At 40.2% G+C, this 477,732-nt stretch overlaps 14 protein-coding genes and 1 long non-coding RNA gene across 39 annotated transcripts; 11 read left to right on the plus strand and 4 right to left on the minus strand.

Annotated features, from left to right (window-relative positions):
• Positions 1-405: 405 nt before the first annotated feature.
• LOC141782622 (ATP-binding cassette sub-family C member 4-like) lies at positions 406-46,289 on the minus strand. Of its 2 annotated transcripts, none has more exons than XM_074659191.1 (31): positions 46,040-46,289; positions 44,572-44,682; positions 42,343-42,463; positions 42,006-42,230; positions 41,826-41,915; positions 41,540-41,703; positions 41,302-41,427; positions 40,220-40,469; positions 40,017-40,124; positions 39,694-39,783; positions 38,179-38,370; positions 37,949-38,043; positions 37,780-37,866; positions 37,526-37,622; positions 35,268-35,502; positions 34,911-35,038; positions 34,709-34,746; positions 34,316-34,410; positions 33,743-33,889; positions 28,039-28,118; positions 20,858-21,008; positions 19,529-19,648; positions 19,267-19,377; positions 19,075-19,175; positions 15,586-15,777; positions 9,448-9,603; positions 6,488-6,577; positions 5,856-6,028; positions 4,175-4,280; positions 2,240-2,374; positions 406-905 (listed from the first exon to the last, which is right to left on the minus strand). In XM_074659191.1, exons 1-31 carry the CDS (start codon positions 46,102-46,104, stop codon positions 828-830), a joined length of 3,957 nt encoding a protein of 1,318 aa, XP_074515292.1. In that variant the 5' UTR covers positions 46,105-46,289; the 3' UTR covers positions 406-827. The 2 variants fall into 2 exon arrangements, with proteins under 2 accessions (XP_074515292.1, XP_074515291.1); XM_074659190.1 differs by having other exon boundaries at positions 406-1,737; positions 46,040-46,270.
• Positions 46,290-47,802: 1,513 nt separating this feature from the next.
• On the plus strand, positions 47,803-55,013 carry LOC141782628 (claudin-10-like). Its single transcript, XM_074659203.1, has 5 exons — positions 47,803-48,177; positions 53,525-53,686; positions 53,770-53,851; positions 53,943-54,053; positions 54,182-55,013. The coding sequence occupies exons 1-5, from the start codon at positions 47,964-47,966 to the stop codon at positions 54,336-54,338; spliced, it is 726 nt and encodes a 241-aa protein (XP_074515304.1). The 5' UTR covers positions 47,803-47,963; the 3' UTR covers positions 54,339-55,013.
• Positions 55,014-55,463: 450 nt separating this feature from the next.
• On the plus strand, positions 55,464-58,153 carry LOC141782626 (claudin-10-like). Of its 2 annotated transcripts, XM_074659201.1 has the most exons (5): positions 55,464-55,757; positions 57,003-57,164; positions 57,258-57,345; positions 57,499-57,606; positions 57,696-58,153. In XM_074659201.1, the coding sequence occupies exons 1-5, from the start codon at positions 55,526-55,528 to the stop codon at positions 57,889-57,891; spliced, it is 786 nt and encodes a 261-aa protein (XP_074515302.1). In that variant the 5' UTR covers positions 55,464-55,525; the 3' UTR covers positions 57,892-58,153. The 2 variants fall into 2 exon arrangements, with proteins under 2 accessions (XP_074515302.1, XP_074515301.1); XM_074659200.1 differs by having other exon boundaries at positions 57,499-58,153.
• A 4,069-nt stretch (positions 58,154-62,222) lies between these two features.
• LOC141782627 (claudin-10-like) lies at positions 62,223-64,212 on the plus strand. The gene is made up of 5 exons (XM_074659202.1): positions 62,223-62,560; positions 62,681-62,842; positions 62,938-63,019; positions 63,149-63,256; positions 63,354-64,212. The coding sequence occupies exons 1-5, from the start codon at positions 62,329-62,331 to the stop codon at positions 63,544-63,546; spliced, it is 777 nt and encodes a 258-aa protein (XP_074515303.1). The 5' UTR covers positions 62,223-62,328; the 3' UTR covers positions 63,547-64,212.
• A 393-nt stretch (positions 64,213-64,605) lies between these two features.
• dnajc3a (DnaJ (Hsp40) homolog, subfamily C, member 3a) lies at positions 64,606-81,141 on the plus strand. The gene is made up of 12 exons (XM_074659199.1): positions 64,606-64,977; positions 66,879-66,989; positions 67,088-67,212; positions 67,943-68,017; positions 69,525-69,677; positions 69,814-69,995; positions 71,115-71,234; positions 71,585-71,690; positions 71,790-71,910; positions 78,391-78,523; positions 78,986-79,134; positions 80,589-81,141. Exons 1-12 carry the CDS (start codon positions 64,896-64,898, stop codon positions 80,744-80,746), a joined length of 1,515 nt encoding a protein of 504 aa, XP_074515300.1. The 5' UTR covers positions 64,606-64,895; the 3' UTR covers positions 80,747-81,141.
• Positions 81,142-81,450: 309 nt separating this feature from the next.
• uggt2 (UDP-glucose glycoprotein glucosyltransferase 2) lies at positions 81,451-123,004 on the minus strand. Of its 6 annotated transcripts, none has more exons than XM_074659193.1 (41): positions 122,734-123,004; positions 121,230-121,381; positions 120,525-120,607; positions 120,289-120,419; positions 118,678-118,790; positions 118,302-118,479; positions 116,169-116,265; positions 116,020-116,086; positions 115,749-115,849; positions 115,359-115,458; positions 114,868-114,928; positions 114,486-114,577; positions 114,172-114,322; positions 112,607-112,726; positions 112,175-112,260; positions 111,905-112,040; positions 111,494-111,625; positions 111,205-111,369; positions 110,574-110,697; positions 110,393-110,491; positions 109,402-109,496; positions 108,038-108,244; positions 105,098-105,229; positions 104,372-104,502; positions 103,472-103,567; positions 103,152-103,254; positions 101,054-101,133; positions 98,898-99,087; positions 98,621-98,779; positions 98,066-98,151; positions 94,432-94,516; positions 94,227-94,309; positions 93,891-93,914; positions 88,879-88,983; positions 88,685-88,769; positions 87,094-87,276; positions 86,753-86,913; positions 85,000-85,114; positions 84,458-84,574; positions 83,695-83,863; positions 81,451-83,559 (listed from the first exon to the last, which is right to left on the minus strand). In XM_074659193.1, the coding sequence occupies exons 1-41, from the start codon at positions 122,758-122,760 to the stop codon at positions 83,537-83,539; spliced, it is 4,644 nt and encodes a 1,547-aa protein (XP_074515294.1). In that variant the 5' UTR covers positions 122,761-123,004; the 3' UTR covers positions 81,451-83,536. The 6 variants fall into 6 exon arrangements, with proteins under 6 accessions (XP_074515294.1, XP_074515293.1, XP_074515297.1 ...); XM_074659192.1 differs by having other exon boundaries at positions 81,451-83,562; XM_074659196.1 differs by having other exon boundaries at positions 81,451-83,562; positions 122,698-123,004.
• A 2,909-nt stretch (positions 123,005-125,913) lies between these two features.
• hs6st3b (heparan sulfate 6-O-sulfotransferase 3b) lies at positions 125,914-207,078 on the plus strand. Its single transcript, XM_074659204.1, has 2 exons — positions 125,914-127,335; positions 204,368-207,078. Exons 1-2 carry the CDS (start codon positions 126,794-126,796, stop codon positions 205,134-205,136), a joined length of 1,311 nt encoding a protein of 436 aa, XP_074515305.1. The 5' UTR covers positions 125,914-126,793; the 3' UTR covers positions 205,137-207,078.
• A 10,482-nt stretch (positions 207,079-217,560) lies between these two features.
• On the plus strand, positions 217,561-238,890 carry LOC141782630 (muscleblind-like protein 2a). Of its 11 annotated transcripts, none has more exons than XM_074659208.1 (10): positions 217,561-217,784; positions 221,823-222,521; positions 226,931-227,095; positions 227,155-227,454; positions 227,587-227,841; positions 229,809-229,862; positions 230,192-230,342; positions 231,545-231,580; positions 233,020-233,114; positions 234,203-238,890. In XM_074659208.1, the coding sequence occupies exons 2-10, from the start codon at positions 222,348-222,350 to the stop codon at positions 234,215-234,217; spliced, it is 1,245 nt and encodes a 414-aa protein (XP_074515309.1). In that variant the 5' UTR covers positions 217,561-217,784; positions 221,823-222,347; the 3' UTR covers positions 234,218-238,890. The 11 variants fall into 11 exon arrangements, with proteins under 11 accessions (XP_074515309.1, XP_074515313.1, XP_074515312.1 ...); XM_074659212.1 differs by lacking the exon at positions 233,020-233,114 and having other exon boundaries at positions 227,155-227,223; positions 227,260-227,454; XM_074659211.1 differs by having other exon boundaries at positions 227,176-227,454.
• Positions 238,891-240,014: 1,124 nt separating this feature from the next.
• On the plus strand, positions 240,015-254,417 carry rap2aa (RAP2A, member of RAS oncogene family a). Its single transcript, XM_074659252.1, has 2 exons — positions 240,015-241,119; positions 252,686-254,417. The coding sequence occupies exons 1-2, from the start codon at positions 240,806-240,808 to the stop codon at positions 252,921-252,923; spliced, it is 552 nt and encodes a 183-aa protein (XP_074515353.1). The 5' UTR covers positions 240,015-240,805; the 3' UTR covers positions 252,924-254,417.
• LOC141782634 (FERM, ARHGEF and pleckstrin domain-containing protein 1) lies at positions 240,998-332,152 on the plus strand. Of its 4 annotated transcripts, none has more exons than XM_074659227.1 (27): positions 240,998-241,119; positions 271,839-272,045; positions 299,506-299,610; positions 300,439-300,481; positions 301,244-301,322; positions 303,448-303,545; positions 304,907-305,021; positions 307,380-307,527; positions 307,915-308,010; positions 308,097-308,260; positions 308,433-308,501; positions 308,591-308,684; positions 309,776-309,989; positions 315,534-315,721; positions 317,196-317,285; positions 319,074-319,207; positions 320,104-320,182; positions 321,131-321,368; positions 321,822-321,952; positions 322,918-322,986; positions 323,452-323,541; positions 323,825-323,907; positions 325,608-325,720; positions 325,927-326,090; positions 328,181-328,288; positions 330,702-330,853; positions 330,944-332,152. In XM_074659227.1, the coding sequence occupies exons 2-27, from the start codon at positions 271,866-271,868 to the stop codon at positions 331,023-331,025; spliced, it is 3,126 nt and encodes a 1,041-aa protein (XP_074515328.1). In that variant the 5' UTR covers positions 240,998-241,119; positions 271,839-271,865; the 3' UTR covers positions 331,026-332,152. The 4 variants fall into 4 exon arrangements, with proteins under 4 accessions (XP_074515328.1, XP_074515330.1, XP_074515329.1 ...); XM_074659228.1 differs by lacking the exons at positions 240,998-241,119; positions 325,927-326,090 and adding exons at positions 265,572-265,850; positions 326,942-327,078; XM_074659226.1 differs by lacking the exon at positions 240,998-241,119 and adding an exon at positions 265,575-265,850.
• Positions 332,153-334,948: 2,796 nt separating this feature from the next.
• Positions 334,949-434,435, plus strand: LOC141782633 (dedicator of cytokinesis protein 9). 5 transcript variants are annotated; one of them, XM_074659225.1, is made up of 54 exons: positions 334,949-335,126; positions 335,259-335,405; positions 378,301-378,417; positions 384,759-384,848; positions 389,359-389,441; positions 390,839-390,908; positions 395,303-395,398; positions 395,866-396,000; positions 398,671-398,845; positions 400,756-400,808; positions 401,822-401,896; positions 401,981-402,121; positions 402,860-403,072; positions 404,208-404,330; positions 404,671-404,753; positions 405,553-405,675; positions 405,913-405,992; positions 406,100-406,287; positions 406,695-406,760; positions 406,855-406,947; positions 407,039-407,162; positions 407,253-407,371; positions 408,256-408,342; positions 408,476-408,565; positions 410,268-410,383; positions 411,682-411,751; positions 411,847-411,972; positions 412,078-412,149; positions 412,849-412,995; positions 413,088-413,171; positions 413,325-413,436; positions 414,895-415,073; positions 415,180-415,296; positions 416,325-416,436; positions 416,530-416,663; positions 419,652-419,766; positions 419,862-419,928; positions 420,027-420,074; positions 422,946-422,989; positions 424,062-424,177; positions 424,356-424,493; positions 424,578-424,760; positions 425,453-425,566; positions 425,672-425,887; positions 426,107-426,164; positions 426,263-426,369; positions 426,890-427,012; positions 427,130-427,243; positions 429,207-429,353; positions 429,436-429,646; positions 430,992-431,182; positions 431,289-431,389; positions 431,469-431,607; positions 433,328-434,435. In XM_074659225.1, exons 1-54 carry the CDS (start codon positions 335,112-335,114, stop codon positions 433,451-433,453), a joined length of 6,213 nt encoding a protein of 2,070 aa, XP_074515326.1. In that variant the 5' UTR covers positions 334,949-335,111; the 3' UTR covers positions 433,454-434,435. The 5 variants fall into 5 exon arrangements, with proteins under 5 accessions (XP_074515326.1, XP_074515323.1, XP_074515324.1 ...); XM_074659222.1 differs by lacking the exon at positions 422,946-422,989 and adding an exon at positions 422,504-422,640 and having other exon boundaries at positions 334,950-335,126; XM_074659223.1 differs by lacking the exons at positions 334,949-335,126; positions 335,259-335,405 and adding an exon at positions 364,547-364,980.
• Positions 434,436-434,589: 154 nt separating this feature from the next.
• Positions 434,590-445,306, plus strand: slc15a1a (solute carrier family 15 member 1a). The gene is made up of 23 exons (XM_074659246.1): positions 434,590-434,755; positions 434,997-435,037; positions 436,137-436,224; positions 437,027-437,168; positions 438,019-438,138; positions 438,260-438,359; positions 439,578-439,668; positions 439,804-439,887; positions 439,979-440,061; positions 440,165-440,251; positions 440,346-440,435; positions 440,522-440,566; positions 440,649-440,681; positions 440,783-440,871; positions 441,813-441,894; positions 441,992-442,111; positions 442,262-442,405; positions 442,492-442,538; positions 442,715-442,822; positions 442,924-443,035; positions 444,246-444,383; positions 444,496-444,603; positions 444,703-445,306. The coding sequence occupies exons 1-23, from the start codon at positions 434,749-434,751 to the stop codon at positions 444,955-444,957; spliced, it is 2,214 nt and encodes a 737-aa protein (XP_074515347.1). The 5' UTR covers positions 434,590-434,748; the 3' UTR covers positions 444,958-445,306.
• On the minus strand, positions 434,657-438,572 carry LOC141782649 (uncharacterized). The gene is made up of 2 exons (XR_012597152.1): positions 436,467-438,572; positions 434,657-436,338 (listed from the first exon to the last, which is right to left on the minus strand). It is a non-coding gene; the product is annotated as an uncharacterized LOC141782649 (long non-coding RNA).
• A 2,264-nt stretch (positions 445,307-447,570) lies between the features above and the next one.
• Positions 447,571-463,407, plus strand: stk24a (serine/threonine kinase 24a (STE20 homolog, yeast)). Its single transcript, XM_074659249.1, has 11 exons — positions 447,571-448,099; positions 452,192-452,422; positions 454,195-454,251; positions 454,416-454,524; positions 454,618-454,775; positions 457,121-457,306; positions 457,399-457,544; positions 457,671-457,803; positions 457,946-458,014; positions 458,220-458,356; positions 459,411-463,407. Exons 1-11 carry the CDS (start codon positions 448,058-448,060, stop codon positions 459,442-459,444), a joined length of 1,302 nt encoding a protein of 433 aa, XP_074515350.1. The 5' UTR covers positions 447,571-448,057; the 3' UTR covers positions 459,445-463,407.
• Positions 463,408-465,420: 2,013 nt separating this feature from the next.
• On the minus strand, positions 465,421-476,815 carry ino80da (INO80 complex subunit Da). The gene is made up of 10 exons (XM_074659230.1): positions 476,363-476,815; positions 472,960-473,206; positions 472,058-472,869; positions 471,807-471,900; positions 471,501-471,725; positions 471,273-471,382; positions 470,971-471,104; positions 470,198-470,421; positions 469,904-470,061; positions 465,421-468,983 (listed from the first exon to the last, which is right to left on the minus strand). The coding sequence occupies exons 2-10, from the start codon at positions 473,175-473,177 to the stop codon at positions 467,953-467,955; spliced, it is 3,006 nt and encodes a 1,001-aa protein (XP_074515331.1). The 5' UTR covers positions 473,178-473,206; positions 476,363-476,815; the 3' UTR covers positions 465,421-467,952.
• Between the last annotated feature and the right edge of the window lie 917 nt (positions 476,816-477,732).

The following is a 477,732-nucleotide window of genomic DNA, read 5'->3' on the forward strand; positions in this document are numbered from 1 at the left end:
AGTGATTTGGAGGTTGAATATCATCGACCGGTCAAAGCTTCGAAGCTTCGAAGCATTCGGGTCAGCCCTAATAGGCATACTAAATTTCATATTATTGCCAAAGTCAGTGCTATGCTTTTAAAGCAACAACAACCCATTTATCAAAAGAGTAAAGAGAGAAAGTTAATTTTGCAGAGGTAATAAACTTCTGTCCCACGTTTCCTGGTGTTAGTCATCATCATTGCAAGTACATGACATTTAAACTTTACTGTTGTTTCCTGACAAGAGCTGAGGTAGACATAAAACCACTATCGTCAAAGTGCTGGCTGACTACTTAATTAAAACAGTGCAATTACAAAAAAAAATCCATAGTCTGATTAAGGCACAATAATTACTGAAAACAAGGCTGTCTCCTCTCAGGTTCTCTTTGTTTTTTTTTCAAGCATTTTCCGAATAATAAAAAGACCTCAGTCCTACCAAACAATGTTTGCCTTATGAGAATAATTTACGCCACCAATAATTTATTGCACCAGGATAAACACATCCAATATCTGCACTCTTTTGAGCACAAGTGCAGGATTGAAGCTACCCAAGAGGCCAGAACACACATACATAAACATAGCAGGGTGTAATCAATAAACAGCCATGCAGTAATATGCTGTCAATAAAGGCACACCCTGCCTCGTGCCTCTTTTCTGTTCCACACCAAAGGACTACGCCAATCTAATGCAGCACATACTACACTGCTGGGAGTCTAAAGACATTTTAATACACAGGAAGGAATCTATTTGGTAAAAGATTTGGTCAGTGATGGCGAGCACGAAGGGCCACAGCGACTCTCCAAGCTGTCAAAGAGACGTCTCGAAGATGACACAGATGTCCTTGGCACAGCGCACGTCTGTCACTCGCTTTTTGTTCATGTAAACCTGGAAGTGCATCAGGGGGAAGCAGTGTCACAGAACACAAGCACACAGTCCAATCTAAGCTACGATCTGCTAAGGCGCGATTCATGACAGATCCAGTCGGAGCAGGGTGAAGGGATTTGTCAGCCGCTGAAGCATGCAAAAGTGGCTTATTTAGCCCTGTGAAATTCACGAGGAAAATTTGGGGAGTTTCATTTGAGTTGATTTTTGCTTACAAAAATGCTTGATATCTTAGTACAAAGAGGCGCTGACAGACCGACGATTTCAATAACAGAAAGTTTGAGAAAAAGAGGCAACACAGGTGAAAACAGGTTGGCCTCAGCATGAGATATAACGTCTACTCTGGGATTCTTTTTCCAAAAGGAGCTAGAGGTTGATATCAGATTATTGAATGTATTTAAACCTTGACTGACAACTATAGAAACTTGACACACAACATGTGGACCATCTCAGTATTTAATAAGTGGCGCTAGACAGTTATGGATGCCGCAGTAATCTGATCTAAGCGGAGCACCCTACAATAAAGAAAGGAAAACGTAAGGGCTTGAACAATGTCACTACCAATCCGCCAGTGTGCAGGGTAAGACGATACCAAATAATACCACAGTGTGCTGAGTCTTTGAAATCAGTATTTTACTCATTTCACTCCTCTGGCTGAGGAGATACAGTTCCGCTGATAAATTTGTGCGAGGGACAGAGAGAAAATGAAATGATGCCTACTTTTTCTTATTTCACAAAGACCTGTTTGAAGTTGCAATATGGTATCTGTAGTCCCAGACAGATGCACATAAAATGGAATTGAACAATGAATAGCCGGCTCTTATCTGTTCAGTGTCTGAAGGGGAAATACATCACAAATGAATTTCACAGGGAAAAAATATGGACATTCTCTATTACAGTAATCCCCATAGAAAGTTTATCCCAAATCGCGATGAAGTTAAACCCAATATTTCCAAATAGATATAGCGCAAAGAAAGCTGCTTTTCTAGAATCATCTCTAAAATGATCTCAAAATTACATTATGAGAAAAAAAAGATTATACGGAGGGTTTCTTTGATAAAATCAGAGGATGTAAATCTGCAATCTACAAAGGGGACAATTTCTCACTTGAAATTAATGTTATGGACTTGCAATGCTTCAAGTAGGCACTTTAAATTAAAATGGTAATCAAGTGTATTTGCATTGTCAGGGTAATGCACATCTTCTCTTGCTTAAATGTATCATTTTGGAGGTGAGCAATGAAGTCTGGAGTTAAAGGGAGAGTCTGGGATTAGTGTGCCACGGCTGGACTCTATTTAGTGACAGCCCAGTCCTGGGACAAAGGTGGGTGTGGTTACCTGTTTGGCTGCGTGCAGCAGTGAGGCGGCCTCGGCTCTGCCTGTCTGTTGGACCATCTGGTGAAAGAGCCCTTCCTGGTTCTGGAGCAGCACATATGGCTCGTCATACTCCCGGATCCTGCCGGCATCCAGAACCTGCAATCACACATACAATGCTGGGTGTGAGTGCGTGTCGCATCCTGTATACTTTACTTTGGGGAAAACTGACATTTCAGCTGTTTCGCTGCTGAGTGATGCATGCAGACGGTGCAAGATGAATGGGGAAACAGTAGTTCTGTGCACATAGGAACCATCCATTTCATGTGACTCATGCAACGGCAAACACAGGGGCCAGGGACAATGAGCGCAGCCTGTAAGCAGAGTGAAAGTCTAGTACGCTGACTCTGACAGACTGAAGATCAGCGATTTATCCATGTATTTACCCTGGCATTTCAGAGGCTCAGGGGTGGTCCTCAGTCAAATCCAACAATCACACCTTGAAGACACTCGAGAAAATTACCATCATTTCTGTGTCATCACACGCCGTATAAACCACACAAAGAATAGTGCCAATTCAAGCAGTTTGGAAAAGACTACAATTATATCACAGACAAATTTTAACAAGCTCCATCCCCTCACGGCAATAATGAGCAGTTTGTTATCGCTAAAGCCCAGTTTCAGAGAGCGTTTAGTATGAAAGGGAGACTTCTGCAGCTGCTGTCATAATCGACAGGATACTAGGAGATGGAGTTTGTATTTTGGAAAACATTCGGCGTCTAAATATGGCACAGCTTAAGATTTTGGACAAGGCAATTCCGGTGAGCCCGAATTTAGTTCTCCCGGTGTGCGCTACAATCTGGGGGCATTTAACACGAGTGTAGGTGTGAAACAGTACCCCGCTGTGCCATATTTGGCTTTTCTCAGCAACCCTCTCAGTGACCGAGCAGCCACCAGGTCGTGCCCCGCCCTCCGTAGACGCTTAACAAATGCTGCCACAAATGGCACTAATTGGCACCTCTGCAGGCAGTAGCAGGAAAGGGCCAAAGATCAAGTGGCCCGAGAGCAGGCTCAATGAGAGGGAATGCTGTGAGGGAGAAATCAGCCCAGCTGCTGCAGAATAGAGCAAGTGAATTAAAAAACTCCAAAGATTGTGCAGTGGGCTCCTTGCTAAGAAAGGAAGAGGTGTTTGTTGGCTCTGAATCTCAGGTGTGTTTTTACATACGGCAGTGGGAGTGAATATGAGGCTCATGCTTCTGTGGGCTACTTCCCTTTAAACCAAATATTCCGTACACAACGGGAGCTCAAGTTATTATCGTGGATAAGAGAGAAGTTTGAGAAGGGATATCACCAAATGTTAGGACTAAAAGCACTGCACTTCGAGCTGCTTATTTGTGGTTTACGCCTCGTTTCCACATAGCTCTGTGTACATATGCGAGTCAACCGAAGTTCATTCATTCCTATGGGAACCTCCATGATCTTCGATGTGTTTACGAAAATCCTCATTTAGTTCATTTTCAGTCTGTAATTTGCCTCGAGTACGTTGAAAAAATTTAACTTTTGCAGCAGATAACAAACAGATAATTAATTAAACTGATTGAATACAGCTCTTTTTATACATTTTGTGTCTAAGTGAAGTGTTTGACAGCATATTTAACAGTTTTGTGAACTATTTTGTTAAAAGATGTATGAACCACTATATGCATTCTGTTACACAGCTAGCATGATACCAATGTTAGCTAAATATGCCATCAAACTTCTCACTTGTAAACACTAGAGGGCGTAATCCTTGTACGCTAAACAGATTTACGGATTTACAAAAACAAAACTGTGTGAAAACAAGGAGTTAACCCCATTTTTTCTGTGTTTCCTAATAACTGGTTACAGAAGTGAGTGGTCTCATTTAAAATACTGACTTGCAGTGCTGGACAATGGAAATGTACTGTGTTGTTTACTTACCAGTATTCTGTCACAGTCAATGATAGTGTTGAGCCTGTGAGCGATGGTGAGGACGGTACACTCTTGAAACTTGTCCCGGATAGTCTGCTGGATGAGGCTGTCAGTTCTAAAGGAGCAGGGAACACAACACCTCAGCACAAAAAACTCTCTTCCTATAGACCCTTGGGCAGGGATTTTTACTTAACACTGAACAATGGCCCATCAGCGGCGAGGTATGTGCAGTAGTAGGCATAACAAAACAAAGGAGAGCAGAGGTCCCTATGTTAACAGTATGCTCAGTTTATTTAGACGTTTTACTTTCTCATTTGATTCCATACCAATTCCAAATCATATTTTGTTTTAAAGAAGTTATACTAACAGTATAATTGTTTACTTTGGTATTATTGGGGATGTCACAATACCAGAAATTTAGTAGTCGATACTAATACCAGTGAAATTCCACTATTCTCAATACTAATTCAATACCATGGTAAGAAACAAAAGTAAAACAATAAATCCCATGTATTTCAACATACACTCCTTTTTTATTGTTTGCATACTGGTTTTTGTTAGGAGGTCAAACAGGTCATAATTCCCTCTCTATTATCTATTTTATATTGCTGTGAAAACATCTCCTTCAAACAACTGGATCTATTCAAGTTTCTCACCAAAACTACATTTTACAATATTACATTTGAACACATCATGATAACGTGAGAATTTACCTTCACCCAATACTCCTAAACTTTTTACTGAATAGAGCCTGAACGCATCATGATGTAAATCGATTGGTATGGAGCTAACAGCTAGGGCTGCACGATTATGGCCAAAATGCTAATCACGATTATTTTGATCGGTATTGAGATCACGATTATTTATCACGATTATTCATAGGTTTTAGGGACAGAATATTTTTAATGCAAATTCACATTTAAATAAACAGAGCGCTGTCTTCACTTCAATGTTGTGCTACATTTCAACCGTCAAAAACTCTAAATGTTATTAGTGGTTATAGGTATAAAAACACACAATTCAAATGATTAGGAAATAAATGATTTTATTTTTATTGATAAAAAATCTTGTAATTAGTAGTTCTAATTATATATTAGAAGCTGCTTAGAGCTAGTGTTAGGAAGTTCAACAGGTCATAATTCCCTCTTTATTATCTATTTTATATTGCTGTGAAAACAAAAAAACAATGGTGAGTTTACTGCGTCCCAAACACATTTTTTTATGGTCCCCGGGATGACGAGACGATGTTAGTTTTGAGCCCTGAGGGTATCTACGCTACCTGCGGTACTGTAGAAAAACAAGTACCATCACATTTTCAGGATTTTGGATCGACTTTGAGTATTGGCTCTTGTGACATCCCTTGGTATTATTAGTTTTCTATTATTTATTGGCTGTTTACAACAGTGAGGCTCTGATCAGTCCGCCCCTGTGATCAATCCACTCCTGTGTGTAGTAGAGATATAATCCTTTTACATACTCGGTTTCACTAGTATGTGCTATTGATTCATTTACAGAATTGCTTGAACAGAAGTCTTGTTTTAAGAATAATTTTGATTTGTATAACAATAGTGGTGCTTGAGTTTTATTAAATCCATCTGGAGTAGCACTAGTTCACAGTCAACAAGGTACATGTTGAGAGGACTGACATTGATGTAAAATGTTTTACTTGTAGACTCAAGTGTCCTCTGACCTTGGGTCCACATTGGCTGTGGCCTCATCAATGATGAGGATGCGGTTTTTCCGGAGGATGGCCCTGGCCAGACACACCAGTTGCCTCTGGCCCACGCTGAAGTTGGAGCCGGACTCAGTCAGCACCGTCTCCAGCTTATTGGGCAGGTCCTCCACCACGGCCTTCATCTGCACCTGCAGAGAGGGAGAGCAGAGCCCCAACCCTTCATTACCCCTTCATAAAGGCTTCCTGTGGGGATGTCTTTAAAGAGCTATCCAAACACACCCATTAACCGCCTGGCACAATGCAGGGCCAGGTCTACTGATGACCTTGGCCAGTGCTCTCTTGTGGCCAGCCTCTAGCTTTAATCCAGGCCACCAAACCCATTCAGAGGCAGGACCAGGAGCTGAAGCCCTTCACTGTGGGGGGAGCCTTCATCCTGGTTGGCCTGACTGCCCAAACACATCTCCCCCAGCACTTTCAATGGTTCCCAGTTACAAGCCGCACATTGAGCTGGGCCCCATGGCCCTAATGGGATTTCCCCCCATGACTTGTGGCGAGCAGGGAGGCTGAATGGCAGCATTGTACAGGGGGACAGAGGGATCCCCCCCTGGGCCGGCGAGGGGGAATCATTCAGAGCCACGCTGGAGTACCTCTTGGAGTGCATTCCACAGGTCCTCATCTGTGTGCTGCCTGAAAGGGTCCAGATTCTTCCTCATGGTGCCCGTGAAGAGAACTGGGTCCTGTGGATAGATGGATATAGAAAGAGAAGGCCGTGCCCAGTTAAGATAATGACAAGGGGGAAGATGTATGAAAGGGTTAAGACAAGCTTTATAGAGCGCCGCTAGGCAATGTTTGAGGGAAGATGTTCACAAAGGGTTTGCTCCACTCAGGAGCTCCATTCAATGCTCTGGCCAACTTTGCTTCAATAAGTTGATCTTTTTACTTGGAAAACCAGTGCTTGTGCACTGGTGTTGGTGGATAATAACTGTGTGACATTGTCTGAATATATAATATGGTGCCATCTAGTCACTGTTACCGTACAAAGACTTGCATACAGTAGCTGTATTAGAAACGATAATCTCAAAAAGGCCCGCAAAAGTAACAGCTTCACTTTGTCAAACGCACAAGCATTTGTAAACGAGGGTTTATATCACATCACCCTCATGAAAGGACGGCCTCAGATCTCAGACAGCTCGGATGTCCAAGATATGTATTTATGGTGAGCCACACACCTGTATCAAGGCTCAGCCGCACAGCCATCTTTAAAGAGAGTAAATAAAGCTCTTTATTACAGTGCCGATGGACGAGCCCACAAGTCCACAGGCACGGCTCCAACACGCCACTCTGTTCGTGGTAAACCTGATAAACAGGAGCAAGGCGGCAACTCCTCGTGTCAGGTCAGATAGTTATTCATAAATCCTGCTCCAGTGTTGGAGTGATTTACCAAACACTCGCTGGGACTCTCCCAGGTCGTCATACAGAGACCATACTGCCTCTTATGGTACAGAGCTGCTGTAGATAAGCTTTTCATATGGCGTTATCAGTGAACATATACAGCTGCGTTTTCCTTTGAAACATAACACTGAATTTATGGCACTTAATGGTTATAATGACCATTTGAAAAAAGCTTTAATGAGAAGTCTATCGCAGCATTGAGGTGACTCAGAGCAGTGAGCAATAACAGGAACTGATTGACTTCAACTGTATCCTCATCACAGTTAAAGCCATGTGATAACTCCAGTTTACTCGAGATATGAATCTAACCTCAAATCAAGATAGGGATTGTCCACCTGGCAACTGTGAGATTAGACCAGGAGAAGTAAAGTACACAATGGGTCTAAAAGGCTGAGTGACCTGCGTTAAGGTTACAGTACTTCTAGTGTGAATGTGACTCGCTAAACTACGCCTTCATCGCTGCTCTCTTTACAGGTCAGCTTCACAGCCAGAGCTGTGACAGAAGCATAAACTCAGGTATGCAGGCACACAGATTTATGCAGTGTACACACACCCCCTCAAATACATGTCTCAACAAACATGTAGGTCAGAAGACTCAGGACTAACCGCTCAATTTTCATCCAGAAAAAGTAAAGCTTTCAGGACCTCATCCCTGCATACCTGTGCCTTATAGAAAATGTTACACCTCTTTACTTCCAATGAGCTTTTCCTTCTGTCACCAAAACGCCGCCTTGTCATAAAGCCAACTGAAGTCCCAATTCAAACTAGTTTTGTGACACACGTTAATTGAGGATTCAATGTTGGGTCGGAAAAACTGCTTTCAAGCACAGCTTTCCATACACCGATTATGTGCTCCACCAATTCTAAGCCCTGTGTTTGCCACAAAAATCATTTTTACTAAGTCGTTCCTGAGAATTCAATAGAAATTGAAATGGATCCTTTTTTTAATGCCATATGCTAATAAAAGCTTATCATAATCAAATCTGTGGGACGGCAAATAATGAAACTTCTCACTGGCAATGTATAGTATACATATCTCACTCCCACATGAAAAGGTAAGGCAACTAGCAATTTATATCAAGATATTTTTTCCACTTGAACGGCTGACTGAATATCACTTTATCTCTGACGTCTCGCAGGAGAATAAAAAGGCTTTCAGATGGATTTGTGTAAATCCAAGAGACTTCTGTCTAGTTAAGTTTGTAAAACTAAGAGCATGATACAGAGAAACTCTACTGGTAAGACTTCATATATCATGAAAATGCACATCCAGTATGTGATACAGATGGGCGTTGCAGTTAAAGTTCTGACTCGTAACCTGCCACTTTGTGCAAGTCTCTCCCAGGAGAGACAGTAAGAGTAAACAAAATCACATCAAACACACATCACATCCATCTCTAAACTAGTTTGGACTAGGAAGTAAAACTTTATCTGAAGTAGTAGCAATGCCAGAAACCTATCAAATCCACAGAAAAGCATTAATGAAACTGTTTTTGGGCATCTTGGCTGCACCCTAGAAATGTTTGAGACTTGGGCTAAGTGACGGTGTACAAGGGGACTCTGACTGTGAGGATGGGGGAGACTTCTTCTAAGCAGCTTTCCCATGTTTGGGGGGTATAGGGCTAATCCTCTGTCAGGGATGGGGAACTGCTCTCTTCACAGTACAGGCCGTGGGAGTCTTCTCCCCTCCCTCCACTCTGCTGACACTCACCCGCAGGCTGGCATTTTCTTAATGCCGTATCAGTTTCAACAAGCGGAAATAAAGTTAAACTGTCTCAAGGCATCCGTTTGTCTCACTTTCAGAAATCCCCTGAGAGACGACTGTAAATTTCCTCACTTGTTTTGGCTTTTTAAAAGCCAGGCGTATAAAAAAAAAAGGGGGCCAAAGCATGAAGGTGTCTGTTACCAGTGTTCACCTGACATTTCTCAATCGGGAGGAATTAAAGGAAGTACAGAAGAATTCAAAGCAAAAGTCCAGCAGTGTTAGAAAAGGACAAAGACGTTAAATAACAAAGTAATATAATGCTGAAAGTAGGATTTCAAATATATGATGATGTCTAATGTTTTAGATTAGATTTATCCATCGGTTACTGTATGCAGTTTCAAGTGGCAAACACACAACAGCTGAGACTGAGGGCAATTTAAAAAAGGGCACCTGTGGGATGATGGACATTTTCTGGCGCAGGGTGTGCAGACCAATCTCAGAAGTCAGAAAACCATCAATCGTTATTCGTCCCTCAGGTTCTGCCAGCCGGAACAAGGCAGCGACCAGGGAGCTTTTACCAGCACCAGTGCGTCCAACGATGCCAACCTACAGTGGAGAAATGAGAACTAGTTTTAAATCTGTAAAAACATTCCACATAATCACAAAAAAAAGGAAATATGATCATGCTCCATCGGACTATTAATCATACTTGTGCTTATTGTGTCCTGTCACAGCGGGAACATGCCATTAGCTAAGTACTTGTATCACTTGTATCATGTGGAGATTGATGGAAAACATTATAGTCTACGACAAGCTGGTATAACAAATCACGTTTTTGACAGTAGTCACATGACTTTGGCAGATGGTGAAGAAAATGCTGGATTTTTAATGAATGTTTTAAGCCTCTGTTGAACATTTATTAGTCACGTTTCAAAACTAAACATATTCTTGTATCTTGGTTGTATCATATAAGTGTATTTACATGGCATCTGGTGAACTCATCAACTGTATCATTTTGTTTTGGACCTTTTGCATGTTCAGGATTCAAGCAGCTATTTTAAAGTGTGCTACATTCTATAAAAGTGCTCATTTCATAGTCCCAACAGTTTCACGCATTGCATATGCCAACGTCTGTAGGTTGGGAATTTGTAGTTACTCATTATAACTCCAGTTCTATGATAACAGGTGAAGCCATTAAACAAGGCTCTTTAAGCTTTATAGGCTTAACCACCCATCTTTTTGTATCTGTGTATTTCATGAACTGTACGAGCCACCCAATCAGGCAGTAAGACAAAGGCTGTGTTCAGACTGACAGTAGCTCTGCAGTAAAAATGCAGCCCTCTCATTCTTTTGAATGAGGTCTGAACTCGATTCAACTATTGCTGCAATGCGACGTCATCCAGCAAGATGCTGTGTTGGTCGAACACAACCCTGCAAGCGCACATTCCTGGTAGATTACTTTGTACTGTGAACGACGTATCTCTACAGTTTACGAAATCGTTGTGACAAAAGACAAATTTGTTGCCACCATGTAGGGCTGTCCCATATACCATTTTTTGGGCTTCGAAGCTTTGGTGAGGAATATTAGAAGGTATTAGAAGCTTTGCAGCGTGGCGCAGCACGGCGCAGCATGTTTCTCTGTCCGTCTGTCTCCATCACCCACGTTTCAGTGCCCGGGACAGCGCCGCTGATGCACTTTTGTACACACATGCACCTCTACATACACAGCGATATCTGTTTGAGAATAACTGAATAATATATGAATAATGAATAACACTGTGGGATTACTCCTTATTTCATGGGTTATTTGGGGATTTATACTTTATTATTACACATATACAGTGTATATATAAAAATGAAGCATTCAAATACAGATTTGGAGGTCAAATTTGGAGGTTACCATGGCAACGGATGCAGCTTCAAATCTTCGAAGCATTCGGGTCGGCCCTACCACTGTGATAACTTTCCAGAATCCTGTCTGTGAATATTATAAACCACTGTGCAGCTTTTTTTTGGCATCTGAGAAGCTTTCAAATTCAGAAATCTGTTACTTCCTGGATTGGATTTCATGTCTCACCGATACCTGAAGCAATACACCCACACCAGCACGCACCAGCACGCACCAACCCCCACCAACGCAGCCCTTTGCGTTGTTTTAATGCAAGGCTGATTTTGGTCTGATCACACACTAGGAGTCTACTGCCACTCTAGCAGCTCTGTGAGGCTGTATAGGTATAGCAGGGCTTTGAGCTAAATGCTAATGTCAGCATGCTAACATGGTCACTATGACAACATTAACAGGCTGATATTTACTTGATATATTGTTTATCATCTTAAAAAGGTACAGTGTGTAGGATTTGGCAGCATCTAGTGGTGTGACCAAATGAGTACCCCTCCACTCACTCCTTCCTTTGCAAGACTGCGGTAACGTGAGCCACCGGGTGCAAAACCGTGGTAACGCTGTTTGCCTCGCTTAGAGGTCATCATACCATAAGAACACAACTTAAGGAGCAATGGAAGTCAGACGGCAGCTGGTTGTACCACAGTTTTGCCCTGCGTTTTTTTTTTCAAAAGCGTGCCGGAGAATTACGGTGGCCTTCAGGTAACGTAATATTTGCAAAAGGCTCTCTCTGGAGCCAGTGTTTGGTTTGTCCGTTCTGGGCTACTGTAGAAACATGGTGGTCAACATGGTGGACTCGTGAAAAAGACCCGCTCCCATTGTAGATATGAAGGACTCATTCTAAGCTAACGAAAACACAATTCTTAGTTTCATGTGATTATACACTAATGGAAACATAGCTATGAATATTGAATTCCATTTCTGCTAATAGATCCCCAGAAATGTTACACACTGTTCCTTTAAACTGTCTTATTTTTGTTATTTATTGAAATATTTGTAATGGAAATAATTAATTTTTCAATGAGGCTTCAGGAAACAAAATTTTAGGACATTTGGAAGGAGTGGAAAAAGTATATTTCCCCAAAACGCCCTTCTTTTGTTTAATTTTTCTTCTTTTTTCTAAATGTAATTTTTTTTTTATTATTTATTTGATCTTATTTCACATGAAAAGCACACCACCATGTTCTATTTGTGTGTTCTATAATTTCATTGTAAAAAGTGGAAAAGTTGGTTCACTTCATATTTGTATATAATTAAGTATGTTTATGTAAATGTCTGAGTAAAACCAAATAAAGAAAAAAGAAAATGAAAAACAAATAAATAAATAAAATTAAAAAAAAAAAAAAATAATAATAATAAACTGTCTTATTTTAGCATGTTAGCAAGCTAATATTTGCCAATTTGCCCTTCACACAAATTACTGGTATTTGGTCATAAATCAAGTATCGATTGGACAAATTCAAATTTTGACCTAATAATAGTACTAGGAAAAAAAAGTCTGTCTAGTGGGAAAGTAGGGTCACCCTTCCATTACTGTGGTGTGAATACCTGCAGGTCTAGCCAGTGCCTCCACTGCAAGTCTGTTGCACGCATTACCAAATCATGCCATGTATACATCCACCTAAAATAGACCCTCACAGAATATGACCAGTCTAGATCAAACTGCTCAGTGTTTTTGGCTGAATGCTGAGCATACCCCACGGCATCATAAGGCAAATCATATTCCTTATTCCACTGAACTGGGCTGCTGATGCCACACGCTGCTGCCTGCCAACACATAGGCTTGTTATATGCCATTAGCCAATGGACAACCTTTTGCTTTACTCCCCATTTAGGTGGAGGATAGGAAGGATCAGCTGAATGATCCAGGATCTCATCGAACTCTAATATTGTTAGATTTACAGAATGGGGTTTTGTCTAAATGCGGCACCACTTAGATCTCGCTCTATAAGCGCAACACTTGAGTGTACTGAAAGAACACAATACCTTCTTCTCTGAGCCAAGGTAAAAGCAAACAGTAAAGCTATCTAAATTGACAACAAACAGAGAGAGCTGTGCAGTGGGCTGAAACGGTCCCAATAAAAAGGGCCTCAAGAATCTCACGAGGGACGCAGGAATGCACCACTGGATGCCTTTACCTGGTCCTTGTAGGAAACATTTCAGAAGAAGAAAAAAATCTTTCCCCAAAACCCCCTTGTGACAAGACGATGTCACCGACACATTTACTGTGACTGTAGAATATGACAGACCTCTCCTCTGCAGAAGCTGCAGCAAAAGAGTGCACAGACATGATTGAACTGCTGACAGAATAAGCGCCCTCCTTGTAAAACAGAAATGGGGATGCATGCATTGAAAAGGCTTCACCACAGAGCCAAAACATCCTATACACACAAACCTCTCAGCACCCAGACATAGGCGTCTCACCCAGGTGGCAGCAGGGGTGAGAAAGAGGAAGTCAGGAGAAAACATTGTTGCAACCACTGTGACTCAAAGATGGAGCTGCTGAATAGGAGCTACATACATTGGGTCATCTTTTCCCAGCAGATGTCACCTCATTCTGTGCTAGAGTCAACAAGCAGGTTCACTGTCTAAACTCCTACTTGTATTCAGTCTGTAGGAGCTATTTATTTGTTGTTAGTATTTAGTTTTGTTTTACTAATAATAAGTAGTATTGTTTGATTTATTATTCTAGAGGTTTACTTTTTTGATAGTGTTTTCTTTCACTAGATATTTGTTTAATTATTTTCTTGTTTAGTAGCCTATATTCAGTTAGTATTTTGTTTTCTTTTTCGTATGAATTGGGTAAAACTGTGAGCACCCGTGGTTATATACAGTAGGTAGGTAGGAAGGTATAAGACCAGCATGCACCTGGGTGGGCTTGTGATTTTTTACCAGCACAAGAGAGGCAGGGACATCCATGTTTTCTTTGTGCTTCGTTTGATTGCTTCTTTGGGATAAATAAACCATCAAAAACACATACATTTTGCATGGACAATGGACTCTTTTGCCTGCGTAAACTACACACCCATGGTGCGACAGTGGCCCTTTGATTTAAACTTGATTTTGATTTTTGCGACAAATTGGCCACTATACTGTCTGTTGTGTTTTTTCCCTGACTGTAAAGCTCTTTGTATCTTTGTTTTGAAAAGTACTAAACAAAGAAATATTCTCGGCTGTAAGTAACCACTTTGCTCTCTCATAACCTGATGCCCAAGGCTGGAGGAGGAACGGGTCTTGTATATCATAATATGAATTTCAACTGGGCTTGCACTGGTTTCTCTCATGTCACAGGGATGATGTCGGGTCACTTCTGCCCTTTTGTAGGACAACCCACCATGGATCTTTGATGCCCTATTCCTAACTGACTAACCCTTTACATGCACATATTTAGTGTGTGGATAATAATAAAGAACTGATCCATACTCAAATGAGCTATAGACCCTTTTCACGGCAGACATGTTGACTAGCAGAAAGAGCTCCATTCCATTACGTGTCCCAGTAAGCTGTGAGTGAACATGTACAATATCAATAGTAACTACTTGGTTAAGGATAGGCAAAGACTGTTTCAATGCTTAAGAGGAAGAAGGAATGAAGATTGACTGCTAGGAGGAGACAAGGAGAACCCAGAGGCTTTGTATACCTGTCCATCCACCTCAAGCTGCACTATAAGAAGGCCACAGTAATTCCTGTTTGGCCATGAATGTAATGGTCATTTAAGCTATTTGAACAAATTATCAATTAATGCTTGTTTTTATCAAAAGAAACCGTCTCATAATGCATTTGAAACTGTTCAGCATGGACCGGTCACACTTTGTTTGGCCTTCAATAATCAAACTATAAGAGACAAAAAAACTTTTGACGTGTTACCTTTTCATCTTATTTCAGACAAGCACTTAAGAATGTCAAAGTTCACTTATAAAACCATACTGCGCAGTTACATTTTAATAAAATGTAAGAGCAAGGACTGTGCACCATTGATCTTGGAGATGAATAATATGCCCTTACTAAGCTATTTCTCTGTAAACAATGGGAGGTCAACTGTGGCGTGACAGTGAATGTTCCGTTTTTATATGATTATGTACACTGTGCGACTGCAGCGAGGGTCAGAGTGAATGGATCTTGTACTGTAGGTGCAGGTTTCCTTGTGAAAGGGTGTCGGGGGAACTGTCAGGATGCACAAAGCCTTTCACCCCCATGGCATGTGGCAGAGATCCCTCCCATGGGCTGTCAGAGCCAGGGCCTCTACACTTATCAACCCATCCATTGTGAAATCAGCCGCCCTGGCCAACCATAGCCATGCAAAATACACCCCCTGCATTAAACACAATTTCAATCATCCTCAACCATCTCCCTCTGCTTCCCTCTCTCTCCACCCTCGCCCCTCTCCCTCGGCCTCTCCTCTCTCATAGTGAATAAACAGTTGTCACCGTCAGGTAACTCAAAATGCAAATTGGGAACAAATGGATCCACTTGAACAGTCTTAATTACATGATATGTATTCCATGAATCACAAATGGTATAGTCCTGAAGATTCAGCAGCACAATATGGTGTCCCTTTAATAATTGATTTGAAAATAATGCCACATAAAAAAGAATCACATCACGCCTTCTACACTAGCTGCATATCAACCCAGGTCATGGGCTGTGCACACCAGTAGGCAAGCACAGGTGGGAATAAAGACAAGCACCTTTTCTCTGGATGCGAAGACGACAGTCAGGTTCTTTAGGACCAAACGCTCACTGGCACTGTAGGAGAAGTTGACTCTGTCAAAGGTGATGGACCCTGCCTTGGGCCAATCATGCGGAGGCTGTTTGTCCGTCTCCCAGGGTGCTTCACTCTCCAGCTCTGCATACTCAACCACTCTCTCCACTGATGTCATCTACAAAAAAATAAGACATAATAGATAATAACACAATACTAATGTTGTGAAGACAGATTTCTGATTTATAAATGTTGCTCTTTTCATCACTTGAAACAATTAAAAGTAGTACTTCAGCTTCAGTAAACATGACAACACGTCCTACTAGTATTTCCAATATGACCATCTCAAAGAGAATCATTTTTAACAAGTAGATTTGTGTTTTATAGGAGTACTCCAGTAATTTAGTATTGCACTTCCAGGGGGACTACAGACAGATTTAAAAAAAGAACTGAAGCAGCAGAGACTGAGATATGTTGACTTTTAGTCTCTAGAAAAAACACTGGATCCTACATTTTACACAATGCAACACAATAGTGTCTTTCACTTATGCTGCATTCCATTTGAACTGGGAAGTCATCATTTCCCGGGTTCCCAGTCGATAATTTTAACCAGAACACACCCTGAATTGGGACTCGGAAAGCCGGACGATCCTCACTAATCCCGACCTCAAAATCCAAGGTGGCTGCTCCGCGCATCAACAGTAGAAAAGCTGTAGTAATGTACTGTTTATATCACTTCCGTCCTGCTTGGGTCTCATTAAATCAGTTGAATACACAGTACTGTTCAACTTCTATCTGTCGACATGTTGCTATGGTGTTTGTGTGCACAAAATACCAGAGTACTGTATTGTTATTAACTGGTATTGCTAACAATGGCTAACCAGGGGCCTGTACTACGAAGCAAGTTCAACATTCCCAGGATATCTTCTCGTTATCTGGCTTATCTAACCCTAACAAACGAGATCCCGCTAAGCGGTCCTACGACGGTGGTTATCAACTCTGTAAATCAACCCAGACTTTCTCAATCTGGCTATGAGCGCGTTCACATGAAAGGGGTGGTGTTTGCAGCATATGACCAATCACAGACATGGACAGGTCTACTGTCAGCAGAGCAGCCCATTTTACAAACTAACGGCAGACTATAATATTAGACAAATACAAAGAATTTAAAAACACAATCCAGACTAACACAGTTGAAGCTGCCAAATGCAGGAAGGAAAGCTGGCAAAAGAAAAAAACGCTGATGTATGAATGCGTAAATTAACAGACTTATTAATTTATCGGAACACTCAAAAGTCAGATATAGTCGTCTAGATGGGGCAGTGATATTATGAAAAACTTTCAGTATATAATGGATGAATAGATTACACTTCATTATGGCCTTCAGCAATGAGACAGCGTATGAGTATTTCAGCCTTCGTTCAGCTGCGTCCCCGGCTCCGGCGGTGTGAAACGGACTTGAGAGCAGGTAAAAGAATAAATATAAAAACATAATTCAAAGCGGTAAGTACCCTCAGCATACAGCCGGCTGTCCTTCCTGCATTTTTTCAGTTTAAACTGTTTTGTTTTTAGCCTGGATTATGACTTTATCTTCTTCGAATTTGTGTATTATATCATACGATCTGCGTACCAAGCTTTTATTGGTCAGTAGGCGGTGCTTTTATACGAGTTGATCTCTTATCTGGAACATAACCTGCTCCGGAGTTACCATGGCGATATACCCCGGTAAGAAGTGAACCACTGTCGTAGGACGGAAAACCCAGGGTTGACCCTGAAGTTACCTCGCTAACCCGACATCCTGCTTTGTAGTACAAGCCTCAAGCTGGAGCAAACCCCATTACGTTTTCCGACTACTGGAATGCGGTCAACTCGGATGTGACGTCATTCACAGCTCGGACTTCCGAGGTAAATGGTGATGGCCACACCTGCTGCCACACAGCTGATTTAAATGTAGGTAACCCTCCTGCCACACCTTTGTTTTCTTAAGTTTAAACTTAACAGTTCATTTTCTCCTAATGCACATTGCACACACATCAGCAAACAGATAAATGATGATACATGGCTTTTGTTTACATGATCTACTCAATTTATTTAGTTTATTCTAGTACATGAGTTTCTATTTGCAGTGTACACATTTAATTAACTTCTGTACAGTGAGACTTTGGTTTATTTTAGATAAGTTTGCCTTTAATCATTCTAATTTCATTTTCTTTTTGAGTTACCAGCGCTGATGGTGCCGCTGTTGGTTGCTGCTGGAGAACATGTTGTCAGGCCAGAGCAAAAGATGCACCTCCTAAATCAGAGCTCTTAAATACAGGAAGTGGCCAATCAGAATGTACCAAGTGCCAGCCACATCACGGGGGGATTACTTGTTTAGAGATTTTGTTTATTTCTTTAGACTATATTAGTTTGTTGGTGCTTTTGTTAATTACTAAAATATCTATACTGATAGACTAAATGTCCTGTTTTGTTTTATTTGTAGTTTACATGGTAGTGTTTGTTTTTGTGTTATCCCTTTGTTTCAGAAATGGTCTGATCAGCTATTATTTGTTCTGTTTAGTTGACCTCTTTTATGGGCTTAGAACATAATTACATATTTTGCAGGGTTATAGATGCTAATATGTTTAAGCGCAGGCCACCAAGCCTCTAAATTTGGTAGCCAGAGTACATTTGTTGGTGCCCTAAATGTAAACTTATGTTAAAAAAAAAATACAGAAAAGGAAATTTAACACAACTTGACACAGCTGTCCTTAACTGTGACATCAACAGAATGAAAATATGTAGTTATTTATTTACATTAAATATACTCAAGTTCTTTGTTCTCACAATTCAAATGATTAGGAAATAATTGGTTGGATTTTTATGTAAATATTTGCTTTGATTAAAAAAAGAAATCTTGGCAGTAGTTTTAATTGTGTATTATAAGCTGCTTAGGGCTAGTGTTAGGAAATTAAACAGGTCATAATTCCCTCTCTAATATCTATTTAAATTGGTGTGAAAACATCTCCTTCAAACTGGATTTATTCAAATATCTCAACCAAAAACAAAAATTATATAAGATTACATTTGAAGACATCATGTTAGAATTTAGCTCAATAGTCATTTACAGCCTGAGCGCATCATAATGTAACTCAATGGAACCTTTGTTAACGTTAGCAGTTAGCTCCGTTATTTTACCAAGCAGGGCTGTGCTGCACACCGGCTGCAAACAGCTAACGCAGACTAGAAAAACATTAATACCAAACCCCCGATCACATCCATATAGATGACTCCTCATTTCAACTTCACGAATCACCAGTTCCTCGTCCATTGCAACGCTTTTTTTAGGCCATCGTGCCATGGTTAATGTCAAACCCTGTTTTGTAAATTGTTTGCTTAATTTTTGGGTAAATAAAGCCGTCTTTCATGAATGGGTTTAGTGATGTCCGCTCAAAAAATAAACTGCAGTCAAGTGTTCAAATGTAAACGTTCTCACCATGTTCTCGATCTCTGCACTCTGTCTGACGCCCCACTGGAACATGCCTGTAAGAGTCACTGCATAAGATAAAGCCAGACCCACTCCCCCCGGCTCCAGTCCTGTAATATCAGAAAAAAACAATTTGTTTCACTAAGTAAGTCTCACATGCCAATAATGTGTCACATGGTTTATCCGAAGCCCATACAGTACCATCCCTGAGGTAAAGGCAGCCAAAAGCAGTGATGGTGACAAAAATTGAGCAAATTCCATCAAGACGCACAGCGAACCAGCGAGAAGTAGTCAGGAATAAGAACCAGGCCTCTGTTGACAAACACACAGATGACATAATATATGTAATCTCTATCGCCTAATATTGCTGATATTAAAAAAATGTAACAACATTACTCTAAATGGCTTTGAATGGGTATGATAAGTTAATATCCTTAACTGAAATATAATGTTCCACTCTCACCTGAGTGAATATCTTGATATTCATCAAACATTTGCTGAAACCTCTGCTGAACTCTGAAGGCACGGATGGTGCTCAGGCCTTGGAGAGAGGAAGTAAGGTGGGAGAATACGGGACTCCGAGCTAAAAAAATATAAATACACATCACATCTGTTAGCATTTGTTCAGCTATCCATTCATTCAAAATGTATATTTCTCAACACAAATGCATTCCTGCATTGCACGAGGTGCCACTGCCTTTTTGTTACCCAATCAGACAGAGCGTTTTTTGCAGTTTACTGCATCTTTTTTTATATATATTGTTGCTAGGCAACCACCGAATGAGCGCTAACGTAAGGTTAACACAAATCCTGAACAATACACTACCTAATAGTTAATACTACAGTTTAAATGAATGAAAACTGACCTGAATTCTCGAGTACCGCACTAATACGCCTCCTGCTATTTTCGTACATTGTCCGCATTCATGTACCTCATCTCGTACCAACTATGGTTGGTAAAGTCTTGTAGCTCTGGGTATCCAGCAAAAGTCACCAAAATGAGGAAAAAATGCTAACAACATCGGGCACTTTTCCGCTTCAAGTTGAATTTTTCTTCAAAAAGAGTGTGCACCGAGCGGAAAAAACGCTCATTGAAGCGCCCGTACATGAAACCTGCCTTGGCGGAGGTCTGCACTCTCTGAGTGCACTTCTAGTTTTTAAAATGTGAACATGGTTTCAGAACAGATTTGCTTTCATGTATCTAGTCATATGAGCTAGTCATTCATAATCTACTTTAAGTTTTGAGGTTTTCTTCTCAATATATTGACTTTCAGAAGGAGCAGACAAAAAAAAACTGTGATTTGATAATCAATAGTGAAATACGTACTGCGTCATACAAACCTTCAATATGCCCCTGATGCCACAGAGTTTTGATTCAGAGAAAGGTCGCAATTGAGTGGTCTTTTGTTTCTATTTTGTTAGGCTTACAAAACCAAATACAAAACCTAAATGTTTCCTCTGGGCTTTTTAATAGAACTTTTGTTCTTTAAGATGATGGAACCTGTTGGCCAATGTGCATTTGGGCTCTCAGCCCAGAATAAAATAGATGAACTAAAGCCTGCAATGGCCTAGTCATGCCCACTTGGCATTTTTCCCATTGTATGTGATGTCATGAACTCCCGTCTCTTGAGGAAACTGCGTGTGGCCGAGCCATAGGCCACCGCCACCTTTAGCCTTTATGCTAATGACCATGGCTTTCTTCAATGGTCTATTAGCATTCCTGTGGTCTGCTTTTGTCTCTTACCACAAATGGACATCCCCACCCCACCACCCAACAAAAAATAATAGTTACTGGTAGACTCTAGGCGCTTGATGTCTCTGGAGGTTTGCAGGAAGTAGCATCGCAGAAACAGGAAGACGGCAAGTAGGGGAGCGACGGGAATAAGGATCCAGGGGATGATGACGGCAGCCACTGCAATCACTCCTATGACTTGGAGAAATACCTGGTAACAGAAAGAGAAATAGAAAGGAGCACATTAATACAAACGGTAATAGAATCAAAAGCTCCATTGCTGCTGTGTGGGCTACCACCGGGGCAGAGAGGCCTATTTCTTAAGGCTAAACAAGAGAAACTCTTTCAGTTGTATTTGTGTGAGACCATCACAGACACACAGTAAGGTAACAGCAGGTTGTGGGACTGAGGTTATGTGACTCACAGTGTGAAAGGAAAACGACCACAGCGCTAATTCTCACTTAGTAGCAGGTGAGAATTTACCACTTGGCCACTGCAGCTCATATCCCTGGCTCCCTCGGGCTTTCCCTTCAACACTTCAGGCCTGTAAGCCTCCCTGGCAGAGCAGCCGGCCAACAGGCACGGCCACAGTGACTGGCAGAGGGCTCTGGGAACCACACTGTGGGTGTCTGATACATCACACTCAAACCACACAGCCCTCAACAACACAGTGACTCATCACCCGTGTTAATGGCTCTGTGACACATCTAGACCAGGATACCAGAGCTGCCTAAACAGGATTGGAGGCGATGACGACACAAAAGCACCCACACCTGCACCGTGTTTAGAAACTGAAGTAAGCATCTGATAAAGTATCATTATGATTAGATAAAATGCTTTTATTACAGCCCATCTGTGGTGGTAATATCAAGTACTTAAGTGCATTTTTGTGGTACTTGTACTTGACTTAAGTATTTCCATTTTATGCAATTCTATACATGTACTTCACTTTATTTCAGAGGCAAATATTGCACTTCTTTATACTTTTATTTACCTACAATGCAGTGGTGGAAAGAATCAAGTACAATTCTTGAATACATGTACTTAAAGGGACTGTAAGCTTTTACACGTATAAATGTTTTTTAATCATTTTTTATTGCCAATTTGTGAACAGGTTGTAACCAAACCTAAAAAATTAGACCTTCAACAACTTTCTGGGTTTCCTCTATCAGCCTGTAGACTGCTTTTTCTGTGAAGAATGCTGGCCGATTTTTCAGGGAAAATCCAACGGATGTGACGTCATACAGGCTCGTGAGAGGAGTCTACTAACGCCAACAAATGACCAGCCCCCACCACAACTCAAAAAAAACAAAAACAAAGTTATATCTAGAGAAGCCCGTCTTGCAAAACAGGATTGTGACCAACATCGGGGGAAAACTATGATCAACATCGGCCGGGCCTTCGACGGTTTTGGGTATCAAAACGGACTCCTGACAAAAGAGCAGTTGTCATGTTTCAGATGTCTGTGAGTTGTTCGTGGTTCCACCGAAGAGAGACATGTCCCCTCTAAACTTTGAGTGTTTTCATTTAAATAACTGTTTTAGGTTCACAAAAAGTCCAAATTTATAAAAATATATGTAGCAGACACAGACTGTATATAAGATGTGGATGTAGTCACCATGACGTAGGCACACCCTAAATCATCCCCTGCTTTATGGTGTATTTGCCTCTAAATGAGACCATTATTTACTAAATGAACATCATGCTGTATTGAAGAAGATTGAAGCGATTGAGACCATAAACTCATGTTTACAATGTTTACTGAGGTAATAAATCAAGTGAGAAGTAGGGTCATTTTCTATACTTCTATACAATCTGACTTCTTTTTGCAACCAGAGGAGTCGCCCCCTGCTGGCTATTAGAGAGAATGCAAGTTTAAAGCACTCCTGCATTGGCTTCACTATTCAGAGCCGGAGGTTGCTGCCTGGTAGAAGAAAAGTATTTAATTTTTTTTTTCTTCCTACATCTGTTATCATCTCACGACCCCTATGATTTATCTTGCTGCCCTTTGAGGGGGCCTATCTCCTAGGCTGTGAACTACTGGATTACGATACCTAACGTTATATAAAGTAGAATATCTATATATATATAATGATTTTTGTGCAGAACAAATACTTGTACTTTTGATACTTTGATACAATGTACATTTTGCTGATAATATTTCTATACTTTTAATTAAGTAGGATTTTGAATGCAGGACTTTTAATGGAGTGTGTTTACTGTGCGATTACTTAAATAAATGATGTGAATACTTCTCCCACCACTGAACATGTGAGGGACCATTTCTTCTTAACTGAAAGGTATACTGTGTTACATATTTCATATTCGATTGATAGATGATAAAATTGAAACCTCACACCCTGAAATTAGACACATCCCAAGAGATGAATCCTAAAACGTGGAGATTAGGATCGTACGGTTACCTTCAGTGGTCTCAGACTAGCCCAGAGAGATGAAAATTTAATTTAGCACCTTAATTACGGATGTTATCTGCCACTTAAGCACACATTTAAGCATGATCACTTTCAGTGTAGTTTCATGATGAAAAGCTACTCAATTCCATTTGCAGTTCAGATAAGAGGGTATTACTAGTCTAACCATTGCTGTAGTGGAGCCCACACAATCAAACAGTGAGTGGAAGCTACTGAGCACAACTGATCCCAAGAATTTCACAGTACATAAGTTTCAATCTTAGCCTTGATGGAAGGCTACCAGACTGCAAAGTGAGATGGTGGCACACGAGCCATTACCGCGTGTTATCCAGCCTTCCCTTGAGGGGATCAAATATTAACTGAACAAATGTCTTATCAAATATACTGTTTTTCTTTCACTCTCCTGCTGCTGATTGGTGACACGGCGACACCGCACATTCATGTTTGCCGATTGGTTCATTTAAATTCTAATTGGGTCCATTTCAGTCTTGGTCCGGGACAGGCTTATCTGACAGTGGGGTCATCTGCGGGGACAGGAGGAGGAACAGGAACCATTAGATAGGAGTCTTGCCTCCTCCTGCTCCCCAGGGCCCACGGTCGCCAAGGCCCCGTTTGATGTGATCCATTTGCGTGGTCTGGCGCTTATCATGTCAGCATCGGGAACACCGTGGCCCCCCACCCACACTACACACAGATGACTCCGATAAGTGATCCTACATGCATACACCTCACCCCCTCGGACCATATCCATATCTCCTATGAAACCACACAGGAACAGAAAACTCCCAAAGCCACATCCCGCTGCACATAAAAGTGGATAAAAGGATGAAAGGTTTTGTATACAAACAGTTTAAATAAAGAATTACCGCTAATTGCTCTTTAGCAAGAAAAGAAAGCTACCGCACGCATGTGATTCAGTCATTCAAGCAAACTGGGCGCGCTGCTGTGTCCAAAGACCATTGAGATTTCTGCTGACCCTAATTGCTTTATTTTCTCAATGATTCTATCAGCTCTTTGATGTCCAAATAAATGCAGAAAATTGAAGTTAATTGCTATATTTGTGCTCGGCAATGATAGCGACTGTTGTTCCGCAGCACAAAATAAACACTTGCCTTTAATTAAACATCCCTCCGGACACAAGGAATCAGTACGCTTTTTACAACCCCCTTTTTCATCCTCCCTTTATTTACTGACAGTGTGCAATATTTGCCACTGGGAAAAGAAAAAAAAGTGCAAACAAAACAGGAAATGAGGGGAAAGCATGGCAAAGAAAATTCCTCAAAGAAGTCCTCTGTCATCGCTGGAATTTTTTTTTCACTCCACACTTTTCCGTGACGGAGAGGCACAATAAGTTGCAAGGGTCAGTGGTACTGAAACAAAACAGGGCTGTTCCACTCGGGCTCTGGAACAATAGAAGTGACCCAATCCATTCTACTCTGTCTTTGGGCTTTATTTTAGCATTAAATGCCCAGATGCTATGGCCTTTCTTTGGGAGAAATGACTGTGGACACCTCCTTCACATTTTCCCTTTCTGGGCCATTTTCACTTCATAAAGCTGCAGTCAATGTGTTTTGTGTGTGGTGAGGAGGGTCTGACACATACTGTGGTGGTCTCAGTCGCTGTCTACATTGGTGGCTCAAGTAGTCCTAGGATTAGGCCTTTGTGTGCTGTGAAAAGGTAAAAGAAGTCACTTATTTGGGCTCAGTCAAGCTGCTGATTTCCAGCCCCATTTTGGAAATAAGAGAAAGGCTTTGAAATGCGGTCTCTCTCTCTCTCTCTCTCTCTCACTCTCTCTCTACTATAAATCACTTGTGTCCAGCAAATTCATTCAGTCATTGCTCCTTTCTCTCTCTCTAGAAAACAACACAAAAACATTTTCAAATGTGTAAGAAAACAGCAAGTCACAAACAGAAAGCACAGAATTCATTATCTTCATCATATTGACATGATGGCGAGATTCTAGATTAGATCGGGACTTTGTTATGTAAGTTCCCAGGCTCAAAGGACCCCGGGACTGGCCTGTACGTCTGAGTCAGAGCAGCTGAGGTGCTGGACCGCAGCATCATGGGAGACCACACATACACACACTGGGAGCTTTTGCTGGCCAATGCTCGCCATCAAATGACCATGTGTGGTACTGCTGAGTGGCCAGTTAGGCACACCCATAAGCACACACACATAACAATGCTGTTTTGTAGTTTATTTTTTACACTAATTTGACAAATAAGTGAATAAAACAAGTAGTATAGTTAATCTTTACAGGCTTCTCGCCTTTCTGTGTCACTTGTATTTTTTTCACCTTGAGCAGCAAGACAATGGCACTGTCACAAAACAATGCTCAAAGGGGATTTATGGCACAGCCTATATATTTCCACAGAGGACCATCTCCTGTGTTTCTCAGTGTAACCTGTGTAAACGCCTGGAGCCAGTGCATTCTTCACTCCTTCTGTCACCGGCGTGGTAAAGAAGCAGAGAAAGCCGGTGAAATCCCATCCTACAGCACTCACGGTTACGTCAGCAGTTCTCATATCCCACAAAGCCACTGAAAAGGCCTGACACACAATGTGCCACAATATACAGACTCACACAACGATCCACCCGCCAGTGTTTTTAGACAATAGCCATCTTTGCCGTGTGTGTCTTCTGAGCTGGGTTTGTGTCCGCACACATGCACGCCCTCTTTTCCCTCATTCGCACTCTAAACTATTTACTCTCTCTCCAGGTGACTGTTGGGTTTACCGCTGTAATTTATGATTTATGAGCCAGTGTTTATGCGTGTTTATATGCTATTAATAATGGTGAGTCCCACTTAAATGGCTGTAACCGTCAGCTGGTGTCTTAGCATGCACATGCTGACAAACTGAATTTGCGTGGATGGCTGAGAAAACCTATGAATGTAGCTATGGACCCCACAGTCAGTGGTGTGACTTGGTCAAGAGCCTTCACACAAAATCCTCCACTGAAAGACCCCTGTCCTCACCCCTTATTGTCTTGCCCTCCTCCTCTGCCCCCTCTGTGAAAATAGAGGCAACCCAGGATTTAAAGGTCAAGTCTACACAAAAGCAGACAGTCCCCGAAGCCTGAGGTGTTTTTAATTGACATTTCTGTCTTTGTCCCCTGACCATAAAGAGAGGAGAGAAAGAGCCTTTTTCCCCAATACACTAAATTACTACTAAATGAGACCTGTGAAAAAAAATAGGGCTCTGGGGTGTAACCAGGTTCCCCCAGCTTGAGGGAATCCCCTTGTTAGGCGGGTATGGGGGCAGTGCTGAGGGGCTGTGAAGTGCTTACTCCACCATAAAGGGGGAGGCTCTGGTGCAAATCCCCGCACAGAAGCGGCCTCTCCCCATAGAGAGAGATAAACCAGTTAGGGCATTGTTTATGAAGTTTCACTTTATTCCCCCCTGACAACCATTTAAACAATTACTATGGGGAAATGTCCCTCCGCGAATGAGCAACAATAGTAAGGATCAGCAGCTTTTCTGTGCGGCTAATACTTTGATAAAAAGAGTGAAAATCGTCCTTCCTGAAAGCATTAAAGGCTTCACCTGCAAACAAGAGCAGTTAGCAGCACAAACAAAAGTGTTCTGTCCAAAGGATGCCACCTTTGTCCACTATCACTTCCCACTTTCTGCTGCAGCAGAAACAATGTGCACATAATATACATATATACAGTCTCATTTTGACAGTTTACTCCTGAGTTAGTAAAAGCTAGTTTTCCCTGCAATACAGACACATGGTCAAAATAGTATTGTGTCTTGTATTCCATGATAACACAGGTGTGAACTAATACGGTGGAATGGATGAGTCACACTTGATGTACAGTGAGTACACAAGCCTGTTTTTAGTCATGACCTAGTCTACATTCACGGTTTTCAGTTGGACCTTTGCGCCTTCTACAAACTTATTATTTTACTCCGGCCATTATTCACCTTATTATCAAAATGAGGGAAACTATAGCAGACAAAAAGCTTTTGTGCATATGATCTTTTGTGCTTTCAGCATTTAAGATGGCTTTTGTCTACTGTGAGATGGGTATCTGCCACAAACATCACTCAGGCATTGTGGAGGGGGGATTCGTTTTCAGCACGCCTTTGTTCTATTCTTTGGCCCTAACCAAAGAGCCACGCCTGCTCCTCTACCTCGAATTGTGCAGCGAACATTCCCTTCTTTGTGGTGCTAGGTGCATGAGCTGGCTCATCTCCGCAGGCTTTCGTGGGAGATGGCTGTCACGGTGGCAGGGTGGCATTTGGTAACCTAACCTGGTTATGAACCAGGGTGGCCCTTGGCTACCAGGCCTATAAGACAGTAGAGCATTGGGTGAATTGCGCCGAGAGGGCAAGTCCCGCTCTGGATCTGTTCCAACTGACCTGTCCCCTTTCCCCTCTACCACACTTCCAGCTCCACTCCTGCAAACACATCGTACGCCTGCTGCTCACACTTCTTCTCTTTGCCACTCAATGCATCATCCTTGTCACCCCCTCCTCGCCTCCCCACTGTTTTCCTGCACATCATCCTGTGGCCTTTATTTCCTCTTTGGTACCTTTCTCTCTCCCAATCACTTGCTTAGTCTCCAAACACATTCTCTGAAGATGCCGCTTCTGTTGTGTCACACTGAGGGAGCCACGCCCTCAGCCTATGTGCACACTTTTATTAAATCTGTGCAGGCGCTGGGCCGCGCTGGCGGGTAATCCTACAGTAATTGTTTCCAGATTAGGGGACCCGGACCACAAAGCAGGTTTAGCCAGGCATGAAATGGCCTTCCCATGCTGCAGCGCCAGCGACCAAACCTGCCGAGGTGAGACTCACCTGGATAAAGTCCACAAACGTCCATGGGAGCAGGGAGTCCAGGTAACCGATGTCCTTCGAAAACCTGTTGAGGATTCTTCCTGGGAAACAACACAAAAACACAGATTGGATGACATTAGAGTAGATGTATGTAAGATAGAATCACACAATTGACAGCAGAATTGTGTTTTATTGATTGGACAGGGTCAAGTGAATCATTTGTACAATCAGAAGTAATAGATATGATAGAAAGATGGATAGAATAGATAGAATATCTACTGTAATTGTATAGTGAGAGAACACTCGGAGTGTTTATTATGTAATGTCATTTACAGATCTAATTTAAAATAGTCTTATATGTCATTTGGAAGAACAAATCAAAGTAAAAAAATAAAAATAGTATTTGTCCATTAGCTTCACCCATAAAAAAATATTATTTAGTTTGTTTCAATTTCCTGCTAGTCTCACTAGACTAGACTATTGAGCAACTGTTACCAAATTCCCCTCCAATTTAATAGGAAGAGCTTATACGCTAAGTGTGATATCAGATGAAAAACACCGGCCTATCTAGATTAAACAATGAATCATTATTTGTCTAGCATTTCATAAAGACTGCCCTACTCTTGGCTGAATACACATGGGAACCTTTTGTTTGGAAACAAAAGGGCAACAGAAGCTGCGTACCTGCCTTTATGTTCTGACTGGCAGTGTCAGTGACGTTAATTGAGTTGCCTCCAATCTGCTCAGGTGTTCATTATTGTGGCTGGTGCTCCGCAGGTGCTGTGGCAGCCCTTTATTGTGACTCTTTTGGTAACTTTGCTCCCCTATTCTGATCCAACAGCACACAAGATTACACTCCAGCTGTTTTCACACACTGTTTACTGCCGGGTCAGTGATAACAAATCCCCACACTACACTACCTAAAGGCAGGCAAGACAGAAAGGCTTTCTCTATCTCTGTCCCTGAAGGAAGCCCTCAGACTGTCAGAGGCAGACAAAAAAGTACCAGAGCAGTGCCAGCATTGCCACTAGTACAGGAGCTGGACTCAAGTTAAAAGACACGGAGGACACGCTGTAGATCTGCTGTGTGTATTCCATGTCAACACACCTCCAAAAATGGCGTCATCATGTTTACTGTACTTAACCATTGTCTCTCACGGTGACACATCACTAAGCAAACAATAATATCTGTCAGAGGAGAATGTAAATAAAGCACATATTTAGGGTACAACCCCTGATAAACTAAGCGTGCAAGCATGCAGATGAGTTTATCTAGGCACACAGAATAGGCCGTGAAACAGGGTGGGACTTGGTTCGGGGCAGAGAGAGGGAACGGCTGAGCGGCACATTGGCAGAATGTGGCGGTATGGCATTCTGGAGGCGTGGCGGAGCCATGGCAGCATTGACCAAAAAAAAGTTGCCTCCCAGCCTCCCAGTCAGTCCTACGGAGGTGGGCCCTGTAATCACCTCTCTCCACGGCCGTAAGCAGCTTACAGCTTTATCCAAAATGCCGCTCCCGCCTAAAAACATGCATGCAGACGAGGCCGGGCTCCCCATAACAGCCATTGCATAAACCCAGCCAGAGCATTATTCCCCGCAACAATCCAGCAATGCTCCAAATCAGTACTGATTCAAAGTCAAGTGGCGTAAGCATGTTGTACACTTGGAGGCAGACTAATCTTATTCACAGTGTGAGTGCCCCTTTAGCATACAGACATCCCGAGGGGAGGGTTCATGCAAGGGGGAAGAGCTGTTACTATACTAGTGTAGAATATCGCTGCTTTAGTCTGGGAATGGGGGAAGTACTTGTCAAACTGTGTTTGTAGAAGATCCAATAATATTTTATGTAATTTTACTGTCTAAGCCATAGATGACCTAAATTCATGCATATCTGACAAACAATGCCAATAAGAAAAGGATAGGTTTCTCTGGGTTACATCATACCATGGTTAGAGGGCGTTAGAGCAGAGAACATCAGTCAGCTATCAGCTGTTTGACAAGCGGCTCAGTTAACACAGAGTTTCAGAGGGGATGAAGTAAAGATCCTTCTCCATCCTGCGCAGACTATAGAGGGGATACATTACAGTGATGCAGTTACACAAAGACATTCACTGCATGGAAATGCCTATGAGGTAAGATCGGCATGGGACAATGGCTTCAATCACTATGGGTGGTTGTCAACAATATCACCTATTGTGTAGAGAGGGGTATAGACGTTTCAGGATATCAGCAGCATTAGTATCAAACAATTTCTCATGGTTTAAGACTCCAGGGGTGATTTGCACCACTTTTTCAGGCTCAGGAAATATCAAGCCCTCCCAACTAAGGTGGCCCCTTAGGTGGAGATATTAGGTGAGCAGGGCCCCCAATCACACTTAAAGAAGTGGAACAGTGGGGTCCGGCTAGAGCAGGGCGTGTGGCAAATCGCTGTTCCCTGTAAACATCAAGATAAGGGGACGACTCAGAGCCGCTCCATGTGTGGGCCCCGGTGCACTTGGAGGGGCCTTTCAGTCGGGCAAGTGCGATAATGAAGGAATACTGGGGAGGGGGCTGCCAAGGCTGGAGGTGGCACAGCTCACCTGCACTTCCATGAAGGGCCTCGGGGCCTGGGGCAGCCTCCCACCGCCGGCGCCTTGCTGCCAATACTAATACATTCTAAATCCATTCTCTTCGCTCACACCGCCAGGCTCCTGCAATCTCCTCTGCTTCCCTTTCATGCAATTAAATAGTGGAAGTGCCGAGCGAGGGGGAGCCCTATCAGCCATACTGCACACACACACACGGCTCCATCTCCACATTCAATTTACACACCTCGATATCATCATCCTCTCTGCAGTACTTCCTCCACTTCGCTCTTAACACTCTAGCATCCCAGACCTGAAATACAGACATTAAAAACATTGCCTCTGTAGACACAATTAGAATCTCACATCACTGACTACAGAAGATCTAATGTTCCCTGCGTCAACAGCAAACTGAGTGACACCTCGCACTGAGATGGCCCACTATGCCGGTGTGAAAAGGGGACGGTAGGTGTGTGTGTGTTGACTGAAACTCCACTCCTCGACTGTGCTGATGAGCTGAAGCCCTGGCCTGCAGTCTCTGAGGGGATTAGCCCACTCAATGACACTAAATTACAGGGATCAACATCAGCTCAACACATCCACCGCTGTCTGTGCTGCTCTAACTGGATCACATTTGGGTGAACAGCTGTAATAAGACTGTACATATTGCTAACATTGAGCAACATGAATATATCGAGTTGGATAAATTCATATAGTAGAGGGGAAAATCAGTCTGTAGCGTTATCAACATCATCTTATCAAATAGTATTGTTACAAAATATAAAGGTTTTAATCAAAAAATCCCCACAACTTGGAAATCAACTATTTCCACACAGCTCAAAAGATAACCCAGACGTGTGATTCAAATGGCGCAGAGGCATTCAGTGGCTGATACAGAAGAGCTACAATGCCTCTCCATCAATCATAATTCACCCACTGCTGTACTCTATTGTTATAAACCACATTCACAGAATAACAAATAAGACCTTTGTGCAGTGACGCTTGAAATGGTAACCTTTAACTCCGTGGACAGCTATCAAACACCGGGCCTGTTCAGCAGCAGCACACCTATCACTTACACATGTAAACAGTTGTCAAATCCTTAACAACACATAGGCCAACAGTTACAAATTACTCACACTTATTGCATGAGAGTAGTGTATGTGGAAGCAGTTGTGATGGAGTGGCAGGTGTTGTATAAAAGAAAAATATATGTATTTTAGACAGAAGCAAAACATTAAGAAAAAAAGAAGGGGAAAAAAAAAACGGCCGAGCTGACAGCAGCTGTCTTTGTTTTTACTCAAGTGAATTAATCAAAAATACAGAGCAAAGGAAGAAAGGAAAAAAAAAACGTAAATCAGTGAAACTTATTTATATTGTTAAAAAAAATGTCACGGTCATGCTTCATCTACTGTTGACTGGACAAAGGACAAAAGAAACGCACTCTCTGGGACAGTTGTCTATAAATCCAGTCAGACACACAGTGTTGTTTGCCAGCCCGGAGGCCAAGCTGTAATGACTGGACTGGTCATACAATGGTTACTGATAGCAGCACAACAGCAATCAGATAGCAGTGTCTGTTAAGCCTCTCCTTTGCTGCGCTATTAAACAGATTATTACATTATTCAAAGTGTTTGTCCTCCTCCCGTGCGTAGATTACCAAGCAAGGCAACACCCAGATAAGCCGTCAGGTAGTCCAATACGTAACACGGCGGCAGCAGTAAAAACAAAAGCCAAAGATTAAGACCTGTGGTGTTTGCTCCAAACACAGCTCTGCAAAGGAAAGCTTTGTCGCTGCACCCACTTCTAATGCAGGAAGAAACCGCAAGCTCCAGAACACCCTCAAATCATATTTAGACTTGTGTTACCAGCTTATTATGACTCATTATACAGATACAAGTTTCCTTCTTATTGAGAATTCCCACCCGAGCTGATTGTGTTGTACATGCATGTCACTATGGAGAGATTAGGGTGAGTAATTATCTGCTGACAGGTGAACAATGCTCCAGAAAAATTAAACTTATCAAAGTGGGCCACTTGACAGTTGACTTTGGATATGAATGACACACTGTAGGGACATTATTTAACCTAATTATTAGAGGTTTTTAATTAAAACCACAAAATCATAGAGATAAAATAAGAAGAAGAGCAAAACATTTAGCAATTGATTTACACAAATCTTGAAATACGTTCTCAGTTTTATTGGTTTCTTATTTAAAAAGGTGGTGCGAAACACGCCTGAAGAAAAAACCAGCAGCCCTCCCTGAGTAAAGTCAGACGTATTTGGAGTGTTTGCACACTTTTAAAATCATGTCCATCTGGCCCACTCCATTGACCCAGCAGCTACAGCCTACAAAGCTAATGAAATAATCGAAGATTTCTGATACAGCGCACAAGACAAATATGTCTGTATTTACACAGCTCTATAGTCCAAACACAACACTGTCCAAGATCTAGTGCAAACAGTATTTACTCAATATGATTGTTTGCTTTTTGTTCGGGCGCACAATAAAAAAAGATAGCACTCTTTACTCATTTTTAAATATATTATGGCTATATATTAAGTCATATCACAAAGTGTTTTGACTGAATTGGCCTCTTGGTTACACAGGCTTTACTTCCCAGCAGCGACTTTTGTGATGCCAGTTTATTCACTGTCATATATTAAACCCCATAAACCCCTCAAACAGAAAACCATCTTTAAGCTTGTATGACTAACTGCACAGCCTTTTATATTATAATAAATCATATTAGATCTTCTGATTAATATTTATCAGTTATTCATTCTATTTATAGGGGATATTACATACACATTTCAATAATATGATAATATGAAATCTTTGAATAGAATACAATTATTTATACTTTCATATTCAAATTGTAACATTTAAAAACGTATGTATATTTTATATAACTTAGTAATAATAAACTATGGAGTTTAAGGGCAAGAATATTATGGATGTTTGTAAAGTGGAATTGAAACATGAGAAAGTAAGTAACAGTCTGCTCTCTAGTGGTGAGATGTTAGAGCAATAACTTCACCAGCAGGTCCCACTGGATGTAAACATCTCATCATTCCTGTACAACCTTGATCATGTTATAAGGAAGATGTTAATTATCAATCATCTTAATGAGAATGTGATGAGGAAATGAGACACTTACCGATTGGATTGATATCAAAAAAGTGTACTGGGGTCCGGAGGATGGCATTAAACATGCTGCTATGTAGGGTTTGGGCCGAGCTCACCAGGACATTAAAGAAGACCAGGCTGCGGAGGAAGCCAAACACTACTGAAGTGGCTGTTAAACCTGCCAAAAGCACAGAAAAAAAATCCATCAGCACACTACAATGCTATCATTGTACCTGTTCCAAGGTCAGCTATGCATTTAAGGTTTCAGTATGCTGAATGGCACAAGACAGCAGATATATTCCACTTAAGTTTTTCCTTCAGTGATGTTTTTTTTTGTCTTGAATGCTGATCTATCACGTGTGAATACAAAGCCTGAAAGAGTGAAGAGGCTAGGAGTCACAGGGAGACAATCAGAGCAATCCAACAGCAGAGAACAAGAAAGGCACTGCTATCTCCCTGTACAGCTGAGGCCCATGTACACATACACTGGGCCTTGAAGGCCTTGGGCCACAGCCAAAGAACTGTGGATCTGTTCATTGAATGGCTGGCGTATTCAGAGCCTCAACAGTACACAAAAAAGCAATGTGCGCTCAGTGAGCTTCACCTGCGTAAACACCTAGGTACAGGTCAAGGTCCAGCTGCCGAGGGAAGCTGCCATTGAGGTGCTCTGTCACATTGATGTGCTTCTGTTCAGAGGCCCTGCAAGTCAGCCACAAAAGAACCAAAAATCCACAAGGACAAATAAACACAACGAAGAAAGAACGCTGCAACACGAAGGCACTATACAGAACACATTCCTCCTATCCTGAAGCACAAGGTCAGTTTCAACAAGTGACAGATAATACCAAGAAAAACAGTTTGGTTCAGTCGTCTTCTATTAAATCATCAACCATTTCCAGGCTTAGAAAATGTTAGTTTGGCTTAGAGAACCTACTACTCTCAATATTTGCAAGAATTTGTGATTTCATGAGGGTGTGTAAAAGAAACAAAATCTCACCAGCAAGCGAGCCACCAGTCCTGTAGAACAAATGTAATCTAGACAAGCAAACACAACAAAATTGAATTAATATCACAAATAAACATTTATCAAGACAATTTATTGCATCATTCAATTTTGTCACATGAGATAAATTATGTGTTGTATTTTTTCCAAAATTGAAAGAAAACACACACCAAATGAATTTAAGAAAATGACTCACATGTGCTAGGGCATTGAGTAAAATGAGGATGAAGAGGACCAGGAAGTTAGCGCCTGCCCTGAAATACTTCACATACATACGCAGGCCGACGTTTCCTTCTGAGCGGCTTTCCTCCTCCGTTGGTTGCACTACCTACAGATAGACACTAGTGTGAATGCCAGTCATACCCACTTCAGATCACGCTGTTATGAGCAGCAGGTAAAAGATGAGTACCTTCTGCCCTCTAGTGGATGGTAGAATGCACAACAAGCCTTTAACCCACAATGAGATCTCTATACATGTATGCTTAAAGCTTGATAAAAAAACGCCTTTTACCAATTATAGCCAAGTTTTGGTAATTTAATGTTTCAAATATACCTACCATTACAAGTGGCTCTGCTCCATCAATCAAGGAGTACAGAGAGGAGGAGAGGGAGGACATAGAGGACATTGAGTTGTCAGAGAGCCTCTGGGATAAGCGGGAGACAGTCCCAGGGATGGGGGTCGCGCCCTGCCTGTCCTCCTCCTGGTCCTCCTCCTCCTTTAGCAGGGAGGTGAAGTCTAGTCCAGAGCCCTGCAACTCACTGTAGGTCCCCCGCGCCACCATCTGACCCTGACAATGACAGAAAAGAGGCCGTTAACAGCACAAAAACTCACACATAGTCATGGGAATGGCAGCATCTGTAAGTGACATGATATTTAAGCAGAAGAAGATGACCCACTGTCAATGTTACCAATAAAAACAATGTTTATGTAAGTTTTGCCTATACATTTATATGTCACTTTTAGCTCTTGCAGAAAGGCAAATCCTCCCTGACAGAAATTACTCAAATGTGTTGTCCAAGTAACAGAATAACATCCTCTTTGAATGTCTTCCACCATGTTTGATGTGATTGTGAAAACAATAGTCACAGTTCATACTGTATATGAAAAATAATTTAAGTGTAAGTAATGACTTGATGACATATTAATGGATATTATAAAGTTAAATCATGCATTTTCCACTGTACAGAAAGTAAATGTTTTTTTGTTGTTTTTTGCAGTACAAAGCTGTGATAAAAGCTGCTAATCAATATTATCATTCTATTTTATAATCAACACTGATTACAATGACTAATTTGGAAGCGGTCGCTCGTACTGACAAATCCACAAAGAATATTTCTGTAAAACTTTTTTAAATAGAAAAGCTCAATGTTTACATTTTGCAACAAGCAAATATTATATTGTATGGTTGAGGAGCCATTCTCATCAAAACCGTTTGTATGCTTTTTTCAGTAAACAATGCGCTGGCCCTGAGAGCTAAACAAATGGCAAATTAAGAAAACACATGCAAATAGACACAACACAAGCAAATGAAGAAACATCTTCACAAACTTGACGACACAGAAAAACATCAATTTGACTGACAAAACATGCGCAGCAAATACAGAGACATGTTACAAAAAGCTCACAACACTTTCCAGGGTACACTAAAAAGTGATGGGACGCACTTGTTGTTGTCATGGTTTGTGGCTTATGAAGTTATTGAAGTCGGCTATCCATCATTGTGATTGCATTATTCAGACATTATAATGATAATCAAAAGGCTAATGCTAGGTTAACAGCATGAATCATGCAATCACAATGTTAGAATAAGCCAAAAAAAACATTTCTAACACCACTGACCGATAGCCGACTTCAATAACATAATAATCCACAAACAGAAACAACAAGCACGTGTGCATCACTTTTTAGTGTCCCATTGAAACAGTGTCCATTGTGTTGTGAGTTTCTTGCAGCACTTTTTCCAAATGCTGCTCTGTGTCATCAAATTGATGGTTCCGTGTGTCCTCAAGTGAAGTGAAGTGAAGAACGTTTTCTAAATCCTGTGTACGTGTCAAATTGGTGATGTTTCTTCATTTGCTTGTGTTGTGTCTACTTGCATGTGTTTTCTTAATTTGCAGTGCACTGAGCTCCAAAAACACAGACAGACAGACAGAGTTAGCGACCAGCAAGTGCAGAAAGGCAAACATCTAGACAGAGCAGTCAAAGAAGACCAAGAACATGTTAGCAATACCACCCAATTGTCAGCTTGTTCTTTAGTTATTCTGCCACATATTGGCCAGAAATCAGTTAAGGCTTTAACACTAATCAGGTAGGGGACAGCTCCGTCATAGCCATGGCCATAGGTCACTCACTGCTGGTTAGTGTGACTCTGCATGTTTCAAAAGGGTAGTGTTGTCTCAAATCACACACGTCTGTTGTGCACTGACTGGAAACTCGGTAAAACTACAGTATAATTGTACTTGGTGAAAAAAAACGCATGTATAACTTAAATTTTTATAGTTCAGTGTTTGCCATTTCAATTGCAACTGCTACGGTTTCCTCGCCGGCCATTTTCACAAGTTTGAAATAGGTTGGTGGCCCCTCCCCTTCCGCTACGTCGCAAAGATGGTGACCGTCGAGAATGAGAAGTGTCCAGTGTTACACACTCAGCGTTTTGATCGTTTGAGTACAACATCCGGGTACTTAGAAAGCACTGCATTTTGCCATACTGTACACAGTGTGAACACAGTTATGCACTAAAAATAGCAAGTGTTAGTACGGAAGTACGCAAATTGAGACAGCATAATAAACACACAAACATAAACACACACCTGCTTTAAGACAACAATTTGATCTGCAGCCTTCAGATACTGTAGTTGATGAGTAACCAGGATACGAGGCTTCTTCCTCAAAAGTCCACAAATGCACCTGAAACAAAAAATGTTATGCAGAAATGAAAAAATGCTAACATATTTTCATCTGATATTAACAGCTGATTAACCGAAATGTACTTTCCATTGGATTTCTTCATGGAAAACAATGGGTAGATGTGGATAATAATAATAATAATAGTAATAAGACTTACTCTTCAAAGAGGTGCCGTCCAACCTCTGCATCCACAGCACTGAGAGGGTCATCCAGCAAGTAGATATCTGCATCTTGATACACTGCTCTAAAAATTCAAACATATGGAGGTTATCTCTGTCACTGACAACAAATAAAAATGTGCATCGCTGCATAGTTATCCAGCACACCTTGCTAAGCTGACCCTTGCCTTCTGTCCTCCACTGAGGTTGGCCCCTCTGTCCCCGACCATTGCCAAGTCACCACCTGGCAACAGGTCCAAGTCCTGAACAGGGTCCAAATGCAACCCTTACCAGTCATTCACATAAACTGGACTCACTACGAGCTAAACCTGTCTAATAACAAGACTAAAGAGTATTAAAATGCAGCAGGGCATGTATTAATCAACAGTGATTCTCACTCTCTTGAGGGCGCAGGCTCTCAGAACTCTATCATACTTCTTGGGGTTGAGCTCTTTGCCAAAAAGGATGTTGCTTCGAATCGTACCAGATAAAATCCAGGGCTGCTGAGAAGTGTATGTCAGATCTCCTTTGACCTTGACCACACCACTTTCCTGACTCAGTTCTCCCAGGATGGCACTGAGGAGCGAGGACTGACATGCACAAACACAGAACAAAAACTAAGATTTAAAGAACAATTTTGGGAACAATTTTGGGAAATGCACCTAAAATCACTGCCTTGCCGAGAGTTAGATGAGAAGATCGATACCCATACTTGCCAACCTTGAGACCCTTAAAAATAGGGAGGGTTTCAAAACCAACGTGGGGGGGTCTGGTGGTCCTCCCCAGAAAAATTTCAGAGCCTTTGTTTCCTGCATTCTGGTGACTTTTAATGACTGAAAATAAGTATACTGTAACAGCATTATTTGATAAATAGGCCTATTTTTAAGAAAACTGAATAATTCACCCCTCTGGCATGAACTTGTGTGCATCTCTGGCATAAACTAATATTCATCAGTTTTTATTAATTCATTCATTTTTTGCCCCTGCTTGAGTATTTCTTTATCTTAGTACTCTCCATTTCTATCTCCTCTCACTCACTGAAGGCCCTTTCAGACGCAATGCGACAACGGCATCACTGCGCTCTGAAACCCGTTATTTCCAATGGCTTGCGCCACGGCACGATGGCTTTGTTGTGATGCTGTGAAGTGTGGTGAGCGCAGTTCAAAACACGTCGCAATGTCGCGAGCAGCTCTCCTCCGAGGAAAAAGACATTTGGTGTAGCTCTATAGCTGTCGGGGTGGAAACAGTAGGGCTTATAGCTTATACACACTGCACAGTGCCAGAAACAGGTTGAGATAACGAAAAGGAAAAAAAAGTGTGAGAAATTGCCATAAATTGGGAGAAGGCGGGAGAATTGAGACGCCGGGAGGAAACCAGAAGAGGCCAATGAAAAACTTGAATCTCCTGGGAAAATCGGGAGGGTTGGCAAGCATGGCATAACAAAAATGATATCGATATTGATCTTCTCATCTAACTCTTAGTAAGAAAGTGAATAAGTATATTTTCCAAAGACAATTAATTAATGCCATTTCAGTTAACCCAAAAGAAAATGCATTGCGCTTCCTGCATACAAGTGAACTATCTAGCAGCTAGCTACCTATTGGCTTTAATAAGAAATCACATAACAGGATAATTTTATTCTAACATAAAGGAATCTTGGTATTTCCTACATATTAAAACATTTATGTCTCCATTGTGTCAGTCAAATCTAATGGCCCCAGTGATATTTTATATGTCACTCAACTGCTGGTAACATTTTTTTAAATTAAAACATCAGCACTGACTCAACGATATAATGTTAATACAATTCATAGCATCATATTATTAATGATTTTGAGTTACTTAACATATCTCAGGTTTATCATCATCTGTGTGTATGACTATAAACCCTGAGACTGCAAAACAGACCTGACCTTTCCAGCCCCAACAGGACCAATTACTGCCAGGAGCTGCTCTGGCTTCACTGTGAAAGATATGTTCTGTAAAGTTGGAGCCTCAAGCATCTGTAAAGAAAAAAAGAAAAAGCAAATGAAGTGAAACACTGTCATGTAGTAACTATTCAGTGAGTCAGGTTTACTTATATGGCTCAAAATCACAAATTTGTCCGAGAGGCGCCTCACAATCTGTATAGCGCCACTCTCTATCCTTACTTAGATCCTCGAGGGGTTTAAGGATTGTTGCACGTGAGCAATATACAGATAGAAAGGAGCGACACGTTGCCCACAATAATTCTCACCTTATCCCAGTAGCATATTAAATCCTGAATCTTCACCATGCAGTCCTTCTTCTCTGCCACAGGAAGCCCCAGGTGCTGAGGAGCAACTTCATCCAGCAGAAGAAAATTCTTAGGAGAAGAATCATATTCAGAGTTTTAGTTTCCACAGACAGTGATCAACACACGCTGGGTATAAATATGAGCTCGGTCTGTGGCGTATTTACTTGAATCCTTCTTATGCTGACGAGAGACTCGGAGACCTTCTCTATGGCAAAGGGAAAGAAGAGTGTGATGGTGAGTCTGACTGCACCGTAGAGGGAAACAGCCATAAACACTCTGCTGGCAGACAACTGGTTTCCTGTCAGCACGTAGACGCAGACGGTGATGAAGACGATGATCTTGCTGGCCACAAAGAAAGATGCCATGTTCAGGCCACGCAGGTAGGAGCTTTTCATGATCTTGGAGATTTCCATTCTGGACAATAACAAAACATGTTGTCAGTAAACACTGTTTAATGCAGATTATCATTCACAAACAGCAAACAGGAGCATTTTTGTTTTTTAATAACCCTTCGCTAAACCCCGTCCCCCGCTGCTACTCTGTCAAACTGTCAGAGCTACCATAGAGCCCACACTGTCACTTACTGCACTCCCTGAATAAATATGATCTAATTTTTGGAAAAAACGAAAAAAGCAGTTTCATAGAGAAGCAAAAAAGAAGGGTCTTCAATATGTGTTTGAAATATATATCAGGATGTCAAACTGACTCAGCAGCGAACCGGGTTAAAAAGATAAAGAGAGAAGCTACAGCCAACAGATCTCAGTGTAAAAGTGAACCACCAAATCACCTAGCGGTTGAGACAGAAGACAATGAACAACGGTGTTCCTGTAAAGCCAGGTAGGTCTTCATTCACTGTGACAATCATTAAATAGCAAAAGCAGCATGTGTATACATTCAGTATACCTTCAGTAGCTTGATGATGTGCTAACATACTCTGCTAATGTTAGCTCCACAGGTTTTTATGTACGAAACGTTTTATAAACGTATATCTCCTTCCAACTTCTCCGGGTAATGAGTATCATTATTACACGTGGCCCAGGCACAACGTTTGACCATGACTACATCGAAATCTACAAAACCAGCCTGAAAATGAAGAAAAGGAGCAGAGCCGGATGGTTGTCAAACCCTACGCTATGATTGTCCAGTCTGTTTTCGAGGGTTGGGACTTAGCGAAGTATCAATTAAGAGGATATTACAAAAACTTGTTAAGATATTGAAATGGAAGGCAGGTTAGTTTTTGGTGTACCTTCTGACTTCATTCACCAATGCAGCAAAAGGCTTCTCCCACCCATACATCTTTATAACGCGGATCCCAGAGATGACTTCATTCATTGTGCGTATTCTTTCATCTGTTAAGACCGCTGTATCTGCCCTAAAACAACACACACAAATTGCAGCAATGGCACCAGTGCAACACACAACATTAACTTAAAGAAGAGAAAATAGTTTTCTATATTTGATAAATCTGGCGAATGACTTCAAACCTGAGACTAGAGAACAAGCGTCCGAACATAGTCTGTACTGGCAACAGGATGACGAAGACAGTCATTCCCGCAAGGCATGATGGGCCAATCGCATACATCAACAATAGTATCACAGTTGCTGCTTGTAGAGGACCAATCCACAAAAAGTGCAAATATAAGGTTACCTGTAAGAAAACAATGAAGAGGAAAGAAACTACTCATGTACGGTCATATATTATTAAATGAGTAAGTCACATTTAAAAAATATATTTAAAGATATAAACCTAAAATACTTTCAGATAATTACCTCATCAAATTTGTTGACATCATTGGATAAGAGGTTGACAATTTGTCCTGTGGTAGTTTTGGCAAATGCTTTGCTGTTAAGACAAAGAGCCTTTGTAGAACAAAGGTGTTAAATCAAGTCATATAAACCACAGAAATATGACTGATGACATTTAATCATACATGTCTCATAATGACTGACCTTCCGATAGATCATGTGGCACATGGCCACACGAATCTTCATGCCTGCTCGTTGGACGTGATAGAAATAGAGATGATTAAGGGTGGCCAGGCCGATGGTTGAGAAGGAGATGCCTGCAGCATAGCTGTAGGCCTCATAGACTGCAGCTGTGTTGTCGGGGTCATATCTCTCAAAGTACTCAATTATCTTCCCAAGTAGAAACGGCTGAATGACTTTGATAACTTCCTGATAGAAAATGAGATGTAAAGCAGATGTGTGGGAGTGCTGCATTAAAACAAAACTTAATGCAGCATTGTTCTCTGGAGACGTTTAGTTTCACTGTGAGATTGCATTGTACCTCTATAAAGATGTATATTCCAATGAGTGCGTAAGATCTCCAGTAGCACTGAACAAGAACTTTGGCAAGTCTGGGTGGGCGCAGATCCTTTGCCGCCTGTTGAACCTCTCTGTCCCAGTACCTTTAAAAAGTGAAAAAGAAAAGCAATGGTTACTCCCAGCTGTCTGTGGCTCAGGGATTAGAGCGGGTCATCCTTTAATCACAAGGTTGGCGGTTCTCTCCACGGCTCCCCCTGTCCATATGTCCAAGTGTCTATGAGCGAGACACTGAACTCCAAGTTGCTCCCCGGGCGCTTTAGATTAGCCCACTGCTCCTAAATGCCTAAAATGGGTTAAATGCAGAAGTTATATTTCATATAAGTATGTATGTGACGATTAAAATAAAGTTTAAGTTAGTATGTTTAAATAATCTATAGAAATGATGCAGTGTTGCACTACTGAATGTAGTTATTAATATAGATTGTTGTGAGAGAAATCCCGAGAAGAATTCAGTTACACATATTTCAAGCAGAATAATTCATTATTATGTCTTGCTTCTGTGGATGTTAAAGTCTGAGTAAATCAAACATAAATATGTGTTCTGAGTGTAACACACCACAGAAAAATGTGTTATTAACCACCCAGCCAAATTTGAACGATCAAAACAATCGCAAAGTACGTAAAATTAAGTTTCAAAATCGTGAAAAAAATGAGTAGTCTGCTGAAGGCATTGAACCACGTCCAATCGCGGATGAGGCTTGATTACATATGTAGAGTAAATACGACACTTCTTGTTGGCGATCCCACTGCTGCGCGCTACTTTTGCTTAATGTTAATACGCATGCTCTATAATAGGCAGACCATGCACACCAGAGACTTCTGCAGGCTGAGCCGGCTAACTTCCAGGTTAGCCCCATGCTGACTTAAATGGGGATAAAATAATTCAAACGTGTTTCTAGACTTTTCAAATGTTATCGGACCAAACTGATCAAATTTGTTCTCATGCACACCCCGAATGGCAGGCACACAGTGAGGGCCGATGAGAGACAGACAGGGCTGGACGGCCAGTAAAAACATATAGGATTTATTTGACAGCTCACTGGGATTTGTCCCAGTATACCATATGGCCAGCACACCACTGCTAGTGTTTCACAGGCAGGCATGACATGAAGCTAACTCTGGTGCAACATATTTACATGTTACAGTGGCATGCACACTTGATCTCACTCATCACATACTGACGGCTACTTCTACTCGACTGGCTTTAGCTACTTTCAACTTACTGCCTTATTCTTTTACACCATAACCACATATACTTAATAATAATAAACTTAAATGTTTATTATTATTATTATTATGTTTATAATATTTTGTGACGGTAATGCCGATTTCTCGCCTCAAATGTTTTCAAAAACATCTTGTAGTGTACTGTTTAGCTTTAAAATGAGAACGTTTTTAACCAGCCGGATCAAACTTTCTCATTTTACAGCTAAACAGTACACTACAAGATGTTTCTGAAAACATTCAACATTTTTCTGCACCTGCAGTGTCTTAACTTTTGGTATGTGTCATCAACCATCATTTGTCTTAGCACTGAAGTACTTGCACCAAACTCAGTTGATCACCCCTCAACACGTACAGGCCACCTCTTTCTGGGTCTCCCCCACCCTGGACTCCGATGGGGGGGTGGTTGCTGACATTTTGACCGCATCACACTTAGCTGGAAATTGTAAGTAATGCTGATTGTAGGTCAGTAAGCTCTCATGTGATAGTTTGAGAAGTACAGTCTATATATAGGTGGGCTTCCTTCCAAGAACAAAGTGTCCCCTATTTAGAAGAGGTGCCAGGCAGTGGTTGGGACATCCATGAGTCTCTAGTTGGCTACTAAACACTTGGATTTTCTCCCAGTAGAGAAGGAGGTCACTCCAATATGACTGCTGCTTAGTGTGAGAATAAAGATCTGATTGTTGTTTGAATATAGTAGTTTTTAGTACTATGTCTTTGCTGAAGTGGTGGATTGGGTCTGGGAGAATGCCCAAACATACCATTTAATATTATCCTTCAGGGGGTTTCGATGTCAATGACTATGAACTTTGAAGGTGAACACATGGTACCAGACAAGAATTACACACAGTAACATATCACCGTGGCATCTAGAATCTAAGCCTATTCAATTTCAACTTTGAGATAATTACAGTAAATAACAGAAGTAAATTAACATCAGTATTATTAAACTGAATTAATGTCTTACCCTTGTAGCTCCTCGCCGAGTCTATCTGATGAGTCCTCTGGGAGAACTTCATACATGTCATCTTTCTCCAACTTCCTCTGGTACCCGATTCTGAACAAGGGATTCAGCCAACTAGAGAAGAAGTACATGAAAGTATGCTCAGTACTTGAAAACAATTATTGAAATTATGTTCAAAGAAACTGTGAAAAGCAACATGAAAATAAAGGAGATGGAAGGTTTTTACTACTGTAATAGTAGTGGAAGTAATCCACCTGTATGAGCTGCTATACATTTACATACCACAGTGATACTCAATTTACGGGTGCCGGGTGGCCCGCCGACCATTTTCTAATTGACAATGAAAATAAATTTGATTCACAATTTTTGTACTTTTAATGTAAATAAGTTGCCAGAGTGCATAAAAAAGCATCGAAATAGACCAATAGAGCTTAGTTATAAAAAGAAAAAAGAAAAAAGTGTAACCTCTGTTGGGAGCTAAACCCCAAATCCATTTTATCTGATTAATGTTTGTTTATTGTCTGGCCTCCTGTCATTTTGTAAAAAGCAAGTTGAGTATCTCTGACTGTACCTCTTATTTTGTTCACACAAGTGAAATGGTCCATTCTTCAGAATAATCAGATTATTTATCCTACTACTGTAAACACACTTCCAAAACTTTTACTTCTTTTTTTTTTTATGACTAACTTTTTCTTTTTCATGCCATCCTCTCAAGATTGCATAAACATACAGATATACAAATTAAACATATGAACAAAAATAGAAAGAGGAGCAAGGAGCCATCCCCTTTTTTTTATTTGTTTGCAATTATATTTCATCTATTCACCTGTAACTTAATATGGCATCCTATTTGTGCACTTGTCTAGGTGTGTACACCCTCTCATATTAACTTTGCATCTCTTTTAATGGCCTATATGTTTCTCTTTTAGCATCGTCTACACATGCAATTGGCAGCTCTAAGAACAACACATTATGAAAGGAAGATATTGCTTAATAGATAGAGTATGGAGATATCCATCTGGTGGTAAGGATTTTATGGGGGCTGCAGTTAAAATCTGATGATTTAATACATTATTATACTTTATAATTTATGTTTGTTATTGTCTCTTATGTCCAGAAAAGTTCTCCACAACTAAAGCTATTATTATAGTAACTATAATTTACTATTGAAACAATAGTAGACTATTATTCATGCTCCAAACTACTCTTACTGTGCACAAGTGTGCCTGTTGTGATTCAAGACTAAAGGGATAAACTTGTACCCAAGAGCCTGAGCTCTCTCTCCTCCTGTGTGGTGAACAGTGTTGTTTATGTTTACGCATGGACGGATGCTCAGCAGCAGCTATATACCTGCTGCTATCACTTCCAAAGGGACAAGCCTGTCTTTTGAGTGGCCACAAACTGTCACACAGGAGAGCTCTCCATTCAATTAATGTCAAACACGGCTGTCACTGCGGGCTGCTTTTCTTACCAGAAGAAAATCTTGGAGAGAAGATTAGCTGAAGCCGACGGATTATCCTTCCGCAGTGGATCCATGCCCACCCAAACAGGTAAAAAAGCAACCTGAGGACTTTCTCTGCAGGCCGTGTGGCAGGCAGGGAGGATATATATCGACAAAAGACTCAGAGGAGGAAAACCCTGAGAGAACAGCTTCTGTAAACTCCAATGTCTATCAATATCACACCTACAGACATGCAGGACAGGATTAAAGCTACTACAGGAGACGCTCTCTGTCAGGTGAGAGGTGGCGCTGCGTAACCACGCCCACTGCACGCTGATTGGCTGACAGAAGACTCCATCACTTCCATCAGTACACCTACATGTGTCATGAATGAACTCTGTCCTTTCTCACCAAACAATCAATATGTACACACAAGTACTACAATAAAATCCAAATTTGTATCAAAAGTAATAGCCTACTCATGTCAAAAATTTGCCAGTCTGGTAGTTAGATGGATTATTTAAATATTAACAATAGAAATCAACTTGTTTCAAGAATTTTACAGAGCTACTTGTGAGAATGTTTAAAAAGGACAGACTAAGTGAGAAAAGAAAACAAAATTACATTTATTCTCAAAAATACATTAAAAAACAGTTGTAGAAAATAAGACTTTTAGGACTCAATAAAATACAAAAACTATTTGGTAATGTGAAGATTTGTGCTGCGTGCAAAGCCACCATTTTTTTCCAGTCAGGTAACTGTTACGGAGTAAAAATATTTCCCTCTGAAATGTAGTGGAGTAAAAGCATAAAGTACCATTTAATTCTGTTTTGAAAGGACTTCCTCATCCAGTTAGTTAAATGTCATAGGGACGCTTGTTAATATTCAACAGAAGAACAGAAGTCACAGAGGAAAATGTAATATCTCTTCATTTTCACGGAAAAACTGAAGTGACACCTACAAGAGAGTTCTTTTTCACAACATGATACAGTATGTGGCTTGCCTGACAATAAAGTATAACCTAAACTAAAATGAAGGAACCCTACTTAAAACCCCTACATGTGATTCATCTTTCTTATCTGTAAATTATAAAAAATTACAGATATTGACTGTTCTAACACCATTTTCTGTAAAATGCACTGAATCAAACTCCCACTTTTATTCTTTTTTTTGTAAACTTTCTCAAAAATTAACTCCACATTCTCCACATGCACTCCTAAATACATATTCTGTGTTACATAAACATGATATATAATAATATAGTTTTTATTACCTGTTTGCTTGTATTTGTTCTATTCTGTGATAGAAACAAAAACAAAAATGAATAATAAAATAATACAACAGAACAATTGCCAGATTTCAAATCTTTCTGACAATAATCGTTTCACTAATGATTTCCTGAATGACTTTATTGAGGTTCACATTACAGCTGATTACGTTCTGATGCCACCATCTCTTTTTATAAGTGGCTTCACTTTCTCTAAATGTACGATGTTCGTGACAACAGTGACCCTGAAAAACAACATACACGTTCACATATGAGCTGGCAATCATTAGTCGTTCAGTTGCTTAATATTGTATGTGCAGAAATAGATGAACCAGTAAGTGGACTTTGTCACATTGCTTCTTCTTTTGAGGATTACTGATTACTGTTTTATTTTTGTTATGTTAATATGATACTTGACCTTATTTGTAGACTGAAACGTGCATTTCAAATACCACTTTGCCAAAATGTAATGACTAACTGCAAACTCATACTTCCTTCCTGCTATTTCACATTCAGACACCTGTGTCCGTCCCTCGCCACTAGAGACGCAGGAGGCAAGATGTCCTGTCTGTAAATCATCTCAATGAAACACATGTCCACTGTGTAATTTGCCCGCCTGGGGCCATTTTATTTCTTCTCATTATCTTGAATGAGCTAAAAGACTGTATACATATCTTGAACCTCCAAATGTCAGGCTTGCAGATTCTGGCTTTTGTCAGCGGCCTGGCCGGGCTGGGTGCCACTATTGGTGCCACAGTGTCCAATGAATGGAGGGCCACCAGCCGGGCATCCTCAGTCATCACAGCGACCTGGGTGCTCCAGGGTCTGTGGAACAACTGTGCTGGAAATGCCATTGGAGCTTTGCATTGCAGACCACATCATACTATCCTTCAGCTGGCAGGTAAGCTAACAGGGTCAGAGTTTCACAGCGACCACATAACAGTATCTGTTCTCACACTGCTGAATGACGCATCTGTCTCTGTTAATACAGCCATTGTTAATACAGCCGTTGTTAATATAGCGGCTAGTGTGTGAATGTAGCCTTACTTATGGCAAGGTATTGTTTGTATACTGTTGAGGTGCTTTATGAAATGTGTAATAACACAGTGTAACCTAACCTAAATATTCTTCACCACAGAAACAACTGGTTTTACAAGTATGCATCTGCATATTTAGTGCATATATTTTCAGGTGCAGCAGATATTCAAACATTCTTTCCTGTAGTACCACTTTTCAATGGGTTTAATACATAAAGTAGTCTTTGAAAATACTATTGAAGGTTAGTGTAAAATGTTATGAAAGACATCATTTTTAAGTGATGTGTTTTGCAAAGAAATTTTTACTTAAGGTTCGTCATTAAGGAGGATACAGTCTGACAGCGTTTTGTAATTTTTCAGTGGCAGAGCTTTCATCTTTAGACTCAGATAGACTTTTCACACGTTTATTTTTCTTTAAATAAAAACTGTATTGTTATACAGGTATATACCTGTTTCCATAATGACATTTCATCATTATCTTTCATGGTCATTGCTGATAAAATCACAAATTTGTTACCTTGACAAATGCTGTTTCAGATTTATAGCAAAAATACAATTTATGCTGGAAAAATAAGGAAATAACTTTCTGTTCCAGATTATGGCTCACGTGTTAACAGTGGCAAATGTGTAATCCTTTGTTGGAAATGTCAAACTGAGAGTGTCACAGCTTCTACAGAGGAAGTAAACAAAGACCTGTTGTAGGCAGTAATGGGCCAGTAAGGGAGAAAATAACTTAACTTGCACTTATTGTCTATAATTAGATATGATTGGATATGCACAGCTTCTTTCAGTGTTACACTTTTTACCCATGTGTTGACGAGTTATATTTATTAGTGTATCATTATGTATCTAGTTGTCTAGTAGAATTACATTTTGTCTGTCATGTTATTTTGTTTTCTTTTCTTGTAATTGTTTTTTTCATTTGCTGAACCTATTTCAACTCACCACAATGTCAATCCACCCAATTCAGGAACATGTATAACATGTTATACATATTTTTTTAAAAGAACGATTGCAGAGTGTTTTGAGATTCTCAGCTCCATCTGATGGTGGAAGCAGTGTGTTTACAGTGAAGTCATCTACAGTACCTACATCCACCAGATGGGTCTCTAATTCACATTATGAAAGCTTAATAAGTCCTTTATTTGGGTGTGATTTCCCTCTTGTTTGCTTTTTATCTGTGACATCCCAAATACATTTTTAGTGATCCTTTTCCAATGAATTAAAACATTTCTCTGCAATGTAACAAAAAGTTTCCTCCACATGCTGTGACATCAGTGTATGGAAGCCCTGAAAGGCAAGTGAGAAAAAGAAAAATACTGGTGATCCATTCTCTAAGTTTGATCTAAATTGTTTTCTCTCCTATGTTTATGATGTCAGGATATGATGTGTCAGGATAATTTTTCTAAGTTCCTAAATTTTTCTTTTCAACCGTGAAACAGGTGGAAAAATAAAATTTGGCAGGGGATTTTTTTTTTTTTTAAATCTTTTTTTTTGGTTTTCCCTAATGATAGATTAATCCAAATTAAAATACATTTCCAGCCAAAAGAAGGACATGACAGTAATGTTACATAACTTGCTAATTTGCTGACAAATTAAAAGTTACCTGTAAGAAACAGTGGGCTACCTCTAGTTTGAAAAGTGAAGCCTATTGGGAAGTGCTTTAAACTTGCATTCTTTCTAATAGCCAGCAGGGGGCGACTCCTCTGGTTGCAAAAACTGTATAGAAGTCTATGAGAAAATGACCCTACTTCTCACTTGATTTATTACTTCAGTAAACATTGTAAATATGAGTTTATTGTCTCAATCACTAGTTTCAAGTCTTCTTCAAAACAGCATGATGTTCATTCAGTAAATTATGGTCCCATTTAGAGTGAAATAGACCATAAAGCAGGGTATGCTTTAGGGTGTGGATAACTTTGAGAGGTCGCTACCACGGCGCTACCACGGCGCTACCACGGCATTGTCCGGTCTGGGAGTTGTCCACGTTTTTGTCTTAGAACTTTAACCCTTTCACAGTGTGTTTTCAGTTCATGAAAGTTAATTGTAACAAAAATGTCTTTCAGCGTTTGGTTGTACTTAGCTCCACCCTTTTGTGTTACTTTTGCAAAAAAACAAGATAATGACAGCCAAAAACCAAGCTGGCGACGGTCAAAATGCCATACTGAAGGCTTCAAAACGGCAGTCCACAAACCAATGGGTGACGTCACGGTGACAACGTCCACTTATAGTCTATGGGAAGAAAACATGAATGCTTTTAGTTCTATTTACCATAGAACATGGGGTTGTGGCGCACTTCAGCCTCTTCTGGCCGAAATTAGTATTACAACAACAGACACTTTTTTTCACCTGTTTTCACAGATGAAAGAAAAATCACTTTAAAAATGAACTGGCAAAACCTTTTTTTTCACCTGTTCTTAAGTGTTAAACACATCAGAGGAAACAATTAAAATCAGACTCACAAAATGGATCACCAGAATTATTTTTCTCACTTGCCTCTCAGGGCTTCCATATAAGAGTGAGTGTCATGCTGTTAATAAGTTATCTAAATCCTGCTATTTTAGGAAGTTACAGCACTCTTGTTGCGTATTAATCATAGGTGGCAGTGCAAGGTGAAAGGTAGAAGGTGACACATTCACTGTACTGTATCATATCTCAAATGTCGGCTGTGGTTTCTCAAGACAGAGGTTTTTACTCAAATAAGAAGTGAGGCTGTAAGAACAGTGCTGGTTTACTTTTCACATAGTTTGTGGTGTGGATGGACAAAATAACAGGAACACCTTACAATTGATCATTGGCTCATGCTATGGCGATAAACCCATGAAATACTGTATGATGCATTGTTACCTACCACGGAGTATGAATGGTTTGACCACTGGCAGCATTTTACAGCTTAATATATTAATAATGTAACATACCTCAGAATGAATACTATACATAAGTACATTAACTTTTACTTCTGTAAAAAAAATAAAATAAAAAAATTCCACATTTATAAAGTATTTCTCCATTATGGTATCATTAATTTTACTTATTAATCAAGTAATTTGAGTGTTGGACTTCAGGCCCACTCAAAATAATACATGAGCTCACAAACACAGAGCAAAGAATTCATTGTGTATGCCTACAGTTGCTTTACTTTTAAACGTCATTACTGATGCCATCCCAACACTTTCTACATCCAGAACTCCCCATCATTTATGACTGTGAGTCACTGTGACGTGCACTGGATGAGGGGGTGGAAGGTGCTATAATAGACCATTGGTCACTTGTTGATGTTAAGGGCCAAACTCCTCCCTTCAGAATATAACAGCCCACAACACATTAACTATCAATCACAGCTTATCCATTGAACCTACTAGTGCAGATCATAGCTACATTTTTAACAAGACTTACTAGCCAGGGAACCATTAATCAATTTCAGGTCTCTCCAACTTAATTGGCCGTCACACTGTAGTGTGGAGGAGTCCTCTCTCCAGGATCAGCAGCATGTTTCAGCAGATTATGGCCTTTGTTTTAAGCACTTCGGGGTGGGTGCTGGTGTCTTCCACATTGCCGATGGATTTCTGGAAGGTATCTTCACTTGATGGAACAGTCATCACCACAGCTACCTACTGGTCCAATCTGTGGAAGGCCTGCGTCACTGATTCAACTGGAATTACCAACTGCAAAGACTTTGCCTCGCTGCTGGCACTGGATGGTCAGCCCGTTGTTCCCTTCTCATTGGATTCTTGGTTTTTCTGCCTTGTTTGGTCAATCATGTTGAATTTATTTCCACGGTAACACTTATAATAACCATCATTTATAAATGGTAAATTGATAGTTAATTAAAATTTAGTTCATAGTTATTTTACTGTTAACAAACAACGAAATTATAATAAATAATGTTTACTAATTATTAGTAATGCTATAATTCATGTTATTTTAACAGTTTATTGTTGTACGCGTTATAACATTTTATATGCTATATATAGGTATCTGTTAATGATTAAGATATTTTTTGTAAACTTTAAAGATATTATTTGTAAAACATCTACTGTATATATATTACATAGATATATATTTGTGACACTTTGTTAACAATAGATTTGTAAATGTCTTTAAACATTATTTGGATGCTATTATAAAGTTGCAACTGATGATTATAATACCTTGTCAAATGGTTAATACATACTTCGTAAAGTATCTATAAACATTATTTAGATAGATAGTTAATACCTTGCAAATGGCTAATAATTGGTTTATTGTTTATCTATCTATGTAATGTTTATAGATGTTTACAAAAAAAATCTTAAAGGTTTACAAATCATTTGGTAATCACTAACTAATACTTAATATAGTATATAAAATGTTTTAAATGTGTGCAACAATAAAATGATAATAAATACTTTACTAATGTAATCAGAATGTAATTGCTATGATACAATATATAATTTCTAAACTAATTATTTCATATTGTACAAACTAATGATAAAAATACAGAAATAATAGCATTACTAATAATAAGTTATTATTTTATTGTTTGTTAAGAGTAAAATAACTATTAACTAAGTTTAATTTATCACCAATTTACCATTTATAAATGATGGTTATTATAAAGTGTTATCAAGATCACATAATACCTGAAATCGTTTTTGTAATTTTTCTATATTTAGACTAGTGCTGATTCATCCTCAGTTTCCAAGCGCCTTAAGTGTTCAACCACAGCTCGTTCTCTGTCTAAACTTTGCAAGAAAATTCAAGTTGAAGCTCATTGCTACTCAGGACTAATAGATACCCTTAGGCCTAATGCAAGTCTTCAAGGAACAATTCATTTACCTCCATATATGTCAATGTTTAGCCTTTGTTCTCTGAGCTTGAAAACTACTAACTAAAGGAGATTTACTGGGACCCTCGGGCGGTTCCTCCCACGGCTGACTAGTTTCAGGGGTTAACTTCAAAGGTAATATTTGCTTCAAAATCACAACTGAATGGGACGTTTCATACCAAGACGCTCACTACACTGCCACAAAGTTCCTGAAAACAATTAGGGTTACTTGTGACAAATTGTATTTCTTGCTTTGTGTGTAAATTGGTCACAAGGTCAATAACCCATTGACCTTGCAGTGTGCAGATGTGAGAGTACAAGGAATGCAAAACCACAGAACGGAGCAACAGATAGTAACACTCTTTTGATTGCATATAAATTGACCTTATATTTTATGTTTGCAGGCTACATCCAAGCATGCAGGGCATTGATGATTGCAGCCGTCTGTCTGGGTTTTTTTGGTTCTATATTTTCCCTTGTTGGAATGAAATGCACCAAAATCGGAGGAACTGACAAAAACAAAGCCAGAATTGCCTGCTTTGCCGGTGTAACTTTCATTCTTAGTGGTAAGTATAGTGGAATTGTCTGTGTAATATTTGTAACTGACGTGTGATCTAATTAGATTCCCCTTTTTTCTTGTTCTTCTCAGGCCTTTGCTCACTTTCAGCATGCTCCCTGTATGCACACCAGATAACTGCAGAGTTTTTCGACCCAATGTATATGGCACAGAAGTAAGAGCCGGACTGACTGTACAGCCAGAGTGTTTTAATGTGACTCTATCAATTAAGGAAAATCATCAAGTATTGGTATCTCTGTCTGTAGGTATGAACTGGGAGCTGCTCTCTTTATTGGCTGGTCAGGTTCTATCCTCTGTATCCTCGGAGGCAGCATGCTCTGCTTCTCCATCGCTGGTTCTTTTACACGTACCAAAAGGTTTGTTTAAGTAACACGTACACTATGTTCAAATGATACAGAAGATACATGTTTGAATCAATTCTGTTGAGTTATTTTCTGTGGGTGTTTGATTTATGAAGATGCATATGTGCTCTGTCTCTTTACAGCCACAGTCAGGCAAACTATATCTACAACGGCGCTGCCTCACATTCTCATATCTCCTCCTACCCGAGAGGGCAGGCAAAGTCTGTAAACCAGAGGCCGCCTCCTGACTACAGCAACTCCTCCAGGACGCAGCACTTTGATAAGAATGCATATGTGTGAGGGATGTGAATATAAAACACTTTTAGTTGAAGCCACTGGTGAGTCTTAAAAGATCTCTGTCTAAAAGATACAGCACACTGTATGAAACTTGGTGGTTTCTGTCTAATAGCTGCACAATTTGGTGATATCAAGCTGTGGCTCACTAGGAATTAAGTTTAGAATATTTAAATGTTTCTTCCAGGGGTCCGAAACTCTCTGATGTTGGGGAATTTTATTTTCTATACAGCAGATATCTTCTGTATTTGACAGTTGTACATATTAATCTGCATTGAATACTAGGATTATGTATGTATTATGATTAAACAGCAAAATCAAAAACATTATGGTCCAGAATGGGCCTTTCTAATCAAATTCTTTTGCATCATCATCTATTTTTTTTAATGTATGTGGCAATTAAGTGTGTAATATTGGGCACGACATTTCCTTTGTTGGTTGTATCTTTAACTGTAAGTAACCTGCACATGTTGTTAATCCATAATGACAATATTTAAAACTGTGTCAAACACAGAGTCTTTTGTTTTCCATGACATAACCATGTTTTTTCTAATAAGCAATCTTGAAGAAGTCAAGAAAAGGACTGCACCTTGTCGTTGTCTGCTTGAAATGTGTGGCAAATTATGAGAAGGCATCATTTTTTAGAAGACTATGTGAGTAGAAATAAAAAAGATAAAACTATTGAGTGTTTTATTCTTGTTTTTTTTAAGCAGATTATAGTCATATCTGCTTGTCAGTGATCGCATCATGTCTGCAGAGGGCAGCAGGTTTGCATTTTGTGTTAAGTTAAAGAAGATCTGTGAGAGTCACCCTATTTATCCTAATAATATGTTAGTGTGATAATAAATAATCCAAGTTTTAAGGTGGTTACAAGCATGAGCTTTCTTACTGTAAACACATATTAAACGTATTGCTATTGTGGATGCAAAGAATGGATGTAAACCTGAAAAAATAGCTAGAGTTGGTGTGAATTATCTCAAGTGGGTGGCACACTCCAGAAAGTTTACAGTAAACATCTTACACAATGGTGCAGAACCCTCATCAACACTAATAGCACACGGCACAGACACAATGTCAACGCGTCCTGAAACAGGAAATGACTCATCATCTTACCACTGAGTGGACGTTTAGTGTGTTTTGTGCTTCTAACCAACTGAGTGGACGCTACCAGGTTTAATTTAGTGATTTCAGAAATGAATAAACGTCTGATCCAATTGCTTGGCTTCTTGATTTCATCACTGGGATGGCTGTTTGTGCTGTGCACCATTGCCATGGACTTTTGGAGGATCTTCCAACTAGGAGGACAAGGAGGCTCCTTTATCATCAGAGTGGCCTGGTACTGGTCCAACCTGTGGAAGGATTGTTTCACCGACTCCACAGCCATCACCAACTGTAGGGACTTCCCTGTGCTCTGGACTGTCACCCGTAAGTGCTCTACATGTTGTATATTCCTCAGCAAAGATGTTTCTACTATCTGTGGTAGTCTTTCATTTGCAGACCAGTAACATAACAGACAGAGCGTAGCAAGAAATGAAAAGTTATAAGCAATAAAATGCACCCTTATTAATTACAATACACTCAGGGATTTTGCTACTGCAGCTTTACATGGTCTGGTATGACCAGAAGGCTTGTTTGCTAATGTTTGCTAACTTTAGCTAGATATTGCTACTGTATGTAAATATCATTACTGGGTCGGTTAGCTGACTTTATGATTCTTCTCTACTTGTGCTACTGTCACCCTAACTTTTAGCATACAACATCCCATTATTGTCAAGTCTTGTGGTTGAGAAAAAAAGTCACATAGACTCCCTTTAAAGAGCGATAAAATTACAATCTTTTAATGTTAAAATTTTTGACATGAATATGTGGTCTGATGAATGTTATGCATTTAACAAACTCACATTAGACGGTAGAGCTTCATTTGTCCCAATGAAATATTTAAAAATCCAGAGCATTAAGAATACAAGTGACAAATACTGACTTTGACAGAAAATACCAAAAATCATGACTACTGTAATTTAACATTTCAGTTTTTTGAGAATTTATAGGCCACTTTAATTCACATTTCAAAAGGTACCAGTGTACTTTTATACTTCATAACTTCAATGTAATGGCTTAAGGTATAATTACTGTGCATATTAAGGTTTTACACTCTGAATGAACAGAAACATGTGAAGTCCTGGTTCAACAAGTAGAGCAATACATAGCAATGGATGATAATAAGCTGAGTGCACACAATAAAATATACATTTGTAAAAAGTAAAAGTAAAATCTGTGTTACAATTATATCAGAAAGGTGTTGATTCAACAGACTATGGTCATTTTTGAAGGTGTACTTGTGTTGGATTATATTAGATTGTAAGGTACAACGAATATTTTTTCATCCCTGCTTCAAAAGTCACCGTTCGGCTGAATCAAACCCTTTTTGAAAAAGGCTTAGCAAAACTGAAAAAAACAATTATAAGCATTAGCAGCATCTATTTAATTGGGCTTGTAAAATTGTTCACATTACTGTGTCTACTCCCTGTAGTGAATATAAGGAGCTTTGGAAATCCTCCATTTCATACTCACAGAGAAGAAAGAGAGAAATTGAACGCTGTTCTAGAAATTGTACATATTCTGTTGAATACTTTCTAATTGTTATATTGCCTTTCTTTCTGCTTCTCACAGCTTACGTCCAGGGAGTACGAGGACTGCTTATGTGCGGGTTAACTCTTGGATTCTTTGGTGTGGTACTTTGCTTTGTTGGGATGGAGTGCACTTATATTGGCGGAGCTGATAAAACCAAGGACAAGCTGCTTTTTGCGGGGGCAGTGTTTCATATAATTGGCAGTGAGTACAAAACATGCACATGCTTGTCTCTGTAAATGACAGGAATGTTTTGCCCTCATTATTTTTTAATACCAACGAAACTTCTGCATGCAGGTGTGTCAGATGTTTCTGCCTACTGCTTATACATCAACAGGGTTGCCAGAACAACCTTTGCTGTCAGCGTAGGGCCAGGAGTCTTACGGTACATTTTCTTACACTGATCTACATCACCATATAATTTAAATTGTAGAAATGCTCTTTAATTCCACGCTAAAATGTTGCTTATTAATGCTTATGTAATTACATTATGTACAATGTATCACAACTTTTTTTCTTATATTTTCACTAATTCCAGGTATGACCTAGGACCTCCCATATTTCTAGGATTGGTGGGATGTTTTTTAATCCTTTTAGGGGCTTTGTTTTACGCTGTGACAGTCTTCCGAGTCATTTGCCCTGAAAGGTATTCAAATTCATCCGTATTCAACCTTTTTCCTGTGACTGCTGAGTTCATACCACATTGTTCATTTTGTCAATATTTTGGTCTTACAGTAAAGTGGTATATGCCTATGGAGGAGGCACATATGTGGACCCTCGCTCCAGAGGAAGAACCCTGTACACCGGATACTACAAACCCTCCAGGCAGTATGGATCTTATTTGGGCTCAGGACCATCCAGAAGCTCTAACGACTCAAAGCTCTCCCAGACAACACCTACGAAAATCTCAGAAAGAGATGCATTTGTGTAATAGCTCAAAGCTCTTTTTTCATATATAGTTTTATATTAACACAAACCGACAAACACAACAAGACATAGTATCTCCAATCTGGTTAACAAACAATCAGCACATTGCATTGTAGATACTGTAGGATGAAGTGTGCAACGTACAATTGTAATTTTTGTTGTTTTCAAGCTCTTGTCATGTGTTGTTTTGGTAAAACAGGTCATACTCTGTATAAAATACACTGTCTTGTGTCTACTCATTATTGTTAACTTTTTTGTGATTTAACAAAAGCATGTTAAAATGAAGAACTCTAACTGTCACTGTAATATCTATGAATTGATATATAATTAAAAAAAAAAACTTTATACCTAATAAGTATTGTAAATGGTAAATGGACTTGTATTTATATAGCGTCTTCCGACCACTCAAAGCACTTCACTCTACATGTCAGCATTCACCCATTCACACACACATTCATACACCACTGGCACAGCCTTTGGGAGCAATTTGGGGTTAAGTATCTTGCCCAAGGACACTTTGACATGTGGACAGGAGGAGCAGGCGATCCAATATGTGGAAGATCTGTGTCACTGACTTTATGGGAGTCTCCGACTGCAAAGACTTTACCTCGATGCTGGCACTTGATCGTCAGCTCTTTTTTCCCCTCATTATTACATGCTAGTTAGTTGAATGCCTATTTCTTGACCTTTTTAATGGTTTTGGTCAATCATGTCAAATTAATTTTCAGTTTGTTTTTTTTAGCTAAAGAGCATGCCAATTAATGCCTGAAAGTTTGTTTTAATATCTCATTTAGCCTACTTTTCTATATTTAGACTAGTGCTGATTCATCCTCAGTTACTAATAATTAGTTATCATTAATTATCATTTCATTGTTAACAGTAAAATAACTAAGTTGGATTAACTATCAATTCACCATTTATAAATGATGGTTATTATAAAGTGTTAACAAGATCACATAATACCTGAAATTGTTGTTTTAATTTTTCTTCATTTAGCCTAGTGCTGATTCATCCTCAGTTTCCAACCGCTTAAGTGTTCAACCTCAGCTCCTTCTCTGTCTAAACTTTGAAAGAAAATTCAAGTTGAAGCTCATTGCTATTATAATACAATAGATAACCCAAGGCCTAAATCAAGTCTCAAGGAATAGCTCATTTACCTCTAAATATGTCAATGTTTAGCCTTTGTTCTCTGAGCTTAAAAGCTATAAAGGAGATTTATTGTGAACCTCGGGCGGTTTCTCCCACGGCTGACTGGTTTCAGGGGTTAACTTCCAAGGTAATATTTGCCTCAAAATCACATCTGAATGGGACGTTTCATACCAAGACGCTCACTACACTGCCACAGAGTTCCTGAAAACAATTAGGGTTACTCGTGACAAATTGTATTTCTTGCTTTGTGTGTAAACTGGTCACAAGGTCAATAACCCATTGACCTTGCGGTGTGCAGATGTGAGAGTACAGCGAATGCGAAACCACAGAACGGAGACACAGACAGTAACACTCTTTTGATTGCATATAAATTTACCTCTATTCTATGTTTGCAGGCTACATCCAAGCATGCAGGGCATTGATGAATACAGCCATCTGTCTGGGTTTTTGTTGGGTCTACATTTGCCCTTGTTGGAATGAAATGCACCAAAATTGGAGGAAATGACAAAAACAAAGCCAGAATTGCCTGCTTTGCTGGTGCAACTTTCATTCTTAGTGGTAAGTATAGTGAAAGTCTGTGAGCAATATCAATGTAATTTTCTGTGTGATCTAATTAGATTCCCCTTTTTTCTTGTTCTTCTCAGGTCTTTGCTCACTTTCAGCATGCTCCCTGTATGCACACCAGATAACAGAGTTTTTCGATCCAACGTTTGTGGAGCTGAAGTAAGCACTGTATGACTGTATGATCACTGTAAGAGCCAAAGGGTTTTGATGTGATTCAACCAATTAAGAAAAAACAATCATTATAGGAGCTATTGATAACATTGATAACATTCAGCCCCTGGATGACACATTCTCCCTCCCCCGTTCCATTGCATTCACTTCAAAACAAGTGGTTGCCAGTTTGTTGCACAGATTTCATATTGGTGGTAGTTGTTGTTGGTTTTGTTTAAATATGCTGAATTGTAATTTTATGGGTTAATGTTGTTCAGACGATTAAGCTAAGATAGCTAATATATATGCTAACATCAGTTGTCAAATATTGCCACGGTAAATATTCACGTATTCTGCAGCCTAATGGGAGACACCAGCGTCAGTGCGGTCAAACTCAGCCATTTGTCTGTTTTTTTCCACACTAACTGGCAACTTGATCGCTGACGACACAGATATAGGCCTACCACGTGATACCAACATAGTTATTCTATTGGCTCACAAGCCTTGTTAGAAGTGAGAACCAACCGTCTGATATATTCAACAGAGATAAACAAAATATTAATTGTGGACCTGTCAAAATTTTTTAAATGATTAATTCACAATCATAATATTTTATTAGGAAAAGCCATACTTTTATTTGGCACCTTTCTAAAAGCTCTAGGGATGTATTTTAAAAAAAAAAATGTAAAAAATTGTCTATTCTGTATAAAATGTTGTCAATATAACCTTTAATTATAGGTCTTTGTAAGTATTCCCTAGGTGTTGCTCTCTTTATCGGCTGGTCAGGTTCTATCCTCTGTATCCTCGGAGGCAGCATCCTCTGCTTTTCCATCGCAGGTTCTTTAAACATACCAAAAGGTGCTTTGAGGAACACGTATACTATTTTTACATTATACAGAAGATACATGTATAAATCAATTCTGTTGAGTTATATAGGTGCTTGATTTATGAAGATGCATCTGTGTTCTGTCTCTTTACAGCCACAGTCAGGCAAACTATATCTACTATGGCACTGCCTCACATTCTCATATCTCCTCCTACCCAAGAGGGCAGGCAAAGTCTGTAAACCAGAGGCCACCTCCTGACTACAGCAACTCCTCCAGGATGCAGCACTTTGATAAGAATGCATTTGTGTGAGGGATGTGAATATATAACACTTTTAGTTGAAGCCACTGGTGAGTCTTAAAAGAGCTACTGTATATTGGGTCTAAAATAGATGTGAAGCTCTGGGTCAGCCGCTGAGCAGCGCCCCGGAAGCCACAAAAGATACATCACACTGTGAGAAACTTGGTGGTTTCGGTCTAATAGCTGCACAATTTGCTGATATCAATCTGTGGCTCGCCCGGTATGAAGTTTAGAATATTTAAATGTTTCTTCCAGGGGTTTGCTGTGTAGAAATAGAAATTCCCCAACATCAGCAGTTGTATTACTGTCTTGAATGTTAGGATATTATATGTATTATGATTAAACAGAAAAATGAAAAAAATATTTGGTAAAAAAAATGGTCTTATATAGTCTAATTTATTTAATTTATTTAATTTAATTTAATGTATTCATTTGTAATGTATTTGTAATTAAGTGTGTAATATTTTGTATTTATTTTGCTCAATGTATCTTTAACTGCAAGTAACCTGTACATGTTTATATACAAGCAGTCTTGCATACTACATACTATTCCAATGTAAATATTTGTATATTATGTTCTATGAGTGTGTAGCATGAAGGGGCTACAATAAAAGAGCGGATACAATAAACAATAAACACAAGCTTCTTAGAATGTTAAATCGTTATAACTTCGCCAGAAAAGGTGTTGGTTCAACTAACTATGGTCATTTATGAAGGTGCACTTTATGTTTTTGTGTTGGATTTCATGAGATTGTAATCCAATGAGAGGACTAGAAATTGGTTTGAATGATGATCACCTTTAACTTACCTTTATCATGCATGTCATCTGTCAGAAAACAACATTAAACAGATTAGAAAGATACAAAGTAACTCAATATAATGGTATTCATAAATCTCAAGTTATCTTCGTCTAACCTTAGAACTCTACAAAAGTCAGAACAAAGAGAAGAACAAGGGAATTTAAGAGAAAAGATAATAATAAATCTTACAGTGTTATCAAACATATTTAAAGGGAAGGACAAAAAGGAACAAAAGCTTCAATTTGTCAAAGAGCATTTTCAATGTCATATATTATATTATATATTATCAACCCTTTGTCATGTGACTGCTGAGTTCATACCACATTATTAACTGCATTAACTCTGTCTTGTTCACATTTTTATACTTTAACACAGCATCTGAAGTAAGAGCTAAATGGTAAGACTGAACCCATGCTGGTAGGCTCATGTGTTTTATATCAACAACAAACACATTACCAAACATACCATCACAAAACAGTGGAATCAGTTCAAGGCAAAACATGTGATGATGTACACAAACCGAGTTTGGCCTCTTGTGTGTGCTTACCTGTGTGTTTCCTTGCAATGCCAGGCACACAGGCGCCCCACAGTTTGCGTTCAGGAGCTGTTGGATTTGCCTTTTCTCTGTAGAGAGGCTCAACTTCAAGGCAAGCATGAGTTACAGGACTGTGGTGATGTACATGGAGATCGGCTGCTTTGTGGTCTGTGTAGCTGGATGGATCTTGGTGTGTTCCACCATGCCCACGGAGATCTGGACATGGTCGGAGGTAGATAGCATAGTCTTGACCACTTCAAACTACTTCTCCAACCTGTGGAAGGATTGTATATCTGATTCAACTGGAGTATCTGACTGCAAGGGAATTCCATCAATGCTTGCTCTGAATTGTAAGTAAAATGTATTTCAGCTTCAGCAAAGGCATGATGATCAATAAAAACAAGCTCCCTAGTCTTTTTTTACTGCACCTTGTAATGTGTGCATAACATTGCTTTGCTGTTCTTTGACAGGGGACATTCACATGTGCCGTGCTCTCATCATCATCGCTATTATCCTGGCTTTCTTTGGGTCAATTCTAGTCTTAGTGGGAATGAAGTGCACGAAGCTTGGGGGATCAGAGCTTGCCAATGCAAGAGTAACCTTTGCTGGGGGGATGAACTATCTCATTGGAGGTAAGACATTACACAGACTTTTTTTGGAAAAAAAAACTCAAATTGCAAAACACTATATGATGCATGTTAAAATTATGATGTGCTTATTGTTTCAGGGATGTGCTCTATGGTTTCTTTCTCTTACTATGGAAACAAAATAAGAGCAGAATTTCAAGACCCTAACTACAAAGCTCAGAAGTACGTATAATTTTCAAGTGATATGGATAAAATATATTACAAACTCAGATTATGTCATGTAACAACATTTACCAGATGATTCTGTGAAATAATTGTACATTTATATATTATTCTTTTATTTATTGCCAGGTTTGAAATAGGCGTTGGTGTCTTTGTCGGCTGGGGAGGCTCCACCTTACTTGTTGTTGGAGGCCTTATTATCAGTATCTTTGCAGGGAGAGAAGGGTGCCACTCGAGGTAAAATGTTGCTACTGTCACAGATATGTTTATGGCATTTCTATTACTTACTTCTATTAAAAAATAACCATCCATTTCTTAAATCTGAACTTCACAGCTCAAAAAGATACCCTGAGTACCAATTGCCTGATGCCTACCGAGTTGTTCCGACAAAAAAGAGCATTGTGTCTTCAGCTCGTACAGAGATTAGTGAGAGCAGAAAATCAAGGACAACCAGCGGCAGCAGAGGCAGCAGCATCTCTGGGATCACCGCAACCACCAAGACGTCAGCTACAAATGCATATGTGTGAAAATAGTCTGTGTTTCTGTACTTCTGTCCGTATATATCTTGTTCTAATTGTTTGTTATCACTATTATGTAGTCATATTATTTCTTTATATTAACTTTGTGTCTAGGTGGAGGCTTCAGATAAGCCCAGTGTTTTTTTTTTTGCCTCTTCCTGCACTGTATATTATTCATTTATTTTTTTTGCTATGTTGAGTAGTCTTAAATTGTGCAAAATAAATAAAACAAAAACAAATAAAACAAATAACAAAAGTCTTCCGTCAAGCTAGATTTTTTAAAGCCTGAAAACAGAGCCATGCGGAGGTGCAGAAGTCTAGTTATCTCTCAGAACACTTGAATTACAATATGCTGAAAGGTTATTATGGATTTTTTGCCCAATGATGCCTACCAAATTTGGGGTTCTTGCACACATTATATCCCACCTAGATTAATATTTCTGGCTATAGTTCCCAGTCAACATTTGTATGTGGGGCCCATGTGGATAGTAAAAGGGCTGAAAAATGGGCCCTATATGGGATTGTCCGCGGGTTCCATAATGACCCAATGTCAATTGCCCACATGGATTCCATGCAGGATTACAATGGGTGTTATGTGGGCCCCAACTGGGCAACATACCCAAGACCCATCTTGGTCCCGGCTTTAAGTTCTATGTGGGTACTACATGGGGACTACATGGGCTGAAATGTGTGTTGTAAGAGGGTTTGTCCACAGTTTCCATGTTGGCCCAATGCACTAATTTCCCAGTAGTGACCCAACTAGGACCCACACAGGTAGCCCACATGGGGAGCCCATGTGGGACCAATTTAGTAGACCCAAGTACCCATACCCACTTGGTACCCAGGTACCCCCAGCATAACCCATGTGGGGCCCACATAACCATGTTGGCTGGGTTGCTTTGAGGGGACCAGCAATTTGTTCCCCACAAAGCTGACCCCACACCATGAGTGGGACCTCAAAAATGTAGAAAAACAAACTACACACACACACACACACACACACACACACACACACACACACACACACACACACACACACACACACGCACACGCACACACATATACCGGTATATCATGACCGGTCTTATGCTGCCGTGGCTCCTCTCCGTTGAGCCAGCAGATGTGGGCGGTGTTTTAACAATCCCAGCCAATCACAGTCACCCACGACCCGGCCTGCTTGAGTCCGCTGCTCCGCTGTGACTGCTGGGGAGAAAGTGAGAAGAAGCAATGCTGAATAAGTAGTAGTGCTGTCAACACATGGGGACTGTTAAGAATTAAAGGAAACATTAGTTAAAATAACATCGTTATCTGAAGTTTGTGGACACAAGATCGGACCTGTCTGATGCTAATATAACACCATGGTTGCCATCGACCATGTCGCTCAAAAAATACTGACTTACATCCCGTATGTTCTTGTTTTGATCGACATGAGATATGAAGGTAAGAAGACTATACTTTAACTCCGCAAGTTAACGACAGCAAGTAGCTTATTGACGTCACTACTAACTGATATAGAACTCTGCAACGGTTCAGACAGCCTGCTTCTACGTTAATGTTTAAATGCTTATGTCAGTTGGTAAACGTTAGCTTTTGAAATTGATAACAGTTGGCTAACGTTAAGCTAGCTGATGTTAACTTTTACGATACGATACAACTTTATTATACTGAAATTCATTTTGCATCTCAGTGCAAACTGACAATAAAGTTGTATCGTATAAGTGATTAGCTAGCTCAACGTTAGCCAACTGTTATCGATTTCAATAGCCAACGTTTACCAACTGACATTAGCCACATAACGTTAACTACAAGAAGGCTGTCTGAACCGTTGCAAAGTTCTATATCAGTTAACAGTGACGTTAATCACTATGACAACTAGATAGCTGTCATACGTAGCTTTACTTGCAAGTTAACGGTTACTGTAGCTACATTACACTATTCTAACGTTACCAAGGAGACGGTTGAGTTCACATGTAGGTTAAACTAATGGTAACCAATAAGCTAAAAACGGTTTGACTCGATATAAGTTAACATTAGCTAGCTCAACGTTAGCCAACTGTTATCAATTTAATAGCTTAACGTTTACCAACTGACATTAGCCACATAACGTCAACTACCAGCAGGCTGTCTGAACCGTTGCAAAGTTCTATATCAGTTAACAGTGAGCTGTCATACGTAGCTTTACGTTGCAAGTTAACGGTTACTGTAGCTACATTACACTATTCTAACGTTACCAAAGAGGCAGTTGAGTTCACATGTAGGTTACACTAATGGTAATCAATAAGCTAAAAAACGGTTTGACTCGATATAAGTTAACATAACATACTGTACTTTACATATAAGTTAACGTTAGCTTATTAGCGTCACTGTTAACTGATATAGAACTTTGCAACGGTTCAGACAGCTTGCTTTTAGTTAACGTTATATGGCTAATGTCAGTTGGTAAACGTTATCTTTTGAAATTGATAACAGTTGAGGCTAACGTTAACTTATATCGAGTCAAACCGTTTTTTAGTTTATTAATTACCATTAGTTCAGCCTACATGTGAACTCAACCGTCTCCTTGGTAACGTTAGCATAGTGTAATGTAGCTACAGTAACCGTTAACCGTTACATTCCTCACTAGTAGAGGTCAGTTCTCAATAAGATTTACAGGAGCTTAATTATGGAGTAGCTTTTCACATCTTTCAATAAACTGTTCATCTGTCAAATGTTTCGCTTAAAGGGTCATTTAATTGCTGTTTTGTAATTGTTTTCCCCATGTTGTTCATGTATCTGTTTTTATGTTTTTTATTTTTTCCCCACTCATAATGTTGTTTGGTTACGATTACCCAGAAGTCTTTATAGATATTTAAATCAATATCCTCCTCACAAACACTAACCATACACTTCCACACAACACACACACACACACACTTATCTTTTTTGATATATTTACTGTATTGTTATTATTATATATATCTTGTCCTAATTGTTTGTTATCACTATTATGTAGTCATATTATTTCTTTATATTAATCTTGTCTCTAGGTGGAGGCTTCAGATAAGCCCAGTGGTTTTTTTTACTCTTCCTGCACTTTATATTATTCATTTATTTTGTTGTATAGTTGTATAGTCTTAAATTGTGCAAAACAAAACAAATAAACTTGCAACGTAACCACTACATATGACAGGTAGCTAGCCTACATGTCAAAGTAATCTCTCTGATTTATGCTGCCGCCTGTCATTGTCTGGTAATCAACGTGAATACATTAAGAATGGAGTACTGTACTGTGGTTACTAGTCTGTGGTAATATGCTCCAGTATATGTGGTTGCAGGATATCAGTATTGTGTATGTTTTTCAGGAGTGAAATGTGGCCGGGATGGGAGTGTGGACAATCATATGGAGATGGGGAAGAAACTGCTCGCTGCTGGCCAGCTAGCCGATGCCCTCTCTCATTTCCATGCTGCTGTGGGTAAGTGGCAGAAAACATGCTGAGTTTTAAAAAGATGTTTAGGTTATACACAAAGACATTAAGGATTAAAAACTTGTTTACTTTGTCCCTGTTGTCAGACGGAGATCCCAAGAACTACATGGCCTACTACAGGAGAGCTACAGTGTTTCTAGCAATGGGGAAGTCAAAGTCTGCACTGCCAGATCTGAGCAGAGTTATTGAACTCAAACCAGACTTCACATCTGTGAGTTTCTCTTTTTATATCAGTTGCACACGTCTACATAAGAAATTGGAATAAAACAGGTATATTTGTACAGGGATGCTCCGATATCGGGCTGATACTGACTTAAATAGCTGGATCGGGTATCTGTGACATTGGGACCGGTCTATTCAATTCAATTCTATGTTTGTATACTATATACATTATAGACTCAAATTTTAATTCCTGGATTAACAAGGTTTACATTTTAATTGTAATTCCTGTTTATTTTGAAGATTTTTTTACCAAGTAGCTGGTGTGCGATTTATTATTTTAATAATAAATAACAGTACAGTAAATACAGTAATACAGTAAATGCATATCTATGTATTTATTTGTTACAATTGTTTTACAAAGTTAGGAAAGCAATGTTTAAGTCAAGCCTGATGTTGCCGTACACATAAAAGAATGATCCCAGTCACTTCCACAAGGTGAGGCATACAGCTTATTAATATAACACTGGTATCGGATCGGTCCTCGGTATCGGCAGATACCTAAAGCCCACGTATCACTATCGGTATCGGGACTGAAAAAGTTGGATAGGTGCATCCCCATATTTGTATATACAATATATGTGCAAATATTATAATTCAGATCAGCCCGAGGCACAACGCTGCTGGGAAACCGGTCAGTTATGTCAGCTGTGTTGATAAAGTCTACAGTATATTTTGTACTGGTATTACGCAAAACAACTCCTCTCTCACTCTCTTAACAGGCACGCCTTCAGAGAGGAAATCTCCTTCTGAAGCAAGGGGGACTAGATGAAGCAGAGAATGACTTCAAGAAAGTGGTAAGTAAAGGAATATCCAGTTTAAACTCAACAGCAACAAGACTGAGAAGTCACTATTTTGTTAGATAAGCAGAGATCGCCAGGAGGTGTCAGTGTTGATCTGTACCATGGTGTTACAGTGAAGCTAAACTCAAGCATGAAGACTATAGGCTTAATGTTGTGAAGGCTATTTATGCTTTTCTATGCAGTGTGCACACTTTAATTGTATTATTTATTTCACTATGCTGTACTGTTCTACAATGAGGTTGACAACATGAGAGCTTTTGGTATTTATGGGGTGAATGGACTTAATAAAAGGCTTTTAAACCAAGTAGCAAGGAAGTTAAAAACAGATACTGAAGGCCACATTAGACCTTAGAGAACAGGGATACCCTGCATCCATAAACCATCTTAAAATATGTAGATAATACTTAAATTGGCAGCGAAGTCTCATTTGGACCTTCAGGGATGATTTTAAGGTGCTCGTTGAGGATTAAGACTGGAGCTGGCTAATGCATTTTCCATTAGATTTACCATTTTACAGAGAAGTTTCACAGCACTCCCAGAAGACACAAATGCCCTTGTTATATCTACGATTAAATCCTAGATTCCATTTAAAGCTGCTGTATTCTCAGGTGAGGTAATCATGCAGGCACAAATGAAGTTCCTCTTCTACATGGGGATAGGGTGTGAATGTCAGTGTCACATTGTGCCAAGGACATGTGGCGGGCCTGCAGCCTCACAGGCCTGTTTGGATCATTAGAGCCTTGCCCTTACATTTCCTTGTATTGAACACACAGCAAATCAGTCAGCTTTTGATTAGCTATATTATATGTAAGTTGAAGCTCAGTGGTTAGTCTTGTAGTGCTGTTTGGCTGTCTGTAATGTAAAACCTCAGGTGGCTAATATGAAAGAGTTCGATATGTTATAGGCTGCTAAACTGTATGATTAAATAATAAGAGTTAAACAGTCACTTTCTGGGAGTGTCTATGGAATAGAAAATTGCAATCAAGAGGGCACATCCCAGCAGAAGCCATCTGGGCTTATACACTTTTACGTGGGCAACATTTGCGGTACTGTCAAGGGATCTGGCCAGAGGTGCGTGCTGTCCTGCTGCTTCAGCAGTCCACAATGTTGGCCTCGCTTAATGCATCACATTTATGCATTACGCTTTTTCCTAAGCTGAGCAAGCAGGAAACACTTTAAGGGTACCCAGGTCTATTTGTAAAGGATGTGTTGTTAGCAGAGATTGCTCTTGTGAATATGATGACCTCTATGATGGGGATAATTATAATGTAATGGGTTTAGGGAATGGTAAGCACTGCTAATGATGTGATAGGCAATGTTCTGAAGAGGTAAAGTCGACACAAGAACTTATTCAGAAATAGAAGAGCTCATATTGGAATGTGTTGGTGACGGACTGAATACAAGTCTCTTAAGTTACTCTAACTTTTTTTTTTCCCTAGATAGATCGCTTTAATCATGACCATAAGCATGCAATTTAATGTCTTGCCTTGCAATGTTCCAGCTGAAGTCTAACCCAAACGACAAAGAGGAGAGGGAAGCCCAGAGTCAGCTGACAAAGTCGGATGAAATTCAGCGACTGGTGGCTCAGGCACGCATCAGCTTCAGCAGCCAGGATTATGCGACAGCTGCTGCCCAGCTCGACACTATCATTGAGGTAAGATACCTACCTCGTCAGCATTTGCCTAATTTTCCTGCGAGCATGACATTGTCCATGTTATCATCACTGCAGAGTCTACAGAGCATTTGTATAGTAAACTGGTTTGTAAGAGATATTTTTCCGCCTGTTACAGACGTGCGTTTGGGATGTGGCCTCTCGTGAGATGCGAGCGGAGTGTTTTATACGAATGGGAGAGATGGGGAAAGCCATCAGTGACCTCAAAGCTGCTTCCAAGTTAAAGAGTGACAATACCCAGGCTTTCTACAAACTCAGCACCATCTACTATAATCTCGGAGACCACGAGATGTCCCTCAAGTAAGATTGAGACTCCCACACTGTATCAGTATCAGACGTTGTGACAAGTAGCAGGATTCAACAGTTTCACCATGAGAGAACTTTCCAATTACTAAGGTGTTCCATCCAGAGTCAAACATGGCACAATTTATAATAGATTACATCAAAATTATTTATGTACATTGACATCCATCTGAGGACGCTCTGTTTTTTGTTTTTTTAAACACCATGGATTGAAGCTGTACTTCATATCAGTGTAACTGCTGTAGAGGGCTATTAGCAAAGTGATATTTATAAATACATATTTCTTGCATTTGTTTTTATGTGAAGAGGAGGAAATAACAGAAGACATCTCACGATACAAAGCAATAGCCCTGCAGTAAATGGCTCATTACCTTTGTTTATTGTTGAGACTATTTTCTCTAAACTTGATGGTCATTGTTGTAGGGCTGACCCGAATGCTTCGAAGCTTCGAAGTTTCAACCGTTGCCATGGTAATCGACCTACAAATCAGTATTTAAAAGCTTAATTTTTTTGTTTTTCTTATTTAAGTATGTAATAATAATGTATAAATCCCCAAATAGCCCATGAAACAAGGAATAATCCCACAACATTATTAATTATTCATATTCAACATTGATTATTATTAGTTATTCTCAGACGGATATCGCTGTTTGTTGTGTTTAGAGGTGCGTGTGTGTACTGTAGTGCGGGAGCGACACCGTTTCAGGCACTGAAACGTGGGAGATGGAGACAGACAGACAAAACATTCCAACCTGCTGCGCTGCAAAGCTTTGAATACCTTTTGAATATTCATCACCGAAGCTTCGAAGACCTAAAAATGGTATTCGGGACAGCCCTACATTTTTCTGGAAATGAAACGTATAAATATCTTTCAGTCATTAACACTGTAAATTTACAGAATGTAATGTGGCAGCAGCACTTACTTATACGACACATACCAGGATTTGTGTTTAACAACAATACAAACTATAGCTTCAAAAATGACCACATAGTTGAAATCTGTATTGTTATTTTTGTCCACCCCCTGTAAGTTGGTAATATAGCACGTACTGTACATCAGGCAATATGGAAAATTAGTCTGTTCTGACCTTCCTCCTCCTCTCGTCTAATTTGCAGCGAGGTGCGTGAGTGCCTGAAGCTTGATCCTGATCACAAACAGTGTTACAGCCATTACAAGCAGGTCAAGAAGCTCAACAAACAGATCCAGTCTGCAGAGGAGCTCATCCAAGAGCAGAGGTGTGTGTGTGTGTGTGTGTGTGTGTGTTCTGGCAATTGTATATCCCTGTAAATATAAAATAATATCCTCTCTGAATACCAGGGATTGCATCAGCTGCAGAATGACGGCTGCCTTTCCCTCAAGCACTCCGAGCACTTTCTGATCTTACAAACAGCCGTGCAAATCCCATCTTAATGTGAATGGATGTCACATCATATTTGACGTATACAAGATATCATGTACACAAGACTAAATGGAGCGAATAACAGAGCGACATGATGTTTGTGGGTGCAATGATCCATGTTGCGTTCTGCTGTATTGACGGCGTCACAGCGTTGTTCAAACACCCACCTGCTTCCTGCTCTTTTAGGTATGAAGAAGCAGTGAGCAAGTACGAGGCGGTGATGAAGACCGAGCCCAACGTGCACCATTTCTCTCTCCTTGCCAAAGAGCGCATGTGCCATGCGTTGGCACAGGTAAGACCCCTTGCTGCTACCATGAGATGCATTAACTCACTCTTTGACTTCATTTAACAATACATCTAAACAACATGTTTTTCTTTGTGTGATGAGCAGGGCCAGCAACCCAGCAGAGCTATCTCAGTGTGTGGCGAAGTCCTCCAGTCGGACCCGGAGAACGTTAACGTGCTGAAGGACAGAGCTGAGGCCTATGTCCAAGATGAACAGTATGAGGAAGGTAAGCCTGTCAGTTGAAGCCGTATGTAGTTGAGATCTATTCATTTTTCAATCTTAAGGGCGGGTCCATCTGCGTTCTGTTTCGTTTCACCAGACCAGGCTCCATTCACAAAAACATTTTACCTCGCAGAACACGGGAGTTGCTGGTCTATCTTTTAGTTTGTTTGTGTGATTGTGTTCGGATCTGAACTAACGTGGCGTCCACACAGCAGTACATTGCTTAGCTTCCGTGCCGATACTCCTGTCTGCTCCTCCAAACAAGGAGCATGCCGACCGCCATCTAAGTTACTGTATCTAACGTTGCTACACTGACTACAAGGATACTGTATATGTAGCAGGGTCATCATGTGGAAACCTACGTCAGGTCACGTGGGAAAAAGGTTTTAGAAGGGCTTGGGGAAAATGGCATTTTCATGCCAAAACATACGTACTTTGACCAAAATTGTAATGTTCGGATTTGAATACATTAGGAACACCAAAGGGAAGCTACAGGATGATATAAAAACCTAAAAAAAATAATGGACCTGCTCTTTAATCGAGTCAGTCTGTTAAATTTCTACACTCTGAACCGGGATCACACTAAATGCTGTTGAGTCTACCAACCTTCACTGGGAATTTATTCATTTCATTTGAGAAAGTCCATGACCACTATGTCTTTTTGGTGAGGATGGACTGAATTTGAGCACAGATGTGAAAATGGTAGTCGTTTGGAAACAAAGTATAGATTTATTAATGCCAAATCAGATTCTTTTTCTAAATAGCTCTACTCTCTACTCATTTTACCTGTTTTTATTAGTAACGTTTAGTGACATGACAGACATTTAAATTAAGTTACTGAAATTTGCCCTCAATTGCCAGTTTATTAGGTACACCTAGCTAAAACTAATGCAGTCTAATACAACAGCCTTGTAATAAATCCTACCTCCATGAAGGTTTTAGCTACTGTAGGTGTATCTTGTAATGTAATGTTCCTAACTCTACTACACTGTACACTGGTGTCATGGCAGGAGTCTAACACAGGGGGTCCTTGTAGCATTACAAAAAATACACAGTGAAATTAAGTTAAAATATCATATAAGCATCTGATCATTTTATTTGTTTGAATATTTGTTGGTTGTTTATGTCTACTGGAAAATGTGATTTTAATGTAAACATCCAAAGAAAATGCTGTCAGGCAGCATAGGGTCAGAAAAGCAATGGATGCTCACATCCAATTAAATTGTGCTTCATTTAACACAATCTTTCTGTTTATCACCAAATCCACTTTGGAATTTAAATAAGCACACTACAGACTAAATGTAGATAAATACAGCACTGTCCGCATGCTAATTTGGTGGAAGCACATAACTGCTATGTCTAAAGCTTGAAAAAGACAAACGTCATCTGTAAGAGCATTTATCCAATACAGTATAATTAGAATTATGTGTGGCGCACAGTGTGTTAGAAGTAAGAATAGCCCGCAAGATGTAGAGCTGCCCTGCACTGTTGGCTGAAATTATGCAGAATTTCTTGATTATCAAGCCTAAAGCCATTCTTCAGTAGCAGTGCCAAAACACACACACACTCACACTCACACACACACACACACACACACACACACACACACACACACACACACACACACACACAGCACTTACTATCTCCATAAAGCCTTTGCTGGCAGAGGGGGAATTAGGCTGAAACAACGGTCTCCCCTATCTGTTGTCAAATCGTAGAAAGTCCAGTGATGGCAGATGGTGAAATCCCCAGGAATAGTTTGTGTCCCAGCCATCATTTTACCTGTCGCCTGATGTTCTGCTACCGCCGCGCAAAAAGCCGATGGATATGTTTTGTCAAAATCCCTGCCTATATTTTATGTTTATCTGTCAATTAAGTTTGAAATGTAATGTAAGCCATCCCACCCGTTGCGGTGTCTTTGTGCACAGATGCCAATGCGATGTCCAAACCCTGGTTCCTATAGAATCATTTTCACTGCTCAGTTTGAAACTCTCACACATTCGACCCTCACTAATGACTATCAGTCAGTAAATGTTGGAAAAAGGTTACAGAATTTCAAATCCAATACAGAAAAAAAATCATATATACCCTGAAACATCAAGTAACGGTAGTGTAGCGGGTGAGGGAGAGCAAGCTGCCTGCCGGACAAAAAAGCAAAGTGTGAATGTGAAGGGTGTCAAGGAATGGAGTAAACTTTATAGAACATGTGCAGAAGCATCATGCAAAGGAATGGGACAAAGTTGTAAAAGGGCGCTTTCACAAGCCAACATTTAGTCCTTTTAATCAAACTCTGGTGCGGTCAGTTTGGGCGGTTATGAACGCAGTAATCGTACTCTGATGCGGACCAAAACAGTCAGTCTGAGACCGCTTGCGAGGGATGGTCTCGGACCATTTCCAAGCAAACTATAACGCAGGCTGCCTGTGTGGGCATTTGTTGAGTTGGACACAGGTTAACATGAGTGGGAGAGGACTGACCTGGACTTCTGCAGGAGTCCGATGTTTGTTTGCTTGACATTTTGGCCACAGAGAACATCCATTCATTCATTATCTGTAACCGCAACCGGGTTGCTGGAGCCGATCCCAGCTGACATTGGGCGAAAGCGGGGTACACCCTGGACAGGTCGCCAGTCTATCCATCCACAGGGTGAGAACATACAGAATATGCTAAATAAATTCCACAAAAATAGTGACGTTTATAAAGTCATTTGAGATAAACAGAGAGAGAAGGGATTTGTGTGCACAGTAGATCGGTGTTGAGTCAAAGTGAAAAAACTTTGGCAGCAATATATCGAAGTCCGTAATTCCTCTCGAGACGAAGAAGATAAATTCGCTCCTTTGTACACACCCCTGAGCAAATTGTTATTTTTTATTTGGTCTGCTTTAATTTGTGCCCTGTGAAACCGAACTAGACTAAATAGAAAACAAACCAAAAGAATCAATTTGACTCTGATTCGGACCAGCCAAGCGGAATATGGCTTGTGAAAGTGCACCTTATTAATACAGTAAGTGCCAAAAAGAAAACCTACCAATAGAGGTTTTGTTTATTGAAAAATTTGATGATCCCGAAGTTGAAAAATGTACAAATCCTACACATAGTGGCTTTAAGAGAAAGACAGGACGTATAGGATTGGTATCGATATTGGCAGAGACACTGTGGTGCAGTACTCAAAACCAATGTTTTCATTGTCTATCTTCACAATTTTCATGAAACTCTGAACTGTATCCAGTGCGTCAGGCTCCAACACTCCTATTGATTTGCACTACCTAAACCGAAAGACTGTAAAGGGATGACTCATAACCAACCAGTGTGACGCATAGAAGAGTACAGATTTTATGTGGTTATTTTTGCAATAGACTGCTGATAGTTGAGGCTTGCATTGAGGTAACTAAAATGGATCTGTTGTGGGTGACCACAGTTTGACAAAGTGCATCACTGAAATTAGTGCAGAAAATACTTTGTATCTAATACCTGACACTTTCCTATAGGCAGTCAATCTGCTAAAAAGAGAGGCTGTCATGCAGTACAGGCTAGCTGCTGTCGATGAGATCCTAGTAAGAATCAGACTGTATTTGTTCTGCCATAATAAGTACACATTAAAAAGAAAATATTTTTAGTATTCGTTGGGGCAGTTTTGTCTTTATTTTGATAGTAGCTAGTAAATATAGCTAATAGGACTGTCAGAGTTAACACGATAATAACACGTTAATGCAAATTTGTTTTAATGCCACTAATTTCTTTAACGCAATCGATCTTTCGGAGGTCGTACCGTACCCTCAGTTTTAAAGTTTGAGTGAAGATACTGGAATCATATGAAACTAGGAAACCTCAGGAATCCATTGGCATCATGTCATACTAGCTTATCGCGAAGGAGGTTAAATAACGCTCCAAACTTACAAGCATATTTGCCCACTCCCATGTTGATAAGAGTACTGAATATTTGACACATTTTATCTATGCTAAATGCAGTACCTGTGAGAGTTTCTGGATAATATTTGTCATTGTTTTGTGTTAATTAATTTTTAATAATGAATATATATATACATTTGCATAAAGCAAGCACATTTGCCCACTCCCATGTTGATAAGAGTATTAAATACTTGACAAATCACCCTTTACGGTACATTTTGAACAGATAAAAAATGTGCAATTAATTTGCGATTGTCCATGATTAATTGCAATTAAATATTTTAATCGATTGACAGCCCTAGTAGCTGATGAGATCATTACAACGCCAGAAAATAATTTTTTCCTGTGCAACTAAATATATCTAATAGCTAAACAATTAATAATACAGTATTATGTGCCTCAACTTATTACTGTGACAAAAATATATCATAGAACACAGGAATAGTGCGCTGCTGATGTGTTAAAGCGCAAAACTACCACTATGCCGCTCCCACCATTGTGGTGCGGAGCAAATCACCAGAAAAGCAAACTGGTACAGGCTAGAACGAACCTCAGTGTGCATCCAGAAAGGCCACTTCACAAGTTGATAGATTTCTAGAGATGAAAATAAATGATACATTAATTCACTAAATCATTAAAAGCTAACATGTGGTGCGTTACAGGCACCAGCTGAAATGTGTTGGCTCGTATCCACTTGAGGTTAGTGTGACACAGTGATGTTTTATTTTACTTTTATCTCAGTGTGTTAGATGGAAAAGTGAACACGCGCAAAGAAAATAGCAGCTATGAAAAAAAGATAAGAGATGTATTAAAGCTCCAAAACAGTTTTCATTTAATTTATATAATCTGCAAACTACCTTAGATTAATTCATAATGTTCCCATATACTGTATGATGTATAACCCAAACATATGGTGTTTCATATGGTGCCTCAAACGTGCACACAGAAACAGCCTGGAGCTGCTGCAACATGATCTGAAGGTACTGATGAATAAAGTGGTTTATTTAACAGCATAAGATCAAACCTGCTCAGAGATAGGACTACTAAGGACACTAGTCAAATAATGTTATGTTGGTCGTAATGGTTATAGTGATGGAGATATGAAAAAGTCAGTAATGCCAATGATTATGGCAACAATAATGTTATTTAAATGTAAGAATTGTTTTCAACCAGGGCTTTTTCTCTACATGTTCTTTGATCATACCTGTTGATTTAGTTAAATATTACATTACTTACTTCACTACAGAGGATCACATCTCCAACACAACAATATCAGCAAGCAAACAGATAACAGCTAACAGTTGACTGAAATATAGTCTTTATAATATCTTTATTTACTCTTTATAAGCGCTCCACACACACACACGAGACAGGTCAAATGAAGATAACGTTAGCGGTTACAAACAGGATCGGTAGTGAATGGTATTATACTTTTTGTAGAATTACAGTATATTCCAGTGGTGGCTGCGTAGGATTGTTTCCGACTCGTGTGATCCAAACATTCCCAATAACTCCAGAGCGTTGTGAAGTACAAAAGTCAGCAATTATTGAAAAAAGATAAATGTAATCATTTTCAAAGTTAACATGTTTTTATCTAACGAAATATTCTGCTTTAATCCATATTTGTTGGCGTTTAGCCTTTCAAAAACAACATTTTCACTGCAGTCAAAAAATGTTTTGCTTGGAGCCATGAGTTCTATTCATTAAAGAAAGTTGATTTAATAAAAAAAGACTTCTCATTTAATCCGATTAATCACTGTATTCAAGTTGAGGATTTTGTATATTTATGGTGATGACAAAATATGTCGACAGACATTTGAAGCTTCTTTCGAAACCTCAATAGAAGCTTTGGATGTTTTAAAAAAAAAAAAATTACATTTGGTACACCCGTAGCTCTTTAAGTGCAATACTTCACTTAAGTGCAGTTATCTGTCTTTAGATTAATGTGACAACATTTATAGTAGCCTATTTCTTTTAACATAATCATCAGGTCAAAATTAAAATGTGTCCAAAACGTTCTGACTTAGCACCTGCTAAACTAAAAATGACATTCCCATCAGCCTCAGCTGTGCTTTGTGTTCAGTGTGAATTAGAAAATGTTAGCATTTAGATCAAAGCACTGCTGTGCCTAAGTACAGCCTCACAGAGCCGCTACAGTAGCATGGCTGTAAACTCACACCACCACAGGTCTCCTGTGTTGACATCACAGGTGAGTCATCAAAGTGTTTCAGTGTTACTGTAAGTCATAAATTCATAAATGCAGTGCCAACGTTCAACATCATTTGTATAAGAAACCTAATCCCCGTAGCTTAATTGAGGAAATGAAAGCACCGATTGAAGATAATGCAATTATTGTCAGCTGATCTATGTACATTCTCATTCTTCATTTAATCGGAGGCTCAGACACATAACATTACCATGTGCCTTGTTCAAAGACACTTCAGCAGGGTGGATGCAACAAGGTCTTAAGGTCCTGTGTTTCCTTCTGCTGTCTTTAAATACTGTGCTTCACTTCCCCATTAGCTGCTTTGGATGAGTAAGCGATACTGATTCTGTCCTCCATTTCTTTCTTTCCAGCTATTAAGGACTACGAGACTGCTGCAAAGCACAGCGAGAACGACCGTCAGATAAAAGAAGGCCTGGAGAGAGCTCAGCGACTTCTCAAACAGTCTCACAAGAGGGATTATTATAAGATCCTGGGAGTGAAGAGGTGGGCACGGGAGTTTTGGATACTTTTTTATTTATTTATATAGCTTTATTCCAGACAGGGAATTTTATAGGTAAAGTTGAAAAGAATATTTGTTTTTCTTATAAAATTGGTTGCTTTACAAAGACTGCATCAGAAAGCAATTTACTTTTGTTTTGAGACTACTATGTTTAACAACCACTGCTCTACAAAGGAGCTCTGCTGCACTGGAAACCACATCATTTATCCCCTTTTTGAACATTTTGTGTTCAAAAGCACTATTGACAATTCAAGATGGATTACATTTTAAGGCAATGAAAGCACTCTCGGTAATAAAAAGAAGTAATGGTTTATTACGTAAGAGCCGATGTGGTAACCCGTGACACTTGGAGTGGAGTATTTTATTTGGTCCAGCTTGTGCTGAAAAGAAGCTGTATTTTTGTATCTGTAATAAATGTGCTGATAATGCTCTCCCCATTGTCACAGAACTGCCCAGAAAAAGGAGATTATCAAAGCCTATAGGAAACAAGCACAGCAGTGGCATCCGGACAACTTCCAGGATCCAGAGGAAAAGAAGAAAGCCGAGAAGAAGTTCATCGACATCGCTCAGGCTAAAGAGGTTCTCACTGACCCAGGTAAAAAGTTTTGTGGTCTGCAGAGTCGGTGGAAAGTTGTTACTGCCAGTCTCTCAGTAAATGCCAGGCCTCTGAGGGGACTGCTGCTGGGAACAGCTCACTACTTGCTATTTTGTTCAGTTAGCTTGAGACCTTCATTATTTTACTGGGCGTCAATTTTTTTTTTCAGTAAAATGGTTTTATCCAAACAATCTTACAGAACCAAACTGTAGTATTCCCAACAGCCCTAACTATGCTCGTGTCACATATTTACCATAATTAACGTCCATTTCCTATTTGGACTAATATTAAGTTAGTGTTCGATGAATCAGTAGGGCCGTCAATCGATTAAAATATTTAATCGCATAATTGTCCATAGTTAATTGCAATTAATCACATTTTTTTATCTGTTCAAAATTTATGTTTTAATGTATGTAATACTCTTATCAACATGGGATTGGGCAGATATGCTGCTTTATGCAAATGTATGTATATATTTATTAGTGGAAATCAATTAACAACACAAAACAATGACAAATATTGTCCAGAAACCCTCACAGGTCCTGCATTTAGCATAAAAAATATGTTCAAATCATAACATGGCAAACTCAAGCCCAACAGGCAACAACAGCTGTCAGTGTGTCAGTGTGCTGACTTCACTATGACTTGCCCCAAACTGCATGTGATTATCATAAAGTGGGCATGTGTGTAAAGGGGAGACTCGTGGGTACCCATAGAACCCATTTTCATTCACATATCTTGAGGTCAGAGGTCAAGGGACCCCTTTGAAAATGGCCATGCCACTTTTTTCCTCGCCAAAATTTAGCGCAAGTTTGCAGCGTTATTTAACCTCCTTCCTGACGAGCTGGTATAACAGGGTACTAATGGATTCCTTAGCTTTTTTTAGTTTCATAGGAAACCAGTATTTTCACTCCAGCTTTAAAGCTGAGCCCGCTACGACCTCCGAAAGATGGATTGCATTAAATGTGTTAAATTAGTGGCGTTAAAACGAATTTAACACATTGTCCATACAACACAGAACCGTACCCCAAATTGAACATATGGCAGCATATAAAACAATAATATAAAAATGATTATAAACAATCTTAATTGAAAGTAAATAGCTACACATGAAGTTAAAAGGATGTATATTTACAATTAAAATATAATGAAGTAAATAAATAAAATATATAAATAATAAATATATAATTATGTAGATACCATAAATTAAATTGAGAATATGGTCACAAACATAAAACAAAGTACAGCACACATTCCTAACAATAGAATAGTCATTTCTACTCTTAACTTCACACCTCTAGTGCCTCTTCAATGTCCCCATTATTAACAAATTCCAAAAACATTTCCCAGATGTCATAAAACTCCAAAGCTTTCTTGAGGGATTGATTTCTAATTCAATACCTGAGTATCTATTATTTTGTTAAATTGTTCTGTACCGACATGTTTTTTTCTAGAGATGAGAACCAAGTTTGACCACGGAGAGGACCCCATGGATCCGGAGAGCCAGCAAGGTCACCATCATCATCAGCACTTCCACGGAGGCTACCAGGGCTTCCAGGGTTTCAATCCATTCGGCTCTGGACCCTTCAACTTTAAATTCAACTACAACTGAGGCAGCTCACATCCAGCACGGCTGGAGCGGATATTTTTCTATTGTCCTCCCTATTTAAAAGGGAGATCGTTGGCGGAAGGAATGTCGGGAATGTGGAGCAAATTGTGACTTTAATTCAGTGACCTTGATTAAATATGCATCTTTTGTTGTTGAATAATACAACTTTGAATTCCGTTTTGGGGAAGGTCTGTTGCTATGCTAACAACTATCTGCCATGTGTGAAGCAGCTTTTATCACGTGTTAAGTGGTTCATCCTGACACATCCTTTCCACGTATTGCACACTTTACAATTCACATCCATTCGTAAGATTCTATTTGTACATAAGTACAGTACTATTTTTATATGAATGGAGTTTTTCTGAAATGTAAATAAAGACCTATTTATGTACCTTCAATTGAACTGAGGGGCCAGACTGTTGCTGTGTGGAAAGGGAAGTGACTTTGTGACATTCATGAACTGAAGGTTTGAGAAATGGGATTTAGAAATGCTACTTCTTCTTCATTACTTCTAACCTTTTCCTAATTGCAACCCTCTTAACTGCTTCTCCTCCCCATAAATGCATTTCCTCACATGGTGTAATGGGTATGGTGAGGAACAAATTACAGTCGCAGGAAAATCCTTTCATTGTAGACCTTTCAGAGCATGAATCACACATCCACTGGCCACACGGGGGGACAACAGAAGTCACAAACAGATTTAGTAATGACGGTTTTGTAGCAAAGATTTATTTTTTTTCCACCAGACAGTAATATAAACATTTGTATTTGACACACGGCACAGTGAAAGATGGGTGTCTTGGAGAGCAGACTTCCTGCACCCATTTTTTATCGACTTTTAAAGACAGCAAAAAACTACTGTTGGTTTCGGTAGAGCAGCAACACCCATCTTATTCCTGAGACAAAAAACACTGGATCGTTGTGGAATTCAAATATTGAAAAGTGATTTCTAAAAATGTAAAGCAGTGACGATGAATGTACGTGAGACGTAAACATACGGATATATTCTACCCATAAACCACAACATTTAGTGTGCAAATGAGGATTCTTTGATCCACAACTTGGCAATAATAAAGTAGCATCTGGTCTGTTGAGCCAAAGTCATCTAATGTAGCGTCATGACAGACAGAAGTTGGTTTAGCAATGGTAAGTTGTCTGCTAAGGGACCGTGGGAAAATTATTGGGATGGTGAGACGGGCTGAATCTTTTTTATTTCATTAAATGGCGAGACAGCCTTATTAATATTTGTGTTGGACCCTCCCCTTGACATAGAAAAACATAAACAAACATTTATCGCAAACATAAGAAAGAAGTGAAACTACAGCCGCTGAATTTTTAATTAAAGCTACAACATTTTCAGTCACCAATTTTGCAAACCTTTAACAGACTCCGGATCTGTGACCGCAATGTTTTCACCCTGAATTACAACAAACAGCCAAAAAATAAATATGAATTTCACCAGATTATATAGAGCGCTGCAGGGATGACATATTTTTGTCGGACAACCAGGAAGTTAGCATCGCCGTGGATCCCTCGACAAAGAGCCAACTGGATTTTTCCATCGGGTTTTGGATTATTACAGAAAATAAACTCTGTGGCAAACAAATGTTTATGATACTTTTTGTTTCTTTTATGATTTTTGAAGTGTGAATGCAATCGCCAGAAGTACAAAAGCTAACGTTAGGCTATAAACGATCTACACCACGGTTGCATGGGCGCGAGTATACACAACGAGGCTGTAATGGCGGACGTGTCGGCGTGATGGCGTTTTGTAGTCTCATTTAGCCGCAGGACACCGATTTTTTTCAGATTACCTGTCTCATGCACTACTGTCAGGAAACAGTGACCGTTTTATAAAAATAACTTCTTTTTTTTTAAAATCATATTTGCTCCAGTTCTTCCCACTGCTGCTTTAACTTAACTTTGGTTCAGCCTTCTGTTATGATTCAGAATAAAGGAGCAACTACGTACAGTAGAGACGTTCATTTAGTAATAAATAATACGATACAGAGATTGATGATCCTCTGCATGTAAAAGGCACCTTTATAACCCATGAAAGCCATGTTTTGGTGTAACCATTTGATCCCTTGTTTATGTAATAAATGTTGCAAAGGAAAGGCTGAACTAAAAAAGACTTGGCGTAAGAAAAGAAAAAAGACCCTCCCCTAGACTACCCTCCTCAATAATAATCATACAGTCCCAAAGCTCTAATTTATCAACTTTGCAGCCAGTTATGAAATTTAAAAACAGACTAGCTTCATGTTAGTCACAACTTTGGTTTGGGCATTTCAGTCAACGTCAAATTAAGATTACCTAAATGCTTTTTGAAACAGTTTTCCATAATAAAAAAAAACTTAAAAAACTTTGAGATCAGATTCTTAGAGATGTGCCTTCTCCATTTAATTCTTCGCTTACATTCTCAGTGCAATATATGCCAACTATTTATTCTCAAACACCCAATAGAGTGCTTCGACTGACCCCCACCCCATTATTCTTTCAGCGTTCACTTCATTCTCCGGTAACCACATACTAACCAAGACCCGATTGTAGTGCTGATAGCACACCAGAAGTTCACAGTTGGCAGTTTAACACTTACATCACATGTTAATTGTGTAAGACGTATCAACTGCAGAAGCAGATATGGCATCTCTGAAAATATCCCATCATTCTCCGGGCTCGGGATGCAACGCTCCACGGCTATGTTTAGATGGAATTGTCTGTCTTCAAGCTTCACAGGTGGCCTGCTCGCAAAAGGTGCTGCCTCCTTCCTCTTCAAAACCGTGCTGGCAGGCACTAAAGTTCATCACGCCGCTTGTCTTCTGAGCAGAGGGTGGAAAGAAATAATGAAAATGTGCAAAAGTGGTGAAAGAGACAAAAAAATTGGCCAAGAAAAAAGGTTGAATTTCTGTCTTAGAAATTGGCAATAAATTGTGTTTTTCTTTTTTTCCAACCTTTTTTATGTTGTGAAGGAGAGGGGGTCTGTTTTTGTGTTGCTGTGTCTTCCTGTTCCTGGACCCGCCGTCTCAGTAGCTGTTTTATCTCGTTGTCATATTCAACCCACTCAGGCACAATCCTTGCCGCGGCCGTTAGCTTGGGCTCCTTTGTCTTTGGGTTATTGCACTGCAGCAGAAAAAGCAGAAAAAGACCACATTCACCCACGCCACCCAGTTCCACTCTCTCCCAACAACTCATATTGTCATTCCCAGCACTGTCTGTGGCAGCCGTTTCAACCTAATTTGATTTCCAATTCTGTTAAAAGGACATTAGCCCATGTCTTGTGTCTGAATTACCAAGTGGTGTCCTATGCCACAGTGAGACAATGCTTCCTATTCCAGTCTACTGGAGCCCGTCCAGTAATTCTCTAAATTAGTTTAGGAGACTACAGGATTGCTCCTCAGTTGTCTCCTAAATGCCAAGTGCCTCGTGGACATTAGTGACTGGGAATATGCTCCTACCTCTCAGTGCTGCAGCAGCTACAGCTTAAACCGAAATACATGCAAAAATGGTGTAAAAAAAGTGTTATATGAATGTTATTATTCAATAATCAGCATGTTTTAAACACAAAAGAAGGATTAAAATAAAGAAGACAAAAGGGATTTCACCATCTAAATAAAAAGGAGCAATTAGATTTGATGATGAATTATGCAGCAAACTCCCAGGCATGCCGGTTAGCTTTCCCCACATTAGTGTAGATCTAATTGCTCAGGGACTCACCAGGTCTATAGTCTTGGCTGAGACTTTGGAGGTATCATCGCACCACGTCTCACACCACAGCCACTCCTGCGGAAGAGACTTGATGGCCACCTGGTGGATCATGTTGTTAGGAAGGTCCTAAAAATATCAGAAAAACAAATACGACAATCAACAAAGTACAGTAGGTGCCTGGAGGACAAACTCTGCATCGTGTAATGCAGTGGCTCCCAACCTGTGGACAGGGGGGCGCCAAAGATCACGGGATCTGTCTGCTCTGAGGTTGTCAGAATTAGATTTGCACATGTATAACTAAAATCATAATAACAAATCTGAATATATAACTATTTAAAAAATATATACATATTTCCTACTTTGTAGCAAAGTAGCAAAATCTAACAAAATATTCAGTTTCAATCCATATTTGTTGGCGTTTAGCCTTTCAAAAACAAGATTTTTCACTGCAGTCAGCTTTTCTTTGACACAAGTAGGGGGGGCTTTAATGAAAACAGGTTGGGAACCACTGATATAACGCAATGATATCATCTCGGAGTTACAGTACATACCTGGTCCAGGTTGGACAGACTGTTGGGGTCCTGGCTCAGGGCTTGGTACTGGCCTCGTAATCTGTCCCCAGCTGCGATCTTCCGAAACTTCTTTAAATCTACTACAAACAGAGCGCTGGTTGAAATTATAGGAGAGAGAAGACATAAAAAGCAGGTGTGAGAAAAGCATTTTCTACAAGGGAAAGCCCAAAGGAGTGACTTAATAAAAATAAAAATAATGTCTCAATAAAGATAAATACCCGAGGCACACTCAGATAATTGTACCTAACGTGGCATATTAATAAACCCAACCGTGTAGACTGTGTAGTTTCACTTATCACTTATTAGATTTAAGTCTGCCAAGAGGATATTCACTCCCTCATGTTTTCCCTGGGCTCACTGATGCGGATCATTTACCCTTGCTGCTTTTTGTCCTGCCCAACAGAGCTAAGCAGCACGCTGGCATCCAATCAAATCACTGTGGTTTTCTGACTTTTTCCTGTCCTGATAAGCCAGCGGTAAAGTGCAGAGTTGTGCACTCTCTGTTCAGCCACTGGCTGCCACCGCACCGTCAGAGGGAGAACTCAGTGCCAGACGGCTCAGCGAGGAGCTGAACTTTTTATTTCATACCTTGATTTAATATGTACCACGGCTGCACATAGAAGTCTCATACGAAAAAATAGCGACAAGAACTGCAACTATAATTGGTGAGGTCCAATCACCATGGAAACTGGATGAACACAGTGCTGTAGAGTAGTGCAGACATCATTTCTTTTCTTTTTTTTTTTAATGGTGTATATATATATATATATATAAAATTTGATTTAAGCTTGCACAAAGGAATCTGGGAAAAAATTATTTCACTTTTCTGACAATTTTTTTCTTATAGAGCCAACGTCTGGTGGATCGGTTCATTTCTATGGCCGGTGTAGGGTGAGATTTCAATAGCCAGTTTAGCTTTCTCTTGGATTTATTACAGTCTCCGAGATCCAGATAGATTGAAGGAAGAAGTACAACAAAAACAACAGCAGTACTTCCAGCCTCTAAATAAACAAACACAGTTCCACTTCCTCCTCTGTCATATTTGGGACTTGGGAAGAACTAAAAAAAACAAACACATTCTTGCAGAATAATGAATAATTCCTCTGGATTATTTACTGAATATACAGGCAAAGTGAGAGATGTATTTTCATGATTGTTGAGAGATACACTATATTTTGCAGTATGGTCTTTTTTTATACTTCTGTTTTTTTCGTAATTCCTTTCATTCTGCTTTGCAAAGTATAGAAACAATGAGGGATGCTATTGATGAGTATTTTCATTGTCCATTAATCTGTCAATTATTTTCTTGATTAATCAATTAGTTGTTTGGTCTATAAAATGTTAGAAAATGGTAAAAAAATGACAATCAGTGTTTCCCAAAGCCCAATATGACATACTCAAATGTCTTTTTTTGTCCACAACTCAAATATATTCAGTTTACTGTCATAGAGGAGTAAAGAAACCAGAAAATATTCACATTTAAGAAGCTGGAATCAGAGAATTTAGACTTTTTTTTAATTATCAAAATAGTTTGGAATTAATTTAATAGCTGACTACTATCTAATCGATTATCGTTGCAGCTCTACATGAAAGTCCCCAATTAAATAAACCGAGTGAAGACGGTGGCCGTAGAAGCACAATGTTCTGAATGGTAATATCAGAAGTAGTTGTCAAGCATTCGAAAAGTTTCTGCTGCTATGTTCCATTTCACAGTTTTTTAAAGAAGGCATACCTGATGTGGTATCTCCTGTGTCCTAGATGTGAGGCCCAGTAGCCGGTTTTCCAGAAGCGATAGCCTTCCATCTCTCTGCGGCTATCACAAAACGGCGTGAAACCATAAGGAGCGCCCTCCAGGTTTAAATCCTTCAACTCCTTCAGATCAGCCCGAACTATCTGTGAGAGAGAGAGCGAGAACATGGGTAAGTATGGAGAGAGGACTGACGATACTTCAGCGGTGTTGTCATCCAATCTTCATGCCGCTGCCGCCGGGACTGATATATAGACAAGTCTCTCACTTTCAGACGACGCACTCTCACACAGCTCTTTCCTGTGTCGCTTCAATTTGATCCTTACCTGATCGGCGTCCACAAAGATGATCTTGTCGACAGCCAAGGGGAACAGAACATCCAGGAAGAGGATCTTGTATCCCCAGATAATGCGCTGCTTCTCAGTCTGCTGGTGGAGCCAACGGGGCCACTTGTACTGTACTAATTCGTACTGAAAGTCATACGACTCTGCCATGTGAGAGATGGTCTCCTAACCACACCGTAAACAAAACAGCAGAGGTTAATCCAATACAAGAGCACATTGTTTTGTAACTAGATGTTTAGAAATATGCAACATTTTGTTAACAATAGGGTGGAAAGCCTCACATAAAATCAATAAGAAGCAAGAGTACTACACTGTGGGATATTAGCAGTGCTGCACTGTAGTCATAGGCACAAGGTTTCATTACAGACAATTATCTCTAGCTGTTGAGGCAACTACATTATGTCATAAAACCATAAATGTTGCCCAGTAGCAAACAGATGCTGGTTAGTTTGTGTGGCCAAGCCGAGGGCCAGACATTGATAGGCGGCTGTGATAAAAGCAGATAAGGCTGAGTAATTCTTATGGAGATCCAGTTGGACAACTGTATTCAGAGACATTGGCACTCATTTCAGTTAGTTAGTCAAATCATAATGCAAGGCCGAAGCCAACAGTGGTATAATACACAGTGCAAGACATCTGGATTTACTATATAAAGAAACTTGTATCCACTAAAGATGTCATTAAAGGGTAACTTCGGTATTTCGGACCCCTTCCCCTCTGTTTTTCCGTCTAACTGACTAATAGCGACAATACAACAATTTCTGAAATTGGTCCGGTATCGAGGGAGAACGCTGTAGACAGCAGCTGCGCAGAGGCTGCAATATGTTGCTGTTGGGGCAAGCTGGCACCGTCATTTACGTCCACTAAAAAGTGCTTGTTTTTGCCATGACGGGTTCTGATTGTTATTATTGGTGTCTGACATTATGGAAAGAGTCTCGCTAAAGAAGAAGTCCCATTCTGAAATCTTACGAGGTGATGTGTTGCTGGAAGACAACGGTGGCATAGTGGAATACATCCATGGTGGAAACGTGAGTGCCAGCCGAGCAGAGTTTGTTGCGTTGGAGTACAGAAAGCTTAGCTTAGTGTTATATAAAAAAAATTAGATGTTGATGAGGTTTTTGAATTTGATGGCTGTCCTTATTTATTTGAACCAGAGTATACGGATATTCCGATTTACAACGAGACTTCTCCTTGAGCGGGACTTGGACACAATAACAAACAGACCGGATCAACCTAGAGGTAGGAAAATGTTTTAATTTCTCTGTAGGGTCCTTTCCACAATGTTGTCAGACACTTAAAAAATAACAATCTGAGCCGGTCAGTGGCAAAAACAAGCACTTTTAGTGAACGTAACGTTACATTGACGCTGCTCACTTGCCCTTGCAGCTTGTTTTACGGCTGCCAGTTGCAGTGTTATCCCTCAATACTGGACCAATTTAAAAAATTGTTCTCCCCATTATTAGTAACTTCGAGGGAACAACCCACAGATACTTCCTTTGCTCAGCATAAATAAATCTGCAATCAAGTTATTTTTAAACAACAGAATGCTTGTGTGTGTGGAGTCATGAAGTACCTTGAAAGACGGGGAGAGGTAATTCTTGAGGAACCAGAACTTGACTGGCGTTTTGGTATGCCGAAGGACGGACAGCATCATTATTCTGAAATAGACAGGACGAGTGAAGGAATCAGTTTGAGGATCAGTACTAAAAGACATGTAACATGTAGGGCCTGAAAAGTAAGCGTGAGAGTGAACTGAAAGTGACCCACCTCAGAAAGCGCTCGTACAGATGGCCCGAGGCCACAGAAAATATGTTTAGAACATCCTCTTTCTTCTTCTCTCCATCATCCTTCTTGGAGCCGCCACCTGTGATGCTGTAAATGAGACCATAATACATGAGTCTCTTGTGTGTTTCTTTTCATATAGTGACAGTAAATCAGAACTAATCCATTAGTAGCCACCATGCTTTTGTAGAGCCAGGAGTAATAACAATTATAACAGCCGGCATCAAACATTTTTCAAAACAAACCATGCATACTGTGCAGCAAACTGGGGTGTTTTATTTAAATGAAACAATGATGAAGGAAAGACATGACATGATTTTAACAGCAGCAGTTCAGTTCTCCTGCTGGAAGTCCTCCAGAGAATTTAATTAATCAATGTGTAAGAACAGACACGGTTAAAGCAGCGGCAACATTTTGACTGCTCCTTATTCTTATCTCCCCACATAGCTAATAGCGAGCCCATAATATGAAGGCAATTATTGATTTGTATCAAATCACTAAACAGCTAACCAGAGAAGCACATTATGTCATGTGATCTAAGCTTTTTTTGTAACAGTAGAGGTGAAATAAACACATTTTGTGAATCAAGCTGCGGAGCACACACACGCTTTTGGCTGGACGCATGTGCTAAACCAGGAGTGAATGGGAGTATAAGTTGCAAAAATGCACTGTCATACAGTATATATATTGTGTTGGGGGTTGGTAACAATCATGACCGATCACATGAGCTCCTCTCATCCCCTTTAAAAGCAGCGCTCCTCCCACCATAAGGTACTGACAGTTTGGTAATGGTGCAGAAAGTCTGGAGGATCTTTTCCTGAGGAGAGACCAATATTCTCCTGTGGGAGTCTTTATAATTCAGATTTAATACTGTAAGCCTTATGGTCACCGTGTTTTAGACACATACCTTGGGATTTTATTTGGATTTATGATATTTAAAAACTCTCCACACCCAGTTGTAAATAACATTACGAGCGTATTGCAGTACAATCAATAAATAAAGGTTAAAAGAAAAATGTGGTCTAGTGTTTTCTAGTGTCTAGTGGTTCTCTCTCTGTGTTTTAAACAAACCTGTAAGTGAATATTTGGACACCCAATGCAAAAACAATGTTGCTACTAGAAAACTAACAAAAATGTGTCCGTTTAAGCCTTTATATGGTTGCATAATTTAACCAAAACATTTATGAATAGTCATGACTCTGCTCTAACACATCATGCCGCAAATTAAAAATGTGATGCTTCAGGCGCCACTTTGCCAGACACACGGCTGTTGCCCTGGTAACCTGGTGTTGTTGGATGAGGATAAAGAGAAAGAACGTGTGAGAACGGAGCAACCTGAAAGAGTTAAGTTATGAGAGAAGAGAGAAGTTTAAACTGTCTAAATTTTTTTTTCATGTAACTGAATGAACTGTGTGAAGAGTTGATCATCATCATTTTTTTTAACCAAGTTGCTGGTGTACGATTTATTATTTTAATAATAAATAACAATTCAGTAAATGTACAGTATATCTATGTATTTATTTGTTACATTTTGTTAGTTAAGAAAGCGGTGTTTAAGTCAAGCCTGACATTGCCCTACACATAAAAGAATGATCCCAGTCACTTCCACACAGCGAGGCATACAGCTTATTAATTAAACACTGGTATCGGATCGGTACTCGGTATCGGCCGATACCCAAAGCCCAGGTATCGCTCTCGCCATCGGGACTGGAAAAGTCGGATCGGTGCATCCCTAGAAAATACCAAATCAGCAAGCAAGAAAAAAAACTCACTGCGCCTTAGGGGAAAAAAATAACCCAAAGCGTCACTTTATACAACCTGCCTGCTCAAAGATAGTGCCTATCAAATCACTTCATTAACTTTTACACTCAATTACATTTATGTATGTAAGTGAGTTTCAACAATCTAATCAACATTTAAAAATCTAGATTGCTAACTAGATTAATTAAAATGGTTTTTTTTATGTTGAGATACCAGCAAAATTCAAAAGGACACTCTCCACAGCCCAACCGCTATTGAAGAGCAGTGGCTCGTGATGCAAGGCACATTTAGCGGACAGAAATCAGGACTTGTGCTGGAGGGTAGATGTGTCTGCAGTCAAACTGTGTGTCCTTGTCTGTAACAGACTGCTGATGAGGGAAGGAGCGTCTCTCCCACACTCAATCACAACCACGGCCTCCTCGGCCCCCGAGGCTCCAGGAAGACACCAGTGAGTGAGAGGGAGGTGTGAGGTGAGGGGAGGTAGCATACTGTTTGTCTCGGCATGTCCTCTAAAACCAACTCTGACACGAATATAGGAGAGACTGGCTGGTAAGCAAGTCACATCGCTACAACACAAACTCAATGATGGCCCACAATGCTGCACAATTTTTTTTTTTTTTTACCATTTTGTAGTCTGTGTCGAGTTGAGTTGACTTTTGGGGAGTCACCACACATCTGTACGGTCTGGGGATACCGACTGCCTGCCATGACTAAGCCAGCCATTATGAAGGGCCTTCAGCGCTACAGTGGGTCCCCACCAGATAAGCAGCTTTAGAGGGTCAGGTGAGAGCTCGTTTGGCTGACTCACTCGAGATAATCTGAACCACTGGAAGGATCCACAAAGCTCTGGGTAAATCCTGAGCAGTGGACAACACTAACCGGACAAAACTCTGCTTCTGCTTCTCCTCTAACTCAGTGATTGATTCATTCTCTGATCTGGGTGGAGAGATCATCCAAAGACATAAACAAGATGTGTGCCAATGAGCAGAAAGACAAATAGTCGATATAAAGCATGACTGTAATTTGCACCATAGTTTCCCGTGGTTTCCATTATTTATAGTACTACTTGCTTGCAGTTTGCCCGGCTGGGTGTGGTGGGTCTCTCACGGACAGTCTCAAAATCAAACCCCAAACCATCCAAAACACTAACAAAGCAAGAAAAGACCACCAGAACACTCTATTAGGGGGACAAAGTCTGGGGACATCACTGGTGATGGCATCCAGTCTACAGTGTAAAGACATAAAAAACACAAAAGTTGAGTCTCCTGCTTCACGTTCCACGAGTTAGGTCTGAACTTGGAAAAACTGCTTTAGTGCACCTGACTGGATAATACTCCTAAAAAATACCTTAAAATCAATTCACTTATACCTTTTGGACATTTTAGAAATTTGATCTTAAATCTCCCAACTTCTACTTGTAACTTGTTTTACATAACTGTTTAATTTACATTTTATTACAAATTATCTATCGTAATTGCAAAATTCTTTGGGTTTTTTTTACTTTATTTTACACTGTTAAATATCCAAATGTATTTATTAAATTATTTTTCCAAATCAAAAAGGTCGCCCCTCAATGATCCATTGAGTATAAATAAAGGTTGAATGAATGAATTAAAAAAAAAGAAGACAGGTCATAAATGGGTAAGCATCACTACACTGAAGGCAACTGATAAGATGCTGGTCAGTTTGGTCAGGCATGAAGGAAAGGGATTGCAAAATATTTTCCAAGTCAGTTATTGTTGGTTAATATTTTGTAGGCAGAGTTTTAATCATAAAGGCAATATTTTGCCAAGAAAGAAAAAATATAAACAACTAAACTGCATGTAAATATATAAAAAAATCTCACCCCTTCATTTCTTCCCCACACTGTAACCACAAACTCTACTACATACACTTTACCCACACGGCACACCATGACAGACAAAACCACAACCAGTTTCTTCACCATGGAAAGCTCATCAAAACAACTTACTACTCTACAATTCAGTTTATCTTCTGAGCTACAGCATGTGGTCTGTATAACACGTTTTGCTTTTGACAAAAAGCCACAGACAAAACCATCCTCATTTTTCTCAAATCTCAGACAGTAAACAAATTCCAGTTATACCCTGGCTGGTACATTATCTGGATTCAATCTGGAAAACATTAATGGCCAAGGCACCGTCTAATACTGTCCAAAGTCTTATGACTACTTGGGAAGAGGCGGCTTTTACAGCACCCCTCCACCTAAAACCTGAATAACTCCCTCAGGTAACCTCAGGTAATGCTCTCTCTCTCTCACACCCTGTGTGGCCCTGACGTTTCTGATCTCTATGCACAGCATAAAGGACATTAAACCCTCAAAGTTCCCCAGGCTGAGAGTAGCAGGAGGGAAAAAACTTCCCTTCATCTTCCTCCCAGCCAGAGACAAAGTAGAGAGCAAGAGAGAAAGCTCAAAAGAAAAAAATCACAAAACAAAGATGGAGAGCGTGTCGGAAAGAATAGGAAAGAAATCTATTTTCACTCAGGCTCATTATTCCTCTATAGAGATAAAACTCTCTTTAAAGATGAGAGAATTTGTAACAACGCTGTCACTTAGACTTGCTAATGCATGGATCCACCTCACTAATTCCTCAGATGTGTTGGATCAATACATGGCCTTCAGTCCCGCCCTTTACAACGAATCCCTCTGTTTACAAATGAAGGAATGGGTATATAGAGACATCTTTACTTTGGAAGCAACAATATTTTGTAACATCACTTGTCAAGGTCTACACAGTGCTTGCTCAAATATTCAGACTCGTTTACTTTTGCAAAACCTGCCGCTATTATTATGTAGTGCAGGCATTTTAAAAATTTATTTTTACGGATCCTGTGAAAAACCAATCTGTTCTATCAATGAGAAAACAATTCTGTTCTTGTGAAGGTTTAACTGTCAAACAAACAAATGTATTTTCAATATTGTGTGTCATCTGTTACTCAGACTGAATAGTATTTGGTGTTTTTCATTGTCTGTCTTTTAAATAGTCCAAACTTTCGCTGCCATATTCTAAAAATGACCACATAAATAAATGCAAAAGAAAACATGATAATAAAAATATCACATTCAACCACAGCTCTACATTATTTACCATATCCTGTTAGAATATCTCTAAGTCATTCTCATTCATTACAAAAAAAGCAACCAATAACCACTGCATGCTAATGACAATGAAGACGTTTTTAGATGTTAAATGGTTCGCAGCAACACTGCCTACCTTTTCTCAAAAGTGCTCCAAACACTTCACACAGCAAGCATTAAGTGAGGAGACAGGATCACAGTTAGGAAGTGTTGAGGGGAGGGGGGGAGAAACACACAAATGCACACACACACATACCTACAGAAGCACATATTTTTTGCAAGACTAGATCTTACAGCATAATATCGCAGTCTGGATCGAGGGGAGGAATCAGATGTCCTGAAAACCACAATGTATAATTGACAAACAAAAGACACATCATTGAAACCACCAATCAGTGAGCTCGTAGTGGTTACTTCCAGTCAGCTGGGGGAGGGTTTTAAACCTAGCTGTATGTGAGAAGCGATTACACACCTTGCTATGGAGTCCCATATGCCTTTGCTTTCACTATCTTCACTTAACAGATCTTCATTCATCTTATCTGCCTTTTTCTGCACCTATAATGACAAAGGAGACACAAAACAATTATTTTAAATCAGCATTTTACTGTACGCTGAATAATGTCCAGTGCTATGAGAAATGTAATACACTTTACAAATGTTCTAAGAAGCACACTCACTCTGACTTTGACGATCTTACTGTGGAAACTGTTCAGCACAACAACGACATCGCCAGCATCTGCCGGGGAATCGGTTCCATCATGCCTGAAAAGGTGGATAAAGGGTGAGAAGGAAGTGATTACTGTCACTGAGAGTGAAAATCAATGAGGATCCGCAGCTAGTTGGTCTAGCACAGGTGAAGCCTCATTTGGAGAGTGGAACTTGTCAACAGACTGGAGAATAAAATCAATCAATAGTCAAAATTACATACATTTAAAATAATAGCAATACAATACAACCCAAAAACGTGTAATATATACTGATCATCTTTACTGTAACTCCCCATTGATCGTGACAATTTTCAGCATTCTACACATTTTAGTACTGCCTAGATGATTCAGCCTTATTAATATGTAACCTAGACATAAAGAGAGGTAACTCCAAGTCTTTCTATTAAATCAAAATATAAGGCTAAGCCACATGACAACTGGAAGATAAAATAATTTCTAGTTTTTGAGGAATCTTTACAAATCTTTTGAACAAGAAATCAGTCGCACATTAAATCAAAACTGGTGCAAACATTGAAAGAGTCACGGAGTACGAGTACCTTGGTTTTTGGATCAATGAGAACTTTTAAGTACAATGTGACTGAACTGGTGAGAATGTTAAGGAAAAAAATTGGTTTCTTCCAAATGGAATAAAACATGTTCTCCTCTGCATTGTAAAAAGACGCTTATTGAGGCAACTTTCTTATCAGTTTTGGATAATAGTGACATTTTATACATGCATGCTTCAGCCGCGACTCTGAAGCCCCTGGATGCTGTTTATCACTACGCACTAAGATTTATTACTGGAGATAATTATAATACTCATCATTGTGAGCTGTAAGATAAGGTTGGGTGGTCCTCTCTCTCTGTAAGGCGTGATAGACACTGGCTTATATTTATTTATAAGGCCCTTTATAGTTTTTTACCCCCCTTACTTTGTTGTTTTTAAATGTGGGCCCTTATCGAACACACTCAAATGATTGCATAATCTTGCAAGTGCCGGATGTTTTTATTGACTTTCGAAAATCCAGTTTTTCCCCATTGTGCACCTGCAACATGGAATAACATGCAGGACAATCTAAAGCTTACCTCACTCTTATCCTTACGGCAATTTATATTTTTTATTCAATCCCATTTCACTTCCAGTTGTTCTCATGTTAGTTTATTTATTCGTCTTGAATTCGAATTTGTTATTTTCTTTTTGAGTTTCTTGATGCCTATGATTTTTTGTTTATTATATTTAACCCGGCCATATTGTAAATGAGGTCTCTACCTAAATGTACCTCTGAATTAAAATAAAGGTTGAATGAATGAATGAATGAATGAATGAATGAATTGCCTATGGATAGCCATCAATACTGTCTGGATAACAGAGTTCAATTGACTGTACGGTCATACATCATACAACTTTATTTTCTATACGTTAGCCAAAAAGCTTTTTGTAACGGCATCAATCTTAAAGTCCAGCTGAAATCACAAAAAGTCATTCCTTTTGCAATCAATAATTATTGTCACCATGGTTTTTTCAAATTTACAAGCAATATATTCTATTAATAGAAGAAGGAAAAAAAGATCTTTGGAAATAATCTTTGGTAACTGTACTCCACGAGCCAAGGACAAACAGCGTTCAGCAGAGGAAGTGAAGAATGAGGACCAGAACAAGCGGCATCTAAAACCAACCAATGCTGATATTTGCAGGCGAGTTTTTAGACATTGCAATGTAATGCAGCCGACTACCTACCTTCATGCCTGCTGCAGTGTGTACATTCATCATTGTTCATTGATGCAACTAACTATATTACCACTTACAGAACTACTCAACCAATCAGACTCAGATTTCCATTTTAATAGTGTACTTGAGTGAAACACATTATTTTGTGTCAGTGACGGCGGTTAAAACTATTTGTATAGGGGCAAGTAAAAAACTTTGGCCGATTAGATTTCTGACCCACTTGCTCGACCGACAAAAACACATTAACGTTGAGCCCTGCATGGCAACAGTGCAAGAAAAATATACAGTATGGGCTCCTTACATGAAGGAGACAACAGCAGCTAATGGACAGACCACTGACAGACAGTGAGAGCACGCACTTAAAAGCGGATACTGGGACAGCTGCCAGGGTCACACTCTGATCATAGTCATTACCCTCCATCATCATTAAGAATCACCTTACCATTATTTTATCCATCACTACTTCCCAGCCATGCTGTATATACTGATAGATTTAATGAGAAAGTCTGTACAGTATTGATTGCATAACACTGGCCTTTCACTGTAATTGTTTTAGGACTGATTTGCCCGGTGGAGAATGTCTTCTGGCAGGCAGGATCTGCAGGGTCTCGTGGCGAAACACCAGAGAGCGAACTTCAGGAAGAGATGAGCAATGGGCTGTGATGCACGGCGAGCCATTACGACCCCAGTGCTTACTAAAGGCAAAAAACCAACCTTATCACTATGATAAATGCTCCCTCCTCATTGGGCCCAAAGTGCTGCTTGTGTTTTGCCCCCCTCTGCTGTCACTGATGCAACTCAGCCTTTAGGGCTTGTGTTAGAAAGCACCAGAGATCAATCTGTATCCCTGCTCTGAGGAGAGGAGAGCTGGCCATCTCATTCATCGCTGTCAGGGCGAGACGCAGTGGCAGCGCAGGGCGGAAGAGGGAAAACGCAGGCTCTGGGAATGGAGAGCACAGACACTCCCACTAGACTCTGATCGGCCACCTAACCAGAGCAGAGTGCCGCTAACCACAAGAATAATGACACTGCCAAGGTGAAAAATGACATCACCTCTTAGCTTCACCTGGAGGATTGGGGAATAAATCTTGGTTGTCTGATATGATTCCAGAGGAACCGAGGGCTGTATGTGTCCTAAATCTTATGTGAGGATAGCCAGAGAGGACAATATCTGTGATTGTAGGGACATCTCGTATGATGCACTACAGTTGACCATGCAGACTCACGTACATGGTTGGGATATGAGCCATTATCCCGACTTGATAGTAAGGGATTATCTTTGTCATGTTACGTAGAAGTGATTAAAGTTTAGAATTAAAAGAATACAAGGCAAGGAAAATTGTATTTTGTTTGAAAATGCATCAAAGCAACCAAAGCACAATACTGTTTCTACTCGTCCGGGGAAATTAGACAACGCCGACGCACTCTGTCTAGTATATGCAGCCTTTGACACCTACGCCGTCCAAACTAGAACACATTCTGCTGCTGATATTTTGCTGTCTGAGGTGAATGGCATGGCAGGTGACCGGCTGAATCATCCCTCCACTCCGTCTTCTCTTTAATAGCGCCCCTCTCCTCCTACTTGTCTCTCTTCCCTCTGTAGTGAGCAGAACTCCCTGTACTCATCAAAATCTTGAGCTGCTACAGTGTCAGCAACTCTCTATGTTACCATAGTGATGGGTTTCATAGCTACCGGTATGAAAGGGAGAGGTAGCTGAAAACAACCTTCATGCTGAGCTCCTGATGAAGCCGCCTAATTAGCATCATTACCTAACTTTTTTTTTTTTTCAAAAGATATTAATGTCTGTGAGGAATGAGATGGGAAATGACAACATTGGCATTACAAATAGTCTGTAGATGCTGGTGAATACTCACGTGAGAACCTGATAGATATCCTCTGATCTCCCTTTACGTAATCTCAAGATCCAGGCGCCAGGATTGGCTTTCAGCTGGAAATATCCCTGTTGGCGGTTGAAACAGCAGGAGTCTGAGTATTTACTGTAAGCATTAAATTCACACTTGTTTTCTCAGCGCTGGCACTAGGCAGTTTCTGTTAGAAACTTACTATAGAGTAGTTAAAGGGGCTAATTTCGTTATCCAGAGCATTAATATAGCAGCAAACAACTATTGTATCTATATTGTTATGTAAAGATATAGTAGAGTAACGTAAGTAAGAGTCACGGCCACTGCACTGCTCTCATACGGCAGCCAACGGCATCTTTGCGGAAGCTACTTTTGCCATTGTTTGCACTGTTAGAGCTGGTAGCTGCGAGCCACCAGCCATGTTGAGAGCCGTTGAGAGGCAATAGAAATGCTCTCAATCCCGTATTTAGCACCTTTAACTACTATACCCATGTCATATATATCTTTAACACAGTGCAAGAAAACTGTCTTTGTAACTCTAGTATTGAGTAGAGAAAGGTTACTGACCAGGTTAGCCATGACGATGGTGTCATGCATGAGCGGTTCCCGGCTCGTGCCCAGGGTAAACTGCAGTCCGCGGGGAGGCTGGCCGGTTGACAGGTCAAAGCAGTGGCCCTCCAGCAAGAGGTGCTCCAGCTCATACTCCGCAGTCACAACCCCGCTCACCTGGAGCGAAAACCACAAATTACACAATAGAAAAAAACAAAACGGGGGAATGATTAATAGAATGCAACGCGGCCCTAATTAAGAGGTGAGAACGATAAGATTGCTGGTAGCAGGATACCTCCTGCAGGTGGATGTTATCCAAGTCATGCGGGCTGCGGTCAGCCTGCACCATCCAGCTCTCCGGTGTGATCATATTAAGGGTGAGAAGGGGAGATTCCGGGAGATCCATGAAGCGGGCGACTGGTCCTGGAGACACGGTGTCGTTGGCCAAGAAATTCACATCAGACTCCAAGACAAAGCGGTAAAAGCTGTGACAAAGACAGACAAACAGAGATGATGAAAATATAAATGCTTGCCTTGCAAATAACTGCAAATTAACAGAATATCCAACAAGAGTCGAGAATTGCAGCTCCTAAAATGGTAGGATATCCTGCAGGACTTTCTGCCACCGGACTGAGTCAACAATTCCATCCAGCAAACGCAGTCCTCTTAAGCAAGCACTAAAATGATGACATGTTGTGCAATCGTCTCCTTTCTAGGACGGGAGAGATGTGCTCTGTTGTGACAGCTGGGTATATACAATCTCCTCAAAGTGAGGAATCTAATACTTTTACTGCCAGTGTTCCTGCTCGGCCAATAACAGAAATATGTGCGGCAGTCTGTGCACCAGAAGTGTTCCCTTTCTTCGTTATTACTCAGAGATGTCACAGAGCTAATTGCTTTTCTACAGTGTGCCCTCTGACACCGAGGAGTCATAATCAGTGTAGATAACGTGGCAGACGATAAACATTACCAATGCAAATTATTTTTATTCTTATTTTCTAAAAGGTAGACCGTCGTTTCTTATTCACAGGGAGATTTCTCAAAAGTGAATTCCCGCCGCAGCAGCCCCATGTTTCTGTGGACCATGACAGAGCAGTTACAGAGGGGCTGCTGACTCCAGGGTGGGATGGGAGCTGCTACCACAGCACAGGAAAAGTAGCGAGGGAAAGATTGTATTTTAGAAGGAGAAGCCCAGTACACCAGGGGAAACCCAGTCTTCATTGGACTGGTTCCAATTTGTGAGATGACCAATTCTCCACAAGAAGAAAAGTGAGCGAAAGATGAGCAGCCCTGTGGTCTCTGCTGCGGTCTTGCCACTATGAGAAGTTTACCAGTGAATGAAATGAACCCACTGATGCGGAATAGGATTCATGTTTGGCCACTGACAGCAGCATCTCCAGGGGTGGGCTATAGGATTACCAGGCTTATGGCTCTGCAAGGGACATCAAGCAGGGAAGTTGTAACTTTATGGTTACAAAACTTATCTGCTGTTCTAAACTAAATGCCATCCCCTCATGATTATCCCCTCTTTATGAAGAGATCCAAAAACAGAACAAAGCCGCATTGTCCTATTTTTTTGACATTTAAATGGTCCTCAATTCCCCAAAGAGGAAGTGTTTAGGGTTCTTTATCAACACCAATGACTTAACAAATACTATCTTGCCAGTATGTCCTCTGCCCAGGTTTTCATATTTCAGTGGTTGAATGTGACGGTACTAGAAAGAAACCAATTTCTGTTACAAATAACATTAAATGTTTCTGCATTGTGATATACTGGACTAGCGGAGCAGCCAGTGGCCGCGTGACTGCAGACATCCAGCCTTTCTATCTCTCATGTGAAAATACCATGTAGCCATTTGTGTCAATTACAGGCAATTGTCACTCAGGAGGACAAGAAGTGTGATGGGTTCAGGGGAGGTAGAGTTATTTCCATCAGTTCAATTCCAGCTGGTCTCTGACAGAGGTCAATAAAGGTCATACAGTAAATAGTCCCTCCGAAGCGAGGGTAAACTTCCTGGTAATGTTCTGTCATTTGGCATAACAAAACATAAAACAGTTGAGCTATTTCAGTATACTACCACTACAATTGACTCAACCCATTATAGAACAAATTAAAAAAGAAAACCAAATTACATAACGACTAACATTCATTCAGTGGTGTGAATGTTAATGGGCAATTTAAACTCTTCATTTGTTGTTTCTTTTTTTTTATCATTTTGTTTTTTTTACTGCATGTCTTGAACCACAACAATGCAAGCTGTAAGCAATTTGCCTAGAGATGTAAGGGGAGGCCCAAAGCAATAAGGTGGTGTTATTAAGCAGATTGCATCTGTGCAGTATAATCTTACAAAGGGAAAGGGAACGAGGCAGAGATGCTAAGTCTGCAGCGGTCGGAGGATACACAAACAAGCCAAACAGGAAAATTTAATTACTGTTGGAGCTGGAGCTTACCTCTTGAGGGGCATCTCGGACAACTTGGCTCTGCAATTCATAAACACCTGCAGTCTCACGTTGACCACTTGACTGAGCACCTGCAGGAGTCACAGAAGAAGAGACCCAGTTAAAGGAAACAGGGTGCAAAGTAGAGCCCAGCCCAGCAGAGAGGTACAAGAGATACATCAGCCTTTGGCTGAACAAAAGGACTGAAGGCTTTCACTGCCCCATTACTCTTACTATACTAATTTAAAAAAATAAAAAAATAAAGCGCATATATCCTTTAGGGCTGTCAATCGATTAAAATATTTAATAGCGATTAATTGCATGATTATTCATAGTTAATCACGATTAATCATAAATTAATCACACTTTATTTATCTGTTCAAAATGTGCCTTAAAAAGGGAGATATGTCAAGTATTTAATACTTTTATCAACATGGGAGTTGGAAAATATGCTGAAGGAATCCATTGGTACCAACCATGTCATACTAGCTTGTTGCGAAGGAGGTTAAATAACTCTGTGAACTTACGCTAAATATTGGCGAGGAAAAACTGTCATGGACATTTTCAAATTGGTCCCTTGACCTCTGACCTCAAGATATGTGATGAAAATTGGTTCTATGGGTACCCACGAGTTTCCCCTTTACAGACATGCCCACTTTATGATAATTGCATGCAGTTTGGAGCAAGTCAGTCAAATTAATTAATTGATTTCCAATAATAAATATATACATATATTAGCATAAAGCAAGCGTATTTGCCCACTCCCATGTTGACAAGCCTATCAAATACTTGACAAATCTCCCTTTAAAGGTACATTTTAAACACATACAAAAATATGCGATTCCTTTGCGACTAATTGTGATTAACTATGGACAATCGTAAGATTAATTGTTATTAAATATTTTAATTGATTGACAGCCCTAATATATTTATTATTGGAAATCAATTTACAACACAAAACACTGTCAAATATTGTCCAGAAACTCTCACAAATCATAACATGGCAAACTGCAGCCCAACAGGCAACAACAGCTGTCAGTGTGTCAGTGTGCTGACTTGACTATGACTTGCCCCAAACTGCATGTGATTATCATAAAGTGGGCATGTCTGTAAAGGGGAGACTCGTGGGTACCCATAGAACACATTTTCATTCACATATCTTGAGATCAGAGGTCAAGGGACACCCTTTGGAAAATGGCCATGAAAGTTTTTCCTCGCCAAAGTTTAGCGCAAGTTTGGAGCGTTATTTAACCTCTTTCGCGACAAGCTAGTATGACACGGTACCAATGGCTTCCTTAGGTCTTCTAGTTTCATATGCTACCAGTATCTTCACTCTAGCTTTAAAAGTGAGCTTGCCACAACCTAAAAATTGCAAGTTGCGTTAATGCGTTAAAGAAATTAGTGGCGTTAAAACTAATTTGCGTTAACCCGTTATTATCGCGTTAACTTTGACAGCCCTAATATCCTTACATAACATTTTTCATGATAAAACAGTGGTCAAGCTCAGTGGTTAGCACACTGAGCTGCCTTCCTTAAAATCAGCCGTGCTGCTGATATACTGTCATCACAATTTCTACTGCATACTACAGTACACTACTGAAAAGTGTACGCTGCAAACAACAGCTACTGAAGGTGGCTGTCTGACTGGCTGTCTGTAAACGCATGGTGAGTCATATTTTCATATTCACCCAAGTCAAATTCTTCACCACAGCGAGCCTCCTGCAAGATGCAGCAGACAGCTAATGGGATTCAGTGAAACTAAGCCCACTGAGGACACTGTTTCTAAATAACTTTAAATAAATAAGCATACTTGTTTTAGCTCACAAAGAATGGGACTATTTTTCTGATCAATTTTACTGACTCAATAAATGCTTTTAAGGAGTTGGAAGCTACAGTATCTTTCAGCATAAACCGTGTGCATAACAGAATATAACCATGAAAATGTGATCATAGCATCAAGTGAGGATAGAAAAAAAGAAAATTTCCATCTAAACTTTTGCAGCTTGGCAAGCGTTGCGATTCTGTACGCTTCCTTTCAGTGAAAGGGATTTTAAAGTGTCCCTGCTGTATTAGGAATCGATGGAGAAGAGAGGAGAAGAATCCAGCTTACAATCAGTAGAGGGGACATCTTCTGTGCCTCCCTAGTGAGCGGGTCAACGACGGCCACAACATCATAGAACACCTCGTTTTCACGTGGAGAGAGATGGAGCACACTGAGGAGGAGAACAGAATGCCAAAGCGGATTCAGCAACACAAGGTTATACAACCCTTATTCAGCAGGACCGCAAATCAAAAGATTTGCCTTTCTGCACTGCTTGACGTGATGGCTTAGCAATTTTCAGATCCATTGTAACAAAAGGAGAGTAAACACTTCCCAGTGAGACGGCAGAGCCAATACGACACTAAACAGAGGAAAATAACGTTGCCCACCTGTGGCTGTTTTTGATAAATTGGACGTCCCTCCTGACCTCTCCTTTGGGGGCTGCAGTTAGGAGGGCATCAACTTTCATGACCAAGTCACTGGCGCTGAGGGGAAAAGAGGTGTAGCAGGGTCAGTCCATCATTTATTAATGCTACGTTTTAGGAGAGATGTCAAACAGAGCTCACATGGTGTGATGTCAAGCTGTTAACAAGGTAGCCTCATAAATCAATTAAAGGTGCAGTGTGTAGGATTTGGAGGCATCTAGCGATGAGGTTACAGAATGCAACCAACTGAAACTTCTCCTGTGTGCCAAGCGTGGAGGAGAACTACGGTGGCTGACGCAAAAACCCAAATGTCCCTTTCTAGAGCCAGTGTTTGGATTGTCCGTTATGGGCTACTGTAGAAACATAGCGGCCTGCTCCATGAAGAGTACCCGCTCCGTATGTAGATATAAACAGCTCATTCTAACAAAATCACAATGATTCTTATTTTCAGGTAATTATACACTAAAGAAATCATACTTATTACTATTATAACTCCGTTACTGCCAACTAAGAATGTCAAAGTTAACGCGGTAATAACGCAAAGTCTAGTTGTTAGACACTTGAATTACAATATGCTGAAAGGTCATTATGGAATTTTTGCTCAATGATGCCAAAAAAATACTGCCTACTGCCACTTTACGGTACATTTTGAACAGATAAAAAAATGTGTGATTAATTTGTAATTAATGGCGATTAACTATGGACAATCATGCAATTAAATATTTGAATTGATTGACAGCCCTTCTGCCAACAGATCCCCCTAAATGCTACACACTGTACCTTCTAACTGAGAAACTGAAGAAAGAGGCAGTTTCTCCCACATAACCAGGCAAAAAAAAAAGAAAAAGAAAAATACAAACATACTGCTTTGGTTTCATCCCCATCAGTTTTACTTTGGCTTTGACTTTCTCTGCAGAACCGCTCAGTGTAATCTTCTCCAGCAACTGGAAATCCTCCACAGTGAATTCCTCCTGCTCTTCAAATGGGCCGAGGATCTAACATGAAGACAATAATGCAGTCAGAACACGACTTTTCCCATTCTGCATGTATTACATTATTTACTACTTGCCAAGGGGGTGTAAAATGGACTGGGATTGTAACACAGTGTTTTATCCATTTAAAGTCATGGTATTCAGTGACGCTGCCTGTGTTTTCCTCCTTTCTATTTTTGGGAGTCGTGCCACTGCAGCAGAGGAATGTAAAATGATATTAATTGTTACTGCCATCTCAGAGGCTGGCCTCTTCATCCGTGGCTGTCAGCATCACTGCTGCTGAGACATCAGTCATCAGCTCTGTACACACATACAGTCAGCACATACAGACGCACACGCACAGCGCAGTTTGTGCCACCTGTGACCTTTGAGGAACATTCATGCTGATTTGACAGTACTAAGGAAAACACAAGAGGGAAAATCCTCCAAAGTGCAGTGGCTTAGAGGATCCTACTTCACTGTATGAAACAATAACAGCAATGCTTTGCCTTTCTGACCACATATTGTGGTCTATTCAACTTTCTAGGTGGAAATCAATGAATCAATATTCAACTGAGAATACGCTAATTGAGCTGTGTTGGAGTTCATGCCCACTCACCCTGCCATTGCTGATCACTGCCCGTTGCCCAGGGCTCAGTTTCAGGACGTCTCGACAAAACAGCTGCTGACTACGAATAAAATCCACTTCCAGTGTGTTGAACTTTTTCTCAAAGGCATCTCCGTCCATGCCCTAGAGCAGAATAGCAAAAGTTTGTTTAGGATGTTGGATAAATTGATTGCATTGTTGGCTCACATTTTGAAGTTGCGATGTACTGCGATATCCAATAGACTAGCTCAAGGACCTTTCTCCCTTTACGGCCTGTCCAAAACAAAATCTGAGTGATGCATTGGCGTCGGGAATGATGTATGTGAGGAAAACAAATCATTCGCAACATCAATGATGCCTTGCATCTTCGCAATCACTGCAGTTTTTCAAACATGAAATATTTCAGCCAGAGGACCGAGCTGTCAGAAAAGCACGTGTGAAAATGAGATTAATCAATTTGTAATTAATATACCACGCTCTTAATTAAGCCTCGGCCATTTTTGTCTATAACAAATTAGGTGTGGGAGTGTGGAGGGTTTGTGGAGTCAGGTTATTAGTTTCTCCAACATCTCTCCTCAGGAGAACAGGTGAAATAGCAATAATGTCAGCACAATCCAGTCAGCAAGTCTGTCTGGCAGCCAATAATAAACTCATATCCCTCGACTCTGGGTCTCAACTCACACAGCCACCTCCTACCCATCTTTCCATTGCTATTTCCAGCCCATTCTCTCCCCACTGTTTAAGGCTGGTATAATTGAAGGGCAGTTTGTTATGGTTGGTCGGTCCCAAACGCAACCTATGCTGTATGACTTATTCCTAATGGAAGAGATGGGAGCTCTCCTGTCAGCTGATTTGTTGATTAGCGCCTGAGAATTTGTTTTCTTGTGTGTAATGCTGCGTGGGTGGATACTGCACACTGCAGGATGGAGAACACTAGTGGCTGTAGACTGCTTACAGCAGCAGAGTGATGGTCAGGCTCGGCTGAACACGTATGGCTTACACAACCATGAACGGTGAGCAGGAGCTCGGCTGTTTCATCAGGTCCTGGAGACCAGGTATCCACCAGCACTTTTAAGTTAAAGATTCAGCGCGTGGAGCCCCCCCCGCCTTGTGCTGGCCCCTGTGACAGATCAAGTGGAACTGACAGTGAGTAGGCCGCTTGCCTTGGCATCCACAGGCTGTGGAGCATCACGCGTGCTCTAAATGTATTCTGTTAGCTGATGTTCAGGAGGGGAATGAGAAGATGGGCTCATCAATCACCATTCCCCCCCTAACCCCCCGACTGTGCACTTGAATCAAGAAAGCAGTGACAGACAAATCTCAAGTTAAGTGGTTATATCCAACATTTGTTTTCATCCTTTTTTGCCATTATGCTCATCAAATCTGCATAAAACGGTATCAAATATATCAGTGTTGAATAACATCCCTTTTGCAGAGATACATTTCACAGATGCACCTTTCACTGGCACAATCAAAGGCACGACCTACAATCAAATAACATTCAAATAATCAAACCCAAAAGATTGTGTTTCTTACTTTCAACACAGTAATACTGCAGTATACCACAAGACAATATATATTTATCAGCTCTTGGAGCTTTTGACATACTGTTTACATTTAGGTAGCTATCCCTTTAATAGCTCTGGTTGTATTAGTCCATGGCAGGCAGTGTTGCAAATCAGTGAGCAGGACTGTTTTATGGTAGTATTGGATTTATAGGAATTCGCAGCAGTGTGATGAAGTACCTCAGGTACTGTACTTCTAACACGGGTTTAGCCTAAAACAAACATTTCTGGTTATTTTATGTCTAAATAATTTAAAGAAAATGAACTATGTGACAATATATATCAATATCATAATATAAAATTGCACATACCATGGCAGAAGATTGTATCCACATAGCCCACTCCTAATATCTTTAAATAACTGTCATGGCATCTCATTGGTCAATTTGATTTTTTGTGTCACACAAACTATACTTTTGTTCTCATGTTTGCTTCTTTACTTTGCCGGCCGTGGGTCTTCTGACACGTTCCTGTCATGTCAGAAGAAACAAGAGATGGGATTTATTCACCACCTCAGCTCAAAGGCATTCATGTGTTTAACACTGCAGATAATAAATTGTAATTTGATAATCAGCCTCGACTACTGGCATCAGAAAAATGTCTCCGTTTCCTGCTTGTGTTGACACATTTCAGCAAATTGTGGTGGCAGGTAGGAGATATTCTCACATATCCTACTTGTAATTATGATCATGTGAACCGTTCCTTTCTGTCAGTCAGGACGCAGATCACACGCGCTATAAAAAACACTCCAATATGAACATGTCATCTTGGTTATGATAATTAGTTCACACAGGTTAAAATAACATAATATACTAACCACACCACAATATGAGAATGTTTCAGAGCATGAATAACTTGGAACAAATGCTAAGTAAGGCTCATTGCAATTGCATTGCATTGTTAATGTGAGTGTATGTGTGATAGTCATGTTTAAATGATTTTTGGGGTTTGAAGTTGTTGCTTACCAAATATCTCATTATTGATATAAAAGCATATCAATATGATACTATTGTGATACTATAATAGAGATGACTATTGATTCTTTGAGAAAATATTCAAACACAAAGTTATTATGAGAAATGAAACTAATGTGGCCTTGAGGACAGGCAAACTAGCAAAAACGTATATCATGTAACAATAACGACAATTCAAGACCTCATCTAGACTCATGTCACAATATAATCAGCAAATCAATATATTGCACAGCTGTACCTAAAACACAGGACGCACATTTACTACTTTGATGTAATTGAAAAAACACAAACACTAAATGCTTGAAATGTAGAAAAAAAATGGGAATCAAATGTTTGGTAACTGATTGTCTCTGATGTGAAAAAACAAAACAAAACCAAAAAAACAGAACTGCATTCCTTAATCACTCCTTTACCTGCATCAGTAAGTCCTTTATCTTGGTCCCTTGTTGGAGGAGCTGGCCGCTCTCCTCTTTCAGGAGTTTTTGCACAAACTCTCCTGCAGCCTTATTCTTCTGGGTGAGGAGAGAGGCCCAGATAGCCCTGTACAGCACAGTGTTATCTTCGCTGGGCTTTCCGCTGGGGTTATCTATCACCCCCACACGCACTCCAGGGCTGGCCTTCTGCTTGCACACACACACAAACACAGCAGTGATATAATTCACACAAATATCACACATTCTCATATTTCCACAGACCGCAGGTGTCACTGAGAGAGAACACTGGGAAAAGAGAGTGCTGATTGCTTAAAAGTAACCGTAAAGGTTTCTCCTTTTCTGCTTATTTTAACAGCAAGGAATCTTTTCTTTTTTTCATGACAGAAAAAATGCCTGCTTGCTGTATCACACATCTGTAGTGTATCAACAGTGAATATTTCATTTTAGAGGCATCTGTATTGATGATTTTTGGGAGGACATACATGCAGAAATTTCATTTTCAGAATAAATTGACTTAGTTTAAGCCCTAATCAGTAAAAAATGATGTTAGATTTACTGTTTTATATCTGCAGGAACACCAGCTGCAAGATTCATATCGGTATTTATGCTTTTAACGCATAATATACAACAACACACAAACACATGACATACAGTATATGTACATTTGTAGATCATGTCTTTCAAAATGTTCCCTTATAGAAAGAAAGTAGGGCTGTCAACCGATTAAAATATGTAATCGCATGATGGTTTATCTGTTCAAAATGTACCTTAAAGGGAGATTTGTGAAGTATTTGATACTCTTATCAACATGGGAGTGGACAAATATGCTTGCCTTATGCAAATGTTTGCATATATTTACACAAATCAATGACAAATATTGTCCAGACAGGTACTGCATTTAGCATTTAAAACAATGCTCAAATAATAACATGGCAAACTGAAGCCCAACAGGCAACAACAGCTGTCAGTGTGTTGACTTGACTATGACTTGCCACAAACTGCATGTGATTATCATAAAGTGGGCATGTCTGTAAAGGGGAGGTTCGTGGGTACCCATAGAAACCATTGAAAATGGCCATGCAAGTTTGGAGCGTTATTTAACCTCCTTCCCGACAAGGTGGTATGACATGGTTGATAACAATGAATTCCTTAGGTTATCTTCACTCTAACTTTAAAACTGAAAATCGCAAGTTGCGTTAATGCGTTAAAGAAATTAGTGGCGTTAAAACGAATTTGCATTAACGCGTTATTATTGCATTACCTTTGACAGCCCCAAAATAAAGTAAATGATGGGTTAAAAGAATGGGAAGAGGTGAACAGGACAGAGAGTAGATGATACTCACCACACGTTTCAGGGCACTGTGTAACAGTTTTCTTCCTGAGCCCTTCTCAAAATCTCCGACTATCCACATGGTCACAGCACTCATCCCATCGTCATCTAAGGTAAAAGAGCAATGACTCTGTTGTACTCTAAACTCTACATACATATCACATGGCATTTCAATTTTAAGCATTAAAATACATTAAGACCAGTCCGCTGCAGTTTCCTGACGTTTGTACAATAAACTGCTATATAATGAGAAGTATCAGTGGAGGGCAAATGTATTTTTGAGCGTTTTTTTTATCTCAATGTCAGCCTAAATGCTTACATGGCATTTAGCAAGAGCTGCTAATCCTTTATAAGGGTTAGCTCATGCTTATGCACTGATGAGAATCAGATGAAAGTGAGAAGGAAAATTAGGTACAGTTGTTACAGTGAATGTTCAGTTTGGGTGCACGAGGTGAGAGAGACTGAAACATCTGAGACATACTGAGAGCTCAGTATAATAGCGGAGAATTGTGCCACCTGTCATAGTTAGATCCCCCCCGGTCAGTCAGTCAATCAGTCAGTCAGAAAAGCAGGCAGTCAGCCGGTCGACTAGTCCGCAGAGGGAGGATGGCAATCAGCCTCCTCAGCCTCAGTGAGACAGCTACACTCCAGGCCCGAGCAGTGAAATGCAGCTCTGACGACCATTTAGACTGTTGGCCAGAAGCCAGTCAGCAAAACCCAGCAATTATCTCGCTGGAGGCGCAAGTCTGTCTGCTTTAACAAAGGTCAATTTCACACTTTCATAGATCAGTAAAGCAGTGTAGGATTCATTTTTTGTTCAGATACTGCTCATTTTACAGATTTTCAACAAGTAAATGAAGAATGGTTGTTCCACTTTAGGTGACAAAATCCAGATGCTTGAATATTTATATTGTTGCAAGTGTTACTGAAAATGAAATGGTGTGCATCTGAAAATGTGTTAATTAGGAAACCAAGGCATAAAATAACAATAAGTGACTTCTTACCGTTATTTGTAAAGTACTTCATTCTCTTAGTCATGACAGCTGTTTTGTCTCTGGAGTCAAAGAATGAAAACATAGTTGTGTCCTCCCAGTCATCTACAACTGTAAAGCAAGAAAGAAAAAAATTAGAAAAAAGAGACAGTTAATGAATAATGGATAGTTTAAGATGAGTAGCACAGGTCACCTGGTTTGGCAGTGAAGTCGAGGTACTTCCGGTCAGTGCTTAGAATAAGAGGATTCATCCTGGGAACCACGTTGGCCTGCTCCATGAGATAGTCCACCACATCTGAGCCCTCGGTCAACTGAGCCTGTAGGCAGAGGACAAAACAGATGATAGTGAGTCACTGACAACATCAGTCCATAAGGACATACTGGATCTTGCCTATTTCTGTACAGCTAACAGTGAAGTGTAAACGTGTCTGCAAATACAAGAATATAGAGGGCTAGGGAGGAATATTTACACGCTATAAATTATAAGACTGCACACTGCAATGTCAAAAATGATGCTGGTTATTAATCAATTAGGTAATATGCTTTTAATGATTTACCCTATTATGTTAAACACACAGTGTTAACTAAGTTTTAATCATATTGTCTGCTTCTGCAATAAACCACTATTTAATATCAAGCTTATAGTAACCCCAGGCTAGTATGTGAAATATTACTTGCATACTATAAGCATGGATGAACTGCTATTGGTGCAATTATCTAGGGTTTCTCCACTTCAGTTCACGCATATAAGTGTTTATGTATATTAATCTAAAGGTTCTACTCCTGGCAGGTTTGGCAGGTTATTCCCTACAGGCCCGTCGTACCATAAAGACAGCTCTCTGGAAGGCGGTGGTGGTGTCCATTATGCGCTGCAGGAGGATAGTTTCCAGCTCGTCCGGGTCCATCTCATCTGGGCTCAGAGGGACTCCGTTAAATAGAGCCAGTGGCAGAGCACCCAGGCCACTCTTTTTGTAGAAGAGGGCACCGTCCTGGAGCACACGAAACATGGATTGAATCCTTGGATGCTCCTAATTTATTATTTAGCAGGTAATTATTCTTACTTCCGATAAAGGGAAAGAAACAAGACGGAGCTATTTTATTTTATTGCCTTACCTTTCTTTTGTCATCATACTCGGATTCTACACCGAGAATCCTTTCAGCGTTGGCTTTAGGGAATTTTCTCTTCAGGTAAGCAGAGATTGTATCAACAGACAGCGTCTCCCCCACGTCTACTTTGTTGTACAACTGCAAGAGAGTGGCAAGTCAGAACAGATTTGATCACTGTCTTCAGATCTCCGCGACTGTCAATAATTCCCAACTCTATTTGAAAGAGCTGATACCAGAGGCAAAAATACCACTGACTCATCTAGTCCAATAATGTCTCAAACCACGGGAACACAAGGCACAATAAAACAACTGACTTCTGCAGCACGAACAGATATGGGCTGGCGAGGAGTGTGCTTTAGCTATTCTTAAAGAAGAGCTTTCTAAAACAACAGAGATTTATAAATGTGATATACTTACAGATACCATGGACATCAGAGCCTGGGATAAATCGTACTCGTCTGCGATGTAATTCAGCAGTCTGAAAAATCCAACCCCCGCATCTGAGAAGCCATCAATCTCATCTTTGGTGTTGACAACAAACACAAATCCAATTCTATAGAAAAGGGGTAAAAAACAAGTATTCAATTTGCAGGTGAAATGAGAATCACTACCTGGTTGAGATTATAAATGCCACGAGTAGAACATATAAACAGCTGTGGAGGTTACATTAGAAATAACAGCACCAACCTCAGGGGGATCTTGTGCTTGTAGAAAAGCTCTGCTAGTTTCACCAGCTCAACACTCTCTTCCCGTACTGGATCTAGGAACAGCACCTGACAAAGGCATCATCATCAAATGAATCATAATACATTTACAAATACTCATTATCCAACTTGGATGATGGTTGAATCAATACACCCAGTTCCAGACAGTTCAATGTTAAGTATTCAAAATGTACTCTCTAGGGTTTTTCTCTTTTGTGAGAGTGTGCCTGACTGTACTAACTGAAATGTTATGCAAATACCTCGCAATTTGACAAAACATATTTAATCTAGTCTGGCAGAGAAGAGTCAGAAGCATCCAAAGAGTTTCACAGTTGCAATACAATGGAGACCTTTCTCAATTCCATTCCCTTTATCACCACTACCCTGCAGCGTTTCTGGCCTCCAGCAGACTCACCAGGTTGAAGAAATTGCGTCGGATCTGCCGGATGACTCCAGGAAAAGTGGCTCTGAGGAGCTCCTGTACACCCGTCGGCCAGCTGCGGTACGGTGGGTCATTCTCTATGTCGTTTATCCACTGGAAAGCGCATGACAAAAGGAAGGCTTGTGTGAAAATGATGATATTCATGAGTTAAGTACAAGCAACAGCACAGCGACCCTGGAAAAGGTTGAGATTAAGTACCTCACTCAAGGACAATTCAGACTAGTACAATTGTGTTTTCTATATATTTTTTTTACATTTCTTCAATGACGTAGTATCTATCAAATAAATGTAAATACACTTTTCGGTTAAGCGCGTGAATGACACAATTTGAGACAATGAGTTGCAATACATGGCTTACTCTGATATCATTTGCACTGTGCATCTGTAACCTTCACCAGAAACCCCGCCCACAACTCCAAATTCCAAACTTTCATTCATAAATGTTGAGTATCCAATGCTAGCATAACTGAATTTCAAAGAGTGACTACATCCTGTACTTGACATTAATGAGCATGGTGATAAGTGTATCCTGTTATTTGTCAGGAGCACCAAGATATTGCAGTGTTACATTAGGTAACTTTTGAAAGAATAATCTCTTTCCTGTTAACAGCTTTATATCTTTATATTTATTTAGGGTGTAAAAGGTGTACAGATTCAACTTAAATGTGCTTTAAGCAATTGCAATATGATTTGCGAAATTAGAGGAAATGATCATTTTTACATTATTATTCTCATTTTTTGTATTTAAATGATTATGGTGTGATTTTTGCGGGGACCTTTATCAAACAAGATGTTTTCTTTAGCCTGTAGAGTATGATGTGTAGGTCTGGACATCACTGCAGAACGACAATATTTAATTTAAAATTGTATTTTGAGACACATTTCGCTTTTAACAAATATTGCACCTGCTGCGATATGAAAAGTGCAGGAGGCCATATTGCGATTTTGATAAAATTTCGATCAAATGTGCAGCCCTAAATAAAGCTGCTGCACGGCACATAAGTGAACAGTTCTGTGGACAGAAATATGCTTGATCTGACGTGCACAACATTTAACATGTACACTTGTTATCAAGCTCTACCACCCACCATCAGTAAGCTATTAGATATGGCTTTTTATGATAAATGACCATAATCATAGTTGCAAAACAATCCATCATCTCTGGCCAATCTGGCACTAACAGTGGTCTTTCTCTCTCTGTGACTTGCGGTACAAGCCTCCCCACATATTCTCCGTATCTAGAAGGGGAGATACAAGCTGAAATGACAGACCTCTTGGTTTTATGTGGAAAGGCTTAAATTCTTCATTTCTTTGACATTTTTATAGTACATAGAATATTAAAATGGCTAGAGGGGCAAATGAAAAGTTTTTTAATTTGATTCTTGGCTGAATTCCCAATTAATACCTGAAGCTTCTGGCAGGCTCGAGACTGTTGCAATAGCCGGATGACTGATATTTACACCCTGGTACACAAAGAAGAAAAAACACCTGCAGTGTTGATCTGGGCCAGAAGAATAATGCATTTGGACAGGACTCACCATTATAGCTGGATGTCTGATATCTAAGGCATAGCTGTCATCCACAGCGTTCACAGGTAACCTCAGCAGCTTGCCCTGATGTTCTCCTTTTATGCCGAGGTTATGAAGCCCCTCCAAGACCCTGGCCTCAGCTCTGAGAATGTCTAAAATGCTGTAAATATAAAATCACAGGTTAGTGTTTTATACATATTAGCTGTGTGGCAGTGGTTTTTGCGGTGCACCAAACTCTGATCTTGTTGCAACAGGATTACTGAGCCAAAGCATATGTCTGAGGCTTCCTGGGGAGAGCACAGGCAGACCTGCTGGGTTCCTACCTGAAAGGGTTGTGAGAGTCCAGATCAATGTGCAGTCCGTTGATGAAGAGCTCCCCGTCTCCCGGGTGAACACCGATGGTCTCGCTGAGACGCTGAAAGAATAAGCTCAAAGTTTTTAGTCGAACGCCAAAACCCTTAAATGAGCGATTCTACCTTTAATGTCCGATCTTTCGACAAGAAAAGATGTGTACAGAGTCTACATCAGTAAATAGAAGAGAGAAAGTGCGTGCAGAGACTAGGAGAAAATACAATTTCACATTTGAGGTTATGGAATTGTATTTCAGATACAGATTAGAGACTCATTGTCTAAAATAAAACTAAGGACGTTATCAAAGAAAACCTCCTGCACCATCATGTGGAAATGCTGCTTATTATATCGCACCTTTTGATTCTCCTCAATTTCTTTTCTCATTTCCTGCTTTACGGCCACTCTTGTCAGTGATCTGTGGGAACAGTAAAACATGTACAGTCACCATCAGCTTTTAGCACGTCCCAAGCCGGCAGTAAAACGCCAGTTTTAATCTCCAAAAACCTGTGGGCCCTCAAGATGGTACGTTTTCAGTCAACTCCCTATAAACACCTAACTCTTACTCAGCACTTTTTGGTATTATTACAAGCTGCCTGAGCCAAAATAAGCAAACATCAAAAAGCTGATTAGATCTCTGTATTGAAGTTTGTATGTATTGTGGATAATACTCAAACAAATGCGTTTATAAAAGACATATTTCATGTGCACTTTAATAACATCATTTGTTGTGCCTGGATTCACACATTGTATCACAGACTAGGGCTCCTAAAATATGGATTTTTTGGAATGGTACCAAATGTGTTAGCCAGTCAGCCAGAAAGAGAAAATAAGATGAATTTTCTGACCTGGCTTTGCTCGGGAAGTTCTGACTGAGGTCTCGCATGAGCTTCAAAGCATCAAACTTTGGCACGGACAAGATTCTGGCAGCTGCTTGCACACTAAGATCTGTGGAGATTAAATAATGATATCATCAACATTTATACAGTATCTACGAGTGCACATTATGTTTAGACAAATTAAATACATGCAAAAGAAATTACATTCAATATGTGGTGTTAAAATGATTAACTGTAAGTCAAAGACAACAATACAAAATAAAATCATCCCCAGCCACAAATGGTATAATATGCAATAATTCAAAAGCTAAAACTAATTTTGCATTGCAGTAATTATACATTCCTGTCTTGTTTTTTTTCCTTATAATAAATTGAACAACTGAAATGGAAAATCGAGACCTTGCATTTCCCACACTTTGAGAGGGACCATGTCATTGGTACTCTCCAGGAGATGTTTGCGAAGGTCGGCGAGTTGCTCCTGGAGTTCAGGGTGAGATTTTCTTAAGAGAGGAAAGTGAAAAAAAAGGAACATACAAATACAATCAAGGATTTATTTTTTATCTCTTATTCAAGTCACACAAGGCACAGGATGCCCAGCAGCAAAAACAGAAAATACAATAGAAGAAAAAAATCTTCATGGTAAATGTAAGGTTACATTTAAGCTACTTACTTTAATGTTCCAAAAACAAACCCTTGGACTTCATCAATATTGTCATCCTCAGCGTTTGTAACTGAATCTGCAAAGCACAAGATTTGTGTTTTATTGCCTTGGACACAAGCGAAGTCCAGCACAGAATGTTTGATAAGTCACAAGCTGACCTTTTACTTTGGTGTCATCCACAGCTTTGTATTCTGTGCTTTTGATAGCCAGCTCAACACCATACCCAGATAAAAGCATCTTTTGAGGCTTTGGCTCCTGCAGGCAGTGAGAGGCACAGTAATGGCTTAAATGGAGAACAGTGTAGAGTTTTGTTTACATGTACATTTCTGTCAAAAGTGCTGTGACAATAATCATCTGCAAGAGTCTGCAGATCCATCCTATGGGGGATGCTTTCTGCCCATACTATATACAATACAATTATGTGGACACCCATACTAATTAGCAGGCAAATGAAATCAAGCATACAGACAGGTTAATCTCCATTCACAAACATTGGGAGTAGAGTGGGCTACACACAGTGAAGAGACTTTCAACATGGCACTGTGATAGGATGCCATCTTTCCAATAAGTTAATCAGATTTCTGGTCTGCTAGATATTGCCACAGTACGCTGTAAGTTCTGTTATTGCGAAACAGAAATGCCTAGGAGCAACAACAGCTTAGCTGCACAGCAGTAGGCTGAATGCTGACGCCCGAGAAATTACCTTAACTTGCAAGAGTTGCAGCAGTCGCCACCGAGTTCCAAAATGCCTCGGGATGCAACATCAGCACATGATCCGTTTTTTTGGGAACTTCACGATATGGGTCTCCATGGCTGCACAGCAGTACGCATGCCTAACATCACTATGTGCAATGCCAAGTGTGGCCGTGCTCGCCTCGCGATTGGCTTGGTGGGCGTGTGGGCGGGACTATGATACCGCGGCTCCACCGTCCGATCACTACTGCGCAGACTCTGGCTCCAAATGACGTAAAAATCAGAAGTTGGCAGCTCCCGTATCCGGGATATTTTGGCTTCACTTTTGTACAATGGGAGGAAGTGGAGGTGCGTTGTCCATTGTTATATACAGTCTATGGTCTGGACAGTACCAACTGCACAGCATGGCGAAGAGGAGTAATGATCTGGGCTTGTTTTTCAATGTTTGGACTAGGCTCCTTCCAATTAAGAAAAATGTTAACACTTGACTGACCTGAACCCCGTCAAACACCGTTTGGTTGAGTCAGAACGCCGTTTGCAAATCGGACATTATCAGCCAACACCAGTGCCTAGCGCTTCACATGGCTGTAAAGTTCAGGTGAAGAGAGGAGGAACGCACACCAGTGTTGGAGAGGTGCTGACCACAATAAAAAATACATGTGTAGAGGAAAATAGTCGCACAGTTGTAGCCACGATGCAAATTTTTTTTTAATAATTTACCAACGTTTCGCCAATACCCTGAAGAAGACTGTCATGTTGAAATGTTGGTAAATTATCAAATCATTTTTTGCATCATGGCTACGAGTGTTCAACTATTTTCCTCTAGATCTGTAATGTTCAGGTGTCCAAATTCTTTTGGCCATGTATTGTATGTCTATATATATTATCCCCTCAACTGTGTTTGATGTGTATCTCCCATGTTTACGTGTTTTCAAAACCAGACAGCCAGTGAAAGTTATTAACTATAACACGTTTTTACCAGAGGGAACAAGAAGCACATGTGCCCCCACATACTGCAGCAGATTCACTGACATTCAACCTTGACACTAATGTCACTCAGATTCAAAGCGCTGCCTCGTGCTTTCACAGGCAACATCAGAAGTCTTTCGCACCCACACTCTGCTTTTCTTCAACAGACTTCTTAAAGAAAAGCACCTTTTACTCCATCAAAGGCATCTGTATCTCGGGTTAGTTCTTGAGTTTTCAGTTAGATTTTGAGGAATGTACTAAAAGGAATAATATGTCACTGTTGAATCACTGCAATAGTGCTATCATCAAAAGTAAAGATGAAACAATGGAGGTCTCTGGCACAGAGGAATAAGCTATAATAGGCTTTGGCTGCACAGGCAATACGTGTCAGTAAAATAGATTGTTGGTTTTGATCTTTTCATGGGATTTGTTGACAGTAAGAAAAATATAGATTATCACAAGCCCTTATATCCTTTAAAACAGAGCTCTTCCGTGTGAAAAACAAAAGATACAATCACAAGTGAGATTTCTAGATAACGTTTTCACTAACAGGAAACCACATTCATTATTAAAGACATTTAATCAGTGGAACACCACTTTAAAATGGCTGCAAAAGCATTGCTACTCACCGCTACAAAATGCCGCAGCACATATATAAGTGTGCCGTCTCCAGCCTTCTCTGACAGCACCTTATGAAACGAGGTGAACTTCTTGGTTCCAATCTCAGCATAGAGGATCACGACTGGCACATCTGTTTTATTGACCCCTGGATATGTGTGATCGTTCTTGTATAAATATGGTTTTGGCCTGCAAACGTTTGGAAATGTTGTTAAAGATATTTCAATTTTAAAAAAATGATTTGTATCAAAAACATGTTGGTGTTCATTACAGGCAAATTGCAGTCGGTGAAAGCAACATTTTTATAACAAAATAACTGTAAACTTTGTATCTTGTTCTGCTCTACAGAATGAATTTATCCACGGAGGGGGAAGACTTCTGTGTTACCTGCCTGCAGCTGCCTTCAGGAGCTTCTTGATGTCCTTGGTACTGCAGCTATGTTGACCATGGATGGAGACAAAGGCAGGGCAAGCCTCAGGCGGAGGCTCATCACTGGCTATCTGTGAGAGAGCGTGGAGGAGTGAAGGATTGTTCTAGAACACACTGGCCACAACATGACGCTAGCACTGCCAGGATCACTCTTTAACTTGGGCCAAAGTTAATCATAGATGAATCCTTCACTTGATTGATTTATTCTCAATATTCTCCACAATTTCCACTGTGCAGCACAACACCTCCTTTCAGCTGCAAAAGGCCATTATTCATTCAAGTTTAACACATTTTAGAGAACTTCATCAACCAGTGCATTGCTGTCACCAAAATGAAATTCCTCCTTATCATATCTGAGACCATGACAATTAAAAGGCTAAAGAACTGTGTACACAGAGTGCACTGAAATTTCATTAAGAGTCACTCAGTATTAAAGTCAAATTTAGCCCTAAGGCAACTGAGTAGTATCCATTTAAAATTCATGTCATATGGACACCAGTTTCACAGGATTCTCAGCATATACCTTTCATGTATTGCTATCTCTTACATTAAGCACTTAAACCTGCAGTAGGCAGAATATGTTTGGCATCATTGGTCAAAAATTCCATAATAACCTTTCGGCATATTGTAATTCAACTGTTCTGAGAGATAACTAGACATCTGCACCTCCTCATGGCTCTGTTTTCAGGCTTTAAAACATTTCAGAGAGAGAGAGCGTTTCTATTGAGCGTTCCTATTGGCTGTGCTCCAGCTGGTGGGCGGTGCTTGGTATTTCCTCAACTGATCTCAACATGGCTGCCAGGTCAGAAACTATTTCATTTTACAGCTAAACAGTACACTACAAGATGATTCTGAAAACATTTGAGGTGAGAAATAGGCATTACAGTAACAGCGCTGCCTAGTTTAACCGTTTGATCAGAGTTTGCAAGTAATTGACAGCCGCTCTAAGGCGGTAAGGCTCCAGCTCGGCTCTGATTGGTTGTTTTCCTCCGGTCTGTGAAATCTTGCAGATGCCATTAGGAGCACCAGAGGACACAGAGACACAGGATTTAGGGAATTTTTGTAAATAATCTACATTTGACAACATGTGATAGGCTTATTAATTTAATTTAATTTACTGGACCTAAACATTGATCTGTTATTAATTCTTTTGGCGTTAAGACATGATCAGATTGACATTTATTAAACATTTATGTCTAAAAATGTTTTGCATATAAGAATATGCACAATGTGAATGTTGACAAATGCATCTGAGAGTAATACAAAAAGCAGTCTTTTCGATTTTGATCACCAACGCTAACTGTTTGTCACTGGATCAATCACAGATAATTAACCTTAAACGTTTAAATTCTGTGAGAAACCACAGATATATACAAATACCGTTGTGGGAAAATGAGTTATTGATGTGCAGAATTTCACACAGTAAAAATTGCGAAAAACTGTAAGTAAGGCCTGCAGAGCAACCTGGGTCAAGAATAGGATTAACAGACAATAGATGCATGCCGTAATGTTCCCACGCTGCTCTTGAGAAGGTTTTGAAATAGTCATACTATTTTGATCACAACATACCTGCTGGGATGCATGAACAGCTGGTGAGTATGAGCGTAGGGCCAGAGCGAATCTGAGGAGATTAACTTGAAGATCTGTGAGGAACTGGCCAGCCTTCTTGAGGATCAAGTTGTAGTACGAGCGCACAGATTCTGTGAGACACATCAACATTAGTAATACTGAGGTTTCTTAGAAAAGACGCACACCTGTCCATGTGTCAAAGTATTTAAAATCTATTTTGGAATCAAACAACATACCTCCGTGCTTGTATACAGTGAGCTCTTTCACAGTGTCAACAAACTGCCAGAATTTCTCATTCCCATCTTCTCCAATAAACTCGCTGCACAAGAGTAAAGTATTAGTCAGCATTATTCAGTGACCACAGTATGTACCGAAGTAACTACTTAAAGCTATAGACCATAATCATTTCATATTTTTTGGTAATAATTCTGCCCAGTGTCAGTTCCATAATGTCCACTGTGAAGTATTACACAGCATTACACAGACCTTACAGGCAAGCAGTAGGTTACAATCAGAATATTTTTTCACACAAAAGAAAAAAAAAAAAATTAACATATTGATGACCAAAATGTCTAGTAACCCCATAAAAAGAGAACTTTATACATAGTAAGTCATGAACAGCGTTAACAACAACAAAATTACTTTGGTTGCTATTTAGGTCCATATATATGAATAGTGAATCAAGTCAATTCAAGTTTCCAGCATCACAGTTCCATAGTGCAAAACATGTTAGTAAAAAGGCAGTAAAAATGTTAGTAGTGCAAAGTACAAAGTACAAAAAAATATATCAGATATAAAAATACAAATATATACAAATACAAGAAAGCTGTTAAAACTGAATATAGTGCAGGGTAACAGCTGTGATACAGGACTATTAAAAAAGTGAATATAGTGCAAAAGAGACTGTTAAAAATGAGTATGCCTGTCCAGGGGGTGAGTACCTTGTCTCCAGGAGGAAAGGCGTCATGCTCCACTTTGCTTTTAGACTGGCAGTGACGCCCTTGGGTGCTGATTTGACATGATGTATATTCAGCAGCAGCAGTGACAGCACAATAACGTTCCTCATTATATCCCGGAGAGACCTTACATGAACCTACAAGTGGTAGAGAGTAAACACACCAAAGCCAAGTCAGTACAGTTCCTTTTGCCTTATTGGCATGACTGTCAGGTGAACAATATTGCCAAAGTGTCAATTCAATAATAAATAAAAAGAACAAAATAAAAACAAAAACATATATATATATATATATATATATACAATTCATTAAGCAAATTACAATATATATATATTTAAAAAAGAACATGCATGTAAATGGAAGAAAACAATAAAGAAGTAATACGTGTTTGTTGTGTCAATAGAACAAACAAACAAATAAAAAACTATTAATAACAATATATTGCAATATCAAAGGACAAATGTAAAAAAAAAAAACATGAAGTAGAGGAGTAAATAAAAGGCAGAGTGTGAGTTACATCTAGTATGTGTTGTTGTTGTGGTTGTCTCTTAGGCTGTGACATGCACTGACATATCCTGCAGCTTCTATGGTAATGACACTATTTTCTCCAAGTAGATGTTGTATTTTATTTTGGTCAGAGAGGGAATCAAAATCTTGGGAGTTTACATTTAATGTTTGTAAAGAATGTTTTCCTAATTTCTTCATATGTGCTACATTGTAGCAGGAAATGTTGCTCTCTCTCCACCTGTCTCTGTGGACAGAGCTGTCTCTCTCTCTCCACCTGTCTCTGTGGACAGAGCTGTCTCTCTCTCTCTACCTGTCTCTGTGGACAGAGCTGACACAGCCTGTCTTCTCTAGATTTTTTAGTAGGACCAGTAAAGACGCCGTTACAGTAGTCAAGTCTGCTGAAGATAAATACATGGACTAGTTTTCCAAATCCTGCTGAGACATCAGTCCTCTAATTCTTGCTATATTCTTCAGGTGATAGAAGGCTGTCTTTGTAATTGTCTTAATATGAGTGTTAAAGCTCAGGTCAGGCTTGGTCCGAGCTTTTTAACATCACAGATTGTAGGTGAGCACTAACCTTTAATCTTTACTCTTTGGCTCCAAAAACTACGACCTCAGTTGTGTCTTTGTTCAGCTGAAGAAAACTGGCACATCCAATTATTGACTTGAGAAGTGCCAGTCAGTGCCACGTAGTCTTAAGTTACTATCTAAACCACAACACCAATGCGCTAGACGTCTAACCTCAGACATTCAGTGAACACTTGTTGAGTGCTTTCTAGTTGCTACATGTGGAAAAATCAAGTGTTTGTTAGCTACACCTATGTATAAAATAAAACACCTTCAAAGGGGTCAGACAGAGAAGTTAACTTAGCTGTAGCATAAAAGCTAGCGTTACACTCGCGTTATTTTAACATAAACATGCAACAGTACATTATAAATACATTACCATAGGTCAGTGTGTTGCCAGTAATAAATCCCTCACCCGGTTAGAGATGCTGACCGCTTCCATACAGAGATACGAGGCTTCAGGGGGGTATTTTGGGCAGCTAAGCTAAGCTAACAAGCAGTACTACCGTTAAGGTTGCTAGCTGGTTGCCAGGGCAGCGGCGTATCATGGTAACCGTTATTCGTGTCTGAAGACAACCGTCAAATGAAAATAAATCATCGTGTGTTTTTATTTATTATAAGCACAATTTGTCAATTTGTTTAGATGGACAGAAGTGGTGACAGTGGGTGTAGAAGTTTAGAAAAATCTGGTGGTTAAAGTTGTATTTTTATTCAGGCACAGTGGTGGACAGCGAAGGAGGCAGAAACACTTTCCCCCACTAAACACTGGAGCCTTTTTCATTTATTTATTTATATTTTTATTTTTTATTATTATTTCAAATGACTGTATACATAGTAACAGCAAAAAACATTAAAAACATTTACATACAGAAGAAGCATAGTGATAACATAAACAAAGAGCTGTGCCAAACATACAAGGACAACAGAGAAATGAAACAAAACAAACATAAAATTAAAAATTAAAAAATAAAATAAATAATAAGAAAAAAAGACCACGCGGGAGTATGACAATAATTTCACTTTAAAACTTTAAAGATATTGCATACATTCATTGTTTTCATTGCTTTTTTGTTTTGTGAGGAGGAAGAAATTGTTGACAGATATAGATCCATCTCTTTCATAAATACAAAGAAATTAGGCTTTTTTTTGGTAAATTTACATTTGTGAATGTGGAACTTTGCGAGAATTAAAATTAAATTAATAAGAAACAATGCATTACTGTCTTTGTCACTGTAATCATAGCAACCAAATATAATATTTATATAGTACAGTGCAAAATCTGAGAAAATGTTAACAAGTATAAAATTATTGACATCTTTCCACAATTCACATGTAAATTTACAGGACCAGAATAAATGAGAGCAAGTTTCAGTTTCTAATGTTGAAATAGCACATGCAGAGTATTATAATTTAACAACTGATAGGCCCTAATAATAATAATAACATTAATCATAATACTTATTATAGATTAAACAATGTCTATATCAATCTATCAGTCAATCATCGAAATATTAAAGGGGGTTGTGCAGCAATTTAGTATCAGACTGGTGTATTTGTGAGAAATAGGTGAGGGAAAAGGTCTAAACAAATAAACTAGATGCTGAGATATTCTGATTTATTATCTGTATGGCTTAAAAATGCTGGATCCTACTATTTTCAAACCAGGCAAAACCTACCTGGTTTTTTACCTACCTGGTAAAAGTTCACTTCTTTGGATCTCCATGCACCCAGCTTGTGAAGCAGGCTTTTACAAAACCTTAAGTTTTCCAAACCCAATAAGATAACACTGATAACGTCATAGGGTCATTTTGGAAAGATTCCTCCAAAGCCACACTCCTTTAAACTTAATTTTGGTGTCATTTTGTAAAAACATTCTCCATTTCATATCAATTGAAACTTTTTGCAGTTGGCCGCTAGTGACATGAAATGACAAAAAAAAATATGAAAATAAATGCAAAAATAATTGGTACTGCTTAATTAACCAAAGCTGCAATGACAGAAGACCACATGAAATAAAAAATGAATTAATTAAAAAAAGATATAGATAGATATGCCAGTAAGGCAATGCACCAATATGTTATGGTTCCAATGGATTTGTGACTACTGCAAAAAGGATAAAGACCAAAAAACAAAGTTAAATGAAATAAAGAAAAAGAAAATAAGATTTAAAAAAGCAAATTAAAATTAAATAAATAATAATAAATAAAGTACACATTGACAGTAATGATAATTATAGGATAAATCCCAAACTAAAGATAAAATAGGGTTATAAGCTTTTGCAAATGGACAATTTAACTGTTAGTGGTCGTTTCTGTTTACATAAATCAAACTTTATGATGTCATACAATTGAGCTGATGGAGAGAAATAGTGAGTAGCCGTAAAGTGGGACACCCAAGCTCCAGTGGGTGTAGGTCTTCCTCAAACAAATAAAAGTCAATAAAACTATTGATATTTTACGTCTTTCTATATGCCTAAATACTTCAAAACTATTATAATCTTTATTTATTTATTATTATTTGTAGTCTTATTGTTTGTTTGATGTTGTTCGATTCTCCATGTAACATCCACACATAAGCCTAGTTTTTGTAACAACAATAATATGCTAAGTGGTAAAATCACTGAACATGTGATTGAACATTTAGCCATGAATGTTTCCTACATTAATTAATGTGACTTAGGCCTTTTAACAGGGTGTCTTTTAACAGACTTTTTAGTGTCCTTCATTTCGGACATGACTGTCCCACATTAGGAAATAAAGATTTGTCTGAGAGAACTTACACTAAGAGTACTGATACCATTTCTTTTATGTGTGTGATATCTGCATTTTATTTTTTGGTTTGATTATGACACATCCTGAGGATGTTGGAGTGGTACTGGGTTTGTATTTGTATTGGCTTCATATTGCAAGAAGTCTGAAATGCAAAAAATGTCCCACATTAAAGGTCCCGTATCGTGCTCATTTTCAGGTTCATACTTGGATTTTGTGTTTCTATTAGAACATGTTTACATGATTTAATGTTAAAAAAAACTCTTTATTTTCGTCATACTGTTTGCCTGAATATGCCTGTATTTACCCTCTGTCTGAAACGCTCCGTTTTAGTGCATTTCAACAGAATTGCAACGGAATTGCGTCGCTATGCAACAGTTTGTGTCCATGTTTACTTCCTGTCAGCTGATATTATTTACATACATTACAACAGGAAATAAATTGGGACACATTTAGAATGTTTATGTTTAAAACCGGGTAAGGGTCTATATATTGTATATTTGTGACATCACAAATGGACAGAAATTTGAAACGTACAATTTCTGAATACGGGCTGTGTGTTTCTCCGTATATTGAACGTTTTGATAGTTTAACAGTATTTATATAGCACTTAAACCTGCTTTATAATATAAAAAAAACTCACTTTTTTACAATATGGGACCTTTAAGCTAATTCGCCCCTATCTCTTCAATCATCAAAGGTCACACTGGGATGAATGTGCTTCAAAAAAGTTAAAGGGGATTTTATATTTATATATGGTTAAATGTCCATGTTGTCTCTCAGTTCAGTGTCCGTGTGCATGCTTCTGGCTTTAAACAAGATTATAAGATAAGATAAGATAAGATATTCCTTTATTAGTCCCGCAGTGGGGAAATTTGCAGTGTACAGCAGCAAAGGGGATAGTGCAAAAAACAAGATGCATCAGCTAACACAGTAAAAAAAAAGAGCTAAACAAAGTGTAACAAAATATGAACCATTTAAATAGAAGGAAGTATAAACATAGGAGCAGTATATACAGTATTGACAATAAACAGACTATTAACAAAAGTGGGAAATGATATTGCACAGTGAGAATGAATGAATGAATGAATGAAATTCCACCTGAAAATATCAGGTTATTGGATAGGATGTAGAGTTATCCAGCCCAACCAAGACGACGAAAGAGGTAACGCATATGTGTCGGCTGGGATGCAGCAGCATCAGCATCAGCATCCTCAGCATCAGTACCAGCAGCAACCTCCTCTCTAAAGCTGCTTCAGCACAGTCAGTCAGACCGAGGAGGATGTAGGATGCAGCCGGAGGAGGATCCAGCCCAGTCCAGTCCGAGCAGCGGCACATTTCTGCAGAATTACCACCGAAATGAACCACACTGCGATTTAGACTAGATAAAGAAGCTAAAAAACTGTCATCAGCATCCTCATTTTGAACTTCAGACACCGGACTATGGGAGTCGTCTGCGCGGATGCAGCAGCTCATCTACTGTACAACCGGCTCCAGAAGAAGTTGGACAGCCACACATCTGAATGCCATGACTCTTGACTTTGGACTAGATTTCCAGCGCAGTGCAGAAAAGGTGGACTTCCACATTATGTGCATTATCTGATCAACATGTGGGAGTCTTTCTGAGGCATGCATGGCTATTGATCCCATAGGGGTTATTTATTTATTTATTCACAGTAATGGAATGAAGTGCACTATCTTGAAATAATGGATGATAGACCCAGTAAGCTCATCTTGGTGCCTATCTTAGCTGTCCTCTTTGTTATGATAGGTTACCAGTACATATGTCCAGCTGGCAGCAATTCGTGCTACTTTAAGGCTGGGGAGAAATTAAGTGGTGTGAGCTTACTCTACCAGGACAACAGCGATGATTTCTACAGAGATCAGGACCTGGAGGATGACAGCCCTCCTTACAAGCTGCCGTCCAAGTTCAACTTCACCGAGAGAGACCTGGACAGACACGTGGAGTTCAACATCAAAGGGGACGACGTGATCGTGTTTCTGCACATCCAGAAGACAGGAGGGACCACTTTCGGGAGGCACTTGGTGAGGAATATCCGCTTGGAGCAGCCGTGCGACTGCAAGCCCGGACAGAAGAAATGCACATGTCACCGGCCGGGCAAAGAGGAGTCCTGGCTCTTCTCCCGGTTCTCTACCGGCTGGAGCTGCGGACTGCATGCAGACTGGACCGAGCTAACGAACTGTGTGCCTGTCATTATGGATAAGAAGGAGGCCCAGAGGAATAAAAGGTATATGCATATGATTCCACCTTGTTTGCATGTGTGTGAATGCAGATATGCTGAAATAAGCTCCAAACCACATCAATGTGGCATGCAAGACACATGCACTGCTGGAGCCCCCATGATACATTTAATTTTGTCCTGGTGTTAGTTGGCATAGCTTTCAGTCTTGAACAGTAAAAAGTGAGCTCAGTGATGGATGAGATCCCACTGGAGTGATATACTGTAGGGGAGACCGGGGGCAATGGTAACATCTCAAATTGCACCAATCAGAAACAAGACATGGTCTGTGATGATCACCTCTCTGCCTGCCAAAGAACAAACTTCATATAGGCGCAGTTTGAACTTTAAGGTTTATGATACATTTAATTTTGTCCTGGTGTTAGTTGGCATAGCCTTCAGTCTTCTTGAACAGTAAAAAGTGAGCTGAGTGATGGATGAGATGGTGCTCCCACTGGAGTGATATACTGTAGTGGAGACCGGGGGCAAATGTAACATCTCAAATTCACAAAAAGCCCTTCTAGGGACAGGTGTTGCAAATTAGCATCCACTGTAAGCACTATGATACTGGCATCAGATAGCTGTTTTTAAGTTGTCTATGTACATTGTATTGGTCCCTGTTAAATAAACCATGAAAGAAAAAATTTCACCAATCAGAAACAAGACATATATGCACATGGTCTGTGATGATCACCTCTCTGCCTGCCAAAGAACAAACTTCATATAGGCGCAGTTTGAAATTTAAGGTTGGAGGTTCACAAAAAAAAAATCGAGAGGGAATGTGGGCATGTCACGGTGGTCGGTGTTACCGGTGTTACACGGTGGTCGGGCACACACCGATTATATTACGTGTTGGTCTGCTTTTTAACAGAAATAAAACCCATTTAGTTCATTTTGGAGTATCAGCGGCGTGATAACAATAGATAGTCAGATGACAGATGCTACAAAAGTGAAAGCGTCTGCTCTGTACGGAGTCTCAGCTCAGAGTGGCAGGTGTCATATTTCTCACACGCGGGACGAGAGAGAGTTGACCGACCGAGAGATGGCGGAGGATTTGGTGTCGAAGCGAAAAGCAAAGCGCATCTATTTTGCAATATTTCAGATTAAACCCTAATGCTATAAGAGAACCATAACGTTAATGAGGTAGCGTTAATCGCTGTGAGGAGGACGGAGCGGTCACAGCCGCAGCGGCCCCCGCAGCAAAAACTCTACCGGGAGAGGCCAGACACACAGCCACCCGACGGAAAAGATCAAAGTAAGCGCGCATCACATATTGACCGTCATCTTTTCTAGTAAAATATCCCGCGTAATCGGTAACACCCGTGTTGTCACAAGTTTATTGACCGGTGGGAAATTTTCCTCACTGTCACATCCCTAAGGAATGTAATGTGTAGCCTACAACAGAGGTTTAGTTTACACTAAAATTACTAATCAGGCACCAGCAGGTGCATTTTCATATCCCGACTTATATGCTCAATGAGTGATGGAATATCGCGAGAATTACCATAGAAACCAAACTCACACAAACCGCAAAACCCGAGATGAGATGAGCCTTGCTCGTTGCTAGTCCTACAGTAGGCTACCCCGTGGTGTCTAATAGCATGTTAAAACACAGAGAGGTCTACTGTGTTGTGGATGCTGTGTGGACAATCCTAACGGAATGTGAGGCGAGCGAGCGTCAACGACAAAATCAGTTTGATTGCATTGTTTTCTGATGGAACATCCTAACTGTCCGAGAGCGACACAGCGCTGCGCAGTGCGACCTTTGCAGCTGAACTTTTGTGGGACGCCCTGTTTCTATTTATCGCTCACGTTTGAAAGCATCACAACGGACGAGGGACTGCATATTTGTGAAGTTGAAATGAGGAGTTAATATCTATACGATACCTCCTCAATTCACAACAAAATCCTAAATAAGGTGGCCGCTGGCTGGAGGGAGATCACCTGAAAGTTTCCTACTTGCTGTTGGCTATAGTGTATGTATGGCATTTCCAGTAAATATCACAATACAAAATGTGCATTTTCTGTTTAAAGAGTAGGGAGCATCCTAGTAAAGTAGATCACACAATGTTATATTGTTGGTTTCTTATTCTGTCAAAGAAGAAGACACAAGAAAGGTTGATACTATTCATCATTACAATTATTTATTAGTTCTGTGTTATTTAAAAAAAATATATATAGATAATATTTAAATCCCTACATGCATTTTTGGCTACTGCCACTAGGCGGTTCGGTGAGCCCCCTGAACCAACGCAAACTGTGCCTGTCACATTTATGTCTCATACTTATCAAAGTTTGTCTGAAAGAAATTCATTGTTCAATGGATTTTAAATAGTTTTATCTATATTCTTGGTAGTTTATTGTGGACCTTGGTATTTATATGAAGGATTTAACGTGTGTTGTTACAATCGCCCCTGCACGTGGGGGCACATGTAACATTTGACGTATAGTGTTTCAATCAATGTTGTGATTCTAACTAGGGATGCACCGATACCGATCGGATATGGAGCAGATCGTGACTCAAATAGCTGCATCGGGTATCGGTGACAATGGAGCCGATCGATTCAATTCAATATTAGAATAATTATATACTATATACATTATAGACTGGAAGTTTAATTCTAAGTTTTTACCAATTTGTTGCTGCATTAAAAGGTTTCCATTTGATGACTGTTAACAAGTAGAACAGAAATACAAGTTGCCTACATATATTTTTTTAATCCAAATAGTTCAAGAGGTTTTTGAGTAATGACATTAAAACCATAAATTGTTACAATTGCCTCCCCTAGTCAGGAAGTCAGGAATAATACTTACACTGATTATAAAAAGGCAAATAATTGCAATCAATCACCCAGCACCAGCTCATTTTGTGGGAGTGCACACACAAGTGTGTTAGACTGGGGATAATGTAATAGTATGAATTGCCATAACAACATTTAAGAGTCTCTTACTTTGCTTGACCTTCAGACATGTAAATCGTCTTTATTTGTCCTTTGTGTTCACGTCAGCTGCTCACAATGAACTTGTTCCTGCCCAGCTGTGCCAGTGCTGTACGAGTTTTATGAAAGTGTGCATACTCTGAATCCATAGGCATAAGTTAAAGGGTTAGTGACTGATTTTTTTTTTTTTTGCTGAATTGTCATCCTTGTGATGAACGCATCTCTGTCGATTAAATTGTCCAAAGTTGGGGTGTATCGTACTCCATACACCAGTACACACTTCTCCCCCTGCATCCTTGGTAGGGCTGCCCCTTCTTAGTAAATTAGTCAACTCATTAGCCACTTTGGTCTTAGTCTACTAAGATTTCTTTGGTCTATTAGTTGTTTTTTATGATTTTTTCATGCCGAATGACTTATTTCAGGAAACGTATTAGCACATCTCTGGTAAACACAAGATTTAAAGTGGTGCTTTTGTGTGATTCTTTATGGAGAAACTCAGTTTCACAGATCTGTTGATTAAATCAATGAGTCGATTCGTCGTCAAAATCGTATGAGTGTCAGTGGACTAAGAATTTCTTTGTTGGAGGACAGCCCTAATCCTTGGCCTTGTGTCTTGTGTGATAAGTACCTTTGAGGTGTTCTTGTTGGCTTACAGAACAGGTGCACTAAAAAGTCTTTATATTTGATGTCATTTTATCCCAGGATGTACAGAAGTTATCTGAGAAGAGCCGGTTAATTTAATATGCATTATCTCTCCAATATTTTCCGTTCTAATTGCAGTAGAAAATACCTTTTACAATTGCTTGTATACTGTGACTAATGTGATAGAGATGCAGTACAATTACTAAAGGGAGGACACATTGTAATGAACTAGTCACTGCTTGAGCAATACTGTATGTGTGTGTGTTTCCACTCAGCAGAATGGATTTGTGTATTTTTAATGCAGTTTGTGATTCTTTAAATTGCATTACAGTTTAGGTTATTCATTAAATTAGCACATTAAAAGTCTATTACTCCGTTATATATATATATATATCCTCAAAAATACTTCCACATGTAGAAAAAGCATGCATTGACCAAATATCTTGTCACACAAGCACACAAGAGTTCCCTTCTCTGTTTTGAAAAATACAATCTTACACTGAAGCACATGATTTATTTCTGCTGTGCCAAGTGTTTCCGTTGCTCAGGAAAGTGCTCACTGGATGCGACAGCTCTTCATTTCACAGCTGCAGCATCTATTCTGCACTTACTAGTCCTCCCGTCCCTTGTTCTTTAGCGGGCTCCTCCCGCAGCATCTATTCTGAGATAAGTCTGCCTCGACCGAGACTGTTGGCAGACACACTACGTTAGACCCCCTTCACTAACCAGCCACTGCACACGGCATCATTTACTAAGTGAGATGACTGCTATGCAGATTTCATCCTCATAATCATTTTGTGTATGAACAATGCCTTAATTAAAATATCTTAAATAAGGATAAGGTCAAAGTAAAAAGCACCCTCGTATAGTACTTTTTTTAAAATAAATAATCCACTTGTTACAAAAAAATCTTAACTCCTCCCTGAGGGTGCAATGGGGAATACCAATCGTTCATCACTGCCAAATTTAGATGGCATACCCTTGTTTTGCGGTTGAGAGCCTCTCAGATGGAGTGGCTGTCTCTCCGCAGTCCCAGGCATTCACCTTGCCAGCTCTTGAGATGGCAGTAAGGGGGGGTGCGAGGTGGGCGGCGATGGCGATGGCAGTGCCTGCGTGGCATTGTATGGCCTTTCCAGCCGGGGCAGGGCGCGCCGCACAGTGAGCCAGCCATGCGGCCCAGGAAAGGTCAGGCGTGTCAGACTGGATCAGTGTGCGTGTCCCGCGGTGTGGCTCCTCTGGAGTGTGCTGTCAGTCAGGGGAGAAGTGGAGCGGGCGAGCCTGCCTCTCTTCAGGGGATTTTTGGAGAAACATACCTCTAAGTGCTGTCCTCTCAAGTTGCTTTGTGGAGAGCACCATGGCATTACCTTGTCGACTGCATGAAGATGGCTTGTTGAGCAGGTTGTTTTCCTCTCAGGCGATTTCAGAGGCCTGCGCTGCGGAGAGCTGCTAGAATTATTTCTGATTGTTACACGTTCATTAGCTAACTGTTTTGTCTGGAGGTACTCGGGTAAGATATATTCAATGTGACACCGGGGCACAAAACAAGGAGCTGATTTTTTCAAAATGTATACTTGCATAAAGCATGAGCTGAGTAAATTGCGTCTTCAGAATTGTTTTGCATGTGTAGTAAAAGGTCGTCGGTCAGTATCCGAGAAATATTTGATGTTGCTTTCCATCGAAATAAAAACGAGCTCATTCAGATTTTCACTTCAATATTATTTTCCATCGTGGTGCAGCCAGAATCTCTCTCACTGAGATTAAAAAAATAATAATATCACAGCTTTATTGTTACGGCTACAGGTCTGGGGTGAGGAAATTTGATTATCAAACATACAGCCTGAAGTCCTTACAGTGAAGCATACATTATACGCCCTGAATAAAGCAGCAGTGTTACACTATAAACGTATTATCATTTTACTTTTATCAGTTTTAATAACAGAATATTTGCTTATGAGCAAATACCATCCATCCATCCAACCATCATCTGTAACCGCTTATCCTATGAAGCTGATCCCAGCTGACATTGGGCGAAGGCGAGGTACACCCTGGACAGGTTGCCAGACTATCACAGGGCTGACACATAGAGACAGACAATCATTCACACTCACAGTCACACCTATGGGCAATTTAGAGTCTGAGCAAATACCAGCAACACTTATTTTAAAAGGGACATATCATGAAAAAATCACATTTTCAGCGCTTGTGCACATACATTTGGGTATCTGGAGTGCCTGCCAACCCACAAACCACCCGATTCGACTGTTATCAGGCCATTAAATAGGCGTTATTGGTCGCTATAAGCACCATAGATGTGGGTTATTAGGGGCTTACAGCTAAACTTAAAAGCAACATGTTCTAGCACGTTGTAAAACTGAATGAAACGTTAGGTTGTAAACACAAACAAGATGGCTTCTTTAGTTTTAGGCAACAAAACTACAACTTCTTTAGGTTCAGGCAACCAAAACACTTAATTAGGTTTAGGGAAACATTGTGTTTTGACTTAAAATAAAAAGTCAAAGTGAAACTTAAGGCATGTGATGCCTTTCAGATTTGATGCCATTCAGATTTGGTTCCCCTCCTATGTCACATGCAGGCTCATTACAATATACCGCCCTCCATCTGAGTATCTCCACCCACAGTTTGAAAACTACCTTTGCAAAAGTGCACCTAACTTTTCTCGCAAGCCAATCAAAGCAGACTGGGCTTTTTCGGAAGGGGGTCTTAAAGAGACAGGCGCTAAAAAGGAGCGTTTCAGACAGACAGTATGAGACAAATAATGTGTTTTTTGAACATTAAAAGCATGTAAACATGTACTAGTAGAAACCCAAAATACAAGTATGAGCATGAAATGTCCCCTTTAAACGTCCCCAGCAGATGATATAATATTGAATATGTCGCATTGTCATTCATACAACAGAAAGAGAGACTGCTTCTTCAGCTGAGGTGACAACTTACTCTTGGTGCCCAGAGTGTGAGCTTGGTTTGTTTTCAAGGAGAGAACAAACAATTCACCGCTGATTCTACCTGAGCATCTCATTTATTCCACATCTTTCTTCATAGTTTTAATTCTTCACGGCTCCCCTGAAAATGTGTTTTAATAGCAAATCAAAGCCTATATTTCATAGGTGGTTGACATGCATTGAAACACGGTGGTGGAAACTGGATGTTTTGTTGATATATTAAATGAGAAGAATTAATCAGGGTTATCCTTTTTGTAATGTGTTGCTGCTGTTGACAATGTCAGCATCTCTTTACAGTATGCAGAGCCGGCCATGACCAATTTGGTGCTCTAGGCAAGATATTAGCTGGTGCCCCCTGCATAGCAGCAAACCAATCACTGTGTTCATACACTCACACAGAAGCTGTGTAGATTTATGTCCTTGAGATTAAGCTATGCAGATCACACTTCAAAGAAAAACTGTATTTCTCAAAATGATGTTGTAGGTTATTCCCCAAACAACTGAATGCTTTTTACAACGTTCCCTAATGAATTTAAGGTGGGAGTAACTGACGTTAACTCTAGCTATTTATTAGGTTGATGCTGCGGGCAACCCAGAAAATAGGACCTTAAGCTACACTGTTCGTAGCTATACATATGAAAAGTAATGAACTGTAATTTGTGTATATCCCACGAAATCAGTTTGTCACATAATCGTGAACCCAGAAATACAAAGAGCAGCGAACGCCACGTAGGGAGGAGGTTGGGGTGGGTCAAAAAATACAGGACTTTTGCCCAGGAGAGAGGCGTTCATGTCCCATGTGAAATCAGAAGTCAACGTTCATTTATTCATGATTTGGTTATGTAACTTACGTAGTTAAGCAACGCCACTTCCAGAGTTGTTTTTTTTAAGCCAAACTACGATCTTTTCCTGAACCTAACTAAGTAGTTTTGTTACCTAAACCTAATTAAGTAATTTTGTTGCCTAAACCTAATGAAGTTGATCGTTTCCTAGACCTAACTGAGTAATTTTGTTGCCTAAACCTAACCAAGTCGATCGTTTCCTAAACCTAACTAAGTGGTTTTGTTGCCTAAACCTAATGAAGTTGATCGTTTCCTAGACCTAACTGAGTAGTTTTGTTGCCTAAGCCTAACCAAGTTGTTTCCTGTGAAGACGGAAGTTTATTTTTAAAAGACTGTATGCATGTAACGAGCAGAAATTGACACGTGTTGCTGGACATTCGTAGTAAAACGAACGAAAATGGAGGAAGAACTTTTTTGTAAGATATCATACAAAGCGTTATATGAGAATACGTTCCATATTTATGTTATTGTGGGCTTTCTTGTAATATTTCTAAATAATAGTATTAAAATATTATTAGTAAAAAATAGTAAAAGTTATAAAAAAAAAATGTCTTCCCTCATTCGGGGTGCGCCTACGGATGGACGGTGTCCGTAGCATTTGCCAATACTGCCTAATGCCTGGGGCCGGCTCTGACAATATGTGTCTATAGAGGCTGGACGAGACAAGAATTGTTGGCTGAATTAAGAGTTTTTTTAGCTTACAACATTTCTAATGTGGTGTTTTGATGACTTAATACCACTGAAGTGGTGTTGAACTGATTTGAATTTTATTCATATATCTCTCCTCCTTTCACTGATTCCTTGAAATGTAGCAAAGCAATGTCTCACTTTGGTGGAACATCAGTTATTTATATTTGTTTGAGTTCAAGGACGATCAAGAGCCAGCCCATTACTTATGAATTCACTACAGATATTCATATTTATTTTTAATTCATCAGAGTCTTGTTATTACCTCTGCCATGGAGGTTATGAGTTCAGCTCTGTTTGTTTATCTGCCTCTCTGTTAATTACGAGATATCTCAAATAGTACAAAACAGAGTTGGATGAAAAGTTATGTCATGGGCCAAGGAAAAATGTTTTGGTGTGAATAGGGCCACCATGACTCATGAACTGTCAGGCATAAAGCCAAAATACCTTTTCCCCTTACCTGGATTCCTTAATTCTATTCAGTTCAATTCAATACAACTTTATTTATCCCTGCACACCACCCAGTTCAACAAATACACATGATAAATAAAGGGGAACCACTGTTAATCACACAGCTAAAACAATCAAATGCTAATGGCTAAAAACTCTTTGTGAAACTCTGGTAATAAGCACATATCTCTCTAAAAAGGCTGCTCCCATTTCAGCCTGCAGAATGTGTGTTTGTGCGAGAGTGCATACCTCTAGTTTTCTACAGTAGTTGCAAATCCTTGTTTCTGTGCCTTCAGCTCTATTCAAAAACACAGCTTGGCACATGTGTTAGAAATTCAAGTTGGATTTGAAAATACAAAACAAAATTGACTTGAATTCATGAAGCTGAGGCAGTCAACACTGAGTTAAAACATGCTTATTTGTTTCCCCTGGAGTCTTGTTTCTTGCCTCATCCACTCTCTACATATTTAGCAGGTACATTCATTTATGATTTGGATAAAGGCTATAAACATTCAGACCAATACAATTGATATACATTTCTTTAAGTCTTTAAAGTGTTGGACTGTACAGCTTTTTCCCCTGTTTCATTTCATGTTAGTTGTTCCCCTTTTAACTGTGGCCTCATGGTAATGTTATGCATATGCTGATGCTGCAGTTTTTATCAATTATAAAATCTTCATTAGCAGCTTTCTTGTTGCTTATGCATAATGAATGCTCAGTTCAGAAGTACAAAGAGACCAAAGCCAAAACACGAGTACAGTACGGGCGCTCTTTGATGAAGCGTAGAGAAAGAGAGAGAGAGAGAGAGAGAGAGGGAGAGAGAGAGAGAGAGAGATGTGCCTACAGTATGTAGCGATGACAGAGGATGTCCTCTGCTGTGATTCTGGATAATGATGTTTAGATCACTGCGTCATCGAGGTTTTTATCTTAAGTTGTGTATATAGAACACAAATTGGCAACTGCTGTAAACCCATAGTGTTTCCATACTTTACTGTATGTGTAGTGTTTACCACTTTGGATTTAAAATGTGACGGCGTATCCACAAAGACCCTCCGCCGTTTTCTACTTTGTCGTTTTGGCCGGTTTGTTTTGTTGACGGATACGGAACGGATATGAGGTCACGTTAATCAGACTACAACAATAAAAGCGTTAACTTCCTTCTACCTCCGCCTGGTTATGTCCCAGTTTTTTTTGGATCACCAGTATCACCATTACTGGTTACTCTAGCTTAGTTGGAATAGTACCCAATGAATGGCGGGTATTACAAAACCAATCAAAGCTAATGCCTACAGTATGTTTTTTCTACCAGACATAAAAAATAACATATTCACATTCCCTTAGTTTCTACACCAATCCTACGGGAGCAGTAATAGACTGTTATTACTTACATGGCACACCAATGACGTGCCCTAATCTTTTGCTGAATAACACCTCACATCATATTTTATTCATAATAAGTGATGCAGAGAGGGCTGCAATTACTGCGTGGTCGTTACCAGTTACAGCTCGGATCATTGAACCATGCATGTCTCACTCTATCTACTACACTCTTTAATAATACTTTATTGAGATCATACAAAGGGGAAGGGAGAAGTTATAATGAAATATAAAGGGGAGGCACACACTTCATGGTGAGACAATGCCCACGAAATACATCTCACAGACCTACAATTTATCAAGTGCCGAGGAGTGCATGATGTTCTTTGTCTGTTCAGTTCAGCTACAATTTGTTTGTACACCGCATCACTAGAGATGGTGCCTTGGTGAAGGAGCACTGCAAACCTTGTCTGCCATATGGTTGTTACAATGGATATATATCATCATCCAATAATACTGCAACTCTATCAACTACCTGCACATGACATCTCCCAATGTTGGGCATCTCCCTGTCTCAGCATGTGGGAGGGAGTCTTTGCCAACCCAACCCAGGTGACCTTGAACTTGCAGACAGCAGTTATATTTTACATTTTGCCAACACTGATGTAGATTCTTCATTTTATTACACAATATTTGGGCACTTAATGGGCACTCTTAGAATCTGCAAACATGTTTAATACATATTTAAAGGACCTGTGTGTAAAATTTAGGGGGATCTATTGGGCATTCAGAGGATGGATGGCTTTCCTTGCTAGATGGACAATAAGGGGGTGTCTGAGCACTTTTTAGAAAAATAAAAGTGTTCGCCATCCAATCGCCGAAAAATGCTTTCAAAAGTTTTTGATAGCAAATCACAGCAAGGCTTTTTCTATGGTGTTCCTCAAGGTCTTGGTGTCTTAATGTGGTATTTTGGAGTGATTTGACACACAGTGCTGAGCTGCATTTCAGAGGGTTAAGACTACACGGTACTGTAGCTCACATTTGAAACTTTTAAATACAGTATTACCAGTAAATTGATAAATTCTCTTGATGCACTTTATGGACTTAGACTTTTTCTCCTGTGTACTCTGAAGCCTCTCGCTCAGTGAAAAAGAGAAAGCGCACAACCTCCGTGAGACACAGTAAAGCAGCAGGGTAATGGATGCCCTCCAGACACAGATGAACTCGAAGGAGGAAAGTTGAGCAGATTTACAGTTCTGGTCGTATCTTCAGATATAGGAGTCAAAGTGCTCATCACAGTGATAGGGTGTTTATTATGTGTGGAGGTGTGGGTGCCCTGCAGGCCTTGGACTTCCAGGGCGCGGAGATTGCTTTTCATGTGTCATTAATTCAAGTCGTCATTGCTGGCAAGCCTGAGCAGTAATCCAGTTGGTTTGATAATTAAGTGTTACCTCTGCGGAGAGTGCAACAGCATATGTCAAGCACTTGTTCAGCGTCATGACAAAGAAAATGAAAATGGTCAAGGAAGTCATTAAATGTGATTCAAAAGACTATGCAGAAAGAAATGAGTGCTTTTTAATAGAATAGAAACTTTGAACAGTTTCCATGCAGAAAGACTTAGCTAACATTAAGACATTTCCAAGTAAAGCAGAGCAGCCAGTATTCCCTATTCATAACACAGTTGTCCATTTTCAGTTCATTAAATTGTACTCTTACATCCAATTAAAAATCTTGTTATAGTACTCTAAAGTTATTACATTTACTGATGCTGGTTGTCATCATGCAATACTGATATCATATTTCTGCAAAAGAGAGAGAGGTGATGCTTAACTTAACCACCTCAGATTGTTGGTGAGGGCTCAGAAGTTAATGCTTGACTAGATGATTGATACTATTAGTGGAGCATTTATCAGCTAAAGAGGAAGTTACTTCACTCATGAAAGTGAATATTGATCATACATTTATCAGGTGACCAGAAATATGTCTCCAAATAAATGCTTATGCTGCTCCACATCTGCTGGATGTGTAAGCAGCCAGCTGTTTGCTATCACATTTAGAGCTGCAACAATTAATTGATTAATCAATTGGTTGTCAACTATTAAATAAATGATCGCAAACTATTTTGATAATTGATTAACCAGTTTGAGTATTTTGTTTTTTTGTTTTGTTAAATTATTTCCAATAATAGATATATGCATACATTTGCATAAAGCAGCATATTTGTCCACTCCCATGTTGATAAGAGCGTTAAATACTTCAAATCTCCCTTTAAGGTACATTTAGCAAAATAAAAAATGAATTTGAAATTAATCGCGATTAATTATGGACAATCGTGATTAATTGTGATTAAATATTTTAATCGATTGACAGCCCTAGTAAAAATGTTTATGTTTCGGTTATGATCATTTTAGCTGTGCAAAGTGTCTTTGAGTTTCTTGAAAAGCGCTATATAAATATAATGTATTATTATTATTAGTAATAGTAGTAGAATTATTATTATTATGTTTAATCATTTAAAGCCCTGCTTCCTGGCAATAATAAACTGAATAGTATTATTAGTTACACTGTTTATTCAGTGTTGAAATGGCCGCCAAATAAACAACTTTAAAGTAATAATCCGCTATCGGCGATTGAAGTAGTGATTAAGCCTATGGCCCACTGATTAAAGTATTGCAATATTAATATATTTTAGAGCTGATTTTAGATCGATTAGTTGTCAACTATTAGATTAATCACCAACTATTTTGATAATCGATTAATCAGTTTGAGTAATTTTTTAAGAAAAAAAAGTTTAAATTCTCTGATTCCAGCTTCTTAAATGTGAATATTTTCTGGTTTCTTTACTCCACTATGAAAGTTAACTTGAGTTGTGGACAAAACAAGACATTTGAGGACGTCGTCCTCGGCTTTGGGAAACACTGATCAACAATTTTCACCATTGTCTGACATTTTATAGACCAAACAACTAATCGAGTAATCGGAAGAAAAAAAAATCAACAGATTTATCGACAATGAAAATGATCATTAGTTGCAGCCCTAATCACATTCCTCATCTTAACTTTATAACGTCAATGTTGTGTTTACATTTTATTGCACGTCCTGCAAGTGGTCAAAAATGTGTCACTGCAGGTTTAGATAAATAGTGATCAGTTTAAGTTAAAAAAAGGGTGTAATGCAGAAAGTTGGCTGTAGAAGTTGAAAGTATAAAATGGGTTAGATTTTTAGGATGAAATCATTTCTTTTTTCACTGCTTACTTTAATACAGCTTGAGAAAGGAAAAAAAAGATGGAAGACATTATATTTCGATTATGTGACAAACTAGGACCTATGAGTTAAAATAATCTTCACTGACTACAATCTCTGGGATCTTCTCTGCAATTCTTATTTTATCACACAATGCTTATCTTAGTAAAGATGTGTAGTACTTTGTGTGAGTGTGTACCCAGTTTTCAGAAGTTTTTAATCACTTTTAGGAAGATTATAATTTTTTTTTTTGCCATGTGATGTCTCTTCTATTGGAAAGGGGATTAGTGTCCCAGTTCCATGCGGAAATCTGCAGCTTGATACATGATGCGCCAAACAGGGAGGCCCAAGTTGTCTTCACACATCATTGTTCAGTACACTTTGATTGAATAACTGAGCCCTTATAGGCCTCTGCAATTTTTGCATTTGGAGAAAAATGAAAAGCTTTGCATGTGTCTGTCTTGTTACGGATATTTGTCATTGTCCATTTGGCTTGGAGCTGTTCGAGATGTAGTATGGATGGAGCTTACCGGCGTTCTCTAAAAGCCACTCTAGGTAATGAAAGCCATGCGGCTTGCCAGAGCAGGCTTGTAGCTTCTCTGATGCTGCTGTCAAATACTTGCTGGTCCGGCAAATATGAATCTCCAATTGTCTGATTCAGCTCTTATAGTGTGATTAAAGTGTGGCATTTGGTCGAGTGGCTGGCAAGGACCCTCGTGTCACCGTTTTCTGGAAGCTGGTTTGGGTAGACTTAGATCCTCCTGTGGAAAAGAAATGTGGAATCACTGCAATGTAGCACATTTGCTTTATCTTTATGGCACAGTTTCCTCACTGAAAGGAATGGCACTGTGAAGATTCAGCCGTTAAACTGTTTCAACTCGAGTCAGAAATGTTGATTTCTTAATTTGATCCATGCCATCGCATATGATGAATGCCTTGTTCTAACGCTGAGCCGCGTGCCTTTATGAGCTCTCAGATCCCTGGCGTGCTGTCGCGGCGCTGAACTCCTACTTCCCAGTCAGCTTTTGATCAGCGTGAGATCACACCCCAGACTGAAGTAAAAAAGAAGAGAAGCAAAGCACCTCACACTGATTTAGTTAAATGCAGTCATCAGTGTGATGAGAATGAGTCAGCTGGTGCAGCGATTCAGAGATTCGGTGTTTAATGTCCCCAAGAGGCCTGCTCAAATGCTCCTATTATCAGAGGGACAATTAACTTTGGCTCTGTTTTCACTCTAATTGAGAAAAGAACATTCTAGTTCTCTAGTATAAACAGTCCATAAAAAAAAGTAATTGTGCAAAACTTGAAGATTTTCACCATAAATTCTTTAGTGTTTGCTGATCAAGAGCTGCCTGATCAGCGAGTTCATGAATATTGCTTTGAAGACACTGGTTGTTGGCTTTATACTGCCTTTTTGTGCTGTGTTGCAAAAACATTTGGCTGGCTCTTTTAACCAGTTTAGCTTTAAGTGTCACCCAATAAGACCCAATAAAATGTGTGCTATATATTATGATTACAGCAAGAATCACTGCAAGAGAACATAGAAAATAATGAAAGGAAACAAAATGTTCAACAATCATGTAAACAAGGCAGACCTGGAGGCTGTTTCACAAAACCTAGATAGCGGATTAAGCCGGGATTTTTCCAGTTATTCTGACTCATTTTAGACGTAACTCGGTTTCATGAAAGCACATAAATTACCATGGAGATTTATTCTGTGCAGCTAGCCTGATCCAGTCCAGGCTAACAGCCAGGCTTGATTAATCCTGGTGCGTTATCTTTTCAGTCACTCCGATCATGCACAATTCCTGCTGCGCTAATTGATATGTGTTTTACAGAATTCACAAACTGTTTAGACGTCTGTACAGCACACGTTTGCAGAAGTGAAAATCAAATATCAAAGAATAAAGTCCAGTCCTGCACACACTTATCACCTCTGCATTGATTTATTTAAAAAGAGTGGACCTTTAAAATCACATATGGAGATAAAAAGAAAGACATTAAGGAAATTAGAAAGATAAGTGATTATTCCAATGCACACTGTAAGCATGTCTAACACAATGTTATTTTTATATATATATATATATATATTTATGTATATAATGGTTGTAATATTCTAGCATTGTGGATTAGTGGTTGTAATTAATCTACATGCTAAATTTCCTGAAAAACATATTTCCTTCCACCACTCCACTTTTTAAAGCAGCAGTCGGTAGAAATGGAGCAAATATGATTAAAAAGAGTTATTTTTATAAAACGGTCACTGAATCCTGACAGTAGTGCATGAGACAGGTAATCTGAAAAAAATCATGTGCCTCTGTGTCCTCCGGTGCTCCTAATGGCATCTGCAAGATTTCACAGACTGGAGGAAAACAACCAATCAGAGCTGAGCTGGAGCCTTGCCGTCTCTGAGCAGCTGTCAATCACTCGCGAACTCCGATCAAACGGTTAAACTAGGCAGCGCTGATCAAATATCAATCAATAATCTGTTACTGTAATGCCTATTTCTAGCCTCAAATGTTTTCAGAAACCTCTTGTAGTGTACTCTTTAGCTGTAAAATTAGAAAGTTTGTGACCCGGCAGCCATGTTGAGAACAATTGAGGAAAAACTAAGCACCGCCCACCAGCCGGAGCACAGCCAATAGGAACGCTCTCTCTCTCTCTGAAGTGACCTGTGATTGGCCAGAGTTTCCCGTCATGGGTTAGATTTTTTAAAGCCTGAAAACAGAGCCATGAGGAGGTGCAGAAGTCTAGTTTTCTCTCAGAACACTTGAATTACAATATGCTGAAAGGTTATTATGGATTTTTTGCCAAATGATGCCAAAAACATGCTGCCTACTGCAGCTTTAAGGCAAAGAGACAAGAAACTCCTTGAATGGTATAATTATGACGGTTTCAGTTTTGTTACAGCAGCCGACGGCCGTGTCACCTTTTTACATATTCATGCTTTACTTCGTCGTAATCTTCCATTAGTAGATGTTGCTCACTGGGTTTAAAGTACGCGGAACGCGGATCCATTTCAGCATCAGTAAATCTATGATCGACCGCGTGGTCTGTTGAAGAAAGGAGAGAACGCGCATCTATCCGAATTACTTACACCTGGCTCAACTTAGTCGCACCTCCTCAGCCTGGCTTGGCTAACGTGAAACCTATTAAGACAGGATGCACTAACTAGACTAGCTCGCCTTCTCTGTTATCCTGGATTTCTTAAATCTGCTTTTGTGAAATAGCCCCCTGGTTAGCCTCATTGTCAATTCATAAAAGGACGTCCTTGCCTGTGTGGGTGCATCGGTTTTGTTCATACTCGTGTCTTAACTTGACAGATTGACATGTCAAACATGTGGAAAATGGCAGCAGAGGAGGTGCCTGGCTGTGTTATTTCTCAATTGATACCTGTAAGGCCTGACGAGAGGGCCGCGCCAGGAATAACCGCCTCTGGAGATGATTTATTATAACAACCTGGAGAAAGGTCATCTGTCCTTATCTGGGGCGAGCCAGTGACAGGTAAGTTATACTGTGGGGAGGCTCGCTGAGGCCGCCCGCCTCACGCCGCTCGCCCAATTTGAATTCAGAGGTTGACTGAGCACCTGGCACACTTAAAAGTGTAAGCACAGGTAGAGTCACCTTCACACGGACTAATCTCCGCTTGCGAGGGTGTGCACCCCCAGCGTCTCTTGATGGGATAAAGCCCTCGATGTTTGGGTGTTGTTGTGAGCTGTGTTGGCTGGCGATGTGGGGAAAAATATCAAAATTAAACACTTCAGAATGGCTTCACTACAGGGAGCATTAAGGTAAAGATATACCAAAATCAGCGACGACATGTATGTATATAATAAACTGGTAATCCATAGAATATATTCAATCACTAAAATCTTTACTGCTGGTGTCCTCTGCATCTTCCCCGTGCTGCAGCATCAGTCAGACTTGCTGCGAGAGAGATTTGAATAATCTCACTGAACAGATTGCAGTCCAGATTGCCTCTTAAATTCCTGCATTTATAAATAGGTGCTTGGTTCTGTTTTATTTTACAAAATCACTATAGATATTTGATCAGCAGTGTACATGATTAACATCAGACAGACACTTGTCTTCATTAATGTTCAATATATAATTTAATATAAAACAATCTAGAGCTGCAACAATTAATCGATTAGTTGTAGAACTATTGAATTAATCGCCAACTATTTTGATAATCGATTCATCGATTTGGGTAATATTTTAAGAAGAAAAGGTCAAAATTCTCTTATTGCAGCTTCTTAAATATGAATATTTTCTGGTTTCTTTACTCCTCTATGACAGTAAACTGAATATCTTTGAGTTGTGGACAAAACAAGACATTTGAGGACGTCATCTTGGGCTCAAGATCAACATTTTTCACAATTTTCTGACATTTTATAAAATAAATAATCTATTTATCGAAGAAAATAATAGACATATTTATTCGTTAATGAAAATAATCGTAAGTTGCAGCCTTAAATCTAATGAAACAATATTAATTACATAACAAAACAACTCTTTAGAATTTAGGAATTCACATCTATCGTTAATTACAGGGCTGTCAAAGTTAACGCAAATTTGATTAACGCCACTAATGCATTACCATTACATCACATTTATGCTCAGTTTTAAAGCTGGGTGACGATACTGGTATCATATGAAACTAGGAAAACCTAAGGAATCCATTGGTACCTACCATGTGATACCAACTTGTCAGGAAGGAGGTTAAATAACGCTCCAAACTTGCACTAAATTTTGGGGAGGAAAAACTGGCATGGCAATTTTCAAAGGGGTCCCTTGACCTCTGACCTCAAGATATGTGAATGAAAATGGGTTCTATGGGTACCCACAAGACTCCCCTTTACAGACATGCCCACTTTGTGATAATCACATGCAGTTTTGAAGTCAAAGTCAAGACACAATGACACTCTGACAGCTGTTGTTGCCTGTTAGACCTGAGTTTGCCATGTTATGATTTGAGCATATTTATTATGCTAAATGCAGTACCTGTGAGGGTTTCTGGACAATATTTGTTATTGTTGTGTTGTTAATTGATTTCCACTAATAAATATATACATACATTTGCATAAAGCAGCATATTTGTCCACTCCCATGCTGATAAGAGTATTAAATACTTGATAAATCTCCCTTTAAGGTACATTTTGAACACATAAAAAAACATGTATTAATTTGCGATTAATCGTGATTAGATATTTTCATTGATTGACAGCCCAAATATTTTAACACCCTCTATATTTTGTGATTAGTATAAAGGCAGAGAACAACAGGCATGATGTGTTTTGTTGTACGTTAAGCCGACTGAACAATCGTTTATTTCCCACTGGAAAAGGATTTCCCTCTTTAGATCAATTTCTGTTCACCACCACCTACAATATATTGCAGTATAAATTGGGTCCCAGGCCTCAGTATAATAAGTATGGATTGAAAATCTGTCCTAACAACGGCACGGCACTAGAGAGTAGAGTAACATCTTGTGGCATCACAGAGTGCTGGTGTGGAACAAATAGCATTATGTCCCAGCACGTGTTGCGATACAGCACATCAACCTCATCATAGGAATCCGATGTCCCTCAATGCGAGTCGGCCCTCTCGAGGTGCCAGACGAATGGCTACAACACAGAGCTCTGAATCCCACTCGCAAATCCAGGGATCACTTAACTTCTCATCAGTCCCCATTCTGCTACGGACGCTGGACTTTGCTTCATTCATCATTCTGTGTAAGCCTCCCCTCTCATGTAGGGAATCGGAGCTGCGGATTTGTTTACTTTCTTCTCGAGGGCGGTGAGACGAGAGGAAATCGTCCCAACACTGGAGGCATTTTGTTTTGCTTTTAATGCAAGGCATGTCTGTGAATCATAACGAGTTACGGAGGGAGGAACAATGTGAAGTGTCTTTGAGTGCTTCCTTTTGAACACTACATATGAATTATCAGCAAATGGCTTTTCCCTCTCGCTAGTCATCAAGAAGCAGATTATGCCTTTGTTAAATATTTCAAGATGGAGCATAAACCAATGCATATTAATGCCATGTGACATACATTACACACCTATAAAAGCCAGTGTGCTGCGAAAAGCCAATTTGAGAGCTTTTAGCAACAACGTGCAGAGAAGTTGCAGGGTCGTTTCTGGCCCGGGAATGCAATGCAGGGTGCCAACATGACTAATGGGCCTAACCTGTATCCTCTATCGACTTGCACAGAAATACTCAGGGATTGATTTGACTGCTTATGCCACTGCCATAATCTCCCCTCCAATGATACGGTTTCACGGCTATTTGTAAAACTGCTGTCGCAGCCTTTTTTTAATGTCGGCCGTAATATCAAATCTGATCATGCAGGCTGCTCAGTGTGGAGCTATGTGTCGAGTTTTAAATTCAACCTGCCTCGTCACCTCAGCGTTACAAGAATGGACGGATGTATTCGTTCTCTGGGTGGTTTGGAAGTGGGTGCGACAAAGGTCTATAGGTTTATAGGGATTTAATTGTTTTTACTGAGATAACAAAACATGCATATAAGATATGATGATTATTGAGGATGCAGCGTTATTTGATAAATTTCTCTAGTGTTATTCTCTCACAAGGCTAAGACTATAGATGTGTAACGAACAGGCTACGTCAAATTATTCCAAGGGACATACATGACGGGGTCCCCTGTATATTCTCTCTCTCTCTTGTAAGGGCAAAAAAAAAAGGTCTGTCCTAAAGAGTGAAAGGAGAGAGCTGAGCTCTAAGCAGCTGTTCCAGACTGTGGCCTTTCCATGTAGATGATTGATTCAGGTGCGGTGAGGAAGGAGAGGAGGGATCAGGCTTTGGGCTGTGTCCGTTAATCACACTGTATTACCACACAGGAGGCATTTATCACCAAACACCAAAGGCTTCAGTCCACGGGGAACACTGAAACCAATCTCATCGCTTACATGCAATCCATCCAGGTCCACGAAAAGCAGCCTTGTTGAGCGCTACCACATCCATTTTCTCTGTAAGAGGGGGGATGTTCCACAGAAAAAAAGTAAGAGGCAAAGAACAGAGAGGAAAGGAAGGGTTTGAAGAGACTTTGGGATAAGTCCTTCGGAAGCCCTTTGTGGGCTTTTTTTGTTGTTGTTTTTACCTCATCCAATGTCACTGCCTTGTGTGGTGTTGGTGTCACATCATGGAGTTCAAGCATCTAGCTCCTGAAACAGCACTGCGTTAAAACAAGTGGCTACATTGGTGCTGACTTGTTGTTTCAGGCACAGGTGAGACGATAAAATACATTTCATTTTATCTTTCGATGCAACAAAGGTAGAAAAACGTTGTTCACGTTCAGTTGATTGGACTGCTATCAGGCCATTAAATGTGTGCTATCAGTCATTATAAGCCTCATAGATGTGGGTCAGAAGGGGCCTGCTACACCCACTAGTAGGTTTTTATCATCAATTCACATGGTCGATCGCCGAAAGACTGAATAAAAGAAGACGACAGCAACCGCAGTAAGTGGTCTTGTTGCCTAAACCTAAACATGATGTTTTTTACTTTCACTTTGACAACTTAATAAGCCCCTAATGATCCACATCTATGAGGCTTAACGCACATTTAATGATAACAGTCGAATCGGGTGCCACGTTGCAGAGTAGTCTAACAGGAGTGTGTGCTTGCACCCTCTCTTGATTTGCCAAATTCAGTGCATCGATGCCGCAAGATTGGTACCCCATGCGTCGGTCTGCTATACCGAGGGGCACTGACAAAGCGGCGGTATTTGACGAGTTGGTAGTGCGAATGCGTTGCTCTTTTGACAAATGATTTTTGATGATTTAAATCATACTCCATGGGGGATGACACTTACTCTGACTCTTTAAAGAGATAACCTTGTGCGAACTAGAAAGGAAGGTTACAAGATGAATCGATGCTCAAAGCTCGTGCTTCTTTATACTTCCACAGGCGTCTTGTTTCTTCTTGGCCGTGATCACGAAGCCCCATCCCGAGTTAACTATAGAGCAATTTTTCTAGACTGTGCACAGGGTTTTTAAACTTTTAAATTCCACATAACATTCTCCCTGATTACCGGCCCCCAGGATCCACATGCACAGGCTGCACTCACACCCTCTAACAACTGACATTAGCCTTGATAATGGTTTTCCCAGCAGGGGGTTGTGTTCAAAGGCTGTGAAATAATGTGCCTTTGTGCAAGCGGGGCTCTCCTGTTGTCCTGAGTGAAAGCTAAAGTAAAAGCTTAATATACACTGAAAGCTACAATTATTGAACGGATGATAAGTTGGAGAACGTTCAGCAGCATATGAGATTTGTATAATTGCAGGTGCATTTGAGTGTGTGCAGGTATGTGTTGATTCACAGCTTCATTTTGGATCAGTTTGTGTGAGCTCAGCTGGGGATGGGGCTTCCTCTCGGATGGAGCCATAAGGAGGTTATTATATATAGTCTGTTAATTAACATCACTTCATGCCTGTTATTCTCTTTGAATCTAATCTGTCGCCACTGTATGAATGGAAATCTGCGCTCTGGAGTTTGTCCAAGGGGAGTCTTTGCACAAGATGTATCCGTCTGACATTTACATTGAAATGGAAAGTGTGACCGAGCGAGGTTACATGTCTGACTCCCGGTATAATTGTTTAAAAGCGAAGGCACACAACCACACTCTCCCTCAGGACCTTAGCGCCGATGCTTGATAAGTTAGAGCAAACAGACGCCTGTTTATACGCGGCTTTGTTGAGCGGCTGTGTTTTGTCACATTAAGAAGACAAACAACGTCTAAGCGAGGGTAACCACTGCTGTTTTTAATTAACGCACCACACTTGCAATCACAGCAATACATTTGTCTGCTTTGTTGTCTGGCGAAGTAGATCAAAGTCAAAGCTGTGCCAGCAGTGTGTCCTTTTTTTTTTCTTCCTTTTTTCTTTTTAAAGTGAGAGCTACAGGGAAATATACAGTTGCAAGCTTTTTAATGTCACCCAGCATTTGGAGGCCTCAGCTCAGTGGAACGGTAGCAGAATGAAATTCCCCCTTGTGTTGACGAGAGTGGCAGGACGTCCAGAAATTTATATTCATGGCTGCAAATGGAAAGGGGTCCGTCGGCAGTGCCAGGGCCAGTTATTGATGTGCAGTGGAGGGGAGAGAGTGACATTTAACAGCGAGAGGATGAGCGGCCTCTGACCAGCTTGAATACTCTGCAGCAGATGACCTTGCACATATGCACTAGAATCAGGCAACAGTATGGCTTGTCTTTATAGGGGACTGAGGCGAGCTGAGAGGAATGGGCCTCAGAGCGGAGGGAGTCATTTCAGCTAGCCTCCACCTTGCCGCAGTCAGGGGAGACAAACAGGAAAATCAATACTCGCACTCAGGACAGTTCACTACAAGGGCCTTTCTCAACGCCGCTATCTGTCAGCGTCAGTCCCTCAAGCGGGGTGGGATGGGAACTGCTGACAAGGAAGGTGTCAGGGCACACTGATCACACTGTTAGAGAGCGACTGAAGTCTTGTTCAGCACCGCGGACAGCTCCGGATAGACAGTGACAGAGGGCGAGGGCAAAATGTCGGTCCCAGGTTTGTCTGCCCTTCTTCTTCACTCCTTTAAAACTTGCTCTCATCAAATTCCTGGCAGCATGGATTTAGTGAGTGTACAACAGCACCTTTGTCATATAACATCTTCTGTGTGTGATTGGTGTTAACAACAAATCTTTCACTAAATAGCCTTAGTACGTTGGAATTATTAGATTCAATCTAAATTTCAATCAGTAACACTTTATAATAACAATAGTATTATAATATAATAATAATGATAGTTAATTAAAATGTATTTGTTATTTTACTGTTAACAAATGAAATTATAACTAATAATGTTTACTAATTTATTAGCAATGCTAGTTATTTTAACAGTTTATTGTTGTACACGTTTTAATCTTTTTATATACTATACATATCATTATTTGTTATTAGTGATTATGAAATGATTCGTAAACCTTTAAGAAATTGTTTGTAAAACATCTATAAACATTACATAGACACTTGTAACACATTGTTAATGGTTAATAACCGGTTTGTGAACCGTCTATAATCATTATTTGGCTATTATACTATTATGAAGTTACAACTGATGATTATAATACCTGTTAAACGGTGAATAAATACTTTGTAAAGCATCTATAAACATTATTTTGATAGAGTATGTAATACTTTGTCAATGGTTAATTTTGGTTTCTGGTCTATCTATGTAATGTTTATAGTATATATTTACAATTGAAGGTTTGCAAATAATTTGGTAATTATTAACAAATATTTAATATAGTATATAAAATGTGATAATGTGTGCAACAATAAACAGTTAAATAGTTTACTAATGTAATCAGAATGTAATTGTTATTGTCTTTTATCAGCTATGATACAATATTTAATTTATAAACTAATTATTTCATATTACACAAACTGATAAAATAATAGAAATAACAGAACAGGTAGCCCTCCGATACATTTTTTCACTTGATTATTTATTTAATAATTCCTTATTTATTTACGGTATATGATAGTGAACACTTTTATATGGATGTTTTTGGAAAAGAATGTAAAGAATCATTGTTGAAGCTCAAAAGACGAAGACGAAACCTGATGGGAGATAGAGCATTGGGAATCCAAGCACACAACTAGCAGTGCATTTTTTTGATACGTCCATCCATTCCAGTAATAGCCCTGTAAATGTGTGGGAGACAGACCCACTGTCACGTTTTATCCTCAGTACTTTTGCTTTCTGTGTGTGTGTGGAGAATGAGGGGGGCAATCAGTGAGTGCTGCCAATGGTAATGAAGCCACCACTATAAATGGGCTAGTCATTCATGATTAACTGGCATGTCAGGCCTGAAGTAATTGCCTTAATTAGCTATTGAACAGGTTTCAGGGTTAATGGGACAACAGGTTGGCACTGAACCTGATTTACTGTTGGAAGTTAATGATTTTACTCTCATCTTCCCCTCATTCCTCGAAATGATTTGATTAACAGTATGGGAGAAACAGATCCCCTTGTTTGTTAATACAAAATCAATTTCATGGCTGGCTGAGCTATCTCTGACAGTGTTTTTGTTGGACGAGCAAGGTCTTCAGTCAGCCACTGGAGACAGGACAAACACAGCGAGGCCTGTAGAGGAGCGCAGACGGTAAATCTGCCTCTCTGAGTGCAGTGCGTGTTTGGAAGCTGGCAGCTCTCCCAACCCACAAATTTACCTCCACTAAGCTTTTCTGTCATGACTAGCGGCCAATCCGGTGTGTTTTCCCTCAGACTGTGTCAGAGGAATAAGCCTATGCGAGTAATTGGTAAGCAGGTACCATAAAGTCTCCCCTGTGAGGCAAGATCAATCTGTTTGGGAGTGTGTTTCGTGCGAAAATGCCAGAGGGGAGAAAGTGTAAAGATATTGTCCTCAAATCCTCATATGCCAAGGCCACTTAATTGGCAAAACCTCGGCCCCGTTATCGAATAGAGGTCAAATTATAACATCCTTTTTACTGTTACCCTCCATTCTTCTCACTGAAAACAGTTTAGACAAACAATTTGGCTCTGCTTCTTCGTGGCATATTGTGCCTGCAGCATGGCTCGGGTAGTTTGACAGAGCTCGCACGCTGGTTTCAGAGCAGTAGCAGGACTATTACAGCCTTTGATTTTCTTTTCTTTCTGTGTCACAGATTGCTTTAGCTTATAAATACCCGTGATTAGAATAGGTTGGTAGCCGCAGTATGCATCCTAGCCAGCTGTGGTTTAAACAGTGATGCAGCAAATCAGTTCACTTTGTCTCACCGTTATACAGATCACAATGAAAACATAAAGTGCATGGAAACAGCCGTTTGTGCCGACTGTATTGAAGTGTGTAAACCTTCTTGTTATTTCTTCTGTGAGCCGTGAAATTATTTTAGTGAGGGTCGTGTTCTACAAACACTTAAAGTTGCTCAATTTCTTTATGCATGTGTTGTAGGGCTGCATCTAATGATCATTTTCATTTAGAGCTGCAACGATTAGTTGACTTATCAATTAATCAACAGGAAATTAACTATTTAGATAATCAATTCATTATTTATTAAGTAATTTTTCAAGTAAAAATGACCCAAAATACCTTCTACCTTCTTAAATGTGATGATTTGTTCCCTTTCTCTGTTTCATATCATATAGTGAATTGGATCTTTGGGTTGGTCTGATGAAACAAGCAGTTTAATGACATCGTCTTGGGATTAAAGTAATTATGACGGGCATTTTTCAATTTTCGGGCAGTCCATAGACCAAATGGTTAATTGATTAATAAAGGAAAGAATCACATAAAAAATAAGCTTTAGTTTCAGTCCTTTTTCCATCATCGATTAATCTATAAATTGTATTTTTTAAATAATTGTTTGGTCTATAAATTGTCAGAATAAAATGGTGTATAAAATGTTCAGTCTATGTTATGTCTGAAAATAATTAAAATACAGTTTCCTATAGAGTCCAAGCTTACTCTTGGAAACTCTTCAAGTGTCTTGTTTTGTCCGACTGTCCAAAGATATTCAGTTTACAATGATATGAAACCTAGAAAAGCAGCAAATCCTCCTGTTAGAGAAGCTGATACTGGAGTTCTTGCTTGAAAAATCACTTAAAGGATTCATCGATTCGCAACATAGTTGCAGACTAATTTTATGTCAATCAACTAATCGATTAATTGACTATTAATTGACCTAAAATGTTTTCAGAAACATATTTCGGTGAACTATTTTTGTAATATGCAAGAAAAAAGTTTCCAAACAAGCCGCCATGTTGGATCCTGTTTGAAAGCTAGGAGCAGCAGCCCACAAATGAAAGCGTTCATCCAATCAGGTGCCTAGTGCATCCAATCAAGCGTGCAATGCTGGGAAGCGAGGGAAACCCTCCAAAAACGCCAATGTGAACATGTACCATAATTCCCAGCTAATCTAAAAATGGGCAACGTGGTGGATCGTCGGTGGAGTTGAGGCGTGCTCAGGTGACAGCTAGCAGCTAGCAACCTGAGACGGCACCCACCTGTCACTCAAAGCGGCAACTCCCTCAATTATGCCTAACTTTAAGTCTTAATATTAATTAAACAGGTAAGCTATGTAAGAATCCACCCCCCTTACAGTTGTCATGAACAGGGGAATTAGCTATAGAGACCAAAACCGTCTTTTAGAGCCTCAAGTGGCCATTTGAGGAACTGCAGTTTTTGGCACTTCGGCGTCAGCTTCATATCTCAGCACCAGAGGTTGCCGCTTGATTTGCACTAGTGAAATTGCCTTTTGCAGTTTTGAGTATTCTAATTCATGAACTCGTTCAGAAATCCTCGCTGTGGTGACTTTGACATTTGCTGATACAGCCCTGGTACATATGGATTAAAGGCATATAGAGGAGCAGTAAAAAATTTAGGGAAGTTTCTGCTGAGCTGCAAAAAAGCAACTTTTGCACTTCCCCATGAGAGTCACAAAGGCGCAGCCACAGTAGAGTAAATGAAGTGCATTCCGTGGCTTTACTCGGGGTTGGAGATGAACAAGGGAGGAATAGGGAGGACGAGGAGTCATTTCCGTGTTGTGTTTCCTCATGTGAAGTGTCACGAGAACAGCAACAAAGATTATTTCATGCCCTCTTCACAATATTATATCTATCAGCCCGGCTGTTTGTTCAGCACTCTTGAACAGTTACGACTCCGCACACGGCCGACTTTGAGCAGTATTCGCTTCACAAGAACTGAATGAGAGGTTTGCAGCGGTGACGTGCAGCATAATTGAGACAGCAGTGTGACGGAGAGGAGGGTTTTCCTCACGGGGAACGGATATAACCAGAGTGTCAGTGTTCCCCAGTTGCTCCAAAGATGGCAAGTCCTGCATTATTTGCAGCTGACGAAGTTTCATCATCTGCAGAGCAACAGCGAGAGGCTCAGACACTAGTGAGCAACAAAGATATTATACAGACATGTCAGTCTCCTTCTCTCACTCTCTCTCTTTGTTTCTTTCTCTGTCTCTTCCTGTCTTTTCTTCTCCCTGCAGCCCTGTGATCAGCTTGCCGGCGCTGCCGACGCCTTTGTTCATTGCGCAAGTCGTTCGGCTCAGATTGTCAATGAAACTTTGTGTCTGTGAGCCAGCTAAGCACTCAAAGTCCCGCTCATCTGTCAGACACAGCAGTTACACTCTGCCGTCTGATGATAGCGAGGCGGCTACAGCCATTCATGAGTAATTCACTGTGAAATATTTGATGTGTGTTGAGCAGATAGAGCAGTACAAATATTTGGGCGTACGTTTTGACCTAAACTTTAATTGAACCGGCCGTGTCGTTATATATGCCCACGAATCAAAGCCTACCTTGTTATTGAACAGAAATGCGCGAGGGTTTGGTTATTAACTGGTATTGATGTAACTGGCAAAGTTTGCAGCACGACTGAAGTAGCAGATATTAAAGAGCAAGACATATTAAATTGCAGGTGTTGGCCTTTGCGTACTTGCAATACTGAAATACAGTCTTTTACTGATGTGTGAAACTGTTCTCCAAGGTGGCAAACGAAGCAGGGATTGTTTGTGAGGCTTCGGGTTTTATTAAGCGGTGTAAAAAAATAGTGTAGTGAGTTGTTGTAGGGTAATTACTGTCAATTTGTGTGATGCTTTCTTATTTTAGATTCTGTATATTTTTCGAGTTTGTTTGTGGTTAGTATATAGGGTAGAGCAGCTATGTGTCTGTTGCTCCACCACTCTGGCCCAGACTGAAATATTTACCCGGTGGATTGTCATGAAATTTAGTACAGGCATTCATGATCCCCAGAGGATGAGCCCTACTGACTTTGATAATCCCCTGACTTTTCCTCTAGCGTCACCATGAGGTGAACATTTGACATCTTTCTCTCTTTCTTTCCAACTATTGGATGGGTCACCATGAAATTTGGTTCAGATATGCATGTCCCCCCTGGGTTAGGTGATTTTAAACTGTTGAATGCTTTGGTTTATGACCAAATACCTTTAAAACAAATGACATTCCCATCAGCATTACTTTGTGTTTAGTGCTAACTAGCAAATGTTAGCATTAGGGCTGTCAATTGATTAAAATATTTTATCGTAATTAATAAACTAAGATGGTGAACGTTATAAACATTATACCTGCTGAACACCAGCATATTAGTATTGTCATAGAGTTGCAAAGTGGAAGGTGGTATTTCGGATGCCCCTAATTCCCTAAATTCCATTTATTTTTTTACCATAGACAATGTTACATAACTCACAGTTGGAGCGTTTGTACCATAGACCACATGTATATAAAGATGGACGACATGACAGCAAAAGCGAAGCCAAAGCATCTTGATCGCCCCCTGGTGGCTGGCTGCAGTATAGGTCATAAAGCCCGCCTCCTCCATGTTGGTGGAATGGGACATGGGCCAAACTAAAAAGTCAAAATACACATCAAAATTGTCATTTTCGATAGTTCATTTCATGCTGATTAAGTGTTCATTTTTCTGATAAGTTTGGTTTTAATTAGTTATTTTATGCTATAAAAAGGGGGTGAGACGTCATGATTGACACCTGTGGCCTCAGCTGCACTGAGTGAAGTAGTCATGCAGCCGAAGGCTCGGAAATTGTACGAGAGAGGAGATGTAACTTTAACTTTCGTGTCAGGAGTCTATGTAATAGAACGTGTCAATTTGATCATAAATTAGTTGGCTCGTGATTGGCTCGGGCGGGTGTGTGTGGGCGGGACCTCGATACCACGGCTCCAGCCCCCCGATCCCTTCTGCGCAGACTCTGGCTCCAAATGACGTCAAAATCTCAAGCTCCCGTGTCTGGGATATTTTGGCTTCACTTTGGTACAGTGGGAGGAAGTGGAGACGCGTCGTTCATCTATATATACATTCTATGGTTTGTACAGTTTAGATGGGCATGAAACTCTCCTGGTGTAATCATCAGTCCAAAATGTGAACAACTGCGTTAGAAAATATCGGGTTCTTTGATAAAAACTCAAAGCCTGTGTACATAAAAACATCAGAGAACAAGTTAACTACGACTCCCCCAGTGCATTTTGACAAGAAACATCCTATCACAGAGCTTAATGTTTTGTTATGTGCTCCATTAACTCATAGCTGAAACTGATGGACAGTGAAAGTACTAACCCCTTTTATACGCCGCAATGTTGCTATTTTTCTTTTGTAGTAGCATAGTGTGAATATTTAAATAGACAAAGATCAAGATTTACATTTAACTTCTCCGACTCGTGGCACTCCGTGCAATCCTCTCTTTGCCAGTACAGTATAGGTTACATGTCTGGGATGCTCTTTGAAACTCACCCTGTAATCAGAGCTGATCGGGCTGCAACAAAAGCCAAATGAGCTGTGGGGCTGTCAGCTCAGGGCATGGCTGCTGTCTCCCACTAGACTTTATTTTAGCAGCATGACATGAAGAGGATAAATCATGGATGTTATCAGGTTAAGATCCGGGGCTACGCCGGTGCTCCTTTGCTCCCTAGGTGATCGGGAAAGTTGAATTGCTCTGCTCCTCAGAGATGCCCTAAGCTGATAGCTATAAACGCTAAGGAGCACTAAGCAAAAGCAGCTATCAAATGCCGCTACGCAAGACTGAGCCCTGGCTACATTTGTCTGATAATAATGGTCAGAAAGCTCCTATCTCTCCAGTCATTCTCTCGGCGGATGCCAACTGTCCACGGCAGAGCGGGAGGCAGGAGGAGGATCTGACACCGGCATCACTCCAAATAGTAAGAGCTGTGAGAGAGAGATTCGCCTGACCCTGTCAGAGCCCCCGACATACTCCACAGCTCCACTACACTAACAAGCATCACAGCCCTCAAAACAAAACAGGATCCATTTGTGGCCGTGCTGGAGGTGTCAGACATCTGCTGAGCGTCACAGCACGTGCTGCCTCTTACAGTTTTATTGTTTGTCATATGTGAGATGGCGACGAATCTGTGATTTACAGGCAACTAAAAATCTAATTCTGGGATTTGGAGGGAGAGATATGATAGACTGAAGCATGACGCGCTGGCTGCCGACTGAGCCGATGGACTAATAGAACGTCGCTGTGTCCATCTGTGGGTCCATCTGGTGTGATGGCGAACGAAAGCAGAGCTAAGAGCGGCCGTCTAATTGAGGACGCCGAACCCAAAATCAAGATTATGCACAAGACATGACCTGACACACGAGATAACACAGAAAAGCAACACAATGGAATAGCTGATCTGGATGTGTGACAGATTTAATTTCAGGACAGTTTAAAGAGCATTATCTGTGGTAGATATGCAGTTTCTCAGTCTGTCTTTGAAGTAAATGCCTGGTGAACTGGCTACAGTGCAGAAGCCCAATATCTCCCCAACTCTATTTCTGTGGATAAAATGTCAGTATTGATTGAACGGTTGAGGAGAAGCTTCACTGCTTGTGAAGTATGACCTTTCTTATAGTGTTGCATGATGGGATCGATTATAGCTATACACATTATATCCATTAAGCACACCGTTTATTTTCCTCCTTTGGTATTGATCTTGTATCGTTTCAAGACAAAGTAGTGAAATAAACCGGCATGAGGATTTTTATCTGCGAGAGGTCGATGAAGAGCAACTTACAATATTATATTTCGTCTTTAACCAGACGTTTCAGAATACCTTTCTTTTGTTGTTGTCTTTTTTATGAAATGGCGACATAGCAGCACACGGGAGAACATTTTTTTTGCCTCGGTTGATAACAATAAAAAGTGCCAATTAGAGCAGTCCCTGTGAGTCGTGGGGAAAGGTCATTTTGACAGTCTCATATTTTCACTTCACACAGTGTGGGGCGCAAGCAGGAGACCGAATCTTCTCACAGCAAGGGCAAAAGCATAATGACATTTTAGTGCAGTCCAAGGGCATGAAATGATGGTTGTCAGTATCAAACAAACCTGCACTGATAACAACACGAGCTGTTGAGCAGCAGATTGTATTGGTTAGATTTTTGTGTGTGAACATTCACAAGAATAACGGTGTAATTAGCACCAGACACAACAACAAAGCAAGACAGCAGGTGCCCAACGGGCAGGTGTGTGATGAATTACACCTTTTTGTACAAAGAAATTAACACTCTGCTATATGGGCTTGTATGTCAGAGTTTCTGAAACCTTTTTAATGTATCATAAATGGGCCGACCTCGTGACTGACTATGCCATCCCTAGAGCCACGCAACTAGCGTAGCTAAAAATGATGCACTAATAAGTAGAAGAACATTTCATCTTCCTCTGGCCTTTCACCTCAACAGCTTTCCATTTGTATTAAAGGTTGTACCGGGAAACGTCATGCTCTTAACAATAAGAAATTCATCTGACAGTCCCATTGTATTCCACTTTGCTGGTGACGGCAGGCACTTAACTACGCACTGCCCGAAGGAAAATATTTTACTATTCATCAGTGTTTTTTTCATTTCCCTTATTCTATTACATTTCATTTTCTCCCCTTTGTGTTTTCCTATATTTATTTTCATTCAACTCACGGTTAAAAAGACCACATTTGCATTGATGTTAATAAATCAAAATAGCAGATACACAACAAAAGCACCAGTTCAAAGGGATTTCAACCCAAATAAAAACCTGCCTAAAAAAGAACTCAGGACATTTTTCCTCTTACTCCGCAATTGAAATATCAAAAAATAAACATTGCTCCCATACGTACTGCATTCAGTTCAAAGTTTCCTCACGCAGAAATGGTTTTACTGTAGCTGGACACCAAAAAATCCATGAAGAAGCATCCGGTGAGTATATGATCGAAAATCAATTATTTATCAAGTTCCAAAAAAATGAAAGTAACACTTTGGATTGAGTCGACATCTCTGCTGTAAGCTTATAATGGCTGTTTTATGATCTCTTATGCCAAAAGTCATAAAGCGTGATCATACTTTACATAGTTAAGTACCACAGTCGCCCATCACTCCACCCATTTAGCATAAAAGGTCATAAGGTTTTATTTCAGTAATGGTCCTCCCTGTTGCTTTAATGAAGGGAAAATGTGCTGGCCATAACACGTTCATGGCAGCTCACTTCAAGTGGAGTAAGGGTCTATTGATATACATTGAACGCAGCGTAGAGCTCAGACATACCACCATTATACTGTTTGTTGATTCCACCTTCACAATCCTTCAGAGAGCTCAGCAGACATTCATATTGGAAGTGTGGCAGCACAGAGCGAAGAAGAACTGCTGCAGCTTTGTTGATGGAACATCTTGAATTGAGTGGGAATAATGGCTCAGCTGACCCCAGACACAACATTTTATATGTGTCATGAGTGTCAAAATATCAGATTTCCACACACGATTATCGTGGCCAAAAGAATTCACGATCATGATATTATCGCAATATCTATAATTTTGAAGAAAATAAATAATGCTATCAGTCAAAATCATCTTTACCTTTGTTTATTGTGCATTTTGTCTCTTTTTTTGGCAAATGAATTACACTCAAAATATGAGTGTAGGGAGGTGGAGAGAGAGTCTCTAACCATAACTGTATATATAAAATGACTCAAAAGGCGCTGGATTATTTACATAATATTATAATATGTGTATTATTAACATAATATCAATATTTCATTTTTTAAATATCACGTTATCGTCAATACCGGCATATCGCAACACCCCTATTTCATGTAGTACCCTGCCAATTTTGTTTACATATTGTTTCTTTGATATATATGTCCGTTATCAAATATATAGTATCTCAAAATATGGGCTGGTTCAATTATTGCTGGTGTGTAACGTTTGCACAAAGAACATATATTGCTAAGAAGTAAAAGTCAATGATACGCTCCATTGCAACGCCAGCGCCCAGCAACAGACCTACTCTTCCGTCATTTTGGACGCCAGTAAAACCTCCGCCTACAAAGTGCATTACAAAAGTAAAACAAAATTATTTCTCTACTAATGTCATAATTTTAATGTCTCTACCATAATGGCCTGTGTTGAACAATACAAACAAGTATAAATATACATGCTATCATAATTATTTACTTACTTACTTATTAGTTTATTAAACTTTTTTGCCCGGCCGCTTCCCAGAGGAGCACAAAGTGAGCGATGGAAGTTAGAAAAATCCAGGACACAGATTTTGAGATCAATCTCAAACGTTTACATGTCAAGGACCTCCAAAATAGATGTCCAATAGACCACAGACCATGGATGTATAAGAGGATGTGTCCTGTGCTTTTGCCCTGCGTGTTAGTAAATAGCATAAAACTACATTAAGTTCTGTTTATGTCATGCTACTAGCACTACTAGCTACTGGCCGATAGCCGGTTGTTTGGCAACAGAGACGTTAATACATCCACCACGGTACAGGCTTACAGCATACAGCCCATGGGTGTATTATAAGATAATAAAAGTGATGAATTACAGCCAATATATCCATTATTACAGCCACATACAGCTAGCAGGAAGCTGGCAGAACTGGATATGTCATATGAACGTGCAGGGCGGTTTAGTCCTGTGGTTCATTATGCGGAGGAAAATAACTCTGGATTCAGCTATTATAATTTTGCAACTTTTAGGACATAATGATTTAAATGAGGGCTATTTAAGTGTTTTTACTGGGAAGTTGGTTTACCTAAAAAAAATAATATTCTCTGATTTACAGACGTCTCTTTATACATTCATGGCTTTGGACTCATTGGCGACATGGAAGTGAAAGTTGTTACCATAAAATAATCCTCTACCGATGTGATTGTGTTGAATATCATTTTGCAGCTCAGTGGTGCTTTAATGACAATGTGAATTGCAGCTGGACAGAGAGAGATGAGCTGAAGCCCAGCTGCTGCTCACAGCTATGTGTGAGGCTTTTGACAAAAGTTCAATACCGAATAGAAATTTGTTGAGTCAGAAAAAAACAAATAGGGACAAATCTCTGGGTTGCGATTATCCTGGCCATTAATCTGCCTTTTGTTTGTATTGTATTTTGGTGCTTCGCACCGTGGCTCGCTCTGTTCCCATGCAGAGTGTATTGAGCCCTGCAGAGGGACCAGTGGACCACATCCAGTGTGTACAGGCAGGGGTTATCCCTGCTGAAGTTCAGCTCCTTCCCAGCTAGCTGTGACAGCGTCCATGTGGGTCAAAAGACACCCAAACTCATTTTTTCCACTCAAACAGAGAGCCAAAACAACAGGACATTTTGGGTTCATTCAGTCAATAAGCAATAAAAATGACATTGCATTGAAATATTGAACACACAGCAGCAGAATTGCAGCATCAGTGAATATTCCACTATAATACATAATGATCTCTTTGTTTTACATTAGTGAATGTGTTTTATTTTTCTCCGATCCCCGGCTCTAAGGCCCAGTTTTTTACTATAATGTGCTGCAGAGCTTGTAGGCCAAGCTGGTGAAATCCTCTACACAGAGCTCTCCCCAGACTCAATCAGCACTGCTCTCCTCCACAGTGGTAGGGGTTCATGGCAGTAGCATATCAGCGATTGGCATTTGATATCGCCGCTGCAGAACAGAGTCACATAATCCAGTTTGTGGCCAAAAAAAGAATAAAAATGTTAATTCAACTGCGGCCGAATAATCCCCTGAAATAACAAGCTTAAAAGCTAAAACCCTCCATAATTTTATCTGGAATCTTCCAAACACTGACACCACAATGACATCAAAGCAGGACAGGAAATGCATGGCAAACAAATCAATAGACAGAAGAGTCGCATTAAGGCTTAATTCGTGGCAAAGTGGAGCTTTAGGAAAGCTGTGGGGTTCAGCTTGGCTCGAGTACGATGCAGAGAGAGACTGAATCATAGAGATCTAGCCTGCTGTGCCACTCATCCCATTGTGGTCTGGGGCCTGAAGCTGTATGTCAGAGAAAAAGTAGTTTTACACTTCAACTGTTTCTGTTTTATTTCCTCTTTATAGAGCAAATGTTAGGAGTCAGAGAGAGTATAGTCAACAAAAAATGCATGCGAACACACTAAACCTAAGATGAAAACACAAACTGTATTGAAAGGACAACCAGTATACCACATATACTGAATTATAAATACTTCATCCCTCTAGCTCATATCTCTGCTCACTCAACATTATATATGATATCATGAAATCTTAACATAAGGGCCTTTCTGCTCATACCATCCTCACATAAATATAATATGTAACACTCCACATACACATCTCTTTACACTTTCATGCTCACAACATAAATAACCACTCTAAGACTGCAAAGACCTTCATTTCGATACAATCCTCTGGTCAGTTACTGCTTCACTTCACTATGACTGCTACATGTATACAGTAGATAAAAACTACATTTGTAGGCTATCTCAACTTGTGTTTCAGCAGTTTGCTAGTAAGTGTTACATTTCTTATACCACATGCAAGTTTTAAGAAAGCGTGATTACGTTATCATGGTAATTTCATGGTTTTGGATGAGAAGATCAATACCACTCTCGTGGCTAGGGCTGCAACTAACATCTATTATCACTGTCGATTAATCTGTCGATTATTTTCTCGATTGATCGATTAGTTGTTTGGTCATTAAAATGACATAAAATGTTAAAAAATATTGATCAGTGTTTCCCAAAGCCCGAGATGACGTCCTCAAATGTCTTGTTTTGTCCACAACTCAAAGATATTAAGTAAAGAAACCAGAAAATATTCACATTTAAGAAGTTGGAATCAGGGAATTCTTACTTTTTTTTTTCCTTAAAAAATTACTCAAACCGATAAATTGATTATAAAAATAGTTGGCAATTAATTTGATAGTTGACAACTAATCAATTAAAGGGACTATTTGTAACTTTCAGAAATGCTTCTTAACAGCGACACCTGTGGCCATGAAATCAACGAAAGTCAGCGTCGGGCTCGCGCTTGCTCGCTCTAAATATACCTGAACGAGCATCGCTCAAAACAGTGAGGCGACACAAGTCAGCTAAAACCACAATATCACTCTATATTTCAGCTGCTTGGCAGTAATGTTAGCTGACCAGACGAAAGTCTCTCCATGAATCACTGCTGATCCTAATGTTGGCTTTTACTGCCTCAGCGCAGGCTGATGCAGCGGGGCTCTACAGCGTTTCTCCCTGCTCTCTCCGCCCGCAGCCGGAGAGAGCAGGGAGACACCGGCACCCGGTCGGTAACGAGACGGTAACGTTACTAGCTGAGGAGCTCCGTCACTTCACAAGACACGGGAAACCTCTGTTGGTCTGGAGGAGCTGCAGCAGTTATTTCTGCAAAAACGTCAACTGTACATTCACTAGATATTCTCAGAGCTAAACTAACTCTTCTGCAGTGAGGAGTGAGCGCGCGTTCACGTCTAGAGGTGGAGCGAGCTGAGAACGCGCGCGCTCTCTGAGTGAAGGCGAGCAGGCAGAGGAGGAAAGGCAGCGGCCATACGCGAACGCGCATATGCGAGCGCGCATGTGTGACGACCCGCTACATTTATGCGCGTACAAAGTTACAAATAGTCCCTTTAACCAATTCATTGTTGCAGCTCTACTTATGTCCATGCACTAAATATGAAGCTACAGCCAACAGACATATAGCTAGTTTAGCATTCATCTTTGAAACTGGGGGGAACGGACAGGAATACACAAACAAAATATAATATGTTAATTAGTCAGCTTTAGAGGTCATAGCTTATGATTTTGTTTACTTTATGACAGAGTCAGGCTAGCTGTTTCCCCCTGGTTCCAGTCTTTATGCTAAGCTAAGCTAACCAGCAGCTGCTTGCTGTAACCTCATACAGTATTTACCGGACAGATATAAGAGAGGTATCAATCTTTTTATCTCACTCTTGGCAAGAAAGTGAATAACTGTATTTCCTAAAATGTTGAAGAACTATTATTTTAAACGAGTGCCAAAACATAACGATAAAAAAATGTGCTAGTAATCATGCTTTAGCTGCTATACGAGCAGATATTGTCGGGAAAACAAATGAAATACATTGACAATAAACATTTAGTTACAGATACATTTGGTATTCAAGTTTTGTGATTTGCTACATTAATTAACGTTTCCTCATTAAGTTTATAATAAATAGTGGCGTAACGGACCGTAGTTGATCCGTGATCTGTACCGATCCCCCCCCATGGTTCGGTACGTATGTGAACCGCTGATTGATTACAGGTTAACCTTCATAGTGTGAAAGTTTTACTGCCAATCGTTATTGGACAATATTCAGTAAAGAATATGCGATTGGGAGATTGGCATTAATGCTTTCTGGTCGCTGATCCCTGATAATGCGACATTATGAACAACAAATCCGTGTTGAAATCAGCAGGAGGAGAGCTATAGTTCACATTGGCAGCACCGGAGCAGCTAACGTACAGAAGTTACATTATGCTGCGTTCATGCGCTTATTCAGTAAAAATGAGTATTGGGTGAAGGTAAATTGGTAACGTTATCATGATGTGTTCAAATGCAATCTTGTAAAATGTAGTTTTTGGCGAGAAACTTGAATAAATCCAGTTGTTTGAAGGACAATTTTTTCACAGCAATATAAAATATATAATAGAGAGGGAATTATGAGCTGTTTAACTTCCTAACACTAGCTCTAAGCAGCTTATAATACATCATTTGAACTACTATTGCCAAGTTTTTTTTTATCAATAACGATACAATCTTTTCTTATCATTTGAATTCTGTGTTTTTATGCAAATAACCACTATTTTTGACTATAACAAAGTAAAAAGATAACATTTCAATTGAAAAACAACAACAAAAACGATCCGTATCGGCTCACTGACGATAGGCAATCTGTATCTACGGCAAAAAAACGTGATCGGGGCATCTCTAAAAGTTATACTTGCTCCCTTTTTATTCTGCTGATCCGATCTTTGACTCAAAACCGCGATACGATCTGAACCGTGAGTTTTGTGATCCATTGCACCTCTAATAATAAACCTGGCATTCCTCAAAATACATTTGCTGTTGCAAATTAGTAGTAACCTATATAATCATAATTTCTAGGTGACAGGTTTGGCAAAAGACATTAACCTTGCTGTTGAAGACACAATCTCACTGAAACAACTTGTTCCCTGGGTAATTTATTGCCCAGGTTTTTCTGACAATAATGGTATTTTTACCTTTTGAATGTGTCAGTGCTCGTGTTGATACCTCAGCATTTTGCAGAGAGAAGTGTCAAACAGAGCCACATGGTCTCAATGTGGTAATTAGCGATGGAGGGCTGTAACCCTGCCTCACTCAAGGACACAGCACCCACAGTATCACCAGCTCTCTCTCTTTCCACCTTTACAAACGCCTCCATTGCTCTCCCTGAATGTTGCCTGGGGGACATTGTTGTGAAATGGAGCTTCATTATTTGATTTTTATCTGAATGCTACATCGGTCCATATTGGATCTGTCTCCATGTAGGCGCTGCAGCAGCACAGAGGAAATGAGTGATACATTACAGTAGGTCATTTCATCCTTCACCTCAACCCTCCTTGTGGCCCTTTATGCTTTACATACATATTCAAAGCACATGCTGAAATGGCTTTTGAGGCTGAAAACAAAAAAAACTGAGGGAGATAGTATAAGATTAATGTGAAGAAATCCATGCATTCTCATGAATACGGTGACAACCTTTTTCTCCAGGACGGTGAGATACGGTGTGCAGCACATACATCAAAAAAAGGATCTGAATTTTGCTCATTTTGCATCTGGTCCCTCAGAGGACTGCTCTAATAAGACTGAGCGTTCGGCACTTTGAGCTCCGTGTAGTCTGAGGAGAAGATGAGGCATGAGGAGATGGATTAGCTGGATGTTCAGCTACACAAGAAAGCCTTGTCATCCTGAGCCACGGCTGGCAGGGACCTCACATCCTCCCAGAGACTGCAGTGGTATACAGTACAAGTAGTAATTGGCTGAGGAGTCCCTGATGCTAGATGGCAGGGCGGGCTGAGGTGAAAGGAGAGGCAAACATGGTAATAAGTCAAAGCTATTATTCCAATCTCATTAGTCCCTTACCTCCAGTCCTGCGGAGTCAACTTAAGAGTCAAAGAGAATATGTCGACAATTGATTTAAATATAGCTTTGCTCATTATGCCTCAGCTTCCAAGTGTCATGTTGTTGCTTGAATATATTTTGTCAAGCAAAAATATTCAGCTTTTTCTGCAAGAGGTTGGATTTAATGTAATTGTTGGGATGTATTTTGTGTTGTGTACTCAAAACTCTCCATACAATCAACAAAAATCATATTGTGGTGTCTACAAGGCAAATGGCGTTACAAAAAAACTATTAATTCAAGACAAAAAAAAAAATAATAAAAAAATTAAAATTGAAATAAAACAGTGAGAAATAGAATATTTATTTTTTTTCCAAATATTTGTTATTGTTTTTTTTTTGCAAACATAGCAAAGGTCATCTAATCAAATGCAAAACATGACGGAGTGTCTGTGAAAATAAAACACCTCCCCCCTACTCACCCCATGTTGGTCTTAGTCACACGACAGAAAAGAAAAAATAATAAATAATAAAACAAAATAATTAAAAAAAATAAATAGAAAAAATTATAATAAAAGAGAGAAAAAATATATTAAATTAAATAATAGATTTAGCTAAAAAAAAAGAGGAAATAAAATGAAGTTAAGCGTAATGTTAAGTAAGAGTAAAATAGTAAAGACAATAGTATTGGTTGGAATTAAGGTAAGTGAGCTGGAGAGAGACAGTGTTAGTGTTAGGCCATAATTAAAAAGTTGGAAAGGAGTAGTGAAGATCCTTTTCTCCTCTCTCGTCCTATTGTTTCTGTGGGGGAGAGTAATTCCCTTTGGTGGGAACTTTGGGCTTTGTAACTTTGCAGACCTTGTACATGCAGAAAAAACTATATAAAACACTAAAGGAAAGGGAGAAAGCACAAAAGCATAAAAGGTCCTCTTTAAGATTATCAAGCTAATATATCCAAGGTGAAGAATGAACTTTTAAGCTCAATTCAGAGGGGGTCCAAAAATAAAAACTAATTTTCAGATGCACTTATGCCAACTGTGCGCCAACTCAACAAATAAAGTGAGACTTCAAATGCTTTCACTCGACATCTGTTGATTTCTGGTTTCCCCCACTTAATCTGGAAACATTTACTGTACGACAAGTGAAGGCAGTGAGTGCAGTAGACTTCTGCTCATAATCTTGTAATGAAGAGAAATCTGCTCCGACCTGCTCTATTGGCTCATTCACTGTGTAAAAATATGCAGAGGCACTGCATAATCAGGATGAAGTGTCATGTGAGCAGACACACAAGGTTGGTTACCGTTATCACTGTGTCTCATAGAATGGTAGCAGGGAGGGAGAAAATGCAACTGTGAAGCATAGGGGTGTGTGAATACATGCACATAACTTTGTTATATTGGAAAATATGAGGCTTCATCATACTGTAGTGCAGCAGCTGACATTCATCCACAAATACCTCATGTCTATCTGCATTCATTAAAGTGAGGAAATTGATGAAAATAGCGTGGTGATGGAAGGTAGACAGTTATTATTTATAGTTTCTGGTGTGTTCAGGGTTGTAACAGTATACCGGTATCAAGGTATATCATGAAAGTTGACAATTATCATACCGTGTATATTTGCTTAAGGTATTGATTATAACTGACATACAGTAAGTGAGTATGTGAGTTGAATATACAGACAGGAGTAGTCTTGCTGCGCTGTCGCACACTTGCGGTATATGTTAAGTTTTAATGATCATAGGACATTATCTTAAAAGCTCACAGCTGATGTTATTTTTCATTAAGCAGTTTATTAAATGCTATAGCGCTGCTGACATGTAAACTAACATGCTTCAGTTATATAACATAATAGTTGCATGCTATTTTTTTTTATCAGGTTTATAATTCTGTTTATTATAATTCTGTTATCATATTTTAAGGGTCATTGTAACTGATGAACTAATGATGATAATAATAATAAGAAGAAGAAGAAGAAGAACAATATATATATATATTTTAATTATTCATTATTAATTATGAATAATTATTACTGAGCCTTTTGTTTCTAAAAATCCAAACAATAGAAGATTTTAGACAGTCTATTTACAGCACTATATGTAGCCGGCTCGGGCCGTGGTCTAATTTAGCTTGGAGTTTTGAGTTGCAGTGATCGTCTATGTTCGAACAACCAATACAACTGTACAAAACAATTTAAAATGGGCAGTGATTTACTTTAAATCTGTTATATATATATATTTCAGATGCCCTCATACACACTGCAACAAGAAAGAAGAGAGGGGTATCAATTGTTTAAAAAAAAAGTGCAAAACAACCACACACAGACACAATTATGGGACTGTGAATTACAGGTGAGGGGAACCTATCACAGCCGAAACCCCGACTCGTAGCGTGGCCGTTCGCGCCGCTTGGACTGCAGTTCTCGGGAAACAAAGGAAAATGTGGTCAGTTCGCAGCATCGATTAGTACTTTCACCACAGGGCACAAAGTACCATTAATGATGTCACTATCACATAGACTAAACAATAAAACTCTATAAAGGGAAGATGTCAATGAAACCAAGAAAATGTGGTTACTTATATACTGTATTATAACAACTATGGTGGCTTAAGAGGGACATTTTCACTACTGGCCACATTCAGTATATCTCGTCTGTCATTTATATCAAGGCATTGATTTCTCCCTGATCAAACACCTACAGTATCAAATGAACAGGATGTTATAAAGTCAGCCTTTACATTAGTGCTTTCATTGAGGAATGGCAAGTATGTCAGAAGATAAATTATAGATATTCTGAGCCCGCTGCACAGGTAACCAACCTGGTACATGTACGTCTCCTTCGCATGGGACTTCATACTGTTTACGGAGTCAAGCGTTTTGTAACTCTGCATATTTTCACACTGAGAACGAGCTGACACAGCAGGAGCAGATTTCTCATCACTGTGATAAAACTTGAGAATATTGTCTCCAGATGACTCAATTTAAAATCTCCACTTGTCTGCACTTGAGGTAAATGCTCTGCAAACTGTGACTTTCTTTGTAATCGTTCTGTCAAAAGAAAAAGCGAATGCATCTGAAGTTTTTAATATTGCATTTGTAGGATTAGAACAAAGCTGAACAATGAAGAAAATGTGGCTTTCTACAAATGAGTATCCAAAGAACAGGATCAGGGCCCAGTGTCTATGTTAGGGTTGAAACTAATGACACATTATCTATCCACTAATCTATCAACTATTTTACCAATTTATCGATTAATGTCCTCCCCAAAAAATCTAATTGAACATTTAATTTAAGTTTATTTATTTTGAAAAACTGTATATCATTGTGTTATACAGCACAAAACAAAATGTAATCAAAGGTTAACTTATTAAAGTCCAAAACTGTAGGTTGATATGCGACATGCAAAAAAATATGTTCCCCATATTCTTACAGTATGAAGTGAGTAGTGGTGTAATATAAAATGATTCTGTAGTGGGAGCGTTATTTGATATTGGTCTTTCAAAATACGCTACCCCTGTAATCTTAGATAAATATATTATAATAGAATATCAAAATATGCTCCCCATATTCTTACAGTACACCCCTGATCAAAATCAATAGACTCTGCCATCGATTCGTGCTACGGTAGCAAGGCAGCATAAATCGTGAGAACATGCCGGCAGAGATTTGGGCGGCAATTTAACATAATATAACAATTTCTAAGGTAGGAGGCGGACCACTTTATGGCGTTATGAGTGTATTTAGCTCATAAAGCCATAAATATTCGGTATATCGGTTTAGAATATTGATGTCAACGCATTTTCAGTGTCAACATCATCGATTACAACGGCAAATCGTGGCAGCCTTAGTTTATATACAGTGTCACTTGCAGTGCAATGCCCCTGCAGCAATATGCCTTGCTCAATGGCATTCATTGTGGCTAAATAATACTACCCAGTAAACAAGTTTACAGCAGGATCAGTGCCTCCTGTGGAGTTTCAGGATTAAGAAAACCGCTCTTGTCAGTCGTCAGCTTCGCTACTTCTACACCAAACCAGAGGGAGATAATTTAGCAAGCCTTGAAGTAACCCAAAAGGCATATTTCTTAGGGGTGTAACGATTTTTTACAACGATATGATACACATCACTTTCCGTGGTTCTGATACGATTCAAGGGCGATATTTGGCTCATCTAGAGCGATACGATACGATTCAATGACTTGAAATTGATTTAGTAACTTTCTTTTGGCCAAAAATTCAATCAGTGTGACTGTGAAATAAATAGTTGGATACTGGACAGTGCAGGTCAGGATTCCTCAAAGATTTTCTTGTAAGGGAATCAGGGATGAATTAATTATGGATATAAACACGTAAACACAACGATCAATGGCAAATACATACACCTTTCATTTGAAAATGAAAAAAGTGCAACTTCAGGACCCGCTGCTTCACTTCTCAAGATACAAGGCAGTGCAATATTTAACAAGAAATACAATAAACCAACTTCTGTTCAAGTAAAATGAACAGTGGTTTAACCTGCTGCTTCTGTTCTCATTTTCAAAATAAACGATAGAGCAATACCAAAACCGACTAGTGGGTGCGTGGAAAGACTGGTCGTGTTGCCGTTGTATTTTGTCTGGCCTTTGCATACTCTGCAAACAGCGAGCGATTTATCAAGGCCCTTTTTTACAAAAGCCAAAATGTGAAGGACAACTTGCCGAGTACCTGTCGATGCAGTTGGATCGTGGGAATATAAATTCACACATCGATGTAGTAGATTAATTGTTACCCCCCCTTATATTTCCTTCTAAATAGTCCACCCATAACGGATCTGTTTGTTATTATGTATTCCATAGCACTGAGCAGAGGGGGAAATATCCTTGAACACAATATAAGGTAAAGAGCTGGAAGAAAATAACGCTATACGCAGACATTAAATATGCATCCTGTCATTCATCCTAGCTCATCAGTCTCGCTGCAATGCAATAAAGACAGAACAATCTTCATTTCACCATGATGAGCCTAAATAATTGAAACAGTAGCTATTTGTTTCAATCTGGCTTCTACTTTCTCAATTTAAGTCTGGGAAATGTGCTGTGACAGATACGTAGCTCACATCTCCTGTTAACTGATAGCACAGCAGAGCTATATTTGTAACATCAATAATACAGCTAGAAACTGGTCTTCAAAGGCTTATTGGACTCATTAACTCTGCTATTGGGATGTAATGGAAAATCGTGTACCAAGGTTGCTCTCTCATTCTTAATGTCTCCATACCTGCTGTGATATATTTGGAGAGACACCGGTGAAAGTTTCCAAAGTTTAAAAGTAATTTCAAGATATTATTTTGATGATGATTTATATGCAGATTGGAGTTGTGGCAGGATATTTTATTATTCTTGTGTTTCTGTTAAACTGAGCTTTTCATGGCATCCAGTCATACTATTAGAGGTGCCAGCTTCAGCCCATATAAAGGTGCAGAGTTGTTTCATATGGGTTGAAGCTGGCACCTCTAATAGTTTTTGTAAGTGCTTCCACTCTGATTTACAGTACAGTATGTCCAAGACCAGTGTGTCAACATACTGTTGAAACTCTCAAAGACAGAGCAGTTCCACTCCTGCGGCATTTGACCGTGCTTCGGACATGTTCCCATGCACCCTGACCCACGCTGACACCCCTAGAAAAAATACAGCAACAACAACAGTGACAGCAGAATCAACCCAATGATGAGGAGTTTAGCACAACAAGGGGGTTTATAGCCTGAAAAAACAACCCTGTCTCCTAAAAAATATGTTCCCATACAACGAAACTGCATTAGGAATTATGTTTCAAAGAAAATGCATTTTGTCGCAGATTACGTTTGTTTTAAATTTTCATGTGTAGCTTGATAATGTAACAAACACAGCCCTTTAAAGCCAAACCATGATGTTCTTTTATTAAACCTAACCGAGTAGTTTTGTTGCTGTTTTGTTTCGTTTCAATTTCATAGTCATTTTAAAGGACCAGTGTGTAACAATTAGGGGGATCTATTGGCAGAAATGGAATATAATAATGAGTATGTTTTCTTTTGTGTATAATCACCTGAAGTCAGCACACTGACACACTGACAGCTGTTGTTGCCTGTTGGGGTTGAGTTTGCCATGTTATGATTTGAGCATATTTTTTATGCTAAATGCAGTACCTGTGAGGGTTTCTGGACAATATTTGTCATTGTTTTGTGTTGTTAATTGATTTAAAATAATAAATATATCTATACATTTGCGTAAAACAAGCATATTTGTCCACTCCCATGTTGATAAGAGTATTAAATACTTGACAAATCTCCCTTTAAGGTACATTTTGAACAGATAAAAAATGTGCAATTAATTTGCGAATATCGCAATTAACTATGGAAAATCATGCAATTCATTGCAATTAATATTTTGATTGATTGACATCCCTGGTTAATATATATACTTTATACACACATACTAACTAGGTTATGCACATAAACAGTCTCTTATACACACATTGACCTCATCTCATCTACATTTAAAAGTCAGTTCAGCCACATCACAAAAACATATTTTCCCACTTACTGTAGCTTCAGTGGTTTTTGCTGATTGAGATTTGGGTTTTCTGCTTCCAACCCAACATAATGGAGGTGAGTGGAATTTCGTTAGTGGTGCTCACAGCATTGAAAAATTATATTTAGAAAAAAAAAAACATTTTAATTGGAACTTCTTTCTACTGAAGAGACGGTTCAGATGAAAACTGTTGACAGCACGTTCTGTTTATTATCCAGAGTAATGGGGGAAATATGATTTTTCTCATTTCTGTTTGAAATCATTCATCTTGCATCTTTATTATTTTCTTAAATTCATTGGAATAGCAATTCCGTATTTGCACATTTGAAATACAATAAATCTGTGCAGAGGAAGTCTCTCTCTTTGGAAACATTTATACGACAGACTGAGATTAATTCCTCTCATTTACTCTCATTTGACCATGGGCACTCATATCCGAAGAGACCTTGTGTGTTAATTATGAGTTGAACACAGCTACAATGTGCTACTCCTGTATTTGTTGATGAAGGCATTTTCCTGGTATTGACTCCTAATAATACCCGGGATCTTGATGATAATGAGTAAAAATTGATTGTGGCACATATTGATTTCAGAGGCTTCATTTCACAATTGCGGAGTCTTGAAAAAGCTGTGAGACGCGGGAACAGATAGAGAAGCCATTTAAAGCCCTGATAACACTTCTTACAATCAATAGAATTCCATTTACAAAACAAGAGATCGGTGCCGCAGTTAATTTCATCATGAAAATACAATCTACAGTTGTCAGTCAGTGTGACAAAATCAACCTATGTGGTTATAATACCCCAAAAGAATACCTAAACTCTACACACAGGATTGAATGCACATTACAGCCTCAAAAAATGATGTTCCTCGATCCCGTTTCTGTTTATAGATAGTGTTAGCACAGTCGCACTAGTAACACTGATCATTATGACCATGTTTATTCATGTAATATTAATTATAAACCAAAACCAACAAACAGAAAGCAGGCAGAATATAGTTATAAATGCTGGAACATTAGTATGTGATGCTACAAAATCACAGATTACTGTGAGCGGGGAACTAACGCAGTTATTTATTTAAGAGCAGTTTAACAGTCTGACTTTCATTTCTAATGATACACACTTTCCACTATGAATGAAACAAGCAGCACTGCAGGGGACGAGGCTCATTAAAGATACAGAAATGTCTGCAGGCCAAACTATTTTTCTCTTTTGCAAAGGAGTTGTACATGAGTACAAACTCACTGCAGCATTATTGGAACAGCAAGAGTCTGTAAAAATGCTTTATTCTTGGTTTGAGTATGTTGATATAGTTTTCACTTTGCCCAAGCAGCCTTAAAGGGATAGTTTGGGTGTTTTTACGCCCCCAGTTTGGGGAAGCAGACAGGAGTTATCGCACAGGAGAAAAGCAATGTACCGCTGTGGACGGGGGCATCAGCAAGACATATTTTAGCCACCTAAAAAAAATCGATACCAGTTTAAGTGTACGCTATATTTAGAATATTTTCACTGCTTTATCTTGCCGTCAGACAGCTCTTTCCGACGGGGAACTGAACTGAAAGTGAAACTCATCTATACTCTTTTCAAAGCCACCAGACTCCGTTGACAAAAACAGTAACGATAGTTTCACTTTCAGTTCAGTTTCCCGTCAGAAAATATTCTAAATATAGCGTACACTTAAAGCTGCAGTAGGTAGAAATGGAGCAAATATGATTAAAGAAAGTTATTTTTATAAAACGGTCACTATATCCTGACAGTAGTGCATGAGACAGGTAATCTGAAAAAAATCATGTGCGTCCGGTGTCCTCCGATTTCACAGACAAATTTCGCAAACAACCAATCAGACGCGAGCTGCATTCTGCCGTCTATCAGCAGCTGTCAATCACTGGCGAACTCACAGAAACATCTTATAGTGTACTGTTTAGCTGTGAAATGGTAAAGTTTGCTCTGGCTGGTGGGCGGTGCTTGGTATTTCCTCAACTGATCTCAACATGGCTGCCGGGTTACAAACTTTCTCATTTTACAGCTAAACAGTACACTACAAGATGTTTCTGAAAACATTTTATGCGAGAAATAGACATTACAGTAACAGAATATTGATTCATATTTGATCAACGCTGCCTAGTTTAACTGTTTGATCAGAGTTCGCGAGTGATTTACAGCTGTCTCTGTTGAATGAACAGCCAATAGGAACGCTCTCTCTCAGAAATTACCTGTGATTGGTCAAAGTCTCCCGTGAAAAACACCCAAATCATCCCTTTAACATCAACAATTACCTCCTTTTGTGTGCTCAAAAAATAAGTAGGCCTACCCAAAATCTAATTGTTACTGAAACCTTTTATGATCTCTTCTGAAAAGTAACTCTTTGGAGTTTGCTGTCAGAATGTCAGAGTTAGTCATGCTAAGTTTGCGAATAAGTACTAAACACAAAGTACAGCTTTGGCCCTAAACCAAAGTTATTGAACACATTTAGTTTTGACCTGATGATGGCGCTAGATCTAAAAGTCAAAGCATCACCAAAGTGATTACGATTCATCCTGAGGAGCACATGACTGTGTGTAGCAAATGTCATGGCAATCCATCCAATAGTTGGTCTAATATGTGTTTGTATGCAAACATGATGCAGGTCAATCACAAGACAATGTTCTCAAATAATGAAAAGGGATCTGCATGTAATAGAGTCTTAAAAAGAAAAGCTACGTCCCCACATGACAAAGAAAGTTAAACATTCAGGCTTAATAAGTAGAGCGGTATTCTACCTGTGAGCTGTAAAGGATTGACAGTAAGATGGGTGGTGAACTTGTGCAGAGCTATGGTCCACTGAAGCTCGGTGGTTTTTGGCTGATGGAGTCAGTGGAGCAAAGAGGAGCGTTGAGTCTGCCCGGCCGTCAGTCTTGACACCGCACATCAAAGCCTGTATGAATAATTGCCTAATGTGGCAGAACCGCAGTACTGTCAAACACGCTGTCTTCCAGACAAGATCAGTGTTTTCTGCCTTTACCGGCATCATTTAATAATGAACAAATCACCGAAGGAAATAGTCAAAACAGTACTTTCACTTCACCACTTAAGAGTTTCTCTGCGAAAAATGATGATATGGGGATTTTTTTTTTACTCAAAGTCAGAGGCCAAGTGTATCAAAAGACCCCTCGGACCTCACTGAAGTAAACCTGTTGAATATTTCATTAGATAACAGACAGTTATTTCCACTTGAGATCCTCTTGCTTTTCCATTTCATTCAGTGCTTTGCATATTGCAATGATGATATTCTCATCACCGTGATGTGCATTACAGGATGTTGCTGTTCTTTGGTGTTTTGTGTGTTTTACTGCTCTCTAAGAGCAGGCTGCTATATACAGTAAGCACTGAGAGGTCTTCAGGCTTTCAGAAATCTTGAGCTTGTAATTCTAAGATTTCGAGTTTGGTTAAAGGTGCTCTATACGATATCCAGAGCATTCATAAAGCAGCAATCAACTATTTGCTATGTAAGGATATAGAGGAGTAATGTCTACCTGAGCAGAGAATTAAGTCGCTCTCTGTATGTGTGTGTTGTAATCCGAACTTCTCCATGCTGCGCGTGCCTTTTAGTGCATGTTGGTGCATCTGCACTGCACTCATATGGCGGTTACAGCTGATAACGCCGTCCTGACCAACGGCACTGTAGCTGCTAGCTGCCGGCTCAGCCGTGATTATGTTGAGAGCCGTGCGGAGGCAATAGATCCCAATCTCACATTTAGCACCTTTAAAAAGGAAAATATTCATCATAGAAAGTTTCTTTAGTCTTATCTGTTTGTTTGATAATATTTCTGGGGTTTATGTGTGCTGCAATAAATGAATAATGCTCACATAAGGCACTGCCCTTGTACAAATAGCTTCTCAAATCTACTTTAGACAATCACACTGCCCTTTAGAACCCTTTCTGCTGATAACTCAAGAGGATTTTTGAGTATAATGATTAAAATGACTTAATTCCAACCAAAGAAGAAACATATTTTCCCTCCCATTGAAGAGACACACGGCAACTTTCAAGCCGACACACACACCATGCCACCACCTTGATCTCCAACACTGCCAGCTCTCTTCAGAAAGTCTGTCACTGTTGTGAATAATTTATCCTTCTCTATCTCAGATCCAAATAACTGTCTGTTGTTTGATTAACCCGCTGATCTGACGGACTGAAGAGGAGTTCTCTGTCTTGTGTCTGTAAATACAGGCCTAAGGCCGCTGCTTTTGCACAGGATGGGAGTCTCAGCTTGCACATCCTGTTCGTTCAGTGCCAGAAAGAACTCAAGAGGGCAGCTGGGGACAAAGCCATAACCAAGCTTTTGTAGATTTTTGTGTCACTATACAATACTGATTTAATTAATCCCTGGTGTTGAATTCAGAAAAGTGGTTTAATCTGCAGAGTAATGTGAAGAGTTTGAACAGGGATTTATCACTATCATGGTGGTTTGCTACTCATAATTTCAATTAGAAATATGATGACGATTGATTGGCAAACAAATATGTAGAAGCTTGTTTGAGTTGTAGATCTTGTAAACTAACATTGTGCAGTAATGCATTACTTAGTAACACGTTACTTTTTTTCAGTAAGGGATTACAGTTTGAAATTTAATAACATTACAATACTAAGTAAGGGATAATGTACAGAGAGTCATTGTTGTTAAATAAAGCACGACAGGGCGATGCGGTTTATTTCACAACAATGACCCGCTAGCTGTACATTATCCCGCTTATTACACGCCTACTTACTTAAGAAATCAATAATTTGACACAAAAACGGTCCGCAAGAGTCCGACATCAGAACTGTACCCATAGCAACGGTCTGTTACACATAGCAACAGTCTGCTATAAAGAAATAACAGACCATTGAACGCTGTGATTGACCAATCAGAATCGAGTATTCAACAAAGCTGTGTAATGGTTCCATTTAATGCTGCGTTGTTGTTATTTTGGGGGTAAGTTCGCTGTGTATGATGGAGGGTATGATATGAGCTTTGTCTTTGAGCCTTCAGGGGACAGACGACTTGTCACCAACATGTTAGCTTTGTGCAAATGTGGTGAGTACGCCATTAGCCTCCGTAAAGACAAAAGGTAACGCCAGCACTCCATGTCGCAATATTTTTATTGACTACGTTTCAATCCTACTTGGACCTTCATCAGGTCAAAGTGTTTGAAAAGTGGAAACCCCACCCATACTTATACATACAGCACACCAATAGGCAAACAAGCTCTGTGATGGCAGGTTTGGTTCGTCCAAAACTACAGCGTAATAAAACATCCACAAACAATTAACAAGTTAACAATTTGATAAAGTACCTAAAAAAATACATAAAATCAGTAATACAGAAGCCATACTTCTAAATATTATACTTAGGGGAATATACATGGGTGAATCAACCCCTAATTGATCTTGTTTGTTGTAATTTACAATCAGAAAATTCAGAGAGATTTTTCAAATGCATATGTCAAAATTACAAAGAATTAATGAAAAGCTGCAATGTTAAGATAATATGTTTTACAATATGACGTTTGTATATTTGTGACTACAAATCAGTAATTACACCTTATTAAGTATCTCAGCTGTTGGGAATGCAAGTTCCACCATGAATTGTACCTTCATAGGAAGTGAAGGAGGACCCACGCAGAGCCACAATCTGCATGTACAGTTCATAGTTAAACCCATCTCATGCCTGTTTCAAGTTTTCATGTCACGATAATACCGGCCGTTGAGATGATGGCTTACTGTATGGAACAAATGTGTTTACATGCATTTCCTCGTCGGAATGATCAAAGGCTTTTACAGAGTTGGCTGACAGAAACAGTCACTATTTGATCATAGCTATGGTTCCTTAAACACGAGAGCAGCGATCGCTCCATGAATAATTTACTCTGCAGTTATCATATTAATGATAAAAGCAAGATCTGAACCATGAGACTATATCCTGAGAGTCTGTGATAGAATTGCACAGACACAGCGGCGGGTGTGCAGCCTCACTACATCGCCGAATACAGTCCTCATTAGACTAATAAGTAGCTATATCGATGTGTGCTGAACAAAGCAGGCAGAGCTTCTGTCTTATCTATCTTATCTATCCGTGCAGTAATTAGTACAGTAACACTTCATTCCCCTATTTAGCAGTAAGAAGCAGTATACAAACATTTAGTTCAATTATTCATTTGTAAACATTTGTAAGTGTTTATTAATGTAAAGTATACTTCTCCTATGAAGGCATTTTATATTATTACAACTGTGTTTTACCATATTGGCATTTATTATCTGTTTACACACCATTTATGAATGCCCACATTACAACTACATTACAGTGTGTTGTAAACCATTTATTAAAGGTTCATATACTGCTTATAAATGCTAAATGGGGGGATTTAAAGTAAAGTGTTGCAGATTAATGTATTGATTATTTTCATCACAATAGAAAGGCGAAGTCCCGCCCCTTCCGGTGGATCACCATGCGACCTAATTTAAGAAAAAATATAAATGGTAGTCAACGGCGAGAGACAAATATAATTTTTTATCTCGTTTGAATTGTGCCATGAATCACACACATTGGTGTTTGTCAATTTAAAACATAATTTTGCAAGTCAAGAAAGGCGGTTTGTTGTAAAACTGTAGACTTTGAAAATACGTAATTAGAAAGACTACATACCCAAAAGTCATGTAAGTGACGTCTCTCTCTCTGAAGCTACGATGCCTGTGTGTTTCCTACTGGGATGTACTCACAACGGGTCTCGCTCATTCTTTTGCTTCCCAGCTGATAAAAAGACCAAGAGTCAATGGATAAAACACATCAGGTAAGATAACGTTTCATTTGTGCTTGGTCATAGCTAAGTTAGTTAGCTAGATAGTTTCGGTGACGTATATTGTGCGAGACGAGAGTTGTAGTTCACTGAGCGGTTACACGCAAAACTAAATGATACTACAACAAACTGCCACTTTCTTGACTTGCAAAAATTTGTTTTAAATTGACAAACCTCATATGTGGGATTCATGGGATAAAAAAATGACTTGTCTCTCGCCGTTGACTACCGTACATATTTTTTCCGAAATAAGATCCCACAGGATCCACTGGGAAGGGGCGGGACTTCGCCTCTCTATACTCCCGCAAACCTGAGGTGATGTCTTCAATTTGCATGTCAAAAATGATCAGTTTACTGTCACAGCCAAATAAAAAATGCACATTTGAGAAGTTTTATAAACATTAAATAAATAATTAAAATAAGAACGTTCGGCATTTTTACTTAAAAAAGGACTTATTAATCCATTCTCAACATAGTGGTCGGTTAATTTTTCTGTGGATCGACTCATCGATTAATCAACTAATGGTTTCAGCTCTAAATCTATCTGAATTAACAACAGAACCAGTGTTTTACACCTTTAACGTTTACTACATCTTCTCATTCTCTATTTCCATTATTTTTATTTCATATTTTTCTACCCAGCATCCTTTCCTCTCTAGCCCTCCCTGTTTTTCAGTCTGGCATTCACACACACACACACACACACACACACACTCTCTCTCTCTCTCTCTCTCTCTCAGCAGGGCAGGGATTATAGCCGTTGTTAAAACCTTTCCAGTGCTGCTTGCTTGATCCTCTGTGCCAAGCAGAGACTAAAATGAGCTTCAGAAAGTGAGATAATCGGCTTCATCTACATGACTCTCTCTCAGCTATACTAATATTATTTAAGCGGCACTCACTTCATTATTATACTGTACAACTTCAGGAACCACCTGGATGGATGTTTAAGGAGACAAAATCTTCATTTAAACACTGAAAATCAGTAGTTTTATAAGTACAGTGTCCAAAGTAGTAGCTTGTGGGAGATGCAAATATCCGTTCCTGGATAACGTGGAAGAATCAAGCAAAAGTAGACCCGATTCAATATCAGGCCTCTTTAGTGCCGGGAAATGTTTCCACATCAATTTCCCTTTAATTTGCTCAACATGGCCGTCAGCTAAATTGGCAGAGGAGTCCGTCCATTAGAAATGTGCATTAAAGGAAATTAAAACTTTTATGTATCATGATTACAGCCACTCTATAATTTGGAAGAACCACATAAAAGTAATTATTGAAAGAGCAAGTTTTATTGATCGTAACATTATGGTATTTGCGAGAATAACATGGAAATATTTATTAGTCGTATTGCAGTCTCCTCCTCACAGAGGTCGTAAGCTCTCGGCCGGCGCAGCTCAAAGAAATGCAGAGCACCCAGTCTCTAAGGGTAAAATAATATGTTCGTAAAATCAATGCCGGCTCCATTGTTCTCTGATTAAATGCATTCATTATAACTTCTTCTGGCTCAATAAGCAGGAACAGTAAAAGCGCTTCAGATTGTGGAAGTTACTCATGAAAAGTCAAGGGATAATCAAAGTTATTGCTGAGTACGACATGAATGTCGGAACCAATTTTCATGGCAATCCCTCCCGTAGTTGTCGAGACGTTTCACTAAAAAGCTAAAGTGTCAACCTCACGGTGGCGCCTGAGGAAAGGTCAGGGGATCACCAAAGTCCTCTGGGGGCCTGTACCAAATTTCATGGCAGTTAAGATATTTCAGAAGTAGAGGTGTAAAGGCCTCTGCACACCAAGGCTGTATTTTTCGTATGCGTCTTTTTAATCCGTCATCCGATAAAAAAACGTTACTCACAGAAAACCATTAACACTGAGTCCAATGCATTTTATTATTCTATTCATTGTGAAAATTCACAATCAATACACTTCTACAATCACCTGCCACAATCTATCTTTAAATTCTGCATCTCTGTATTCTTTTATTTCTTTATTGTAAGATGCTTTGTGCTGGGAGACAAAGTGAATGTTTATTATGCCATTGTGGATGATGACGTTTGCACGGACGGTGGCTCTGAGTGGTCAAACAACCCTCTTTTGCTTATTGAAAATCGAACCTGTTCCGAAAACTTTAATGACAGATAAAGGTTTTTGAGTCGGTGTGTAAATGTGAGTGGCACAACGTGAGGTCGTATTTTTTTTTAACGTGATAAGTATGACCTTGTGAGTGTGTAAAGGCCTTGAGAAAATATTATGTATCGCGATATTATGTTTATGTTTATACTCAAAAACACAGTATAGATTTTTAATTAATAATTGCAAACATGCAAAAATGAACCCAGTCAATACTTTATTTCATTTGAAAAGCGATGCGCCCTCTCAAAGTAGTGCTGTGATGTTCAATTTGTATTTACTTAGAATTTATTCATATGGTGGTGTGTACTTTATGCTAGGACAGTTTTCTTAAAATTGGATTTAAAAAAATCGCAATATATCTATGCTTACTATATCGCAATTAGAGATGTTCCGATACCATTTTTTCCTTCTCGATACCGATTCCGATACCTGAACTTGCGGTATCGGCTGATACTGAGTACCGATCTGATACCAGTGTGATTAAAAAATATATATATAGTTAGTAATATTATTATTATTAAACATCTGTTTACTACTGACCATGTATGGATGTGATACGATTATTTACTATCTTTGTTGTATGGCCTGGCTCAGGTTAAACCCTTTGTAAAACATGAACAAATATATGCAGAGAATGAATGCAATAGAACTTTCTTTAATTATTCAGTTACAAAGAACATAAAGATATGAAGCTAGGAGTACCTAACAATAATGTTCTCTTCTAGCTGTCTCCTCAGTGGACAGCCTGTGTGCTAATTTACTTATTACTTAAATTACTGTACATATCGCTGTTTTACTTGTTGGATTTTTTCACTGTGAAATATTACCAAATGGCTGACCTTTTCCTCGCTCTCACCGTACTGTTGTTGTTTGCTATCGTCACGTGACAAACTACTTGCAATCAGTCTTTCTTCGCTGCTCTAAAACAGCAGTTGCCGGTGACAGCCATGATACATCCAGGGCGACAGCACAGTGAAGGCTACTGTTTTGGAGCGGCGGAGAAGAATTGATTTCCGGTTTAACAAGTTTATTTTTTTCTGGGTTAATAAATTATGGTATCGGATCAATTCATAAACTGACGTACTTGCCGATACCAAATTTTGGGCAGTATCGGACGCATTTCCGATATAGGGATTGGAACAAATCGAATCGCAATACATTACAATATATTGAATCGTAATCCCTGTACCGTGATACATATCGCATCACCAGATTCTTGCCAATACACAGCCCTATTCAGAAGTGGTGGACCGACAGCATGACATTAATTCCTGCCTAAAAACTCTGTGCAGAGATACAATAACACGAGCAAACAAGACGTAGTATCACTAGATAGTATTTGTATGTCAGTGCTTGTGGATAGTTGCTGATATCATTGATAATTCCCTCATCCCTATTTCGTTTCACTCATCCAGAGGGAGATAGCTAACTCAGCATTTATTGTATTGCTCCTGCAATGATGGTGATGATGATAATGAAATTCCATAATGAAGATAAAAACTATTACTGCTTGAATTTAGATGATTTTTTGGGGGACGTTAAAGTAATGACTGGACCGAGAGGATAAAAAACTGAAGTTGTGTGTGCGTAAAAGTATCGGAGACGCTCTCATGGCAGCATGCGAAGCTCTCAGTGTCTCCAGCTCTGTGTTATGTGATGTGACATGTGCTGTGGTTTCCACTGCCAGCCTGTGTACTTGCGTCTCTCCTCTGGCTGTATTATTAATTCATAGACCATGCGAGTACACGCCTTGTCTCCTCCTCCTCCGCTGTCTCTTGGAGAGATCTTTGAAAGAGAAAGATTAAAAGGAGGGCATAATTAGACAAGAGGATTTTCACTATCAATGTAATTGAAGCGGTGCTGTCATATTATAATGTCTAATTGGTCTCAAATTACAGAAGAGCAATTACGACAGCAGGGAGCCGCTTACCAATGTAAAGGGACATTCAGATTTCCTGTCCAACCTATACGTCTTGTCCAGTTATTGTGCAGTCATTTCCCCTGTAGAGACACTTGTACCCAAGCACCGCACTTAGAAGTGGCAGTAAATAAGAGTTGCATTTGTGCATTTCAACTATATCGTGTCATTAGGAGGTATCATGTGAGATCTATTGTGATCGTTGCACAGTTATGGAGCTGCATCAACACTGCTTAAGTGCCACTTAAATCTTTGTTCTCTGTTGCCTGAGAAGCAGAGGAGGTCAAACAGGTGTCGTCCCAGCAGCTGAAACGAGATGACAGATCTGATTAAAGATACACAGCCGTTCAGATTTGAGTGAAGACGGTGCCGTCCCGGAGCTGCATCCTCAGCTGATTCCTCTAGAGGTGCATTCATCCTTCCCAAAGCTTACAGCTTGTAATTTAGGTCTTGCCCCTGGTAAAGATTTTTTTCCCTCCCTACTCTTATATGCTGCTGCTCATTGCGGCAAGGTTACATTTTGTGTTTGTGAATCAGAACTTCGTGTCAGACTGCGGGGCGCGTGAACATCACAGAGAGCATAAAAGGCAGGAAGGCCTGCTATGACCCGGCTTGCAGTGTATTTCATATCTAAACAGTGATTTCACCTCCAACGACATTTTATTTCGGATAAAGCAGTCGGTTACCTGAGACTTCAGTCTACACTCACTCACTGTGTTCAGGCGGTACATGGCTCTGTTTACCATCGCAGCCAGACATGAAGTGGTTTCTTGTGTCTCAGGTCAGGGAGATTTTTCTGTGAGCTGCGGAGTGGTTGTCTTAGCAGAGGGAAATGTTCAGTTTGCATTAGCAGTAACTTAATACAGTTTTTTTTTCGGGGGGGGGGATGTCGCCACAGACACCCAGTTTGTTATACTGTAAATATATTATTGCTGCAACTAACGATTATTTTCATTGTTGATTAATCTGTTAATTATTTTCTCAATTAATCGATTAGTTGTTTGGTTTATAAAATGTCAGAAAATGGTGAAAAATGTCGATCAGAGTTTCCCAAAGCCCAAGATGACGTCCTCAAATGTTTTGTTTTGTCCACAACTCGAAGATATTCGATTTACTATCATAGAGGAGTAAAGAAAATATTCACATTTTTCTTCAAAAATGATTTAAACCGATTAATCAATTATCAAAATAGTTGGCGATTAATTTAATAGTTGACAACTAATTGATTAATTGTTGCAGCTCTAAAATATATTAATAATTAAATACTTTAATCAGTGTGCCATAGGCTTAATCACCAGTGTGTTACTTCAATCGCCGATAGTGTCTTAACAGATAGTTATTTAAATCAAAATCTTTGCGATTATTACTTTAAAGTTGTTTATTTGGCGACCATTTGCTACACTGAACAAACAATGTAACTAATAATAATATTCAGTTTATTATTGCCAGGAAGCAGGGCTTTAAATGATTAATCATAAATATTTTAACGAGGGCTGTCAATCGATTAAAATATTTAATCGCGAGTAATTGCAAATTGCAGCTGACTTGACTACGACTTGCCCCAAACTGCATGTGAGTATCATAAAGTGGGCATGTCTGTAAAGGGGAGACTCGTGGGTACCCATAGAACCCATTTTCATTCACATATCTAGAGGTCAGAGGTCAAGGGACCCCTTTGAAAATGGCCATGCCAGATGTTCCTCGCCAAAATTTAGCGTAACTTTTGAGCGTTATTTAACCTCCTTCCGTGACAACATCCGTATCATCACGGTAGCTTTAAAACTGAGGTCGCTAAAACCTCCGAAAGATCAATTGCGTTAATGCCTTAAAGAAATTAGTGGTGTTAAAACAATTTTTGCGTTAACGTGTTATTATTGCATTACCTTTGACGGCCCTAATTTTTACTAATTTTACAAATGTGCCCCCCTTCTTTAAGATCGTGCCCTAGTCTGGTCCCCCTATTCAAAAGTTTCTAGACTCGCCCCTGGCCTCAAGCAGAGATGAGGAGCAGTGCTGGTAAGCTCACGTATTTTTAACTCCACACCCCCGGATTTTTTTTTTTATTTTCAAACTTGTAGTCTTCAGCTCCAACTGACGTCACTTGACTTTGCGCAGCTCCCTCTGGAGCCACAAAAAGCTTGCAGCAGCACTCTCCCAAACCTGTAAACAGATTCTGATGTGTAAAATTGGCACTCTTTAAATAGCGTTTCAGGGTCTTTAATGACCATTTGTGTGAGAAATGTTTACAGTTATTGTATAAGTGAGCCATTCCCTTAGATATGTGACATTTTCCTTTTATCCGATTTCCTTGGTATGAAAGAGATTGAAATGTTTCCCTTTTGAAGGGCAATTTCTCCCCTTGTTGTTATCTGCCACTCCTGGCACAAGCACTCTCTGTATGCACATCATGTCAAGTGCTAGCAATGCCAGCTTCCTGACAAGTAAATGAAAGGTCCCATCGTTCTTCTTGTTTCTTCCCAGGTGACACCCACTGTCCCCATTCCGTCACCATCAAAAAGTCGAACAAGATGCCGAGAACCTCAAAAACGGTCCATTATGGGCTGCCGGGGGGAGCGCAGACACCATTAAGGAATGGTATCGGTTACAAATAATGCATGTCTCCAGTCTCATTCTCATCTTGTCTGAGAGAAACGGGACAACGCCGAGATGTACAGATGCACCGCAGAGACCTTGCATGCTGAGTAACGCGCTCGCTCTCACAGACCAAGGACATCTTCTCACCAGAGAGATGGTGGAGAGAGGATGCAGGCAGGAGCTGGCCACATAATCCCACTCTAAAGCCATTACACAACTGTATGAACAACTGAAACAAACCCACGGTATTGACGTTCAAAGATCATCACACTGCGTGTGCCCCGTTTATTACAGCATATATATGATTGTTTTTATTTTCCTGCTTTGGGAATGTTACCGTTGATAAAGGAGAGTCCTCATGAATCTCAATCCCTCTTTTCATGGCTGCTGAAATTATAACCGTACGGATGGAGGAAGTCATTGCCTCGAGAAGTCATTGCCTATTTAAACATCTTATCACATGATGTATGGTGCAGCACTCAGGGTTTTTTTTCACAAGGTTAAGCACATAGCACTTACTGTAGCATCTCTAAAGTGGTAAAAGATGCACTAATCAAGATGAATTATAATCAAAATGCAGTTGTTAAAGCTTCTTGTACACCGTGAGAGGCCAACCTGTTCAGAAAATTCTCCCCACAAAGCTTCACTATGCTGCATTATCTCCCTGTGATAGATTTTATAATGAAAGGTGCAGATAACAAAACACAACATGCTGCTTTGTGGTTGATTAAGATCACAATCACTGATACGGGTTCACCTCCTATCGCCCTTACATTATATCTGTGCAGACACAATTAAAAGTTAAAAGTAATGCCAAACACCTCACACAATGTGTGGGTACCGCAGAGCTGCACGGATAAAAAGCTGGATGACAGCGAGCTTGTATTGTTGGCCGTTTTCATTCAAACGGCGATGAGAGTCGACGCTGAGCCGATACCAGCCCGTCCGCTTTTATGCGCGCGACAATCTCAAGATGTAATCTCAAAACTGTAAAGGCTCACTCCTCTACTGTGAGATGCCATTAAGTTCTAAGGCGTTTATGTCTTTTTAATGAGAGAGCTAAATTGCCTTCATACGCAGTGATTTTTGTGCAAATGAAAGCCTTGCAGACTATGAATGTCAAGTAGACAACTAAATGTTCCTGTGCACATTGTGGGGCCACGGGCTGCAGCATCAGGATTCACACTGACGACCACGTGATGAAGCCAAGCAGTACTCTCTGCTGGAAAATATTTAAAATGTAATGAACAAGATGCAGAAGTGCGTGTCACAGAAATGATCTGGATGGCAAAAAAAAATTTGCTTCAGTGCAAGCCTAGAAAATATTCATACTGGTGTTTTCTCTTGATCAAGAATGACTAGACAACTGCTGAAGATGTCTGATGATTCCGTCGGTGCGAGTAATATCAGAAACTTCTTCAGACGCAGTAAGGATTGTGACAGTCACTGCAGAGCGTAGCAGTTATTTAATACTGGTGCATATCCCCAAATCACCTCTCTACACTTTTCACAGCTATATGTAGCTACAGCTATTTGTCTGATAGCAACAACATGTACTGTAGGGCTGGGACGATACACCTATCTCCCAATTTGATACTATCACAATACTTGGGTGCCGATTCGATATGTATTAGGATTTTGATGTATTGCGATTGTACAAGAATTGAGATACGATACTACTATTTATTGCGGTTTAAGGCACTTTTTTAACGCTAGACCATGAGAAAAAGTTCAATCATACACTTCTAGGGACTTTTACTTTGGAAAATATCTAAATTGATACAGTAAAAATGTTTGATATTCAGCATGTATGTAGTCAGAGATGTCCTGAAGTCAAATATATCAGTAATTGTGAGGAATTATAATTTTTTTTCCAGCAACGCAAAATCAAAGACTAAAGACATTTCCCTCACAAATTAGTGGTATTTTCGCTTCAATGTATAAGGGACATGTAATGTTTTATACTTCTGGTGAATATAATCCAATCAATCTTATTTCCATATATGTATTTTACATGTACAGACTCTGTTTTTCCTGGCAATTAGTATACTTTACTGTATGTGTAGGGTTTACCACTTTGGATTTAAAATGTGAGAGAACAGGTGGTGTCCATGCCGACCCTCCTCCGTTTTCTGCTTTTTTGTTTCGGCTCGCTTCGGCCGACTGCGGTTTGTTTTGGTTGACGGATACGGAACGGATATGACGTCACGTTACTCTGACTACAACAATAAAAGCGTTAACCTCCTTCTACCTCCGCATAGACTCTAATGAAGCAAATATATATTGATTCTGGCATTAAAAAATTCCTTTTGATATCGTCACCGTAAGTGTTTAATGGAGTCGGTGCCGTTTCTTCATCGTTTCATCGTAGTCATGGAAAAAAAGGTCGTTGTTAAACCTAATTCGTCATAGTTTTTGTTAACAAAATTAACACTGGTTCAGGGGGCGTACAATTCCATCTCGCTGGTACAAAAGACACAACATGCAAGATCTACTGTTTGCATACAGCAGGTGTAAACCGGTTGGGTTTGATGGTCTTCACACAAAGCAAAGCTTCCACCTCAGCAATGTAGAAGTCCACAAAAGATTTTAGAGGCACAAAAGCCAAACCTCACATTCATTTAAAAGCGCACAGGAGAAAGCAACTTCAAACACTTTCTTTTTCACACTAAATGGGACGTCATAATTAGCCGCTAAATAGATTAGAAACATTCATCTATTCAAAAGTGTTTTCCTTTCTCTTCTACGTGTAGGCCCGGGAGCTTCTGTCAAAACTAAAGCAACCAAGGTCAATCTTTGTCAGAGCTCATAATTACCATGAGGTTTGCTTTCCATTTACATCGGGGCCATATTGGCTACAGTAAGCGTCATGGTGTGTAGGGTTTTCAATTAATTTACAGCAATACTTGCTGAGTGTGGGAAAAAGGGAGTGAAAGGAAATGATCAAGAAATAGGGGTTGGGGGGGTCATATGCAGCCAGATACATACATTGGGATATACTGTATGTTGTATTATGGCTGCACAATTATGGCCAAAATGATAATCATGATTATTTTTCATCAATATTGAGATCACAATTATTTATCACGATTATTCATCGATTTTAAGGACAAAATATTTTGATTGTGCTACATTCCTGCTAATGTACAAATCTTTGCATTAAAATAAGACTTATAATAAGGTTCTTCTTAACCTGAATTCAGTGCATTTTCATTCTGCCCATAATTCAAGAGAAGAGATGAGCAAAACGAGTAATATACAGTATATTACTCTTCTACTCTGAACGGCAACCGAAACATTCAGGAAAGTTTTTCAATGGCTACCGCGGCGCCGGCGCTGTAGCTCCCCAAAAAGTGACGGCAAAACATCTCGATCGCCCCCCGGTAGCTGACTGTTAGTTTAGGAAGCGCTTGATTTGATATGCAGCGGAGTTTTCTATGAACGGAGCACGCATTTTAAACGTCAACATCGGAGTCGATCATGTTCATTTAATTGTGGGAAGCCAAAATCGTGATCATGAACACTATTTGATTAATTGTGCAGCCCTATGTTGTATCTTTCGTGAAAGAAAAAAATTCTTACAAGACCTTGAATATTATATAAACACGAAGCAAACAAAGTTCTGTTTTGTTATTTTGTAGACATTCTCAGATGTGAACAAGATAAACAGCTTAGTCTGATCATTTGTCCTTGGCACTACAGTGGGCAGAAATGAATGATGAATAAAATACAATAAAGGATTGCAGCATCTGGTAGGTAACACATGACTTTTAAAGGTTATCCTTTCTTTCTCGGGAGGCTGTAAATTGAAACTTCCTCTAGAGTGCCGTGATCTGATTGTTTCCTTTGGTCTGACTGGTTCTGCTTTTCCCTACGGAACAAAAGGGTTCAGTGCCATGGCTGTATTAGATCTTAAAATACACAATCAGATGTGGGTATTCGCCATTTTGGAAGGTGTTTCAGCTATTTGAGCTAATGGAAGAAATGGTTATGGCTGTTTGGCATGAAGGTGAATGTAACCATTATTCTCGGTCTGCTCATTATTTGCACTTGCTGATTCTGAATAGGAGGCAGGAGAGTATATTCATAGTGCCTCACCCCCGGTTACATGTTCACACTGATGGTAAAACTACACCATAAATACCCTTCAATACTGGCAGAGCAAAAAGCACTAAAGAAAGTATTTATGTTCCTGTAACATAAAGCTGTAGAGGTAAGTCAAAACATCATGCAGTCACACCTGCTGTGGAACAAATTTCTTCTTCATGATTCAACCTGTGTGTTACGTAAGACTAGAACAGTTTGTCCTACACCACCCTTTGAAGCTTCTGCTTAAATGATGAGTGCTCATAGATAGTGTACATCTATATATATACATATATATAGATATATACAGTATATACCTGGGTACGGTTGTTTATCGGTTAAAGAGGAGCACTGGAGCATCTCACTGAGAGCTGAGCTGTAGTTTAGCTGAGGGCAGTGCCACTGGCATACCCATATTCCTGCTCTGTCCTGCTGTTGGCTGCTAACAGTCGACTCTGATCAGATGTACAGCTCAGATCATGTTTGAGGGCTGTGGGGCAACATACCCAGATACTACCTGTTGGATATTTTTAGCTTTGTGTAGAAGGTTTAACCCCATCTGCTGGAAATTACATTTATATAGTACTAAACTGTTTTCGCAACTACATTGTGGTAACAAACGTAATCGCTGCATGGATTATGTTCACAGACAACATTATGAAACGCTACATTTATCTACCGCACCACAGTTGCATTAAGGAAAGGAAATAAAAATCTATTCACCAATGCATCACGATTTTTTTAAATTTTTTTTTACGATTTTGAAATAGATTTTTTAATGCCAGAATCTATGCTCTATTTGAGTCTATGTGGAGGTAGAAGGAAGTAATCGCTTTTATTGTTGTAGTCTGAGTAACGTGACGTCATATCCGTTCCGTATCGCCAAACCGAAACAAACGGTCAGCATTGGAAGTGGGCTTCCCTTTCATTCCTATGAGAAGTGCTCAGTGGCGCATGAAGCCAAAATGGCTCGACTGCCGAGTGATAAACTACCCAGATCTTCTGGCGATCTTCCGGCGATTCGGCTATTAGTGCATTTTACAACTTTTAGGACCTAATGATTTAAATAAGAGCTATTCAAGTGTTCATACTGGGTAGGTGATTTACCTCAAAAAAAAATTATCCACTGAGTTATAGACATCTCTTTCCCAATGGAAGTCTATGGGAATATGTATTTTTGGGCCCAATGGCATCACGTGACGGAAACAAAGGTTGTAGTACCTCCGTTTGGCCACTATGAAAATTTGTATCAAAGCTCGGCGCTCCTTCTGGGGGCTTGACTTGAATAGGATGAAATAATTGAATCATGTGGCTCTTGTAGACTTTCCAAATGTTATCGGACTGAATGGATCAAATTCTGATAGTGAAACAAGTAATTTCACAAGGGTTGTTGTGACGCAAAAAAAAAATGTGTCCACTATTTTACAGCCACACCTTCTCTCGTGCAACCCGAGTCAGACCTTCAGAAGCAGTTCGCACTAGCATGTAGGAGAGTCGAGTCAGCCAACGAGTTAGTGGAGATGGAGATGTCAGTAAAAAGAATCGTTCATTTTACAGAATTCACTCATGACTGACAGCTGAAATATAGAGTGATATTGTGCTTTTAGCTGACGTGTGTCGCCTCACTGTTTTGAGCGATGCTCGTCCATGTCTATTTAGAGCGAGTAAGCGCGAGCTCGACGCTGACTTTCGTTGATTTCAAGGCCACAGGTATCGCTGTTAAGAAGCATTTATGAAAGTTACAAATAGTCCCTTTAATAGAAACCTTGCTGTTGCAAATTAGTTGTATAAACATACTTACATAGACATGGTTGATATCGTTTTATAAACTGTCGCTGTGCACTCAGTAGCCCTGTTTTGTAATACACTTCATGGTCACCATGGTTTTTAATAAAAAACTGTTTTCCTCAGCAGCAGCTTGCATCATGTTCCAATCTTTGATTTCACATCTTAAAATACAAAACTATACCAGCCTGAAATTGTTTGTTGAGATACAATCACACATCACCATGTTGCCTTCCTCTCTCATAAACTTTTATCATTACCATGATTTACCTGAATGAGGAGTCTCTTGGAAAAGGCTGTAAAAAACAAAGAGTGAAGAAGGAGAGCGATGGTTGTTTATTATGCAGCGTCTCAAGTGGAGGGCAGCGAGGAGAGATGATGCACAGCATAGCGAGAGATAAACACAGGAGATGCAGAGGGAGATTGACGAGTGAAATCAGCAGCGTGATTAATGTGACAACCTTTAAGAAAAGGTTATGGATCCGGAGGGAACACTAATGTCTAACACTTATGTAGGACATGGAGGAGAAGCAGAGTGGAGAAAAGGTCAGGAGTCAAGTGAGGTGCAAAATTACAGGAATACTCTCAGTACTCATTCTCCATGCGTACTGTGCTCTGTGCTCCTACAAACCTTTGGTATATTTTGCCTCTTGTGTGATGATACTGAATGTTGAATGTATGAATTACAATTCATTTAAATAACATTCAGTCATAGTATGTTGTAACCAGTGTGATATAACATACTATTCTGCATACTAACTTGTGCGTAGGTGCACTAAGTTTTGTCAGATATCAAACAGTAAAGTGGCCCTGGAGAAATGTAAGTTAACGATGGCAGCATTTAACAGTAATAGTTGTGAAGATGGTTTAACATATAAGGATGACAGTTTTTCTCTTTAAAGCCTTTGAAAACTTTGTATCAAGTCATTAAGTATTCCTCTATAACATTAAATATGTATTACTCAAAGTGCAATAATCAAGGTTAAAGTGTGGGTGAAAAACATCCTAAGGCATTTATTGTTAAAGGTCAACTCCTTCTGCGTGACGTCACCCATTGGTTTGTGGACTATGATCGTGAAGCCTCAAGTTCGGCATTTTGTCCGTTGCCATCTTGGTTTTTGTCCGTTAACATCTTGGTTTTTTTGCAACCAGAAGTGACACGAGAGGGTGGAGCTAAGTACAACCGAATGCTGAACATTGATGACAATGTCAAAGACAAATTGATGTGTGAACAAGACATTTTTAGGCGACCAAAGTGTTACAATTAACTTTCATGAGCTGAAAACACCCTGTGAAAGAGTTACGGACGAAAACGCTGACAACTCCCAGACCGGACAACGGTCAATCACAAGGTAGCCACGCCCTAAAGCATATCCTGCTTCATGCTCTATTTTACTCTAAATGGCACCATAATTGACTAAATGAACATCATGCTGTATTGAAGAAGACTTGAAACTAGCGATTGAGACCATAAACTCATGTTTACAATATTTACTGAGGTAATAAATCAAGTAAGAAGTAGGGTCATTTTCTCATTGACTTCTATACAATCAAGACTTCTTTTTGTTTAAGGCGCTTCCGCACTGGCTTCACTTTTCAGACCCGGAAATTGCCCACTGGTTGACACGGAAACTACGATGGTGGTTGGATCAGTTCACGTTTTTCACAAAGCTATAAGAAATAGGATTTTTATTTTTGTAAGTCAACTTGAACAACTGCGTCAATCTCATCCACAATTTTTCTGTTGCTACAGAGGTTGGCTAGCTCGCTATGTAGGAAGATGACATCCCCGTAATTAATCATGCCTACTATCTGATCGGTTGACTGTTTCTCTAACCAGTGAAAACAGCCGCCAACGAGTGAAACACCAAACCTATTTGGTTCGCTGAACAAATCAGAGATTTGGGCGGTGATTCAGAGGTCTGGGACCCTAACCCTAACCCACAATCATCACATTTTTTATGCCTCTGCTCCGATGACAGCTGTGGCCAGAGGCATTATATTTTTGGGTTGCCCGTCCATCCGTACATCCGTACGTCCGGTCCATTCTTATCTCAGGAACGCCTGGAGGGAATTTCTTAAAATTTGCTACAAAAGTTCACTTAGAACTGATTAGATTTTGGTGGCCAAAGGTCAATGTCACTGTGACCTCACGTCCGTCCCATTCTCATGATATCTCGGGAACGCCTTGAGTTAATTCCTTCAAATTTTGCACAAACGGCCACTTGGATTCAAGGATGACCTGATTTGAATTCTAGTTGATTTAAATGTTGCTAAATCATGATTGAGTTATACGTATGTGTGGCAAAAGCAGTGAGACGAGCACAGACAAAACAGCATGTGAAATACCCAAAACTCTGTTTTAGCTGAAGCTTGTGTGTCCATGTAGCACTCCGTCGCCCGTAGTAAGAAGATGATTGAGAACATTTGTTTGTAATGATTCTTAATTGAATTAATAGTAGAATCCTGGGGCGTCACCGTGGCTTAGTGTTCTAAGACGCATAACCCTTAACTGTAATGTCTCTTGTTTGAATCTGGCCAGGGGACCTCTGTTGCATGTTACGCCGCAAAAATGGCAAAATCAAATCTCTTTTAAAAAGAAGAAAAACAAAGGAATGTATAATGCTGAGTCTCAAAATGCCAGTGGGGAAATAAACAACTCAGAGTATACTGTAAAGAAAGCAGTTAGACTTTTAGCATAAATATAAAGAATAAACAGCAACAACAGAACATAATTAAATAGACCTTAATTTCTATACCCTCATTTATAGTCCTTACAGCTTCCTTTGAATAGATTCACATGAATATACTGTGTATGAATCACAATGTGATTCTAGTTGTTTAGCAGCCATATAACTGTGATGTTATATGTCATCCACAGTCACGCCTGTCTCTCTCGACTGTGACTGTTCTACTGTATAAAGGCAATAAGCCCAGAAAATGACAGTAAAAGGTGTTTAAAAAATGTTTTTCTTAATGCTTCTGAGCTGCAGAGGAGAGAGATCAAGGCTGTTACATTGTGAGGATAAATCAGAGAAGTCGGCAGACTGTAAACAGGTCGAAATTTTACACGATACAAAAGCAGCTGCTTCAAACTCCGACTCCACACACACACACACACACAGTGTCTACCACACTACATCCCAACAACATCAGTCAGTCCCATTGTTGTACTGGGACATGGTCTGTCTTTACTTATTTACTGCTCACTGTGTTAGCCTTTGCTCTCAACAACTTTCTGCCCAGCTCACAGAGATATATTGTTTTGCTTTTCCCTATTGTGTAGCCCACCTGCGAGCACCTGCAACGATATCCAACTCCCACACATGAAAGTGTTGATGAGTGAATTCAGTTCATCTGCTTCCAAACGCCATGCACCCAGGCTGAAAGTACAATGTCCCTTATAGCAGCCTTGCAATCAGGGTGAAGCAGTGGGCTGAAATTGTGTCATTGAGGCTAATAACAGGCAATTAAAAGCAAGTTGTCTGTTGCTCTGACATTGGCTGAGGATAAAGCTGTCCCTTCGTGGGTTTAGGGTCTGTTTTGGTGACGGTATTCACAGGGAGCTGGCTGTTTTTTTAGCCATGGAAGTGGCATGGCTCTAGGGATTGAAATGTCAGTCTGTCTATCGTAGTGTTTTTTCAATGAGCAAATGAAGACACAGATTTCTTGAGTTCCTTGTCTGTTTATTGAGAGAATGAGGCTCCCAGTCTGCAGAGTGAGAGTAACCTAACCCTTGCATTCTACATGCTCTTTTTAAACACTTTTGACATCGTCTTATCAATTCTTTCACTCCTTAACCTTGAACCATCAGAGACCCATTCAAATGGTTATTTTCATCACACAAAACAGACAGAAGATGGAGCAAATGGAGCTTATAATTGAAAAATATACTTGTTGTTTTAAATGAATATCATATCTCTTTCTCAGCCGTTTGCTGTTTTTCAAATGTATCAGTCAAAAATAGCTTTCGGGCATGCTGTATTTATCAAACTCTTTCCAAACTACATCTATTTACTGTAAATTACACTAGCCTTCAGTATTAAGCTTCAGTATAGTCTGCAACAGCTCCGTTCCTCTGCTCCCCCTCATCATTCCTTTGCTTTATTTTCCATTTTTATCCACACTTTTGAATTCCTCTTCGATCTCTGCTCAATGGCCCCTATTTAGTTTGTGCTCCAGTGAAGTCGGGCTGCTGGTGCTGCTGCTTTAGAGATGAGTATTCTGGGGTGGAATGAGTTGCAATATGCCTCCTATCCATTATTGATCCATGATTAATAGAGTTCAACAGGGTTCTTGACTCGAACCAAGCGCGTAATTGCAGTGGGGTACAGGGGTCAACTCCAACCCTCCCCCAATATTTGTAATGACCAGTCACCAAATGCCTCCAAAAGGTAAAAGAAAGCTTTTGATCTCTCCACCCGCTGCATGTTCGGTGTTCCTGTCAACTAGTGAGCACAACAGCTTTGCACGACTGGCGAGCCAAAGTGTTTGGTTCTGTATCCTCCACACCACGCACAATCGCAGCATCACTGATGGACATGTTCAATATAAACCTGGTGTTGATAAACACATCTGGTCAGGTGTTTTCAACAGGGTGGAGGATGAAAAATTGTGTCTGTAGTTGATTTGTCACTGAACTGTGTATTAACCGACCAGATTATCATGTGTTGTTGGTCAAAGCGCACACACTCACGTGTCCTAATTCTGAAAAGTGTGTGTGAATTGTCTGTGGCACACGGCCCTTATCGCTCTGTATGCGCGTGTTCAGCGTTGCCAGACATCTCTATAGAAACAAGCACAAAAGACGCAAATCCCCCCCAAAAAAAGCCCAGAACAAGCAACCTTACCTAACCACCACAATATGAGAGACAGAGGCGGCTGCTTAATCACTTCATACACATGTATGAATTTATCTTGGATTGCATGCATTTTATTTATTTTTTGCACTATATTGCATTTTTCATCCATTTTTAGCCTGTAACTTTAAATGTTTCTTGTTATAAACATAAAATTGAACGTTTCATGTCACTTTTTCATCCATTTTTAGCTTGTAACTTTGACATTTTTCTTGTTAAGAAGTTGAACATTTTATTTCATTTTGTATTTTACGTTTTAGCTTGTAACATTTTAGCGTTGTAAGTTTTCTTTTTTTTTCTTGTCTAACCAGATCAGCATGATATGCTCATAAATCACACTTACAAAAACAGCAAACTGCCTTCGAATCGTCCCCCACTTGAGGGGTAAACCAATCTAAAAGTCATCTTTTTCACATTCTTTGTTATACTTTTTGCCATATTTCGCCAAATTAGTATCTGGCATTGTAAGCTAAACCCCATCAACCTCGTAAAGATTTGTCTCACAACAACACTCTAGACAAACTAGACCGGTATAGAGGAGCGAGACAGGAGCAAGCTACACTTTAGAAACAAGCTCAAAAAACTGCAACCCGCGACTACCAATTTGTACGCTACTTTTCAGGAAAACGAGCCCAAAGTCGCTTATAATAAGCAAACTTGGCAAATCTGCACGTGTTCTGCGTTTTACTGATACAACATTTAGCTACTGGTTAAAGACTTGATATTGAAAATACAGAGAAATAGTGTTTGTTCGCTTTACAAAACGTGCTTTTTCTTTGAAGATTTTGCTGATGATCTCACCCGATTTAACGACTCCAACTCACTAGAATATTCTTGGGAAATGTTGGGATGTGGCTGTCTCAGCGCTGCCATACGAGACAGTATATTATCAACTAGTCTAATTCTAGCTTCTTCCTACAGTATGTGCCGTGCGTTAACTTTTCACAGTACTTTTGAAAGTGATTGTGAATTGACTGTAAGAGTGACATTGATGATAACGCAGGCCAGAGGTAAGAGAAGCCTTATAGCTCGCCCCCTCCCCCATCGACAGCCATCTGTATCACTCAGGGAAAGCCTCCTCTCGACAGCTCTGCAGACCCGCTGATCCTGATGCATTTTGACACTGATGGTGCACACAACTGACCTTTGGGCTGTCGAGTGCACTCAAACAACACTTGCTGCATGTGTTTATGTCCCAGAGACAGTCTAATGAGGATGTATCTGCAGCCAGCCAACTCCAGGAGCAAGTGCCACCAGGGCTGTAATCACAGCTTCTTGCCTGACTCCTATCGGCTAACTTTATCAGCGTTGGCATTCCTATGGCCCTGTTAGGACAAATCTTCCCCAGATAAACTCAAGACATATTTTTGGCAATCTTGTTCAGTCAGATACAGTAATGTTGCTATTTGTGAACTTGAATACACTCAAAATGTTTTCCTGTTTTTCAGTGTGCATTCATCTCAAACCATGTTTGTGTGATATCAACCCAGCACGGCAGGGATTTGCATCTCCATTAAAACAGGGATGTATATTGAGGGTGTACCATGAAAAAAAGGAGCAGCAGCAAAACGATGGTTAAATACCTTTCATTTCCTGTATACTTCACAATAAAAGTCCCGTTATTTTTGCTACTTGTTCCCTTGCACTGCTCTCTGCAGTATTAGACCTGTTTTTATTAAGAATAGCCACTAAAGATAAAAATTTAATTTCCTATACATTTTTCACAATAAAAGTCCCTGTTATTTTATTTGAAACAGCAAAGTCACGAAATGGTTTTCATCAGCAGCTAATTAGCGTTGCCTTCAAATGAAGTCGTGTACACGATATGCTTGGTGTTAAAGTGGGCAAGTCGTGGGAACGCCGCTGCTAAGCGACGGCAATATTAACGTTACTGTCGGCGTCTAGAAGCCACAGAGGCTAACAATTAAGCGAGCTAGTAAGTGGGTAACATAATGCAGGAAATGCAAAGGCATAATGACAGAGGACAAAGATGAGACCGTTGGAAATATCAACATTTTCCTCAGACATATTATAATATTACGAAGAAAAACAATATACGACTAAAATTACAATATATTAACTTATTATGCACCGAAAAATTAACTTCCATGGCCTCCGCCATTTCTGACAACGTCAACAAACACGTCACAACTCGTGAACTCTGAGCTTTCAGAAACTTTACACTTGTCGAGATTGTGAATACCACAAGAGGGGGGCGTTCATATGGACTCTTCTCGTGAACACGGTAAACACAACCCCATTTGAAGGCAACATAACACAACTCCTATACAGCTGAGAGCGAAACAGTAAAATGAAGGAGATATAAGTACAAACAGGGACGCAGGAAAGAAACATTCCCATTCCCTATTGAACCTGGTATGCCAGAATTGAAAGTATGTTTCCATATCTCACCTCGACATCCCATCCACAGTGTTACTTTACACCTCATTGTCAAACTGTTTCACTTCTGAATATATAAAATAGCTTTTTTTAATTCACACGATTGGTATGAGAGCAGGTTCACTCTTTGCAATTAACACCACATACAGCATGATTTCTGCAGTGAGGAAGTGTTCTTGTTGATATTTGACAACCATGTCATCCCCTGACATGGCAGCCATAAAACATAAATGTGCTTGATTTTTTTTAAACATTTAATAAAATATTCCTTTATCTCTTGTAACTGTTGGAACTGACTGCAACTAACTATTGTTTTCATATCAGTTAATCTGATTGTATTTTTGATTAACCAATTACTTGTTTAGTGTAGCTGCTATCCTCCAATGTCTTGTTTTGTCTGACCAACAATAGAGCTGAGCAATATATCGATATTATATTGATATCAATATGAGACTGTGTATCGTCTTAGATTTTGGATATCGTATGGCATAAGTGTTATCTTTTCCTGCTTTTACAGTAAAGTGATGTCATTTTCTCAACTTACCAGACTGTAATAGCTGTTCACATTACTGATAATCATTTATTTGGGATGCACCGATCCAACTTTTTCAGTGCCGATACAGATAGCGATACCGAGTACCGATCCGATACCAATGTTTAATTAATAATCTGTATGCCTCGCTGTGTGGAAGTGCCTGGGATCATTCTTTTATGTGTAAGGCAACATAAGGCTTAACATAAACATTGCTTTCCAAACAAAATGTAAGAAATAAATACAAAAAATTCTGAATTGTTATTCATTATTAAAATAATAAATCGTACTCCAGCAACTTGATAAAAAATCTTCAAAATCAACAGGAATTACAATTCAAGTGTGAACTTTGTTAATGCAGCAACACGTTGGTAAAAACTTAAAAAGGAATTAAAATTCCAGTATATAATGCATATAGTATATAAACATATGAATTGAATAGATCGGCCCCATTGTCACCGATATCCAATCCAGCTCATTGAGTCAGTATCGGCCCGTATCGGTATTGGTGCAACCCTATTATTTATCAAAGATCTCATTGTGTAAATATTTTGTAAAATCAATAGTCAATCCTACAATATCGTTGCAATATCGATATTGATGTATTTTGGCAAAAATAACGTGATATTTGATTTTCTCCATATCGCCCAGCCCTAACCAACAGTCTAACACCCAAAGATATTCAGTTTACAACAATATACAACACAAATAAATCCTCATATTGGAGAAGCTAGAGCAAGAGAATGTTTGGAAAAATGATTAATCCATTATCAAAAAAGTTGGCGATTAAATCAACAAATCGATTAAGTCTAATTGTTTCAGCTGTAGAGCAGACTCCTGGCGTCATCCCCCTCCATCCTGATCAGTGAAGCAGACTCCGAGTCTGGTAATGGCCGTGATGTAATCTCAGTGTTAGAGCTGATTTAACAGAACTGGTAAGGACAAAAATGGAAGAAGTTGTTGTTAAAAAAAAAAAAAAAGAGCAAAGTTTGGTCAAAATATTCCGCTGTGAATCCAACCCTGAAGGACAAGGAGGTGTAAGCACAGACAGGAGAAGGTTTGTGTAGCTCTTTTATTTCCACTCCTGGGCGAGGCTGTGTGTTGAATGTTTGTTGTGCTGAGAGAAGTGAAGCAGCACCGAGAACAGCTTTGGAGTCGGTGTGAAATCTCAGCGCCACACTCCACTTTATCTGCCCTGACTGTTCTCTGGGGAATGGGTTGCATCATTAAATATTCACATGGCACTCACAGGACATCATCTTAGGAGAGGTTTAGCTGGCCAACACCTGTCCAATCTTTGTCTTCTATCAGAGTGCGCTTTGACAGGTTCAGCAGAGTAGAAGGTCTCCTTGGAGGTCGTCAACCTTGGCATGAAGGGCAGATGAAACCCCCTGTGTGCGGCCTGTCACTCTCAAGCAAAATACCAACCTCACAATCAAATGTGATTGTACCCATGCAGTTCTATTTGACATTTTTTTTTTTTTTTTTTTAAACTGACTCCTCTCTTTGTACAGTACAGTGTTGACACTGCAGAAAACTTATGAATCTATATTAAAGGGCGAATCCACTATTTTTGAGTTTTTTGAGGTTTTTGTATCATTCTGTAGCTTCACAGTGGCATTTCGTATGTATTCAAATCCAAACATTCAAATTTTGGTTGAAGTATGTATGTTTTAGTGTCAAAATGCTGTTTTTCCAAGCCCTTCTAAAAGCGTTTTCCCACGTGACCTGACATAGGTTTCTATACGATGTCGCTGCTACATATACAGTATCTATACATCCTTACAGTCAGTGTATTAACGAAATATACTTTAACTTAGATGGTGGTTGGCACGCTCACAGTTTGGTGAAGCAGACAGGAGTACCGGCACGGAAGCTAAGCAATGTACTGCTGTGGACGCCATGTTAGTTCGGATGCGAAAGTCACAGAATAACACAAACAAACTCACTGATCGAAGCAGCGGTAGACCAGCAACTCCCGTGTTATGCGAGGTAAAATGATGACAATGTTTTTGTGAATGGAGTCTGGTCTGGTCTTGGAAAGGGCTGTCTGATGGCAAGGTAAAGATGTGAAAATATTCTAAATATAGCGTACAATTAAACTGTTATATTTTTTTTTAGGTGGGTAAAACACGTTTTTCTGCTGCTTTACCTTGCCTCCAGACAGCCCGTTCCGACATTTACTGAAGTTGTTATAATGTGGCCACAACTTTTAGTGAATTCAGTCATTTTAGATCGGAGAACACGGGAGTATACAAACAACAATCATCCTCCAGCACCTGGACTCCCCTGGCTCCTATGCCAGGATCCTGTTTGTGGACTTCAGCTCCGCATTCAACACCATCAGCCCAGCTCTGCTACAGGACAAGCTTTCCCTGCTGAGCGTGCCTGACTCCACCTGCAGGTGGATCACAGACTTTCTAACAGACAGGAGTCAGCACGTAAGGCTGGGGAAGCAAGTCTCCGACACCCAGACCATCAGCACCGGTGCCCCCCAAGGCTGCGTTCTCTCCCCACTGCTTTTCTCCCTGTACACCAACGGCTGCACCTCCAGACACCAATCTGTCAGGCTCCTTAAGTTTGCAGACGACACCACCCTCATCGGCCTCATCTCCGAGGGTGACGAGTCTGCCTACAGATGGGAGGTTGACCATCTGGCATCCTGGTGCAGCCAGAACCACATGGAGCTGAATGCTCTGAAGACAGTGGAGATGGCAGTGGACTTCAGAAGGAACTCAGCCCCGCTCCCCCCCCTCATCCTGCGCGGCTCCCCAGTTAACACGGTGGAGTCGTTCCGTTTCCTGGGCACGACCATCGCCCAGGACCTCAAGTGGGAGCTGAACATCAGCTCCCTCATCAGTAAGGCCCAGCAGAGGATGTACTTCCTGAGGCAGTTGAAGAAATTCAACCTGCCACAGACCATGATGGTGCACTTCTACTCGGCCATCATCGAGTCCATCCTCACCTCCTCCATCACCGTCTGGTTTGCCGCTGCCACCGCCAAGGACAAGGCCAGGCTGCAGCGGGTCATCCGTGCTGCAGAGAGGGCGATTGGCTGCAACCTTCCCTCCCTCCAGGAGCTGTACACCTCCAGGACCTTAAGGAGGGCAGGGAAGATTGTGGCCGACCCCTCCCATCCTGGACACCATCTCTTTCAGACTTTACCATCTGGCAGGAGGTTAAGGTCCATCAGGACCAAAACCTCACGCCACAAAAACAGTTTTTTCCCCATGGCAGTGGGGCTCTCCAACAGCCCATCCGCCCCCCTGTGACTGTCTCCCCCTCACACACACACTACGGCCCCCCCCCCCTACCCCCCTACCCCGACACTGACTCTCCCCCTCTCTCATACACTCTCAATACCACCCCCTACAGTATCCCTCTCTCTCCCTCTCTCTCCCTCTGATACCTGATTGTTTTGTTTGCACACCGACAATATTTGCACTATCTGTTTATACCATGTTTATTTTATAGCTTATTTTGTAAATTGTACATTTTTTATTCTTATTTTATTCTAACGTTTATCTATTCTTTGTTATTATACTGTTTGCCTCGCACCAATAAGCCAAAGAAAATTCCTCGTGTATACCCCTTACACCTGGCAATAAACACCTTTCTGATTCTGATTCTGATTCTGAAAACCCCACTTCAAAAAATCTAAATTTCCAAACTTAGCACAGCTAACTTTGACTCAGCGAGTGCTAGCGTTCACATTATTCATAACCTTATTGATTAGCTTACTTTGGAAACCTACATCACTGCTTTTTGCAACGGCTGAGTGGCCGTTTCCATTTGAAAAAACAGAACAGATGCTTCCTCGTTCAATGACTTGTCCTTTTGCAATGATTGAGGACATAGTCACTCTCCCGGGGAGAAGTTTGTTTAAAAAAAGAACAGCACTCATTTACCAGTTCTTCACCACCAAAATGCCAGCCAATTGTGTTTTCTCCTGTAAAATGCCCTGCTGATTGGGTGACAAATGATTGGTAGGACACCCAGTTAAAAGTGCAACACATATAAGGCATCAACACTGAAACCTCATTATTCTGTAACAGTGACATGTTTGGGATTTAGTTGGGTCAGTTTTACTCACTTTCTGTATGTCCATGGATTACCACTATGTCTTGATTCCCAATTATTCTCCATGTTGGCAGGTGGGAGAAATCTGTGGAGTGGAAACGGTTCTAGCTCAATTTTGTTAAATCATTACTCTGGTGCAATTTCCAAGGGCAATATATAGAAACTCTAATAATGTCATTAGTGGGACTTTCAGTTTGCCAATTAGCATTCAACCTTGAAGTTTCATACACTGACAAAAAGTCACCATCTGTCAGCACAATGCAGGGCAGCCCTCTGTGATGATGATGCGCTCACAGCTCTCTAACTGTGTTTGTTTTGGCTGCAGGAACTTCTACTACATCACCATGCTGCGAGACCCAGTCTCCCGCTACCTGAGCGAGTGGAAGCACGTCCAGCGCGGAGCCACGTGGAAGACCGCCCTCCATATGTGTGACGGACGCTCGCCCACCCAGGACGAGCTGCCCACCTGCTACAGCGGGGATGACTGGTCCGGTGTCACCCTGACAGAGTTCATGAACTGCCCGTCCAACTTGGCTAACAACCGGCAGGTCCGCATGCTGGCCGACCTCAGCCTGGTGGGCTGCTACAACCTGTCCTCTATGAACGAGAGCCAGCGCAACCACATCCTTTTGAGCAGCGCCATGAGCAACCTGAAGAACATGGCTTTCTACGGCCTGACCGAGTTCCAACGCAAGACGCAGTACCTGTTTGAGCGGACGTTCAGCCTGCGCTTCATCTCGGCGTTCACGCAGATCAACAGCACGCGAGCCGCCAACGTGGACCTGAGCGAGGCCGTGCGCAGACGCATCGAGGAGCTCAACTATTTGGACGTGCAGTTGTACGAGTACGCAAAGGACCTGTTCCTCCAGCGTTTCCAGTTCACCCGCCAGAGGGAGCACCAGGAGGTGCGCTTGAAGAGACGCGAGGAGAGGCGTTGGCTGAGGGAGCAAAAAGAGCAGGGCAGGCCGTGGCCGCCCAAACACAGAGGGGGAGGAAATGGTGTTGGGAGAAGGGGAGGCGGGTTGGAGAAAGGGACTGACGGTGACTTCCCCACCACCACTGAGGACTACACAAGCCAAGTGGCCCGTTGGTGAGGCTTTGGTCTTAAGAGAGAGGAGCAAGAGAGAGATTCCTCACAGACTTGTTTAAACCTTTGACTCTCTCTCTCGCACATCCTATGTCTCTCTCTTTTTGCCTCACCATTAATCTGTCTCCTGCATCTGTCTGTTTTCTCAGCTTCAGTGTGATCCGAGCGCTCTGCTGTTTCTTTATGAAAACTGCCAAGTCTGCGAGTCTCACAGCAGCTCTGCCTTGGAGTGCCCTTTGGTGTCTTAAATCTTTAAATGCTGTTTATACATTTTTTTTTTTTGGTCATTTGATTTTCGCCTTGGTTATTTCAATGTGTTGAATAAGACAGTAAACTGAGGTGAAAAAAGAGAAGAAAAAAAAAGAAAAAAAATCAAAAGAAGCTGCCATAGACTGCATTGCTTTTAATTTTGACATTCAAAGCAAAATTGTTGAATGTCATTGAAGTCTTTGTTGCAACTGGTAGAAAACCATTTGAAAGATGTAGTTATAGAAGATGGTTGCATGTCACACGTCCACATTATACTGACAATTGGGGAGAGTGAGTTTCCAAGATATACAGTACTGTAAGCCAAAATCAATAAAAAACACAATGTATTTATTGTATTTAATGACAATGAGACCTTCTCTAAAGACCATGCTGTATGCATGCAATATCCATGTTTTACACCAAATTATAGAAGACTATATCTCATGCTTATATTTTAGTCACAGTCCAATATGTATTATTTTCTCAAGTGCAATACCTTGCCGACTTTAACACGTCTCCCAAAGATAACATGTACACACAAAGCCAGTCACAAAGAGGACATCTTGCTGAGCAAAATAATTTTAGTCTTTCCCCGTACTTTGGGTAGAACATTTTGTTTTTTACATCAGAAAAAGGAAACAAGTTGTCTGTGATGAGAAAAGCATATTTTGCGAGTAATTCATTTTTTGAAGTAGTGGGTTGCGGAGATAAAAAAAAAAAAAAGTTGGTAAATAGTACAGGTGATGAAATGTGTCAGTGTGGCTGGTGTGTGGTCCGACTGTGAATGAGATGATCAGCATTCAGCTCTCACGCCCCTCCCCGTCACACTGGCTGCTTTTACATGTTTGTAGAGCTGACGGCAACTGCACTGTGGGCAGCGAGAGCACTTCAATGCCAGCAGAGCGCCAGCCCACAAAGACCGGCCTCAAAGCAGATATAGTCGAAAAATAAAACATGTCTATCATTTCTTCTGCCCGACTGTTTCCAGTCCCTCAAATCCAATCAGCATGGCAATACGTGAAGATGAAAGAGGGGCTTGTTTTTATCTGCTTAAATAGGCTTCAGTGATGCTTTTTATGCCTCTTATCTCACATTCACTCCAAATCCCCGCTTATCAAATTAAATGTTCACTAAATGTCAACATTGAAGTGTAACGGCTGCTGCTAATTTAACATTTCTCATGTTTCCTCTCTGATTGCAGTTACTTATGAAATACCTCAGATGGCACCGTTTTGTTCCATTTTTAAAGAATCACCTGTGTTTCGCCTTGTTTGAGTGATTCATCCAGCTCGTGCAGTGAATGTGTTGAATGAATACAGGTTTGAGCTGTCAGGAGTTGTATGGGTGCACTTGTCTGTACGGATGCACTTAGTCTGAGTTGAGTGAGTGTGTGTGTGGATGGATGGATGGAAGAGAACAAAGACGAGGTGTATAGCACATTGATAACACTCCCATCAAATGGAGCTACAGCTCTGAATACTGAATCATTCTGTGTAGAATATATAACTGAATTTGTGAAGTTTGTGTTGAAATAGATTGGTGACAAAAGTTTATTTCATGTCAAATGATTGATAAACTGGTACTTTATACATTTCAATGGCACTTTTAAACTCCACTACATTTATACGACAGCTATAGTTGATAATTACATTTCACACTGTACATGCAACATGAAAACATTGCTTATGTATCATGTAGAATAATCTAATTATATAAAATAACTTTTTATATGTTCTGCATAATGCCCAATTATGTAACATGAAATATTCATGACTAGATAAACAAAAATCTAAATTTAGGGGCAAATACACATTTTTGGATATATTTATTAAGAATTTAACCCTCAAAATATATGCTTTATCAAGACTGTGTAGGTGTGGTTTGATACATCAATGTAAAATAAATAAATACAGTCGTTCCTGTATAGAACCCCATTGCTCATAGTAAATAAGCCGATTGAGAAAATATGTTTTAGGGTCCTTTAAGTAAATTTTGAATGCAGGATCATTATTTTTTCAGTAAAGGCATTTTGACATGTCATAGTAGAAAAAGCACAGGTGTAAATAATAAAATGAATAATGGCTGAATTCCATATAGCTACTGCATTTTCAGGGTCCTGGTATTGTCATTAATTAATAATATTAGTAACTCCTGTCTTCTGTGGAAAAGGTGTTATTGTTACTTTTATTTAGGTAAAGAATCTGAAGAGTATTTCTTTAACCACAGACAGAATATATGCATTAACTGCTAATTCTACTGCTATTAGACCAGGAGGATTTTGTTTTTAAATTGTTAATTGCCAAAAGCACGTTTATTTTGGAAATTTCTTTTAATAAACCAACATGCAGCACTGCTGTGTGACAAGCTGTAGGAATTACAATGTTCCCCGGTAACAGATGGCATGAGGACTGCATGAGCAGTAGAAGTGCTGTTTAGCTATTAATGAAACCCCAATGAAACACTTGTTGTAAATGTGCTATATACCTCAATGTGCTATATATATACATGTATATATACATATATATATATATATATATATATATGTGCGTGTGTGTATATATATTTATATATAAACTACAGAATGCAATTTTTGGAGAAACTGCGGTGGGATTGCTGTTTGCTGATGCAGAGCTGAGGTGTCTGTGTGTTTTTATCATTAACACCTGTGTTGCGCTGCCTTAAAGCCTTCAGTGAGATGCAGTATACAGACTGATCACCTAGAGCTTATATATATCTATATATACATGTACATATATATATAGATATATATATATAGAGAGAGAGAGAGAGAGAGAGAGAGAGAGAGAGAGAGAGAGGGAGACAGTGAGCAACAAACGGAACTGAAATAGTTAAAAATGTTCAAATGTAAATAACACCTGTGTTTCTGTGACACCACAGATCAGAGATCAGAGAAAAAGTCTAATTAGCACATCAGCTGTGTTTTCCCACCTGCAATTAATGGTTGCTATGGAGATGGTAACTGCTGAGTGACTCCTGGGTCAGTTAACTTAATAGAGAGAGGCACCACTCAAACTCTAGTTTAGTACTCAAAACATAATTCCTATTGCTAGATTTTTTAATTGTGAGAGAGAGTGGACTCTGCTAAACACACTGTGGGAAGAGCAAGCTAAAAAAATAAATAAAAAGGTCCCTTTTTCTGTTTTGCTTTTGAAATTTCTGGTCTCAGTTAACATTGCAGTCAATGGGGCAGTTGGATGGCACTCCTGTCACTTAGAGGCTCATAGCACAAAATGTGTAAGTCTGTTTGCTTAGATAGATACCTTGTTTGAAAGAAGGCACGTTCTTCTACATGTTGATTCAATATTATGTATGAAGAGTTACAATTTCGGGAGTAAGGAGATGTTGAAGATACATTTTCCATGTTTAACAGCCATTCTGCATGTGATGTCCCACATTCCATCCGTCCATATGAATGAAAATAATTCACAAAAAAATTAATAATTCGAAAAGTATGAAAGGTGCAAACGCTTAAAGTACTTCCTGAGAATGTCCTCAATGAGCTGAACGTTTTGAACGTAGAAAAAGTTTCCACGTTGAATGGTGTTGATGAAAAAACAATGACGAACATTGCTGTTGACCAGTAATCCCACCAATTAAATCTGTGCATCCATTGGCTTAGCATAATCAACAACATATGTAGATAGAAAACTCACATTTAAAGGCTGAGATCTCATCAACTCATGAACAAAACGTTAACAGAGTTCTTTCTTTCTCAGTCACAGTCGCCACACTGAACACTGAAAATATAAAACAGCTGAATAATTATAAATAAAACCAGAGTACACTGTTAAATTTTAAGCTCATTATTTCTGTGACTTCTTGATATTTGTTTTCCCCAAATGATGTCCTAAAAGACTTTCCACCAATTTTGAAATATGAAATATGAAAAGTGAAAACTCTCAGACTATGGTGTAAATAAAGTGATGGGGTGGGAAAAAGCCAACATGGATTTTCACTCTAAATTTAACTGACATTTCCAGAAAAGTGTGACATGCCGCTTTGTTAAAGGAGCATTTTAATGAACTTGTACTGCCACTCCATATCTCTGAGAAGCTGATTTATCTGTATTTATTTGTTTGTTTATATAATTTCAACTGTTGCTAAAGAATGGCTTTGCCTGGTGGAATATATCAGTATTACCAACACCTCAGTGATAATGGAGAGAGAGCTTTCTTAGTGTAAGAATTTCTATGTACATGTTAAAAGTCTTGTGATGAAATGAACAGTCTAAAAGCCTTTTGGCGTGTAATATTTAATCTGCCATTTTGTCAGACCTGAAAAAAATGAGTGAATTCTGCTTAAGATATCAGAAATAAATGCATTGAATGGCCATGATATCACGATGTGTGTTGCCTTTCATATTCTCAACCTAGATATATGAATATATAGTATGTTTGTAGGTGTTTTGCTTCTCTCTTCCCAAAGAAATGTTCAAAATTGGTTCCAGAAAGTTTCTTTGTGAACCATCTCAAAGCAACTTTGAGAGTACCTAAAAGCCGCACTGTAATTAAAGGACCCGTGTGTAACAATTAGGGGGATCTATTGGCAGAAATGGAATATAATATTAAGAATCGTTGTGTTCATTACCGCAGAATGAGCCATTACTATCTACATAGGGAGCGGGTCCCATCCATGGATGTATAAAGATAACTGGATACAGTGTTGGAGGCGGGCTCCCGTTCATTCCTATGAGAGTTGCGCAGTGGCGCATGAAGCCAAAATGGCTCGACCTCTGAGTGATAACATACCCGGACCATCCGGCGATCTTCCGCATCCATTGGGCCCAGAGAGCAGGCGCAGTACGGCTTCCTTTAACCCCACCTCCCAGCCCTCGGTCCAGCCTCAGTCTGGGTCTCATTCACATGAACGGAGGAAGGGAAATAACTCTGGATTAGTTAGTTACTATTATTACACGTCTGTGTTGAGTACTTGATTCTGATTGGTCAATCACGGCGTTCTACGGTCTGTTTTTTCTTTATAACAGACCATTGCTATGTATAACAGACCGTTGCTATGGGCGCAGTTCTGATGTCGGACCCTGGCAGACCATTTTTGGGTCAAATTATTGATTTCTTAAGTAGCCGTGTAATAAGCGGGATAATGTACAGCTAGCGGGTCATTGTTGTTTCTTTCACAACTATGACCGACTCGCTGTACATTATCCCTTACTTAGTGCATTTTACAACTTTTAGGACCTAATGATTTAAATAAGGGCTATTCAAGTGTTCATAGGGGGAAGTTGATTTACCTCTAAAAAATTATCCACCGAGTTACAGACGTCTCTTTCCCAATATAGGGAAAAAGTTGCAGTACTGCCGTTTGGCCACTACGAAGATTTGTTTCACAGCCTGTCACTCTTACTGGGGGCTTGGTACCCTCTCCATGGAGTCCGCCATGTTGCATCGCCGTGTTTCAACAGTAGCCCAGAAGGGAGAAACCAACTGTTAACTTTTCCTGCTTGGGCCGGAGTTAATAACGTTACTCGCTCCCCTCGCCGCCGCTCTCTCTCTCTTGCTTCAGCACTCACTTTCCACGTACACACGCACATTCTACGCACTGGCTCTGCTCCAGATGACCTACTCTTACAACAACTGGCTCTAGAGAGGGACATTTGTGTTTTCGCGTCGGCCACAATAGCACTCCAACATGTTTGGCACCTCACTGCTAGATACCGCCAGATCGTACACACTGGATGTTTACGTATCAGAAGTAATTTTCTGATATTAAATGTACTAAAACTGTAGAAAAAGTACAAGTAAATGTTAATAAAGCGAGCATACAGAATTTTTAGATTTATGAAGTTTATTCCTCTTAATAACATGTACATCACCTTAAAAATGGAGGCTACATTACACTTTAAGAAAAACAAGGTCTTTAAGTCTAAAAGGATTTAAAGAACAGCCTGCAGCTTGCCTGGACTTGAGCCGAAATCGAAACTTAACTACAGCTTTGAGCGCACTTTGTTTATATTAGCCATCACATGAATGATCTAACATGAAAGCTAGAACCACTGATTTGCCAAACCTGCTTGCTTGCAAGAGTAACAAGTAATGAAGATGCTCAGGGGAAATGTATCGGAGTAAAAGTACACATTTTATCTAGGAAATGTAGAGAGGTAAAAGTTAAACTTGACAGAAATATAAAAACTCAAATAAAGCACAGATACTCCCATAAAACACTGAAGTACGGTAATGAAGTATTATTACTTTGTTACATTACACCACTGCAGTTCAACTATATATTTATCCCATAATGTGATGCATAGACAGAGATTTATTCGTTAACTGTGTTGACTGTAATTTACTTAGCGTCTGTCAACCAATTAAGAGAAAAATGTAGAACATTGTCTTATGCAGACAGAACCAACTGCTTTGCTGAAATTTATCATCTTGCAAAAGGTCAAGAAGGAATTACACAGAATGTATGTTCAGACTCAGAATAGCCTGCTCTACACAATTACACAGTGCATATTCGTATGAATATTTTCATTTCTTCGGATATGAAGGAGTAACAAGGTAAGCATGTGTCTGGTTTTTATACGGCCTAATTAAAGATAAGCACGTCCAGGACTTTTCTTAGGAACTGGCTTAACATTTTCTCTTATTTCTATTTATTTCAATTCAAATAAGCAACAGACTATTACGTTCCATATAGGCCAGATAACAATTAATTTAAGGGAAGTTTATATCTGCAGATACAGTGATAACATATTTATATTATAAAAGCACTTTGAATTATTAAAGCAGGGTTTGATAAATGGTACCCCTCCAAGGACTATGTGGTACTTTTTATTTTATTTTGTGTACTTATTCATTTATTTAGATGCCTTTTGCTTTTACGTAATCTATATTTATATGCTAATGAGCCACTGGACACCTGAATTTCCCCAAGGGGAATGAACAAAGTATCTTCTATCTATTCTATGTAAAAGCAGCATGAAATGTAATAAAAATGATACTTTTATTGTTATTAGATCACTGAATTGGTGTTAGCAAGTGCAAGAATATTGCCAAAAAAATACACTTACTTCACCATTAAAACAAAGTGCCTCAGTGCTTACAGTATATCGAGTTAACTTGGTGTTTTCCAAGGCACACTTCACATTATTGCTCTGTATCCTACTGACATACAGAAACTTCTGCTTCCCTCCAGGTTGCACTGTATGGATGGCTGGCTCAGCATTTCAGCCCTTGACTGCAGAAAGTCATTTCCACCCAGATGGCATGACTGTATTATTTTCTATGTTTAACCGTAGGAAGTGTGTAATGACTTGAAAAAAAAAGAAGAAGAAAAAAAAAAGCACCGTTGCTCGAAGACAGTTGCTCTACTTTCTGAGCTTTTATAGTCAGCACAAAACCCTGGTGCCTGATAGGCTACTGATATGAAAACATTTACAATGAACATCTTTATCAACAGTGATAGCATTTAACACTTTATTCAGATGGGGAACAAAACAAGAAGAGTTTTTACTGGTTAATAACATAATAAAACAAAATAAAACTAGATCAGATCCACTGTAAAATTATCTTAGAAGCATAATGTCAGCACAAATTATATCCTGAAAAGACAAACTATGTTCTCGGTGTGAAAAACCAAAAACCAAATGAAAAAAAATTATGTTTTAACCAAAATAAAAGTTAATTTGGTTTGCTTTGGTTTCTACTAAAGTTCATTCACATTCATTTAGTCCATCTGAACCAGGCTGAGCTGGCCTGGTGTAACTATGGTCAGATCAGAGAACAGTACTAACAAGACTCTGAATATTGATATATATCGATCCTCGTTTTAACATGCAGGTTGTCTATTTACCCACATTGCACACCCTCAGTGAGCACAGGATGTCATACAGCTTGCATCACAAAACCAACACCTCACAGTTGGGTTTGTGAACTAGCTGCGCCCCCCCATGTTGAGCATGTCAATTTGTGAAAATATATTTTAGAGAAGACTGACATCTACAGGCCGTACAATACAATTGCTGCTTATCTTGTGTTCTACGGGCTGTTAATTCATACACATTTTCCAGAAACCCCCCAGTTTTCCTTATGATGTTTTTACAACAATAATAAATGGAATGAAAGGAAGAAGAAATGAGCCTGTCTATTATTCAAATATGTCTGTTTCTCAAACACAGTTCTGCTATGCTTCTTTTACTTTCTCACACTAGATGGGAGTGTTGCTCTCAACAATTGAAATGAACTGCAAGTACAGTATACTGTATGCACAGTACAACCAAATGCTTTACATTTTCATCCAATGTTCTACTTGAGATTAATAAAATGTTTAAAAGCAAAGGACAGCAGAAAGATTAAGTTCATATATCAGTGATTAACATTGTTTTGAAAGAGACAAACTTTAAAGTAGATGTGACTGAGAAAAACTAGATTTGTTTTATTTGTAGTAGAAGAGCTCTTTAGTGGATAGGGTATATCAGTGTATGTCAGGACAATAAGTACATACAAAAAAAAGTATTTTCCCCTGAAAAGCAGTCTTTTCAGGTAAAAACTACAAGAAACATCTTGTAGTGTACTGTTTTAGAGCTAAACAGTACACTACAAGAGGTTTCTGAAAACATTTGAGGCGAGAAATAGACATTACAGTTATAGAATATTGATTAATATTTGATCAGCGCTGCCTAGTTTGACCATTTGATCAGAGTTCACGAGTGATTGACAGCTGCCTCCACTGAATGAACAGCCAATAGGAACGCTCTCTCTCTGAAGTGACCTGTGATTGGTCAAAGTCTCCCATCACGCTAGATTTTTTAAAGCCTGAAAACAGAGCCATGAGGAGGTGCAGAAGTCTAGTTTACTCTCAGAACACTTGAATTACAATATGCTGAAAGGTTATTATGGAATTGGTGCCCAATGATGCCAAAAATATTCTGCCGACTGCCACTTTAATGAAAGCGCATGTGAAATCAGAATGAAAAGAATGTGACACCTATCAAAGCCACAAAGAAATATTATATGGAGTCTAAATAACTAAATATGCGAACAACAAACAGGGTTAAGGTCAAAGAAATGAAAGCACGGATTGCTGCATTCTCTTTGTTCTTATATCTGACTCTCTTTGACAGTGACATTTTCCTCAAAGGGAGCAATATGGTGACCTTTCCCTGTGGCACTTGATGCCACATCTCCAGTTTGTTGAAGTGATCTGTCAGTATGACAGGTCAGATTAAACTCTTCTGTTGCTTCAAGAAGCCTGGAGGAATATAAAAAGGGAGGCAATCAATCAATTAGTGGTAACTAGTTTGTGTGTTTAGGTATTTAGGTAGAGCATAACCATCCCAAACAAATACATCTATTGGTATAATAAGAAGGGTTAGTCCTCTTGTCACCACAAACTGTCTCCTTACTCTTTATTATAGTATCATTTATCCCTATCTTTCATATTGTAATATAATTTGGGCGAGTACTTTTCCTACAAACCTTCATAAACTTTTTGTTCTCCGAAAACATTTTGTGAGGACTGCAACTCGATCAGTCACACATTTCCTCTGCTCCTCTATTTCAGAAACTCCAGATTCTTACTATTTATGATGTCAATATTTCTCAAATGTGTTTTTATTTATAAGATACTTTCTGGTGGGAATGTTCCTGAGCAGTTCGAGACCTATTTTAAAACAAATTCTCAGGTCCATTCTTACTCAACCCGTCAGTCTCTAGATCTTCATCCTCCTAAACTCCTCACTAGTAGAGGTCAATTTTCAGTAAGATTTAGAGGAACCAAATTACGGAGTAGGCTTTCACATCTATCAATAAACTGTTCATCTGTCAAATGTTTCAAAAGTCGCTTAAAGGGTCATTTAATTGCTGTCTTGTAATTGCTTTTCCCCATGTTGTCCATGTATCTGTTTTTAAGTTTTTTTTATTTTTTCCCACTCACAATGTTGTTTGGTTACGATTGCCCAGAAGTCTTTATAGATATTTAAATCAATATCCTCCTCACAAAAACTAACCATACACTTCCACGCAACACAGACAAACACTTGTCTTTTTTTTATATATATTTACTGTATTGTTATTGTTATTATTATATATATCTTGTCCTAATTGTTTGTTATCACTATTATATAGTCATATTATTTCTTTATATTAATCTTGTCTCTAGGTGGAGGCTTCAGATACGCCCAGTGGGTTTTTTGCCTCTTCCTGCACTGCATATTATTCATTTATTTTTTTTTGTTATGTTGTATAGTCTTAAATTGTGCAAAATAAATAAACAAAATAAACAATCACTGCCACAGTATGAAATTACAGGCTGCTGATGTTTTTGTATGTTCTGATGTATTCAGAAAAGCGGGTTCATCCTTTCATTTAAATCTACATGGAAACAAAGAGGTGATATCTATCTATAAATATGTTCCTACAGTCATACCAATTTGTTAGAAAATGAATAACAGGAAGCTAGCTGTATAGTCCACAACTGAGGCACATACTGTATAGGCAACTTTGTAAAGTCTATAAGTGACACTGACAGGAAGTTATTTTTGTCTTTATTGCAGAAATATGTTGTTAACATAAAAGCAAAATCTTCCCTGAATCCCTCCCTCTGCATGCTTCCTGGTTGATCTGGGTTAGCATCCATCTTATCTGACCTTGAGCAGGCCTGTAAGGCTGGGCTACTGCTTTGCCTCTTATTCTGATTATACAAGGCAAATGCTTTTCATTATAACTCTTTTAAAAGCCATTCATTATCATCATTTTTTATACAAATATATTGGATTCACAACTCTTTAGGGTACACATGGGGCTATTTCATTACTACTTACTACAAATGATTGTGCAGAATTTTGACCTCACACTATTTTTGTTTGGCAAATTCATATTAATATATTTCGTTGATTAGCCTAGATATTCATATTTCTGCGTGAAAGCGTGTTCTCATTAAACTGATCCAGAAAAACTCACATGGTTTTATTGCTGTTCCCTTGGTAACAAGCAAACCCTTGCCCTTATACTGGCTTCAAGTCACAATATATTCCAGAAATCTGAAATGCAAAACCAACATTAGGTTAGTTGAACCTAAGTTGTGCAACAGGAGGTTACCCTCAGCTAAATTTTTTTTAAAATACTGAAAATGTTTTAAATATCAGTACTAAAAAGAAATGATGTGCCAGAGTTTTCAATAAACTGCTCTGGCTAAACAGTTCATCATACCATCATGCCACAAACTCATATTTTACTGCAATAGCGTTCTCTATTATACACAGCAAGCCTTGTGGTCAATATTGAGAATTTATCTCGTCATTCTTGGGATTTGTCATGCTGGATTTCACATGAAATCCCTTTTTGAGTGAGAAGTAACATATCAAAAGTCACTACGCAAGGGAAGTTAATGAATTATGTATGCATAATTTTGCAAAATCTAGGTGTTTCTTTCCTGCAAACCTCCCATTATTTGGGGGGTTTGCAGAATTTTGGGCATGAAGGTGCTGCACAAAAGTGTATTACGAACTACAATATTACCATATCATATAAGTTACATTACACTATCTATACACTTCTTCAGAAACAAATCTCATCCATCTTATTTGACCTTGAGCAGGCCTGTAAGGCTGGGCTACTGCTTTGCCTCTTATTCTGATTATACAAAGCAAATGCTTTTCATTATACCTCTTTAAAAAAGCCTTTCATTATCATTATTTCTTATACAAATATATTGGATTCACAACTCTTTAAGATACACATGGGGCTATTTCATTACTATAATTACAAAACATTATAATAAATTAAATATTGGGCAGAATTTTGACCTCATACTATTTTTGTTTGTCAAATTAATTTTAATATACTTCATTAATTAGCCTTAGATATTCATATTTCTGATTAAAAACTAATCCAGAAAAACTCACATGGTTTTATTGCTGTTCCCTTGGTAACAAGCAAACCCTTGCCCTTAGCCTTACTGGCATTCGTGTGGACCGTACCATTTTGTGGTGGTAGAAGGGGGCGGGGGGGTGTTGGAAGATATAAATTATAGAATTACCTCTTTTTGCCTAAAAAATATCACGTTAAATTCAACTTAACGCATTTAACATTGTGACATAACATGTAGTTTGCTATTATTTATCTCAAACGTTGTATATTCAATTATGAATAGCATTTATGTTTATCTGTGCACCCCCCTGGGAGAACCCTCGTCATCACATTAAAACTGACGATCAGTACAGTAAGCTGTCAAAAGCTTGTTGCTTAAATCTGTGCAGTGCTACAGTAAAGTAATGGAAGAAACGAGGTCGAAATAACGGGCTTGTTCAACAGACATTTTCGGGAGCACTTGCCATCTTGTTTATCGTGAGTTCAGCTGGACTGTCGTGTCGTCTGTCGTCCTAGCTGCTGCGTGATTTCCTCTGGTGAGAGCGGTTGATGATGATGAGGTAAGCAGGTGCACTCCTCAGCTAGCTAACGGAAGCTAACGGACGTTAACGGTAATGTTAACGGTCATTTATACCGTTAGCAACCATGACAACGGTGTAACCATGCTAACCGTTACCTCGTTACTGTATCAACTGTCAGGTAACGGTTAGCTGACAGTCATTATAGTGGCATGGTGTGTTTGTTAATGGAGAGACATGACTGTGTATATACAGTAACGTGGTATGGGTGGGACGTCCATTATCAGAAATATGAACCTTCACTAACAATTTAAAGTCTTTTTCTAAAGGCTTTCAACATAATTATAATCGCACAAGATGCTTTTAGTTGTGCTTTTAACCTGCACTCCAAGTAACAGTACAATGTGTGTGTTGTTTATTTGTTTGTTTATTTGTTTTGCACAATTTAAGACTATACAATATAACAAAATAAATAAATGAATAATATACAGTGCAGGAAGAGGCAAACAACCCACTGTGCTTATCTGAAGCCTCCACCTATAGAGACAAGATTAATATAAATAAATAATATGACTACATAATAGTGATAACAAACAATTAGAACAAGATATATATATATATATAATAACAACAATAACAATACAGTACATATAGCAAAAAAGATAAGTGTGTGTGTTGCGTGGAAGTGTATGGCTAGTGTTTGTGAGGAGGATATTGATTTAAATATCTATAATGTGTGCATTTTATCATCGTTAAAGGTCCCATATTATGCTCATTGTCAGGTTCATACTTGTATTTTGTGTTATTACTAGAACACGTTTACATGCTGTAATGTTAAAAAAAACTTTATTTTCCTCATACTGTCAGCCTGAATATGCCTGTATTTACCCCTCTGTCTGAAACGCACCGTTTTAGTGCATTTCAACGGACTTGCAACAGAGTGCGTTGCTTGGCAACAGTTTGGGTCCATGTGTACTTCCTGTCAGCTGATGACATTCACATACACTGCAACCAGAAATAAACTGGGACACATTAAGAATGTTTACGTTTAAAACCGTGTAATGCTCTAAATGTTGTGTATTTGTGACATCACAAATGGACAGAAATCCTGAGGGCTTATTTCAAATGCACAATTTCTGAATACGGGCTGTGTGTATTTCTCCGTATATTGAACGTTTCAATACTTTCACAGTATTTATATGGCACTTAAACCTGCTTTATAATATAACAGACATGACAATCTCACTTTTTACAATATAGGACCTTTAATACTGGACTGAATACGGCAGCATGTGTCAGAAACAAACATTTACCTACTGTTTCCAACTGGAAAATGTTCATCACCAAGAATAATACCATTCATTCAACAAAAAGTAGGATGAGTTCCTGTAAAGTGAGGACACTGTCTAATGTGGGACACCAAAGCTCCAGTGGGTGTAGGTCTTCCTCAAACAAATAAATCTCAAAAACTATTGATATTTAATGTCTTTCTAATATGCCTAAATGCTTCAAAACTATTCAGATTCAGATTCAGACAACTTTATTGAGCCCAAGAAAGGCAATTCAATTAACAGCTTGCATTTTCTTGCAATTTTGGTTTGATCTGGGGATTTTGGAGTGGTACTGGGTTTGGATTTAATGTATTGGCTTCATATCACAATATATTCCAGAAATCTGAAATGCAAAAAAATGGCCAACATTAGGCTAATTGAATTTTTAGAAAAATACTGAAAATGTTTTAGATATCAGTACTAAAAAGTAATGATGTGTCAGTGTTTTAAATGAACTGCTCTGGCTAAACAGTTCATCATACCATCATGCCATGAACTCATATTTTTACTGCAATAGCGTTCTCTATTATACACAGCAACCCTTGTGGTCAATATTGAGAATTTCTCTCGTCAATCTTGGGATTTGTCATGCTGGATGTCACATGAAATCCCTTTTTGAGTGAGAACTTACATATCAGAAGTCACTACGCAAGGGAAGTTAATGAATTATGTATGCATATTTCTGCAAAATCTAGGTGTAAAATCTTGACTTTACTCTGAATTATTTGGGGGGTTTGCAGGGGCATGAAGGTGCTACACAAAAGTGTATTACGAACTACAATATTAAGTAAGTTACATTACACTATCTATACACTTCTTAAGAAAAAAATCTCTGATGTACTCTGATCAATATTGAAACCAAGTTGAAAACCTGGCTTATTAAGGAGTTGTAACTACACAAAATTGAAATAGAAACACTAGGGATGCACTGAACCGACTTTTTCAGTCCATTCGGGCGAAATGTTTGTACAGTGTTAGGTATATCATTTCCTGTGTCTATGTGTTGAATCCAGTCTCCTCTTAAATAATCAATATATATTCATAGATATAGGGTCAACTGCCAGCAGCGTCTTGCTCCAAGCAGTGCACAAACAGTGCATCAGCTCCTGGTTTCCTATTGGCCAATTTCTGACTGGGAGGGTTTTCCTGGGGGCTGGCACCCAGACAGGAAGGGGGGGGTGGCTAGAAATGTTTCAGCAGAGTTGGACAGGCAATTTTTACTGTTGTGAAGAGAAAATCTTTGGTTACTGAATCCGTGGGACAGAGAGGGGGTTAAAAGCTTGTTGTGGTCATTATATTAACAAGTTAGCCGCTCAAAAGTTGTATCTCTAACCTAGATCCTCGGTCGGGGGACAGAAGTTCTTTAGTGCCACATGAAGTGAGAGAGGTAGGTTTTCTTGCTCTGTTTCCTGACTTGCGCCCAAAGGAATTTGCTGCAGTATGCTGTGGGATAGCATGCAGTAAAGCTGAGCGGCTGTTATAGCAGAAGATCTGGGTTAACAACAGCAGAGTTTATTCTGAATCTGTGCCTTTTGAGTTTGTGTACACTTTTAGACCATGTTACTTACTCTCAGTGGAGAAACCTCTCAACTCTTATTCAGCTCACGAGTTAGCCACCTTTTCTGCCTGCTCAGCAACTTCCTGCGTGTTTTACCAGTTAGACTATCCCGTCCTGTGTTTGACTCCCAACATGATGTGTGTATAAGCTTTGTCTTGCTTTCCTTCTATTCTGTATGTGGGCTTTGGTGGAACAAGAGTCAGCATATCTGACGGTAGCAATTTGGCACCAAGTGCTCGTGTCATCCTAGAGTGTTAGCAAATAAATAGAGAGCAACCATATAATAGCAAAAAGGTTAAAGTGAGCAGAGAGAAAGTACAGAATTTATGTGTGATTTAAGATGAAATCTAGTCTGTTTTAGTGGATACTGATCCACAAAATGTGTTACAAATGTAGCACAGCACCCCTGTTATGGCTCTATGGATTTGAGCTTTGGAAATGTTCACGTACTGTTATTGATTGATTGATTACCATGAAACCACCCAGCCGCACATCCCAGACTAGCACAACAACTGTGACTGTGTGTCGAACATGGTTAACATTGTTCAGTTTTATTGAAGAGGCATGGCTGGGAGAAATCGCATGTGAAATGTGCCGATATACTACTATTGCATGTACAACAACCAACACAACATTTATGAAGTTTGGAATGGTCTGTCGAAATAATCTGTATTCTCTGATAACTAGCTACCATTACCAACATTAGGCTGGAAAACATCTAGATGTTCATCTTGAGATGTTTGTGCAGACACAGGGCAAAGAAAAACAGTGACTGAGAGAGGAATTATTGTGGAGTAAAGCACAAAATCGCAAAAGTAATACAATAAGTGGAAATGTTCAATATACCAAGAGGGAAACATGCCATCTCCTGTAGAGTAGATACATCGTTTTATTGATATAGTGACCTGGTCAGATTTAATTTTGTTGTTTAGAGTTTCAATGTTCGATCCAGTGACATATTGTATATTGTACTTCCTTGTTCCTAATCCATGCTTTTTTTTGTTTGCTGGAGCCCTGTGCCTTGTGCTTAAGAACAGATAAACGGTCTCTAGTGAATAGTACAAAGCACTTGAGATGCTATCAGTGTTTATGGTAGCTCTAAATGTGCCAACTGTAGACTGATGGCACCATAATTGTAGTGTTGTTTATTTGGATACAGATTCTATAATATACATGCTTTTTGTCTTTCAGATCACCAACAGAAAGTGCCTTTGAGAAGATATCCCCGACTTGAAGTTGGTCCGTGTGCATTGCCAGCCTGTGTCTTCTTTAAGGCCAGACTCGAACACCATCCCAGGATACCTCATCTGCAAGCCCTTTGCCACCACTTTGCACAACTTCAGCACCTAAAGATGCTAAAATAGAGCCATAATATAAAAGGACGGAGACTAATGACCTGAGAATGTATGACTAAAGTGACAAGTCTGCATTAAATTTCCCTCACTTGTCTGATATTTGTGGGCACCATCATTTGTGGAATATACACTTGAATGTGTCAGAGGAAAAAAAAATCACATCTGCAGTTGTTTCTTTCTGATGGGTGATTTCTCAGTGATTGACCAGCCATCTGATCGTTCTGCTCCAGCTGATGAAGGACTCACCACGGTGTTTTAAAAGAGGAATTTGCACATAGAGCCAACCTACAGCTTTTGGTGTATGAGGCACAATAAGATTGACTTAAAAGAAGATTTAAATATATGATTATAACCTTTGGTCATGGCGTTGAACATTTCTTCATCAAGAGACACAAAATGGCTAACTCTGGAAGTCTGTCGACAGTTTCAGCGGGGAAACTGTTCACGTAGTGATGAGGAATGCAAATTTGCTCATCCACCGAAGAGCTGCCAAGTTGACAATGGGAGAGTAGTTGCCTGCTTTGACTCACTGAAGGTAAGAACTACTGCACACCCTCATATAAAAGGATTTTATACCATATGAAATGAAACATTTTAGAGGTTACCTGAGTGAATTGTTTCTCTATGCCAAATCCAAAATGCATTTTTACATTTTTGCTCCTCTTTAAAAGAATTTAAAATGTTTTGGATTACTCAAAGTGCTCTTGGGGGTGCGGGTTATATCTAGCTAGCCTGTCCCATCAAATACATTTAAACCATAGACTATATATAAAGATGACTTTCACTTTACAAAAGTGAAACCAAAATATCCGGGATACAGGAGCTGCCATCTTGAGATTTTGGTGACATTTGGAGCCAGAGTCTGCGCAGTAGTGATCAGGGGCCTGGAGCCGCGGTCTCGAGGTCCCTCCAACACACTTGCTCGAGCCAATCACGAGCCAAGCAGCTGGCGGCCGCAGCTTGTTAGCGTGAGCCACATAGATGCTACGTTAGCACCACGGTAGCTGTTTGGCGAGACAGAAACCATCTTTGGGAAAAATTTATTTGACGTGTCTTTTGACTTTTTAGTTTGGCCCTTGTCCCATCCGCTAACATGAAATGGGACATATACTGCAGCCAGCCACCAGGGGGCAATCGAGATGTTTTGGCTTCTCTTTTGGGGAGCTGTCACGTCGTCCATCTTTATACGATCTATGATTCAAACCTGCAGGTCTACCAGGCTAACCAGTGATAACAACAGGACATGGGTTGGAGTATGAGTTTGGAAAAGCATCCCTGATATAATTCATAGTTGTGTACACGGCAATGTTCTAACATATACTGTATAGAAAAAATGATAAACCACAATCTCAAAGCTTTATCTTCCATCATGTATAGCTCCAGTTTTTGTTTAACCATAGGTAATGAGACACCTTTCCAAAAATAGAGTGAAATACCTGTCAGATGTTACCCTCATCACTTATCTAATGTAGACTACACAAACAGCCAGTTGGATTACAGCCTGTTTATTCTCCTGTTTGCTCAGTTGCCCTGAATGAAACCAAGGCTGCTATATTCACTCTCGCACATTCACTATCACCACACAATACAGCTTTGCCCCTAGGATTATTCTCATGTTGAGTCATCGTCTTATCTCCTTACTGTAGGCAGTTTATACACAGCTTGTGTGGACAGAGGGCCTTCTCTCTGCCCATGTGGTCAATGGCCTGGACCAAAGGCTTTAGCTCTAAGTAACTACCTCATTCCTTTATCTAAAAACTGACCTGCATCATTTTTGCCTACAAAATATATAGATGAAGACAGCATTGTTTGGAAATTTACATATACAACTTTGTAATGTTGTATGTCACAGCTAGACTAAATTGTGGACTTCATTTTGGTGTATTTCCGTAAATAAACAGTAAACAATAGAACAATTAGGGCGCCTTCACAAGCCAACATTAAATCCGTTTTAGTCAAACTGCAGGGTGGTTCTTTTGGGCAGTTGTGAATGCAGTAATCTTATTCTGGTGCAGACCAAAATAACCATAGTGCGGTTCGATTGCAGGGAGAACGTTATCCAACACAATTGCAGGTAGTGAACCAAAACGCATGTGATTATAGGGTGCTTGAGTGGGCATTTTTGTTGAGATGGACACAGCGACAGGTTAGCTCTGGTGTAGGTAGAATTTGAGCAAATATGATACAAAAATAAGTTGTTTTTATAAAACGCTCACTATATCCTGACAGTAGTGCATGAGACAGGTAATCTGAGAAAAATCATGTGCCCTCCGGTGCTCCTAATGGCATCTGCGAGATTTCACAGACTGGAGGAAAACAACCAATCAGAGCCGAGCTGGAGCCTGCCATCTATAAGCAGCTGTCAATCACTCTTGAGCTCCGATCAAATGGTCAAACTATGGATAGGTTATTATGGATTTTTATGCCCAATGATGACAAAAATATTCAGCCTACTGCATATTTAACATGAGCAGGAGAGTACAACTGACCTGGACTTCTGCAGAAGTCTGATGTTTGCTTGACATCTGGGCTGAAGAGAACATACAGAATATGCTAAATAAAGTCCACAAAAATATTGATGTAGTTCTCTGCTGAGTCAAAGGGAAAAAACTTTGAGAGCAATATTTCAAGGTCCGTGATTCCCTGCATAGGAGTGGCAGCTCTCTAGACGAAAAAGATAAATTCGCTCCTTCGTACACGCCCCTCAGCATGAAGTCTTTTATTTGGTCCGCATTAATTTATGCAGTGTGAGACCAAACCAGACTAAATAGAAAACAAACCGAAAGTATAAATTTCACTCTGATTCGGACCAGCCAAACGGACTATGGCTTGTAAAAGTGCCCATAATAGAGATGTTTAATCCCTATTAGGATTAAGTGAGTGAATTAAGATAAATATCAAGCCTAGTTTTATCTTATTTTAAGAATTCAAGAATGAAGTCTTAACCTAGAATATCTGTTGCAAGGATGGGAATGAGAGGTCAGCTAAAAGTCATGTGATGATGTCACATGAATCTTTATGAATAGGCTTTTGTCTGAGGAGTCCTCAAAAGTCTCTTAACAATATGACTACTGGTATAACGTCAACTGGGACAAACTCTAGCTGTTGCTTACCCTCAGCCTTTATTTATTAAAGGACAGAATAGAGCTAGCTGCCCAAGCTGTGTTTGTTTTCCTCTTACTTCACTGTTTTGGCTTTTCCACTGATGGCATTTTCTTGACATGTGATTCATTTCAGGTCAGAACTGTTTTACCCATTCATCATTACCCCTAACAGAGTTACCTTTCTTATACAGAAGAATGTGCACATGCTTTGCTATTGTAACTAGTATCTCATGACTTCCATTAAAGCAGTTGAGAGTCTTGTTGATAAACAAACTTGAAGTGTTTCCTGTGGCTAGCTCTCACGGCTGTTAGATGTTAGAGGATTACTCTCAGACAGCATGGGAAGTGAGCATACCCATTTAGAGCTACAACGGTTAATTGATTAGTTGTCGACTATGAAATTAATCGGCATCTATTTTGATAATCGGTTTGAGTAATTTTTGAAAGAGGACTGCTCTGATTGGTCAGCTGGCCCACTGTTGTGATTGGTCAACCGAACCAAACTTTAACTAGCTTTGTTTGAGGGCGTGCCAAACTAGCTGCTAGGCAGGTATTATGCAAATGTGTTACGTGGTGACATCACCACGTTACGGATGAAATGCGGGACTTCAATCAAGGCGTTTCAGGCAGTTCAGGAGCAGTGTTTCTGTGGGGGAGAGTAATTCCCTTTTAACACACTAAAGGAAAGAGAAAAAAGCACAAAAGCATTAAAGGTCCTCTTTAAGAAAAAAAAAAATCTAAATTCTCTGATACCAGCTTTTTAAACGTGAATATTTTCTGGTTTCTTTACTCCTCTATGACAGTAAACAGAATTTCTTTGAGTTGTGGACAAAACAAGACATTTGATGACGTCATCTTAGGCTTTGGGAAGCACTGATCAACATTTATCACCATTTTCTGACATTTTATAGACCGAGCAACTAATCGATTAATCGAGAAAATAATAAACAGATTAATCAACAATGAAAATAATTGTTAGTTGCAGCCATATACCCGTTCATCATTTCATGCTACTTTACATATTGTCAAGGCAGAGTAGTCAATGAGCAACAGCTTCCTCGTCTTGGTCCTCAGTTTAACTAAACCCTCCGTAGCTGTGACGCAGGAACCTTTATGCCAGTGTAATATGCAAGGCATACTTTCATTTCATACTTTCAAGCAACTAGTTGTACAAAGTTGTATAACAATAAAATCTTAGACATTAAAAGGGGGTGAATACTTTCTAATGGCACTGCATTTTCTCAGAGCTATATCTAGACTAATGAAACATTGATGACAGTTAAACCTACATGGATATTCACTAAATTAATTAATATAAACCTCTTGGGAGAAATGCAAATGGTGTGAAATTAGTTAACTTGATTTGAATGTGAAGGGCAGGGGAAGCTAAGCTCTCATTAGGCTAATACAGATGCTTGATTGACAGAAATTTGATTGGTAGGCTCATTTTAAAGTCTAAAAGGAGGTAGGAAAGCTTAAGCTTAATAACCGTTGGATTCCCATTGGACCATCATGCTCCTTACAGCCCTGTCTATTACATTTATATTGGCACATCATCTACATCCAAAGCTCACATTCAATGCCAATGTGGGAAATGGTGTTTCCTTTATGTAGCAAGGTGAGAGATACAGTAGATCGAGGTGATGGATTGTTGTGTAACACATCTGACTTTCATGCTGGAGGAGGATGTTTGCAACTCAGTTTAGACCAATGATTAAAGCATCTGTTTCAAAGAATTACATGATAAGTAACAATAAGATTATTTAGAGGAATATTATTAGGATCAACAGCCTGCAATCTTGATCGTTCTTTATGCCTTTTCTATTTTCTCTGAATACAGGGCCGATGCTCAAGAGAAAACTGCAAGTATCTTCATCCACCTTCACACTTAAAAACCCAGTTAGAGATAAATGGGCGCAACAATCTCATCCAGCAGAAGACAGCAGCAGCTGTGCTCGCCCAACAGATGCAGCTCATGATCCCAGGACCCAGCCTACAGTCTATGGTAAGGTCCTTGTAGGAACTCCTATTTGTGTAATGGAGCTTGTCTCACTCTCCTCATAGCCAACATTTCATGTTACACAGGGACTGGGCACAAATACTGGTCTTGGTTATGGTTCATACATGACACCTATGAGCCATGGAATGAGCCATGGAATGAGCCATGGAATGAGCCATGGAATGAGCCATGGAATGAGCCATGGAATGAGCCATGGAATGAGCCTCATCCCAACAGACAACCTCTCCAGCACCCAAGTTCTTCTTTCCGGGAGCCCACCCATCACGGCCCAGAGCTCCTCCTCCTCTTCTTCTTCTTCTTCTTCGTCTCCCTCACAGAAGCTGCAGCGTGCAGACAAACTAGAGGTATTCATGCAACCACAAGGAGTGATTTGAACATGAAAAAAATACATCAGTAGTTCTGTGGGTTGACATAATCTGGCTACATGCCGAAATGCTGAATTCTTGTCGCCGTCTTTATAATTGCTCCTCTCTCAGGTGTGCCGCGAATTTCAGCGGGGAAACTGTGCGAGAGGGGAGACAGATTGCCGCTTCGCTCACCCCAGTGACAGCCCAATGATTGACACCACAGATAACACTGTCACTGTTTGCATGGACTACATCAAGAGCCGCTGCTCCAGGGAGAAGTGCAAGTATTTTCACCCGCCTGCACACTTGCAGGCCAAAATCAAATCCAGTCAACAGCAAGTCAGTCACACAGCCGTGGCAGCCCAGGCCGCAGCTGCAGCCATGGTAAGACAGAGCCTTTATTTAGTTTGCACAAAACATATATTATCATGCCAATAATATGTTGGTTTTTGTTGGAATTGTGTTTGCCATGACATCACTGAATGTGGAGCACTATATATTTATATGTAGAAAAAAAAGTACCCGATGTCTAAGTGTTAAACAAAGCAGGAAATCAGCAACATCGAGACAACTGAAAACTTCTCTCTGGGACTATATCAATTCAATTAAAAAGAGATTTAGTCATAAATGGAAAAATCTGCACTATGTCTGTTTCTCTTCTGATAATTAAGAGCATATGCCAGTTTTTAATTCTGATGTAAACAGGTTTTTTATGACATCAGAAAATATTACAAAGAAGGATGAGATGAGATTAGATTCATGGTAGTTGTTGTCACGGTTTAGTCCTTGGATTAAAAGGCTTGTCAATCAAATTGAGAGCAATAGCAGGTTGAAACCTGCTATTGCTATTGCTCCATTATAAAAACTCGAAATACAAGATTGAGTTTTGAGTTTTTATAATGGAGCTGTGCTTTTTGCTGACATTTCAAAGCTTTTGCCTTTAAGCTTTGGCCCAATCAAAAGATGAACATTTTCTATGCTGGCACATGCACCAGACACTTCATAGACAGAACCGGTGCTATATTGCAGTTAACTGACGAATGGCTTGTCAGAACAGTTTATGTGCTATACAGTATGAATCATTGTAATGGCTAAGCTTTGTTATAACTGCCTGCATGGAAAAGTGCACAAAAGAGCAAAGTCATCTGTTCTAAACTTGACAGTTTTCCGCTTCATCATTTCTGACATTTCTTTAAATGTTTCTTGGTTTCAGCTTTAACATTAACTTACTTTACTTAAAGCAGCAGTGGGTAGAAATGGAGCAAATATAATTTAAAAAATATATTTTTATAAAATGGTCACTATATATCCTGACAGTAGTGCATATGAGACAGGTAATCTGAAAAAAAAGGCAGCGCTGAAAATAAATATCAATCAATATTCTGTTACCATAATGCCTATTTCTCGCATAAAATGTTTTCAGAAATATCTTGTAGTGTACTGTTTAGCTGGAAAATGAGAAAGTTTGTGACCCAGCAGCCATGTTGAGATAAGTTGAGGAAATACCAAGTACCGCCCACCAGCCGGAGCACAGTTGCCCAATGATGCCAAAAATATTCTGCCTACTGCAGGTTTAAGTTGCTTTAAAGTTGCACTTTCAGTTCTTGCCATATGTCATGTGGCTTCAGTAAAATGTGCTTCCTTGCCCTCCCTACATGTAGACCATCTACTTTTCATTAACATCATCTTTTATGGTTACTTACATTTACATAATATTTGTGTTGCATGAAATTTAAGTTGAATTTTAAGCTCACAGAAGCAATCATGATGTAGAGGAGGCATCTGCCCTTCCACCAAAAGCCTTAGTGTGAATGTAGTAAATGGAGCTCCACATTCTGTGTTTTATGACATCGCATACATGGTTATTTCAGCTGTTTATTTGTGATGTAGCCTTTGGCTATCTCTCACAAAACCACACATTTTTTTTAATTTAACTATAAAAATGTTCAGTGCTTGATGTGCATTACATTGTTAGCCTTATCGAAATCTGATCAAGTAGTAGTGATCAATATTCAGTGTCAAAAATTACAGATTAAGATATAAGATATAAGATTGTGCCCTATCATTGTAAATCTGTGTTGCCAAAGCTATTGATTAACTGTACATGTTGACCTACTAATGAAGGAGTCTTTAGTTAGTGTGTCTTTTAATCAGTTATTTTGGTTACTGTGCATGCATATTGTGTTTTATGTTGTATACTACATTCAGATTATTTTGTTTTTGTTTTCCCCTTCTCACCTATCCACAATGCTGTCCCCCATGACGCACCTCTGCTTGCTGTTACCTGTATGTTAAACGCTTGAATCCCATTGGCCCACTGCCATCATGTGCTCGCTGCCTGCTATTAAAAGACTCAGTCGACTGCCAAAGCAATGAAGCGATCCCTCGAGGCAACTGTAGACCTGGTATTTTCACCTTTTGCTTTGGTTGTAGCTATTAATTGAACTGTAATAACTTTTCATTTTTTGTCATTGTGCTACATATAGTCTTTGTGTACACAGTCATCATCAGTAGCTTTAAGTGCTAGATATGTTTTAAAATCTTTGGTTATTCCATTCATGTGTGTATCCTAAAACATGCTCGATTTGATGTGATGTGATAACAGTCACCTTTATTTTTGTAGTCGTGTTTGCCGCTTTTCCATATTTTTGTAAATGAATACTAAAATATTAAGTAGATGCTCAGAGAGAAGAGAAAGTTTTGGTGTGTCATGTCTCCTCTGGTTTCCTTTCAGGCCTATCCCTACAGTATACCCCTACCAAAGAGACAAGCTTTTGAGAAGAGCAGCTGGGCCAGCTCTCTCCTCAGCCCCAGTTTTTTGCACTACCAACAGGCTCTGGCCAACTCACAGCTGCAGCAGCACACTGCTGCATTTTATCCCACAGGTGAGCTTCTAAACTCGATCTTGAGTCAAGGCTAAACAGGAATTTTATACACTTCACACTTTCTTAATTCTTTTTTTCTGGGGATACTGCCCACAAATATATACATGTTTGTTGTCACTTGACTTAAAGTTACTGAGAGGAACTTTTAACTGGTTATGAAACAGTCCCACTAGGGGTTACCAAAACTTCACGGGGGGTCGCAAGGCCTTCTTGATTTTAAGAGGTGTAAGACAACCTTTTTTAAAAAAAATATACAGTTGGCCTGAATCTCAGCTTTTCAATCATTTCTGTGAAGAAAACTCAATGAACTTGTTGTTTAAGGAATAAATGTAAAAATTAGAAAAGTATGCAGTAAGGAGCTAATGGAACAATGGCTAAGCGTTAGGTAGAAGAAAACACTGAATTTATAAAAAAAAGAAGCCTATTAAGTATGTACAGTATAATTGTTCAAATCCAAAATATTTACACAATAACAGACAGAGAATTGTATTAAAAGTTCCTAAAAATAACAGGAAAACTAATAATCTGCTCAAAACTCATCCAAATCATTGGTTTTACACAAACTTCCAGCAGTTATTGCATTCACTATGCATTGAATATGATATGAAATATCCATAAAATGTCAGTCAGTCAGGGGTCGTCAGTTTACTCAATGATAGAAAAGGGGTCCCTTAAGGAAAAAGGTTGGGAACCACTGCTCTATATGACCTACATAAGGAAACGAGACCACCAGCGAGAAGATTGTCTATTTCTGTATAGTTATTCTTAATGCTTGTCATAAGTAGCACCGGGTCGGATTCTGCACAGGCCGTATTGCTGGGCCCGCTGAAGCAAAGGGAGGCACAGGGGAACCAGAACCAGGGTTGCGCGGGGCAGACTGTCAGACCATGCTGCAGTTAAATGAGAGGTTTTCTAAAGGGAATCTGGTGCTTGGAAACACAACGGCTTTTGTCCACAGGGACCGCCAAAATCCAAACAAAATGAAAGTTCCTCGTAGTAGCTTTAAGAACCAAGATGTAGTATTTTACTTAATTTAATCTGCACATCTGTTAAATCTTTACCATCTAAACACTATGGGTCTTATTTGTGTATGTTTTCTACACTTAAGATGTATTCATGTGGGCTCATGCCAGTGTTGACCATACTGATATGTGTCAGCCACGCTAAAATACAGTCTCTCTTTCCATTTGATGATCACACAGGTTCTGTCTTCTGCATGGCTCCCGGTAACGGCATGGGTAGGTCCCTTCTCTATTTATTATAAACTCTGCCTTATTATCAATGAAGAGCACGAGTGAAGCTTTCATATTGATCTGGCTGTTTTTGTTATTCCAGCATAGGAAAGGAAACCTTTTGTATCAGGATCGATCAGGAACCACATTAAAACCGCATCTCAAATTGATCAGAGGATAGTTTTACTGTTCTGTTTTTCTGTAAACATTTTGGTTTTTGTAGTGCATATTTGTGTTTTTTTTATAAATCAAGTCTTGTGATACATACTTTTTGTAATATATCAATAATCCTTTCTCAAACATCCCTTCAGGTAGTCAAACAGAATATAAAAATGTAAGCATTTTGGTGGATTTTGTTTGTGGAATAACCACGCACCATGGATTAGGAAATTTAATCAGCATCTCTTAGTTTCACTTCAATGTTTTTTATACTCTTTAAATTAGGGCTGTCAAAGTTAACGCGATAATAACGCGTTAACGCAAATTTGTTTTAACGCCACTAATTTCTTTAACGCATTAACGCAACTTGCAATTTTTAGGTTGTAGCGGGCTCAGTTTTAAAGCTAGAGTGAAGATACTGGCATGAATCTAGAAAAACCGAGGAAATCCTTGTCAACCATGTCATTCTAGTTTGTCGCGGAGGAGGCTAAATAACACTCTAAACTTGCGCTAAATTTTGGCGAGGAAAAACTGGCATGGCCATTCTCTAAGGGGTCCCTTGACCTGAAAATGGGTTCTATGGGTAACAACGAGTCTCCCCTTTACAGACATGCCCACTTTATGATAATCACATGCAGTTTTTGGCAAGTCATAGTCAAGTCAGCAAACTGACGCACTGACAGCTGTTGTTGCCTGTTGAACTTGAGTTTGCCATGTTATGATTTGAGCATATTTATTATGCTAAATGCAGTACCTCTGAGGGTTTCTGAACAATATTTGTCATTGTTTTGTGTTGTTAATTGATTTCCAATTACAAATATATACATACAATTGCATAAAGCAAGCATATTTGCCAACTCCCATGTTGATACGAGTATTGCAATTAATCGTGATTAACTATGGAACATCATGCAATTAAACGCGATTTAATATTTAAATTAATTGACAGCCCTATCTAAAATGTTCCATCATTAAAACTCCTCAAATATCTTATTAAAAAACACTTTTATCATGTCTGGTGGCATTACTGTAAATGCCGTCTCTTTTGGGATGTCAGATTATGGACAGATTTCCTAATTTTATCTCTTATCAGCTCTCCTTTTATGTTCTCCCCTGCTGTCTCGCTTTGCTGTGTGATCACATGCCATCTGCTGGTCTAACCCAATGATGGCTCGCTGCTAATGTCATATTGTATTTGCCTGGCAAGAAAGAGAAAAACATTGCTATGGTTACCATAATGCTCCACCTCCGTTTTCATTGCTTTCATGGTTCCTTTCCTGAAAAAGTCCCCATGATGTACAGTGCTGCGCCTGCTACTGTCTCTGCAGCAACTACTCCCGCCACAAGTGTCACCTACGCAGCAACAGCACCAGCCAATCAGGTTTGCTCCTTTTTAAAGCTTTCTGTCATACATCCTTGAGCTCTGAATGAGTGCTTCATCTTTAAATCAGGGGAGTTGCTTCGTCAGCATAGCATTGCCCTGCTTGCATTGCCTGTCATCAAGCTTCATCATTCATGTAGACCTTCAGTTGAACTACAGTAGGTTGCATCTCACCCCTTTCCCTGATGACAGACGTCACTTACAGTACATGTATTTCGAGGTCTTCCATCTGCAAACAGTGGTGTTGCATATATTCTTTACTGCATGTTATTTTGCTGTGTTCCATGTCAGTGTCTGTTTCATTACTCAATATGCAGTTCAAAATGTTCCCTGAATACGTAAAACACAATAGCAGCTTAGGTACTTGTATACTGGTTGTATTAATTAGTTAATATTTGCATTAATTGTATTATTATCACCTTGAAAATATGCTGTCCTGAATAGGATTTAATTTGTATACGCTTTATAATAACCATCATTTATAAATGGTAAATTGATAGATAATTAAACTTATTTAATACTTTTACTTTTTACTATTAACAAACCATGAAATGAGAATTAATAATGTTTACTAATTATTAATAATGCTATAATATATTAAAAAAAAAGACCGTTGCTATGGACGCAGTTCTGATGTCGGACTGTGGCGGACCGTTTTTGTGTCAAATCGTTGATTTCTTAAGTTAGTAGCTGTGTAATAAGCGGGATAATGTACAGCTAGCAGGTCATTGTTGTGAAATAAACCCCTTCAGGACGATGCAAGACCCTCGCGCCGCCCTGTTGGGGTTTATTTCACAACAATGACCGGCTCGCTGTACATTATCCCTTACATAGTATTTCAATTTGAAGTAATGGCACAGCCATGAAAAATTGTCATAAGTTGTTTACAGTTTAAAGACCTAAGGGAAAAATAAGACCAATATCAAGTGTTTAAGGGGTTAAGGTATTTGTTTCATTTCATTTTATCAATTTTATATCCATCACAATGATGATTCTTGATGGGCCCTTTTGTCATGTAACATTTGGACCAAGTATATTTTTTCTATTTTTTGCAACCACTAAGTGACTGTGTTTTGTCCCTGAAACAGATCATCCTCAAGTAACCACCAGAGACAGAAGTCAGTGCCGTGTTGCTGCTGTTAAATACGCCAAACAACTGCTCTGTAAATACCCTGTTAACACCACACACAACTTACAAGCTGCATGCTGATAACATCACTGACGAAAAAGTTGTAGACATCACTTTGATCGCTCATAATAAATTACACAGCTCAATTACTAGGATTATACTGTGTTAGATAAGTGTCACAGAAGATTATTGTATGCACGCGCCTTTGCACCCGTATTACCATGCATCCTCAGTAATGTGCATAATATCCTGGTTTCTATTCTCTAAACCAATCCTGACAAGTTCAGAGGTGCATTTAGCCTCTTAATCAGCTGCAGTGTGTCTCCAGTTCACATGTAGGAGCCTCATAAATCAAAGTTAACTTTTCTGAACACCAGGAAACACATTGGAATAACACAGAAACAGGCAGTACAGACACAGTAGTAAAACCTTATATTAACTGATATGGAAACAAACACTGACAGTTTTAAATGATGTAAATATTACAAGAGGAACAGATGAGCATGACAGATATAATCTGAAAACAGTACATGTTAAGAGCAGGTGTAAAAGGGTCCTATATTGGTGATTGTTAAAATCGTATCAAGATATTTAGCAACAAATATTTTTTTTTCCTTTCTTGAATGTGTTATGTAAACTAAAAGTTTTTTTTCACATTAATGATTGTTTATATAGTGCCAGCTTTAATTATTTCAAACAGTAAAACACATTTATTTTAACTTTAAAGTCCTCAAAGTTAAGGAAGTTTCCTTTAAAATGTTCTGAGGTTAGTCCATCTATATGGTTTAGCCTGTCATCCCCAGAGAACAGGATCAGTGCTCCACCTACTGGTGTGCCTTTGCATTGCATATACAGTATGTTTGCTGAGAGAAAATACTGTTTATTCCATTTGCTGCAGATACTTTTTTTTTAAGGCAGCGAAGCAACAATGATTCAAACATTTAGATTTCCCCCTCTTTATCTTAAAAAATATTGGATCAGTCACAGTGATTGTTGACTTGTTGATGTATCTGTAAGTGGTTTTCACTTCTGGAGCCAGTTTCACAAAGATAGACTATGGCTTTGGTCAAACTAATATTCAGATTTCAGATGTTTAAAATAATCTGTTTCACAAAATTGTAAAGTAAGACTAATGGCTGACCGAGTAACCACATGAATTCGCTCAGCAGAAAATGTTTCAATTCAACAGTTGCAAAGACATTTTACTGGTAGGGCTGCAACTAACGATTATTTTCACTGTTGATTAATGTGTAGATTATTTACTCAATTAATCAATAGTTGCATGGTCTATAAAATGTCAGAAAATTGTGAAAAATGTCGATCAGTGTTTCCCAAAGCCCAAGATGACGTCTTAAAATGTCCACAACTCAAAGATATTCAGTAGGGATGACCCAAATGCTTCGAAGCTTCGGCTGTTACCATGGTAACCGACCTCCAAATCAGTATTCTGATGCTTTTTTTTTTTTTTTTTTTAATGTATAACAATGTATAAATCCCAAAATAGCCCATGAAATAAGGAATAATCCCACAACATAATTTATTGTTCATACTCAACATTAATTATTATTAGTTATTCTCAGACGTATATCGCTGTTAGTTGTGTATAGAGGTGCCTGTGTGTACGGTAGTGTGGCAGCGGCACTGTCTCGGGCACTGAAACGGGAGAGATGGAGACAGACAGGCAGAAAAAACATGTCAGTCTTCCACGCCTCGAAGCTTGGAATACCTTCGAATATTTCTCATTGAAGCTTTGAAGCCCCAAAAATGGTATTTCGGAACAGCCCTGATATTCAATACCATTTTTTTGTAATTTGATGCCACTGGTAAACAGGTGTCACTGATTGTTACCATGGAAACACTGGTCAGCAGGTGTCACTGATTGTTACCATGGAAATATCTTAGTTCTGAGTTAGCCTGGTGGTTGGGTGATTATTATGGTGCCTTCAAATGGGGTCATGTTTACCGTGTTTGTTGACGTTGTCAGAAATGGCGGAGGCCATGAAAGTGAATTTTTCGGTGCATAATAATTGAATATATTGTAATTTTAGTCGTATATTGTTTTTCTTTGTGATTTTATAATATGTCTGAGGAAAATGTTGATATTCCCAACTGCTTCATCTTTTCCCTCCGTCATTATGCCTTTGCATTTCCTGCATTATGTTACCCGCTTGCTAGCTCGCTAAATTGTTAGCCTCTGTAGCTTCTAGACGCCGACAGTAAAGTTAATATTGCCGTTGCTTAGCAGCGTTGTTCCCACGACTTACCCACTTGAACGCCAAGCATATTGTGTACACGACTTCCCGTGTTGTAAACACAAGCTCACAAGTTTTATTTGAAGGCACCATGGCTTTAAAATAAGCTTGATTTTTGTGAGACTGTCTCACTTGCATTAAACTAATTAAGCAAAATTAGGACTGGCCTAACATTACAGACCGGTCTAAAATATCTTTGTGAAACTGGCTCCTGGTCCGACTTGAACATACCATGTTTTTAAGAAGAGCCTCCACAGCCATCGAAGTCAACTCAACAAAAGGGTGTTAGAATTACCACCGCTCATATTCAAGCTAAAGTTCCTGTAATCCTATAAAGAATGAGTCGAGTAGTGTGTGAACTGTGAGTCTTAATGTAACAGTCAGTTTTCAGTACTGTATTGTTTGAATGTTACAAGTGCCTGAAGAATTGTGCAGATGAGGATATCCATGCACATTTAAAAGGCTTTGTGTGAAAAATCACTAGATTAAATCTACTTGAGTCAGATTCAGAAAGAAATATTTTACAATGCTATGTCAGTGCATTAGTATTTAGTGGTTTAATTCATTTTCACTGATGCTCAAATTGTGTGTGCTATGTATAAGAATTTATATCCAGCTTAATTTCATTTCGTTTCACTTTTAAGATGATAAGTGTAAGATGGTGTTTCCTAAGTAGTTTCATGCACAGTAAAATACTAGAGGTTGAAGTTTGGTAAAGTTTAGTTGTGTATCATCGATACCACATTATGCAATTACCCATCTTTGTTTGAAACGGACAGCAGACGGAGTGGGTATTGTGTCTGGTTAAGTGGAAAACAAAACAGATGTTAAAAAAAAGTGTTCAGTCGTAAATGTAACATTCTCTTGAACATCTTAAAATTAAATTTTAGTTCCCTGTTTTGCAAACAGCTTGTGCAAATATCAACATTTCCTTTAATGTTTCCGATGTCTTTCCAAGTGACTGACATCCTTTTTTTTTTAATGAAAATATGTGTGTACACTTTTGTTTGATTGACGCAGACAATCCACCAAGAGATATTTCATTTGTTCTCAAACGTTTTATTGGTTGGAATAAAAGGCGTATACTTGCATATTTTACTAGTTTAACATTAGAAAAGGACACTTTTAAAATGTATTCTCTTCTATTTTACGATGAATGTAAGTTATTTAACTGACTTTAGCTCTGCTGAAGGTTCCTCAAAGGGCCTTGATCTGTCGCATTAGCCTATGAGAAGCCGTCTTGTGTCCAGGGATCGAATGTTGGAGCAAAGTAGAAGCTTAAAACATTTCATCCCTGACACTGCCTTGTCACCTGTGAGGGACAACGAACCTTTGTATGAGCAAGGCCATAGAATTGCTTTTTATGTACAAAAGTGCATTGTACAGGCCACATTTTACGGAAAGTAACTTTCATAATAGTGTTATAATAGTTTGTCATTTAATTGTTTTGATGTGTTGCTGAGGCAATCTGAAGTTGCAGTGATTAAAACTGTATTTTTGCAGGGGATGAAACTGTTTTTCCTCCTCACAATAACACATTAGATTGTACTGTCAGATACTTTATTCTGCCATGGTGAAACACTGTAAGTGATCCAGTGCATGAGAATATATTTTGAAATGTGAAATTTTGTGTTTTATATGGGTTCCACTGCATGTTAACATCTTGCAGTAAACATATAATCCACCCTCGGAGAATCTGCAGTCAGAATGTCGGTAGTTGACGGTTCAGCGGCTGTTTGGACCTTCGTTTTCTTTTCATAATATGATCGCTTTTAAAGTTTAAGTTGTTATTAGATATATGACATTTTTTCCCTTATTTATTTTACCTGCAAATAAAAGGCATATAACCGAATGTTTGTTTCACCTTTTGGCAAAAAAGCTTGAATGTCGTGGATACACCGGCACATGAGGTTGTTTGCGATTTGGATCACCCAGTCAAAAAGATGTGGACAGTAAGAATGTTTAGTCTGACTGACTAAAGCACTTTCTCAACCGTCAGACTGAGAGGACATGCTTTTTTGTGAACTTTGCCTTATCTTTAATCTTTTCCTAAGTTTGTATTTCTTCAGTAATTATTAATTCCATATTGTCTAATAAATAAAAACACATTTCACTGATCTTTTCTGTGAAATTATTATTGCTACACAAGCTTGAGGCTACATTTGTAAAATCAACACAATCCTGATAGGACTGGCTAAATTGTTTGTTAAATTATATTAATATTATATCAGCATTTGGTTAAATCCTGGCCTGAATATAAACTGTCCCTCTTTTTTTAAAACTTACTTGTGAACATAATTTGATTTGTGCACAATTAAACATTTCATGTGGATAGTTTTGTTCCTGTAAATTCAAAATTGTGTAATATCTAATATTGCAAATAAATAAATGTCAAGTAGATGCCGTGCTGTGAGCTTTGTTGTTTGATTTTGCACTGTACAATTATTTTTACTTCACATTAATGACAAGATTTAATGCCAAAGATTTGCAAGTTTTGTGATTCTGTTAGACATCTGGCTCCAAACTCCTGAATAATCCTGAAAGACAGATTATAAATACAATAATCTGTCTTTCGGTGGATAAACAGTTAAAATGTATCACTTGTTAGTAGAGAATCTCATAACAAGCAAATCAGACAAGAAGATTGTGTTATTTTGTTTAGCCTTGTTCCATTTCCTTTCAGGTAGTGTGTCTGAAAATTTTATTGTAAATGATAGTCTCCTGAAATTGAATTTAGTCTAGGCAGCTTTCATACAGCCCATTTCAAACACAGGTAAAGAAAAGCATTCAAATTAAATTTTCAAAACAATATGAAATCCAAAACAATAAAATAAAAAAATGTGTATGTATATATATATATATATGTTTGTGTATATACAGTATATATGTGTGTGTATAATAAGAGTAAATAAAAATAGCAGAAATTATCAGCTGGTTTTCAGTGGTTCAGTTATAAATATATATATAAATATATATATATATATATATATTTATATATATATTGCAGAATTAGATTGCTTAAAATAAGTCCATCCTGACAAACAAAACAAATAAAAAAAACAAAATAATAAAAACAAATAATATAGTATATACATAACAATAATAATATAATAAGAGTAAATATATGAAATGATAATATATGATAATTTCTTGTATTTTTTTATTTATTCTTGCAGAATTAAATTTCTTAAAAATATGTCCATTACATCCTGAGTCTGGTGTGATTCGTGGGTGCAACATATATATTTTTTATATTTAACAATAGACCAGAAATACAGTTACATTTAATTATTTTTCCATATAGCAAATATAGGTTGTAATGTCTTGATAATATCTTCCTGCACTGGTTTCAGATCAATGAATAGGCTGATAAATAATTCTCCTGACTTTTGTAGGCAGCTTCTTTTTTTTTATACTCAAATTTTGGACAACAAAAAATGCAGCGTTACCATAGCAACAGCATCCGGTGCATTTTTTCCTCCTCCTGGATACACATCCTCGAGTGCCCCCCTGTGATTGGACGAGCTCTCTCTCTGGATGTCACCAGGGCAACCGAATGATGGGGGAATTTTAACACATGAACGGAAACCGCAAACCTCTGGATGTGACTGGCTCCCATTCAGGCACCAGTAAGAGCAGGAGAGGCTGTCCGGTTGGACCGCTCGCACATCCATCAGTCTGATGAGGAGAAGGAGGAGGAGGGTCCTGCCTGCCTCGGTACGGGAGCCGAGCAGGGACCAGCTGGTTACGCAGCGTGCCGTGGAGTCTCCACCCCGAGAGAAGAGAGGAGTATGGCGGCTGGGACTGCGCTGGAGAGCGAGGGAGAAGCGGAGGAGACATGCCAGAGATGCTGAAAAAAAGAAACAAAGAGATGCAACTTCTTTAACCAAGTGTGGAGATACTTCCAGTGGGTGCTGTTTTCCTGAGCTTTGCACTTCATTGTCGGGGCTATAAACCAGCTGCCAGCGTTTTTCCATCCTCTATGGAGCAAGTTTGTTTTTTTTCTCTGATGCATAGAGAGAAGGGTGAGCTAAGCAGATGAAAACCAACACATCATCGGGCTGTATTTCCTTCCTCCCTGTGCGCATTTTGGCACAATCCTCGGATGCCCAAATAGCTGTCAGTGTGTGGCCTGCATGGGGTAAATCTCTACAATGAAATCCATCTCTGGGCAGCGAGTCTTTGTGCTCTGCCAGAGCTGAAGCTGAAGCAGCAGCTGTAATATTGACAACCACTGTTGTGCAAAATGGGACACGAGTGGTGAATGTGATTCGTGCGCTTTTTGGGTTCATTTATTGATACTTTACACGATGCGCGAGTATAAAGTGGTGGTCCTGGGCAGCGGCGGGGTCGGGAAATCCGCCCTCACCGTGCAGTTCGTCACCGGGACGTTCATTGAGAAGTACGACCCCACTATAGAGGATTTCTACCGCAAGGAGATCGAGGTGGACTCGTCGCCCTCGGTGCTGGAGATCCTGGACACCGCCGGCACCGAGCAGTTCGCCTCCATGCGGGACCTTTACATCAAGAACGGCCAAGGATTCATCCTGGTCTACAGCCTGGTCAACCAGCAGAGCTTCCAGGATATAAAGCCCATGAGGGACCAGATCATCAGAGTGAAAAGGTTGGTGGAAATAAGAATATTATGTGTGGATCTTCACATATATAGTGCTGGCCTTATCAGGCCCCTGTGTAGTTTCAGGGTGGGCCTAGGCCTGGTCTGAGATCTGTGCTTGGATGGAGATGCTGAGCATCTTCAGGGTCAGACAACACAACATGCCTGTTCTTTTTTTTTTTTTGGTGTCTCACCCACAATGCTTAGTTGTAGGTAGACCAATGCCCCTCGCACTGCAGCTCTAAAAGTAATCATTTGTGATTTATAAGCGACTTTGTCATGTTTTTCTAGACAGTTTAGGAATGACAACAGTGCTGATCCACTCTGTCCATCAGTGACCAGGTGTCCCGCTTTACGATCCAAGTTGTTGTTGTCGTCCCACATATTGAGACAATGTCCTACATTTTCTTTGGCATTTGTGATTTCTAAGCGACTTTGTCATGTTTCTAGACAGTTGTATTTTAGGAATGACAGCAGGGCAACATCAGCACTGTGAGGGTGCACCAGGTGTCCCACTTTACGATGTATCCCACTTGTATCCCAGTTGTTGTTGTTGCCGTCCCACATTTTCTTTGGATCCAGTTTTCAAGAATCAAACCACTGCAGGACAGACGCTTTTCTAAAATCTGGTTTACATGCCTGTTCTTTTTTTGTGTCTCACCCACTATGCTTAGTTGTAGGTTGACCAATGCCCTCGCACTGCAGCTCTAAAAAGTAATCATTTGTGATTTATAAGCGACTTTGACATGTTTTCTAGACAGTTGTGTTTGTAGGAATGACAGTGGGGCAACAGTGCTGATCTACTCTGTCCATCAGGGTGACCAGGTGTCCCACTTTACGATCCCACTTGTATCCCAGTTGTTGTTGTTGTCGTCCCACATATTGAGACGATGTCCCACATTTTCTTTCGGCTCTAGTTTTCAAGAGTCAAACCTCTGCAGGACAGACGCTTTTGACGCTTTTGACGCTTTTTTTTAAATCTGGCTTTTATCCAATGGCTGTGAAGAGAGCAGGGAATAAGGCCGTCATCACGAGGCTGTCTGTGTTTGCTGTCAAACTGTGCACACGTGGGTCAAGTGCAGGTTGACCTGTCAGTCACCGTCTTTGCTACACGCTATGCCCAACGGGGAAAAATTGCGAGTCACCGCAAACTCACAAGCTATGCAGATTTATAGGCCGAATATGATGGAAACTATACCACAAAGAGAAAGAAATGCAATTACAACAAAGACTACTTAAAAGTGGGTGAAAGTGATGGAAGGCGATTCTCAGAGAGAGTGTTCTGCGAAATATGACAGTTATTTTTCAATTTCAAAAAGGATAAAGATGTTACGAGGTAAGCGGCAGAATAGAAATGTTTATTTTTAAGTTAGACATTATATGAAAATTGTAGACTATACCTCTCAGCCTTGCTAACATGTCCCACATTGTCCCACACAAACATACTCTTTGTCCCACATTTGATTCGTTGGGATCTGGTCATCCTAAACTGTGAAGACCGGTCCACTCATAACACGCTAGACGCTGTCTGTGATCATCCGAGCTGCTGCTGCTGCTGCTGCCCACTGTGCCGGATGCTGCAACCCCTGTGAAACACCCAGCTGGGGATACCCAGGATTCAGAGCAACAGAGGCTCTGCAGAGAGCTTCAAGGAAGCTCAAAATACTGTAGGGGAGGAAAAGCAGCACACTAAGGAGAAGAAGAAGAAGAAGAAGAAGAAGAAGAAGAGGCCATGCTTTTAATTAACAAGCTGCACACAAGCTCTTTAGGAAGAGCGGCACAATTGAAAGCATGAAATCGCCTGATATGTCTGAGCGCTTGTTACACAGATGATCCAGATATGAGGTCACCGGTGTGAGCTGCTGATTGATACACGGGAGAGGTTAGCTGAGGCTGTGTGGTTATGCTGTTATGCTCTTCCTCCAATGGCACTGTGAAGACACACTGCTGCACATTCACCTGGTGACATGGCACAATGTTAAATAACTCAGCGAGAGCCTAATTAGAATATGTCATAGATGCTGCTGGTTAAATCACCGGTGGCAGCGCGCACCGGGCTGTGACTGTGTGGGTTCATCAGTCATTGTTATTGTCGGTGGATGTGTTACAGTCAGTATAGGGAGTCCAGTAGGCTCCACAGAGACAAGGCTGTTAATGAAGAAGCATATTTAAAGCAGTGCAGCTTAAAGCTCATTTTACTGGTTAGGGGTGGCGAAAAAAATCAATTCACCTATGTGTCGTGATTTATTTATTTTTTTGCACGATTTTGAAATAGATTTTGAAATGCTTTTATTGTTGTAGTCTGAGTAACGTGATGTCATATCCGTTCCGTATCCGTCAACCAAAACAAACCGCAGCCGGCTGAAACGACAAAGTAGAAAACGGCGGAGGGTCGGCGTGGATACGACCTGCACTCTCATACTCAAAAGTATGGAAACACTTTGGGTTTCACACATTGCCAGGAAAAGCACAGCTAGACATCATGGCTAAAGCTGCATGCTAACTCTGTCAATGACAGGAAACGTTATTTTAACGTGCGGTCAAGCCAGCCGTCACTCGCATGTCCGTGGTCGAATCGGCCGACGCTACAATTGTAGAACACCCTTATACTGACATTTATATTAAATGCATTCAAACGGAGCTAACGGTAAGAGCTAGCGACGGACTTGGTGAAGTTAGCGGAAGTATACGCATGTGACTACGTCCGTTTTTCAAAATAAGGTGTTAACAAAGGGAACTGTATATACAACATACATATATATGGATTATGATTGAATGGATTACTGTATATTCACCAGAAGTATCAAACATTACATGTACAGCTAATTACTTTAGATAATGCTCCTCACATGCTCATAAACTCAATCATTATAAAGATGTTTATTAGTTTCATTCAGTCTTTGTCACCTAATTGGACTTTTTTTTCAGCTGCATCTTATAAACAATCCTATAAATCTGTGGCTCCGGATGAAAGAATGAGGCCAACATGTTTCCCCCATATGAGCTGAGAATGAGGAGAGGTGTGTTCAGGCTACGTACAGTGTGTGTTTGATAAGTGTGTTTGTCTGCATATGTAAATGTATACATGTGTGCTCACACAGCAGATGCTGCTATGTGATTTCACACTTTTTCAGTCTGGTGCTGCTCTCTAATGTCACAGCAGAATTTATTTTCTGTAGCGAAAACATCACACTTCACATGCTACTCCTACACAGTAGTTCATTTCAGAGTCCTGTATGCTTCATACAGATTGTGTTTGAAACTGTGGAGTTAAAAAATGTCAGGGTCATGGGTAGGGCTGGGACGATTCACCCATCTCCCGATTCAATACTATCACCATTCTTGGGTGCCAATGTGATATGTATTGTGTTGTTACAAGAATTGCGTTTCGATATTACCATTTATTGCGATTGGGATACATAGGTGAATTGATTTTTTTTTTTTTACAGTTTGTTCCGAATGAAAGTATCCTTTTTTTATTTGGTTATTCACAGAATTTCTCTTCATTTGTTATAAAGGAGAGATGAATCAATGAATGAATGAATAATTTCTTAGACTTGAGTAGGTTTAGAGACCTCAGCATTGTGCTGACTTGACTATGACTTGCAATCATAAAGTGGGCATGTCTGTAAAGGGGAGACTCGTGGGTACCCATAGAACCCATTTTCATTCACATCTCTTGAGGTCAGAGGTCAAAGGACCCCTTTGAAAATGGCCATGCCAGTTTTTCCTGGCCAAAAAAGTTTGGAGCGTTATTTTGCCTCCCTTGTGACGAGCTAGTATGTGTGTTATCGTATACAGTATATTATTTACAACCTATCAAGAGCAGAAGTCACCTTATGTAACTGCTGTCGTGTTGACAGCAGTTACATAAGGTGACTTCTGCAGATGCTTTTAGTAACAGAAATCTTCTGTGTGTAGTTTTGAAAAGGTTTCAAACAAACAGCTTCAACTCGTACGCCTACAACGATACAAACAAAGACTGCGTTTTCCTTTTTCCGTTGATTTCATGTCAGTGAAATTGGCTACAAACTGTATGAAAACCTAGCTCCTATACCCATCAAGGATCAATACAAGAACCACATACTGTATTTATTTCTAAATGCAGTATCAGTCATTGTTTCTTTTTTTGCTGGAGCCAAGAATGCTAACAGATAAATCACCAATTATCTTGTGATTATATTTAGCAAATTAAAAGTAAACTCTTGGAAACACATTGTTAAACGTGTGTAGGGCTTATGTTTAGATACAAGCCAAGTTGTATCTTTAGCACCAGAAATGTGTTGTTCTTTGATCAAATATTGTTTAATTATAGTCATAATTTTGTTAATATTGTGCTGCATTTGAAAGAGAAAGTTGTATGGCTGTTTGTGTAAGACAACAATGATGTATTTCAGAAGTTTGCTGTTTGTTAAATGCAGGGTCTCATATAAACACTAGTTCATGAACTGAAATACATGCACTCACATATTGGCAACGGACAGTTTTGTTTTGCGGATAGTAACGATTATTTAACACGATTACTCATTGATTTTAGAAACCTCATGCATTTAGAAAGAAGATTTTGTAGGCTACATTTTAAAGTTAAATGCGCAACCAGGTGCAAAATTAAGAGGCTAAAAGAATAGCTTGTGCTCCAGTAAACACTAATCACAAACACATTGGTTGTGTAGATATGAATAGTGATGACACGGCAAGAAAAGCACACACACAAAGCACACTAAACAAGATGAGGCCTGTGGGTTGCCGACATCGCCGCACTGAGGACAGAGTTTTTCGGCCGAGGGGTGCTGCAGAGCGCATGAAATGCAACAATTTCAGGCATGTTCTGTGGGTTGGTTGAAGGGCATTGTGGGAAATGTAGGAAATCAGTAAATGTGGTAGGTGAGGATCAGACAGGTTGAGACATCAAAAGGTTCCCTGTTCACAAAATCAAATACTGATGAGAGAAAATCATCATAACATCAGAAAAAGGTAGAATTTTCAAGAGCCGATTAGTTGATTTATTGATTAGTTGATCTACATGAAAATAATCAGCAACTATTTTGATAAACGATTAATTGCTTCAATCATTTATCAAACAAAAATAGTAAAAAAAAAAAAACTGAATACCTTTTGAGTTTTGGACAAAACCAAGACATCTGAAGACACCATTTGGGCTCGGGAATTTGTAATAGGCATTTTTCACAATGTTTTGATATTTCGTAGACCAAACAATTAATTGATTAATCCAAAAAAAAAAACTGATCACCAGATAAATCGATAATCATATCATTTTTCCTTTAACATTGAGAGAGGGATGGTTGAAATGTAGCCAGTAGAACTTGGACCACAGCTTCAGCAGTAACAGGTGTCTCTGTTTGATACTGGTGAACTACTGTATTTAGGAGATGTCATTTTGTTATGCTCACCTCAGCAGTTACTGTTCCTGCACATTGCCTTGTTGTCTCTTGCCTGTCTGTTCCTCCTCGCTGCCAAAACACCGTGACCCATCACGACCACATCGGCGTTCGCTCAGGTCAGAGGCGCTGCTGTGCGTCGCTCTCACTCTGAACCCTGTCAGCATCTATCAGCGCCTGCTGTTAGTGTGGCTTTAGCACAGAGGCCATGGGTGCGCGTCATTACACCGAGGCCTGCCTGTGTCCACTGGGGACCTCATCACTCCTCACTTCAGCTGCAGTCAACTATACACCAAGGATATATGGTGATCGGTGACTTAACAGAGCATCTAAATAGCGTTGACATGGTCAGAGGATAGTGAAGAAGAAAGAGGTGAAAAAAGACTACCATAATAAACTACTGCATGTGTACTTTCAACATTGTACTGAGACTTGCAAACTGTGGAGTTGCCGTTCCCAAGGCTTGTTCATGTGCCAACTGGTTGAAAGGATCAAGATCAATAAATGGAGGAGCAGCAGTCTCCCAGAGGGATCTTCTTTCATCTGTTTCTGTTGTGAAAACTGGGCAAAAGAACTGAGCTAAAGTTCAGTGATGGTTACTTAACACTTGGTACACAGTGGTGATTTCAAATATCCAACAAGTTGTTTCTGCTCTGTTCTGTGAGTCAGGGTGGCACCAGTTAGAGTAAATCATAGATGCAGGGAGAGAAACTCCCATTAACTAACCCCAACAAACAGGTAACATGTTTAACCGTTCTAGCCGTTCATGGCTTTACGGTTGGTCGGTCCACCATTTTGGTCCAGACAGATATATCTCAACAACCATGGGATGGATTGGGCTAAGATTTACTAAGAGTAACCATGCTGCTCTGAGGATGAATGCTAATGGCCTGACCTTTCCTCTAGCACCACCATGAGGTTGACATTTGTGGTATTAAGTGAAATGTTCTTGACAACTATTAGATGGATTGTCATGAAATTTGGTTCAGACATTTATGTCCCCCTCAAGATGAATTGTAATCACCTCGGCGATCCTCTGACTTTTCAGCTAGCGTCATTCTCAGGTTCAATACTTTCGACCGATACTTTATGACTTAATAACTGCAAAACTATCGACATTCCCGTCAGCTGTACTCTCAGCTGTACTTTGGGTTTTGTTTGGATGGCTGTGGCTCAGGGGATAGAGCGGGCCCGACTGCTCCTGTCCGCATGTTGAAGTGTCCTTGAGCGCGACACGTTAGTGATATTAAAGCTGCAGTGGGTAGAAATGGATCAAATATGACAAAAAAAAGTTATTTTTATAAAACAGTGACTGAGAGTAGTGCATGAGACAGGTAATCTGAAAAAAAATCATGTGCCTCTGTGTCCTCCGGTGCTCCAAAAGGCATCTGCAAAATTTCACAGACCCGGGGAAAACCACCAATCAGAGCCGAGCTGGAGCCTTGCCGTCTTGAGCAACTGTCAATCACTCGCAAACTCCGATCAAACGGTCAAACTAGGCAGCGCTGATCAAATATGAATCAATAATCTGTTACTGTAATGCCTATTTCTCACCTCAAATGTTTTCAGAAACATCTTGTAGTGTACTGTTTAGCTGTAAAATCAGAAAGTTGCCATGTTGAGATCAGTTGAGGAAATACCAAGCACTGCCCATCATCCGGAGAAAACTACCATTGAGTCAGTGTTGTCCGGATATCGATATTGGCTCGGTGCATCCCTACAACAAACATTAAAAACAAACTGACTCATCGTATTGTATATTAGTCTTATGTGATTTCTAAGCAAAACGTAGAGGTCTTTCTAACATGAGCCTGATAGTGTCGACACTGGAATAATATCCTCAGTGTAATGCATCACTTTTAGATTTATGAATGAGTCTCTGAACTATTCAAAGCATATTCCTTTTTATGGAAAAGCAATCTGCACAAATTTCCGACACAGTGGCACTTTGCATTTCAGATTTTTATTTTTTTTCCCCTCGTACAGTAAGAGGAGGAATTTGTCTTAGACGACATAATTACCGCAGGGAGATAGCAGTGTGCCGTCTTATTGCTGCGATACGTCAGATCCAAGGATGAGTAGCCTGTACAGTCTGTCAAGTACACTGCGCGTTCATCTTCCTCATTTTGACATGTCATGGCCAGCGTCTCCGTCATCTGTGAATAGCATCAGATTTTTGAAGGAAAGGGGAAGTGGAGAATTTGTTTTCACAACCTTGAGTTAATCCAAAAGAGACATTAAGTACTATCCCTGATATTGTCAGCAAAGCAGAAAATTTCATGCAAAATTCATGTGCTTGCCGTGGCTTGTTTACCAAAGATTTTCCAGATATCTATTCCTGATGAAATCTTTCTTTGCTCTGATGCTGTGCCAGAAGAGAGGAGCTTATTGCTGCTCTCTGACTCAGCTGATGTCTCTCTACTGCATAAACTGAAGACCCTCCAACAAAAGGGCCGTCGGGAGGAGGCCCGGCACGCGACCTGTTTCCTCCCTCGTCCCGACGGCGTTGGCCAGAGTCAAATCCAGAGACTCTTGGGCCGCTGGGTTCCTCCGTCCGTCCGTCAGCGAAGCCTATGTGAGTTGATGCATCATGCATTATAGATAAGGTGTGTCTGGGCGAGCTCGAATGGGTGTCTGCAGTCAGACAGCTCCAGTGCGGGGCGCCGTCAAGCTCACACAGGCTGAAGGCTAAAGCATGACATGTTGTTTGTGCTGTTTGTGTCACGGCACAAACACAAGCCGTTATTCATTTGTGTTTTTGAGGCTCGTGTCTAAACCATGTAAACCGCTCCCTATGTGTTCTGTGTTGTGGACGAGCCTCGCTTCCTCGGCCGGCACCCTTTATGTTGAGGCCCTGGGAGCCTCGGTATCCGTGGCAGCCGCTGTCTCACACCTCCTGGGACTGCCGGTTTCCTCCTCTGTTATTATGACTATATATAGACCCTCGCCTTCTGTACCAGATGTCTTTGTGCTGTACTTGTGTTATGATGAGGCCTAAATGAGCTACATAACTGAACAAGTCAAGTCCTCCATTATGGTTAAAAAACACACACACACACACACACACACAAACCGCAGACCCGGGTGTTTGCTATGATCTTATTGGACTGACTTTATTTGGATTCCTCCCGCTGTTTGGGACATCCATGATAATTATCTGACATGCAAGCAGCTCTGACAAGAGATTCACAGCTTTACATGTTGTCAGTGGATTGGAAATTCATCTACTGAAATACTGTCTGGGTGTTACGCCAAAGAAAAAAATGAACAATGTAATGATAATGATGGTAATAATTACTGTTACATACAGCTGAAACAATTAGTCAATTAATCAATTAGTCAATAGAGAATTAATTGGCAACTATTTTGACAACTGTCAAACAGAAGCACTGGTTCCAGCTTCTCAAAAGTAAGCTTTTTCTAGTTTTTATGATCTTCTTTCATATTAAATTGAATTTTATTGCATTTTGGACTGTTGGTTTGGACAAAAATAGACATTTTTAAAGTGGACATATCATAAAATACTCACTTTTTCAGAGCTTGTACACGTACATTTGGGTATCTGGAGTATCTACCAACCCACAAACTGTGAAATAAAACAACCCATTCAGTTTTTTCTTGGACCGCCTAGATCAGAAAACATGTGATTCAACAAGCCGTTCAGATTTGGCTCCCCTTCCTATGTCACATGCAGGCTCATATCAAATATACCGCCCTCCATCTGAGTATCTCCACTCACAGCTTGAGACCTATACCTTTACAAAGGTGCACCATATTTTTCTCACAAGCCAATCAGAGCAGACTGGGCTTTTTCAGGAGGGGGTCTTAAAGAGACAGGCGCTAAAACGGAGCGTTTCAAACGGAGGGTAAATACAGGTATATTCAGACGCAGATTATAAGAAGAAATTGTTTTTTGACCATTAAAGCATGTAAACACGTTCTAGTAGAAACCCGAAATACAAGAACCTGATTAAGATTAAATGATGATGAAAGTAATCTTTTGTTGCAGCCCTACTGTTGAATTACTGATAATAATGATAATTTGCAGTTGCATTATTTCTCATTTAAGGAGCTTGAATCCATTCACAGAGCTCATAACCACCCTAAACTGGTTTTTTTCCTGGAGCAAGTAACATTTGGGACAGGAAAGTAAGAGCAGGTGTGAAGCAGCATGTGATGGTAGATAATGTATAAGATGACTTTCCGTAGGCCTCCGTGAGATATTTACAGTAGGAGATTTGAGCCAGACACACCCAAATGGCACCATTACACCAACTAAATGCTGAGCCCCCTGTGGCTCCTCCTAAACGAATGCAGCTATAAAAGTAAAGGTTTCGCCTTTCAATCTGCTCACCCACAGCTATGTTTAGGATTTTTCCGTGAAGGTGGGAACGGGAATTTAAGGTTCAAGGCAAGAACTGCCCGCCACAAACGAGATGTGGTCCGAAATAGTTCTCCGGAAAATAACGGCCTTGGCTTGCTTTTTTATTGACACCAGGAATGCAGTGAGCGAGACCTGTTACACTGTACACTGCATGTTAAAGTTGTGAAGCATAAGATGTAGTTTCTCCTTCAAGTTGCCTCCGAGCTCGTAGAACACGGTCACGCTCTTGGTTACACGGCGACCGACCTCTAAGATCGTCTCTTCGTAGCAGTTCCTCTCGGCTGCTGAGCCGATCCTGGGAACAGAACGGGACGGTTGAGATTAAAGTTCACTCTGGATGAAGTATTCATGAGCAGATCAAAGTCGGCTCCCTGTTTTCTGAAAGTGTAAGCTTATTTAACGCTGAAACCTGCAGCCGCTGGCCTCTGAGAATTGCTCCGGCTGCTCGACTTGGAAAAGTATCACAGTTGCTGCTTCTGCAGTCTCCCCGTCTCTCCAGCATTAGTCAATTCCTTGTATACCTGCTACCATAGCAATCAAGGATGAGGATGTTTTTTTTTCTGTAAATAATTTAGAAGCATGTATATTTCATAGAGAGAGGGCAACATTTGAAAAGCCTAATGGTGTTGATGGGTGTTCGGGTGCATGACTCTGGTTGGTTTTGACGATGTTGTTCAGTGTCGTGAACCGAGACATTTAAACTCGGTTCAAACGACGGGTCCAACGGATGAAAAGCGCTCCTTTTTGCCATCTCTACACACAGATAAGGATGAAAGAAATAACAACCTGTTGTTTACCAAGGGATGTGGATATGCAGGATCTGCTATCTCTCTGATGTTTCTGATCTTTGTTATCTCTTCTGATGTGTACAAACCGCCTCAGGGGGTCCGCCATGTTTCCCGATATCAAAACTGATGTAGTGATTATATTGGTGGTCAAGCCGTTATACTTCTAATAATCATAGTGCAGTAGCCTGTTTAATTTAACTGGCCGTCTCTTCTGGCTGTCCACTAGGGCCGGGACGATTCACCTATCTCCCGTTTCGATACTATCCGAATACTTGGGTGTCGATTCGAAGTATTGCGATTTTTTATCACTAGACCATGGGACAAAAGTTGAATCATACACTTCTACGGACTTTTACTTTGAAAAATATCTAAATTGATACGGTAAAAATGTTTGATTTTCAACATTTATATGTAGTCAGAGATGTCCTGAAGTCAAATATATCAGTCTTGTCAGGAATTATTTTTAAATTTGTATTTCCCAGCAACCCAAAAATCAAAGAATAAAGACATTTCCCTCACAAATTAGTGATATTTACTTTGGATTTTAAATGTGAGGGTTGCAGGTCGTATCCACGCTGACTCTCTGCCGTTTTCTGCTTTGTCGTATCTGCCGGTTTCTGCTCGCCACGGCCGGCCGGCTACTGTTTGTCTTGCGAGACGGATATGACGTCTTGCTACTCAGACTACAACAATAAAAGCAGTAACTTCCTTCTACCTCTGCATAGACTCAAATGAAGCAAATGTATCGGTTCTTGCATTAAAAAAATCTATTTCAAAATTGTAAAACAAAAAAATAAAATCGGGATACTTAGGCTTGTTGATTTTTTTTTTTTCCACCCCTATTAAGCATGTGCTAATACCAAGTTCTGAAAGCGTAATTGCCTGTCTTTGTAAACTGCAAGTTCAGTGAAAATATAAGAGCACAGAAACTTCCATACAGTTCCTCAGTTGCATCAGTGTTGGCTGAGTCTGACAACCCGATGTGGGTCTGTGTCTGTCCTCAGGTACGAGAAGGTTCCAGTGATCCTGGTGGGGAACAAGGTGGACCTGGAAAGCGAGAGGGAGGTATCGTCCAGCGAAGGTCAGGCCCTGGCCGAGGAGTGGGGCTGCCCGTTCATGGAGACCTCGGCCAAGAGCAAAACCATGGTAGACGAACTGTTCGCTGAGATTGTTCGGCAGATGGACTACGCCGCCCAGCCAGACAAGGATGACCCCTGCTGCTCCTCTTGCAATATACAATAGCCCCGGGGGCCTCCAGGAACAGGCCGGGCAAAAAGCCTACTTATAGAGGAAGCTGCTTCGACCCGCAGCGGAGAGACACACACTTAGACACACGCACATGCCAATTAAACGGAAGAAAAATTCATGGTTGAACGCGGTGGATTTTAACTCCACGGAGCATAAAATCAGCAGTGACATGATTACTAATAACGACATGTGAGTTATGAATACATTTTGAACGAGGAATGCCGGGAATTTGCCGCAAGAGAAATTGACAAATGACAAAAAAGGAACATGCCCTCGCCTTATGTTACTCTCTTCTGTTGTTTGGGTTTGTCTTTATCCTTTTGAGTCGTGGGAGGAAAATCATCAGCAAACAGTCACAGATCAGGATATTTTACTCTTTACGTTGTTCTACAATCTGTTATGAATGAGTAAAAAAATGTCTTCTCCTGGTTTTGTTTGTATCACAGAAGATGCATTTTTTTGTTGACTCGATTTGCAAGTAGCTACTGTAAACAAATCCAATAACAGATTTCTGGCATCCAGTTGTTTTTAAAGTATTAAGGAGTTTTTGATTTACAATTTTTCTTTCAGCGCATTTTGTGCAGTGGTTGGTGGGAGGTTTTTTCTACTCATCACAGGGCTGAACCAAAGAGGTGAACTGAAATCGCCTCCTTTTTTTATTTCATTTTATTTCTTTCAGTCGTCAAAAAAGGAATGGAGAGAAAATGGTGGATAAGTCAGTGTCTTTCTTGAAACATTGGTGCAGTCATCTCTTTCCTATTTTCTCACTTTGAGATAGCAAACAAACAATAGCAGAGTCTTTCACATATCTCGTGATGTTTCGTTTTCCTCTCTGGGAGACTGACGGCAGATTGTCGAGTAGTAATATAACTAACTGCTTCATCCTGATGGGACAAAGAGTTCATCTTTCCAGTGTTTGAATATCTCTACAGACGATCTCTCTAAACTCTTTTCAGGATGACATTTTGAAGTGAAGATGCCAACATTTGTCATACTTTACATTTTCTTTTTCTCCTCCGATCGATATGAAATGGGGTGCTCAAGAGTTTCGACATCCTGTGATCCCATTCTGTATGTGCTCAGAGCATTCAAAGTAACAAATAGCAACGACCAAGGCGATGATAATAAGAATAATAAATAGTAGTGTAAATATTTTGTATTGAAAGTGCCAGCTCCTGTGAAGACACTGACTCAACACATGTGGAAATGTCAACTGTATGCATGGCTAGTAAACAAAAAAAAGGACTCTTATTGTTTGAGATAAATATAGGCTGTGGAAATGTGCAAACCAAACACATACATGTCTGGATCTGGACACTGTCTCAACTGTACATCTGTGTTGCCACGGGAACCAGACTTTCCCCGTGAAAACCATTTTCATTGTTGATTTTATATTTTTTTATGTGACCATTTACTCTTTATTCCCTCTCTGAATGGTGACACTGTTACATTTGACACCTAAACAATAAAAGTGCGTTCAACACTCAACTGAGGCTTCCAAGGACTGACATGCTCGCACTCTTGAGATTTGTTTTGTAACCAAATTGTTTCTTTTCTTCGGTGCTTTTCCTACTTAAGTATCTATCTGGGTTGTAACTCTACAAAATAACTTTTTTAAATCGTTTCACAGAGGCCTTAACCACTAACAGACTTTGACCACTCTCTTATACATCAGGAGATGAATTCGATGAACTTGCTGAAATGGAGCCAAAGAAGGTATATTGCCAAGAAGTGAAAGTCAATTGATCGTTTCCATTGCAACATCAGCACCCAGCAGCAAAGCTACGCTTCCACCATTTTGGACTGAAAGCATCTACCGGATGCCAGTAAAACCTCTGTCTAAAAAGTGCTGTACTAAAGTAAAACTAAATCTATTCTGTCATATTCTACTGAAATGGCCTGTGTTGTTTGATAAAATATTATAAATATAATAAGCGTTTTCAGTCCAAAATGGCAGCAGTGGATGTTTTCAAAAACACACCGGAGTTTCATCTCTTTGCTGAGTGGTACAGGAATGAGTCTTAAAACCCGGACATGATTAGCATTTTAGCCGTTCCGGTTCCCTCGTATGGAATTCGATGTTTTTTTTTAATGGGTTTTTAGTTAGATGCCTGAAATAAGGTCTGTGGTAAACACAAGCTGAAGAGATTTTAACGTTTTATTCTACAACATAAAATAGGCTGCATCAATAAATACCCTACTCGTGAATTTTGAAGCCTTTATGTGTCTAAAAAAAGCGGTTGCTAACAAGTGGCTAAATGAGACTAGTGCCGACTCGTCCGCCTTTACAGCCTTTTGGCACCATTAAAACTACACCGAATAAGCTTTTAGAAGCTCCTGTTTGCAATGTACTCATGAATGCATAGACAACTATGAGATTTCTAAGCGGATTTATGGACGTGTATTGGCGATTGACATTGGAGATAATATCCTCGGGAAGGGTAAGTCTCACTCAATCTAAAAAAGATTTATTTGAGAATTAGAGGTCATACTTTTCTGTGCTTTGCAGAGTAACATAAAATAAAACAGATCATACAATAAATAGTGTAACCTAATACACAACGGCAAAGTTTATTTAGGAAATGCATTTTTGATAAACCCTTCAGTTTTGGGTAATATGGATTTGGAGTTAATCCCTCGTGTCAGAGAGAGCGAGGAACCAAACATTGAATTTAAAGGTGAAATGGTTTTAAGAGATGATTAAAAAAGACTGGCTCCTCCATGTTTTCGGTTCTCCTTTCTCCTTGGTTTGCCTCCCAACTCATTTTAGAGATTGTTTTGAATTACTGATGCAGAGTGGAAGTGGCAGTTAAAATCCAGGTAAAATGTGTGCCAGCACTACCTGGTGTAGTGGCGCTAGTAAAGAGTGGGACTGTGTGATCTGTTTGTGCTGTCTTGCTTGCTACGGTACTTTATCCACCCTGATGAGACAGGGCAGAGGGCTGAAGGACCTGATGGTGAGAGGTCTCAGTGGGGTTCATTAGAAACCAGAATCCCTCTGGCATCACTCACTCTTCAGCAGCATCATTTGTGTTTGTGGTAACATATAGTCAAACGCAGTTTAATGTCCTTGCTGTCCAGTGAAAGAGGTTTAATGAGAATGGATTACCAAATGCTTTGCAGGAATCAGCCTAATATCTGTTGTGCAACTTTGTCTTTTGAACTTTTTCAAATGTCATTGTGCCCTCCGGTTCCCCTGTTCCTCAAGTCCTTGCAGAGTTGAAGCAAGAATGACTTTCAAGGAATGATAGGTATTGAATTCTCAGTAGGGAACAGACTGGAAAAGGAAAATAAAATCAGCTTGAAAACAACCCCCAGAGTTTCACAGCGTAGGTGTATGAATTAAATAGGCGCTGACTCATTGTTACCTGTTCTCGGCTCTGTAAGCCAGGGACTCAGAGGTACAGACATTGCAGCTGTGACACAGTGCAGTGTGTTTGTTCCAGCTGGGATCGTCTACATCACTATGTCAAATCTCAAGATGAAAGGGGGTAGCGTCATTAGTCACGCCGCCACCGCCATCACCACCACCCCCATCGCTCCCAGACTGCAGCAAAGTCCCTGGGGTGTCTGTGTGGGATATAGCAGTCCATGACAAAAAGGCCTTGTCTGCCCTATGCACTTTTAATCCAGGGCAGGTGAGTTCTCGAGGCTTTTATCCTGACAAGTAGAGGAACACGCTGCCAGCCCAGCAGTTTGGAGGATGAAGGAGATTCCAATGCACAGACTGAACAAAGGAGCCTTTAAATTGCTTTAATCGTCTCATTGATCAGTGGAGCATTAAAGTCTCAATGCGGTCCAGACAGGGGCTGAAAAGTGTGGAAATTAGGCTTTTGTACCTGTGCAGCACAGAGGGATTGTGGAATTCAATAGGGTGAAATGTAAAAGGGAGAAATTGTACATTTAGAGGGAACATTTTCACTAATGGTATAATACATTTTTGAGGCTTTTGGAACACAAGAAGACGTGCTCCTGACTGAACATGGTGACAGGTTGTTCATTTGCTTGTGCCTCACACTCTCTTTTTATATCGGAAACAATGTTGATGTGCAGGAGGGGGGCGACGGAGCAAACAAGCCAAGCTACGACTGTCAGAAGGCCTAATAACCAGGTGTCATGGCAACCAGATGGCAACACATGAATTGTCAATTTCACAGTCTAATTTGCAGCTGTAAAAGAGGAGTGCATGTGTGGGGGGATGATCTGTGCAAATAACAAGGATAAATTCCTCTACTGAATACATGTGTCTATCTCATAATCCATGTTGCCATTATTAGACATTAAAGGGTGAGTTCACCCAAATCACAACATATCATATTTTGTCACTAATCACAAATCCAGATATGCAGATAGAGATTATTTCTTCAGTAGAAAGTAAAAATCAATAATTTTATTTACCTTCATTGTGTTTGGGTGGCAACAGAGCGCTTTTACTCAAGCACTTAGTGAGTATTTCTATTCTGTTGCTTTTAGGGGTGGCAAAAAAAATTTATTCACATATGTATCGCGTTTTTTTTTACGCTTTTGAAATAGATTTTTTAATGCCAGAATCTATATATTTGCTTCATTCACCGTTGCTGTTCTTTACCCTGCACTGTTAGCCCCGTTGGCTGCGAGCCGCCAGTTCAGCCGCCACCAGTGGTTTCTATAGTTTCACCCACCTCCCCATTATGTTCTGGTGACCAGTCTGTCTCATAATAAGTTATTATCTACAATTATAAATGACTCCTGGTGCTCTTAATTGTTATTCATGTTTAATGAAGCACTAATGCACAGCGATATAATGTTGTTATGTAAACAGATTAGAACGGAGCCAAGTCTGCAGTGATTCACTACAGTAACCAATTAAACCTTCCCGCATCCTTTGTGCTTTTTGTGAAGTGTTGAGAGTTTTCCCAGTTGTAAGGGGTCAAAAATATTCCCCTCTCCATGCACGTTGGAAGTAAATTCCTACTATATTTTTTCCCAGTTTCTCAGTTTTCCCACCTGATTAGCTCACAAGAGAAAAACACGTTTTACAAGCAACCCTTCGAGGATGGAGAAAAGCTGACAGTGAGCAACTCACAGTTTCATGCAGAATCGCTCTGATGGATATTTCTGTTTTTGACGATTGTTCTCACAGTCTCCAGAACCTAAATCTATACCATCTGTCGCTATCATGTAGTCCTCTAAAATTAGAAATTGAAGTACTAATTGCATGGATTTATGCAACAGTTGAAGGATTTAGTGTATTCCTACACATGGAACAAGATAAAATACTCTTTTTTTTGTGTATGTTAACATAAACCAAAAAAATCCATGGCAACGTGGCGAGACATGTGGTATGGAGTCAGATCAGTCTCAAAATGAATGAATGCACACAGAAGGATTCACAAATGTATTTTGTGATTTATATATAAATGACTCTCTCCACAAACATATTTCTCAAAGCACACAAAAACAGTTATCGTTGTATATAAATGTAAAAAAAATCCACACATAAAAAAATAAGGTTCACAAATATATTTCTGATGCACACACAAATATTTCTTGTTTTAAATACATGTACAGTAATAGAAATCCACAAATATATGTATTTAAAAGTATTTGCAAGTGTCATCGAAAACATATTTGGATGTTGTTACATTTATATACAAACTGTTGAACCTGCATTTACAAACTGCTTGTCATTTGTGAACTTCACTGCATTTGTGTGTGGGTTTTATGAGACTCCCCTGACGTGCACTGATCCACAAATGCAATTTTTTTCAACAGGGAATTATCTGTAGCCAATCACATGTCTCCCTCATTTTCAGCCAATCACGTGAGTGTATCTCCACAGGGGTATGATTTATGTCATGCACAGGGTGAACATCAAATCAAATATGTTTTCGATGACACTTGCAAATACTTTTAAATACATATATTTGTGGATTTCTATTACTGTACATGTATTTAAAACAAGAAATATTTGTGAGTGCATCAGAAATATATTTCTGAACCTTATTTTTGATATTTTTTTTTACAGTTACATACAATGATAACAGTTTTTGTGTACATAGAAATATAGTTTTTTGGAGAGAGTCATTTACAGATAAATCACAAAATACATTTGTGAATCCTTCTGTGTGCATTCATTAACTTTGAGACTGATCTGACTCAACAGTGTGGCTCCACTGATGACAGTTTTCATCTGACTGAGATAGAAATACAATAACATTAAAAATAAAAACATTATTTCATAACCACTACCAAATATAACATATACATCTAACACATTTTTTTTATGGCCATCTGAATACAGTCAGGCAGAGAATCTCTACAGGAAAATATTTCTAGCCTAACTTATTCAAACAGAAATGTGTCAGTAATAAAATCAGAATTAATCCCGCTGCCTTTATACCTTCAATAATAGAGCATGTGATGAGGCTCCCCCCTGCTGGTTTCCTTCTCTTGTGGAGGTGTAGGGCTCGGCAGGAGCTCCACGGTGCTCATGTCTAAAGGGAGGAAGCCTCATTCTTGATCCTTGGATGGTTGCTCTCTGTACAAAACAGATCCCCTCCCTCTGCTTAATCAGCTGTAACAATTCCCCACCTCTCCACCCTGCTTGAACAGTTCATGGATGTCAGAGTTGCCAATCACTGGAAACACACCAAGATGTAAAATGTCTCAACATGGGCATTATTGTGTCAGATTATAAAATCATAATTGTACTAAATACCTTACAAGTGATACCTTTTCATGTGACTGAAGAAGTCAATAAATGTAACGTCAAAAAATGACGTCCTAATGTCTTCTCCTAACCACTTTTCCTTGACCTCGATGGAAAACGTCATGAGGTCAAGGAAAGATGTGAAGGAGAATTCATAAGGACTTAGAAAAAGACAACCGCAGTGTTCAGAGAATCCGACTGCACCTACACTAGATTACGTAATTGTGATGCGAGGGTGGCGGGTGTTTTTCTGCCGTAGTAAAACTACAATGTTCCAAAGATGGACTACAAAAGGTGTGCGTTCTTAAAAAACTCTTTCAGTGACAGGCTGCTTCACCTGCGGTGTGTGAAAACGAGATACCGCAGGTCCTTCTGCTGCTGGAACACTTTACATCAACATTATAATAAAGGAATATCTGACCTAACGTGGAGATCCGGTGAAAAATATCACTTCATTACCAAGGTTGGAATTGAAATTAAAGAAAGGAATAGTCACAAAAGTTTATATGATAAATATTGAGTGATAGGCTGAAGCAGGAAAAGCCAACACTAGGATCAGCAGTGATTCATGGAGAGACCTTCGTCTGGTCAGCTAACATTACTGCCAAGCAGCTGAAATATAGAGTGATATTGTGGTTTTAGCTGACGTGTGTCGCCTCACTGTTTTGAGCGATGCACAAGCGTGAGCCCAATGCTGACTTTCGTTGACTTAACGGCCACAGGTGTCGCTGTTAACAAGCATTTCTGTTTCTTACAAACTGTCCCTTTAAGTAAGCCAAACCTAGCAACACAGGCAATTAGACTGCAGTTAGTGTGTCCTGTGTGTGTGGGTCCAGACTCACTTCAGACTGACTGGAGCAGCGGGGGTTGGAGAAATGTAAGAGTCTAGCTTTGGCTCTAATGACCTGGTATTCAAAATGGGTGGGAAGCGGTGACAGGGCAGGTGATGCAGCTGCTGCTGCTGCAGAGATTAAAATAGAAATGGAATCTCATTTCCATCCTCCATTCAGTCTTAAGGTGAATACACCCTCAGGGAGGATATTGTGTGGAAATGTTTAAAATAATGTGTTTCAGGTGGCTGTCAGGTTGAATATATCACTGGAGGATTATATGCAAACCTCTCAAGGTTTAACAATAGAGGATTTGTATAATATAGGCCTATAGTATATACTATAATAGATACTGTGTATCCACCATGGATGTATTAAGAGAACTGGATACAGCGTTTGAGGCGGGGGCCCGGTTCATTCCTATGAAAGTTGCTCAGTGGCGCATGATGTCAAAATGGCTCGACTTCCGTCTGGAAAAGTATCCGGATCTTCCGGCGATCTTCCTCATTCATTAGCCCATCGGACATGCGCAGTAGCATTTGCTCGGTCACATTTTATTTTTCCCCAAAGAATATTCATTCATCTTTCATGTAAAATGCAGAGCAGCCATCAGTCCATCAGTTTGGACAACCCAGGGTCTTGTTTTACTTTCAACATGCACATACAGTATACCACCTGTTGTTAACAGCACATTTATGCATAAATAATCATATGCTTTATAGTCCAGACACAGCTGCTCCAGTGGTTCTTATAATGCCAAACAATTCCTGTTTATTTTATGGGCCCAATGGCATCACGTGATGGACAAGGAAGTTGTAGTACCGCCGTTTGGCCCAAGCCCCCAGGAAGAGCGCCGGTTGTTGATATCAATTTTCATAGTGGCCAAACGGCGGTTTCATAGTGGCTACAACTTCCATGTCCGTCACGTGATGCCATTGGGCCCAAAAAGTCCCATAAACTTACATTGGGAAAGAGAACGTCTGTAACTTGGCGGATCATTTTATTTCAGGTAAGTCAACTCCCCAGTACGAACACTTGAATAGCCCTCATTTAAATCATTAGGTCCTAAAAGTTGTAAAACGCACTAATAGCCAAATCCAGAGTTATTTCTCGTCCTCCGTTCATGTGAATGAGACCCAGACCGCGACGACAGCGTGACGTTGGGACCCCGAGTCATGTGACTGAGTGGACGCTACTACGCATGTCCGATGGGCCCGATGGATCAAGGCCTATTGAAAGAGGCTGGGTCACACGTCAACAACGTGTCATATCTTTGAGGTACAACACATGCACAGTAAAATCTGGCCTGCACTCGCCAAAATTGAGCCAATCCATCACACGACCGCAGCTTCAGTTACACTGCGCATGTGCCCATACCCCAAGACCCATGTTCCTCCTATGATTGAGAGAATAGGACTAATACTTTCATATTATTATAATTAATACAAATAAATACAGGGAATTAATACAAAGATAAATAAATAAAGAAGCAATCATTAAAACAGAAATATCAATTTATGTCACATTTTATCCATTTATTCATGGCTACTACTAATGTTATTTTAGCTACATTTAATGACGTATTTTTTTATGTAGCGAGTCATTTATTTATTCATTCATTTATTTTTGATTTTGGCATGTTCCGTCCTCCATAGTAAAGGAACTAACCCAGCAAACCAACAGGAATAAGGTAAATTTAGATTTAGATTTTCTACCTGATCTTGAGGCCCTGTCATCATTTTAGTTCTGTGCTTACATGTTGCATATTCTTAAATTAATATGTTTAGTCAATTTACCACACAGTAAATCTGGGACAAGTAGTATTCCAGAGAGTGGTTAATAGATTAATCAGGCTGTGAGGTGGCCCTATTTGAACCCCTTAACCTGGAGTACACAGTGTTAAAGAGAACAAGAAGCCTAAAAAAGTTACAATTTCTAGCTGATATGAATTAGTGAGCTCTGGAGATAATAGATACGTGTACAGAGATCTGAATGGAAATCATATAATATGCTTTAAATGAATAGTACTCTAAGAATGTAATTATTCTATGTGTACAAGCGTTTCCTTGCCCTGTGGTGAGCAGTGTGAAGTTGACTCGTGATTTTGTTTCCCATTACATAACTGAGATCACTAAGAATATGGCACAACATCTTAATTGCTTACATAACTAATCCAAAAGCAACATTGTCTCTTGTTCGTTTTCTCTTTCGTGCTGCAGCTCTGGCTCGTTTTCACGCTTTTGCTGAAATGTTCATCTTTGCCTCAGTTCCATATCGGTGCCTCCAGGGGGCCTCTGAAGCTGCCAAGACACTGAGTGTGATTTCTCCATCTTCAGTCCCACACCACCACCACCACCAAGGCGTAGGAGACTTCCTGCCAGCGAGAAGGTGGGCGAGCAGCAGAAATTAAAAATCCCAGTTTCAGCTTTCCGACGCACTGCTCGTCTTTTATCCCCGTCCCTGATGCGTACATGGAGGAGTGGGCGATGTGGAGGCGCCGGTCCCAGCCAAAGCCCTGGGCCACTCTCCATGCAACAAGGACAGGACAAGCAGGGAATACAAATGTCTGAACACTTAGGACATGACACATAGGAGGATGGGCCATCCATCCATTATCTGTAACCACTTATCCTATTCAGGGTTGTGGGGGACTGGAGCTGACCCCAGCTGACATTGGGCGAAGATGGGGTACATCCTGGACAGGTCGCAGACTATCACAGGGCTGACACATAGAGACAGACAACCATTCACACTCACATTCACACCTATGGGCAATTTAGAGTCAACAATTAACCTGCATGTCATTGGACTGTGGGAGGAAGCCGAAGAACCCGGAGAAAACCCACGTTAACATGGGAAGAACATGCAAACTCCACACCGTGCAGCCCTGATATTATTTCATATTAGAATATTTATTAAAGTTGTTTATTTGGTGTTAATTTGTTACAGTGAATAAACAGTGTAACTAGTTATAATGTACATCTTATTATTGCCAAGAACTAGGGTTTTAATGAGAGTCATTTTTACAAATTTTACATATATTTCCCCTTCTACCCCAGCCTGTCCCCCCATTCAAAGGTTTCTTAACCCGCACCTGGATTAATGTATTTTAGGGATCTTGATGCAGCGTAGTATTCAAACATTATCAATCCCACGATACATAACTCAGTAGTGGAACAATCTACAAGCTGATTAGCATTACAGATCTCTTGTTGGCTGTTACAGAGATGGAATAAATTCTCTGCTCGGACACTGAGTGTAGTTTTTTTTCCAGTAAAATCAGCATTACCATGCCAAGTTAAAGTCACTGGCTGCAGCTTAAATTGGTGTTTATCTGGCAGAGTTTTACACAGTCCTGTTGTTATGCATGAGAGGAAGAGAGAGATGACTTTTAATTGCACAACCGTTTTAAAAAAAATATAGAGTTGGCCTCAATCTCAGCTTTTCGTTCATTTCTGTGAAGAAAATAAAATAAAATGTTTAAGTTTATTTTTATTATTTAAGATATGAATTTAGGATAAGGGCACAGTGAAGACCTGAACACAAGTTATATTCACAGACCCTCTCCTCTCTGCTAAACAGCCTCGTCCTGTATTAGAAAAGGAGGCAGTTAAAATAACCAAAGAGCGTCGGTAAGAAGAAAACACTGAATTAGTCAAAGGAAGCCTATTAAGTATGTACGATTGTTAGAAATAAAATAAAATACATAATACGGACAGGGATTTGTATTAAAAGTTCCTAAAATTAACAGGAAAGCTCATCTCTGATACAATATTCACAGGAAATAATATGTTAAAATTCATCCAAATCACTCGTTTTGCACAAACGTCCTGCAATTATTGCATTCACTATCAAGATTGATTGTACAGTTTATCAGTTGTTCTATACTGTTATTGTTATGCATTGAATATAATATGAAATATCCATAAAATGTGTCACTAAGTCAGGGGCTGTCGGTTTACTCAATGATAGAAAAGGGGAAAGGTTGGCAGCCACTGTTGTACGCCACCAACAAGCATCAGAGTCAGGTTTCGTGTCATCTCTACTCTCAACCACATTGTGTGAAAAATGCATCTCAGCAATGCAAATGAATTTGGTCTAGGTCATAGTATTGTATACTTCAAGAAAAGAGTGTCTTTCAGCTGCTTTTTTTGCAGAAGCGTCCTTGAGCAAAACAAAGCGTCTGGCAGTTCTAGTGGATGCTGTTGCGTGGCTGACCCTTTCTTACTATACTGACAATGAACAGGCCGCAGATACAGTACACACAACCAGGAAGGGACAGAGTACAGGGTGTTACCCCCTCCCGTTCGAAGGTATTCAAAGCTTTGCGGAGCAGCGCGGCACGCTGACATGTTCTTCTCTCTATTTCCCCTCGAAAATAACCCGTAAAATTACTACTTTATAATATTATGACTTTATTCTCATAATATTAAAACTTTATTTTTCTCGTAAACTTTTGACTTTATTCTCATAATATTACAACTATTTTCTTGTAAACTTATGACCTCTATTCTGATAATATTACGACTATTTTCTCGTAAACTTATGACTTCATTCTCATAATACGACTTTTTTTCTCATAAATTTATGACTTTATTCTCACATTATTACATCTTGTGTCCCGTAAACTTATGACTTTATTCGCTTTTTTTTCTCGGAAACCTGACTTTACTCTCATAATATTATGACTTTATTCTCGTAATATTATGACTGTATTTTCGAAATCTCAGATTGATTTATTTTGCCTCAATGTGGCCCTATAATACTCCGTCGTAAGAATCACCGTAGACAATAATGATAAATGAAAATATTACAACTTTTTTCTCGTTCACTTACGACTTTATTTTCATAATATTACAACTTTTTTTCTCGGAAACTTCTGACTTTATTCTCACAATATTACAACCCTGTTCACTTAAAAGAAGTTATTCATTTCCATAATTTTTCTTTTTATTCACAAGGAGCCACAGGTTGCTGACCTCTGCCCTAGGTCAAGGGGTCACACTAAGCCAAAACAAAAAAAGCCTGGGAACCAACTGGTTTATAATATATAATGAACATGGTTATTCCAGCCAAACACCTCTAGATGGTGCTGCTGTTCTGCCTGAGCCACGGTGCAGCTGAGAAGGTGGAGGTGGCTGCACCTCCTTCATTGTCTGAGTAGAAGGCACCGAGGAGCGGATCTGTAATCCCGTCTTTCCTCCTGCTGCTCACTCACTCACTCTCTCAGTCGTCCGCCATGGCGACCGCAGAAAGCCTCGTCTCCGGTCCGAGCAGCATCTAAACACCCAACCGGGTTTCTTCTTCTTTTTTTTTACTTGGACGTGGATGTAACTAATATCTCCTTTCAGCTGGTGAAAGACATCCGTGTGGATCAGCGCGCATTTGGAGAGAGAAGGGGTAAGAATCGTGCAGCTCCTCAGCCTGTATGTGTGCTCTGCAGGGAAGTGATTCAACTTGTTTGATGAGATTAGGGTTAAGTCCTGGGGACTATCTTTGCCATGTTGTTTTGTGATCCTGATGATTTCGAGGGATGTGAAATAACTAAATGAATAAATCTTCATGTGCAGCAGCCACTAACCTTCCTATTTGTCCTCCAGTGTGGGTTGCATTGCATTGCACAGAGAGCTGTATGGATGCATGCAGACGCTGCAGTCACTGTAATGCTGCATGCTTCTTCTGTGTGACATTTAAAATGATCAGGAACTGTGCATTTTTATAATCTGTCATTTAGTTTCCAGAAGGTGATGCAGTAATGTCACAGCTGCTGTACATGACTGTCTTGATAATATCCTGCAGGATTACAGCAGCCTGCTCTATTAACCTACATTACATTAATGATGTGAACACACTGGCAGATTGTGTGTGAGGTGGGAAAAAACCCCACTGAGTGAGTGAGTGAGTACTGACTGGACTTCACCATTTTCTGCTTCTCAATTGTCATTCAAGGCTTGTTTTAGGAGAGGCTTAAATGGCAGCCAAGCTCTGGTTACAACATGCATGTACTATCCAGTTGGTTGTCATTCTTTTCCCTTAACGAACACATGCAACCTTGCCAAAAAAATACAGTGGGAACTTAGAATAGTGATTCATGCAACCGCCAGCCACACCCAGGTATCAGTGACGGTTGCAGAAGTCAAGTCAAGTCAAGTCAATTTAATTTGTATAGCCCCAAAATCACAAATCAGAAATTTGCCTCTGGGGGGGCTTCACGATCTGTACATGAAACGACACCCTCTGTCCTTTACAGTGCGACAGGGAAAAAAGAAAAAATGGAAGAAACCTCAGGCAGAGCAACAGAGGAGGGATCCCCCTTCCAGGATGGACAGACGTGCATTAGATGTCGCGTGTAGAGAGTAACAAGATAATGAAAATACAACATAGACAATCCATATGACAAAAAATAATACATTTAATGTGAAGAAGGTGGATCCAAGAGGATGTCCAGCAGCTTCCCGGACAAACAGATAAAGCCAGAGCAACCCGACCTCCTCTCCATGCCGAACAGATAGAGCTAGAGCAGCACGACCGCCTCTCCACGCCAAACAGATAGAGCCAGAGCACCATGACCTCCTCTCCACACCAAACAGATAGAGCCAGAGCAGCACTACCTCCTCCCCACGCCAAACAGATAGAGCCAGAGCAGCACGACCTCCTCCCCACGCCAAATAGATAGAGCCAGAGCAACACGACTTCCTCTCCACGCAAAACAGATAGAGCCAGAGCAACACAACCTCCTCTCCACACCAAACAGATAGAGCCAGAGCAATATGACCTCCTCTCCACGTCAAATAGATAGAGCCAGAGCAACACGACCTCCTCTCCACGCCAAACAGATAGAGCCAGAGCAACACGACCTCATCTCCACCATAGAACCTTGAGAGAGGACCAGATTTTGTTTTTAATTCACAGTTGCTTAGTAACGTAAACGTATGTTACCCACGCCAATAAGCCTCCTTGGACTGAATTAAATCTATAGAGATGGCTGAATCTCCACGAGGACGGAGAGGTCCAGGTCCGTCATGTGGAATGAGGCACCAACAGCCAGGAAGGAGAGGCAGAGAGAGGTCCCTCAATGGCTGATGGGGATAGAAGAAGAAGAACACATAGTGAAAGTGAGCTCTTTTTTGTTGTCGTGGAGCTTCCCTCAGGTAGACAGCTGGCTGTGTCAGCACCAGCCTCTGGCCTTTCAGCTGTCACTAAAGGATTCCAGCTGTGCAGCGTTGGACCGCACCAAGGGGGCCCCGTGTGCCCCGGCACACAGAGAAGCCACTGTTACAAGCCCGGAGACTCAATGAGCCAGCAGTCACAGCTCCATGTTACACACTTGTGGGGAATTTCAGGCAAACAAGTTGAAAGGCAGGGTGAGAAACACTCAGGGGTCTGTAAATGTCCCTCTGGCAACTGTATTCTGGGCGACTATGCTTTATGTCACACTGTGGCCCCTGGAACAAGGTGCCAGCTGTGCAACTAACTGGTGACTGTTTTGTGTGTTTGTTTCATGCGTGGTTGATAAATGAGCCCTGGTGCAGGGGAGGATACGTGTTGGCTGAAATAATCACTGTCTACTCTTTCACTGTCATCTGTTACACCGGTGCTTTGTTTGAAGAGCGTCTAGTTACACGGCATGCATGTGCAGGTTGTATAAGACGTACATTTACAGACTCGGCATGACACACTTGCAATAATCAAGGCAAGGGCCACTGAGTGATGACGGCGTGAGGATCCAATGTCAAAAATGACGAGGCATGAATTGAAAGATATGCCTGGTTGCGGTCACGCTCCCGGTGGCCGCATTTGGTCTGGTTTCCATCAGCCCAAGGGAGTGTTGGCCTGATGATGAGTGTACAGACAGGTGCAAATGATGACAACATGCTCTCTTAACACTTTGGCCATGATGTTTTGGGTTCATTAGCTTTTTATCAAAAACAAATCTGCTCGTTGAATCCAAATACTTTTGAATCCCTTATTTCTAGCATAAGTAACCAAAGTTACAAATAGGTTCATAGGGAAGACCTGAAACTCAAACAACATGACATTCAAATGTGTAAAACTCACATAGATCACATATATACATGATGACGTTTAATGTTTAATTCTTTATCAATAAAAAGCAAGAGCAGATAAGGACGTGATAGGAGATTGGTTAGCCTTGAAATATAAGAAATCTGGATATCTTTGTTATATGGCCTGGCTCAGGTTAAACCAGTTTGTCACGTGACAAACTACCTGCAATCAGTTCTTCTTTGCTGCTCTAAAGCAGTAGTTGCAGCAGCAGCCATGATACACCCCGGGCGACAGCACAGTGAAAGCTACTGTTTAGGAGCGGCAAAGAAGAATTGAAGAGTTTCTGGTTAAACACGTTTATTTTTTTCTGGATTAATAAATTATGGTATTGGATCGGTGCATTGACTGGCGTACTCACTGATACTCGATATCGAATTTTGGGCATGTACTAGACGCATTTCTGATACTGGTATCGGAACAACTTTAATGATCAGTTTATTGATTAGTTAAAAAAACATTTGCTAGTTCCAGCTTCCAAAATGGGAATATTTGCTGCTTTTCTCTGTTTTATATCACTGAAAATTTTATATTTTGTGTTTTGGACTGTTGGTCAGGCAAAACAAACAATTTGAAGATGTCTGCTTGGGCTTTGGGATTTTGTGACAATTCATTAATCATAGACGAACTGATTAATCAGTCAATTACAAAATAATTGCCAATTGAATTGATAATGAAAATATGTGACATTTACTCGTCAGCCTTGTGGTTTCCATTCCAACGGCAGTCTGCAGTGTTTGACTGGAAACTTCTCATGTGCCTTCTCCCAAGCATCACGCAGACCATCATCAAACACAATTTAGTGTATCCACTGTCCTTGGCCTATTTTCTCCATGCACTCTGCTGGATTACATTATCCACTCCTTTTGAAATGCCTTATTCAGCTTTCAGTTTAAACTTGGCAGCAGTCATTCACCTCTGTGGCGGCTGAACAACTGCCCACTGGCCTCGGTACTCTGATGAAGCACTTGGTGAGGTCTCGAGATGACTTCATCTTGCTGGAATGTGCAATGAAGAGAGAATTAAGCAGGACAGCAGGGCCTCGGGGGATCTGGCTGCGGATACATGAGGGCTGGATAGCAGCCTGCTCATGTGTCAACCAACCCAGAGTGAATGAGTCCACGACTTTGTCTGAACACAGTCCTCCACCCGGGACAAACACAGAGTCACTTTGCAGACCTGTTAGATCACTTTACGGGTTGACACTGCCATTTATTTCAACCATCATCCATTACTTTTAGCTAACTTTTTCAACAGTTAATCCATTAATTTCAGCTTTATTCTAACCATTACTTTACACAAACTATTTCAACTGTTTATCCATTACTTTTAACTAACTATTTAAACTGTTTACTCTTTAATTTAAGCTAACCAGTTATCCATTACCTTTAGATTTCTAATTGAAACATTTAACTATGTGGATTTTTTTAAAATTAAAATCATAATTTCTAGTTTTTCAAATTAGTTCAGCTACTCCACAATCTTTCAATGTAGCCTGGAAACTGCAGAAGTTTCCTGGTAGGAATCACTGCGGTGGGGAAAGTGTGAGCCTAACTTCTCTACGCAAGTCTTTGCTCTGTATCTTTAAAGGTGCTATATACTATACTCAGAGCATTAATTAAGCAGCAAAAAAACTATTTGCTATGTAAAGATATAGAGGAGTAATGTCTACCTGAGCAGAGTATGAAGTTGCTCTCCCTCTGTGTGTTGTACTCCGATCTTCTCTGTGCTTTTTTTGACATAGCCGGGCCGGCCACACGTGCTTTTAGTGCATGTTCGTGCATGTGAGCGTGCCCCACTGGCTAGTTCACGGCCTCCGCTCTGCACTGCTCTCATACGGCGTTACAGCTGATAGCGCCGTCGTTGCGGAAGCGTAGCACCCACCCTCCGGTTCCCCCTCAGGTAAACACTGTTGGCGCTATCAGCATCGTTAGCTGCGAGCCACCAGCTCAGCCGTTGTCACGCTGAGAGCCGTGCGGAGGCAAAAGAAATGCTCCCAATCTCGCATTTAGCACCTTTTTAAAAGCAACAGAATAACATGGACGCTATATGGTCACAGCTGGATTCAAATAGTTTATAATTTTTTATAATTTGATGACTCAAATTCACTGCTCATTCAATGTCCTCACGTATTTGGCCCGATGCTCTTGAGACCAATTAAAACCCAACTACGTGCATGTCTGTGTGTCGTTGGCCTTTATGCCTCGCTTTTACGACTTCCCCAATCGGTTGTCATTGTATTGACTCTTTGATTTTACACTTTGGCCCCGTGAGTTGTTTGTCAAATCAAATTAGGGCTGCTTGATTTGTGCTTTGAAATCAAGAACATGCTTGGATCTTTTTTTACAGTAATTGGTTCTCCCACAGGCAACAATTATCAGCCATTAGCGGCAAGTGCAAATACTGCATTTACAATTACTGTTAGTGTGACACTGAAGGTTGTGCAGCCTGTCCTCTGGGCTCTGATGCTTTCATTGTATTCCACCTGCTGCACCACTGATGCTCTGTAAAGCTGCAGTAGGTAGAAATGGAGCAGCATGATTAAAAAAAGTTGTTTTTATAAAATGATCACTATATCCTGACAGAAGTGCATGAGACAGGTAATCTGAAAAAAATCATATGCCTCTGTCTCTTCCGGTGTCTTCCGGTGCTCCTAATGGCATCTGCAAGATTTCACACACCGGAGGAAAACAACCAATCAGAGCCGGGCTGGAGTCTGCTTTCTCTGAGCAGCTGTCAATCACTCGCGAACTCCGATCAAACGGTCAAACTAGGCAGCGCTGATCAAATATGAATCAATATTCTGTTACTGTAATGCCTATTTCTTGCCTCAAATGTTTTCAGAAACATCTTCTAGTGTAATGCTTAGCTGTACAATGAGAAAGTTTGTGACTCGACAGCCATGTTGAGATCAATTGAGGAAATACCAAGCACCGCCCATCAGCCGGAGCACAGCCAATAGGAATGCTCAATAGGTACGCTCTGTCTGAAATGACCTGTGATTGGCCAAAGTCTCCCGTCATGGGCTAGATTTTTTAAAGCCTGAAAACAGAGTCATGAGGAGGTGCACAGAAGTTTAGTTATCTCTCAGAACACTTGAATTACAATATGTTGAAAGGTTATTATGGAATTTTTGCTCAAAGATGCTGAAAACTTTCTGCCTACTGAAGCTTAAGAGGAGGTTTCTTACTACTTCTTGTAACTAATGATCAGTAATTGCCTTATTTCTTATTCATACTGTACTGTACTGAATGTATGCAGGTGCAAGTGAATGACTGCATGTACATGTGTTTGCCTGACTTTCCTCTCTTGGCCTCTCTGCAGGCTGGGCAGTGAGCATTGCAGTGCAACATGGCAGAGCCAGACCCAGAGCCAATAGCCTTTGGAGCAGGGCAGCGCCTCGGAGCCCCGGAGACTCTTGGCATCAGTACGCTGGACCCCGGGCACAGACCCCCGGCCATGCCCCCTGGACGCCACGTCACCGTCAGGGTTCGCATGTTGGACGACTCAGAGGAGCTCTTTGACATCTCGGTGAGTTGTTAAAGCCTTTCTTGCTCAGGCGCATTTCTTGATGGGAATATTAAAGTGGGATTGGGACTCCTCATTATTGCACAGTAGCCAAAAAGCTTTTCCTATTTTCACCATAGCAGCAGCAGTCTGGAAACAGGTTGGCATGGCAACTGCATGACGTTAAGTTGTTGAATGCATGGATGAAACTGGAGGGATCATTTTAGTATGTCAGGGTTCTTCCAGTTTATAATAGTGGTATTTCTTCACAGCTTCCTAATCTCCCAAACTGTCTCGAACCTGCTCTACAGCTGTCATCTACTACTACACATCTTTTCCTCCACTCTGTCCTCCTGTCAACCTCTCTGGATATTCTTTGGGAACCATGGACACAATTATATTTCACCGTTCTGTCCCACATTGGCGCGTTAATGACGTGTGAGAATCCATGTGCTTTCTTAGATAATGTAATGAAAGCAGGCAGGTACACAAAAGAGACAACAATACTTTTTTATTAATGTCTTTGAATGAGAAGAGCTGCCGTTTGAATTCCATTCATGACTTCAGGATTAAGAGGGTTAGCTTTCTCATCACAGAGATCTGCATTTAGACATTCGAGTCTAAGCCATTTGCACAGATTATGAAGTTGAGCTAAAATTAGATACTAATTGTGAATGTCATATTATACGCTGGTAATACTTTGAATGCAAAATAAAGATTTATTAAAGCTCTACAAACTGGCTGTATGGACATGAAGCAGATCATTTGCAGATACCATTCTAACTTGCAAATCATTTTGAATATATTTTCTTATTCACCCTGTTAAAGGGTAAGGCTGTCGATATTCTATATTGTTTTTATCATCAACAAATCCCATGAAAAGACCAAAAACAACAGTGAATTTTAGCAAGTAGTGTGTAAAGCCCGATATAGCATATTCCACTGAGCTCCATTGTTGTCAGAAAACAATTAAAAAATGACCAGACACATAAATGAGCCACGTTGTTACACTGAATGACATGTTCCTTCATTATGGTGAAGATGGGCAGTAGTTTATTTTGTGTCAGTCCCACATGCAATGTCCTGCTACCGTAAATACTCACTAGTTCACCAAATGTGTATAAATTCAAGGCTGAAAATAGTCCCCATCAAATACACCATGAACCCAACCTTGGGCCTGTACCATGAAGCAGGATTTGGGGTTAGCAAAGTAACTTCAGGGTTAACCCTGGGTTTTCCATTTTACGACGGTGGTTCACTTCTTACATAGGTAGATCGCCATGGTAACTGCAGCTAACCTGCTCTGGAGCAGGTCTTAAATGCTCAAATCACAACATGGGAAACTCAACTCCAACAGGCAACAACAGCTGTCAGTGTGTCAGTGTGCTGACTTGACTATGACTTGCCCCAAACTGCATGTGATTATCATAAAGTGGGCATGTCTGTAAAGGGGAGACTCGTGGGTACCCATAGCACCCATTTTCATTCACATATCTTGAGGTCAGAGGTCAAGGAACCTCTTTGAAAATGGCCATGATGCCAAAATTTAGAGTAAGTTTGGAGCGTTATTTCTCAACAAACTAGTATGACATGGTTGGCAATGGATTACCAATGGATTCCTTAGATTTTCTACTTTCATATGATGCCAGTATCTTCACTCTAGCTTTAAAACTGAGCCCGCTACAACCTAAAAATTGCAAGTTGCGTTGATGCGATAAAGAAATTAGTGGCATTAAAATGAATTTGCGTTAACGCGTTAACTTTGACAGCCCTAAAACATATAAAATAACGGCAGCATTATCCTTGAGGGCGATGAGATGTTAAGATAATCCCCCAGCATTCCTCTGGCTTGTGGTGTTTTGGAAAGGTGTCCTCAGACCTTGATTTAGTGGCAGAAACATTGGGTGGAGTAAGTGAAAAGACTGTTATTTGTCTTTGAATAGAAGAACAAGCCACATTCTGTGACCACAGTCCTTCCTGCCTGGAGGAGAGGAATGAGATGAGTAGATAGAGGAAAGTGAAAAGTGGTGATGGAGGGAAACAGATACAGCAGCAGCATCAGCCACAGAGGACCCATTTAATGTGTATGAATGGGGCTCGGCACTAATGCTGCTGAGCTTTACTGACAGTTAGTGAGCGTGCAGCGCAGAGTGGATGTGTCCTTCTGGCTGTTTCCCAAGGCAGTATGGGTAAATGTTGCTCCTAAAGTGGGCGGCGGAGCTCCCTGTGCATGACTACTAATCTTTCCAGTGGTATCATGTGTTGTACTTAATACTTACGGCTCACTAGATTATCACAGTGAGGTCCCATTTGATTTCCCTCATTTAACCCACATTACTTGTTGTGTACTCCGGGTTAAGTGAGGCAATAAAAGCCTTTTTTTGTTTTGTTTTACAAGACAAGAGTCTTGATGTTCTCACTCAATACACTGGTTTTAAGACGGCAGTCATTATGTGCTGCATCTGCTTTGTCTGTTCTCAGCTTAGAACAATCAGTTCGCGAGTACTGGCCTTTCAAAAGTGAATATCATCCAGCCAGTGATGCCATCTGCTACGAGGTAGAGGTAGTTACTCATCCTGCTTCAGGGCTCGTAATCTGTAAAAACTCTACTCTCTAAGGCTCTCTAAGGAGATATCAACCTCAGAGTTGTGTTAGCATACAGTGGAGTTTTATGGAGATTTGGTGTCCCAGAGTCTGTGTGATTAAGATCGCTCTACCCTCCAAAGAATACACTGATACATGTCAGATTTATATATATATACGACAGCTTTGATTTAGTCTTTTCCTTGGTCTGTATCCTCTTGTTTCCACTTGCTGTCAGGTTTCATTCAGTTTGATACAGAGATTATAAAACAGCAGAACTGTCTCTAGAATAAAAGCACTACAGTGAGATTCCTGTTGTGTGTTTGGACAAATGCTGCATAGCAGAGGAAATGCAGACATGTTTGCCTTCATGTGAACGTAGCAGGCCCATGATGGTGTTGTTGTAGTTGAGCTGTAGTGATGGTGAGCTAGAAACAGCTGTTGTCACTGCAGCAGACATGTGGGACAGAAACAAGCTGAAGATGCTGCTCAGGAGACGGTAACAAAAGGCCCCCGCTAACAGAAAGCTTTATTCATGCTCAATTTAACACACATTGTCCTCTATCTCAAGTCAGCAATGAGATACAAAAAATCTCAGTGGGCTTGCAAGGAGTACATTTTCTTCAGTCATCAGTTCACATTCGGGGTGTTATCTTTTCAACAAAAACAGTGCAAGAGAGGAAAGGTTTTCACGTTTAGTCCAGTGTTGCTTCTGAAGACAGTTGGAGTATGTATTACATGTGTCGAGTTGATGAAGATAAGTCCCCTTTGAGTGAGTTGCTCAACTTTAGCAGTAAGGGGCCGTGTCCACCAAAGCGTTTTTTTGCAATGGGAGCGTCAATTGTAGTTGACAACTAGAATTTTGGTCTTAATCATACCTAACAATTAGGTCTGTCAATCGATATATAAATATTTCTATATCTCATGAACCCACATAGACCGACAGGGCCGTCCTCTCTCCCCTCCGTTCTTCAGCCCTCCCTTCATCCAGGCCATAGCTATGGAACAAGCACTCTACCTTGTGCCGACATGTTAGTTCTGTGGATATTCCGTATCATAGCAACCAGACGCAACCAAAGCATCTCAGCTGAAAAAACGCAGCGCTTACGAAGGGCTCTCAAGCGCTCCCAGTTGAACGTTTTCAGAAGAGCGCCTGGCGTTTTCAGCTGGGAAAAAAACACTTTGGTGAACACGAGCCCTAGCTTCCTTTCATATACATCAGCTACATCCCACAAATCTCAGTTTTTTGGTCCTGCTGAGCTGGAGGATACAGAAGACATGCGTCAACTTGGCTCACAACCTGCTGATAATAATCTCTCCCCTGCAGCAGTGAAGTGAGATAACTGCATGGTCTACAAACCACATTTGTCAAGCAATTATGTAGTCCTTTATTTCGCAGCAGGAACATACAGTATTGAGGCAATTCATTTTAGGTGATTTTAGTTTAGAGTGACTCAATGTAGGACTTTTTTGTGTCTCTTTAAGAAAACATAAAGCCTCTAACCTCACCCTGTAACTGATACTGAAGGCTTAAGTTCCTGCTCCTCTGGTTCAGAGGGGTAAGTTTCCACCTCAGCGGGCAGAATATCAGATGGTTGAGAAACAAAAAGGGGCCATGGAGCCATCTCGTGGGTCACATACCATGCTGTGGCCTACTTAGCACTCTGGCTGTGAACACACTTGTGTTGATGCTGATGATGTTTGCCTGCACAAACCTGGACAACGGTCAACTGGCATTGATTAATAAGCACACTTGAGCCAAAATAATGGTCTGGTTGCACTTTTTTTCATTATGGAGTTTTATGTAATTATTTTCTAATTAAAATGGGCAGCTTGCCTCTGTCCATTTTGCCCGTGCTGAGTTCAATAGAGCGGGGAATCCAGACCGTGGCCCTCAGTCTGTCTTGCAGTCCTCAGGCTAACACACGCCAACTCTGTCTGTACTGATGTTTTGACGCTTATGTTTGTTGATGGCTGGTAGGGGCTCAGCAGAAGTTGCCGGTGAGGAGTGTGACTGTAGCATGGGTTTAGGGGTTAGGAGGTGGGGGATGGGTTGATAAATGCAGAGCAGAGAGAAGAGAGTCATGCTCATTGCTGTGAGTGAAGGAAACAGTCAGGCTCCATTAGCTGGACCTTACTCCTGGAATACTAAACGAATACAACCTAACATGTGATGTTCCACTTCCCATTTAATACTAATATTAACAACACCAGGCGCTCACCATTACAAATTCAGACACAACTCTGTCTTTCTCTCTCTTATGTTGCACTACTACTTCTGTTCTTCCTCTGTAACTATAATGAGTCACTGACGACTGCAGACTGTCCCCTCCAGCCATTGCTTTGCTTTGTCCATTACAGTCACGGTACAGACCCTTTTTTTAAAAGGCTACTGCGTGTGAGAAATCTTGAATTCATTAATTACACACCCCTTCATCTCTTGGCATTTGCTTTCTATATGAGATTTTCATACCCTGCACAGTCTCATTGAACTACAATATATGACTTTTTCTTTCCTAATTATCAATGAAGTCTACAGCAAATTAATCACAAGCACAAGGAAAAGACATTTTTAGTCACGCTTGGCTGATCCACCATTTGGGTCATTAACATGCGTCCTCAGTGATCGGATCACACGTGGACAGCTCTAATTACAGGTGTGAATACACTCAAGAACCATTGAGATCCGATTGCCCAGACCACATTCAGAGGTGGTCTGGGCCACATTAAGGACCGCCTACTCAACTGGTCTCACTGCACTCCTCAGGTGAACAAACAGGCAGATGCGAGCGCTTGTCTGCCTCGCAGTACAGAAACGGCTTCTGTGCTCTACTGTATCCTGTCGGTACAACTGTATTTTATTAAAAAAACCTTGTTTAAAGTTTATATAATCTACAGACTATCAGACTGGGCACGCAAAGTGCATTATTATCAAAGTCAGAGCTGTATCAGTGTTTTTGTTCGGGTGCTTTGCACGGAGCTGACACCCGTCCGCCCGCTTACTCACACTCATCCCCGACTTTCTCAAGCTCTGCAGTGAGTTCAGGTTACAAATCGGTGGATAAAGATGTTTTTGGACGACCCACCTAGCTGTGTTTCTACTCTGTCAATCCATCATCATAACATGTAACACCCTGATCTGTCTACAGACACTAGAAAACATTGAAGCCTATATTACTGTTTTAGGAGCTTCTTAAATTCATATGCCATGTAAAGCCCTCTCCTCATCCTGTCAGGAAGCATGTCTGAGGTTCACCCACTGAGTCACAATCGTATTATCTACAGAGTTCATGTGACAGGGTGTAATTCATCTCTCACTGAGAAGCTGACCGTGCTGTCCGTGATCCCAATGCATCATCCCCGTGGCTGGATCCATAGTTTATCAATACCATTTCCAACATTCGTCACAGCGGAGCAGATACAGAGGCGTGCACTGTGTGAGATATGAGTGGCAATCGCCTACGCCTGCGACTAGAGATATTCAACCTATTTTGGATCACATTTCTTTTTCCATTCCATTAATTAAAGCATGTTTACAGGGCAGCAGGAACAACCCAGACTAAAGGGGGCTATGTCACTAATGAAAGGACCTGCATGCTTTAGAGCAGGGGTCTCCAACAAGTAGCCCGCAAGCTTGCTACCCATTTCTGAGAAGCTCGCTAAAGAATATATACGTACATTTGATAACAAAGTCACTTTGTAAACCTGTTCAATCAAATTCACAGACATCCCGCCTCCTCCTGACACAAACTGATTATTTGCCAATCAGCTGCCAATTGAACGAGTTACGCTGCTTTCATGTTTGGTTACATCAGTGGCGCCGTAACATTAGGTGATTTTAGCAGACTAACAAGCGCACACATGATTTGGGTCGTGTCTAGAAGGTAACCCACAATTTGGGAAACTCTCGCGAGATCGTTAAGGTTAGGCATCGACCTTGAATAGTTAAGGTTATGCATTAACCTTGAATAGTCAAGGTTAGGCTTTGATCTTGAATAGTTAAGGTTAGGCATTAACCTTGAATAGTTAAGGTTAGGCATTAACCTTGAATGGTTTAGGTTAGGCATTAACCTTGAATAGTTGAGGTTAGGCATTGACCTTGAATGGTTTAGGTTAGGTATTAACCTTGAATAGTTAAGGTTAGGCATTGACCTTGAATGGTTTAGGTTAGGCATTGATCTTGAATAGTCACAATCAATAAAGCAATACAAGCTCACATCTATGTGAAAAAAAACTCAGGAATTTCATCTTCTGCAGAGAGACACGTCAGCATAATTGAAATTCAAGCTACATATTATTTATGCACATTACAGACCATCAAAGGTTCTCCATATCTCATGTTCCATGTTGTGTATTTTCAAACGCGACGTGTCGACTGTAAACGACGGCAGAGCTCAGAGGGAGGAAGACCGTCTAGCCTTGAAGCAGTGTGCTAAATCCTGTTAAACTGTGAGCTGCGGTGGCGACGCGGTCTGCTTCCACCAGCCTCACGCCGCTTTAGTAGGGTGAACTGACAGAGGTGGTGGTTGAATGATTTGGACACAGAGGATGGTTTGACACCAGTATTTCTTGATGAGCTGTCATTGGCAGAATACAAAATGGAATTTGATTGGGTGTCAGAGCATTCGTGAGAATGGGGCTGCAACTATGCAGCCCAAAGCAACGAATCCAACTCTCTCCTACCGTTTACACCATGTCAATGAGTTTACTAAACCCATTACCGTCGCTCCCCACGCCCTAATATAAGTCATGCACTAGTAACGGTGAGATCTATTTAGATTCACTGTGCTGTGACTGTGGCATTCCCCTGATGCAGATGACCATTTTTTCGGTTTATAAAGTGTGATTCTGCTGTGGAGAATGAATTTTAAAAGGAGCAACAGTACAGCAGCAAACTGGTAGAGAGATGCGAAGAGATGGTGACCATGGCAATCTCCCCCTCCATCCCTCCCTCTTACAGTAAGCTGGTCCTTACAGAGAGTTGTGAATGAAAGGATTGTTAGAGACAGTGTACAGATAAATAGCTCCTCTCTGATTTAATGTCCCATGTCACCCGAGCAAGTGTTTGCAGCCTGACTGTGGGGACAATCAGAAAGAGGTTGGGAATTACCAGCATCCAGACATCTGATGTTTGTCACTGCTGTCTGTTCCGCTAACATATTACATTTGTTCACTTTTGGGAGCCGTAAAATGGAAACATTTGTGTTCGAGACTGCTGTCTCAATAGTATTGCTTCAGCCCACTCTAATCTGTCGTTACTCTCCCTGTTATGCTCCTGCCATGGAAAGGAATTATTCGTCGTTTATCATCCCTCCCTCTTCTGCTAGATAGAAAGCACCTTGTTGGCGTGACTGCCACGACCTTTCAGCTGTGTTTGTACAATATAGTCCCTCTGAGGTGGTAGTTTGGATCCCTGGATTGATCTGTGAACATACATTTGTGTATGAATTTCAACGCTATATATGAGTTTGTGTTTGAAAGGCCACATGGAATCACGCTGGTCTATGTGTGGGTTGCCATGGCTACACATAGAGGTGGACGAGGAGCGTCTGAGTCGGTTGCCATGCTGCAGAGTTCTGTCTTCCACTGATATCTGCCGCGGAGGGCAGGAGGAGGGGGGGGGGGTTATCCACGCAGAGCATTAATGTGAGTGTTGCGCGCTGGCATGGGGATACGCTGCTGCACACCAATTATGACTAACATATTCAGGAGACACAGCCTACCTCGCTGTGGGCTGTGTGCGAGTTGCTTTTTCGTATTCAAATCCCTTGACTTAAAATATGACTGACACAATAAGTTTTGAGGTATTATTAGCTCGTCTTGGTTTCCCTGCTGATTGACCCAGTTTCCCTGAAAGATGACATTGTGTTTGGGGGTGGGGATGGGAGGGTCATATGTTTGGTGTCACCATAAATATATACATTTGTGTGCTACTGTAGAGCCAGTGCTGTGGTGGTTTTGAAGGCTCACACATGCAGCAGTACAAAGATGAACGTCTTTTTTCAGATGTTCCACTGGTGATGCACATTGAAGCTGGAAAATATTCAGTTCTTGTTCAGTAATGTGACTGTGGCATTGCATAATTTTTTGCATTGGCTGAAAATATTCTCATACTTTCCTCACATGAACTCTGAACCCTTGGTTGCCTTTTTCTCATGGCATGAAATTCAAATCCAGCAATGGGTTGAGGTTGGGGGGGGGGTGGGCAGGGGGAGTGGTTGTTTTCCCACGTACAACCCTCTTCCTCCCTCACATCCAGAAATGTAATTGGGTCGCGGAGGATGAGAGACACAGGAGAGGAGCAGCAGTGGGAATGATGGTGGCTGATGGCTAAGAATACTAACAGGCTAGAGGATGCTGGAAATCACACACTGTCGTTTGAGTCATAAAGAGAAATGGCATTTTCATCAGGGGAATCTGTTGTAGGGCTGTCAATCATTAAAATATTTAATCGCGATTAATCAAATGATTGTCCATGATTCATTGCAAATTAGTTGCAAATTAATCACACATTTTTTATCTGTTCAAAATGTACCTTAAAGGGAGATGTGTCATGTATTTAATACTCTTATCAACATGGGAGTGGGCAAATATGCTTGCTTTATGCAAATGTATGTACATATTTATTACTAAAAATCAATTAACAACACAAAACAATGACAAATATTGTCCAGAAACCCTCACAGGTACTGCATTTAGCATAACAAAATATGCGTTCGGAGGTTGTAGCGGGCTCAGTTTTAAAGCAAGAGTGAAGATACCATGTCATACTATCTTGTCGCGAAGGACGCTAAATAACTCTCCAAAGTTACGCTAAATTTTGGCGAGGAAACACTGACATGGCCATTTTCAAAGGGGTCTCTTCCTCTCACCTCAAGATATGTGAATGAAAATGGGTTCAATATGGGTACCCACGAGTCTCCCCTTTACAGACATGCCCATCTTATGCTAATTTCATGCAGTTTTGGGCAAATGCATGCAGTACAAATGTGTTATTTTCTCCTATTCTAAAATGGTGTATTTGAATATGTCTGCATACTGGGGTCCCTAAACAGTCTTAGAATTGCATAAATTGGGTATGACTGTAAAGCTGAGACTCTTGAGGACCCAATGAGTTAGTCCCCATAGTAGCCATTTCATATAGTGACTTTTCTTTACTCAGATTGTATGCATATGGTGTGTCTATATACCGATTTTCCTAAAATTAGATTTGAAAAAAAATCACAATTTATTGCCTTGCTTACAGTATCGCAATATATTGAATCGTTACCCCTGTATCATAATATCATATTGCCAGATTCTTGCCAATACACAGCCCTAATGCAAACTTGACTGAACCTAATGCAAAAAGGAAAATTATTATCATCATCATTATTATTATAAATTCTACCTTGAACTTGGAAAAGACACTAAGACTAAAGATCAACAATCTAGGATCACTACGTCTTTTGTGGATTTACATGTTCAGCCACAGATCCACCACAGCAGCCAATGTGTTTCCACTGTTTGCACACTCGCAGCATTTTGGTAACAGTGGATTAATAATATGATTGAATGCTTGTCCGTCACCAGCCCAGGCTTTCCCAGATGCTCAAATTAGATCTGCATCATGCAGCTGCTAGGAATGTGCATAACTTAACGGTGCGAGTCCCTCTCAGAAATATTTGTTACATATTTCCCGTGAGAGATAAAAGAGACATTTTTAGAGCAGAGTGTGGGGTATTTCTGTAGCAGGAATGTGAGCAATTGATCATTGTTTGAATGCTTAATACCTCAATCATATGTCTCCTCTCCATTTTTCCATAAAGCACAAGTAAACAGCCGTGTTGTAAACACAGCTTAAGTAGTACAATGCTACATAGAGAAAGCCATTTACTCTGCATCATTCATGCTGTTTCACGGAAGGACAGACAGCACTGAGCCACTGATGGAAGCTGTCACTAGTGCTGTCAGGTTTATGTCTGACACCGTTTATGCCGCACTGCTTTCTATACTGTGCCCAGGTGCTTTGTGGAAAAGTGATGCCTTTATAATAAGTCTTGTTCCTATGGTAACCAAGATGGATGTCTCTTCGTGGAAGATCCTCATGTTTGTTTGGTGCAGACGAGCAGTGAAGTCGACTCTATCTGCCTGTGTGTGTGACCGATTGTCAATTCACAAAGAAAGGATGAGGCGAATGCAAACATAACCTGTGATCTCTTTGTGTTTTTTTTTGTGACAGACGCATGAAGGTGGATCCTCTGACTTTTCATGCACATGCATTATTCCATTGAACGTTACCCTTTGATGACGGCAATCTGATCCTGTCATTAAGCTCTTGAACCGTGGCGCTGTGTGACTTAGTAGCAGCAGGGTTGATAGACATCACAGTGAAATGATGGGTGTGGCAGCGGCACTGCTCCGAGCAATAGCCTCCACTCTCTCCGTCATGTCCCCCCGGTCTCGAAATGAAGGGTGAAACCCTCGTGGGAACCGGTTTGCCCCAGCTGCTTCACAGCAGCTTCACAGCACCACTGCCCCTCTTCCAATGAATTATGAATTTCTCATTGAGATTCAGAGGGCTAATTAACATGTCAGCACCCGACTAGCAGTGTGATATCACGGGATTATCCTTATCCTGTGGTGCCTTATTTTACTCGAGGTGCTCTGGCTTCACCTTCCCTGCTCTCATCTCCTGAAATGCTCTTATCTGTCAGAAAGGTGGGACGCTGTGCTGCTGCTGATGCTTATGCTGCACCACATATGCTGCTCCTCTTTTCCCGTGTTATTTTCTGCCATGCTTCAGTAGTAATTAAAACAGAAATCGCTGCATTTCACCCCGGGCTCTGCTTTCGGTCAGTGCTGGGCTGTAGCTCTGCCTGCAGTGAAGTCGCTCCCATGATGCATTTGCTTGACATGTCGCGTATCAGAATTCCTTTCAGCTGTACCTGTGCGGCTTTAGTCCGCCTCCCACTGCTGCCTGGCAGTAATTGAATTTGGGGTCTCTTGGGTAGATGGAGGAGATGTGTGGGAGGGAGAGTGAGGATGAATGAAGCAAAGATTGAGGTAGGGACATGAGTGTGTGTGTGTGTGTGAGAGAGAGAGTAAAAAAAGTGAGTGAAATCTCAAACCAGTAGCCCCAGCTGCACATATGCCTGCCGGATAGGTATTGACCTGGCAACACTCGCCTCCTTTTCCCCCTTCCTTATTAAAGTGGGAACTGTTACATAAGCTGCCATGGAGAATAGCAAACCAGAGGATTTCATCCATCCTGTTTTCAGTTTTCTCCTCTCTTTAGGTGTGTTTGGGCTCCTTTGGGCTTTAGTCTGGGCATCCCAACTGTTGAGCTTTTCTCTGGCTGTCTCTATTGATAAGTGATGCGCGGAAGTTCAGCGCTAGAAGAATCAGAGCTCTGTCAATGGGGGCCAGTGTGGGAATGCCCCTTAATAGATATCAAAGGATGCGTCCCAGGGGACGTCTGCTTTCACACGACCAGTGGGGGGTTGGTCTGTTCTGGGCATTTATGGTCTCTGTAGTCTCTTGACAGCCGCAAATGACTGCTTAAGAGTATCTGTTCATATCATTGCAAGGGCTTGCAGAAGAGCTAGCTCTAACCAAGCCCCCCAGGAAGAGTGCCGGGCTTTGAAGCAAATTTCCGTAGTGCCCAAACAGTGGAGTTTTACAAACTTTTGCAATAATCCAAAATTTCTGCTGATGCTAACTTCCTAGTTGGCCTACAAAAATATGTCATCCCTACAGCATATGCTACGCCATGGTTGAATTCCTTGTGAATTTTCTTTTTTCTTTTTTTGTGTATACATGCATATTCTACAGATAGTCTCTCTTTTTATTTTAGAGTAGTGGATAGATCTGTCTAATCATCTTGTTTTTACATTCTGCTGGAGACACAGGTCTCGTGGTTTTAGTGTGACTCGCTTGCTTTATTTCATTTAAATCCATTACATAGAAATGTTGTCTGGGTGCTCGCTCACATACGCTCAGTTGACCTCCTTTTAAACAAACAGACAGACAGACAGCTTGGAAGCATTTAGCCTAATACACATATATTTGGTTAGTGAAATTACACTTACATGACTGTGATTTAAGTTAAGTGATTACATAGTCAAATGTGAACCATGTGGTTTAAATTAGATTATTAGTAGTAGAGTAGTGTAGTAGTAGAGTCAAAAGTGTTAATACTGAGTAACCAATAGTATGATTGTGTAATGGGTTTTGCAAAATTGTGATCGTGTTAGACCCTTACTGCCCTTTTATTGATGATAACACACATGAATGGTAGTTTTATTAATATAAAACCAAACTTGCAGGGAAATAACGTTACTACAGCAGCAAACGGTGGATATACAGCGTGCAACTAATATTAGCAGACAGACTCTCAACACATTTTCGATCCTATCCCCTGAACTGAACCTCCTCTAGAGCCGACTAGCCATGCTGCTGCATACTGTAGGTTACCATGGAGATCTTTCCCTGGTTAAAAAGTGAGCCAGCATTGTGCGACTGAAAGCCTGGGTCGCACCCAGCGTTGGCTTGCTAACCTCACTCGTTGAGACAAACCCGAGGCCTGCATTCAAACCCAAAACACTTCACAGAGAACTTCTTGTGCCTTAAACCTCTTATTCGTAGAAACACTCATGTTCACTTCTCATCTATTGTTTATGTGTTGTTAAATTAGTCAGACGGGGTTGTTCCTATTTCTGAGAACCCTTAAACCCCAGCACTCTAAAGCAAAGAGTCTTGTGTTCCCATTTCCAGAGCCAGATTTGTGTGTGTGTGTCCTTGCTGGTCAGCTTTAAGTCACACTAATTTCATAGCACATAGAGATGGTTTTGGGTGTGCTTGAGAAGCCATAATGAACGGGGTGTGGCATTTGCACCCCCGTGTATTTTAGCTTCCAAAAACCATGGTTATGGTCACAATAATTGCAACATCATTACATGGGGAAATGGAGCTGTGCCTCTAAAAGTAGAGCACACGTTACACCGTAGAATGGTTCAAATAAAAATATAATTACTCACTATTTCACCTCAACTGAATGATTCCCTTCAGCTCCAGATGACTCTTTTATTATTTATTTTTTTCTCAGAGATTAGGAATCGCAATTTTCCCTTATGTTGCCATGGTTACTGGTCTTGCTCTGTCTTCCAGTGGAGAGGAATTGGTATTCTGTAGTCACTCACTGAGGCCTAAATTCCTGCTGGACCCGGTGGCCTGCAGACATGAAGCAACAGCTGCCTTCACAGAGGCTGTGCCTGCTCTCGCATTTGTTTGCCGGCTTGTGTTTGTGCCCGAGTTCTCCACTCCGACGAGCTTAAATGTGAGATTTCTCCTCAGGACAGCGTCCACATTTGTCACGCTGTGGAGAACGAGCGCTAATGCTGCCGCCAAGCAGAGGGCTGAAGGTTTAAACTGTGTTGTATTAAAATTGGCAGTATAATGCTGCTGTGAATGTTATGTTTTCAAAGTGACTTGACTCCTGGAACAAACCGTGGTTAGTGCCTCAGAATGTCTCTGAATCCCAATCGCATACTTCTCAATGCAGGTCTCCTACTACCAACTGTGCATGCGTGCGTGCGTGCGTGCGTGCACGTTATCCAGAAAAAAGACACTAATCTAAAATCTGTTGCTGTCTCATCCAGCGTGCCCCGAGACTAAGACAGTATTTTTTTTTAAGATCTAATGACCACCTACTTTGAATTTAATGTGCATCTTACTGTACACTGGTTGTAGCAGCGGCATCATGGGTGCTTTTTCAAACCGAGAGTGCTTTCTTAGTTGTTGACCTTAATCCTCGTCCACAGGAAGTACAGCCTTGGTCTGAGGCTCTCGTCTCTACATCTGCGTGCTCTAAGATCAACTTTATTCTGACAGGGAAATCCCAGCACGCCCTCACACTGGTCAAGTGATAATTACAGGTCCATCGTGAATACATTAAAATACTTAAATATGATCTTATTGATTTTGGCCTATGGGTATCCCTGGAGATGGTGTTTCTGCAGCTATTGACTAAATCATTTTTAAAGCAAAGGATTTGCATATGTTTGTTTGGTCTGATTTGATTGCTTTTAACCTCTTACTGTATGTTCTGCAAAATTTGACTGTTTGTCGATGCAGATTTTGCCCCAATGGATGCCACAGTTTGCAGACTAGACACATTTTAACAATGCTTTGGTAATTGTTATTAGACAGTATATCAGAAGGAGCTAAAATATGTTTCCCTGTGTGTGTGTGTGTGTGTGTGTGTGTGTGTGTGTGTGTGTGTGTGTGTGAGGGATGAAATATGGATAGATTAGACAAGGATATTGGATGTAACGTCACACAGCTATCATCTGTAACTCGACTACATCACAGGGCAGAGGGCCTCTGGATTTGCAGCACTGACGGATAAGTAGTTTAAGGCTAATCTCGAGGAGGCCAATTGATTGGCCTCACCGGTGAAGCAGCATGTGCAGCTGTCATTATTTATTACTGGCGGAGATTATGGGGAAGGGAACGTGCGGCAGGACAGTACCAACAAAGGACACATTTCTCAAGAGACTTGGCGGCTGCAGCTCTGGAAATACTCTCTTAAACACCACACAAGCTCCCAAGTCTCATCTTCTTCACACTGTGTCTCACTCAAAAAAACCTGTGGAGTGATGTTGTCCGGCAGTAAAGTTTCCCCTGCAGTGTGGCAGTTGAAAACCCACACTATGTATTTGTCTTCATCCTATGTCAGATTAACCTGTATTGAACCCAGTGGGCTACCACCGGGTCTAGTAAAGCCAATGTGGAAGTGCCTTAAACTCTCATTCTTTCTAAAAGCCAGCAGACTCCTCTGGTTGCAAAAAGAAGTATAGAAGTCTATGAGAAAATGAGCCTACTTCTCACTTGATTTATTACCTCAGTAAACATTGTAAACATGAGTTTATGGTCTCAATCACTAGTTTAAAGTCTTCTTCAATACAGCATGATGTTCATTTAGTAAATTATGGTCCCATCTAGAGTCAAATAGACCATAAAGCAGGGTAGTTTTTTAGGACGTGGCTACCTTGTGATTGACAGGTTGCTACCACGGCGTTGTCCGGTCTGGGAGTTGTCCATTTTTTCACCTTACAAATTTAACCCTTTCACAGTGTGTTTTCTGTTCATGAAAGTTAATTGGAAATTTTTTGGTCATCTAAAAATGAATTTTTCAGCATTCGGTTGTATTTAGCTCCACCCTCTCGTGTCACTTCTGTTTGCAAAAAACAAGATGACGATGGCCAAAATGCCCAACGTGAAACTTCAAAACCGTAGCCACAAACCGATGGGTGACGTCACGGTGACTACATCCACTTCTTATATACAGTGTATGATTGAACCCAATTCATTCATCAACTAGAAGGTCCGCCAAGGTCATGCCCTATGCGCAATGTTAACAAATGTGAAAAACAATTTGTGTATCCGCCCCGTGATTCTGAACTGCACCAAAATCTTCTGGATTCCCCGTTGGCCCATGTTGCACGCTACCACCAACTTTCCTGAAAATCGGGCAAGCAGTTTTTCCATAATCCTGCTGATAAACAAACAAACCAAACCGAAAACATAACCTCCTTGCAGAGCTAATTAGAGTCAGACTGTGACTAATCAAATAAATTGAAGGAATAATTGAGAGATTAATAAAAAAAATGAGAATAATCATTAGCTTCAACCTTAATTAGGAGTAGGTGATTTGGATATAATCATCTGTCATGGTATATACTGTATAGTCTAACTCCAAAACAATTGCCTGAAAATGAATTAGCAGCTAATTTGATGATTGATTCATTGTTTCAGTCATCATCCAGTTTGTTTGCCTGCTTTCATGGCTGCAGAAGTTTATGTTTGCTTGCCAATTTGTTTCATATGTGGCAACGGGGTGTCGACGGGATCGCACCGGCCGAAACAAAAACGTACGTTCCGGACCGGACTGCAAATTTCAAAGGAGAGCATACTTCAATTTAGCATGTTTCCTTAATCTCTGATGACATATTATGGTCATTTTATGATGTATTACAGTATATATATTCCATATTGGTCCTTTAAGAAACCCGTCTTATTTTCTATTTTGTGTATTTACTATTGCGCCCTAATAAAGTATTCTTCAGTTTGTTGTAGCTGCTGCTTTTGCATTTTTACGCATTGGGATTATTAATGTCTTTGAATTCGGTAAGCCAGGATCTACATATCAATTATGTTCCTATTAATGCTTGTGCACCGTATCTTAATGACATCCCATATTATTACGGTGCTCTCTCTGTCTTGATCTCTCCAACACACACACACACACACACACAGCACATAATCAGACATCACAGCGATTATTTAGATAACTGTGTCTGCTCCAATATTAGCAAGCTGCTGTTTATACAGGCAGGTCAGCACATATACTTATACTTAATTAACATGCCTTGGATATTAATGTTTCCACAAAAATGTGTCCCATCTGTTTTTGTATCTGATGAATATGTGCGGGTTTGAGGTGTTGGTAAAGTATACCTGGCTCGTCACTGATCTGTCTGAGCCCATGCCCAGATCACTAATTCAACAGCTGTTCCTCTGCCTCTTAAACGTACTCTGACATTAATTTCAAATTTCTGGTATTGTCTTACAGTCCCAGCAGAGTTGCATACTTTAATTAGGAAACTAAATATTGAAACAGTTGGTTTAGAAACGTGCCCACGCAGTTACAGACACATATTTCTGATTATTGTCCCATAACTGATCGAAAATTTAGATCTTTAGGGGAAGTGTCACGCTCAGTGGAGACGTAAATTATATACTGGCTTGGTTTACTGGGAATAGGTGCGTGAAACTGGAGCCCTGCTCGGTTTGGGCTTCGGCTTGGGACAGATTGTGGATTGGATGTGACTTTCCAGGGTTGCCGTTTTTCCAGTTTGTTATGCAGACGACTGAAGCATCTCTGTTTTCCCCTCATTTTCTTGATGGTGTGGTTAGCAGACAGACCTCTGCTAGTCTGGTTAAGTGTCAGATGTAATCTTCAACCTACTGCCATAACTGTATTGTCCACTATCTGTTTGATTCAGCTCTCTGGTGTATTCTATAATAAGACCATCTATCCTGAGGGTGAAGCAAGACTTGCCTGGCGCCTACTGACCGTTTAATCAATCCAAATCATTAAGAATTACCCCTCTGACACGTTTTGTATTCAGACTATACAGTTTATGAAAGACTTGTCTCTTTCTTAGCCTGACCTTGTGGGAGTTGTCTCTCACAGTTACACTTAATTAATCTCTTAATTAACCTATTGATTGCCTTTGCTTGCACAGTTACAGTGCTCTACAGTATTCACAGCTGTCTCTTCATTCTGCAGGTGGTGCTGGTTCCTTTCACACAAAAATTTAAAAAACATATTTTTGCCTGGTATTAATGAGGGATGGGGAAAAAATTTATTCACCTATGAATCGTGATTATTTTTTATTTTTTTTACGATTTTGAAATATTTTTTTTAATGCCAGAATCGATATATTTGCTTCATTTGAGTCTATGCAGAAGTAGAAGGAAGTTATCGCTTTTATTGTTCTAGTCTGAGTAACGTGACGTCATATCTGTTCCGTATCCGTCACGCAAAGCAAACAGTAGTCGGCCGGACATACCGAGCAGAAACCGACAGACGGAGCAGAACACGGCGGAGATCCATGCGAGGACCTTTACCTGATGATGAGCCAATTTAAGCTTAAAGGAAGCGTTGTACAGTGTTGTAAAAGCTTGGGAAACAGAAATCATCGTACAGTTTTTTGGACTCTTGGATGAGAAAGATGAGTTTGCATGCATATCCTGGCATAACTCATAATTTATAAGAACTGGGAACTATGGGAGTGTAGGATTAATTTCTTTAGTGGTGAATATTTGTAACAAAAGTCTTTTCAAGTCATTTAATTCTTGAATATATTTCTATGATAATACTGTAATAGCCGTTTAAAATGTATTATTCAGCTCTTCAGTCTGCTTTTATCTCGCTAAACTAAATGTGGAGTTGCTGCCTAAATGTGAAGTGACGTACCCCCCTCCTCCTCAAGTGACAGTAATCCCGGCTCTGGGAAGGGGTGGTAGTGGAGAATAACCAGCATGGGTTCAGACTTTGAAGCGCCCTGAAAGGGATTCAGGCAGATGAAGGAAAAAGAGGCCAATCTTTTTTGGTAATTCCAGCTGTCTGAAAACCCCCACTTGCCCTCTGCTTATTTTAATGATACTCCATGTTAAGCTCAGGCATGATAGAATTTTGTGGTGTATGTTTAACATAATACCACAACTTCATATTTGCAGACACAGCAATGAATGTTGGTATGTTTTGATGTTTGTTTTGGTTTTTTGGGGGATTGTTGCAGCAAAAAATGCCTGATTTCACAGCAGCTTTTCAAGAAAAATTGCAATGCATGTTGCAATGTTTTCAGGCATTTTTTTTTTTTTTTGCAATATAATTGCAGGAGCAGGAGAAAATTGCAAAAATAGTTGCAATGTTTTTTTATACATACCATATATAATTCATGAAAAATCAAAGGCAACTTGTTCTAGTGAGAATAAAACTGCACTGTGTGTAAGTAACCTTACCAAAAAGGCTCATACTAGGTTGTCGAGAAGGAGGATAAATAACATATTTGCCCACTCCCATGTTGATAAAAGTATTAAATACTTGACAAATCTCCCTTTAAGGCACATTTTGAACAGATAAAAAATGTGCGATTAATTTGCGATTAATCTCGATTAACTATGGACAATCATTCGATTAAATCGTGATTAAATATTTTAACCGACTGACCTACCCTAGTATTTTTATTTATATATTTGCTTTGATTAAAAATAATTATTGGCATTAGTAGCTTTAATTATATAATATAAACTGCTTAGAGAAGTTAAACAGGTCATAATTCTCTGTCTAATATCTATTTTATATTGCTGTGAAAACATCTCCTTCAAACAAGTCTCTCGCCAAAATCTACATTTTACAAGATAACATTTGAACGCATCATGATAGTGTTATAATTTACCTTTGCCCAGAACTGAGCAGAGCTTGAACACATCATAATGTAACATAATGGAACTTCCGTTAACGGAGCTGTGTAGCTTCATGCTGTCGGCAGACGAGCCGATCTCTCTGACTACTCTGAGCAGCAACATGGGAATGAATTACATAAGTGTCTGATTAAGTTAGGTGTTCCAAATGTTTTTAAGGTTGTTCCTCCACAGTTTTTATTGCAGTTAATGGGAGCTTTATATCTCCTTCATTCACACTGAAGAACTTCCACACCGACAACATGTGTGTGTGTGTATATGGCTGAGACGTTACGTTAGCTATCTTGAGGTGGCAGCACACGTCGGTAAATGTGACACTGACACTTTGTTTGCTGCACCTTCAGGAGACTAGCAGCAGGTCCTGAGTCTATTCAGTGCAATGGGAGACGTAAACGTGAGCACAGATCTTCAGAACCAGGAAGAAGGAGGAAGTGTGTTTGGTGACATGGGCGCGGGGGACCGCTATGATTGGTCACATTTGCAGAACAATTGCGGTGATTGGACAAAATTGCAAGGTTGTGCAAAATTCACAGGGATTTATTGAATTTGCCTTAAGTTTTGCCATCGCAACGTCCTGGAGGGGTCGACTAACGATGCAAAGAACTGTTAGATCCGTCTTCTGATTTATGGCGCTCTGACTAACAGTGGGAGGTCCTCGCACAAATGCACAGAGCAATGCGCTGTTAGGTATCCAGCAGCACAACGGTCTCAACAGGACGCTTAATTATTCTTTATGCTAAATCAATATGTTTCAAGCAGCCCAGACAGGCTCTGTGGAGGGCAGGCAGGCAAAGTGGGGAAACATGCCCAAGAGAGGAGGAGGAGGGGGCAGGAGGAGGAGGAGGAGGCGGCTGTTGAGTGGAGCTACCTCCATCTCAGCCCCTATTGAATCCAGGGGACATATTTTCATGGTTGTCCTCTCGGGGCGTTGAGGCTTGCCTACTGTGACAGAATGATTCTGACAGCTGTGGCAGCCCAATCATCGCTTTTCCTTTCATTTTTTTTTTTGATATTTTTCATCTGCAGTTTGGAAGAAAAAAACAACAAATGAGGGCCTTGATACTTAAATAATTACATTTCTCAGTATTTCTTGTAAACGTAACACTGCTTTGGATGTTGTTTTACTGAGTATGGGGCTATCTTAAACGCATCATGTTTTAGTTTAGGTATTATTATATTAAAGCTGTCCTAATTATGAACTAACTACTGCAAACATATCACTAGGGGTGTAGGAAAATATCGATACACATGAGGATCAAGATATTATGTGTTGTGATATCGATTCTCCGAAACGCCGTATCGATTTTTAATTAATCTCTTAAAAAATCTGACGTTGGGCTCGGCCCTATTCGATGGTTTTAGAGGTTGTAGCGGGTTCAGTTTTAAAGCTAGAGTGAAGATGCTGGCATAATATGAAACTAGAAAACCTAAGAAATCCATTGGCACCGACCATGTCATACTAGCTTGTCACAAAGGAGGTTAAGTAACGCTCCAAATTTACGCTAAATTGGATAAATGGTATATTTCTGGTGTGTTCTTTATACTAAGATAGTTTTCCTAAAATTAGATTTTAAAAAAATCCCATTATTTCCTTGCTTACAGTATCGCAATATATTGATTCTTTACCCCTGTATCATGATACGTATTGTATCGCCAGATTCTTGCCAATACACAGCCCTAGTAGTCACATCACACGTCCGTATATGCCGTGAGGGTATGCAGGTAATTTGACAGGATTATCAGCAGGTTTGCCTCCCTCCACTGTTCTCTCTTTGTCAGCTTCCCGCTGTAGCCGAGTCACCCTGGGAACCTCTGCAGCGCGTGACCTGAATCTCAATGAGCTTTAGCTGCCACTGACCTCTCTGTCCTACCCTTCCCTCCCAGCGCACTGTATACATCTGCTCATGCGAGTACATACTCACACCGCAGCACATGCAAAGATGGGTACATGTGCTTTAAGATACGTTAAATGGCTGTCTTTCTTTTTTGCTTTATTGGGACAGAACCCATGGGAGTATGGGACGGGCAGTCAGTGCAGTTTTCACATATGTTTTCAATAACAGCACCAGAAGGATTCAATGTGGGAATGTATCCGCCTGCTACTGTAAACAGTTCTGTAATCTCGGCCCGGTGCTGAGCAGTGTTATCAGAAGAGCCACGGTTCATTTAAAGGCATCCCAAAATCATTCCCGGGGCTTTCCACTGCTACTACTTCACATGTGAAAAGATGTGAATAGTGAAAATGCCTCTCCTGAGTGTTTTTGCGATCACTTTTGTAAGCCTATTTGCTATCTTATCAGATGAGCACTGGAGATTGGGGGATTTCCAAAAGTGACCTTTTCCCACTTCACTACTCTGCTTATTCCATTTAAATCACACAGTCTCTTTCATCTTTGACCTGGATCAGCTTCCTGAACGTCACAGCTGAAAAGCTCCCGCCGTGAGATGACGGTATCAAGGTATAACTGAACCAGCTGGGGCCACTGGAACAGCTTGGCCCACGACACGAGACCATAGCCTGTATATAAGAAGTGAACGTTGTCACCATGACGTCGCCCATTGGTTTGTGAGCTGCCGTTTTGAAGCCTTGAGTTCGGCATTTTGGCCATCACCATCTTGTTAACAGAAGTGACACAAGAGGTTGGAGTTAAGTAGAACTGAATGCTGAAAAAGACATTTTTAGGTGACCAAAAAGGTTCTGATTAACTTTCATGAACTGAAAACACGCTGTGAAAGGGATAAAGTTGTAAGACAAAAACACAAACTCCCAGACCGGACAACGCCATGGTAGCGACCTGTCAATCACAAGGTAGCCACGCCCTAAAGCATCCCCTGCTTGATGGTCTATTTGACTCTAAATGGGACCATCATTTTCTAAATGAACATCATGCTGTATTGAAGAAGACTTGAAACTAGCGATTGAGACCATAAACTCATGTTTACTGAGGTAATAAATCAAGTGAGAAGTAGACTCATTTTCTCATAGACTTCTATACATTCAGACTTCTTTTTGCAATCAGAGGAGTCGCCCCCTGCTGGCTATTAGAAAGAATGCAACTTTAAGACTTCACTTCTCAGACCTCGGAGGTAGCCCACTGGGTTCAATACAGGTTAAACTGACTTACAGTTTAAAAGGATACTTAATGTGCAGGATGAAGACAGGTACATAGCGTTGTTTTCATCTGCCACAGTGCCAGAGAAAACTTCTCTCCACAGGTTTTTTTTGAGTGGGACACAGTGTGAAGAAGACTTGGGAGCTTGTGTTTAAGAGAGTCTTTCCAGAGCTGCACAAGACAAGACTTAATGGAATCAAATTTTTAAATCCCTGCTGATATCCGGTCGAACAATAGCTGACCACTTGGCTTGAAAAACACCATCAGCTCCTCCTCCTCTGTTGTACTGCCACCACCACGACTTCCATATTCAAATATTCCCTTTGTTCTCTATGTGGAGCCTGAAGGCATTGGCAGTCTGTTTACCACCCATGCCACCCACCCACCACACTCCCCCAGGAGGAGTTTGGTGAGCGCTGCCCGGCCTGGCTTATTGCTAGTGAAGTGAACCATACCAACAACTCCTGGAGGGGAACAGTAGAGGGAATACAAAGCTACTTTACACCTGACCTTTATCTTGTATTTTTGTTGTGCTGACAGGAGCTTGCTAACAAGAGGTGGGGGTTGGGGGGAAGGGGTGTATTTGGTTTACCCCCCGAAGTGGAAACCCAAGTGGACACATGTGTAGACATCGCTGTCATCTTTATTTAGCCTTCCTCTGTCAGTCGGAGCATGCGGAGGTCAGTGTAGCGATGCGAGCATGCTAGCGCTCATACACATGTAAACACTAGTAGCATCCTGTGAGGCTGTGTTCAAACCTAATAAACCCAGACAGACCGTCCCTCCCCGGCCAGAGACGGAGACCGCTGAATCAGGATGCATCGCACTCACTCGGGAATTGGCTGCTCCTGTGTAAACTATAACTCCGGTGCTTTTATAGATAGAGGTCATAAAAAGGGAGATTGGTGACATTTTCTTGGCATTGCGGATGATGAAAGAAATGTCAGCTGCTGAGCATGATGTTTCTTTAAGACTGTAACCTTTCTGTTGGGGGAGAGGCCGCATGACTCGTATGGAGAGGGATGAGAAATCATGCGTCGGGCTGCACGTCAGGGTGAAGAAGTCACAGCTTCAGCTTTGTGAGGATTTGCAGCACAGTCTTGCATTTGCAATCTACCTGCTTGGTGCACAGTTCATAACATGGCAAACTCAAGCCCAACAGGCAACAACAGCTGTCAGTGTGAAGACTTGACTATGACTTGCCCCAAACTGCATGTGATTATCATAAAGTGGGCATGTCTGTAAAGGGGAGACTCGTGGGTACCCATAGAACACATTTTCATTCACATATCTAGAGGTCAGAGGTCAAAGGAAATTGAAACTGGCCATGACAGTTTTTCCTCGGCAAAATTTCAAGCAAGTTTGCAGTGTTATTTAGCCTCCTTTGTGACGCTGGTCATCCATTCAATAGTTGTTGGGATATTTCAGACCAATTTCAAGACCTACCTACCAACCATGCCATCCAAGTCTAACTTAACCGAGCTGCTAATTTAAGTTAATTTAGATAATTGAAGCAACACCAATAAATATTTGAAGACAAAAGATAGTTTACTGTGTCAACAGTACTTAATTAAAACAAACATTTATACGTATTATAAGAGCACCGGCAGCAAGACTGTTTTCTATTTCCCCTTCTGATCTCAAAACTCAAACTACTACAATCATATAAAAATTAGGCCTGTCAAAGTTAAAGCAATAATAACGCGTTAACACAAATATGTTTTAACGCCACTAATTTCTTTAACACATTAATGCACTCAATCTTCCGGAGATTGTAGCGGGTTCAGTTTTAAAGCTAGAGTGAGTAGTAGAGTACTGGCATAATATGAAACTAGAAAGCCTAAGGAATCCATTGGTACCAACCATGTCATACTAGCTTGTCGCAAAGGAGGATAAATAACGCTCCAAGGTTATGCAAAATTTGGCGAGGAAAAACTGGAATGGCCATTTTCAAAGGGGTACCATGACCTCTGACCTCAAGATATGTGAATGAAAATGGGTTCTATGGGTACCCACAAGTCTCCCCTTTACAGACATGCCCACTTTATGATAATCACTTAGTTTTGGGCAAAAAGCATGCAGTTTTTTGCATTCAGTATAAATGTGTTATTTTCACCTATTCTAACATGGTGTATTTCTGGTGTGTTTTTTTATACTATGACAGTTTTCTTAAATTTAGATTTAAAACTTCACAATATTTCTTCGCTAACAGTATCGCAATATATTGAATCGTTAACCCTGTATCATTATACGTATTGTATTGCCAGATTCTTGCCGATACACAGCCCAATGGATCAGATGTATCAGCATACCACTGTCCACACTTGGTCTGTTTTTATGCTTTTTGATCAGTTCTGTTGTGTAAGACGTTGCTCTTATGACACATTTCATCACAACATTGTTGTAATTAGACTACAGAGACTTTAGAGTGAGGACTGTGTTACTAATAGTGTCCTCTGAGTGCCTGCGTCATGACGGCAGTCAATCTCTCTCTCTGCTTCATTAACGACAGCGCTCTTATTGTGTCGGCTGCACCAGTGTCAAATGGCAGTGCTGTAACTCCGGTCTGCAACAGCTGCATTTAATCAAGCGCTGGCTGGCTCTAATCAGCCTCCGCCGTACCCATCTCTGCTCGGCTCGTGGTCATTTTACACTGACAGCAGATTTATAACGCTGGATATGGAGAGTGCCCCAGTGAGACAGAAACACTCTTCAGCCTTCACTGTATTTAGCTCTGCTGCTCTCGTTTGCTGAGAGCACATTTGTCGAAGTCGGCGCAGAAAACGGGACACACAGAATTCATACAGAGGTTGTTTCGCCTGCTGGTTTATTAGGAGGCAATGGGTGTGTATGGGAAGGGGGTATTTTCCCCTCCAGCCTCCTTGTGGCCTCCCTCCTCAGCGGCATCACCATATGGACACAGCTGGTCCGCGGTGGTGGGATGCCCTCTGCACTGCATGAGGCAGCCTGGAGAGAGATAGCGCTGCTACACACAGGAAGGACAGACTCTTGGAGGAGCGGTGAGGGTGGGAGGCTTGTTTGGGCAAGATTATGGATTCGGTTGTGGAAGTGTAAAACCTCTCACTAAGCTGGTAGAGCTTAAGTTTTTTATTCTCTAAGCATTAATAAGAACACAGACAGTGTCATTCTATGCCTTTGAAACACTACACAGATTTACAAGCAGGCAACCCCCTTTCTTGTCAGATGAAACGCGGGATGTCAACACAGTTCAGCTGTATGAAGGGAATTCTTGTCGTAGCTTGTGCCTTAGCAACTCTCTTGTCATTTTGTGCAAAAAAGTAGAGGAGAAACTCCTTGAAACGTTCTCAGACGCAGCTCTGGATCATTATCCAAGCCAGGGGGAACTGCTACTATAAACACATTGTGTAGCTGTGATACGCTGCACACTGGTGCAAACCAGTCACGAGGAAGCAGCCATGCAGAAATACTCTCGTTGTGTGCCTGACAGAGCTCTGTGTCTCCTCGGGGGCGTCTATAACCCAAGACATGTTTCAGTGGAAATCCCTGACATTTATTTGACCTTCCATGGGAACATTCTCGCTCCAAAGTTGCGGTGAATTTTTGAGGTTTGCAAATGTTTGTCACAAAGTGGGCGGCTAAGTCAGTCTTCAAAGTGTTCATACTGTGTGTAGGGTGAGTGAGGACAGAGGTGGTCAGGGAGAATCTTTATCCCATCCTACTGATACTGTATCAGCCTCAAAGGCCGCTGGTCCATCATCAGTGACAGCAATGACACTGAAAACACCGATCAAAGACGGGAGGCCGACCCCCTCCAGCTGCAGGAGCTTTTTGTGGCCAACTGTGCTGTTGAATGCCAAGATGGAAGGAGGGATAGCAGGGGAACTTCGACAGAGAGTTGTCATCTATTTCAGTGACATTAAACCTGCAGTAGGCAGAATGTTTTTGGCATCATTGGGCAAAAATTCCATAATAACCTTTCAGCATATTGTAATTCAAGTGTTCTGAGAGATAACTGGACTTCTGCACCTCCTCATGACTCTGTTTTGAGGCTTTAAAAAATCTAGCCAGTGATGGGAGACTTTGACCAATCACAGGTCATTTCAGAGAGAGAGCGTTCCTATTGGCTGTGCTCCGGCTGGTGGGCGGTGCTTGGCATTTCCTCAACTGATCTCAACATGACTGCCGGGTCCCAAACTTTCTCATTTTACAGCTAAACATTACACTACAAGATGCTTCTAAAAACATTTGAGGTGAGAAATAGGCATTACAGTAACAGAATATTGATTCATATTTGATCAGCGCTGCCTAGTTTGACCGTCGGAGTTCGCGAGTGATTGACAGCTGCTCAGAGACGCAGGCTCCAGCTCGGCTCTGATTGGTTGTTTTAGTCCGGTCTGTGAAATCTTGCAGATGCCATCAGGAGCACCGGAGGACACAGACGCACATGATTTTTTTCAGATTACCTGTTTCATGTACTACTGTCAGGATATAGTGACCGTTTTATAAAAATAACTTTTTTTAAATCATATTTGCTCCATTTCTACCCACTGCTGATTTAACTTCCACAGGGTTTGCAAAGCAGTTTGTTTCTCCCTGTGTCAAAAGTCTTATTATTGGGGTTTCCTGCGGTTTGGTTATCCTTCGTTTGAATAAGATTATAAAATGTCGCTTGTATTGAATTGCTGAGAACAAAAGTTCAGATTAAAAATAGAAACGGTTGCTGTACAGACTAGTGTTATTTTAACCATTATTTCTTTTCTTTCTGTTCACAGCAAAAAGCCTCAGGCAAGGTGCTGTTTGACCTGGTGTGCTCCCACATGAACCTCATCGAGGGCGACTACTTCGGCTTGGAGTTTCAGAACCATCAAAAGATGATGGTGAGTGAAGATGAAAATGAAAGTAATATGGAGCCTCTTCTTCTTAAGTCCAGGTTGTTAGTCCTGGTCATATTTTTCTAACAGTGTTACCCCCCACTAGCGGCGCCGGACTGAGTTTTGAAGTGGGGGGGCCAGCTTTGGATGACGTAATACAGTGTTTCCCGCAGGATTTTGAGAGACTGCGGTGGGTGACCTCGGACCCTCTAAGGGCGGATTTTGAACATTTTAAAGTTAAATGCATCAATCTGGTGCACTTTGAGAGCAAAATGACAAGGCTAGATCGATGAAGAAATTGGTGCTCTAGTAAACAGTTTAATCATAAAGGTTGTATGGATATGAACGCTGATGGCAAAATATCACACAGCATAAGCATGGTAAACGAGACGGGGTGCTGACATCGCTGCAGACCCGTCGCACTGAGGACAGTCCGCCCCGGTTGACAGTCGTGCCGAGAAACCTGTCCCTCCCCACAGGGAGAAAGAGCGCACTGCGCAGCGAGAACTCAACGGCCCCGGGCAAAAAAACATGCGATTTATGCATAAATTGGGAATCACTGTAAAGCTGAGACTCTTGTGGATCCAATGAGCCATGATTGTATTCATGTGTAATGATGTTAGTCCCCATAGTAGACATTTCATTGTATTTACACCATTCTTTATAATTTGACCTCACTGTAAAAAAATTCTGTAATGTTTGTGAAGCACCTTGTAACTCGGGTTTTGAAAAGCGCTATTGAAATAAAGTTTATTATTATACATCCCAGTATTAGTATTGCTCCTAACCAGCTGCTTAGTGATTCTTTTTTTTTAAATCTTTTTTTCTCCACAGGTTTGGTTAGACCATATCAAGCCCATTATCAAGCAGCTCAGACGTAAGTGTTTCTAAATGGTTTACTTTTTCAAGGCATCTTTGTCTTTGAATGTTTCACTGTTTTATCTGTAGAAAATAGCCGTCAAATAAGTTAAGAGCAACTATACAGTAGGATCCATGTGGATCTGTTTTGTATTTAATGCAACCAAGCAAAATCCAATGGGAGACCTACACTCAGTGGTCAGTTTATTAGGTACACCTAGCTAAAACTAATGCAGTCGAACAGTCTAATAAATCCTACCTTTATGACCTTTGTGTTACAATGTTCAGTTTGTGTTTGGACCCGATTTAGAGAGGTGTCGATTTGACTTCATGGTTATTTTGGAGGATGAATGCATTAGTTTGATCTAGAGCTGCAACAAACGTTTATTTTCATTGTCAATTGTTGTTCATCCGCCCACCAGCCGGAGCACACTTTCTCATTTTACAGCTAAACAGTACGAGTGATTTACATCTGTCTCCGTCGATTGAACAGCCAATAGGAACGCTCTCTCTCTGAAATGACCTGTGATTTGCCAAAGTCTCCCGTCACGGGCTAGAATTACAATATGCTGAAAGGTTATTATGGATTTTTTGCCCAATGATGCCAAAAACATTTTCACCTACTGCCACTTTAATCGATTATCAAAATAGTTGGTCATTAATTTAATAGTTGAAAATTAATCGATTTATTGTTGTAGCCTTTAGTTTTATCTAGGTGTACCTAATAAACTGGCAACTGAATGTATTTTGTATTATTACGAAACTCCTCTATGCCACACAGGACCGAAGCACACAATCCTGAGGTTTGCTGTGAAGTTCTTTCCTCCCGACCATGCCCAGCTGCTGGAGGAGCTAACTAGGTGAGCTCCTTTCCTCATCTTTGAACTCCTTTTATCTCTCTACATTATGTATATCCTCGCACTGGCATTGAAGTGTGCATTTAATTACATTTTGACTTCAGCTGTGACTGAAAGCGATTGTAGAAGCATAAATGAAACATGTACTCCGGTTCCCAGAAGATTTATTCCCTCCTCAGCTTTGCACTTGTGTCATGGCTGCCATGTTTCTGATTTAGCCCTCTGGAGATTAGCGTGGAGCTAATGATTTTCTGGTTTCTGTTTCCTCGCTGTGGAGCAGGCTCATGACTTGCATGATTTTCACGGACAGAGTGGATAAATAATAGGCATGCAGAAAGTAATGTCCCTCTGACACGCCTGTGTATGTACTGTTTAAGTCGGTTAAGACCTCACCTTTATTAAAAAGCATACTTTAGATGGCCCTCCTCCATCATGAGGTCAGGGAGCAGAACTATGCATGTGGCATCACAGTTTCATCAGGTCAATTGATGAAATTGGCAACTTCTGATGTTTGGGTGTACACTGATCCTTTTAGTTTGTATTTTAAAATATTACTTAATTATAATTTCTTCTTATTTAAACTGATTATAGCTTTTATTAAGACTAAATTGGTCCCTGCTCTGGCTGGCATCCAAGAGAAGCAGCACTGTAACATCAGAGTCAGTAAATCTTGGATAATAGACTTCACTCAACTTATTTAATTACTGAATCTATAATGTGCACCTGGCTTAACTTCTTTTGGAAGTCTTGTGACAAATGAATAGAGTCAGGGTACATTATATTTAACCCCTTAACACCGGGCCACTATTCTGTCTTTCAGAGGTTGTTGCAGTCTGAGTTTTCAAGCTAGAGTGAATCATATGAAACTAGAAAACCTAAAGAAACCATTGGTAGAAACCATGTCATGCTCGCTTGTCGGGAACGTACAAAGTTACGCTTAATGTTGGCGAGGACAAACTAGCATGACGAATTTCAAAGGGGACCCTTGACCTCTGATCTCAAGATATGTGAATGAAAATGGGTTCTATGGGTACCCACGAGTCTCTCCTTTACAGACATGCATGCCCACTTTATGATAATCACATGCAGTTTGGTATAAATGTGTTATTTTTGCCTATTCTAAAATGGTTTATCTGAATATTTCTGCATACTGGGGTCCCTAAACAGTCTTGGAATTGGATAAGTTGAGTATCACTGTAAAGCTGAGACTCCTGTGGATCCAATGAGCCCAACTGTTTTCATGTGTGATGATGTTAGTCCCCATAGTAGCCATTTCATATAGTGAGACCATTTTTTTAAACTTGACCTCACTGTATAAAATGACCTGTTGTGACCTCTAGGATAATCACAGCCTCATGAAACTTTACAGCCACAATCTAGAGGCCTAGGGCATTCAGAGGATGGATGACTTTCCTAGGTAGAATAACAATAAGGGGTAATCTGAGCAGTTTCCAGAACAGAAGTGCTCACCATCCAATCGCCAAAAAAATGCAATTCTTGCAGAAATCTCAAAATGTCAAAAGTTTTTGATACCAAATCACAGCATGGCTTTTTCTATGGTGTTCCTCAAGGTCTTGGTGTCTTAATGTGGTATTTTTGAGGAATTATTGATCATTTTTATCAATTTTAGAGTGGTAAAAAAGGTTAAATTTAGCACCAAATCTGTGTAACAACTGGTATCAACCCAAAAAATTGCTGCAGCAACTTATGAGACATAATAGAGCATGGGAATGGCCATCATATACTTCTATCATCATGTTCTAAGCCATTATACACTTTCACAATTTATTTTAATTAATTAACTAATTCATTTTTATTCCTTATTGATGACTAGAACAACTTGACACACAGTGCTGAGCTGCATCTCAAATTAATCTTCAGGTTCCTAGCTTTCAGATGCTGTACACTACTTCTATGTGACATCTACTGTTGACCTTTGATCTACCCCTGAACATCCCCTCTCTCACACCACTACTCCTCTAATAAAAGAGGGCAAAATGTTCCCAAATGTTATTTAGGTACAGCAGCTCCCTTGGATGGCCTGTTTGAATTCAGCAGTACATGGTGTTTCTAATTGAGTTTCATTTGATCTACTGAATCTGTGAAAGCTGTTTGCGTTTGTGTCCAGGTACCTGTTTGCCCTGCAGATTAAACAGGATGTTTCCTGTGGACGTCTGACCTGCAATGACACCAGTGCTGCACTGATGGTCTCCCATATTATCCAGTGTGAGTTCCTCAAGGCTGTTTTTCTTCATTTAGCTCAAGAGACCAAAGAGTCCACTGATCAGATAACTTGTCTTTGAAGACACACTGTGCTTTTTTTTTTTTTCGCACACAGAGCTTATCATCAAACATTGTCATATAGCACACTGCGCACCATTGCAAATTGATTATCTGTGTGTTGCTATGGATACCTTTCAGTCAGATGCCTGAGCATAATCTTGCAGAACAACCTCACACATCATGGCAGGAAATACTGAGCACTTTCAGAACCTGACATTTTCTGAGCCGCCACACTCTGTTACCCGAAAGGGATCAAAGACAACAAGCATGATGATGGAGATCAGTTTGTGTCTATGTGTACAGTGGACATTAGACAAGTAAGGGAATGTACAGCGAGCTGGTCTTTCAGGGCGATGCAAGACCGCCCTGTCTGGGTTTATTACACAACAATGACCCGCTAGCTGTACATTATCCCGCTTATTACATGGCTACTTACTTAAGAAATCAAGAATTTGGCACAAAAATGGTCCTCCAGAGTCTAACATCAGAACTGCGCCCATAGCAACGGTCTGTTATACATAGCAACGGTCTGTTATAAAGTAATAATAGACCGTAGAACGTCTGTAGGCGACCTGAAAAGAACACCAGACATGCAGCGCTCTGTGCAGAATAATCTCTCAAATACACTGGCCTCAAGGAAAAATGATTTGGTGGACACGGCCCCTTACACAAGGAAATGCCTTTTGGTGGAAAGGTGTTCATCCCAGTAGAGTTCAGAGACTTTGAGAATCCGTGCCCAGGAGCATTTAAGCTATTCTGGTGGCATTTAATGTTTGTTTTTTTTCATTAATTTGTCACCTATTTTTATTTTGTAGCAGGTATTTCTACTAGGGATTCACCGATCTGACTTTTTCAGTCCCAATACCAATAGCAATACCTGGGCTTTAGGCTTACTGATCAGATACCAGTGTTTAAATAATAAGCTGTATGCCTCACTGTGTGGAAGTCACTCGGATCATTCTTTTATGTGTAACTTTTATGTGTACATTTACTGAATTGTTATTAATTATTAAAATAATAAATTGTACACCAGCAACTTGGTAAGAAATCTTCCAAATTAACAGGAATTACAATTATAAAGTGGAAACCTTCTTAATGCAGCAACAAATTGGTCAAAACTTAAACAGGAATTAAAATTCCAGTCTATAATGTATATAGTATATAAACATAGAATTGAATTGAATAGATCGGCTCCATTGTCACCGATTCCCGATCCAGCTATTTGATCCAGTATCGGTATTGGTGCATCTCTAATTTCTACAATAAAATAACTTTTTATTCCTTTCTTCTCCCCGACCTTTCAGCTGAGATTGGGGACTTTGAGGAGAGCCAGTGCCGGTCACACCTCCTCAACAACAACTACATCCCAGATCAAATGCCCCTGATAGACAAGATCATGGAGTCTCACTCAAAGAATATGTGAGTTTCTGGAACTGGATTACTGTGTGGTGTGCACACACCTTAAGATATAAGGCATTTCTTTGATCCAGTCATGATTTCATTTTCACCCCCAGTCATAAGGCCATTGAAGCCTCGGCTTCACCTTTGAACAGGATCAGTTGTTTCAGAACTTGCGCATGTACCGCGGGGAAGTTTTACTATATCATACAGGTGATACGTTCAGGAAATCAACCTTTGTATTAATGGGTTCTTTGTGTAGTTCTTTATTTTACAGCTTCTGGCCAGAAGGAGAGTTTCTCTACTACTGTATCAACAAAATGCTGCAGTGCTCCAACCCAAAAAATGACTCACACAGCTGTTTGTGAGCTGGGTTAGTAGGTTAAAAACACAGCTTTTCAGAGTCTATTCTCACGTGTCTAACGCAGGAGTTACTGTGAAGAGAAGTATCAGCCTCAAGTTTAAGAGTGGTTTGCTGCTGGGAGTATATTACTGGAAACTCTCCAGATCTCCTCCCACCATCCTCCCTTTAAATATCCTCATCAGTTCACATATTTGAATCTGAGCTTTGCCAACCCTTGTCTCACCTCTACGTTACAGTGGGCCATGCCAGAGGTGGACACACAGTGGGCGGCTGCTACATGAAAGGAGCTCCATTAGATTTAACTGCTCTCTTTCACTTGCCCTTTTTCCAACAGAGGCTTTTTTTTTTGTTGATAACTGTAACTGCAGTTGTTTTGGCCTGGTGCCATGCTGAGTTAAATCTCTTATTAAGTACCACACACAGGAAACAGGAAGGCTTACCCACTGATAAGAGTTAGGAAAGTTAGTATTTGCAACCCCTCCCCCAGCCTTCCACCTCTGCTCCAACAACTCAGATAAACATTAGAAACCTGGATCCACTCAGACTTGGTCTTTTCACCTCAATTAGTGAGACACACAGCAGGACGATAAGCCAGGATTTCATTTATTTGTCGCAAAATATATGCTGAAAGGATAATGAATGCTACAGTTTGCACTAGTTAAGTCAAAGTGTTAAAACCTGTAAGTAAGATTAGCTCTTTTTAATTTAGCTCTGTAATTCACCCTCCCTGATCTAGTCTCTTTGTCATAACACACACTTTTGTACAATACCAATATATAGATTTAAAGATAAGGTCACTATTATTCTGTGTATGTTTCTTAATGTCAACAAATCCCATGAAAAGACCAAAACCAATAATGAGCTAGTGTAACTCTCAATACTTCCTGACTTCCCGGCCCACTCTGTGGCTCTCAGACCCCAATTATTCCTACACATAAATCTTACAAAAAATAAAAAAATATCTAAAAACATTTTGGTTAGAAGCACTTCCTGGACTCAAATAGAGTTTGTTTGAGGTGCTCTTTGGATCAAGATACGTGAAGACACAAAAATCACAAGAAAAGTGATGATGAAGGCTTGATGCCGAAACTCGTCAGAGTTTGCTTTTAGGTCTAACATGACTATGCCATTACAATAAAGGCATTTTAATTGATTCAAAAGAGAGGGCCTTGGAGTTTTCTTGTGATTTTTGAGTCATAATAATATATAGTTTATTATTTAAGAAGGCTTAATAGTTTCCTAAAACAGGTGGGCACTGTAGTTTATAGCAAATGTGACTCAAAACATAATTAAATAGTGCATTTGTTGAGGACTATTTTCAGCTGCGGATTAATACCCATTTGGTGCTCAAGGGAGTATTCACAGCAGCAGGACGTTGTGTATAGAATTAACTGAAATGAACTACAGTGCCCACGTTCATGGTAATGAAGAAACACGTCACCCAGTGCAGCAGTGGGGCTTATTTCAGGGGATCTATTAGCCGAAATGGAATATAATATTCATAACTATGTTTTCATTATTGTATAATCACCTGAAACTAAGAACTCTAGAGAGAGCCTTTCACATTTTTACATTACCTGAAGGCCACCATAGTTCTCCACGCTTGTAGAACTGCGATAACGTGAGTCGCAGATTGCAAAACTGTGGTACTGCCAGCTACTGTCTGATTGAGTGAGGCAAACAGCGTTTCCACGGTTTTGCACTCGGCGGTTCACGTTACCGCAGTCTCGGAAAGGGAGGAGTGAGCAGAGGGGTACTCAGTTGGTTGCAGTCTGCAACCACACCACTAGATGAATCCTACACACTGTAGCTTTAATAGTTTTTGAACAACAATGAAGGTGTATGACACGGATGGATAAGTTATGTGAGTCTTTGGCCACACAGACGGCTCTTGTTAGTAGCAAGAATTCTTTGTTGGTTTTGATCTTTTCATGTGATTACTTGACAATAAGGGAAATATGAATTATCACCAACCTTATTCTTTAACTTGCCACTGTTGTGTTTTGTGTTGCTAGAGGTCAAACACCAGCAGAATCAGACTATCAGTTACTAGAAGTGGCGCGCAGGTTGGAGATGTATGGGATTCGACTCCACCCTGCCAAGGATCGTGAGGGCACGAGGCTAAGCCTGGCTGTGGCGAACACCGGCGTCCTGGTCTTTCAGGTCAGTCACATAAGTTTGTAGGTCAACACGTGATGTGTTAAATGATGGCTGCATCTGCATGGTACAGATGTGATGAAAACTTGTGGGTCATTTGTGCTTTAAGTTCACTTAAGTAGAAATGTATGGTGGTAAAACTGGTATACGTTTTCTAAAGGGACTCTATGGAAGAATAAGAAATTGCTTGTTAACAGTGAGACCTCTGGCCGTTAAGTCAACGACAGTCAGCGTCCTGTTGATCGCGCTTGTGCTCGCACTTCGTGGACGCAAGCGAGCATCGGGAAAAACAGTGCTCCCTCATTTGCAATAAAAAACGATTTATACGTGTAAAAAGTTACATACAGTCCCTTTTAAAGCTTGATCTATAAAGGTTATTCTTCATCACTGCAGGGGCACACAAAGATTAACGCCTTCAACTGGTCTAAAGTGCGTAAACTGAGCTTCAAGAGGAAACGTTTCCTCATCAAGCTGAGACCAGATCTAAATGTAAGTGACATCCCTGAATCACACTGTGTACAATTTAAACCCATCAGTGTTTGGTGATGTAAGTTGTGTATTTATTTGCCCCCCAGAGTTCATATCAGGACACTCTGGAGTTTATGATGGGCAGCAGAGACTGCTGCAAAGTCTTCTGGAAGATCTGTGTCGAATACCACGCCTTCTTCCGTCTCTTTGAGGAACCCAAGCCCAAGCCCAAGCCTGTGCTCTTCACACGAGGCTCCTCCTTCAGATTCAGGTGAGTTTGCATCATAAAGCTGCTCTCTGACTCTCAGGACTGCAGTCAGTGTCTCCCCATCACTTAAACCTTCAGTTTGTCTGCCTAGTTTGCTCCATTTCTACCCTCTGCAGTTTAAACAGTCTACTACAAGAATAGCTCATTATCGTGTCTCCTGTGCTTGTCTCTGCAGCGGTCGCACACAGAAGCAGGTGATGGATTACGTGAGGGAGTCTGAGTTTAAAAAGATCCCGTTTGAAAGGTAAAGTCTGCAGACATTTACGACACGTTTTGGTTTAGACAAGAGCGCTCAGAGTGTATAACACTGACCTTCAACATCCTGTCTGCCAGGAAACACAGTCGGGTCCAACACAGCAGTCGGGTCCAACAAAATATCCGCCTGTCCCCGTTGCCTTCTCCACGCCACCATGAAGTGCCAACAGAAGTGAGTGTGTCTGTTTTTTTAGTGCATCTACAGCAGCCTTTTCTGTCACCTTATGAATCTCATTACGGTCATTATATTGTTTTTCCATTTACACAACAAAAACCTCAATGTTACCCTGTCAAGTTTTCTTACAAACAAACACTTTATTGAACTTTTCTCACCAAAAACCATCAAGTTTTTAAGTATATTATAATCTGCATTATTCTAAACATTACCCTCCTGACTTTTTTGTAAATCCTGGTAATATTTTTTAGGGCTGGGACGAATCACCTATCTCCTGATTCGATACTATTACTATACTTGGGCGCTGATTTGATATGTATTGCGTTTTTTAAGTATTGCAATTCTACAAGTATTACGATTCGTTATTACTATTTAATGCGATTTTTGTTAACTTTTTTAACACTAGACCATGGGAAAATGTTGAATCATACACTTCCACTTACTTTGGAAAATATCTATATTGATACAGTAAAAATGTATCTAGTATATATCAAATATATCAGTCATTGTCAGGCATTATTTATTACCAGCAACCCAAAAATGAAATGCCCAAAAAAATAAAAATACATTTTATTGAGAAACGTTTTAATGCGAGGCTGGATCAGGTCTTGGCAGTGTGTGCTGCAGGACGGCGCCTGAGCCTACTAAGGGGCACAAGGAAACGGGTGTTAAACTTCCCGTTTGTGCCCTGTTCAGAGATGGCTTCATACTTCTGATCACCTCTGGTCACTGCACCTGTGGTCCTTGGACCCCAGTATACCTACTTGCAAGTCTAGTCAGCTAGGAGTCTTCTTCTTCTTCCCCGCCGTTTGCCAGAGTTTTGCTACATTTATTGGCACGTTACCACCACTAGCTGTCGATCAGAGAAACTGTCAGCAGGAATGTGTATTCTGCCGCCCCCGTGCACATATGCTTGTACATGTGGATCCTCTTCATGTACAAACCCGCTCATCAAAACAACGCCACATGGCCCCACAGTTTACACAGTACCTTTAATGCTAAACACCATTAGTATTATTAATCAAATGAAACATAGTCATGTATAAAATACACTCTTGAAATGTTTAAATTGTGTCTCTTTCTGTCAGAGTGGTGCTCCCGGGGACAGAGTAGACTCTCCCTCTCGGCGTCATTGGAAGGAGTCGGTGTTGGTGAGTGCAGAAGACCCCTCGGCCTCAAGGACGACAAGGGCGAGTCCGTCTCACCAGAGAAACGGCCACGAGGACAGAACGGGGTCTGTGTCCAGGACCGAGGAGACGAGAGGCTCAACGCGACAGACCCACCCAGAACATCCGCGTACAGGTCCAGCATCTCAACCTGCTAAAGGCATCATCTCTTCCATCCCCTTCGTTGATTGCAGTGATGTAGATAGTGAATATAACCAGGCTATAAGGTTGGATCACAGTTTTAGGGAGCAGCCCATGCCCCGCCGTGGGTCTGGCTCTTGGAGCACAAACGGGCCTCTGCAGGAGCAGTTTCTTGGTAGGATGCGGTACAGGGAGTCCCTTTCCTCTTCTAAGCAATCGCTCAACATGAGCCATGAGTTGGACGAGTCTCCCAAGCAGTCATACCAAAAGGTTGACCAAAGTCCTGCTATGGCGAACCTCAGTGGTCATAATAGAGAGAGGCGTAACAGCAACCCTCTCACAGCCCCACATATGGGTTCGAGGAGTGTCGTCACCAGTCCCGCCACGGACAACCATCCATCGAGCTCCCTCGGTTACGCTGAGCAGAACGGCTTCAGCGTTGCTCCCCCTCACTTCGAGGAAGACAGATACTCCCCCGTCCCGAGCCGCTCTCCTCGCTCGCAAAAGCTCCACAAAATGCGTCACCACTATGAGACAAACCAGGGAGTGTCCTCCCCGGGGCAAGAGTCACGTCCTGTCCTGTCTCGGGCTGAACGCATGGCTGCTCTTGAGCGCCGCATGGTGGCCAATGGCCTCTCAGTAGCGGGCAGATCCAGGACCGGTCCGGGGCTGAAACGTTTAGGGCAGGCCGGTGTCACACACGTGGGACCGGTTCACATGAACGACTGCTCCACCACCAGTGGTTCAGAGTCCAGCGAGTCTGAGGTGGAGACTAACAGGGGGAACTGCAGCAGCCCCCTGATGGTTGGTAATCCAGCGGAGGCTAACTCCACGTCCCCTATACCCAGGAACAAGTTTTCCTTTGGCAGCCTCCAGCTGGATGAGGAGACAGATGAGGACGGGGGCCACGCCTTCAGCGACGACGAGGGCGGACAGATTTTCAGCTGTTAGCGCACAGACCGCTTCCGACCGTCTCCACAGGAGAGTTTAAAGGGTTTAGTTTGGGTCCAGATGGTGTAAGAAAAGCAGGGTTCAGTGGGTGACGGATTATTTCTGTCAGAGGACGACTCAAATCTTCACGCTCCACGTTCACAGCAGTCTTCTTAAGCACAGCGGCACCTGCTAGAAACTTTTTGAGCCCAGCGTCAGCCTCTGTTTCATCGGGAGGTCCTTTCGCTTTGCGATATTTCATGAAGGAAGGAATCTGTTCAGGGTTTTCTTGTGTGTTGCACGGAGGAGGTTCAGTTCTTTCATTGTGTTAACACGTCAGTGCCATGTTAGGATTTAACACTGAACAGCTACTAATTATTGAAACCCACAGAGACTACAGAGAAGTTTTAAACTTGAGATTAATCAAAAGACAATTTATTGTTGCAGTTGCACTTTTTCCTCACATTCTTTGCATTCATTGGTCATTGAGAACAAAAGTGTGAGTCGCTCAGTTTCTATGTCTCAGATGCCTTATGACTTTCCGTAGGGAAATACACGAATCATTTCATTATTGTCTGCAGACTCTTTTCTATTAGATTGATTAAGTTGGTTAAATATTGCACAGCTTTCTGCATTATACACTTTTTTTGTACTCATTATACGTCTATTGTCGAGTCTTAAAAGACCCGTGGATGTATAATTGTGGCAGTAATTGTTAACTTTATAGACATTTATTGGGAATAATCCTGCTGTCTTGTTTGATTTGTTGATGCTGCCTCTGGCTTGTGATTGTTGCGAGAGCAGGGAGTTCTGTCGTGTTTGGTGTCGGAGTGGAAACTAACTAACATGCTGCAAAATACCGATTTGAAATCATGATTGGTATTTAATTTTGTTTATGTTTACAGCACCTTCTGCTCTTTACTGTCTTGAAACAGAAACATTGTGTTTTATTCACACAGGTGGTTGAAATCGGCAGGAAATACAACAACAGGAGTAGATATGAGCTCATAATATGTTTTATGAATAGCGTTAGAAAGAGCAGCAGTGGCTTGGTCAGGCTGAGGGGAAGGTAAATGTCTGTTGCAGCGGTAGTTTAGCCACTCCACAACAGTTTATGGCTCTTATGCTCACTATTCACATCCCCCTCTGCACTTGACTCCTGCTCGAGTGTCTCTGTCAGTGTTCAAGCTCCGACAGCTATCGCGTCCACTAGATCCAAAGATTGTAAAGTTCTCAATCGTCTTAACAAACTGGCACTGCACTTTTCTTATTTTGGTCATTTCTTTTGCACTTCTGCCCTCATGTTTACTTGTGTTTGTTTGAGAAAGTGATGATTTTTATATCACATTTCTGTTCTGTCTTTTATTTCTTTGTCCAGTGTAAGCTCTTGTCTGTCTGCATGAAACTGTCATTATCTTTTCTGTTTTGTTTTTCCCCCCCCAAGCTGCATGTAAACCTGTTTTGTCACTCACTACAGTCTGTGTGGTGGAAAGAATCTGGGTTGCCTTCTCTGCTATGATCCAGCTAACGTATAATTATCCCAGAGCAGATAGAAACATCAGGTTGAGGATGACAGGATCTCGGGAATATGAGGGGAAGTAGAAGCAGGTTTTTCAGTAACAGTGTATGTGTGTACTGTACGCGTGAAAGGCAGTTTAAGGGCAGCACCTCAAAGCAGCGAGTCTCTCGGCTCATCCATCACTGTCGTCTGCTTCTGCTTTTGTGCTCCCAGACGTTTTTAGCGTTGACGTCAAGCAGCAGAGTGAGATTTTGTGGTTTTATTTTGTATGTGTGTCTGGATCGACTATACTTTATTAGCCTTTTAAATGACAGATGTGTTTTGGATTAATTGATATTTCAACATTATCAATTGCTCATTCACAATTCTTCTGTTATTCAACATGGACACTATAAAAGGTGCACCCCAGTTGCCTGCGAGAAAAGGTCCCCGTTTCGACCTTAGTTGGGTGTCATACCCCGCTCTTTCTCCCCTTGTTTCCTGTCTGCCTCTCCACTATCATCTATCCCAGTGTTTCCCAAACTTTTTTTATGGGAACCCACTTTTTAAAAATGTCAAATCATCGCGACCAAAATCACAACAGGCCTCATCTTTAAATCGTGAGAAGTGCGAATTTGTGCGTAAATGAACATTCCTGACGTAATTTACTGCCATTTCCGCATCACCTTATATTATCTTGAATAGCTAAACCAGCCATGTCGAAGAGATATGCGTTTGATGAATCAAATAAGTGCATTTAGGCAGCGTTAACAGGCTATCTGTTTTGTTTTTTTCCCTCTCATCAGTAAATCAAACAGAATGTACGCTAGCCTTTCATATTCGATTCAGTATCTGATTATCGATAGCAAAACTTTTTCTAAGCGGCATGACATAGATCACTACAGCACTATGAAAGAGAACATATGTTTATATGAGGGAGTTACTGGATCACTGCAGTGTGAGGGAACCCTTTCTGGTGCACAAAGCTCTCCCGTACACCTGGCATGACGTTCTGCCACACAGAGACTAAGTCACTTGGAGCAGATAGAGAATTTGGTCCAAACAAGGGCTGCAACTAATGATTATTTTCATTGTCGATTAATCTGTTGATTATTTTCTCGATTAATCGATTAGTTGTTTGATCTATAAAATGGTGAAAATTGTTGATCAGTGTTTTCCTCAAATGTCTTGTTTTGCCCACATCTTAAAGATATTCAGTCTACTGTCATAGAGGAGTAAAGAAACCAGAAAATATTCACATTTAAGAAGCTGGAATCGGAGAATTTTGACTTTTTTTTCCGTAAGAAATTACTCAAACAAATGACTCGATTATCAAAATATTTGGCGGTTAATTTAATAGTCGACAACCAATCGATTAATCGTTGCAGCTCTAGTCCAAACCATCTTTGGTTTCGGCTCAAAGTTCCAGGTCTGTGGGTGAGACTTGTGTGTGTTTTTCAACCAATGGTGTCCTCGAGGGTGTTTTTTTTTCCAATGCTGTTCTGCTCTGTCTGCTCTCTGCATAAGCTGAATGTTCTGTAATATACAGCTAGTGCTCTCAGTCACTTCACTGTCACATTTCCTAATTTAGTATAACAGACTGGAGAATGTGATGTTAAAGCAGATTTTTAAGACTAGGAAACCAGGCGGTATGATTAGGGACTGAATTTTAAAACGGCGTATTAAAATACAGTATTTTTTAAAGCTCACTGTGTCACTATTACAAGATGTAAAACTTGATTTGTATTCATGGACTGAATAATGCATGTTTCCTCATTACCAACTGACTTTTTCAGTACGGCAATAACATAATCATAAAGGTGTCACAAGGCTGTTTATTTTAACAAACATAAAGATCTGTTTTATAGAGGTCTGCATGAATTATCGCACTTCAGTTTCTTGTTCACTCACTCAGTGTTCCTCTAGCTGCTCACCTGGCTTTGACCCTTTTTATGCTGCTTTTCTCAAGATTTATATTCATTTAACAATGTATGTTCTTTTAGAGGCAATAAAGATGACCTTCATGACGTGAGGTTTTTCCGGATCTTCTTTTTGAGACCCCAGTCAGTGTTTTGGTGCTCTTTGTAGATACTTCTCCTCTTCACTCTCCCTGTAGTTTTGTAGTGTTGGTTGGTGGATGTCTGTGTAGATTCTCATTTGTAGCGATCTTGTAGATGTGCACTGTGGTTTCCACTCCTTCCCTCCTCATAGTAAATCCTTCCCAGATTTGCGCTGGTGCGTTGAGCTGGTTCGTGTGCTTGTAATCACTGTTGTGTTTGCGTCGACACACCAGAGGACGACAGGGAGAGGTGGGCAAGTCACAGCCAAAACATAGTAAGTAAGCTCAGTGAACATCGTCAGTATAGATGACACTTAGTAAGCTATTCCTCTTGATCGTCCTGCGGCATGCGCCTCAGCTCGCCTATTGATTGACGTTGCACGGAGGCTGCCAGAGATGTCTGGAACTGTAGAGTGAGTCATCTCATCAGTTTTCCTGTGTGGCAGAAGGAGACTCTGATCCTGGGTCAAACTGTGGTTTGTAAATACTTCAGATTATAGTCTGCATAGTCTCCCAAGGGGTGATGTTTGCCATGTTGGATTACGAATTGAATGCTGGAAAGTCTGATTCATATCAAAACGTCAGCAGAGTGTCTCAGGAATTTGACTTTGACTGTACAGCTGCAACTATCAATTTTCATTAATCTGACTATTATTTTCTTGATTAATTGATTAAATGTTTAGTCAAAATGTCCAAAAATAATGAAAACAAGTGACATCTTCAAATGTCTTGTTGAAGAATGAATGAAGATATTCATTTTAGGGCTGTCAATTGATTAAAATATTTAATCGCGACTAATGGCATGACCGTCCATAGTTAATTGTGATTAGTCGCAAATTAATCACACATTTTTTATCTGTTCAAATGTACGATTATACAACAAATCGTCTACTTTTCTGTGACGTATCATCTCCCTGACTTCATATGAATTCTCACAGCGTGCATCTGAGACTTGAATGCAAATGCTAAGAATATGCCTGTTGTGTTTATCTATTTGAATCACTCACTTGTTCATTTTCTCCCCTCACTTTTCGGTTGCTGACCCCGTGCAGGAGTGGTGCCCAACAGCCCTCACCTGTCTGCGTCCTCTGGTCACTCCCACGGCATGGTCAACGGTCAGAAGTCACTGGAGCTGTGCGGTCACAGTCCCGACGGCCGGCTGCCTTCCCCACTCACCAGCCCGCTGCTCAACGACGCCGGCAGCATTCGCACTGACGATGAAGACGAGGTTCGGAGGAAGGTTTGTAACTTAATGGTTCAGCTTCACTCCAATAAGTTGCCTTGTTGTATGAGTTTTTTAGTTGTTGTTTTTTTTTATTTTCTTTCTTTACTAAGCTTGTGCTTCAAAGCCACTGTCACATACTGAAAATAGCCCTGCACCTAGATTACCTGTCCTAAATAACTCTCCACAGGGACTGAAGCTGAGTATTTTCCTGTAAGTCTACTCAGAGAAATAGGTTAGACAGGCAATACACAAGCTGGACTTACTCATAGTTGCATAGTTGATTTGTTCTTGCTCACTTACTCACCAACTCTCCGACCAGGGCTAGGTCAGGGCTGCACGATTATGGCCAAAATGAACTCTAAATGTTATCCTTTTATTTTGTTATTGTCATCTATAGTGGTTATTTGGATAAACACACTAAACACACAATTCAAATGTTTAGGAAATAAATCATTGTATTTATATTTATATATTCGCTTTGATAAAAAAAAAATCTTGGCATTAGTCGTTCTAATTATATATTATAAGCTGCTTAGAGCTAGTGTTGGGAAGTTAAACAGGTCAATTCTCTCTCTATTATCTATTTTATATTGCTGTGAAAACATCTCCAAACTGGATTTGTTCAAGTTTCTCACCAAAAACTACATTTTACAAGATTACATTTGAACGCATCATGATAGAGTTATAATTTACCATCGCCCAATACAAGTTTTTACTAAGCAGAGCTTGAACTCAACATAATGTACAGGACTTGCAGTGGTGACAAATTGCAGCTTTATGTCTTCTTCACTCACACTGAAGAACTTCCACACCAACGACATGTCGTGTGTGTTTGTGTGTGACGTTACTGTCGCTGTGTGCTGATGTATAACCATCATGTGGCGGCTGACCGGCAAATAATGCGATATATGAGACTGCTGAAAACCGTCTGGCTTCGTTCGGTTGCTGATTGACGCTGCATCTCTAGCTGTTAGTTAAGGTAGCACTTGATTTATGCAGCAGAGTTTTCTTTGAGCGTAGCACGCATATTAACGTCAATTTCGCAGTCGATCATGGTCATTTAATTGTGGGAAGCCAAAATTGTGATTGCGATTGATATTCCATTAATTGTGCAGCCCTACGTTTGGTCCATTAAATGTCAGAAAATAGAGAAAAATGTCCATTCCAAGCCCCACAAAGTCCAAGGCGATGTCTTTAAATCTCTTGTTTTGTCAGTCCAAAACCCAAAGATATTCAAGATAATTGCCGTTTATTTTTCTGTCAACTGACTAATCGATTAATTGACTACGAAAAAAAGGAAAACTGTTGAATTTTGCGGGCTTAGGGTGTCCCCCTTTGCACCCTCCTCTTCCCGTGCTATCTGCATGTCTGTTTTGATGTCCTTTGAATGTCTCCGTCGAATGTCTTTTTTGTATAATGTCTTAAAATACACCATGAAAAAAAACGACTCGTCCTTGCTCACTGTCTCCTCTCTGTGACTTCTTTGCAGCGGTTCCCAACAGACCGGGCCTACTTCATCGCCAAGGAGCTGTTGACCACAGAGAGGACGTATCTGAAGGACCTGGAGGTGGTGACTGTGGTAAGAGAAAAAAAAAGAAGCCTCCTCACCCAACACGCTTCTCCACTGTTTGTTTTCTCCTGTCCTCTGGGGAGAAAACATTGATTATTCCGGTTAGCTGCTCCATCGCAGAGTGCCCCGCCAAAACACTGGCACAGGCAGTGACATAGGGATATTTTGGCAGATGCGATTAAATTTTGTATTCATTCCCCCACACCCGCGCTTTGAAATGCATTTATCTGTCTCACTCAAGGCTGTGAATACTAAACTGTGTTTGTGTTTAAAGAGATAGATGGATTTAGCCGCATGTTCCCTCTGCATGTGACTCCCCGTGTCAAGTCTGTTCCTTTAGATTTCACTGGCTGAGTACAAACATATGGACACCATTTCATTTGATGGTATCTCAAAGGCAGAGCAGCAGAAAACAGGATATTAAACATGCAGCTACTTCAACTGGCGAACAAGGAGGATGTTCTCACAAGGCCGTAGTGAAGCGCCACTGATTCGGCACACGCACGTGGAGAAAATGCTTTTCACTGGCGTTTTTAAAGGCTTCCCGTTCTTGTGATTTTCAGAGAAGCCTTTCACACGTCTCATAAATATTTGGGTTGGCTGGTGTCCTCGTTCTTTTTACAGCTGTGTGTGTGTGCTCTCTTCTCATACACTGGTTGGTGCTGCTGTTTGGGGTGAAGTCATCCGAACAACAGCTGGCGCTTCTTCTCAAGCCCTTTCTAGAAAACAACTTTTAACTACCCTTTCCCATCACATCAGATGAATAAAAGCTGTTTTCGTAGCCGCTGACACAATGTGCAACATTTGACTTCAATCTGATTTAAAGCAGCAGTGGGTAGAAATGGAGCAAATATGATTAAAAAAAAAGTTATTTTTATAAAACGGTCACTATAGCCTGACAGTATGAGACAGGTAATCTGAAAAAATCATGTTCCTCTGTGTCCTCCGGTGCTCCTAACGGCATCTGCAAGATTTCACAGACCAGAAGAAAACAACCAATCAGAACCTAGCTGGAGCCTTGTCAACTCCGAGCAGCTGTCAATCACTCGTGAACTCCGATCAAACGGTCAAACTAGGCAGCGCTGATCAAATATGAATCAATATTCTAATTCAATGTAATTTTAGGAACACTGTCATAGTATAAAGAACACACCTAACATATGTACAGTATATGTTACGTTGGAGTGGAACGGGTTCAAACACAGCACAAGATGAACCACTGTCTGCCACAAGTCTTTGCATGTAAACTATTAATTAAAAATCAATACATTGTTTTTGAGAATTGATACAGTATCACAAAACATAATATCGCGATACTCAGGTGTATCGATATTTTCTTTTATTTTTTTATTTTTTATTTTATTTTTATTCGGAAAAGGAAATATCACAGTGTATATAAAACCCTTTTCCAGTTTTTATGTACATGTACAGGATATATGAATATGCATGGATAGAGGCATGCATATGCCGCTGTGCTTGTGGGTTATAACTCAGTCCTCTGGAGAACTGTAGGTCCTCCATCTTCACTTTCTAAAGTATGTGGCCGCATATACCCTTCCACATGTACAGATTTCACACGTCTACACATATGCACATCAATATTCATCTGCATACCCACACGTATGCAGCCTACATGCCCATGCCTACGCCTACATTTACCATCAATACTGACTGGACAGCCACATAAAAAAGGTGGCAAATTTTCCCTCTAATGTAAATTAAAACAGTATCTTGCTTCATGCCACATTGTCTTACTTGAACTCTGATGCATATGTGTGTGTGTATCTGTGATCTCAGTCTTTCCAGAACGCTGTAGGACAAGATGAGGCGACTCCAGACTCTCTGAAGACCACCGTCCTCTCCACCTTCGAGCCTCTGCACAAGTTCCACGCAGGTTTTCTCAGGGAGGTGGAGCAGAGGCTTGCTCTGTGGTGAGACTCATTTCACTCCGTCCAGTTATGTGGTGGTTTGGTTTTAGCCCAAATTCATCACAATTTATACCCCCTTTTTTTTTTTAATGAGATTTATTGGCATTTAGTCTGAGAGGGCGACCCGGTCCCTTTAGATGACCTGAGGAGCTATCGTCTCCATGGCAACAGTCGCGCTGCTCCACGGCCGGCGTTTTCTTGCCTGTGGGTTTCTGCTGTCTGATCTCCTTAATGATGTTGTGCTTTATTTGATACACACACCGAACTACACACACACTGAGACATGCAGGCAGTGATGCATGAAGCCTGCATGTCCGAATTTACGGCTATTATCCGCAGACATAAAGTGTTTTTATTTCAAAGCCTATTCTGGCGAGTCATCGTTAGAACTCTACATTGAAGCTAAAGTGATATTACAGTCAACTCTGCCGATAAGAACCACATTCAAATGTGTACACAAATTAACTAGCACTGCATTGTGCCTCTTTGCATACTCAAATATCGTAGTAGAGATGTTTTTGTGACCATGATTAGAAAGCTGTCTGTCGTAGATTAGGAAGGATGTGTTTTACAGACTGGATCCCTAAAGCAACTGCTAAAATGCTGTCCCAACGTAATAATAAATATTCTGAATGAACCCAGTAATGGCAGCCCATTACTCCAGCACCCTGTGTGGGGGAAGTCATGCTCAAGGGAGACACCTGCTGGTGGATCTCCGTCTCAAAGTTTAAAGAGCTCTTTCCAACTTTATTGGATTTTTACTTGCATGAACTAAAGCTCGTCTGAATAATCAATGAGCTTTAAGTGCTTTTGCGTGGCTTATTAATTCGCTGTCTACAAATGGCTCCATAATGTCTTGGAGATTAAAAATAACTTCTGCTGATGTTTATGTGTTTTAGGGAAGGACGCTCCAATGCTCACATAAAAGACTACCAGCGCATTGGTGATGTCATGCTGAAGAACCTTCAGGGCCTGAAGGTGAGGAATCAGTCTTGCACTCACACTCTATAATTACAGTAATTAATTAAAGGGCAATTTCGGTATTTTTCAACCTGCACCCTAGTTTCCCATGTTTTTGTGTATAGCTGACTAAATAGGGACAACAAGTTCTGAAATTGGTCCCAGTATTGAGGGATAACGCTGTAACTGGCAGCTGCGAAACGAGCTGTGAGGGCAAGTGAGCAGCGTCAATGTTATGTTCATTACAAGTGTTTGTTTTTGCCACTGATGGGCTCAGATTGTTATAAGTGTCTGACAACATTATGGAAAGAACCCTACAGAGAAATACAATGTTTTTCTTACCTTTCTCTTGATCCGGCCTGTTTGTTATTGTGTCCAAGTCTCGCTCAAGGAGAAGTCTCGTTGTGAAATCTGAATATCTGTATACTCTGGCTCAAATAAATACCATCAGATTTAAAGACCTCATCCACATTGTCAAAATCATCTAAATATTCAGCCATGATATTAAAAATCTTTTAGATAACACTAAGCTACACTTTCTGTACTCCCAACACAACAAACTGCCCGGCTGGCACTCACGTTTCCACCATGGATGTACTCCACTATTCCACCGTTGTCTTCCGGTAACACGTCACCTCGATTTCAGAACGAGACTTATCCTTGAGCAAGACTCTTTCCATAATGTCAGACACTTATAATAACATTTAGAGCCTGTCATGGCAAAATCAAGCACTTTTAGTGGACGTAAATGACGGTGTCAGCTTGCCCCATTAGGATTAAATTGCAGCCTGTGAGCAAAAAAACTGTCTACAGCGCTCTCCCTAAATACTGGACCAATTTCAGAAATTGTTGTCCCCATTAGGCAGTTAGCCACAAAAACATGGTGAAATAGGGTCGAGGTTGAAAAATACCAAAGTTACCGTTTAATACTCATTTATGTGTGCCATATTCCACCTTTGTCCGTAGCCCCTGACAGCAAACCTGCATAAACAGTCTGAAGTTCTGTTGGAGCTGGAGAAGGCGTGCAGGGGGTCCCGCAAGTTGGAAGGTCTCTGCAGGGACTTTGAGCTGCAGAAGGTCTGCTACGTCCCCCTCAACGTCTTCATCCTGCGGCCTCTGCACCGCCTCAGTCACTACAAGCAGATCCTGGAGCGCCTGTGCAAACACTACCCAGCTACTCATGTGGATTTCAGGGACTGCAGAGGTACTGCGCTCAGGGCTAGTGTTCATAGAGGCACATTTAGGTCTTCCGGTGTTGTAGAACAGTGGTTCCCAACTTAATTTCCTTGCCGCCCCACCAACTTGTATCTAAGAAAAACCGAGCCGCACTTCACTGCTGCCTTGTGTGAATTCGGCATAAGTCTATTTTTATTAAATCAACTTACTTTAATTAATATTAAGTATTAAGAAATATATTTTTTTCAATAGTTGTATATATAGACTTTTGTAAAACATTATCCAGTAAGTGTGTTATTATGATTTTAGTTATACATGTGCAAATGCCATTTTGACACCCTCAGAGCAGACAAATCCTCACACACCCCCTGTGATCTTTGGCGCCCCCTGAGGGGGCCCGTACCCCAGGTTGGGAACCACTGCTGTAGAGTGATTTTAACAGTCCATGTCCAATAATCTCTAACCCCTGGTTGGTCTGTAGCTGCTCTGGCAGATGTGTCTGAGGTGGTGGAGCAGCTCCAGGGAAGCCTAATGAAGATGGAGAACTTCCAGAAGCTTCTGGAGCTGAAGAAGGATTTGATTGGCGTCGACAATCTTGTTGTTTCTGGTCGGGTGAGTTTAAAGCTTGAAAGAACGGACTGGCAGAGGTTTTTAATTCTCTACAGACACCCTGTATAGCAGGCCTGTTCAATTAGTTTATTTAGAAGGGCCAGATTTGAAAAACAGTGAAGTGCCACGGGGCCGGACATTTACATTTCTGTTTCAGATCTGCAAAGCTAGGAATTTAAATGTGAAAACAACACACCTTTTAAATCTTAGTAGGTTGTTGTTTTAATTAGCTTTATAGAGTGCTACAGGAGTGAATCCTAAAACCTGGAAATGAGTTTGCATTTTAGCACTTCTTGTCTGGAAGTCGATGGGTTTTTAGTTTTGAGACATACGCCTTTGTGTAGTCAAAGATAGAAGTTCTCTACTTTCCTGTAACTTTTAGTACTTATGTTCATAAAAGAACACACTAAGAACATAAAAGAAAACATGTATATGAATTTTTCAGGACCTTCGCCTTGCTCAGTTTTCAGAGTTTTTTTCCCGAGAATTTATGTTTTTATAATCTCGCAAATTCTGAGTTTTCTCTCCGAATATTACCCCCCTCCCCCGGCTCAATTTTAGTTTTTTACCTACAATGGCCCTAAGGCCCATACGCCATTGTATTTCTGTGTTTAACAAGACATAACTAATAAATGGAGTAATTAGCATTATTATAATTATCCTACTAGTAAAATGATGATCTTCTAATAATCTAACCTGCTAGCATTCTAAGTTTATGGGTGTTTACGTTGTTTCTAAAATAAAAACACACAGTATTGCTTTTTACAGCATGTACTGTAACAGCATCAATAGCATGGGTGGTAAAATTAATGAACGGTAATAAACTCTCTTATTGGAAGACATTTTCTTTTTGAAAATACTTTTTTCATATTTATAAATGATCAAAGGGCCGGATTCAGCCCATAGGCCTGCTGTATAGAACGTGTCTAATAAATGATGCATGTCTTTTTCTGTCTTCTCTTTCTCAGGAGTTCATCCGGTTAGGCTGCCTCAGCAAACTGTCTGGAAAAGGCCTGCAGCAACGAATGTTTTTCCTGGTAACACCCACTTTCTTTTTAGATTAGGTCACATCGCTAATCAAATTATTTAGCCGAGTGATCTCAGCGGAAAAATAATCATGCTTTCGTCCTTTCCAGCTATATACATCACTCAGATGGTGTTGGCAGATGTTGTGCAACTACAAAAAGCTAATTTCGAGGAAAAATACCACATGTTGCTCAGACAGTCTTGGCATGCAAGTGTTTCACACGTGTGTTTGATTTTGTAGCAAATACAACTTTGATAAACAAAGTATTAAAAAAAAATGCCATGTGCTGTAGAATAATTTACACTCAATCTTTTCTTTGTGGTCGTTTTGACAAGTTGTTTGTACTTCCTTAGGATTATTTATTGGATTATATACATTCAGTTTAGTCATTTAAACAAAAAACAGACTCAATGGCGTTGGGTTTTGAAAGATTGTTAATTTCCATTTTCTCCCTCCCCTGCCTCTTTGGCGATAGTTCAACGACGTCATAGTGTACACGAGTCGAGGGATGACGGCGACCAATCAGTTCAAAGTGCACGGGCAGCTGGCGCTCAATGGCATGACAGTAAGTGCTGTTTCTCCCAATTGAACACAAAGTGCGTCAAGCAGCTGTCACCAGTTTGTCATTACTGCAGATAAGCCGCTGTATGAACAGCTCTTTCAACGTCTCCCTCCACCCCCCAACACACACACACATAGTCACAGACACACTTTCAGGACGGCTACACATGTCCTTCTCTCTCACTTCCTTTTCATCATCCCTCCCTCCGTCTCTCCCTTTCTGTCTATTTTTGGTCCTTGCTGTCCCAGATACCGCTGCTCTCTAATGTTTTTTCTGTGTCTTCCAGATCAGAGAGAGTGAAGATGAGTGGGGTGTGCCGAACGCCTTCACATTGGTTGGACAGCAGCAGTCGTTGGTGGTGGCAGCAAGGTAAGAACAGCGGTCAGCAGCGCACAGACACCTTGTACCTGCACCTACAGTTAACCCAAAGCAAACAGTGGCCTTTCTTCTTCTGGAGTGTCGGGATTTTGGTGTGGAGACGTTTTTGAATCGTTACATGAACTCGTCAGATGCGGTTGAGATCTCACAAATAATGACGTGTAGAAAAACTAATTATTTCCACTGAGACGCTTTGTTTAAATCCTGTTTTTGGCACCCTCGCTTTACAGTTTCAGTTTTATGTCACTCTCTAAACTCTCTGTAATTAAAGTCTTCTTGTTCAGCTGCCGTCCTCCAGAGGAAATAGCTGATAAAGATGTTGATATGCTCATCAAGGTCACTTCCAAATAATTACCTCACAGCAATTAAGCTTCTCTGCACATTTTCATATCTTTTAATACTTTATTTTTCACGTGATGGAATGTAACTAAGTACATGTAGTCAAGTACTATACATCAGTACAATTTTGAGGTACTTAACTTGAGTATTTCCATTATATGCTACTTTATACTCCACTATATCTCAGAAGGAATTATTGTAAATTTTACTGCACTACATTTAACCCAATTAACCCAGTGATATTAATAATATTGCTATGAACTAGGGCTGTTACTCGATTCAAATATTTAATTGTGATTAATCGCATCATTGTCCATGATTAATCGTGATTAATCACTAGTTTTATCTGTTCAAAATGTACCTTAAAGGGAGCTCTGACACGTATTTAATACTCTTATCAACATGGATGTGGACAAATATGCTTGTTTTATGCAAATGTATGTATATATTTATTATTGGAAATCAATTAACAACACAAAACAATGACAAATATTGTCCAGAAACCCTCACAGATACTGCATTTAGCATAAAAAATATGCTCAAATCTTAACATGTCAAACTGAAGCCAAGCAGGCAACAACAGCTGTCAGTGTGTCAGTGTGCTGACTTGACTATGACTTGCCCCAAACTGCATGTGATTATCATAAAGTGGGCATGTCTGTAAAGGGGAGACTCGTGGGTACCCATAGAACCCATTTTCAATCACATATCTTGATGTCAGAGGTCAAGAGACACCTTTGAAATTGGTCATGCCAGTTTTTCCTCACCAAAATTTAGCGTAAGTTTGGAGCGTTATTTAACCTTTGCGACGAGCTAGTATGACATGACGTATGCACCAATGGATTCCTTAGGTTTTCTAGCTTCATATGATACTAGTATCTTCACTCTAGCTTTAAAACTGAGCCCGATACAACCTCAGAAAGATCGATTGCGGTAATGCGTTAAAGAAATTAGTGGCGTTAAAACGAATTTGCGTTAGCTTTGACCGCCCTACAATGTACACATCACTTCTAACTTCAAACCCAATAACAATTTTTTTACTAATGTGTTATCTTCTGGGTTGACATGAATATACAAATGCAGGAAATAACATTCACTGTTAACATTGCCACTTTTTTCACTGTGACAAAAAAGCACTTTCCTGCCTTCAAACCAACACTTTGCTGATCCAGAGCAGATGGTGTCTTACTGTCTTTTTAAGGAGGAGGATTTGGCAGGACACCTGGACTAACATGGATCCAACTTGTGACATTCTTGTTCAATGGACTATTTCTAACCGCCAGGCCTTCCCGTGGTGACTAATGATGGCACATGCTGAACATTTTATCCATTTGTGTGTGTTTTCACTCTAGTTCGCTAATGGAGATGGAGAAGTGGATGGAGGACATACAGATGGCGATAGAGACGGTGAAAACCAGCAATGGGCCTTCGTCTGACATTCTGACCAGCGATCTGATAGAAAACAGTAAGTTACTACATAAACATACAGCTGCATATAAAATGTCTCCTCGAAAAATATACAGTGGATCTCAGAAAATACATTTTGAGTAAATTAAATCTCAGAGATTACGTTTGGTTTGTGAATGATCTGACATTGTCTGTGCTTTAGCGCCCTTCTCCCCTCACCACCCTCCTCATTGTCTAGCAGTAACAACCTCCTGACTTTCCCAGAATGCCCTGAGGACTCCTCGGTGGAGGCGGAGTCTGAGGACGACATAACGGCGTCGCACACCTCGCTGGAGAGGTCCGCCCCTCACCGTGGTAACACCATGGTGCACGTGTGCTGGCACAGGAACACCAGTGTGTCCTTGGTGGACTTTAGCGTAGCTGTGGAGGTACCGGCTAAACCTCAGACCTGCCTCTCCCCTCCTGCTTCACCGTTTTCTTTCTCTGTGTCTCGCTGTATCTTAATTCACTTTGATTATCTCTCAGCGGGAACAGTATCCTCCTGCGCTGCACTCCATCATCGAACCATTTCTTACTTAAAGACATAGTTAAGGAACTGAAAATGAGGCTCATTCTTTTCAGTTTATTTGTCAAAATGTGCATGGCACAAACAAAAACGGGGACCCACTTTTTAAAAACAGCGCTACATATGGACAAACACTTCACATGGCACCTTTAAACTAATCTGCTCCTGAAAACTGAAAATGATGGGCCTTTTGAATTTTGCATACATCAGATAAATGTTTATCGTAAGTCACTGTAAGTTGTTGTAAGCTGTTTATTTGCTCTACTTGCAGCCTCGGTGAGGATACTGTTCCCGCCCTCCCTCTCTTGGCTAACAGTAGCCTGTGTGACGTCCTTATCTAAACTCAAAACTGTGGCTTTCCTGTGTGCTTCTGTCCTTTTTCTCCTCCCCTGGCACTTGAAGTCTCTGATCGTCTATAAATAGAGAGAGAGAGCAGTACGTAGATGTGCTAAACGTCCTCATCTCACACCAACAGAACGGATCCTGTTTTGCCCTGATCTAGTTCTGCTCTTCCTCTGTAGTTGTAACCACGTCCTCTTCACAGCTTTGCCTGGACACACTGTCGTCGGCCTCCGTGTTTATCCCTGCCACTGCATGCCTGTGTTTCACCGACTCAGTCTCTGTGTTTCTGTCCTTCCCTCCCTGTCTTGTTTTTTCTCTCTCTGTCTCTCTCTCTCTCTTTTCCCCATGCGTCTGTGCGTTCCTCCGTGGTAGAGGACCCTAGTCCAGTCAGTGAGAATAAGGCCCCCCTGGTGGGGCCATCCAGTGGCCAGGGACCAGTGCCTCTGTCTGTTATCTGCTGGTACCGTGTTCAGAGCCTCTCCTTTAGTGAATCCTGCAGGAGTCTAGAGGTAAAGGAGCCAGGCAGACAGGAGAGGCCCCGTGTATCTGTTTACTTGAATTCACCATAAGACAAAAAAGTCTAAAGTGCTTTGTAGAAAAGAAAACCAGATAGAATAGAAGTTGCAGATCAGTGACAATTGGTTTGACAGAAACTTGTAATTCAAGATCCAAAATGAAATTCACGATAGAAGCACTACCATCATTAAACATACTGTAACAGAAGTATTAAAGTACTTACTTAGCAACAGTAGATTTACAGTTTATTTGGAAGTATAAAATAAGCACAGAAGTTAAACGGAGGCTGGCAATATTCTATATTCACGTTATTGTCAGAAAATGCCATGAAATGACCAAAACCAACAATGAGCCTCATGCAAGAACTTTAGCGCCCTTCTTTTTGTATTCTTATCTTAACTTATCTTAAAGTTTGTGACCCGGCAGCCATGTTGAGATCAGTTGAGGAAATACCAAGCACCGCCCACCAGCGGTGTAAAAGCAAACTTTCTCATTTTACAGCTAAACAGTACCCTACAAGATGTTTCTGAAAACATTTGAGGTGAGAAATAGGCATTACACTAACATAATATTGATTCTTATTTAATCAGCGCTGCCTAGTTTGACCGTTTGATTGGAGTTCACGAGTGATTGACAGCTGCCTCCGTTGAATGAACAGCCAATAGGAACGCGCTCTCTCTCTCTGAAATGACCTGTGATTGGCCAAAGCCTGAAAACAGCCATGAGGAGATGCAGAAGTCTAGTTATCTCTCAGAACCCTTGAATTGCAATATGCTGAAAGGTTATTATGGATTTGTTGCCCAATGATGCCAAAAACATTCTGCTTACAGCAGGTTTAATGTGTTTTTAGTGAGATCTATGGCACAGAGGAATAAGCTTTATGAGGCTTTGGAGGATCAGTTCACTGTTGGTTTTGGGCTTTTTATGGCTATTTGTTAACAATAAGAAAAAATTAAGAATATCACCAGACATATCTCTTATTTTATGAATCCTTCTTCCACATTTTTAGTCAAAAATCTAACTACTAGTGTTATTATAATGTGTATGGATTGATAAAGTTTTAGATGTAAAACGTGTTCCTTTTTGTCCTTGTAGAATCAGCTGTCTGGAAACTTACTGAGGAAGTTTAAGAACAGCAACGGCTGGCAGAAGCTCTGGGTGGTCTTCACCAACTTCAGCCTGTTTTTCTACAAGTCTCACCAGGTGATGAACATTCAACTCTCCACTCTGTTTGTCCAGCGAACACATCGGAGCCTCTCCCACGTCCGTTCCCCTCCTCACTCTGTTGTGTTTACCCTCCGCTGGGCTCGAAGGCGTCACATCTCTGTGCAGAATGTCAAATCTTCGTGTTATGATGGAGGTTTGCAGGCGTTGCAGTTTTTTTTTTTTTAAATCTCACTTCTTCCCCTAGAAATTTTTTGTCGGCTGTTTAAGTTTTCGCAACCAAGTTGATTTTCAATCAAAAGAGAGCTATAAGAGCTGTAAACAAAACTACTTATCAAGAACAAATGACTTCACTGTTTATTAAATGACTTAGTAGACTTTAAAAGAAGGAGAAATTACTACCTGAAAGTATTCAGAAGTTGTTTAAAATATGAGAAAGCCAGTGTGACATTAGAGAAATATGCAGTTTAGGACTGATTTCTATTTTTGTTAAAGGAGATGGATAGCAGTTATAGTGAGGAACTGAGCCTGTGTAGCACTTTGTAAGTTTAAAAATCGTTTTTAAGAAATATTTAATAAGCAAATATAAAAATGTATCATCAGAATGACATAGTATGTAGGGTAACAGGGTTAGTGTAAAATGTTACTTTTTGACATCAAACAGTTGTGTTTTGTAAAAAGTGTTGGTGCAAAAAGCTGTAGCTTCAGCTGACACCTTTTCAGTCAGTAGAAAATGTTAATGTTATGTAAAGTAACTAAGTAAATTTACTCAAGAAGTGTGCTTAAGCACAAATTTGAGGTACTTGTACTTCAGTATCTTAATTTTATGCTACTTTATACTTATATTCCACTACAATTCTGAGACAAACATTGTACTTTTTACCACATTCATCAGACCGCTGTCGTTGCTGTTCACTTTACAGAATTAGATTTTACAAGTTTATAAAATACATTGCAATTTTGAAGATTAAACCAGTGGTTCCCAACTGTCTGGCTTGTGATCCCTTTAACAATAAAGCAGAGTCTAGTTGTAGTCATGTTTCCTCACTGTGTCTGTGAGTTGTCAGCAGTTCCACCAAAGAGACATTTCCCCTCTGAACTTCTCAAATGGTTTCATTTAAACAACTGTTCAAGGCTCAAAGAGGTAAAACTAGCCAATACTAACAAAACAGCAAAGATATGACGAGATTCCAAAAACATGAAGACAGATTTGTGCTGCAAAACTTGTATTTTTCTTTCCTCTCTCATTAATGAGCTCTTGACCGCTCAGATTTATCTTGTGACCTTCTGAGGGAACCTTGACCCCTAGGTTGGGTACCACTGAACTAAACTAGCTAACTGTTAACAAAGTAGTTAAAACTAGCTTCACTTCGACCACCTACAACCGTAAAATGCCGCTTGCATATTAAAGGATCAGTATTAATCTAATAATGTCATATATGAAAATATATCAGACGCAGAGAAAAAATTTCATGAATGAGTACTTTCACTTTTGATATTTACTTATTTAAAGGGATAGTTCTGCTGTTTTGAAGTGGGGTTATATGAGGTACTTATCCATCGTCAGTGTATTACCTACAGTAGATGTCAGCACGCCCCTAGCTTGGAGAAGGGGCCAGCAGCAAAACGTATTTTAGCCACTTAAAAGAAACGCCCACCAAAAAAGAATCTATATTAGTTTAAGTGCGTTATATTTAGAATATTCTCACAGTTTTACCTTGCCTTCAGACATCCTTTTTAGACGGGGAACTGAAGCCGTTGTATCCATCTATGCTCTTGCCAAAGCCACCAGACTCCATTGAAAAAAATACTGTAATTTCACCTTGCAGAACACGGGGGTTGCTGGTCTGCCGCCGCCTCGATCGGTTAGTTTGTTTGTGTTATTGTGTGACTGGTGAATCCTAACTAACTAAAGTCACACAATAAAACAAACAAGCTAACCAATCGAGGCAGCGGTAGACTAGCAGCCCCCGTGTTCTGCAAGATAGAATTACTGTTTTTTTCAATGGAGTCTGGTTGCGTTGGCGAGATAACGGTTCCCCGTCAGAAACATGGACTGTATAGCTGTCTCACGGCAAGATAAACCGTCAAAAAATATTCTAAATATAGCGTACACTTAGACATTGATTTATTTAGGAGAACCTTTCTTTTAGGTGGTTAAAATATGTTTGGCTGCTGCCCCCTTCCACGGCAGTACATTGTTTTGCTTCCATGGGGTAACTCCTGTCTGCTTCTCCAAACTGGGGGCGTGCTGACCGTCATCTATTGTAGGTAATACACTGACTATGGATAAGTACTTCATACAACCCCACTTCAAAACACCCAAACTATCCCTTTAAATAAAGGATCCTTCAACCACCGCTGGCTATGTTTACTGTTTTGTTTTTCTTTTATTCCAAATTGTTGATGCAATCATTAACAGACCAATTTAAATTTGTATTATTTTCCTCAGGATGATTATCCACTGGCCAGCCTTCCTCTGCTGGGTTACTCAGTCACCATCCCCTCAGAGTCTGAAAACATCCACAAGGACTACGTCTTCAAACTGCATTTCAAGTCCCACGTCTACTATTTCCGATCGGAGAGCGAATACACTTTTGAGAGGTACCGAGTTTAATCATCCAGATGATAAATATATTTTCAGTTTTGTTGAGTCCTGGTTGTCTGATTAAAAAAGTCTTTCTCTGCCTACAGGTGGATGGAGGTCATCCGCAGCGCCACAGTCCCCTCCAGCGGCGCTCGCATCCTGAACAGCAAAGAGTCCCACCCTCACTGAGTTTGTGTCCACACGCCATCTCCTTCAGGACAAGACTCTTTGCTTTTCTTTTCTACACATTTCTGGGACATTTGTACATGTGTCCATGCACATTTGGTGCTTTTTAATGCTTTAATGGTGACATGTCCGCTGGTTTAGACTGCATCAGAGACTGCATTTTTTGGCATTTTTACTCTCAACTCTGAAACCTCTTTTTAAGGATGTCATTTTATACTGTTTTCTAATGGTCTGAACCACTTCCTATCTTTCTGGTTTTACATTTTGTCATTGGTTGTTCTTACAGTAGGAACATATTGGTATAGATATTCAGCATTATTTCGTAGATGGTTAAACTGTCATTGCATTGTCATAACGATTTTGTCTACTTTTTCATCTTATTGAAAACTGCTGCTTTGAAAATGTCCTGCAACTTCAGTGCCAAACTGGTTTATATATCAATGTCCTGAACTTTTTAATGCTATTTTGTTACATTGGGGAGTGTCTCCTTAGACTGTATACCATGACATTTTAAATCATATTAAAACAGGCCACCCTTTAAAGGTCGATGCTCTGTTCACACCTGGCCCAGCACAATGTGTTCTTGTTTTAAAAAATTATGAAAATATGAAATTATTTTGTTGTATTATTGACATAACCCTAGGATGGATCACAATGTGGCCAGGGGTAGCTGCCAGATTAATGCCATTTCAAGTAAAGTAAATATTCTATTCGCTGATATTTGTTGTATGAATACGTCTCGGACTGTTTTGCTTTTTTTTTTGCTTTTTTTTTTACTAACTAAAGTTCCCCTTCAGCTCTGTGAGAAAATGTGAGATTTGTTCATAATCATTGTATTATGATGGTGAGTGTTATTGAAAGCTTTAAAGATTATGTGTGAAACAAAATAGAAACTTTCAGTTCCAAGCGCCGTTGCCCTCGCTGAACTAGGCTGCCTCCTGTATACAGATTCCAGATCTTTTTATGGGTCTACATGAATGGAAATAATATGCATTTGACAGGGTTTTGCAGTGAAGCAAATGAAATGGAAAACCTCAGTTCTGCTTAGAACTGCAACGTTTTGCTTTTTCTTCAGACAACAGAGAGCTCTTTGGAAATGAAAGCAATAAAAAAAAACTTATTCAAACTTAGATTTGTGTTACTTGTGTTTTTGTCGACGCTCAAGAGGCTGGAGTGATGTTTTCATGTACAGCAAGGCAGCTCTTTGGTGTGCTTACAGCTTTGACCTACAGATGGCATCATTGATCTTTTGGTTCAGTCAAGCCATAACCACAGTGTCTTTATATTCGTGTCTAGTCATACAGGCAATAGAGAGCAAAGCCCTGTTTTGTTCTGAACAGTGAGTATACTCTAATAATTCATGCATTCATAAATTCTTCTAAATGTGCATTTAGCTCTTCATGACAGCAGGAGACCAGCACCCGTACCAGCATTGTTTTACCAGCATGCTAAAACAGTCATATTACCCTCAATATGAAGACAAAAATGTGAAAAATATTCAGAATTTGTGAACAAAGAAGGAAAGTAACATTAAAAAATGCGTATTAGGGGTGTTGTGATATTTAAAAATGAAATACTGATATCCTGTTAATAATCCACATATGATAGTATTGTGTAAATAATCCAGCAGACTCTTAAATAATTTTATATTTACAGCTATGGTTACAGACTCTCTCTCCACCTCCCTACGCTTGTGTTATTAGTGCAATTTATTTGACAAAAAAAGACAAAACGCACAATAAACAAAAGTCTTGACTGCTGGCATTATTTAGTTTTTTCACATTTTCTATAGATATTGTGATAATATTATTGTCGTGAATTCTTTTGGCCACGATAATCGTGAAGTGAAAATCTGATATTGTGACAGCCCTAACGTGTATGAAATGAAGCAAAGCAATTTGGATATTCTGTTTTAGGCACCACGTCTGCTCACTAAATTAATCTGTAGAGATCTGAGTGTGTGGCGATTAATAAAGTACCTCTTTTCCTCACAATACTAAAAAACACACTTAAAATCTTATGACATAATAACCACTAAAATCTAGGGCTGTCAAAGTTAATATGATAATAACGCATTAATGCAAAATTTGTTTTAACGCCACTAATTTCTTTAACGCATGAATGCATCATGCAATTTTTAGATTGTAGCGGGCTCAGCTTTAAAGCTAGAGTGAAGAAATGCAAATGAATCCATTGGTACCAACCATGTCATACTAGCTTGTTGTGAAGGAGGTTAAATGACGCTCCAAAGTTACACTAATCTTTGGCAAGGAAAAACTGGCATGGCCATTTTCAAAGGGGTCTCTTGACCTCTGACCTCAAGATATGTGAATGAAAATGGGTGCTATGGGTACCCATGAGTCTCCCCTTTACAGACATGCCATCTTTATGATAATCACATGCAGTTTGGGGCAAGTCATAGTCAAGTCAGCACACTGACACACTGACAGCTGTTGTTGCCTGTTGGGCTGCAGTTTGCCATGTTATGATTTGAGCATATTTTTTTGCTTAATGCAGTACCTGTGAGGGTTTCTGGACAATATTTGTCATTGTTTTGTGTTAATTGATTTCCAGTAATAAATATATACATGCATTTGCATAGAGCAGCATATTTGTCCATCCCCATGTTGATAAAAGTATTAAATACTTGACAAATCTCCCTTTAAGGTACATTTTGAAAAGATAAAAATGTGATTAATTTGCAATTAATCACAATTAACTATGGACAATCATGCGATTAATCGCGATGCAATATTTTAATCGATTGACAGCCCTGATAAAAACTCAATAAAGTTGTTTTAACCAAAATATTTCCCCTCCAATATCAGAAAGTACCCTATATAAGTGTCCTATATAACATCAAAGCTCAGTTTTGGTTCTAAATCACAACTTTGACGTGACATGCAAATAAAAGAAGGCTTAATAGTGAGTCTAATTTGATATCTTGTTGTAATACAATGTCAGTGAACCAGCTTGAACCTCGATATTACGATACGATACAATACAACGTTATTGTCAGTTTGCACTTAAATTCATTTTGCATCCATAGGCAGCTCAGTTTGAGAAAAAGTACACATACAACAGACATACTGTTACCATAGACAGACAAACAGACATGTAAGACAACCACATCAGAATTATTCATACATAACCCATTACAAAATGACCATCTGTCCTCTGGATTTAAATGTATTTAGCAGCACATTCATTAATTATTAACCCACTTTTTTTAACATAGAGCTGAACAGCTCTCTGTGTCTGCCGATATTTAGCTAACATCAAATGATAAAAGGTTTAATGTTGGATAAATACAAAGTCCTGTTAATATTTATGGTAAAATAAGTTGTTGCTTGTTCTGTTTTTGTATGTTTTTGTATTTTGACATAATATGCTATGGTCCAACCACAAATTAATCATATTTACATCTATACTCTGTGAATAGTATTAACTCGAACCTAGGTCCTGTGTGGTGTGTTGGTTTGTGTCTTGAATATTGTTGTGTTTTGTTGCTGTTGCTTTTGATGTTGTGGTTATTGTTGGTAAAGATTGTAATGTGATTATGTACTGAGATGTAGCCTAACAGTTCAAAGTGATTTAAGTGGACTCCAGGAAGAATAGCTGGGCTAATGGAGATCCGAATAAAAGATAAAGATAAAGATTTTATCTGGTTATTCTATGAAAATGTGTTCTAGTATGAGTTAAAAACATTTTTTTTCGGATGCCAGAAGGCACAAAGGTAGTGACACTCCAGAAAACATGCCCTCCAGAGTTGTGATTTTTGTGGTGATGATATGAAAACAGTGGTTCAGTCATTCAGACTGTTAAAGTGGCTGCAGTCCAAAGTCCAAACACACACACACACACACACACACACACACACACACACTCAGCCAGCAGTGGGCCGGCCTTTAAACCGGTAAGGGGCGGAGTGCTCCGAGGAGACAACCAGATTATACACCTCCTGTCTGTCGCTGGATTGCCAATGAAACACTCCTCAAGAGGATACTTTATTATGACAACAATAGACCCGATGGAAGAAGGCAGCGCGCCGGAATAACGCAGCACGAGTTGACTTTCCAAAGTGAAAGTATGAGACCGAGAGAGGTGGGAGTGAATCAGCAGCAGCCACACCACCACAACAACATGACCCAGCTTCAAACTCAAAGTGGTGCTCACTGGCGTTGGTGATGATTTCCTTCTAAAACCTCGCTTCGTATTTAATTGTGGATTGAACAGGTCATTGATGCAAAGCGGTGCGTAACGATGGCGACTCCAGCAGCGCATCCGGAGACCAGGAGGTTTACGCGAGGTCTGGGCAAACCTGGCACCGCGGCGGAGCTCAGGCAAAGTGTGTCTGAGGTGGTGAGGACGTCCGTGCTAGTTGTGAGTACACACCTTAACTCCTCTTCTCCTCTTCTACCATGCCATCACATCGGTCGGTCTGTTTAAACCAGGGGTGCCTAAACTTTTTCCCTTTTAGGGCCAAAACTGGAACTTAAAGGTCCCATATTGTAAAAAGTGAGATGTTCATGTCTTTTACATTATAAAGCAGGTTTAAGTGCTATATAAATACTGTTAAACTATCAAAATGCTCAATATATGGAGAAATACACACAGCCCGTATTCAGAAATTGTGCGTTTGAAACAAGCCTTTAGGATTTCTGTCCATTTGTGATGTCACAAATATACAATATTTAAACTATTACACGGTTTTAAACGTAGAGATTCTAAATGTGTCCCAGTTAATTTACTGTTACAGTGTATGTGAATGTCATCAGCTGACAGGAAGTACCCAAGCTGCTGCCTAGCAACGCAATTCTGTTCCAATTTCGACGCAATTCCTCGAAATGCGCTAAAACGGAGCGCTTCAGACAGAGGGTAAAAACATGTATATTCAGGCCGACAGTATGAGGAAAATAAAGTTTTTTTTGAACATTACAGCATGTAAACATGTTCTAGTAGAAACACAAAATACTAGTATGAACCTGAAAATGAGCACGATATGGGACCTTTAATGGTGGGCCACAGGCCAAAAGCATACACCTATTGTATTGTATTGTATTGTATTGTATTGTTAAGATGCAAAATGGTAGTAGGATCCCAAGTTCCCCAAATAGAATATTATTTAAACTTTTACATAGTTAAAGGGACTGTTTGTAAGAATCAGAAATGCTTGTTAACAGTGACACCTGTGGCCGTTAAGTCAACGAAAGTCAACGTTGGGCTCGCTCTAAATAGACATGAACGAGCATTGCTCGAAACAGTGAGGCGACACACGTCAGCTAAAACCACAATATCACTCTATATTTCACCTGCTTGGCAGTAATGTTAGCTGACCAGACGAAGGTCTCTCCATGAATCAATGCTGATCCTAGTGTTGGCTTTGAGGCTGAAGCAGGAAGAGAAACGTTATCGCCTCCGACCGCAGCCGGAGAGAGACACCGGCACCCGGTCGGAGACGGTAACGTTTCTCTTCCTGCTTCAGCCCTGCTGCAGGAAAACTGTTACCGTCTCCGACCGGTTGCCGGTGATAACGTTTCTCGCTGCGGAGCCCCGTCACTTCACAAGACACGGAAAACCTCTGTTGGTCTGAAGGAGCTGCAGCATTAATTTCTGCATAAACGTCCACTGTACATTTACTAGATATTCTCAGAGCTAAACTAACTCTTCTGCAGTGTGGAGTGAGCACGCATGCTCGTCTAGTGGTGGAGCAAGAACGGCGCGGTGTGAGTGAAGGCAGGCAGCGGAGCAGAGGCATATGCGAGGGCGCATGTGTCCCGACCCGGTAGATTTATACGCTTAAAAAGTTACAAACAGTCCTTTAAAACCTACTGTACCTGCTGAAGACAAGTGGGCTCATTTCCAGTCAATTTATGTAATTCCAAGACTGTTTATGGACCCTAGCAGAAATATTCAAATACACTATTTTTTAGAATATGCGAAAATAACACATTTATACTGCATGCAAAAAACCTGCATGTTTTTGCCCCAAACTGCATGGGATTATCATATAGTGGAGATGTCTGTAAAAGGGAGACTCGTGGGTACCCTTAGAACCCATTTTCATTCCCATATATTGAGGTCAGAGGTCAAGCGACCCCTGTGAAAATTGTCAATGCCGGTTTTTCCTCGCCAAAATTTAGCCTAACTTTGGAGCGTTATTTAGCCTCCTTCCTGACAAGTATGACATGGTTGGTTTCAATGGATTCCTTAGGTTCTAGTTTAATATGATACCAGTGTAGCTCTAAAACTGAGCCTGCTACAACCTCCAAAAGAGAGTAAAGTCAGTCACAATCGCCAGCTATCCCGCAGGTCTTTTAATTCAAAAAACTAAATTTGCTAGAAACATCTGGCGGGCCAAATCAAACCTTATGGCGGGCCAACTTTGGCCCGCGGGCCCCACTTTGGGCAGCCCTGGTTTAAACCTTTGTGGAAAGTCATCAGTAAAAAGTCAGCTGACTTTGGATCAGCTGGGTGGGAGCACATGTGGGCTTCCTGGGTGAAAAGTGCAGGTCATATTATGGCGTGTGTTTGACCCTGACCTACAAATGTGTGAAAGAGACTGATTTGGAGTGAATGAATGAGGGTGTCTGTCTGGGAAAGAGACATATATAGGCCTCAAGAAAGGTGGACTTTTGTATATAGCATGATGTAAAAAAAAAGCCCTTACAACTATCTTTAGCTTGCAGTTCATACATGGTCAAGTGAGTGTTGATATATGGCCACAAAGTTCTTGAAGTCCAGCTGTTTTTGGATCAGCTGGATGGGAGCACATTTTGGGCTTTCTGAATGAAAAACTACAGGTCATATTACGGAGTGGCCCTGACCTACAAATGTGTAAAAACGAGGGGGAGAGATTGCTTTGAAGTGAGATTTTGTAAAATTTTAGGTGGATTCTTGCTTGCAATTTATAGCACATTAACTTCACTTTGTGAGCTTTGTTGAAATGCCACAATGTTGTTGAAAACGTCACTTTCAAGCATTTGTTCCATTTATTCTAAGTGGGCTTATTTCCTGGAAAGTCTGCAACGAATCAGTGCCTGATCAAGGTGTTTTGTACTTGGTGTCAATGAGAGCATCAGTTTCATTGAGATGACATAATACCCTCCTCACAAGGGAAAGCATGTGGCTTCAATTTCATGCTTCAGACACATATAAAGTGTCCAGTGAAAGTGACATAATGCTGAATTTGACCGTCCACTTTGGAACATCTGGGCGACGAGGACCTGCAGTATACCTCCTTGGTATCAGTTTTTCACAGAGCTCAGGAAGAAAAAGGAGTCGGCCCTTTTGTTGCGTCCGTGTGTGTTGGGTGTTTGGTGCTCCGGCTGATTGTTCCAGCTTTCCTGGAAGACGTTGCTAGGTAACCGAAACGGACACCGTCCAGGCTCTCTGTCAGGGAAATGGAATCCTGAGTCAGGATCCCAGACATCCAACCACACCTTCGTATTATTTATTCATTCTTACTCTGGTGCACTGCCAGAGACGCCTGAGGGAGGAGAGCACAAATGGAGACAAGAATGCGTGTTGGGAAATCAACATGTTTAAGGAGGACTGAACTAAGTTGTGGAAACTCTGCGGTGGACTTTTGTTTTTGTCTTAGTATCAGCAGGCATCCAGCAGTTTATTTGTTGGTAAACTAATGTGCAGATATGTGCCGGGTGGGTTAAGAAATGTTTAAACCGGGGGGGAGGGGTCACATTTGTAAATTCATCATTTAAAACCCTGGTTCTTGGCTGTAGTAAAATGTACATTAACAGTCAAAATCGACACAGACATGTCAACGTAGGAGGGGTGCTACGTCAGAGAGGTCGCTTTGCATCTCTTTGTAGTTTTTTTTGTCTCTTTGTGGTCACTTTGCGTCTCTTTATAGTTGTTTTGTGTCTCTTCGTAGTTGATTTTTGTCTCTGTGGTCACTTTACATCTCTTTGTAATTGTTTTTTGTCTGTCTTTGGTCACTTTGTGTCTCTTTATAGTTGTTTTGTGTCTTTTTGTAGTTGATTTTTGTCTCTGTGGTCACTTTACATCTCTTTGTAATTGTTTTTTTTGTCTCTCTGTGGTCACTTTGTGTCTCTTTGTAGTTTTTTGCATCTCTTTGTAGTTGATTTGTGTTTCTTTGTGGTTCCCGTGCATTGCTTTGTAGTTGTTTTGTGTCTCTTTGTAGTAACTTTGCGTCTCTTCGTAGTTGTTTTGCATCTCTTTTTAGTATTGCATCTCTTAGTAGTGGTTTAGCATCTCTTTGTAGTTGATTTGTGTCTCTTTGTGGTCACTTTGTGTCTATTTGTAGTTTTTTGCATCTCCTTGTAGTTTTCTGTCTCTAAGTAGTTGTTTTGAGTCTCGTTGTAGTTGATTTGTGTCTCTTTGTGGTCACTTTGTGTGTCTTTGTAGTTGTGTTGTGTCTCTTTGTGGTCTCTCATAACAAGGTAGGATGTAAATAGTTGAATAAGTAGTTAAAATAAACAATATTGAAGGCAAACAGTGGGCTAAACCTAATAAAAAAACAACAGATTGTTGCATTTATGTCAGCTATTTTGTTTGATTGGTTACTGTAGGTATCAGTCAGTGTCACCTGTGGCGATTGGTTGTAGGTCAGGAAAAGGGTGGGAAAAAGAAACAAAAAAACATAGAAAAAGACCGAAGAGACCAACAGACAGAAGAGAGCGAAGGAAAAAGAGAGTTAAAGTTAGGTCGAGTAAATGGAGGAAAATAGTAGCAGTAGGTTAAGACACTAACACGCACTTTTCTCTATTTAATCTTGATTAATTAGCCTGAACATTAGTGTTTGTTTGTGTGTTTGTGTAAGCTTGAATTCTGTGAGTACCTGAAATCGCAACCCTCCTTAAGCTTTGGCGACCCCTAATGGGGGTCGGGACCCCCAGGTTGGGAACCAGTGATGTAGAGTGTTGGGGTGCTTCTGACTGTGGTAGTGGGGAGGGCCCGTGTTACCGCTGGCCATGCCTCCAGCCCCGCCTCTGGACATGTGAGCTGTAGATGTGAACGTATGGCTCTGTTGTTGAGTGTTTGCTGAAGCTTCTCAGTGGGACAAGAATGTGACCGTACACGAGACGGCTGTCCACGCAACTTGTAATTAATTCCTCCATGAAACATGTAAATACCTCAGCAGGAATAGAGGGATCTGTTCCAGGGATATAAAGAGGGGATTGTAGCTGTTAGGCCTATCACCCATTCTGATTGTTGTTTCAGCTTGAAACACACATTTTTCCCAGAGACATATAATTTAGATTATAACATACAGTATAGTACATGCATGCCTACTGGTCACACAGCAATTTCTCAACTCTGTTTTGGTGTCAAGTGCACTGAGCTGCTCTCTTCCTCTCACAACAATTTGTGCATTTCCGTGAAAGCGCACACTGGCCAGAGCCTCTTTGTTTATTGTTGGAGTGGAGAGCAGAGAGACTTGTAATAGGCCAGAGCTCTCAGCTGAGCCATCCCTCTGTTTCTCCACACTTCAGGCATGCTGAGAACACTATTAGCTCCATGATGGCTGTCATCAACTTTGAATTTGTTGTGCTGGTGGTGCGCTTCGATACGACTCAGTACGCTGCCTTTCCAACTTTAGTTTGCGTGGAATTAAAACCAAAATAATTGAGTGTGTACAGAGTTCTGTTGTGAGTTTTGTCTGCAGGACTCAACATCATGTAAATGGATATATAACAAATCAATGGCAGTTGGAAAAGTTATGTTAGTGTCTACAGTGTATGAAACAGCTGGGGGACAGTTGTATAATTGGAATCAATAGTCCTAACTGCCTGCCACCTAATGATGATATACTCAGATCCTCAGTGTTCCTGCTATGTGTCTGACCCGAGGGAGCTGTACACCAGATGGGTGTCATTATGTAGGAGGGATGCCATTAGCCGCCCATGTCCAGTACACACGCAAGTGACTCACTGTGAAACAATAAGGGAAAGTGGAGGTCTCACATGAGCTGCAGAAAAGAACATTAAATTATTAAAAACATGGACAACTTTCAACAAAGCACACAAGTTGCTGCTAAACCTCGCTGTTAAGCATTAAAGCTTGAGGAAAAAGTCCCTTTTGCAAGCTAAATTGCTTCGATCAGTTTGTGGACTGCATAAGGACAGAGAAAATCGGAATATTGTTCTTTACTAATTTGTATACGCAAGATCCTGCAAGTATCCTGCATGCATATAATCAGCCCCATAGCGAGGCAAAGTCACGCCCCTTCCGTAGACCCCATGGTCACTTCTTCCTGCATCATGTGACAGGCTCTATTTTCTAACCTGTGTTTGCTCAAAGTCAAACATTGCCAGTAATGAGCTCCTGCTGCAATGCATAGAAGATGCAGTTTGTGCAGCCGGTGATCTCACATTTGGTGAGGTCACTGCACAGACTGTGGCCTCTCCTTCAGCTTCACATGATAAAATACAATACTTTCCTCAGCCCTCTTGATCTAATCGGCGACGCCTGCACACCTCTGCTTTATTTGACCTTTTCAAGGTTTTGTAAATTTTCCAAGATGTGTATCCCAGGATTACCTTGAGTGGGTGTGTACTCTAACTTCTAGTTTTGACAGAACATGTTCCTTCTTTGATCGTTCGCAGATTTAAAGTCATGTTCTGTCATGTAGTGAAGCCGGATTTGTTACTCATGCCACACACCAAATATGTGGATTGATCCTGCAAGAAAAGAAAACAACTTCTCTGCTTTTCTTGTGCGTTGGGATTAGACGCTGGTGGCTGTCACATATGCAGCCATTCAGAAGATTACTGGGCTGTCAGTGTTGTGTGAGGCCTACACAGCTTGACCTCTGTCTGTCTGTCTGTCACTGTAAGGCCTGTTGGTATCAGACTAAAAGGGTGCATAAACTGCCTCTGTTACTGCGATGGTAAATGGCACTGTACAAGAACAAACCCAGGGGGGGGGTAGAGATGGGATGGCAGATGAGTTCTCTAAATGGGTCAATAATACATGAGGCTGCTCTAGTAACCAATGCTCCCATTAAGAGACTCACTCTCGCTCTCTCCTATGCAAAAAGCCCAAAACGTTGATACCAAGTGGTACAAAATTCAAACTCTCCAACACCTCAGTAAGTCTCCAATATGTATAAACCGTGAAGTTCTGCACTGTCTCACAGTTCAAAACATTAATAATAAAGTCATGATGATGTTACGTAATAACCAACAAGAGTTTGTCAAACTTTAGAATGGAAACATTTAAACTCCACAACACCCAGATATAAGCAGTGACGCATGGCTTGTGGCGCAAACGCTTCAAGGAAAGCGAGACTCCTCAAACTTACTATAAAATTTGTCTGCTTGGGTTTGGGCATGGCTTTTGGCAATTGTGGTTATAATGTAAACCAGATTTGCCAGTCACGGCTCTTGCAGTCGGAGTGGGAAGCTTGAGAGAATTCCTCAACTGAGCAAATGAAGGTCGAGATAATATAGAGCACTTTGTCAAAAACTGAAAGGATTTCCTTCATCCAGCCTTGACTGCCCCTGGTTAATCCACATCAAGTACTGCAGTAGCAAAGCCAACTCAAATGATCCGGTGGCCAGACAGACAGAATTTGTTCCAGTGCAAATGAAAACAAATGATTAAATATCACGGACATGAATTGCACTTGGCTTACCTCCCTGGGACAGCTGATTTTACAAACCCCTTGTTGTGCCAGAATGTATTTTTACCACATGCCAAAAATAAGTGTTGAATATGAATTTTGAGCCAAAACCGAATCACACAATTTGGTTTTGTGGTCACATCACAAGATTATTTAACAATTTCCTGGCTCAGCGTGGGAAATGACTAACTACTATTTCCCATCAAAAAATCAGTGGACTGTGTAATCTGCAATCCATTGATTTTTGGTTCAGTCGTTGCACATAAGCATCCATGTCTGTGTGCCGATTTCATGGTTGTTACATAATTGTCTCGTTTTATATTGGCATTATCGTCACACAGATGCAGCTATGGCAACAGAACATCAGAGTATATTTGATTTTTTTTCTCAAAACAGAAGAAAGCTCATTTTTACGACAGAGTATTAGGGCCACATTGAGGAAAATTACAACTTCTTTTCTCGTAAAGTTATAACTTTATTCTCGTAATATTACAACTTTTTTTCTCGTAAAGCTATGACTTTATTCTCGTAATATTCCGACTTTTTTTTCTTGAAATAGTATGACTTAATTCTCATTAAATTCCGACTTTTTTCTCATAATATTATGACATTATTCTCGAAATCTCAGATTTTTTTTTCCCTCAATGTGTCCCTAATACTCCGTCGTACATTGCCACTTCCAAAATCTTTCCATCCTGCCTGCCTGAACAGGAAGTGCCCATGACTTCCTGTCCTTCATCTTCTTGTGGGAGAGGCAGAGGCCTGTCTTTTACTAGATAGAGCAGGCTTCCTGTGGCTGTATTTGGGCTGGCCAGAAGTTTTAGGCAGGGCTCGCTGTTAAACCGCCCACTCCGTCTGTCTGAGTGTTCTGCCTGATAGAGCACGGCTGTTTAGGAGGAGGTTTCCATAACAGAGAGGCAGCCTGCAGAACGGCCTGGCCAGTGGGTGTTTCCCTAGTTAGCAAGTGCATGGCACTCTGGGACTTGTTTTACACTCGCCTCCTGAGAACATATACATTCATCTAATCCAACAGTACTCATAATTCATAAGTAAAAGCTTGTTGCTGAGGTGAGGTTTGTTTTGAAGGCTGGAATGCTACCTCTCTCTCTCTCTCTCTGACAGTTTGTTTAGTTTTTGCGCTCTCTTATCCATCCAAATGGAGAATAGTGTGGAATAATAGAGCTGCTGGGTGGTCGACGATATGGAAGCCTTTAACGCTGCTTTGTAACAGTCTAAATCCCTCCATACATTTACAACTCATCAATCTGAAAATCAAACTTCTTTTCACATTCTGCTATGGAACCATGACTGCAGCACATTATCGTCAACAGCTTAGCAATCAAGTGGAGTATTGCTTGGCCTCCGTCCTCGAGGCCATTAAGGTTGCTATTTTTGAGTCAGCAGGACGCTCACCTAAGTGCAGCTCTGGAGGACGTACTGTACTGAGTCAGAACTCCTTCTGCTTTCTTTTTCCTCCATGATCATTATGTAGTTAATCCAGTTTGCGTTCCTGTGTAAACTGATAACTCTGGCATCATCGTCTGTGATCTGATAAAGAGCTAGATTGGAATGAGTGGAATAGAAATTGCAGTTTAGTTGTTGCACAAAGGACTGCAACTTATATCTTGAGCATATCTTTATGAGGAATGTAAAATCCAGCTGAGTCTTGTTTAGCCTCTGTGGCTCTAGGTTAGAGTGGCTCGACACTACTTTTTAATGTCCGATACCGATTCGATAACGTTTTAGTTACTTTGCAGATTCAGGTTATTAATACAAAATATAATTAACTAATACATGTGTATGTATTATTATAGATTAAACTGCCCAGCAGTATATAAAGTCATTAAAATGACCTCAACATTTACCAACATTTAAGTGATGAACACATTAATGCATCAATAACTAAATACAATAATATAGTATATATTATTCTGCATAAGGAGTACTTTTGGTACTTTAAGGATATGTTGATGCTAATACTTATAATGTACTTTTTTTTGCTTATGTACTGTTACTTGAGTAGCCTAATATTTTGAATGCAGAACTTTTACTTGCAGCTAGTATTTTACACTGTATTATTACTACTTTTACTTAGGTAGAGATCTGAGTTTTTCTTCCATCTCTGTATGTTAATATTAGTTTATTGAAATATTAAAAGACAATTTTCAGATACAGTTAATTCAGTGTAGTGCATGCACTGCTTGCCTCTCTATCATCTGCTGCTGTCTCTCTCTCTCTTCTCTCTAACGCTTTATTTAATTTTAGAGCAACACCTTAACTTAATATTATGCAATGTGAGGTTTGTAAAATAAAATAAAACGGCAGCTACAATTATGAAGAAGACAAAACGCTCTCAGTTTTCCTCTCGTCTTCCCGCTGTAAGTCACTCAGCGCTGACCGTCAGGCACACAGTTGGTTTAGGGACCTGCTTTTACGTTGACAGTCATTTCTGTAACGAACATTATCGCACATTCACAAACATTAGGTTTTCTGACGAGGCTACACTCAAAACATCCGGAGCATTAGCCCGGCAAAATGACCTGGCAACACTGACATAGAAGAGTTTATGTGCCGGACTGAGCCTCGGCACAGATACCGACATAGAAGAGCGTGTGTGACGGAAATGGATCGGATGGGATTGTAAGCAGCACTCTCTCACTCTGTTCATCTAAATTGTGAAATTGCAATGAAAATATATTGTCCCTAAAATCTATGAATAATCGTGATAAATTATTTGGATCTCAATATTGATCAAAATAATCGGGACTATCGTTTTGGCCATAATCGTGCAGTTCTAGGTCAAAGTTCAATTTGATTGAATTTTGGGCTGCTATACCTGGCGGACACCCAGAGCAGTGTGCGTCGCTATTGTTCATGCATCCACTTTGCATTGGAAATAATGGCTTTGCTCTGCTGCACTTGCTCTTTATGTGTGAACGACCTGTTAGTCTTGTTTATAGCGGTTGAGTAGGTTATATCAAATGCATAAGCTTAACATCAGCATACAGATATCTTTATTTTTGAGAACAACCTTTAAAACCTAGACAGAGTTTATTGTAATGACTCAGCCTCCCCTTCATCGGAGCGTTGCGAGGGAGTGCACGGCCTACATGGCAGAGTCCCCATTAGCTCCAAGCTGCTTCCTAAAAGTCACATGAATGGCGCCATTACAAACAGGTCTTTTCCACGGCCCAGCCCACACACGAGCAAGTGAATGAGAGAAACATATCAAGTGTAGGAGGATACTGCTCTGCCTGCCACCACTGATTCATTAGTTTTGCGAGAGGCCAGCCAGAGCATTAGCCAATGGGGGAAACTGGTCAAGCCTAAAGCTCCAAAGGCAAAATCATTGCTTTGCACACGTGCAACGCGCACCTGCAGATTAAGCTCATGGGATTAAGCCTTGAAAAGCCCTACAGCACTCCTGACTGGAGACTGAACAACACGTCGATGTCGGCTGATGGAGAAATGTCTAGAAAGAGCAGACTAATGACTAGCACATTTCCTTTAAAGTCTCGTGTGTTCTCCGTGAGGTGCATTTACTCTCCGAGCCTCCTTGAGTTGTCTATAAAAGTAATGTTTCCCTCCCATCGCTCACTGCAACTGACCATTAACATGTAATTGTGGGAACTCGGCTGTTACCATGACAGAAGAGATTGGAGGGTACGCTGTATGCTAACACTCTTAACCTTGTCATTATTTTTTCCATACCAATTGATGGCATTCTCTCCATTTTTGAATCCCCGCCATTGCATTTGCCCTCTCTTCTGAGTGGAGGTTCACTTTATTTGACGTACGTGGAGTTGACTTAATTCTTTAATGTATGCTACACTCCAGTAATTTGAACCTTTTGAACTTTGATAACCTTGATAACTTCTGGTTTTATGAAATTGTGTTATTTTTAGCAACGCCAGCATGTTCTAGGGACGACTATGTCAGTATGTCCAGCATATCCACATTAGAATATGGCTAATTATAATGAAATACTTCCTACTTGTGTTCTTCTTACACCTGTTTCTTTTGTATCTCTCACTCTTCTGTGTTACTGATGCAATTCCTGGGATTTAGTGTCAAGCAAAGCAGCACATTCTCAGTAGGTTAATCTGCTTTGCACGCATATCTCTCCCTCTGGCCTCCCTTGACATTGCCTCGTTGTGGTCGCTGACCTCCCATTCACACTCGCTACGCGGATCACGGCAGGATCAGCGGCTCTCGGATGTGTTGTAACACAGAGGGATGGATTAGCATACAATTAGCCAACACAAAAGCTAGTTTCCGGTACTGAGATTTAGAGCTAAAAGCTATATGAAGTGTGAAAATTGAAAAGAAAATACTGGCGTGTTTTAATATATACAATTCAAGTATCACTTGAGGCAGAGCAGATGCAAATATGAAGCTACGTTCAGACTGCAGGCAAATGTGGCCCAAATCTGATGTTTTTGATGTGACTCAGATCTTGATTTTTTTTTTTGTTATGTTATTATGTGGTCCTAAATCAGATACAGCTCTGACTTTTTTGCAATGCGACCTCTGAACAGTCATATCTGAATTCATGTGACTTTTACGTCATTCTAGATAGACATTCGTCACAATTCTGCGCTGTGAAGTCATTCACGTCACGATCCCACCACTCCTGGCTCTGACTCTTCATCCACCTCCGTACAGACGTAGCAGCCTTTGCTCCACAAAAAGCCATGCTCTCTTTCTCCTCATCCTAGTTATCATCTGCTCACAAATTCGCTGGCTTCCACTGCACATCAACTTATAAATGAAACCGTAAACGCTAGGGCTGACCCGAATACTTCGAAGCTTCGACCATTGCCGTGGTAATCAACCTCCAAATCAGTATTCGAATGCTATGTTGTTTTTGTTTTTTTAAATATATGTATGTAATAATAAAGTATGAATCCCAAAATCGCTCATGAAATAAGGAATAATCCCACAACATTATTCATATTCCATCCATCCATCCATCCATCCATTATCTGTAACTCACCTATACAGGGTCACGGGGGGTAGGTGGAGCCGATCCCAGCTGACATTGGGCGAAGGTACACCCTGGACAGGTCGCCAGGATATCACAGGTCAGCCTGCGAAGCTTCGAATACCTTCGAATATTTCTCACCAAAGCTTCGAAGCCCAAAACATGGTATTCGGGACAGCCTTAGTAAACTGACTTCAGTGGCATCCATGTTTACTTCCGAACATCAGCGTGCTGCGTGTGACGTCTTTGTTATTGTTGTTTTGCACATGCAGGTCACTCCAGGACCGTGACCAGTTCACACTAGAATCTGATATTGGCCACATTTTAAAAAGATAATGTGAACAGCCAAACAAAAAAAAAACGATTCTTGGCAATAAATTCAAATTGAGCACTAAGGCTTTTGCGGTGTGAACGTAGCGTTAGATGTGTTTGGAAGTGATTGTGTAGTATTTATTTGTTCTGTGTGGAGGATGGAGGGCTGCTGTGAAGTGTTTGGGAAACTACTTGAAATTCCTGCTCCGTGCAGCTGTCTGACTGCTATCAGACTGCACAGATGAAAGTGAAAGTTGCCACTGAAGTTGTTATCGTTCATCTGGGATTTCCCTGAGAGTTTAGGGCACTTATTTGAATTCACCCAAAGCACCAAAGCAGAGACGGGTAAATGAATCATTACCTCACTATAAAGCGAGGAATCTCTTTACGTACGTGTGTGTGTGTGTGTGTGTGTGTGTGTTTGTTTCCTTCCCTTATCTCGAGAACCGTCCATCCGATCTACTTCAAACTTGGTGGGTGTATTACTGGGGACCCAAGGACGAAGTTGGTGCAGGCGATGCATTCAATATTAATAAACTTATTAGCGATAACTCTCTGTGCGGCAGCGGAGACGGTGCTTCAGGGCTATGCAGACTGAGTCAAGCATGTCGTCCGCAGCGAGTCTTTACAGGCCGCGGCTCATTGACTGAAGTTCTCTTTTGCTGCTGGATGCTGGATATACTAACATTACAACCAGGGTCTGAAATTAGCACCCGCCAAATACGGGTAGATGTTGGCAGTGGCTGGTAAAATCATCAGGCCATCCGCCACTTTGGCAGGAAGGGAAAACGCTAGAGATTGGAATAGAGAACCGGTTCCCGTTAAGAACGGATTCTTAGTTGTGAGATTCCTTGGCATCTCATGCCTCCGTGACTATCGTCTCCTCTGCATTGATGCTTTGTGATAGGTATGCATGCACAATGACGCATACGCACGCCGTATCATGTTTCAGTTTGTTTGGGGAGCCAGGAGAGAAAAAAGAAACGCTCAAAAGCATGGCGCTACTACTACTAGACTTGAGGGGACGCACACTATTTTTTCCCTGATAATGCTACACTGTGACATTATGATGTGTTCATGCTCTGCTCAGTAAAAATGAGGTAACACTTAATTTTAAAGGTCTGCAAATTTCATGGTACTTAGTTAATAATTAGCAAGTAACCTATTTGAAATTTCTTTAGAATCACCATGCTATTGGCCCGCTTCGAATAGGCATTGCACAAGTTTAGGTAAATAGATAAAAGTAAGAGGCTCCTCAATGTGGAGTTTACCCTTCCCTATGATGTTTCCCTCTTTCCCACAGTGGATGCTGTTTGCTTAATTAAAGAGAGACTAAAATCTCTGCAGATCTCAGCGCTCATTCATATGGCTTTATACGCTGTGCAGTGTGTGGATGGGACCTGCCACAGCCAGAGGGGATAAACTCTAATGACTTTTCACCAGGCCGGCTGCATAGCTGGCATTCCTCACTCTGACACACTGTAGGCCAGGGAGGGAGTGAGGGGGAGGGGCACAACCTACAGGAGGCGGGCCGAGAACTGGGTGGGTTTTGGGGCAGGGATCACATCTCACCTTTTGGATTTTTATGTAAGCTTTGTTTGTGGAAAGACTTCTGAGATGGTAAAAAAATGCATTCAAGTGTTGGAAGAAGTACTCAGATCCTTTACTTAACAACTACTAATAATTAAAGGTCCTGCATTCAAAATCCAGCTTAAAGAAAAACTACAGTATCATCAGCAAAATGTATTTAAGGAACCAAGAGTAAAAGTGCTTATTTAGTAATATGTATTGTTGGATTGTTGTTACCGATGTTGCATTTTACTGTTGTAACTTGTCGAGGTGGAGCTAATTTTAAATACTTTATATTAGGGCTGACCAATTTTGATTTTGATTATTTTAACTGATATTGCAATATTTGAAGGAATGATCATTTTTACATCATAATTCTAATTTTCATTGAAAAACATATTAAAATAATTATGGTATTATGTATTTTATAAGCTCATGATATGCTTTAAATGTAGCTCTTACTGTCACATCATTTAGTATTTCCTCATAGTATTCTCTTAAATGTACCTAAGTATAGTACTTGAGTAAATGTACTGTACCACTGGCGGGAGACATGTGCAATGCTAAGCACTTACAATACAAAGTTGAGACAAGCAGTCCCATGTAAAAGGAATCCTGATGAGTTGCTGTAGTTGCCCATTCAAGAAAAATTTACATGAAACGCTGAGCTCTCTTTTTTTTCTTTCTTTGAAAGCTGAATCAAGCCCATTGTGCGCTCTCTGCCCACAATAAACAAATGAGTTCTGGTTAAAGAGACAAATCCACTGAGATTTGGGGCCTTTATTTATAAAAATCCCTTCGTCGGCTGTTATATCAGCTGACATTCAGAAAAAAATGAGGGATAAAAACTCCTCAATAGCTTGAAGACATAAATTAACGTCTTACACAGCAATCAGTGTTTGTTTTTTCTGTCAAAGTCTGTGTGCATACTGTAGAGACGGAGCTCTCCTTGGGGCTTTGTTTTTGTTTGCTCCCTGTTTGTTTTTCCGGGCTTAGCATTGGGATGCAGGATTGTGCTAAGTGTGCACTGCACAGTGGCAGTGTCCCTTCCCTGGATGGATAAATAAAGTTAGCTTTGTGGTGTTTATGGAGGAGCAGCAGTGTGGCTGTGTGCCTGAAGGCCTGCTCTCAATCACACTTGTTTGTGATGGAGGAGAACAAAGCGACCCTGGATGGTGCACTGTTGACATACGGCCAAGTGTTACGTTGTATGATGTGCCTAAAAGCAGACACCCTGTATGTTAGGGGTGGTAAAAAAGGATTTTGAAATAGATTTTTTTAATGACAGAATCGATATATTTGCTTCACTTGAGTCTATGCGGAGGTAGAAGGAAGTTACCGCTTTTATTGTTGTAGTCTGACTAACATGACGTCATATCCGTTCTGTATCCATCAACCAATACAAACTGCAGCCAGCCGGCCGTAGCGAGCAGAAACTGGCAGATACGACAGAGCAGAAAGCAGCGGAGGGTCAGCGTAGCTATGACCTGCACCCTCACATTTCTGACATGGACAGGAAACGTTATTGTATTGTGGTAACGTGCGGTCAAGCCAGCCGTCACTCTCATCTCCGTGGTCAAATCATCCGACGCTACAACTGTAGAGCACCCATATACTGACATTTATGGTAAATGTATTCAAACGGCCCCGATGGAGCTGACCATGGATGTATAAAGAGAACGGAGCTAACGGTGAGAGCTAGCGATGGACTTGGCGAAGTTAGCGGAAGTATACATGTGACTACGTCCGGTTTTCAAAATAAGGTGTTAACAAAGGGAACTGTATATAAAACTTACATATATGGAAATAACATTGATTATATTATATTCACCAGAAGAATAAAACATTACATATTCCCTATAAATTAAAAGAAAATAACTAATTTGTGAGGGAAATGTATTAATAAATAATGCCTGACAATGACTGATATATTTGACTTCAGGGCGTCTCTGACTACATACATGCTGAAAATCAAACATTTTAATGTATTAATTTAGATATTTACCAAAGTAAATGTCCCTAGAAATGTATGATCTAACTTTTTCCCATGGTCTAGTGTTAAAAAAGTTAACAAAAATTGCAATAAATTGTAATATCGAATCGCAATACTTGCAGAATCGCAATACTTGCAGAATTGCAATACTTAAAAATCGCAATACATATCGAATCAGGAGATAGGTGAACCGTCCCAGCCCAACTGCATGGTGTTGAGCATCATAAACACGCAGTATGACATCCCTGCTCTTCACTGTGCACACCGCTGTGCAGATAAACAGCTCAGTATCCCTGACTTGACTTGATCTGCTTTTAGTGTCTCCACTTAGTCTTTAAAAGCCATCGACACCATCCCCCACTCACCGAGCAGTGTGTTGAATTTGCTACACCCATAACTGTTCTCAAAATATGACAAAACTGTTTGTGCTTGTCATAAAGTGCTTTCATTTAAAATTCCTTCAACAAAATATTTCTCTCTCAAGTGACTTTACATGACTCTAACAAAAGTCTTGTATTGATGGATTCAGATTTTATTCTATTTTACAGCTATTTCCATTTTTCCGTTTCTTGACGCTTTCTCAAGTGACTGACTTGAGACTCAAAAATGTCAAATCCATTCAAATCCATCTTAGTTGCTATAGCAGCCCCCCTGCTTATTGTGGTATTAACCTGATCCATGAGGCAGGTTAAACCTCACAAAATGCCCAAACAGCGGAGACGGGATCAGCAGCAAATAATTAGATTTTTTTTGTCATGAGAGAGTTCTGCTGCACTTTGTTACTGCACGGGGGACTGAGGGGGCTCTGCTGTTCCTATTGTGAACTAGTGAACTATTCAAGACTCAGACAGGCCATGAGAAAAAGTAAGCAGTTCAATATTGATTGTCCCAGTCAAGCTTTTCTAAAACAGGGATGTATCCTATAACATGTGTTTCCTCTGTCAGGAAGGGAGGGGGCCTCTGAGAGGGGGGTGTCGGGGCAAAGCTTGGTTAGCTAAGGCAGTGCCAACAAACTATAACTACAACAGGAAGAAGGCGGCGTGCCATTCCTGGATTTTCTAAAAAAAACATTTCAGTGCCAATCCTATGAGGAAATCAAAAATAACCTCATTACAACACATCTTATTACATAATAACCACTAAAATCAAGGGCTGTCAAAGTTAACGCAATAATACCTCCAGATCAGTGAATGAAAATGGGTTCTATGGGTACCGACGAGTCTCCCCTTTACAGACATGCCCACTTTATGATAATCACATGCAGTTTGGGACAAGTCATAGTCAAGTCAGCACACTGACACACTGACAGCTGATGTTGCCTGTTGGGCTTGAGTTTGCCATGTTATGATTTGAGCATGTTGTTTTATGCTAAATGCAGTACCTGTGAGGGTTTCTGGACAATATGTGTCATTGTTCCGTGTTGTTAATTGATTTCCAATAATAAATATATACATATATTTGCACAAAAGCAGCATATTAGTCCACTCCAATGTTGATAAGCGTATTAAATACTTGACAAATCTCCCTTAAGGTACATTTTGAACAGATAAATGTGCGATTAATTTGCGATTAATCACAATTAAATATGGAAAATATTTAATATTTTAATCGATTGACAGCACAACTAAAATCATAAAGATTTATTTTAATGTGTAAATACAATGAAATGTATTGCCAATATGTATTGTGAACAATTATAATTCCCTAATTTATGTATGTACCAAAAAGTATTTAAGGTACAAATTCTTATCATGTTTGTATATACAGTATCTTAGTTGTCATATGAGCGAATTGAATGTCATCCAATAAGAGTGAGAGATATGGATAAAATCCTTAATTTTATTTTGCAATATCAATATATCTGGAACATAATTGAGAAGCAGTTTATGGATAATATAATCAGGTAGGAATGTCTGTTTTTGGCTAATCCACCAAATTAAGTCAGATTACTTTGATCCAAAAATCATATTAAAATCTAGTATTGTCATAATGTACAGTATATGCATATATGGCATGTATATGGCAAGTCTTTGATGGTTGAACATGTTTATATCGCCTTACTGTATATACATTTGTTGCCCCCTGTACAGTCGCCATCACGGCTGACAGCTTCTTTTAGCCCTTTGCGGCCTCCCTGGGGAGCTGTGTCGTATAGTATTACGGTTAAGTCCACTGCCACTTTAGTGGTGCAGGTGCACGGACATGCGTTCATCTCCTCCTCAGTCCTCTGTTTCCCTTGATTGTAAGCAGCGCTCATTGAACCAGGCTCAAGAGGATTTCCAGTGATTACAAACAAAGAGCCAACTGAGATTAGCTGATCCTTGAAGGTTACCAAACTCCTGCCCTCTCCTACCCTTTATCCCCCCCTCCCTCCCCATCTCCCTGCCACACGGCGTCTTCAAGTCGCTACCAGACCAGAAAATATTATCTTGAATTAATATGTATTAAAGATCACATTACCTTTTTTTTTTACCTACATTTCTTCCCTGCTTTAATTACCTCTGTTGTCTGTTATGTTGTGCTCTTCTTATATCTCATCGTATTTGTCTCATGCTGTTTTGTAGTTTAGTGGCTATAAAGATTAATCCACCCTCTCACTACATCTCAGACTTACACCTCCCTCCCAGAATGCCCTATTACTAGATGACAATAACTTCCTACTATTCTCTCTTTCTTCCCTCATCCGACACCTTCTACACACTACTGTATATGTATATATACAGTATTACGCTTCTGTGTGGAAACTGCTGCTATTTAATCTGCTCAGTCTAACTGGCTTTCATTGTGGGATATTTGAGTTAGTCTGTTTCCTAAAACGGATGTTATTGATTAGCTGCTCTAAACAATGAGAAAAATGGAGCAGCAGTTAAGCATTAATCCAGGTGCATTGCCTTCTAAATGGCCATACTTAATGTGTAATCTAGCTGTTAATGACCAGCCTTTAGGTCATTTATTATATCAACTGAAGCCTGCAATTACCAGTATATGGATTTAGCAAACGTATAATGCATCAGTGGCTCTAAATGTTCTATAAATATAAATATTATATTTCAGTAAGCTAACCGTATTAGGTTTCTGAAGTAAGGCACAGCATGACTCTGTTTTACCCTAATTTGCAAGTAAGGGTGTCACGATTCCGATTCTAAATCGATCGAAATTACACAAAAAAAACGTTTGCATTTTGGAGCATAAAACAGCAAACTACTCAATCCAGCACTCGGGACTAGGCAGGCATGATGGGAAATGTAGGCTGTCCCTGCCTCACGATACTCAGGGCACTTCTTGCATATGCTGATGGCATCTTACACTGCATGAATTAGACTAGCAGTTAGCGGACTTTAGTAAGTTAGTTAGTTAGTTTCCTTACTCATCATAGCTCTTCTACTCTTACTTGGTTTAACATTAAGTCGCTGCATCTCCCGACAGAACAACACCACGATTGAATTTCAGCCGACATGCACGACAGTAAAATTACAACAAAACCATATTTTTGTAGATTACAGCACACTTGTAATATACTGTAGAAGGATTTATGTTTTGTTTTTATGATTATTTGATTTAATGATTATGTACTGAGGTGGGTCACACAGATACTGATGTTGAAAAGATTCAGCTTTTCATATTGTAGACTGTAATTTTGACACACTTTCTAAATGAAAAGGAAGTTCAGTTCTCTTTTAAAGGAAGAATTTGAAAGTGTGAATGACAGTTGTCGTCAGGGCATAACACCAATGATCTGTTGATCTTTACAAATCAAGACTCCATAGTCTAATAATAGCATGTTTAAATTGAGAATCGAATCGTGGATTTGGAGAATCGTGACACCCATATTTGCAAGTAACAACATTTTGTGAATTGATTTTAATGCTGTCATAAAAACGCTTCACTTGTAAATGAGTTACTTGATTCACACATCATTTTGTGTTTGCTTTTACATCTAAATTTTGTTGAATTTATGAAGTTAAACCTCAGTAATATAATCAGTCGTGTTACTACAGGAAATGTTTCATTACTACACAGACGGATCCATGCAAGTGTAGAGAGGAAACACAAGTGAGAGGTTTAATTACAGCCTTTAAAACAATGTTGGGCCTCTTCTTGACTAACCGAGTGTAGCTGTTTCGCCTCACGTCAAGCCAGTGTGGGCTTGTTTCAGGATCTCTCGGCTCTCAGCTTCCATGCTGCATGTCAGAGCCTGAACATGATGACAGCACTCCCTCCATAACCTCCTTCACACCTGGGCGCTGGCCACTGACCTGGCAAGGGTTGTTTGGATCAAATCACACCCCACAATAAGTGATGACAGCTTGTCATCGAGGTAACGTGCTTTTACTTTGTGCAAAACACGACACCTGGATGTTTTGGTTTCCTGTCTTGTACTGAATTAGTATCAATGAAAACTAGTTACAAGCTCAGTCATCACTCTATGTATCACTAAGTCTGTGTTGGCCTTGGGAGGAAGCAGTTCAACCTCTGCTTCTGTTTTTATAGCTGTGACTGTACTAGTAGGCTTCTTGTAACTCTCTCACCGTACAGTCCAGTGTGTATACGGTCACGTCTTCTTCCTGTATAGCGGGTTGAATGTTGGGAATGATTGTTTTCACAATGAGCTGCTGGGAGTGACACACACGTGATAAACAATGGCTGCATTATACCAATGGTCAATCTGAGTGCAGGGAGGAAAGTGTTCTTCTGTTTCGATGGAGTATGATATCACACAGTAGTAGTCACTGAAGAAAGGACTGGCAGGGAATGGCAGTTTTGCCACTTTGCATAAATAACCTATAAAGTTTATTTGTTTTTCGTTGTCATTTGATGATCTATTTTCTTTCATGCAAATAGAAGTTAATAGGCTTTTTTACTTAATAGAATAAATGCTGTAAATCAGTCAGTGTAGTATCATCCTGTGCCTGTAGGTGGCAGTAACAGCATTCGTACACTGTTGTATTTGTACCTTTTATCTCTGCATAGAGCCTCTCAATATGGTCTTTGTGTGTGTGTCTGTGTGCACACATGTGGGTGAACAGCATACGATCGGCTACTTTCTGCCTTCAGCTGAAATGTGATAAGAAATTAAATTATTTCTATGATTATTTTTTTTATCTTTAATGCTCCCGTGTGGCTGTTTTCTTTTGTGCTGCACAGCAACTTATCATTCACTTTCCTAAGAAAAACAAACAACTGCATTTTATTTACCGGAGGTAATTTCAAATATGCAATTTGATCACTTTTGTGATGCACTGATAGCTTGAGTAAGCAAGTATTTTTTATTTATGAGATTACGCTGTGTTGTGTATAGTGAAGCCAAACCTCAGTTTGCGGGGGTAAGAGGGTGACTGCAGGCCCTGGGGGCTTGGCACTGCTTCAGACCATCTCTGCTGGTGCTGCAGCAGCAGAGGCTGTGGAAAGGCTCTGCTTCATTAGTAACATCTATTAATGATAAAGTGAACCCACCGCAGCAACCTCACTGCAGATCCAACAGAGCGTGGAGAGTGCATGGCATGTGTGTGTGTGTGTTCATACTTTTAATTTGTCTTATTCTGCGCCTGGTGACCCCACTACAAAGAAAAGGAAGCGGTGCCCCTCAGGAAAATAGGCAATTTTTTTTCTCCTGGGATAAATAAACCATCCCAAAATACCAAGTGAAAGGAAGAGGATGTGGCCCCCGTTGTATTTGGTTTGTACCATTTTAGGACGGACAGGATAACCTGGTGTAAACTCAAGGTCAGAGAGACACTTAAAGCTTCAGTAGGCAGAAAGTTTTTTTGCATCAATGGGGAAAAAATTCCATAATAACCTTTCAGCATATTGTAATTCAAGTGTTCTGAGAGGAAACCAGACTTCTGCACCTCCTCATGGCTCTGATTTCAGGTTTTAAAAAATCTAGCCCGTGACAGGAGACTTGGTTCACAGGTCATTTCAGAGAGAGAGCGTTCCTATTAGCTGTTCATTCAGCGGAGGCAGCTATCAATCACTTGCGAACTCCGATCAAACGGTCAAACAAGGCAGCGCTGATCAAATTTGAATTAATATTCTGTTACTGTAATGCCTTTTTCTCACCTCAGATGTTTTCAGAAACATCTTGTAGTGTACTAGTGATCAGTGCTGCCTAGTTTGACCGTTTGATCGGAGTTCGCGAGTGATTGACAGCCGCTCGGAGACGTCAGGCTCCAGCTCGGCTCTGATTGGTTGTTTTCCTCCGGTCTGTGAAATCCTGCAGATGCCATTAGGAGCACCGGAGGACACAGAGGCACATGATTTTTTTCAGATTATCTGTCTCATGCACTAATGTCAGGATATAGGGATTGTTTTATAAAAATACCTTTTTTTAATCATATGCCCCAATCTTGCCTACTGCTGCTCAAAGTTTAATCCGTGTAGCGGTTGCATGAAAAAGTCCTCTTCAGTCCACTCTGTTGTTCATTGTGTTATGTGAGAAGTATTTTGGGGTTGTAATGTAATCTTGGCATCTAAAATGTGAGGCACTTGGCTTATTGAAATTCCAGGCCTATCTTTGTAGCCCACCCACATGTGTAACTTTACCCACATAACTTTTCACTATTGAGAAACTAATTCCACTCTAGGAAGCAGCACACTTAACATTCTCAAAAGCCTCTCGACGGTTAATAGAGCACCGTGGCTTTGTGCTCCAATAAAATTTTTACTTCTTCCATTTATTATGTTGTGGACTTTTGGAGGAGGTCAGCGTTACTCTGAGAACACATCCACACAAACTCTCTGGTGTTCAGGAGTTTTGATTGAGTTTGAAGGACAGTGGGCAGAGAGAGGCGGCTTTTGTTATGGCAGCGTTTACACACACACACATCAGCAGGAAACAGCCACTTCCTTTTTGGAGACCCCGGAGAGTTCCAGCTGGGAGCCATGCCTGTTTTATCTGCCCTGCGTTGCTGGATATGTGGGTGATGTCACTGTGGTGCACCACATTGTGGCCTATCTCTGGACAAACACACACACACATACACCCTGCAGAGCCCCACAGCGGACCCTGGGCATGGAAACACGTCCAGCTGCGGACTTGACCTTCATCCTAGAGAGGCTCCTCAGATGAGATGCCAACTCCTCTTAAACTCCCTTCTACTCCTCTGAGCCACGCAGGGACATTTCACATTTCAGTCTTTTGTTGTGTGTAGGATTGTCCACTCCTTGGTGTGAAAGGGGAAACTCAAGCTGGCCCTTCTCAGTCCACATGTGTTGGCTTTGATGTTGTTAATTCGTCTCCACCCACCACTTGCTGCTAACAGCTTGAAATTGCTGTATTAGTACAAGTGGTGTTATTTGGGGGTTACTGCAGGACAGTGACCAGTGGGCAAACTCCGGGTCTGGAAAGTGAAGCCAATGCGGAAGTGCCTTAAACTTGCATTCTCTCTAATAGCCAGCAGGGGGGCGACTCCTCTGGTTGCAAAAAGAAGTCTGATTGTATAGAAGTCTATGAGAAAATGACCCTACTCCTCACTTGATTTATTACCTCAGTAAACATTGTAAACATGAGTTTACGGTCTCAATCACTAGTTTCAAGTCTTCTTCAATACAGCATGATGTTCATTTAGTAAATTATGGTCCCATTTGGAGTCAAAACATTAAGAACTTTAACCAGTTAATGTTATCGGTTAAACGGTTAAAAATTAAACAAAAAGTTGAGCAAAACTCAGAGGAGTGGCTTTTCACTTAAAGGAGAATAGCTGGTCCACCTTAACAGCCCATCTTAAGTGAGTCTGAGCCGGTGTTGCAAGACACGGGAGCTTGGATTGGGTCTTGAGGAGTTGTAGCATTTATTCACAGACAATTCAACTGTACACACACTGCACTGCTACGTTCACAGCTATAACGCCACCGACAATCCCACACTCACTGCTGCCACACAAACACGGTCTGTCGGACACTCGTTAACGTTACGCTAGCGCTGACAGACCGTATGTGTGTGGCAACGGCGAGCACAAAGTCACCGACAACGCTACAGCTACGTTCCAATGTAAGGATTTGTGGCTTTCCTTTATTTCTATATCACTGTAAGCTGAGTCTTTGTTTGTTTTTAGGACAGTTGGTAGGATAAAACATGATATTTGAAATTTTATTAATTTATTTAGTAAAATAATATTTTATTAAATACTTTACTATTTGTTGAGAGAATAATCAGCAGATTCATTGCTGATGAAAATAATTATTAAAATGAATATTAAAAAAATTATTATTTATAATTTAGTTACTGTATATACAGTAAGTCTGTATGTATGAATAAATTCACAATAAGGACTCTGGTTGCCTGTCAACACTATTCAAATGATTAAATAACATCAACCTCCAAAATAAAATCCTTAATCACATAATGAGGAAGATGTTTTAACTTTCACATTAAGTCTCTCGTGAGTGTTTAATTTGTAGCTGTAAACACTCAGCGAAATTGTCAGTTGTACTGTAAAATACATTATGGGGGTCATACTTAACACTGTGCCTGTAAGGGTAGCCCACTGCAGAGAGTGAAGCCTTGCTGTAATGACAGCAGCAGTAATCCAAGCAGCTCCACACACCCAGACCGACTCTTATCTCCTCTGCAGCTGCTGCAGATTTGAGCAGAGCTGTGCAGCAGAGCTTCCACATCCCACAGATAGACCCACTCTGTGCCACAGCACACTTTAACCCACCCCTACCATTCTCACTGTACCCTTGCCTGGAGCTCCAACTCAAGATTTAGTATGGCTGACACAGTCAAACTGTGTACTGCTGGAGGCTACAGCACCACTTCATTTGTCAGCTACAGACATGCACAGTATAGATTCCCTCAAGCTGTGCAGGGGAACTGGAATGTGTACCATGTCACGCAGCAATATGTACCATATTACACTGATTATACCGAGGCAGTGTGTGTGTGTTAAGCTGGGGACACACCAACCCGACATCAGAGAACTAGCGTTGACGAAGGCTGCCTGTTGCGTCGCCTCAAGTCGCCTTTGTTTTGGCTGACAAGTTGCACCCGAACACACAGCAAAGACTACAGCCGACGGCCAGTAAGCGCGGACATTCTACGCCTGCGGGACACACCGGAAAAACTACGCCGACAGACGCTCACCAATGACCCAAAACTGTGCGACGGCCGGCCATTGGCTTGGTGTGTCAGGCCCTATTTTACTTTCCTGGCAGCATTTGTTGTGAAGAGGCTTGTTGCAGAGTGTTTGTTTCTTGACACAGGGGCATTAGAAAGAAACTCTGCTACACCTAATGACTCAGAAATCCTCAGCCTGACCTTAATAATTCATCACCAGTAGAGTATACTGTAAGCTTGTTGCAGAATACAGCCCAGAAGCAAACGTGGGGGGCATCTAATCAAACTTTCTGTTGGCATCGTGTCCTTTTTCCCCAGTAGGTTTTACATGGAGAGTTACAGGAAATATGGGAGTGACAGGGCTGGATTCAAACCAAGGATTTGGTAGCTACGTGGTTGGCTGGTCCAGCAAAACGCATCCTGGTTGGAATGTCGCAGAGCTGCCTATGCCACTGCATCATTTTAGCTTTTTAGTGGCAGCCACTTCATGCTCATTCAGCTCTTGTGATCAGATTATACAGTACCAGTCTCAACCAACTGTAGCTTCTCATGGGCATTCCTCTAAAAAGTCAATTTAATTTATAGCCAAAAGTCTTGAATCACAAATTTGCATTGTTGGGCTTAAATTCTATTTTGATGTCAGGAAAAAAGAATTGCTGAGCATGTTTGTGTTGTCATCCATCCATCCATTTTCCTATGCTTCTCCGGTGCCGGGTCGTGGGGGCAGCAGGCTTGATAGGGAATTCCAGACGTCCCTCTCCCCAGCAACGTTTTCCAGCTCTTCCTGGGGGAAGGTTTTGACTGAGTTCATCTTTGCATGTAAACTATTAATTCAAAATCGATTCAGTGTTTTTTAGAGTCGATACAGTATCACAAAACATAATATCACGATATCTTTTTCTATATTTTCTTACACCCCTAGTCTGGTCTGGAATATTTTTCCTGCGATGTATTTATAATAAAAGCTTAATATTAACCTCCTTGAATTAGGATACCTGCATGTAACAATCCACATGTTTTCAGGTCATGGTGGCCTAGTGGTTAAGCATACCAGCCAATTCCCCATCCCACTCTCCCAGTGTTTCCTGTCTGTATCTCTACCGTCTCTATCAAAAAAGTCAAACTACTAACTACTACAGTATTGCAACACCCTCACTGCATTGCTGCAGACCTGTCCTTACATGCAAAACAAGAATCTGTGTCCTCAGGGCAAAAGATTTATGACCACCAGCTGTGACACTTGTAGTCGTGCATCATTGTCCACTTTGTCGAGCTCCTATATAAGTTGGTACCCACTTAGTAATGATAACTGGCAGAAATCATTGAAAGCTGGCTGTTCCAAAAGGAATAATGAATAAAAAGTATGTTTTCTAACACAGTTTAATCAATAAGGAATAGATTTGCCACGATGTCGCCACCTATGCCCATATTCTTCAAACTAAGTAACGTACACATTTGTGGAATCTGCACTCAGTGTCCAAAAAAGAAAGAGTTCAAGTTAAAGAAAACGTGTTGCTTCTCGTCTATACAGCCTCAAAAAGAGGATTTATGACTTTGCAGTTTCACCACTTTTACGCCAGATTGCTTCTTGTTATTTTATATAGTAAGCCTAAAATCCTTCTTTGCAGCGACTGGGGGATGGAGACTGGATCCAAGGTGTGAGAAAAGGGATAAACCAAAGACGAGATGTATTTCCTAAAAATTCAATAGGCATAATCATGTTCTTGTCCCTCCCTTCCCCCCCAGTATCTCTCTTCCATTCTTTCTCTCTCTTACTGAATCCTCTCATCTACTCAGCTGCTTTCCTCCGCAGCTCCTCTCATCGTACACTCAAATGTAGTTCAGTGTGTCAAGCACTACTGAAATATTAACACAGCAGCAGGCAGAAATGCGTGCATGCACTTATTGCATAGTGCACCATCATGATGTAAGGGATCACCTCCCTTTCTCCAGACATGCACGTGTGGGTGTTAATGTATTTGTAAGGGCGTGATGGTGTCAGCACCTTTTAATGTAACTTAATAAAAGGTGAAAGTTTCTCACTTGGTCGATCTCTAAAAGGAAGTTTACAGATGGATGTTTTTGTTTCTAAGCGTAATGGAGGTTAGTGCAGCTGCTGCCAGTGGGACTTAGTGTATTTCAGTAGCTACAGCATCTGCGTGCCACTGTGACAAGCAGGATTCTTTTGACAATTCCCCTTGAGGTCATAAGGGGTCTTTGAGTGTGCGACATGCAGCTGCAGGAAGGGAAGAAGCCACGATAAATAAACCAAGATGCCCTGTTTCCTTGTCTTCCCCCCCCTCCTCTCCCTTTTCCTCATAATCAGAGGGTGAAACACGGTCAACCACAGCAGGTAGACAACGCTTGTTTGTCAAATGTCTTTTAACTAGGGTTGTCAATCGATTAAAATATCTAATAACGATTGTCCATAGTTAATTGAGATTAATTGCAAATTAATCTTACATTTTTTATCTGTTCAAAATGTACCTTAAAGGGTACCCATAGAACCCATTGTCATTCACATATCTTGAGGTCAGAGGTCAAGGGACCCCTTTGAAAATGGCCATGCCAGTTGTTCCTCGCCAAAATTTAGCGTAAGCTTGGAACGTTATTTTTGGAAATGGTTGGTACCAATGGATTCCTTAGGTTTCCTAGTTTCGTATGATGCCAGTATCTTCACTCTAGCTTTAAAACGGAACCTGCTACAACCTCATCATCATCATCATCATCATCATCATCATTTTCAACTGCTTATCCGGGGTCGGGTCACGGGGGCAACAGCTCCAGCAGGGGACCCCAAACTTCCCTTTCCCGGGCCACATCAACCTGCTACAACCTAAAAATTGCAAGTTGCGGTAATGCGTTAAAGAAATTAGAGGGGTTAAAGGAATTTGCTTTATTATCGCGATAATATATAACTTTTGACCACCCTACTTTTAACACAGTTATAACCCACAGTTAGATTTTTATGTTGGGTTTTTGTAGTAAGGACTAAGTATGAGTGTCTTTGCAAATGTCCTGCAGAAACAAACTATAGAGACAGGAAAGTGATTTTTCCATTTGCACCGTTTTACAACATATTTCCTGCCTTTATCTTTTGTTTTCCTCATTGAAGTCTTGAGACATTTAAATCAAAGGTCACGCTAACAGATGAATCATTCCCTGGCATTTAAAAGACCGGTGTATGATCAAATTGTGTTGTTCCTCTCCCAATATATCTGTGTACTTGACAGAATGGCCAGCTTGTGATCAAGCAACAGCTAATCTTTTATAGGAAAAAAAAGACTCCCTGTTTGATGTCTTGGCCTAAAAGGCTTAAATCCTCCCATGGCCTTGGTATGTTTTGTAAACCGAGATGTCTTTGAGGCTCGAGTCAGGTCACTGCATTTCATTTTATTGTAGTAAATTTGTCCCTTTTGATTATTTCATTTGTTTTATGAAGTATTTAATGGAGAAATGAACATTTTTTGCTATTCATATTGTATTTTTCATTGTAACACATGGCTGCTTACTGCTGCATACTATATGCCATCCATTCAATGTGATTCATCCATTTGTTCTGCCTGTGGCTCTGGTTTCTCAGCTGAACTAAATAAGCATTCAGCCATATTGCTGTTTGCCTGACCATGGAATCAGACGCTCCCTCTGGATATAAGACCGCATTTATTGTAACCCATTTATTTCACAATTATTCATCCAGCTCCCAAAAGGAGTCTCATTTTGTGGAGTACAAAATGAAAGGGATTAATTCATTTCATGTGTAGTCAAATCTACATTATGCAAATGTGGAAATGAAAAGAATGAAGATAGGAAATGCACGTAGTGGCTCAAGAGGAGAACGAGCTATAGTGACTTAGTAAGTGAGACAGATGCACATGCGAGCTCGCATTGCTCCGAAGCTCAGCATTGGTTGAAGCTGCAGCAGAGCTCACACAGCATCCTTCATCCCCCCCATCCCTCGCTCTCTGCTCTACCTCACTCACTCACTGTATCTCGTCTGCTGACTGAGGTATTCCTACGAGCACAGACTGGGGCAGCTAGGAATTACAGTGAGACTCTGTGTGTGCATAATTTCATCCTCCAGCCGGCTCTCCTCTCTAAATCCTTTTTTTACCTGGACTCCAGCGCTCTTTTCCCCGGGTCAGGAGCTGTGGATTTGCTGGTCAAAGTTAGAGATCATGGACCAGGGAGGAGCAGGGGACGATCAAGGAAACTGGGTCACTGGCAGGCTCTCCTGACTGATGCCTGTTTGGACCTGGAGGAATGGGGTGCACCACCAGCACGGTTGTGATTGACGGGCTGCGTACGGTCTTAGAGAGGAACTGTAGTGGCTACATCTGTAAGGGAGCAGCTGAGCCCATTGGGCCATCTGAGGCTGAGCGAGCGCTGAGTCGGAGAGAGTCGCGTGCATTGCCAACACCGAGAATACTTAAGGTGTGTGTGTGTGTGTGTGTGTGTGTGTGTGTGTGTGTGTGTGTGTGTGTGTGTGTGTGTGCAGACACAATATGTTTAGTATTGTGCTGTTCATTACATTCAAATGGACAAATATATAGATATATCCATATATATTAGAGCTGCAACATCTTTCATCAACATTTTTTGTTTCTCCTAATATCAGTCCAAAACCCATCTTTAATACAAAACAGAGAAAAGCGGAAATCCTCATATTTTAAAAAGCAGGAAAGCAGTGAATTATAAATGACTTAAACAATTGTTTATAAAAATTTTTGACAATTAGCTTTCTGTTTATCCATTAATCGATTAAGCGGCTGATTGTTTCAGCCCTACACTACACATCATAAAACAGTAGCTCAGTGAGACTCCTTCTCCTTTTAGTGAAATGGCAAATGCCACTGAGTTTGGTGTAAATTTAATTTCAAACTATTTTTTTCTGCTCAGTCAGCTGTCTCATAATGCTGCTCTATCATAAAACTAGTGATGAGATTAATTAATAGCTAACGGCAAATTATATAAAACAGAGAAAAGCAGCTATTCCTCACATTTGAGAAGCAAATATTTTGCATTTTTGCTTGATAAATGATTGATCCAAATTGTTGTTGATTAATTTACTGTTGGTCAACTCATCGACTACTGTACTAATTGTTTCAGCACATATGCATGATCTGTATGGAGTGCTGTCTTTAAAAGCCTAAAACATACTGTATGCATTATTCCCCTTGTAGAACTGTGTCTAAGTTGGTCTTTTATTTAGACATATTTGCAAATTATTTATGCTGCATTCCTTACCTGATTCTTTTATTAAGATGCCAAAATGCAGGACATGAATATGATAAATGATTCAGATGTTAATGGTAGTAGTATATGTAAAGTATGCAGCCTTTCCCCCGTATTGACACAAAACTACACCTGCTGGTGTTCATTTTCCTGGCACTGGTACTCATGCCTTTCATATTTGACAGATTATAGATGCAACTACAGCAATAATAATCATCATCCTCATTTCAGCCTTGTGCATATGTAGCCATGAGTGTTAACAGTATAAAATGTAGGGCAGTGGGAGGGCTGGATCTTGCCTCTCACTAAGCGCTGCTGCATGGGTTAAAGCCTCTGAGGGCCGGGATGGGGGCGAGGGGGGGGACAGTGAGCTCTGTGTCTGCTGGAAATCAATCACCGCTCTTCATCTGCGTACCGGCGGGCTTGGCAGGGCTTCTGCCGCTCCGTACCAGCTTGTCTTGCCCTTCCCGTTTGTGTTTACTTACTATACTGCGTGTGTGATGTCTCCTTCCCGTCGCTGGTTCATCAGATTTCGCAGCAGAGAGCAGAGTGACAGTGGCCCCGGCTGAGAGCAGGGAATTAGGTCAAGGGCATGGTTGCTTCTCTTGGCTCAGGGATGGTCTTATCATCCAGACGGGGTCAATTAATCCTCCGTCAGCATTTAGCAGTCTTACAAAATCAATAGTTAAATGTGTGCAGGGGATGTGGTTTGCTTAACACATTTTTGTCAGAGACAAGTGTAACTGTATGGCAGTAAAAGGTTATGAGACGAGTAAAACATAGAACTAAATATATCAATGAATAAATAATACTGTTAGTTGGATAATAAGAATAGAGTTTAAAATAAATATAAAGCTTTATCGTTTTCCTTAACACCCAATCAGTTGATATTATTAATTGACTCTTATAAAGGCTGATATACTTGTATTTATTTTTCACCTGCTCATGTTATTTTCATTAGCTTTTTTGCCATCAGGCTAACCTAGTCTGTGAAACTTTAATTTAGCTAGTTAACTTTGTTGTCAGTTATTTTTGACTCATCTGATAACTTTTATTGTTTTTTGTCAGTTTTGGGCACCACTGAATATAGGGCTTGTCTTGTTCTGTATATACAGTACACTGACTTTAGCTTTCTACAAGAATATCTCAAATTGAGCAGCAGCACACGCAGTCTTTTCTGAACGGGATGTTGTCCCTCGTCACTATTTGCACCTTTTCAATCCATTAGGCCTGGTTATAAAAAGATATAGGCCATTATGTTTGCCCTTTTAATTCCTTCTGATTGCAGCAGGTCATTATTTCTGGGAATTTAAAAATGGAGATGATGGGGTTAAAGGCCAGACACACACACACACACACACACACACACATTCACAGACAAAGCTGTCTGTGGGAGGCTGATCTGTACTCTCTAGGCATGCAGTAAGTAATTAAACGAACTATTCTGGCTTTTTCACTGCTCTGTTATTTCACTCGCTGATTGCAACAGCTCGGCCTTTTCCTTCCTCATGGAAACTCTCATCACAGTGTCAGGAAGTGATCTGCCTTCAGAAATACAAGTCACTGATTTGAGTTAATGCATCAATGTGTATTATGCTGTTGTAATTCAGGAGTGTCATGTTTCGCTCTCGCTCTCCAGAAAGCTATCAAGAAGAACACCTTTCAGTGTTGTATCATTATTCTTTGCTTCCACAAAGGTTCAGTTTCCTCCCGTTATTTATTTGAAATGTTTGGATGCTGTAACAGAAGCGTTGAGGAGCGTTGAGGTGTCTGCTGGTTTTATCAGAGGATTGTTGTTGCAGGGAAAGAGAGAGAAAGTGGTGACGCAAGCTTGGTCACAGATAAAAGCGCCTCTTATCCGATGATGTTTTGGGAGTAGCCTAATGCTTCGAACTCAGACCTGTGATGGTTTTACTTTCAATGAACCATGCCTAACGAGTCAATTATGCTATGTTTAAAAGTTCCTTTGTTTTGGGGAGTTGATGAAATACTTAACCAGCTCTGCATGTCATCAACCAGAAACTATTTACGGATTAAATCCATTTAATAGATTCAATTACTTGACTAATGCGCTCCTTCCCTTCTTGACTAAAATGCGTCATGCTCTTACTTTAAACATGTGTGTTTAATATGACATTGCGAAATCTTGGTGATTCCCAGTGAGCCTATTCTCATAATATGGAAGACGAAAACGTACTTATTCATAAACAAATAAATATGCTGAATAGTTGCGCCTATAGATAAATTAAAAACCTGGAAATAAATAATGTCTTTAATTTAATGTTACCCTTCTACAAAATTACATTTATGTGCTTCCATATTTCTACATTTTAAAATGTATTTATTCCTATATTGTTTTTAAATTTCTTTCATTTATTTATTTATTTGTCTGTATGTTAATGAGGTTGGTGGTTCTAACCTCACTTTAAAGCAAGATTGGTCCCAATTAATTACCAATTAATTAATTATTAATTATTTATGCATCTATTTATTCAATTCAGAATTTCATTATTTATTTCAGCATTTTCTTATATGTATATGTATTTATTAATGTGCAATTTTATTAATTTTATTATAATTTTATGTATTTATTAGGGCTGTCAATCAATTAAAGTATTTAATCGCGATTAATCGCAAATTAAACAAATGTTTTATCTGTTCAAAATGTAATTATATAAATATGCTGCTTTATGCAAATGTATGTATATATTTATTATTGGAAATCAATTAACAACACAAAACAATGACAAATATTGTCCAGAAACCCTCACAGGTACTGCATTTAGCATAACAAAATATGCTCAAATCATAACATGACAAACTGCAGCCCAACAGGCAACAACAGCTGTCAGTATGTCAGTGTGCTGACTTGACTATGACTTGCCCCAAACTGCATGTGATTATCATAAAGTAGGCATGTCTGTAAAGGGGAGACTCGTGGGTACCCATAGAACCCATTTTCATTCACATATCTTGAGGTCAGACATCAAGGGACCCCTTTGAAAATAGCCATGGCAGTTTTTCCTCACCAACATTTAGCGCAAGTTCGGAGCGTTATTTAACCTCCTTCATAACAAGCATGACATGACAAGTATGACATTACTTTGGTAATGGATTCCTTAGGTTTTCTAGTTTCATTTGAATCCATTATCTTCACTCTAGCTTTAAAACTGAGCGCGCTACAACCTCCGAAAAATTTATTGCGTTAAAGAACTTAGTAGCGTAACAACGAATTTGCGTTAACGCATTATCGCATTAACTTTGACAGCCCTATTATTTATTTCTGTTTGTATTTCAGTACTTATTTCTATATTTAGTGTATTCATTTTAATATTTCTGTATTTCAGAATTTAGCTGTGTATTTATTTATTGATGATTAAGTCATTTTTTGTCCTCCATATAGGAATTTCCTGTATATAGTACAGTACTGTCTATATCATTACATAAACATTTATTCTGCTCTGCTCTTGTTTTCTCGTTGATATCTCTCTAAAGGTGTAACATTTGACAGTTAACCAGCATTACATACACACTGTGTTCGCATCGCTGAGTGAGAACATTGACAATCAATAAGATCACCCTCCCTGCAGCTTTCATGTCTTAGCTTAATGGCTTTACAGTAAAACAACAGCACACTTTGCTCGGCGACAGGGTTGTTTTTCTTGGTGATTGCTTCCTACTTTTCAGCCACCCTGACGTTGCTCTGAGGAGGGCTTCAGACGTCACAGCATTTGTGTGTGCGTGTGTGTGTGTGTGTGTGTGTGTGTGTGTGTTGCTCTCTTGCTGACTGATACATTAAACCATTATCTCAGCACTCATGTACTTAAAAGACATTGTGGTAACAGCAGTTAGATTTTTCCCACAGATTCAACGCCAGCATTATTCATATTCATTACTGGTACATTTAAGGCTTGCACTGATCAATAAAGCTGTCCTAAATTCTTGTCTCTTGACCTGTAGATTAGGATAAGAATAGATTAATAGAATAGATTTTTTACCAGAATCAATACATTTGCTTCATTTGAGTCTATGCGGAGGTAGAAGGAAGTTACCGCTTTTATTGTTGTAGTTTGAGTGACGTGACACCATATCCGTTCCATATCCGTCAAACAAAACAAACTTTCTCTCATGGTCTAGTGTTAAAAAAGACAAAAACAAGACAAAAAAAAATGCAATAAATCGTAATATTATATCGCCATACTGATATAATAGCAATACTTAAAAATCACAATACATATCGAATCGGCACCCGAGTATCGTAAATAGTATCGAATCGGGAGATACGTGTATCGTCCCAGCCCTAATATAGATTGTATTATTGTGTGCACTGCTGTACAGTTTCTCGAGACTCTGTTGTGCGAGACGACTGTCTTTGCCTCATGATTGCATCCTGTTATTTTTGATGCCATTGTATCCCACGTCCTACTACAGTAACGTTATTAGGAGAGGGTGTAGACACGGTATGGTGTCATTATTACCTCCATGTTAAAATCTCATTCCCAGCTCACAGTTCAGTACTCTCTAGGGAATGGACTGAAAACAGGCTGCAGGATGATGGGTCCTGGTGCTGGTGCTGCTGCTGCTGCTGTAGCGGGGCGGCGAGGGGTGGGCCATGTTTTTGTTACATTCCAGGTTACACCCTGTTTTGCTTTGGCTCACGCTGGGAAGGCCTGGAGATTGCATCAAGCCTGTGTTAAGTAATCAAGAAGCCCAGTCGTAGTCCCATCCAGGCTGAGCATTACAACTTGATAGATGTGGAAAAATTTCAAAAATGCGTGTAAAAATTGCACAACGATAACAACAAACACACTGAAATGAGAGGAAAAAAGAGCAAGAGATCCACCAACTGCTCAAATCTGGACAACTATAGGCAGTAAAGTACTGTAATGCACTTGATACAGCGGTATACTTAAACAGTTTTGACCTATTGTGAGTCTGGTCAGGATTGCATCAGGGGTGGAGATGTTAAAAGAGTTATTATACTCTGACATATGTTGTGCTAACCAAATGTGACCATGCAACAACACTGTTATTCAAAATAATTTGTATTACGTATAATTATATAAAGATAAATTACATCTTTTCATTATTGCAAGACGATGTGGCGTCATGAATTTGAATTAATTCCTTTGTTAGTTTTTCTCTCCAGCTTTGTCATAAAATGACTCAGTGTTGACACATAATTAAAACCAGCAAAAATCCCAAATGGCTTTAGAGGACAAAATCAGAACCTTTTAATGAATTATATCTTAAATAATGACTGATTGGATTTAGCCCAGTTCCAGACCTCTGAATCACTGCCCACCCTGGGTTGGTTTTCAACCCTGCGTGCAGTCATCAATGTATGAAACAGTCTCTTTTTGTACACTACTTATTCACACTGAGCACAGGGCATATTCAACTGCATTTGAGCAGAATACCCTTTTTCCAAAACATCCTGTCAGTCTGCTTCTGGGAACACTTTGCTGCTCAACACAAGTGTTTGTTGTGCCACTAAAAGGGCTCAGTGGTCCTTCCTGCTCAGACCCAAATGCCAACTTGCCCCAAAGAAATACATTTTTATTGGTCTCCATGGATAAATCTGCATAACATTGCAAGGTCTTTAGTTGTCACGTGTAGTTGTCACTCACTTGGGAATCCTGTACCAGAGCTGCAGCGTAGAAAGGAAGTCTGTCTGAAGTTTATCTCTTGTTGATGCAGATATGAGATGTCTGGGAGAGGAAGCTTGCCTTTGTACAAACTCAGAGATCAAAGTCAGACATCTAGGACGTGTAATGTAGCATTACTCTATGCACAGTATGTCCAATGATGCTAGTGGCTTATCATTGTAACCTGCATGCTTTAGTGTATAGATGAATAGATAGTCCACCAAATTGCATTTTTATCGAACAATAAAGTGGCTTCCTGTAGAGTTCAGTTGGTCAAAATGCAAAATGACTTAAATTTAGTTTTCAGTGAAACCGTGTTTAGCATGAATCACAGAGTGTGATACAGTAAACAAGCATGTGTTTTACAAAGATATCTGATGAAATTGGCCCGAGGATTGTGGTTAGAGGAGGGGGAGGAGTACACTGCGCTGTCTGTAGTGAGCATCCAAACTGGAATTCTGGTTTTGATTAACATCCAATGAAATATAGAGAAGTCGACATAACAAATGTGGTCCTGATGCATGCTTCATTATCCTGCCAAATTTGTAGTTTTCTGGAAAGCATCTTATTGACAGGATGAACTGAAGCATTTCAGTTCAACAATAGCTAAAACACACAGCTATCTGAGACAGGAAGCGTATGATGACTGACTTTGCTGCTCTTAAACCCCCACTTGGTGAGCTGACATGCACCCAGGATGACACTGATTTGTAGCTCACTTCACTATTGAGCCTGCTTGCATGCGGAGGATCAGCTTATATCCCTTAAACACACACACACAGTCCACGCATGGATCGAGGTGTGCTGATCTGGATCTATGCCAGAGGGCAGTTCACTTCATAGTCAACTTTTCTCATGACAGGAGGGACCTGATCTTGTGTCAAAGTCTGTTTTCTCTTTGAATAGTGTTCAACTTAGAGCTGCCTTCAGTGGGTGGGGTGAGGGCTTAGGTTGGGTCCACACATTAAGGCCCTGACGCACCAATTTGGGGCCGTCGGTGAGCGTCTGACGCCATAGTTTTTTGCTGTGTGTCCCCCACTGTTGGCACTAGAAGAGAAACAGAAGTGAGGAAAAACAAGCAAATGAGTAAAGTCAAGAGGGCACTCACAGAAGGCTCTTCTCATTTTTCACATCTGATCATTCCAATACACGGATATTTTCACAACAACATGACCATCATAACAATGGCTTGTATACCCGCAGTCCTCGGTCTTCCGATTTCCCTTTTTGAATGACGAATACGGACTACCGCTACCTGCTGGTATGGACCATTATTTCATCCCATGCAGGCGCAAGACGTACGTGGTAGTTGGCGGTCGGCTGTAGTCTTTGCGGTGTGTTCGAGTGCAACTTTTTGGCCAGGACACGGGCTAACAGTCGGCCTTCATCGCCGCTAGTTCTTTGATATCTGTTTGGTGTGTCTGGGCCTGCAGGGTAAGGTGAAACTATGGGGGTATCCTGTTGCCCACCCGGGGCTTGTGGCCATACTCTAATTACTCAAACTACTTAAAAGAGGTCAGTACTATAGGAAGGGAGGGGAAAACAGTCCAAGGGCTCAGTCAGTTGACAACACGTCACCCAAAGGCAGTCCTCGCTAAGCCACCGCCATGGACTGGGCTGGCAACGCACTTAAACCTTCAGAAAGCCCAACTCTATCTTTAGATCTGCACACAGAGAAACCGAACGAGTGCTCTTAATTTCGTTATTCTGAGATTCACTTAAATTTCACATGCATACTGTACAATACCTGCACATGGAGAAACCTAGAAGAGTGAGTGCCAGCAGTGTTTGATGCATGTGGCATTAGTAGACCACAGAGTGGAGGCACACCCAGACACACCTGCCTTCAATCAACCCACTGAGTCACACAGACATTGGCTCACAGCAAAAGTTAAATCTGACATTGTAGTAATGAGGTTTCTGATTGTGTAGTTGTGCCGAATATGAAAAAGTCAATGACAACACTTGCATTACTTGATCTGTTGTATTGATTTTCTTTATTGTGATATATTGTTGAAAAATCTTCTTATTAATATCACGATTTTGACCATAATACCGACCCCTGTGTGGGGCCTGCAGGGGCATGTGACTGTGGGAGGGGAGCAGCTGACTTGGCCCTGCCCCCCCACCCCCCTTCACATTAAGCTTAGATACAGGCGTGAAAAGATAACATCCTCCCCTGCTGTGGCCCACCGAGGAATCTGTAGGTCGGGCCCACTCCTCGGTGGGTTGACTGGAGCCGTGTGTGTTGGAATGCCCCTCCAGCAGTTGCATCAACAAGCAGCGAGACAGAAGCTAATCTCAAACTCTGATTACTAACAGTTACTATCTCCGGTACAGTCATACAGTGGAGCCGGAGCCGGCAATAAACACATCAGTGACTAATGTTTGACTGTCACAGTTTATGATGACTATTTATGCTGCACGGCTGATTCAGAAAGAGTTTAAAGATTCAGTCTTTAGCGGTTAATGTGGGTCAAGATTTGCTCATGTCCTGCTACAATCTGATGAGCTCAGCCTGGCAGCTTATCTGTGATGTTTGCGTGGAAAATCACTTCTAAATCGCTACAGCTGATTTGTTAGTTGGTGCCCTCGTACTGTATGTTATTCTGCAGATGCTTGAGTGGTTTCTTTGAATATTGCGACACGAACTGCCCCATTGTTGTCCCATTCTCCCCCCGGCTTGTTCCTCTTGATGAAACTTCAGCTCTTATTTCAGCTGTCCCGCACAAGGCGTGGACAGTCCCTGACCAAACTGTAATACTTGAGGAATGTGTATCTTTTGTTTGTCAAGCCTGTGTCACCGTGCAGGTGGATAGCGTCGGGTCAGATCGCCTCATTGTGTGTGTGTGTGTGTGTGAGTATGATGGTGTGTGAGGTTGTTTAACTCCCCCAGGCAGCACAGCTGAGTGTAGGAGGGGCCATCTCCTCCGCCTGGGTGTGAGTCCACTGCTTTCAGACAGACGGAGCAGTCTGAGAAGGGAGGGTGTGTAGCACGAGTCTGTGAGGAGAAATACAAACTTCACTAACTTTTTCCAGCACCAGGATTCTTCTCCATCGGATATGCTGGCTGTCCGCCTCTCTTTGGGATCTAGTTCGGAGATATCTTACCACAGCTGTTGACAATGCAAGGGAGGGCTAGTAAAGCTCCAAAGAAGGAGTTGGTCATTGAGGGTCCGCAGCAGTACAAGAGCTTGGCTGCAGCTGAGGCTGAGGTAGACACCGTGCCACAGGTGGTGGTAAGTCATTCAAGGAGTTTTATAAATGAGACTTTTTGGTTGATGTTAAAAAAGCTTTTCTGATATATGAGTACATCTTTTACAGCGTGCAGTGCTCCAAAGGTTAACCACAGTCATAAAGCCCCGAAACAGGTGTCATGTGAGCGTCTGTGCTGCTTCACTTTTGTCATCTCTTTGATTACACGCAATGTCGCCAACTCCCATTCAGAATTTGCAACGTTAGCACCGGCACAGAGGAGTGTTGAACTTTACCAGCACTTAACCACCTGGAGGGAAGCAGGACACAGCTTCCTCCAGTTGATTCTCAAAGATGACCTTGGCTTGTAAAACATTTTATGTGGCTTAAAAGTCGACGACAGTGATAATGTCCCGCCCTGCGATGAAGATGTCCAGTTGGATCTCTAGAGAGCCATGTGAAGAAGACGGAAGCAGATACACAGATTGAATGTATTAGTTAGTGGAGAGGCACTACACAGCACCATTGTTCATTGCTGTGAGAGGGTGCAGTGATGGGAGGAGTGGGTGCCGCAGATAAACAGCTGTTAGATCACTGTGGAGAGGGAGTGGAGGAGATGGCTTCGTAAGTTTCTGTTTCATGGGCTTTCCAGGAATGACTGTTTGTTGACGTGACGTGAAACATGCAGCTTGCATTGTTCTGGTCTTATTCTATTTTTAAAAAGTATTCAAAAATATTTATGTGGTATTTTAGAAACACTAGAAATATAGGAAATAGACACAGAAGTGCACTATTTTCAGTCAACAACACATTTAAAAAGCCATTTCCAAGGACTGATACCACAATAATAGAATAAAAGTTGGACTAGATACATTGACTATGGTCAGCACTGAGGGTTGAGGGAATGACAGAGCTCTTGCTTATGTATGTTCATTTTCTTACTCAGTGCTGAGTGTACTGTGTGGTTGACCACCTTCACTGGTCACTGACAAAGCAATGTAGAAGAGCCCAGAGGGGTTTGGAGTGAAGCAATAGTCAGCAGCAACAGGGTGGGGTCATGAATCCATCACTGGTGAGAAGAGGGCACTATCTCTATAATGTGGTCAAATCTTTTAGCAGCTACTTTAAAGGACCAGTGTGTAGATAGCGCCAGATCCTACACACTGCTCCTTTAAATATCAGAATCCCTTTTAATTGCAGTTGTGGTATTTGGACAGTAAAAGGTTTTCTGGTGAAGCGACAAAATGCAAGACTCTCTTTTCGCTCCTGACCTGAACTCCTCTCACTTGCAGAATGAATTCCCCTGGTTTGTCTACTTGCGTGTCATCGTTTTTTATTTCCTGGTAAATAATGACAATGCATCTGTGTGTACCTGGTGTTCTTAAGGTTTCACTGTCTGGTACAGGCTGTCTGGTCTGTGTATAGATATTTTAGGCTTTTTCATTAAGTTCAGGCAAGACACCCACGCACACATCTTATATTTCCAATGTCTTTAATTCCTTCCTGATTTACCTGTCCTGCTTGTAGACAGGTCAGCATCAGCCTCTATTTTTTTTTTCTCTCTCATGTAGAGAGAAAAAACAGTTTGTGTTATAATCGGATAAAGCTGAGAATAAGCGGTTGACTGATAATGTCACAGCCTGCTTTAGCTGGCAGACATGGTGGCACCGTCTCTGTTCTGCTATCCCCTCCTTGTCCTTGATACAAGGTCCTGCCCCCTCTGTCCTCAGTGTGAGCTGTGCTCTGTTATTAACAAGGTTGCTAGCAACATGCATTTAAGCAGGTCAATATCCATGACTCTCCCTCTGAGATCATGCTAGTATTATCAGCCCCAGATGTGGAGGCAACATGTGGGCTGTGCTGTCACTCAGCACTGAAATCTGGCGATGTGTCACTGTTCGTTTTGCACTCTGCCGTCTCGCTGGCTGTAAGATTTATTCTGCCGTCCCATCAGCTACAAGTGTTGACAGCTGACTTTCCATTTAATGGCTACTGTATCTTTGCAATGCATAAGCCCTCTTCAGCCTCTGCCAATGCTTTAACATTATGCAGACACTATGACATGATGCACCGTAAACCCGTAATCACCTTTAGATAACATAGACACATCTGCTCTTGAGAGTCGGCTATAAAACAACATAGCGTTTGCAAACAGACTTCTGATTAGGGATTCTCGTCACATACGATAAAAGTGAGAGCGGATGATGGTGGATTGTTTGTTTTACAATGTGGAGGATAATTGTGTTGCATGTAGTGCCTCTATAATTGAAAGGGAGTGTGATTGTTTCCTTGACATACACGTCATGCATGTTTGCTCTCACGGAGGGATAAGCTCATCAAGACCTTCCCACTGCTGAGGCGGATCCATTTGCTCTGAGCAGATGGAGCCCCGATAGACGTATCGAAGTGTATCCAACACATAACATATGTTGGTAAAATCCAGTGCGACAGCTTTGTTGGATCAATCAAACTTTCTGTACAGTAAAGGCCTGTCTATGCACAGCACCATCTCTGCTCCTGTGCACGGCTATACACTTCATTTGCTTGATTTGGCTTGGAAACTAAGAATATCATATCAGCTTTTCTGTTTTTTTGCTGCTTTGTGTGCCACATCATCTGACTATAATAGTAACACTGTTTAACATGTACAAAGCAGAGGTTGCATTAACCAAATATTTTCCATCTTTGACTGGATTTTTTTTAACAAACACGGAAAAATCGGAAGGTCGTCAGTCATTTTGACGGACTGGACTTTGGAGCGTGTCTGTGATTACAGGTCACAGAGCGGTGCCGGTGCAGCTGCGCCGCTGGTGCAGAAGGAGCGCATGCTGCGGGATATCCTCCCGGTGAAGCGAGTGGGAATTGGGAAATCCCACATTCAGAGAGTCACTGGTAATTCCAGTTTCCAGTGTGACAGCTAGCGCAGGTTCATCGTCATGTCGTCTCTCCAAGGAAAAGACTACGGAAAAAAATTATTCATCTCTAAATAGGCATTTGTCTTATTATCATTAAAAATGAAAATACGAAATGACAGGCAATAACAGATTATTTTTACAACCCTGTGCATTAGAATGACGGACAACGAGAAAGTCTAAAGCAGCCACTTGTACAAAGATAAAATTCTTTCTTAGTGTGCACTCTACTGTTATTTATTACACGTGTAGTGTGTTAGATGCTGCGTTCAGGCATCAGATATGTTGACCAAAGACAGTATTGCACTGCCACTGCTTGAATTCAAGTCCTCTTCTTTGCTCTCATTGAATATAGTTTTCATTTTCCATAGTCTCTTTTACTCTAATTGAAAGTATAATATTAGTTTATATTTTACCCCGCTTGCAGGGTATCAGTAACTCCAATTTCACTCTCATTCGATGAGGTTTACCTGATAACGGTCTTAGGACGCTTTGTTAATAAATTGAGTAGTGCTTGACAGGTTTGTCTCCGTTCGGGGGTCGTTGTTGGATGTCATTATCCATCTTTCTCCTTCCTCATTTCCCGTCATCTCTTTACTGGATCTAGTTAATAAAGTTGTAAAATGCAACAACAACAACAAAAAATACATGTGCTAAGTATATTTCCTCTGTATCTTTGCATGTATGTTACCCTTAGAGCTACCAGTATTTGTGAACTTGCATCAACTGTCCCGGTAACAGAGTGCTCCGTCTGTGTTCTCCAGGTCAAGCCGAAGGTGATCGAGCCGCTTGACTATGAAAATGTGCTGGTGCAGAGGAAGACGCAAATCCTCAGTGATGTCCTCAGAGACATGCTGCAGTTCCCCCTGGAGGACTTTGAGGTGAGTTTCACACCTGTTTCATGCATGCAAGTCACATCTCCGCACTCGAAAAACTGCCGCAAAAAGCCTCACTGTTGTAAATCTGGCTATTGTATCGTGGGATTCTAATGGTGAGTAACATTTTAACGATGGAAGTAAAGGTAGTGGTGGTGTGAAGCTTATAGGCAGTAGTTATAACACTGCCAGCTTTAGGGATGTCACAATACCAGAAATTTAGTAGTCGACACCAATACCAGTGAAATTTCACGATTCTCAATACCAATTCCATACCACGGTAAAAAAACAAAGTGAAACAATAAGTCCTGTGTACTTCAACATACACTCCTTTATTACCGTTTGCATACTTTTTTTGTTAGGAAGTTAAACGGGTCATAATTCCCTCTCATCTATTTGAACACGTCATGATAACGTTAGAATTTATCTTCACCCAATACTAATTTTTTCACTCACCTTTTCCAACTAGAGCCTGAACGCATCATAATGTAAATCAATGGCACCTCCTGTGTTGAAATCTGGTTAACGTTAGCTGTTTGCAGCTGCAAGCGGCACAATCCTGCACGCAGCTGACCTCTAACGTTAACTAGCTCTTGTCCTGCCGATTTCAACACAGATTTTTTAGTAGTAGCATTATCAGTGAAAAAATAGGGTGTGTCACAAACACATTTTCTATCATCCCCGGCAGGACAGCGTTAGGCTCAAGCCGCGGCGGTAGCTTCGGTACTGTAGAATCACGTTTTCAGAATTTCGAAATTGACTTGGTGATGATCTGTTGATCTGTTTCAGTGACATCTCTAGCCAGGGTTAGGGTTTTGATTTCCAGTGCGGCTACTCATGTTACTGCTGTGGAAGGTGAGGCACTTTGCGTGTTAATGGTCCATTTATTGTTATTGTCATTGGTCCAAAATTCATTAGTTACCCACCCACTTGCGTGTTTTCTTTGTTGTATTTGTTTGGCTTTAGGGGTCTTTTCCTTTGGCCCCGGCCAGTGAGTAGGCTTACAGGGTGGGGTCATTCACAGAGGCTTTCTTTTTGTTTACATCCTTCCATGCTGTAGCGAGAGAGAGAGAGAGAGAGAGAGGGGTCAGGGGCCATCTGTTTAATTGGCTCATTCTGTCTCTACTGTTGTGACAGAGCAAATGTTATCTCCAGCCACATCGTACAGGACGTACGCTCCCTCACACTTTCCACAATGAGGATGGAAAATCTAGAATGGAAATCTGGCCCAGTTGCTGGTACTTCAGGAAATGAGACTTGATTGAAAGATGTTCTTACAAACAGCAGCAATGAGATGTGCAGTATATCCTCAAATCTGAGCCTGACGTTCTGTCTCACCATCCAGTGGAAATGTTACTCTATTATTGTTAAAGCTGAATGCCCACAGAAGACAAATAAGAGTTATGTTTTGATGATTTATATGCAGCAACATATGTTGTATAAAGCTACTGTTTATTGTATCATCATGTGAGTATATACAGTAGTAATTGATGCACATTAACATGCTTCCTCTCAAGTCCTTTCCCTCCTGCACCTTAATCTGTAAATCTGGGGGTAAATGTCAATGGATTGAGGAGCTGTATATTGATTTTCTGTAAGACACTGAGGACACTCAGAAAATCTTCCACCACAGCTCTAGTGGGAGTAAGATTCCCAGATAGTGTACACTTAATGTTGCAACATTTTCACATAAAAGAGTTATCTTTTAAGAAAGGTCAGAAGGAAAATGTGTCTTTTTTGACACCAACACCACCGTCATACCAAACCGCAACACATTGTATGATAATGTTGTTTCCTCAGTTGCTATAGCTTTTATGTGATAGCACTTGAACGCACCAGATGGGTAGACTTTTCAAATCAATCTGTCCTTTCAAATGCGTTACCATGCAACTACAGTATAACACATTTTTGATAAAAAAATAAAACTGAATTTTGCAGATGCATCTGAGCATTATAGTATGTAATCTGCAGTATACGAGACGGTCTTATGAGAGAACAAACTTTAACAGTTACTATATTATTGTACTATACTTCACTACTATACTGTCCTATACCATACTATACTATATTGCATTTGATATGCTACATTATACTGCTGTACTGTACGATATGATATACAATTACCGGTATTATTATTACATATTAGGGCTGTCAATTGATTAAAATATTTAATCACGATTAATCGCATGATTGTCCATAGTTTGTCGAAACGAATTTGCGTTAATGCGTTGTTAACACGTTAACTTTAACAGCCCTATTACATATACCAGTATACTATATTATATTTCTACTTTTTTAAAGCCTGGAAACAGAGCCATGAGGAGGTGCAGAAGTCTAGTTATCTCTCAGAACACTTGAATTACAATATACTGAAAGGTTATCGTGGATTTTTTGCCCATTGATGCCAAAAACATTCTGCCTACGGCAGGTTTAAGTGTATTTAGGGTGAATAATCTTTCCAGTTACTTTACTGTAGAAGATAAAAGTAGAATAAAAGTGACAATGTGTTTCTAACTTTGGGTTTGGCGCTTTATAAAACCATTGGTTGTTACAGATTACAAAGGCCTGGCAGCTGGGTGCTCCGTGACAGCGGGGCAGCCTTGACTTTGTCTTCTCTTGTATCATGCTCCTCTAGCCTGCTGCTGTGAACATAACATACCAGCTTTACACACAAACAGTACGTTGTCAGGGGCTGACAGGTGATTCTGACTGAGGAAAAAAAAACACCACAGGCACAGTGATTGAACCTAACATCTGTTCCGACCTCCCCAAACTCAAGCAAGGTTTTAATCGGCTTCTGTGTCAAGGCCTTTTCAATGTTTAGTTAATGAAGGTACAGCCAGTGTGTACTCATTACAGAACCCTTAATATGCATAGAGACAGTACAAAGTATACAGTGTTAGTTGGTGAAGAATCAAGTTTAAAACAGACAGAAAGAGCTCCTCTTTCTGTGTTATTTTTGTATAAACCCTGTTTTTGACTGTTCCTTATGAATAACAAAACACTATCAGGTCTCTACCACATCTTATCCCCACTGGCACATCAAAAGTCATGTGTTGGTACTAGTCCTTTTTGAGCCAGTCAGTGTTTATATCATCTCCATCTGGTTTTGATCTGGAAGCTGTTGGCACAAGCCAGTTCTGTCCAGGTCTCTCTGTGCGAGGTTTCTGGAGAAATTTGTCGAGGATTACGAGGAGGGGGCCTTCCTTCCCTCAGGTCTAGGCCCATCCCCGCCGTAAAACCCACAGATCAGGATAATATTATTTTTCCTTTACTTCAGACACTTTACAGTTTCCATGTCCAAAAGGATAACGCTGGCGATGTTCTTTATTTTTGTTATTGTCAACAAATCCCATGAGAACACCAAAACCAACGTGTTACTTTGGCTTGCCAACTTGTCGTCTTTGGCACTCAATCCCAAGAGGCATTTGTTCCTAATGAGGATGTACATTTTTAAAAGTGTAGGAGGTTTCCGCTTTTATTGTTGAAGTCTGAGTAACGTGACGTCATATCCGTTCCGTATTCGTCACCAAAACAAACAGCAGCTGGGCGCAGCGAGCCGAAATGATAAAGTAGAAAACGTTGGAGGGTCTGCGTGGATACGACCTGCACCCTCACATGTTAAATCCAAAGTGGTAAACACTACACATACAGTAAAGTATGGAAACACTTTGGGCTTCACACATTACCAGGAAAAGCAGAGCTAGACATCATGGCTAAAGCTGCATGCTAACTCTGTCATGGATAGCTAACATTCTGGTATTGCGGTAACGTGCGGTCAAGCCAGCCGTCACTCTCATCTCTGTGGTCAAATCGGCCGACGCTACAACTGTAGGGCACCCATATACTGACATTTATGTTAAATGTATTCAAACGGTCCCGATGGAGCTGATCATGGATGTATAAAGAGAACTGAGCTGACGGGAGAGCTAGCGACGGACTTGGCGAAGTTAGCGGCAGTATACTCGTGTTTGCAAAATAAGGTGTTAACAAACAGTACTGTAAATACAAAATGCATATATGGAAATAAGATTGATTGGATTAGGCCTATATTCACCAGAAGTTTAAATTTTTTTAAAGAAAATACTTCTAATTTGTAACGGAATAAATGTCTTTAGTCTTTGATTTTTGGGTTGCTGGAAAAAATTAAATGAATAATGCCTGACAATGACTGATAAATTTGACTTCAGGACGTCTCTGACTACATACATGCTGCAGATCAAACATTCTTAATGTATTCATTTAGATATTTTCCAAAGTAAAAGTCCCTAGAAGTGTATGATTCAACTTTTTTCCATGGTCTAGTGTTAAAAAAATAAACAAAAATCGCAATAAATCCTAATATCGAATTGCAATACTTAAAAATCACAATACATATCAAATTGGCACCCAATTACCATGATAACATCGAATCCGGAGATAGGTGTATCGTCCTAGCCCTAACAGACATTCATGGTCCCCAGAGGATGAGTCATAGTAACTTTGGTGAGCCCCCGACTTTTCCCTCTAATGCCACCATGAGGTGAATATTTACATTTTTCACTTTGGTTTATGACTAAATACCTGCAAAACGAATGACATTCCAGCTGTACTTTATGTTTAATGCTAATTACCAAACGTCAGCATGCTAACACATTAAAATGAGATGGTCAACATGGTAAATATTATACCTGCCAAACATCAGCATGTTAGTATTGTCATTGTGAGAATGTTAGCATGCTGAGGCACACTTGGTTCACGTTAGGCTATATCCACCAGAGAATGGTTCAGACTGGTTCTCCCTGGCGACTTGTAGCCCAATTAAATGCTTCCTGTTGCCCACTTCCTGGCTCCCCTCTTACCTCCATGCCTGTTTATTTCTGCGGCTTGGATTGTAAAGATTATCATCTCCCCTGCAGGAAACCTGGCTAGCAGAGAGGAAGGGGAGACTTCAGGTTCACAAATACGAGCTCGGTGTGGAATTTGTCGTAGTTGACACGACCAGTCAAATACAAGGTCATTCAGAGGGACAGTGAGGCAAATCATCACATTTGAGAAGCTGAAACAAGAGCGTATTTGGTATATTTCCTTGATTAAAAAAAAAAAAGATTAACGATTATTCAATTAGCAAAATAGTTAGTAATTAATCTACTAATTGTTTCATCTCCAGTCAATCACTTCCATGGTGTGTTGAAATGACAAAATATGACTCCAATGTATTGTACAATATATTCTGATAAAAGGGAAAACATTTTATTTACATATCATTATTATTATTATTATTATTATTATTATTATTATTATAATTATATTATGTGAAATTTCTTTTTTTATTCCATCAATTTTATGTTTTCAAGGGGTCATTGGATTGAATTGGACACAGTGATATCTCTGGGATTATAAACACATTTGTCTGATTGTCATATGTGACAATAGACACACTATGTGGTCAAAGTAGTTCCATTTCATTAGCTCTGCAGTAAATTGGACTGTAAACTAATAACACGGAACATAATTCTGCTCAAAGCGCTTTTCATTTCAATAAAAATGTGTTGGGAAATGATAATGGAGGTTTTGTCTGCATCCCTCTCATCATAAAAAAACACAGCTGACGAGCATTTGACTCGCGCAAAGCCACAATTCACTTGTTTCCTTTTAACTCAGTCAGCTGAACTGCTTCATTTAATGGCTGTATTCATATTTCACTCTTGCTTGCAGGGATTATGAGTGGTCAAATGCACTTTATTTTTAAATTAATCCTCCTGCTAAGACCTGATGGTGATGTTGTTGCACAAAGTACTATTTTACTCAGTCAGGGCAAGTTTTAATAGACCTCCAGCTTTCACGCTTGGCTAAAACTGACCTATTGGTTGGTTATCTATGAAAGATTTACTCTAAGTTTGCCTTACAGAGCAGCTAGTCGACACATCGTTTTGTTAAAATATGATTTGAGGCTTTTGCTTAGCTTTCTTGTTGTGCTGTGAAACTACTCCAGTCATTAGTGAAAGGCTTCAACGAGGCATTAGAGGTGCTGAGATGCTGATTATTCAGAGTGCGGCTCTACAACAGTGGCAGAGAGCCAGACTCAGGGTGTGTCTGTGGGTCCTGGAGCTGAACAGCATGGACAAGTATCCTGCCTCCCTCACATACTGCCCCTTTGAACCCTCAGAAAGACATCGGTCTTCACTCAAACGTAGAATAACATTTTAAAAGAACACCCGGAGCAACCGTGTCCAGCTGAGACCACAAACTGCAGTACTAGGTGTCCAGCTTGAGCAATGTCTTCCACATTACAATATTGTCATGTTTGTTGTAATTTCCACGCTCTGTTTCTCTTTGTTGAATAAACCATTGTTTTGTTTTTGCAGATTTCAACTTTGAGGCGGCAAGGGAGAACTCTCTACCCTACAGTGCCTGAGAATGCAGAGAGGGAGGCCCAGAGTCTGTTTGTCCAAGAGGTAAGCTGATTTAAAGGCCCTGAAAACATATTTTCTTAATCAACTTCTTAGCATGAGCAATGGGGTCCTACATAAACATAACATTTTCCTGCCAGTTTTGGTTATTTCACATTAGAGATTTCTGTTTTTGTCTGAAGTGGGGAGAACTCAAATGAAAAAAAAAAAAAGTGATGTCATGTATTTACACGCGCCAATCAGGATTTAGCAACATTTTAATCAAAAAGTGGATGCCGGATCGACGTCAATCAAATCAGATAAAACTACACCAACACAGTCCTGATGAAGCATAGTAGTCTTAAAGTCTTAAAGGGGTAGTTTGAGTGTTTCAAAGTGGGGTTGTATGAGGTATAGTCAGTGTGTTACCTACAGTAGATGACGGTCGGCACGCCATCAGCTTATAGAAACAGACAGGAGTACCGGCAGCTGAGCAAAGCAATGTACTGCTGTGGACGGGGATGGCAGAAAAAACATATTTTAGCCACCTAAAAGAAAGAACCTCATACATACATATAACCCCACCTCAAAACACCCAAACTATCCCACCCAAACACAAATAATACCTAACAATATTTTTTGGGGCTTTAAATAAAACTGATGCACAAGACATTTACATATCTTTCCAGCTATAAAAAGCTTAGATGGGATATGCATACTCCCCTCAATGTAAGTGTGACATAGCTTCAACAATAGCACTAGAACAAGTAGATTAAAACTTTACTGTTTAAATGTTGTTATCAAACCAAATAAAAGGTTTTATTTAACTTCAGTGTAAATTTAAAGGTACAGTATGTCGGATTTGGTGGCATCTAGTGGTGTGGTTGCAGATTGCAACCAACTGAGTACCCCTCCACTCACTCCTCCCTTTTCAAGACGTGAGCCACCGAGTGCAAAACCATGTTAACGTCGTTCGCCTCACTGAAAGGCCATCTTTAGGCGGCGGCTGGCGGTACCACGGTTTTGCACTCTACGGCTCACGTTACCGCAGTTTTGCAAGCGTGTCGGAGACTTACGGTGGCCTTCAGGTAACATAGAAACGTGAAAGGCTCTCTCTAGAGCCAGTGTTTGGTTTGTCCGTTCTGGGCTACTGTAGAAACATGGTGGAGCAACATGGTGGACTCCATGAAGAGGACACGCTCCCTATGTAGATATGAAAGGCTCATTCTAAGCTAACGAAAACACGATTCCTAGTTTCAGGTGATTATACACTAATGAAAACATAGTTATGAATATTGTATTCCATTTCTGTTAATAGATCCCCCGAAATGTTACACAACGGTTCCTTTAAGAGAAATATTGGGAATATTCAGGAGCAGTAATCCCTCAGAATTTAACCAATTTGGCAACAGTTTTTTTTTTTATAGACACTAAAGGTAAAAACTGCAGGTAAAGGAGTCAGTGTAATCTTTATGATTATGAGAGAAACATGTTGGTATTAACACAAATAAAAAACACAGCACTTCAAGTACTGTAACTGATTGCACAAACATAGACAGTTTCTTTAACTGCAGAACATGCAAAACCAGGTGGCAGTTCTGTAAACGGAAAGTCTGGTACAAGAGGTTAGGAAGTGGTTAGGAAAGTAGATCACTTGCACGCAACCCACACGGACACATCGCTGCAGAATAGTGACACTAATGTGAATCATTACCCAATTTGTGGCCTAATATTAGCAGCAGTGTACATTGCGCATCACAGCAGATCAGGAAACCTCTTTACTTCAGCTACATGGAGCATTCATCTAACTTTAAGTAGAAACTGTTGCATTAATGGTATCTGGGCTCATTACAGATCATTACTGGAGAGAACAGGATTGCATTTCCTCAGTAATTTCTATTTATGACAGGGGACGTAGAATGATAAAGCGCAATTAATTTCTTCAATCCGCGAGTTTATCAAACTTCTGCTTATTGTCTGTCAGTGTTTGGTTTATAGTGCTGTCTGTCTGTGCTTAGTCTTGAGCATATCTGCTACCAAATGGCAGTAAAAGACCATAAGACATAACACAGAAGCTCCTGAGATGTGTTTGTTTAGTAATTTAACTGCAGTGGGACTGAAAATAATTCCCGTTGTGAATTATGTCCGAATGATAAATTATGGCTACAAGAGGGGAAATGTTTCTTCCTCTAACCATCACAGTAGAGGTTTAACATCCGGCTCATGCACACTGCTCTTACTGTCTTTTTAAGCCAGAGACCAACTGGCTGCCGGCAGTTCACCTTCCAGGTCAAAGTCAGTGTTTAGGGAGCCTTGTCTGAAGTCATAAAGATACTGAAACCCCCGGTCAAGTGTTGCGTGACGTCACCAGGACAGCTGTGTGGATCAACACAGCAGGAGCCTCTCTGTTTCCGATCGCGCTCCTGATCAGGTTGCATTTCGTTTCCCTGTAAACGGCACGTCTCTCTGCAGAATAGATACCAGTAAGCTGTTCCTATCACTGACTCTAACAATGAACAGATGTCTCCTTTCCAAGTAAAGGCAGATAGAGATACACTCCCTCCCAGTTTGTGGTAATGGATGAGTGTGAACACTGACCATACACTCCTTTTCCCCTGTGTTTTAACTGTGCTGTCTTGTGATTCATAAAAACAGCTGTAAGAAAATATTGAACACTTTCTTTCAAAGTATTTCATCCTGTGGATATGTTTAAATTATTCAGCGTCGGGTTGGTTTAAGACTTCGGGTTGGTTTTAAGAAAATAAAAGAAAGTGAATTTACCAGAAGACTTTATCATCTCTGCTCGACGCTACATTAGATGTTGTGATGTCGAGTTGCATTGTGGGTAATGTAGTCACCAGGTTTTGCCATGAAAGAAGAATGCATGGATTATACAAGAAGATATCTCCAGTTCTGCTGTATACATTTTGATCATTTAAAAAAAAAAACTGTACATTGTGAGACTGACGGTCTTTTAATCAGTGAAGTGCTTTTTTGAATGTGTCAGTATACTTCAACCGTAGTGCTAGACAGATGGCCAAACAGTGTCTGAAACCCCCTTCCCCAAACCAACAATCCGACAATGACGCCCGCTTCATGCAGCAATTAGTCAGCTGTGACATATTGGGCAGATTTTAAATTTTTTCATTCTTCACAACTACTTCTGTTCCTTTTTGAGTGTATAACCGAGAGCAAAACCATGAAGGCCTTCAAGGAAAGATTGTCTGAAATTGTGCAATGTTATCTCCATATTTAAACCGTAATTATTACTACTATTAATAATAGCAATAAACAATAAGGGAAAATAGATAACAGGGAAAATAAAGATGGAAAATAAAACACACATATATATATATATATATATACATCTTATATACATATACATATATACATAATATACATATATACATATACATATATACATCATATATACATACATTATGTACATCTTATTTTTATTTTCTTATTTTATATACATATATATGTATATAAAATAAGAAAATACAAATAAGATGAAATAGATTACATAGAATGCATAACACAAGATTTAATAATATTAAAATCTGTACCCGTATTTGCAGCATGCACATATACATCAATAAACACTGCAGTTGCATCAAAAGGTCTCCAGTCTCTTCTACTCTGTTCTTATCTTTTCTATATCAGTGGTGGAGATTTGAAAATTGCATCTTGTCTCTCCCAACGGCCACAAACATGATTCGACAACACCAACTTGGGCTGTGTCCGAAATCATTCACTGATTCACTACTCCCTCCTCACTACCCAGGGAGTTCTATGTAGTGAGCTCATTGGCAAAATGAAAAAACACTTTTGGACACTACTCAGGTCATTTTCTCTGTGACATTACGTCATTGCGGCCGCAAGATTAAAAGACTACCCATAATAAATACCGACGTATTTTTGTGCCAAATAGATATTGTAATTGTATTCTGTTTGAGTTGCCTCTTAGTGAAATGCTCTGAGTGAATTTAAGTTGGTAAGCAGTGACGCAGCATCCTGTATATGACTAGTAATTTTATTGTGAAAAGTAAGAACGGAAGGAATAAAGCGTTGATATGCTGCCATCTGCCATTGTGGCAGTAAGCGTTTTTTCCCAAATTAATAATAATAAGTACTTTGTGGGCGTTTGTGTTGTGATGCGCTGCTCTTCTCACATTAAATACATTATTTTCGTGCCACAGCTCTTGGATTTGTCTCAATCGCGCTGCTCTCTCATCCGTCTGCCATTTTTTCCTTCAGCGCAATGCATGATGGTATATAGTGCCTGTTCAGTGACCATCATTATCCACTATTTTTCACAATGCATTGTGGGATACTTTGAGTCCACTATATAGGGTATAATAATTCTGACTATACATTCATACAGCACTACAAAATGGCGAACTATATCAATATAATTGACTATATAGTGAGTGATTTTGAACACAGCGTAGTTCTTTTGCATACTGACACATTAACACAACCCTGAAGTACAGCTGCACTGTGTGTTTTATAGCATCGACACACTATACAGTATGTTAAAGTGGTCTGTAATTTGTTTCCATTGTCTTCTCAGTGCATTAAAACCTACAAATCTGACTGGCATGTCGTCAACTACAAGTATGAGGACTATTCTGGAGACTTTCGACAGCTTCCAAAGTAAGTCTGCAGCTGAAAACCTCACGGAAGTAATGTGGTAGTGTGCTAAGACATTCTTATGATGGGCAAGTAAGAACAGCTACTGCATGTAATATATGGATGCCAGAGGTTTTAAACTAAGAGACACAAAGCACACACAGTCACACCCAAATATTTGTGTTTTGAGATCAGCTTGTCACCTTTTTGTTTCCTGCTTCTGACCAAATGTTGTTGTGACTTAATTACAAGGAAACGCAGAGAACAAATAATTCTTATTTCCCTGCAACAAAAGAGTGTTTCCTTTTTACGGTGCACAGGATAATTCCCGGCTGCAGCCAGTGTGGAAACCACCCTCATTGTCCGGAGATTGTGTCATCAGCTCCAGCCTCTTCCCTAAAGAATATCTATTTTTCTGGCAACATGTTAGAATATGAGTTGACAATGACCTTATAGTCTTGACACTGTCACTGCTGCCAAATGCTGTGACTTTACCGAATCTGGGGAAGTTAAAACAATACTCCATGACGTGGATAGCCTGTTAAAAAAACTCACTCCACTTTCAGTTAAAGTGATTCTTACCTTTGGCACATTTTCTTTTTTTCCAGCAGGCAGTATGCACCTTAACACTCCTGGAATTTGCATTTGCTGCTGTGTTGACTTTTTCTGACTCTGGAGACAGCTGCAAATATGCAAAATTACTTATTCAGAGAAAATGATGAAAACCTATGGAAAAATCACATCTCAGTCACACCACGTCAGACCACATGTGCTGGAAAGATTTGCAGAGTGTGCTAAAAGTTCAAGTACTTGCAGTAAAATATAATGACGTATAATATAGAAGTGTAAAGTGGTAAATTAAGATAATATTATATGAGTTGTGTGTTAAGTAGCGAAAGCTGTCAGATAAATGTGTTGGAGTAAAAAATATATATGATATTTTCCTTTAAAATTCAGAGAAATGTAGATATTGAAGTTAAGTTGCCAATATCTCAAAATGATACTAAAGTGCAGTACAAGAGTATGCAGTTATATATACTTAATTCAATCGGGAAGTCACATTGAGCTCGAGATCTCAATTACAAGTGAGTCCAGAAAAAATAAATAATAATGGTAATAAAATAGAAATATTTAAATATAAGTACTTGTAGACAACAACATGAGAAGTTATAAATAAATGTTTTCTAAAATATCCTTTGCAAAAGTATAAAAATGAGATAAAAATACAAGTATATTATGTAAACCAGTCACACTAAAATCAATAGAGCCTCTAACCAAATCTTTGAATTGCCCTATCGATAAGACTGTGTCAACTTTCAGTCTACTCTGTAAATTACTTTGTAAGTTACCTTGACCTGTAGTAATATTCTAATGCATACAGTGCTATACATGCCTGTTAATGAGGATTGATTCTTTTACAGCAAAGTGTCCCGACCTGATAAACTGGCTGTCCACGTATTTGAAGTGGATGAGGATGTCGACAAAGATGAGGTGAGTTTTATTTCGTTATAATGTCCTTGATATGCCAAAAAACAATCCAATCAACAGCTCAGAGTAATGAAGTATGTGTATTTGCAGTGTTTCTAGTCTGCATTTTTACACAGGATCACATCTCTTTATTAGAAACCCGGCCCAGAAAAGACTGCATGCTGCTAAATGTGTCTAATTCCTGGTATCGGTTTTGCCTTTCCTGTTTTCATTATAGCTGTTCATGTCTAATACCTGAATTTAATGGGAAGAATTAAGTGTAATTAGACTTAAAGATTTTTGCTGGCGTACCATGTCTCAGGCAACATTTGGATCTTTTCATCCTTCTCTAATTCATGTATGATGGAGTGGGTGTGTGATTGTAATGGCTGATTTGAGTCTTTGCAGATGATACGAAGCTGTGGCTGAAATGTTTTATCTAACATACTATGAGGTCACGCTCCCTCACAAGATGTATGATGATGATCCTGACCTGCTCTCCTCACGTCATATGTCAAACTGCGCCTCCTATAGCCAACTAAATGTGCTCCAGTTTTATCTGAAATACACAGAAAACAACACTGCAGTGTCTTTTTAACTGCGTGTTAGTTAATGCAGCTGTGATTGAGTAAAGCTGTGCCAGATCATCACGGATCAGGGTGTGTTCTGCTCAGTCTCACCTCTGACAGGACAGGCGGGGCAGGACTTCAACACAACTAATAGCAGGAAGATCCAAATCACCCTTTTTTCAACTCATGCCCTCTCTCTGGCCTCCATCTCTTCACAACAAGATTTTTTTTTAAACTGGGAGGTTGCTTGTGCAGATGAAAGAAGTCGTCCTCTAAAATCCCCAGAATAAATCATTATTTTTTTGCGATTGGGAGTTTTGGACCACATACCACATGGTTGTGAGATTTGGTTCATCTTGTCTTTGTCTGACTGGAGTTTAGTAATGCAACTGTTTGCTTTGCTGATTCTTTTGTTTATTTTTCTGGACTTCAGAGACGATGAACCCCGTGATTTTTCTGCCTCTCTACGGACTGGTGAATGTTGTCTAGACATTGACGAGGAGAAACAGAACCTTTCCAGATGCTTTTTAGATCATTCCACGAGGCACATTGAAAATATTATAATTCCTGCCAGCACTAAATCCCATTTCGCTTTATTAGACTGAGAAAAGAACAAGAAGAAGAAGTGGTGCTGGACCAGGTTGAAGACATCTTGAAAGGCCATTCACTCTTCTCATTGTGTGAAATTGTTAGAGATACAGTTCTTCACTTTAGTCTTTCAAAGTCTTGTGTAGGGCTGATATAAAGTGACCTTGCACGGCAGCTGTATTTTCGCAATATCATGCAAGAATCACGGGATCACATATCACACAAAAATCCATCTTGTCAGGCTTTAAATGATGCATTTGTGTCATACATGTCTTATTAGTAGGGCTGTCAATCGATTAAAATATTTAATCGCGATTAATCGCAAATTATTGACACATTTTTTATCTGTTCAAGATGTACCTTTTAAAGGAGATTTGTCAAGTATGTAATACTCTTATCAACATGGGAGTGTACAGATAATCTTGCTTTATGCAAATGTATGTATATATGTATTTTTGGAAATCAGTTAACAACACAAAACAATGACAAGTATTGTCCAGAAACCCTCACAGGTACTGCATTTAGCATAAAAATATGCTTAAATCATAACATGGCAAACTGCAGCCCAACAGACAACAACAGCTGTCAGTGTGTCAGTGTGCTGACTTGACTATGACTTGCACCAAACTGCATGTGATTATCATAAAGTGGGCATGTCTTTAAAGGGGAGACTCGTGGGTACCCATAGAACCCATTTTCATTCACATATCTTGAGGTCAGAGCTCAAGGGACCCCTTTGAAAATGGCCATGACAGTTTTTCCTCGCCAAAATTTAGCACAAGTTTGGAGCGTTATTTAACCTCCTTCCCGACAAGCTAGTGTGACATGTTTGATACAAATAGATTCTTTAGGTTTTTTTAGTTTCAAATGATGCCAGTATATTTACTAGCTTGAAAACTGAGTCCGGTACAACCTCCGGAAGATTATTTACGTTAATGCGTTAAAAAAATTAGTGGCATCAAAATGAATTTGCGTTAATGTGTTATTATCGCGTTAACTTTAACAGCCCTAATTATAAGAACTGGATACCAGACACCATGATGATGCCTATTCATTCCAATGAGAATCGCCAAAAACGTTCTTTAGCTTCCAGGATATACGGCCCACTGAATACACGCAGTAGTGTTTCTCCCGCTGGCCCCGCCCTTGAGCTCCTGCTCGGCCCATAGACTTTGCATTGTGGTGACGTCACTAATTTTTAAATCGCTTTTCTCGGCTTGAGGAAAGCTTTTTCAAATAAAAAAACTTTCATGGATGAAAAATTCATAATAGAAAGAGCCATTATCAACCTTTTTTGCAGTTTGAGGTGTCCCATCAACAGTTTTACAGACGTCTCTTTTACAGTGGTGGTCTATGGGAAAAATGCTTTTTGGCTGCAGGGAGATTGTTTGCTGCAATACTGGATGAATAGCTGAATACTGAATAGCCACTGGAAAAAAACTGGAAGCAAGGCTGTGTGGCGGCACCGTATCCAGGTCTTGTTATAGAGTCATGGTTTGTGTCCAGCAAGCCAGAGCCGGACAAATCAGCATCCTGTGTGAAGCTACTGGCAGCTAAACGGGCGTGGCTTACATGTGTGTGAGGTGACATAGAGAGAGTTTGATTGACAGATGGTTCATCCAATCACCTGCCAGGTGTTTTCTTGAAAGTGTCTGCCCTTTTCCAAACAGTTTCCAATGACATCTTGTCAGCTGGTTCTGTGTAACAAACCATCTGCCGACCGGGTCCGGTTAGATATAAAGGGCCATAGAGCTCTCCTCTTCCTTCATTACTCTCATAATTGGTTTATTTTTACAGATCATGATAGCTGGTGGATCACAGTAGCTTTGTGTTTGATCGTATGTGATCTCATGCTGCCAGCCTTATGGGTGTGAGATGATCTGTTCGTCGTGTTGTGGATCTGCTGCGAGGATGGAGATATTTATTTTGTTTAACAGTCATAGTTTGTTTAATGTTCCTCTGCCTGCTTGTTTGGACTGAGACAGACCTACATGGTGTTCTGCTCTGTGTCATCTCAAACCCCAACATCAAAGGTTTTCTGCACAGTGATGCGAGGCGAGGCGAGGCAGGGTGTGTAAAAAAACATCAGTGATATGATATCAAGATATGATGATCCACTGCAGAAATATCCAAGTCACGTTCTTCTTTAAGCAAAATCTGCCACATTTTTAATATATAGATGTGTTTTCTCTGCATATTCGTTGATTTTAACAATTTCTTGGAAACAGGTGACATTAAATAGCCCCATTTTTAAGTATTACGACTTGTTTCAGGATGAAAAAATGTGAAATGATTTCACTCAATTGGTACATTTGTGGATATATGTTACAGTATGTGGAAAACAAGATTTTAGGAATCAGTACATCAGACCAGGCACTACATCATCCAGAGCAGACTTCCATGACCACGAACCAGTAATAGTAATAATGCTATGCCGAAGAGTTGCTGTGTATTTGGTTGCACCAACAATGAATCCAAAAATGCTGATCTCCGATTTGTTCCCCTGCCATGTCCTAACAAAGATATCATAGAGGGGATTTATGGCTCCAAGCTATAGACCAGACCAGCATCGCGTCATCGCCGAGGCTGCGCTCCCGTTTGGGGGAAAGAAACTCGCTGTCACAGGAGAGAAAATGATGAAACGCTGTTATGTAGCGGGTTAGTGAGATTTGAGGCACTTATGATACGGTACGATATGGTAAATCGCTTGGGTGGGAGGCTGCTGCAGTAATACGGTCATACATTAACGTTATAGCAGCATCAGACTGTCGTCTCCAACTAAATCTCAGCCCATTGATCAAACAGCTGGCAGTTACCATGTTGGTTATTTACAGACAACACTTAGCCTAACGTGATTCAATCAAGTATATAGAGATGTCTGGATAAGCAATATCCGGCCATTGTGTTGAACGGGGAAAGACTGAAGGGACATGGTGGCGATCAACCTTAATTTATTAAGGTTTCGCGAACGCTGAGGTTCAGGCAAGGTCGCAAAATAATTATTAGAAATGTGTATAGAACAAATATTTGTATAATAAAAAATTAATGCATACGAATTTGTCAAAATTACAATCAAAACATAAGTCAAATTGCATTGAAGTCTATGGGATTTTCGGTTTTCTTTCCCCCAAAAGGGGGCGTGGCCTTGACGAAGGACCCGTATGTGCCGGTCTGATGTATAAATAGGCTATGTATTTATTTCCCTTGCAATGTGTACAGTATCAGTGTGTATTAAATTGTCTCGTCTTGTGTCTCTTGCAGGACACGGCCTCCCTAGGATCCCAGAAAGGCGGGATTTCCAAACACGGCTGGCTGTACAAAGGCAACATAAACAGTGCCATCAGCGTCACCATGAGGGTGAGGCATTAACTGGATTTTGTATTATTCATCTTGTCTGTTTTTAACATGTACTATTTCTAATTGCCCATGTCTGGTTTTACTTTTTTTTACTTTATGTCTAACGACTTGTAGTTTTAAAGGTTTATTCCACCCAAATAAGGACTCCCACTATGTAATTTTTTCCATTGCAGATATTTCCCATAAGTCAAATCCATTTTGTTTATATATTGTAGCGCACAATTATAAATCACAAATTTGCTTCAAAGGGCTTTACAATCTGTACAGCATACGATACCCTCTATCCTTAGTATATCCATTCATTGGTTGAGTTTTGTGCCAGGTTTTAGTTATTGTCTTTTTACAGACAGGCTTCTTATCACTGGCAGCCTAATTGTGTACTGTATATTGCAGTGATTTAATGTTATGACCAAAACATTGCACTTTGTTTTCCAATAATTGAATGTTATTTCTTCTTTTTTTTTCAGTCGTTCAAGAGGCGGTATTTCCATCTAACCCAGCTCGGGGATGGCTCTTATAATTTAAACTTCTACAAGGATGAGAAGATCTCCAAAGAGCCCAAAGGAACCATTTTCTTGGATTCCTGTATGGGTGTGGTTCAGGTACGCTCTCTGGCACGAAGACAGTGATTGTTAAACTGCGATGACCCTGTATGACCCATCACCTCCTTTGCCAAACGGGATATCCCGTGGCCTGGTCTCTCATGGAAATGAACATGCCATTTACCGGAATAAACCGAGAATACCGTCATAGCTACATCCTCTTCACAATTCTTTTCTCCATAAACATATTTCCCAACATACAGTTTAAACTGTAAGCTACAACAGGCAAAATTTCAGCACGAATTTCTCTTAAAATGATGGGCTGCTGCTGAAAAGTATCTGTGAGACCCTCTGTTGTTCATTTCCCTGAAACCAGAGCTCTCTCCTCCCCAAGGTCATGCTTTACTGCTGACTCTCAGCTGGTGAAACAAGGTGAGTGCTGAAGTCTCACTTCCGTGCACTTTCCACCAGCTTCACAATCAATGCCACGTGCAGGCATCCGAGTGTAGGCCAAGACTCACTGGGTGCATTATGATCTGTCTGTCATCTCAATAGATGGAAAGAAGCTGATCTTACTGATGAGGCACCCAGCTGGCATCAATCAGATATCGGTTGAGTGTTTTTCCAGGATTGTCTGATTTCTATCGTGTGGAGAGGGAGAGTTATCAGCCCAAAACTTAGGAGGAGGAGAGGGTTACACATGTGCATTTGAATGCTTTTAGATTTTTTGGAGGTTTTATCAGTGCTGGTTATGGTGTCCGTGCCATCACCCCCTGAGTTTCCCCGAACCTCCACACAACCTGTGTTTTCAACCACAGACCTTTACTCGGTTACATTCCTCTGTGGTGGAATGATAATTAATTCATTCATTCATTGTTTAAAATAAATTGTAAAAGTATATAAGGGTTTAGCATACATTTTGGCTCATTGGATCCACAGGAGTCTCAGCTTTACATTGATAACCAATTTATGCAATTCTAAGACTGTTTAGGGACCCCAGTATGCAGAAATATTCAAAAATAAGACATTTATACCGCATGCAAAAAACTGCATGGTTTTTGCCCCAAACTGCATGTGATTATCATAAAGTGGGCATGTCTGTAAAGAGGAGACTCGTGGGTACCCATAGAACCCATTTTCATTCACATATCTTGAGGTCAGAGGTCAAGGGACCCTTTTTGAAAATGACCATGCCAGCTTTTCCTCACCAAAATTTAGCCCAAATGTGGAGCGTTATTTATCGTTCTTCCCGACAAGTGGTTGATACTAATGGATTCCTTCGGTTTTCTAGTTTCATATGATATCTGTAGCTTCACTCTAGCTCTAAAACTGAACATGCTACAGCCTCTGAAAGACAGTAAAGTCGGTCGGGCTCAATTCAGCAGCTTTGCACAGCCTCTTGTATACCACATGCATTTGATGAGTTTTCTGCTCTGATGAAGTCACAAAGATCATGTGACTTAAACTCGACCATTCTCCGTGAGTGGAACTGCAGATGTTTAACTCTGCAGCTGTAACGGCATGTGCAGTGACATCATACTGAGCCTCAAGCTGCTCCTGCGCTTTGTTAAGACGCCAACCTATGCTCAAACACACCAAGCATTTGCCGCATATTAATGAGGTGAACAGCGGTCCCTGTAGGTTAACTGATAATTCTGGTTTGGGGGTTTTATTGTCTCTTTTCATTTCTACTCCTTCACTGAAGGACGGAATACAGATGCGAACAATATCGTAGAAACGGTTTTGACTGGTTTGTCCACTCATTTCCCCGAGGAAGTGTGCAGCTGTGTTGTCTAGAACACAGAGACCGATCCTTCTACCTATCAGATGATTAAGTCTGTTTATCAGAACTCCAGTTTTATTTCTCCTCTGCGTGTTTACTCAGCCAGTCTGCCTCCCTATCACTCCCACTCTGCTGTTTCGACATTGCAGGCCAGCTATAGTGATAACCAAAGCATAACAACTCACTGACTGCTTACAATAATGACTTGACTTCCATATTCAGCTAAATAAATCCTGCTTGAATACTTTATTAAAACGCTGTGTCATGGAAAATCTGCAGCTGAATCAGCAGTTATAGGTTCTGATTGGGCTTTAATAGAGAGAAGCTCAAAAGGGACGGTGACATCATAGAGGTCATAGCTCAGGGCTGCAGATCCAGCTCCTTTTCTGTTGACTTCACTCAGCCGTTAGAAAAGTCTCTGCTGTGGTCCTGGCAGAGCTGGACGCTTTGTTACGCAGATGGAAATAATCTGTTCCTCCCAACTCACATTGTCCATTTGCTTTCTGTGGCAGTTAAATTAAATCTGCCTTGCATCTCTTTCCAAAACAGTGACTCATATTTTGTAGGGATAAATAATAGTGTCATTTTTTTAAGTCCAGTATATTGTTATTGAATGTTTACTTTGCAAGTTTTTGCAGGCTCAGACTTCATAATACAAGGAAGTGGTAGAATGAAAGTGAAGCAAGCTGTGATTTAGATCATAAAACTAAGAATCGACTGCATTCTGATGAGCAGTTGTTGGATGTTAGCTTTGGATAGTGAGATGAAACTTCAGCTCTGCCTTGTCCACAGTTGGGTATTTGATTTTTAAATGTGAAAAACTAAACTTAGTCAATCAAAAGACAACAAAAAGTATTGTTTTATACACTCAAATTAGTTTTGATCTTCTAAATTTGACTCTTCTACATCATTTTTTTTTTCTCCCCCTTTTATTTCTGTGGCTGCAGAATAACAAGGTTCGGCGGTTTGCGTTCGAGCTGAAGATGCAGGATAAGAGCACCTACCTGCTGGCTTCAGACAGCGAGGGAGAGATGGAGGATTGGATCAACACGCTCAACAAGATCTTGCACAGCAGCTTTGAGATCGCCATGCAGGAGAAGAGGAACGGAGACATTCATGACGGTGTGTGTGTGTTTGTCTGTCGGTCCATATTTTTCCAGCGCCTTGAAAGAACACAAATATGAAATGGAATATTATTTTGTGTTAGACAAAATATTATCCAAGTCCATGATAAGAAATTATTTATGTTTTTCATAGTCTTGGAAAAATATGTGGTTTAATTAAGAAATAGTTTTTGCAGACTAAAATATGTCAGACAAAAGCAGCTTTTGTGTGGTTACACTGGCAAAATTATGCGAATAATATAAGTGTTTTGCTTCTTAGCAAGTTATCGGCGAGAGTCCAGACAGCATGATCTCTACCTGTAGAGCTGCAATGACTGGCTTATCAACAGATTAGTAATCTGCAACCATTTTCATAATCAATTACTTGTTTTGAGTCAGTTTTTAAGAAAAAAAATTCAGTTCCAACTTCTTAAATTGGAATATTTTCTAGTTTCTTTAGTCTTCTGATTGTAAACTGAATATCTTTGGGCTTTGGACTGTTGGTCGGACATAACATGACATTTGTGGATGTCAGCTTGAGCTCTGAGAAATTTTGATGGACATTCTTTGGACATTATTTTATATGGTGATATTTTATCTGTTGAAAATATACCTTTAAAGGGAGATTTATCAAGTATTTAATACTCTTATCAACATGGGAGGGAAAAATATGCTTGCTTTATGCAAAATGTATGTATATATTTATAATAATATTGTCTAGAAACCGTCACAGGTACTGCATTCAGCATAAAAAATATGCTCAAATCATAGCATGGCAAACTGCAGCCCAACAGGCAACAACAGCTGTCAGTGTGTCAGTGTGCTGACTTGACTATGACTTGCCCCAAACTGTCTGTGATTATCATAAAGGGGGCATGTCTGTAAAGGGGAGACTCATGGGTACCCATAGAACCCATTTTCATTCACATATCTTGAGGTCAGAGGTCAAGGGACCCCTTTAAAAATAGCCATGACAGATTTTCCTTGCCAAAATCTAGCACAAGTTTGGAGCGTTATATATTTAACGTCCTTCTCGACGAGCTAGTATGACATTGTTGTATTCCTTAGGAATTCTACTTTCATATGATAGCAGTATCTTCATGCTGTCTTTAAAACTGGGACCGGTACAACCTCCGGAAGATCGATTGCTTTAATGCGTTAAAGAAATTAGTGGCGTTAAAACAAATTTGCGTTAACTTTGACAGCCCTAGTAATTACTGAAGCTGTCCTTTTCATTAGGCCTACATTATATTCATGTAATAAATGTAATTTAAATAGTAATCTGCACGAGAAATAATGAAAAAGAAATAATATTAAGTGATAATAATCATCTGCTTATAGTTATCACTTTGACCCAGACAGACGTGAGCGCTGTAAGAGGTTTCTACTGTATATCCAAAATAATAATCAACCATACTTCCAGTAAATCCATTCATCATTATCAGTTTATTTATTCTGGGATACTGTATGTACCTGAGGATCATTCTCTCCAACATCCACTCACTACTTGTGGCTCACTTCTCCATTACTTCTTCCTGGCCCTGTAGCCTAGCGTAGCGATGTGATACCAGACCACCCAGGCTTTTAATACTCACCTCCTCCTGTCTCATAGGAGGCTTAGCCATGGAGGAAAGAGGCTGAATGCCTTTGCACAAAAACGCTCCACTAATCTTCCCAGACTCCTCAGCTTTTATTAATCACACTGTGCATGAGAGAAAAAACACAATTCCTCTTCAGGAGATCTCTGAGCTTTCATAAATATGCCATTGAGACCTGCTGTATCTCCATCTCAATCCTACTGATTCCAGTACAGTTGAATTACTGTTTACTGAACTTTGACATGTCAGTAAGTGATTAAGGATGTTTTACAACACAAGGGGGGTTTGTTTTATGCTCTACAATCCAATGATTTCTTGTATTTCCCTCTAGATGATGATCTTGGAAAGTCGGACAGTTCCTCTGGCAGCATGGACAGCTTTCAGGTAGGTCCTACTTTCTCAGCTGGATGCTCGCATGCACATTTGGTACATAATCACATGTAGTTGTAGCATTAAATCCCTGTTCCTCATTGAAGTTGTAAAGAAGAGGGCCTCTTGGCCACAAACATGTGGCTTGGATTTGGATTTAAGAGTTGCTGGTTACACACCTAATTTCTCAGTCGTTGATTTGTTTTTGTAGATCTGATCAAACCTTAAAAACATAAACCTCTTGTCGTGTGATGAACTAAAACTACGGCTGTCAATCGATTACAATATTTAATCGCATGATTGTCCATAGTTAGTTGCGATTAATCTTAAATTAATCACACATTTTTTTATCTGTTTAAAATGTATCTTAAACGGGAGATCAACATGAGAGTGATCAAATATGCTGGCTTTATGCAAATGTATGTATATATTTATTATTGGAAATCAATTAACAACACAAAACAGAGACTCGTGGGTACCTATAGAACACATTTTCATTCACATATCTTGAGGTCAGAGGTCAAGGGACCGCTTTGAAAATGGCCATGCCAGTTTTTCCTCCAACAATATTCAACACAAGATATCCATTAGTGGAACAAGTTGACACTTACTTTGACACCTGTATCAAGAGTTTAAAAGATTTTTCAGGATAGAAATCTGTGTTTTTTAAATGATTTACTGACTGATGACTTACAGGCTGCAAGAGTTGTTTTTTTTTCAGCTCCTCATGCTGTTACAGCGCACGCAATAGTAAAGCCATATGTGCATGGAAACTGGTGGTAACAGTTAACTGGGAAACAGCTTGACAGGTTACAGTGTGCTGGTACCACCTGACTCCCACCACTGAGCCTGTCCGCCCAGCGTGATTCAGCCTATAAAATATGAAGCCTCATTTCCAGATGGGTGCAAATGACAAAAAAAAATGTTCTGATGATAAAACCAACTGACTCTCTCAGACGATACTTCTGATGTTTCAGACCGTTTGTGGTTTAAATCAATTTAGGAAATGCCTTTGTTCTCCTCCTCAGAGTGCAAGAGATATCGAGTCCAGGATGAGGAGCGAGACCAGATTGAAGCTGTTCACCCTGGACCCTGACACACAGGTAAGCACATTTTAGTTCCCCATGCGGTAATGAGATCCAACCGAACACTCCCTAATGAAAAACTTTCCATTGCGCTGTCTTCAGAAACTAGATTTCTCAGGAATAGAGCCGGACGTGAAGCAATTTGAGGAGAAGTTTGGAAAGCGTGTTCTGGTGAACTGCAACGACCTCTCATTCAACCTGCAAAGCTGCGTGGCCGAGAACGAGGAGGGACCAACCACAAACGTAAGACTGATCTTTTTCTGGCCACAATAGGCCCTAAATAACAGAAATATCATTATCCAGCTCACTAGAGACGGAGGAGATGGTTTGTTAGAGCAGCCGGATGGACTCCCCTCATTATTTGAGCCGCTGAAGGACTCCTGTTGGCATAGCAACCAAGCTACAGGCTCAGTAATGGCGAGCAATCTGTATAATGGAGCCTGATGTCCTGCTGTCCCTCCCAACAGAAACTGTCAATTAAAGAGTCAACATGTCAAGACTCACACACACACACAAGTATATCCAACCAGCTCCCTCCGTCGGTGCATCACTAGCATTAGATGCTGCATAAGTACTGTAAGATGAATTATATTTATATTCATTGAAATGATTTTATTTAAGTAGTGGTGTATGTATATACTTTTTAGAGTTTAAAGTATCATTATTTTTATGTAGATGTGGAACTAAATAACGCTGTGCACATTGCCTGTAGTGTTATTAATTATTTAGGATGGCTGAGTGAAACCTTGCAAGACGGCTAAGTGATGTATTACATTTGCTGTCAGAGTCCTGTTGTCCAGCTGTTGAAGCGCCCATTTAAGTGGACTTATCCTTTAGTCCTGAAAGTAGTTGTAATGCAGAAACTATCTAGGTAACTGTGGGTTGTCCTGATTATGCAGACTGGTTTACAAAATTCACAAGTTGAAATAATCATCAGCATCATCTGTTTAATACAGAACTGTTACTCTCCTCCTTCTCCAGGTGGAGCCATTTTATGTCACCCTGTCACTGTTCGACATCCAGAACGGCAGGAAGATCTCCTCGGACTTCCACGTGGACTTAAACCACCCGTCCGTACGGGGCATGGTGCCCAGTAACACCAGTCAGTATATGAACGGGGGAGGGGACACCCACCCAGAGGGGCAACGGTTGGTCCACGGGGTGCCAGAGGCAGCCATGCAGTATCCAAGACAGGTACAAATACAGAAAAACATACCTTAAAACAGTAAGAAGAAAAAAAACAAGACTAGAGTCATGCTCGTGGGTCTGTGAAGCTGTATGGACACAGCGGTGCTTTGAGCTAAATGTTAAAGTCAGCGTGCTAACAATGACTTGTATGTTCACCATGTTCAACATCTTTTTTGCTAATCGTAACTAAACAACCAGAGGGGGACATGACTGTCTGTACAAAATTTAATGGCAATCCATCTAATAGTTGTTGAGACGTTCAATTAACTACAATGTAAAGCCATCCGCGGCAACAGTAAACGGTTCGAGAAAGTGCGCCGGGAGTGTGATTACGTAGTGTTTTTTTGTTTCGTTTGTTTTTTAGATAATTTTTGTGGTATTTTTTGCTTTTATTGGATTGTGACAGTGAGAGTTATGAAAGGTAAAGGGAGGGGATGACATGCAGCAAAGGACCGCGGGTCGGACTAGAATCCCGGGCGGCTGCAGTAAGGACTCAGCCTTGGTACATGGGGCACCCGCTCTACCAGGTGAGCTACCGGGGTGCCCCGTGGTGATGTAGTTTAAAGAGCGAAAGAGACACACCTGACGGGCGGGAGGGGAAGTGAATGGGCCTAACAAAAACAAGGCTTTCATCCAGGAGACCACTGCTTGTGACCCCTGCGTCAATCAGCTGTTTGTTCGTGTCCAGTTTCACCACGTTCAGTGTCATTTTCACTGTACAAACGTAGTAGTTTAAAGCCCAACTATGTATTTATTTCCTAAACCTACTGACAGTGGTTTTGATGCCAGAAATAAAGTGACACCGAGGGGCATGACAAAGCGGCGGTATGTGACAAATTTGGATGAGAACGTGTTGCAAAACCACAAATGTGAATCTGCTGGTGGCGCCAGAGGAAAAGTCAGGGGATCAACAAAGTCATTGGGAGTCATCCTCTGGGGAACATAACAATATTGAATGAATTGTTGAGATATATCAGTCTGGACCAAAGCGATCTCTAGCATGCCGTTAAAAAAACATCATGCTTGCTCAACAACTCCCCCACCTAAATGTGTCTTTTGTTTCATATTCAAATCCATCAATTCAGATGTAAAATATGTATTTGATATTGTGGAAATTCTAACATTTTTGTCGTCTCCACAGGGAGTGTTCTCGGTAACGTGCCCCCACCCAGATATCTTCCTGGTGGCTCGCATAGAGAAGGTGCTTCAGGGGGGAATCAACCACTGTGCCGAGCCGTACATGAAGAGTTCAGACTCCACCAAGGTACTGACCCACCCGTGAACCTCCATCACCGTCCTTCCACAACAGGCAGCATGTTCCCCCGCACTCAGCAGATTCCACCAGATTGTTCCACATTATACACAGATAATCATCCTTGTTTTTAAGTGCTGACCAGTTGCACAGACGCTCAACACAAGCATTGACTTTGGCTGTACAAATGTGGTTGTGCACCATGAAGGGACCGCGGTGGGTAGTAATGTGATTCAGGAGAGAAGAAAATGTGTTTTGCAGCGTGTATGGCAGCATGCTGAATATGTAACAGTGCTGCAGGGCTGAGACCAACCATCGTGTGTCTAAGTGATGTGTTCCTGTTTTCCACTAGGTGGCACAGAAGGTCCTGAAAAATGCCAAGCTGGCATGTTGCCGGTTAGGCCAGTACAGGATGCCTTTTGCCTGGGCAGCAAGGTACTTTATCGCTTTTAGTAATTAAGATGTTTTACTGAATGTTCTGTCTGCATATAATCAGGCTTTCCCCTTAGTTTTCAGCAAACAGTTCTGTGTGCTTCACACCTGCACCACAGCCCATATACAGTATATGGAGGACGGAATCTGCCCAAATCAAAAATGAATAAATTAATTAACAACTCGATAAATAAATTAATACATAAATAAATAAATATGCCATTGAATGTACCAAAATGAATATTAAAAATAAGTGTAGGCATAATTAATTGATACAATGTGACATCAATTTATATATTTTTTTAATTTGCTCCTTTATTTATTTACCTTTTTATTAACTCCCCTATTTATCTACTCTTCCATTTCATTTTATTTATTTATTTTATTAACTTTTAAAATTATTTATTTATTTTAAATTAATTTTTTATTTATTTTAAATTTATTTATAAATGTATTTATTTATTTTGAATTCATTGTTTATTTATTTAAAATGTATTTTTAAATGTATTTATTCATTATTTTATTTATTTATTCATGCATGCATGAATAAATAAATGACTCGATAGATAAATAAATAAGTATGCCATTAAACGTACCAAAAATAAAATTAAAAATAAATGTAGGCATTCATTAATTGATTAAATGTGACATATATTGATATTTCTGTTCAAATTTGATTTGCTTTTTTATTTATTTATATCTGTATTAATTGTCCAGTGAAATATTATCATCCTAGTACTTCAAACAGTTTACGTAGGTGCGTTCAGGACAACATAACTGACTCTTCTGTTCCTTCTTGCAGGCCTTTGTTCAAAGATGCTTCAGGGACGCTTGACAAAAGTGCTCGTTTCTCAGCTCTGTACAGACAGGACAACAACAAGCTATCCAATGACGATATGCTCAAGCTGCTGGCCGATTTCAGAAAGTTAGTAACGCTTCTATGAGTGCTCTGTATTATAAACTGTCTGAGTAGTCTTTCAGATGTTCTGGAAAGGCAAATATGGAAAATATGTTCCTATAGGTTGTACTTAGGAAAATTATGGTCAGTTTTGAAAATTAGATGTTTGCTCACATCTATGAATGTGGTGTGTGTGTGTGTGTCTATATATCATTTGTAGATGATAGCAAAGGCTAAACTGGAGTTTATTTTTCCTTTCCTCAGGCCAGAGAAGATGGCCAAGCTGCCTGTAATCCTCGGAAACCTTGATGTTACCATTGACAATGTAGCCCCCGACTTGACAAGTAAGGCCTCTAAATTCTCTCCGTGGAGCCAACATGTGAGATGAAAGCTGCTTCTGCTCAGAGCAGACTGTTTATTTGGTCTCCCTCCCTCCCGCTTCTGTATATAGATTGTGTTACCTCATCCTACATTCCTGTGAAGCAGTTTGATGTCAGCGAGAAGACCAGCATCTTCTTTGAAGTGGAGGAGTTTGTGCCGTGCATAGCCAAATGTTCTCAGCCTTTCACCATCTACAACAATCACCTCTACGTCTACCCAAAGCACTTGAAGTACGACAGCCAAAAGTCATTCGCAAAGGTATCACAAACTTTTATTAGTGTTACTTGGCAGGTTAATTGACACTAGAGGAGGAATTATGTCCTCCATATGTAGCCCAAAAGTTTCCTATGTTAGACCGTAAAATTTTGATATTGTTACTGGAGAGATTCTCTAACTTAAGGGCAGGTCCATTATTTTTGAGTTTTTTGAGGTTTTTATATCATCTGTAGCTTCACAGTGACGTTTCTTATGTATTTGAGTGTTTGGATTTGAATACATAAGAAACACCAGCTGACTTTCTGCATGATGACGCTGCTACATACTGTATACAGTATACAGAACACAAATTGGACCCACCCTTTAAGTTCTTGTGGTCTAAAGCTACAGCTATTTTCTCTCATATTGTGGCTAACTGGGTCATTTTTGCTCCTTGTGTCTGTCCTCAGGCTAGAAACATAGCTGTCTGCATTGAGTTCAAGGACTCGGATGAGGAAGAGGCTGTTTCACTGAAGGTAAACTCAAATCTATCCTGGAAGTGCTTCCAAATCCCCAAAGGGCAACCCCTCCCATCACAGGAGCCAACCAACTATTGTTATCATTTCACAGTGCATCTACGGCCGACCTGGAGGACCCTTGTTTACCAAAAATGCCTTCGCTGGAGTATTACATCACCAGCAAAACCCCGAATTCTACGATGAGGTGAGACACACTGCAACAAATGTCTTAAAACGGAAAAGGTAAGTCAATACAATCAATGACTGAATGTTTATTTGTGCTGTTATTCCTTTAGTTTAAGATTGAGCTGCCAACCCAGCTCAACGAGAAACACCATCTGCTCTTCACCTTCCACCACGTCAGCTGTGACAGCAACAGCAAGGCCAGCACCAAAAAGAGAGACCTGGTTGACGCTCAAGGTAACACTGATTCACAATCATCATTTAAAATATCTGTATTTTGTGTGTATTTTTACTGGCTCTTAGCTGACTATCTGTCTCTGCTCTCAGTGGGTTACGCCTGGCTCCCCCTGCTGAAAGATGGCCGGGTGACCTTGAATGAGAGTCAGATCCCTGTGGCCGCCAACCTGCCTGCTGGATACCTCAACTGTCAGGAGGGTGCCAGCAAGGTAGAGTGCATCCTCAAGCTTGGCCTCATCTACTCAGAGTTCAAGTTTTGTCCTCTCTTTTTCATTCTTTAGTGCAAAGCTTATTTAAATAAACATGTTTTGATGAAAGCCACAACCCACAATATAAAAACTTGACTTTTAATGGGATATGAACGTCTGCAACAAAAGGGCATATCTGTAGAGATAATAGCCAGATTTCCACTAAAAGGTGGTTTAAAGACCCGTGGAAATTAGTCCGCTGACGTATGAAAAAGCAACATGACATGAGACAAGGACTGCTGGTGGTCACAGCGGTAAACACACTCTACAGCCTGCAGTTCAATGTGAAATAAACTTTTTGTCTCACTGCGACGCCGTTTACTGCTGCATATATTTACTGATGCAAGAGGAGGAAAATTAAACTAAGAGCGTCTGTCTTCACAGTAAATCCTCTGTTGAGTGTTAAATGGTTATTTATTTGTGCTTTAGAACGTAACCGCCGTGAAACAGTCAGGTAATAACTTTTCTTTCGCTCATTCACAGCACCGCCGCGCTGTCTTCTTCTTCTTCTAACGTTACCGCTCACCCTCGCTCTATATATCTCTCTCTCTTTTTCTCTCTGTCTTTTTTTTAATGAGTTAGGAAGCCGACAGCAGAGACTAACTTTGCTTACAATGTCATCAAACAACGAGAAATCCTCCACCAGGGAGGTAAAATGGCCCCAAAAAAAGGCCCTAGAACTTAATTTAGACTCTGGTCCCTGCAGTCGAAACACAATGAGTTCCTCAAAAGGTTCCTAGTTCCGGGGGAAAGTTCCTGCGCTGAAACGAGGCCTATGACATGAACTTACTGCAGAATATTTATTGAAGTATTGAGTGAAGAATTGTTGTTTTTTCTTTGTACAGCATTCAGGCCCTGAAGTCAAATGGGTGGATGGAGGCAAGCCTTTATTTAAGGTGTCCACTCACCTCGTGTCCACCGTCTACACTCAGGTTAGTTTTTAACAAACTTTCTTCTCTTTTTCTTCTTTTTTGTTGTCAAATCTGAATTTGTGCTGTGGTTTCATTACAACCCAGCTTCATGGAGTAAACCTCTGTAGTCTGACCTTCTTTTTGTCTCTCACAGGATCAACATTTGCACAATTTCTTTCATCACTTTAAGAGCACCACGCCTGCAGCGCAGGTGTCAGGAGGAGAACTGGTCAAATACCTGAAGGTAAAGCGATGAGTATAAAAGCAAGGGATTCAGTACAAATACTGACTTTAATGCATGCCAGTTAATATTAAAGCAAAAACATTAATGCTTTTTCTTCAATTAATTTAATAGTAATCATAAACTTTATTTATAAAGCACCTTTCATACAGGGGGAGTAGTTCAAATGCTTTACAAGAAAGTGAAGAAAACAAAAGAAAAGAATAAAAACAGACAGATTAAAAGGTGCATATACTGAATGATAAAACCAAACAATAAAACAAATCGAGGTGTAAGAACAATAAAACCTGTAAAAGATAAGTATAAAACAAAGGTAGAGTGACAGCTAGTTAAAGGCAATGCTGAATAAATGTTCACAGAGCTCGCATCTCTTAGAGCCTTGGTAGGGAATTCCACAGTTTTGGTGCAGAGTTAAAAAAGGCTGAGATGCTGCTTTTCTTATTTGTGTGATAGTTTGTATTTTAAAAAATGGCAGCAGAAGCTCTAAGAGGCCGTAAAGGATTATAAAACGACAAAGAGTTAGTAATATAGGCCAGCCCCAAACTATTTTAGATATTATGTAAATAAAATTTTCTCAAATATGCATTCAGTTTTATTGGAATTATATAGTTTTGCTTGATAATATTTATTTCTAAAAAAAAATGTGTAGACGTTTTGTCTGTATTGTAGGTGAATTAATTGTCTAGTAATGGCTGTACATGTTTGAGAGAACCGTAATGCTACACTGAGTCATATTTAAATCCACAATGTTGACATACAGGCTACATTTCAGTGTTGGCATATACCGTATAACTGAGTGCACAAGCTCTGCAAGGACGCATAAATAGAGGATTGGGAATTAAGTCTGAACAGAAAGACATTTGATACTTTTTTGGATACCTAAAGGGAAAGGTCAGCCATGTTTTCACACTTTAACTTCTATGTATTAACTTGTTCAGGTATGTAGCTCATACTCACCATGAAACCGCGGGCTGTCACTCTTGATTGGAGTTGAGTCACGTGGAGATTAATGTTCTACTTTGAGCTGTAGCTCGCCAACAGCGCATTCTTCTGGACAGTTTGTGAAGGGCTTTTTCTATTGCTGTTTATACAGGATTTAATTATTCCATACCTGCAACGATTAGGCCGTTACCAGTAAATCTGTCAAACATCAACCTCCAGCTGGCGTGATTCTTTTTCCACTTTTTTTCTGTGGTACTTGTTGCTCAGTTATCACCTTTTCCATCGCTCACTCTTATTTCAGTTCATGGGAAACTCGGGTCACTCTTCCCCTGGCAGACATTGACACGCAGAGCGACACTTAGGCCAATGCATCTCTTGGGTTCTAATGTAAACACAGCAGTGAACACAAACAATAGCCAGAGGGTCAAACAGCAGGTCAGCCATGTTGACTGGCAGCTCGCCAAACGAATGCAGAGCTTGTGTTGGCTTCCTGTACACGGCAATGACGCACCAGTACCTCCAGTACACTCTGCCATGTTCCAGTTAACTGAAGCATAAGTCTTAGGTGATTAGCACCGTGTTTTTCTCTCATATCCTCCTGTTGTTGTTGTTGTTGTTCTTAGATAAGTTTCTTCTGTGCTCTTTATTTGAGCGATGAGAGAAGATCATGTCACGGTTTTCTGCATTTATTCCCCTCATTATACCCAAAGAGCCATGCAGTCAAACGCTACATAAACATATCTCTGTGATGTTTTACCCTCAGAGTCTGCATGCCATGGAGAGCCATGTGATGATCAAGTTCCTGCCCACCACCCTGAATCAGCTGTTCAGGGTGCTGACCAGCGCCACCCAAGAGGACGTGGCAGTCAACGTCACCAGGCAAGTTTCCCTGAGGCGATCTATAGACTAAACAACAGCTTAAAATCATCTTTTAGTATTTTAGAACTTTTATTTTTATAAATCGCTCTTACAAGTTTTATTCTGTTTGTTAGGTGCACATATTATAATTTTGACCTTGTATTTTTCCATTGCAACCAATCGTTGTTTTGTAGCTTTTGTCGATGATATTTTACTCGCTGTTCACCTTAACTTGTACGGCACTTTGCTCAACTCCAGTTGTTATACAAATAAACTTGACTAAAAATCAAGTAATTCCATGTAAATGATGACAAACAAATTAACAGAATTGTACATATATCACACTTTGAGCATTTATATATCAAAGGGAACTCTGTAGGAAGATGCTTTTGATGTGAAATTTGCAGATTTTCAACGATTGTTTCCATAAATTACAACTATTTTTAAATTCTTGACTGTGAAAACACCAAAATGATGATTAACATATTTTGCCTGATGGAGGTCATGATGGAGGTCCTGCACTCAGCAGGTTGTTTTGTTTGTTGACTACATTTACATGCACAAAATATTCAGTTTTTTGACCTTATTCCAAAAACAAAAGACAATATTCTTTCTAAGCTGTTTACATGGCTAATGAAAATGAATATTCCACTAATATTCCCATTTACATGCAGCCGTGCATACTTTACGATTAACGTAACCGATGGCGGACTTGTTCGGCCGTGCAAACACAGCCTCCCTCTTTCACTCCTTCAACCGCCTTCTTGAAAAGGTCGGCGTTGCGATATTTGTGCATATCCAAAAACCATAATGTTTTCCTTCCTACCAGAAATGTGGGCTTTTCTGTTGGGCATGCATCTCTGCAAATGTCGGCTAGTTGGTTTGTGTACAACGCACACACCTGAATGTAAACAGGCTAGAGGCCGTGTGTCGCAAACTGCCGTAAAAACCCCAATTGAGACGCATATTCTGAATGCACTGTATACATGTCCGAAAAATGCCCCTAAAACCTGAAAATATCAGCATATCCCACATGTTTTAATTGGAAAATGCTCCATTTGGAATAAGGCCTAATTCAGATTATCCGAACAGTATATGCTGTTTACATGACCTGTATCAAATTTGGGATAATAGTGTAATATTAGTGTGCATGTAAACGTAGTCACTGTCACACCACGTCAGTAAGACTCTCTGGTGTGCAAGATCTTTGTGGTAATAATTTAAAATAAAGAAATGTGTGACTAAAAACTGTTAATAAATGAGGCCTCCAGCAGCTCCTTTCCTCACACATGCATTCCTTTCCCATTGTTTCCTCTCAGAGTCATGATTCACATTGTTGCCCAGTGCCACGAGGAAGGGTTGGAGCACTACCTGAGATCATATGTGAAGGTAAAATTCACATTTCACATATCATGTGACATCATCATATCATTTTTAGTGTATATTTTAGTACTCATAGTTCTCTCTGCATGTGTCTGATACAGTATGTGTTCAAGACCGAGCCACCCACGTCCTCCACCGGCCGATCAGTGCACGAGGAGTTGGCTAAAGCCATGACTGCCATCTTGAAGCCTTCCACTGACTTCCTCACGAGTAACAAGCTCCTCAAGGTAACAGAGTTGTACTTAAGGATGTAAGGATTACATGGTGTGTGATTATAACTGATATGAATTTGCTCTTTATTGTTCTCTGATTGATGTTTGTCTGCCCTGCAGTACTCCTGGTATTTCTTTGAAGCCTTAGTCAAGTCCATGGCTCAGTACTTGATTGAGAGCTGTAAAGTGAAGGTAAGTCTGCCACAACATGTGTTTGACTCAGAGATGTCTGCTTTACGACTGCTTAGGAGCTTCACTGTGGTTTACAACATGCCAAGTCTTGTGGACAGCTGCAGTACCACAGACAAAGTATTATGTATCCACAGTCGGTCCCACACTGCTGTGCACTTTAATTGGCTGCATTTGTTCATACCCCATAAGCAACCACATCCCTGTGTTTAACCTCCACTGGCATTATGTGGAGGCCACGGTGGAAGCAAGTAAATGCTCCACAAGAGTAGGTCACACCAGTCTGGAAACTGTGTTTGGTTACAGTACAAGACTGGGGATATTCTACATTTTTGCTACTGTCAACAAATCCAGCGAAAAGACCAAAACCAACAGCATGTAATGAAGGAACATGGTCTCAGTGCAACAGCGTGGCTCACTGACAACAATGGTACAGATGAATAAGCTCTATCATGCTTCGGCTATACAAACAATACTTGTGGTTTTGGTCTTTTCATGGAATTTTTTTGACACAAAAACCAACACACTGGTATCTTCACAGCAGTCCATTAGTTGCACTGGATTAATACATTTTTCCCATCACAAACTTCCGTTTCTATCCAGCTTGGTTTATCTCTCGCCTCACGACTTGGATCATCAGACACTTTTAAACTTCATGCTGTATAATAACATTTGTACCAACGTCCGTGATGTGTCCTACAGCTGTCAAGGAATCAGCGTTTCTCAGCATCCTTCCATCACACTGTGGAGACTCTGGTCAACATGATGATGCCACACATCACTCAGAAATACAAAGACAACCTCGATGCTGCCAGGAACGCCAACCACAGTCTGGCGGTCTTCATCAAGGTCAGGAGCCACAGTTACTGTATCTGGCACGGTGTTTTAAAGTGTATATATACTTATTTATGTCTTATTTTCTTTTCCCCGTCCTTCTGTAGCGCTGTTTCAACTTGATGGACAGAGGCTTTATGTTCAAGCAGATCAACAACTATGTCAACTGTTTCATGCCTGGAGACCCAAAGGTACATGATGCAAACAGTAACAGCATTTATACAAAGAAATTGTAGCGCCCTGATGGAGGATTTAAGGCTGTGCTCTATATATGTTTTGGACAACGTTGTGTTTGAGTGTTGTATTTAAGCTGACTCACTGGTTTCTGTCGTTTCTGAATGCAGACGCTGTTTGAGTTCAGGTTTGAGTTCCTGCGTGTTGTGTGCAACCACGAGCACTACGTCCCTTTAAACCTGGCCATGCCATTTGGAAAGGGAAGGATACTGAGATTTCAAGGTGAGGAGATCATCAAATTTACGTTTCATCCTACAGCTTATAAATAAATAATAAAAATATAATTAAATAGGTTTGCTGTTGATGCAGCAGTCTTAGAGAATGCACTTCTTTTTTTTTTTGTGTTCCTTAATTAGCTTTATTATCTCCAAATGATACGGTGGAATCACGTGATACTGTAGTAGGTAGGTGCAAGGGTGCGCTGCATGTCATCTCCAATAAGAGCAGTCTTCCATCTAATCATTCAACCATGACCAGAATGGGTCAAATGATTCGCTCCAAAATCTAAACTTGATCATTTAGAGCTGCAACGATTAATTGATTAGTTGTTACCTGTTGATTAATGGGGCACCCTGGTAGCTCACCTGGTAGAGCAGGCTCCCCATTTCTCCAAGGCTGAGTCCTTACCGCAGCGGCCCGGGGATCGAATCCAACCCCCAATCTCTCTCAAATAAAGGCAAAAAGACAAAAAAAAAAAAATCTTAAAATATATATATTAAATTAATTGCCAACTATTTTGATAAGTGATTAATCAAGTCAACATTCTCTGATTTCAGTTTCTTAAATGTGAATATTTTCCGGTTTCTTTACTCCTCTATGACAGTAAACTGAATATCTTTGAGTTGTGGACAAAACAAGACATTTGAGGACGTCATCTTGGACTTTGGGAAGCACTGATCAACATTTTTCACTATTTTCTGACATTTTATAGACCAAACAACTAATCGATTAATCGATAAAAATAATCAACAGATTAATCGATAATGAAAATAACCGTTAGTTGCAGCCCTACAATCAGTTATCTTTCAGTTTGGCTGCATGGTTGATGTGTCATGATTTATTTATCTTTTTCAAGACACTGTACAGAAAGATTATACTATTTATACTTTGCGGTTGTATTTGTGTAGAGAAGCTGAGATTGTCTCTTTGTGCAGATGTGGGTGATTATGTGTGCAGGTAGTTTTTTCTGTCTTGAAGTGGTTTGGAGTTTATGACTTACTGTCATTCCTAAAAGATCTGATCTTTTTAATGCTTGCATGCTTAAAATGCAGGTTTTAAAAACACTAAAGCAGACGAAACAGTGCATTTCACTTGATTACAGTCATTTTGGGGAATCTCTTGAGTGTGATTTGGGATTGCTTTACTTTTCTTAGATAATGTTGGAAACCATCAGTAGCTTTAATCTTGTTTGTCTTTTTCTACAATGATCACTGTTGATGTGGAGCAGCAGCTCAGTCACACAGCCTGAATCTGTCAAACATGAATTCCAGGTTTTTGCTTCATATAGATTGTTAGATGAAAGTCAACAAGAATCATTTGTCAGTAAGGGAGATCTCCATGATTTAATGGCATCAACAATCTGTATACTGCCCAAGCTTTCCTGTTTAATTTAATTTTCAGATTTATATTAAATTAGAAATGAACCAATCTCTCTTCATCCTCCTCGTCCTCTTCCCTCAGACCTCCAGATGGATTACTCGCTGACGGATGACTTCTGTAAGAACCACTTCTTGGTCGGACTGCTGCTCAGGGAGGTCAGTGCAGGTCTGCAGGAGTTCAGGGAGATTCGTCAGATTGTCATCCACGTGCTGAAGAATCTGATGATCAAGCACACATTTGATGAGCGCTACACCTCCAAAGTAAGCAGCGTCTTCTCACCGCCGTCTCTTGCATTTCCATTTCACTTCAGCATCTGACGTGTGTGATCTTGAGAAAGTCTGTTGAGATGATTTATTTGTTTTTCAGAGCCAGCAGGCCAGGTTGGCCACCCTGTACTTTCCCTTGTTTGGTCTGCTCCAAGAGAACGTCAACCGGCTGAATGTGAAGGAAGTATCCCCATTCACCATCAACCACTCCAACAATGTAAGGGAGCCACCTAGTGGCTTCTTTTTAATATTTCATCTACCATACATAGCTTTCATTCACATCATAAATACATAACACACCTCCTGACATCTATACCCACACAGTAAAAACTACTATAAAATACACGAAGAGAAGGAAAAACATAGTAATGAGAGAAAACGTGAAGGAAATTGGTGCTGCAGCCGTCTCAGAGTATAAGTTATTATCCTGTACATCTCATTGTTTGATTTCACACATAGGCCCACACAACATGGACAATGTAAACAGTGGAAATTGTAATATAAAGCCATACATATTCAGTGTAATACAGCATATTCACTTCTTTTCAATAAACAAATATCAGTAATATTTCCATATATTACAAGTTTTCCAACCACATCATATTAATTATATAATTAATTAATTATTGTTAATTAATCATACTAAACTGCGTTTCAGATTCTTTATTACAAAAATAACAATGCATTTCTCAGCCGTTACTTTAGTTTTTACTTTTTGCTTTAATTTTAGTTTAGTTTTAGTTAGTGTTCAGAGCACATCTGCTAGTTTTGGTTTAGTTTCAGTTTATCAGAAAGGTTTAGTTTTTATATTTTTAGTTTTAATTTAACAGTAAGTTTTAGTTTGTTTTAGTTAGGGCCAGCTATGATGTCTCAGACGTAGCTACATATACACACAAAATACATGATGTTTAATCTTCGCACTACTTTATTGTCCGATGCATATTATAGCACCATCTGCTGGTTCAATGTCACGCTATGCTGTCTCCTTTTTTTGGTAGTGTTATTATATGTTATAGTTAAAAAAATTAAAACTGAATTGAATGTACGTTCATTTTTATTTTATTTGTAGTATTTTTTTTACCCAGGTAATATCATTTTAGTTTAGTTTTTTCTTAAGGGATACAGTTATTATTTTGTTTCAGTTTACTGAAAATATTTTTTCACTGCTTATTTTCTTTTTAGTTTCAGTTTTAGTTTACTATAATAACCCTGGTTTGTGTCCATTAAACTGATGTTTTCCCTCAGAACGGGAGAGAAGATTCACTTCTTACCAACGCTTTGATGACACCTCCCAGATCCAGCACCTTCCTGGACACCAGCTTGCACAAAGATGTTTTTGGGGTCATCTCTGGCACCTGTGAGTGGACAGATGATGCTGAAAAATAACCAAATATATATAACATGTAGGTGTTATATTAATATAAAACTGCTCCTTTTTTGTTTTTGACAGCTTCACCTCACGCGTCGTCAACCCCAAACATTAACTCTGTGCGGCACGCCGACTCCCGCGGCTCACTCATCAGCACGGATTCCAGCAACAGCCTGTCTGAGAAGAACAATGACAAGGGAAACTCTCTGGACAAGGTACAACTCAGAAAGTGCTGCGAGATGCCTGTAAAGTCATTTTATACAACATTTAGTAGGCATACCAGAGGTCCCCTTATTGTGACAAAAGCACCTCAGAAAGTCACCCCTTGTTAACTTGTACCATTAACTCCCCCACCTTACCTGTACCGCTGGCCGTGGCAGACGGAGAGGTTTGTACGGAGACACTCTGTCAATGTCCTGCGCTTCTTTACGGAGACTGAGGAGCTCTCTGTGCGCACCAAGCGCGCCACCATGGACTTCTCCCTGCTCTCTGTCCCCTGTGTGCCAGAGAGCGCCCTGCAGTCCAGCATTTCACTTCAAGTACAAAACACCAGTCAACCCCCCCCTCCTAGGAGTGTCCCATCTGGGAATGTTAGGGTGCTTTCACACCTGTACTTCGGTTCATTCAGTCCAGACCAACTACACATTGTTGCACTTTAGTTCTGGTCCGATTCCTGTTCATGCTGCCTTTAGACAAACAAACCAGGAGGAGTAAACATGAAGTTATACAGACTGACAGGTAACTCGTTGATTGGACTGTTTTGGCGATTGTCATCCTGCATTATCAAGACCCACAACATAAATCAAATTCCAGTGAGTGACAAGTTTATGCAGCTCTTTAAGGCTCCTAGATGACTGGTGCGAACGCATAGTCTGAATGTTGGGGAGCGCATGGACATGCGCATGATCAGCGTACTGTGGGATCGCTGTCACACACTTTTTAATGGAGTTAATGAACTAACAAAGTACACAGAGTTGGATACAAAAACAGTTTTAACAGCTTTTGACCTATTAAGTAGAGAAAATACCCACGCTGACATGTTTCTATACATGGCCTTCAATATAGATCGCTTCCTAATCAGATTTCATGATCAGCAGATGGATTTATTAGGAGTTTAGCTTTTGAAATCATGCTAAAATTACATATCTGCTATCATAAAATCCTGTGGTTGGTTCGGTTGCTTTTACACCACAAACAAGTCCACTTAGAAGCTGACCGAGACCTTGGTTGTTTGGTCCGCACCAGGGTTCGATTTACAGCTTTATCACCTGCCCAAACGAACCTTACTAACCGGGCAAATAGACCTGGGTTCGTTTTAACCGAACCTAACAGGTTAGGTGTGAAAGCACCCTTAGAGTGTGTGTGAGAAAGTCCTAGCGTCCTAAACCCTAAGCTCTTTCTTTGCCAGATGATTCGCAGGCTTTGGCCTGGTGGCATAAAGCAGAGCTGCTGTACCACAGGGCCTCAAAGGGATTCCAGATGTTGATAAGCATGCACGCTTAAGGGATTTCTCCCTTTAAGTTCCTCTCACGTGTGCTGTGTCATTTTTGCTTTCACTGCTTTCACAGCCTCGAGCTAAATCTGAGAGGAAGTCATAAACACAAATGATTTTCACTGTCTGTGCTGTTGTGTGTTTCATTTTATGTTGGCGCTGTTTTTATTTGTGGTAGCTTTTATCACAATGTGTGGAACGGCATAAGGGGAAAATGACGACACTCATAGGTCACTTGGGAATTACTATCAACCCAAACTGCTTTAGCTAAACAAAAAAGAAAAAAGACAATTCCCGCACACACTTACTACCTCTGCATTTATTAAAAAGAGTCAACGTTTTGGTCGCAAGGACCTTTCTCAAAAATAACTGCACCACAGCTTCACAGTTTTTTCCCACCTTTTCAGGAAAACTAACTTTAGCCATGAACTGTTCCACTCTCCCAAACACCCACTAAGAAGCCAAAGCCCATAGCCTCATGCTTTCCATGAAGTCATCCCCAGCTAGTGTCATGGTCTAGACTAACTGCTGGCAAAGGAACGTGCTTGGTCCATCGCCAAACCCTCGCTGTGGTAGAGCTGTTGCTCCGCTGCTTTGGTTCTGTTTGCTCCCTGCTCTCTGCCTCAGCTGGGAGAAATGGTTGTTTGTTTTCCGCCGGCAGTTTTTCCACAATGCATAGAGCCCCACAACATCTGAGTGAATGACTCCACTAGTGTAGTGTAGGCCTTCAGAAAACTCTGACTGATCATGTCATAACCTCTCTAAAAGGCACTGCGTATAGTTCTTATTTTTTAATGCAATACAGGTCAAAGACAAAACCAACTGTAAACTACAAAATCTTTATATTTTGAAATTGCTATGTTAAGGTAAATGCCCTTTTTCTTTCAGAATTACAAAATATAACAATAGTTTCTATAATCAGTGCCTGTAGTTTATCTTGAGTAGGGCTGCACAATTATGGCCAAAAAGACAATCATGATTATTTTTTTATCAGTATTGAGATCCCAATTATTTATCACGATTATTCATAGATTTTGGAGACTAAATGTTTTTATTGAGAGCGCTGCTTTCACTTCCATGTTCTGCTACATTAGAACCGTCAAATGTTAAATGCTTTTACTTTGTTATTGTCATCTATAGTGGTTATTTGCATAAAAACACACAATTCAAATGATTAGGAAATAAATGATCGTATTTTTATTTAAATGTTTGCTTTGATTAATAAATCTTGGTATTAGTAGTTCTAATTATATCTTATAAGCTGCTTAGAGCTAAGTGTGGGAAGTTAAATAGGTCATAATTCTCTCTATTATCTATTTTATATCGCTATGAAAACATCTCCTTCAAACAACTGAATTTAATTCAAGTTTCTTGCTAAAAACTACATTTTACAAGATTACATTTGAACGCATCATGATAGAGTTATAATTTACCATCGCCCAATACTCATTTTTACTGAGTAGAAAAGAAATTGGATATATGAGACTGCTGAAAACGGGCCGGCTTCAGTCGGCTTCTGATTGACGGAGCATCTCTAGGTGTTATTTTAGGAAGTGCTTGATTTAGTGATGAAATGGTGATCGTGATTAATATTCGATTTAATTGTGCAGCCCTAATCTTGAGGCAGCAAAAGGAGCTAGACAGAGCAAAGAGCCCTGATAGGATAATATATTCGTCTGTCCTCTGTCTGACTGTATACTTTGTCCCTCAGAGCCAGGCTGCTTCGACCCTGGGCAGTACCCTGCTGCGATGTGATAAACTGGACCAGTCCGAGATCAAGAGCCTCCTCATGTGCTTTCTTCATGTGCTCAAAAGCATGTCTGAGGGTAAACATCTCTATCTGCACTCACACATCTTTCTGTCTGATGCTCAAACACTGAGCTCACTCACGTGTCTCCAATGTCAATCTGTGTTCTTCCAGACGCTCTGTTCACATACTGGAACAAGGCTTCATCTGCTGAGTTAATGGACTTCTTCACTCTAGTCGAGTAAGACACCTTACATTGCTTTCATGACAACCCTGACATTGTAATGTTTAGTTTTACGATTTTATTGTGACTGATATTTCACTTACTTTTCCCCTCAGAGTGTGCCTCCATCAGTTCAGATACATGGGGAAGAGATACATCGCAAGGTAATGTTCAGTATCTGAAAGCGTTGCATCAGATCCATTCTTTTAAAACCTTATGAGCGAGTTGAGATCTTGATGAAGGATTTCAGGCTTCTAGTACAGTGGTTCTTGTGTGTTTTTGTTGCTGAAGAAGCTGGACGTTTCAACCATTTATCCATTCGCAACTTACATTATTTTATGAACTGTTACTTTAGCTTTTTCACCATTTATCCATTAGATTTAGCTAAATACGTCAACCGTGTATCCATTCCTTTAGCTATTTCAACATTTTATCAATTAGTTTTAGCCAAATCTTTTATATACTTAGCTAAATATTTCATGTGTTTATTCATTACTTTTAGCCAATTCTTTTATCTCCTTAGCGAAATATTTCTATTTAAACCACTTATCCATTGCTGTAATGTAACTATCTATCTTTTACTTTTAGCTAAATATTTCAACCATTTATTTATTACTTTTAGCTAAGGATTTTAACCGTTTATCTATTACTTTTAGCTAAGGATTTTAACCGTTTATCTATTACTTTTAGATAAGGATTTTAACCTTTTATCCATTAGTTTTAGAAAACATTACTCTACTCCGCTCCCTAACTAGTTTTCACCACTCTAAATTAAAACATGTGTTGTCTCAACGGTGACTCAATTGTGACATATTTTTTTAAATCAAATTGTAATTCATATTATTTCAAATAAACTGAGCTACTCAACAATCTTTCCATGTAACCACTGTACTAGTAGATAGATACTATACTACTACTATTATGAGAAAACAAAATGAATTCCCTGGAGTACAATATTGTCCATTAAACTTCATACTATATATGACAATGATGTAGCTACTTATTGTCTTCATTTTAGATCATCAAGTGTAAAACAGAGTTTCTAATGTGTGTGACCATTAAAGGGTGTGTCTATTTGTTGAGCACAATTATTTGACAAGTATTTATCCAAACACAAACACTGTACTCTCTCCACTATTTGGGAGCTCTGGCCTCGACTCCCAGAGGGCTTTGGGTGTTCACTCTCTCTAACCTCCCACCACTGTTTCCATCTCTATTCACCTAAATGCTGGCAAGTTTAACAAAATGAAATAAAACCTGGCTCCTGCCCTCTCCTGCTTGGGTAAGACTGAAGGTGGAACTGACTTTCTCAAACTTAATGCATGATGTCTAATCTCACCCTATAAAAGTTGCAGTGCTGTGACACAACTACTGGCTCTTAATTCATGTATAGTATCTGTCTCTCTCATTCTTATATGCATGACGTTTGCTATAACTCACTGATTTAAAGGGATCGTTCGGGTGTTTTGAAGTGGGGTTGTATGAGGCACCATAGTCAGTGTATTACCTTCATTAGATGACGGTCAGCACGCCGTCAGCTTGGAGAAACAGACAGGAGTTACCACATGGAAGCAAAGCAATGTACTGCTGTGGACGGGGCCGACAGCAAAACATATTTTAGACACCTAAAAGAAAGGCCCACCTAAAAAAAATCAATGTCAGTTTAAGTGTACGCTATATTTAGAATATTTTCACAGTTTTTTCTTGCCCTGAGACAGCTATACATTTTACATTTCTGACGGGGAAATGAAGCCGTTATCCATGCTCTCGTCAAAGCAACCACAAAAAAAGTAATTTTAACTCACAGAACACGCGAGTTGCTGGTCTACTGCTGCCTCGATCGGTTAGTTTGTTTGTGTTATTGTGTGACTTTGGTTAATTCACCAAAGTTGCACAAACTAACTAACCGATAGAGGCAGCAGTAGACCAGCAACCCCCGTGTTCTGCGAGGTAAAATTAAAAACATCTTCAATAGAGTCTGGTGGCTTTGACGAGCGCATAGATTGATTACTGATTACAACAGCTTCAGTTCCCTGTCAGAAAGGGCTGTCTGACAGCAAGGTAAAGCAGTGAAAATATTCTAAATATAGCGTACACTTACACTGATATTGTTTCTTTAGGTGACTAAAATACATTTTGCTGCCGGCCCCGTCCACAGCAGTATATTGCTTTGCTTCTGCGTGGTAACTCCTGTCTGTTTCTCCAAGCTGGTGGCGTGCCCACCGTCATCTACTGTAGGTAATACACTGACTATAGATAAGTATGCCACTACAAAACACACGAACTATCCCTTTAATGCTGCTTTGATAATTATCTAATTGAACTGCATGCAAAACAATATATACAGCACAACTTTACTGCATGCTACAGTGTATAAAAGTCTCCCAAAATGGTATGTTATGTTTTATTATCATACATTTAAAATCAAATAAGCTAAATATTTGAATAGTATGACCCAAGGTTGGAATACAAGCAACTCTGCTTTTGCTCTCAGGACATTTGAGTGATATTTACACCACTCATGGTGTATTATTCACCCTAACCTGCTTCACTAACCTGCCATTCGTCTAACATTGTCCTGTTTCCTCATCAGGAGCCAGGAGGGGGCAGGACCCGTAGCACATGAGCGGAAGTCTCAGACTCTGCCTGTGTCCCGTAACAGGGCGGGAATGATGCATGCCCGCTTACAGCAGCTCAGCAGCCTGGATAACTCATACACTTTTAACCACAGTAAGTGCTCCATACGTTTCATCAAACATCCTCTACCAGAGGACCCACCCGCCCGCCCGCCCTCCTCCGCCTCACTCTGTGTAGTCTCCTCATGCTTTTCAACAACATCACCCTCATCCATCCTGTTTAAACCCAGCCCGCTGTCGAGCAGCAAACGCCTCAGAAGACATTATCAGTAAATTAGATTAAATTGGGGCTAAGGTGTTATATTGATTTAGTGTTGTTGTTATTCCATCCAAAGGGCTTAAGCTATGTGCTCAGTCTGTTAAATGGCATCATTTAACACAGTTTCTTTGTGTTTTCAGTGTAAGAAAGATTTCAAGTATTCTTGGAATATCTGTAGACCATGGTAAGAGTGTATCAGGTTAGCAGGCGGTTTGCAGACTGTTACTGGCTTTGTTCATTTGGTTAAAATTAAGAGCATGCCTATTTTAACTTAACACTAGCTTTCAAAATCTTCTCATCCCTCTGGCCAGCTCATCTGCTCATCTGAACTTAATTTTACATTTCATTCTCTGAAAAAAAAGCCATCCATGTAAAATATTTAGAGGTTTCATTCCAAAATACTAGCTGTGTATTTCACAAAAATACTGCTTGAAATGAATTCATAAGTATAAAAAAAACATCAAATGTGTTGCCATTCATTTGATAAATGATATTGATTTTGCAAGTAGTATGATTGTTTCAGTTTGGAATGAAACTTAATCTTTTCAACATAATGACATTTTCCAGCTTTGCCTTTAACAATAAGGTCTCATATTTTAAGATATATGACATTTACTCCATACTGCGCACTGCGTCTCAGTATGCTCTGTTTGCTCTGTGTTTTGTTCTGTTTAAATGTTGTCTAACTCGTCGCGTCTGTATGAAACGTCCTCGTGCAAAGTGTGAGATGAGTATCCTGAAAACTCATGTTATAAGTATATGTCCACCACTTTAAAATCAAAACTGCTCCATCAAATCAAAATCTGCTCAAAGACTGTAGGTCAACCCCTTGACAAACTCTATGAATCAATCAGCCTACCATAGTAACATAGTAAGGCTGGCTAACAACGTCGTCTCTGACCTCAACCGTGTCCTGAACAGAGAATACAAGTTGTTGCCATCAAACCGGAGATACGGGGCTCCACGATTTTTAATAAGGTTAGACTGACGCACTCTTTTACGCACCAGTCAGTCCTAAATTAAATTTGGAGCTTAATCGCAGATCAAGTATACGTTAAAGGGTCTTGGATATATTGTCTGTGGTGATTGTAATGGTATGTTAAATGTATGTATCCTTGTATCTTCAAATTTCAAACTTGATCTGACAATAAAGTAATATCATCATCATCATACATGATATGATATGATATTTAAATGGCCTCTCTGTGTAATGGTGGGGGTGAAACAGCTTCAGCTTTCCGTTGTGTCTTCTTTAGCCTACAGTCACTCAGATGCAGACGTGTTAAATCAGTCACTGCTGGAGGCTAACATCGCTACTGAAGTGTGCCTGACCGTCCTGGACACGCTGAGCATCTTCATCATGGGATTCAAGGTAACATACACAACATATCACTTATCACACATTAACTGTCCTTGTAAACTTTGCACCGGAACAAATGTTCTTTCGTTCTAGTAATGAATGCTTCATAAAAACGTGAATTTGAATTCCTGTTCCTGTGTTTTAAATCAGATTTGATCAGTTTCTAAGATGACGCTCTCGTTCTCCACAGACCCAGCTGTGCTCTGACCACGGCCACAGTCCACTAATGAAGAAGGTGTTCGAAGTGCACCTCTGTTTCCTGCGGATCAATCAGTCAGAGACGGCCCTCAAGCAGGTCTTCACGTCACTGCGCACCTTCATCTACAAGGTGTGAAGGACGTCGGTGTCCCTGCCCATCAATACTCTGTTGTTGTTCGTCACTGACGACCCGTCTGTCTTCTTCACCCTCTAGTTCCCCTGCACATTTTTTGAAGGGCGTGCCGACATGTGCGCTGCTTTCTGCTACGAGATCTTGAAGTGTTGTAACTCCAAGCTGAGCTCCATCCGCAGCGATGCAGCCCATCTGCTCTACTTCCTCATGAAGAGCAACTTTGACTACACAGGGCGCAAGTCTTTTGTCCGGACGCACTTACAGGTGGGATAGTCCTCCTGTGGTTCCAACGTTTGTCCAGAGAATTAAAAACAATATGTTCACATTATTAAAACCTAATGTCGTGTTGACCCTGGACCCTGTTTAACAGCTCAAAAAACACACTTTGTTGTTTTATCAGCTTCATACTTCATGATTGTTCTTAATTTTGGGAGAATTGCTTATAAACAGGATTTTGAAGTAATGCCATGTTATAGGCGTCTACCATAACTTGATGCATAACTTCTCTCTGTTTGGTGTCTCAGCTGTGAAACATGGTTGAATGCGATGCATTTTTATATTCTCTATATCTTTGATTAATGTTAACAGTACTTTTTACGCAGCACTACCCCTCCCAAATAAGTGATGAAATGCATTATTTGGTGTAATAATAATACGTTATGGTAATTTTTTTTCATTAAATGTGTAAGCCCATTTTGTGGCAAAGGGAACTGTTACCACTTCAGTTCATTTCTACATTTGGGTTTTGATAAGATCAGGAGAAAAGAAAACTGGATGATTAGTTTGATGGAAAATAATTTATAATAATTTGTTTAGTTTGCAATTATTATTATTACTATATTTACCCATACCATTTTGTATAAAGTAAAGTCATTCTTAACTAGATGCAAAGGTGAAACAATATTTAATCATCCTAATTAATACTAATAATAATATGTATCTTTCTCTTTCTTTAGGTGGTTATTGCTGTGAGTCAGTTGATAGCTGATGTGATTGGTATCGGAAGTACCCGCTTCCAGCAATCTCTGTCAATAATCAACAACTGTGCCAACAGTGACAAAACTATTAAGGTCAGGAATTCATTTTTTTGCATATTTATGTTCTGGTTAAAATAGATATGATTAAACTAGCAATAACATGGCTGACTGTTCTCATTTCTGCTTTCTCCTTAATAGAACACAGCTTTCCCATCGGACGTGAAGGACCTGACCAAACGCATCAGAACGGTTCTGATGGCCACGGCTCAGATGAAGGAGCACGAGAGAGATCCAGAGATGCTGGTGGACCTGCAGTACAGCCTCGCCAAGTCTTACGCCAGCACGCCTGAACTACGCAAGACCTGGCTGGATAGCATGGCCCGGATCCATGTGAAGAACGGAGACATGTCAGAGGTCTGTGTGTGACTGAATAGGACGGACTTTGGTATTATGGTGGCCAGTATAACACGTGATCGCAAAATGTTTACAATCGCAATAAGATCATATCGTGACTTAAGTATCGTGATAATATCGTAATCTGGAGATTCCCACCCGTACTGGCCTATAACATAATTAATACTATCATCACTCTGCTTATCTGATCTGAGTTGTTATTGTTGTTGTTGTTTACAGGCGGCCATGTGCTATGTGCACGTTGCAGCGCTTGTGGCAGAATACCTGCGGAGAAAAGGTAATGATCGATAGAGCATCTCTATTTTTGTATATTCTGCGTAATCTTTCTAATGTGGCTGATTGTTAACATATTGTCCCATCTCTTTCTGGGTGCAGCCATGTTCAAGCAGGGCTGCTCAGCGTTTCGTGTCGTTACTCCAAACATCGATGAAGAAGCAGCGATGATGGAGGACGTCGGCATGCAGGACGTCCATTTCAATGAAGTACGTGACTCTGCTAATGGCCGAGCTAAGATTTGAACAAATTGACCTGAATACGGATGCAGTCGGTGGTTTGATCACATCATGAGTTAGTTTGAATTTTAATAAATTAAATAAGAAGAAGCAGATAGATGGATAGATAGATGGATGGATGGATGAACGGATGGAAGGATGGATAGATAGATGGACAGATAGATTCTTAATTGGGATCAATGGACCAATAGTATTTCTTAAGCCCACAAGTTTAGTAATCAAATCATTATAACTACTCTAAAACATATAATAATCTAAATTTGATTATATATGTCTCCTTGCATTGGACAAACAATTTGAAAACTGAAAGCAAGATGTTTTTTTTCTTATCTGGGTAAGCGTGCTCTTGACCTCTCGTAAAAATGTACATGTACATGTAGATGTGTGTTTTTCTTCACTTCCTTATAGTCACCTTTATTCATGATAGAAGAGACTCATCAAACACTTTATTTAAGCTATATTTCTGTTTCCCCTTCTCTCGTTCCCTCAGGACGTCCTGATGGAGCTTCTGGAGGAGTGTGCCGATGGACTGTGGAAAGCTGAGCGTTACGAGCTCATCTGCGACATCTACAAGCTCATAATCCCCATTTATGAGAAGCGCAGGGACTTTGAGGTACCTTTAACGTTTTTATCTCCCAACAACAATCCCCACTAGTTTAGCCCAGGTTGTGACATTAGTGTCTACAAATTATAATCAGATTTTTAATGGTATTTTTATTACTTTGCACAGAAACTGGCCCACCTGTATGACACCCTGCACCGTGCATACAGCAAAGTGACAGAAGTCATGCACACATGCAAGAGACTGCTGGGCACCTACTTTAGAGTGGCCTTCTTTGGCCAGGTGAGTTTAACTGATATTGTGACGTGTTGTTTATTTGATTTCTGCACTAACTATATTTGAAATTAATCCAACTTTATTTCACAAAAGAGCACACGTATTAATTTGGTGTTGCAAAGTAATCCACAATGAGCATGGGAGCTGCTGAAGGTGTTTCTTTGTTATTTTTAAGAGCATGATCACATGCAGTGGCATTTTATGATCCACTCTAATACCCTTTTCTGCTTTTTATCCTCTTTGAAGGCAGCGGTAAGTTGTGCAGTAGACCTTGCTAGCCGTTCTGAGCGGTCTTTGTGTGGTGTTGGTGCTGCTGTAATTCATTGCACTTCTCTCAGTCATAGTTTGTTGCTTACAGTAACAATCAGTCACCACCGTCGCTGCTTTCTGTTTTTGGAGTCGTGTTGCATGTCGCTCTTTCACTTCTGCACTCATTCCAGTGTTTCTGTGTTACAGATCTAAGTTTGTACGATTTTAATACTGACCCTCATTTTTGTAGTAGGTTGTGAAATAATTTGTTGGGTGGTCTAATCAGTGATGTTTGAAGTAGTGTGTTGAATTTATTCATAGTTCTTAGGTAGTTTTCATGGAATAATAATACTTTTATTTTCTGCTGTCCACACCCCTGTAGCAGTACCACTTTACTGACTCAGAGGCTGAGGTAAATCAATATGAAAGCCAATAGAGAGGTGCAGGAATGAGTCCGAAAACACAGAAATGAGTTAGCATTTAGCACTTCCGGTTCCCTCGTCTTGAAGTCAATGGGTTTTTTGAATGGGTTTTTAGTTAGATGCTTGAAATGAGGTCTGTGGTTAACACAAGTTTAAGAGATTTTAACAATTTACGTTTTAACTACGGCTGTCAAAGTTAACGCAATAATAAAAGCAAGCATTTTTACCGACTCCTATGTTGATAAGAGTATTAAATATTTGACAAATCTCCTTTAAGGTACATTTTGAACAGATAAAACATGTGCGATTAATCGTAATTAATCATGGCCAATCATGCGATTAATCACGATTAAATATTTGAATCGATTGACAGCCCTAGTTTTAACGGCTAAATGAGACTACTAATCGTCATCACGCCGACTCGTCCGCCTTTACAGCCTCGTTGTGTATACAGCACTTATGCGACCGTGCTGTAGTTTGTTTATAGCCTAACGTTCGCTTTTTACTTCTGGCGATTGCATTCATAATTCAAAAATCATAAAAGTGGTGTTCATTTATGGAGATTTTCTTGCAGAACAAAATGTGTAAGTATCATAAACATTTGGTTGCCACAGAGCTTGTTTTCTGCAATAATCCAAAATCCAATAGAAAAATCACATTGGCTTTTTGTCGAGGGAACCCATGGCAATGCTAACTTCCTGGTTTGCCTTCAAAAAATACCTCATCCCTGCACCACTCTATATTGCAGTTGGACTGCAGTGGTGTGTTAGGCTGTATTGTGCTCCTTTCTAATGCAGTCGGTGCTATTTCACGTGCATTGCTCATCTTTTTTACTCCTCCTCTGCTCCAGCCTTAGTGTTGTCCTAATCTTAGTGGGAAATCATTGAAGGGTTAATTGCAGGATTCATCTCTCACTGGGTAAATGCATGGCTTCACCCATCTGTTCATACATGGACTAAACGAAGTGCCCCCACTGACAGTGTGAAATCTGTGCAACCACCTGTGTCCTTTAGTCTGTCTCACATTACTGAACTGACACTAGTTGATGTCTTGCAGTGGAGTTTTTTTCTGTCTCTGTGCTTGGACAGTAGATAGAGGGTTGTGTATTTGTGGAGTCTGCCAAATCTTTCAGCCCAGAGCTGAGACTTAAAGCGTATTTTACCATTTCATTTTAACAAATTGTTGGAAAGACTCCCACTCACAGCCCATGTATGTTTTGATGTTTGCTTCTTTATATCTTATTAGACAAAGACACTGTTTGTTTTTATTCATTCTGACCATGTTTTATCTGCTTTTAGGGCTTCTTTGAAGATGAAGATGGTAAGGAGTACATCTACAAAGAACCCAAATTCACTCCTCTGGCAGAGGTATCTCAGAGGCTCCTTAAGCTGTACTGTGACAAGTTTGGACAGGAGAACGTGAAGATGATCCAGGACTCTGGAAGGGTAAGACTTTGTGATGAGGGTTGACCCATAAGATTCATAAAACATGGCACTGATCTGTTGTAATGACATGTACTCTCTGCAGATTAACCCCAAAGACCTGGACTCTAAGTATGCGTACATCCAAGTGACACATGTGACCCCTTACCTGGAGGAGAAGGAGCTGGTGGACAGGAAGACGGAGTTCGAGAAGAGCCACAACATCCGTCGCTTTGTGTTTGAGATGCCTTTCACCATATCAGGCAAAAAGCAAGGCGGGGTGGAGGAGCAGTGCAAACGCCGGACTATACTAACCAGTAGGTAACCCTGTATACTGTAGGTGGTAGTGGCACAAAAGCTCTTAATGGAATACTCTAGCGATTTAGTATTGCACTTCCATAAAATTGGGGATTTGCAAGGAAAATAATATGGAAGGCATGATGTATCATTGTTGTGAAATAGACCCCGGCACTTGCATCGGTTTTGCATCGCCCTGAAGGGGTTTATTTCACAACAATGACCCACTAACTGTACATTATCCTGCTTATTACACAGCTACTTACTTAAGAAATCAATTATTTGACACAAAAATGGTCTTCCAGACTCGAGATCAGAACTGCATCCATAGCAACGGTCTGTTATACATAGCAACGGTCTGCTATAAAGAAATACCAGACCGTAGAACTGTTATCAAGGGCTGAATAGTTCTCCTTTAAGATAGTATTAAGTCATTAAATATCTCCTGCATCAACAGATTTTTCAAAATACAGTGTGTTGGATTTGGTGGCATCTAGTGGTGTGGTTGCAGTTTGCAACCAACTGAGTACCCCTGAGCTCACTCCTCCAAGTGTAAAACCGTACATGTAGTAACGCCGTTACCATAATAACACTACTTTAGGAGCCATGGAAGTCAGACGGCAGCTGGTGATACCACGGTTTAGCACTCAACACAAGCGAGTTGGAGAACTCTAGTGGCCTTCAGGTAACTTAAAAACACAAAAGTCTCTCTCCAGAGCCAGTGTTTGGTTTGTCCAAACATGGCGGACTCCGTGGAGAGGACCCGCTCCCTATGTAGATATGAAGGACTCATTCTAAGCTAACACAACCATTCTTAGATTCAGGTGATAATACACTAATGGAAACATAGCTATGAGCATTACATGCCATTTCTGCTTATAGATGCCCCGAAATGTTACACACAGTTCCTTTAAATAGTCTAAAAGGTGAGATACATGTCTCACTTTCCTCCCAAACTATAGACCACCTCCTTCCGTTGTCTGCATATTGACACATTTGAGGAAAACAGGCTTCAATTACACACTATGTGGAAGGTTGTCACGTGTCTATCAGCTGTTGACGTATTACAAGGTCCTGTGCATGAATGGAAGATCTTGATTAGATTCTTAACGTGTCAGCTGTTTGTCAAGGACCTTTCCTAATCCTAATCACAGTTGTATTGTTTTATGGTGCAAAAGATCCAAAGGTTCAACCTTACATTATTATCTTTATTATCTGAGAGTTTTTAAAAGATGCACAGTACACACACTGTACCAGGAGTAGATCCTGAGCTGTAAAACTCAGAAAAGCACATATGAGAAGAGTCATGAACTGAGAGGCCAGCTATTCACCCCCCCTTCCTCATCTCGTTTCTGTCCCCCCCAGCCACGCATTGTTTCCCCTACGTAAAGAAACGTATCGCAGTGATGTATCAACACCACACTGACCTGAGCCCCATCGAGGTGGCCATCGACGAGATGAGCAAGAAGGTGGCCGAGATCAAGCAGCTCTGCTCCTCCAGCGATGTGGACATGATCCGTCTGCAGCTCAAACTGCAGGGCAGCATCAGCGTCCAGGTGCCTGCTTTGTGATCATATACACACACAAACACACGCTAAACATACCCAATGAAATGATAACATGACATGTAAAACATGACACGGCTCCTACATCCTCCCTCAGGTAAATGCAGGGCCGCTTGCATACGCGCGAGCTTTTCTGGATGATGCGTGCGCCAAGAAGAATCCCGATAACAAGGTCAAACAGCTGAAAGAGGTCTTCAGGTGAGATGTCAACAGCTTACAGTGTGTGCACAAATCGACTTGGTGTAATTCTCCTTTAACGATGTATTTTTTTGAGCAGGCATTTTGTGGAGGCCTGTGGCCACGGCTTAGGTATTAATGAGCGTCTCATCAAAGAGGACCAACAGGAGTATCACGATGAGATGAAGGCCAACTATAGAGACCTAGCCAGAGAGCTGTCCATCATCATGCATGAGCAAGTGAGTACAGTATCAGAGTAATTACATCCTGCGTTACAACTGTAAACTGCTGAGACGTGTTTTGGCGTGCATTAAATGTTTGATAATGATTGATAACACGCTCTTTGATAACACCATTCTCTGTTTTTCCCTTGTGCTGACATGAGCAGATTGGATGGTAATGCAATTGCTCCAGTATGCAATAAAGACTGAGTTGTTAGTTGTTGATCCAGCCAGACAAGACGCATCTGTTCTCAGATATTACCCCCAATATTGATTGCTGTATGATGTTGCATCTCTGTCATATGACAGGAACAGAAAGCTGCGTAAGCTAAGGTCCATCTTTTGACCTTTAAAAGGCACTGAATAGTTATCTGATTGGATCACAGACGGGCCTTATCCTTACAGCCAGGTAATAAAAAAATCAGCAACTAACAATTATTTACATTACCGATTAATCTGACGTTCATACTCTTGATTAATAATTAATTGTTTGGTCTATAAAACATCAGAAAACAGTGGAAAAACGTCCATCTCAATAACTGGAGGTGAAGTCTTCAAATGTCTTATTTTGTCCGACCAACAATCCAAAACCAAAGATGACTATAAAATCAAAGCTCACATTGAGAGGCTGGAGTTATACATGCTTGGCATTTTTGCATGAAAATTGACGATCAAGCGTTTATCAAATTAGCCGCAGATTAATTTCATTTATTCGTTTCAGCTCTACTCCTGATATTTCAACACTTAGAACCCACATGTTGTCCCTTTGCTATGGATGCAGCGGCTGGCTGGACCAACAATCACTTATCTCTTTTAGATGGCTGACATGTATATTTTTTCTGCGTGTGTGTAGAGCATTTTTTGTATGCATGTATGTATATGTATGTACATATACATTAGCGTGTGTATGAACAGCATGTGTATAGGCTATGTATGTACATGCATCTGAATGTGTGTGCTTTATGTTTTTGTATATGCACGCATAACACAAATATGTGTTATACTTTTAATGATTTTATGTTGATGTTATGAGGATTGGTTGTTTTTCCTTTTTTTTTTGGGATCTATTAATCTTCATGAAAGGTTTTCTGAGACTCCACCTTAAAGGAATAGTCTGACATTTTGGAAAATACGAATATTTGTTATTAGCGGAAGTATACACTTGTGACTACATCTGGTTTTCAAAATAAAGTGTTAACAAAGGGAACTGTATATACAACATACATATATGGAAATAAAATAAATTGGATTATATTCACCAGAAGTATAAAACATTACATGTCCCTTATAAATTAAAAAGGAAATACCACTAAATTGTGAGGGAAATTTGAAATTAGGTTTTTGGGTTGCTGGAAAACAATGTCATAAATAATGCCTGACAATGACTGATGTATTTGACTTCAGGACATCTCTGACTACATAAATGCTGAAAATCGAACATTTTTAATTGATCAATTTAGATATTTTCCAAAGTAAAAGTCCCTAGAAGTGTATAATTCAACTTTTTCCCATGGTCTAGTGTTAAAAAAGTGAACATAAATCATAATATCGAATCACAATTCTTGTAAAATCACAAGACTTAAAAATCGCAATACATATTAAATCAGCACCAAGTGTCGTGATAGTATCGAATCGGGAGATAGATGTATCGTCCCAGCCCTAAAAGTCGTGTAGTGTGAACTAGCTCTACGATGGTATTGTAAATAGTTGTGACTATCTCATTCTCCCTCCCTTTCAGATCAGTCCCGTGGAAGATGGCATGAAGAGCGTTCTTCCAGACTCGCTTCACATCTTTAACGCCATCAGCGGCACGCCAACCAGTGCCACAATCCACGGCATCCCCAGCTCTTCCTCTGTGGTATGATGCTTGGCTGGGTTAGCCGTGAGCTCAGTGCCCTCTATACTCGCCAACCAGGCATGCCGGTGATGCCATATTGTCGCTTCACCCGACCCTGCTTCTCTTCAGTCAGTTTAAAGGGAAACTGACAAAAGCACAGACAACTCTGACCTTTCTCAGTGAACCACGACCAAGGCGCTGGACCTATTTAATGTAAACACACGGCGTGGTAACTGTGTCGGACGTCTGTGATATTACTGAGGAGGAGCCTGATACCAGAGAGGGGATCATCCAGGAGAGACTTTGCTCCTGCTTCATGGCCAGACATTATAATGTGTCACCTGTTTCTACCTGAAAAGACTGGTTTTCCATGGAGACTCCTGTTGGGACCTTTAATATGCATGTCATTACATTACACCCACCACCTACCCAACAGCCCATTTTTGTTTATTTTGATAACGTTTCACATTGTGTTTTTGTATGTACAGTATTCCACTTTTATAAGCCACTGTATTGATGTCTTGATGAACAGTATATGCTGCATACGCTCGTCTCCCTGTACATGAAGTTATATTTCTACTAAATGGCCTCCTATGTTAGCATTCAACCTTAAATCACTTCAATGTCTTAGAACGGGAGCATTTTTAAATATTTAAAGCCATTGCATACAAAAAGTATATTCCAAGTTGTTTATTAATGTATATAAAAAAAGGAGTGTGTGCAATATTTGCAAAGTATCTTGCTGTGTGGGGCTCAAACACTGTAAAGATGATATTCACCTTCTTGCCAAAGCGATGAGGTGTGGAACCAGACACTACGCCTACTGTGGAAGTAATATGAAGCTTTTACCATTTTAGTGTTCATTGAAATGTTCCAGAAATTGTTTTATATTTGGGCGGCGATGGTTTTTTATTTTTTATTTTTATTTAACACAAAGTCACTGTTCTGCTGTAAACAGAGATGTTCCCTAATGCTTTTCTTTTAAATAAAACACACTCATTTCTCTGCACTTCTACTCTTGAATGCTAATTTTATTTCCGCATTTAATAAAGTTTATTCTTGCGTTTATTCTTACATAGGTTTAATACTTTTTATGAGGCAGGCATAGTTGACTCCCTATCTCCTCCTGTATATCTCATGTTCCCACCCATCATAAAAGCAACACAGTCAGCAGTATGTGGACGACAGATCAAGGTGCTAATAAGAAGCAATATTACGGACCACTCCCACAGTGAAGGATCTATTATCAACTGCTCCCTGCAGGAATCTCAAAGGAATATCAAACTACAGTAGAGCGCAGGCAGCAGCTTCACTCTAACATTATGACAGGTGAGTTTGCAAACATTTCTTTTTGTGTGATTTCATCCAAATCCCAAAAAGAAAATATTCCAGAGCACAAGGCGCAGACACCAGAGTCAGACCAAAGAAAACTTGCTGCCGTATTGTTTCTTAATTCCACACTGAAACTTTGGGAGAAAGAGAATTTTCTTTTTTTAAATGGAGGCTACTGCATTTCTCTCTTTTTATGAAATACAGTTGATTATTTAAACTAATTTCATCTTATGCACAGATAACGAGGATCCCAAGAAAGGGAAGGACAACAGAGGGACGGTAATGTACTTAAATAATTAAATTTATTGGATGTTGATGCAGTTTTTGTATTTAATTGTTCAGTGAGTCTAAATGATGATCAATAGGAACAAACATTGGAACCATCTCGATATGACAGTCACTATATTACTGCTATATAAGTTACTGAATACCAAGCAGTACTCAAGTCATATTTTTTGGTAATTGTAATTTACTTGAGTATTTCCATTTTATGCTACGTTATACTTCAATTCCACTACATCACAGAGAGAGAAATGTACTTCTGACCCCACTACATTTATATAAAAGCTATAGTTACTTTTCAGATTAAGATGTACATACAAAACATATGATCAGTTTGCAAAACATAATGCATTATTAAATGGCATTGAACTACCCAAAAGTATTTAAAGAGGACCTATTATGATTATTTCCAGGTGCATTATTGTATTTTGGGTTTCTACTAGAATATGTTTACATGCTTTAATGTTCAAAAAATGCTTTATGTTTCTCCGGATACCAGCTGTACTGCAGCAACTCTCCGCTCCAGCTCCGTTTTTACCAGCTTTGTTTGAGGGCATGCCAAACTAACCACTAGGCAGGTATTATGTGAATGTGTTACTTGGTGATATCACCATGTTATGGAAAAGAAGGTGGGACTTCAAGCGAGGCGTTTCAGGCAGTTCAGGAGCAGTGTTTCTGTGGGGGAGAGTAACTCCCTTTGGTGTGGACTTTGGTCTTTGTAACTTTGCACACCTTTTACTTGCATAAAAAACTATATAACACACTGAAGGAAAGAAAAAAAGCACAAACGCATAAAAGGTCCTTTTAAAAATCAGTTAAAATTTGCTCCAACTTCAACTGCTTACATGTTAATGCATCAATAATAATGATCAAATAATATAATAAAACACTGACAGGGAGCATTCTGCATAGTGAGCACTTTTATTTTTGATACACAAAGTACATTTTGTTGCCAATACTTCTGCTTTTACTTAACATTTTGAATTCAGGACTGTTTACTTGTAATGGAGTATTTTTTTTTTACTGTGGTATAAATGATCTAAATACTTTCCCCACTACTGCTGAACACCATGCTGCTGTTTGTTTGATCCATCAGGGCACATTGGTGTGTGGCTACCCGCTCAGCATCTTCTTCATTGTTGTGAATGAGTTCTGCGAGAGGTTCTCCTACTATGGCATGCGAGGTGAGAATACCGCGTTCTAAAACGTTGACCACGTGTTTATTTTGTAACCATGACGACAAGTAGGCCTACTTATTTAAACCCAAACCACAATCTTTCCCCTAAACTTAACCAAACCTTAATGATAGCATTGTCTCATCATTGAAACTGATTTCTTTTTCAACATTTGTAACGGTTTTGGAAAAAACAGAAGAATTTAGTCAGAATTTGTTGGATATTTCCAGTGGTGGAAAGTAACTAAGTACATTTACTGAAGTACAATTTTGAGGTACTTGTACTTTACTTGAGTATTTCAATTTTCTGCTTCTTTCTACTTCTTTACTGCACTATATTTACTTTGTAGATTCAGATTAAGAATACAAAATCTAATCAACAAATAAATTATGCTATTAATATCAATAAGACTTTATATAAAGTCTTATATAAAATCACTGTACATATATTATATATGAAATATATATAAATAATGTAAAATGATCCCCCCCACTACAATATTAAAGTGATGTACACATTAATGCATCAATAATCACAATCCAATAATATATATTTTAATAGTATTATATAATATTTTATAATATTTTGATGCTAATATTTTTGTTCTTTTACAATTAAAAACTTTAAATGAAGGATTTTACTTGTATTTCTACATTTACTCATGTAAAAGATCTAAGTACTTCTTCCACTGCTGGATATTTCATGCACAAAATGACCAAACATTTCAGAGTTGATACAGTGCACTCTTATAGATTGATGATGAAACACTGTAAAATAAGAAGAAGCTGATGTTTTCCCTGCCTGGTCACAGCTGTCCTGGTGCTGTACTTCAAGTACTTCCTGCGCTGGGACGATGACTTGGCCACGTCCATCTACCACGTCTTTGTGGCTCTCTGCTACCTCACCCCCATCCTCGGGGCCATTGTGGCTGACTCCTGGCTGGGAAAGTTTAAGTGAGTTTCATTATTTTGTCATTAAACATGTGCAAGTAGTTAGAGGATGACTATCTCTCAGTGGTGGAAAGTATACTAAGTACTTTATACTTCGACACGACAACATTTCAGAAGGAAATAATGCACTTTTTACTCCACTGCAATGAATTAGACAAATAAAGTTACTCTTTACTTTTCAGATTAATATTTTACATTAAAAACATATGATAAAATACAATTCATTGCTAAAGATTACACCAGTGGTTCCCAATCTTTGTTGATTTTGATCCTTGCAAAGGAGTAGTATTTAGTTGGGGCTCCTTGAGGACATGTTGTTAACATTTCCACCATAATGTAATTTCCCATCTAAACTTCTCAAATAGCTTAATTTAATTAATTGTTTGAGGCCTAAAGAGGTAAACATGTTTCCAATATTTCACAAAAAAAGCAAATATAAAAGAAAATCCCAAATATTAATAATAATATATGTATTTATAGAGCACTTTTCAAGCCATAAGCACAAAGTGATTTTCAAGGAAATTCAAAACATAAATAATAGAAAAGGTAACTAATGAAACATAAGCAATAGAATAGGTAAATAATGAAACATGCTTATACATACACATATACACATCCTTAGGTTGGGAACCACTGGACTAAACAAAGTAATTGTATATAAAGTAGTTAAAACTAGTAGAACGAGTGATTTTACTTTTAATAGGCTACATTAAGTACGTTTTGCTGACAATTTTTCTGTACTTTTACTTATGTTTACTTGTAACGGCATATTTTTACAGTCTTGTACCTGTATTTTTATTTAAGTAAATTATTTATTCCACCCCTGCTATCTCGTTCCCTCTTCACCTTACAGGACGATCATCTACTTGTCCATTGTCTATGCGATTGGCCAGGTTGCGATGGCTGTAAGTGCAGTCCATGACATCACTGACGCGGACAGAGACGGGTCACCAGACAACATGACCTTTCATGTGTGGGTTTCTATTCTGCTACACAAATAATTGACTCCAGAATATGGGCTTTTGGCAGGCAGTTTTTTATCACATATTTCTACAGTACTCTCTGCTCATGCACATGTTCCTCTTCACATTCAGCGTGTTGTCCATGGTGGGTCTCTTCCTCATCGCTCTGGGCACCGGCGGCATCAAACCTTGTGTTGCTGCCTTTGGTGGAGACCAATTTGCTGACCATCAGGTTTGAACATTACCTCACCTCCTACTTTATTCTGAGTCTTCTCCTATAATGCTTTGATGGTGACAATGACATTGCACATGTAATTGCAACATCTTAAGGTCCAGTTCTTTATTGAATGTCATTCTTTCTCTTGCTCCCCTTATTTCCTGTCTACTCCCGTCTATCCACTCGGCGACTCGAAAGACTACAAGTTTGAAAACGAAAAAAAACAATCTGTTGTTATGGAATTAAGAAGCCTTCCAGACCTCTGTAGCCTCATATCGTGACTACATTCACATGCACAAACTATTCCAGTTTTTTGCCATAATTCCGAAAAAGACAATATTCCTACGAAGCTGTTTACATGGTTAATAAAAAAGAATATTCCACTAATATTCCCGTTTACATGCAGCTGTGCATACTCCGATTAATGTAACCGGTGGTAGACATGTTCGTCCATACGAACGAAGCCTCTCTCTTTCATTCCTTCAACCACCTTCTTGAAAAGGTCAGTGTTGCGACATTTGTGCATATCCAAAAACCTGTTGATATCCAAGTCATTCATAATGTTTAAAAGTAGGTGTGTTTCTCCTTCCGACCAGAAATGTGGGCTTTTCTTTTGGGCATGCATCTCTGCCAGCTAGTTGGTTTGTGTGCAAGAGGCCATGAGGCCGTGTGTTGCAAACTGCCATAAAAACCCCAATTGAGATGCACATTTCAAGCAGTATACACGTCCAAAGAATGCTCCTAAAACCTGAATAATATCGGCATATCCAACATTATCTTAAACGGGAAATGCTCCTTTCGGAAGAAGGCCTAATTCAGAATATCCAAACAGAATATGCTATTGTTCACATGACCCGTATCAAATTCAGAATATTGTCTTATATTCGGAATAATAGTGGAATATTAGTGTGCATGTAAACGAAGTAAATGTAATAAGAGTGCAATGCTAAATTTAAAGGAATCAAAGTTACTACAATTCACCCTAAGGGCTATGATTGAGTGAACCAAATTTCATGTCAATAGTTGTTGAGACATTTCACTCAAAATCACAAATCTCAACCTCATGGTGGCGCTAGAGGAAAAGTCAGCAACTCACCAAAGTCATTAGGATTCATCCTCTGGAGACCATGAATGTCTACTATATCCTTAGAGCCATTTTGGCTTTGGTTACACATTATATTCAGCATGCGTGCAACTCATGATAGAAGGTCACTGACGTATTTCTCTGTGCAGGAAAAGCAAAGAAGAACTTTCTTCTCTGTTTTCTACCTGTGCATCAACGGTGGGAGTCTCCTGTCCACCATTATCACTCCGATCCTGAGAGGTAGATATGAGCAGGACATAAAGTTAATAACAAACTGTGCCATAAACATGTGCATGTGATAACTAATAACAGTCTTTGAGTATGGTTTGAAATTTGAATTGTGGTTTAATGACAGTTGTTTGTCTCAATCTGCAGCTCAGGAATGTGGCATCTACACTAAGCAGAAGTGTTATTCTCTGGCCTTCGGCGTCCCTGCAGCACTTATGGTGGTTGCACTTGGTATGTCTCAATAGTTTGGATACTGTGAATCTATACATAAAGCATATACTGTGCACTGATAATGATGTTGTGCCTGTGGTGCCCCTTACAGTGGTGTTTATCGTTGGGAGTGGGATGTACTACAAAGCTGAACCGCAGGGAAACATCATGCTGGATGTGTGTAAATGTATCGGGGTGAGTCACCATTCGCATCAACACATTCTGCATTAATGTGTAACAACGGTTGCTCTAGGTGTTTCTAATTTATCCTTCACTTTCTTCTTATTCTGTCAATCAGTTTGCCGTCAAAAACCGCTACAGGCACAGAAGCGAACAACACCCAAAGAGGAAGCACTGGATGGACTGGGCAGAGGAAAAATATGAAGTAAGTTTCACTTTATTTAATTCTCTAGTGTTTCTAACAAGCTGTTTCGTCAGTGGAGTGACAGCAGTTCATATTCTATCTGTCTGTGCTGTAGAAACTCCTCATCGCTCAAATCAAAATGGTGCTGAAGGTCCTCTTTTTATACATCCCACTCCCGATGTTCTGGACGCTGTTTGACCAAAAGGTATTTTAAAGTTACTCTTACTTTACTTTACTCAACATTTCTTGTTGGCAGTGGAAACTGTGCTGAACTCTGCATCTCTATTAAAGGGCTCTAGATGGACTCTGCAGGCCACCGCCATGGATGGGGACTTTGTAAGTTTGGTGATAAAACCAATTCTAGATATATTTGAATTAACTAAAGCAATGTGTTTTAATAACGTCTTTGTGTCTGCAGGGGTTACTTGTTATACAGCCGGATCAGATGCAGGTGAGTTAAAACCATTTTATCGTGTTAGCTTGGACTGATGTACACGCTGATATGTACTTTGTTTGAGAAAATTCTCACTGTGGCATTTATGTTTTTGAAAGACTGTCAACCCCATCCTGATCCTGACTCTGGTGCCTATCATGGACAGCGTAATCTACCCTCTGATCAAAAAATGTGGCCTGAACTTTACGTAAGTACAGCTGGAACTTTATCTGTCGGCCCTTTACAGTGTGAGATTATTAAATAGCTTAAAGGACCAGTGTGTAACATTTAGGGGCATCTATTGGCAGACATGGAATATGATATTGACAAGTATGTTTTCTTTAGTGTATACGCACCTGAAAATAAGAATTGTTGTGTTTTCGTTACTTTAGAATGAGCCGTTTTTATCTACATACAGAGCGAGTACTCTTCACGGAGCCGGCCGCCGTGTTACTACAGTAGCCCAGAACGGACAAACCAAACACTGGCTCTAGATCGTTTCACGCATTTTCACGTTTTCGTGTTTTTGTGTCGGCCACCGTAGTTCTCCTACATGCTTGACACACTGAAGTTTAAGTTGGTTGCAATCTGCAACCTCACCACTAAATGCCGCTAGATCCCACACACTGCACCTTTAATATTATTGTTCAATAACAGATACATTGACAGATGTGGAAATGTCTCGCTTCTAAATTTTTATTTTCTAGATGTACTCTGGTTTGGAACAAAAACTCATCTCATATCTCAATCTCATTGAGAATATAACCATAATTTCTTCTTCCCCCTTTTTTTTGCATGTTTGAGGGAATAGTTTGACATTTTGGAAAAATGTGCATGTCCGATTTCTTGACAAATGTTAGATGAGAACATTGACACCAGACTAATGTTTGAGAGTGATATCGGTCTACTCATCCAACTCTCGCCACAAGAGCAAATATGCAGATTTCTGAAAATGTCAAACTATTCCTGCAGAGAAAAAGCTCAAACTTGCAGATCTCAATACAAGACCTGAATCAGGCCCATACTTTATGTTGTTGATGTTAAAAATGCTCATATCATAGTCATAAATAAAAGAATTGAGACATTTGGTGCTGTAATTCTCTCATATTTTGGACAAATCAGTAACAGGATTTAATGTTAATTCAACAGACCTCTGAAGAGAATGACAGTGGGGATGATGATGGCGGCTATAGCTTTTGTCTGCGCTGCTTTGGTTCAGCTTCAAATTGATGTGAGTAGAAAACAGTTATTGTGTTCATCTCCTCATATACTGTGAAATGCACATCAGTTCAGGGATTCATTTATTTTTAAACCTTCTCAATTTTCAGCAAACATTACCCACCTTCCCATCAGCCTCCCAGAGTCAGTTGAAATTACTCAACATGGGCAGTAATCAAGTGACGGTGACGCTGCCTGGCAACGATCCTCTGCTACTTCCTGCAGCTCAGGTATGTCCTCATACAATAAGACAAAACGTTGGGACTTACACAAGTTTAAAATTCTGTGAAAATCAGATTCATGCAAGCCAAAACACCACTGTTTATGCACACATATTTGTACCACAATGATTGCACTGTTTCAACACATTTTCTTTGCAGGCCAGTGATGAATTCTTCACATTTGACCAAGAAATAATCCGCGTTTCGATAGGCAGCCCTGAAGAGACAAAATATATTCCCTTAGCCAAAGAAAAGCGACAAACGCTTCTCATTCCCTCAAACATCGCTGACGAATGGTTGTTGGTGAGTTAGAAGCACAAAATAATGACAATAAAGACACACCAGAGGCCTTTTAAGTTCAGTAAATCAATGTTGTCTTATTTCCTCAGACGGATGATTTGACCGCCAAGCCAGAACAAGGCAACAATGCAATCCGGTAAATTGAATTATAAATGTTTAAACTGTAATACATAGTACACGATTAATTGATCAATTCATTATTTCAGTCTCATGAGGTAAAAATCACAGTAAATTGTTGAAAATTAAGGGATTACATAAATTGGTTTTACTGACTGGTTTTACATTTTCTGGCTCAATATGTACCCATTTCAGATTTATAAATGGAATGAATGCAGCAGTGAACGTGTCGACTCCTGCAGCTCACTTTGGACTAATTGAGTCGTTTTATTATTCCAACTACTCACAGATAACAAATGGAAAGTAAGGATTTTTTTCATCTTGACAAATCACCACTGTTTTTATACGAGAATCACTATTTTATGCAAACAATAAGACACTGATTTTCTTTTTCTAATGGTCAGGTCCATCTTCACCATACAGAGTGGTTCACAGTCATGTGAATACAGCAGGGACTTTGGATTTGGAAGTTCATATACTTTATTTATCCCCAGCACGCTGATCTTTGGACAGAATGTAAGTTTTACATATGATTTTTAAGTCTGGTGATATTTTATCTATTTTTCCTCAATTCTTCACCATGAATATTCACTAATGTGTATTAATCCACAGCTAAAAATAATGCCTCAAAAGTGCATTAGTTATACTTCTGTGAGTTTGATAAAAACTACAATTCCCAAATAAATAATGAAACTAAATTTTTCTGACCTGTTCTTAAAGCAACAGTGTGTAACGGATGATCTATTTGCAGAAATGAAATATAATATTCATAACTATGTTTTCAGAAGTTTATAATCACCTGAAACTAAGAATCGTTGTGTTTTCGTTAGCTTAGAATGAGCCCTTCATATCTACATAGGGAGCGGGTCCTCTTCACGGAGTCCGCCATGCTACTCCACCATATTTCTACAGTAGCCCAGAACGGACAAACCAAACACTGGTTCTAGAGAGAGCCTTTCACGTTTATATGTTACCTGAAGGCCACCGTAGTTCTCCGACACGCTTGTGAAACTGAGGTAATGTGAGCCGCAGAGTGCAAAACCGTTGTACCGCCAGCCGCTGTCTGACTTCCGTTGCTCCTAAAGTATATTATTATGGTAAGGATGACCTCTGAGCAAGGTGAGCAGCGTTACCACAGTTTTGCACTCGGCGGCTCACGTTGTTGTAGTCTTGTAAAGGGAGGAGTGAGTGGAGGGGTACTCAGTTGGTTGCAATTTGCAATCACACCACTGGATGTCGCCAAATCCTACACACTATACCTTTAAGGCTGGTGATATTCTATATTTCTCTTAATTCTTCTGATAGAATATTAATCCACAGCTGAAACTACTACCCCAAAAATGCACTATTTACTTCTGTGTGAGTAATGTTTGTTAAAAACTACAGTTCCCAGCTGTTTTAGGGAAATATTAAGCCTTTATAAAAAAAATCAAACTACATTTTTTGTGACCTGTTTTTAAAGATATACATCTTAAGAAGGCACGGACGGGCTTACTGTAATGTCACAGACATGGTCAGGAGGCTTGGATTAATGCATTGTTGGTTTTTGACTTTTCATGGAATTTTCTTGATAGTACAAAAAATATAGAATAAGCGAGCCTTATACTTATTGTCATACATATTGTCATTTGTATGCTCTGGCAAAATCCGACCATCTACCTTCTTATCAGTCACACGGATTGAGAAACACCGCCCTAAACTGAACTACTGTGATTATTTGTTTTAGTGTCAGGAGTCTGTTACTGCAGCAGAAGACATCAAGCCCAACTCAGCTCATATGGCTCTCCAGATCCCACAGTATTTCTTCATCACTGCTGGTGAAGTGATGTTTTCTGTTACTGGTCTGGAGTTCTCCTACTCACAGGTAAAATTGAACACGAGCATATTTGACTTTGTTTGTCTTTGAACTATATAACAGCTCTGTATTCTTTGTTTTTGTCTTTATTCATCATGTGTCCTTCTTTTGTGTCTTCAAGGCACCTAGTAACATGAAAGCAGTGCTGCAGGCAGGCTGGTTGTTCACTGTTGCTATTGGCAACTTCATCGTTCTGATTGTGGCTGAGGTTGCAAAGATTCGCAAACGGGTAAAAAAAAAAAAAATTTAATTTAAAAATTTAATTCAGAACTAAACCTAAATGATGATGCATTAATACCACGTTTGTCTCTCTCCATCTCTTCCAAAGTGGGTGGAGTACGTCCTATTTGCCTCTCTCTTGGTTGCAGTGTGCTTCATCTTCTCCATTATGGCGCATTTCTACACCTACACTGACCCTACAGAAATTGAGGCCCAGTTCAGGAAGAAGGTTGATAAAGATGATGAGGATGATAAAAGCCAGCACGAGAAGGCCGAGTTCGAGATGGTCAAGAAAGACCCATTTAAAAGTCACGACGATGAAGATGAATATGAACATGATAAAACCAAACAGTCCCGAATGTGAACATAATACATTTATATCTGATGTTTAACATCGACACGAGGTAGAATATGCTTTCAGCCAGTGTTGTCCGTGTGTGTGTGTGTGTGTGTGCGTGTGTGTGAGCGTGTGTTTTAAATATTTTATATTTGAATGCCCAAATGACTATCGTGAGCAAAGTGCACAAAGTTCTCTAGCATTATATTCAGTACAGCAAATTCATGTAATGTTAGCTATAGTATTATAACAACAAAGACAGATGAACGATTTACATACTCTGCCTGGGAAATAAATAAATATCATTGGATGTAATTGCTCTTTTATATTTTTGTGTAAGTTAAGTTCACGTAAGCAATAAAAAAAATATATCCTGTTTGTGTGTTTTTCCACTCACAATTCTTATCTTGAGATCTTTTGCCAAAAATTCACTGAGCATGACATTTGTGTTCATTGCACTCTACCAACCTGACATCAAATCTATCTCTACAACATGTGCCTCTAAATTGTAGTGGAGTAGAAGTATAAAGTAGCATAACGGGGAAATACTCAAGTAAAGTTCAAGTTGTACCTCACAGTTGTACTTAAGTACAGTACTTGGTTACATTACACCAGTGGTTCTCAAACTTTTTTCACCAAGTACCACCTCAGAAAATATTTGTCTCTCCAAGTACCACCATTATGACCGATGTTAAAATACAGTACCCTATTCAGCAATGCACAGTTCACGCAGGAGGCAAATTTATTCCTAATAAGAATATTACTTATTGTTGACTTTCGTCAGCCATGCTGTACAAAGAGGGAGCACTAGAACTGGCACTTAAACTCTTCCACACAACTCTCATACTACACAAGGGGCAGCCTCTCACACTAGGCCTGCACCATATGAGGAATATCTGCAATGTGCGATAACACTGCTCAATATTGCGATGACGATATGACTTGCGATAAATAAACAAATATTGAAGTGTGCATATTAGCTATACATATTCTGTATTTTAAATATAACTAGGCTAAATGTTGTTTCTAGAGCAGCAACAGTAATGTCTACAACAGCAAAGTCACCATATAAACTCCTGAATATCTCACTGGAAACAATCTAACATGTTAATCAAATAAATCATATTCCTGACATGAAAATACTGAGTGAAGTTTATAAAGACTGAAGAACACAGACATCAGTCAGTATCAGTCCTTCCTCCTGTCCTCTGTCCTCCTGTCCTCCTGTCCTCCTGTCCTCCTGTCCTCTGTCCTCCTGTCCTCCTGTCTTCTGCCCTCCTGTCCTCCTGTCCTCTGTCCTCCTGTCCTCCTGTCCTCCTGTCCTCCTGTCCTCCTGTCCTCTGTCCTCCTGTCCTCCTGTCTTCTGCCCTCCTGTCCTCCTGTCCTCTGTCCTCCTGTCCTCCTGTCTTCTGCCCTCCTGTCCTCCTGTCCGCTGTCCTCATGTCCTCCTGTCCTCTTTCCTCTGTCCTCCTGTCCTCCTGTCCTCTGTCCTCCTGTTCTCCTGTCTTCTGCCCTCCTGTCCTCCTGTCCTCTGTCCTCCTGTCCTCCTGTCTTCTGCCCTCCTGTCCTCCTGTCCGCTGTCCTCATGTCCTCCTGTCCTCTTTCCTCTGTCCTCCTGTCCTCCTGTCTTCTGCCCTCCTGTCCGCTGTCCTCATGTCCTCCTGTCCTCTTTCCTCTGTCCTCATGTCCTCCTGTCCTCTTTCCTCTGCCCTCCTGTCCTCCTGTCCTCTTTCCTCTGTCCTCTGCCCTCCTGTCCTCTGTCTTCCTGTCCTCTGTCCTCTGTCCTCTTTCCTCTGTCCTCCTGTCTTCTGCCCTCCTGTCTTCTGTCCTCCTGTCCTCCTGTCCTCCTGTCCTCTTTCCTCTGTCCTCATGTCCTCTGCCCTCCTGTCCTCTGTCCTCATGTCCTCTGTCCTCATGTCCTCTGTCCTCCTGTCCTCTTTCCTCTGTCCTCCTGTCTTCTGCCCTCCTGTCCTCTGTCCTCCTGTCCGCTGTCCTCATGTCCTCTTTCCTCTGCCTTCCTGTCCTCTTTCCTCTGTCCTCTGTCATCCTGTCCTTTGTCCTCTGTCCTACTGTCCTCCTGTCCTCTGCCCTCCTGTCCTCCTGTCCTCTTTCCTCTATCCTCCTGTCCTCTGCCCTCTGCCCTCCTGTCCTCTGTCCTCCTGTCCTCTATCCTCCTGTCCTCTGCCCTCTGCCCTCCTGTCCTCTGTCCTCCTGTCCTCTGTCCTCCTGTCCTCTGTCCTCCTGTCCTCTTTCCTCTATCCTCCTGTCCTCTGCCCTCCTGCCCTCCTGTCCTCTGTCCTCCTGTCCTCTTTCCTCTATCCTCCTGTCCTCTGCCCTCTGCCCTCCTGCCCTCCTGTCCTCTGTCCTCCTGTCCTCTGTCCTCCTCCCTCTGCTGCAGCTAACATTAGGGCTAATAGAGGAAAGAGGGGCTGCTTGATTTCAGCCAGCTGATCAGTTTACAAGTTAGATATGTGACAAACTAACCTAAACAGTCCGACTACACAGGTAACCATTGGTTACACCAATCAAACCACAATGTGTGAAACTCTTAATAAACTGGCACCTCTGTGACGCATTTTGATTTACGCATGACGTCAGACGCACTGTCTCCTCTTCCCTCGCTCTGATTGGTCCTCCGGAGAAATGAAAATGACATTAAACCAAGATGGCGCCGGGCGACAGAGTAAAGTGATGAGAGAAGAGAACAACAAGCGACACAACTAACACAACAGAGGGCTTCCACTCATCCTCTACGGGCTATTTACACAACCAAACCTCTTATCTTACCACCGGGGAACTGTCAAGCTCCTACTGAGACACCTTCCCTAATCTACAGAGATATAATTAATCAGCTAACTGTGATGCTAACTAGCTGCTAACGTAGCTAGCGGAGGCTAACTGCGGAAGGCGAGGAGAGGAGGAGAAGCTCGAAGTACAAGCCGACAAGTCACGCTCATTTCTCTCTCTTTAACTCAACCCACCTCTCTGTTTTGGTTCATTAACTACCCGTAGAGTTTGCCGGGTCATCCAAACTAACGGGGTCGGTGAGGAAACTCAACGTGACACCTCTGATAAGGAAAGCAGAAAACGACGAGAGGAAAGGCGTCATCGTTGCTGATCTGACGCCATGGCTCTTTCTCCTCTTCAGAGTGGACTGACGGGGATTCAGGTAAATACAACACATTATACATTATATTATTAGCTCACTGTCAGAGGCAAGTTCATTTGATCCCCACATTTTATTTCCTCATACTTTAAGCTGCTGTAAATAACTTTATCTACAAGGACATTGCATCATTATCACGATGTGCTTCCTAGTGATAAACCATGTTTGTCAAAGTCCAGTAGGTGTGTGAGGAGACTGACATCTTATTTGTCTTTTTGTTGTCAAATGTAAGTTACTGAATGTCAATGTCAAACCTTATCCAATTTATTCTTGGCCAGATTTATAAGCAGCATTCATTGTAGGCTAAAAAATCACATCACAATTAAAGCACAAATTGACATATCCAACTTGTTATTTTACTTGTCTACTGTTGTATTTTTGGAAAAGTAGCAAATTCACACGTTTAATAAGCTGGAAACATCAGATTATTGGCATTTTACTTCATGTATCCTCATACTTTAAGCCCTGTAAATAACTTTATCTGCAAGGACACTGTCTGCAACATTATCACCATTTGCTTCCTAGTGAGAAGGATAAGATAAGATATTCCTTTATTAGTCCAGCAGTGGGGAAATTTGCAGTGTACAGCAGCAAAGTAGCAATACTACAATGTGTATTGTGTGCTGCATTCAAAATGTTACTTATATTACTTAAGTTTTTACTTTATTTATCTGCTTTTATTGTCTTGTGAAGCACATCTGTTTTGAGAAGTGCTATATAAATAAATGTATTATTATTATTATTAAGTAAAAGTACAAAAGTATTAGCATCAAATTATAATTTTATGTATCAAAGTTAAAAGTACTCATGCATAATGGCCCATTTCAGAATAATGTATATTATATTACTGGATTATAATTATTGATACATTAATGGGTACATTACTTTACTGTTGCAGCTGGTGAATGTGGGGCTAATTTTAATTCCTTTTATATACTACTTGGTAGCTTAATCTATTATAATACATAACAATTCATGAGTTGATTTATATTTTGCATTATTATTCTGAATCTGATAAGTAATTAAAGCTTTCAAATAAATATAGTGAAGTCAAAAGTACAATATGTGCCTATAAATTGTAGTGGAGTAGGATAAGATAAGATATTCCTTTATTAGTCCCACAGTGGGGAAATTTGCAGTGTACAGCAGCAAAGGGTATAGTGCAAAAAACAAGATGCATCAGCTAACACAGTAAAAAAGAGACAAACTAAAGTGTAACAAAATATGCACAATTTAAATAGAAGGAAGTATAAAAATAGGAGCAGTATATACAGTATTGACAATAAACACACAGCCTTGTTTGTCAAAGTCCAGTAGGTGTGTGAGAAGATTGACATCTTGTTTGTCTTTTTGTTGTCAAACGTAAGTTACTGAATGACTGACGGACTGTCAAACCCTCTCCAAGTTATTCTGGCAAAAATGTATAAGCAGCATTCATTGTAGGCTAAAAAATCACATCACAATTAAAGCACTATTTTGTCGCTCAATCAGTTATTCATTTGATGGATTAAAATTCTGAAAATAGTGAAGCCCATGCCATTTAAGGCTGCAACTAATGATTACATTAATTATTAATTAATCTGGCAATTCTATAGGTCTATAAAAAATGTCAAACTAGTGAAATGTCACCATCAGAATTTTCCTAAGCCTTCGCAAGGTGATGTCTATGAATCGTTAATTTTGTCCAGTAAAGAATATTTAGTTTACAATGATATGAAACAGAGAAAAGCAGGCAGTCTTCAGATTTGAGAAGCTGAAACCAGAGAATGTTTAGAAATGTTGCACAATAAATTAATTGAACCATTAATTAATTATTGAATAATTGTCATTTATTAATCTATCAATCCACTAATCGAATAAGTGGCATGACATCAAGTGGCTTCTAAATCTTAAGATATTCAGTTTACTATCACTATAAAATAGTTGCTGATAAATATTCTGTTTGTTGACTAATACAGAAGGTTAGTTGAGGGTTTCAGCTTTTTCACAGTAGTTTAAGATTTATTGTCATTGTAATGTAATTGTATTTTTATGAGCCACCAATGGCATAGTAGGTTGAATAATTCTTTTTTGATAGTCTCCTGTTCAACTTTAAATTTTTTATTTTTTGTTGAACCAGCCACTAGCTGGCAGTCAGCACATGTCCTGTTTGAGACTTGATATAAAGTAGACAGACCACACCACAGCCCAGGGGGTGACATAACAAAGACATTAGGGCTGCAACTAATGGTTATTTTCATTGTCAATTAATCTGTAGATTATTTTCTCTATTAATTGATCAGTTGTTTGGTCTATAAAATGTCAGAAAATGGTGAAAATGTCAATCAGTGTTTCCCAATGCCCAAGATGACATCCTTGTTTTGTCCACAATGGAAATATATTTTCAGCTTACTGTCAAAGAGGAGTAAAGAAATAAGAAAATAATCACATTTAAGAAGCTGGAATCAGAGAATTGACTTTTTTTTACTTTAAAAAATTACTCAAATTGATTAATCAATTCTCAAAATAGATGACGATTAGAAGACCTGCATGATTATTCCATTGATTGCACACAATACTACTCTTTTTCTTAAATAATGAACACTTCATTAGCATATGCACAGACAAATACACGTTCAGAGGGTAAAAAAAATGGACCAGGGGCCACAGGTTACTATGCAGAGGAGTGTTAGCAGTTGGGAGGCTGGCAGTGAGTCTCCAACCCTGAGGGTGTGGTGCGTGGATGACACTAGACTACACAGTTGTGTGGTGCAGATGGGAGAGCATCAAACACATGCTTTTAGAACGAGGTTCAGGCAGCTTTAGCTGTCGCAGTAAACCTGCTGACTGTGGATATGGCAAGTACATTCCCATCATGTGTAGTCTGTGGTCGCAGCGCCCTTGTTGTTTTTCCCATTGTTTTTACAGAGGTCAGTCTCCACATTATAATTTTCACCTGGATGACTGACCACACCAGTGTTATGATAGTATTTTGGTTGTGTTGTTTCTGCTCTGCTTTATTCTGCACCGCTCTGCCTCTTTGTCTTTGTTGTAAAGTCCCTTTGCTATCAAATTCAGCAGCCACCCTCTTTGCCAATTTTTCAAAGTGCAGTTGCTCATCTCCCCCTCCATATACTGTAGGTTTGACCGCCATGCATTAGCACTTTTACAGGAAGCTGTTCTCTGGGGGGACTGTAAAGCAATATGCTGTGTGAGGCAACAGATCATCGCCTTGGGGCTGGGTTACCTGGTAGATTAAGCTTAAATGCTTTCGTTCTTTATTATTAAAGCTACTGCAAAAATATCATTTGTTTCATTTGGATTTTCCAGATAATCTTCATAATATACAGTGTAATGCTTTAATAAAAATGTAGCTCTTTTTCAGGATAGACTTATTTTTGTAATATAGGCCATTTGTCATGGAAATTTTGGCACTGCAAGCACTACTCAGACAGTTTAGGCTAATGATTGCTGTGCACGAAGGGAAATTGAACTGGCCAACTTGAAGACCATTATTCCCTCCTCCCTGGTGCTCCATGGGGAAATAAGCCATTTAGTTCAGTCGATAAGTTAGGGTGTTGTCCTTCAGTTTCTGTTTAGCCTTTGTGGTGGAGGACATTAAGCCTAAGTCTGTGTTACATTGTCTCGTGATTTAAGTGCCAGCCACAATAAATTTAAACGGCAACTATTTTGATGATTGATTAATCACTTATCTAATATGAAAGTAAACTGAATATTGTTGGGATTTGGACTGTTGGTTTGACCCAACAAGACGTTTTTAGATGTTAGCTCTGGGAAACTGTGATGGACACTATTTTCTGACATTGCAGATAGGTATGCACCGATATCGGATATATTTATTTGTTACATTTTGTTTTGCAAAGTTAGGAAAGCAATGTTTAATTTAAGCCTAATTTTGCCTTAAAAGAATGATCCCAGTCACTTCCACACAGTGAGGCATACGGCTTTTTAAGCCATGTTGATTGTGTAACAACAGCTTGAATACCTGTAATTTTACCTCCTGTGCCTTTATGTTAAACTCGTCAGTTGCATGTGGCTCTGCGTTACCTAATATGTACTCTATTCTCTCTCCCCATCCTTCTCTCTGTCACACAGAACTTCAGAGCTGATCCAGAAGAGTTTTACACCAAGCTGGACAGGATAGGGAAAGGCTCTTTTGGTGAAGTTTATAAAGGCATCGACACTCGGACTCAGAAAGTTGTGGCCATTAAAACTATCGATCTGGAAGAAGCGGAGGATGAAATAGAAGACATTCAACAGGAAATCACAGTTCTCAGCCAGTGTGACAGTCCCTTTATCACCAAGTATTATGGATCATACCTGAAGGTAAGCTTTAACCTCCGGAAGAATATCATTGGCATTTTATGATACTTCATGCTCGACATATAGGTCAGTAGTGTGTTCCTGCAAGCATGTTTATGCAATGTAGGTCAATAAATAATGCATATGGGCAATGGAACAAGTATTGCCTGTGTAATATCGCACAGATTGCTGTTGAACAACCCGAAATAGGCCGACATTTCTGTAGTATATAGCTTGAGGGCTTTTAACAGTGCAATCTGTAAGTATTTGGACATTGACATGTTTTATTCTTTTTGCTCTGTACACGAGCAGATTGGATTTTAAATCGGTCACAATGAGGTCAATGTGTCGATTCAAGTGCAGATTCTGCGATATTCATCTGATGTGAATGTAAACACCCTTTAAGCTGAAAGTCAGCTCTTTAACATCTCTGTAGTTATTGTAGCTTTTCAGTCACGCTACATGTGGTGGTGCTTAGAGTGCCTCTCACAGCACTTACTATGGTACTTAACAGCAGAAAGGAGAGAAGTGTTGGTCCATTAGCTCAAGATATGCTGCTGGCTGAAGGAGAGAATTGAGGCTTATTTGTGTGTAATATGCAAGCATGGTATTTGTGCTGTGTGTGTGCTACAAAACTTTAAAGTGATCGTGTTGAGATCCATAGTTTTCTAGTTTAGCAACATCTTTGTCAACACACTGCCCTTACCAGACATCACTAAGGGATGAAGGAGTGTCATCAGTACAGGGAGTCTTATTTTGTTACAGAGATTTTTTTTCCTGTTGATTTAGTTTAGGTTTTTCTTTTCTGGTCAGTAGTGGTGGGCGGCAGTGGTGGCAAACATTGATCATGCCAATGGCAGTTTCAGTTTTTCCAAGCAAACTGCTGGTGCTGCTGCTAAAAACAGAGCATGCAAGTGGGGCGGAGCTGCTAACACACAGCTCATAGAGGCAATAAAGGTACATTAAAACCTTTAGCGTCCAAAGGTTGTAGTTATGTGAGTCATAATTAAATGTGTCTAGATTCAGTGTGACTTGCACTCTTCGACTATATCATTATCCCAGATGTCCACCGCAAATAAATGTCCATAAATCTGCTTGGAAATCACAGAAAGAAGAGCCTCCTTTCATCTCCAGACCTTGCATACGTTTTTTTCTTTGTGTCAGGATCAAAGTAATCCAAAGTAATAAGTGATAGTGTCTGTACATATTTCCTGTTAACATCCCCTAAAGCATTATGGGAACTGTAGTTCCAAAACTTACAGAGTCAGAAGACACTGAGTAAATGTAACATCTTAAGACAGTCTGTGTGCATTTGGGCATCTCAACACATAAGCTCCGATGACTCATCCACAGATGTGGAGTTGTGGTGAGTGACTGGCTGAACGACCTTCACCAGATGATGTTTATTCATATGTGAATGTGGGACACTGGAAACAGGTGCTGCCCAAGTTTTCTGAGCACAACTGGATCAGACAGCTGAGATGTTTCTGGTGTTTTGGACAAGTAAAGGTTTCACTCCTACTAAAGTCAGTCTGTAGAGGAGTGGATGTCCCAAGGTTATGCCTATTTGAAAACATCTTGCAATACAATCTCCGGTTCCTAAGATTTTAATCTACCAATACATTGTCTATTAATAATGTGATTTAATGAAAATGGCTGTTTAAGAATTTAACACAGCTCTGATTGTTGCATGTAATTGTATCTTTTAGATTGATACCTTGTAGTCTTCAGCTGCTAGAAAATTATAAACCAGCCTGTAAACACCATCTGACTGAATTACTGATTTATTTTTACAGGGTACAAAATTATGGATTATTATGGAATATTTGGGTGGAGGATCAGCTTTGGATTTGGTAAGTATATTAAAATAAAGTAAATGACATATTTGAAGATGATCTTACCTTAAACTATTTGATTTGCAGGTCATTATGACAGTTATGTAATGTGTAAAATCTGTGACATCTTTCAAAGTAAAGCCCAAAGTCACCTGCATCCTCTAATTTATCCGTTCTTCTAGTTGGAACCAGGCTGCCTGGATGAAACGCAGATTGCTACGATTCTGAGAGAGATCCTGAAAGGGCTCGAGTATCTGCACTCTGAAAAGAAAATCCACAGAGATATCAAAGGTACCTTTTTAGATACTGAATGTTCATTTAAGCACTGAATGTTTTCGGAAGCACTGAATGTTGCAGCTCATATTTTTGCCTCCTTGCTTTCAGCTGCCAACGTGTTGCTGTCAGAACAAGGCGAAGTGAAGCTGGCAGACTTCGGCGTGGCGGGCCAGCTGACAGACACCCAGATAAAAAGGAACACATTTGTTGGTACTCCTTTCTGGATGGCGCCTGAAGTCATAAAGCAATCTGCCTACGATTCAAAGGTCAGAATTATCCCAACTTTTATTGTTATCACAGTCAGGTTTAGTGTTGGAAAGCAGAAACCCAAAGAAATGAAAAGTTTTGGGGAGAAAATGCTTTGATTGACAACAATGAATTGCTAATGGTCATACATTTTTAAATCTATAAGGTCATCTATCAGTCATTTTGTACTAAAACAGTAAGTCAACTTTACTGCACGTGTCATTGCAAGACATGGCAGCAAAGTGTCAATGAGTTTGACAGCTGGATCACAGAAGCTTACTGTAGGTTTAACACATCAGCTGTGTTGGACTGAACATCTGGAGTGGTGGGAGAGTTTCTATTGGACTAGTTGACCTGTGGGCCAGCGGTGAGTCCAGCAACACCAGTGCAGGAAGGAGAGAGGGCCGAGAGCATAAAGGCAATATAACAGTGTTTATATTATTCAGATCAACACAGTGATGTGTATCAAACCTGCTTTGGTGACCTTTTGTCTCTGCTAGGGTTGACAATGTAATGTTGCTGATGCATAAAGATAATTTAACTGACTTCCTGTGGTGAACAAGATAGAAAAAGCGAAAGTGAGCACATGTGGGAAGGTGAGCAAGAGTGAGCTTACCGAGAGGAGAGAATATGTAAAACTGAAACTACGCTCTGTATGAAAGGGGTGTTATTGACACCAGGCCCTCAGGAAATACCTGTTGTCAAACCCAGGTGAAACATAACCGTGCTGTGTCAACAGTTAGCTTCATTTTAATGTGAGTCAACAAATTAAATGTTGGTGAAGAACATTGTCCAAAGAAAAACGATTTGTGTGAAATAGCTCCTAAATGATTTGTACATTTTGTCCTTTTTCCCCCGTTGCTCTGTTGAATGCCGTGTTCTGGTTTTTAAGCACTTTTTAAGACTGCTTTTCTACACTAGATGTGCCAAATACATATTTTTGGCATAACCACAACATGAGTCAGTGCGGCTCGTCAACCCAACCACTATGTCACAGTCTTCAGTCTGCACAGCTTCCTCAAATACACCCATGCTTCCTAAGTCAGCCAGTTTAAATGTCATTTCACACAGCATTGTGTCTGTGTGTATCATAGACTGTATTTATAGATGAACGACTTGTTTCCACTTCATTCCGTTGTACTAAAGTGAAGCCAAAATACCCCGGGTGCAGGAGCTGCCATCTTGAGATTTTTATGTCATTTTGAGTCAGAGGCTGCATTCCAAATCGCATACTGGCTTGCATACTGCAAAATGCGACCAGATATAGTAGGACATCCGGGTATTTTTGGCACTCTGTATTTGACATCCTAAGTATTGACTAGTGTTGTCAATACATATCAATACTGAATATTTGAAACGGTTTCAATACTCATTTTCCGCAGTATCGATTCACAGGTATCAGCTGCGCTTTCTGCTCTCTCTTCTCTCCGACACTCGCCTTGAGACGCGCACACACACACACACACACACACACACACACACACTGCTTCTTATCTTTTGAGAAAAATCTTATATTATTTCCACATGGTATTGAAAATCAATATTTTTCAAGGTATTGTATCAATGTTAAAAATTCCAGTATCGTGGCAATACTAACATACTAAATATTTTTCTGGCATACTAAATAGTATGGTTATTGGAACGCACGAAGAGTCTGCGTAGTAGTGATCGGGGGCCTGGAGCCATGGTATCGAGCTCGCCAACACCTGGTCAAGCCAATCCCGATCCGAGCACGGCCGCAGCTTATTTAGCATGAGCCACCTAGCTGCTACGTTAGCACCACAGTAGCTGTTTGGCTAAAACGACACAACAAGTAACCGTTATATCTCTATAACTACATTTATGATCAAATTGACACATGTTCTATTACACAGACTCGTGACTGGAAAGTTAAACTCACATCTCCTCTCTCGTCCATTTCCACGAGCCTCCGGCTGCGTGACTACTTCACTCAGAGCAGCGGTCAATCACAGCTGTCAATCATGACGTCTCACCCCCTTTTTATAGCATCAAATAACTCATTAAAACCAAACTTATCAGAAAAATGAACATTTGAACATACATCGGCGTGATAAGAACTACCTCAAATGACAGAAACCATCTTTGGAAAGAATTTATTTGACGCCTGCTTTGACTTTTTAGTTTGGCCCATGTCCCATTCGCTAACATGGACGAGGCAGGCTTTATGACCTATACTGCAGCCAACCACCAGGGGGCGATCGAGATCTTTTGGCTTCACTTTTGGCTAGCTGTCATGCCGTCCATCTTTATACACAGTCTATAGTGTGTATTTGTGGACGAATGTGTGAGACTCTGCTGCTTTATTAAGATGATCTTTTCTGTCTCAATGTCTTTGTTTTTATAGGCAGACATCTGGTCATTAGGGATAACGGCGATAGAACTGGCAAAAGGAGAGCCGCCGCACTCTGAGCTTCATCCTATGAAGGTCTTATTCCTCATCCCAAAGAACAATGCACCGACACTGGAAGGAAACTACAGTAAACCACTTAAAGAATTTGTTGAAGCCTGTTTAAATAAGGAGCCTAGCTTTGTAAGTTTAAAGGACTCTTGTTCATACTGTTACGAGTAACACTGCACAGTATTCTTTCAATATCGTTTGTTTGTTTTCTGTATTTTCCTTAGAGGCCAACCGCTAAGGAGCTGTTGAAACATAAGTATATTGTAAGGCATTCCAAAAAGACGTCCTATCTGACCGAGCTGATTGACAGATACAAGAGGTGGAAATCCGAGCAGTCTCGGGAACAATCCAGCTCCGATGACTCTGATGAGTAAGTTGTCTGCACCATCACCAGCCAGTTCAGGGGGGGCAAGACATGGCAGATTTACACTCCTGAAGCAAAATCTAGCAGCTCTGAGTACACTAATGATGACCCTACAATCCTGTGTCACTGTAGGGAGCCAAATGGCCAGGCTTCTGGAGGAGACGACTCCGGCAATGATGACTGGATCTGGCAAACCATCAGGGAGAAGGAGCTCAAGAAGTTTCAGAATGGGGCAGCACAGCCTGCTGAGCTCGAAAGACAACAGGTGAGACCATACCGTGCCGTTGTAGAGGGAAGAAGTAATAAATTAGTAATTGAGCACATCTTGTTCGCAAGGCCAAATCTCCCCTGTGTCAAATGTCTGTCAGATTTCCCCGTTTAACATTAAAATCATCCTTTTTTTCCAGGTGCAGGAGAGTCCAAAGAGGCCTTTGTCACAAAGCTTATCAACAATCTTTACTCCATTGTTTACTGAGGTAATGGCACTAACAAGTTACCCCAAGTTAAAACAATCATCACTGAATGTATGATTTAAAATAAAACTGTTGTAATCAATGCAAATCACACAGAAGGAAATCTACTGTATGTTCAGATGCATTTATTTTGTCAGAGATTAATTTACAATTAAAATACTTAGAAGTTCACATTCTATTGTTAACTAAAAGACGTCATTTTTTGCAGTTGAAAGAAAAGGGCGAGACGCGTAATGGCAAGCCGGAGGCTGCCGAGAAGCTGCGGGAGGCCATTTTCCTGGCAGAAGAAACACACCCAGGGATCTGTGACTCCCTGGTAGCTGAACTAGTGCAGAGACTTCAGAGGTAATCGGGGTTCATAATATCACTTCTCATTATATTCTTCTTAGACATTTTTTTCATGTAAAAGTCCAATGGAAGTGCATATTTACTTCCTAAATGTGATGTATGTATGTGAGCCTATTTAGCGGGATCATTAAGGGCATCTTGGGACGCTCCATCGGTCCCAGGGATAGACGCTCATATTTTTAATCACTAACCCCGCGGGCCACCAAGCCCCGAAGTTTGGTTGCTAAACTACATTTTTTGGTTTCTCAAATGTAAAATTTTGTAAAAACAATACATAAAAAGGCAATTTAACGCAACTGAACACAGCCTTCCTTAAATGTGACATTAACAGAATGAAAATATGTAGTTATTTATTTACATTGAAAACTCGAGTTCTGTTTTCTCTCACAGTCTCTGAGTGCACGCACTATAAATGAAACAGGTTGTGTCTGAAATTCCATGCTAACATGCTATTTAGTACGCTAAAACAGTACGTGAGAGTTTTTAGTATGTCCGAAACCTTATCATGAAACCAGTAGTACATGAATAGCATACTATTTTTCGGTGTAATATTACAGTATGGAAACGCTGGACACTATGGCGGCATAAACATCCCACAGTGCACTGCGGTAGTGACGACAACGTTCATAACGGACGTTGGCGGGCAGCTCTGTAACATCAATAACGCATCATCTTAACTGTGAGTAAAAGATTCCACAAGGCGTAATATATATTTTAAATTCATTCAGAATTTGATTCTCATAAACCGTTGTTTTGCTCACATGAAGTTGGCACGGGTTACCATGGTTTCACATCTCCAACTGGCATACTGCTGTTTATTTATTATTGCTGTTAGGACACTCCAATAGAAATGCTATCAAACTGATTTTGTCTGGCCCACAATGAAATATAGGATACAGGATATAGGAATAAGAGTCTTGTTATTCATCCTTCCAACTGTTTGTTGGTTTGCGATGAACGTTAGTCACTGTCAAGACCTTTCGTCTTGTTTTAACCCGAGGCCTGTTCCGTTCAGTCAGCAAATATTAACCTTTTCTCTGATGTTTGTCAGATTTTCTGTGCCACAGGCAGCTGCCAGTCATTGAGAGGAGCTACATCCAGCTCTGCTCTAATTTTCCACCCTGGTGGCAGCAGTCAGATCTTTTCCTCTGACCTCCACAGCCGGGATGAAGTCTCCCAGGAAGGTCTCCCATCACTCATTTGCCTGAAGCAAATCCTGGCCTACTTAATGTCTGTTTATACGCTAGCACACCACCAGAGGGTCCTATTCAGGACAGTCAGTGGCCAGCCACTCAGCTGCCTCCATGACTGCCACCTGCTGTAAGATGTCCCTTTCTCAATACCTCCTTCACAACTGTTTTTTTTATTTTAATGGTGGAGTCCGCTATCTTTTCTGCAAAGGACTCTTGACTTATTGGTTTTTGGTGAGTTTGTGGCTTTTTTTTTTCACACAAAGGTTTGCATCCTTTTTGGAGAAAGTACCTTGCTTAATTAATCGTGTGCATGTGTGCGTGGCTGTGCGAGATATCCTGTGAAACGTGCGGTGAAGAGTGACGAGTGGGTTGAAGCGTTCTATAGAAAACTCAGGTATCCTGCTTTAAGTGGATCGGGTCCTCTGGGAGACGGAGAGAGCTCTACAGGGTGGTTGTACAGACTTGTAAATAAGCTAATTTCTACAGATTCATGAAAAAATAATGGAGCGTTTCTAATGGAACCACTGTGTACAAATGGCCAAATGCAAAACTGTAGATAATGGTTGTGAGGTAAATATTTTGAGAGACTAAAAATGGCCATACATGAGATTGCCTTGCCTTTCTACTTGTTCTTTTTGTATATCGGTCTTTGATTTCTCCAGTTGTAAAACTTTTTAATGACAAACGGCTGCCCTCTATCATGTTTTACTATTGATTTATTATATATTTCTTATTAACTTTTTGGTTTCACACTTGATGCTGTGGCTGTAATGGAGAATGTAAAAACCAACAGGCTGGATCGATGAAGCCCCCACCAGTTTAAAACACTGGACGCTCTGTTGCCAGCCTCGATTCCACAAGGCCTCGAGTTGTGTTGGTTTGTTGGACTTTGCCTCATCCCTTCTTCTTTTTCTTTTTTTTTGCTGTGTGTTTTTGACTGGTTAGATAAACTGAGGTTTCGTCCATTCATTCCATTAACAGGGCAGTGCCATCATCGAGTTTATAAATCAGCAGACTCTGTTAGTCTTCCTAGGAGCTGCAGTGGTACTATCTATCTCCTCAGCGTACCTACAGCTTTAATTGCACTTCAAGTATAAAATGCCTTTTGACTATAAACAAAGTAGCCATAAAACAGTAGCACGAGACTTACAGTATTTTGCAGGTTATGCTATCTGGGACAAAACAAGTCCACCTGAAGTCTCACAGCTTGGACTCTGGAGTTGGTCATGCAGTGTAATATTTGCCTGGCTTTATCTTTCCATTTTTCGACTTGTGAGAGGTTTTTCAGTTGTACAGTAAAATGCATATAGACAAAGACTTCTCACATAGTAGACGACACTGCTCTCAGATGTACATATTAAGGTGTTTTCAGAGACCAGCGGCACTGCTACTACTTCTGACTAGTTTAAAAGGAATGCGCATGATAGTATACCAGTATAAATCCTATTGGTTGGCCTGAGCAGTATGCGTTGTAGCACACTGCTGCGGGACTGGAGGAATGTCGAGTCCTGAACAGAGTTGAATCAGCCTTAGAGTATTTGTGATGAATGGGATGAATAGTATCAGCTTTAAAAATGTTAGATCCAATGCTTTTTCTTGTGATTTCTTCTTTATATTTCCCCCCTCTGGCATTAAAATGCATATGCAGCAATACTTTTAAAAGATCAAAAATACGTATGTCATTCCTTGCCAGTATGATGCATGCATGAACAAATGGACTAAATTTTCTTCTCAGTGGGAATTTCATAATTCTTATGGAGTCGGATGATAGATTCTTTTTGCCACGGGCAATACACGGTACACAGTCAACGGGGCAAGTTAAAGGGACAGTGTGTAGGATTTCTGGGGATCAATTAGCAGAAATGAAATATTCATAACTATGTTTTCATTAGTGTATAATCACCTGAAAGTAAGAATCGGGTTTTCGTTAGCTTAGAATGAGCCCTTCATATCTACATAGGGAGCGGGCTCTCTTCACAGAGTCTGCCATGTTTCTACAGTAGCCCAGAACGGACAAACCAAACTCTGGCTCTAGAGAGAGCCTTTTGTATTTTTACGTTACCTGAAGGCCACCGTAGTTCTCCGACATGCTTGGAAAGTGAGGGGTGAGCGGAGGGATATTCAATTGGTTGCAATCTGCAACCTCACCGCTAGATGCCACAAAATCCTACACACTAGTCCTTTTAAAGCGACGCTGCAACATTTGGGAAATACGATTATTCGCTTTCTGGGAGAGAGTTACATTAGAAGATCGATCTTCTCTAGTATTTGTATGCAGCTAAGCCAGCTAGCCTAGCACGGGGACTGGAAACAGGCGCTAGCATGGCTCTGTCCAGAGGTAACAAAATCCACCTACCAGCACCTCTAAAGCTCACCAGTTAACTAGGGCTGAACAGTTATGGCCAAAATGATAATCACGATTATTGGGATAAATATTGGATCACAATTTTTCATTGATTTTAGAGACCAAATATTTTTTATTTCACAATGGAGCATTGCTTTCACTTCCATGTTGTGCTGCATTCCTGCTAATTAACAGATCTTTGCATCAAAATAATTTTTAAAATAAGTTTCCAAAAGGAGTAATATACCGTATTTAGTACGTTTTTCACAGGCTGCTGCTGCCGAGTGTTCGCACAGCGGCATGACAGCTACCCAAAAGTGAAGCCAAAACATCTTGTTTGCCCCCTGGTAGCTGGCTGTTAGTTTAAGAAGCGCTTGATTTGAAATGCAGTTTCCTAGGAGCGGAAGACGCATTTTAAACATCAATATTGCAGTCAATCAAATTAATTTAAATGTGGGAAGCCCAAATTGTGACCGCGATTAATATTTGATTAATTTTGCAGTTAACACGTTATAGTATGTTGTGAGTTTGGCTTCTTACAAGAGGTTATTTGCTGGCGTTGACCTTGAATAGTTAAGGTTTGGATAGGTTGTCGGGCAGCAAGTCTTGCAAGAGTTTTTACACATTTTTTGCGGGTTACCTTCTAGACACAACCACGAGAGAGCGGTATCCATCCTCTTATGTAACTCTCCGCCAGAGAGCGAATGAGCGTATTTCCCATAATGTCAAATTAGTTAAAACTCTTTAATTTGATCATTTAAACGGAACATTTCTTCCCCGTTTTTCTCCAAAGACGATTTTCTTTCTTTTCTGCTTGCTAATTGCGGCGGAATACACACTTTATTTAGAAAAGGTCACATATATTGTTCAACTTAAATATTGGTCAACCAAATCAAGAAAAGGTGCCAGACTCAATGGTTTCCGTTTTCACTCGGTTTTGTGTTTTCTGCTCCTCTATGAAAAATGAGTCCGCTCTCCTTTCAAACTTTTAATGTGAAATGTGCCATGTAAGCCCTCCATCCCAAACTGAGACAAATTCAATACAATTTGCACCTTTGACGTGGTCTATGATGACTCTTTATCTTTTTGTGTTGCACTTTGCAGATTTTTTTTTTTTTTTTTTTAAATGGTACTTTAAAAGGCTACAATGTTATGTCGCAATTCCCCCCAGTTTTATTTTCATTTTTCCCCCTTTTGTGTGTTGTATGGCAATAAAGCAGTGTGATCGCCAGGAGTCATTTCTTAGCACAAGTAGGCATATATTCTATTAAACTATTTTTATAACCCAAGAGAGCAGTATTATGTATTAGAGGGAGTACAGTTTGGTTCTGTGATGTGTTAAAGTTTCAGTAAACACTGGATAGCAATCACTTGAAATGTACGTTTCATTTTGTGTGACTTTGCTGACAGTTTATAGTCCAGTATACATGTTTGCTAATTCAGGACAATGCTGTTGGATTTATTGGAAGTTGTCATATGATTTTAAGGAAAAAATAAAAATCCAGTACAAATTTGATGAATAGTTTTGCCATTGTTTGACCGAGTCACACGTCTTAACATGACCTTATTTTGAATTTGCTTGCCTTCGACAGCATTTTAGATTTCCTGTTATTCAGAGCAGTTTTAAGTTCATCCATCAGCCCAAGGTGCCTCTAGAAAATATCACCCTTCTTGCATGTTGTGCTACTGTATTACGGTCCTAATTTACATTCACTTGTGCACAGTAACCAGTCCACCTGCAGCTGTGGCTGGTGGATTTGAAAATCTACCAGCCACTCAATAGATTACCATAGTTGTTATGGCTGGTGAGTGAAGCAAATCTAGCAGCCACTTGCATATTTTACCAGAATTTGGATGGTGCTAATTTCCAACCCTGACAGTAAGCCATGATAATAGGTTCTTAAAGGTGCTAAATTCAAAATGATTTAGAAGTTGGGTAACTGCACCCTGTATATTAGATGTGAACAGTAAAATGTGTATTATTTGAGTTGTATATTAAATATGTTACCAAAGAAAGGCTGTGAAAGTATGACTTTTAACAGCAACTTAAGACATAATTGTGAAATTTAACCGCTCCTGAATAGGCTGCTTAATGTTGAAATGTCACACAATTTATAGCTTTTTTCTTTTTTAACTTTGAAAACCATTTATCTGAATTTATAGTTTGAATTCTCCTTTTTTTTTATTTTTCTGACATTTCCAGATTGTATTTTAGTCATGTTGTTTTTTAATCATATCACATGGTCTTCATCTGCACATCCCAGTTGTAATAGAATTGTAGATATTTCAATTCCATATTTTCTGAACGCTTAAAAGACTTCTCGTTCATGTTGGCTTAAAAGCTGATATCTATTCTATATACTATATATGATATCTATATTCCGTGACTGTTTCCAGCTGCTGATGAATACCATGTGATCTGAACAAAAGCTGTAGAACAGCTACTAAATGGACCTTTTGATAAGACTGCTTGATGTGACCCAAATGTTGAATTTGAGCTACTTGAATAGTTTTTTGATTATTGGACACAATTTTCGATCTTAATTTGTGACCATAAATTAAATCCATCTGCGGAGAAAGACCATGTGATACGATCAAAAGCTCTAAAACAACCACTAAATGGACCTTGTGGTGAAATTTTGTCTTAAAATCAGGTTTTGGAAATGGCAAACTTACCTTAATGGAACTTTTTAAAAGGGGAATTTAGACCACATACATTCTTAAAATATGGTAAAAATATTTCAATTAGGGCTGTCAAAGTTAACGCAAAATCATCAAGGCTAAATAACGCTCCAAACTTGCGCTCAATTTTGGCGAGGAAAAACTGTCATAGCCATTTTCAACGGGGTCCCTTGCCCTCTGACCTCAAGATATGTGAATGAAAATGGGTTCTATGGGTACCCACAAGTCTCCCCTTTACAGACATGCCCACTTTATGATAATCACATGCAGTTTGGGGCAAGTCATAGTCAAGTCAGCACACTGACACACTGACAGCTGTTGTTGCCTGTTGGGCTTGAGTTTGCCATGTTATGATTTGAGCATATTCTTTATACTAAATGCAGTACCTGTGAGGGTTTCTGGACAATATTTGTCATTGTTTAGTGTTAATTGATTTCCAAAAATAAATATATACATACATTTGCATAAAGCAGCATATTTGCCCACTCCAATGTTGATAAGAGTATTAAATACTTGACAAATCTCCACGTAAGGTACATTTTTAACAGATAAAAAATGTGATTAATTTGCGATTAATCACGATTAATTCTAGACAATCGTGTGATTAATCATGATTAAATATTTGAATCAATTGATAGCCCTAATTTCAATGCTATATATTCGTTTTTTAAATTTCAACTTTAATATTCAATTATATTTAACAATTAGATGTTCAGCTGCTTATAAAATACAATGCCTTTGCTTGTCTTTGCTGTCTGGCACCAATTCAGCTGAAAATTGCATGTAGCATCTCACCTGGTCATGAAAAAAACCACAATATATGTCAGCAACACCACAATCTGTCAGCAAATACCTCACAGCAAGTTTTATTTATACATCCAAAAACAAAAGATCAAATTTCTCACACTATATACAGATATTACATACAGTGTTTGTACACATATTACATAATTTGTACACAAGAAAAATATACATAAAAATGTAAACCTTTGTATACAAAAAATACCTTAGACAAATTAAACAAGGACCGATAACAAAAGGTGACTAGATTAGCTCATCCTATCTTTAAAAACAGTAATACAGTACATTCAATGAGTATAGGAATTTGTCAGCCATCTCTGAATTCAAGCAGTTAAATGTGCCTACAGTACGAGCCCTGTTAATTTTGTTCTACGTGGTGTTTGGGTAAACTGGTGCGGTGACTAATCTCATGCTATGTGGATACAGCAGTAATGCCTCGCAAACATTTCCATCCATTTTTTTTGTGTTTTTTAACTTTTCGGGGGCCACTGTGTGTTTATGACTATTAGTTACAACACAGAGAGGCCCAGTCGTCTCTGGTGGAGCTACGGGTTTACACTTCATTTTGTGTTTTCTCTTTGGAAGGGAGAGACAGAACTGGGCCTTCTCACAGCTGGAAATGGGGGTGTTGGGGGGGGGTAGTCTGGTGCAGGCTCAGAGCTGGTAATGATGGCAGCTGTTCATTTAATGAGCGTCCAAGCAAAAAATAAAAAAAAATAAAAAGGCAAGACAGACACTGGACAAGTAACAAGTTAAACACCACCGGCCTCATCCACTCCTGTGCAAATCCATGTTGGAAAAACATACTGTAATGTTGATCCGTTTTCCTCCACAAAATGAACGGTGATGCATATAATTCCTATGTTTCGTTTCACCACCAAGAATCAAACCAGTGACCATAATCGAATAATAATATATAACGCTCTCACACAAACGGTTGCCGCCCCATGCAAATCTCAAGACTTCTTCCTGGAGTTTAATAGCTATCAAAGATACTCTCCGTCCGAATATTAGTTTTAAAAACATTGATCCCTCCGACTTACAATCTCGATAGCTATTAAAAAACAAGAGACTCATTCTACAAGACACAGATTCCACTGAATACATTGCCAATAACAATTTCAATCCATTGCTACTCAATAATTCACCAACAAACCCCAAGATAGAGACTCGCTACTCTATATACCTAATACTCAACAATATCTGATCAAATGTCTAATATAATATCTATTAAAAAGCCATGGTTGTACTGCTGTATGCGTCGGTAACAGGCAGGGGGAGGAGCTCTCGGGTGGTTCTCATTTTCAGACCCCAGGATTGTGTTGTTTAGCTTAAAATCACTTTATAAGTACTGCTCAAAACACCAATTTATACCATTTAAAATCACTATGTAAGCCCTCTCTGGGTATTCTGGCCTCATAGTGGGTTTCCTTGGAATTCTGACACCGAATTTGCCGGACATGTAAGTCACTAATAACCATTGTAATATGTGGACCAGAGAGCACCTTTGAGAGTAGACACTTAAAGTCCCTGGATTACACCATCGTCACCCCAACCATTAACACTGAAACTCCTTTTATTAGCCTTCAAAAAATCCACTCGGTGTGACCCGAGAGAAGAAGGCTGACCTGATCACTGGTCTCTCTTGAGTGAAATAGTCCTGCTGTAAAGTAAAAACAACAGTTTATAGAGGCCAAAATATGTTCCTGATCCAGCCCGGATTCAGCGAGGTGAAGCTACATGTAATGAGACCAATAAAATACCTTACAATGCTAGAGTTATGTTAATGTGTTTATTGCTTTAAGAAACTATATTTACCTTCAAGTGTCTACTAGGCCACTCAGAGTCCCCACAACCAATGGTGAGGTCGGAGAGTTTGACGTCTGAGCAAACCGATAAAATGAGCACATTATACAGTATACACAATATAAAAACAGCTGTTTTAAAAGTATTTTGGTAAATTCATACTGTGAAATCTGACTCGGTAAAGATTCTATATCATGATAACAGTTAAATAGCTTGAAACATAATGGGTCACAAATATCACAAACCTGTACTCTTTGTTTTTCAGAGGGGGTGACAGAAGCGGTGTATGAAACAGGTGGGGGAAAAATTAAAAATGCAATGGCTATCTGAGCAAGGCAGGGTACAGTTGAAATCATTTAAAGACAGGACTTTAACTGGCAAAGCAAAAACAAACCGACCGCTGATTGAGGCTTCTGCGTCGATGAATTCTGAGCACTATGACAGATAATCTCTGCTAAAGGTCCTTTCCGCCAATTTTCACCCGTTTATTTCACCACAAAAATCTACCCCCCTGCTGACGAAACCACAAGGCATCAAACAAGTGGACTCACACTGACTTAAAAACCTCCAGAGACCGCCTGGCTACGGAGTAAAAGAACGAAAATAGTGAGGAAAATCTGAGGTTGTGCAAATTCATTATCAAATAGTGCACTATTACCACATTGCACACATGTAGCAGATGAAAGAGGGGTGGTCAATCGGGAGCCAGTCGACTGGATTGTAAGTGACTGTGAGTCCACGGACCGTCGCGCAGCCGCTGCAGGCTCTCATTTACTTTGCGTAAAGGGTGGCGTGGCGCTGTTGGCACTTGCAGCGGTGGCACTAACTATGGAAAAGCCAGCGGGGGGCGCTGTGGAGCTGTGGCTGGGCTGCACGTCTTTCGGGATGCCACTGTGGGAGGCCAATTGATGGCCAAAGGCCGCGCTGAACTGTGGGAGCTGTTGCTTGGGCTGCGTGGAGGTCAGAAGATCGTGCGACGAGGGTGGGAGGGAGGATGAGGGCGCGGGGGAAGTCGTTAAACCCGTCAAGCCGCTCTGGGGCATCGCCGAGAGCGCCGCCATGGGCTGCAGCGTCACAGAGTGGGTGGTGGCCGGGGGCGTGGACAGGGAGGTGGATATGAGATGACTTTCCGACCCTATGAGATTGCCAAACTGCGTGGGGTCTGTGAGGGGGAGAGGGAGATTGTTCCATGAAGAGCGCGGGGGTCCCGGTACGCCGCCGAGAGGGACCTCCAGCAGCAGAGGGGTGTCTGTCTGGAAGGAGCTGGCGTGGGGAGACGATATGTGGTCGCTGTACGGTGATGGCACGTGCTCACTGCTGTAGTGGCTGCCTTGGGGAGATGACGTGGGCGCGTCCGACTTGGCCAGGACGTGGGACGTGTGTGTCCGGGAAAACGTTCGCTCCGTCATGGAGGTCTGAGTGAGCAGGGAGGTGGTGGAGGGGGCTACCGTAGAAGAAGATGAGGTCAGGTTGGAGCACGGCGTCTGGGGCTGGTTAGCGGGCTGAGATGGCGGCGAGGGGGGGAAGTGACCCCCGGTGGACTGCAGTAGATTGTCCTCCAGCTCGAGGCTGGTGAAGTTCTCCGTCGGGATGCGGCTGCTGAGCAGGTCCCCCATGCCCCCCGGCTGGACCGGACCAGGGAACACGGTCAGGGCTCGGTGGTCCACTCCTTCAGATGGGGCCAGGTCTCCCATGGAGGTCAGGCACACCAGAGAGTCTGGGTAGGACCCCATAGCCTGCAGAGCACGCACCAGCTCCTCCGCCTCCTCCGTGGTGGGCAATAAATCCCCGTTTTTACCTAAACATATACACATTTATCATTATAATATTACAGACAGGGAGGACTTTGTAAGTAGGGGTGGGGAAAAAAAAAAAAAATCGATCCACCTACGCATCGCAATTTTTGTACGATTTTGAAATAGATTTTTTTAATGCCAGAATCGATATATTTGCTTCATTTGAGTCTATGTGGAGGTAGAAGGAAGTTACCGCTTTTATTGTTGCAGTCTGAGTAATGGGACGTTATAGCTGTTCCGTATCTGTCAACCAAAACAAATCGCAGCGAGCCAAAACGTTATTGTATTGCGGTAACGTGCGGTCAAGCCAGCCTTCACTCGCATCTCTGTGGTCAAATCGGCCGACGCTACAACTGTAGAGCACCCATATACTGACATATATGTTAAATGCATTCGAACGGTCCCGATGGAGCTGACCACAGATGTTTAAAGAGAACGGAGCTAACAGTATGAGCTTGGCGACGGACTTGGCGAAGTTAGTGGAAGTATACACGAGTGACTACATCTGGTTTTCAAAATAAGGTGTTAACAAAAGGGAACTGTATATACAAAATACATATATAGAAATAAGATTAATTGGTTTATAATCTCCAGAAGTATAAAATGTTACATGCCCTTTATAAATTAAAAAGAATTCTACTAATTTGTGAGGGAAAAAAATTTAATAAATAATTCCTGACGACTGATATATTTGACTTCAGGACATCTATGACTACATACATTTTATATAAATCAAACATTTTAATGTATTAATTTAGATATATTCCAAAGGAAAAGTCCCTAGAAGTGTATGATTCAACTTTTTCCCATGGTCTAGTGTTAAAAAAGCTAACAAAAATCGCAATGAATCGAAATATCGACTCGCAATACATATCGAATCGACACCCAAGTAAGCACATGACAGAATGAGCTGTATGACAACCTTCAAACAAGTCGAAGTCCTGCAGGTCATCAGCTAGTCTGGGTAACACATCGGAGAAATCCTCCTGGTTCAGCTCGAGGTCATTTGGAATGTCTGCCATTTCATTGGTGATGTCGTCAGGAAGCTCCTCTGCGCTCAGGTCTGGAGTTGAAGGGCTCCTGCCGCAAAGATGAGAAAAAAATGCTTAGTGAAGAAATGCTACTGCAGAAAAGGAGCTGTGTGACACGAGAGGGTATCGTCTCTGACCCACTAAATGTTTAAGTCAACAGTGTAGAGAAACAAAGTGTAGCGTACCTGATGCCGGCCTGTGAGGGCATCGCTAGGCTTATAGAAGGCATTCCCAGGTTCCCCTGTGGCAACGCTGGAGGGATGGGTTTCTGAGGCCTCCGCGGTCCTCTCCTCCTCTTCTTCTTGTGTTTTTTGGTGAGTGCCGGTGGTTTGGTCTTTTTACGTGGCTTTCGCTGTTGCTGCTGCTGGTGCTGCACTCGCCGGTTACCGTCCCCTCGCAGGAAGTTATCCTGTGTATGGAGTCATCATAACATTAGCCCACATGAGAATCAAATGGAGCAGTCACAATCAATGAAGAGAACATTAAAAGGAAAAGTTTGACATTTTGGGAAATATGCTTATTCGCTTTCTTGCAGAGTTACACTGATCAGGAAAAGAACTACACACCAGATCAGGTGTTGTGGCAATTCACCGCAGGGCTGTGCGGCGATATGGGAGAGTCACTTTAATGGTCTATTAACTGCGAGGATTAACGTCTTTTGTTCCCTCGTGGCTGGGTTGTGCAGCTCTGGATTGCCGGTTATGTGATTAGTCGCAAAAGTTGATTCTGTTTCTACTTTTCTGCTGCAGGCCGTAGCAGGCCGCAGCCCAATCACATTACCCCCATTCAAAATGAATGGAAGGACTTGGACTTTGCCGCACTGCCTGATCTGGTGTGAATTCAGCCTGAGATCATTTCCTGAGAGTGGTATCAATCTTCTCATCGAACTCGCCCAAAAAAAAAAAAAAAAAAAAGTTTTTCCAAAATATTGAAATTGCCCTTCGAGTATTGAACTCACCATTTTTTTGGCATGCTCTTCACAGAGTGGTGTCTGGTGCGTGATGTCAAACACGGGGATGGAGCACTGCTGACCATCTGCAAATTTGGCTGTGCAACTAGCAAAGAGCTGCTGGGAACGATTCAACAGAATGTCTACAGACGACAATAAAGGAAATAACACAATACACTAGACAGAGAGAGAGCATGTGATCACAGTGCTCCGTCACAAAGGGATATTGTACGTTAAAAAACATGTACAACTGAAATCACAGCCATTCTTCTGCAACTTGTAGTGACCAGCTAATGTGGTGGAAAGGATACGCTGAAAGCAGTGTCGGGTGAAGGGCAGAGCCCTGTTGTTGCAGGCCTGGCCCTTTGTGCTGCCAGTGCAGGTCCCCGTATCTGTGTTCTGCTGCCTCGCTGGAGCCGCACTGTAGAGACACACAGACACGGGACTGAGCGAACAGCAACAACACTACCACATTTGTTACGTGTTGTAAGTTTCAAATCAGGAGATGAAGGTACAATGTGACATTTGTGAGAGAATACCTTGAGGAGTTTCGAGAGGCACCGCGTAACTCCTGGATCAGCTGCCCGGCACAGTCAGGGTTGTTACTGGCGGCGTGCAGCAAGGCTTTGCGGAAGGCATAGCGGTATCTCTTTTGGCGGATACTCGCCCTCTCCTGCCTGCACACGTGCTTGTATTTCTCCTGGAGGTACGAGCAAAGCCTAAGTAGCCGCGTTCTCCGCGAGGAACCGCCGTCGTCTTCCAACCTATTTAGAAAACAATGCAAAGCAGTCATGACTAGAAAAGGTCAAAGTTTATACTGCGGGGTTAAGTGTTAAGATACCGACCCATTCCGTGGTCTCCAAGAGCTCTGGAAAGGGACAAATGTCTCTGCCTCCTCTTCATCATCGTCATCAGCACTGTCTTCTGACCAGTCCAGTCCTGGAAGAGAACTTGTTAGAGCGGTTCATCTATCTCGGCAGGCTCAAATCTCAATTGCTACACTATATCGGAACTAACACAGTCCCTAAAAACTGCACATGAATTTCTTTCTAAGTAAGGAAATAAACTGAGTGGTAAATGCATTTAAATTAAGCACCTAGATGAGGAAAGAGGTCTCCATGCTCCTGGTGTGTCTTGGCACAGAGCTGCACCAGATGTTGCAACCTGGCCAGGCAGCTGGCAGAAGGTGAGAAGGCAGCGGGACGCATGACGACCACGTGCCGCTGATTGTTACTGCCGCTGTCCTTGCAACTGACAGGCAAGTGAGTAGCGGCGAAAGGCATTTTCCTGCTGAGTGATGGCCCAGAAGGTTGCACTGGACTGGGTGCTGCATTAGCGGGCATCCCTGGAGGCAGAAAGTTGACCGTCTGAGGTGGTGGTGGATTGCATAATAAACCCTGCTGCTGTCCTGGGAAGATGAAGGAAGTCACGCTGGAGTGCTGGGGCGGCTGGAGAAGACCTGACTGCTGCCGCGGGAGATGAGTGTTGAGCGGCGAGGAGGGGTGGACGCGGGGGGCAGGGGCGGGACTAAAGTGCTCAGGAGGTGTCTGGAAGAGGTCCGTGTCGTGGCAGAGTTTCTGGTTGAGCACCAGCCGACTCTGTAGTTTCTTCTTGATGGCGCTGCCCTTCCGAGGAGTGCCCACCTCCTCCCCGTCTGTGTCGTCCTCGTAAAAGGCAAAAGGGTCCAGGAGCTCCCCATCGGGGAGGGGTAACAGGCGCGTACAGGGAGGAGATGGCGGAAGTTCATCGAGACCGTTGGGAGCTTTCAGAGCTAGAGAGGGCACAGTTATGTTGAGAGCCACTGACTCCAGGTGAGCCCGTGAGCGCATTTCCTCCAAAGCGTCATGCTTCTTTTTCCGTTCCTTCTTGGGGATAAAGCCCAGAACTTGCAGGTGGCTGTTACAGTATCTGGAAAACAAGAACACATCCTCAGCATAACATTTTCTGCACAGCATAGTGGAAAACTCTACAGACACACACACTTGCAAAGATACACACCTGCGGTCCTCCGACTTGGGGATGGGGTTGGTACATCGCTGGCTGTTGTACTTGGCCACATATTCACATTGCTTGAAGGGGGCCGTCTTATCCTCCAGAACGTGTCGGATACAGAAAGCATAGCCATTTAGCCTGCGCTGCTTGCAGAGCTTTGGGCTGTACGAGCACAACGGCTTATTGTCCACCTCTGAGAAGTGTATGTGTTTGCCTTCATACATCACGTGACTCTTGTTCTTGACAACATCAGCTGATGGGATAAAGGCAGGGGAAACCAAGAATTACATCACTAACACTTCATACTGAAAGGGGAACCATGCATGGGTTGAGAGGCAGGGAAATAGGTTTCAATACGATAATACTTTATTGTCAGACAGGTCTGAAATTTGTTTTGCATCACAGCAGCTCCATTTGCAAAATCACAGAAAGGACAAAGACAAGAAACAAGGATACATACATTTAAACATTACGATCACAGAAGACGATATTCAGGGCCCTTCAACGTACATTTGATCTGGGATTAGGCTCCATATTTAGTTTTAGGATTGACTGGTGTACAAAAGAGTGCTTCAGTCTAACCTCTTTAAATCGTGGAACCCTGTATCTCCGATTTGATGGTAACAATTCATATTCACTGTTCAAAACATGGTTGAGGTCAGAGACGATGGTGTTAGTCAGCCTTAACATGTTATTATGAAAGGCTGATTCATAGGATTTCTCAAGGGGTTGACCTACAATCTTTGAGCAGATTTTCAAAGATTATAGGTCAACCCCTTGAGAAATTCTATGAATCAGCCTTTCCACAGCTCTTAGCTGATTTAGGTACTTAATGAGAGACAATATTCAGGAAGCCCACATATGCAATTTAATTTGACGCATTACTATTTTTGGTGTCATGCTAAAAATGAAATTACATTCCATGAAAGACTGATTTCCTAATTGCTTGTTTGTTAAACTACTATTTGACTGTATATTGTGAATAACAAATATCGCACTCACATGTTAAAGGTCCCATATCGTGCTAATTTTCAGGTTCATACTTGTATTCCTACTAGAACATGTTTACATGCTGTAATGTTCAAAAAAATCTTTATTTTCCTCATACCGTCTGCCTGAATAATCCTGTATTTACCCTCCGTCTTAAACGCTCTGTTTTAGCGCATTTCGACGGATTGCGACAAAATTGCAACAGAATTGTGTTGCTAGGCAACAGTTTGGGTTCATGTGTACTTCCTGTCAACTGATGACATTCATATACACTGCAACCAGGAATAAACTGGAACACATTTAGAATGTTTACGTTTAAATCTGTGTAAAGGGTCTAAATATTGTATATTTGTGACATCACAAATGGACAGAAATCCTGACAGCTTGTTTCAAATGCACAGTTTCTGAATACAGACTGTGTGTATTTCCCTTTGGATTGAGTGTTTCGATACTTTCACAGTATTTATATAGGACTTAAGCCTGCTTTATAATAATAAAAAATATGAAAATCTCACTTTTTTACAATATGGGACCTTTAATACTTATTTGAGAACATTTTAGTCCAAACTTTGCTACTACTGGTTGCTTTCACACCTTCTCATTTTCAGTGTCAAAAAAGTACCTCATTGAGAAAAAGGTAATTGCATATCCAACAGTCCATTCAATTATCCTTCAAGCTACCACTTTACAGGATGATATGATGATGGTGGTACAACAGTATATACAGCATGACAGCTGTCTGCATGACAAAGTTAAAAACTATTAGACAACATTCAGGAAGCCCACATATATATATAAAATTTGATGACTATTTTTGGTGTCATGTTAAAAATGAAATTACATTCCATGAATGACTGATTTCATAATTGCTTGTTCGTTAAACTACTATTTGACTGTGAATAACAAACATTACACTGACATGTTAATACTTATTTGAGAACATTTTAGTCCAAAGTTTGCTGCTGAATACTGGTTGCTTTCACACCTTCTACTTTTCAGTGTCAAAATATATATCTCATTGAGAAATAGTTAATTGTATATATCCAACAGTCCATTCAATTATCCTTCAAGCTGCCACTTTACAGGATGATGTGATGATGATGGTACAACAGTATGTTGCCTGACAGCTGTCTGCATGACAAAGTTAAAAAGTATAGTCACCTGCTAATGTGGAGGCATCAAACTAACACAAGCTGAACACTGAAATAACTCAATAAAAGTCTCCTGTTTGTATGTAAGGTTTCTTAATAAGCATGTTTATCACAATAACACTGTAACAGCCTGTTGTAGCGTTAGCTTCAGTAGCTTAGCTTAGCTTAGCTGCTACATTTAACTTTAACTGTGTGTTTTCAAGCTGGTCCTGAGAGCTCTACGGCTCTGACAGCTGAGCTACATGCTGTTACATGTCATTTATATCAGGTTAACAACTTTACATACCGGGACAAGGCAACAGACGGTGACTAATGTTAGCTAGCGTAGCATTGCTAGCCCGGGGAGCTAGCTTAGCAACATTAGCTTAGCAACAGTAGCTTAGCAACATTAGCTTAGCAACAGTAGCTTGGAGCTAAGAGATGTGAAACTTAAACACTATGGAATTATAACTGTTACGTGTAACAAACACCCACAAGACACAGCTTTATGTATCTTAAAGCAGATAAATACATTTATCAATATGGACCTAGACACGCAAAAGTAAAAATATGAGCTAGTTAGCTAACAAGCTAGCCCACAAGCTAGCCAACCAAGGCCTATGGAAAGGAGGCTGCGTCACGCGTCATCAACGCTTATCATCTGCACATGCGCAGTAGAATCTGGCCGCAGCTTGAGTTACTCTGCGCATGCGCAGTACACATCATACCCCAAGACCCGTGACCCATCCTCCTTCTACAGGCCTTGTAGCCAAACAAGCTAAAAACACACAGACTAGTAGGCGGGCAGCTAACCAGGAAACGGAAACATCCAGCTACACTATAAAAAGATCTATTCTACACTTTACTTTCATTAAAGAAAAACATGCCAGCGTAATCATAAAATTACAAGTAATAATCAACCTCAATTTAGTTTCTTTTGTGCACACAAACATGAGACATTTATAGCTTTCAAACAAAGGGTCTAAAGGCTTTTAAGGCCTGTCCATGAAGGCCTAATCGATATAAATTATAGCCAATATCTGTACTATAGTGTCACATTAAGCAGGCTGCAGGACTTGAGTCAACATTGCACAACTCCCCTATATCTACTTTAAAGGCGCTGAGTCATTTAGTCAGATCACAAGTCATAAAATAAATCATTAATAAAAAGAGGCCTGTTAGCATCCATAGCACCGCGGTGTCTAGTAGAACTTAGCCGTGTGAAGCGTGCGCGAAACGGCCACACTCCAGAAATCGACACCGAGGCTGTGTGTGTGATTTTCGCTTACCTTGAATTGGTGTAAGGTATTCAGGCTCCAGATCAGACAGACGTGCCGAGAGAGTCTATTAGAATCAGCTAGGCTATTTGTGCCATCGATATTGGAGACACAGTGATCTTCATCGAGCTCGGTGCATCTTGCAATAATAAGGATGCATTTAAATATATATATAGGCTATATCCCAGAGCAAATTACAAAGCAGTAGGCAGGCTGCTGAGGATTTTAGTTGGGATCCACAGCAGACTCCCTCACAGCACCACTACAGGCACTGAGAGGACATGACAACAATCCTCTCAACAACAACAACCTCTCCTACCATATTGGAAATTCAACTTTGTTAAAAAGCAGCCTGCAGTGTGTTTAAGTGACATGTTAAATCTCTTTTATGACAGGAAATGTCAGTTTCTGTGCATGCATTTTCCATTTTTAAATGATATAGACTGAGAGGTCCTGCAGAAGTGTTACAGTGTGAAATCCACCTGGACCACGGCTCTCCTCCATGTGAATGAGAAACCATGCAGCCCTGCAGCCTGCCACTGTTGCCGGCTGTTCACTGATGATGGACCACGTGAGACTCCATATCACATCAAAACAAGACAGTACCATGCATGGCACAGGGACATATTTATGATAACATTTTTTTTTTTAATAAGACCACAAACTTGAATAGGGGGTTTGCAAATATTCTTATACCATATTGGAAATTCAACTTTGTTAAAAAAGCCTGCCTGCAGTGTGTATAAGTGTTCATGTTAAATCTCTTTATGACAGTTTCTGTGCATGCGTTTTCCATATTTAAAACAAGTGGGGTTAAATTATATAGACTGAGAGGTACCATCCATGGCACAGGTATATATTTCTGATAACATGTTTTTAATAAGACCACAAATTTAAATAGGGGATTTGCAAATATTCTTTAGGCTTGTTACAGAAAACTGGTTCATTAAATATCACATAGATAGCCACACTTGTAATACTATTATACTTTAGGAAAATATATAATCTTAACACTTTTAATGTTTTACAAGAAGACAAGATACTAGATTTACCTTTGAAAGCATTAGGACCTTACACTAAGGGTCTGCAACCTGCGGCTGCGAGAAAAAGTCGTAGTATTATGAGAATAAAGTCAAAATATTATAAAGTAGTAATTTTACGTGTTATTTTCTTTTTTTCTAGTAAAATTAAGACTATATACTTTAGGAAAATATAATCTTAACACTTTTAATGTTGGTAATTTTTTAAAACTGAAGTTACTAGATTTACCTTTGAAGCATAAGGACCTCAAACATTTTGGTTACACCAGGGGGTCAGCAACCTTTACTATCAAAAGAGCCATTTTAGGCTAAATAAATAAATAAAAAAATCTGTCCGGAGCC

The sequence above is a fragment of the Sebastes fasciatus genome, chromosome 14, assembly GCF_043250625.1.
Source record: "Sebastes fasciatus isolate fSebFas1 chromosome 14, fSebFas1.pri, whole genome shotgun sequence".
NCBI classification, from domain to species: Eukaryota; Metazoa; Chordata; class Actinopteri; order Perciformes; family Sebastidae; genus Sebastes; species Sebastes fasciatus.

Bases quoted from the DNA above. Each gene is read 5' to 3' on its own strand.
- LOC141782634 (XM_074659227.1), top strand. From the start codon at position 271,866: ATGGCAGAGCCAGACCCAGAGCCAATAGCCTTTGGAGCAGGGCAGCGC. The intron at 309,990-315,533 runs GTCCAGCATCTC...GACCCCGTGCAG, and splicing joins CCCAGAACATCCGCGTACAG to GAGTGGTGCCCAACAGCCCT. The intron at 325,721-325,926 runs GTAAGTTACTAC...TGACTTTCCCAG, and splicing joins CAGCGATCTGATAGAAAACA to AATGCCCTGAGGACTCCTCG.
- LOC141782630 (XM_074659206.1), top strand. From the start codon at position 222,348: ATGGCGTTGAACATTTCTTCATCAAGAGACACAAAATGGCTAACTCTG. The intron at 227,455-227,586 runs GTATTCATGCAA...CTCCTCTCTCAG, and splicing joins AGCGTGCAGACAAACTAGAG to GTGTGCCGCGAATTTCAGCG. The intron at 229,863-230,191 runs GTATTTTCACCT...GTTTCCTTTCAG, and splicing joins TCGAGGCAACTGTAGACCTG to GCCTATCCCTACAGTATACC.
- LOC141782633 (XM_074659219.1), top strand. From the start codon at position 364,810: ATGGGGTGCACCACCAGCACGGTTGTGATTGACGGGCTGCGTACGGTC. The intron at 425,567-425,671 runs GTCAGGAATTCA...TCTCCTTAATAG, and splicing joins ACAGTGACAAAACTATTAAG to AACACAGCTTTCCCATCGGA. The intron at 429,647-430,991 runs GTAGGTAACCCT...TGTCCCCCCCAG, and splicing joins ACGCCGGACTATACTAACCA to CCACGCATTGTTTCCCCTAC.
- rap2aa (XM_074659252.1), top strand. From the start codon at position 240,806: ATGCGCGAGTATAAAGTGGTGGTCCTGGGCAGCGGCGGGGTCGGGAAA. The intron at 241,120-252,685 runs GTTGGTGGAAAT...GTCTGTCCTCAG, and splicing joins CAGATCATCAGAGTGAAAAG to GTACGAGAAGGTTCCAGTGA.
- stk24a (XM_074659249.1), top strand. From the start codon at position 448,058: ATGGCTCTTTCTCCTCTTCAGAGTGGACTGACGGGGATTCAG. The intron at 452,423-454,194 runs GTAAGCTTTAAC...TTATTTTTACAG, and splicing joins ATTATGGATCATACCTGAAG to GGTACAAAATTATGGATTAT. The intron at 454,252-454,415 runs GTAAGTATATTA...CCGTTCTTCTAG, and splicing joins GAGGATCAGCTTTGGATTTG to TTGGAACCAGGCTGCCTGGA.
- LOC141782622 (XM_074659191.1), bottom strand. From the start codon at position 46,104: ATGGATCCACTGCGGAAGGATAATCCGTCGGCTTCAGCTAATCTTCTC. The intron at 6,029-6,487 runs GTACTCCAGCGT...CCCTCTCTGCAG, and splicing joins TGTGGAATGCACTCCAAGAG to GTGCAGATGAAGGCCGTGGT. The intron at 2,375-4,174 runs GTAAGTAAACAA...GTGTGATTGCAG, and splicing joins TTGACTGTGACAGAATACTG to GTTCTGGATGCCGGCAGGAT.
- dnajc3a (XM_074659199.1), top strand. From the start codon at position 64,896: ATGGTTGCCATCGACCATGTCGCTCAAAAAATACTGACTTACATCCCG. The intron at 67,213-67,942 runs GTGAGTTTCTCT...CTCTCTTAACAG, and splicing joins TCAAACCAGACTTCACATCT to GCACGCCTTCAGAGAGGAAA. The intron at 78,524-78,985 runs GTGGGCACGGGA...CCATTGTCACAG, and splicing joins AAGATCCTGGGAGTGAAGAG to AACTGCCCAGAAAAAGGAGA.
- hs6st3b (XM_074659204.1), top strand. From the start codon at position 126,794: ATGGATGATAGACCCAGTAAGCTCATCTTGGTGCCTATCTTAGCTGTC. The intron at 127,336-204,367 runs GTATATGCATAT...TTTTGGCTGCAG, and splicing joins GAGGCCCAGAGGAATAAAAG to GAACTTCTACTACATCACCA.
- ino80da (XM_074659230.1), bottom strand. From the start codon at position 473,177: ATGTATGAAGGCAAACACATACACTTCTCAGAGGTGGACAATAAGCCG. The intron at 472,870-472,959 runs GTGTGTATCTTT...CTTGTTTTCCAG, and splicing joins CCCAAGTCGGAGGACCGCAG to ATACTGTAACAGCCACCTGC. The intron at 471,383-471,500 runs GTATTCTCTCAC...GTGTCTCTACAG, and splicing joins GCCTCTCGAAACTCCTCAAG to TGCGGCTCCAGCGAGGCAGC.
- uggt2 (XM_074659192.1), bottom strand. From the start codon at position 122,760: ATGGAAGCGGTCAGCATCTCTAACCGG. The intron at 111,626-111,904 runs GTAAGTATATCA...ACTCTCTTGCAG, and splicing joins CTCTGATGTCCATGGTATCT to TTGTACAACAAAGTAGACGT. The intron at 110,492-110,573 runs GTGACCTGTGCT...CTTGCTTTACAG, and splicing joins CGACTTCACTGCCAAACCAG to TTGTAGATGACTGGGAGGAC.
- LOC141782627 (XM_074659202.1), top strand. From the start codon at position 62,329: ATGAGTTACAGGACTGTGGTGATGTACATGGAGATCGGCTGCTTTGTG. The intron at 62,561-62,680 runs GTAAGTAAAATG...GTTCTTTGACAG, and splicing joins ATCAATGCTTGCTCTGAATT to GGGACATTCACATGTGCCGT. The intron at 63,257-63,353 runs GTAAAATGTTGC...TGAACTTCACAG, and splicing joins AGAGAAGGGTGCCACTCGAG to CTCAAAAAGATACCCTGAGT.
- slc15a1a (XM_074659246.1), top strand. The intron at 440,872-441,812 runs GTAAGTACAGCT...TTAATTCAACAG, and splicing joins AAATGTGGCCTGAACTTTAC to ACCTCTGAAGAGAATGACAG. The intron at 442,406-442,491 runs GTGAGTTAGAAG...TTATTTCCTCAG, and splicing joins TCGCTGACGAATGGTTGTTG to ACGGATGATTTGACCGCCAA.
- LOC141782626 (XM_074659200.1), top strand. From the start codon at position 55,526: ATGAATAAACGTCTGATCCAATTGCTTGGCTTCTTGATTTCATCACTG. The intron at 57,165-57,257 runs GTGAGTACAAAA...TTCTGCATGCAG, and splicing joins AGTGTTTCATATAATTGGCA to GTGTGTCAGATGTTTCTGCC. The intron at 57,346-57,498 runs GTACATTTTCTT...CACTAATTCCAG, and splicing joins GTAGGGCCAGGAGTCTTACG to GTATGACCTAGGACCTCCCA.
- LOC141782628 (XM_074659203.1), top strand. From the start codon at position 47,964: ATGTCAGGCTTGCAGATTCTGGCTTTTGTCAGCGGCCTGGCCGGGCTG. The intron at 53,852-53,942 runs GTAAGAGCCGGA...CTCTGTCTGTAG, and splicing joins CCAATGTATATGGCACAGAA to GTATGAACTGGGAGCTGCTC. The intron at 54,054-54,181 runs GTTTGTTTAAGT...GTCTCTTTACAG, and splicing joins TCTTTTACACGTACCAAAAG to CCACAGTCAGGCAAACTATA.